The sequence below is a fragment of the Fusarium redolens genome (genome assembly GCF_020744475.1).
Source record: "Fusarium redolens strain MPI-CAGE-AT-0023 chromosome Unknown BKA55scaffold_21, whole genome shotgun sequence".
Lineage (NCBI taxonomy): Eukaryota > Fungi > Ascomycota > Sordariomycetes > Hypocreales > Nectriaceae > Fusarium > Fusarium redolens.
Genome location: NW_025763684.1, coordinates 3,793 through 465,081, shown reverse-complemented (window position 1 = coordinate 465,081; position 461,289 = coordinate 3,793). Strand labels below are relative to the sequence as shown.

The 461,289-nt window shown below is 48.3% G+C and overlaps 128 protein-coding genes and 1 non-coding gene across 129 annotated transcripts; 68 read left to right on the top strand and 61 right to left on the bottom strand.

Moving 5' to 3' along the window:
- Positions 1-4,274: 4,274 nt before the first annotated feature.
- BKA55DRAFT_582313 (beta-1 and beta-2 tubulin) lies at positions 4,275-5,645 on the bottom strand. Its single transcript, XM_046194112.1, has 6 exons — positions 5,531-5,645; positions 5,440-5,463; positions 5,302-5,369; positions 5,190-5,244; positions 4,817-5,129; positions 4,275-4,745 (listed from the first exon to the last, which is right to left on the bottom strand). Exons 1-6 carry the CDS (start codon positions 5,540-5,542, stop codon positions 4,408-4,410), a joined length of 810 nt encoding a protein of 269 aa, XP_046043449.1. The 5' UTR covers positions 5,543-5,645; the 3' UTR covers positions 4,275-4,407.
- Positions 5,646-6,709: 1,064 nt separating this feature from the next.
- Positions 6,710-8,612, top strand: BKA55DRAFT_545056 (Sodium/calcium exchanger protein-domain-containing protein; the record flags this gene model as incomplete). Its single annotated transcript, XM_046190779.1, has 7 exons — positions 6,710-6,724; positions 6,918-7,170; positions 7,222-7,667; positions 7,748-8,158; positions 8,225-8,336; positions 8,394-8,479; positions 8,535-8,612. The coding sequence occupies 7 exons, from the start codon at positions 6,710-6,712 to the stop codon at positions 8,610-8,612; spliced, it is 1,401 nt and encodes a 466-aa protein (XP_046043448.1).
- Positions 8,613-9,217: 605 nt separating this feature from the next.
- Positions 9,218-10,616, bottom strand: BKA55DRAFT_582306 (uncharacterized protein). The gene is given in 6 exon segments (XM_046194111.1): positions 9,218-9,240; positions 9,299-9,766; positions 9,844-9,911; positions 9,992-10,126; positions 10,189-10,582; positions 10,595-10,616. 4 exon segments carry the CDS (start codon positions 10,537-10,539, stop codon positions 9,478-9,480), a joined length of 843 nt encoding a protein of 280 aa, XP_046043447.1. The 5' UTR covers positions 10,540-10,582; positions 10,595-10,616; the 3' UTR covers positions 9,218-9,240; positions 9,299-9,477.
- Positions 10,617-14,736: 4,120 nt separating this feature from the next.
- Positions 14,737-16,202, bottom strand: BKA55DRAFT_582285 (uncharacterized protein). The gene has a single exon (XM_046194110.1). It carries the CDS (start codon positions 15,989-15,991, stop codon positions 14,996-14,998), a length of 996 nt encoding a protein of 331 aa, XP_046043446.1. The 5' UTR covers positions 15,992-16,202; the 3' UTR covers positions 14,737-14,995.
- Positions 16,203-16,389: 187 nt separating this feature from the next.
- BKA55DRAFT_525311 (RGS domain-containing protein) lies at positions 16,390-17,157 on the top strand (the record flags this gene model as incomplete). Its single annotated transcript, XM_046188753.1, has 1 exon — positions 16,390-17,157. One exon carries the CDS (start codon positions 16,390-16,392, stop codon positions 17,155-17,157), a length of 768 nt encoding a protein of 255 aa, XP_046043445.1.
- A 5,925-nt stretch (positions 17,158-23,082) lies between these two features.
- Positions 23,083-23,514, top strand: BKA55DRAFT_197634 (uncharacterized protein). Its single transcript, XM_046185098.1, has one exon. It carries the CDS (start codon positions 23,204-23,206, stop codon positions 23,480-23,482), a length of 279 nt encoding a protein of 92 aa, XP_046043444.1. The 5' UTR covers positions 23,083-23,203; the 3' UTR covers positions 23,483-23,514.
- A 1,192-nt stretch (positions 23,515-24,706) lies between these two features.
- On the top strand, positions 24,707-25,172 carry BKA55DRAFT_582273 (uncharacterized protein). The gene has a single exon (XM_046194109.1). The coding sequence runs from the start codon at positions 24,718-24,720 to the stop codon at positions 25,126-25,128; it is 411 nt and encodes a 136-aa protein (XP_046043443.1). The 5' UTR covers positions 24,707-24,717; the 3' UTR covers positions 25,129-25,172.
- Positions 25,173-25,707: 535 nt separating this feature from the next.
- On the top strand, positions 25,708-28,296 carry BKA55DRAFT_598601 (frequency clock protein; the record flags this gene model as incomplete). The annotated part of the gene is made up of 3 exons (XM_046196267.1): positions 25,708-25,873; positions 25,933-27,697; positions 27,741-28,296. The coding sequence occupies 3 exons, from the start codon at positions 25,708-25,710 to the stop codon at positions 28,294-28,296; spliced, it is 2,487 nt and encodes an 828-aa protein (XP_046043442.1).
- Positions 28,297-29,403: 1,107 nt separating this feature from the next.
- Positions 29,404-30,060, top strand: BKA55DRAFT_582265 (uncharacterized protein). The gene is made up of 2 exons (XM_046194108.1): positions 29,404-29,539; positions 29,604-30,060. Exon 2 carries the CDS (start codon positions 29,622-29,624, stop codon positions 29,883-29,885), a length of 264 nt encoding a protein of 87 aa, XP_046043441.1. The 5' UTR covers positions 29,404-29,539; positions 29,604-29,621; the 3' UTR covers positions 29,886-30,060.
- A 946-nt stretch (positions 30,061-31,006) lies between these two features.
- BKA55DRAFT_582264 (uncharacterized protein) lies at positions 31,007-31,812 on the bottom strand. The gene is made up of 2 exons (XM_046194107.1): positions 31,132-31,812; positions 31,007-31,095 (listed from the first exon to the last, which is right to left on the bottom strand). Exons 1-2 carry the CDS (start codon positions 31,315-31,317, stop codon positions 31,039-31,041), a joined length of 243 nt encoding a protein of 80 aa, XP_046043440.1. The 5' UTR covers positions 31,318-31,812; the 3' UTR covers positions 31,007-31,038.
- A 156-nt stretch (positions 31,813-31,968) lies between these two features.
- On the top strand, positions 31,969-32,397 carry BKA55DRAFT_459356 (uncharacterized protein; the record flags this gene model as incomplete). Its single annotated transcript, XM_046186091.1, has 1 exon — positions 31,969-32,397. A coding segment is annotated over one exon (429 nt), but the record flags the coding sequence as incomplete, so codon positions are not given.
- A 15-nt stretch (positions 32,398-32,412) lies between these two features.
- Positions 32,413-33,886, bottom strand: BKA55DRAFT_714589 (uncharacterized protein; the record flags this gene model as incomplete). Its single annotated transcript, XM_046200869.1, has 3 exons — positions 32,413-33,088; positions 33,141-33,332; positions 33,381-33,886. 3 exons carry the CDS (start codon positions 33,884-33,886, stop codon positions 32,497-32,499), a joined length of 1,290 nt encoding a protein of 429 aa, XP_046043438.1. The 3' UTR covers positions 32,413-32,496.
- A 2,885-nt stretch (positions 33,887-36,771) lies between these two features.
- BKA55DRAFT_545049 (uncharacterized protein) lies at positions 36,772-37,710 on the bottom strand (the record flags this gene model as incomplete). The annotated part of the gene is made up of 1 exon (XM_046190778.1): positions 36,772-37,710. One exon carries the CDS (start codon positions 37,708-37,710, stop codon positions 36,772-36,774), a length of 939 nt encoding a protein of 312 aa, XP_046043437.1.
- A 2,225-nt stretch (positions 37,711-39,935) lies between these two features.
- BKA55DRAFT_598597 (uncharacterized protein) lies at positions 39,936-41,986 on the bottom strand (the record flags this gene model as incomplete). Its single annotated transcript, XM_046196266.1, has 5 exons — positions 39,936-40,173; positions 40,212-40,261; positions 40,292-40,570; positions 40,607-40,642; positions 40,682-41,986. 5 exons carry the CDS (start codon positions 41,984-41,986, stop codon positions 39,936-39,938), a joined length of 1,908 nt encoding a protein of 635 aa, XP_046043436.1.
- A 2,730-nt stretch (positions 41,987-44,716) lies between these two features.
- Positions 44,717-45,361, top strand: BKA55DRAFT_654079 (uncharacterized protein; the record flags this gene model as incomplete). The annotated part of the gene is made up of 1 exon (XM_046197387.1): positions 44,717-45,361. One exon carries the CDS (start codon positions 44,717-44,719, stop codon positions 45,308-45,310), a length of 594 nt encoding a protein of 197 aa, XP_046043435.1. The 3' UTR covers positions 45,311-45,361.
- Positions 45,362-47,552: 2,191 nt separating this feature from the next.
- Positions 47,553-49,677, bottom strand: BKA55DRAFT_696227 (uncharacterized protein; the record flags this gene model as incomplete). The annotated part of the gene is made up of 3 exons (XM_046200242.1): positions 47,553-48,436; positions 48,507-49,131; positions 49,183-49,677. The coding sequence occupies 3 exons, from the start codon at positions 49,675-49,677 to the stop codon at positions 47,553-47,555; spliced, it is 2,004 nt and encodes a 667-aa protein (XP_046043434.1).
- A 4,509-nt stretch (positions 49,678-54,186) lies between these two features.
- BKA55DRAFT_714580 (uncharacterized protein) lies at positions 54,187-55,347 on the top strand (the record flags this gene model as incomplete). The annotated part of the gene is made up of 3 exons (XM_046200868.1): positions 54,187-54,349; positions 54,456-54,982; positions 55,073-55,347. 3 exons carry the CDS (start codon positions 54,187-54,189, stop codon positions 55,124-55,126), a joined length of 744 nt encoding a protein of 247 aa, XP_046043433.1. The 3' UTR covers positions 55,127-55,347.
- A 13,646-nt stretch (positions 55,348-68,993) lies between these two features.
- On the bottom strand, positions 68,994-71,108 carry BKA55DRAFT_714563 (uncharacterized protein; the record flags this gene model as incomplete). The annotated part of the gene is made up of 2 exons (XM_046200867.1): positions 68,994-69,201; positions 69,355-71,108. The coding sequence occupies 2 exons, from the start codon at positions 71,106-71,108 to the stop codon at positions 68,994-68,996; spliced, it is 1,962 nt and encodes a 653-aa protein (XP_046043432.1).
- A 1,326-nt stretch (positions 71,109-72,434) lies between these two features.
- BKA55DRAFT_743051 (uncharacterized protein) lies at positions 72,435-73,038 on the bottom strand. Its single transcript, XM_046201534.1, has 2 exons — positions 72,641-73,038; positions 72,435-72,570 (listed from the first exon to the last, which is right to left on the bottom strand). Exons 1-2 carry the CDS (start codon positions 72,946-72,948, stop codon positions 72,444-72,446), a joined length of 435 nt encoding a protein of 144 aa, XP_046043431.1. The 5' UTR covers positions 72,949-73,038; the 3' UTR covers positions 72,435-72,443.
- Positions 73,039-74,953: 1,915 nt separating this feature from the next.
- Positions 74,954-78,795, top strand: BKA55DRAFT_197471 (uncharacterized protein). The gene is made up of 5 exons (XM_046185097.1): positions 74,954-75,746; positions 75,806-76,271; positions 76,326-76,467; positions 76,788-78,712; positions 78,783-78,795. Exons 1-4 carry the CDS (start codon positions 75,004-75,006, stop codon positions 78,563-78,565), a joined length of 3,129 nt encoding a protein of 1,042 aa, XP_046043430.1. The 5' UTR covers positions 74,954-75,003; the 3' UTR covers positions 78,566-78,712; positions 78,783-78,795.
- A 322-nt stretch (positions 78,796-79,117) lies between these two features.
- On the top strand, positions 79,118-81,289 carry BKA55DRAFT_582232 (uncharacterized protein). Its single transcript, XM_046194106.1, has one exon. It carries the CDS (start codon positions 79,267-79,269, stop codon positions 80,893-80,895), a length of 1,629 nt encoding a protein of 542 aa, XP_046043429.1. The 5' UTR covers positions 79,118-79,266; the 3' UTR covers positions 80,896-81,289.
- Positions 81,278-82,131, bottom strand: BKA55DRAFT_680264 (uncharacterized protein). Its single transcript, XM_046198211.1, has 2 exons — positions 81,501-82,131; positions 81,278-81,455 (listed from the first exon to the last, which is right to left on the bottom strand). The coding sequence occupies exon 1, from the start codon at positions 82,072-82,074 to the stop codon at positions 81,721-81,723; it is 354 nt and encodes a 117-aa protein (XP_046043428.1). The 5' UTR covers positions 82,075-82,131; the 3' UTR covers positions 81,278-81,455; positions 81,501-81,720.
- Positions 82,132-84,181: 2,050 nt separating this feature from the next.
- Positions 84,182-84,707, top strand: BKA55DRAFT_525312 (uncharacterized protein; the record flags this gene model as incomplete). The annotated part of the gene is made up of 2 exons (XM_046188754.1): positions 84,182-84,397; positions 84,450-84,707. The coding sequence occupies 2 exons, from the start codon at positions 84,182-84,184 to the stop codon at positions 84,705-84,707; spliced, it is 474 nt and encodes a 157-aa protein (XP_046043427.1).
- A 2,679-nt stretch (positions 84,708-87,386) lies between these two features.
- On the top strand, positions 87,387-90,047 carry BKA55DRAFT_743047 (nucleoside phosphorylase domain-containing protein; the record flags this gene model as incomplete). Its single annotated transcript, XM_046201533.1, has 4 exons — positions 87,387-88,508; positions 88,633-89,458; positions 89,509-89,839; positions 89,997-90,047. The coding sequence occupies exons 1-4, from the start codon at positions 87,524-87,526 to the stop codon at positions 90,045-90,047; spliced, it is 2,193 nt and encodes a 730-aa protein (XP_046043426.1). The 5' UTR covers positions 87,387-87,523.
- A 13,603-nt stretch (positions 90,048-103,650) lies between these two features.
- Positions 103,651-104,463, top strand: BKA55DRAFT_485207 (uncharacterized protein; the record flags this gene model as incomplete). The annotated part of the gene is made up of 1 exon (XM_046186214.1): positions 103,651-104,463. A coding segment is annotated over one exon (813 nt), but the record flags the coding sequence as incomplete, so codon positions are not given.
- A 390-nt stretch (positions 104,464-104,853) lies between these two features.
- On the top strand, positions 104,854-105,911 carry BKA55DRAFT_525256 (uncharacterized protein; the record flags this gene model as incomplete). The annotated part of the gene is made up of 2 exons (XM_046188751.1): positions 104,854-105,264; positions 105,327-105,911. The coding sequence occupies 2 exons, from the start codon at positions 104,854-104,856 to the stop codon at positions 105,909-105,911; spliced, it is 996 nt and encodes a 331-aa protein (XP_046043424.1).
- Positions 105,912-111,705: 5,794 nt separating this feature from the next.
- On the bottom strand, positions 111,706-113,415 carry BKA55DRAFT_714433 (uncharacterized protein; the record flags this gene model as incomplete). The annotated part of the gene is made up of 4 exons (XM_046200866.1): positions 111,706-111,733; positions 111,795-111,959; positions 112,020-113,150; positions 113,204-113,415. The coding sequence occupies 4 exons, from the start codon at positions 113,413-113,415 to the stop codon at positions 111,706-111,708; spliced, it is 1,536 nt and encodes a 511-aa protein (XP_046043423.1).
- Positions 113,416-114,953: 1,538 nt separating this feature from the next.
- Positions 114,954-117,140, top strand: BKA55DRAFT_524770 (glycoside hydrolase superfamily; the record flags this gene model as incomplete). Its single annotated transcript, XM_046188736.1, has 6 exons — positions 114,954-115,089; positions 115,152-115,413; positions 115,464-115,623; positions 115,680-116,379; positions 116,433-116,795; positions 116,851-117,140. 6 exons carry the CDS (start codon positions 114,954-114,956, stop codon positions 117,138-117,140), a joined length of 1,911 nt encoding a protein of 636 aa, XP_046043422.1.
- A 6,143-nt stretch (positions 117,141-123,283) lies between these two features.
- BKA55DRAFT_714420 (uncharacterized protein) lies at positions 123,284-124,375 on the bottom strand (the record flags this gene model as incomplete). Its single annotated transcript, XM_046200865.1, has 3 exons — positions 123,284-123,661; positions 123,770-124,222; positions 124,328-124,375. Coding segments are annotated over 3 exons (879 nt in total), but the record flags the coding sequence as incomplete, so codon positions are not given.
- A 1,935-nt stretch (positions 124,376-126,310) lies between these two features.
- BKA55DRAFT_582185 (uncharacterized protein) lies at positions 126,311-126,684 on the bottom strand. Its single transcript, XM_046194105.1, has one exon. The coding sequence runs from the start codon at positions 126,617-126,619 to the stop codon at positions 126,416-126,418; it is 204 nt and encodes a 67-aa protein (XP_046043420.1). The 5' UTR covers positions 126,620-126,684; the 3' UTR covers positions 126,311-126,415.
- On the bottom strand, positions 126,672-128,049 carry BKA55DRAFT_582183 (uncharacterized protein). Its single transcript, XM_046194104.1, has 2 exons — positions 127,726-128,049; positions 126,672-127,676 (listed from the first exon to the last, which is right to left on the bottom strand). Exons 1-2 carry the CDS (start codon positions 128,007-128,009, stop codon positions 127,145-127,147), a joined length of 816 nt encoding a protein of 271 aa, XP_046043419.1. The 5' UTR covers positions 128,010-128,049; the 3' UTR covers positions 126,672-127,144.
- A 357-nt stretch (positions 128,050-128,406) lies between these two features.
- Positions 128,407-128,919, top strand: BKA55DRAFT_582182 (uncharacterized protein). The gene has a single exon (XM_046194103.1). It carries the CDS (start codon positions 128,562-128,564, stop codon positions 128,739-128,741), a length of 180 nt encoding a protein of 59 aa, XP_046043418.1. The 5' UTR covers positions 128,407-128,561; the 3' UTR covers positions 128,742-128,919.
- A 2-nt stretch (positions 128,920-128,921) lies between these two features.
- On the top strand, positions 128,922-129,413 carry BKA55DRAFT_582181 (uncharacterized protein; the record flags this gene model as incomplete). The annotated part of the gene is made up of 1 exon (XM_046194102.1): positions 128,922-129,413. A coding segment is annotated over exon 1 (341 nt), but the record flags the coding sequence as incomplete, so codon positions are not given.
- Positions 129,414-130,955: 1,542 nt separating this feature from the next.
- BKA55DRAFT_714408 (uncharacterized protein) lies at positions 130,956-131,768 on the top strand. The gene has a single exon (XM_046200864.1). It carries the CDS (start codon positions 131,170-131,172, stop codon positions 131,380-131,382), a length of 213 nt encoding a protein of 70 aa, XP_046043416.1. The 5' UTR covers positions 130,956-131,169; the 3' UTR covers positions 131,383-131,768.
- A 759-nt stretch (positions 131,769-132,527) lies between these two features.
- On the top strand, positions 132,528-134,063 carry BKA55DRAFT_525397 (kinase-like domain-containing protein; the record flags this gene model as incomplete). The annotated part of the gene is made up of 2 exons (XM_046188755.1): positions 132,528-132,934; positions 132,995-134,063. The coding sequence occupies 2 exons, from the start codon at positions 132,528-132,530 to the stop codon at positions 134,061-134,063; spliced, it is 1,476 nt and encodes a 491-aa protein (XP_046043415.1).
- Positions 134,064-135,560: 1,497 nt separating this feature from the next.
- BKA55DRAFT_582175 (uncharacterized protein) lies at positions 135,561-136,091 on the bottom strand. The gene has a single exon (XM_046194101.1). It carries the CDS (start codon positions 136,047-136,049, stop codon positions 135,798-135,800), a length of 252 nt encoding a protein of 83 aa, XP_046043414.1. The 5' UTR covers positions 136,050-136,091; the 3' UTR covers positions 135,561-135,797.
- A 361-nt stretch (positions 136,092-136,452) lies between these two features.
- On the top strand, positions 136,453-138,673 carry BKA55DRAFT_714402 (uncharacterized protein; the record flags this gene model as incomplete). The annotated part of the gene is made up of 4 exons (XM_046200863.1): positions 136,453-137,293; positions 137,795-137,808; positions 137,872-138,165; positions 138,226-138,673. Exons 1-4 carry the CDS (start codon positions 136,751-136,753, stop codon positions 138,671-138,673), a joined length of 1,299 nt encoding a protein of 432 aa, XP_046043413.1. The 5' UTR covers positions 136,453-136,750.
- A 1,476-nt stretch (positions 138,674-140,149) lies between these two features.
- Positions 140,150-140,561, top strand: BKA55DRAFT_582170 (uncharacterized protein). Its single transcript, XM_046194100.1, has one exon. The coding sequence runs from the start codon at positions 140,276-140,278 to the stop codon at positions 140,444-140,446; it is 171 nt and encodes a 56-aa protein (XP_046043412.1). The 5' UTR covers positions 140,150-140,275; the 3' UTR covers positions 140,447-140,561.
- A 763-nt stretch (positions 140,562-141,324) lies between these two features.
- On the top strand, positions 141,325-141,924 carry BKA55DRAFT_465773 (uncharacterized protein; the record flags this gene model as incomplete). The annotated part of the gene is made up of 1 exon (XM_046186110.1): positions 141,325-141,924. A coding segment is annotated over one exon (600 nt), but the record flags the coding sequence as incomplete, so codon positions are not given.
- Positions 141,925-147,183: 5,259 nt separating this feature from the next.
- On the top strand, positions 147,184-148,394 carry BKA55DRAFT_545030 (uncharacterized protein; the record flags this gene model as incomplete). The annotated part of the gene is made up of 2 exons (XM_046190777.1): positions 147,184-147,586; positions 147,637-148,394. 2 exons carry the CDS (start codon positions 147,184-147,186, stop codon positions 148,392-148,394), a joined length of 1,161 nt encoding a protein of 386 aa, XP_046043410.1.
- Positions 148,395-151,536: 3,142 nt separating this feature from the next.
- On the bottom strand, positions 151,537-153,123 carry BKA55DRAFT_598575 (uncharacterized protein; the record flags this gene model as incomplete). Its single annotated transcript, XM_046196264.1, has 4 exons — positions 151,537-151,717; positions 151,748-151,930; positions 151,967-152,654; positions 152,727-153,123. The coding sequence occupies 4 exons, from the start codon at positions 153,121-153,123 to the stop codon at positions 151,537-151,539; spliced, it is 1,449 nt and encodes a 482-aa protein (XP_046043409.1).
- A 632-nt stretch (positions 153,124-153,755) lies between these two features.
- Positions 153,756-155,037, bottom strand: BKA55DRAFT_598574 (uncharacterized protein; the record flags this gene model as incomplete). Its single annotated transcript, XM_046196263.1, has 2 exons — positions 153,756-154,660; positions 154,725-155,037. The coding sequence occupies 2 exons, from the start codon at positions 155,035-155,037 to the stop codon at positions 153,756-153,758; spliced, it is 1,218 nt and encodes a 405-aa protein (XP_046043408.1).
- A 458-nt stretch (positions 155,038-155,495) lies between these two features.
- BKA55DRAFT_582165 (uncharacterized protein) lies at positions 155,496-156,391 on the top strand. The gene is made up of 2 exons (XM_046194099.1): positions 155,496-155,913; positions 155,985-156,391. The coding sequence occupies exons 1-2, from the start codon at positions 155,754-155,756 to the stop codon at positions 156,128-156,130; spliced, it is 306 nt and encodes a 101-aa protein (XP_046043407.1). The 5' UTR covers positions 155,496-155,753; the 3' UTR covers positions 156,131-156,391.
- A 6,976-nt stretch (positions 156,392-163,367) lies between these two features.
- Positions 163,368-165,066, top strand: BKA55DRAFT_598587 (uncharacterized protein; the record flags this gene model as incomplete). The annotated part of the gene is made up of 8 exons (XM_046196265.1): positions 163,368-163,494; positions 163,544-163,815; positions 163,903-163,961; positions 163,993-164,303; positions 164,370-164,511; positions 164,541-164,730; position 164,802; positions 164,840-165,066. The coding sequence occupies 8 exons, from the start codon at positions 163,368-163,370 to the stop codon at positions 165,064-165,066; spliced, it is 1,329 nt and encodes a 442-aa protein (XP_046043406.1).
- A 774-nt stretch (positions 165,067-165,840) lies between these two features.
- BKA55DRAFT_582150 (uncharacterized protein) lies at positions 165,841-166,411 on the top strand (the record flags this gene model as incomplete). Its single annotated transcript, XM_046194098.1, has 1 exon — positions 165,841-166,411. One exon carries the CDS (start codon positions 165,841-165,843, stop codon positions 166,120-166,122), a length of 282 nt encoding a protein of 93 aa, XP_046043405.1. The 3' UTR covers positions 166,123-166,411.
- On the top strand, positions 166,380-166,835 carry BKA55DRAFT_582149 (uncharacterized protein). Its single transcript, XM_046194097.1, has one exon. It carries the CDS (start codon positions 166,441-166,443, stop codon positions 166,756-166,758), a length of 318 nt encoding a protein of 105 aa, XP_046043404.1. The 5' UTR covers positions 166,380-166,440; the 3' UTR covers positions 166,759-166,835.
- Positions 166,836-167,166: 331 nt separating this feature from the next.
- BKA55DRAFT_696194 (uncharacterized protein) lies at positions 167,167-167,869 on the bottom strand (the record flags this gene model as incomplete). Its single annotated transcript, XM_046200241.1, has 2 exons — positions 167,167-167,178; positions 167,228-167,869. 2 exons carry the CDS (start codon positions 167,867-167,869, stop codon positions 167,167-167,169), a joined length of 654 nt encoding a protein of 217 aa, XP_046043403.1.
- Positions 167,870-169,785: 1,916 nt separating this feature from the next.
- On the top strand, positions 169,786-171,064 carry BKA55DRAFT_714352 (uncharacterized protein). Its single transcript, XM_046200862.1, has one exon. It carries the CDS (start codon positions 169,978-169,980, stop codon positions 171,037-171,039), a length of 1,062 nt encoding a protein of 353 aa, XP_046043402.1. The 5' UTR covers positions 169,786-169,977; the 3' UTR covers positions 171,040-171,064.
- A 1,237-nt stretch (positions 171,065-172,301) lies between these two features.
- On the top strand, positions 172,302-172,724 carry BKA55DRAFT_582147 (uncharacterized protein). The gene has a single exon (XM_046194096.1). It carries the CDS (start codon positions 172,416-172,418, stop codon positions 172,686-172,688), a length of 273 nt encoding a protein of 90 aa, XP_046043401.1. The 5' UTR covers positions 172,302-172,415; the 3' UTR covers positions 172,689-172,724.
- Positions 172,725-173,473: 749 nt separating this feature from the next.
- Positions 173,474-174,509, bottom strand: BKA55DRAFT_582143 (uncharacterized protein). The gene is made up of 3 exons (XM_046194095.1): positions 173,915-174,509; positions 173,578-173,863; positions 173,474-173,495 (listed from the first exon to the last, which is right to left on the bottom strand). The coding sequence occupies exons 1-2, from the start codon at positions 174,048-174,050 to the stop codon at positions 173,673-173,675; spliced, it is 327 nt and encodes a 108-aa protein (XP_046043400.1). The 5' UTR covers positions 174,051-174,509; the 3' UTR covers positions 173,474-173,495; positions 173,578-173,672.
- A 4,324-nt stretch (positions 174,510-178,833) lies between these two features.
- On the top strand, positions 178,834-179,380 carry BKA55DRAFT_654028 (uncharacterized protein; the record flags this gene model as incomplete). Its single annotated transcript, XM_046197386.1, has 1 exon — positions 178,834-179,380. The coding sequence occupies one exon, from the start codon at positions 178,834-178,836 to the stop codon at positions 179,272-179,274; it is 441 nt and encodes a 146-aa protein (XP_046043399.1). The 3' UTR covers positions 179,275-179,380.
- A 496-nt stretch (positions 179,381-179,876) lies between these two features.
- Positions 179,877-183,247, bottom strand: BKA55DRAFT_598572 (uncharacterized protein; the record flags this gene model as incomplete). The annotated part of the gene is made up of 6 exons (XM_046196262.1): positions 179,877-180,005; positions 180,260-180,408; positions 180,864-182,472; positions 182,622-182,938; positions 182,973-183,044; positions 183,103-183,247. The coding sequence occupies 6 exons, from the start codon at positions 183,245-183,247 to the stop codon at positions 179,877-179,879; spliced, it is 2,421 nt and encodes an 806-aa protein (XP_046043398.1).
- Positions 183,248-186,398: 3,151 nt separating this feature from the next.
- BKA55DRAFT_598571 (uncharacterized protein) lies at positions 186,399-187,292 on the top strand (the record flags this gene model as incomplete). The annotated part of the gene is made up of 4 exons (XM_046196261.1): positions 186,399-186,490; positions 186,544-186,641; positions 186,692-186,810; positions 186,858-187,292. The coding sequence occupies 4 exons, from the start codon at positions 186,399-186,401 to the stop codon at positions 187,290-187,292; spliced, it is 744 nt and encodes a 247-aa protein (XP_046043397.1).
- Positions 187,293-188,474: 1,182 nt separating this feature from the next.
- BKA55DRAFT_524915 (uncharacterized protein) lies at positions 188,475-190,244 on the bottom strand (the record flags this gene model as incomplete). Its single annotated transcript, XM_046188744.1, has 1 exon — positions 188,475-190,244. One exon carries the CDS (start codon positions 190,242-190,244, stop codon positions 188,475-188,477), a length of 1,770 nt encoding a protein of 589 aa, XP_046043396.1.
- Positions 190,245-191,210: 966 nt separating this feature from the next.
- BKA55DRAFT_484522 (uncharacterized protein) lies at positions 191,211-191,509 on the bottom strand (the record flags this gene model as incomplete). Its single annotated transcript, XM_046186208.1, has 2 exons — positions 191,211-191,404; positions 191,467-191,509. Coding segments are annotated over 2 exons (237 nt in total), but the record flags the coding sequence as incomplete, so codon positions are not given.
- Positions 191,510-192,887: 1,378 nt separating this feature from the next.
- BKA55DRAFT_696187 (cytochrome P450) lies at positions 192,888-194,640 on the bottom strand (the record flags this gene model as incomplete). The annotated part of the gene is made up of 4 exons (XM_046200240.1): positions 192,888-193,651; positions 193,750-193,840; positions 193,899-194,347; positions 194,412-194,640. 4 exons carry the CDS (start codon positions 194,638-194,640, stop codon positions 192,888-192,890), a joined length of 1,533 nt encoding a protein of 510 aa, XP_046043394.1.
- A 629-nt stretch (positions 194,641-195,269) lies between these two features.
- Positions 195,270-195,527, bottom strand: BKA55DRAFT_474704 (uncharacterized protein; the record flags this gene model as incomplete). Its single annotated transcript, XM_046186162.1, has 1 exon — positions 195,270-195,527. A coding segment is annotated over one exon (258 nt), but the record flags the coding sequence as incomplete, so codon positions are not given.
- Positions 195,528-198,383: 2,856 nt separating this feature from the next.
- BKA55DRAFT_545017 (uncharacterized protein) lies at positions 198,384-199,565 on the top strand (the record flags this gene model as incomplete). The annotated part of the gene is made up of 1 exon (XM_046190776.1): positions 198,384-199,565. One exon carries the CDS (start codon positions 198,384-198,386, stop codon positions 199,563-199,565), a length of 1,182 nt encoding a protein of 393 aa, XP_046043392.1.
- Positions 199,566-200,478: 913 nt separating this feature from the next.
- BKA55DRAFT_598567 (cytochrome P450) lies at positions 200,479-201,888 on the bottom strand (the record flags this gene model as incomplete). The annotated part of the gene is made up of 4 exons (XM_046196260.1): positions 200,479-200,762; positions 200,829-201,138; positions 201,236-201,457; positions 201,586-201,888. The coding sequence occupies 4 exons, from the start codon at positions 201,886-201,888 to the stop codon at positions 200,479-200,481; spliced, it is 1,119 nt and encodes a 372-aa protein (XP_046043391.1).
- A 2,128-nt stretch (positions 201,889-204,016) lies between these two features.
- Positions 204,017-205,956, bottom strand: BKA55DRAFT_545015 (uncharacterized protein; the record flags this gene model as incomplete). The annotated part of the gene is made up of 6 exons (XM_046190775.1): positions 204,017-204,225; positions 204,285-204,491; positions 204,544-205,047; positions 205,103-205,189; positions 205,236-205,675; positions 205,730-205,956. 6 exons carry the CDS (start codon positions 205,954-205,956, stop codon positions 204,017-204,019), a joined length of 1,674 nt encoding a protein of 557 aa, XP_046043390.1.
- Positions 205,957-207,155: 1,199 nt separating this feature from the next.
- On the top strand, positions 207,156-207,797 carry BKA55DRAFT_545014 (uncharacterized protein; the record flags this gene model as incomplete). Its single annotated transcript, XM_046190774.1, has 1 exon — positions 207,156-207,797. One exon carries the CDS (start codon positions 207,156-207,158, stop codon positions 207,795-207,797), a length of 642 nt encoding a protein of 213 aa, XP_046043389.1.
- A 2,288-nt stretch (positions 207,798-210,085) lies between these two features.
- Positions 210,086-211,444, bottom strand: BKA55DRAFT_696183 (uncharacterized protein; the record flags this gene model as incomplete). The annotated part of the gene is made up of 1 exon (XM_046200239.1): positions 210,086-211,444. One exon carries the CDS (start codon positions 211,442-211,444, stop codon positions 210,086-210,088), a length of 1,359 nt encoding a protein of 452 aa, XP_046043388.1.
- Positions 211,445-212,253: 809 nt separating this feature from the next.
- On the bottom strand, positions 212,254-213,181 carry BKA55DRAFT_582133 (uncharacterized protein). The gene has a single exon (XM_046194094.1). The coding sequence runs from the start codon at positions 212,923-212,925 to the stop codon at positions 212,296-212,298; it is 630 nt and encodes a 209-aa protein (XP_046043387.1). The 5' UTR covers positions 212,926-213,181; the 3' UTR covers positions 212,254-212,295.
- Positions 213,182-215,317: 2,136 nt separating this feature from the next.
- BKA55DRAFT_524867 (uncharacterized protein) lies at positions 215,318-216,522 on the bottom strand (the record flags this gene model as incomplete). The annotated part of the gene is made up of 3 exons (XM_046188742.1): positions 215,318-215,870; positions 215,894-216,267; positions 216,319-216,522. 3 exons carry the CDS (start codon positions 216,520-216,522, stop codon positions 215,318-215,320), a joined length of 1,131 nt encoding a protein of 376 aa, XP_046043386.1.
- A 1,044-nt stretch (positions 216,523-217,566) lies between these two features.
- On the bottom strand, positions 217,567-218,617 carry BKA55DRAFT_582132 (ankyrin repeat-containing domain protein). The gene has a single exon (XM_046194093.1). It carries the CDS (start codon positions 218,522-218,524, stop codon positions 217,913-217,915), a length of 612 nt encoding a protein of 203 aa, XP_046043385.1. The 5' UTR covers positions 218,525-218,617; the 3' UTR covers positions 217,567-217,912.
- A 786-nt stretch (positions 218,618-219,403) lies between these two features.
- Positions 219,404-221,572, top strand: BKA55DRAFT_545009 (uncharacterized protein; the record flags this gene model as incomplete). Its single annotated transcript, XM_046190773.1, has 1 exon — positions 219,404-221,572. The coding sequence occupies one exon, from the start codon at positions 219,404-219,406 to the stop codon at positions 221,570-221,572; it is 2,169 nt and encodes a 722-aa protein (XP_046043384.1).
- Positions 221,573-223,611: 2,039 nt separating this feature from the next.
- On the bottom strand, positions 223,612-225,671 carry BKA55DRAFT_598563 (uncharacterized protein; the record flags this gene model as incomplete). Its single annotated transcript, XM_046196259.1, has 2 exons — positions 223,612-225,185; positions 225,308-225,671. The coding sequence occupies 2 exons, from the start codon at positions 225,669-225,671 to the stop codon at positions 223,612-223,614; spliced, it is 1,938 nt and encodes a 645-aa protein (XP_046043383.1).
- Positions 225,672-228,482: 2,811 nt separating this feature from the next.
- BKA55DRAFT_598562 (alkaline-phosphatase-like protein) lies at positions 228,483-232,234 on the bottom strand (the record flags this gene model as incomplete). The annotated part of the gene is made up of 7 exons (XM_046196258.1): positions 228,483-230,224; positions 230,309-230,659; positions 230,717-230,961; positions 231,015-231,256; positions 231,440-231,567; positions 231,802-231,924; positions 232,207-232,234. The coding sequence occupies 7 exons, from the start codon at positions 232,232-232,234 to the stop codon at positions 228,483-228,485; spliced, it is 2,859 nt and encodes a 952-aa protein (XP_046043382.1).
- A 585-nt stretch (positions 232,235-232,819) lies between these two features.
- BKA55DRAFT_696176 (uncharacterized protein) lies at positions 232,820-234,202 on the top strand (the record flags this gene model as incomplete). The annotated part of the gene is made up of 1 exon (XM_046200238.1): positions 232,820-234,202. The coding sequence occupies one exon, from the start codon at positions 232,820-232,822 to the stop codon at positions 234,200-234,202; it is 1,383 nt and encodes a 460-aa protein (XP_046043381.1).
- A 5,753-nt stretch (positions 234,203-239,955) lies between these two features.
- Positions 239,956-241,140, bottom strand: BKA55DRAFT_582122 (uncharacterized protein). Its single transcript, XM_046194092.1, has 2 exons — positions 240,778-241,140; positions 239,956-240,724 (listed from the first exon to the last, which is right to left on the bottom strand). The coding sequence occupies exon 2, from the start codon at positions 240,676-240,678 to the stop codon at positions 240,370-240,372; it is 309 nt and encodes a 102-aa protein (XP_046043380.1). The 5' UTR covers positions 240,679-240,724; positions 240,778-241,140; the 3' UTR covers positions 239,956-240,369.
- A 3,008-nt stretch (positions 241,141-244,148) lies between these two features.
- Positions 244,149-246,189, top strand: BKA55DRAFT_524815 (Rhodanese-like domain-containing protein; the record flags this gene model as incomplete). Its single annotated transcript, XM_046188739.1, has 6 exons — positions 244,149-245,112; positions 245,218-245,281; positions 245,474-245,544; positions 245,760-245,893; positions 245,952-246,092; positions 246,127-246,189. 6 exons carry the CDS (start codon positions 244,149-244,151, stop codon positions 246,187-246,189), a joined length of 1,437 nt encoding a protein of 478 aa, XP_046043379.1.
- Positions 246,190-255,304: 9,115 nt separating this feature from the next.
- Positions 255,305-257,961, bottom strand: BKA55DRAFT_524928 (WD40-repeat-containing domain protein; the record flags this gene model as incomplete). The annotated part of the gene is made up of 2 exons (XM_046188745.1): positions 255,305-256,402; positions 256,462-257,961. 2 exons carry the CDS (start codon positions 257,959-257,961, stop codon positions 255,305-255,307), a joined length of 2,598 nt encoding a protein of 865 aa, XP_046043378.1.
- Positions 257,962-261,673: 3,712 nt separating this feature from the next.
- Positions 261,674-264,767, top strand: BKA55DRAFT_625200 (uncharacterized protein). Its single transcript, XM_046196832.1, has 7 exons — positions 261,674-262,139; positions 262,196-262,560; positions 262,661-263,000; positions 263,057-263,376; positions 263,432-263,791; positions 263,855-264,664; positions 264,729-264,767. Exons 1-6 carry the CDS (start codon positions 261,966-261,968, stop codon positions 264,480-264,482), a joined length of 2,187 nt encoding a protein of 728 aa, XP_046043377.1. The 5' UTR covers positions 261,674-261,965; the 3' UTR covers positions 264,483-264,664; positions 264,729-264,767.
- Positions 264,768-265,289: 522 nt separating this feature from the next.
- BKA55DRAFT_582093 (kinase-like domain-containing protein) lies at positions 265,290-265,921 on the top strand. The gene has a single exon (XM_046194091.1). The coding sequence runs from the start codon at positions 265,401-265,403 to the stop codon at positions 265,788-265,790; it is 390 nt and encodes a 129-aa protein (XP_046043376.1). The 5' UTR covers positions 265,290-265,400; the 3' UTR covers positions 265,791-265,921.
- A 5,941-nt stretch (positions 265,922-271,862) lies between these two features.
- On the top strand, positions 271,863-273,445 carry BKA55DRAFT_654006 (uncharacterized protein; the record flags this gene model as incomplete). The annotated part of the gene is made up of 1 exon (XM_046197385.1): positions 271,863-273,445. The coding sequence occupies one exon, from the start codon at positions 271,863-271,865 to the stop codon at positions 273,390-273,392; it is 1,530 nt and encodes a 509-aa protein (XP_046043375.1). The 3' UTR covers positions 273,393-273,445.
- Positions 273,446-273,633: 188 nt separating this feature from the next.
- Positions 273,634-274,362, top strand: BKA55DRAFT_696165 (uncharacterized protein; the record flags this gene model as incomplete). Its single annotated transcript, XM_046200237.1, has 1 exon — positions 273,634-274,362. One exon carries the CDS (start codon positions 273,634-273,636, stop codon positions 274,360-274,362), a length of 729 nt encoding a protein of 242 aa, XP_046043374.1.
- Positions 274,363-274,743: 381 nt separating this feature from the next.
- On the top strand, positions 274,744-275,163 carry BKA55DRAFT_461400 (uncharacterized protein; the record flags this gene model as incomplete). The annotated part of the gene is made up of 1 exon (XM_046186098.1): positions 274,744-275,163. A coding segment is annotated over one exon (420 nt), but the record flags the coding sequence as incomplete, so codon positions are not given.
- Positions 275,143-279,255, top strand: BKA55DRAFT_598553 (uncharacterized protein; the record flags this gene model as incomplete). The annotated part of the gene is made up of 9 exons (XM_046196257.1): positions 275,143-276,245; positions 276,342-276,576; positions 276,657-277,293; positions 277,639-277,737; positions 277,806-278,113; positions 278,147-278,503; positions 278,579-278,771; positions 278,828-279,120; positions 279,184-279,255. The coding sequence occupies 9 exons, from the start codon at positions 275,143-275,145 to the stop codon at positions 279,253-279,255; spliced, it is 3,297 nt and encodes a 1,098-aa protein (XP_046043372.1).
- A 1,858-nt stretch (positions 279,256-281,113) lies between these two features.
- Positions 281,114-281,779, top strand: BKA55DRAFT_714241 (uncharacterized protein; the record flags this gene model as incomplete). The annotated part of the gene is made up of 1 exon (XM_046200861.1): positions 281,114-281,779. A coding segment is annotated over one exon (345 nt), but the record flags the coding sequence as incomplete, so codon positions are not given.
- A 571-nt stretch (positions 281,780-282,350) lies between these two features.
- Positions 282,351-282,890, top strand: BKA55DRAFT_477562 (P-loop containing nucleoside triphosphate hydrolase protein; the record flags this gene model as incomplete). Its single annotated transcript, XM_046186177.1, has 1 exon — positions 282,351-282,890. A coding segment is annotated over one exon (540 nt), but the record flags the coding sequence as incomplete, so codon positions are not given.
- A 3,568-nt stretch (positions 282,891-286,458) lies between these two features.
- Positions 286,459-288,683, bottom strand: BKA55DRAFT_582081 (uncharacterized protein). Its single transcript, XM_046194090.1, has one exon. It carries the CDS (start codon positions 288,291-288,293, stop codon positions 286,566-286,568), a length of 1,728 nt encoding a protein of 575 aa, XP_046043369.1. The 5' UTR covers positions 288,294-288,683; the 3' UTR covers positions 286,459-286,565.
- A 3,538-nt stretch (positions 288,684-292,221) lies between these two features.
- On the top strand, positions 292,222-294,324 carry BKA55DRAFT_582075 (uncharacterized protein). Its single transcript, XM_046194089.1, has one exon. It carries the CDS (start codon positions 292,656-292,658, stop codon positions 293,982-293,984), a length of 1,329 nt encoding a protein of 442 aa, XP_046043368.1. The 5' UTR covers positions 292,222-292,655; the 3' UTR covers positions 293,985-294,324.
- Positions 294,325-298,634: 4,310 nt separating this feature from the next.
- On the top strand, positions 298,635-300,533 carry BKA55DRAFT_667508 (uncharacterized protein; the record flags this gene model as incomplete). The annotated part of the gene is made up of 4 exons (XM_046197842.1): positions 298,635-298,800; positions 299,061-299,322; positions 299,410-299,811; positions 299,883-300,533. 4 exons carry the CDS (start codon positions 298,635-298,637, stop codon positions 300,271-300,273), a joined length of 1,221 nt encoding a protein of 406 aa, XP_046043367.1. The 3' UTR covers positions 300,274-300,533.
- BKA55DRAFT_680237 (uncharacterized protein) lies at positions 300,487-302,531 on the bottom strand (the record flags this gene model as incomplete). Its single annotated transcript, XM_046198210.1, has 1 exon — positions 300,487-302,531. Exon 1 carries the CDS (start codon positions 302,413-302,415, stop codon positions 300,487-300,489), a length of 1,929 nt encoding a protein of 642 aa, XP_046043366.1. The 5' UTR covers positions 302,416-302,531.
- Positions 302,532-303,547: 1,016 nt separating this feature from the next.
- Positions 303,548-304,897, bottom strand: BKA55DRAFT_714178 (WD40-repeat-containing domain protein; the record flags this gene model as incomplete). Its single annotated transcript, XM_046200860.1, has 1 exon — positions 303,548-304,897. A coding segment is annotated over one exon (1,350 nt), but the record flags the coding sequence as incomplete, so codon positions are not given.
- Positions 304,898-318,964: 14,067 nt separating this feature from the next.
- BKA55DRAFT_582058 (uncharacterized protein) lies at positions 318,965-320,236 on the top strand. Its single transcript, XM_046194088.1, has 6 exons — positions 318,965-319,172; positions 319,222-319,259; positions 319,306-319,440; positions 319,488-319,689; positions 319,792-319,910; positions 319,959-320,236. Exons 1-6 carry the CDS (start codon positions 319,092-319,094, stop codon positions 319,984-319,986), a joined length of 603 nt encoding a protein of 200 aa, XP_046043364.1. The 5' UTR covers positions 318,965-319,091; the 3' UTR covers positions 319,987-320,236.
- Positions 320,237-322,057: 1,821 nt separating this feature from the next.
- BKA55DRAFT_714153 (uncharacterized protein) lies at positions 322,058-323,522 on the bottom strand (the record flags this gene model as incomplete). Its single annotated transcript, XM_046200859.1, has 3 exons — positions 322,058-322,725; positions 322,772-323,321; positions 323,481-323,522. 3 exons carry the CDS (start codon positions 323,520-323,522, stop codon positions 322,058-322,060), a joined length of 1,260 nt encoding a protein of 419 aa, XP_046043363.1.
- A 1,481-nt stretch (positions 323,523-325,003) lies between these two features.
- BKA55DRAFT_598548 (uncharacterized protein) lies at positions 325,004-325,874 on the bottom strand (the record flags this gene model as incomplete). The annotated part of the gene is made up of 2 exons (XM_046196256.1): positions 325,004-325,046; positions 325,117-325,874. The coding sequence occupies 2 exons, from the start codon at positions 325,872-325,874 to the stop codon at positions 325,004-325,006; spliced, it is 801 nt and encodes a 266-aa protein (XP_046043362.1).
- A 51-nt stretch (positions 325,875-325,925) lies between these two features.
- BKA55DRAFT_478551 (uncharacterized protein) lies at positions 325,926-326,324 on the bottom strand (the record flags this gene model as incomplete). The annotated part of the gene is made up of 1 exon (XM_046186181.1): positions 325,926-326,324. A coding segment is annotated over one exon (399 nt), but the record flags the coding sequence as incomplete, so codon positions are not given.
- A 219-nt stretch (positions 326,325-326,543) lies between these two features.
- On the bottom strand, positions 326,544-326,844 carry BKA55DRAFT_582044 (uncharacterized protein; the record flags this gene model as incomplete). Its single annotated transcript, XM_046194087.1, has 1 exon — positions 326,544-326,844. A coding segment is annotated over exon 1 (207 nt), but the record flags the coding sequence as incomplete, so codon positions are not given.
- A 230-nt stretch (positions 326,845-327,074) lies between these two features.
- On the bottom strand, positions 327,075-327,848 carry BKA55DRAFT_544988 (uncharacterized protein; the record flags this gene model as incomplete). Its single annotated transcript, XM_046190772.1, has 1 exon — positions 327,075-327,848. One exon carries the CDS (start codon positions 327,846-327,848, stop codon positions 327,075-327,077), a length of 774 nt encoding a protein of 257 aa, XP_046043359.1.
- Positions 327,849-328,219: 371 nt separating this feature from the next.
- Positions 328,220-328,552, top strand: BKA55DRAFT_544987 (uncharacterized protein; the record flags this gene model as incomplete). The annotated part of the gene is made up of 1 exon (XM_046190771.1): positions 328,220-328,552. One exon carries the CDS (start codon positions 328,220-328,222, stop codon positions 328,550-328,552), a length of 333 nt encoding a protein of 110 aa, XP_046043358.1.
- An 801-nt stretch (positions 328,553-329,353) lies between these two features.
- On the bottom strand, positions 329,354-330,991 carry BKA55DRAFT_696148 (family 43 glycoside hydrolase; the record flags this gene model as incomplete). The annotated part of the gene is made up of 1 exon (XM_046200236.1): positions 329,354-330,991. The coding sequence occupies one exon, from the start codon at positions 330,989-330,991 to the stop codon at positions 329,354-329,356; it is 1,638 nt and encodes a 545-aa protein (XP_046043357.1).
- Positions 330,992-332,228: 1,237 nt separating this feature from the next.
- BKA55DRAFT_544985 (bacterial alpha-L-rhamnosidase domain-containing protein) lies at positions 332,229-335,037 on the bottom strand (the record flags this gene model as incomplete). Its single annotated transcript, XM_046190770.1, has 2 exons — positions 332,229-333,149; positions 333,208-335,037. The coding sequence occupies 2 exons, from the start codon at positions 335,035-335,037 to the stop codon at positions 332,229-332,231; spliced, it is 2,751 nt and encodes a 916-aa protein (XP_046043356.1).
- Positions 335,038-336,526: 1,489 nt separating this feature from the next.
- BKA55DRAFT_598545 (uncharacterized protein) lies at positions 336,527-338,633 on the top strand (the record flags this gene model as incomplete). Its single annotated transcript, XM_046196255.1, has 2 exons — positions 336,527-336,555; positions 336,608-338,633. 2 exons carry the CDS (start codon positions 336,527-336,529, stop codon positions 338,631-338,633), a joined length of 2,055 nt encoding a protein of 684 aa, XP_046043355.1.
- A 193-nt stretch (positions 338,634-338,826) lies between these two features.
- BKA55DRAFT_525399 (uncharacterized protein) lies at positions 338,827-340,308 on the bottom strand (the record flags this gene model as incomplete). The annotated part of the gene is made up of 1 exon (XM_046188756.1): positions 338,827-340,308. The coding sequence occupies one exon, from the start codon at positions 340,306-340,308 to the stop codon at positions 338,827-338,829; it is 1,482 nt and encodes a 493-aa protein (XP_046043354.1).
- A 1,934-nt stretch (positions 340,309-342,242) lies between these two features.
- On the top strand, positions 342,243-343,675 carry BKA55DRAFT_696144 (glycosyl hydrolase; the record flags this gene model as incomplete). The annotated part of the gene is made up of 4 exons (XM_046200235.1): positions 342,243-342,276; positions 342,342-342,784; positions 342,835-342,959; positions 343,009-343,675. 4 exons carry the CDS (start codon positions 342,243-342,245, stop codon positions 343,673-343,675), a joined length of 1,269 nt encoding a protein of 422 aa, XP_046043353.1.
- A 1,249-nt stretch (positions 343,676-344,924) lies between these two features.
- BKA55DRAFT_598542 (general substrate transporter) lies at positions 344,925-346,763 on the top strand (the record flags this gene model as incomplete). Its single annotated transcript, XM_046196254.1, has 4 exons — positions 344,925-345,169; positions 345,246-346,273; positions 346,335-346,587; positions 346,646-346,763. The coding sequence occupies 4 exons, from the start codon at positions 344,925-344,927 to the stop codon at positions 346,761-346,763; spliced, it is 1,644 nt and encodes a 547-aa protein (XP_046043352.1).
- A 902-nt stretch (positions 346,764-347,665) lies between these two features.
- On the bottom strand, positions 347,666-349,014 carry BKA55DRAFT_598541 (uncharacterized protein; the record flags this gene model as incomplete). Its single annotated transcript, XM_046196253.1, has 2 exons — positions 347,666-348,874; positions 348,931-349,014. 2 exons carry the CDS (start codon positions 349,012-349,014, stop codon positions 347,666-347,668), a joined length of 1,293 nt encoding a protein of 430 aa, XP_046043351.1.
- A 645-nt stretch (positions 349,015-349,659) lies between these two features.
- Positions 349,660-351,346, bottom strand: BKA55DRAFT_524891 (glycosyl hydrolase; the record flags this gene model as incomplete). Its single annotated transcript, XM_046188743.1, has 3 exons — positions 349,660-350,754; positions 350,810-350,997; positions 351,040-351,346. 3 exons carry the CDS (start codon positions 351,344-351,346, stop codon positions 349,660-349,662), a joined length of 1,590 nt encoding a protein of 529 aa, XP_046043350.1.
- Positions 351,347-353,691: 2,345 nt separating this feature from the next.
- On the bottom strand, positions 353,692-354,191 carry BKA55DRAFT_696140 (uncharacterized protein; the record flags this gene model as incomplete). Its single annotated transcript, XM_046200234.1, has 5 exons — positions 353,692-353,744; positions 353,795-353,816; positions 353,876-353,935; positions 353,989-354,015; positions 354,069-354,191. 5 exons carry the CDS (start codon positions 354,189-354,191, stop codon positions 353,692-353,694), a joined length of 285 nt encoding a protein of 94 aa, XP_046043349.1.
- Positions 354,192-355,160: 969 nt separating this feature from the next.
- Positions 355,161-355,940, top strand: BKA55DRAFT_196670 (uncharacterized protein). Its single transcript, XM_046185096.1, has 2 exons — positions 355,161-355,646; positions 355,711-355,940. The coding sequence occupies exons 1-2, from the start codon at positions 355,286-355,288 to the stop codon at positions 355,800-355,802; spliced, it is 453 nt and encodes a 150-aa protein (XP_046043348.1). The 5' UTR covers positions 355,161-355,285; the 3' UTR covers positions 355,803-355,940.
- Positions 355,941-361,778: 5,838 nt separating this feature from the next.
- BKA55DRAFT_653981 (uncharacterized protein) lies at positions 361,779-363,560 on the bottom strand. Its single transcript, XM_046197384.1, has 3 exons — positions 362,984-363,560; positions 362,875-362,934; positions 361,779-362,821 (listed from the first exon to the last, which is right to left on the bottom strand). The coding sequence occupies exons 1-3, from the start codon at positions 363,223-363,225 to the stop codon at positions 361,918-361,920; spliced, it is 1,206 nt and encodes a 401-aa protein (XP_046043347.1). The 5' UTR covers positions 363,226-363,560; the 3' UTR covers positions 361,779-361,917.
- A 4,476-nt stretch (positions 363,561-368,036) lies between these two features.
- Positions 368,037-368,640, bottom strand: BKA55DRAFT_544976 (uncharacterized protein; the record flags this gene model as incomplete). Its single annotated transcript, XM_046190769.1, has 2 exons — positions 368,037-368,442; positions 368,537-368,640. 2 exons carry the CDS (start codon positions 368,638-368,640, stop codon positions 368,037-368,039), a joined length of 510 nt encoding a protein of 169 aa, XP_046043346.1.
- A 535-nt stretch (positions 368,641-369,175) lies between these two features.
- On the bottom strand, positions 369,176-371,301 carry BKA55DRAFT_544975 (uncharacterized protein; the record flags this gene model as incomplete). Its single annotated transcript, XM_046190768.1, has 7 exons — positions 369,176-369,355; positions 369,415-369,645; positions 369,695-370,378; positions 370,433-370,613; positions 370,667-370,690; positions 370,745-371,163; positions 371,212-371,301. The coding sequence occupies 7 exons, from the start codon at positions 371,299-371,301 to the stop codon at positions 369,176-369,178; spliced, it is 1,809 nt and encodes a 602-aa protein (XP_046043345.1).
- A 4,184-nt stretch (positions 371,302-375,485) lies between these two features.
- Positions 375,486-375,927, top strand: BKA55DRAFT_582023 (uncharacterized protein). Its single transcript, XM_046194086.1, has one exon. The coding sequence runs from the start codon at positions 375,628-375,630 to the stop codon at positions 375,781-375,783; it is 156 nt and encodes a 51-aa protein (XP_046043344.1). The 5' UTR covers positions 375,486-375,627; the 3' UTR covers positions 375,784-375,927.
- A 499-nt stretch (positions 375,928-376,426) lies between these two features.
- Positions 376,427-378,912, bottom strand: BKA55DRAFT_743011 (uncharacterized protein; the record flags this gene model as incomplete). The annotated part of the gene is made up of 3 exons (XM_046201532.1): positions 376,427-377,153; positions 378,147-378,725; positions 378,780-378,912. The coding sequence occupies 3 exons, from the start codon at positions 378,910-378,912 to the stop codon at positions 376,612-376,614; spliced, it is 1,254 nt and encodes a 417-aa protein (XP_046043343.1). The 3' UTR covers positions 376,427-376,611.
- Positions 378,913-379,430: 518 nt separating this feature from the next.
- BKA55DRAFT_598536 (uncharacterized protein) lies at positions 379,431-382,102 on the top strand (the record flags this gene model as incomplete). The annotated part of the gene is made up of 6 exons (XM_046196252.1): positions 379,431-379,500; positions 379,570-380,254; positions 380,309-380,469; positions 380,523-380,886; positions 380,951-381,301; positions 381,355-382,102. 6 exons carry the CDS (start codon positions 379,431-379,433, stop codon positions 382,100-382,102), a joined length of 2,379 nt encoding a protein of 792 aa, XP_046043342.1.
- A 1,252-nt stretch (positions 382,103-383,354) lies between these two features.
- Positions 383,355-385,461, top strand: BKA55DRAFT_696129 (uncharacterized protein; the record flags this gene model as incomplete). Its single annotated transcript, XM_046200233.1, has 2 exons — positions 383,355-383,371; positions 383,433-385,461. The coding sequence occupies 2 exons, from the start codon at positions 383,355-383,357 to the stop codon at positions 385,459-385,461; spliced, it is 2,046 nt and encodes a 681-aa protein (XP_046043341.1).
- Positions 385,462-385,766: 305 nt separating this feature from the next.
- Positions 385,767-385,865, bottom strand: BKA55DRAFT_t286. The gene has a single exon. It is a non-coding gene; the product is annotated as a tRNA-Ser (tRNA).
- Positions 385,866-388,729: 2,864 nt separating this feature from the next.
- On the top strand, positions 388,730-391,595 carry BKA55DRAFT_696126 (uncharacterized protein; the record flags this gene model as incomplete). Its single annotated transcript, XM_046200232.1, has 5 exons — positions 388,730-388,937; positions 389,022-389,155; positions 389,231-390,426; positions 390,488-390,603; positions 391,321-391,595. 5 exons carry the CDS (start codon positions 388,730-388,732, stop codon positions 391,593-391,595), a joined length of 1,929 nt encoding a protein of 642 aa, XP_046043340.1.
- A 2,437-nt stretch (positions 391,596-394,032) lies between these two features.
- On the bottom strand, positions 394,033-395,553 carry BKA55DRAFT_524846 (aldehyde dehydrogenase; the record flags this gene model as incomplete). The annotated part of the gene is made up of 2 exons (XM_046188740.1): positions 394,033-395,171; positions 395,241-395,553. The coding sequence occupies 2 exons, from the start codon at positions 395,551-395,553 to the stop codon at positions 394,033-394,035; spliced, it is 1,452 nt and encodes a 483-aa protein (XP_046043339.1).
- Positions 395,554-395,912: 359 nt separating this feature from the next.
- On the top strand, positions 395,913-398,539 carry BKA55DRAFT_582008 (uncharacterized protein). The gene is made up of 3 exons (XM_046194085.1): positions 395,913-396,481; positions 396,569-396,934; positions 396,999-398,539. Exons 1-3 carry the CDS (start codon positions 396,020-396,022, stop codon positions 398,484-398,486), a joined length of 2,316 nt encoding a protein of 771 aa, XP_046043338.1. The 5' UTR covers positions 395,913-396,019; the 3' UTR covers positions 398,487-398,539.
- Positions 398,540-398,962: 423 nt separating this feature from the next.
- Positions 398,963-399,841, top strand: BKA55DRAFT_524936 (uncharacterized protein; the record flags this gene model as incomplete). Its single annotated transcript, XM_046188747.1, has 4 exons — positions 398,963-399,012; positions 399,074-399,163; positions 399,365-399,668; positions 399,758-399,841. The coding sequence occupies 4 exons, from the start codon at positions 398,963-398,965 to the stop codon at positions 399,839-399,841; spliced, it is 528 nt and encodes a 175-aa protein (XP_046043337.1).
- A 696-nt stretch (positions 399,842-400,537) lies between these two features.
- BKA55DRAFT_598534 (major facilitator superfamily domain-containing protein) lies at positions 400,538-402,258 on the top strand (the record flags this gene model as incomplete). The annotated part of the gene is made up of 4 exons (XM_046196251.1): positions 400,538-400,794; positions 400,864-401,320; positions 401,417-401,938; positions 402,007-402,258. The coding sequence occupies 4 exons, from the start codon at positions 400,538-400,540 to the stop codon at positions 402,256-402,258; spliced, it is 1,488 nt and encodes a 495-aa protein (XP_046043336.1).
- A 1,179-nt stretch (positions 402,259-403,437) lies between these two features.
- BKA55DRAFT_714091 (uncharacterized protein) lies at positions 403,438-405,032 on the bottom strand (the record flags this gene model as incomplete). Its single annotated transcript, XM_046200858.1, has 2 exons — positions 403,735-405,032; positions 403,438-403,624 (listed from the first exon to the last, which is right to left on the bottom strand). The coding sequence occupies exons 1-2, from the start codon at positions 404,868-404,870 to the stop codon at positions 403,438-403,440; spliced, it is 1,323 nt and encodes a 440-aa protein (XP_046043335.1). The 5' UTR covers positions 404,871-405,032.
- A 1,210-nt stretch (positions 405,033-406,242) lies between these two features.
- BKA55DRAFT_714082 (uncharacterized protein) lies at positions 406,243-406,689 on the bottom strand (the record flags this gene model as incomplete). The annotated part of the gene is made up of 1 exon (XM_046200857.1): positions 406,243-406,689. A coding segment is annotated over one exon (447 nt), but the record flags the coding sequence as incomplete, so codon positions are not given.
- A 785-nt stretch (positions 406,690-407,474) lies between these two features.
- Positions 407,475-408,579, top strand: BKA55DRAFT_598532 (chaperonin 10-like protein; the record flags this gene model as incomplete). The annotated part of the gene is made up of 5 exons (XM_046196250.1): positions 407,475-407,612; positions 407,663-407,685; positions 407,746-407,862; positions 407,934-408,493; positions 408,545-408,579. 5 exons carry the CDS (start codon positions 407,475-407,477, stop codon positions 408,577-408,579), a joined length of 873 nt encoding a protein of 290 aa, XP_046043333.1.
- Positions 408,580-409,432: 853 nt separating this feature from the next.
- Positions 409,433-410,235, top strand: BKA55DRAFT_714077 (glutathione S-transferase; the record flags this gene model as incomplete). The annotated part of the gene is made up of 2 exons (XM_046200856.1): positions 409,433-409,539; positions 409,624-410,235. The coding sequence occupies exons 1-2, from the start codon at positions 409,486-409,488 to the stop codon at positions 410,233-410,235; spliced, it is 666 nt and encodes a 221-aa protein (XP_046043332.1). The 5' UTR covers positions 409,433-409,485.
- Positions 410,236-410,829: 594 nt separating this feature from the next.
- On the top strand, positions 410,830-411,969 carry BKA55DRAFT_714065 (uncharacterized protein; the record flags this gene model as incomplete). Its single annotated transcript, XM_046200855.1, has 3 exons — positions 410,830-411,440; positions 411,492-411,653; positions 411,716-411,969. The coding sequence occupies 3 exons, from the start codon at positions 410,830-410,832 to the stop codon at positions 411,870-411,872; spliced, it is 930 nt and encodes a 309-aa protein (XP_046043331.1). The 3' UTR covers positions 411,873-411,969.
- An 813-nt stretch (positions 411,970-412,782) lies between these two features.
- Positions 412,783-413,977, top strand: BKA55DRAFT_525411 (uncharacterized protein; the record flags this gene model as incomplete). The annotated part of the gene is made up of 2 exons (XM_046188757.1): positions 412,783-413,374; positions 413,436-413,977. 2 exons carry the CDS (start codon positions 412,783-412,785, stop codon positions 413,975-413,977), a joined length of 1,134 nt encoding a protein of 377 aa, XP_046043330.1.
- A 4,837-nt stretch (positions 413,978-418,814) lies between these two features.
- On the bottom strand, positions 418,815-419,851 carry BKA55DRAFT_667497 (necrosis and ethylene inducing peptide). Its single transcript, XM_046197841.1, has 2 exons — positions 419,534-419,851; positions 418,815-419,479 (listed from the first exon to the last, which is right to left on the bottom strand). The coding sequence occupies exons 1-2, from the start codon at positions 419,773-419,775 to the stop codon at positions 418,960-418,962; spliced, it is 762 nt and encodes a 253-aa protein (XP_046043329.1). The 5' UTR covers positions 419,776-419,851; the 3' UTR covers positions 418,815-418,959.
- Positions 419,852-423,723: 3,872 nt separating this feature from the next.
- BKA55DRAFT_196385 (uncharacterized protein) lies at positions 423,724-424,295 on the top strand. The gene is made up of 2 exons (XM_046185095.1): positions 423,724-423,854; positions 423,910-424,295. The coding sequence occupies exons 1-2, from the start codon at positions 423,803-423,805 to the stop codon at positions 424,236-424,238; spliced, it is 381 nt and encodes a 126-aa protein (XP_046043328.1). The 5' UTR covers positions 423,724-423,802; the 3' UTR covers positions 424,239-424,295.
- A 3,950-nt stretch (positions 424,296-428,245) lies between these two features.
- Positions 428,246-430,186, bottom strand: BKA55DRAFT_525091 (uncharacterized protein; the record flags this gene model as incomplete). The annotated part of the gene is made up of 3 exons (XM_046188750.1): positions 428,246-428,529; positions 428,582-429,709; positions 429,766-430,186. Coding segments are annotated over 3 exons (1,833 nt in total), but the record flags the coding sequence as incomplete, so codon positions are not given.
- A 385-nt stretch (positions 430,187-430,571) lies between these two features.
- On the bottom strand, positions 430,572-431,546 carry BKA55DRAFT_524934 (nucleoside phosphorylase domain-containing protein; the record flags this gene model as incomplete). The annotated part of the gene is made up of 1 exon (XM_046188746.1): positions 430,572-431,546. One exon carries the CDS (start codon positions 431,544-431,546, stop codon positions 430,572-430,574), a length of 975 nt encoding a protein of 324 aa, XP_046043326.1.
- Positions 431,547-433,681: 2,135 nt separating this feature from the next.
- Positions 433,682-434,724, bottom strand: BKA55DRAFT_696108 (uncharacterized protein; the record flags this gene model as incomplete). The annotated part of the gene is made up of 2 exons (XM_046200231.1): positions 433,682-434,515; positions 434,611-434,724. 2 exons carry the CDS (start codon positions 434,722-434,724, stop codon positions 433,682-433,684), a joined length of 948 nt encoding a protein of 315 aa, XP_046043325.1.
- Positions 434,725-443,774: 9,050 nt separating this feature from the next.
- BKA55DRAFT_581980 (uncharacterized protein) lies at positions 443,775-445,155 on the top strand. The gene is made up of 3 exons (XM_046194084.1): positions 443,775-444,424; positions 444,476-444,819; positions 444,882-445,155. Exons 1-2 carry the CDS (start codon positions 444,216-444,218, stop codon positions 444,567-444,569), a joined length of 303 nt encoding a protein of 100 aa, XP_046043324.1. The 5' UTR covers positions 443,775-444,215; the 3' UTR covers positions 444,570-444,819; positions 444,882-445,155.
- A 5,614-nt stretch (positions 445,156-450,769) lies between these two features.
- Positions 450,770-451,005, top strand: BKA55DRAFT_696104 (uncharacterized protein; the record flags this gene model as incomplete). Its single annotated transcript, XM_046200230.1, has 2 exons — positions 450,770-450,855; positions 450,915-451,005. 2 exons carry the CDS (start codon positions 450,770-450,772, stop codon positions 451,003-451,005), a joined length of 177 nt encoding a protein of 58 aa, XP_046043323.1.
- Positions 451,006-457,780: 6,775 nt separating this feature from the next.
- BKA55DRAFT_742995 (uncharacterized protein) lies at positions 457,781-458,415 on the top strand. The gene is made up of 2 exons (XM_046201531.1): positions 457,781-457,837; positions 457,919-458,415. Exon 2 carries the CDS (start codon positions 457,974-457,976, stop codon positions 458,319-458,321), a length of 348 nt encoding a protein of 115 aa, XP_046043322.1. The 5' UTR covers positions 457,781-457,837; positions 457,919-457,973; the 3' UTR covers positions 458,322-458,415.
- Positions 458,416-461,289: the final 2,874 nt, after the last annotated feature.

Sequence of the window (461,289 nt, the reverse complement as noted above, 5' to 3'; positions counted from 1 at the left end):
TTTGATCAGTTTGCAGATCTTCTCGGTTGAGAATCCTGGCGGACGGTCTTCTGGGTGTTGGTCGAAATACTCGACAAGCCCTTCCGGCATTTCGATGAAGACTTCTTCGTCGAGGTCCCCTTCCAGGAACGCCGTCGACACGTCCATCTGCTCAATCTCCCAGTCAAGACAGGCAGCAACGGTGAGGAGGATTCTCCAGGTCGCCGCTTTGGCAACTGAGGCAAAGGTCTGGTTGTAGTCAAAGCCGAACTGTTGTTCAAAGCCTCTGACCACCAGCCGCGCCTTGAACTTGTCCAGGTTGCCTTCCTCGTTTTTCTTGACCTTGAATACCCACTTGACTGTAAGTGGCCTATTGTGAGCTTGGTTGCGGTCCAGCATGCGCCAAGTTCCTTTCTTGAGGAGACTGCGCAGCTCACTGTGTATTGCTCTGAGCCAATGCTCCCTTTGCGGACCTTGAAGCGCTTCAGTCATTGTTTTGGGCTCAGTGATCACCTCTTTTCGGAGATCGGGCAGCTTAGCTGATGTCATGGATGTTGTCGTCTGTCCATGCTGGGGATTATGCACCTCAGCATGCTGAAGATTGTTCACTTCAGACCTTTGTGGGCTTGGAGTCTTTGTCTGCTCCGTGACGGACTGTGGCCGGCTTGAGATGGGAGCTCCGTTCTTGCGGATTTCCGGCTCAACATCATGCTCAGTTTCGGTCAGGAGTTCTGTCTCCCTAACCTTTTCGTAGAATTGCACATTTGCAGAGCGGACGATCTGATGTCCCTTTCTGCGAGAGGGCACCCAGCAGGTGTAAATCTGTGAACCTTCCATGCATAGGTAGATTCCAGCCTCTCCTCTTGGACCAAACTTATGTGATCTCAATCTTCGTTCTTGCGGTATGTGTATCGTGACTTGTGAGCCGCAGATTCGTTCTCCGGACAGATCCGGCTTGTTGTCTTGTCCGGGCAAGGCTTCATTGAGAAAGCTTTCCATGGGAGTGAGGTCATCAATTGCCCTGGTGGCTGTCACGTTTGTCTTGCGCACCATGTCTTCCAGGACCAATGGCCAGAGCTCTATCGGGATTCTTTCCGATTCCATGGTTGCTCTGACTTTGTCAAAGATGATGCGGTTAGAGCGCTCAGCAACTCCGTTAAATTCAGGAGTATATGGTGTCGTCTTGATGATCTTCACGCCGTGAGTGTACTCGAGGTTCTTGAGAGACGCACCATAGAGCTCAGAGCCGCCATCCATCTGGATTGCGTACACTTGGATGCCATACTGAGTTTGTATCTTGGAGATGAGCTGGCCTAGAAGTTCCGAAGCCATCCCCTTCCTCGTGAATGTGTAGGCCCATCTCATTCGATGCCTGTCATCTGTGGTAATCATTCCCCATCGTTCGCCCCTAATGCCCGGTGGATTGACTTTGAAGGTGTCAACATGGATGAATCCGGCCCTCAAGGCTCGCTTCCGTTTATTTCGTGGAGTCCATCGTAGGGCTTTCGCGATGTCGCAGGCGAGACAGTAATTGAAAGGTTCATGATTGTGGTGGCTGTCACAGAACATTCCTCTGGTTATTTTGGCAGTCTGCGATACCTGATATATGTTGACGTGGCCGAGTCTTCGGTGCCAAAGATCGACATCCAGGCATTGCTTTGATGAAACAATGTGGTGATTGCATGGTTCTGGCTGGAGTTCGGAGACGGCCTGGTTTGAAACGGCAGTCTTTCCGACCTCAGTGTTGACGTATAGACCGTCCCTTCCTATGCGGAGGAGACCAAAGACGTCTCCTGTTGGGTCGTATATGTCGTTACCGTCAATCCAGCGCCGTTCTTGTACAGCCTGAGCCCTGACATGACGTTTACCGGAAACTCAGGGATGAACAGCGTGTCTTTGAGGTTGACTGGGACCTGATCGCCCCATTTGTTTATGAAGCAGATTTTGACTGTCCCTCGGCCGGATGGGTACACCTTCCCACCGCCCGTAACGAGGACCGTTCGGGTTGCAGGCTGCAACTCTGTGAATAGACTTTGGTCGTTGCAGATGTGGACTGACGAACCTGTGTCGAACAGCCATGCCGTGGGTGAAGAAATGTTATCAAGGGAGACCTTACACGCCTCTGTATTGTCCATAGGTAGCTCGTCTGAGACGCTGTCTTCAAGAATCAGAAAAGATCGCTCGACTGTCATGTGATTTGATTCCTTGATATGGAGATTCTTGGTGTTGTTGCGTTGAAGATCATGCTCCATGAGTTCCTTGGCGAGGCGGACTGCCCAGTCGGGTCGCTTATTCTTATGGGCGAACCAACAATCATTTTCGTGATGTCCTCTCTTCTTGCAATTCGTGCAGGTATGGTCCTTGTGCTTGCCGATCCGATGATTGATTTCCTGGCTGGGTTTGTTCGTAGCTCGTCGGTTCTTTGAAGAGCCTCTCCTCCGGCCACTTGCCTCTTGCTTTCTTGCGGTCGGGCCCTTCCTTCCAGTCTTTTTACTGTGAGCCCAGTACGTAGAGGCAGTACCTTGACTATCATCATCATCTGATGACCTGTTTTCATCAATGAGATCTTGCTGCATTGATCGTAGTGTTGGCGGATGCTCAGAGCGTAGGAGAGCCCGCTGTCTGGCAGTCCAGTCGGGGTACTCGTTCTCGCAGGCAGTCAGATAAACAACCTTTTTGAGGGTATCTGAGATTGGCTCTTTCTGCTCGAGGAGGAGTTTGACGAGTCGTTCAAAGTCGACATTGAATTGTGGAATTGTCTCGTAAGAGCTTGTTTTGATCCGGATGAACTGGTAAAGTGTTGTCTGCAGGAGAACTGGGCCCGTGCCAATACAATAGGCCTGGAGAAGGTTGTACATCTCTTGCGGATTCTCAATCCCGACTAGTTGACTGAGTGCTTCTCCAGTGCAGTTACCTCGGATGGAGACGGCAGCTTTTGCCGCCCTGATCTTTTGATCTATAGTCTGCTGTTCCTCGGGAGGGTAATCACGAAAGACAGCATCTTCAAGACCATTGATTCGAAGAATTGCCTTCTGAGCTGGGGAATATTGTTCCCAGTTGGAGGGTCCGCCTAGTTTGAGCTCTTGCGGAAGGAAAAGAGTGTTCTTTTCGGAGACGACCATGGTGCTGTCATACATTGAGGATGGTGTGTTGTCTTGACCCGAAGCACCAGGTCGCGACGATTCGGATGCAGGCGATACTCTGATGGTGTTGCGAGTTCGCATGGTGGAAGGTGGGGCTCGTCGTGACGTCATCTTGAGTTGAAGTTAAAGTTCGGTTCTTTGATTCAGAAGAGAAACCCGGTGTTTGCTAACCCGGGCTCATAACCTGTTGTTTATATTGCGCAGTAGTGCTGGGTGAAAAAATATATATTTGTAAAACTTGATTGTTCATTACTGAGATGAGAGTTCTCGGGTTTATATCTCTAGATGGGTTCATCTAGGACTTTGAACTCTAAATCTAGGACTTTCAGACTAACAGTCTAAACCCTGAAGGGAAGGGGGATCCCCGGATTTTCCAACATCACCTGTGTATGGCTTTCCTGACCGTTAAGGATAATGAGTCTCTTATCTGACGTATTACAAGGCTCTGTTTAAGGTAGATAGACGTCTTTCAACCACTCGAGAGCTATGTGGGATCTTTAATACGTAATGGCGCGAACTAACTGGACTGCCTAGCAACCACCAAGCCCTATTGGGAATACAATGATTGTCCTTCAGTAGTCGCTGCTTCTCCAGGGCGCCATGACCTTATGTGAGCCCACTATGACAAGCCATGTGCTGTCCGACCACAAGCTTGCGATGGACTAAGCGTCGAGCTTGGCGGGGACTTCCTCCTCGTCATACTCTTCCACGCTATAGACGTCGTCGATGACGGCGTCCTGATACTGCTGGTACTCTGATACCAGGTCATTCATATTCGACTCAGCCTCCGTAAACTCCATCTCGTCCATGCCTTCTCCAGTATACCAATGCAAGAAGGCCTTGCGGCGAAACATAGCGGTGAACTGCTCGCCAACGCGCTTAAAGATCTCTTGGATGGCAGTCGAGTTACCGACAAAAGTTGACGACATCTTCAACCCCTGCGGGGGGACAGAGCATAGACTCGTCTGCACGTTATTAGGAATCCATTCAACAAAGTAAGCCGAGTTTTTCTGCTGAATCTTGTGCATCTGGTCCTCCACCTCCTTCGCAGACACCCTCCCGCGAAAGATGGCAGAGCAAGTAAGGTAACGGCCGTTTCGAAAATCAGAGCCCGTCATCATGTTCCTTGGGTCAAACAGCTGCTGGATAAGCTCGGGGATAGAGACAGCACTGAACGAGTGCGAGCCACGGCTGGTGAGGGGCGCAAAGCCAACCATGAAGAAATGTAGGCGGGGGAAGGGAACCTAGACGAGGAGGAGGAATGCTTAGCCACAACATTCTTCGATTACAGCGATATGTGCCTTGATAAAACGGATATTCCTACCAGATTAACGGCCATCTTGCGAAGGTCAGAGTTTAGCTGTCCGGGAAAGCGCAGTGAAGTTGACACCCCAGACATGACGGTTGATACAAGGTGATTAAGGTCGCCATAGGAAGGATTCGACAGCTTCAGGGTACCCTTGCAGATATCATACAGAGCCTCATTATCGATACAGAAAGTCGCATCTGAATTTTCAACCAGCTGATGGACCGAAAGCGTGGCATTATACGGCTCCACGACGGTATCAGACACCTTGGGAGACGGTACTACACTGAAGGTAGCCATCATACGATCCGGGAACTCTTAATAGGCGGTTAGAACTGTGAGAGAAAGTGCTTCGAAATGTGCGTCACATCAGTGGTATCAATCTCACCTTCACGAATCTTGGAAATCAGCAGCGTGCCCATGCCGGAGCCCGTACCGCCACCGAGCGAGTGGGTGATTTGGAAGCCTTGGAGGGAGTCGCAGCCTTCGGCCTCACGACGGACCACGTCCAGTACCTGATCAATCAACTCAGCGCCCTCGGTGTAGTGACCCTTAGCCCAGTTATTTCCGGCGCTCGAGTGTCCAAAGACAAAGTTGTCGGGACGAAAGAGCTGGCTAAGCGGGCCGGAGCGCACCGCATCCATTGTGCCAGGTTCTAGATCAACGAGCACGGCACGTGGCACATACTTGTTACTGGATGTCTATGCGAACTCGATCAGAGGCCGAGAATAATTTAGAATAGGTTACGCAATATCACGCACCTCATTAAAATAGACGTTTATGCGCGCAAGCTGTAGTTCGGAGGTCCCATTATACCTAGATTGATGCGTGAGAAGGATGAATATTAAGTGGCGTTTTGAATAGGTTGCCTACATGCCACTGCTATCCAAACCATGCTCGCCCGAAATGGTCTGCCAGAAGGCAGAGCCGATTTGGTTGCCCTATTAGGGTTAATATGCTGCATTAAGAAGAAATGAGAAAGAAATGTAACGAGAAGGGCGTGATACTCACACATTGGCCAGCTTGAAGATGCACCTATAGCGAAAAGGGAGTTCAAGGTTAGTTTGTGGAGCTTCCAAGGCATGATTAGAAGCAGACTCACAATCTCACGCATAGTGAGCTCAATTCAGCAGTGGTTGTTATTAAGCGCCGATGAGATAAGTCTGTTCAGCGTGTGAGAACAAAGGACAACGTTGAAATGTTGGGAAGGCGGGGTTGACAGTGAAAGGCGCGACGACTGGTACGTAACAAGTACGTCAATAGCCATGATATGACAGTATCCAATGAGATCATATACAGCCTTACGGGCTAACCCGTAGGCAGAGGAGGAACACGCCCCGCTGTCGGATTGTGATGCTCAAAAATCCTCCATAAGCATATCTTGTTTATGAGCATACTGCCTTGAAATGCTGACGGCAAATCAATTAAGTGAGTGTTCCAAAAGTGTTGAGGAGGCGCAACCTCGTACCTCGAGTCCCGGCTTTAGATTATCACTACTTGATGTTTTTCTCGTACTCAGTCAGTACCCATTCATACTTCTGGATCAGTCTTTCATTAAGTAAATCGTTTTTCGCTACAGAATAAATTAAACTGCCGTTAGCGAGCATTCTTATAACAAATAGTGCTATACGTCTATTCTTCCCTATCTACGTCCAGGAGCTAGGCTACGTCACGAGATCTGTGCCAACAGCAGTGTTACTTGCAGTAATCAGTGAACAGTCCTGATGAGTCGATATCGGAGCGGGTGTTGGACGTCGATGGTCAGGGCTCAGTAACTAGTGGCCACCTTTCTGTTGCGAAATTTATTTAATTAAATCTAAAGGTTATCTTGCGGTGCTCGACGTCATTCCAGTACCTGCACCAGCGAGAGTTTTAATCGGCTGAATGGACCATCGTGCTGTGATACTCTCTAAATGGGATATTGATTCTTTTGAATAGCGCCTGTGACGAAAACAATGGGGGGGGGTTAATACTGTTTATTTGCAAAGAATCGAGACGTGGCATCGTTGGTGGAACTAGAATAACGGGTTTATATATTTATGTGCAACCTGTTTATACCATGGTAGAGCGCCCTATTCCGGCTTCGAGCTACAGAATAACTAGCCTTAGAGGGGCGCAGAGGTTGTCTGCCTTGTTCACTTGCCAATGATTGGGCCCAATTTTGCTCTATAGGTGACTCGAGTGGCGGACGTACGTATGCGAACTCGATGTTGCACTCCGTCTCCGATGGAGACTTGGTGGCGTTTCTGTCACCCGCGTTTTTGGCGCTTCGATATATAATATGGGCAAGACGCCAGTGAGCGCTTGATCCAACCCTGCCTTTCCATAATTCTTTTGGGTTTTAAAACTGTGACAGAACTATGATTGGTAAGCATTGAAGCCTCAGATCCCACTATGCTCCTATCATTTGAAACTCGCGCCCGAGCTGCACACGCCATCGTTACCTAATCTTTTCCGCGTAAGCAGCCTACCCAGCCTTTCGCAAGCAGGTCCGCCGCACTTGGTCAGGTAGAAACTCGGGCCGAAGGGTCAACCGCATCTCCAGCGACCATGAAGCCGCCAACCCTGGGCTCTACTACGAGGGATCCCCGCTGCTTCACGTACTACCCGTGGATGAGGAGCGCCATGGATTCATAAGGCGCTTATTTGATGGCGCAAGCACGCCTGGCAAAGACAGTCATAATCGTCTGATCAGATGGCCAGCAAATACTTTCCATATCACTAAAGTTACGCTAATGAGCAGTAAGCATGTCCCTGTTGGTTGATTGAACTACGACTGAACTGACGCGATAGACTACGTCAACGTCCTTCTCCCATTCGTGCCATTGGGTATCATTGCTGGCGTGCTTGGTTGGAGCCCTGCGGCTGTATTCTCGCTGAACTTCATTGCCATTATTCCCCTGGCAGGGGTGTTATCCTTTGCTACGGAAGAGATTTCTATCCCACTTGGCGAGACATTAGGAGGGCTGCTGAATTCCACTTTTGGCAACGCAGTTGAGCTTATCGTGAGTATTGTCGCCCTAAAGAAAAACCAAATCGAAGTCGTGCAGTCGTCAATGCTTGGTTCCATTCTATCCAATCTTCTTCTTGTCATGGGCAGTAGCTTTCTTCTCGGCGGCCTTGTCAACATGAAGGATGACTCAGGCAACGGCACCGAGCAGACCTTCACCAGTGCGATGGCACAAACAACATGCTCCTTGTTAGCGCTATCAGCCGCCTCAATGATCATTCCCGCTACTGTGAGCAGCCTCCTAGAGCACAGTCCTCAAAGAACTGTGATACAATCAGCATCAGGAAGAACACTAATGTCGACATGTAGCTCTACAGCATCCTCGACAGCTCTGATCAGCATGGTAAAACCGAATCCATCCTTTGGCACTCACACGGGACGGCCATCATCCTTCTTATGCTGTACGCCCTGTATCTGTGCTTCCAGCTGCGGACGCACAAGAATCTATTCAGCGAGTGGAGCGGTGGAACTTCCTCCCTTGACGAGGAGGCGGACGAGCCTGAATCAGTAATGAGTCCTTGGTCTGCTACAGCGGTACTGGTTGCCGTGACCGTTGTTATCTCCTTCTGTGCAGATTACTTGGTTGGCAGTATCGACAGCATCGCCAAAGACGAGCATACTAGCAAGAGCTTTATTGGCTTGATCTTGATCCCCATTGTCGGCAACGCAGCCGAGCACGCCACGGCGTGTGTGATGGCTGTAAGGAATAAGATGGATTTGGTGAGTGGCAACCTGCTTCCTTACTTAGTTGTTTTATTGTGATCTGACTGGTTACGTGGAAACAAGGCCACGGGTGTTGCAATCGGATCCAGCATCCAGATTGCGCTGCTGGTTACGCCGTTGCTGGTTGTCTTGGGTTGGGCAATAAATGTGCCGATGGGTCTGAATTTCAATATTTGTGAGTTATCATGAGCACATAAGCAACTTTCAACACGCTTGCTGATGCTTGGGGCAGTTGAGACAGTTATCTTCGCTGTATCTGTTTTAGTCGTGACGGCCACGGTGCAGGATGGGAAATCTAACTATTTGGAGGGAGCCATGGTAAGTTTATGTTCCCCTGTGCTTCTATACCTAGAGCGTACTAAGCAGGCTGCAGCTTGTGGGACTCTATATTATCATCGCTTTGACATTCTGGGCTATCCCTACTGGAGTTTTGGGAAAAGTTACGGGCTGATTGCCAGGTTGCCATTATTATGCTCTGTGCAACTCTTTTTTGGCTATCTATACCTTGTTGGTCGATCGATTGGGGAGTGCGGGACACATCGATGGGCTTTGCGAGGACTCAATCGACGGCTAAGGCCAGGAGGATCTAGCCGACCACTTATAGGAAATTGAAGGTTCACCTCTATGCAAAGCGGGAGAACTTGCTCATCATATTCGATAACCTCATTTCAACCTACCACTGTAATGAGAACGAATTATGTCGGCTACTTTTTGCAAAACGTCCAAACAATCTCAACCAGACTGCTTCTTGTCCTCTTTTCATCAAAGACCTGGCCGTGGTCCAGATCTTGAAACCAGATCACGTCCAATCTATCACCTTTCTGCCCGAAATCCCTTAAGTCCGTAGTTTCTAAGGTCCAATTGTCTGAACCCAGCAAATATGCCCGAATTGCTTTCGTGTCGATCACACTGTCTCTGCCGGCCAAGACCACAGTCACGGGATGATCTCGGATGTCCTCCTTCCACAATAGGTTATCAGCCCAGAAGAAACGGCGGAATAGCGTATGAGCTATGCCTATATCCTTGGAACCAAAGTAGGAGAGTAGATACTCATTAGGTTGATTTGGCCGTCTACATATCTAAAGCATTAGAGTTTAGTCAGTGTCATCGGTCTATTTGGGGACAGAGCTGGCATACAAAATTATAGGCCACGTCAGGTAGATGAAGTAGAAAAGACACCGGGTCAATAAACAATGCGGGGCCAATATGCTGTGAGATCTCCGGCTACGAAGGAGTTGCGCGGCAACCACGCTTCCGTATCTTTCCACCGTCAATGTCAAACAGGTAAGGGAGTGGAGTCACTTCAGGAGTGGTACTTACGAATGTGATGCCAAGACACACTTTTCCCACCCATGTGCGGTCAATATGCGACGAACCTCATCGCACATTTCGTCTTTCAACATTGCCTCGTATGTTATCCTAGAGCTTACCGACATAATTTCTATAGCGATGATGCCAACCTGCCCATCTGAAGAATTCCCGGCAACATGGGCATTGATATCGGCTAAGAAGTTTATGTATGGGTAAAGCCCCACGCCGATGCCGTGAATGAATAGAATAGGCAGCCTTGTCTTGGACGTATGTGGACGGTGCCAGTAAGTAAGGCTGTTCGCATGGGAGGTGCAGGTCGCAAATAGAGCGAAAAGACGTAGGGGAAAGGTGGTAAAAACTGCGAAAACGACGTGCGATGAAAGTTGAACGAGTGGTATCGTAAAGAGATAGACGCTATGGTGTCGACAACAAACACGCACTAGAGGGTAGTACGAACAAAGTTAGCAACCTGGGGTACATGAACCAGTACTTGGGCGCATAGTCATGTGAGTAACTTACTAGATACCACGTTAAGCTCCGATGCAACATCTCTACCTTCTCGAGAGTCAACCGGAGGCATTTGGCGTTTCCGCGGCCAGGCTCTAGCTTCTTGCCCAGCAGCTTCTCTATCTCTTGGGTATACTCTTCTAATTCCTCGTCAAAGGTCGAGTCATGGTCTCCTGTGTTAAGAATGCCCACCGGAAGAAGTCCTTGACATTATCGCGCTTAATCTCGGAAACTGGCGCATTCCGGAACCATTTTCTTAGGTACTGAGCCGGGTCGGGAATATTATTGTGGCATTTTAGGAATAACTTCCGACGATCGGCGCGGCAGGGCGGGACGGGGTGTTTTGCGGCCCTCTGGTGGTATTTATTCAGCGGTAGGTAGATAGCCAAATAGAAAAGAGCCTCCAGAGAGAGCCAAGCCTGTAGTACTCGCGGGAACTGAAATGGAAGGCAGGCTAGTAGGCTGACTAATGAATAAGTAACGCTAAGTGGTGCGATAAGGTGTAAGAGAAATATGGATGCGCGAATGAAGATGTAGTCCCAGAGAGATGTTCCCGCCATGGTAGCGGAGATATATCGTTAGGCAGCGTCACCGGGAAAATGTATGTTTTAATGTTCTAGCTTAGGCGGTCACTGTTTCTATGGAGTGTAGAATTGTGATTCTTATGCTAAAAAAACATCCATATCTTAATAAGTTTTTAGCCTTATAATAGTATTATTTTTTGTTGAGTTTAGTTAAGTCGATTTGTTGGGACCTTGCACTTGACGTTACCCCACTTACAAATGCCTTGTTTAAGCACGTGCTAAACCTAGCATGTGAAAGAGATGATGAGTTTGCCGAGGACGCAGTAGCATTATCTAACTATTCTGGCTTGATCCTGACCACGGCGTGCCATCACGATAAAGGATTATCTGAGGCTGCGATGCAAGTAGATCCGTATTGCGTACGTAAGTTACGAAAAGCAATCTGGGGGTTTAAGCTGAGCCATCTCTCGGGGTATACTTGGAAGCGGGTAGAAGCTTGATCATTTATTTGCCACTGTTCATATCTCAACCCCAAGTAAGATCTGACGTGTGTTAGACTAGGTGTCTAAGAAGCAGTGTAAGTTTTATTTCAACTTTAAGCATTTCTTAAATTTCTAACCCAGGTTCCTGGCATTATTGGCAAGATGTCTCTGCTATGCATTCGAGCAGTTGGGCGGCAGGGCGTGGAGAACTACTTGGATTTTCGACACATCATTTTGAAACAGAGGGCATCAGGTGATAAAACATAAAGGAACTTGAATCTAGGATTGATTCTACGCCGGTTATGAGATCATTTACTATACGAGTGATAGTACAGCTCCCTCCATCTTGTCTCGGTGAATATATTTGAGTGCCTTGTTGATGGCCCTCCATCGGTAATGACTGTCATCATCTCTCGGAAGAACGAGACACTGAGTTGGAGCTTGGAAACATAGCCAAAGCCAGTATATTTGTAACATATAGTAGCTATGTCGTTTGTAAACATTATGACTTTGTGTAAGTTGTAGATTTTCTATTGCGATGAAAGTGCGCTAGGGTTCTCGGCATATTGAACCCTCTCATGTAACAGATGGGTATCCTCTGATGCTATTAAGTTTCTGTTTCCGATCCAGGCGGGTCGGCTACCTAAGCCATGGCGGCCCACATCTAGAAGTTATGTTCCTGCTTTGTTTCACGACGCTCGTTCTCTCGCTGGGCTTCCGTCTCTTGTTGAAGGTGACTTTGGGCAGTAAGCTTCAGCTCGCCAGTCTTCTCCTCAGCTAATAAATACTGATCGGTACTTTCATCGAGATTGCTAGAGCCTGATACTGAACATGTAGGGATCGATATATCCCGTCGAATGGGGTGTTCGCTACCAGTTGCGACAGTCCCGATATCAGAAGACCTCTGAGCTTGCATGAGGGGAAAAATCACCCGAATCGAAATACTTCATCCTCTTCCATTGAACATTGAGTCAGGTTGATTCTTACTGGTTATAGACAGAATATATCTACTAACTTCTAACTGGTGATGAAGAAGCTTCCCTCTGCTAGGAACTATTCCATATCGATTTAAGAGACGGTTGTTGTTCTCTGTATTGAGCTCGGAGGTTTCTTGCTGGTCCATGATAATAATTTGGGACTATGGATAAGTGACTGATTGAAAAAGGGAACAGGTTGAGGTGTATTTAATTGTCGGTTCCTATTGGCATAGTAATCCTCAAAAACATTTCGTTGAAAATAGAGGGGTCGGTGTTAGACCCAGTATTTGAGAGCAGGTGACGTAGTACGGGCATCAAGGCATGTGTCAACTACGTACGTACGTACCATGTGTCCTATTGTGGGGTGCTAGCTCCTTTCGCACCGTTATCACCATCATCCTGATGTCAACCTACTTTATCGTCTCTTTATACTATCTCTTTGAGCGGCACAAGGCATCAGTGAGGTCACGACCGGGGTCGGGGGCCAATCAAAATGATCGCGACGATCGGTACATTCACCCACACCTAAATTGGCGTGTGATAGAGGTACCAACAGTCAGCATTGTTACAAATCGCTACATCACATACTTTGCAACCGTACCTAGTCTTCCGGCACCCTTGATTTCCTGATATCGGCTCGAGATAGCCTCCTTTTTCCTTCCTTTTTTTAAAGGGTCGAGGCTGCCCTTGCCGGTAGCCTTTGCAAGCTAAGCAGGGCGAATAGCTGCCTCGGCGGACATGATTGATATCTCTTTGTAGGTGATTTTGCCGTGCTTCTATATCCTCGATGTCTTCTTCCTTCCCTGACCGACTTCTCTTCCTTGTGCCGCCTTCAGCAGCATATGTGTTGAAAATCGCGTTGCAGATGCATTCCTTCCAAGCTCGTAGCGTGCTATAAGGCTTCCAACGAGGGTGCCGGGTCTTCTTTTGCAAAATGAAGCTATTCGCAAGTGCGACTTTGAGGAGGAAGCTCCAAAGCAACGCCTGCCACGGACCGCGGCGGAATCGATGCTCATACGTCGTATAGGACCTTATCTGATCACCGCGGTCCACGTGATTCATTTCATCGTTATACTGAGCGGCAACAGTAGGTATAGGGATCATTTTGAAGCTATTCCCGTTAAAAAGGCGCTGTAGCTGTTGTGCCTCTGCCTTCGTGCCTCTCTTAGCCGGCAGCTTCCTCTTTTTTAGTGTGCGCTTGTGAGGGGCGCCGCTGTGCACAGTTGAAATAAAGAGCACTACGCTGCTATCCTTCTAAGCGATTTGGATAACCTAGGGGGAATAAAAAGGGACAAATTAGTAAGGGAAACACAGCTAAAAGTCGTCTATACCTGTTTATCCGGCATCGGGATCAATATGACCTCGTTATATCTCAAAGGCGTGCCGTCAGGAGCTTTGCCGGTCTCTTTTATCCGCTTTATCTCGGTGCTAATGCCGCAGTTAGGGCGTGCCGTGCCTGTGGCACCAAAGCCAAGCTGCCGAAGGAGGCGGAAGAGCTGCGGTGACAAGAAGAGGTTATCTGTGAAGACATGATATATCTAAGGAAGCAGCCTTTTTACTAGGTGAACCACGATGCTCTGTGTATTACTGAGAGGGATCTCGGTCCGTAGCTTTCCCTTCTTGCCTTGCGGCTTCGCTATAGGTAGGTTAACGATAACAGCGGTATATGGTGATGACTTTACATGCCAAAGCCACCGAAGAAAGAAGCCCTGTTAGGCGATAACCCAGACTTTGAAGCCTACCGGTATAGGCTTTCCCTTAATAAGCGTTATCTCTTTCGATCTGCCTGTAAACGGCACCATACACTCATCTACAGTCAGATTAGTCCCTGGAAGATAGAGCTTGTTTAATACCTTCTATATAAGGTCAGACCACTCTTCAGCCGCTTGGAAGGTCTTTGGAAGATCCCCCTTATTCCTTACATCGACTTTGGTGTAGTCAAAAGTATGGAAATACCTGTTGATTAGCTCGAACTTCCGTAGCGGCATGAACTTAATAATTGAGTGAAGAGGGCGCTAATCTCCTAGGCTAGGTGCCCTCTAATGGTCTTTTATTGATATTTCCCTATGAATCCCTAGGTAAATAATGACTCTAAGCCATATATAAGCCGTTAAAGTAGAGATGCCTTCCTATTTAAGGATGCGTGAGTGTTTAGAAAGGGGGGTATTCTAGTTATTAATAATGGCATTTTTAAGTAAGTAAGTGACCTAGCTGTTGGTGTAGTCGACCCATGACTGTATAAGGGAAATAGGTATAAAAAGCTGGAATAATTCAAGTGGTTCCTTGGGCAGAGGGTTGATCTTGAAATCATGATATTCTAACTTGAAAGGTTGAAAATCATCACCGCGGCCCTCTTCGGGCGGAAAATTAGGCACGCCGGTGGGGTCATTAGCTGCTCTTAAAGGCAGGGTATTAAAGCTGTGATTATCTAAGCTATCTCGTATCTTTGAAGAGCTTATCGTTTTAATTACGACAGGCTAGGGGCTATTTGTGTGAGGTTTTTGATGAATTTGGTGGTGAAAAATTAAGCAGCTATCTGACGAGAACTTTATATACCCCGCAGGTACTAGTGTGGTTAGTAAGTGAAGTGGGGCGAGTGACCTTTTGATGCCTTGTGCCGCTCAAAGAGATAAGCCACATGCTAGTACGGTTCTCCGGGGGTACAGTGCTCGGGATTCAAAGATCTTCGGGTTTGCCGAAGCTTATGCTCGATTAAAGAGTTGATCTGGCTCTAATTAATAATGCGTTAATTGTTGTTCACATTGCGCATCAATGGTAAATGGAACATTTATATTTATTCAACTTTTATTAAATCCTGAGATGACTGTTCTTCTTGAGTTTATATCTCTAAATGATTTCATCCTGGACTCTAAACTCTTGAATTTAGGATTTTCAGACAGATAGTCTGGATCCTAAGGAAAGAGGGAGTCTTGGATCTCCCAATACTAATTTCATTTAACGAGATTATGTGATTTTTTAAGGTATAATATGAATATGTAAAGACGAAAAAGCTTCCTTAAGAGTTTTTGTCGCTTAACGTTTGCGCTTCAATCCCACGGTAACGCCAGCAGAAACTTGAATAATGCCATCTGATGCGACCGGAATCTGTAAAGACACTGGAAGTGATAAATCTGGGGGTGAAGATATCAATGTCTCAGGGAATGCGCTCACTTGTGAATCAACACAACGCACTCTCTGACCTCCCGAGTGCTTTCTTGCAAGGCCAACCTGCTTGAGAGATATTTTAGTAGATAATCTCTTGTCAAGTCGTACTGTCTCGTTGACTGTATTTTTAATCCTGTACTGAGCTCTTGTAAATGTATCGAAATCTGACATGGTCGACATGCCATCACCAGAAGTCAACACGGCTACCCTATGGTTGATGTAGGAGCTGTGTTCATGGGGTCGAGTATGCTTAATGGCCCTTTCTGAGAATGAGGAAAATGCAGCAGGGCAAGTAGATTCCAAGGCTTTGTCGGACGCCAGAAGTTGGTCTTTCGCTGGAAGGCGGCCAAGCTCCATCGACGACGATACCAAGGTCTGTCTCCCGGAGCCGACCGCCTCATTCGTTTTGTGGCGCTTGCACCGTCTTTTCGGTAAAGAAGTGGAAAAAGCGTGAGTGGCGGCAAGGGCTGAATCTTGGCATGGCGGGTGCCAAATGTGGTCGGTGGGGAGGTAAGAAGCGAAGTATCGGACGAGGGAGTCCAAAGAGTTTGTTTGGAAGAGCCGGACTGCATGTTCCCACTGAGGCATCTTGATGAGCTTTGGGTTTCCAATGATTTCAAGACTTGCGGATTCAAGAGATTTATTTAATTCGGAGAGACGTTGTTGTCTGCGATGGCTGGCTAAATGGTGAAATTCGGCTGTCGACTGCGCTTCGTAGGATATTTCGGCTATGTCACAATAAAAAGCTTCAGCATCTTGGATGGGGATCGTGTAGGTATTGTACTGGTCGTGGAGCTTGGTGAACAAATCCTCTTGTTTCATGCCGAATTTCCAGGCTGGCCATGTCCATAACGGGTCGTCCATTTTATCGATATAATTCCCTTTAGACTGATTATAACTGCGGTAGATCGAAGTTGGTGATAATTAGAAATTAGAAGTGGAATAGTAGAGGAGATGCACGCTTGGCTTTAGAAGCAGATATCTCGAGGACCCTGTATTTTGTGGCAGGTCAGCAGCACTAACGCTAGCGGTAAAAAAAACTTTGTCGCCTGACATCTCAAATGAAGACGGGGTGGAAACCACCCATGTGCGCCAGGTTAAATCAGGGTTTTCACCACACACTTCTGCCTGGCCGCAAGATGGTGGTGGATAACAGGGTGCGGAGCGTTGCCCTTGGTCCCGATGCGAGATATTGTAAGCTAACTATCTCTTCGGCTGCTAGAAACCTCCACTGTTCTCTCATCCCGAAGAGACATTTTATAATGTCATTATTACCTGAAGTTATCTCTAATTTAGCTTCTGACGCTTCGAGACTAAATGATTTCACAGCCTATCTTTCAAAAAACCATTGCCTAGAAACCTTTCAATTCATCCAAGATGCCTCGAAATACCGAGCTCACTACGCAGAGATAGTCGAGGAAAAAGAAATCCCTTGGGAATATCTAAGACGCCATTACGATTACCTGCAGGAACTATGGGAAGATCTTCTGGGTACCTATATCCTTCCTAACGGACATCGCGAGGTCAACCTTCCCTCTGAAATTAGGACTCGACTTCTCGGATTACGTTCTTCTGCACTTCCCCCATATCCATCGACATTGGATGATGCCGTCAAGACCGTCCTTGAGCTCATGGAGGACTCAATCCTACCCAAGTTCATGAAGTCTTATGAGTCGCTGGATCAACCTAGAGGTAGAGGGGTTGGTAGCTGGAGGGGAGTTCTCTGCAGACTTCAGCGGAAAATCTCAACGCCCACATCAGAACGGAATTACAAAGACTCTGTGCCGCGGGCTTCCGATTCGAGAGAGGATAGTGAGGCCACTCATTGTACGCGCCGCCGCTTCCTAGCAGTCGCCGCCGCATCACCTTACAACCATCTACGGCGGCCCCTAGGAGGGTTGTTCGATCATACTGTCTGCGATATCAGGGGTATAAGATGGTTAAAGTTGCCGCTAGAGAAGGATGGAGCAGCAGCAGGCACTGAGATCGATGCTAGGGATGAGTGGGTCAGCGCACAGCTTCTCGAGTAAGCTTGTTGGCGATGGCCATAGCGGTATTCGGATGGCCGCAAATCAGTGCCTGGGAGAAATTCGCCAGTAAATAGCGAAACTGAACGGTCATAAGGATTTAGTCGGAACTCATTGAATTGAAGCTTCTTTACACGGAAGCATTTAAGCCAAAACTCTCAGGGATCAGAGCCTGATGCATAACAGTTTGGTGGAGCGACGAATGAAAAGATCAAGGGTTTCTGCGCGTTAATGAGTACACTGGAATTATTACTGTCAAGGTGTCATGTCTGAGAAGCGTCACAGCCTAGACGAGCTGACTATGCCGTGCTAAAAAGCATAGTAGATACTAAGCGATGAAATAGGAAACTCGGTTGCAACCAACACTCGTAGTACAGCAGCAAGCTTTTTCCTCTCATGGCGAAGGGATAACGCAGATCATCTCATCGGCACTAAGCGATCTGCACCGGTCTGCGCGACTATGATTGATATCGACAGGGTATGTAGGGCAAGCGGCACACTTTCGGGTTATCCACTGCTGCAACCTTCCGTGTCACCTCAAACTAAAGCAAGATACCATAGCCAATGAGTCCCAACCCAGCGCACTTGCTACTAGGTCGACAGTTTCTTCCCTCACTATCCCACCACGAAATCTTGTGCATCTTCCTCTGAGGCAACTTGATCTTGCCCGCCTCGCACCATTAAGTGATCGGCCGAGCTGAATAATCGCCGGCTTGGCTGTAGGGTTGCTCACCTCTACCTTTATCTGTTGATCCAGCGCCATCGAAGGCCTGACACCGACGTGTCCTCGCTGCGACATCGACCTCATCCTGACCCTGCAAATCCTGACCCTGACCTACTGTTAGACTTCCTCCTTGTCTCAAGCGCTTCGTTTGGACACGTTGACGTCGAGAGTGTTTCATTCTCCTCTCGAAGGATCTGCACCTTCTGACTTCAATAAGGTGATCTGATGCACCATTCCCCTTGTTCCTTTAGCAAATTCAGGGCTGCCGTCAGATCAATCAAATCAGATGGGGACGTAAATCTGAACTGAACTAATACTTTACCCTCTGCATCTAATCTGATTGATTAATTAATAGATATCTGATAAATAATAGGTCACGTGGAGCTATTCCCAACCTCACGATTCTGCCCGTGGGATCTGACTGCCTTGTTGCTTAAGCATAGGCCCCCCAGAGTAACACACCCTCCCCTAATCCAGTTCTTCAGTAGTTGGATCGACTCAATGCTCGATCCAAGTAGAGAGTGTCGCTGTGAGCTGACTGTAAGCTTCGCAAGACTGAATGCTCTCTCACAATCGGTTGACATGGCCGGGATTGCAAGGACATCCAATGCAAATCTACTTAAACGCGGAAAGGCATTGCTATGATCAATCCACCAAAGAACAGGGTCATCTACCTGTTCCGGCTCGAGCCTATAGTATCGTTCAAGCTCACTGCCTGTTGCCGAGAGCTTAGGCTGTCGACTTTTCACCCACTGCTCAAACCTACTTTGCTCAGGTCGGGGCGTCAACGAGGAGGTGGCCGAAATACTCTCAGAAGCATCATCGTCGTTTTTCGAGTACCAACGCTCAAAGTAGGCTTTGATGCCATCCTTTGCATCCCGAAGCCATTGCAGCTGCTCTGGGGAAGTCCAATTAGTCTCCAGCCACCGGAGGCCAAGGTCCGGATTCAGAACAACAGAGGCCGCAAACAGAGGCGACCGCCCCAGAAGAGTATAATATTCGTTCAGCTTAATCCAAGCAGCGTTTATGCTTGCCCTGATACTAGCACGCTCTTGACCCTCCATACTGGCAATGTTACTTACGGAGCGAGCATCGTCCTGCAGGTAGTCTCCTCGAGAATGTACAGGAAGAGCACCTTCGTTAAACAATGGGCTGGTGGATGGACAAGCCGAAAGAACCGTTTCGCGACGGCGGTGTAACGGCGTGATCTCAAACCCTTGGAGTCGCGATGGTAGTCGTGATTGGCGCAAGGGTCGCCCTCGAGTTTGCCCGACTACAGATGGCCGCGCAGACATTGACTTCGTATCCGCAACCGATTCAAGCTCCTCCCCCTGAGCTCTACGTCTTTCCTCCGTAGCATGATTCGCAGTTTCATCGTCGTAGAGAAGCCTCCAATCTTTTAGATGTTCCAGAATATACTCCATCCCTGTCATGACCTCCCAGAGCCGGCCGTGGCCTCCACTTGTACCCCATCCTTGTGTTCTCATTGTCATATTGTAGATCGGCTCCAAAATATGGCTAACTTCCCTGAGGACCTTCCAGTCATCGGAGGTCAGAATGTCGGCCATGGGAACCCTTTTTGAGGCGTCTGCTTCTAGCCCTAAATCTTGGATGAAGCTATTGAGCTCAGACTGCTTGATCAAGGCGCGCTCGATCATCATGTAGGTCGAGTTCCATCTCGTAGGGCTGTTTTGTATCACTTCCAGCTCAGCTGTTGACTCTTCCGCAAGCTTATAAATGTCTGCTTCTTCCTGCTCCCTAGCTTGTGATTTGAATGCTTCAGTGCGCTGCGGAGAGGCCCGGATGAACTTGACGATATTATGAAGCTTCCCAACTGGGCCCTTAGCTCGCCATTGTTCGAGGTCTTCTTCGACCCGCTCTAGCATGCCATAAGCCTCAGATTGAAGTTCAAAAGAAGCTGCATCGTCGCCATAGAGGAAAGCTTGGGCAACAAGGTTTAAGATATGCCCGAAACATCGCATCCTTCGTGCCTCCGCATCCGCTCGAGTTATCGAGGTATCGAGGTTCGTGTAGAAGTTTCGCAAGCAAACGTCATTGCTAGCTGCATTGTCACAGATCGAGACCCCAATCTTGCGATCAATCCCCCAATCAGGGACAACATTTTTTACAGTGTAGGCGATATTCTCGCCAGCGTGAGATCCAATCTACCTCCTGAAAGCAAGTAGCCGGCGTTGGTGTGAGTTACTCCGATCAATGAAGTGGCCAAATATCGAAATGAAAGCTAGTCTATTTGGAGACGTCCACAGATCGAAGCTGATGTGTATCTGTGTGACGGCTTCGTCAAGCTCCTCCCTGACGGCAGCTTTCTTCAAAGAGAGTATGTCCTCCAATTCTTTCTTGGCTGAAGGTCGACCCCAGGATATCTGAGCATAAAGATCAGAGTCTAACTGACGAATCAGCTGTTGTAGGTAGGTACTCTCGAAGGTAGAGAAGGGAAGATTGGAATCAATAATATAGCCAACTGAGAGTTCTCTGATCCGTGCCATCTTCGCTCGGGGATGAACCAGGGAAGAAGAGGCTGGCCGTTTCTTGGATGCGCTTCTTTGAAGATCCAGAACTGACGAATCGTCGAATGAACCCGGTTCGAATGTCTCGGTGATCCTATGAACTCTGAAACCGTCAGTGATAGCCTGGAGATGGGAAAGTCCGACAACTTGTAAAGATGAGCTTGTGCCGAGGATGTCGACTGAGCATTAAAGAATCGTGGCGCCCCGGGATCTGACCTACAGTGCCTTAGGCCGAGCCGATCCGCCGCGGATAGTAAGCACTAAAGAGTCGCCTCCTGAAATTTCGAGTTTTCTGCATCCGGAAACCGCGACGACGAGACTATCATCGACATAACAATCCAATTGCTTAAAAGGTCTTCCTACTGAACCTTTTCAATTCTCTCATCCCATCTATAATTATGGCCCCATAGGCAAACCAGAGCTGTCAAGAGCGTTTTTAGAGAACCCCGGATTTACACACACAGAGACGGTGATTGGTGGGAGGGCACACACCGCCCAATACGCAAAAACACAACCAAAAGCACATCCCCAATATGACGTAGGGATATCGTACTGTTCAAGAACCTTGTGGCTGAGTGAGACAGGCTATCTCTTTGAGCGGCATAAGGCTCCGGCAGGTCACTCGCCCCACATTGCTTACTAACAACACTAGTACCTGCGGGGTACGTGAAGTTCTCGTCAGACAGCTTCTTCATTCAACACAGCCAAAATCATCAAAATCCTCATACAAATTGACCCTAACGCGTCTTAATTAAAACGATGAGCTCCCAAGAGATACCTGATTATATAGATGATCACAGCTTTGATACCCCGCCTTTGAGGGCGGCTGATGACCCCACCGGCGTGCCTAATTTTCCGCCCGAAGAGGGCTGCGGTGATGATTTTCAACCTTTTAACCTAGAATATCGTGATTTCAAGATCAACCCTCTACCCAAGGAACCACTTGAATTATTCCAGCTTTTCGTACCTATTTCCCTTGTACAGTCATGGATTAAATACACCAACAGCTGGGTCACTCACTTACTTGAAAATGGCATTATTGACAACTGGAATACCCCCTTTCCAAACAGTCCGCATTCTCAAGTGGGAAGGCATCTCTACTGCAACAGCTTATGTATGGCTTGGGTCCTTATTTACCTAGGAATTCATAGGGAAATATCGATCAAAGACCATTGGAAGACCCTAGCCTAGGAGATCAGCGCCCTCTTCACTCAATCATCAAGTTCATGCCGTTACGGAAGTTCGAGCTGATCACGAGGTATTTCCGCACTTTTGACTACACCAAGCTCGATGTGAGGGATGAGAGCGACCTTCCAAAGACCTTCCAAGCGGCTGAAGAGTGGTCTAATCACATACAAAGCGTGTCTATCGAGCTCTATTCTCCAGGGACTAATCTAACTGTAGATAAGTATATGATCCCTTTTACAGGCAGATTAAAAGAGATAACTGTTATTAAGAATAAACCTACGCCCGTGGGGTTCAAAGTCTGGGTTATTGCCTAATAGGGCTTCTTTCTGCAGTGGCTTTTAGCACGTGAAGGCATCACCATATAAGGCTGTTATAGTTAAGCTACCTATACTAACGCCGTATAGCAAGAAGGGAAAAGCTACAGACCGAGATTCCTCCTAATAATACGCAAAGCATCGTGGTTTACCTACTAAAAAGGCTGTTAACGCAGATATGTCACGTCTTTATGGATAACCTCTTCTCATTGCCGCAGCTCTTTCGCCTTCTTCGGTAGCTTGGCCACGGTGCCATAGGCATGGCATGCCCTAACTGCGGCATTACCACCGAGATAAAGCATATAAAAGAGACCGGAAAAGCTCCTGATGACATAGCTTTGCAGTATAACGAGGTATATTTGATCCTGATATAAGATAAATAGGTATGAATAGCTTTACCTGTATTTCCCTTACTAATTTGTCCTTTTCCTTTCTCCCTAGGTTATTTAAATCGCTTAGAAAGATAGCAGCATCATGCTCTTCCTTTTAACTGTGCTTAGCAGAGCCCCTTACGAGCGCATACTAAAAAAGAGGAAAAAGCCTGCTAAAAGAGGCATAAAGGCAGAGTCATAATGCCTATAGCAGGTCTTTAATAGTAATAGCTTCAAGATAATCCCTATTCCTACTATTACCGCTTAGTATAATAATAAAATAAACCACGTTAACCGCGGCGATTAGATACGGTCTTATATAACATATTAGCACCGATTCCGGCGCGGTCCTTGGCAGGCGTTACTTTGGTCTTTCCTCCTTGAAGTTGCACTTGCGAATAGCTTCATTTTACAGAAGAAAACACGGCAGCCTCCTTAGAAGCCCTATACCACGCTTCAAGCTTAGAAGGAATGCATTTATAATGCTATTTTTAATAGATACGCTGCTAAAGGTCACACTAGGAAGAGAGACTGCACAGGGAAAGAGGAAGATATCGACGATTAAGAAGCCCGGCAAAATCACCTACAAAGAGATATCAATTATGTCTATCGAGGAAGAGATAGGTCTTCCTCGTGCCTAGCTTGTAAGGGCTTTCGGCAAGGGCAGACCCGACCCTCGAAAAAAAGGAAGGAAAAAGGAGGCTATCTACAGCCTATATCAGGAAATGCGCGAGGTCCACAGACTAGGTACGGATGCAAAGTGTGTGATGTAGCGATTTGTAACAATGCTGACTGTTGGTACTTCTATCACACGCTAATTTAGGTGTAGGCGGAGGTACCAGCCGTCACGGTCATTTTGATTGGCCCCCACCCCTGTCGTGACATCGTGGATGCCTCGTGCCGCTCAAAGAGATAAGATGCGGTATGGCCTATGTTAAACACAATGCTGTGAGCCAGGTTAAGATAAAATACATTATCTTCTCAGCCATGGCTTACTTCACTCGACCTTTATCTACTTCACAGTTCTCACAATATCCAACGACACTGCAAAATTATTCGCTCTTGTCCCAGTACACCATGGACAAAATGGCAGTTCTGCTCGAATCCTCCACTGCAGAATTATCACTGCACCTAATTTCAGTCCCTAGCAGCTATGTTCTAGTACTCCCTAAGTTGGACGCTCCAGGGAGCGCGAGAAATTAATGACTGAGATTCAGTTCATAGAATACTGTCCACTGAGCAGTTTGCTTGAGGAAATATTACGAATCTAGCCGGTTTCTATTCTGTATTTCCTCCTTTTAATGGGCCACAATACTTGCCCTGCATTCCTTCCAAAGGACATGTCTTGTGTTGTTCGCGTGGATTTCAGAGGCGGCTGGAGATATGGACCAAAAGCCGAAGACGGAAGGTTGCTGTCCTGCGAAGCAGAGCATTGAACGATGCTGGCATTGCACGCACTGTGCATGATAGTTATGGTTTGGGCACGTCTCAGTTAAGCAGCGGTTCTTTAGTGTACTGTGCCTGCGGTGCAATGTCGAATTGACGGGACCAATTTTCAGAAAGAATCAGCTAGGTATCTTCGGATGAGAGGAGGCAACACATGTTCAAAATTGATAGATATTTAGCTAGAGGAGGCGATAGCTGATCAAGCTTGGGTCCCCGTCAATCTCGATCGGCAATCACCATTTGCCGAAGGGTTAACATTATCTGCCGTATGTCGCTTACAATATGTCCCCAACATCCCTCAGGAACCCAAAGCGTTGCGTGAATCGAAGAAAAGGGAGGTGATGCCTGTTGAAAGCTTGGACCCAGAAATTACATCAAAGCCACTGACAAAAATACAGATTTATAAATGTGAACACGGTAATCAAGCGACCTTTGGCGTCTTGACAGATGAGATGCCCCACCGTTTTATGCGAGAGGAGTCTTCAAGACAACGGAGTTGAGCTCAGACCCCCTTGATAGGTACAGAACGCAACTTCAACGCTACGACAGCTCCACGTGCACACACACCAGGCTGCGGCGCCGTACCCCCATGATTGCCTGGAGCTTCAACTGGTGTCTAGCCTGTTTGGGCTTCCGACAAGGGCAAATAAGGTCAAAAGGGTCAAAACGGCACGCTCTCAGTGAAATCAGCGGTGATGTAAGCTGCGGGCACAGGGCAAAGCAGGCTAGGTACGGTTATGCGATTTGTGATTTAACGATTTGTAACGATCAGAACTGTTGGTACTTGCATAAATCAGGCGGTGATAAAAGTACCTCGTGTTTTTTGCATTTTAATTGGTTATGTCCCCATATCGTGACCGGACTGGAGCATAGAGGGAGGGCAGGCCCCAATGAGGAGCAGCAAGTGCTGGAGCTGGACGGGGCAGCTTTAGTTACTCGCCGTCCATACCCGAACAGTCCATGGCGTCTGCAGCGTTGGAGGCTAAAGAAAAATGATGATTTTGCAGGCCAAGGAGGACTGCTTCGACAGCAGAGCAGGTCTCTTGGTGTTTTTGCTATCACTGATTGAAAGTACACAGACTTATTGGCTCGCGGAGCGCTACGATATTCCCTGTGAACATTTTGCAATGCACCGCAGCATTGCTAAACTGCCCGCAAAATTCCCGTTTTTCCCCTCGCCACAGCCTCCGGCGTTTGTTAACAGTGATTGTCTCCCAATATTTCTTTTGGGTTCATCCTCCAGTAACTCATTCAACGCCCAGCTTCATCAATTAAGTAAGTATACCATTCAACCAAAAGAACATCTCCAGCACGTCCTGTCCTGTCTCTGGACTTTCCCCCGCGGACCCGGGCTCTTGGATCCCCAGTGCCCTCCACTTTTACTCCACACCTCCACCAGTTAGTACGTCTACACTGGCAAGTGACCTACTCCGTCGCTGCTTCTGGCAATGTTCGGCATGCCCCCTCGACCTCACATCCTTCCTGTACTCGTACGTTCTTCAAGGCACAACGCACGATCCTCCGACCGAGCGTCGCGGCCGTTTTTATCATTAATCGCCACCATACGACTATCTGAATTCAACGCCCAGGTACATGAACCCTTCCGCTGTCTCCGCAGCAGCTTTGGCGACCTCTGGGCGGGACGATTGACTTGGCAAATTGCAGAGAAGCATTCCACGCGACGCTATTTACCTATTCGAATTCATCGACTACTAAATTAGCCAAGCTTTTGAGGACGCATCGCAGTCAAACACATCTCTTACTGGATAACCTCGCGGCGACTCGAGCTCTGTTTCCATTACTGGGAAGCCAGGCTCGGACGATTGTTGCTAGACATCTCCCGACCGTATTACATGGTCGTCGAACCGTGGAAATCTTACTATGTAGCCTGACGATGAGCATACTCGGAATTCCTGCGACGTCGATAATTAAGCAGTCCTATTAGGGTCTTGCTCCACGTCTCATATGCTTACGCGGCTAAGATGCCTTCAAATCCAAATAGTTCACATAGAACCCCGCCACCACTAACCGATTATTCTCTCCATCTCAATTCCCTCACCGGCAGTCATGAGACGGGGCCAAGCGACCCACTAGAGTGGCATAATGACTCGAGCCATAACGCGACGGCCAACAACGATGCCATAGACGGTATGCACTACCTCTAGCCGACTCATAGTAGAGTAGAAGAAACTGATATGAAGCTCTAGTTAATGTCCCCTTTTACCGGAAAGAATCTGATTTATGGAATCCGGAGAAGCCAGACTTGCATACTCAATACCAGGCCGCCCCTCCTATACCCATCACGGCGCACAGCAGTAGCGTTGATGACTACCGCAGCGTCATCGACGACTTAACACTCGAGATTCAACAGCTTAGGAAGGAACTCAAGCGCTATAAGCAACCGGGTCCGGCCCTGCTCCATAAAGACAAGCTGTTTGAGATCAAGGTTCATGGGCTGCCCCAAAAGAAAAAGAGAGAACTCGAAGCCATACTGAGAGGCCTTACCACCGATCTCGATGGGTCTCCAGAGGTGTCATCATTGCAAAAAAGGACAAAGATATCCCCCCACAACCGCGATCACATATACTCCAAATCTGGTATTCAGCGCAAACGTGCTCCTTCCTCTCCAGGTTCCAGCCTCCGGCTAGCTGACTCCGCTTATGCCTCCATGTCGGCTGGTGCCGAGTCTTCAAGCACCTCTTTTAACCTCCCCATCTTGACTTCAACCCAATCATCAAAGGGCAAGGTCGAGGATCATCTACGAGATGTTCCCGACGGCCTGTACCCACGACACGTAATCATGACAGACAAGGACCGGAAGAGTCTCGTTGTTCGTCGTCTCGAACAGCTCTTCACAGGCAGAAGTAACGGTGCCGATATCTCGAAGATTCCGCTTATGCGGCCGGGTGGCAGCTTCATCATGGCGCGCGTTGTAGCAGACGCACAGGTGGCGGACCCATCATCTGCCCACGAACCTCCCACTCGTGTAACTGAGCCTATCCGGGAAGCCAGAATCCTCCCTCTAGAACAACGATCTCGCACTTGGGGAAACAAGTGTCATTCAAGTGACCGTGGGTCGGCTTCTGATCCCAATAATGACAACATGGAGACCGGAGGCAATGATAAAGGCTTGGTCTCTGGTACCAAGCCGTTTCCCCCACTCCCGCTTCTGCCAAAACAGCGACCAACGCGACCTTGTGATTTGGACCCCAATCGTGCTCAGATTCCGTCTGAGAATATGAACTACATCCGGCATTTGGACCTACTGCTGCCCGAGTTATTGCCTGGACAGCAGAGTATCCAGGACGTCCACCTAGACGCTGAAGGCTGGGTGTCCTTGAACCTGCTGTACAACTTGGCCCAGCTCCACTTGATCAATGTGACACCAGACTTCGTTCGCTCCGCCGTATCCGGAATCAGCACCAGATTTCAACTATCCCCTGACGGGCATAAAATTCGATGGCGAGGCGGATTCAAAGATACCAAGTTCAGTAGCCACAGCTCTGGCTACGACTCGCAAGAAAGTCCTTCTTTCGACGATATCCAGGGTTTGGAAAAGAAACGTAAATGTGAAAAGACTAGCCCATTTATTAGCAATGAATCCCAGTCCTGCGGCTCAAGTAAGGATATGCCTGCATTTGATCCACAGCTTTGCGCTCGAGTTGAAAGTTTCCGCTACAAGCCATTGTTTGCTCAGCAGGATTCGTCAGATGGGCACACTTCACGGGGTGTGTCAGTTGGCTCTCCTATAGTCGTGGACGACGAAAATCCTGGCGAGTCGGACTTGGGCTTGAAATACTCCGCAGGGTCGGTTGGCAAATGGCAACGCCACGAAGGTGCTATCACATACTATAGCGGTGCACCTTTCTGCATTGATTTGACGGGTGATCCAGAAGCTCCATCACCAACCACTCGCACGCCCTCAAGCGCCCAAACTAGAAAGGATTCTCAGCAACCATCAGAATTCGCTCGGTCTCCTCGACGAACAAACATCCGGGTCCTTCATCGGCTACAGGCCGTTGACGGATCGATGCCAAGACCTGCGTCGGCAGACACCAGCCATGGGCGAGGATAATAATGAAGTTCAGGACCTGATAAACGATGACAGTGAACAAAGCAGCGATATCGAGCTGGATTTGATTTGGAACGACGATCAGCAGTACATGGGGCAACAGCCCTTGGAACCCTGCGGACTTGGTGGTGTTCTCCCCGATGATCACTTTATGGTAGTGGTCGATACGAAGCGGCCCAAGCAAGATATCCTCCCATGGTCTTCCGAGCCTCAGAGTGGGAGGTCGAATGAAAGCATAGAGGGGATCATTCATCGACGGGCAGCGATATTAACTTCTTGTCCCGCCCCCGGCGGTTCAGAAGCAAAAACAATCGAAGAATCACCGTCTATCGGGATTGAGTATCTGTCATGGCGCATCGAGAGACTGATACCAGTTCCACTGCCATCCCCTGCCAGGTTTTTCCCGCCGTTTAGCACCGATAATTCCACGTCCGGCGAAGATGATGACCTATCTATAGATGCAGATAATATTGGGTCGACAGAGGAGCATATGAGCTGATGGACGAACTCATGCCATTCCGATAGCTACTCTAAGGGCGTCGATGCTGGTGAAGTTCCAGACGAATTGTCTCTAGACTAGAACCTGTATCGTGTTAATCAAGAAACTGCGGCGAGGATCTTGCTTAACCGCATTCGGGAGGCCGCTGCTACACCGAACAAGAAAACCACTACAGGCATCGTCTAATGGGATAATTATAGTTCTGCTGCTAGTGCTGGAGCAGAAGAGAGCGAATATAATAACAGTTGCCAGGAGTTCCTGAACAACTCATGATTTTCCAGAGGGAAATATAGTCGCAGCACGAATATTCTAAGGACAAACTTACCCTCAAAATTATTTAATATCCTGTGTGGCTACTATTCTATTTACCGCTTATCTTCTTCGATATAAACGTGATGCCAATGATACATAGGGCATAGTAAAAAATTCATGTCTTTGCGGTAATAATAGGTGGGATAATGCTATTCCCGGCTATGGTTGATTTTTCCACCTCTAAAACCTCCAAAATTACTGGGGCTTTGGCACCACATAAAGCCAATAGGTATGACAGATGCAAAAGAAATCTTGTCATTCATTCGGGGCATCGCCGAACCAAGTTGCCGACGGTAAACTTGGATAAAATTAAGAAACACACACAACGTTGCCGTGTTACAGAATACGATGCACTTGGAACAATGTTAGCGGTGACCACATTTGGATTGAGCGATCCTCAGGAGTTCCGAACTTGTCTTCTCATTGAAGAGGCCTAGGCTCATCTCTGATGTTTATATGACGTAAAAACCATATGTCAGATTATTTAACCCTCCTGCAGCCCATGATTCGCCCATCTGCGAGATAAAAAGCAACAGGAGACGAGGACTGAAAGTAAAATCGGAGGGTGACCTCCACCGTTCCAGTCACGTAGTCTTTGTTAACATCGCCTCTCTCTAACAGTCTCTCTCTCCTAGACAAAACACGATTTCTCCTCAGGCGGCAGCGCTACTTTACTTTACGGGGCGAAATCAAATCAGGATCACTTATAATATCCCCCTCGCCACGGGGAAACCCTTAGCATGCCTGCAATCCCGCCAGGCTTCTTATGTCGAGTAAATACCGGCCACTGCTTCCCAATACTACACCAGCATCGTGTTCAATAGAAGATGCCTCCACCTTTCAGTCTCAATCTTCGCTTTCAGGCATAACCTAGATTCCCCGAGCAGGAACTCACGCGGCTTGTGAATCCTGTCGAAAGAAGAAGACGCGAGTAAGACCTCCCTTAACTTGGTTATTGATTCTATTCAGGAACCATGCAACTAAAACCAGTGCAGTGTACTGGCGGTAGGCCTATGTGTCAGCGCTGCATTGAAACCACCACAGTTTACATCTACCGCACCGATGAGAAGGAAAAGAAGATATCAGCCCTGGAGAGTCGCAATAGCGAAGTGATCACCGAGTTGGAACAGCTACGCGAGCTATACGCCCTGATACACTCACGGTCAACTGAAGAGGCACAAGAGATCTTCAACTGCATACGGAAGAATAGTAATCCTATCGGAGTCTTACAGATGGCCAAGGCCTCAGACCTACTACTGCAGGGGACTTCGCCCTAAGAGACAGGCATGAAGGTACAGGCCAGGCGGGAATGTACTTTCGAGTAAGGCGGAACCCTTCATCATAACTGAGAACCAGACTCGCAGAAGATATTCGTATTCTCGTTCGAGATCGGAAGAGCAGCGGGATATAATATTAAGCCGTAAAGCTCTTCGTGGGTGTTGTAAATGAGCGATAATAATAAGACTGAGCTTTGAATATCGCTAAGTGCACGAAGCGCCTAGACGCCACTTCTACGATACTCTTGCTGCAGAGCTTGGAGTCAAGATTGTCGAGATAGGAAGCCCTAGCGGACCCCTTTCTAGGCGTTTCATCCGTAAGAACGTAACTTTGAACAGATTTAGAGAGTGAGTGAGGCGCCATCAAAATTCAGCTCTCTGTCTGGGTGTATTACTCTAGGCCCAATGGCATGGCCATCCAGCTCGACTGCCCCCACCTTTAACAGACTGCCGATCTATTTACGCTCACCACACAAAATCCCAAGATTAGCATGGCCGGAAAATAAAAAATAAAAATAAAAATAATAAGATGAAGCTTGCAGACAGCACTAGATTTGGGACTCTATCAATATTGATACCAAGTTGATGTAATGAAAATACCTTACCCAGTCACTATGACGAGGACGTGACATACTTTCACTGTCAAAGAACTAACTACAATCCCTCTTTCTTTCTCCCCCTCCCTGATAATGAAAGCTAGAACAAACCAATGGATTCCATCTTTCGAACCCATGTTATATATGACGGCCCTATGAAGCCAAGCTTTGATCATCATAACGCCCCTCTTTTGGTAGCGGATTTGTTTCTTAATCCCAATCCCATTCCTCATTCTCAATCATCGGTAGTTGCTACATCCCTATTGTCAGTCCCAATTTCAGCGAAAGGGGAAATTCACCACCTCTCATTGGCTCATACCCTTGTAAAATCCTCTTTCACTGAAAGAGGGACAGTGTTTTGAGAGGTCCCAGCAGAGTTTTTGATTAAAAGTGCGTGATAAACCTTCTCATTGGCTAGTTTGTTCCTTCGACGCAACCTGCGCAGCTAGCTTTACTTTTGTGGCGCAGACCGATACTACCTCATGGGCGCCTACGTGCAAATCGATATCTTGACCGCGCGTGTTTCGTGACCGCGCCGTAGAAATATAGCAAGGGCTCTACTGACGCCAGTATATATGCAACAAAGATTTCGCCCTCCTCGATTGATTCTTATTCTTGTCAGTCGTCCACTTTTACCATGATGCATTGACTACTCTGGCGACCCTGACTATCTTCAAACATGTGGCCTCCAAAGCACCATGACCATCAGCCTGATGATCAGGACGTCGAACGGAATGAAACAACGCCATGGCGCAGCATACAGGATGGCCTCGCCTATTCCATAATCGTCCGCTTGGCATCAGTGCGGCTACAGCAAAAAAAGCCCAAACCAGCATGGAGCGAAGATTATCTGTTGGGCCAGTGGCACGATACAGCACTCCGAAGCCCAGCCACCGTAGAAGCTCAGCTATGAGTTATTCTCCGTGGTGTCGACCTCATAGTGGATCGAGCCAGGTTCACGCTAGTGAAGACTTTATATAGATCTCCATGCTGGCTGAATACGTATTGGAAAGACAGCTTTTGGCCCTGCGAATTCAAATTTGTAGATTGCCTGAGACGATATGTTGATATATGGAAATGGTTCATTTGTTATGTGTTTAGGGTTCTACATTTTAAAACACATCAGCAGCAAGAGATCTATAACTTATAACTCGGACGCGATGAAACCATCATGATGCGTCATATATTGTATCTGGTTGCTCTTTTATAGCGCGAGGCTGAATTCTCTAACTGGAATCTGGACGAAGCACTTGAGGAAGAAGCGGATAATTCCAGTGACTGTAATGATGAAGATGAAGATGAAGATGAAGATGAAGATGAAGATGAAGATGCCGATGGTGACAGAGATGATGAGGAGTATATCAGCGAGTACGACGGAGTCAAGACTGAGAATCATTTCAACGAAAAAGATCAATTATTGCGATTTAAATGATGGTGAAGATGCGTTAACTTCAGATTCGGCGTTTTCTCTTCCGTCTGGTCTTTAGCTGCACTTATCTAAGGCCATTTTTCAACTTTCGATGATGTTCTGGACGTACCAGGAACCTACCGGAGATATGTCTGCATATGCCATTATTCACTATACAGCCTTCTTAAGAATCCAGAGACCGTCCCTTGCTTTTCATTCAGCCCATGGTTCATCACCTAGACTAGCTGCCCTCATGTGGATTAGGAGGCTTCTGTTCTTCGAGTACGCCGTCCCCGTTTATGCCTACAATAGTCTTGACTTGGCTTGGCCTTGTCGGACAGCTTATCCGTCACAACCCGGTCGCATTTCGTCCATCCGTTGCAAATATCTTCTACGGGGTTGCTATATACCATTCGGAGAGTTAATAGAACTGAAGGCATTTGGGAAATCTATCGTAAAACGAGAAGGAGTTCCAGGCAACCTAACTTGGGCTCCTGACGGCCGGTCGTTCACAATTGGTGACGACAAAAAAGTCATGCTGTTAAAGTTTTGTGAGACCCATCACAAAGCCGTGAGAGTAGTACAAGAGCAGGTAGATGAGACAGCTTCATCCACTAGCAAAAGTTTCCTTGGGCAAGATATGTGCTCGAAACCAGGGCAAGTAGAACTTGTCTACCCAAGAAGTCAAGTGCCTTAGCCCTGCTATAACCTGATATAGTTCCTTGTAACTTTGGGTGCTTCCGAACAGTCGTTCAGCCCAAAAAGTAGTCCTTGAGCCGTGCCATGTCGACAGAACAAAATACCACCGATGACCCTGAACGATAACACCAGGGATGAATGGTAACCGGGATAGTATCTCGTCAGCCTGTTTTTCTGCTTCTTCCGAGCTGTGTAATGACGCAAGCACTGTTGAACGGAGGAATATCCACTGCGCTGCATGCCATACCCCCATTTGGACCTCTGCAGTGTCTAGTCTTGGAGCTGGGCCCTTAGTCTCAATACTCAGGACAATGGGACGAAACTGCAGTCGCTCGAAGTCGGTATGATTGACCGTGGTGGTAGGTGTTGTTCTGCAAAGAGACTCGAGCGCTTGAAAGGACTCTGGCTCCTCTTGTTGTAAGTCGACATATATACAAAAGTCAATCATTTTGGTTCTGATTGACTTGGGTAGCCACATTGAATGCGGCCGAGCAGTGGTGCTACGAGGCATGAGTTAGCATGGGTTTGACGAGTCGGTTGATGGATACTTACGACATTGTAAAGTTGTACAGTCCTCCTCTCGTCTTTCCAGGCTCTCTAAAGACAGCTTCTAGCAGACGCTGGTGTACTTCTGCATTCCAACCTGCTTCTTCATGCCCAAAGTCGCGACAGTCTTTGGCGCATTCATACACCAGCGACACTTCTTGTGGAGAAGGGATACGTCCTGGAAGATGCCCAAAGTCACTAGCACTTTTGAAAGAGAACCTCCAAGGGTGTGTGTCTTTGCCTTACAACATGGGGCTTCCAAGAATCTCATCACGCAGATTATCAGGGAGAAACTCAAGGCCACTCCCGATATCGTTCAAGTTCTGCAAAAGATGGTCAACCTCTGGGCTTGGAGGATTGTCAACTTTGAGATCGCGTATGTCGAAACCTGTATCGTCAATGCGTAGACGCATGATCTGCTGCTTCAATGGCGATGATGAGCGCGATGGATAGGATGAGGCGCTGGAACCCGACATTGACGACGCCTTTGACGGGTTGCGCCTGGGGGCTGTCTCATCTCGAGGTCTCCCAATAGGCGTTTTATAAGGGTCAGCAGGGTCTAGCCGTGGTCGTTTCCGGCCAGTTGGCGTCTCGTCCATATCGTTGGAGATAGTTGGTGGAGGACTTGGCGGTTGGAAGGCTTTGCGTTTATTACAGGGCTTGGGCTGCGATGATGATTGTAATTGCACTGGTAGATATTCAAATGATTCAGGTAATTGTTTGATCCATGCGAAAACTCGTGAATCCGGCATTTTACTGTATAATTGCTGGTTATGTTGAATTGTGCTTGTCTTGCGTCTGTTGTTTGTTTTGATGGAGTACCCCTCTTTGACGCAGCAACGCCACGTTAATGTCTCAGGCAGAAATGATTACTAGGCTACAACCACTACTACTGTAACAAGGGCGGCTCGTTGTAATGTGCCGAATTACACAGAATCTGGCCCGTGCACGCGTCGAGGTTCTTCTAAATATAGGCAAGATCATCTTAACCCCACTTATTCTTCATTCTCACACTTATCTGACACTATTGTATACTAACCGACTCAAACTAGATACTGAATAAGATATAAAACTTCTTAGCATAATATAAAACTATATAATAGGACCTTAAGACTTGCCTTACTTATATTTCCATAAGTTCTCACACTTATCTGACGACGATGTCTGTTAGACCGCGTTGAACATTCTACTCTAGAATACCAGATAGTAACGGGCCCCGTTACTGTCCAGGTCGTTTACAAAAACGCGGAACGGGGCCCGTTTCATAACACGGTGATCCGTGCCATCCTTGCTGAGTTCATTGCTTGTGGGCAAGAGCCAATCATAGGTAACTAAAATAATTAGTTGATTTGACTTCAAGTCTAATCTCTCCTTGACTGTCGCGTCTTGTACTTATATTCAATGGTTTAGCAATTGGGTTTATAGTATTTCTCTTCTCTGAATATTTCACCTTCTCAGTATGTCTACTTAAGTACCTTTAAAAAAACCGCCTTTATCAGCAAAACATCACGCCAAGTTAAGTTTAGACGCTCAGGGGACTAGAACTTTACTAACGTACATGATAAGCGAAATGGTCAGACAAGCGAAATGGTCACTTTTCTCAACCTCTAAACTAGAAATCGGAATAAAAACACAACAAATTAATTAAAACTACTCACTATACTCTTCCCCAGATGTCTCAATTATTACCTAACAGGTTCTTGCATTATGACCAGGCTTACCGCATATACCACAATGCCGAACCCCTGGTCGCGCCGACCTTCCTTGGCTACCACCTCTCGATGATTCGGCCACTACCTGCGCATCAACATCTATCTGATCAATTACTTGCCTTCCTTCCTCTACTGTCATTACCCCTCTTTTCTGCAGTCGGGTCCTTCTTGCCCTCCGGCGCCGGCTTAATACCTCATTTGCCTGTGGAAGGTCTTGGACCTGACCCCGTAATAAGGTAACCTCATGCATAACTGCCTTTGTTCCCTTGGAAAGAGACTTCAGAGCGCCTAGGATTGACTCTGGGGAGCTGTTCTGATGCCTTCTAATTCGTCTTTCAATATATTCAGACTGAGACCCAGCCTCAAGCACGGTCTTTGGAGTCTTTGAGACCCAAGGTGTTGACGGGCTAGCCACCTCCTCAACTGGCGTTGGAGTCCGTTGCTGCATATCAAACTTTGAGACCACATTTTCCGCATTAAGAGGAACAAGCCCAGCTCCTCTAAAGGCCGGCTTGATATTTCTTTCTGTCATAGTGGCTTGAAATGCGGCATAAAAGGCCGGAAAGAACTCAGTCTTCGAAACGTGTGTTATAGAGCATCTGATCAAATGCTCTATTTCTCGACCGTAAGCATTCTTAAGCACGCTAAAGCACCCGACGTCAAGGGGCTGAAGTAGATGAGACGAATGAGGCGGCATACAAAGCCTAATGATCTTATTTTCCTCGCAATATCTCTCGAAGTCGATCGAGTGGTGGCTTTCATGCCCATCAAGGATTAAGAGACGATAGGAACCAGTTGATCGATTGGTCGTACACCGGTCAAAGTGCTTTAGCCACTCTAAACCGGTCTTATTATCGGTCCAGCCATTTTGGGTTGTTGTAATAGCCCAATCGCCCGGGAGGTTGCTTTCTCGGTACCAGTTGGCGAGGTGATATTGGCCCGCACCGATGATAAACGGCTGGACCGCCCAGCCTGCCGCATTAATCGCCTGAATGACCGTAATCTATTTCCGGTTTCCAGGCTGCACTGATTTAGGTCGTCCACGCCTGTCTGTGCCTGTGACAACCATTCCGCTTGCAATCATGCCTATAAGGAAGCCAGTCTCGTCAAAGTTCCAGATATCATCTGATCGAATGCCGTACTTCGCAATTGTATTCGCTATAAGTGTAAACCAATCGCAAATAATAGTTGGATATTTGCATTTGGCTCTCTGATAGTCATATTTACGAAAAAAACGCTTCTTAAGCTCTTTATGTCGCGTGATGAAGTTATGATTCTCTATAGCAGATGGTGCCGAGCCAGTCACGTGGTGTCACTTATGCGGCGTGACAGAAACACCTCGCTGGCGAGGTACTTCTTCAGGTACTGGATTACTTTGTAACGTTTGCGACCTGGTACAAACGAGAAGATTCATCCGCAAGATCCTGGTGTTGAAGCGGGAATCGACTACTACCAGAGTTAGCTGGCCGTGGTGTCTGGGCACTGACAAGTCTTTTGCTCTGGAGTTTGTGGCTTTAAAATCCACGCAGTAACGGGAGTTGGTCTTCATCATACCCGATTTGTTTTGTTACATGTTTGTCAGCATTGGATTATGTTGTATACGGCATTATGACACACAGCCTGAGGGCTAGGTTCGATGCTATTTTCTGAGATAGGTTTAAGCCTAAGAGCTTTTATACAAAGTAGCCTGCCAAAGCCTTTTTTGTCGTGATACCGTCTCAAATCACCGAGAACCAAAAAGGAAATTAGAATAAGGTCATAAAGTTAAATGCAGATATCGCTACTTTTTAAAAGTGCCTCTTCTATCCATCCCTCACCCCCCAGGATCTGCAAAGAGGCCTTTCAGTGTATCGACCTTCAGGTCATGGTCGTGTCGTATCGGATCGTGATGTTTGGGTTCGGAGTCATCGTTTCCAGTATCCTAGTCATACATAGTGATTCGCTTTTGTTGAGAATACTATTGGTAGTGATGTAAATGGCGAGGAGGACGAGGCGCAGTTGTCTGCTGCTTCTTTATCGCCGCCCAAGTCGCAAATGTACCGATTGGCTTCGTTGGCGATGTATTCCTGAATCAAGTAACAGTCGCAGTCGGTGTGTTGCAAGAGTTTCACCTTGAGCTCGTAGACCTGTTGAGTGAGGTCAGATACAGAGCTCGACAGCTTGCGGTTGGTCTGCTCCATGTTCTCCTCGTCGGCCTGGAGCCTCTTCGCGTCCTCACGCTTCTTGATACGGAACTTGTTGGAGGCGACTCGATTTCTCTCCTGTATCTTTTTGCTGTACTCGTCGAGTTCGTCACCTAACTGGGGAGAAGACCGTTCTGTAGGCTGAAAAACTGGCTTGGCTTGGCTTCCGCGACCCTTGGGCTTTTCGGGGGCAGCGTCTTGTTTGATTGACTTTGTTGGCGCGCGTCTCGTCGACCTGGAAGCGGTTGGCTTGGCAGTTTTTTGCTTGCGCTTTCGCTTCTCGGACCCTGTTGATGAGGAACCGCGACGGCTCTCTGTGTCGCCAACGGGAATATCTAAGCTGGTAGGGTCGGTGGCCGGTGACGGAACAGGATAGCTTTGGGTGGAGGTAGCAGGAGAGTCCCATTGTGTAGAGGTTTCAGGATCGTAGGTGTAGTTGTATCGGGACTCTTCTTGTGCGAAGACATTGGGGGTGGTCATGTTGGTTGATTCGGCAAAGGAAGCATCTTCAGTAGGAGACCACCATTGTCCCCAATGGAATTGAGGTAGCGCACCATAAATATTCATGCCTGAAGGGTTTTGACTCATGGAATTCACATCAGGCGCGGGTGCGTAGGTATCGTAGGTTTGCATATCGTCACCCAGAGGGTCTTGTTTGTAGGCAGCGTAGACGGTACCCATCTCTGCGGCGTTGTAGCTGTTGATATGTCTAAGTCAGCTTAATCCAATGTTGAATGACTAGAGCCCAAGACTGGAAGCACTTTGGTATGAACCTCGACCGTTGAACTGGAAGGGGTTTGGATTATGCTAGGAAGGGAGCTTGGACACAGTAGGGTTCAATGCGAACGGAGAGCAAAGGGTTATAAATAATAAGGGCACAAGAAAAGGTGGGGGGAGGTGGGGGTTGTTCAAGCAAGGGAACAAGCAGGTCTCGGGGGTACGGATACGGTAATCGGAAAAATCTGGGGAAAAAAGAGAGAATTGGAGTTCAAGCCATGTGGAAAAAAGCAAATACCCTGGCATGGAATGAGCTTGGGCCGACGGATGGCTAACTGCAACCAGACAGACCAAAGCCATGGGTGTTGGAAAAGAAGAAGGAAAAGAATTGAACAAATCGCCCCAATCTCGGTTCAAATGCATCCGGCTTCAAATGGACCAGACAATATCCTCCTTCTGGTGCTGAAAATGGCAGAAAGAGCTACAGCGCATTATGATCATGTGAAGTGATTCGAATCAAAGCTTGGTGACAGGAAGCCAGGGCTTAGCGTGGAAATACAAAAAATAGGGAGGGGTAAAGGGTCCTGCCATGACAGGGCTCCGATTGGACATGTACCGCAGAAAGCTTTCCTTGGAATATCAGTAATGGGTAGGCTCCGCGTATTTGATTGGACCATGTGAGTTAACCAAGGTAAAAGTCTAGGGGTTAAACGTGATACGTCACAGAGATAAGGGGAAACGAGGAGGATAGCCGGAATTGGTGGCTGCCTCTTGGAATTTGCGGCTGAAAAACGGCGGTGCAACCAGAGGGAATGGACTGGCCAGAAAGGCCCAAGGTTCAACTACGAGCTTTTTAACCACAACTTTAATACACGCTATTGGAGCTGGAATTACCGCGGCTGCTGGCACCAGAACTTGCCCTCCAATTGTTCCTCGCTAAGGGATTTAAATTGTACTCATTCCAATTACAAGACCCGAAAAAGCCCTGTATCAGTATTTATTGTCACTACCTCCCTGCTGTACCAAGGACTGCTTGTAAGTTAATAGACTACACACTTTTCGTCCGTGCACCAAGCCCCTGTCATCATTCCTTTCATGAAATTACATCTGTTTTTATCAGTGCACGTTGGTTGGTTTTGGAATGCCCCACCGCCTCAGTAACAAGCCATCGAGGCAAGCTAGTCTTTTCTCATCCTACTCAAGAATTATCAGCAGAAACGCATTGCGTTTCCTGTTTTTGACCAATCATCGTCTAGAACTTTCGCCCCATATTTTCCCCGATGGAAATGCACTGCGTTTCTCGTACCGCACTAATGAAATTAGAAAACCTAAAACACGAAACGCGTCGCCTTTCCGTGGGCTGACCCTTGTCGAGTTCAACAACTTGACTACTCCAGACCTAAACAACGTTCATTAGCATCGTCTACTGAAACTCATGTTTTTATCATCTTCGTATAATATCTACTCCATCTCCGCCATTCTGCCCTGTCTATTATATTTATATATGCTTAGTCATAATGGCCCGCTCCTCTGTTCATGAACAACATTGCCATCCCACTTTACCTCTAGCAAAGCTACAGAAGCTCGAGAGTCTCAGCCTTTATTGTAATTTGCCAGAAGCAGCTATTATATATACCAAATGCAGTTTTGCTCCGAGTCTTAAACATATATCAGAGCATCCAGGCAAAAAGCATGGCATTGCTAGATCTGCTTGGCATGGCCTTAAGCCCCTCCTATACTCGTTGAACTTTCTAGATCTAGACGCCTTATCCCTAGTTCTATATACCAAAATCAATTGTAGTAGAATAGATTTATTTCACCCTGGCTGTTATTCGCAGGCTATTCTATTCAAATCGTCTAACAAATTGGGTAACCCAGCTGTCATCTTGGAGTAATATCGTTTGGAGTTGAGCCGAGTTGCTGATTGGCTGAAAATTCCCAGATCTTAGCACTACATCATTATTCCAGCTCCAGATTCAAGTGCAAGAGGACTTTTCCGCGTCTTGATTGGGCCATTACCCCTGTTACATTGTCCTCTTCCACTTGCAAGAGGACAATGTATCAGCCGCAGCTCCACTTTCAGTCACAGAGCGGGCGCTTCATAGCCTGATTGGTTCTTTGCTTCTTACCCTGTAAGATTCTTGCATTTCTAGCCCAATGTTAAAAAAGCGGCGGGTAAGCTTGCCCTCCTAACCACCCTCCGACTCGTTCTTCTTGCCCTTCTTCCTGCCCTCAAGGGAACCTGTGCCGCCGGTCGAGCCCTTGACACAAGACCCATTACCCCAGATGGCCTCTTTGGCCGACTTCCATATGGTTTCCGGATGATAGATGTTCTCAGCGGTATAGTAAAGACGACAGTCACTGGCCTGGTACTGGAACTGAAGAGGGAGATCATCGTCCCCCTCCTGGTAGGCATTCAGGAAGTGACTTGTCCTGATCCGAGTTTAATCGGAAACTCCTCTAACGGCCGAGTAGCCGCCTTCATGAATCGCTCGTTTTCTTCCTTTGTCATAAACTCTAGCTTCTCAGGCGTCTCCCGATATACCGATTTGGCGGCGCTCACCACCGTTGCAATATTGTCGAATGTCAAGGTCTGCGAACCCCGAACACCTCCCATGATCTGCATAGGCTGTCCATTAGGATGCCCTCCAAAGGGCAAAGCCCGGACGCCGCCGATATTTGTCATCAAGTTGACAAAAATGGAGCAGGTCGAAGCGCACAATCCGTCGCCAATGATGACAATGTTCTCCGCCTTGAATGGCTGCGTCTTGTTGAGGGGTCGGCCAGCGTACCCACGAATAGGAGTGTCGCTGTTGCCAGATGCCTCGGTGAAATTGAAGCTGGCGAAGAGTGAGCTGACCGGGGTGCCCAACTGCGTGGTATCGCCAAGAAATTCCTCATATTACTCGAAGCCGGCCTCCTGGTCTGGGGTCACCTCCACGGAATATGCCATCTTGGCGACATTAATAGGGGCATTCTCCAACGCCGTCGATCTGCTGACGGCTGAAAAGACCTTAACGAGGCCCTCAGAGACCTCGTGGCGTCGGAATCTGTTGGCCGAATAGGGAAATTCGGAAGGGAAAAACAGCTTGAATAGATTAAAGGCTCTGTCAACATTCCCACCCGGGTTGCCAGAGACGTCGATGATTAGCTTGGTACGGCCATCTGCCAAGGCCTTTGATACAATCTTAGTTGCGTAATGGCCAAATGTAAACGATTGATTCGAGGGCAGTCCATATCCATTAAAAGAAGGGATCATCATGACTACAGTATCATCGTCCAGATAATAACCGTTCATTTGGTTGTAGGGGTCGCGGATCAGTGGTTCGGGGTAACCGACGGGGCCTGACTTCAGAGGAGGCTTAACAACCGGTTCCGAAGTACTCGAGTTGTCTGATGAGTTTGATGGTGTTGGTCGACAGTACATATCAAAGACGTCCTTGCCGTTCCTAGCCTCAAAGCCAGGGTCGTTAAGTTCGGCCATGTTCTTCACCTCAAGGGTAGTCCCATTGCGGAACTCGAGCGTAGTGATATTAGAGCCAGGATACACATTACGTCCATCAAGAACACCACCGGGATTGCCAGAGAAGGAAAAGAAAAGCGTATTGTATCGCGCATCAGGATCTTGGCTCAGCACTTGATCTTCGATTTCCTTCAGGTACGAGCTAGCATCTCGGCCATCGATTGACACGACGGGAGAGATTTTGGCTTCCGCTCTGTTGAGAAGCTTGGCGTCTGTAAGCGTGTATAGTTCAGGTGCCTTGATGCCGTCCTTCGAGACAGACACCAAAGCCGTGTTGCGCATAAAAGTGAAGGGAGTGAAGGAGCATAGTTCCACATCGAAGTGGCCATCATTGGCGCTATTAATAAGGCTTTTAATTGCCTGATCAAACTCCCACTGGCTTGAGTATTTGGTGTTGCGGATTATCTCAAGGCCGCCCAGTATATCGGTAGGCGAGGACATGTAAATATCAGGAGGGTTTTTGAGAACCTCGAGAGTGGACTGCCATTGGACGTATTTACCGAGTTCGTCGAGAAAGGGATCGGCAAGTTCAGGGTAGAAAGGCATGGACTGGAGACAATCCTCAGCGAGTTGGCCAGGAAATTGTAAAACGGATGCGGAGTTATTGTACTTTTGATGTTCGCGAATCTGTTTTGTGATGAGAGTACAGGGCTCAGGGGAAGATGAAGCTACCACGAGCGGCATGCCCAGAAACAGAAAAGAGAGAAGTGGTAACATAGCGAACGAGAGTTCTGACGACGATAAATATCCGACTTGGCTGTGTAATCGACTTTTGATGTTTATGCATAGGGAGGAACGAGAGGGCAACACTTCGAGATGGCAAGCTGCTTTAATACTCTCGTTTATCAGGCAAATTGACCAAGACTAGCAGAATCGTTAACTTCAAGATTAGTTTCAACGTAACCGCATAGCCCCATCGTGCCAAGCTTCATGTTGCTAGTGGCACTATCAAGATGCCGATTGACTGAATCAGCTCCATCTCACCCGCCAGGAATGCTAAGATTGTTTTTGCTCAGGTTCTAGACCCAGGGCATTATTGCAGCTGATGTGAGGTTGGGCCCGATTGCGATCAAGAACTGAGTTGTATGTCACCCTACAGTGGCCGATTCTGTGACTAAGATCGATCTTAGCTTAAGGGCACTCAGCCCTGTTCTCGCAAGATTTGTCCAGCAGATGGGTGCCATCAGCCCTATGAGGGATGACGTGCTCCGTTCTATAGGTTGGTTCTACTACTGCATATCAGCTGCGCCTCTAACTGCGATTACGGCCACAATCACAGCTGTGGCTCCTGTTAGGAAACTCACTCGAGTTAGCGCCATGGTATGGTAGGTCAGTGCCACATAGCCCTGTGGCAGCGGCGCCGCTAAGCCCTCATCGTGCAACAACCACAGCCACAGCCATAAGCGCAACCGCAGTCGCATCTAATCCAAGTATAATCGCAGTCAGACTTAGCCTTACAATATCTAGTATAGATATAGACTTAAACTAGTGGCTTTTGACAAGCAGATAGGTTTCGATGCATACAAGTTATTACAAGTGTGCAATATTCTGTGCAGGTCATTTACTTTTCCAACGCGCCACCGCACTACTCGTCTGACCCTGTTCCAAAAATACCTAGGGGCATTAGGGTAACACATAACGACTCGTGATTTGGTTATTTGGTATTCTCTAACGGCAAGATATTCTGTATTGGCTATCATTTCCGAAAATACTGCTCAATGAAAGGCATGGTTCTCATCATTGAGTTTGGCCTAGGATAGATCACATCAATGAACTCCCTCGAAAACCATTGGCCCGGCTGAATGAACCGGATAGTGAACCTTCATTGGGTTTTCCACCTATCAAGGCTGACGAGGGAAAGCTACATGCTGTGAAGGACTAAGCAGCAGCAGTGTCAGTGGCTGAGTAGAGAAAGTCGCGAGTTTATCTAAGGTGTCAGATGGCAGTCACCTGGTTACTTCATTGCCACAGTAAGTGGAATTAAAAAACGTCGTTCTGTAAGAAAATCAAAAGGATAGTACAGGAAGAAGAAACATATAGCCCATTAAGCGCAGGCCGGTATAAGTACGTAAGCCTGTTAATACAGCTTATAGCTTAATGAGAATCCTTACCTCGGTCCGTAAGAGTAACTCTAAACCACGAGGTATCAGTTTGATTGTACATACCGCGTGACGCGGCCTGTCTGTAAGATCACCTAATATACTCTAATATAACAATCGCATCCATAAGTTACCCAAGCTTGCTTCCCAATTGAGATTAGCCAGAATTGAATGGGTTTCAGCTCCTGTCGCCGGCGGTTGAGTCGATTCGATTTATTGCACCACCGTAAAGTCTTCACTGAGAGCAAGTTGAGAGATTCAGGACGGCAGAAGAGGAGGATATCAAAGTTACTGATAAAAGGAAAGAGCTGAACGCATGAGTGGAGAGGATGACATGGGCTGGCCACTTGCGGTAATTCAAGGCGAAGAAAGACTTGCTCCCTATAAAAGCCCCTATTCAGGTCGACGAACCCGTGCTGCAATTGATATGTGAGACATTCGAAAGATTAGCCGACCGAGCACGGGCAGTGGGTGGAAAGCCGGGAGAACGACGATCGGCCGCCGTATATTAGTTGACAGCGCGGCCGTGCGAGTTATGGAGTAACTTTGGAAACTACAGCCAAGAGCGTTATGGCAGGCTTAGACCAAAAGAAAGGATTGACAGTTGAGAAGGTAGAACAACTGTGGTCTGACATCTCGTAGGGCTGCTGAACCGCCAGTTCAAGCAGAATTCGGGTGCCAGTACTGAGAGAGAATAATGGGTCGCCATGATCACTACTGTTGTGTTGCTGCTCGAAGTAGACTAATCATAGTGACGAAATCATTCGGGGCTGACGTAGACGTGTCTGAATCCCGTTGCGAGAAGGCGCCGTGGCTTGAGATCTAGAACGTCAGTCGCTATTTTTAGAGTTTTCAATACTTAGCGACGTCGATGCTAGAGCCCTATCAAGTATTGAAAGGGTGTGCTGCCAAGCCATCAGGCTGTCAACAGCAGGGTCGAGCCGCAGAAGGGTTGAGCCTCAACAGGCTATTCCAGGACAAGCCTGGCCTAGTTAAAACTGTCTTGTCTATCGAGAATCTGGGCTAAGTAGTATGGCTAAAGCCCCTTCTCAATGTCCTCCTCGCCCTCTGATAGGCTAGGACACAGCCGCACAGGTCATATGTAGTCGGATCATGAGGTCTCCGGGCTCTAGTTGTCATATTGTTGCTAGAGGTGTAAGTGACATCCTTTAGATTAAAATAATCTAGCTGTCCTTATCTGTCGACTCAAAAGTGTATATAACGGTCGTCAAGGTCCTAGCAAGAGTCCCAATTCTCACCAGCATCGCTACTATCAATCACTTGCTTAACAAAACAAATCAACGCAATCACATCTACCTTCACTCATCAGCTTAAGCCTCTCGATAAAATGCATTTCACCACCGCTGCCCTCTCTACCCTCCTCGCCTCCGCTGCCTTCGCGGCTCCCCTAAACTCCACTTCATACGACAACTCAAACAGCGATATCTTCCCAGACTTTGACCGCTACTCGGACTGGGCGATCTGCAAGGGCAAGATCACCAAGGACCGCTTCCCCAACCTTCAGGCTCCCAATCGTGACGGCGGCTGCGTCCGGTACTACCAGGGTATCGACATGACAGGCGTCGTCACAGAGCAACACTTCTTCTTTAAGGACGGCTTCAAGACCGCTTGCGACTGCGCCGCCAAGTGTTTAGAGGAACCCAATAAGTGCACGAACTGGGTGTGGAAGCATACCTTCATGCCGGAAGATGGTGGCAAGCGGTCGTGCACTCTGTACAGCAGTCCCAACCTGCCGACTGACGTGACGCTTAAGTACGACTTGGCGAACAGCAAGGGCTTCAACCTGTTGCAGGCTGCGAATAACCCGCAGGCTGGAGCTCCCGCGCCGTTGACTTTCCTGGACGCGGCTGGAACGATCCCTGACAGGTTTGGCGTGTCTGGCTTCATGGTGCAGGATCAGAACGGCAGACAGTTCTGTTAATGGGCTTGTTATTCCATGGGATTGTGTCGGTCTTCGGATTGGCTTGAAGAGGGGGGTAGATTGGCACGATATATTGCTTTTGATTTCATTTGTTATCTGGATGTTTAACTGTGTTTCCTTTATATGCTGTCAGTCCTTGATAAACTACCCTAAGTTACGAACAAGGGGTAGTATGCGCGTTTTAGAAAGGGGGTTTAGGTGACATATAGGCTCCCAACGGAAACATAGATGGTGTTAGTATACAGCACAAATAGAGAATCACCAGAGTCTAAAGATGAATTTATATAGTAGTATCATTTATTTGGTAGTGTTGCAATGGAGTTGAAGTTTGGTATTAGCTTGAGCATTGTAGTTAAGTAGTGGATTGTATTGCTATGTATTTTATAAGCAAACGGCGGATTTTCCACCCGACGCCTCTCCTTTTACTCTGACATCATGCCGCTCAACCGCACATTATGGAATCAAAATCAAGTAAAAAGAAAATACTACTAGCTATTCAAGCTATTTAAGATAATGAAAAATTTCCCGCAACTCAGGTGGTAAAAATCCACACTGTGCCTGAAGTAACACTACGCGCCAGAATGAAAGGCCGTCCGTCGCGACGCCATATCATACCCAACTCTTGAAAACTAACTATCTAGGGGGAAGAGGCCGTTTTTAAACATATTCTAGATCTGTATTCACGAGGCTTTGCGTCAAAGTTTGCTGACGTGGAAGATACGGCAAGAGCCTTATGCGAAGGTCCCGGCAAATTTTGGCTTGGGTCGAGCTTGTGCGAAACTTAAGGGTGAAGTATGGCATTGATGATATCGATATTTATTAACTTTGACTGAACCGGGTTTATGATGGTATTATTACCCTAACTATGGTTATGATACGCTTCGAACGGAGCGGAGAACCGAAAAGGACCCAGCCAGGTAATCGCGAATGGGCCACGGTGATCCAGGGGGTTAATACATAGGGCTGGCGCATCAGGTCGTTTATCAGGATCAAAAGGGCCTACCACCTCACAAACTGGTACTCAGAGTGCAACCTCCCACCGGATTGGATCACTAAGCCTGCCGAAAATGGATAGAAAAATAATAATACAGGCTTAGAATGGATCCAGCATTTCGATAAACATATAGGTCATCGCAAGAATGGCGTCTATCGAATGATAGTGATTGACGGCCACTTACGCCATCTCTCTCCCCCGGTTTCGACCGGTTCTGTATGGACACGAAGATAGTCGCGGCTCTATGCCTCCTCATTTATCAAATCTCCTTCATCCCCTAGACCTCAGGTGCTTCGGCCCTCTGAAGCGGGCATACACTTATCAGATTGAGCAGCTGGTCAAGTCGCACATTAGCCACGTGACCAAGATCGACTTCATCGATTTTAAGGCCGCATTCTCTGCCGGTAAGGGGAAACCAAACATTAAGTCAGGGTTAGTGAATCAGGATTAGTACCTCTGGGGCCGGCAATTGCCCTGTCAAAGCTAAACATCAAGTTGCGGACGCCAACGCCCGAGGTGAGCCTAGTAGCGGCAGCGAGACCTTGGACTTCCCAGACACCTCATAACCTAACAGAAGCCGTTTCGTAACACTGATCAAAGATCGAGCTGACCAACATCAAAGTAGCTCACTGACACGGGATACGTGGCTGTGAACCAGCTTGCGAAAGGCATACAAGCATTAGCGCACTCAGCGACCCTTCTTAACGATCAGGTCCGTTCATCGCAAAGGGCTAATTAGGCGCTTAGCAGGCACCAGAGGGCAAAAAAGAGCAAGGCCACAACTTGGCGGAATGCTTTCTGTTCAATCAGGGCAAGTTATGCTATCTCAGAAAGGTATCAAGAAGAGGATTGAGAAGAAATGGACGGGAGTGGTAGCCAACCTGGAATAGGCGAAGCAAGTGAACGGAACTGCGGGAGGTACGGCAAACCCGGACATAATTCCCGGACTCGTGAGGAATAGGGAGATGTGATTCATGTAAATAATTCCGAGTAATTTTTTAGGATTAAAGACGATATGGTGGTGTAATTGACGTTAACCGAGATGGAGTGGTGGAAAATCCGCGCCGTTTGCTTATAAACCACGTTTTATTTAGCTAAGTTACAAATGCTACTACCTCCTAGTCATTCGAGGAAGTTATGCTGCTGTAGGAATTTCCTTTTTTTTTTTTTTTTTTTTTTTACCCCTGCGAATCATTCCCGGATCCTTCAACTGCTATGGTCCCCAAGCTCCTCCTGCTAAGGTAGATTCTAAAGCTCTTGCCGAGGACCGCCTTGAGTTTCTGCACCTGGCTGTTGTAGGGGGTCAAGAAGGCGATATCGTCCATATGATATCCTCTCTGTCGGACGAGATAGCGCAGGAATATCCTTCACTGCTGTGTACAGCGGCTGTTTGTGGCAAATGAATATTGTCTCCGGCGATGTCACTGGCGGAGTCAAAGCCCATCTCAAACCATTCTCCGAGAGACTCGGGATCGAGGACACAGGTTCGGACAGTAGCCGGTGGGGCTGAAGCGGCCTTGTATTCAGCGTCGGATTCTGCCTCCACCCAGAGCTCAAACTATTGGGTGCATCGCCATGTATCATCTGCAAGACTCCTGGTAATTTGACAGACTCAGTTATAGCCTCTCTTCCTTTTGCTCGCCCCATTACATGCTCAGATCGTGCAACTCTAGCACTACGAAGAGTCGGGACAGGCGACAGAACAGGTTGTATGGATGGAAGAGGTCCCGATGTCGATGGCATCGCTACCAGTGCATGTCCAGCCGTCTGCTGTTGGCCAGGTCTGGATGCTGCCCAACACCCGTCAGCAGTAACCAACAAACCGCTTCCAAGTATCGTGTTGGGTTGAATAAGGTCGTCCACACCGACTTGTACGACGCCAATGTCTTTATGTGAGCCGACGATCCTGCCGTTTGATGAGTCTCTCTTTCCAGATTCAGAGTCCAGCCAGCCCTTCTTTTGTAGGTTCATGGCTGGCGCAACTGTACGTGGACTGGGGGCTGGCGTGATCTGGGATTCACCAACATCTGCGGAATCCTCCAACTTTCCCTTTACAGGACAGTCGTCTTGAGAAATCATCTCGCATACCGCAGCTGATTCGTATGAGGTTCGCTGCTTCTGGGTGTCTGCCTCTTGAGACATAGTGTCAGTAAACTCATCGGCATAGGCTAATAGGGCCTTTGATATTACTGGATGACATACCGTTGGTAATTCCTAACTTAACTCGCTTAGCCTCTGTGCCTGATTGTGCTGCCAGCTGACCAGTTAAGAATTTCCGGACCGTTTTTGAGTGAGGGATAAGAAACGAGTGAACTCCAGGGTCGTATTTATGCAGTTCTTCGATGTGCACCCAATCGGTTCTGCATTTTGCTGGAAACTCCGGTCCTTCAAAATACATGATTGCAACTTGCCGCTCAGCTATTACAGGTTTAGTCTGGTTATGGCCTTGCCGCCATCGAAATCCATCTGTTTCGTGCATGTGCTCCCAGCACTCCGCCACTTCCTTCGTCAAGTCGAAGCTCGCGATAGTGGCGGCAACGCTAGCCTCGTTGAAGTTGTTTGGGAGGACGAGGGCAGCTAGCCATTGCTTCAGCTTCTTCCGAAATACGAGGCATACCTGTCCACAGGCTGGTTCAACACCCTCCATGGCAGACTTTCTTTGTCGTTTTCGACCATTATCGCATGGCCTAACCTTATCAGGCCGACTTTGGTTCTCTAAAGTGTGTTTTTTTATCATCTTATCTGGCCTTCCACGGGTCTGTACTCCACTAGTATGGCGGCGTTTCCGTCTACTAGGGACGGAATCCAGACACTGTGCCTCGCCATGCTGTATATGTCAACAGAAGTCTAGGGTCAACGCAGGGTACAGAATACTCACCACGCAGACGTAGATGACGCTCTGCTCCAAGTCTGTTTGCGTATCCACGTTGAACACCGGGTTGCATCTCTCCGGGCTGTCCGATGAACTGATAGTCTGACCTTGGTTGGATTGTGGATTTGCGACTTTCGGGAAAGGTTTCAATGTCTTGCATGGCCCAATTACCGTGTTCAGCTTGTCACAGAGCTGCCTCATAGCGGCATTGATGGTTTCCTTATAGCGTTCCTGTTGCTGTCCTATCGTCCTATCGTGGTTCAGTTGCAGTTCCCTTAGCCGGTCATAGTATTCGGTAAGCTGTTTCTGAAGTGCTAACTGGATGGAAGGTTTAGTACAAGTGGACAGACTGTCGAACACCTCGTCGATATTCACTCTCGCAGCCGCCACCTGCTCTTGGTACGCCTCATGCGGAGATTTGAGTGCTCCGAAGTCTATACACCACGCCTCAATCAGCTTGGTGGCCCGCTCAAGTATGTGTCGAGAGTCCGGGGTTGGCATTGTGATTGCCGGGAAAGCAGGGCTCCTTTCCAACGCTCAATGCAAAATTCTCCCAGTGAGACACGATTTTGTGACTGATGCCGTAACTAACACGCAGGACGGCCCGGCGAGAAGACCCGTTGCTAGAGGCCAACCAGCCTTTCTGAGGTGCTAGAGAGAGGTGATTCCACGTCTCATGAAGAGTGCGTTGACGCTTAGATGAGTGGCGAGAACCTTAAACGCGTTGATTGGTTGGATGAGTGAAAGGGAGAGATTAGTCATTTTCTTCATGCATATTACTTGTGGGGCATGGGCCCACTCGCTATTTTCCATTTAAGTCTAAACTTATGTGATAAGCGAGTCAAATATACAAGGGAGTCGGAAAAACATAAGAAACTCGCTGTAAAATATAGAAAAACAACACAACACAACATTAATTTATTTAATAGAGCGCGGTACTATTGCCCAGATGTGTTAATAACTATCTGGAATGTTCTTGTATTATGACCAGTCTTGCCGCATGTTCCCAACGCTTAACCCTTCCTCGCGCCGACCCTCCTTGGCCACCACCATTGCAAATTACCCTAAGTCTAGGCAGAGTTGTGACGTCATCGTGATGATATTAACACGACCTTCTTGGGGAACGATGTTGGGTGCCAGTAGGCGCCCGATCATAGCATGATGAGGCTATGGCTAGAGACAGGCCCGGCATTAATTGGATATATCGCGTTGTAAATTAATCACAGAAGTCTCCGAGAAACGACTTTAGTGATGTACTCTTGAATAGTCTTAGACTGAGTGATGTCCTGCGTTACGCGCCACAGGCGAAACTCGATCCGTTTTTGCGAGATAGAGGTCCGCAAGCACGGTCTGTAGAGATCTTCAGCCCATTGTATGTTTGTGTTCTAGTAAGGCTTATGAGCAATCGAAAAGTAACTGGTTGAGCATTTGTCTGTGCGAGTGACAGTAGGTCTGGCTGGAGGGCTCCGAACTTGTGCATTGCAGCCTGGCAAAGACGGCAGTCAGAATCAGCCGCCTCTAGAACGTTGCAAGCTGATCTCTCTCCCTACGGGCTGTTATTGAAGGATCGCCATTTCTCGTCGTGACTGCTCGGCAAGAAGTCACTGCATTCTCTACAAAGTGCGACTTTCATGGTGGTCGCCCGGTATTTCCGTTTGCGTATGGAGAATAACATAAGTTGTATGAATACTGCGAAGAAGTATTGTCAGTTGGCAAGTTGATATCAACTAGAGTTGGCCAAGGAGTTGAAGAAAAACAGAGGTTGGAAGGCTGAAACAGCCTTCTTGGCGGTTCCCCGCTCAAGACTGACTCCGCGCAGATTGGGCATTGGCAGAAGATCACGAATTTGTTGGTTGGCTCTTCTTTATTAATTTTTGTGTCATTTGTTCTCTATTAAAAAAAAAAAAGGGGGGGGGATCATTTGAGATCATGGCAGGAGTATCTCTCTCTGTTTGGTAAACTAAATAGCCTGACAATATTGACGGTGTTTGAGCAAGAGTCCAGAGTCTCTGATAGCTACTAGAATGCATTATGCCCCGTTGTCTAAGCTACATGCATAACTATCTCAAGTTGTTGCTAAGTTCCGAAGCTCCCAGGCAGCCCATAGACCATATGTTATGTACTGATGTCAACTCAAAATGTGCAAGGATTGCAGGTCGAGATGCACTGTATAGCGTCGATCTATGAATACGAGCTGGATGTGGACCTGACGAATATCCATTGCATTGATAATCTTTCCATTCATCTCAAAAGGTGGCATCATCTGTTCAATCCGACTGCCTTAGGCCTTCATATCGTTTTGGTTGAAGAGCATGTGTCTCATATCCGACAAGGGCAAATAAGGTCAAAGGGGCCAAAACAGCATGCTTTCAGTAAAATCAGTGGTAATAGAAGAATCAGGCGCAGGGCAAAACAAACTAGGTATGGCTGTAAGGTATGTAGTGTAGCGATTTGTAACGATAAAAACTGTTGGTACTTCTATCACCGTATAGATTAGGTGGCGGTGGAAGTACCCCCTATTCCGAGCATTTTAATTGGCTATAACCCCTCGTCGTGACCGCGTTGGAGCCTTATGACCTCTCAGGAGATAATCACCTGCGAATAATACCTAGGGCCTGGATGCACAAGCAGCAGTTTCTATAGCTAAATCCAAAAGCCTTGCCTTTCAGCTTCACGAGAGACGTCAATTTCCTTTAATTCGTGACTTCATAACGACTTTGGACGGCATGAGAACATCAAAGCATGAGAAAGGCGGCAAATCACAGCCAAAATCTGGCCCCGCCAATGTCCCGGGGTTTTGGGGCCAACTTAGCTTGCTAAGTTGGCTCGCCCGGGCTCGCCCCGCATGAGTCAACGGGTAATAGCATTTGTTGACTAGATAAGCAAAGAACCCTAGCAGCCAGGCTCAAATCATCTGATTTACGGGCTTTGCGGCGATTGGAAGTGGGGCGGGTTTCGCCAACAATGTAACACATATTACCGGTCTGGCCGTTCGAACGGTCTAGAACCAAGAAGAGTCGAGACTTTCCTGGATCGATCGGTCTAGACCTTGCGACCTTTTTTAATTCAGCAAAGAAACATTTCGACAGCTGTAGTATTACCTCTTGCACTGCTCTTACCAAACCAGAGCTTCATACATACAGATGCAGCCAGGCATGATAATGACTCAGAGATGGAACAGCACTCTATAGGGGATGCGACTATTGATGAGATCCGTAAAGACTTAGCTCAGCTGGAGGTTAAATTGCAGGAGAATGCCCGGCAGCCGATTGGTTTTGTTGGTGAAGCGGAGTGGCCGGATATTACTGATATTGTTGAGACCGTGTGACTAAGGTGGTCCGAAATGCTGGTTGCTGGGATGTAGATACTATGTAAGGAGCTGTGCTCTCGAATATATGTAACTTAGAACTAACAGCAACACAATCAACCCATTTTGTTTTATCAATAACATCAGCTGGTCTATTGCCCAAGTATATCATCCTCCGTCTCGCCACGGAGGAATGCAAAAGCTAGGCAAGAGGGTCGTTAGCAAACATCGATTCTAATCATATCGAGGAGCGGCATGCTATGCTTGTTTGTCTTGTATGTACGGTCTAGTAATAGTATGTCGGGGTAAGCCGAAAGGGGGGCTCAAGAATCCGGGCGAGCTAACAAAATAGCCGTAATCCAGCCATCTAGGCCGAACTATATTTGGCTTAAAAGCATTCCTTATCTGGCTGATTGGCGAGCGCATGGATGGAGCTCTGTCTTTCAGACTTTTCGTCGCGTAGATGCAATATAATGGTAGAACGAAAAGCAGTCCCACGAGTATATGTGAACCTAGTGGTTTCCGCCTCTTCCTGGCTCTGCGTGCAAGTCGGGACATTATAAGGTCGCAAACTAATCCTGGATTGCAATACGCGAGGTCTATAAGGCGCCGAGTATTAACCCACCTGGCTCTATATTCTATCAGAGCACAGAAGGGTGTCCGGGACTGGTCAACGGGCTTACCCACCCTCTCCATCGCCTCCTCTTTACCTTCGCGCCATGGCTCGCCCGCTGCTTAGCACCCATTACTCAACACCCAGGAGATCACTAATTGGCAATATTCCACCATGGCTTCACCTTATCACCGCCAGCTTCATATCCTTTCGGTCTAGCATGCTACGATTCCAAGCACAAACTTCGCCTATGTGATACTGACTCGCGCCACACGACGCGCGCCAAAAGTTAAGCTACGCGGTAGTTTAGGTATCTAGTAATCAGCTTGAGGAGGCGTTCGGGGAATTTACCTATTACAGGCCTAGTTGACCGATGGAAAGAACTTCATCCCTACTTCTCCATATCATATGCCGCCTCTAACATACCCCAGGCAGGTGTCGTCCGATGTTGAGCCGCATTAGGCAGCACTTCTGCCATCTGAGTCCGTTACGCCTCTTATCTCTGACTCTTACTTGGATATTCAGTCTCTTATCCCCCCGTGATGAGGAGTCCCGGAGATCGAGCGCCTCTTCGTGACTCGTACCGCCCGCAATGAAATGATAGACTACTTTGGGGAGAGCCCCGACCGTATCTACAGATTGGAGCCTCGATCCCATCTTTGTCACCTCCATCTCGTTTGTCTCTTACTATAGCTCTAATACCCTAGCATATAAGCAAACTATCGGCAGTCGCAATGATGTCGTGCTATATTAAAGGTACGCTTTGGCCGGTGCTATTTGTTACTTATTCACCTACGCCGCCTCCACGCCCGTCGATATATAAACCTGTTTATTCTCGCCCCTATCTATACCAACCACTACTAACCGCCAGCCATTGTTGCTGGTCGATTGCAAGCACCGAAAGATAGACGAGCGGAAGAGGACAGACAGAAACGAGACATCAATAGACAGCTCAGGCTGATTCCCAACCCGTTGTCTCAATCGTGCCTGGGTCGTCCATCGCCCCGTCGTTGGCAGCAACGACAAGTACCATTTCCACGGCGCCTACCTACTCAAACCCTCTACTCAACCATCTACAGCCACTTTCACAATGCCCATGTTCATGCCACTACCCGCCTACGCGGAAGCTCCTCCTCGCGGAAGCTACTCAGGTACCAGTAGTGCATCTGCTAACCCTGATGAGGACTGGACCAAGATCTCTGACATTGCTGAGCGCCGACGGATACAGAATCGCATTGCTCAGCGCAACTACCGTACGCTCTCTCCACTAACTCCGAGAGGCTGGCTTCCACCGGACTTGGCTCCCGAAGATTCCAAAGCTGATTCCTAACCAGAACTGACATGAATACTCGCTTGTAGGCAAGAGACTCAAGCGACGTCTCGAGGACCTCGAGCGCCGTGCTGGCTCTTCTGACCATGTCGGGTCCGATAAGCAGGCCCAGGAGGCCACCAAGTCGAAGCGATCCTTCAAGTCCCAAAAGTCTCAGCCCGCTACCTCCACCAAGCCAGTCATCTCTCAGAGCCAGTTCATTCCTCCCGGGGAGCCAACTGACGATCTCTTCCCCCCTGGCACCCACGGCGACCGGGCTCGCTCCAACAGCCTTTCCCAGTTCACATACTCGACTTATCCGACCCCTGATGAGATGTTCGTCGCTCCCTACGATTCCCCTGAGGCCTCCTTGGCCATGAATACTGCCGACGCCTACCCCAACTACCTGAATGCTTCCGCTGTGCCCATGATGCTTTCCCCAATGACGAATTTTAGCGATACCACCAAGCGGGAGTCATGCCCCAGCGACGACGATCTGACCCCTTATACGACTTATGGCTACATGCCGCCCATGGGCTTCAACGCTCCAAGCCCCTACGACCAGTCAAACCCTCATGTGAGTTGCGCCAGCCAAACGCCCCGCAGGGTACCTCGAGATCCGTGTTGTTGATAGGGCTCGTAGACTCTTCCGCTCTCGTGATTTTAGGACAACTCAGCCAACTACTCAGAGGCCGAAAAGGAATATCCCATCACGTGTTAGTCACTGACCGATTCGCCCAGGCTGATTCAGCTTTAATAGAGTAAGTGAAAGACTACGTCCACATTCTCACCCGCCTGAGCCAAGATGATTAATAGTCATCTTTTTCTCTGGGTGCTGGGGACGGTCCAACACAGTCTGTGAAATGTAGCCACCGAGACACAATTGGGCGACCATAAGCTACTTTGCAGCTAGTTTAGGCCCTAGAATCAGCTCTAATAGGCATAGCATGACGGAATTGATTTTGAGCTTTTTATTCTCCACTTCTTGGATAAAATGGAAGTCTGAGGAATTATTTAGTTTTCTTTCGTCTGCTTTCGTTTTATCCACCTACCGGCCAAGCGTTCGACTTGGGTAGATGACCCTGTTCTCCTCCTCGGAGTCGAGCGATAGGAATCTACCTTGCCAAGGATGGGGTCGCTGAACGCCCAAGATTGGAATGGATGGGAATCCAGGCGGACAAATATTTCTCTTGGTCGGTACTGATATAGGTCACTGTAGCTATCTTGATCACTTTTTCGTCCCGCCCGAACTATGGACTTACCTGAGATTGCCATCAATTCGTTCAACATTACCATAAGTAAGCAGTGGGTGCTCAACCGGGCTCGCACGAGCACTTCAGGACTTGGATAGCCGTTTGCGTACGATTAGATAACTATGCATTCTTTGTGACAAAGAATTGTTCGAGAAGAATGGCCTATTATCCGAAGCTTAGGTCGTCAGCAGCCCGTTATCTATCCAACGAGCGTGCTACATGGCATGAAGGCGAGCATTATGTGTTTTCTCGGAGCTTACTCCACGGCGTAGATACACGATCCTGCCGCTGCCTAAGATATTGTCCTTGAGACCGTTTTGAAGCACGAGGCCGATCGGCTTCTCAGATCCGGCTACGCACCTACATCTAAAGTCTCGACCGAGGTGCTCGCACGAAGTCAATCCGGTCATGAGCTCTTTCACCTAGTAGACTCACATGAAGCCGGATAAGTTTTGAACAAGACCTTTGATATAGGATTGGACTTTCATTTTTGAAGATGCTACCACAATAACCAATCTGTACTTTTCCTACTCGGGTTTGCTAAGGGAACATGGTGTGGTTTAAAGTGTCCTATAGTTATATTTTGCCTTGCTGACCTGTGAAATGAGACTATGGATGATGGGTTGCTCTCTAACAATTCTATTTGTTCCGAGCCATGGCACTTGACCGCTGACTAAGAAAAAAGAGTGCCATCTTCATCATATCGCTCCCTTTCACTTTCGTAACAATGGCAATGAAAGCTAGAACTCCCTAAAGGAGGGCTAGCAAAGGGTTGCGTTTCTAACAATGAAGAGTGGAAGGATACTAGGCCCATGCGTCTCGAAGATAGAGCAAGTGATCCCCTCGCTCTCCTCGTCAGGCGTGTTAAGGGGTGAGCGCTCCCATCATTCAGCTAGTCAAGCTCGGAAGAAGTCATTTGACATGTCCTCAATTCGAGATCACGATGAATCCACGTTCACGCTTGGATCTACCCCGAGGAGGTATATAGTGAAATCGCCAGTCATTTTAGGACACTTGACAATGAGGCTGAAAGATGGACTAGTTATTTTCTTGTGGGACGGTGCAAATTGGACTTTGGCAGACCCTGCATCTTCTTTTCAGGCGGCGGATTAAACGGCCCACGGCCGACTTGTCTGAATCAGTCGCCGTGCTGAGATTGCAATGGGCGACCACCCAATCAGTTTGCTCCAAATAAACTTCTAATTTTCTGTCTGCGTTCGCTGGAAAAACCATGTCCTTCGGCCCTTCGTAGGCTGTATCACTAGTAATATAACAGACACAACACCCCGACACTGGTAGTAATTGCGAAACTGCTACTGCAGATAAGCGTCATAGAGAAAAATTTAGTACTCTTCTCTATGACTACCCTATATCAAACCTTGTTTCTCAAGGCTCATTTGGCAAACGGTTTGCGGCTCCTGTAAAGTTACTCAACTTAGCTAATATGAATTCTAAAGGTTGGCACGGGCTCTCGTGTGAGAAACGCACTGCATTTTGCGTTTCTGTTAAACGTGCCCATACTGGAAGTGCGACGCATTTCCACTCTACATGCTTGAGTAGGTGCACAAGCCTCCCTCAGGCCGTACGATATAGGAAATGCACCGCACTGAGCCTTGGGATGACTTACTGTCGATAAGCATGTTTTGTCAATAACGAGCGCCATTCGCTAAACCATGGAGAGAGGAAAGAGAGGATGAAAGGTAACGCGGCACATCTCGCCCCCAGCGACTGGTCCATGATCTGTCCAACGTCTAGGCTGTGGCTCGGAACTTCTCCACGGAAACCCGGACCTACAGCTCCCTTCGTCAGCGATTAAACAAATGTTGTTTATATTGCGCAGTAGTGCTGAGTGAGACATATATTTATTAAACTTGATTGTTGCTTATTGAAATGCGAGTTCTTATCAGGTTTATGTCTCTAGATGATTTTATCTAGGCCTTTGAACTCTAAATCTAGGACTTTCAGACTAACAGTCTGAATCCTGCAGAGAAGGAGAATTTCCGGATTTTCCAACAACAAACCCACCAACACAACCGCCTTTAGAAGGTAGGTATGGTAATCTTGTATTAGCTCCAAACGCCAATCCTTGTCACGACTGGTCGCCGGATGTTGCTTCGAGCACAGCTGAGGATCTCCCTGTTTTAGATGTTAATGCTGGGTAATGGAATAGTGATGCCTCGTCATAAGGTAGGAACTGACATCTTCCATCATTAAACAATGTTTCAGGCAGTTCTGGGCTAGGTCTCTCGTATCTGTTGGTTCCTGCAGTCTTTCAAGCTTGATGCAGTAGTGTATAGCTGTGCTGGCACACAAATTGGCAACGCGGCTAGCGTACCGTTGTGTCGAGATTGGTGTGGTAGCCACTGTTCAGTAGCATAAACAGCTTATACTGGTCTCGCCCAAGATTTCGCCAAAGGTTCCGCATCTTAAATTAGTCTGTGATAATCGCCAGATTTCATCGGGTCTTCTATCCCGATCCGTGGCTAGCTGTGTGCGAACTTCTTCCTGATCTGCCAATGCTCCGTATCAGGTTGCCTGCCCCCACTCACCCCCCCAATATAATTAAGCCAAACCAACACTGAGCCGTCGGGCCTACCTAACTTGCCAAGCCGAGAGTGTCGAGAGTTGGCAGAGAGCAATTGTGGGATTGAAGAACCTTCACCCCGCTTTGCAAGGTTTGGGGCACCAACTGCCTAGGAAAGTGAAGGGGACAATTCTAGTCTCTCGTACAAGTGAGCGAGTGTTCTATGGCCAAAGAACAGGCAAGAAGGCACCGACATGATTAGAGCGAGGGGCACAGTTTCCCTTTGTCCGACTCCACGATTACGTGCGATGATGTTGCCACTACTACGTCCTGTTGGTTCCCCCCTGCTCATCGGTTGGCGAAGACATCGTTGGTGGTTGGCGGGTCTTGTGTGATTTCTCATACGACAGGCAACAAGTAACAGCATCCCTTGTTGATCGACTAAAGAGTGCGAAATTGAATTTCGCGCCCACTGAAACGGCGTCGCCATGAAATTTTGAAAGTCTTAACCAATAGCTTTTGATTGAGCAGATAAGTAAAGAGCCCCAGCAGCCAGGCTCAAAAAACTCACACTCCAGGCTAAAATCTTCTTCTGTTCATTTTACCTCACTCAGTTTTTCAGGGGAAGTTTTAAGGGAACTGGACTTGTTCCTTTTGACCCAGAAAGTGCAGTCTCAAAGCTTGATGTGCAGCTACGGACTCCAACGCCTGCCGAGGAGGAAGCAGGCCAGGCTCAACCTTGGACTTCAAAGACCCCAAAGACAATTATTGAGGCTGAATCGCCGTCTGAATACCTTGAAAGGCGAATTAGAAGGCATCAAAGCAGCTCTCCAGAGTCAATTTTAGAAGCACTAAAGTCTGTTTCGAAAAGGAACAAAGGCAGTTATGCATGAGATGGCTTTAAATAGGGCTGAGATCCAAGATCTTCGACAGGCGAATGAGATACTTAGCCGACGGCGCAGAGCAAAAAGAACCCGCCTACAGCATAGAGGGAAGATGACCGTAGAGGAAGGTCGGGATCTAACTGATGAGATGGATGTAGATACGCAGGCAGTAGCCGAATTGTCGAAAAGTGGTGGTCAAGGAAGGTCGGCGCGACCGGGGGTTCGGCGCTGTGGCACATGCGGCAAGACCGGGCATAATGCAAGGACCTGTCAGGAATGTATTGGGGTTTCTGGGGAAGAGTATCCCTTTGAGCGGTACAGCCCTTCAGCGGGGTCACGACAAGGGTGTAGGACCAATCAAAATGAATAAAACTAACAGTACTTCTCCCTACATACTAATTTGTATGAGGGTAAAAGTCCCAGCAGTTTTGATTGTTACAAAGAGCTACCTCACAAACTCGGCAGCCGTACCAGGTCTGCCTACCTGAGCAGCCTCCTCGATGCCGACTTCGTGTATTAGCTGTTATCGGCTGTAAGAGAGTATTTTTAACCTTCCTTTTTTTAAAAGGTCGGGGCTGCCCCTGCCTAAAGCCTTTACAAGCAAGGCAATCTGAGAATATCCCCCTGTTGACATGATTGATATCTCTTTGTAGGTGATTTTGCCGTGACTGGGTATCGTTTATATCCTCCTCATTCCCTGCCCGGGATCTCTTCCTTGCGCCGCTTTCTTGGGCAAATTTGATGAATAGTGCGTCAGAAATGCACCTCTTCCAGCTCTCGAGGGTCTTGTAAGGCGGCCACCGCGGCTGTGAGGTCTTAAGCTGCAAAATGAAGCTATTCGCAAGTACTACATCAAGAAGGAAGGACCAAAGGAGAGCCTGCCACGGGCCACGGCGAAATCGGTGCTCATAACTCGTATAGAACCTTATCTGATCTCCTCGGTCTACATGATTCATTTCATCGTTATAAGAAGCAGACACAGTCGGTATAGGAATAACCTTTATTACGGCATCACTAAAGGTCTCCTGTATCGGCTTGGATTGTGCCCCTTTGTTGGCAGGCTTCTTCCTTCTCTTTGGGGTGCGTTGGTCATCGGCACCGCTGTATACGGTAGAGAGAAATAACACGAGGCTATTATCCTTCCAAGCGATTTGAGCGACCTAGGAAGGACGAATTAGTAAGGGAAATGCATATAAATAAGTCCCTCAGGCGTACGAGGCCATCAATTGTAGGGATTGACTTTACTTCATTATACTTAAAGCCTGAGGCACCTGCCTTATCCTTCCCTTTTTGCAAGCTTAAGCTCCTTGGTGATGCCACAGTTAGGGCGGGCTGTACCTGTAGCCCCGTAACCGGCTTCTCGAAGGGCACGGAAGAGATTAGGCGAGGAGAAGAGGTTGTCCATAAAGACGTGATATATCTGCTTTGGCAGCATATTAACTAGGTGAATAACGACTCCTGCTGTATTGCTAAGGGTCACAGTCTCCTTAGGCTTTCCCTTCCCCTTCTTCCCCTGTTGCAGCTTCGCAGCCGGCTTCTTCTTTGGCAGTTCGACGATAATAGCGGTATATGGTGATGCCTTCACATGCCACAGCCACCGGATAAAGAGGCCGTTTTGGGCGATAACCCAGACTTTGAACCCTACAGGCGTAGGCTTATTCTTGACTAGGGTTGTATCCTTGCTCCTGCCTGTAAAAGGGACCATATACTCATCCACAGTGACGTTATTCCCTGGTATATAGAGCTGGGCTGATACCTTCTGTATCAGGTCAGACCACGGCTCAGCAGCTTGGAATGACTTCGGAAGGTCCTCTTCATTGCGTAGGTCAAGCAGGGTGTGGTCAAAAGTCCGTATATAGCGTGAGATTATCTCGAACCTCCATAGAGGCATGAACTTGATGACTGAATGCAGGGGGGACTGAACACCTAGGGAAGGGGAGCTCCAATGGCTCTTAATCGTATTTTCCTTATGAATTCCTAGGTAAATCAGCAACCCAAGCCATACATATACTTGCGCAACCGAGAGCCCGTCCCACTTGTTGATCCGCGAGTGGTTGGAAATGGCCGTATTGTAGCTATCAATAACGCCATTTTGTATAAGATGAGAGACCCAGCTTTCACTGTAGTAGACCCATGACTGTACGAGGGATATAGGTGTAAAAAGCTGGAATAGCTCGAGTGGTGTTGGAGGCAGTATGTTAATGTGAAAGTCACGATCTTCTACATTGAAAGGGATGAAGCTGTGGCCGCCGGCTTCTTCAGGCGGGTTAATTATTATTCCGGCAGGACCTAGGCCCCTTTGCTGTGCATGTGTGTGAAAGCTATGATCATCAAAGTCATATTCCTTCACATGTATCTCGTCAAGAATTGGTGGGGAACTCATCGTTTTAATAGATATTAATTAGCATGAGTTTTTAGTGGTATTTTGTAGAAATTGAATATCTTACGAACCTCCGGTACCCCGCACGTACTAACCTTGTGACTAAGCAAAGTGGGGCGAGTGACCTCCTGAAGGGCTGTACCGCTCAAAGGGATAGCAATTAGCATTAAATGATTAGATAGTTTATGGTGTTTTTATTGTGATTTTTATTTTTAAGGTGAAGATTTTTGTAACACTTGCTTATCTGTAACACCCGCTTATCATCTACGTTATTCATTTACTCTGGTTTTACTTCTCTTAATCTCCTTATGATCAATCTCTTGTAAACTTTCCTTTCTCTTTACTTCCCCCGCTCACAGCCGGTCTGGCAACTTCCTCTACTTCTTTTGGTGGGTCTTCTCCCTGACCAATCTTCTTCACCGCTTTCACTGAAATCCTCCTTCACTTGGCTCCCCACCGTCCCTCTGTCGACGCCATGTCACTCCCCCGCCAACTGTCAAACATTACGTGTATTCGGTTCATTGATGTGAATTGGTGTATTCATGTTGTGTTCAGTTGAAATCTACCCCTTAGAGGTTTTACCATTTCGGCTGTAATCTTAAAGTATCCCTGCTTGCACGTGAGACCCCAGCACCTGTTCAACACACCCCCCAGACTGGCCATCGTGGCTCAGTCTGTGCAGTCCGTATTCCTATTGTCAGGTTGGCCATCCTTCCGATCCCTTATTCGGCTCTTCATCCATCAAGCTGTTCCTCTGCTCTGACAAAGTCCTCCGCAGTGAGCTCCTTGAACCTTCTCTCTTGAATCTTATCGTTAATATCCACTAGGCCAACCTGCATGACGAACTTCTGGAACTGCTGAGCGGGTAATGCCTTCGTGAGGCCATCCGCAATCATCTCGGTGGTGGGAATATGCCGGACCGAAATCCGGTTAGCGAGTGCTTCCTGGCGTAGCCAGTGGTTATGGATGTCGACGTGTCGAAGTTTGGTCTGCAGGAGCGCCACGTCGGAATTAATAAGCCGAATGGTCTGCGCGTTATCGCACTGAATGATGATGCTTCTGTTGTCAAGGGTCACGCCGAGCTCGGTGATTAATCTGGAGATGAACATGGACTCCTTCGCAGCCTGCGCAAGTGCCAGCAACTCCGCCTCTGTTGTAGAGGTAGTCACGGTGTCCTGCTTGTTGGCGCGCCATCCAATAGTCCCTCCAAATAGCTTCATCACGTAGGCTTGCGAGCTCTTCCGATCGATTGTGTTATCGGCAAAGGAAGCGTCACTATACACATCAAAAGTGTCTGTTCCGCCGAGTTGTAGTGCGAGTGCCCTGGTGTTTTGCAGATACCGCAATAGGTGGTCCAAGGCCTCATGGTGATCGTCGCTCGGGTTCATATTGAATCGACAAAGTCGAGAAACAGCAAAGGCAATATCGGGTCGAGTGATTACTGCCAGGTAGAGCACTGATCCGGTCTTGCGTTGATACTGCTGTATTGATGCTGTTGATGCGCGCTCTTCGTTCGGAAGAAGTTCTTTCGTGGTCATTGGAGTGAGGGAAGGCTTTCCCCCTTGAATCCTAAAATGACTAGTGATCTTATCCACGAATGACGATTGCGACAGCCAAATCAGACGTTGGTTTCGGTCGCGAATAATCTCAATTCCAAGAAACCACTGTAGCGTATCTCCTCCAGAGAGTTGGTACTTTTCTCGAAGCTTGCCTATCGTCCATTCGACCGATCTTTGATTGGTCTTCTCGTAGGCAACAATGAGGTCGTCCACATAGAAGAATATCAATATTCCTCCTTTCGAGAGACAGCATGGCTCGTGAGGTACAGACTTGAACCCAATGTTCGTAAGGGTGGTGGTTAGTTCCTTTTGCCAAAGTAATGGTGACTGGCGCAAGCCGTATAGTGCTTTCTGAAGTTTGAGGATCAGGCCAGGCTTTCGGTAGCCTCCGGGCATCCGCATGTAGACGTCCTGTTTCAGTTCAGCATTGACAAAGGCGTTGACGACATCATACTGGAGAAGTTCTAAATCAAATCGAGCAGCTATAGCCATGAGTGTTCGGAAAGATCTGCCGGCAAGTGTGGATGCATAGGTATCCTCGTGTGTCGACTTGGCCTGTTGATCGCCTCGTACAACGAGCCGGGCCTTGCACTTGGTGAACCATCCGTGCTTGTCGAACTTGTACACATAAACCCACATGCAGTCCAGGAGTTCCTTGCCTGCGGCTTCTTCTCTCTGAACCTCACGCCAGGAGCGCATTTCTTTATGACTTTCAAGATGAGTCTTTTCTGCCTCGCGGAATAGGTCACCTAGTGGATGGTTCTTGAGGTCTTTGTGCCTTTTTGGCAATATTGGCATGTCTCGCCGGTGTATTCGGCGTTGGCCGTCACCTAAATCTGTCAGCTTTGCAGATTGTGTTTTGCGATTGGGAGAATCCATCAGCTTAGTAGATTCCCGTCGACTTCCCGTAGACTGAGGTTCTCTGCTATCAGGGTGGCAGCTGGCCGAGCTCGCCTGCTTCTCGAGCTTCCGCTTACTCACCACCTTGCCATTCCAGGTCCCTTTCACAGATGCGAGTCGACCGGCATTAAATGCGGCCTCCCAGTAACTGCTCGGAGTTGAAATGACACGAAGGGCTCCATTTGCGCCATCTCGTCCCGGGGAAGTGCCAGCGCTAGGTGGGACATGCACCATCTTGGCAGCTCGTAACCGAGGGGGGTTTTCCCCCTCCTTCCTCACGGGAGGTTCTCTGATAGTAGCGACCAGAAGGGCAGCAGGCCGTAGAGGGCAAGTCTCCGGGGTCAGGTAGGGAGTGAATCGAGCGGTCGTGTAGGGGTGATCAGTCCCGTCAGGCTCTTCTCGATTGCGATCTCCTACGACTAGTGTCCTGCCAGTCTCACCCTGCGTAATCGTGGGATCACGTTCAAACCCTCTATGTGGATAACTTGCAGCCTCCCGCTCAAACGCTAGTCCTTCAGGCAAGGCGCTTAATTCCTCGTCTTCTTCTTGCGTAGAAGCATCCAGATTGATGCTAGATCCCTGTGGGACCTCAGTATCAGTGAGATGCTGAATAAGTTCTTCCTCGTTTAGTTCTTTTAAATCATCCTTGAGGTGTTGGACATCCCCAGAGAACGTCTCCTTCTCGTTGAAGATCACGTCTCTAGTGGAGATGACCTTGTTGGTCAACGGATTCCAGACCCTGTAGATGTTTGTCGAGTTATACCCGACCAGGTATCCTATCCACCCTCGGGGATTGAGTCGTTGTCGCCGATTCTTCTTTTTCAAAGCATCGGTCGTCATCGCGAAGGCTTTACAGCCATACACGCGTAGGTGTGTTTGATCGGGCTTACGCTCCGTGACAACCACGCCGTCCCTAAAGGCAAAGTAAGTGTAGAAATGCTCATATGGCGTCTTCCAATTGTAGATATACTTGGGTGTCCTATTGTATAGGTATACGGCAGCACGCCAGATCTCAACCCAAAGGAACGAAGGCAGCTTTGCTCCGATTCTCATCGCGCGAGCTTTCTCCTTGATCACACCCCCCGAGCGCTCTGCGCCGCCATTTTGACTTTGGGCATATGGCGCGGAGGGCTCTAGGCGCATCCCGTTTTTGATACTGAGGAAGTCACTTACCTGGTGACTATCCGGGATCTCGTTATCACACTCGATGACTTCGGGCCTACACTGGAGTTGTCGCTCTAGTGTTCTGAGTAGATGCTCAAGTGCACCGATAAGCGTTGGTGCAGTTCGATCTGGAAGATAATAGTCCCAGATATAGCCAGAGTAACGGTCGGTGACCAGCATAGCTGAAGTGTAGCCTGGATCCCCACTCATGTCGTGGAAATCAATAGCGAGTCGGATTCCAGCCTTCTCGGGTGGAACTCGTCTTTGTCGACGGACTTGGCGCTTCACCTTCGCCATTCCACAAGCATCACACTCAACCGTGGAGATCCCTCTGATCTTCACCCCCCGAGATTGGCCCACGAGGTGCTTGAGTGCTTCAGGCCCTGGGTGTCCAAGTCGAAGGTGCCAAAAGGTTTCGTCTCCACTGCGAGAAGGGCGTTTAGTCCAAGAATCATACTGTTTCCGTTTGGCTAGGAATGCTGCTGCTGTTGTTGACTTGTCGATATACTCCAGTACGTACTGGTCGAAATGATCCGTCAATGTGCAGAGGATTGAATCATCTTTCCTGCGGATTTGGTTGTTGTTCCCTTTGGTATCCCAGTAGTAGCCCCTTTTCCGCAACTGGCGGTATGACACAATATTGCATGCAAAGTTTATGCAATGAGCTACATCTCGCAATCTGAGAAGAGAGGGTCCTTGAGGTCCTTGAACGCGAATATCCACGTTCCCGTACCCGTGAATGGCCACTGGTGACTCCCCTGCGTAGACGAAGTCTCCAGACGGTGCCGGTCGGTAGTTGAGGAACCTGCATACTTCATTGAAGATATGGATTGTCGATCCAGAGTCAAGGATGGCAGAATGTCTGAGAGGGTAGGGGGCACAGTTGAAGGCTGCGATGAAGTTGTGCATCACTAGGTAGGTTGCCTTGACGTGTGCCATACCCCGCCCAAGTCACTCGTCCTGAGTGGTTCTGTCTCTACTTTTGGACAATCGTTTAACTTCCTCCACCAAACCAGTATCGTTCTTGAGACGGTCATTTATTAATCGTTGTATCGCTTGGTTGGGCTCCCATCCTTCGGCTTTCTGGGCTGGGAATAAGTACCAGCAGCCTTTCCAGTCATGGAAACCTAAACATCCTCGACAGGTAGGGCCATCCGGGTTCGGATTGACGGTCGTCTCTGCTCGTTTTCGTTTTGTTGATACTCCTCTTCCGCCGCCTCGTGCTCTACGCCCACGGCCTTGGCCTCGCGTATCTCGATGTGCATAGGATGTTTCGTCCGTCGCCCAATCTGAGGCGTCTCCTTGGACTTCAATAGTGTCATTATCGCGGTCTGTGATTGCAGGTCTGTCGTTCCTGGATGCAGCGCCGTATGTGGCTGCGAATGCGCCTCTCTTGATTCCTGACGGCCTTCCGCTAGCGTTGGCCATTTTGGCTTCGTATCGAATGTCGGCAGCGACCTCTCGATAGTTGAGGGAATTATTGAGGATTTGAGGACGTCGGTGTTGTCGGAAAGTAGATGCCCAGCTGGGGAGAACATGGTACATTGCTCGATTCAGGTCTTCTGCCCAGCATTGTGCGTCAAGAGCATCAGGGACTTTCTTGCTGATCGCTTCGGCCATGGTCGTCTCCCACTCCGTGACCCACTCGTTGAGTTTGTTGATCTTCGGGGCTGTATGTACGGCTTTGTGGTACTTGTCGCGCGCTTCGGGTCGAAGGCGTTCGTTGTATACCACTCCAGATCTTCGTAGCTCCTGATACCACTTGTCTAATCGGTCTCCCGTGACGCAGGATGTTTTCTGATACGTGGCCGAGACCGTCTTGAGGACAAACTCGACCAGCTTCTGCTCCTGTTTCTTCGTCTCTCTATACGCCGTTTCTTTCAGAGAGTAGATCCTGATATCATGCTCGTATTCCGCTCTTCCTTCAGACGTCAACTCTCCGATTCGCCGGGGCGGTACGTAATCTGAGCCGGGCGTCATTGTGCCACTATCGGGATCGTCCGGATCTGCTTGTCTGGGGTAGTCTCGGATTTCTGGAAGTTCTGGTCGCTGAGGCCATCGGATACGATCGGTCGGATCAATATACTGCCACAGGTCGTAGGCGTGCGCCAGTTTCTTGAATTCGTTGGACCAGGAGTCCCAATCCTCCGGAGACGCGTATCTAATGGTCCTCTCGGCGTGTTTGGCCGACATAGTGATAGAATGAACCGAAAGTCGTATGCATTTGGGTGCGCGGGTCGCTGAGATGCAATTGAGACTCTTAATTGTCAAACATTACGTGTATTCGGTTCATTGATGTGAATTGGTGTATTCATGTTGTGTTCAGTTGAAATCTACCCCTTAGAGGTTTTACCATTTCGGCTGTAATCTTAAAGTATCCCTGCTTGCACGTGAGACCCCAGCACCTGTTCAACACCAACTATGCCGTAAGAGGTACTTCCACAAACGACAGGGGTTTCCTCTTTCAGTGAAAGCGGGACGAACAATAAGGATGTAGGTTTTCAAGGCCACAACTAATTTTCATGGTCCAATACAGTTCTAACATATGATTTACTGTCTGAGGAAGCTAATGAAAATAAAGTCTCATTATTTTGAGATCTGTATTACTGTCGCTGCATACTGTTGAAGTTGACTACAGGTGGAGCATTACATTTCCTGTTATGGAATAGTTCAATTCACCGGGGAAAACACCTCGAAGAACAGAACAGAGACAGAACAAGAAGAACGAGCTTTTGGGGACTAGATTGACCCTCAAGTGTGAAAATTAACCTCATTTTAATTGGACATGAATCCTACTCGCGTATCCAACAATTCCCAGCCGCCAATCAAACAGCTGGTAGCCCCACCTTTGCACCGAGATCCTGCCTATTTTGATAACTAGGCCCCTACCTATCCTATCCTAGCTGCACGGCGGATTCGATATTAAATCCATTTGAACTTCCATATAAAAAAAACGCACTAATAAATAGATATATTGAATCCATTTAACTTAAATGGATTCATTATACCCCTAACTTTTTATCTATAAAATACAATTTAGTTAGATATATCGATTTATTACATTAAGGATAACGTACACGATAAGCGAAACCAACAAAAATCCCTCAACCTTACAACTCCCTATCTGATCAATTAATTTTCAACTATAAAATATGTTGCAATCTAATACTAAGGCTAATGTGCTTCTTGCACTTCAGGCCTATCAGGTAGACCCAAAGTTAAGTCTGCGACGAGCCGCATTTATTTATGACGTCCACTTTGATACCCTCTATGGCCGATACTGTGGCCTTCCAGCTCGCAGCGATTGTATTCCAAACTCACGGAAACTGAATGATCTGGAGGAACAAATTATAGTTTAGTATATCCTTGACCTAGATTCGCAAGGATTTCCTTTCCAGCACTGTAATGTTGAAGAAATGGCAAATCGACTGCTTGCTGACTGCAACGCATTACCAGTTGGCAAGCGCTGGGCTATCAATTTTATTAAGCGGCAACAAGAGCTCAAGACGCGTTTTTAGAGGAGATATGACTATTAGAGGGCCAAATGCGAAGATCTAATTGCTATTTGCAATTGGTTCAGGCTCGTATAGAACACAATCGCAAAGTACGGCATCCGATTAGATGATATCTGGAACTTTGATGAGACCGGCTTTATGATGGGCGTCATATCAAGCGGTATAGTGGTTACCAGCTAGGAGAGGCGTGGAAACCCAAAATCAGTCCAGCCTGGAAACCGAGAATGGGTTACAGCGATTCAAGTGATTAATGCAGAAGGTCAGGCAATCGATCCATTCATCGTGGTTGCAGGCCAATATCACCTTGCCAATTGGTACCGAGAAAGCAACCTCCCGGCCACTTAGGCTATTGCCACAACCCAAAATGGCTGGACGGGTAACGAGACGGGTCTTGAGTGGCTAAAGCACTTCAATCGATGTACAACCAACCGATCAACTGGTCCCTATCGTCTAATCCTTGATGGTCACGAAAGCCACCATTTGGCCGACTTCCAGAAGGATAAGTGACCATGATCATGTTTCGCTGATGATCTTCCCAATTAGCATCTCGACGACTTGCTCGAGATTTAACAAATTCGATTGCAGAAAGCCAACGGTTGAACTCCCAACGCATAAACCTGTTGACATGAGCAGTTGGCAATACCCAGAACGAACGATGTTGGCCGTGTAAGCTCGAAGCGACAGGGTTCAGGACTGTAAACAATTCCCAAGAAATTCGATACTCTTCTCGAACACCGAAGCTCGTGTTCGCAGAACTGTCTAGTGCGAACCCTATTCGAGCTTTCATAGCTTGAAAGACTTTGCGAAGCCGCTTGAGTTTGGGTGCAGATTTATCGGATGTTGCTAACCCGGCATTACGATATTGTCGAGCAGCTACGATCCAAGCATCGAGTAACGAAGGTGGGCATGTCAGTCCCTCCAGATTGGGCTCACTGAATAGTGCGCTGTCCTGTTTCGCCGCTGTCCAGAAAAGATCCTTGTTCACATTATACCGTTGAGCGTAAGCGATGCTCCCGTTGCGCAGTGGATGTGAGCGACGGGTCTCGACCCTAGCGCTTCCAGCTTGGCTAGTCAGACACGAGTTGAAATGTTCTGATGATGCCAACGGTTTATTGTCGCTATACTTCATTGAACGAATCCATGATTCCAAACACTTACTTTTATGCAAAAATGTACACTTTTCCGAGGTTGCCGTATCTTCGATGCCAACATCTATCCAGGTATTCGATAAATCGACTTTAGACCAGTCCAAAACGTGATGAAGGTGTTCAACGATCTTGGCACGACATTGCTGTAACGTTGTCGATTTTGCCTCCAGTTTGATGATTTTCGCACTCAAGACGATGAACATTCCGCGAAACATGGCAAGGTCAGACCGCTCAGCGCGTTGTTCCATGTAATGCCATATCTGCTGTAAGTACTCTTGCGGGAGATAATGGTGCATGTCCATCTTACTGCGGACCATTCCGCTACAAGCTTCCCTCTGACGGCTATATGCCTTGCTCTCCATATCGTCAAAAGAACGAGGATGGTGTTGAATCACGTCAGGTGGGCAGTAGTGGCGGATGGCGGGTAGAAGGAGTTCGTCGATCCACATCCGTCTTTCCTTTTTGGTCAGATATGTGGTCGTTTGACAGACGTGAGAGATCCCGGGAAAGAAGACATAAACTCCGAACTGAGGCGACTGCCGTCCGCTGCCCAGACGTAGGTGAGAGATAATATGCAAGGGCGTTCCCTGATGGTAAACATGCAAGTTGCTTGCCAAGTTCCTGGTAGGTGGTGAATGGTAGGATATGTATAGCCCACGATTGACGGACAAGCAGGTAGCCCAGGAAATGATACTATCCACGTCCCAAGTGCGCTGGACCTCGGAGAAGCTTCTCTCTGACATCTGAATGTCGAGTTTTGGACGGTTGTTCCCACCGCTCAAGATCGAGTACCAGTCCAGCTGACCATCGTCGCTTTCACCTGTTTCAGCATGAGGCGAGGCGCGACCGATTGAGTCTGGTACTGCAAGGCCCCGCCAGTAGTCGGCCATATCCAGTAGGCCATGTACTGGCGGCTCGTTGTTTTCAGTGTGTTCTACTTCGTTTTCTTCTGCCTCTTCTTCGCAGTCACAAGTATATCCCCAGTTTCTTTCCAAGAAACACTTGGCCGAGTGGACATCTGATTCCAGCGAGACGCTGATGCGTTCGTCTTCATCGCCGATCTCCACCTCGCTTCGCATATCTGAGACGTCCGATTCAGAACTTGAATCAGGTTCCCAGGCATTTTCAGGCTGAGATTCGAGATCAGACGTTGCTCCTTCTGCAGCTTCTTCTTCGTGTTGTCTCGTGTTTCTATCATTTCGTAGCCTACCCAAGTCATCTTCAAATGCTATATATGAACTTGTCGTAACGTCTCCTTTCTCGTATAATAAATCTACTATGCATCCAGCCTCATGAGGACTTGATATATTGCTGGTATGGCATAGCTCACAGTCTGAATCTACGCATATGTCATCGTCTCCGGCAGCGTGACTCATACGATTACACGGGATCCCGTTAGGGCTTGAGGGCAATACAATCTCTGCTGCGCCTTCCTGCGAAGTCGAGAATGATACCGTTACCGTATGCGATCCTGACGTGTTACTAAGATGCTGTAGGCACGGTGACGCTAGGTCGTTCCCCGCTATCGATTGCGGGGACTGTTCACCTCCGGCTACGACCGCGTCAATTGACGAGACGGGTGACTCGGCGCGATTTAACGAGCTATCTGACTCTGAAGCATCACCCAAAAGGTTTGCTTTATATGACTCGATGCCTTGTGAGGGTGTAGGCGGCAAAGCTTCTGTCTGTGGAGAAATATAGATTTGAAATCTGATGTCGCCGTGCGTTGGTTGCTTTTGAAGCCGTCTTTTAGCGCGCTTGGCGACGATATCTTGCTTAGCCTTGTCCTCTGGCGTGTCGTATTTTCGAGGTCGCCCGCGTTTCTTAGGTGTTCTCAACATTGTGGATATGATAGCCTATGATGGGCAGGATATGCTTTTGTATGGATGGGTATTAGGAAATGAGTTTCCCCTGCTCATGCTCACCTCGCTTAGCCACTGAGCTCCTGGGGGCATTCTCGCTTTTACTTTGGTAGAATGTATCAGTTACATGTTGATAGGGGATCGGCCGACGCAGCCCGCTACAACGTGGCCTAGTATAGGTTCAAGGGATCCTATTGTCTAGGACTATCAAACGAGCCTTGGGAGTCAAGATTGGATGGGTTCGAATAAGTTTCATTGAGGGCCCCCGATCCTTCGCCGAATGAGTGACTATGCGAACTGCATTTTCTCTCCTTCAAGTGTAACTTTTTCCACAATGATGCCGAATGAGTGACAAAGGCTCAGTTCCGTGTTCGTGATTACTGTTTCCATCTATCACATCTCACTGACCAGCTTCCCAAGTGATTAAGGGTTCAGCCCTATAATCGTCGTGCTAGAAACACGACTCTGGCAGTGACGACATTGGGGTATGCCCATGTCAATCTCCGGAGGTAAGACGCCAAGTCACCCCCAACGCCTACGCTTGCTGGAACTCGACGTAGGGTTTAGCTTCAACTACTCCAAACATTGTCTGTCAGGCACAATTATATCTTAATAGCTCTTATTAGCTCTTGCAATAATAAATAACTGGCTAAGTCATTCGACTCAGCAGGGATCAGAAATCGGAAACATGACGGGTTTCTGGTGTGCATTCTTGAGTATGTTTCAAATAAGAAATAGAAAAGGTTAGCAGCTCAAGAAGGCGCTTAACCGACTTGTTTTTATTGTAAAGCTTCGGCACTAGCATCAATCATTACATTACATCTCAAAGCGTGCTATACCCTGCATTTCTCAAAGATCAATAGAATCTGCTGGACGGGCAATGTTGACCCGCCAGTGGTGCTTGTTAATCGGATCCTTCTGGTAGATGTTGACCTCGAAGAACTTGTTATGGTCTTGGCACTTGTAGTTCTTGTACCTTGCTCAGATTTTAGCAACGCAACGTAGAATCTTCTATGAAGCTAGACAAGTAGGAAGGGTGGACTTACGTGTTTACCTTTTGGAAGTTGGCTTGGATCAGGTCATTCTCAATGACCTCGACGAAGTCACTCTCCGTACCATCGGTTGGGATAAAGTATCTCTTGGATTCAAGAGGACCGTAGTTAACCTGTTGAACAAGCTGGACTGCATACGACGGGCTGAGTTGAATAAGATCATGACTAGCTCCGTCGCCATTCTCCGGGGTGGATAATCTAGGAAACGAGGCCCATGACATGAATTTGTTGAACTTGGCTTGGTGTGAGAGATATTGAGGGCGATAAGGCTCAACGGCATCACAACAGAAGACCAAAGACATTTTGGCTGGGGATGGTGTTGTAAAAGTATGGAAACTTTTGTGAGAATTTTTAAGTACTGTCGATCTTGTGAACTGTAGAAGGAAATCCTCTCTCATTTATGTTTTTCTATGGCTAATGCCGTTCTTCGAAATTCAACCATGAGTCGCCTCCGGGGGCCCAACATGATTGGCCCGATCCGCCTGACGCAACAATCATCATCCTGCAGATTTTGAGGCCTAGCCAGGCACTTTGGCCAATCGGGAACTATTAAGTTAATCCGAGGTTTCTGATTCGCGGTAATCCAGCTCCCCATGATTGACGTATATAAGCTTCGTAGGTGAGCTAAAAATGTCTCTTTCTCTTTTTCCTCCTTCACGGTTGACCCTGGCGGTGCTTCCGCAGTCATTCATTGCATCCACTTCCTTGGCCAACTCCTTACGCTCCTTAATAACTTGTAGGGCCGTTGCATTCTCTCTTCAATCTGTTAGCCCTGTTTCAGTAGGTTCGGATATCACCAGTTTCAAGCCCAGGTAGGGGTTTCTATTTCTAGTCAGGACCAAACAGGGCTACCTGAACTAGAGAGGTCATCATTTCTAAATCACTATCACTATCACGATCGCGAAAGCCGACCTCCCCAGTTCATTGACCCCCGCTGGACCCAGTCCGGAAACGAGGGCCCTTTACCTCCATTTGATTGGGGATGTTCAAGTACTACACAGCCTGCTGGACAGAGCGCGCAAGGCGGAGAAGATTCACGGCCAGAATATGCTCCTGAAGACCAGGACCCCCTGATAAATGACGATAATCAAGATGGCTCAGCTGCTTCCAACGTTCTTCCGTGCCCAGAGTGTTTGACCCTCCTTGCGACCAGAAAGAAGTACACGTGAGTTCCTAATCTTGCAATTTCCTGACAACATCAAAGCTGACATATTTTAAAAGGGCTCATCTCAAGACACATACAAGACCATTCAAATGCAATGTGGCAGGTTGCAACGCAAGCTTTGCCCTAAGGAAAGATCGCGATCGTCATACAAAGGAACAGCATGGCTCAACTCGATGGTATTGTAACTTCCCAGGATGTACGTATAAACTGGCTAGAGATGGCGCACCGCGAAAAGCAAATGTAGAAAGGCACGTGAGAAGCTGGCATAAAGTACGAGATCCTGCGCCTTACTGCCAGCGTAGATAGCCGCTACGCCATTTACAATGAGACCACTGTCGTCTAATCGATATAATCCTGCAACGAGCCCGTGGAGTATACTTGAGCCCAAGTGGGAGTGGGATTTAGAACTGATTTCTCTTGAGGAAATGTGCATTAGATGCACCAAGACGTGCAGGCAAGTTTGCTCTTAACGATCCTTGCTGTAACGGTCCTCGCAGCGATGAGGAAATTGGCATCTCTTGAAGTTTGCGTTTCTGAAAATTGAAATGCTTAGTTAGCTGCTCCCTCGAAAACCCCTACTCTTCTATTCCTAATTGTCGTGTACCCTTAATTGTCACGTACCCCTGCTCACTTCGTAGGTGCCTGTCTATCTCCGGTTTATTCCCTTTCAATCCATACCATAGCGACTAATCTATTTCCATTTCGATTGATGATCTGCACCCGCGTCACATGCGTGTGAACGACGCGTCCTTACCTCTGTACCAACCAGAATTGCCATACTCTTGCCACCAAAATCCCACCCAGAAATGCATTTCCATTTTGCCTCAAAGTTAAGAACACGAAACGCGCCGTGCTTCTTCAAAGAAAGCCCGTGCCAACCATGTAGCTGACCGCGAGACGGAAAGACAGAAAAAGAAATAACTGGAGAAAGACACAAGCAAAGGACGTATCTATGATAAAAAGAGAGATAATAAAATTCATCAGTTGTAGGGGAGAACTTTATTTCTTGCAGGCAGCTTCAGGGCGCATCCATGGGCTTGCTGTGATTGGTGATGTGATCGAATAAGAATATTATGTCAGCTATTTTTGGTTGCTGGAGTAATTTAGAGTCACATCATGGCGGGGCCAACTTTTTCAATCCACTTCACAACATCAACAGCACAATCCACTACGAGATGCGACAAACTTCGCCATGAGAGACCCTACATTTATTCAAAACTGGATTAATGCAGTCGACCTGAATAAGGACATCCAAAATACCACAGACCCCAAAACTACGGGCAAGCGGGCATATCCAAGTCCTGAGCCTGATGAAATGAGTGACTTGACTCCAGAGAGGACCAAGAAGAGAAAAACAGCCAGCACCGATGACGACGATGGGATCGAGGACGTAGATGCTGAAACAACACCGAGAGCACTATTGATGCCTTCAAGACCAGCACCATCTCCGTCACCCTCGCCGACCAAGTCATCTGCCAGCATCAGATCAGCAAGTCTGAGATCCAGCTCTCAAGCTTCATCCCGCGCATCATCCTCGCGCCGCAAACTCTCGAACCTAAGCTTAGTAGAGCACGGTGTCCAGCGACAACAACTAAACGGTCCCAATACTCCTAACCTTCCGCAACCAATTGTCGATGCGCTCAAGACGATTCAGCGCCTGGAACGGGGCAAACACGTCTTTGCATCAACCTTAGACAGGAGCAGATTTACATCCCTACTGGACGTGAATGATCTAGATGATAGGGCTTTCGCCACGGATAGGGATGTTGGAAGCCATTTATCACCGGAAGATGTTGATGAAATCTTGGCTGATGCTGAGAGATGCTTCAAGATGGACCATGACGAGGGTGTTTGGAATGTAGAGGTACACCAATATTTACTAAAAAAGGTTTTGCGGAGATCTGGCTCCAGCCGCCTTGTCGATTTCACACTCTGGTAAGTTTAGTCCGACATTCCAAGCAATCTTCATTCACGTTGCTGACAGTGGTTTCTAGTACCACTGCCCCCATCATTCGCGACTATCTACCTCCCCGTACAGCGGAGAAAAGAGTAGACTTTTGCTTCTTTATTGACCCGAGTTGCGATCCCTCCTATAAACCAAGGATCGAAACCCTTGTAAAGTCGCTTCCCGAAATGAGTATCAGCCATACCTCCTACGGACCTTTGCGCGTACGCCCAACGACAGTAAGTCTGGAGACTAAGAGACCCGGGAATGATTTCGATGGTGCAATCCTACAAATCAGCGTTTGGCAATCAGCTCACTGGGTCATGCTGCGTTCACTACTGAGCCGAACATGGCCAGGGAAACAAGCCTGCGGACTGTCGAGGAAGGATTACGCCAACAAAGGCCTTAGGGAACTGGGCGCTTTGCACGGCATAGTGATTCAAGGTCATGACTGGATATACGTCGCGACATCTCCAGAGTTTGTCAATGAGGAGGGAAGGGAATCTACACGAACGGTAAGTTTTGGCGCCTTCGCAGGGGAGTTTGAGTTGTCAGGCTAATCGAATCAGCAACTTTGGCTTTATGAACCAATTGGGCGCACAAATACTGCGTTCGGCGTGCATAAAGTCTCTGCATTCCTTGAATTTTTAAAGACGTGGAGCCTACAGACCTATTGGCCATGGTATAAACGATATTTCCTTGATGATATTGGTACGGTTCCATCATCAGATCCGATTGCTACAAGTGCATACGAATAAATGTTATTGTTGATGGACGAACATGCGCTCATGGCTAAAGAGATCACCGATTTTCGTGCTCAGATCAACGACAGGGCTGTTTGTGAACTTGCCTTGGATGTATGGTACGGTACTACCTTGATCGAAGAGCATGAGAGCGTGCAACAGCAGCGACCTGTTTCCGACCCCTTCCTCCCCTCCCCTTCCTGTTCTTCGCATAGGGCTTGAGCGAAGAGGCCCTGCTGGGTTCTCAACTTTCCTTCCCTGCTTTGCCTAACTGACACATCGTGTTAGCCGATGAGTTCATCGCCGAGACGAACGACGAAGCTTTCGACGGGACACGTGCTCTTGACCTCCTACAACGCCGAGTTGTCCTTGACTATGGCAGCAAGAAGACAGGGTCGAGGCCTGCGAGCGAGGAGGACGATTATTATCCCGTCTTTCGACTCGATTTCGTCAGCGTCGTCGGTCTGCCTCGTCGGCCGATCTGTCGGTCTAGCCACTTCTTCGATAACATCACCATATCATTTCGACAGTGGAACGCCACGTACAGCGCCAAGCATGTGCAGGGCATCGATTTCGACCTGACTGGCCGCACCTTTCGCATAGCTACCGGCGCCACCAGGGAAGCCTGGTTTATCGTCATGCATCCAAGTCAGAGAGCTGCTGGTGCCAACAACCCCCGCCGGCGACACGATACAACACATACAAGGACTGCTATTGTGCAGGGTCGTGCTCTGATGCTTGCGTCGTACATCAAGGACATCTTCCTCCGAGGCGAGCTCCTTGGCGAAGGAGTTGAGCCGAGATGGACTCTCTGGGGCAAGGAGACGCAGATGATAGCCTTTGACAAGTGGGTCATATTCCAGACACTATTCATGGATGGCTGGACGGGGTTCCTCGAGAGGTTTTCTGCTCAAGGCGATGCTTTCTGGGCCTATCATCAACCTGCTTTCCATGCGTACGACTATGGTGCCAACATCAACATAGAGGTCAACGAAGGCATAGCCAACCTCGAAGAAGAATCCGTCATCAGATCAGCCTACTCTGACGAGCCGAGTGATGAGAGCGATGAGGGTGACGATGAACAGAGTAGCTTGCAGACAATGCAGCAAGTATGGGACCACGATGGAGAGATGCATCGCCGATATGACGTCGAAATAGAGGATGACGACGGCCTATTTGCGACAAACGGGCCAGATAACATCGCCCCCCGATCACCTTCCAACTTCAGCCCCGGGGGTACCGACGTGGATCATCGAGGCCGTGAGGATGAAGTCGACGCGAACGGGTACAACGGCGACGACGACAATGGTGACAATGAGCGGGAGTGGAGGTTTCTCGAGTGGATGGACGAGTCTGAAAACAGTTCTATGAGCCAGCCCACCGGGACACGGCTACAAGATGAGGGGAATGAAGACAATGGGCAGACCGATCCTCATCAGCAGTCAGTAGGCACAGGTGCTGAGGACAACGACGACATCCGTCAAAGGCAAACACCGGACGTCTCACCATCCAGTCTGCCTCCGTCGTCAGCATCAGAGGATCAGAGGGAATATGATGCGTTGTACAGTCCTGGTCTGATGCGATTGCGTGAAGCCCTTGAAGCGAAGTACAACCTCGACAACATCAGCCACGTCTCCTACGCCCTGGCTGTTGACGTCAATTGTACCGCAGCAAATAAGGATCCCGATGCAGAAGGAAGACCAGGTCCTCCTGTGTGTCTACTTGCCGACCGTAACCGGGTGGCTGGGGAGTTTTACGGGAGCAACTATACCTTCTACCCACTAGGATTTCACCCTGACAATTATTGTTTGCGTCGACAGCCTAATCAAGCATGTAGACCAGAAATGCGCCGCATTTCCACTTTTGCACCAATCAGAGTCTCCATTTTCCTACCTCGAATTTCCCCTCTGGAAATGCGCCGCATTTCCATTTGGGCCTGTAAACCGAGAACGCGAAATGCGCCGCGTTTCCGTCGGCTGACCCTTGTCAAGTACAACAGCTTGACTACAGACCTAAACAACAACATACATGAACGTTGTCTATTGAAATTCACATGCTCAAAATGACTGCCATTTACAACTGGCAGCTCACTATCACCATCAACTCGTTAGCAAAAAAATATTGGCCAAGACCTTGGCAGTTACCGCTGGCGTCGGCAAGCGCGGTGACATCTTACAACCAGCGTAACTTCTCACCCAATGGCTGACAAGCAAGTCTCACATTCACCAATCAAGCCCAGAAAACCCGGTGCGGGGTAAATAAAGCTGATCTCGAATTAGGCAGCAATGACGACGCCTACGTCGCTGGTGCCTCAGCTCAAATACTTCAGATGACAGACAACAGAACGTATCTTCAGCATTTGTTATTGACGTTGCTCATAGGTTCCTCCGAACTTTAATTTCCCAATACAATGAACGACGACTCTAACCTCCCTCTAAGCAACATTGTCAAATATCATGGAAAGTCAATTGCCTCACTTCTCGTCGAGATTGGGGGAAGCACATTGCTCCAGGAGAAATGTTTGAAGTTTATCAGAGAATTAGAGTGTCTCTCAATTGATGAGAACTCCAGTGAGGGAACTAGACTGATACGCCACAAGATTAATGCCTTCAAGAATCAAGACTATGTCGCTCTGTCTTACACTTGGGACAACTCTGACCACGAAAACCCAGAGAAGGGCAAATACAAGGTTCAAACTAGAGATCAACACCCCCGATTCTTGCCATCGCCGGTTCGAGACTGCGTTTTTGACCGTGTGTTTTTGTTCATGCGAGCAAAGGGTCTTCACAGACTTTGGATCGACAGACATTGTGTCAAGCAAAGGACCTGCAAGACAAAGGGTATATGTACCCATAACAGATGCAAGGAGAAACAGCGCGCAATTGAGACTATGGATCTGGTCTACAGTCTGAGCAAGCACCCTGTGGCCTTGCTCGGAAGGCCAATCGAGTGGGAGTATGAACTTGATTTATTGTATAAAATACTTACCGGAAAGCTTGTCAAGGAACTGAAGCAAACAAACCATTACGAGGTTCTGCAAGCATTGAGTTTACTGAGTAGGATAACGGAAGATCGTTGGTGGACCAGGGCCTGGACATTCCAAGAAGACTATCGGGGACGGCCAGATATGACGCTTCTCATCCGACACCCTCAATTCTTAGAAGCAAAGAAACGGGACTATAAGATTTTCTCAAATGTTCCTAATGAACTCTGTATCAAAGCCGTCTGCTTCAGCAAAGCCAGCACCAAATTTTGCCGTGCGGTCCAGGACGAATCAACACAACGGGACGACGTATCACATCATACGAAACATATCCTGGGAGTGGCAGGGAAATATACACTGTTATTAGACAGAACAATGCCTATGACTCCAAAAGTCATTGCTGACATCCAAAGACGAAGACTACGCGACGCTTGGGATAAGTTGGCAATCATCGCTAATTGTTGCCAATACGACATCCGAATGGATCATAAGCACATGAAAGAACCAAAGAGCCTCAGTATATCGATACTAGCGATGTGTATCCTTAATGGAGAGATTCTTTTGAATGAGTCCCGAGAGGATCGTTCCTCCATGCTTGAAAAGACCCTGTCCCAGTTCTTGGAAGAGCAAGCATTCAAAGGGTTTTGTGCTCCCGAGAGCCAGCGCGATCTCACTTTCAATAAAGGATGTCGGTTTGTTGGCGTTGAATTCACGCCAATTGGCATCAAGACAAAAGGTCATCTTTGGAAACTGGGTAGAATCATTGATACCTCAAGATTTCGTCTTCCATTGCCCGAGGCGAAGAAAAAGCCTTACTCTGTTGCCGAGGACGAACAACGACGCCTTACTCACCTTGCTGGTGAACTGAGGCGCTTGCATGAGACAACACTTGCTATGCATATTGAAAGGTTTCTGAACAATGGTCACACCGCGCCGGATGAAAATTTTGAGAATGAGACGTTTTCTAGGTGGTATATGCGTATTATGGCGGAAGAGCTGGTTGCGGCGATCGAGAAAGGCAAGCTACTCCGATTAGGGCGAATTTGGAACCCCCAGACAAACGAAAACCCATGCTCTGCTATATTTATCTGGGACGCCGATGTTACTAAAAATACCGACATCAAAGGCAAACCGTACAGGTGCAACAATTACAGCAAGAGAGACAGAAGACCAGAGTTTGCTTTCACCGCCTCGAGACCTCTGCAACGCGGTTTCCAAAAGCGTGGTACTAATGATCTAGATCACCACGTGTCACTCGAAGTTAAGTGGTTGTCGTTGCGGGATAAGTCTCCCAATGATCAACCTCAACTTTTCATCAAGCGCTGGCTTGTGGGATTATGTTTCTTCTATGATTTCCCAAGGACAGATGTGGTTTTCCCGTGGCCCTCCTCTTTCCATAGAGTCGGTCATTAATTCATTCCCATGTGTATTTAACTTCGTTGCCGGCTGCGGACGTAGCAGAAACAAATCAAACGTTGCGGAGCAACAATATTCTCGCGGAAGGACAAGGAAGAAAAACAATTTATTTGGTGGCATAGCAAGCACCATGGGCTCATCAGACACTTCGCCAAATCCCGACAGTCTGGAACTCTTGCACATCCACTACCAGCATCCAACATCAAGATCCATCCTATTACGGCGGGCAACTAGCAATCACTCTTTTTTCCAAGAGCTACATGCCCTATGTCATACAACCCGAACAGGAGTTAATTCGAACGCCTACTCTTCTATTCTTAATCGTTGTGTCCTCGTAATTGTCGCGTACCCTATCAAGAATTATCATCAGAAACGCATTGCGTTTCCTGTTTTTGACCAATGACCGTCTAGTATTTTCGCCCCATATTTTCCCCAATGGAAGCGCACTGCGTTTCTCGTACCGCACTAATGAAATCAGAAAACCTAAAACACGAAACGCGTCGCGTTTCTGTCGGTTGACCTTATTCCTGTATTCTCTTTGCAGTCTTCAACATGATCTGTCTTCGTAAGCCCAAGTCATGTATTCTCACAGACCAACTTACTAGTAATATCTGCACAGATTGGTAGTTCGAATGTAGGCAAAGTATCGCTACTACATCGAATAGCTATCTGGGTGGAGCTTTGGAGGAGCGCCGCGTCCTCAAAGGCAAACGAGACGAGGGTAAGTTGAGCCAGTGTCTTATTTACGCTTCGTGGGAGAGTGTATGTCCAGCCACACTCCAAAAGCCACTTCTGGCTGAAGAATGAAAGGGCATCGTAACATTACAGATCATCAACAATGGAAGCAATTCCTGCCAGAAGATCTAATTCAACATCCTGGGGGATTCCACGGGTTTTCCCATGGATGATCTTTAAGACCAGCTCAAAAGCTTCAGCGTCAAAGATGCCCCCGAAATTCCAATGATAAAGCCCATCTGCCTCTCTTGAAGCTTCTTTGAAGTTAGTTGAGAATAGCTTCGCAGCACGACGCGATGCAAATGTAAGATGCTTCTTTGAGCATTGAAAAGTGTTTCTCGATGCGTGATTCCGGGGAGTCAGGCAGAGGAGGTCCTGCTTAACTCCAAGGATGACTAGAGTGTCACCGTCGGGGTCAATTTGAATGCGCGTGATTGACATAATTGTTAGGAAGTAGTGGCAGTTAAAGAGTGAAGTTGAGGTGTTTGAGTAGGAAATTGAATGCCCAACCATGGCGGGTGTTACGACCCCCGGCGGTTACGTTACCCGTACTCCACATTTGTTCACCAATCAGGCTATGTCTTAGGGAAGATACGGCGCGTGCCGTAAGCCAATAAGAGTTCAGGCTCAAGTCTTACGATCCGACTCATGGCTCACGGGTAAGCTTGGCTTACTATCGCAAGTCACTCCTAAGTATATAAAACATATTTATTTGCAATTTATAAACTTTACTAACATACACGATAATCGAATGAAACAGACAAACGAGCGAAACAAAAATCTCAGCTGTCATAAGATAGATTATAATAAAAACGCAACAAATTATCTAATCAATTGAAATTAATTACCTTACTCATCTCCAGAGGCCTCAATACCCTCCTGACAGGTTCTCAGCCTTTAATAAGCATATTTCTCTTTACTGCCTTAGTAAGAGACTGAAGAGCTTCAAGAATTGACTCTGGATTTCATTCTAATGCGGCTAAATTTAGACCCTTTTCTGCCCTTCCTTGCTCCCAACTCCAAAGGCAGGTGTCCGTGTACCCTTCCACTCCTCCATTTTCTGTTCCCACATTCATATTCCCTCCTGACCACCGGCAACCAACCAAGTCAGTACAGTACTACTCCGTCCTGTTTTCTTTCTTGACACTCGAGTATTAGAAAATTAACTTACATCACCCTTTTTGCCTAAACCTAACGAACACCCCGTATTAGCCTAGCAGACATACGGAGGTTAATCAAGTAACGACCCACATGTCCTAGCCAAATACAGAAGCACTCTTTGACACCAGACGTCTTACCTTGCGCCTCTCTCATTTTTGTAATATTTTATTTTAACCCTGTGTCTCTCTGTCTTGCCAATGATGGCACTTGATTGAATGAAAGGCGCTTTTACCGAGATCTTTCAAGCCGCACAGTCCAGCTGTAAGGTGTTTCTTTGGTCTGGTCTACACTCTTACAAGACGTAGATATCGCGGCCCTCTCTTTCAAGGAGCAGCGCCACTGACTGGATGCTTTACGAGGTGGCTGACACTGTGACGTGGAACGTGCAAAGAGGCTTGAAAGGGGAAACCATATTTGAAATGGACCTGCTATATTCAAGGCGCCCACATCGTCGCCAGCCCATGTAACATCTCCTAACCTACAACCAGACCTAATGACGCAATGTCACATAAGCAACCAGCATTGGTTTGGGAGGTCCCATCCATTGCAAGGGGCGTTTTACGCCTTCCGGCACCACTATGTGTTACATCAGTGACCAAGCACTTCATTCTATAATTTCTGGCTACCACCACTGTTTTGAACCGTATCGAACGAACACAACGAAGTTGTGAGCAATAGCTCTGACTGAAATGAATTCATTGCTACAACGGATCTTGCCATCGTCACTTAGGCTTAGGAGTTAATCGAAGAATTTATGTCAAATCTACATGAAAATGCAGCTTGAGGTAGCAATTCGTCATTGGTATTTTCTCTCTCTCTCTCTCTTTTTTCTTTTTTTGGGGTCGGGGGTAGGACCTTTTCATACAGCATGCCATTCATCTAACAAACCCCCATTCCTTGTCTATCTGCTTACGCTACATCCTACTTTGTGCAATCATCTCGAGCAAGCAGGTACTACTAGGCTTCATTATGAAAATGATTCTAGTGTAGGGCATCCTGGATTAAATGATCCAAGTAGTCTTATCGATTCATGGTAATATTTCTGCGCGCTAAGTCTAGGGTTATTACATAAAATTGACGATATGCTGCATGTATAAGAAGCTTTTGGCTTTAAGTCTCCTTCTGAAAGGGAGTTAAATTTTCGAATATCCAATAGGTAATCGTTTGCCGATCGCAAACTTCCAAGCCTCACAAATCATCTCATCTCGCTTCTCTCGGTAGTTTCGGAAACTGCAGGGCTAAGCCAAGCATGAAAGGATGACCATAAATAGTAGTAGATCGCCAATGTAAGCAAGAGCTGGTGCAGGTCACCCATCGGCGGTGTGACCTTTGCCACGGATCGGAATTCGTTCTGTTTGATTAGACTGTAACTTCAAGCCATACTGCAATGATTTCTACGAGGGCTGCGAAGCACATTGTGAGGTACAACCATACTTCTGGTCTCCTGAACACGAGAAATCCTAACTCGCTCGACAGGGCGTGGGAGAATGGCGAATTTACCGGCTTTGAATTCACTTGCGAAGGGCATATCATACCTGTTCACAGGGTGATCATTTGCAGCCATTCCCCAGTATTTCACGCGGCATGCACTGGAAAATTGAAGGTATCATGCGCTTCTCCGTGGCATTATCGTAATAACTGAAACATTGTTCTAGGAGGCATCTACCCGATCATATAGCCTAGACTCTCATTCCCTGTCTATGGTACGACGGATGGTGGAGTTCTTCTATACTAGTGACTACACTGAAGAATCCGAGGAAGAAGATACAGGCACAGACACGATTCCCGTTCTATTGATTCATGCGGCAATGTTTACCTTGGCAGACAAGTACGACATTGAAGAGTTAAAAGTCCTCCTAGTACTACAGTCCAAAATCAACTCTACTAGAGTTGATTTTATTGACCCACTTTAAACCTAGTAGGGTTGATTATTGCCAGGATGTAGAGTTGATTTAACATTGTTCTATATACGGGAATAGTAGTGCTGATCAGAACAGGGGTTTATCCCAGAACACGAAGCGTCCTTTCGCGTAAAGTGCTATAGGGGGTATTGTTAGACATTACGCGTATTCGGTTCATTGATGTGAATTGGTGTATTCATGTTGTGTTCTGTTGAAATCTACCCCTTAGAGGTTTTACCATTTCGGCTGTAATCTTAAAGTATCCCTGCTTGCACGTGAGGCCCCAGCACCTGTTCAACAGGTATATCATACTACTAAATGGTCTCATTATTGATCGAAACATAATCATCATTTAGATCTTACTATTAAGGACCCAGTCACTATAACAATTACTATGACGGCTTCAAACTTGCAATCTGAACCATACAGTGCAATTTATCCCTACGTTCTTCTCTCTACATACCGCCTTCTCGTGTGCCAGGTTTGTAGGTTCGCCTCTGTAGTCGATGAGGTTGCTACGCATTTGAGAACACGACATCGCGATATACAGCCAGAGCATCGACAGGATCTGGTAGAGAAGATAAAACAGATGCCGAATATTCTCCACAGTCATACCCATCATAAAGCCAGTCTCATCAAAGTTATAGATATCATCTGATCGGATACCATACTTTGCGATTGTATTCTGTACGAGCCTGAACCAATCACGGATAACAGTCGGATCTTCACAACTGGCTCTCTGATTGTCATATCTCCGCTGAAAACGCGTCTTGAGGTCTGGTTGTCGCTTGACGAAATTGATAGCCCACCGCTTGCCGACTGGTGATGCATTGCGGTCAGCAAGCAGCCGATTTGCCATTTCTTCAGCACCAAGCATCCGGGGGGGAAACCCTCGCGCATCTAGGTCAAGGATAAACTGAACTATAGTTTGTTCCTCCAGATCAGATAGTTTCCGTTGCTTTGGAGTCCAATCGCTGCGAGCTCGGATGCCATTGCGGCGGCGACGTAGCCGCCGCTCATCAATCTGATAGGTAGATAGATGCAGCGCGTCGGATGCTTAATTTTGGATTATTTTGAATTGTTTGAAGGGCAAGAAGGGTTCTAGCTTCAGTAACTGGGTTTGACATCTTTGGTTGTTGAGAATTAATTGATCAGATAAAAAGTTAGATGTAAGAGGGAAAAATGCGGCGCATGCTTATCTGCGGCGTATGTATCAAAGCAACAGCCAGGAGAGAGATTGTCAAACACGTCCAGGATATCGCAGGCATGGGTGAGAGCCCAAAAGGGTTATTAATGTGGCTGAAGCCGCCGACAACTGACCCGCTCCTGTTCGTTCAACGACCTAATTATAGCCGACCAGCGGTTGGTTTGAGGTCGGTTTCAGGGCACCAGTTAGCCAGACGACCGACGAGGCAGCCATGATGGAGCGGGCGATGCATGTTATGCAGCAAAAGCAGCAGCAGTTCGAGCGGAAGGATAGAAAGTGCATTAAAGCCGCCGATACAGACAGACGCCAAGACGTGGTTAGAGCGCGTAGGGTGGGCCGATCATTTACAGGGTTTGGATCCAGATGCCATGAGGCAGTTGACGGAACTAGTTGGCGAGCAGGAGCACATTTTACAGCTGATCCACGACAGTGTACCGCGCGTCATACTGCAGGCATGAGCGATAGCCATACCCAGCACTGTTGGCACCCAGTCGTTATTCAAGGTGCAACGGAAGGAAGTAGACAAAAAGCCGCCATGGCCGTTTACTATTAGCTGCATGGTCCTGCCGGCGTAAATGGAAAAGGGAATGGCTACGTATTCTCATTCCTCACAAATAACAAATAAGAGGCCGCGACTACCTGGACCACTGCAGTCATCACTGAATGATGCTGTGTAAGGCTCGGAAGCTATCCATTCCGTCGATGATTAGCCGCCGAGAAGGGTGGGGTAATAGAATATGTAGGACTAAGAGAGGCAACAAGCTCGAATACTAGGCGTCAATGATGACCTGACCGGACACCAAGAGTTAAGTGGGGGGAGCTGAGGAGTCATGATAAGCAGCCCATCCAGCTCCGCCCCTCAATGCTAGATGCTTTTAGTCAGGATCGGCCCGCCCCGTGGTAGATCTTCTTGGACTGCACTCAATGGAAACGCTTCGCTAGCCTGGCCGTTCGTGTCGGCAGATGTGCTTGACTTTCGAGGCACAGGCGGAAGGATAGATGTCTTAAAATAACCTCGGACAAAGGTCAAAGAGCAAAAGCTGCTATTACTTACATCGCATCGATATAGTTTTGCTACAGTTCGGTCGTTGCAGCTAACTGCCACAGTTAGGTATGGTTCGGCTAGCTGGGAGCGGAGGAAACAGGACTACAATCGCTAACTAACGTGTCACCATCACACTGGATCAGGTGCCGCATTAAGCCCTTGCAATGATAAAAACCAACGATCAGGGCATGCTGGTTGGTCAACCTGATTGAAATAGCAATATTGAATGCACCACTTTCGTGTCGGAGCATCTGCAGGTTGGGCTTCAGCCCTCGTATTCGGCCGTTGGTTATGGCGGCTATGGTTGTGACGTGGACGCCTATCACCAATCATGCGTGGAAGATGCTCAGCTTGCGGCAACATCACAAGGGGAGGCGCTTATTTCACGACACCCCTTCAATCATGTAGCCTGGTGGGAACGTGTTTTCTTCTGTATACGAATTTACATTGCTCTGGTTCACTTCTTGACTTTTCTTTGTATTCCAAGTCCCCGGTTCGAGAGCCGTTACTTATTATATAACTGATCAATCCCTCTCAATAAGCACATTATTTTCTAGTGGAGTTCTATTATGAATCATGGCGAACAACCAGGACTACACGGTTGGCTGGATCTGCGCCCTCACCGTCGAGTTCGTTGCTGCTCAGGCTTTCCTCGACGAAAAACACAAAGACCCTCCAGAAGTGGCCCAGAACGATAACAACAATTATGCTTTGGGCAGGATCGGAAACCATAACATTGTGATTGCTGTCTTCCCCGATGGAGAGTACGGTACGACCGTTGCTGCGACCGTCGCAAGAGACATGCTCCATAGCTTCCCGAATATTCGCATCGGACTCTTGGTCGGTATCGGCGGTGGTGCGCCAAGTCCAAATCGTGACATACGTCTCGGCGACATTGTGGTCAGTAGCAGAGGCGAGGGGAAAGGCGGGGTGTTTCAATATGATTTTGGCAAGACAATCCAGAATCAGTCTTTCCAAGAAACAGAGTTCTTAGACCAACCACCGACAGTACTGCGGACAGCAGTTAGTGCCCTCAAGGCCAAGTACGAATTGGAAGGCCACCGGTTCAATGAGGACGTGGACATGGCATTAAAGAAGATCAAAAAGCGAAAGAAGTACTCCTGCCCACCTGCTAGCAGCGACAGACTGTACCGATCTGATATTGCACACCTTTCAAACTCGTCCGAAGGCTGTAGTGTAGTATGCGGCGACGACCCATCACATATACTGCCACGGACCGAACGGAACGAGGAAGACGACAACCCAGCTATCCACTACGGACTGATTGCTAGTGCCAATCAACTGATGAGGGATGCCCTTATACGAAACAAGTTAGCAGCGGAAAAGGGCGTCCTTTGCTTCGAGATGGAGGCGGCAGGCCTGATGAATCACTTCCCTTGCCTAATTATCCGCGGTATATGTGACTACGCGGATTCCCACAAGAATAAGGAATGGCAAGGCTTCGCGGCTATGGTGGCAGCTGCGTATGCGAAAGATCTTTTGCGTCAGATCCCGCAAAACAAGGTCGAGGTGGAGAAGAAGATCAGCGAAGTCATCTCAGGTCAGTTCAGCTAGTTTGCAAGTAATTGCAATGACCAACAAATCAAATGAAGTTCTCGACATATATGACTCCTTTCGTGCTTGATTTTGATACCGCGACCGCTAATATGTTCTCTCCTTAACAGGTTTACAAGATGCAGTCTCAGCTACGTCCCGGAAGGCTGACACAATCATCCGTCATCAACAGACGCAGGAGCACAAGGAGATTCTTAACTGGCTCACTCCAGTCGACTACGGACTTCAGCAAAGTGACTATCTGGGAAGGCAACAGCCGGGAACCGGTCAATGGCTCCTTGCATCGACGGAGTTCCAGGGCTGGCTGGCCACAAGCAAACAGACCTTGTTTTGTCCAGGCATCCCAGGGGCTGGAAAAACAATCCTAACCTCAATCGTGGTTGATTACCTCGACTCAAGATTTCGTCATGACTCGAAGACCGGCATGGCATACATCTACTGCAACTTCCGGCGCCAGAACGAGCAGAGCATTGACCACTTGCTGGCGAGCGTCTTGAAGCAGTTGACTCCATGCCAGCCTTCCATACTAGACAGCGTCAAAAGTCTCTATGATCAGCACAAGGCCAAACGAACGCGGCCATTCCTCGACGAAATCGTAGGATTCCTTCAGTCCGTGGTGGCGATGCATTCGAGAGTATTCATCATTGTTGACGCGCTTGACGAATGCCAAGCATCTAATAGTTGCCGGGCGAGGTTCCTCTCGGAACTTTTCGACCTTCAGAAAAGGCACGGGGCAAACATTCTTGCGACATCGAGGTTCATTCCGGAGATTATTGACCGTTTTGGGGCCAGCGTGTCACTGGAGATTCGTGCAAGCACCGAAGATGTGGCGAGATACCTCGAAAACCATGTACAAGACCTACCATCTATCGTTCAGGAGGACCCGCAGCTACAAGCAGAGATTACGACGGGTATCTCAGAAGCTGTCGATGGAATGTGCGTTCTCATCTGATAGGAAACGTAGCGTAGCCACTAACGATTCGTAGGTTTCTCTTGGCACAGCTTTACCTCGGTTTGCTTGCCGACAAACTGACACCAAACGATATCCGAAGCGCAATGAGAACCTTCCAGGAGCAGGGCCAAGGGTCAAGCCAAGATCAGGATGTTCAAGTCCTAGATCATGCGTACCGACGAGTCATGGAGAGAATCAACGAACAGATGGCAGGAAAGAAGGAACTTGCGTTCAAGGTCCTGTCTTGGATTACGTTTGCGAAGAGACAGCTTACTACGTCAGAACTTCAACATGCCCTCGGAACAAAGGCGGGAAAGTCTGAGTTTGACCATGGAGACCTAACTCCTATCGAAGACATTGTCTCTGTATGTGCTGGACTGGTAACTGTGGACAAAGAAAGTGACATCATTCGGCTTGTCCACTACACGACGCAGCAATATTTTAATGACAAACAGAACGAGTTTTTTCCGAACGCGGAATCTAATATTATCACGACCTGCGTAACCTACTTATCATTTGAAGTTTTTGGGAGCGGATTGTGTGGGACGCATCAAGAAATTGACGAGCGGATGAGATTGTATCCGTTCTATCACTACTCTGCACACCACTGGGGCGATCACGCTCGTCAGGTTCCAAGTCTATGCCAAGAGGTTATTGATTTTCTTGGCTCCGGAACAAAGTTCGAGGCATACATACAGTCACTGTTGCATAGAAACTACGCTTGTTTTCAGGGCTGGCAATTTGATGAATTTGTGCCAAGAAAATGACTGGGCTGCACTTAACGGCATACCTGGGGATCAACGATGGCGTGCAAATACTGAGCGTTAGTAACCCCATAAATCATCGAGATATATACGGTCGGACCGCATTGTCGTATGCAGCAATGAAAGGAAATGCGGCGACTGTCAAGCTTCTACTTGGCATGGAAAATGTCAATGTTGATGCTCGAGATGAGGAGGGTCGAACACCGCTCTCGTGGGCCGCTTGGAGCGGCCATGAGGCTATTGTTAAGCTACTCCTCGACACGGGAAAAGTCGATATTGATGCTCGAGATGGGGAGGGCCGAACACCGTTCTTGTGGGCCGCCGATGAAGGCCATGAGTCTGTCGCCAAGTTGCTTCTTGATAGAGAAAAGGAAGTCGATGTTGATGCTCGAGATAAGTCAGGTCTAACACCGCTCTCGTGGGCCGCTTGGAGTGGCCATGAGCCTATTGTTAGGCTACTCCTTGACACGGAGAAAGTCGATGTTGATACTCGAGATGAGGAGGGTCAGACGCCGCTCTTGCAGGCCACTGAGAGAGGTCATAAGGCTATTGTTAAGTTACTCCTCGGCACGGAGAAAGTCGATGTTGATGCTCGAGATGAAGAGGGCCGGACACCGCTCTCGTGGGCCGCTGAGAGAGGCCATGAGGCTATTGTTAAGTTACTAGTAGAGGACCGAGCCGTTGTCGACTTAAAGGATAAGGGCGGCCGGACAGTGCTGAGCTATGCTACATCGCAAGGCCATGTGGCCATCGCTCAGCAGCTAGCAACACAGTGACGTCACGTAACTGAGCCACCGAATGCTATCTCGACTCAACTCATGAGAAAACGTCCTACATCTATATCGTTCCTCCCACTTTCAGTGAAAGTGGTCGTTTCGCGCTGTCATTGGCTTAGGACCCCTGTAATTCCCCACAATCATCTTTCACCTGAAAGAAGGCTCTCAATAAAACACTCCTGATCAAATGTCAAGTTAAAGTGGGGTTCTGGCCATTTGATTGGCTGACTCCCTCAGGCATAATGGCCAATGGCCAATGGAGTTGGTGTTACCCATCGATGAATTTAAGTTTAAGCTGTTTGAACGAGCTGAACGCGTCGACGCGCGTGGAACGTGTCTCCTAGCCATCTACCCCCTCATAGATACAGACTTTGCTAACTTGGAAGGTTCCATCATCATTGTCGTCTCAAGTCACTCACAGACATCCGACAAGTTGAGGTGACCAATATCATGAAAAGGCCGTTCGAAAGTACTCAGACCAGTCATGTCGAGGCCGCTCAACAGAGCGAGTCGACTCCATGGCTCCAACATAATCGCTGGCCCGAGCTGTTCCGTAATAGGCCACTCGATATTATTGCCGCCTCGGTCCAGCAACCAGGTCCCCTGCGAAGTAGAAGTTATTTACTCGGCCAGTGCCGGGGATCCCCCTTATAGAGCTCTGCTCAAACCGAAGCTCAGCTGCGGATTATTCTCCAAGGCCTAGACCTTATGTTCGATAGGGCAAGAGCTACACTCGTCGCAATAAAGCAGAGAGTTTATGGCTAGTCTAAGAAGTTTTTGTGGCTTATAACTAGTATTTCTCTTCAAAAGCATATGAACCGCTGTAAACGATAAGTCTCATATTATGGTTGGGCGATACTATGACAGGATCATGGCTGCATATGCTTCGGTTACTGGCATATGTGGCTTGAGCGGAACTTTCCACTCCCAGATAATCAAATGTCAGCAATATCGACTTGTAGTGCAGTACACGCACCAATTGAATAGCCAGAATCTACGGCCTAAATAGAGATGGCGATAAAGAGCTGCGAAGGGCTGAATTACTAAACACGAAGGGGTACCATCCTGGCACCAAGACCAAAACAGAAGTCATATCATGATGATGTGAGGACATCATGATGATGGTGATGTTGTTGATACCACCCAGAGGCGCTGTTCCTTATTAAAGGCACGAGCGTTAAACTACAAGATCATTCCATCACTCGCGGGGCACGTACTTTATCGACAAAAGGATACACGGGTATTTCCGACAACGACAGCAACTTTAAAGCAAATATAGACGCTTGATGCTGTTGTATAGCGCCTTCAAAGCCTTGCTTAGCAGGCTATGAGTAATTTCACGTAGTATTCGTCTGCTGTGTAACACTAGAAATGCGAGCTGATAAAACTTCAATCTAGAGTTACTATAGTTTACGGGATTAATGCGCTATTTATCCAGCTCACATGTGATTTCGAACTTTACATGGAATACGGCTGGGTCGTCACATCATTAAGTCGGCCGCTATGTGATATGGAGGTCTCCGATGATATCACAAGCCGTGGATTCTCGGAGTCTCCGAGCAAAGTTGCAAGATTACTACAAATGAAATCTTTCAAACATCGCAATGTTGTCACAATATCATCATTGACAGCCCACTCTAATCTGTGACATTTGGCTCCGTCTGAGACACAGCCATAGACAGTTTAATTAGTTTCGTCTCCGAACATTTGCATTAGTGTCTGGTGGCAGCATGGCAGCTGAAGCCGTTCTCTGAAGTTTTTGCCTCTGTCGGACCATTTAATCTCGTGTTGCTGCAGAGTCTGGTAGTTCTGTCTGGAAATTCCAATCTCCTCCAAACGTCCCGAGGTATAACCATCCAAGAGACCAACTGCACTTACATAGCCCTCACTATGGTTGGTTGGGGTTCATTCAATCTTGGCGGCATCATTGGCGGCTCGCCAGTAGCCGAGAAAAGTGGTATAGCCGCAGTAAGTCGAATAGTAGGCCACATGGAGACCTGGTGGCTCGCCTCGAACGGCTCGGTTCAAGGGGCATTCTGGTACGACAAACCCCCAGCGACTTGGGAGAAATACGAGCTTGCAGCAGCCGAGAGTGCCATATCCTCTGCAGGTATTGCTGCTGTCTCCCGCATTCCGGGCCATATGGAAGTGTGGTAGATTGGGCCTTCGGGATCCATAGAGGGCTGCTGGTGGTCCGATGCTCCTGGCGGTGGCTGGAACAGGTACCAGCTTGCTCCAGCTGGCAGCGCAGTCCAAACTTCTACTATATACGCCCAATCTCGTAACCCCAACCACATACATATTTGGTAGGTTAATCCCCAAGGGTCTATCGAGGAAGCCATTTGGGAGCTGAATACAAACTGGAAGAGATCGCAAGTGGCTAGCCCCGGTGCAGCTGCCCTGTAGTGATGTTGTACAGTATGTACAACCGTGTTGTACGTACGTACGTACAGAAAGAAAAAGTACGTACACGTACTATGTACGTACAATGGGATCCATAATACTCCTAATAGGGGAATTTGTGGGTCATATTGTACAAATACGGGGGGCTGTACAAAAACTCCGTTGGCTGAGCAGCTCAACACACTCTGCCATTCTCTCCCGATTGAAGGTATCGCCAAAAAGATGGCGCCCACCCAAGCTAACACTGCCTTCGTTTGGCGACAGTTTATCGACCTCGGCCGCTCTAACCCCAAGAAAAGCAAGCGATACAGATGCCGTCACTGCCAAAAGGATTTTGCAGCGACCTCTGTTGGGAGGCCGAAAGAGCATCTCGCTACGTGTGAGAAATGGCAAGCCAAGCAGCGACAAGAGCGTCAAGCTCAAGATAACGCTGGCTATCTTCCCTCATATTCAGAAGCTATACAAAAGAAGATAACCGAGGTCGGAATTCAGCATATCTCGCAGGACGAGAGTCACAGTTACGCCTATGATGCCGCCGCTGCTGTAATCGCCGGCGGTCGGCCCTTCAGCCTCTTCGAGAGCCGCCGTTGGCGTTATTTCTTCACTCGCATTAAGCCTGGCTGGAAGCCTCCTAGCCGCGCCGCCATCACGAGAATTCTTCCCGACTTCTATCAGGAACTCTATGACGAGGTTTTCAAACGCATTACCAGCTCAGAATGGTTCAACATCATATTTGACGCTTCCGATAATGTCTCGGGTCACAGAATCGTTAATATCTCGGTACAGCTACCAGACGGCCCAGCCTTCTACTGGAAAACGTTTGACACGGGAGACGAACAGCACACAGCGGAGAACTGGGTGAAGCTGATATGGGGAGAAATGCAGCAACTGTGCGGCGGTGAGCTCTCCAGAATCAATTCTATCTGTACAGATACCGAAAACACGATGCGCTCTGTACACGGCTTGCTAGGGAGATTCCCAGAGCTCTCACATATCAACTTCTCTCTATGCGATTCTCACGGCCTTCAGCTTCTAATTAAAGATATCCTTCTTCTTCCATTCTTTGAGGATCTCTGTAATAACGTCAGCACCCTTCTCAAGTTCTTCTCACGGTCTAAATTACAATTGCAAAGATTGAGAATGTGCCAACGCACAAGGTGGAACGGAGTAACTCGCGCGCTGATCAGAAGGTACCGGTAAATCGTTAGCTGTGACTGAGAAATCGATATACTAACTCGCTCGTTCCGAATAGTATAATTACACGCTGGGGTTCTCAGTACAATTCTTTCTTCTCCCTCCTCCGTTCTCGAGACCCTGCCAGAGACTGGTCTATTCGAAAAGATGTACGGGATGAGCTGCGATCTCAAGATTGCCCCGTTCTCCTGCCGGAAGCGGTTCGAATCATCAAAGACAACAGCTTCTGGCTAAATCTGGAGGCTGCGATCGCTGTGCTAAAACCCGTGAACGAATTTCAACATGCTTCCGAGGCTGATGGGGCGGGAATCGCACACGTTGTAAATCGCTGGCTGCAAATCAAAAGCAAATGGTCTGAGATGGGAGAGGCTGATCAGTTTCCTGATATTCCGTGGGACGACATTGACGCTATATTCAAAGCCCGGCTCGATAAGCAAACGTACGATATACATTGGATCGCTGATGCCCTCCGGCCTGATACAACAGGTCCAAATTCGAAACTGCCGCCTAGCGTCTTTGCGCGCGTACAAGAGTATTTGCAGAAACAGCTGAAAAACGACGACGAATATCACCGTGCCCTTTCCGAATTCACACACTTCCGAATGCGTACAGGCGGCCCAGACGGCTTGTTTAATAAGCACAGCGCTGTATACGATGATGGCTTCAAGCCAGCAATGGCGTGGCAGTGCCTCCTCAACCAGGGCTCGATTCTGGCTAGGGTAGCCGTGAAGGTAATGAACACGCTTGCGAACTCTGTGCCCTCAGAACGAAGTTTCTCTGCTATTAGTTTCATACACACGAAAGCTCGAAATCGCCTTACGCCCATGCACGCTGACATGCAGGCCTTCATTTTTATGAACGACCGCGTATTAGATCGCCTTAAGGATCAGAAGTACGCCCATAAAAAGCGCTGGGCGGATCTTGAGGAGAAGGACTGGCTAGAACTCGAAGATTCATATCTCGAGTTATTTGTGAATGCGCAGGGCAAGAAGGTCTGGATGGATGGTGTGATGGCCTCCACCAGTGGAGATTTTGAGTGGGAGGGTGTATTACAGTCGACGGGTGATAGATTGGGGGTTGGCACTGAGGTGGAATCAGAGGTTTGAGGCCAGAATGGCAGAAGACGAGGACCGTGAGAAGCCTACTAAGTTACCAGTATTACCTAAAAAGGAAGGGGGAAATTTGTATGGTACATATTTGTACGTACAATAAAGTTGTACGTACGTACAGCGGCTAAAATACAGTACGTACGTACGTACGTACGTGTACAAGAAATTGCATCACTAGCCGTCGGACCTGTCACCCACGCCGTGAAATCGTCCACAAACGCTATCGCTCCCCCATAGCAATCGATGCGCCGCTGTACAAGGTCTGCATTGAAGAAAAGAAACAGAATCGGAGACAGAGGTGAGCTTTGTGGGAGCCCAGCTTGTGGTAGACTTCGCATCTCGGATGTCTGTCCGTTGATCTGAATAGTCGCAGTGCGATCCGAGCAAAAGGCTTCGATCCAGCGAAGCAGACCTTCTGGTATGCCCCTTGCTCTCAGTCTTTGGATAAGTCTCTCCTTACACACTCCGTTATAGGCTCCTTTAATGTCAAAGCTCACCAGGCTAAGGATCCGCCGTCCCCGCCAGGCGGCGTAGATCTGCTCTTGCAGCAACATCAGGGCCTGCTCAGCGGAACGCTGCTTGCGAGCTCCAAAATGGTTTGTTGGCAGTAATCCGTGTCTCAACAGCGTGCGAGATCCGTTCCGCGACGACTGCCTCTAATATCTTGCCTAGGGTAGACAAGAGTGATATGGGCCTCCACGCCTTCGCGATCGAATAGTCCTCTTTGTTTGGTTTCTTTAGTGGAACAATCTTTGCATGTCTCCATTGATCCGGCAGCACTCCTTCTTCCAGCGATGCACAAAACAGCGATAAGACTCGGTGCTTAACTGAAGGCCAGATCTGCTTCCAGACTATAACAGGCAGTCCGTCTTCGCCAGGTGCTTTCCATGACTTCGCCGCAAAGAGCTGTCGCTCCACCTCCTCCATGGTAATATCCGGCACGGTGATGGCAGATCCGCGCTGAGGTCGATCCCCTTCTTCTTCGAAGTGTTCCGGCAATGGAGGGAAAAAGGTGGCTAACATCTCCTCGGCTTGTTCAATGCTGTTGGTTGTGCGGGTGCCGTCAGCCCTTGTGAGTTGGGGTACTTTGCCAAATGCTGTATCATCTCCAGAGTTGAGGTATTTTGCTGTCTTCCAGATGTTGTCGTTGTCAGCTAGAAACTCATTCCAGTGCGTCTTCTTCTGCTGTCTGATGGCATCGTGGTATTGCTTTGCTGCTCCTCTGGCCATCTCCTCAAGCTTCTGACATGCCGATCCTGCTCGCCTCAATGCCCTGGTGCGATTCCTCCAGTGTGTGTATATCTGCCGGAGTTGCGTGAGGTCTGAGGTCCACCAGAGTTTTGCATAGGGCGACAGCTTAGCTCTGGGTGTCAGAGCGCGAACCGCCTCTAGCACCACTGCCATAAGCCTGTCAGTCTTCTGCTGTACGGTACCTTCCTCCAGGGTGGACTCTAATGCTGCGGCAATTCGAACGTTGATTTCCTTCCATGGTGCGTTCTTGAGTAAGAGCCGTTCTTGAGCTTGGGGCACCGGGACGGAGACGTCGAACTCCGTCTCAATAGCACGATGATCAGATCCATGCTCTGTACCATGTATCATACACTTGACAGTCGAAGACGCTAGGTCCGCGGAAGCGAGGACCAGGTCGACTGTCGTCTCAAAATCTCCACCGCTCTACGTCTTTGTTCCTCTCGGGAGCAGGCTCATAAGATCAAACTCATTCATAAGATTGATAATCTGATCCGCTTCGCCTTGCCTAGTCAAGGATATGTCGTTTCCTCCCCATAGCTGGTCGTGCCGGTTGAAGTCTCCAACAACTACCACGTCCACCAGTCTACCGGCCTGTCTTCTTGTGTTTGAGATAACCTGCCGCAGAGCGTTGCAGGTGTCATGCAAAGCCTGGGTGTCTCCCCCTGGCACGTAAACCGAAACAACCAGAACCAGCCGCTTAGGGAGTCGCAAGATGGCTGCCGTCATATCCGCTGTCTCAATCGGTATCTGCTCTGCCTCCACATCCTTGTTTACCCATAACATGCTTCGGATCGGCCATCTGCCCTCTCTCCAAACCGTGGGGACCATCTTAACCCATCTGGGGTGCCCCATAGGGACCGTTAGTAGCTTGCTGTCCTTCTGATGTGCCTGGGGCTCTTGGATCGCTATTGCTGCGTAATCTTGAAGTTGCTTATCGTTCATGAGGCCCTCCTGTACCGTATCCTGCTTTCTCACATTCAGTTGAATCACCTGCAACGACTTACTCATGCCGCCTGGGGTGAAGTTTCAGGCAATTTCTACTGAATGACTCATGCGGACCGCTGCAGAGGGCGCACTTAGGTATCTGTGCCTGGCACTCACTGTGATGGTGGCCTTCGGCGGCGCACCTTGCACACACTCGATTCTTACTGCACGAGAATGCCTTGTGACCGAGCTGTTGGCAGTTATAGCATTATTCCGGTCCAGTGGTCTGCTCAAATACACTCGTATATGCCGATTCACCTGCGACGAGAAAGTAGTGTTCCTGCAGTAGTCTCTTGGCATCGGTGCTCTTAGTTAAGTAGACTACCATGGATCCATATGACTTGGGGTTGACCTTCCGGCTCAGCCAGGCTACCTTGGCAACCTGGACTTCATTCTCCTGGTTTAAGGCTTCTATTGCTCCGGGGAGGATGTTAAACTCCTGGTCAAAGACGGCCATACGATTCATGCTATCAACTTTGATAGGATATAGTTGGTCCCGAAGGACTCTTGCACCTGGAGCTTTCCTGGTTTCGAGGATGGTCTTGATCTTTTGTATTTCTTCTTCGTTCCTACCTATAATCCTAAGGCGGTTGGCATTCCGTCCATCTCTGGTCACTGCGACGCATCGCCAGTGAGGTTGGTCACTCGACTGTCGCATCTCCTGCTCCACGGTCTTACGAATCATTGTTGGTGTAACGTCTCCAAGATGGTCTTCAGGAACTCTGGATGTGTCGACTATGCAGAACACCGGTTCTGGAGTTGCGGATCGGGCTGCAGACGAAAATTGACTGGACATGCTGGTGGATGTCATCCTGGCTGCGTCTGCATACGATTGAACCGACGACCATGGTGTTTCAGTCTTGTTCAGCATGTCTAGCTGTAGTCGAGTCTGCTCCAGCTCACCGCAAACCTGGGTGAGCTGGTCTCGGACTTGCGATAATTCTTGTGCCATCTGGGCCGTGGCCCTGGTGACTTCCTCGGCCATGCGATCTCTGAGCTTGGTGAACTCGAACTGAAATTCGGCCTTCATTGCTTCGATTTTCTTGTTCAAGTCCTGCTCTAGTAGTTGCTTCAAGCTCTGGACTGCCTCGACCATTCCACCAGCTGACTCGGGGGCAGCCTGCTTCCGAGCTTGGCTCTGTCCCAGAGCTCCCTCATTGGTCTCACCTTCTTCCTGCCATTCCATATCGCCATTTTGCTGCTCCATCTCCAATACCTTCGTCGTCCTGACCCTCAGCGCTCGCAATAGTCCAGACCATTTGGACTATTACCATCCGCCACCACTTCAAGAATCACCCCACTTAAAGCATAGCACAAAAAATCGTCGCCCCATACAAAATCCAATATTTAATACATATAAAAACCAACCACCTTTATCCACTAGAAATGCAATCACTCCGGGGTTCTATAGAGAATTACTTGAATTTTACTTTCTGCGTGGTTTTTTGACCTCCCGACCGCTCCGTGTACGCTGACAGTGCTTTGTTTTAACTGTAAGGTCCCTACTTTCGTCCTCTGATCCGATACCCACCTTAATCACCGACTCGACCTCTCTGTCTACATCTACCCCTATTTCTGCCTCCTTTGGCTTATTAAGGGTTTCTCCGGACGCTAGAGCCTCCGCAAGAGCCATGAATCATCTATTCGCGTTCACTACCGCCTTCCTTTTCTTCCCTCGCTGCAGCTAGGCTATTTACTCCTCTAGGCCAGTAATCTGCCCATTCTGAACGGCTACCTTTATCTCTAAAGCTTCTAGCCCCCTGGCGATCTTACTGTACGTCCTCCGGGTCGGACGACTTCGGTGTTTGGCTAAATCTCTCACCTGGCGGCTCGTTTTCGGCGTATTATCTGAGTGTAGTTGGGGAGGGCTGCGCGTCTTGAACTGCTCTAGCAATTTTTCTCTGTCCGGTTGAATTTCCGGATGTGATAGAGCTTTATGACAATTTATCGGCCAATTTCCAGTAAGCCTCCAGCCGGACAAGATAATCTCTTTCCTCATGCCGGCCTCCCTGGCTTTCGCGTAGGCCCGAATAAAATTCACTTTGTCAACCGGCGCAGAATCGGTCAAACTGGCCAGCTTTTGGAGTTCTTTCCGACACGCACCCTTGACAACGTTAAAAACTCCATTATCAAACGGCTGCAAACCATGGGAGCAGAGTACTGGGAGGTAACAGCAGTAGACATTGTTCAGAAAGCACGTGGCCATCCACTCGTCCTGGCAGCTCGTCAGCGACCTTATAGCCGGTGACTGTGCGGCGAAAACACCCAAAGGCTCACCTGTGCATGGCTCCCATGACCGTCAAGGATAATGAGTCTCGCATCCGATGCATCACAAGGCTCTGTTTGAGGCAGATAGACGTCTTTCAGCCACTCTAGAGCTATGTGGTTGTCGTCCAGCCGTTGGGCGATGTGATGTAGTGCCAGTCCGCTATCAATTTGAACTCGTTGAGAAACCACTGTTTCTGTAGCTCCTTTCCTTTAAAGATAATTCCTAGTTTTAAAGCGCGGCCACTTGCGGTGACAGCATCGATAAATGAGGTCCAAGTGCGCGACTAGACGCCCTTCAACAGGGCCTTCTTCGGGTCAGAGCTCCCCATTACGAGGCTGTCCAAGCCTTGTGGACAACCAATCTGTTATAACCTATAAAACCCCGTAGAGAAGTTACAGATGACTTGCCGAAACCGGCCATTATGCCGCCCTCATCCACGTTAACCGTGTTTTCGGGTTTGATCCAGCCGTACTCGTCCTCCCGGATATTCAAGTACCAATTGGCCGACCTTGGTGTGAACCCGTCAAATCTGGTGGATTCCTGGCGTTTCCCAAGCTTTGTAGATAGTTTCGAATGACGCTTGATGAACCTGGATGTCCAGTTTTTGCCCAATGGCTTGTTATCTCCCTGTTGACGAAGGAGGGCTTCAACGCAACTTCGAAGTTGGCTATGCGAGAGAGCGTAGCCGAGGGGCACCTGCCGCAGAATCCAACGAACAAAGCAGTCCTCCTGATTGGGGGAAAGACGTTGGTGAGTGTGTGCAGACTCTTTCCTGCTCTTCTGGCCCGAAAGTCTTTCGAGAGTACCGGTTAAGTCACTCCATATTTCTCAGAGGCCTGGTACTGTGATAGAGAACCGTCAGTAATATCGAATACAGCATCAATAACGTCTTTTTCGGTATAAACATAGCGACCCATTTTGGAGATATTTTACAGCTGTAAGCTGCGTAGAGAGCCTTGCTAACTTTGTGAGAGTAGAAAGATGAGAGAGAGACAAATGCAAATTTTTCAAAGTGTTGAAACTCCCATTATAGGTAAAAAGGGCGGGGAAAAAACGGCCCGGGGTAAGAGAGTATGCAAAAAATAATACACTGCAAGTTTTCGTTTTCCTCAATGATTTTATTATAATAAAATATGGTGTAAATAACATCGTAGAATTTGTATGGGGCGACGATTTTTTGTGCTATGCTTTAAGTGGGGTGATTCTTGAAGTAGTAGCAGATGGTAGTCCAGACTGCAGTCCAAGATCAATAATCAATCCGCGGCGGGCGTTCGTGGATTGACGACTAGGATGATGCGTCCCTTGAAACGAACCGTGTTGATCTGGATCGCACCAGTAAATTGATCAGAAATATCCAAAACAAAATGATTGGCACAGCAACAATCATGGGCACCCTGGTTTTGTAACACCACGCCAACAACCTAGCGTACTTAGCGTCCACACCGGGCGTCCGTATTCCCTGCACTGATCTACAGTCTGGACTAATAGTCCAAATGGTCTGGACTATTGCGAGCGCTGCTGACCCTGTTCCGCTGAGGGTGATGATATCCCCCGCCCGAACCATCCGGATCGTCTCCCATGACGACGATGACGTCTGATGCGGGGTTCGCAACACCAGACATCCACTAAGGAGCCTGAATCTCCGCCAGGCAGTCCTCAGGACTTTTGAAAGTGATAAATAGGATAACTAGAAGTTATTTTAAAAAGAAGATCGTTTTTCACAATTGTGATCAAGGAGTTCCAGTATAAATCGAAAGAGAAAACAGCCTTGCTTTTTCTAGATGAGATACAGTGTTAGTAGTAAACCGCTGTTTACATAGGCCGGCAAGCATATGTACAGTCCCGTGCAAAAGTTCCGACACATCCGAGGTCCGGACCCCGCTTTCAATTAAACATCAACATCAACACCACAACTTCATCGCGTTATTTCTATAGGAAAAGATGCCTCGAATACGGCAAAAAACACATCATTCTCCTTGCAAAAGAACGAGGTTTGTGACGATGTACGAATCAGGTGTTCGCGTGCAGGATATCGCAGACAGTGAGGGGCTAAGTCGGCACGCGATCTATGGAGTCATTCGACGGTACCGTCACCAACAATCAGCAAAAGATTTACCTCGCTCTGGAAGGCCATCACGACTATCAGATATAGATAAAAATCATATCAAAATACTCATTGGAAGAAACGCTTTTATCTCATACCAAGAAATAATTGATTGCACCTGTTTGAACTGCAAAAGAAGCACAATTCGTCGCTGGCTTATCAATCAGAAGATACAACACAAGCTTGCACTTCGACGCCCGTTTCTCAGCGAAGAAAGTGCTCAATTGAGAAAAGCTTTCTGTGAAAAATATCGTCATGAAGATGAGTCTTTTTGGTATAGCTGGTGGTTTTCTGATGAGGTCTCTATCGACCGTACAGACGGTGACTATACCAAGTGGTCATTTTACTCTGCTGTAAGTCTAGCCCCTTCTATTTCAGAAGCTTCTTTTGACAACACCACAGGGTGAGAGACTCCATCAAGATAAGGTGCAGCCCTGTAGACGGCCTGCCAGACATTCTCAGATGTTCTTTGGTGCAATTCACTATGATAAGCCGTCTAGGATCGTCCCTCTTGCCGGCGATCCTGAGTCTGAGAGGGGAGGCGTAACAGGAAGGATTATTCTATCCTGTTTACAGTCTTATCTTCCCGGACTGGTCGAGGAAGGAGAGACTTTTCAGCACGACAACGCCCGTACATATAAATGCCGGAAAGTTCAGAATTGGCTGCTGCCCTGGGCAAGAAGAACAGGAGTCTTTCTTGCTGACTGGCCGCCATACAGCCCTGATCTCAACCCCATTGAAAATCTATGGAAAGTCCTGAAGAAGAGGATATGCGATAGATATCCTGAAATTGCTGCTTATCCAAAGTCTGCAGCAGCTTTGGCCCGGCTGATTGAAGCTGCAGAGGAGCTTTGGTCGGAGGTCGAAGATGAAGTGGTCAAAAACGTGATAAAATCGATGCCCGACCGGTTGAACGCCTGTTACAACGCAAATGGCTATTATACCAAGTATTAAACTATATTTCTGGAATCTCCTTTTAAGTCTCTACAGATTGATATATATATTATCTAAATTGAAGAATTATTGCCCATGCAATTGCAATCCGAAATGGCAGTATGAGATCGAGGTAGTTGGGGTGGATCCGGAATGTGTCGGAACTTTTGCACGCCCACTGTATATAGTGGTTAAGGAGAGAAAAGCGGGAACTTTGGGGACAGCTGGTCATCGTCTTTGACATTGGCGAAATGGGGGCATCACGGATCAATACTGATCCGCGGGGCTTCGGCTGTCTGCCGGACCCCCCTAACCGGGCATAGTCGCTTAAATGACTACAACCTTGACAACCGATGCTATTTTAAATTTTCATTTTGTATTACTTAATCATGACTCCTAAGCTCTCATCTGCGCGCAAACGAGGTAGGCCGTCACTGAACGGCGCCTCATCATCACCAGATTATCCAACCCAGCGAGCGTTACACGCAGCGCAGCGCATTCATCAAGCATGTGGCATGTGGCCAACTGAGCTCTGCAAAGGTTTTGTACCTGAGACTTGGGGTATTCGACTTATCGAGGGCCTTTCCGCGTTGGTCTCTCTGGTAGTGGCTGCTAAGAACGTGGAGCTCGACGAGGTGCGCCATAGGTTGAAGGTTTTCGCTACTAGCCACCCACGCTCAGATCGCCCGCGACTTCGTAAGTCAGATATCGCAAAGGTGCGAAAGTGGTTACGCAGGATGGGAATTGATACTAAACAAACACGGCGATGGAATGGACGTGCGGATGATCAAGTTGATGAGGATGAGGCTGCGAACAGTGAAGGAGCCGAGGCAAACTCTGAACCGGTTGATGAGATTATCGCGTTAGGCCCTCGAGAAGATCTCAGCGAAGATGAAGATGAAGATGAAGAAGAGACTGAAGAAGATCCCGACTTGACTGTCGAAGAGGAAGAGAGCGCCCCTCATGAACGAAACCTTTGGTCGCGAAGCAGAGACATCAGTGATATTCAAGATGATGAGCCTATGGAGGACACCATGGCGGCCAATCCCAGGTCTGCGCCCGCCAAAACCAATGGGCAATCCAGAGGCAGTCCTGTCGCCTCCAGCTCCGGCTCCAACGCAGCCGAGTCAAGCGCTCGCCCTCGGCGCAGCTTTCAACCATCATCTCGCTTGGTTCATGATACCCCCCAGAGCTCTGTTCGCCGTCCAGAGGGACCAGATGAACAAGTTTCGGCGTCTTCTGCTGCTACAACTCCGCGGGCTTTTCAAAGCTCGACGCAGCCGCGCGAACCACCAAGCTCCCAAATGATGGCGCCTCTCCCCTCTGCTTCTCAGAACGCCCAGGGTGCTCAACGATCTGGTGTGCAACCGCTCAAACAAACAGCGTCATCTGTTCCGGGCAATCCTCAGACTCCCGTGTCTCTTCCTGCGACAACTCCACAGGGCACTATGCGCCCTCCACAACAACCAGGCAGCCAGGGATCAACAACCGCAGCTCAGAACTCTGTACAGCTTCGCGCACAATCAGCAGAATCTCTACCTACGCCCCAGAGCGCGCGACAGCCTGACCAACGATCAAGTAGCCAGCCATCAATGGCTGCTACGAGTTCTCAAAGCTCCTCGGCTCCTCGCGCACAAGCAAGCTCGCAGCCAGCACTGTCTCGTCGTACCAGTACTACTTCTCAGACCTCCCAGAGCTCTCAGCAGCAACCGAATCACCGACCATCGGCGTCTACCAATGCGACTCCTCAAGCATCTCTATACTCCCACCTAGGAGGCAGTGAACCATCGACACCTCGTCCCATCGCCCCTGCTGGGACTAACAAGCGCCCTGCTCCGTCATCGCCAGTAAAAACATTTACATCTACCAACAACTTCATCAACCAGACAGCGGCGAGCATTTCAGAATCACTCACAGCCCCTTCAACCAAAAGACGAAAGCCTGCTGACATTCGACGCCCAAGTTCACATGTAACTGGATCATTGGATTGGAACGCTCTTCTTGTAAGCAACATTTGCAAATACAGTCAATCCGATGCGGTCATCATAAACTAACTTCCTTTCAGCCCACCGGAGACGAATTCAGAGCAAGCTTGAAGGCCGCTTCGGCTGCCTTAGAACCTCATATCAAGAGCTTCGAAGAACTCTTATCATCCATCAACGACGAACACCGCCGACTCACCGCCGTTGAGCGCAGCCTCAGACTTACAAAGGACGAGCAAGTAAAGGACCAGAAAAAAGCCCAAGACGCGCTCAAGGATGTAGAGAAATCAATGACCACCGAGAACAAGTTGCTCAGGGACCTGGAAGATCTCTACAACAAATATCCTGGGGACAACGAACTTCGCACGTTCCTGGATAAACGAAAAAGAACGGTTCTCGAACATGAAGAGGTATATACCGTAGTCAAAAGCCAACTTGACAAGAGTACTGCTGGACTTTTCAAAACCGACAGCAAGATTGCGTTGGTTACCAAGAGGATTGGGCAGCTTGACGCTGAGAACGCCGAGGTGATGAAAGAGAAGATGGGGATTGATACGGCGGCGAAACGATTGATGTTTATGTCTCGTTTTATGGAACCCGGCTGGCAAGCTAGACTGGCTATGGTTGAGGAGGCTTTGGGGGAAGAAGTTATGCGGTCTGCATTTTGATAAGGGTTTCATTGTTGTGAGTGGTGGCTGAAGTTGTAATATAGGGATATCAGCTTTATTAAGCGTGGCGTTGGTGTGGAGGGGATACCTTTAGTTTATTGGGACAAGTAACGTATTGACAGAAAACTATCGAGATTACATGGACTTGCTGTCATGGCCCAGAGGCTGAAAGAACTGCATGAAAAAGATTAGGCATTGAGTGCTATTACGCTGAACTCATGTTAGAGCCATGATGTATTTATGAGATGATTCTCGAAGAACTGACACTCCAGTCAATACCTAGCTATGGAAGAAGATGCAAGCCACTAATTCTAACGTCAGGCTGCCAATAAGATAACAAAGAACACTATCTCCAATCAATAGACTGTCACTAGTGTCTCGACGCCATTAATAAGTTTTGAGTAGTCCGAGGTGAAGTCCTTTGGGAAGATGCAGTGGGCGGGATATTCTAACCTTTGAAAGGCTTGTCTTGCTTAGTCCTTGGCTAATCACCCTACAACTCTTCCTCGATACTTTCATCATCCGCATCAATCCCTTCCCCTCCGGCTGCTTCCGGCTGCTTCCATCTGCTTCATGATACTCAGACTAACAGTCTGAAAGCCCTAGAGTTGGATTCCTAGATGAAACCATCTAGAGATATAAACCCGAGAAGAACTCTCATCTCAAGACAACAACAATCAAATTGCATAAAATATATTTCACCCAGCACTACTGCGCAAGAAAAACAACATAGCCTACCTCTTAGGCTCTTTTTCTTTCTAAGCTTTTATACGCTACCTTAAGAGTATATCTCTTTAAAGTCCCCTCTTTTATTATTCTTTCTTTATTATACTATATCTTTAGTTAGAGGAAAGCAACTGGGCAAGATAGCTTAGATAGTTTAATACTAACCCTATCCAAACCCTAAGCAAGCCGATCGATGTTCTTGTCGCAGACAACCTATCTAGAGAAAGAACTTAAGAAAATTTGGAATGGACCAGTGTGCCCCCAATGCCACACCAGTTTTGACAAGCAAGTTCGGAGACCCAGACCCAGGCTACAAGGCAGCGGAAGAGCTCAAAGAGTCGTACGGTACCATTATCGATCGTGTTCGTTCGTACACCTACGCTATCTACATGCACGCGATCTATCACCTCAATCCTTCACTCGAGGCTTTTTGCGAGGTCGTCCAGGCCCACGTGTACTTTTGCGTTTCTTATTTGAAGCACCGCTAGCCAACTCCTCGGCCTCAAACTTCTCCAGTTCGCCCGGAGAAATCATACGTAGCTTAGACTCGTACTCCCAGGTAGAGTCAGTGCGAGGATAACCGACCCACTGCACTTCGTACATGAACTTATCACCCTTGGACTTGCCAGGCTGAGTGGTACGGTTGAGAATCTTGAAGACGTGGTAGACGTCGAGGTTGGTAGCAGCCTCACGACTGTCACGGTTCTTCCAGTACTTGAAGACAAGAGCGGGAACTTGCTCTTGTAGACTCCATTCTGATTCCCAGGAGGTTTCGCCGCCCTCCCACTGGACTTTGATGTCGACGGTCGAATTGACGGTGTCAACGCGATGGTCGATGAAGTCGTCAATCGCAACGTCTTCTCTAGAGCTGGGATCGATGTCATCAAGCGCGTCTCCGCTAGGCTGCGGCTGCACTTGGCCGACGTCTTGCTCGTGGCTCTTAGGTTTAGCATATTTGTTGCGGGTAGCAGGCGCGTCTCGTCTAATATTAAGAGGTCCTTGGGTGGCAGTCTTGCGACGTTTTTCTCGTTGTAGCTTTCCGGGAGGAGCCACGTCATCCTTCTGGATAGGTGTAGCAGCCATACCGTCTTAGATCGTCAAAAGCAGAGATGGAAAGTCGTAGGGTTCTGGTCAATCAGTGTATGCAACAAGTTCTGATAAGGTCAGGGGTTACCGTATTGCGCAAAACAGGTAAAAGGAAACAGATATCCTGATGGTCGTGATTGATTTGGTGGTATTCTGCCCGTTGGGCTGTGTTGAAGTGGTTGCACTATTGCATCACTGTACATGCTGGTCGCAAATTGAGCGTGACCGCGTCCGCCAGCAACGCATTGGAATGGTGTGGGGCGCCAGAATCAGCCTGTTTTCGTGGTTTTGGTTAGATAAGGGATTTCCCGGTGATCCGCCGGATCCGATGATCTGCCGGACTCACACCGATATTCACTCCCAACTTCAATCTTTAATAACTCAACAACCATGGCAGCAATCGATAAAGGGCTCGAGTTCTTGAAAACCTCAGGATCTATCAACTATGATGCTACCGCTAAAAAGTTCAAATGTGACGAGACTACACTGCGCCGCCGCCATCAGGGCAAACAGAGGGCAAGACGCGATGCCGACTCTTTGTATAAATCTCGCCTTTCAAAACAACAGGAACAAGATCTTGTTACTTATATCCGTAAACTCTCACTGCGTGGCATTCCGCCAACCCTATCCATGATCCGAAATTTTGCTCAGGACATAGCCAAAATCGAGGTCGGAAAGAACTGGCCATACAGCTTCGTCCAGCGCCATCGCAACGAGATCGATTGTACCTGGTTTGATGGATTTGATATAGCATGAAGAAGAGCCGACAATGCTTCTCGGTATAGAGCATATTTTGATCTAGTAAGAAGACTCGTAGCGCCTTTGGTTCGTTGCTAATCATGGAAGATCCGTGAAAAAATCGACAAATACGACATCTTAGCTCAGAACACGTATAACATGGATGAGAAGGGATTTCTCCTGGGCGTAATCAACCGAACGAAGAGTGTATTTGATGTCAATGCTAAAAGGCAAGGCAAATTGCTCGGTGCTTCCCAGGATGGGAACCGATCGTGGATCACATTCCTGGCGTGCATCTGCCAAGACATGACATCGCTACCCCCATTCCTCATCTACCAGGGCAAGCCGGGACAAGTTCAGGACACTTGGCTCACTGACTTTGATCCGGAGCATCAATTAGCCTTCTTTTCCACGTCCGAAACTGGCTGGACGAGTCACGAACTGGGGAAAGAGTGGCTGATTGGTGTTTTCGACCGCTTTACCAAGGCGAAAGCAAGAAATGGGCGCGATTACCGCCTTCTCATCACCGATGGACACTCTAGCCACATCAATATGGACTTCTTGGACTGGTGCGACGCGCATGGGATCATCGTTGCGGTGTTCCCACCTCACTCTACCATCCAGGACCACCTAACGTATAACCCCACCTAATGCATAACCAAAATTTCGCTTCTCCCATACAAAATCCAAATTTTCAATTGCATTGTATTCGGCCAGGCATGAAGATACTCGCGAACGAAGACCTGCACTATATTGCTTTTTTCATCAAATTTTCATATCGGCTTGAATTTTTCCCGGTCCGCCCTGTAGCCTGGTTCTCTAGCCCTTTGAATTTTGTCGCATTTCATCTCATGTACCCTAGGCGACTCCATCCACTCAAGCCGAACTTTCACCTAATTTACTCGCCACAACTCCTTCCGTAATGGTTCGCCGTAATTATACCGAAGATGACGTAGCTGAGGCTATATTCGACACCACCGATAGAGGCCTCTCACAGAATGAGGCGGCCCAGAAACGTGGAGTACCTCAGTGGACCATTTCGAGACGACTTTCCGGTCAAGCAAGGAGGAATGAACGTATCCAGGCCCACCAGCGTATTCCAAAGAGCCAGGAGGAGACGCTTATTCGTTGGGTGCTGCGACAAGAGTCTCTGGGCTATGCTCCCTCGCACAGCCAGGTCCGCGCCTGTGTCGAGGCCATCCTTCAACAACAAGGCGATAACAAACCTTTAGGCAAGCACTGGACCACCAGGTTCGTCAAACGTCACCCAAAACCATCTACCAAGATTGGAAAACGTCAAGAAGCCGCCAGATTTGACGGCTTTACTCCGAAGGCGGTCAATTGGTACTTCGATATCAGGGAGAACGAGTACGGCTGGATCAAGCCTGAGAACACAGTTAACGTGGGCGAGGGCGGCATAATGGTGGGTTTCGGTAAGTCTTCTATAAGTACTCTATAGGCTTTTATAGGGCATAGCTAATTGGTTGTCCATGAGGCCTGGACAGCCTCGTGATCGGGAGCTCTGACCCGAAGAAGAAGGTGATGTTGAAAGGCGTTCAGTCGCGCACCCGGACTTCGTTATTGAGGCTGTCACCGCAACTGGCCGTGCTTTGAAACCGGGAATTATATTTAAAGGAAAAGAGCTGCAGAAGCAGTGGTTTCTTAACGAATTCGAATTAATAGCCGACTGGCACTACATCACATCACCGAACGGCTGGACAGACAACCATATTGCTCTCGAGTGGTTGAAGGACATTTATCTACCCCAAACGGACCCTCATGATGCATCGGATGCGAGACTTATTATCCTTGACGGTCACGGGAGCCATGCGCAGGTGAGCATTTCGGTGTTTTCGCCGCTGAGTCACCCGCTATAGGGTCGCTGACGAGCAGTCAGGACGAGTGGATGGCTACGTGCTTTCTGAACAACGTCTACTGCTGTTACTTACCAGCACATTGTTCCCATGGTCTGCAGCCATTAGACAATGGGATTTTTAATGTCATCAAAGGTGCGTACCGGAAAGAACTCCAAATGCTGGCTAGTTTGACCGATTCTGCGCCGGTTGACAAAGTCAACTTTATCCGGGCATACGCGAAAGCCAGGGAGGCGGGCATGAGGAAAGATATTATCTTATCCGGCTGGAGATTTACTGGAAATTGGCCTATAAATCGTCATAAGGCTCTAACACATCCTAAAATTCAACCGGACAAAGAAAAACTGCTAGAAGAGTTCAAGACGCCGAGCCCTCCTCAACTGCACTCAGATGATACGCCGAAAACGAGTCGGCAAGTGAGGGAAATGGCCAAACACCGAAGCCGTCCGACCAGGCAGAAGTACAGTAAGATCGCAAAGGGATTGGAAGCTTTAGAGATGAAGGTGGCCGTTCAGAATGCGCGGATTACTGGCCTCGAGGAGCAGATGGCCCAGGTGCGGCGAGGGAAGAAAAGAAAGGCGGTACCAAACCCGAACCGACGATTCATGGCTCTGTCGGAGAATATAGCGGCTGGAGAAGCTCTTCCTGACTCAAAAGAGGCAGAAATAGAGGTGGATGTGGATGAGGAGGTCGAGTCGGTGATTGAGGTGGGTGTCAGGTCAGAGGACGAAAGTGATGACTTTATGGTCGTAACAAAGCACTGCCAGCGCACACGCAGCGGTCGGGAGGTCAAAAAACCACGCAGAGAGTAAAAGTCAAATAACTTTATAGAAACTCTCTTTAAAGCCTCGTTTATTAATTAAGAATCGGGCCTGTTTTTGCGGACATCAAAATTTGGATTTTGTATGGGAGGAGCGAAATTTTAGTTATGCATTAGGTGGGGTTATGCATTAGGTGGTCCTGGATGGTAATGGTGCTGAGGGATGATATGACAAGCCTGAATGCCGGGACCAATGGGAGGACTTGGACACCACGACTCTCCTTCGCCCGAAACAGCACATGATGTTGCTCTACTGAGGCACGAGGACCTGAATTCGTTGGTGACCTTTCTAGCCTCATTGAGGTCTCGATTAGATAGTCTGTTATGTTTTTATTACAATTAATGTTAAGAAGGTTGAAATTTTTGTCCGGTCCGCTTATCATGTACGTTAGTGACTTTGGTAAATTCAATTCTACTAGAATTGATTTTGGTATGTTGGACTAGGGTCAAGTATGACAATAAAGGTACATCGGAACAGATCGATAATTAAAATATCTAAGATCAAATGCGGGTATGGCTATAAAGCCATTGGATCCATGCAACATTACGACTAATTGCAGCGACCGAAACCCTTTTGACTGGAGAACTAAGTTAGCAGCTGAGCCAATAAAGAAGAAGGGACAGGATGTAAGAACTTACCATCCTGAACCACAATGGATGCTAGTTGTTCCACAAAAGCCAGAAGAGCCACAACACTGGCCATTAAAAGGACCGCCAGCACATGTAAGACCAACCTTGCTACCGCAAGTGCTGTCGAGGGAAGGAATGTCCTTAGTAAGACAGGCGCTGGAAGCACCCTTTTGGCTGTAGGAGAGAGCAATGTTAGTAAAGATGTAATGCCATCGAGAGAACAAATTAACTTACCAGCCCTGACCACAGTGAGTAGCGGTGCTTCCACAGAATCCATTCGAAGAGCAGCAGTTTCCGAGACCAGATCCAGCACAAGTCTTGCCGTTCCTGGAACCACACTCAGCGTCGGCCGAGATGCCGGGGCAGAGTCCAAAGGCCTTCTGACAGCCGGTGCGGCAGAAATCGTCACCCTTCCCACAATATCCATGTTGAGAGCAGCAGTCTCCAAATACGCTGCCCTTGCAAGTCTTTCCATTCTTGCCACAGCTTCCATCAGTAGAAACACTGCCGGAGCCAGCGTTGCAAGTACCAAAGTCACTCTGGCAACCTGCGTCGCAGTGATTGGTCTTGCCACAGTAGCCCTGAGCGGAACAGCAATCACCATAAGTGCTTCCCTTGCAAGTCTTGCCGTTCTTACCGCAGAAGCCATCGGTCGAGATATTGCTGGCTTCGCTGTTGCAGGTACCGAACTTGGACTGACAGCCTGCATCACAGTGATCCTTCTTGTCGCCACACCAGCCGCCAACGGAACAGCAGTCACCGAATGTGCTGCCCTTGCAAGTCTTGCCGTTGAAACTTCCGCAACGACCGTCGGTTGAGGCACTGCCCGAGTCAGCCTTGCAGGAACCAAACTTGGACTGGCATCCAGCATCGCAATGGCCATCCTTGCCACAGTAGCCTTCCTTGGAGCAGCAGTCACCGAATGTGCTGCCCTTGCAAGTCTTTCCATTCTTTCCACAGAAACCATCAGTGGAAATATCTCCAGCATTGGTCAAAGTACAGTTGCCGAAGCCCTTCTGACAACCAGCACCGCAATGATCGACCTTGTCTCCACACCAGCCGGTACTGGAGCAGCAATCGCCAAAACCAGAGTCGAGACAGATCTTGCCATTTGCGCCACACTGGCCGTCAAAGGTGATATTGCTGGGAGGACCACATTTGCCAAAGTCGGGGGTACAGTTGTTACCGCAATGGGCCGTAGAGTTACCACACCAGCCTTGAGTTGAACAACAGTCGCCAAAGGCGCTACCACCACAAACGAACTTGTTTGTGCCGCCACAAGAACCGTCAGGAGAGACGCTTCCAGGGCCTAGGGGAACTTCGGGAGCAGGGGCAGCAGCATTGCAGTTTCCAGCCTTGCTTTGGCTACGTTAAGTGTTAGTTGTGTCTGAAACAATACAGGGTAGACAGAGACGTACCAGCCTTCTCCGCAAAATTTGCTGGATCGGCCGCACTGGCCGTCCTTGGAGCAGCAAGCACCCCAGATAGGGCTGCAGACGAAACCAGTGTCCCCTCCACAGGTACCATCAGGAGTGACCTCTCCAGTCTGCCATGGGGACAGAGTTGCAGTAGTGGGGGACTGGGCAGCAACAAAAGCTGGCAGAAGCCAGAAAAGTCCAGCAACCTTCATTTTCAACAAAGAATGTGTGAAAGAGAATTGAGGAGGTTGATTGGTAGTGACAGTGCTGGTGATTCTCTCAGGCTCTACAACGATATTGGAAACTCATTTATATGGCATAGAGACTACCCATTTAGGATAGGTGATGGAAAATCGGGCAATTTCATTTGCCGCCACATTTCTCGGCGAACACGCTCGGGAGGATCGTCCCAAATAAGCCCCAATCCCCGACCCCTGCCACGCAGGGACCGGCCCTTGAACAGAACGTAACGAAGGAAAACGTTTTCCTCAAGCAAGAGACTCGTTCCCTAGTCTATACGGAGTATGTCTGAATCGAGTCAAGACGGTCTAGACTCTAGAACGTTAATTAACGCAGCCAGCACTGCCCGACGGAGTCTCGGACCGACCTGGTCGGCCCCCAATATATCGTCACATAACTATAGTAACCTTATCTGTAGAGTTATCTATAGAGTTTGCGCTCCTCCAGTCGGCCGCCGTCTTGATTAGCTAATAAGGTCCAAGTTAAGGTTAATTAACTGTTTGTCAGATCGACTGAAACCAACGACACGCCGGACAAGCCTTGACATGTACTGACATGCTTACTCTATCTTGTACTGCAAACTCATTAAAGAATACCTCAAGTACTCATTCAAAACTCTCCGTTGTGTCTAACGAGTGTTTGAGCCTCTCTCTCGTGATCAATATGGCCACCCGACACTAAATCAACTAACCGCTCAAAATTTTAATCGTGCCACTTTACCCTATACCCTTTGTAGGATGTAGAAAAATCGTCCCTTGCAGAACAGTTCCCGGCTCGTCGGTGAGAGTCTCCTCCAGCGGGTCGGGTAAAGAGTACGCACAGCCCTGCTGCCCCTTGAATCTGCCAAGACTGCTAATTTCCATAATCGAAGGCACGTGTTTTTGTATCTTGTAAGCTTCAGGGTATTTCGTCCATAAGACGTGTTTTCTGATTGGCCGGTTCGGACTTTAGCAAAGAAGGAGAAACCCACGTCTATCGGTCTTCTTGCCTGAAGCATTTGGAAAGGCCGTGGGTCTACCGAGTCTAATGCACGTTCCGATCCTACGCTTAGCTGGAACCGGTTGGCTCCCGGGACTTGCCTTTGCCGGCCGAGCCCGGGAGTCGATCCTTCTATGGGCCCTGGAGATATCCGTAGAGCTAGGAACCAGAACCACACCATAGGTTCATAATGAGAATCCACTGCCGAGGCTGAGGCTATCCATCATTCGATTTTTTTTTTCCCCTCATAATATCTGAGAGTAGAGAGGGCACGTGTGTTGTAACGTAGCATGGCAGGCAACTTAGCCGTCGGCGGGTATTGCTCAATAGACATTGCTTGCATTCGATCGACATGGGTCTTTTAATTTCCAGGATGTACGGATATGCATACAGAACTGCATATTCTTCTTAGGAGGTGGCAACTCATCCAGGCTCAGACGTATATAGTCTATTGGGCCCGGCTGTAGAAACACTTGTTTAGACAGACACAACGACAGTCACTCTTTTACCTCAACCCATACAGTTGGGTAATATGGTGTCACGACTTTCGAGCATCGCCTTTTGGGCGGTTGCTCTTTGCTTCTTGTGTTTTGTAACCTTGAGCAATGCTGATACGCCTCGTCACCCTTACGCCCAACCAGATCGCATCAACCGTCGTTCTGTCATCAGTAAGTCTCACCTGAGTATCCTCATGCCTTTCTTCAAGACCATACTAACTCGTAATCAACAGCCAAGGCTCCCGAATGGACCAAGAAGATTGTCATGAGCCCGGGTCACCAGAACCCTGCCGAGGCCCCCCCGAACCCCACTGAAGATCTTGAGCTCTCCAGCGACTCAGGTGTCAGCCTCGACCAATACTACAAGGATGCTCAGAATGCTACTGAGTCTTCTGCTGGCGTTACCCCCAACAAGTCTGGTCTCTCGCGCCGTTCTCTCGAGAAGCGCGGTGACGGTCCCCTCTACTGCAAGGACCGTAAATGCCCTGACGACAGGTAAGTTGATGTTCCATTGGCCTGTGATATTAATGACTGACTGTCGATAGCTGCTGTGGTCCCAAGGGCATCTGCGGTTATGGACCTGACTACTGTGGCAAGGGATGCACATCAAACTGTGATGCTAAGGCCATGTGTGGAGAGTATAGTGAAGAGGGTGAGATGCCTTGTGGCATGAACCTCTGCTGTTCTGCCACTGGTTGGTGCGGTGTAAGCCTCCCCTGATACGTGTCTGCCATTGACAGCTAGCTAACTTGATCTCTTAGACCACCGAAGTCTTCTGCGATAACGCCGATCCCCTACACAAGACCCTGCCCTGCCAAGCCGGTTACGGAGGCTGCAACATCGTCTCATCTCCTTCATGCGCAAAGGGAAGTGGCAGCACAAGCGGACGAACGATCGGATACTATCAATCGTGGAACGTCCGCGCTCGCAAATGCGACACCAAGACGCCCAAGCAGCTCGATACCAAAGGCTTCACCCATCTGTTCTACTCCTTCGCCTTTATCGACCCCGTCTCTTTCAAGGTCACTCCTGCTCACAACGACGATGTTAAGCAGATGCGCGAGTTCACCGACTTGTCCAAGGGCGGCAAGCTCAAGACTTGGATTGCCATCGGTGGTTACGATATGAGCAACGAGAATACACCTACCCATACTACCTGGAGCGACATGGTGTCTACCAAGGCCAACCGAGCTGCCTTTATCGAGTCAGTTCGCGATTACATGGATGAGTATGGATTCACTGGTGTTGATCTCGATTGGGAGTACCCTGGTGAGCCTAAGCGCGGTGGTCGTAAGCTTGCTGATACTCGGAACCTCTCCATGCTGCTCAAGGAGATGCGCGCCGCATACGGTTCCAAGTACGGTATTAGCTTGACTTTGGCGCCTGACTATTGGTATCTCCGCTGGTTCGATGCTAAGGCAATGGAGCCTTATGTTGATTTCTTTGGATTCATGGCTTATGGTAAGTTCCAGTGTTGTTCAACTCTTTTACCTCATGACTGACACAGGTGTTAGATCTCCACGGATCCTGGGACTCGGACGTTTTGACCCTCGGCAAGATCATTCGCGGACAATCCGATATCCGTGAAATCCACAACAACACTATCCCTCTCTGGTTTGCAGGCCTCGATCCCAAGAAGATCAACTTCGGTCTTGCCATGTATGGTCGCGGTTACACTGTAGCCGACAAGAGCTGCAACGGTCTTGGATGTTCCTTTGCTGGTCCCAGCAAGAAGGGAGAGTGCACTGACTCTGATGGTGTCATGTCTCTGGGTGAGATCAAGAACCTCATCAAGAACAAGGGCGTCAAGTCAACATACCTGAAGGACTCTATGATGAAGCAAATTGCTTGGGATGATCAATGGATTGGATATGATGGTAAGCTATCACTCGTCTGGCTTTTGTCTCTGCTCGTTACTAACAATCACCACAGACGAAGAGACCTTTGCCGCCAAGAAGGCCTGGGCCGATGGTTTCTGCTTTGGAGGTACTATGGTGTGGAGCATTGATTTCCAAGAGCAGTATGTCATGTCCACCCCGGTGGTTTTTTTTGAGATAGCTGACACAACCGCAGGCCCGATGACAATGACAGCGACAATGGCATCGGCAATGGCGGCGGCAATGCCAGCGACAATAGCGGCGACCAGGGCCCCATCAAGGGCCCTGGTAGTGGCAGTGGTAGCGGCAGCGGCAGCAGCGATTCTGACGATGACGCTCATATGAATACCCCCTTCACAGCATTTCGCGGTTGCACAGCTTCCGAAAAGCGCGACATCGTCCAGAGCTGGTGGGATACTATCGAATTCGTTAGACTGGCTGCCAGTATCGACTTTAACAATAAGCCGGGGACATTGGAAAGTCGGGTCTTTGGCTTTGATGTGCACGAAAGAGAGGGTGCTGGTAACTTCATTAACAGTAAGTTACCACATTCCCAGTGTGTCCCCCCGCAATCAGCTAACCTTTGCCATATAGTGATCTACACCAATATCCTGAAGCTTTACACCGACAAGATCCACGGAAAGATTCGCATGAGCTGCAAGGATATCTACCAGACACACAGGGCAAAAGCTGATCAGGTTAGCTGTTCCAGTGAGACCCACTTTGGCGAAGTTGGCGGATATGCCTTCTCATACAGTGAAGAGCTCGAAGACAACACTATTGTTATGTGCAAGCCGTTCTTCCAGCCAGGCCAGGAACTGCTTGAACCCTTGATCAAGGAGCTGCGAAGCAACAAGGCGTATCAGAAGGACCCACATCAGATGAATGGCAAAACTAGAATGCTGCTCCATGAAATTACGCACCTAGCTGCTATGGCTGAGTCGCCAGTCGGTAAGCAACTTCAATCATCCCCTACTGTCATACATGTTACTCACCAAAAAACAGTGCTGGTGAGGGACCAACCGCTACGTGTAGAAGCCGTGAACCCCGAGAAGGTGTACGGACCGGTAATGGTTCAGAGAATGGGGATGCATAAGAAGGAGTCTGTGCGAGATCGTTCACAGAAGAATGGTATGTGGAGTTGTGGCCTGAAACATATAGGTCATCCTATGCTGACATTGCTTCGCAGCGGATTCCTACGCGATGTACGCTACATGGAAGTACTTCGAGGCCCTGTTCGGAACGCCTGATGCCGTCGTGATGCCCAGGGATGACGACGACGATGGTACACTTGAGTGCGCTCCAACCGACACCAATGGCCCAGTTCTTAGCCGAGGCAACATCAAAGGTAGTATTGACGCATGGTGTGACTCTTTGAACCAAGGAACAATCAGCCAAGATGACACCCGCAAGGAGCAAGTCAAGTCATTCGGTAGTGTCACCCCTGGAACAAAGCTTACGGATCTTGTCTTCAGCGCCAACTGGGTTCCAGACGTTAAAGGCGAAGGGTGCCCTGATAGAACCAGAGGCACAGAACCGAAGCACTGCAAGAAGGCGATGTTCGAGGTGCTGGATTCATGTGGTGGCAAAGACGGGATGGATAGCGGGTCGCCGAGATATGGTGGAAGTCAGCAAGGAGATGAGCAGTGTGTGATTTGGAAGATTGAGATTATTGATAATGGAACTCAGACGAGAAAGAGGGGCCAAAGAAGGCGTTAGAGAGAGAGGCTCCGAATTAGTGAGAGGATTAGAACAACTTGGTGTCATGTAAATACATTTTCTTTGTTCGAAATTGTCTTTTTGCTTAGGGTATGTGTGGTTTATATATAAGCAATCTGCTTCGGTCTAGAAGGATCTAGTTCATGGTGAACAAAATAATATCGTCGATTTGAATACTAAATCTGCAGCGACAGCTGTAGCTGCGAATAATCTGGGCAGATGCTTGGTTGGAGCAGGTGCAGCGGAAATTGCCAATCCCATGCTTGATGCTTTGGGCATGGGGTGGACTTCTGTCTTTATTTCTGGACTTTGGTTTATCATGAGTTTCCTTCTTTGGGTAGTCATGTGGAGAGGTCGAAAGTGGAGGATGAAGAAGTAAAAGAGCTAAGTGCACAGGGGCTTAGCTACCACAAAAATATGATATCGCTATTATATTAAACAAGAGCAAAGTGGCTGTTATGGCATAGTGAGATCTATTCAGGAGTCAGGTTTGTACTAGAAGCGCACAACAACAGAGCTATCTCTTTGAGCGGCACAAGGCAACAGAGGGGTCACGACTGGGGTCGGGGGCCAATCAAAATGATCGCGACGATCGGTACATTCCACCTACACCTAAATTGGCGTGTGATAGAGGTACCAACAGTCAGCATTGTTACAAATTGCTACATCACATACTTTGCAACCATACCTAGTCTTCCGGCACCCCTGATTTCCTGATATCGGCTCGAGATATCCTCCTTTTGCCTTCCTTTTTTTAAAGGGTCGAGGCTGCCCTTGCCGGCAGCCCTTACAGGCTAGGCAGGCTGAAATTGACCCTCTGTAGACATGATTGATATCTCTTTGTAGGTGATTTTGCCGTGCCTCTATATCCTCGATGTCTTCCTCCTTCCCTGACCGGCTTCTCTTCCTTGTGCCGCCTTCAGCAGCGTAGGTGTTGAAAAGGGCGTTGCAAATGCATTCCTTCCAAGCTCGTAGCGTGCTATAAGGCTTCCAACGAGGGTGCCGGGTCTTCTTCTGTAAAATGAAGCTGTTCGCAAGTGCGACTTCGAGGAGGAAATTCCAAAGCAGCGCTTGCCAAGGACCGCGCCGGAATCGGTGCTCGTACGTTGTATAGGACCTTATCTGATCACCGCGGTCAACGTGATTCATTTCATCATTATACTGAGCGGCAACAGTAGGAATAGGGATTATCTTGAAGCTATCCCCGTTGAAAATTCGCTGCAGCTGTTGTGCCTCTTTCTTCGTGCCTCTCTTAGCCGGCAGCTTCCCCTTTTTTGGTGTGCGCTCGTGAGGGGCGCCGCTGTGCACAGTTGAAATAAAGAGCACCACGCCGCTATCCTTCCAAGCGATTTGGATGACCTAGGGTGAATAAAAAGAGACAAATTAGTAAGGGAAATACAGCTAAAAGTCGTCTATACCTTTTTATCCGGCATCGGGATCAGTATGACCTCGTTATACCTTAAAGGCGTGCCGTCAGGAGCTTTGCCGGTCTCTTTTATCCTCTTCATCTCGGTGCTAATGCCGCAGTTAGGGCGTGCCGTGCCTGTGGCACCAAAGCCAAGCTGCCGAAGGAGGCGGAAGAGCTGCGGTGACGAGAAGAGGTTATCTGTGAAGACGTGATATGTCTGAAGAAGCAGCTTTTCTACTAGGTGAACCACGACGCTCTGTGTATTGCTGAGAGGGATCTCGGTCCGTAGCTTTCCCTTCTTGCCAACCGGCTTCGGCGTAGGTAAGTTGACGATAACAGCGGTATATGGTGATGACTTCACGTGCCAAAGCCACCGCAGAAAGAAGCCCTGCTGGGCGATAACCCAGACTTTGAAGCCTACCGGCGTGGGCTTTCCCTTGACAAGCGTTGTCTCTTTTGATCTGCCTGTAAAAGGCACCATACACTCATCTACAGTCAGATTAGTCCCTGGAAGATAGAGCTCGTTTGACACCTTCTGTATGAGATCAGACCACTCTTCAGCCACTTGGAAGGCCTTTGGAAGATCACCCTCATCCCTTATATCGACTTTGGTGTAGTCAAAAGTACGGAAATACCTGTTGATCAGCTCGAACTTCCGTAGCGGCATGAACTTGATGATTGAGTGAAGAGGGCGCTGATCTCCTAGGCTAGGTGCTTTCCAATGGTCCTTTATCGTTATTTCCCTATGAATCCCTAGGTAAATAACGACTCCAAGCCATACATAAGCCGTTGAAGTGGAGATGCCTTCCCATTTGAGGATACGTGAGTGTTCAGAAAGGGGGGTATTCCAGTTGTCAATAACGGCATTTTTAAGCAGGTAAGCGACCCAGCTGTTAGTATATTTGACCCATGACTGTATAAGGGAAATAGGTATAAAAAGCTGGAATAATTCAAGCGGTTCCTTGGGCAGAGGGTTGATCTTGAAATCATGATATTCTAGGTTGAAAGGTTGAAAATCATCACCGCGGCCCTCTTCGGGCGGAAAATTAGGCACGCCGGTGGGGTCATTAGCTGCCCTCAAAGGCGGGGTATCAAAGCTGTGATCATCTAAGCTATCTTGTATCTTAGATGACCTCATCGTTTCAATTACAACAGGCTAGGGATTGTTTGTGTGAGGATTTTGATGAATTTGGTGGTGAAAAATCATACAGCTGTCTGACGAGAACTTCACGTACCCCGCAGGTACTAGCGGAGTTAGTAAGCAAAGTGGGGCTAGTGACATGAGTGTTGCCTTGTGCCGCTCAAAGAGATAATATGGATTCTATACCCGTGTTGGAGGCGCTAGTCAAAACCATCGGGTTAGCTAAAATTGGCCTTTCGAATTTCGCGGTCAGCAGGCTAGCCTGTTTGGCTCTTAGTGCGTTTTGCTCTGTCCAACCAGAATTTAGCCGTCACCCGCTAACGCCTTTCGATTTTCGCAGCCAACATACTAACCTAATCAGGATTTAACAGTCACTTCACCCTCGTTTCCGCTCGCATAGTTCTCCTCATCGAGATACCCTACTCTTCTATAAATTGTCGTGTAGCCCAATTTGTCGTCTTCGCCTAATCATTCCTACGTGAATTGTTATGTCCATCTCTAGAGAGATGACCTGTGCTACGCTACCCATCGCATCATGAGCTGTTAGACTGGGTGACGAACCCCCGCATCGTGCCACCATCCTTCCGAGAGCTGCTCGAGTTTGACCCCGACGACACGCCTCCCGAACGTATGTTCAGAGCCGCTACTAAGCACCTAAGGATGGCTCGCCATCGAATTAGTAGATTCTTAAAATTTAACCCAAAAACGAGTATCTGGACTAAATTTTAACGGAATAACGTACTATCCTCCCATGTGAATGCAATCGTCATGATGCCGTCTGTGGGTCTGCATCCCCTCCAGAGCCTCGTTAACCCCACTTGGGAAAACATCTGGCCACGATACATACTAGATACGTCGGAGCGGTATCGTCTCAAAATCATACGATTAGATAACATAAGAGTAACAAGCCGATAAAGATGAAATTACCCAGTCGACATACAAGTTTCCTTTCACTCCGTTTTGGATTACTAGTTACGGGCTGTTCTCGAATCGCCTATCAACAGTTTCGTTCTTATTCATTCTTCCACGGACAGTCACATTTATATAGGCTGGCAGATGACATATACCTGAGATCAAATGTCTGCACGCCAGTACCAATTTCGTGACTAAAATATGCGTTGCTATCGCGGTTCAAAGGCACAAGAACTGATCTGAATAATTGAAAAGACCTCAGCACAGCTATACCCTTTCAACACCGGGAGCCATCTAATAACTGCACTGCCATCTTTTGGAAGCTCTGAGTTAACTGGATCTACTACATCTCTGCCAGTGCAATGATTAATAGTATCTCGTAGTATACTGCCAGTTAATTGATGTATCTGTCGAAAGTGCTTTGCGAATGTGTCTGGCCGGAGTGCTGTCTTGCATTTCTGGCAAATGAGCATACGGTGCTCACCATCAACTTTTATATACTCATCCATTGCTATTAAGCAGTGCCTAGATGATTACAGTAATAAAACAGAATAGAGTAGTAAATGCTATTGTGATCCTAAATTCTATACTATGGTATGATCATGGTACTGTGACTACTTCACTCCTCAGACTTACTAGATTAGCTGTATTACGTGCGCACCTCTCTTTGCTTGGATAGGGCCTCTTTGAAGGATTGGTCAATAAAAGTTCGCATAGACTTACGCATGTAACTATTCTTTCTTATTATCCTCCTGAACATCATTCAACTTTCTCTAGGCGGTAATTTAGCTCCCTTAGCTCAGGGTCATAATGCTTCTTCCACTGCGGATATCTTCGAGAGTATGCTTCAATGAGCTCATGTAATCGGCTTTCCATATGGCGCACGACCTGCGCTTGCTTCTTTCGCATGACAACTAGGCTCTCCTCATCCGAGGTGTACTCAGCTTCTTCACCCCCTGAGACTGAACTTGAATCGGTGTCTGATTGAATTGTAGCATGATTCTGGCGCCGCGTTTTTCGTCGTTTTAGTTGATCATGTTGGAGACGTTCGTAGGTTTCTAACCCCCTCTTCAAAAACCACAGGCACTCAATAACTTGGTCGCATTCCTCAAATGTTTTAGCGACTTTAATCTTCTTTATGGGGCACTGTTTGCTTGGGAAGTAATGTCCCTCAGGCGAGTTGTCTAATTCCAGCATGGGCGCTGGAAAGGGATGTTGCGCCGGACTGGCTGTGACTTGCTCCCGGAGACGAACGAGTTCGGCATAGAGCTCATTCTCAGGCATTCGAATCAACTCCTGTTCGGGTTGCATGACATAGGGCATGTAGCTCTTGGAAAATAGAGTCGTTGCTAATTGCCAGCCATCGACAGGATGGAGTTTGATGTTGGAGGCTGGCAGTGGATGTGCTAGAGTTCCAGTCTGTCGGGACTTGGCGTAGTATCTGATAAGTCCCTGATGCGCGCTAGGCCACCAAATGAACTGTTTTTCTTCTTTATCTTTCCGCATAAATCCCCGGCTATGTGGATAAGGAAGAGTCCAATGGCTTCCAAGAAACGACCTTTTCAGGTCTTGCCGCCACTTCCGTGCGCCAGCCTTGCCTCGTGCAGTTTTGATGGCATGGAAACTCTGTTGGAATAGCATGCGATATGGCTTTTCGTTCCATCCTTGTCGTTCAAAATAGTCATCCTTCGATTTCCAAAGCCAAGCAAATAAGACATGAATATCCTTTACCGCCAGTCGATTTCCTTGTGCAAGCTGAAGTGGCTGGTGATCCTTCAGCATGGCGTTATTAACACTATCGTAATACAGAGGAATCTCTCCTGACAATGCAGATTCCAGATATTCTGGCTTCAGAGCTGACTTGACGTGGAAGAAAACGTCTTTGCGAAAGGCACACAGACACAGCTCCCGAAGGTAATTTTCTAGGAGGTAAAGGCAGTTGGGGATAGAGCTGAATTCAAGCATCCACTGGTATGCCTTATTCACTCGAATGAAGTCGATCCGTACATCTCGCACTTGGTGGTATCGAGCGCGATACGCATTCTGCATGGATGGGTTGTTGAACATCATATAAGGTGCATAAGGTTGGCGGAAGGTAAGCGTATTCCAGTCGATCTTGTCAAGAAACCAGGCATAGCCATACCTCTCCATAGTGAGCTTGAATCCGAGACCTTCGTGGCGGCGAAGTCCGTTTGGCTGACTTGCATCGGGTTGCTGCCGTACGTCTCGCCAGCACCCAGCGACCTTCTGTATCAATCCGCCTGTATATGAGAATTGGAGACAGCGAAGAGACATGAGCATAATTCTTGTGTGTTCCCAAGTCACAAAATATGGATCTTGAAAGCTGTATACCACCTCGAACCCTACACAGAGCTTATTGATGTTGCACCGCACCTGTGTGTTTTATATCATATCTAGTATCTGGTTTAAGGCGGTAAATAACAGCTGTTAATAGAGATCATTTAATCTTAGCCAAGGTGAATGGAAGATACCGCTGTGAATATTACTCTTATCCTCTTCTGGATTAGATTATCCTGATATTTTTAGATTACCTACTGAGTAAATGTGTAGAATCGGAAAGGATCCTCTAGTCGTCGAGCAAGGCTAATTTGCCGTTGAGCTCGCCTCTTGTTCCTTGCTCGGGCATTATCAGCCGCCGCCTTTTCTTCTCGACTTGCATACTTCGCAGGTCGACCTGGTTTAGATGCTCTTTGTTGTCCGGTTTCTCTCCCACGAGCTGGCTGTTGGCTGCCGCGGGCCACATAATATAGTCGTACAGTCGGTCGTGGGGGGCATCAGGGAATGAGTTTTGGCTCTAAAGTAGAGGCTACTTGTTCAGGTACTTGTAGCCGCGGGGCAGGTCTCGCTTGTTCAGATGATTGTGATATTGGGGCGAGCCTTGGTTGAATAGCCTGTTGTGGCGCGCAGCAGCTTATTATAAGCCTTCTTGTCGGCTGAGATATGGGTGATTTTTGTGACTTGAAAACTTGCGCACATCCATCTACAATCTGCTTTCGAAGACTTGCTATGTACTGCTCCAACCGACGGCATGTTTGGAATTCCAGTTCGGGCTGCAGGCAGCTCGGGATTACCTGTTGTGACGTTGCCAATACTTGTGCCTCGTTTTCTATACTAGATAAATGAAAGATCGAGGAATTGTCATCACGATTCGCACTTAGATCTCGAACAACAGGGTCACGAATGCCACGCAGCGGATTCCGCCGCAAACCATTGGGTTTATTTGATAAGCTGAAAGCAAAGCTCTCTTGATCATTGCGGAGTTCCCGTACTTCATATGACGAGGTTTGGCCAATGTGGCGATGAATCCAAGACTGCCATTGATCCTGGCTCCAGCGGAGGTATTGGGGGAGAGGTGCCGGATAGCCCTGCCGCCAGCGGTTTCTCGCCCAAAACCAGCTTTCCTGAGAGGTTTCCTCTATTTCAAGTCCCGTTTCACCCTGGACATCTATCGAAAACCACCGGCGCTTGCCATCCTTGGACTTGGGCGCTAGGTCTCCCGGCGTGGGATATGGTAATACCCAGTGGTATACGAATAAGTAGTGTAGAAATTGGCAATTGAATGCCTGTAATAGCCTATTTTCCGTTGGCATATGTTGTAATGCAGTACATATCCACTGATGAAGCTTCCGGAACGGTTTCTTTTCCCAATTGTCCCGTAGCCATCCATCATTCAAACCGAATAATGCTTGGGCAACTTCCTGAGGGCCCTTGACACTCACACGATTTCCCCATACTGCGGTCATATCATTGGCTAGGGTAGCTGAAAGACCTTTGCGACAAAACTGAACATGATCGTCTAGGATCGTCTTGCAAACTTTCGGTCGGAGGTGGCCTTCAATGGAGTGGAGGACGTCAGCCCTCATCTGCTGTAGACAGATATGACAAAGCCATGACACAATCTGATCGGTGATAACATTCTTCCCCGAGATACTGCTGCAGCCATTCAAGACCTAAGTCAGCACAGCGACTGAGGCCAAAGAAATGCCTAGCATGACCACTATATTTCATAAATCGTTGATGAAGAGTGCCATTGCCAAATAAGACTGAACCAGTAATATCTGGAAGAAACTTTAACAGAGCCCAATCGATGCGAGGCTCAATCCAGCAATAGCCATACTTCTCTAGTGTTTGACTAAAGCCAAGGCCGTAGTATACTTGTGGCAAGCCCGCTGGCTGTGGCAGCTCTCTTCTACTCCACCACAGCGCCCCTTCTCGGGAGTAATCATGCCCTCCAACTGCAACCCGAAGACATCGAAGAAACATAACCATCATCTTGGTTTGCTCCCACGTCGTCAGCCCCCCAGAACGTTGAGCTCGAATCAACTCAAACCCGGTTGTAAACTTGTTGATATTGTGCCAGACGTAATCAACAAAGATGGGAGTGCGAACTGCCCACAAACAAGACGGACGCCTTGGTAGCTAGGTGGAGCGGGCTTCGGGGGTAAGAGAGCGCAGTACTGTCAAGACGCTTTGAAATAAGCCCCATGATATGCGATATTCCTCGTGGACACCGAAGGATCGTTGTTTGGAATCTGTCAGGCTGAAGTGACAACGGCGCTTGCTGGCCAGGTACGCTCGGTTAGTGATGTTGCTCGATGCTGGCTTGCCGCTAATGCTTTGCATACCATTGCGAAGCTGTGGGTCTAATGCCAGGTGCCGTAGATCTGGATTCTGAAATGGATATGTGCGAGCAGCGTCTACGATCTCTGATGAGACTATACATCTGGCCATAAAGAATACCTCCACGGCGGAGCCGAGACTTTACAGGAGCCAAAGTAGTCATAGAGCCAGCATCTCGAAGCATCGACTCATGGTAAAAGTTTTGGCCGGACTTGGGAATATCCCCATCATAGAGCTCGTCCTTCTTTCTGTGCTTGCATAATGTTGATCTGGGGGCTGTGAGACCCGTGCAGTCTTCTGCTAAAGCACAGGAAGTGCTGAATTGAACTATTTATTTGTTATCGCAAGTAAACTGGGCATAGACTACCCATAAAGGCACCTTTGCCCACTAGCGATCGAGCAGCATACATACATACATACAGATCAAAGGAGAGCCTCATTCATGCTCGATCCCCAAGCCAGAGACTTTCCTACTCGTACCATGCCGGGCTCAATGGTAGTTCCGTCGACAGGAAAGCCGGTATCGAACTAATCGCAATAGTTATAAACTAGCACACTGTCATCTTCCTCCGATCGATGGCTGTTTCTAAAGCATCCCTTGTGCGGCCAGCTAGAAGGCAAGGTTGGCGGTCGGGGCTCTGTTCTTGATAGTGAAAGGCCGGATCGCGCCCCGTATGGCCCAACTCGTCTTGGAGTCTCGGATAGGTGATGCAACGCAGTGGATGTGACTTGTTGTATATCGATTTCAATGTTGTCATTATTGTCATCAGCCATAAATGCCCCATCTATAGAGGCCAATAAACGATTCCTTACATCCACGCTATTCAATGGGGCATCTTCATATTGCTGTAGTAAGTATATCCTCAAAAGGATACAGCTGTTGAGCTGGCCCAAGGCCGACGATAGATCTGGAATCATCGATTCATGAGACTGGAGGAGAACAATATCCACCTTTGCAATCAGTAGGAACTGTTGTGCTTTGAAAACCCGTTCCAATATGTCAAGAGAAGAAAAGCAGGCCGTAAGCCGGCTGCGGAATATGGCTTTCAACGAGTTCCACCTATTGACCCGTCAGACATAGCACAAGGAATTGAAGGGTGTTGACATGCAAATCTTTACACGTTTTCATAAGTGAGTATGCATGATGTATACAAAACTCCGTGCAAAGCTTGAAGATTTGGCCGCCAGGTGATGTATCCTCATCATAATTGCATGTGCAATAGCTAAGGGTTGTCTGCTCGACGCCCTGTTCAGAGGAAACATATTCTTGAATATGTATCACTAATCTCTCGGGCAATAATGAGTCGCAAATTTCGTTCAGAATCTCGGATGGCAGCTTGATTATGTGCCCCGGGCTGCTGGTGACGTGAGACATGTTTTTGCACTCTGACATAGGAAGGCTTGGGTTGGAAAAAAGAAAAAAAGAAAAGGTGTACTGGAAAAATAAACCAAGACATGGGTTTAAGTGGACCTTAAAAGGTAAGATGTCTTGGTTCACGTGTCGTATGATCTCATCCACACATCGTAAGAAAGCAGAATTCCGCAACCCCGCTGGGTTCTCGAGTGGGTCCTTAGCGAGGATCACCGTACCAAGCTCTTAGAGTGTCTGACTAAAAAAAGACTCACTCATTTCACAGCTGGCAAAGCTACCTACCCAAGTCAAGTCTACGTAGAATTAATTTGTTTTATCTCAAACAACCTATCCTAGCTGCGCGGCGTTAAGGGCATATCCCTTCCCGGACGCAACTAGACATCGGGAACCCGAAATTTGCCCTGATACACGAATAGAGAGTCAAAGAGGCATCGTCCCCTGCAGCAAGAATTTATCTGTGGGCTTGATGGAGCATTCCCAACCACAATGCAGCCCCAGATCCTCGAACTGTATGAATGAGCATCCCTCCGGTGGCACGAGTTCCTTCACTTGCCCAGCAGACTTGGACCAAGAATGGATGCCCTAATCCAAAGTGACCGAAAGCGAATCCTCGGACACCAGCCGAACCTCACTGCTGAGGGTATGAGAGAGACAGTAGAAAGATTGATATTTGAAACACAACTTACCCCTGGTCAGAAGAGGGCTGACGCTGGAAGCCGAGGTCGTGAACAAAAGTCACCAAGCCCTGGGTGAGGTTCATTGGATGGCATCATCGCCTGCAAAGCGGAGACGTCTCCCCCATGTCGCCGCGTCGCCAGTCGACGAGATAAACTCTTCCCGGCTCAAGAATTACCATCACAAACGCACTGCGTTTCATGTTTTAACCAATCGCCGTCTAGAATCTTCGTCCGGAATATTAAGTTTCCAACAGTTTAGATTAGGAGTTCATTTGGTCATAGGATCCACTGGCTCTGCCTTTCAAGGGGATTTATATGACATGATTGGCCGTGGGCTCGCTATTGATAAGCATTAGATATATCTTACGAGTTCACCCCTCTCAGCTTCAATCCTACAACTATGCCGGCCCTCAGGTCCCTTAAATTCTTTAGTGAATTGGTCAAGTTTGGGTTGCCATGGGACCTGACAACTTTACTCAATAAGTCAATCCAATCGAAAGCGTCCAAGCCACGAGACAGAGTCTACTCGCGTCTTGCCTTAACAAGCGAATTGAAAGAAATCGAAAAGTCACCTCTAGCTTTCCGGGCAGACTACAAGAAGCCAGTGGAAGTGGTTTTCCGTGATGTAACTCGACATATCATTTCGTCAACAGGAAACCTGCGGATTCTGTCACTCATACGCTATACCCCCAATTGGAATAGGTATACGTCCTGGGTAATCGATTTCAGTGCCCACGCTGAATGGGGGATAAATTGTACTGCATGGTTCAGGTTGCAAGTTTAAAGGCGCCATAGTGATCATTATAGTGACCTGGTCACCAATAGCAAGATCTGGATAACGATTGAGCTTCGATTAATAATGAAACCGTTTAGAGTATGCTATGACTCCATAGCACTTTACGCGACAGGACGCGTCGCGTTCTGTGGCAAACCCTTAGCAAACTCCTCTTTCTGATCAGCATTCTCCTTCCTGTATATAGGATAAAGTCAAATCAACTCTACACCCTGGCAATAATCAACCCTACTAGATGTAAAGTGAGCCGATAAAATCAACTCTACTAGAGTTGATTTGGTCATTAGTTACTAGGGCGGTACGAAGGGATGTAGATTATCATCCTGGTCCGAAATAGCCGCTGTTGTTTTTTTATACAGCCCTGAAGTGACACTCGCCTCTGATAACTATACATATGGATTTTGTTATATGACTTAAACTTGTTTTTGTCGAGAAAGTTCAATTTTAGCTACGAGTAAATCAATTCTGGCTTTTAGCTCCAGATCTCTGTGTTAGACGATCTTCGTTCAAATTAAGCGAAATAGCAATAACATACTTAAACTGACTTGCATCCCAGATAAAATTGATAGACCACATGTACTCTCGCCTTCCGTTATGCCTACTCTATCGGCCGATCATTGGTATCTAATCTGTCAAAAGCTTCACTTACCAGATCGCTTGAGATTTTCCTCCACTCATCGTTACGCAAGAGAAATCCTGGGTGATTACAAAACTCAAAGAACGCGGTATTGGAATTCTATTTTTAAAAGCTATGAATGGGTAGACGCTTTCAAATTGCAGCACCTGACCCCTGTCCTCGTGTTCCCTGAAAGAGAGGGGTCTTATATCTATCTGTTCATGGTTAAGAGAAAGAATGTAACAAGTGATAAATGTCACGTTTCCCAAGATGATGATGACGCCACTCCCGAGCAGCTCACGGAGGCTAGGATCTCTCTTTTCAAGACGATTAGGAAATCTCTTCGCTCGTATGCCCCTGGCGAGAATCCCTGGGAGATTCAATTTGAAAGCTTCACGCTGAATATGAGTAGCATCCTGTTACCAGGTGCTCCAACAGGCCTTAAATGCCCGCAACTATTTGATGACCCATCTAGGAAAAAGGTAGAGATAGCAGTTTATGAAGGGGGAGTAAAAGAGTTAAAGCTGGATATTCTGTATGGAGAGGTTGCATTTTCTAAGTCTTCTGAATTTGAAAGAATCATGTTCATCAGGCTCCCTGGCGATAGTTGTGGAGGGATTCCTCTCAAATCTTTAAATCTGACGTAGACTGATATACTATGTGGCGGGATAAGTTAGCTGCAGTCAGTATATCTGCAATACAGGTGTCTTTTCTCTCATAAGCCGTAAAGTAGATCATTAACCGGGCGAATGGCCATTCTGATGTTTTTATGCGAGTGATAACATGGCTAACAAGGAAACTCCTACAGGCATTGAGGGATAATTAACAAGACTTACAAGGCGAATATACCAACAACGAGCGAGAAGGACTTATATATACATGAGTAAGGTGGTTTTGAAGGTCTTAGTGTATTCTTTTGTCTGATGCCCATCAGTCAAGGATATCCCCGGTCTAAAGAGCTCACGAACGCCCTCCTCCTTTTTCAAGTATTTATTAACCCCTGACTAGTTTCAAGAGTTCCCTTGCAAGAGACACCCACTCCGAGCTGTACAAGTCCACCTGAATAGATCGAGATAGGCCCAGTTCAGTCCGTTCATGGGGTCTGTCACAAAAGAGTATCCCTTGTCACGGTTGGCCATGTTGTCTTTGATCTTGAGCAGGTTGATGTCAGGCTCGAGCCCAAACATCAAATCGTTGCACAGGCGATTAGCCTCTGATGAGATGTGCTGCCAGGGACCGGAACTGCCCCATATAGACCTCTGCCTCTTGCCCCCAGCTCACCCTCTGGTCATCATCGCTCCAGTATAGGAAAAATGAGAGCATATCGTTGCGGGCTGCCACGCACCCGTAGGCACGAAGACTTGTAAATTCTTCAAACGTCGATTGGGATCCCATGACCATGTACCGCCTATGCACATGTTTAAACAGTTCAAGCTATTTAAACCGCGGCCGACGGTCGATTCCTAGATGAGCATATGACCGCATGGGGAGAGTTCGCCCAAGGAAAAGAAGTCGTTAGATGTATATGAATCCAGAAAGGTAGGGTGTATAGGAACGGGCGTTGAGGAAGCTATTGGTTGCTTCCGAGAATGCAAGTATACCGCCGAAGTTCACAAGAACCATCGAGCTTGATTGGCCGTCTTCAACCGTTCCGTACATAGAGCAACACTCAGGCCGAAAACGAGTTCGGCGAGGGAGCCAAGTAACCCAACTCTGTCGGGTCTATTAGCGAAACCCCCAACTCCATTCTCATCGTCATCGCTAGATATGCAAGCATCATCATCACTGTCATTATCGATGGCGCTTTGCAGGTCGCTATAGTCATCGTCGTCGTCATCGCCTTAAGGTCTCTATAGACATTTTCATCCATATCCATAGGTATCGGGTCCATAATGTCAACCCTCGCTTTTGCTGCTACTACTTCTTAATGCTCTTTTTCTGTTGCTCTTTACCCTGATACTAGGCAGGAGACTAAAAGGCAAAAGATAGTAGTATGAAGTGGGTAGTGACAACGGGAAGTCGAAACAGTGGAGTAGTGAAGGGAACGAGTGCACGGACAGAAAATAGATAAACAACAGGTTGCTCTTGTCGAACCTAGTTACTATATCAATGTGCACGGACAAAAAGTGTAGAATCTTGGGGTGGTATTTCGGAAGAACGCCGGGAGATCACAAGGGTGGTCTGGGTTGGCACGGACGAAAATTGAATAATGCGGCGTAATTTAAATAAACATTGGTACAGTAGGTAGGCGCCCGGACGCCCATTTATCCTTGGCCACCGGGGATATGAATGGCATTAGTCATCATGGCTTCGGACCTGCAGCTGGTTTTATTTAGCTCTCCTTACAATTATTCGGGGGCTCCACCCTTCACGAAACACGTTATTGCCCGCGACCTCTCTCTCTCCACGATCGCATCCATGCCGAACGACGAGCCTATATTCTATGCAATGCGATGTTCTGGTTTATTAATCGCTGTCTCTTTGCTATCTCGACAACCTGGACATCCTCCGTCAAATTTATCTACAATATCCTGCGACTTCCGCTAGTCTTCGTCACCGGTTTTCGACACCCGGCAACAGCAATTACACTCCAACATGCGTGGCCTTTGACAGAGCAGCAGATCTATCGTCGCACCGATACGTTCTTCCGATCCATCGATGATGATGCCATCCGGGCACTAGGGACCCAGCATCACATCAACAGTCTGCCATGTGAAATCAAGGCCCGACATCGAGGCAGTTTCAATGGCTGCTTCGTGCTTGAGTTTACCGACGGCTCTACGCGCATCGTGCGGCTTCCTCTTGAGCCAGCAGTAAACGATGCGTGGAACAAAATACGAAGCGAAGTTTGCACAATGCAGTCAGTGTCTCCCAGTCTGAAGCGCACTACCTTCACCCTCAACTAATACTGTCCTCGCAGATACGTGCGACGCAATACAAACATCCCCGTTCCCCAAGTGTATGCATACGGTCGGAGCCGACTCTGTCGAGATACCTCGGAGCATCAAGTCTTCATGATCACGGAATACGTCGAAGGCCAGCAATTGACCAGGAAAGCGCTAGAGACCAGTCCAGAACCTCACCGTCAACTTTTTCTTCAGCAATTGATCGATGTCTTTGCAGAACTTCGAAAACTCCCCTTTACACGGGGAGGATCGCTAATGCCGAGCAACAACGAAGATATTGAACTTGAAAATCCACCGGACATTGTCGGTGCCTTCTCGATCCGCAAGAACGAACTCCAAGCGGCCGGATACACAATGTCACGCATTGTGACTACGAGTGCAACAGAATTCTTCGATGAGCAATGTCGTGTCCTTCAGCATATGTGGACAATGCCTTACAAAGATCTGGATCATAAGCAGGCTGAGCGAGAGGAGTTTGCGCAACGATATATCCGTCAGCCAGAGGTCCAAAGCAGAATCGGCGTCGACTCGACCAGCCGGACATTCTTTCTAACACATCCCGACCTTCGCCCTGGCAACATCCTCGTAGACGATGAGCTTAATATATGCGGTATCATCGATTGGGAGTTCGCGGCAAGCGTCCCGCGGTGTGTCTCCGTCCCCCCGACATGGATCACAGGCAATGACTTGGGACTAGCCGACCTACCGTCCGATTTCACACGCGTTCTATCTTCTATGGAAGAGAAGTCGGAGTACCACTCTCAACTTGCGGCTGACTGGGGCTCCAGAGACCCCCTTGCTTGGTCATTATCCCACATACTTATGGATCCGGCCGAGCTTGACTTTGTTTTCTGGGAAAAGGTCATGCCCTACGTCACTGGGCTGTGTGATATCCCTATTCCTGACAATGTACAGCTACAAGCAGACGTGGATCGGCGCCTGGGAGTATCACAGAGCTTCGCCCAGTATCTCGATACGCACAATCTTAATGTGGAAGGGCGCGAAGAGGCGATCCAGCGCTTGCTGCAGGAGAGCCGGGTTACGATTGATGAGTTGAAAAAGGGAGCTACCGCACAGCCATAAGTGACGATAACTGGATATTTTGTGTGCATCCCACTTGCTCTCATTACCATATTTGTATAACCTCTGCCTTCCAAAGATCGGTTTAGATTTCAACCACACCTACCAAGCGAGCAATGGACCTCACTAGTTTCACCCACGTTGTTGCGCCTGCATCTCGTTGATCTTCAGCCATAGCACTCGTGAGACCTCTCTGAGTTGGGCCGCCTCTCTCTCTATTCCCTCGATTTGGGTATCAACGTCTTGTGCCTCTTCTCTTCCTCTTTTCGTCCGCGAACTGGAACCTTGTTTGGACAGCAACTTCAACGACTCGATATTGCTAGTCAACTTGGAAATGGCTGCGTCCTTGTCGGTCGCATCTTGTATCAACTTATCCAGTTCAGCCATAAACCTCGCTTGAGTCTGACCGTCCATGATTGAGCAAGACTGGAGGAGACGTTTATGTTAGTTATGAGTGATGAAGTTCCAGAAACGCCGGCTGGCCTAAAAATGTTGGCGATAGTGTTTCACTGACTTGAGAAATAGTATGCGAAGGATGTATGAATTAAGGAAGAATTCTGTTCCTCAAGACTGCTCGCTTTGATAGACTCTCTTCTCACTGTGGCGATTCCAAGAACCAACGGCCCATCCAGTACACGTTATCATTTAGGTACATAATATGCAGGCCGGCCCAACGTAACCTGCATTGGGAGTCTCACTGGCATAGTATGTGGCTGTTGGCCGCGTTAAATGCTGCGCCTAATGTGTAAAGCAGAAGACTAAGCTTATTCGGGTATAGACTGTTTTAACTGTTGCGGAATAAAAGGCAAAACGCAGCGCGTTAACCACCGTGCTAGAAGGTTAGCTGTAACCTCGGTTAGAGATCACAGTAGGTTTTAATACCGAAGGCGCCTACAACGGCCTTCTCACAACAATCTGACGACGGTCTCTATCAACAATTCAGCTACGACTTTGTCAATCATTCGAGATAGATCATCGTGTCGATATTATTCTCTAAGTATAAATACTATTACTTTAACTTTAATACCTATATCTATGTTGTAATATGTATTCTTAGTGATAACGTATGCGATAAGTGAGTTGATCATCCAAGTGAGTTGGTCAAAAATCCCTCAACCTACAACATTTCTATCTGATCAGATATCAGTAATGCGTGGAGGGATGAATGATGGGTTTAGGTTGTCGGTTTTCGGCTGTGTTTGGGAGGGCTCAGCCAATTAGATCACGAAGAAAACGAACGGTCACCACCCAGCGCGCGCGATCCCTGCTCTTTAGATGGTAATCGTGGACGCGCTGTTGCGATCAGAGCCCCACTGAGAATGATCTACATTGTAATCGATAATGCCAGGATCCGTAAGGCTGCAAGGACGGAAAAAGGGCATTTGGTCAGACCAACGCTCGGGCCTCCTTCGAACATTCGACAGTCGGGAGCAAGTCCTGCAACCTTACAGCTAGCCACCTCAGCTTGACGGTGGCAATGTGCAATTCGGCTGGCAAAGTGTATGATTGCTCTTAGTGTGGCCGCAGGTTTAAGTGTCAGGCAGCAATGGGCCGAGGAGACTTCGGCTACGTTGGTTGAGAAAATGGCGCGCCCCCGCCACCATACACGAAGCAACTCGTCGGTATTCATAATGAGGCGAGATAGGAAGCTCCATTACAGCCAATACCTGTAATGCAGCAGGAGGCTTTTTTCTTTGCAGGCGAATCCATAATACAGGTTCCTTTGTCAGGTCTTAGTTATCCTCGCGGAGCGGGCCGATCTGCCTTCCAACAACTTGATACTAACATGGCTTGCGGGGTAAAGCGTGTCACCGCACAATTGAGGAAAATACGACAACCAATGATTTCCCATTCGGTTCTCCTCACTGCCATGCCGCAATTGTCCTCTCGCACCACTAAGTGAGTCGCCGAGCCGCTTTTGAGTTGCTCGCCTGCACTTGTCAGTCCGTCACAAGTGCCACTGAACGCCCGATGGTCCTGTGTTTCCATCGCTGTGTGGTCAGTAAGTGCTGAGGGGCTTTTATGGCTGCAGCTGGTCAAGCAAGCCGTTTTGGGGATTTTGACAGGGTTTCCATCAAAACCGAAAACGGCCATAGACCAAGGCTATTTTCTCTTTCCTCGGAGAAGGACTAAACTCTGTTATCCATCCCTTCAGTGGCCCTAACGCCCACTACACGGCAGAGCCATGCTTTCGGAACGGGCTAAATCGCACTGGAGCAATGCTACGAATGTGAGCGAGATGATCTAAACCAAGGCCATTTTTAGCTTCTGCCCTTTCCTGGAGAAACAGCAGGCATCTAGGCCGGGTTGAATTTGATCATCTCCTTGTACATAAGGTCATCATGAAGCCGTTTCCTACTTATTTGCAGCGACAGGGGATTAGTACACTAAACCATACCATGTAAGCGAGGGAAGGCGCACAGGTCGAGTAATTTTTGTATTCGGACCAGAACCTAAGATCGAAAGAATGGTGCACGGGCCAGACAAAATGGTATTGGGTGCCATTACAAGTGGTAATTGGTACAGTAGGTTTAATGGGTACTCCGAGTCCGTTTTCGGCTCAAACAGTCCATTTTAGTGATGTTCCGTTCCAAAGCTCGGAAGACGGTTAGAATGTTCCAGTATATATACCTAAGCACTTCCCTACATATATACATAGAAGGAGACAACTTATACACTAGCAGTCTACCATGGCAGCTCTTCCCGACGACGTTTGGCGTAAAATTGTCAATCTCCTGCCCTTTAAAGACTTAGGAGCCTTCAAGTCTAGCCACCGTCATGCGGGAGAGATATTAGGCAAGTCCGGAGCTCAGAAATTAAAACCTTGGGAAACGATATTTGCAAGCTATGAGTGGGTAAAGACTGCAAGTTTTGATGGGAAGATCCCAGTTCTTCTATTTATAGATGAAGATATGGACAAGCCTTATGTATACCTTTATCTCACTACTAAAAAAGCTGATAGAGAGGATGAACAAGATACAAAAGAGGTCCGGCGGGAGAATGAGGTTTTATTTAACGAGATCAAAGCGTCTCTTCGTCCAACTACACCTGGAAGACACCACTGCGAGGTGGAATTCAAAGAACTTACATTAAATATCAGCCATATACGCTATGGGGGGTTCATAGAATGTAAGGATTTGGTTCAGAAGTTCCGTAAGAAGTTCCTTACTATAGCTATGTATGGGAAGCCGCCTCGAAATGTCAAGCCGCAAGTATTAGGTCGTGAATTTGCGGTAATTCATATTTCAGGTTTTCAGCCTGTACATTTTAGGGACAGAAACAGGGGCAGATAACTTTGTGAGAAGCGTATCCTGGATATGTAAATACCTTCTAGAACTTTACTAGTTGGATGCTTTTCAAAATATATTTATTAAGATGTTATTAAGAGACAACAAGTTAGAATTATATGGGACCCTATCCTGCTTAACTATACTACCTAACGGTAATTATAAGGACTAATAAGCTTTCCTATAAGCACTCACTTGCTCTAACCAAAATAGGTCGACCCTACCGCGACGAACAAGGCTGTATAATCCAGCCACTTAAGTTTTAATGAGAAGTAATTAAAATATCTAGGAAAAATATTATACTAATACAGAACGGGCCCCTTTTTGGGTTTTAGACTAATTAGATCTCCCTATCTTAGCATGGATTATTCTACAACGTCCATAAAATTAACGGACCCTAAATAGCCAAAGCCCAAACCCCGTTCTATTAGCTCGTATCCTCTCTAGGTAGATGAAGACGTGTAAGAAACGGCCGGTAACTTACTGTGGAAATGTGACCCGGATGCATGTTATAAAGTGGACAGGAAGGCCGCGTTTTTAAACGAGGACTGCAGACAAGTCTTTGGCCAACCGCTATTTACGGCTCTTACCAAGAAAAGAGATATCCGAAAGACAATTCGAGATGAGGCCATATCTGTTGCAGGTTTCTCTGAAGATAAGCTGGTTGCTATCTTATATTATCTGATCAGACAAGGCGTCTTCCTCGCAGCCGCTTCCATTCAGCTCCAATTCCCAGACCTACATAAACCTAGTCTTACCAGCAAATCAGCAGACCAACAGCTATCAAATATTAGATCTTCTAATGTCTGGCTAGAAAGGTGTGATTGTTTAGCTATTCGGCGGTTTCTTCTTACCTTTTGCTGACAATATATAACTAGTTTATTCAAGACTGGTCCCTACTCTGATCTCATCTTGATATCCAATAATAAGAATTACCCCGCCCACCGCGCAGTCGTTCGTTCTCAATCTTCGGTCGTAGATAAGAAATGTCAATTTCAGGACACCACGCAATGTCCTTCATGCGACACTTGCGGAGCTGCGCCAAAGTATCGCTTCGACTTCATAGATGACGATCCTCAATCTGTAGATTGCCTCATCCAGTATATGTATCGTCAGGACTATCAGAACCCTTGTGGCGGCCATGATGGCGAACAAGAACATGGAAAGATTACCGAGAACCCGGACGAGATAAAATTATCAGATGACTGTGTTGACGACCATCATCCGGTTTTCACGTCAAAGTGTATGCACTCGCCGAAAAGCATAAACGGGTATACAAGGTTGGAAGGACCGAGCTCCGTCATAGGCCTGAGTGCCATGGTCTGACGGATCATTTCTAAAAAGAGCTAAAAAAAAAAAGAAAAAAAAAAAAAAAAAAAAAAATTTGTTGGTTAGATCTCACATTCGTCGTGATAGACACTGATGAACAGGAGTCAAAACTCGACGCGCTGCTGTTGAAATGTTGTCTTGCCTGAACGTGTTTCCAAGCACCAATCAGAAATCCAAGTCAACCCCCTGTAAAGTGGGGTAAATTAAATCAATTGTTGTACAATTGATTTTGGACTGTAGCATTAGGTTAGGCTTGGACCTGCTGGATGATTACCTGCCTCTCTGCTGTTGGCATGCTATGCCGTACCCTTAAATGGCTATCTGCCTCCTTGGCTATATGCAAACTGGCAACTCTTGTAAATAATAATGGGAAACTCGGGCAAATGAACAAATGGCTCCATCTTGGGGCTGGTATTATCTCTTGGTTCTATGCCTTGGATGGTCTTGGTTATAATATGAATCGTGGGGTCTAATGGCTTCTCTTTGTTATGATACTGTATACTATGGAATTGTTTAACTATCTTAATTTGCTTTTTTTCGTTGCCTGGTGCTTTTAAACCTTAAACACAACTATTATTTCCATTTAATAACCTGACTCTTGCGCCTTCTGCGATGGATAACTATGATCTGCCAAATTTCACCAATCATAATGCTTGCCCCCCTGGTCACTTTCAACCACATTAAAAAAAACGGCCAAACTTCACATGCATCGCTTGGCCGCAATTCGGGTTTAAATTAATTCACACTCTGGGAAAATACTCTCCTAGAACTTACCTCTTCACTGATACCGGGTTTATTTATTTTATATGCTAAAATGTCTATGAACTCTATCCCATGTCATCAATAGCGCCTTTTCATTTTATATGGGTTTTTCTATGAACTCTACTACAATTCATTGCACCCATTGTGGGTAAAGGGCCGGATAAAAGGAGTGTAGACTAGAAGAAGACCCTAAGCACTAGCCACTCAACTATTTGCTATGCTACCGTTCTGGGGCAGTGTTTGCTGCTTTATCTATCTAAATAAGTTGGTCTGTCCTCGAAGCCGAATCTGGTGAAGTTTCCACTCTTGCTTGCCCCAGCGCATCCGAACCTCACTTAGCCTGTCCGTTCCAAAGAGACTGGTCGCATCAAGACTGGCCACCGGGCGTTTCCCCTCCCGATCTCCGCATGCAAAGTCCACTCGCAAAGTCTATCACATGTACCGGTATTGGTTGCTCCCCCTCAAGCGGTATGAATCGCAATTGTGCAGCAATGTGTTCGAAAAGTATGATGGCTCGATGGCTTTGTTTAGCGCCCTGTCATGGTGTATAGAATTAACTGAGGTATTTTACTAACTCGCGGCGTATTTGGATTCGTCGTCGTACTCGAATGCTAACTTATGCCTTGTAGCACCACTGCTCGGCCGCATTCAATGTGGTTACCCAAGTCAATCAGAACCAAAATGATTGACTTTTGTATATATGTCGACTTGAAACAAGAGGAGCCGGAGGCCTTCCAAGCGCTCGAGTCTCTTTGCAAAACAACACCTACCACCACGGTCAATCATACTGACTTTGAGTGACTGCAGTTTCATCCCATTGTCCTGAGCATCGAGACTATGGGCCCAGCTCCAAAACTAGACACTGCAGAAGTCCAAATGGGGGTATGGCATGCACGGCAGTGGAAATTCTACCGTTCAACAGTGCTTGCATCATTACACAGATCGGAGGAAGCAGAGAAACAGGCTGACGAGATGCTGTACTATCGCCAAAACTATTGCCATATGTAGATGTCTCTTAGCTCTCCCTTCTTTATGTTCATTTCATCGCTAGTTTTATCAACTAGACCAGACGTGGTAGGCTTGATAGAGTCCGTCGTTCCGATCAATATAAACTCAACCTCCCTTAAGTAAAAAGCTTATACTACTTCGAAGCAGCAAGCAGCAAAGCAGCTGGGCTCTGGAGTGCCGTATCGTGCTATTGGCCTGATAGATAGTCTTCGTTCCATGCTGATTTGGGCTTTTTTTCTGTGATCGCAATGATGGCAAGCGGTCAGTAATGCAGCAAGCGAGGCCATCCTGTATGCCGCAGCCACGGAGTTGATTCGTTCTGTTCGACGTCGCGACCATCAGACTGATGATCGTCGCGGAGCTCTGAAGGCCACATGTTTTTGAAGACTGTCCGGGCCGCCAGATTAATTAGGTGATATTTTCTGGTGTAAATTTACACTTTCGACGGGAGGTCAGCCAGGAGCTCGATAACACTGTTACTTTTCGATGAAAGAGGATTTACAGGGGTGCAAGCCAATGAAAGGCCGTGGATTTCCACTTTCACCGAAAGAGGGCCGGATAAAAGGAGTGTAGATTTTGGACTGTAGGACTAGGCGACCAGGCGGACTGGCGACCAAAGGCCAGAGACTGCCTCTCAGGATGACAGATAAACATCCAGATAACAAATACAGCCAAAAGCAATACGTCGTGCCAATCTAAGCCCCACCTTCAAGTCAATCCGAAGGCCGATACAGCCCCATTGAACAAGACGTCCCCCAACTCTGTAATATAAAAGAGACTATCTCCCTCTGAAAAGAAGGACTATAGTCTCTGCCTATTACATACCTCCTACACAACTACTACATCTTGTATCCACGAGTTTCTCATCCTGACACATTATGGGCGCCAGCAGCCGTATTTTTATTCGCCACAAAGAGGTGTTTGTTCTCGGCCAATACTGTTCATATGACGGCGATATTGAGGGGCAAGGGCTTTACCTCTTGAACTTCTTACGTTCTGACCGTAATATCCGGCAATTAAAGAAGGGACTTGAGCATACAGAATATATAACGGACGATGATGCACTCAATTGGAAGTGGAAGCTTGATCAAAAACTTTGCAAAGATGAGGATCTACGAAATGCTTGGCTTTCATTTCAATCGGAAGTCGGTGATAGCTTGCCACGAGAGATCCAGGAGTTTCATCCATCCGTTCATCCCTGCACTGGTGCATCTATTCTCAAGCTCATCTCAGGTGCCACGAACAAACAAAAGGTTCTGTTAGTCAAAGAGCTATATTCTATTGGCTGCTTCTATGACGAATGGACTTATGTCGTGGACCTTGATAAAGAGCGCTTGGAGGTTTATCGCAACCTCGAAGAGAAGAAGCCTGGCCACATGTTCTTTAACTACTATCCAGACCAAGACAAGGTCCCGGGATTCGTCTGTGCCTACACTTTCGCAGTTTTAGAGTGCTTGAGCGAAAGGGAATTTATTGAATATCACAAAAAAAGCCGCGAAGATGGACAGCCTCGAACATTGGAATTAACGCGCACGTCGCGCGGCCTCTTCCAACAGTTCAGGATTCAAAAGCAGTGGAGACAAAAACAGTCGAGACAAATGAAGCAGCAAAAAAAGGAAAGGTTGTTAAGTCGGCTCTTACCTATGCGAGGTGGCAGGAGGTAGAAGAAGTAACGAGACGATCTATGGAGTAAATCGCTTTTGGGGATAATATCAGAAAAGTCTCCAGTTATGAACAGGGTCACATGTAACCTCGTATCTTGTGTACTATTACTATCTCTGTTCAATTTCGATACATATATCTTAATTAGTCTATATACCTTAATATTTGTCATAACTTGTTTCGCCTTAAAGACAGATAACGATCGCGTCAGCCGCCACCTCAAAGAGAAACATGGAATATCTAAAAATCGTCGGCAGAAGCTCAATGCCCTCGTCAATTCCCTGCAGCTTCCTGACCTGGATGAGCTGCCGAAACGACCAGATGGATCTGCACTGCATCTATCCCTAGCCCTTCAGACTGGAGCGGAGTGCAAGCACTGGAATTTGCGGTCCACTATAGGGTATACAAATGATAGCTTGATATGGAATGTCGTAGTGAAGCTCTAGTCTCTTGAGCGCCTGAACTTGACTTGGCGTGATGTTTTGCTGACGAAGGCCGTTATTTGAAGGTGCTTGAGTAGACATACTGAGAAGGTGAGATATTCGGAGAAGAGACTGCTACAAATCCAATCGCTAAACCATCAGCTACAAGTACAAGACGCGATAGTCGAGGAGAGATCAGACTTGGAGTCAAGTCAACTAATCGTTTTGGTTACCTATGATTGGCTCTTGCCTACACGCAATGAGCTCAGAATGGGTGGCACGGATCACCGTGTTATGGAACGGGCCCCGTTTCGCGTTCTGGTAAACATGACCTGAACAGTAACGGGGCCCGTTACGAGTTTTGGAAATCCCTGTTGATTTTTAGACCGTTGATTGGCGTAAAACAGGTAACGGGGCCCGTTACCGGCTAGTATACTAGAGTAGAATGTTCAATGCGGTCTAACAGACGTCGTCGAAGGTCCTTCTTGGAAGAGAAGCTAGATACCTTACAGCAGGCTATAGCTGCCCTCCAGGATCTCCCTAAGCAACACTCCCTCCTCCTGCTACGAGGTAGCATCCACCTCCTCCTACGGCACCTCCTTCGGCAACTAAACCCAGAAAGTCTATCTGATCTATGGGGAAAGGCTGATATCTATATCAGGGAGGCTGTTAGGTCCTTGGTTGCAAGGAGTCCGGCTGACCTCCCTTAGGAACCTGATCCCTATCTCTTATCCCTCCCGGTAAGGGATGGAGGCCTAGGGCTCCCTCTGCATAAGGAACTGGCCCCAGGCCTATATCAGGCAGCCAAGGAAGCTACCAGGGCCACCTTGGAAAAAATCTCCTCCTTCTTCTATCCCCTATCTCCCCCTCCTCAGGCTAGAGACCTAGGTCCCTCAGCAAAGGAGGTATACAAAGAGATCAACAAGAAGAAGCTAGAGACCTACCTCCAGGACCTCCCCTTGCCCTATAAGCAAGCAAGGCTAGAAAATGCTAGCTATCTAGGCCGTAAGTGGCTCAGAGTCTTACCTACACAAAAACCTCTCTCTTTTACAGACTCTGAGACTGCCGAAGCCCTACGAAGCCGTCTTTTCTACCCTATCAAGCCTCTAGACCTGCCCTGTAGTGCCTGTGGTGCTATAGCTAACCTAGGTCATGAGGGTACTTGCAAGGGAGCTAGCAGAAGGTGGATTGCAAGGCATAATGCTGTTAATAGGGCCTTTGTGAAAGCCCTAGGCAGCCGGCCCGACCTCGAGGTCGAGATCGAACCTCTAGTCCAGCAAGACTCCTCCCTCCGGGCTGACTTTGCAGTCACTATTGGAAACAGCCGCTACTTCTATGATATCCAAATCGTAGCTATCTCCAAGGACTCTGCAAAGGAGGACCCCTATAGCACCTTAAAGGAAGCTGCTGATGAGAAAAGGCGGAAATATCAGTCTCTTGGAGCCTTCTTCCACCCTCTTATCTTCTCAGCAGGCGGCCTTATGGAGCAGGAGACCTCTCAGACCTACAAGAAGCTCCAAGAGCTCCTAGGTCCCTTTGCAGCCTCGCAGCTTGACTCAACTATTGGTCTAGCCTTAACTAAGACTAGGGCTATCTCAGCCGCCTCTATAGCTCGAGATCTACCTAGGAGAACTTACTCCTAGATAGCCTCTTCCTACCCTCTCTTTCTCTCTCTTATATCTACCTCTCTTTTTCCTATCTCTTTCCTTTTACCTATCTCTTATCTCTATCTCTCTCTTATATCTTTCTCTCTTTCTCTCTCTTATATCTATCCCTTTCTTATCTCTCTTCTATCTCTTCCCTCCTATCTATCTTTTATCCCTTTTCCTATCCTCTTTTTATCTCTTTCTTTTATCTCTTTATCTCTCTTCCTTACTATCTCCCCTATTTCTTTACTATCTCCTTTATCTATCTCCCTTTTATAGTCTTGGTAAACCCTTATATAAATAGCAGCTGAGCAAGATAGCTTTCCATAGCCTAATATAACCCTATCCTAACCCTGAAATGAGCTGGAGGTCAAAACGACAGCATACATGAACGAAGGAGCTTAGATTGCTGGGCCTCACTGCTCGGCTCCTGTCATAGGCGATGACGTCTTTGAATGCTTTGCAACTCTTTTTTTGCTAGGCTGCGCATAAAGCCACAACCAAGATTGACAAGGTTGAAACTTACCGCCCCTTCTGAGGCGCCATCGTCCAACAATCAACGAATTGTCAACCAATTTTCCCTTTGTAGGACAGCCATCTCACACAAGGGCCATAATTCCACTTCGCTGGGATCATCGATGTTAACGAATAACATTATAACGGCTAGTTTGTCAATGAGATCTAACATGATCGGAATATTCTTTTGAGTCCTTGATCATGACCGAATAGCCGTTTGGAAGTGATAAGCAGCCAAGTAGCCAATTTTCATAGTTCAATTACATCATAAATCATCCCGGAAACATTTTAAATATTTCCCCCAATAGTGGAGGCTTCGCCATCGCGACTGCTGTGGTAGAGTCTCAATCCGTCGCTCAATGATGTTGTGAGATCCAATGGCAAGCTAATATATTAGACTTGTCGACTCTCGAGATAATTTATCTCAGAGCCAAGTCGTTGAACTTGACAAGGGTCAGCCGACGGAAACGTGACGCGTTTCATATTTTAGGGTTTCTGATTTCATTACACCGTAGTGCGGTACGAGAAACGCAATGTGTTTCCATCGGGAGAAATATGGGGCGAAAGTGCTAGACGGTGATTGGTCAAAAACAGGGAAAGCAGTGCGTTTCTGCGGATAATTCCTGTGTAGGGTGAAGTGGCCAACTTGCCATTACAATGGTTAATAGGGCTGGATCAATTACTCTAGCATAACATTTAGCTTCTGCAACTTTAGTTCTGTCATGCACGGAATGGGACTCCGAAGTACAGGGGCCGTGGAGATCAATCATTTGGTTGTAAATTGACTTTGCACAATTCTGTTTGAGAAGGTGACTGACGAATTATTGACGATCGACGAGAGGGCACATGATAGTAGAGTCATGTGTTCTAAGCCATCGATGACACAATAACTACCTACAGTGGGCGTGCAAAAGTTCCGACACATTCCGGATCCACCCCAACTACCTCGATCTCATACTGCCATTTCGGATTGCAATTGCATGGGCAATAATTCTTCAATTTAGATAATATATATATCAATCTGTAGAGACTTAAAAGGAGATTCCAGAAATATAGTTTAATACTTGGTATAATAGCCATTTGCGTTGTAACAGGCGTTCAACCGGTCGGGCATCGATTTTATCACGTTTTTGACCACTTCATCTTCGACCTCCGACCAAAGCTCCTCTGCAGCTTCAATCAGCCGGGCCAAAGCTGCTGCAGACTTTGGATAAGCAGCAATTTCAGGATATCTATCGCATATCCTCTTCTTCAGGACTTTCCATAGATTTTCAATGGGGTTGAGATCAGGGCTGTATGGCGGCCAGTCAGCAAGAAAGACTCCTGTTCTTCTTGCCCAGGGCAGCAGCCAATTCTGAACTTTCCGGCATTTATATGTACGGGCGTTGTCGTGCTGAAAAGTCTCTCCTTCCTCGACCAGTCCGGGAAGATAAGACTGTAAACAGGATAGAATAATCCTTCCTGTTACGCCTCCCCTCTCAGACTCAGGATCGCCGGCAAGAGGGACGATCCTAGACGGCTTATCATAGTGAATTGCACCAAAGAACATCTGAGAATGTCTGGCAGGCCGTCTACAGGGCTGCACCTTATCTTGATGGAGTCTCTCACCCTGTGGTGTTGTCAAAAGAAGCTTCTGAAATAGAAGGGGCTAGACTTACAGCAGAGTAAAATGACCACTTGGTATAGTCACCGTCTGTACGGTCGATAGAGACCTCATCAGAAAACCACCAGCTATACCAAAAAGACTCATCTTCATGACGATATTTTTCACAGAAAGCTTTTCTCAATTGAGCACTTTCTTCGCTGAGAAACGGGCGTCGAAGTGCAAGCTTGTGTTGTATCTTCTGATTGATAAGCCAGCGACGAATTGTGCTTCTTTTGCAGTTCAAACAGGTGCAATCAATTATTTCTTGGTATGAGATAAAAGCGTTTCTTCCAATGAGTATTTTGATATGATTTTTATCTATATCTGATAGTCGTGATGGCCTTCCAGAGCGAGGTAAATCTTTTGCTGATTGTTGGTGACGGTACCGTCGAATGACTCCATAGATCGCGTGCCGACTTAGCCCCTCACTGTCTGCGATATCCTGCACGCGAACACCTGATTCGTACATCGTCACAAACCTCGTTCTTTTGCAAGGAGAATGATGTGTTTTTTGCCGTATTCGAGGCATCTTTTCCTATAGAAATAACGCGATGAAGTTGTGGTGTTGATGTTGATGTTTAATTGAAAGCGGGGTCCGGACCTCGGATGTGTCGGAACTTTTGCACGGGACTGTATCCAGTGAGTCTACCACTAAGGGAGGCCTACCATCATAGATCCCCCGCCCCTAACTTCTAATTGAAGAAGCAATCTGGCTCTTGTGAATCAAAATCCTCGACAGAAGAAACCGACGGAAATAACTCGAACTTGTCGCCCTTCTCCCGGCGCTCATTGACTGTTTCGCGAGTATTATTTTAATCTCCTGCATCGCCCTACATTGATCCAGGCATGATTACTAATTTGGACGATAGAGCAATCTATCAGGCAACTAAGCACATTTTCGCGGAAGATAAAGCTAAAATCAGAAATCTTGCGCCTGTAAAAAGATGGATTAATTGTCATTTACTTACAGGAAGTCCGGTGCAGCAAATTGTGACTCAATATGGCGACGAAGCCGTATATCACTCGGTCATGCAGCTCCTATCGGATAAAGTGTATGAGTCTACCTCCATCGCTAGTCAACGTTTTCCCGATTTGTTCGAGTCTTCCACGGCCCAGACTACAGCCAGATCCCAGCTCGAGGAGGAAGCCACCAGGAGCGAACAGGCGACGCTGGATGACATTACCCAGACCCACCAAGATGACAGTCAGGATGCCTTTAACTCAGCAGAAACCACAGCGGCAGTATATGGTTCGTCGGACTCATCTTTAAGGTTGGTGATAGTAACTAAATCTCGCCAGACGCTAGTGACAGCACTGTGTCCAGTGAAGTTGGCATCTCATCGTTGTTTCCAGTCCATCTGCCGTTTCCTATACAGCATCTGCTTATGGAGAAACTACAAAAGATTCTGGAACTTGCCTGTTACCGGTATGGAGTTAGAAAACTCCCAAGTATCATGCAAAAACGGGGCTGGGATTGTCCGGAATCGGTAGAACTCAGTAAATGGGCGGAGCTCCTCGGACGTGAGGGAAACCTGGAACGGCAAGGAGACGGCAAGCCCTTGGCAGAATTGCTACCTTCGATTGCACAAATTAGACATACAGCTGTTCATCGACTGCGTACCAACTCAACAGGACTAGAGAGGTTTCTTGCCGATGCAGAAGACCTCGCTGCAGTTCTGGGAGATAACATCTACACGAAGGCCATATCGCAGCTACGTTTGGATGCTCGATCAACACTTGCAGAGCTTACTCGGAACAAAGAATTTATCCAGCTACAACTAGAAAAGGCCCAGGAAGAAATAGCCAAGCAGCGCGCCGAACTCGATCAGGAGGAACGGGAGAATCTGCGCCAAATGGAACGAGAAGATGAAAAGTATCGCGCTCTGGCGGGCGAAAGGCTGGAAAAGGCTCTCCATGTGCTGGGAGGCCTGAAGGTAGCATCAAAGAATGAGAATACGGTGCCGAATGGTATGGACGGCGACGAGGCCATCCCTATTTCTGGTGATGACAGCGAATTTGATCACGTAGAGCAATTCGAAGACTGCAGTGAGACATGACTCTATTGAAAATTGTCACAAGAGTCACTAAGACCTCTATATAGGTCGATGAATATATTTTGGAATCTCTCTTATACCTACTGTATTAAGGTTCATCCAAACCGCGCCGCATTGTTCAATTTCCGACCGTGCCAATATCCCCCTGAGAGTCGGTCTCGAATAACGTACCAGAAACCAACAGTCGGAACAGACTTGAAACACGGGATGTCATCGTATACCTGAGAGTCATTGTAGGGCGCTGTCGTGGCTGGAGTCGGATAAATTCTGGATAATATCATTGACATCACTTCGGCATTTTCGTCTGCTCCAAATAATTCCATTTATTTGATTTTGAGTAAGACATATTCTGTAGTTAGCCTAGGAACAAACGGCCATGATCTCTCTCTTAAACGTACAGGTTCATGCACTTTCTAATTTCTGCTTGATACAGAAGTCAATGCTTCCGATCGTGGTGCTGGGGGATTCGCTGTAACTAAATATGATGCGGGAAAGGGAAGGCGGTGATCCGCCGCCGCTTCAGCAGTGGCGTGAACTTTGTTACAAGAGCCACACATTTTTTAATCTGACTCTCGACACTTATTACCAAATGTACGGTGTCATAAAATTTAAACTTGGATGGCATTCAGATGACGATTACATATTTGAGAACTAGGTAGCACGAAAAGGGCAATAGCAGGTGTCGTTCGGTATGAAAGTATCGACCTTTGCGAGATTCTACGCAGACTGACCCCATAGCTACGATCTCTTGATTTCCACGACCGATTTAAAGCCCAACAGGGAATCAAAAGCTATTTTATAAATGAAGTAAGATCTTCTATGATCCTTTATAGCCCTAGGACTATGTTTTAGTGTGCGACTCAATACTGTGCGGTTGCGCTGGGGAAGGGGCATCACGACCGGCGGCTATACGAAGGTCAAAACCCGAAACCTAGAGCTCAACATTGGTTCACTGATCTACCCCCTGTGAAGTAAGGCTTGAAAAACAACTCTACTAGAGTTCGTCATGTACTACGCTGATAGGGTCCAAGACTTGCAGATAGATGGTTTGTCTCTTACCGCAATACGTATAAAGGTGTTCTGGGGGCAACATGGGAAATACTTCATGTCCAGCAAGATTTCAACCAATACTAGAATAGCCAGTGAATTAACATTCAAATAGACATATATGGAGAGAGTCTCTTCGAATACATTCGAAATCACAATGAACTTTACTGGAAGAGGAAGGTAGAAGTTTCAATAGTTGCTGCGGGCAATTCTGAGCGCTGCATGTTTCGGCAGCTGAACTCATTGTTATTAGCTAGTCTGTGGACATAACACAGCAGTGCCATAAGTGCTGTAGTCAACCGGAGAATTTGAGTGCCGCCGATGTCAAAGAGGGTTGTATTTGCTTTAAAATGCTGAAAGTTCTGGTTCTTTCTTGGAAACCACGTCATCATGATAAAGATGGTCGGCATGCTGATGCCTACAGCAACGTCATTGCAATTTCAGGAACGAATAAGCAGCGGCCGCTCTGAGAGAAGGCATTAATTACGTCCCTATTCATCAACCAATATTGGATATGGTAGGCCTCCAGACAGACTGGATGTAGAAGTTGAATGAGACCAGGTGATTTATAGTTTGAGCTATGGTCCTATTGTGTACAGTATTTCTAGGACCAAAACCCCACGCGCAAATGCCATCAATGACTTTCCAGAGCTCCCAAATTCAACATTACTTCCCGGATTACTCGACTTACATTGAAACCTGACCATAGTGCACAAGAGAATTATTTATTACCGCAGCCTATAGAGGCAAAGGCTCCTTTGCGATGAGAAAGTATGCGCTACGTATCAGAGCACGATAACAGGACCATTGATACTGACGATATTTAGCCAGCGGCCTGTATTAACATGCGATGAGCATGATAAAGAAATGGCTGACATGGGGCAAGCCATTGAACATCTAAGGGCGAAACATGTCAGCTTTATCGGGCGTCCTGGGCGCCTCGGACAGACGGATACGCATGGGCATTGCTGGTACTTCTTTGATTGTGGCTCTGGGCTGAAAGATCATCGCAGCTTTGATTCCGATGAATCAATGTGGAGTCATTTGAAGAACAGACACGTCTGTATAGTGGATTATTATCTTGGTCTGTCGTGGTCTTGAGTCTCCCATAACTGTTGTAGCCAATGGCAAGGTGTCTTGTCTTTCCAAAATTCAAACAGTCTTTGCTGAGTCTGATTTTCTTCTACTCATAATGTGGATGTAGAGGACAGGGAATGAATTTAGTTGTAATCAGTTACAAACTGCCAAGGTCATTTTATATAAGCCCTGGCGCAGGATGACTTGAATATATTAGCATTGGAGTGATATTGTTCCTCGTTAATCCGGCGATCCCGATCGTGAATATTTATAACATACCACCACAGCTGAATCACTGATGAGAATTGAGTTACAACGGCATTGTGAACTGTCTAGACTGTTTCTTTTTTAACATTTTTTTCGTTTGTAAGACTACGATACTGGCGCTGGCAGGTGGGCCATATACTAAACAAAAAGCAGCATTTGCGTAGCTTCCTCCTATACCGGCAAATACCGAGTTCAACTAAGTTACAAAAAACACAGCGCGTGCACGTGCAAGTTTATTGTACTTCATCGGATTACCACCACGACTGCGTTGGTAACACAAAAAGTGGTTGATTATGTTATTGTTAGTTCTAAGTCACATTTGTCTGAAAGGAGCACAGCTCCTTGTATAGTAGCCACATCCCAGTCACCAGCAGGTCAGACTGCCTTAGCCACATGGTCTCATTGCCGTGTTTACCTCTTACGGCAGGCCCCTCAATACTAAGCGATCCCCACCTTAAGTGAAATTTGAACCAATCACCGATACAGCCCGGCTATAAACGAATCTGCGGAAATGAGCTGAATGGACGGTTCCGGCCAAATCGCTTGTCATTGACTACTAGATAGACTACTAGGGACTTGAGAAGTGAACAGGGATACGGGACAATTAAGGTGACACGACAATTAAGAATAGAAGAGTAGGTTGCCATTTCATTAGAACCTTTTTTTTTTATAGGAGTTCAAATGGATTCGCAGCTGAATCCGCCGCGCAGCTAGGATAGGTTTCCTGCTCGAGATTGGCTATCTCCTCACCGCCTCAAGAGTACTGCTTGACTCCCCGGAACTCTATCATCAACCCGAGCGCCATATTGACTTTCTCGACAAAGTCATTACAGTCCTTACATATCGCACGAGAAGCAAGAATTGTCCCTTTCTGAAGTCTCTCAGGGGGTTGTACTTTTTGAAGCTCGTCAAGCATATCTTGGTGCTCGCAGTCACTTTGCGATGTATCAAGAGATAAACTTGACATTCCAAGGTCATCCACAGCCAAATCCGGAGAAAGGAATACATGCTTGCTTATAAAGTAAGCAGCCAATTGCTTCTCTGCGTGGCAAGCATTAAACTGCCCGGGTCTGCCTTGATCTTTTTCATCTGCAGGCAGGTGGTGGCCAACGATTCGACAAAGGCGAAGGACCTCATCTGTCCATGTTCTTCCCTCAATCTAAACATTAAGTTCCGGGCCTGACTGGTGCTTCCAACCACTCATCGCAGCCACGGGCGGAAAACCAGGCCCGCCAATGGTATCACCTCTGAAGAGGATGCCAATGGTCTTATGTCTGTTGGGTACGTCAAAGTTGGCAAGTAAAGAAATGATACTCCTCCCATCACTTAGGGTTGTAAGGGCGAAGCCGTCGAGATGTGAAAAGATAGCTGTGTTCCGACTTTCTCCCTCTCCAACGTCATCATAGAGTTCCCGGACGATTGCCACACGGTCCTGATTTCTTTCATGCGTCACCTCCTTATAAACTTGATGCTTATCACCGGATCGGTCGTATCGTTCTTCACTATTCTCACGAGTATCCGCAGCAAAGTCGATAGCACGTAACCATTTCCCTTCTCGCATGCATGTGATGGACTTATCAGCTCCGTGGGAAAGCAAGCACTTCACATTTTCCAAGCGTCCCCAGATCGCAGCTTCCATTAGCGGCGTTCGTCCGTCAACCGTTCTCACATTCGGATCAGCACCAAAATCAAGGAGTAATTTGACCATTTCTGGATACATCTCACAAGCGGCCATATGTAGTGCAGTTTCCCCAGATGTCGTGATTCTCTCTCTCTCCGTTTGTGTGGTTTCATTGTTTCCATCCCGGTCATCTTCGGTGACGTTTTGACTGGCATCACTTTCATCAATACTAGAATGACGATACGCGAAAGCTTGTACACCATGGAGAAAGATGTCCTTCTCCGGACATGTTTCAAGATAGGAGCGTACTGTCTGTAATCTACCCGCAATCATGTCGGAGACAGTTAAGTCCAGTCTGTTGACGCGAATAGGTCCAAAGTCGAGGCCGTCTAGCTCAACTTCCTCCCGTGCTTCAGTCCACTTGCGCCGGTCGCTGACGTCTACCTTAGGGACAGGGTCAAACTGCGCGAAGTACGCGGCGGGGTCGGCTCCTGCACGCACGTACAAACCCCTGCTCCTGTCGATTTCGTAGAATCCATCGGAGGGAAAACAGATCGTGTAAGACTCACCACCCTCGCAATGGGGTGCGCGATGGTGTATGACGTGATAGTTCCCATCAAAGCCATGTCGATGGATCTTGTCGCAGTGTGGGCAGCGGATGTACATAGAAGAGCTGTTCCACCACACAGTGTTGGCCTTGTATTTTGGGAAATCTGTCATAATGATCGATACTAGGTTCGTATCTCCTAGAAACAAATTCAAAATTAAATACAAGCTGACCGTGGTAATAGCCAATGCTCGTAACAAATTGAAGTAATATGGAAGCGGGGTTCCTCAGCCATTTCGAATCCATTGCGTCATGGCGGCTCCAACGATTCTTTTAACTAATCCCTATGCGGCAGGCTGCTCGTGGTTGGAGACTCTACAAGGAATTCTCAAAAAATCGAGCGGCTCAAGGTTATACATCGGTTTTTGCCGAGAGAAGTCAGTGTCTTGGTTATATACTATTTATGGATTGTACTGCCGTTCTGGGAGGATGTTCAAGCAAATGCATAGGATAAGACAGATTTATGTGCTAATCTCTGGGCGCCGGAAGAGACCCCTCAATGATTTGAGGGATGATAATGGGAGTAATGGATATGGGACTGGCAGCGACCAAAGTGATGATGAGGATATGCGCGGCTGTCCTCAACATCAGACAAAAGCCGAGGTGCATCTTAGAGGTTGGCAAGCAGTAATACTGGCCAAACCTACACGCCGTCAGATAACTGACGATGGCCACGTGAGCATCTGTTGCTTTCCTTGTCGTCACAATCTTCGCTATATCTGGTCCTCTAGCCTTTGGAATATCCTTAAGATCTATTTGGACTGATGGATTGAGGCGGAGTGTGAGGTTGAACAGGTGTATCGGTAAGTCGTTGTCGTTTTGGCGGTGGACTGCTAGGAGCAAGTGTCCCATCCATATCGATATCATCAGGCAGTATAGGCGAACCGACCCGTTTCCGAGAGCGTCCTCGTGTAAATTCCTGATCCGCGTCGTCCTCGAGTTCGTCCTCGGGTGAATCGTCGACATGGGAAAATGCATCGCCTTGTGGGTTGCTTTGTGATTGATCGCGCCTTTGTCGTTTTGTTGGGCTGGTGCTTCTGCTTGTCCCGCGGGCAGCAAGATTGATAAGTTCCTTATACTCGTCCACCGACATCTCGCGCACTTTCGATGAGCCTGAATGGTCGAGGATAACTAGCTTGCGCCGTATACGCTGCCTAAGGAACGCACTCTTGGCAAAAATAGCAAGAGCGAAGCGACAGAAGAAGAAATATCGTGAAACCCCTCGCAGGGGTTGCAGTTGAAGATTGTGATACTCCTGCTCTAGCTCAGTAGTAGTGCTGTTAAGAAGCACATGGGTATACCATCCGCCAGCCTTGGGCAAGACAGCAAATCGATTGTCGTCCCACATTTTATGCATGTCGCATCGAAGTAGAATCGTATTGTCCGGACATTTTGCATCAAAGCTCTCGTCGGGGTTGGCGACGTAAGTATACATAAGGTTTTTCTGCCACCAGTCGCTCTGTGCTTGCGGAATAATATGGGCCAACTCCGTAGGCAGAAATGAGCCTGTTATACGGCACCCGCTATCACGCTCGCGGGCATCTCTATATACTCCTGGTTCGATTGGAGCGAGGTCATCCAACCATGACTCAGGAAGCTCGTCGGGACATTGGAAGTTATCGAACGATGGCACAATCGGGTACTCGATATCTATTGTCAATATTTATCAGCAAAACCTCATACAAATAGCTCGGAGATATCAAGGCTAGCTTACCGCCTTCGATACAAAAATAATATTTCTTGTCTTGTAGGATATCATCCGGTCTGTCTGGAATTTTTGGCCCGTTTTTACTCGTCGAGAAATAACCATCAAATCTACAGGCGGCGAGGATAGCACAAGCGATTCGTGCGGTCTCATGATGGATTCCCCCTGCATCCAACGCTGGTAGATTCAAGAGGAGGTTGTGGCCGTCCTGGTAGCCAGGATGATAAAAGAAGACGTTCTTCTGCTGACGCGTGGCAGCGAATAGTCGACGACGAGGTTTGAGACATTGCTGGATAGATTTTGATACACCGTTATCTGCCATGACCTTTTCAGTTTCCATATGGAGCTATAGCATGAAGCCACGAGGTTGGTTGTCGATAATTGCCAATAACTTGAAATCGTTCTGTTTTGTTGTTTGTTTTGCGATTGCTGGGGCCAACGCGCATCCACCATATTTAAATTGCTTTCTGCTATTGGACAGTCGCTTTGGTAGCTCTCCACTTCCTTTCGGTTATCCCACGCGTGAGAAGCCCGTGACTAAGCAAATATCATCACGGCTAGACACGGATAGTATCGGGTACTAGGTTCTATCATTAGCATATACCCGACGGCGCTCGGTAGGCTAACGCCTAAGGGCCCTGAAGCTAACCATGCTATCGCTCTAGTTCTTGTTGTTCTTCCTTGAAGAAATTAATAAATAACAAGTCAAATTGAAGCTCAATTCCCTCAAGTGTTCAATTTCCAAGCCATCGGCGATGTCCCCCAGCCGCATCGTTACGCGGACAGCGTGTAATCAAGCACCAATCAGAAATTCAAGTCTACCCCCTGTCGAAAATCAAGTCTACCCCTTGTAAAGTGGGGTAAAATAAATCAATTGTACTCCGTACAACAATTGATTTTGGACTGTAGGACTAGGCATGGTATGCAGACCAGAGTTCGCTCCTATTACTGACCGTTCCGAGATTAAAAGCCACATATGGCCTTTGAAAGAGTATATACAGCAAACACTACGCAGATCGACCATCTCACAGGTCGATCATGGCTAAACATCAAGGCAACTCAGCGCAACATCCCGTAAAGGGCAGCAGCTCCAATGTGCCCAAAGGCTCTTTGTCCCGAAGCGCAAAAGTTGGAATTTCCATTGCGGCAGTAATTATTGGTCTGCTGCTGATTACATTTTGTTACTATACGATACAAGGTACGTTGTTCGTTCACTAAATAAAATTCAGTCATTCCGATATATATGAAACTTACTGAGGTCCTCTGTAGAACGGCGTCGTGCAAGGAATGAACGAGATATCTTCAGTTGGAATAAAGTCGCTCGCAAGACACTGAATGCTGCCGTTTGCTTATGGATCTTCCTTCCAATTAATCGCTTTTTAAAACAGCGTCGTGCGGTAAAGAACGGGGCATGAAGTCAGGTTGGCGCTAGAAACGGTGCATCATTCTAAAATCTTGACGGAATGGGGCAGAGTATGAAGAGAGTCTCATTCGTCAGTAATATAGCCAGTCTGCCTGTGGTGATGAATTGCTAGTAGCATAATCACGACTGCCTACCTACTGTGCGCGGTCATAGTGGTAATTTGACCAGATTCGGTCCGCACACGTTACTGGGGTATCCACGCACGCGTCGTGTCCTTTAGTTCCTTAAATTACCATTAATACTAAATACTGGCCCGCAGAGGCGTAATATCTCGTAGCCCTCTCGATACACCCTTGTTGACATCATCCCACACACCCATGATTGCTTGCATAGCGATTATGGCCCGATCTTTTGCCCTGTGGTTTAACGGCTTGTGCAACCGTTACAAAGGGGGGTTATTAGGGACGTATACCCATGTAAGTCGGCTAACGGCAGGTAGGCGCGCAGCGCTAAGAAAGTAGTAAAAAGGACAAAGAAGGATTTAGTAGGTGGGTAGGTGAACCTGTGCAAATCCGCGAACGGCAGGTTGCGCGGCAGCGCGGGGTCCGGGTCCGATCTATGATGGTCGGAGGGGTCAGGGTTGACCTGTGCGTTTGAAAAGAATAAACAAAACAGAATTTGACGCATCACCTCCCCACCACAGTGATGCACGGACTAAAAAATTGTCATACTGTATTGGAGCTCCTATGAATTGATTTAATTCAGGTAATTGTATTTTTTTCACCCGGGGCGATCTGTATCGGTCAAATATGTTATGTTATGTTATGTTATGTTATGTATATTTTTCGTCCGGGGGGCCGTAGGCCCCGAAAGTCTCCTAATGGAGCACAGGACGTGCTGAGCTAGAGAAATTGGGACCTATCTACACACTAATTACAGAATACTATGACTTCCTCTCGAATTCCAATTCTGCAGACGCGTCGATAGACCTCACACTATCCAGCATATCAACGGCACAAATGGCGCATCTTATCTAGCCTGTTACCCGTCAGCGGGATGATCAGGCGCGGCTGATGAACGACAGCCGCAAGGTAAGCCCGTTGTTAGGCGATCGTGAGCCTCTGGGCGCGGTAGCCTCAGGGCTGCCTTCAAGTGGTCACGATCAGATAGAGGGCGTGCTAGCGCCCTTCATCTGGCCGAGAACAGGTAAGAGAGAAAGGTAAGAAAAAGGAAATGTATAAGGGTAAAAGAGGGGAGGAAGGATGCGAGTGCGTCCCGGGTCGTGCTCGTCTAATAACGAGGACAGATCTTTCCAAAGAAAACGCTGGCTTTAGACAGTTCGGTGAACTTGGTGAAGTCTCTTCCTGTTGCCAGGTTGACTGCTGCATTCGGTGAGGGTGCCAACCTCATCCGATGACGCGGCGGTACCTTTCTGCAGTAGAAGATGTGGTCCGGTGCTTTGCGTCGGTTGCATGAGCAGACCAGGCGTGCATCACTATGGTCGAATCTCTCGTGATATGCGGCGAAGTCCCCATGAAGCGACCTTGCTGCCAGCAGATGGTGCAAGGCTGCACGCGGGAGCGACAGCTCCGGCGGACAGCCTGTAGTCGCCTTGAGATTGAGTCTTTTGTACTGCTCAGGAGCGGAGGTGGACCACCACGCCTGGAACGCTTCTTTCGGCTTCTGTCTTGCGATTCTTCGTAGGTAAGCCAGCGTCGGTTGAGCGCCTTCGGGCTCGGGGAGCGATGACGCTGCCTTTGCCAGCTTGTCGGCCTGTTCGTTGCCAGGGATGTTGGAGTGCCCTGGCACCCAGCGAACTTGGATGGCTCCATGCGATGTCGTCAGAGCTTGGAACTCGAGAAAGACGTTTTGAGAGGATTCAGAAGGAGTGCCTCGTAGACACGTGGCGGCTGCCAGGTTATCTAGGCAGATGAATATATTCTGTGTTGCTAATTCTCGCAGGTTTAGAGCAGCCTTCAGGCCCTCTAAAGCCCCGGTAGCTTCAGCATCGAAAACCTCAGCAGGTCCGAGGCGACCTGATCCGTCAAAGATGGGGATATTGTTCTGATGGATGGTGAAGCCATAGCTGGCAGCCCCTTCTGAGGAAAGAGAGCCATCCGAGTATACGACCAAGGTGAGCGGGTCGAGAGACTCGACCCAGCGGGAAAAGGCGTCAGCCGATTTCTCTTTAGACGCTGTCTGCAGTGGGGGCAACTGTTCTTGATGGAAGCATCGATAGACGAGTTTCGGCCGCGTGCAGGGTGCAAAGAGTTCGTTTGCACGTCGAAGGCGCGTCCTGAAGCTGCTCTCTGCCTGTATTTGATATCTTCGTTTGATGAGGTCGTGGTAAGTAGGCTGTCGGGGCGGGCGCGTTCGGATCGCCAGAGGATGAGCCTCATCCAGCGATTTGAGTCGTGCGGAGAACCTAAGTCGCCTCGCGTCAAGCAATTGATCGACTGGTGGTATCCCGCTTTCTCTGTGGAGGACGGTGATGGGTGTCGTCTTCCAGACGGGAAGAATGGCCTTCATAGCCTGTTTCATGGCTTTTGTCATTATTTGCACGAGATGCTGGTTACTCGATGGTAGATCTTTCGTAGGATGGGTCCACCGCGGCCTGGTCTTGCCCGGGTACCACGCCTCTGAGCCGTGGAGCAGCACTGGCTCGACACATGCTCTGACGGCGCCTCGCACGGCGCTCGGTAGAGGGCCGTGTACCGTGTTGGTGAGCCCCCGCAAATGATAAGCCACTGCCTTTGCTTTGGCCGCCCACTTTTCGACATGAAGTCGAAAAGATAGTCTGCTATCCAACCAGATACCAAGCCAGCGTAGAGCTGGTTCAGGGTATTTCTCGACATCGCCGTGGCGCACTGCCGGCGCAGTCCTGAGTTTGCTGCGGGAGAAATGCATGACTTCGGTCTTCTTCGTGTCGAAGGACACGCCATTCTCCGCGCCCCATCGCACCATCTCGGCGATGGAACTAGATGCCATGGCAGAAGTCTCGTCTACTGTGTCGCCTATGGACAGGATGGCCGTGTCGTCTGCATAGCCGAAGCGACCCTGAGGGTTCCCTAATCGATAGATTGGCTCAGTGTAGAGCAGAAAGAGGATTGGCGATACCGGCGACCCCTGAGGGAGGCCGCACTGAAGGGGAGAAGAGGGCGTGACTGTGTCTTGGTACCTGACACGCGCCGACCGGCCGCCCATGAAGGAGCCGGCCCAGCGAGCCAGATGATTAGGCCAGCCTTGCTCACGAAGACGCAGGACGAGCCTGTTGCGCATGACGGTGTCGAAAGCACCTTGGACGTCCATTGTGACTAGAGTCGCCACCTTCTTGCGTGCAAACGCTTCTTCAATATCATGGACCAGAGCAGTTACCAAGTCTGTTGCCGACCTCTTGGGGAGCGCCCCAGCTTGCTGCGGATGAAGGACGCTGTAGTGAACGGCTGCCCAGGCTAGGCGGCGCGCGATCAGTCGTTCTAGTCCCTTACCAAGACAGGAGAGCAGTGAGATGGGTCGCCATGCTCGTGGTTCGGTAAGGTCTCTCCGTCCCGGTTTCGCGATCATGACCACCTCCGCCTCCTTGAATGGTTTTGGATGATGGCCTATGGTAAGGCATCTTTCGAAGAGACGCCGGACGTGTGTACCGATGGTATGCCATACTGCTTCAAGAAGTTTGACTGTGATGTTGTCTGACCCTGGGGATGTATTGCCTGTGTGACAAGTCGCATATTGCGCCTCCTCCAGAGAGATTTCGGGAGAGAATGGGATCGATCTAGGTGGGAATACTGGCGTCCATGCGTTTGCGATGTCGTCCTCCGCAGTTCTTCGTTCAAGCGTGGCCTGTCGGAGTGCGTTGGCTTTATCCATCTGGCTTTCGTACACGACGTTATCGACCTGTAGAGGTGGCGGCTGGAAGGCTCCTGGGGACTTTAGCCACCGGACAGCTTTGAAAACGTCGCTACTGCTGGAGAAGCCATCGATGAGGTTACGCCAATAGCGCCTCTTGGCCCGACGGACCACACGATGAAAGCCTCTTTTGGCGATCTGAACGTCCTGGTTGAAGCCGAGTGGGTAGCTTCTTCTGATGGCTCGAAAAGCAGCCGCGGCGTCGGCGCACTCCTCCGTCCACCAGGGAGCCGGGCGTCCGCCTTTCCGCGCGGGCCTCCCAGACGCTTTTGCTGCTGATGTTAGTAGACTCACGAGTGAAGACGCAAGCTCGTCCAGCTCCTCGGGGGTCGAATCTGTGAGGGGGATTCCTGTAGCGCCAAGCTCTACGATCTCGACGAATCGTTTAAGCTCGTCTTCCGTCGTCACTCGAATCTTGCCTGGCTGCACCGGAGTCGATCTGACGTCTGGGAAGGTCAGGCTGAGCGTGAAGTGGTCAGAGCTGGTGGCGAGATGGTCCTCGACGATAGCTTCAGCAAGTGGTAGGTTAGTAAAGGCAAGATCGATTGTGTTGCCGTACGGGTTTGTTGGGATATCTAAAGTGTTGAGAAGGCTGAGGTCATTCTCAGACACCCATCCTGCTATCTCTTGCCCCCGGTTCGTAGTTTGGCCTGTTTGCCAGCTACGATGTCTGGCATTGAAATCGCCAGCTACGAGGCAACGTTCCGGGACAGACCATTGAAATAGCGTGTCTAGGGCGTCCCTCTCGTCGTTCTGACGATAGAAGTTGACTATGGTCATGCCGTTGATCGCGAGCCAGAGAATGTCTCGGGTCTGGAAGGGCCGAATTTGGTCGGCAAGGAGTCTGGGGTCTCGCCGGACATATGTCATCACTCTAGGCCGAGTATCGTTGCTATTCCACATGTCGACCGGCGTGAATGTGTCGTATGCAGGGTGAGTCTTGGTTAGACAGCGGGTCTCTGTGTGAGCCGTCCACGGCTCTTGCAAGAGCACAATGTCATATCGTTCCGAGTCGGCCAGCGCCAGGGCGCAGTCGTGGGCCGGAGGGATCTTGCCGACGTTGGCCTGGAAGATCTTGAGCGGCTTCCTGTCGTTCTTTCGTGTTTGAGAATATCTATTCCCGGTCATGAGGACGAGTGATGAGTACGATTCGGCGCTTTCGCGGTGAGCCTGGTCTGGGCTGTTCGGGTTCTTCCTCTGCTTCATAGCCAGCATGAGGGGTCGTGGCCACCATGATGCACGAGGGTGCTCCTGATACAGCTGGGCTGGGAGCACGATGGTTAGGCTGTTCTTGTGATGTGACATCCACGCTTCGTCGCTCAGCCATGCCCTGCTGCGTTTCCTGATGCGATTCCAGATGCCGTTCTCGATGTCGTTGTCGGTATGTCTCCGCACCTACGGTCCGGACATGCTTTCGTTGCTCTTTAGTGAGTCGGCGGAGCACGCCGTGCACTGTCTTTGGCCGAGCTGGGCACCTACGGAAGTTGGCCTGGTGGGGGCCTAAGCAGTTGATGCACTGTTCTCGTGCGATGCAATCGTCTACAAGATGGCCAGTCTCACCACAGCGTCGGCAAACTGGCTGTCTGTGACAGTTGCGGGCAAAGTGGTAGCCCCAGCACGTCTCACACTGTCTGGGTCGGTCGGTTTTGTCAACAAGCCTGGCTGCGCTGCTGCCGAAAAGAGACCAGAATCTCTTTGTGGGCTTCAGAAAGGACACGAGCAGGGCCTTGGTCAAGGGGTTATCCGAGAATTGTCTTCCGGTACGTACATCAATGGGCTTGATCCCAGTCTGGACTTCTATCTCGTCGCTAACGACGCTGTCACTATCCACCTCATTACCGTAAAAGTCAGTCAGCCTTGCGGGAACGTCTGAGACCACATAGGTGAACCATTCCTTGTTCGTTTCTACTGCTGTAGCTCCCAGTTCAGCGGCCCACTCAGCTTGTTTATCTACCAGAAAGTCGCGTGTGACAGAGTCGGCGGCCAGGACGGCCCATCCCGATCTGACCGGGAACACCTGTCGAATTTTGTCCGAGACGGCGCCGAGTTTTTCCCGGATCAGAGTCCGGATGGCATAGCTACTGTGGGCCCTGGCCGGAGCTCCGGCTTCTAGACGGATGAAGACACGGAGGTCTTGTCGGGGTGGGGCGATAGTCGTCTGTTGCCCTTGGCGATGAGGTGGATCTGTTTGTCGGCGTCCATGTTGTTGTTGTTGTCTGTGGGTCAGACGGTCATGGTCAGTGGGAGGCGCGGCAGCAGCGACGCTGCTGTATGTAGGCTTTGGGGTCGCAGGTCCGGAGCAGGAGAGCTCTCGTTTCCAAAAGCCGAGGAAATCATCGGCAAATTGCTGAGCGAAACGTCGTTGCGGTCCGGTGACGAATTGCTGGGCCGCTTCTTCAAATTTGGCACAAAAGGCCTGGAAAACCCCCAGCTTGATGTTGTACTCTTCCACGTATTCTCGCGCGAGATCGTTGGCTGATTCAACGATAGAGATCGGTCGTTGTTCAAAAATGGATGCGGGACTGGCACGCTCAGCTCCTTCCGTAACTGCGGCGATGGTGGCGGGGTTGAGTGGTGAGGATGGTGTCTGAGCCATCCGCCTGGGACCGGGTGAAACACCAATGGTGCCGTTGACGGCTGCCGGACTGTTCTGCAAGAGGGCTGCACGGGCTCCCCGGTTCAGGTTGACGGGAGTGTGGATCCCCAGATCGAAGGGATCCAAGGCAGCGGGCGGGATCGTCGTAGACGAGGCCATCGCCGCGGTTTGCGACTGCGCAAAGCGCAGATTGGAATGTTTGTTGTGCACTTGTTAAGGATTTAGGTGTAGACAGGGCCACTTTCTTAACACTTGTATGCCAAGAAAGTGTGATGACAAAGGAAGGTGCTGTATCGGTCAAAAAGCTGACCTGAAAGCCTGTATAGGGTAAGTATCTACTAAAGCGGGCTCTCCTCCCTGTCTCATAGCATCCAATCAGCAATCGTTTAAAATGTACGGCATCCTTGCTACTCTTTTCGTGAGCCAATGAACGCTTATTTAAAGAGGAACCCCCCTGCAACTATCCACTTGCGACATCCTGACTGATTTGTGAAATGCATGGCTTGCATTTCAAGCCGTTCTGCATAACTAATTTGATGATGTGCGCTGGATCGCAAACAAAGTTAATCCGTATTCTCGCGTCGTGTTCGGCACCAATCGCCATCCATGTACAAGATGTGATAAATTTTATGGAGTTGTGTGATTCGCAACTGCCGTTGTTTTAATTTAACTTAAACACATAACTAGGCTTATTTAGAGAGTCAGCATCGCAATTGAAATAAAAGGGGACCTCCAATCACGACGGAAACAATGAATGATCAGACCGGAAGCAAGCCCTTCGTTAAGTATGGGCCGCCGAGTCTTCACAAACCCATCCAAGGTCGAAAGCGAACGCGAGCGGGCGAGGCACCGGCGGCGTCGACAACAGCAGAAACATCAAAACCTGGTTCGTCAGGAGTGTTTTGCTTACCCTGGTATTCGCGTGATCAACTCTATCCATGGCCAGGTGCCGCCTAAGGATAGGGTCGTGTAACGGTCTGATGCACAATAGCACTACAATCACTTTATCAGCGCGTCAGACAGGACCTTCCGCTCCCCCCTTGGCTATAACCGTGCTTGAAGAAGCCAGGCCTTCAGTATACGTCAATGAACATCCGCCATCTTATCCTACGGCCTCTGCTAGCACCGATGATCAGGCAGTTCCGTCACCCACGGGCCAGCCAAGAGAAACGAGGCATGGTGCCGAACAGGTCGCAGCGCACATTGATGCGCCATCAACACGAAGACCTTGGCCTGTAGGCCAGCTAGCTCCCACTGAAACGCGTACTCCCTGAGGATGCACGCCAGAGTCGACCCGAGCGCTTACGCGACTTCGCGTCCAGAGATACCGCAACCGATTGCATCGATTACGGATTCCCGCAAACACTACCCTCTGTCGCACGTACGGATGGACTACCCTCAACACCCTCAAGAGAGTCCAAGCTAGGCACGATGATCGATAATCACCAATCTCAGTCTATCGCTGAGGCACCGGGCCCTTCAACGTCAACGCGTCGTGTTCGGGCAAATCTACAGACATACTCGGTACCCTCATGCGCTGGCTTTTCACAATATCCCTCGGGGTATATCACCCCGGACGTCGGTGAGAACCGCAATGAGACGCTCGATAGCTTCATCGAAGCCCTCCGGCATCAAAACACTGAGTTAGGCACCGATTTTCTCGACCCGCATGAGACTGCGTACGACCAGGCTTTCCGAATCTTCTTCCATTCCAAGTGTAATTGTACGTCTTGCCGTATCTCCGAACAGGCTATTGAATGGTATATACTGACAAGAACACTTGGATCAGGTGAAAATGGATTTGAGGTCAATGAGCCAGAGCATAATTGTTCCCTTCGAGAGAGCGTACAGTACCTACAAAGCTCCCTTCCTCCTCTACCGACGATTTTTGGTGAAGCTGGATCTTATGATCCCGGCAGCTTTTTCCGACAGTGTAGGGGCTTCCTGTCAAATAGCCCAGCCACCTGCTTTCGTTCCGCAAATCGCAGATGCAACTTCTCCCTGAGAATGAACTAGAGTTGATTCTGTGTAGACAGTGGGATATTGACAGCGTTTGGCTTGGGGCTACAGGTCTGCAAGCAATTCGACCTCCCAACAACTTCCGCCTATCTTTTCTACCCTCTCTCGCTCTAAAGCTGTCATGCGATGAGGTGATTCAGCCTCATGGACTGGACCTGGCCAAGACAAGGCATATCGGGCTTGGTACTTCTAACACACATAGTGTACATTTTTCGGCCTTCCTCTTTTTCCCTTGTGCAGCCCCTGATTCAACATCAGCCACTCGGAATGCTCTGTCCCTTGAGCATCAGAAAGATCTTTATGATCACATCATCATCCCGGCAGCTTGTGAGGCCATGTCTGATCCTTGTCGCCAGGAAATACCACGAACGTACGACATAGCGTATGCGAAGTCTCGTTCGTTCCAAGAAAAGCCAGGAAATAATCGATGGAGGCCTGATGATGTCAACAGGGCAGTCCATCTGTAATATACAATCCCGGCGGAAGACCTTCCTCTTTTCTGGACTCTGGTAGTCTGCAAAGCAGATGAATTCCAGCTCACGACCAAGAGCGGAGAAACTGTGCCATACTTCAAGGGTCCTCGGTTACCTTTTCAGTCTCACGATTTGAAGAATACTTTCGGGAAAGAAACACTTAACGCATCCTTGGACGATTTCGAGAGCTCAGTCCTTCAGGCTCTTGATCCTGCACACCTAGACATTCATTCCTGTTGGATCGATATTGGAGCCCGCGATTACGTTGCGAGTGATCCACCCCATAGTACTGCCGGGCGGGGACATTTCACTGTTCTATGGAGGAGCCAATGCCATTCTCATCTGCATGAGCAAATCTCCAGAATCGTACCTGAGTCTCGTTAGAATGCTGTGAAATTCCAGCGGTTCTTACTTCGCGATATCGGGGACTATCAAGTTAAGGCGAAGCGCTCTCGAGCCACCAACCCAGGCCATCCCCACGAGCGCAGGACAGGGGGCATTCGCGCCAAGGCGTATAGCTGCCATAAAGAGCTGTTTTCTGTCATGTTCAGCAACTATGAAATATTCGGGTCAGGTTTTCTTCCACTCCTCGCTTTGAGTGAGGTTATGTTGAACGATCTTTCTGCAGACAAACAAGGGCGTCGGCAAGCCTCGAATACTACGCAAATCCGTCGTGGTGCTCTTCTAAAAGCCTGGGAGGCTAACAAACGGCACTTGAGAGCTACTTCGAATACGACAGCCCTTACAAATTACGGTATTCGGAAGGAAATGACTTTTCGACTCGATGTGATTCTTAGAATGTGGCATCGAGGCTATTTCGAGCCAAACAGAAGCCCCCATGCTTACGAGTCACCATGGGAGGAGGGCGTCGCATGTCAACGCTTCTTCCCTAGCAGGGCGGGCAGCAGATGGTTCCAAGTGAATTCCCAGACACAACTACAAAGAGATGTCCTCAAGAAAGTGCATACAGATTCGTTCCAATCGCGAGTGGCGCCACAAGAAACTCGGCCCGGTCTCATGTTCTCATCTGAGTGTGGTGGTAGAACGTGAAAAGAAGTACTGGGAAACAAAGAATCAGCCACGTTTGAGTAGCAAAGACAAGGACAGTGGCTCCTTTGCGACTACAAGTATATGGATGGAGAGAACACAATGGCAAGCTATATACAAGGGCGCAAGGCGCGATATCTTGCCAGCATCGACTCTTTCCAGACTACGGCGCAGAGCGCGACGAACGTGGCAAGCCAACTGGACCGATTTGCCTACACCATGGAATGCCTCTTCCCTTTCGTCATGCTGTCAGTTGAACGCATCACTGGCATACAGATACTCTTGCCATACGCTTGCTAACTCGCATCTCGTAGCATTGACATGCTCGCGTCCAGATTAGTGTTCACGGATCAGGCGTATGCATCCTCCTCTCGAAGTCAGACATCCAGAAGTGGCCCCAGACAATTTACCTCAAATACCAATAAGGGATTATATTCTGTAGCGCCAAACGAGCAAATAATTGAGGCCCACCGAAGTGGAAATAACATTAGCCAGACAAGCTCACAGGAGCGCATCCTTGAATCTCGGGTATCCCAAAGGACGCCCTCGGAGATCGAGCTTGAGGACATACACGGCAAGCGAGGTATTAGCAAGACGGTTAATTTTGGGGTGTACGAATCCTATGATTTACCAAAATGAGAAAAAGGAAACTAGAAAATACATCAAGTCTAGGCGTCAAGCTTCTCGTCGCGAAATTAAGTTAGTGTAATGCCAAGGTAGTTAGTTTCCTTAGCAATGAACTTAGCTAAATGACTACTCACGTCATAAAATCTCATCTATAACGAAGTAAATGCAATATAAGCTACGTGGCGAGAGAAAGCTTTCATAAAAGCAACCACTGTTCCTAAAAATTATGAGCCAGGCAATAAGTCTTCATGAACTCTAGTGCTTGCGATCTTAACAAGACGAAAACCTTAAGCCGCTCTGCGTGAGTGACAGGTCAGTGCCCAACCCATCATCGACAGTTGTATCCGGCGCATTTGTCCACATGTTAAGTAGTTCTTGCTAGCACCTGGCTGAACGGGCCCATATAGCCAACTCACATCACTATCTTTCAGCCTTTACAAAGTTAGCTTGATATTCGTGCCTAATTCCGTCATGTCCCTACCAGCTTGAGCGTTTTGGGAGACACAGTCTTCAGGTAGTTTTTGTATTTCGTCCATGTTCTCCAGCATGTATTCTTCAAACGGGCGCTATTAGGGTGCTCTCCTCGGCGGCTGGTAATATATTTCCATGATGACGGGATTTCTTCCTCCTCCCAGTCATGAGAAAGGTAGTCGACATTCCTCCATGGCTGGGCGTTAATAGCAGTGTCAACTTCAGCGCGCTCGTGGAACTTTCCTAATTCTGGAAAACCCCGTGTTGACGTATCAGCCGGATTATCATTGTCAATAGACGAGGCGTAGTACGAGTTGCCCGCCTTGAGATCTGGCCGGTGTTCCAGGCCATTGTCCGGTGCTACAAAGAAACCGTCTTTCTGAAATTTGGGCAACCAAGCGTGCTCTGCCGACGGCTTGACCGGGTGAATTCCTTCATTATAATCGGGTGGGGTGGAAATATCCCCAAATGGTGTTGAGGAACAGGACATGTCCATTGATTCGCCGTAGATAGGAGGCGGCGAGGAAGCTGAAGAGGCTGCGGTGCCTAGATGTTCAAGAGACTGATAGCATGTGTCGCTCGTTGGGTCTGCTCCAGACTGAGACGTCGTTGTCCTGCCCGCCAGTTGCGAGGGAGAATGGCATTCTTCCATCTCCGAGAAAATAAAGTAGCTGCTTCCTTCGGAGGAGGTAGAGCGGCCATCTGGATAGATGGTTCATAGAGCTGCCTCCTACACACCGCATGTCATACAGGGGTATATCCAGGCTGCTCGTTTTGAGGTGTAATGAAAGCTCCGGGTTCTTGGGTTGTTAGAATTCGCCCCTGATCTCGAGGGCAGCTCCGGTGTGTGCGACCGTTGGCGAGAAAAGGAAGGTTGAGATCCCATCAACTTGGGCGTGGCGCCGTGCCAATAATGGCCCATAGCAATCGAGATTGAAGAAGAGAGAGGAGTAGCTACGCCATGAAATCGATAGAGTGACATCATGAATGGCACTCTCTGCAAGGTGTCAGTTTACAGTGAAAAGACCCTCTTCATCTTGGCAATCAGTCATATTCACATGTTAACCACTCCCGGATATCAGGGATACTGCTGGGAAACCTATCCTGCGGTACCGTTGCAGACCGGTCGGAGAGTTTCGAGCCACCTTGCCATGGCCTATAAGCCGTACTCGGTATAGCAGGTCAGAGACGCATAGCTTTCTTAATTGACAGCTGTAGCTTGACTTGCAATGTCTTCTCGCCACTCAGTGAGCAATGTGCAGCGCGGCGCGCAGTGTACAGCGTCTAGGCGCTGGATTTGGGGCGGGAGCGGAGAATGACGATGACGCAAAAAGAATTCACTACGCCAGTAAAAGTGGCGAATTTTGGCGACACTTGAAAATTTGGGCTCCACCGTCACACTCCCGTGGGTTGTACTGTTGCTCAGATATCGTCGCTGCCGTTGGTGGACGCGTAGTGTTCGTGGCGTGCTCCCTCGAGTCAAAACAATGCGGGTGTAGATGCAATGAACGATTGAAGCCCATTGAGTTCTTTTGTGGCTGCTGTTTCCAAAACTATTGTTCTCACTGTTTGCTAATTGCAATACGACAATTCGCCCGCGCCGGGATTCAACATGTGGAAAACGCACTTATGATGTCGGTGACACAGGTTGCATATGCAGTGACCACCAGTCAAGACAGATGTCATTAAGAACGCACAAGTAGCTTGGGCAGACTTTGAGTTATCCGCGGCGCGATCTTATGCGCCATGTCACCTCCGACTGAAGCCGACAAAATTGACTATCCACAGTGTCTGCGGAGCCTCAAGAGCAACCGGCAAGAGCACCCACTGGTCCTCAACTACCACATAGCAGACGTCCGATGCTCTCATGGCTCCAATACAGTGTTTATGTGGTATCAGGATATCGAGTGAAAGTATGACGCGGATGGCTGAAACTTAGAGGTAAGAAGCTGGCGCTAGTTCTCAATAAGAGAACGTGGTACCGCCCCAATTCTCCGCATTACACGTCGGATGAGAACTACGGACAAGACGCTCCCGGTCGTATCCTCATCTGGCCCCCAACTCGGCGCCTTCCGGTGAGCTGGTGTGTCCGGTTATCCTCTATACAGAACCCTCGTCCCCCAAAAGTCCAAGCACAATCACATGCCTGCGCATACCGTAAACCGCCCACACATTTCCAAGAGCTTCAAGCAAGCCAAGCATTTCTGCATGCATGATTCTGTGTGTTTTATTGGCCCAGTGAAATTGCCTGTCCCTCGAGACTCAACACAAGGATGATGACTAATGACTGGGCTCTAAAATCCTCGGCAGATTGGCCAATCATGGCCGCATAGGTCATCTCCTTAAATAAAGGAATTTTTTGATCTCCTCGGGTTTCGAAGATGGGCGTTTAACATCCCCTCCCACGGGAAAAGTCTGTTTTCTGCTCATGTCCCGGTTGTCCTAAGCTTAGTCGCTGCTGATGCTGTGTTCCTAGCTAGGTATGGATAAGCTTTTGCGCACTGTGCCCGGTACCGCAGCCTGGTCTGTTAGTTGCTTGTGAAATCTGCCATATTTAATCCTCGCATTCCCTCTTCTGCCATATCCAGGGTGTCAACCTAGGCGTTTGAAGACCTCTCATCGCAGCTTATTAACTGAGCTGGCAATTACAACCCACGGACCTGGGTCATTTTCTATTATCTTCGTATAGTCCTATCCTTCACCGCTGAGAGGTCTTGCCTTCGAATCTCACTCAGAAGTTATCGCCACCACACCGTACTAATGATCCCATCATCCTGCAGGAGGAGTACCGCTCCCCCAATGTCTCGAAACCATATGACATATCAGCCGACGCAAAGCCAAATAGGCGCCAGCTCATTCTTTAAGGAAGAGATTGATGCCTCCCCGGTCCCGATGGAAGTGGGTGTCGGTTCCACCTACATCGCATTACCAACTCAGCCCACGGAATTTAACAACCTCGGAGGTAGCGAAACACTACAAAATATACTGCAATCCGTTCAAGGAGACAAGAAGTTGAACCGGCGGGCCCACACCCGAACACAATCACAAGCAAATGAGGCACTTTTCGAGTCCAGTGCCTCTGGGCAGGCTGCAGAGTCATCCAAGCCAAGGAAAAGGGGACGAAAACCTAAGAAGCAGTCAAAAGAGCAGAAGGTAACGGGTCAAAGAGAGAAGCCCGATGATGATGATCTTCCCAAGGATCCCCGCCGGCGCCGAGTGCTCGAACGTAATCGCATGGCGGCGAACAAGTGTCGTCTCCGCAAGCGTGATGAAGCCTTAGCCCTCGCTGCTCGAGAAGAAACTATGGAGGACCAGAACCGCTATCTCATGACGTGTTTCGAGTCTCTAACCGTCGAAATTTACCACCTAAAGACCCAATTACTGCGGCATACAGAATGCAATTGCGTTCTCATCCAGAACTACATCGCGAATGAGGCGCAGAAGTGTGTGAATAGGCTAGTCGCTTGCTCTACTGCCTTTGATACCTACGGTAATTCGCTAAGCCTCTGCGATGGAAGCCCAAGTGATGCTAGCACCACCAAAGAGTTGAATACGCAGAGTCTAAATGGAGGTCGTTTCCCGGCAACCCCGAGAATCTCTTCTCAGCAGGGATCTAGCACCTCGGAGGTTCCAGACGTCATGTTCGATATGATGTGTTTAGGACCATTTCAAACGGCTACTATGCCCCCTGATTCGATGGTCTTTACTCAGCCAGTTCCACCATTATCCTTCAATGAATATGGACCAGGGCTATCCATCTACGAGGGACCGCGAGAACACCAAACGGATGAGGTTGCTTGGAACACATATTTACATTTTTGACGCTAGTCGCTACCTCTGTCCCTCAATATTAAAAATGCGGCGTAAGAAACCACGTGAAGAGCAATTTACGATTCTGGTTAAGACGGAGTTGCTTTGTAACGTCTCGTACCCCTATGAATATGGAGCTGGGGCGATGCTTTCTAGTAGCCACACGCCAAGGAGTTGCAAACGGAAATGTGGAACAGAACTCGATGGCAGCCAAACCGTAGAAAGATCCTGGAGAGGATGGGTTGTCGGTGATGGTCCGGAAACAGCTCTGGTCGGTGGCTAAAGATCAAGCTCACCTTTCTTCGGACCTCATTAGTGCACAGAGAGTTGCCCGATCAGCAGAAACGTGCGAAAACCATCCTTTTCTAAATCGCTGAAGGGCCGGTCGCACTATCAGTACGTGGAAAGACTGATCTCATCGCTGTTCATGAATATCTTATATTGTGGGGACCTTAAGATTCCTCCACATGAATTACTTGAAAGCAGGCAAGCGAGGATTAGCCTAAGAGGATTAGCTATGCAAGATAAGACTCCAAACACTTGGAGGGTCAAAACTGGCTAAACCGTTCGTTGTATGAAGCTGTGGGGCTCTGAGTACCAGGACCAAATCGTCCGGACTGTGAATCGCTTAATTACCACACTGTGCCTTGGATTTAGACCCCCTTAGGGGCGAAATAATTTCCATTCCATGTATTGGTTCTCGCTTTGAACTCGGTACGAAGTCATGCAGGATGCTGAGGTAATCCCCCCCTCATCTGTGACCAGTAACCTCATGCTGGACTCATCCGCGGTTAGGAATGTATCGACATACTGACAAAACAAGGTATAATACCAGAAAATACCTCGCTAACCTGGCGGCAGCGCAGGTCACTAAGTCTCATGATCCTAAAGGCTATTATGATATGTCGGTAGATCTTACCTATTTGTCTGTCAGATGCTTGGTTAGCCGCCTGCCGGTATTTGGCCACTGTTAAGCGATAGCAAAGCGCATTATTGCGCTAAACTGGCGATTTGTATTTTCAAAGAAATGGTTTGCGTAGCGCTTTGCTATTCTTAATGGGGCCAGCTACCGCACTTAGAAGAGATTCTGTATCTCGAAGTTGGTCAGTCAGTGGAAACAAATTGGTGAGGATATGAAGATGAACATTGGGACGTAGATGGGGAGGATTCAATCATACCAGATACATTTGTAGAACATAGTCTTTAAGTTGGAGAGATGGTGGGGAGGCGACTCAAGAGGCGATTGTTGCATATTAACTTTTGAACTAATGGCTAGATAGAGCAACTTCTGCTTCACAAAGCTTCGAGCTCTATATTACAATATTGTGTCAGCCGTGCCGTCACTCTCCGACTCCCCAACAACGCCAGACTTTCCGACAGTCTTCAATATGCCGTCAGGCCAAGAATGGTTGTATGATCCGTGCCTCGCTTGCGGCACCCAGACAGAGGGAGAAACCTATTGCTCTGATTCCTGTCGGTTATCAGAATGCGAGAAGGCGCCGGCATCGACGCACTGTTCAAGCTGGCCTTCTATGCGGACCTCATCGTCCTCCTCGACAGCGTCAGCCCAAGAAGTCAAGTCATCGACCAAAGTAGAGAAGGAATTAAAAGTTTACAATATGTCATTGGACTCGTCGAAGATGCGGAGAAGATTGCACTAAAAGCCGAAATACCTCCACTCAGTCCGCATACCGCCTCAAGGGCTAACAATAAGAGGTACATCTCACAATAGTGCCACCATCAGCGCTCTCCGCGTGCCAACTCCATGACAGAGATGAGTCGAGAAGCAGGACGTATCGACGCGAGGAACAGCTTTCCTACGCCAGTCACGTGGCTTCGTCGACTTGATTCTGCTCTTCACTTGAAGGAGTTTGGCGGGAGAAAAGACTTCTCGAGGGACTTGATCGGTCTGGAATACGAAGTGGATCCGAACAATCCGGACGAGTCGGACGATGGTCAACTTGGGTTCATACATATCGCATTCGATCGGATGGTCACCACGCCAAAGCCGTCATCAGACCTGATATTATATCTTGGTATGCTCTATTTGAAGTTAACCGCAAAGAACTTAACAAGGACAGGGTTATGCTAGGTAGGAGGTAGAATATATTGCGCTGTTTCAAACCCAAATGTAGCCAAACCAGGCTCGGTAAATAAACCAAAGCGTAGCTACATGTTCGTCCGCGTATGATACATAGAAAAGGGGTAACGCGACAGTTGTGGCGTTTTGAAAAATGGGTAATTAGAGAGATGTCTTTTGATTTTTGGATCATAACCGGATTGATATCCACATCACTGAACATGAGGGTCAGGTAATCCTGAATTTGCAAAAACCAGTTTCCCCAAGCCACTTATCCAAGCCTCTTACAAACCATAATGAGCTACGGAGGCCATCATCATAATGTGATAATACATACTCCCTATGATAAAGGAAAATACTTTATCTTTCGGTCCCAGACGTCGGTTCACTTCAAGAGGAGGTGATTAGTAGACAGTTTCAATCTACAACCACGACAGCCGAGTTGTGGGAAAGATCGAAGAAAAGCTTACTGCAGGAAGGCTTTGAAGAACTTACTCGGGATAATCATCTTAGGTTAACATTAACCCGAGGCATACTAGAGGAAGAGAGGAATACAAGGCAGAGGTCAAAGATATGCAGTGTAAGCATCGTAGCGGCACAGTCGAAGGCATCGTTGGTTAAGGTCTAAGTACTCCAGACCATCGGCGTTGAGGTCGGGGAAATTGGGGCTGCTCGTACGAAGGGTTCGGACCACGGCCGAAGTCGGGGCCGTCTTCGGTAGGCTTTGTGTCTTGCAAGGTTCAGGGCTCCATGTGCCTGGAAACACCCAATTAGCTTGAATTGTCTCTATGGCACCCTGGTACTTACTGAGGTTAGTGCGCCTGGCAGAAGCATCTTGTCGGGCTAAGCGATTAGGGGTGATGCAAGAGGAGCTGAGAAGCTGCTGGGGCCTTGAAATAAGACCGGGCTTCCTGGATCTCGAACTCGACTTGAGGCAGGCCATGGTGTCGTCGTCCTCCACTATCACCTGGTCCGTATCCCGAAACCTCGCGCCAAGCCCGCCCGGCCGATAAGATGTAGTCGACGGCGTCGTTTAAATGTGCTTCGTCGTCAAGTCGACTAAACGCTTCGGGTTGGAAGCATCGTCGTTCTTGTGTCTGAATGTTGTACCTGGGACAACCCAGTTTGGGAGGCGTCACTGCCCCTCAGAAACGGTGGTATTGCAGGCTTGTAGTGGGCTTGGCCGGTAAACAGCCAGGACAGATGCTCTACAAGGTTGTTGCAAGTCATGAAGCCGACACGTCTATGTCGAGCGTCTATTAGTCACATTCTTTCGAAGAAAGAAAGAAAAACCTTCGTCTCGGGTCGGAGCGTTGAGATTAGACAGTCTCCGTTTGTTCTCGCCACCCAGGCAGCCATCAGTTTCTCTTCCTCCCCGGGTTTAGCCGCCATTCCACAGCAGCCAACGTCTGGCGAGCGGGTTTGGCCGGCAGCCGAAGCGCCCGAGATATTTATCCGAGGCGCCCCTACTTCGGTAACGCTAATTTTTAGCGCTTGGCCAGACTTCCGACTCTTCCTCCTAGACCTCTTTCTACATCGGCGTACCAAACTCTGTAAATGTCGGTTTGAAATGCCATTGCACATATAATTCAGGCTTCTATGAGGCGAACCGTACGTCTCGTGTATGAGTCCTTCTCCCCCAGTGCTCGACTTTAAAAATGTTGCCACAAGGCCGGTGAAGATTGTCTGAGCCTTGTGCCGCTCAAACGGATAATAAGAACAAGCTCATAGCTAAACGTGAAGGTTAATTGACTATCCCTGAAAGAGCTAGCGTCACTCGGGATTGGCGATTAACCTTTGTCGAATTTCAGCTCACCAAATGCTACTCTATGACTGGCATTCTATCTAATGTTGCGATAGATATCATCATATCTTACCTGATTTTTAACTTACTGAGACCGTTGCGGTGACCATATTGCTGATCGTCAGCTGGCACTCATTTTAATTGTCGGCAAGCCCATGTCATGCAAGCGCCACAAAATTTCCCATACAAAGGTAATTGTCGGCTGCCAGCCGACGCAAGTAGTAAATTTCAGGGTTCCCCAGGGTGATTGGGTGCAGGATCCAGAGGCAGATTGAAAGCGTTTAGTGACACGAGACTCTGGGTGACGTTCAGTCATATCAAGTAGTGTCATATCAGGTAGTTCACAGACAACGCATGCCTACCCGGACACCTCAGCCCATCGTACATATGAGCGAGCCAGTGGATAATGAGATAGCCAAAATAGGGATAGATATCACTCTCTCAGACTCTGCTCCATTTGATTTCGATCTCAAAACGATTCACCGTTCCTACCCCTAACTTGACTTTATGACCTAACCTTGACCGCACTGCGTCGTTTCAGCACGCGACTGATCGGGAGAAAGATCCAGAGGCAAAGGGCAGTACTCAGTGACTTGCGAGCCACTTTGTTCCAACTGAATGTATCTTGTTCATTCCGCGCGCAACGCCGCTTTACACAAAACCCCCAGTAGGTTTCATATATATGGGAACGACAAAATTCTAACTGATGAATGAACATCTTACCTTGTATCGCATAGTAACAAAATGAGATTAGCAGCAGACCAGAAATTATTGTGGCAATGATAATCCCAACTGGTGCGCCTTTGATAAAGAGTCTTCGGGCGTGTTGGAGTTACTGATGCTTAAGTGCCACGAAGAGGCGAATAGGATAAGCTCCTTGGAAAGTGGATTGAGTGGCAGGATATTTCCTGCTGGCCCAGGAGACGATCCAGTGCCGCCGTTATTAATGCTAACTTACGCTCATCCCGAGCCAGGCCGTAAATTACTTCCCCATTCAAGTCGCCGAGAGACATAGACCGGTCAGCCTCGCAGTCAGGCAACTCCGTGAAGAGACCAGGATATCGCGACGCGTATCCCTGAATATCGTCTCCCGACCTGTGCGTCGCATCCTTATATGATTAATTCAGTCTCTAAAGACGTCATTCTGATTGAGCAGGGTTAGATTGAAAAAGGCCGGCGACAAGGCCGCCAGAGGCAGGATATGAATAACCCGCAAATGCAACACTCACCGAAATCCGTGAAGAGCAGTCAATTAGCATCAGATCCGAGGTCCCTATGGCGTGATAATATAGGATATCTACAGACGCCGTCATAGCCATTACCAGGCATAAAGGTTCTTGGCCAAACCGACCCTGTTCCCCTCGGGGTCGAGCGAAAGGAAACCTACCCTTGCCAAGAATGAGGGACGTTGAAGGCCCAAGACTGGAATGCATGAAACTCCAGGCGGACAAAGATTTCCTTTTATCAGTACTGATATAGATCACTGTAGGTTTCTTGGTCACTGTTCCGTCCCGCCCAAACTAGGGACTTTCGTGGGATTGCCATCAATTCGTACGATACTACCATGAGTAAGTAGTGGGTGCTCAACCGGGCTCGCACGAGCACTTTAAGCCTTAACTGGCCGTTTGCGTACCGTTAGCTAGTTATGCATTCTTTGTGACAAAGAATTCTTCGAGAAGAATGGCCTATTATCCGAAGCCTAGGTCGCCAGCTGCTCGTTATCGATTCAACGAGCGTGCTACATGACATGGAGGCGGGCATTTTGTGTTTTCTAAAAGCCTACTCCACAGCGCAGATACACGATCCTGCGTCTGCCTACGATACTCTCCTTGAGAATGTTTTGAAGCACTAGGCGATCGGCTTCTCAGATCCGGCTACGCACCTACATCCAAAATCTCAACCGAGTTGCCCGAAAGGAGACGATTGGGTCCTGAGTTCTTTCACTTAGTAGGCTCACATGTAGAAGAATAAGTTTGGAACAAAACCTTTGATACAAGATTGGACTTTGCATTTTTGAAGAGGTTGCCACAACAACTACTCTGTACTTTCCTACTCGGGTTTGCTGAGGGAACTTGGTGTGATTTACTTACTCTCGCTTGCCTCGAAGATAGAGCAAGTTATCCCCCCACTCCCCTTTTCGGCCGTGTTAAATGGTGAGCACTCCCATGATTGAGCCAGTCAAGCTCGGAAGAAGTCATTTGACATGTCCTCAACTTGAGATCACGACGAATCCACATTCATACTTGAATTGACCCTGAGGAGAGGCACCGAATGTTAGGGCAAGCCCGAGTAGGTATATAATGAAATCGCCAGTCATTTTAGGACACTTAGCAATGAAACAGAAAGATGGGCTAGCTATTTTCTTGTAGGACAGTGTAAATTGGACTTTGGCAGAACCTGCATCTTCTTTCAGGCGGCCGACTAAAACGGCCCTTCGTAGGCTACATTACCGGTCGTATAACGGACATAGTACCCCGACGCTGGCGGCAATTGCGAAACTGCTACTGTAGATAAGCGTGATAGAAAAAATTAGTACTCTTCTCTATGACTACCCTACATCAAACCTTGTTCTTCAAGGCTCATTTGGCAAGCGGTTTGCGGCGGGCACAAGCCTCCCTCAGGCCGTACAATATAGGAAATGCACCGCACTGAGCCTTTGGATGACACTGTCGAGAAGCGCGCCTTGTCAATAACGAGAGCCATTCGCTAAACCATGGAGGAAAGAGAGGATGAAAGGGATATCTCGCCCCCAGCGACTGGCCCATTACCTGTCCAACGTCTAGGCTGTGATCCGGAACTTCTCCCCGGTAGCCCGGGCCCACAGCCCCCTCGTTAGCGCTCAAACAAACCCACCGACACAACCGCTTTTAGAAGGTAGGTGTGGATAACCTTGTCGTAGCTCCAAATGCCAATTCTTGTCACGAATACTCGCCGGATGTTGCTTCGAGCACACCTGAGGGTCCCTGTGCTTTAGTTATTGATATTGGTAATGAAATAGATGTTTTCCAGGATTGAACAATGTTTCGCATTATTCTGGGTTAGGTCTCCTGTGTCTGTTGGTTCTGCAGTCTTTGAAGCTAGGTACAGTAGTTTGTGTATGGCTGACCTGGCAACACAGCTAGCGTACCGCTGTGTCGGGACTGGTGTGGTAGCCGCTGTCCAGTAAAATAAGTAGCAAAAGGCTCCATATCTTAAATTACTCCGTGATAAACGTCAGAATGCATCGGGCCTACAATCCTGATCTGTGGCTAGCTATGTGCGAACTCCTTCCTGATCCGCCAATGCTCCGTATCGGGTTCCCTCCCCCACTCATCTTCCAATATCATTAAGCCAAGCCAACGCTGAGCCGTCGGGTTTACCTCACTTGCCAAGCCGAGAGTGCCAAGAGTGGGCGGCGAGCAATTATGGTATTGAAGAACCTTCACCCCGCTTTACAAGGTTCGGGGAAACAACTACCGAGGAAAGTGAATGGAAAAATTCTAGTCTCTTGTACAAGTGGGCGAGTGCGCCATGGCCAAAGATCAGGCAAGAAGAAGGCACCGCCGTCATAAGAGCGGCGGGGGGCACAGTTTCCCTTTGTCCGATCCAACGATTACGTACGACGATGTTGCTACTACTACGTTCTGTTGGTTCCCCCCTGCTCGTCGTCGGTTGGCGAAGACATTGTTGGTGATTAGTGGGTCTTGTGTGGTTTCTCATACGACAGGCAGCCAGTAACAGCATTCCTTGTCGATCAATTAAAAGAGCACGCAATTGAATTTCGCGTCCACTGAAACGGAGTCGCCATGAACTTTCGAAAGGTACTAATCAATAGCTTTTTGGTTGAGTAGATAAGCAAAGAGCCCCAGCAGCCAGGCCCAAAAACGCCTCTTCCAGGCCAAAATCTTTTTCTGTTTCACTTTACCTCACTCATTTTTTCACGATGTGTTACTTCGACCAGGTTGTTTGGGCTTGCGGCAACTGGAGGTGGGGCAAGTTTCGCGAACAATGCAACAAAGAGTACCGCATCGGAGAAACCTGCGGATTGAAGCTTGTGTATGGGCGGCAAGATGAAGCAAAAGACTGTAAAATATGCGATCAAGTGACGAAGAAGGAAAACCGGATTAGGAGGACGACCGAAAGAATGGCTCGGCTTCATGAATGGAAACTTTTGGCCAGCCTTGAAAGATGCGAAGAAGAGGTGGCTTCCCTGAAGGGTGAAATTTTGAGACTGCGCGAGCAACACAGCACACACATGGCTGGAAGAGCCGCCTTCCGCCTTGAGTCCGGAAACCCATTCGAGTTCCATACCAGCTTTGGCGGTCCATTCTCTTGCCCGGCGATTCCTGTCGGCCTTACTGAAAGGCAAGATAACCTACCATAAACAATGCTCTTCGAAATCTATGCAGCCAGGCGTCAGACGCGACCTAAAGACAACAACAATCATCTATTACGTCTCTCAAAAACCTCAGCTGGAGTCAAAAAGCATGGGAAAACATTGGCTTAAACTTCCTTGCCAGTCAATGATTGGCTAAACGCAGCCGCTGGTACTGGCTACTCTCCCAAATTCATGGAGAGGAGGAGAGTGGGGAATTGTAACGGACCCAGAAGCAACGCTGAAGATGCCGATATGATGTATTGCTGAGCGAATACAGTAGAGTTTCATCTATCGAACTATAGGTTCTTCATGCTTAGATAGTGAAGTACTAAGATGCTATTGGCGCTAGGGAAATAATAAAGGCTTCCCATCATGCTCCCCATATTCTCGCATTTTCACTTCGAAACAGATCGGCCCACGGCTTTGTGGACTTTCGATGGCGACCTGTCATCGACTTCGTCCATGTTGATAGACATCTCCTACACACTGGAATGATATGGTGCTTCTAGTTTGATGTGCAGATTTTCATAAAGCGTGTATGATGAAAGGGCCTCGAACAACAGGTTTCAATGTGAAGTCGACCGGAACTCATTAAGACCCCGGCCAACTTATATTTCGCCTACAGAATACTGCCTCTCTAACTGGCGCAGGATCTTTCCAACCACCTCCTCCGCTAGCTTGTCAATATCCTGAACATCAAATCCTTTCTTGAAAATGACCTTGTCCCAACGACGTTGCTCCCATCACTATCCTGGAGAAAGTACTGGTTTTTATTCACAAAATGCAGGTATACACATCCGCCAGGATCGCCTGGAGATATTTATGGGCTTGAGTTCTTCAGAGTTCCAACTACACATCGCTCGTTCTTCAACTGCAGTCCACGACTGCGCTGTTTGGTTATTCTATGCTCCTCGCGTCGTGTGCGAGCCCGTGGTGCTTCTATCACGTAAGATTGGATGTCCATTTTCGGGTCATGGCTTTGGAAACTCACTGTGTCGATAGCGAGCCATCTTACTAGGGTACTTAGTTGCGGTTCCAGACATACATACATTCGAAAGAACTGTCGTCGAGGTCCGACTAAAGCAGCTATCGTAAAGATGGTGGGGCGATGCGGGGTTTCCCAAACAGCCCGTGGTTGGCCTATCATGTGGCCTGTTATATGGGGCGCATCACTGCATTTTAACCCGTTTCTTACGCCACTTTCACTTGTGAAAAAATCAAGGCTCTTTCAACCCGTCTTCGCTGTGCTGAGCCGACTCTTCTCGTGCTCAATAATTCAGTATCATTCGAGCAGGGCCGTTCAACTAAACCTGTAAGGATATGATTTGAAAAGGGGTATCGATTCTTGCGTTATTGGCGTTCTACCGCAATGAACCGTAATGAAGGACAGTAAGGGCGATCAGAATGAAAAATAAGTGGGGTCAAAATGATCTTGTTCATGTTTGGAAGAACCTCGATACGTGCACGAGCCAGATTCTGTGCAATTCGGCACATTACAGCGAGCCCTTGTTACTGGAGGATAGGATGTCATATGACGGTGCCCTGGAAAGCTTCAAATAATTGACAGTGCTATTCTGCCTGTCGCTAACTAGTACTATAAGCTTCCCAATCGTTTCGGAGAATCTTTCTTAATCGAGTATAAAGCTTGTCATCTTCTCGTTCCCAAGGCTTATCCCGAGGGAAAACAATCTTCCGTAGTCCATTCAATAATGGGATAAGTGGATTGTAATAGGCTGTGAAATTATTCGTCATGGTGGCCACAAAAATCGACTCCTTTGTCACTGTTCCCAACTTGAGTTTGGCTAACTCCTCCATATCTGCGTAGTTCCATTTATCAAACTGTGAAACAGTCCTGCTCTTGTCTGGTCCGTCATAGTGGATGCATATCCAGAATAGCACCCAGAAGAATGACTCTAGATCATGCATAAAAGAATGTTGCTCACCCAGGAGCGCCCCAATTGCCATGAAAGCCCGTGTTCCGGTCTTCCCCTTTGCTCCTGACGCAGCCTCTCGCGATTCCTTGATGGCCAGGTCAAGATCAATCAAGAAGGAAGGCCAGGAGGGGTTATCATCATCCTCGTTGATCATAAGATTGTTGACCGAGATGTCTCTGTGAAGGAAGCCTGCCTTATGCAGAGATTCATGTCCTTCGATGCACCGCTCAAACGCAGCAAGCAGAGCCGACCGGGAGCTCGCCTTGTAGATAGGCATCCCGTAGTCTCGGAGAATGACACGCCGATGTACACGATTTGGTAATGAACTGGTGACCATCGTTGAAGACACGGAACAAGATCGCTTGCTAGAAGGAAGAGGAGCGCCAGCTTGGCTAGATGAACGCTTTCTGCTGGCACTGGTGCTGCCGCGACCCTCTCTCGATGTGCCAGACACGACGTTGTTCCGCCGGATTGGTCGTTCCGGACGGTAGTTCGCAGCTTGCGTAATATCCAGCCCTCTTCGAACATTATTCCGGATGTCATCATCTGCCCCGTCAATCTGTACCGTCTCGTGGTGATAGTACCGGGCTACGTTAACGACACCCTTGTCAGTCGCCTCACGTAGTAGTTCGCCTTCTTCATCTCGTTCCGGATATTGCCACGAATCCTTAATGACAAGCAGCATCTCCGGCCGTCCTTCGGGATGGGCTTTCCAACATGTCGTCGCTCGACCAGCTATGCAAGGCGCCCGCTGCATCACCTCGTCGATGATGATCCGCTCGGTCGAACCATTCCGATTGACCTCGATGAATCGCTCCCCGTTTGCCGTCATGATTGTCGGGTCGAACCCTAGCTGCTTCTCGTTCATCCAGAGAAAACCAAGGATCGTGGACACAAACTGACGCCCATCTTTGTTAATGTCGAACTGCTCCGATGCGATGCCCCCGAGCCGGTCAAATGCCCATACCCTCATGAGGGACCCGCAGATAGTAAAGCCCAAGACGAAGCGACGGGTATTCTGCGCAACGAGCACTTCCCTTGCGTACCTCCCCAGATCAAGCCACGCCATTGAGGCCTTGTCGGCGGATGGGTTGCTCTTCAGCTCTCCAGGCACCAAGATCTGCGACCAGCGGCACCGCGAGTCTTTCCCAGCACTCATATCCTTGACAAAACCGATGTCCAACTTGCGCTCTCCGGTAGAACCTTGTATTGGCTTATTGGGCTGGGCAAGAGGCCGTCGTCGATGTTGATGCGTTTGATTGACTCGTGGCTGTCTGCGAACGCCGCTAGTTTGTCGCTGAAGTCAGCAAACCAGCTCAGCACATCATCCTGGTTCGCATCCCTGGGCCATCCCTTCCAACCGTCCTCAAAGAGTGGAACGCTGCCTTCCACTCATTGCTTGAAGAACGCCTGGGACACTGCGTCAAGGCCGGCCACGCCTCCAAAGTATGCGTCATGAAAGTGACGGACCCCGACATACATAGACCCAAGGTCCTCTTTTAGCACGTCGTCCACGTATTTGCGATGTTCGGACGAGTTTGCGAAGCTGCTTGTATTGCGCAGCCATGGGGTCTGTTGGAGGGAAGAGGCTATCGGTCGGGGAGGCGGGGTGGATTCGGCGACAGCGTCATAGGCTCGATCCCAGATAAGGGCATCGGGTTCGCTGGCTAGGGCCGATTTCAGAAGAGACTTAATTGAATCGAGGTCGAAGTCGTCAGATGTAATCGCTGCATTGTCTTGATAGTTCGCTGAAGAGCGTTCTTCCGTTACTGGCTCGAAGCAGACGAGAAGCCGGGAGGATTTGTAGCGCCGAAACAAGGACAAGGATAATATTTTGAAGATCTACACGAAGGTTAGACGAGGGCGACCCGGAACAAAATGTTTGATGACTACCTATTACCTTCTTGGGCAAATTTGTCTAACGCGTTTGGAGTGGAGGAGATACCCGCGCCTTCGCATATCGAATCGAAAGACGCACGAAAGGCATCAAGACCATTTCCAATAGGGTTGTCCTCAATGGCCTTGGACTGCGATTTATTTCTCATGGCGGATGGGACACGTTCAGAAAGCCAAGAGAGAGCGAACGTCGCGTTTCTGGCAAGGAACTAGACTGAGCAACCGACGGCAAATCTTTGATCCGCCGTACTTAGTAAGCATGTCAACTGAAATGAAACGGGTTTAGTTCTCGCCGCTAGAATCTGATTGGCGACAACATTGAGAACCGACGGCGAGGCCCATAAGTTGCAATATGATATCACACCAACAAAGAATAAGAACTTAATAAATAGTGAGCAGGAGCGATTTGCAGACCCTGGTATAATATTAATCCTTGAGCTAAGTACTTTTACAATACATGAAGCTTCTAGTCTGAGGCGGTGAAAATGGATTAGCGTCCGGCGCGTTTAGCAATAACATCTTGTCTTGCTTTATCCTCTGTTGTATCGTACTTTCGAGGTCGCCCACGCTTTTTGTGTGCTTTAGGCATAGCGATCAAGATGCAGTATTACACAGTGATTGACTTGCGCTGTCTTGAAGTTCCTGCAGCTTGATGGAATGCGCTTGTCTCTGAGTTGACCGCTAAACCCTGGTTTGCTAGAGGCTTGATTGCTAAGTCCCAGATAGGCTAGTGCGGTGACTGTCACGGTCGAGCGGTGACGGCATTGTTTTCTTGAGTTTAACAAGCAGCTACAACAAGAATATAGATCTAATCATGAATAAAAAAATAGCTTCATGTTTTTCAATGGCTAAGCTTCTGGAAAGAGTTATATAGGATAAAGAATCTTGGTTGTGGTCTTGAAAACCTAAGTGCTGATTCCCTCCTGGATTTCGGTAACTGTCTGCATACATCCGCGATGCGCCTGAGTGGAGATATGAAGCGTCTGAAGGCTTTGATTCCTCGTAGGAGATTCCGGACCGGGTTGGTTCGCGGTACCGTGTGTATGTCTACCCACAGCTTGCTTGCTCGTCTCCAGAACCTTTCTTGGATGGTCGCTATGTGGGCTTCAGCCTCAGCTACTCCTGTCGCCACGCTTGTGAAAGACCCTATGATTGCTTGCGCTCCTATCCTTTGTACTCGATGGATCGTATATGTCGATGCTGTTTTGCACGCATGCATCCAGACGTTGGAGGCATAGTCCACCACAGGGACTACCATGGCTATGAAAAGCTGCCTTGTTGTCGAGGGAGACATTCCCTTCAATCGTTTCAGCTCCATCGCAGCTTCTAGTCCCTTTGTTACTGCCTTTGCAATGTGCTGCTTGTAGTGAAGCCGTGAGTCCATAACGACCCCGAGAATCATGACTTGGTCCTTCGGAAAGACTCTCTCACCCTTGATTGTGAATGGTTCCGAGTCTATCCTGCCTGTGTACCTGGTGAAATGTATGATCGCCTTTTTTTCCGCCTCAAAAGTCGCGCCGCTGCGTTTCTCCCAGTCGAGAGCCTTGTTGATTATTGCCTGTGCTCCTCTCCGGTTGCTCTGGGCTGTCGGTCCCGATACCCACGCGGTGTAGTCATCGACGAAGGCGATGGCACCACCATTTCTATCGATCTGCGTCTGCACCAGATCTGCGTTAAAGAATAGACACAGTATCGATGACAAGGGCGACCCCTGCGGGAGTCCTGCTTATGGCAGAGATCGGCTTTCGGAACTCTGGCCATTGATTACGACGGTTGCAGTCCGCTCTGAACAAAAGGCATCGATCCAGCGCAGGAGACTCTCCGGAATTCCTCTCGCCTTCATCCGCTGCAGCAACCTCTCTTTGCACACGCCATTGTATGCCCCTTTCACGTCGAAACTCATGAGGCTCACGACATGGCGTGCCCGCCATGCTGAGAAGATGTGTTCTTGTAGGAGTACGAGGCTTGCTCTGCTGATCGCTGCTTGCGCGCACCAAAATGGTTGGTCGGAAGAAGTCCGTAAGTACCTACCGCGTGGGAGATTCTCTCGGCGACGACCGATTCCTGGAAGATGGCGAGGACGTCGTGTTTCACCGAGGGCCAGACTTGCTTCCAAACGATGGCTGGTAGTCCATCTTCTCCTGGCGCCTTCCATGACTTGGTCGCCCATAGCTGACGTTCTACTTCCTCCAAGGTCAGGTCTGGCATCATTACTGGGGCCCTCTGTTGCCGTGATCCTTCGTCTTCGATGTTGTCTGGCAGCGGCGGGAAGAACTTCGCCAGCAGTTCTTCGGCTTGCTCTTCATGGCTAGTTGTCGCTGTTCCATCTGCCTTAGCGAGTTGGGGTCCCTTTTTAAAAGCTGCATCGTCCCCGGATATCATGTACTTGGCTGCTTTCCAGATGTTGTCGTTATCCGCCAGAAACTCCTTCCAGTGAGTGTTCTTCTGTTGCTGTATGGCATCGTGGTATTGCTTAGCCGCAGCCTTTGCCGTATTTTCTAGATCTTTAGCATTCTGTCCCGCACGCCTTGCGGCTCGGGCTCGATTTCTCCAGTATGTGTATACATACCGCAGCTGTGTGAGGTCATGGGTCCACCGCCGCTTTGCATATGGCGACGGTTTGGCTCTGGGTGTCAGTGCTTGGACTGCTTCCAGCACAGCCGACATCAACCTGTCCGTTTTCTGCTGCACTGTGTTTTCCACTGGCCTAACTCTCAGCGTGTCCACAATCCTGCTATTGATCTCCTTCCAAGGTGCATTCTTGAACCGAAGTCTTTCTTCCTGTTTCGGCGCCGGGACTGAAATGTCAAACACAGTCTCTATCGTGCGATGATCTGATCCGTGCTCCGTACCATGTATCACGCATTTGATGTTTGCGTCTGCAAGCTCCTCAGAAGCCAGAACCAAGCCAATGGTTGTCTCGTAGTCTCCACATCTTGTCTGGTTTCCAATTAATTGATATGCTGGGAAATTATATACCGCGCTGTAATGAATTAATGCATGCTGGTTTTATACATTTTACGCATTGTAATGTCTAAGACACTGCCCCCTCTACTTTTTCTACGACCTAGCCGGGCTGGGTCGTTGCTAACTTGTAGGTAGGCTCTCAAGAAGTTGCGAGCAAGGAATGCTAGTTCTGATTGAGACCATGAATACCAGCCGAAACAAGGATAATCCACAGGTCTGGCTGATTTATGGGTCGGGCGAGGCCCTGTAAGTCTATAAAGAGACATTTACCACCCACTGGTAAGAGGACGTTAATTATGGATTTAGATCGCTCAGACACAACTCCACGACACCATGGAATCAAATCCAGGCTGGAGCATGCTCAAACCGGAGCAAACTGAACCCTTCATCGCATCCAGTCCCCAGTGGAAACTGGTGGGAGAAAGGTAACTACGAAAGGGCAACATGTCTATATTACAAGATCTAATTATGAATGTAGCTGTTACGAGAAAGTCGAGCCTTTCAAACACGAAACCAACGATGCAGACACTGAGAGGCATCAGCTTTCTTCTTTATTTACTATCCGGTATACTATGAGTAAGTCCTCAGTTGAAGCTGGGGTTGACAAGAAGACCTGACAAAAGCAGACACCAAGACCAAGGAGAGAACAGTTATCGTAGATATAATATCCCCAAATCTCCAATTCATGATGGAAAAGGCGCTCTATGGCGTTGAAACCGCAGACTTCAGGGAGCCTGTTACTTTGGTAAGTGAATCCATCTTGTAATAGTCACAATTAACAACGACTGCAAGGTTAATTTCAAGACGTTATTCCACAAGCGCACGCAACTGAGGATGTTCCGCGATGTCCACTCTGACCATATAACAGCCTTCTTATTGGATAAGGAGCATTTTAGGTGCTTCATTAGGATCTTTGAGGACTTATGCGAAGATCTAGATAATAGGCTAGAAGCACTTGTCCGGTGTGATGAGATCACTTGGGAGTTTCTTCCAGAGTTATTTCTCCCTAAAACGAAGGTTCTAAGGAATGATGGAACAAATGATATCCAAGACGAGGGGACTTGTCTTGAATGTGAGGAGACTATTGATAAAGAAGGTCTGAGATTCATTTGCCTGAGAATAAGTCTTGATCAAGGGGGGGATTGTTCGATTTTCATTCCAGAATTCGACAGCAAAGTCGCCATTAGATCCCTTGAGGTCTACCCTAAGGACTTTATGGAGGACTAGAGCGGTTGACTCACCAATTCATTCCTTCCTGTCCCGGGCTAGGACTACATTTAAACATGCATACTCCGTCTTAACCTTGATTATCATAACCATGATGAGACAACTGTTGGTCATATGAGATCACCGTATTCTTAACTTCCAGTAGCTAGCTCCAGTTATAGTCCAAATGGATATTTATATACTGATCTGTATTCGTCGACTGAAGTGGAGTTCTATTTCCACTCCTGGTATCATGTCGAGGCCCGCTGGATGTCTGCTATAACTTCACGAATATTCGCGTCGCCTCCACCAATGGCGCATCCATTTGTCCGGGAAGACATTCCGGTGCTCGCTGATCACACTACTAATCACGTACCAAAGACAAGTGCTTCGCCTCTTATCCATCTGATTAGGTGAAGGCAGTATCACACCAAGTGCTCGTAAGGGATTGAGATAAAATAAGGCACAAAGGAGCTTCAGTTTCACTCATTCATCCTCATGCTTTCATAGATCACTTCGTAAAGCTCGGCAACGAAAGTTGGGCCATGCTTAACTTGGGGCACTGCCTATATCTGGTAAGCTTAACTCGTAGTATTGACCTTGCTTCAAGTCTCATGACATAATGGGAGTGCATTCATGTCCAAATTCTCGAAAAGGCTGCGATTTATTCCATCCATTCGATTAGGACTATTCATAACAGTGACTCATGAGAGGCACTGCCGCCACTGCCACTGATGGAAATGGCCGTGTGACGTATCTTGATCTACCTATATGCCGGCCAAGCTAGATATCAAACAAAGTGGAAGGCTTAGGATGCACAACGGCCGTAGTTTATCAGATGCCTTCTCTTCTAAGCACAGCCATACAGACAAGAGTACCCTCATAGGCTGCATGGTTAAACTATCTAACGCCAATGTTCGGTAAAAGTGACAACGAGCTCGCGTCCTGAGAATTCGGGATCTCAGGTATGCTACGACGCTGAAATTGACAACATCTTTTAGGTAGGATGTCTTATGTCGAGGCTAACTGAGTACATCGAAATGGTCAACTATACTCCATTGATATTCGTTCAGAACTCATTTCTCTGTTACTATATCAATGTTACCTTTATGTTGGCATCTCACTCATTATACAACCAAGCTTGTTCTAAACCCAATATAGATATTTGAGTACATATATATTGGATGATGCATTATGTGGGGCTTAGGAACTTCTTTTCTCTGTAACCTTAGACCTGGCCTTTTTCTTTCCAATTTCCTTTTTTCGAAACTCGTCAACCTTTTTCTGGTGATTTTGCGTTAAGAAAACACTATGCTCAGGATGTCGCTCGAGCAAGGTGTTTAGCTTCTGATTATCGTTGTTGACGAGAATCATGAGCCTGTCCGCCTCTGTCTGGTCCCTCATACTATAAACCGTCCTACCTACCACAAAAAGATTGGCATACATGGGCTCCGTAGTATATAGGTGCTTTTTGAGAATGCCAGTCCACTTGGCTTTTTCATGTCTTGGAGTTGAAATGTCAATGTGGTCAAAGGTGAATGGTATAGGCTTGCATTGCATTCGATAAGAGGCCCTTTTCTTATCGATGTGGCGCTGATATGCGAGAACCGTGTCCTGAAGATTGTACTGACTGGTGATCTTATTGCAAGCGGAAGCAAGCGAGCGAAGGCTCATGTTGTTCACTCCACCGTCTTCTTTCAACCCCCAACCAGAATTGATGCCCTCCAAAGTTAGCTCAGCTGATTGGGCGATTTCTCCACATATTGACCTTCGCAACGCCACAAGGTCAGCGCCTCCGTTTTCAGTTTGTAGTGGATATTCGGGATGGACAAAGCCAAATAGAGACATCAAATGACCAACTTCAGCCTGATCCAGTGTTTTGTTATACTCGTCATCATTTCCCGAGGAGAGAAGACTTCCGAGTTGTGATTCATGATACATGCTGTAGCCACCGAGCTTCCAGCACGGCTCGTCTTCAATACCCTCTTTTATGGAGTCTACCATTTTAAAGCTTCCTCCTGCTTTCTGGGCAGCAACGTAAGTCCGCACAGGTGCCGAAGTAAGCTTATATGTCGCCAAGCTCTCTAAATCACCGACAGTTTTCTCGTATCGCAGACGGGGCATACAAAGCGTAATTGGGATCTTGTACAGCCAACAGAGCCTAACCAAGATCTGCATAGATGCGGAGAATGACCCCACGATAATAGGACAATCATTATGACCTGGAATGATCTTGTTGGCTTTTGAGAAGTGGAACACCTCTCGTGCTTGCTCTGGAAGGGTCTTGTAGGCCAGAGGCTCTGGACCGAAAGGCTTTTCCGAGTCCCTTTCTGGCAAAGTTTTAGCAGAGAGCTTGTCAATGAGCTTAAAAGAAGCATCGGTGAATGAAGTGCGTAGTGGGTACTCGGCATCATGATATTCTCCCATCCCAGCTGCACGTTGTCCCTTGCTCGTGGCGACAAGGACGTCCCCCAAACGACGATAATAAACACTCAAACCACACTCCATAGTGCTGAGCACACTAAATGATGCAAGTGTCCGTGCAGAACCAATAAACATTGTCCAGTCAGGACCTATAGTGTTAATAATTGATTCCATGATTTGGCTGTAACGGTTAGAGTTATCAACATAAACATCTTGAACCTTAAAAACTTTGGTCCACAGTTTATCTTGAGCGTGATTGGCGCGATATTCGATAACAAGTGCCTTGAATTCCTCCAGAAGTTTGCTGTCTCTTAAGTACTTGATGACAAGGCGGCGAAGGATCAAGGCCAGGAGGGCGGTCTCGTGACATCTTTCACCGCCCACCCTCGCGTCCAAAGAGCTCCAGCCGTCTTTTATGACACCATAGATGGTCCATTCGCCTGAGACGAGAAGGTTGATGGCATACTCTAAATCACGTTTCTTGAGAGCTTCCCAAGCATCAATGTCTCGGAAGGTTTGTCCGTTTCTGGTTTTATTTAAGTGACTCATCGAGGGCGATAGATTCAGACAGTGACGTATGTTTGTAAACAGATTCAGTGGCAAAAATTGTTTTCTATAAGGTTGACATTTATGCAACCATGCCAAAACATGGATCATCTGATTTCACGCCTGAGAGAGCACTTGCAGAGTCACGACGAACTGTGTTGTCCGAGCCTTAAGTATCTCCATTGGACATATGTCTAGATGTGTCATACTGAAAAGCTATTTTAGATAGGGCCCGGCGGTCTATTCTGACTGAAAGGGTAATAGTCGCTAACGCCTACATACAGCGCTTGCTTTTCGTCTTTATTTCCTCAAGCCCATGCTGTGCCACTTACGGCTGAATTTATATCCGCATTTCCTAAAGCCCATTCCTGGACCTTAGTTTCACACCATCAATGTGAAATTCGTATCCTCAAGTCCATACAGCGCCTGCTCTTAATTGCTCTCTTCCTTTCTGTTCTGCTGTAATAAAAGGAAGGTGCAAGGTGTAGAAATCACTGTATGGCAAGCCCCTCTTACTAGCTGCTACTATCTACCGCTTCTATCGCTTGCGTTGACTTTCTGCTGTCGCTTTGTCCTGGGCTGTTGCATATTTGCGTGGTTGTCCACGTTTTGTTGGTCCCTCCATGTTAAAATGCCTCTTTCCCCTTATAACTAACTAAATGGTATTCCACTTAGGTTCGTTGCCATTACACTGGCAAGCCACTAAAGCATCTCGGTCAGCATACTATCAAGCCTCCAGCAGCAGCAGTCTATTTTACAGCGGATTTGTGGTTATAGGGTACTCCGTATTTTGATCGATGGAATTGGCCGTTTCCAGGTCACGGTTGAGAGTCAAAATAAGGAACGGGCCCTGTTTCCGTATCTAATACTTGAGTTGAATAAATTAAATTGTAATATATTCTTCTAGATTAAAACAAGAGTATTCTAGCCAAATGTGAAGCTCTTAGTTTGAGGCCGTATATATTGATCATTGTGGTTCAGCCAAGGTATACTATCAAGAGTAAATCCTTCTCGTGTAATACCATTTCCGTAACTTGCAAACTTTTGCTTCTCATTCTCAAACCTTATTTCATAGTCCTCCCATCTTACTATCTCTGTGGCGGCGTAGTAGTGAAGTATTGTCCCTGGCCAAGGAACTATGACTTTTCCATTAGGAAGCTTATCTGTTTTACCGCGTTTTAGTCTCGACTGACGTTAATTCGTGGTAACAGAGGTGATGACTTACACCATGATGAACATGGCCCCGCCCAGACCATCTCTCGCATGCGTTCTGCGGCCGGGACCCGTGCGGACATCTCATCGCTGGTCTCAACAGCTAAGATAGATGCTGATACGATTATAGCGGCACTACAGCGCTCCCGAGACACGCGATGAACGCATGCTACATGCCATCGATATGGGCTGGTTCATTATGGATAAAAAATATACCATGACCGAGGACGTTCCCGTTTATTCCGCCGCTCTCCTTTTCGACCCTTCGAAAACGAGACGCCTACATTAAGCACTAGCCGGATGGGTGGTACGACAACGCAATTGGCGGAGCACAAGAGATTTGGGAGGAAGAATACAATATTGAGCTCCCTACTATGCCTCCAGCCGCTCCGAGCGCTGTGGCGGACATTGTGGAACACAAGAGTAATAAACTAGCTCAGTTGGCGAGGAATATGAAGGTAAAGACCGCCGTGTTGCGTTCTGAGGATGATTTCGTGACCTTCATTACCGCTGAGCCGATAGAGATCGATTCCACGCCGCTTCAATGGTGGTGCGCATCTGAGCAGCGGAGAACATATCCACGACTTAGCCACATGGCCATCGCGGTACTCTTCATTTCACCAGAGTCATCCGAGCCAGAGAGAGCCTTCTCTGGGGCCCGCAGGACATGCTAATGGGATAGGCTGCGGATTAAATGTGCAAATATTGAGAGGGTAGAGTGTATAGGCAGCTGGCTGCGCGAAGGTCATGTCATACCTACATCCCGCGGTGGATTTGGGTTACCGATGATATTTTCCGCATTAAAAGATGATCATACTAATTCTGTTGACGATTTAGAAGACAGAGAGGATATTGATTGATATAGAATAGAGCCGATAAATTAATTGTTTAATTTCATCGCCTCATTGGCTTACTGTCGTGTTCCTTATCCTGTTATCCAGTAGTCTGTATTTTTTCTTATCTTGTTCTGTTTAACATGTTAACGGATTTCTTAACATGTTATACAGATTGTCCATGTATGGTGGTGGTCAAGGAAGGTCGGCGCGACGGGGTACTCGGCATTGTGGTATATGCGGCAAGGCCGGGCATAATGCAAGGACCTGTCAGGAGGTAATTGCGGCGTCTAGACAAGAGTATAGTGAGTAGTTTTAATTGATTAGATAATTTGTGGTATTATTATTATAATTTGAAAGTTAAGAGCTATTATTTTTGGTTAAACTACTTGTCCGGTCAGACTACTTATTAAACACGTTAGTAGTAGTTAGGATAGGATAGGATAAGCCAGGTCGTAGCTGACTTGGAGGTAGGCAAAACCCTAAGGGGCCAAGTGGGGGTTGGCCTGCAAGGAAGGTATGGAGCAGCTGGCATGCATAATAAATCAAACCCTCGAGACCTATTGGAGCCGCAGTGAGTATTATTAAAAAAAAGAAAAGGCTACGCCGAACGAGTCCGTTTTGCAAGCTGCACCATAGGTCCATCCCTAATACCGACGAATATATCATGTAGTTGGTACTGATCACAAGTGCGACGGCCCTCGACAGCATTAAGGCTACCGCCACCAAGATTACTAGTGATATCAGGCCTGATCTCATAGTTGTAAACAATCCTCGCCAAAACCAAACTCATCTCAAGATAGGCCAGGTTCTTTCCAATACATCCCCGAGGTCCACTAGAGAAAGGCATGAAAGCGCTCTGAGCCAGAGCAACGCTCTCAGCCGAAACACCAGACTCATTCTTCTCATCAACTATCCAACGCTCTGGATAAAACTTAAACGGCTCAGGGTAGAACGCAGGGTTATGGTGAAGGCAGTAGGATGCACAGCTGACGTTGATACCCTCAGGGATATACTGCCCATCGACAACGATTCCGCCCTTCTCGACCTCTCGAGCAAGATCGGCTGGAACGGGAGGACTCATACGCAGTGTTTCGTCGATAAAGGCTCGAAGATACTGACAAGAATAAAGAGTCGTGCCGCTCTTGATGTCTTCAGCACTAGAGAACGCAGAAGTAATCTCTTTTGCGAGCTTCTCCTGGATATGAGGGCTGCGCGAAAGGTAGAAGAAAGCAGCAGCTATGCTGGTAGCAGTCGTGTCAGAGCCAGCAATAATGAGAGACTCGCTCTCACTAAATAGCTCATCTTTGGTGTATCCCTTTCCAGTTACAGTGTCCACGGTCTGAAGGAGATAATGGAAGAAGTCTTTTCGGCTGTCAGCTTCGGGCTTGTTCAATTTTGAGTGTCGTCTTCGACTTTTACTCTCTCTTCGAAGCATTTCTCGACAAAGTCTTGCCATCTACTTAGGGCAGGAGGTGCGGCGACAGCGAGGAGTCGGTCGAGACCACGAGGCTTGAGCCATACCCATAGAGCAGTAAAGGGGGAATAAGCGATCTAGATCTCTAGTTAGTCATAGCCATAATGTACTGGCGTTCTTGAAGGAGGCTCTTACGGGGTGAAGAGCCATAAAGTCGGTCATGAGGCGTGGGATATGTCGCAGATCGCTATTGTGCTCCTTCATGCCAAACGATTTACCAAAACATAGATCACCAAGGAAGTCAAAAACGAGATGATCTGACCATTGAGCCATGTTCAGAGAGTCGGACCATTGCTTTTTACCAATCTCTTTGTTGACCAATTCGAACCATCGATCAATGTTCTCTTGGATAAACGGCTCGCAGGAGCGCATTGCCTTATCGGAAAAGGCGTTGTTCATGACGCGCCTCTTCCGAGCATGAATAGTCTTATCAATAGTGTTCCACGTTGTCATGGCATGAATGTTGCGAGGATAGGCGTTGTAATATTCTGCCTTTTTCACATTGGCTTTATTGGTGAAGATGGTATTGGCGCCGGTGGGAGTGTTGATCAAGACACTATTGGGAGTAATGCGGAATGTGGGGCCTATTTGATATGAAAATGTCAGACTATATCTTCCTATTAGCGGCCCGTAAAGAATTTAACTCACCATACTTCTGCTGTAGTTGCCAGAGCCATATATGGCGATTCTGCTTCTTAGTACGGTAGTACGCCGGAAATGCTGAGATGCGTGCCCAGAAAGGGCCTGGATATTTGGAGAGAGGATGGAAGTAAAGTTTATACACAATCACAGAAATGATCCAGCTCGAAACTAGCGCGGCTACCAGAGGCGCTGCTTGAGAGGAAAAGATGTCCTTCACCGTGTATTGAATGAACATGGCTACTTGCGAATGTCTGCTTATGTTTAGAAAGCAAGAGGACGACTATTTGAGGTGAGAATACAAACGTACTTAATAAAATTTGGCCGTCAGGAATCGTCCATTCACGGACGAAGCAATTATTCCCAGTCTTGACCTACTTACGGGCCTGGTCTATTGCTCGAAATAACTCCGCAAACGTTCCTTTTGCAAGATAAGAATAATCTGGAGCCAGCTCAGCTACTTCCGGCATTCATAAATTATCCACTGCTATACATTGGATCTGGTGTGTTGTGACTAGCGCTTCACTTATTTACATGGTCAAGGGCTGCTTTCTCTCTTTTCTTTCCCTTGCAAAAAGAGCAAGGAAGTAGGGATAGAAATTTTATATTTAGTCTCTGGTGTATTTAGGGTATTATAGGTGTCATATTATTTTCTCAGCCAGCTACCTCATAGTATTTCCCCATGAATCCTCCTTGCTACCTGTCTAGATCTAGATTCTCGTCAAGTCCACGTTCCTGAAAGATTGTGCGCAAGGCAACCAGTGGTTGGAAATTGCCGTTCGCTACCAATACATACCACCAATGTTGAAATTCCAAGGAACAACAGTATGTCGGGCAGAGGTTCATGAGATGTGTCGCTTTGCTGACTATTATTATCAGCAAAGCGAGGCCATGGTCGACATTTGCTGCGTCGTTGATATGTCTCCAAGCATACCCCTTGGCATGGTAATTTGGGCCCTCTAATGACTGATATTTGCGTAACCACTCTTTCCAATACCGGACATATTTCTCCTCGAGTTCTGACAGTTCGTGACGCCTACTTGCGAACTCGAGTAGCTTCTCGACTACTAAGTTCCATAGATGATTGATAGCCCGTCTATCAGCAACGTCGAAGCTTGACCGCATCCTGGATTGGTTCAAAGCGATGATGTGTTGGCCGGACTGAGTTTGCTTCTAATACTGTAACGTTAGAACAATTATCTGACTTGAGGTTTGAGGCTTGCTTACGAACGCCAGCAACACGACCAACTCTCGATATTCAGAGTAAAGTAATCAATGTTAAGGGTTAGGGTTATTCTTTTTGTATTTTCTTCATACTCTAGTACTCTTCATCGTTTGACCTGTCTCAAACCTGGTATTTATCATTTTGCTGTTCTGCCGTAAAATACAGGATAATTTGTGCAAGAGAATGAAAATACGTTGGTGGTAGTACAGTCTTCTGTCGTGAAACCATCTGTTCCCGTGAAAAACATTATGGGAAGCTTGACGAAAATGAACATACGGTGATGGTAGTACAATATTACGTTGTGAAACCTTGTTCTTTTCGTCTCGGGTTGTACACTACGGTTAGTAGGCGAGGGAAAAAGCATAATGACGTCCTACTTTTTGAACCTCATCTCGTCACTCATGGCTCGCTCCTCAAGCGAACTGGATGAAAGATTCTGCTTCCTTTCTTTGCTTATCCCAGGTTTTTCTCCGAATATGGGTCTTCAATTACAGAACACAATGTTTATGAGTAGATATTGTGTATCGTGGCCGATTTGATGCGTTGTAATAGATTTGATCTTTCTCGTACCTTACGGTAACCCATAAGAACGAGACACTTATATGGCGCAAGGCCCCTGTAGCTTCCTAAAAGACGACTATCCATTGGTCTTTTCCTAATAACCGAATGAGCTACTTATCTTACTATAGAGTATGAAACAGTATATGGTGTTTCACAAGGGTATCGCTCTCTGAAAAACCTGTATTATATTGGATCAGTATTATGATAGTAATGAAGCTTCTGTATCATATCGTACCGCTTCTGAGTTGGAGTTCGATTAATAAACATTACATGCGTATTTCATTTTGAAATTGCAATAAAGCAGCGACCTACAAGCTCTATATATATTAATTTATCGAATGTTTTATCAGCAGCCCCCAATAGAGAGGTTTCTAGTCTTCAGTGTGAAAATTGTTGAACAGGTGCTGGGGCCTCACGTGCAAGCAGGGATACGTTAAGATTACAGCCGAAATGGTAAAACCTCTAAGGGGCAGATTTCAACAGAACAGAACATGAATACACCAATTCACATCAATGAACCGAATACACGTAATGTCTGACAAAAATAAGCCAACATAGGAGGAGTACACTAATATATTCTAGATCTGCCATTGGCTTGTACTCCCCACTGCTGCTCCTAAAGAAACTAAGTTGCTAATATGGCCTACTTCAGCTGAGTTACTTTAGGCATTGTTTGGTCCGTTATTGGCCCCTTTCTGCTATTCTGGTCGACTATCAGCATGAGTATGTTCTATCTCGCCTTCTGTTACAATGAATGTACTGTATGTTGCGGAGATCTAGATCGACACTAACCCGTGTTCTGAAGTATCTGAAATATCTCTCATCGGGGGCTTAGCCGGAATGTGCCTCGTTGGAATGTTCGTTGTTTCTACAGTATTGGGCACTTGCACCTCCCGGTCCAAAAAAACATGCTTTTTGTAAAGTCTAGGGTGGGGCCATCTGGGTACATGGCTCTACCTGATAAGCAGATGTTCTGTCAGAATTTGGCCGCCTTATGGGTGCGTAAGCAATTTCTGGCTTAGCGAATGAAGTAATTAGAAGTACCGCTGCTGCGTGGAGTTCCAGGGCGCGAATGTGGGGAAGTGGAGACAGGCCGACAGTGCGAGTTATAAGTACTGTCGCTTGCATCTATCAGGTAAATACATCGAGATACGCGCTTTTTGTATCAGACAGTGTGGAAACCTACCCAAGAATGATATATTGCTACGTTTATAAACGAGAGTTATTGTTGGAGAGGAAGGTGCAATTGCTCAATACTGTACTTGCGTGGTTGTCCGCGTCGTGTTGGTCCCTCCATGTTCAAATGCCTCTTTTCCCCCATGGCTAATGAAGTGGCATTCCATTTATTTAGGTTGGTTTCCATTACATTGGCAGGCCAAGAAACCACATCGGTCAGCATAATACCAAACCTCCAGCAGTTGCAGTCTATTTTATAGGGGATATGTGAATATATAGTGCTCCTTATTCTGACGTTCGATGAAACTGCCCGTTTCCAGGCCACTGTTGGAAGTCAAAATGAGGAACGGGCCCTCTCTCTGTATCTAGTACTTGACCTTAGTAAATTAAATTGCTATATACTTATAGACTAAAACAAGAGTATTCTAGCTAAATGTGAAGTTCTGAGTTTGGGCCTTAAATATTGAACAGTGTCATTCAGCCCACGCTGTCAGACAACCATAACACACAGATGTTGAAAGCCTATTCAAAAGTCTCCCAATCCTTCGTGTCAACTTGCTGAAGTGGTCCGCTAGGCTCTATACGACTTAGCAACTATCTAATTCTGAAAATGAATGGATCTTGACCGCAAAACTCACGATTGGTTGAATGCTCAGGGTTGAGGACAAGGCCAACAACTTGTTAGACGATGTACCAATAACCAGCTAAAAGTAGGTATGAAAGTATGAATATGGTGAGTCTGAAGGCCTTAGTATATGCTTTCACTGTATGCTAAGAAGTCTTACATCACATTCAGTGTCTAGTTTGCGTCGGTTAGGTATGACGTCTTTTTCCGGACTTCACCCAAGGGGGCCATATTTATCCCGGAACTTCATCTACGATGACTATTTGAGGAAATAGATCTTGCATAGAGCATAAATAAATGGGAAATATTGAACCTCTGATCATCTAAGATCTTTTCTTTCTCGAAAGTTTCATATGACTTCCTTATTTTCATTTACCTTGTTTGAGCGAACATCATGAACAACAAAACTGGAGGCAGCAATGAGTATCACCCGGGTGCCAATGTTTCCAAAGAGAAGTGGTACTTTCCACCAGAGTTGAGAAACGGGTTGAAACCGTTTGACCTCTCGAACGAAACTATCGCCGAGACTCTTGCTTGTGCTTGGGAGTATGCTAGATGCGTTATACCCGACTGGAATAGCTGGGATAGATACTTGGCGTTCAACCGGACTATTGTCATTGCTATCATCGCCGAATTTCGCGGCGACTTGATTCCGGAAGTCGACAGTAAAGATATCATCGGTTACGACTTAGATGAGCTCCTCAGTACTCTGTTTGGAGGAACTTCGATGCGAGAGGATATGGCCCGCGAGTTCAGGACTTTTTTGCTCATGTCAGCCGAGAAGTCCAGGAAGCGGCGTGACTCTGAGCTCTTCGGTCGCTATCTGAACGCTCTCACAAAGTCTCCACAGTGCTGGTTCCGGCTCCGCGATTGTGACGCCTTAGCTCGGTATACGATTGCTAGCGCCCTGGCGTGTAACGGCTTTAGCGATATGCCCTTCGATGAGAAACAGTTGCAACTTGTTGCGGAGCTGAGCGATACCCTTTACGACGCCGTTGCTTTCTATAAGCATCGCGCCGAAGGCGAAACCAACAGTACTTTCGGATATGTTGGCGATGAGATGCGGGTTGAGAACTACCGAGATTACCGAGACATTCTCTGGGCGCTAGATGTTACATGGGCACAGGATCCTGCAAAACGCTGCGTCCTTAATTTCGTGAGGCCGTTCGGAGGCCCCATCCATATGATGACAAGAAGGTATAGATTCGTCGAAGACCGTCTAATGATCGGAAGACCTGAGACAGACCAAGTGGTGGAATTGACGCGCGCCAACTTCAAACTCTGGAATAAGGTCGAAGGTGACGCTGTGAAACCAGCCAAAGATGGACGCTATATGGATATCATCATCCAATCCGACAAGCTGATGATTCCTGGGTTCTGCAGCCTTCTGGAAAGCAGTGCTGAGAAGAGCTGTTCTCATTGCGACAGCGCAGTTTCTAGCAGCCCGGGCATTCGGCGGTTTGGGGGCGTCCGTCTGTGTGATGAGTGTAAAACAGAATGGAGGTTATTCATGCGAGCCGCCCATGTACGATTTGCAGCCGCTTTCCCGGAAATTAAGGACAATTTATTAGGTTAAAATGTTGGCAATACTGCGGATCAAGTTCGAGTTATCAAGAACACTTTCTAACTTGAAGAAGTTCGGTTGGTATTAGTGTAACGGACGTGATAACCGCGCTGGACATTCGCATTTACACCTTGAATGACACACTTGAAAAATTCATTGAGAACCACAGCCAAGCCATTTTTAAACCAAATAGTCACAATAGATGTACCAAGCTCGCCAGTTTGAGTGTCTTAAAAGCTTTAAACTTAGCGTTGACTAATTCAAAGGATTGACCGGAACAAGCTTATCAGTACCAATTCATTTGTCTTCTTTTGCATATAATTCACTTCAGATTTTTTTCTCTCTCTTGAAATCAGGGCAGTTTTTTCCCGGTTTGTATATCTCAAGTCACGGCTCGAAGCTGGAAAGTACAGCGACAGTAGCCAGTTCGCTTGTTTGTCTTACTCGTATATCATCTACACTCTGGAAATATTGAAAACGCTCCCCAGGATTGCTCTCAATCTCTGGGAAGAGTCTCAATATTAGAGTGCATTGCCATTTGTATCCCTTTTGTGAATCCAGACAGGCCACGAATGAGTTAGAGCCGTGAAATTAGCTTGGTATTGCCACTGGTTCTCGGGGTCGACTTGCATAATATCATAATCACGTAATAAAGTAGCCGCCATTTTGAAAATTTGTACCCACGCAAAATGACGGCCTGGGCACGTCATATATCCGGCAGAGAACTGTTTCAGTTAATACTACACAAGACCTGGCATTTCAACAACTTACCACTATCCAGTTTCTGTCCAGCTTCTTCGCGTCTCCGGACATCCAACGTTCTGGATTCCATTGATCGGCATCATCACCCCAGATGACCTTCGAAGAATGCACCACACTAGGCGCAGTCAGCATACGCAGAGCAGAAACTTAGTGTTTCATGCACTCACTTCGGAGAAATGCTCAAGATTGTGCCTTCCTGAAAATGCCGACCTGCGATGTTGATTCCTCCTTTTGCTACTACGCGGGGTAGCCCCATGGTCGTGGGGCTAAACATACGCAAAGCCTCCTTGATGCAAGGTCGTAGGTATGTTAACTTCTCGGCATCACGATACGAAACAACGCGACCAAGGCACGAGCCTTCAGCTTTCGCGGCGTCAATCTCGTTACGAACTCGGAGCCACGCTTCGGGATGCTGAATCAGGTGATACAAAAGACTCTGTATTGCAGCTGTTGGCCTGAATTAATAAATGACAAGGGTGGATAGCGGTATTGTCCAAGGGAGGAGGTACATACATGAAACAGGTTCGGCCCCTGCTCCCACGTTGACGTTGGCCTGTGCCTCGATCTTTCGAAGACTGAGTGTGTCAGACTTTTCGTGAGCGCTCAACCAATGAGCGACCATGTCATTATGTGCTTCAGGATTACTCAGCCGCTTTTTGATGGCATTTGATGTGGTTCTGTAGAGGCGTCCCATAGGTAGAAACACCAACCAACTGTTAAGAGGATTGATAAGGATACGCAAAGGGCCTATGAAGAAACCCGCGACCGCCGCAAATCTACTCAATGCAACGTTGTTCCTCAACGTCCCGCCGATGTCGCGAGCCTGTAGAAGTCAGCTTCATTATCGCAAGTGAACAATATTGGCCAGGGTTTGAGACACATTGAGAAGGAATATGCAAGCAAAGCGGGATGTGACGTACTGCCCTAATGAATCCGAATGGCTCAGAGAATAAGGCGGAGCCTATGTTATCAAAAGTCGTATATGTTATAAATCTGTCCAGATCCATCGGCACTCGGTCTTCGGCGTGCTTTTCTACCCAACGCAGTAAATACCCGATGTTCTTATTGACATCTGGCTCTTTCTTGAGAACTTGTGACAACGCATAGCCTGGTGCGAAGTGCTTCGAAATAGCTTTCTTCTTCTTGGGGTCCGTAGTTGACATAGGATTCTGAAACCGACAATCGGGCACTGCTGTGACACGATACCAGTCACCCTGTGCAGATTGTCAATGGCATTGCACCAGTAGCATATCGACCGATCAGAACTGACTTTCTGTAGATTGGCGCGAAGGAGTAGTGCAGATCCGTGTGGATGACAAACGCTGACCTCGTTAGGGGCAATGCGAACGAACTGCCCATGTTTCCTGTGGAGAGCCTTGAGTCGCAAATTTTGTTTACCTTCTAGGATGATCCATACGTGCCAAAGCCGAGTCACAGATGCCCAGAAAGGCCCCGGAACGTCTGACAAGTCGGAAAAATAACGACGATGCAGAGCGATGACAACGACCGATAACGCGAGCCCAAGAATAAGGCCAGTCCAGGAGACAAATAATTTGTTATTGACAGAGTTCATTTTTATTGATGTCAATATTGGAAATGCGAGACAGATCCTAGTAAAGGGGTTACTGAACGAAACCAAGAGGCATGGAACTTACGTGCTTTGTAGACATTACATATCCCTCATGGGGTAACCACAATGTAAACAGCCATCTTTGGCTGCCAGTCATACGGTCAGTTCTCGTTGTGGCGCTAAGGAAGCAGCCCATGGGCAGTATAAGTCGTCCAACTTCTCCACTTCTAAATGCCGGCATATTTCAGTCACCAGTGGCATGCATGGCATGCATGTACAGCATTCTACAGTAGAATGAGAATCTTAGCACATTCCAGTAATAAGATGGGTCACAGAATTTAGATACCGCGTAACAGTTCCATCCTCTGTCGCTAGATTGGGCTGCTACGTAATTAGAGAGACGTTCCTAGGAACACTCGAGTCGTAACTCCAGATATTAAATTTGATTGTTTTCTGAAGTTAGCCAATAGATAAAAGACCAGAAATTGATCCTTGACCAGACATCTTTTCAGCTTATACAGAAGCTGAACTTCTTACATATTTTATTCTCCCTTCCAAACCCTGCACTGATTCTTTGTATCTAAGATTACATGCCTCTGCACTAGAGGGTGAGGCTACAGTTTATATATGCCGAACTATTGCATAATGGCACGATCTACTCCACTACTCGATAATCGACGTTTTAAGAATCGATCGAATATCTAGGATGCTCTGTATCTTGTAAAGCAACCCATATGGTGGGAATTTGGAAAGCTTTCGCATCCTTTATTTTGCATTTGCTCGGGAGGTGGGAAGCGAAGAGGCAGTTGTGCAAGCTGTCCACTTGCAGTGGCTTGATCTTGGATTTTTGTGTTGCTTTTATAACTAAATGGATGACTGTTATTACCTCTACCTATTTCAGCTAGTCCCTATAGTGACTCCTCATCACCACCAACTGGATGTCTGTTTCATAAGCTGCCGCATTCTGCGGTCTATAATACGAAACAATTCCGTTGCCTCTTCGTCTGTCCTCTTGTCGCCCATAACCTGTCACAAGCGTAGTTTCGATTCGCATGACACCAAATACTTAATCGTCTTAATAACAAACAAATATACTGGTGTCTACTCCAACGGAGTCAGCCATCAACCATAATTAATCGATGAATCAATTGATTGTTTGAACTTATGATATCTCTACGAGATGTATCAAGAGAACACATTAAAAATGCCCAATCCCTCAGAGTTCAGGCAGAACCTGCTGCCTGAGCTGTGTGTAAAAAGCGTCAACTAAGAATATCCTCTCAAATGATAAAAATCAAGCCTTGGTGATGACTCAATCAGCAACGTGATTTACTGCTGCTTGGGATAAGAAATCGTCCCCCATCCACTATGATCTGACACATCTTGGATGGGGGGATCCACGGGTCATGATGTTTTGGTGACGATATTCTTGAATGGACGATCTAATTAAGAAGTAATCATGTCTAGTTGTGCGCTGGTATGCATGCAATCTGTTTGATCGTCAGCGACAGCAATTCTCACTTCTCCACATTCGCCTGATCCTAGACACTACCCGGAATTGCCTTGACCGCTTCAAGGTTAGGGTTGGAAAGGACATGCTATATCGGTTGATAATAGAAGGAGTAGCTACCTTTACTACCTAAACGTAGGATAACTGGTATAAGGAGAAACTTGTCTATGAGTCTATTCGTTTGTAACCATCAACCCCTAGGCTTTCCTAGGACTAGCGATCTTCAACGGCGCATGGGGAAGGAACTGGTGGCACGCTCTAAATTATCGGGTTACATCATATTTCTTTCCACCATCGCCTTCGTGTAGAATTGATTTTGTTAGTCGCTGCTAGGATTGATAGAAGAAAAAAAGAAACTCTGACACATTATCATGACATATCTAGCAGGATCTGGATTGTACTGCAGAGACAATAAATATAGGGTGCGGATATGTAATTATAGGGTACTCTTTATTTTGATTGTTGATGGAATTCGCCCTTTCTAGACCACTACCGGGAGTCGAGATAAGAAACGGGTCCTGTTTCTGTATTCCATAATCGAATAACTAAATCCAGCTATCCTTTGTTCTTCTAGCATATAACAAACGTATTTTCATCGAATGTAAAGCTCCAAGTTTGAGGCTATAAGCATTGATCAGCGCGACGCAGCCAAGGTATACTCTCAGGAGCAAATCCCTCCACTGTAATACCATTCCCGAAACATGCATACTTTTGACTATCATCATCAAATTTGAGATCATAGTCCTCCCATCGCACTATTTCAGTTGCGGCATAATAGTGAAGTATTGTCCCTGGCCATGGAACGATAACTTTTCCGTTAGGGAGCTTGTCTGCATTATAGAACTCAGTCCTGATTAATGTGAACGCAGGGTAATAGAGGCCAACTTACACCATGATGAGCATGGCTCCGCCCAGACCATCTCTGGCATGCGTGATTGAACCCAGCGATTGAAGGCGTCTTGAGCTGCTTGCTTGACACAGACTGCTCTCAGGCGATCCTTCTGTAGCCTGTCGATGACTCTGATAATGTAGTCACTCGTACGCTCAATTCCAGGGTACGCTGAGCCATTCACCGGACAGATTGGCGGATTGAAAACTTGAGGCAGAGATTAGCCTTTTGGGACGAGCTGATGAGTGGATCTACATACCGAAAAAGTTGGGGAATCCAGCGACTGTTGCAGCCAAGTAACTCTCATAGCCCCCATCCATTGACCATAGATCTGACAAGTTAGCTGCTCCGCGCCCTCTGATCGGAAACCTCGGCGCGTATGGCTCAAAACCTGTACCACAGACAATTATGTCATATGTTCGTCGTTCGCCGTCATTCATGATAATATCTTTTCCTTCCACCTGCTTGATCGGGGTAGAAATGAGCTCTACGTTTGACTTATTTAGAGCCTCGATATACTTGTCAGCAGGCGTGAAGCGACGGCAACCGGCTTTATAGTCAGTAGGAAGGAGGGCCTTCAAGGTCTGTGGGTCATCAATCTTGGCGATCATGTGCTGCTTTGCATTTTGAGTGAATTCTCGAGCAGCGTTTGAGTTCGCCCAGAGACCTCGAAAGCTATATGCCAGCTTTTTCTCGATCCCAAGGCGGAATTGGAAGTACGAATCGGGCTCGGTTTCGAATTTCTTGATGGAGTCATGGGAATCTACCGGCGTATTAGACGTGGTAGAGGCTTGATTAGCAAGGGGAAGAGTGCCCACAGTTGACTTGCGCTTCTCCATTGCGAGAAAATACATGCGGAACCAGCCATGTTGGTCCACGAACAAAATTACCGATGGATCTCGCGTCTGCAGTTGTTAGCAAGCATTGGGTCTGTACCGCCAAGAGTCTCACCTTTGGCTAAGCTTGCTAGACACTGGGTCGAGCTGGCTCCGTTTCCTATCACAGCTATATCCTTGCCGTGACAGTCTAAGTCCTGGGGCCAGTTGGCTGTATGTATTACACGCCCCTGGAACGTGTCAAGGCCTTCTATGTCTGGCAGCTTCCAGTTATTCAGCCTTCCTATAGCAATAATAAAAACATCGCATTTAACAGAGATTTCATCATCAGGCGTCCCGTTCCTTTGCAGGGCAACATTCCATTCGGAGTTCTTCTCATCCCAGCTTGCCCCGGTACAGGTTGTACTGAACTGAATATATCGTTGGAGATTGAACTTAGTCACCGTTGATTTTAGATAGTCCAAGATTTCAGCCGCCTCTGCATACAAGCGGCTCCACCGGGGATTGGGGTTCCAGCTGTACTGGTAGGCATGGGATGGGATGTCGCATGCACATCTTGTAGATTTCAGCAGTTGGCCATGATCAGTTAGTGGTGAATGGAATGCTCACCCGGGGTATCTATTCTCGGCCCAAGTTCCTCCCTCTTGACTGTTCTTGTCATAAACAGTGATGTTAACGTTTGACAATCGTGTGGTTGCATCTTTCAAAAACTGGATGCCGGATATCCTGTGACGCTTAATTACCAATCTAAGTTGAAACTGGGAGTATACTGACCCAGCACCTATAACGATAATACGGACGGGTTTCGGAACAAATGCTGTTGCGGTAAGCTCCATGTTGAAACTGTACTACAACGAAATGGAAGAATAGATATGATGTACAATTACGACTCTCCCAGCTGACTCATTCTCAGACTGAAAATTTATTATGTCGCGAGAGTCCTGCCTTATGAGAGCCTGGGTGATCTTAACGTTGTTTGGAAAGGTCCAAAATATACCATACCGATTTCACCATGATGAGGTGCGGGCCAGGCATCGGTAGTCGACCTCCGTGATTTCACGAGAATTGTCTAAAGACTAACCAAACGTGACCTGTTTCGGACGCTTGCCCTCGACCTTCCATTACGGGCAATTCATCAGGATGGAGTATGGGATCAAAGGAGCCAACATACAGTCCCAAGCTGTTGGTATTGTCACTAAATGGATGCGCGCTAGTGTCTTATTGTTATTTCTGGCTGTGGACTAGCTAAGGTTCGGTTACTCGTTTGCTGACTTTTTTATTTTGGCAGCAAACAACCAATAAATGAGTAAAGCTGATCCTGGCCTACTGTACAAAGGACTGCCAGTGGAATAAAAAACCCGAACCGCAGGCTCATTTAGTGTGGCGAGTAGTTTGAAAGCGGACCGCCGACATGAATGGCCAGCGGATAAACATTGTCAGAACTCACACGCCAGATGCGTCCTCCTTATTGTTAGGATTGACATCATTGTAAGAGAATGCGTAACTTCTGCCATCAATCTCATATGAATGGACTATCCTGCTATAGTGATTAGTAGGATTTACCGTGCAGTACGATGTCTAATCCACCGGGATGGATTATGGGATGAAAGGAGCCAACATGCAATTGCAAGATGTTCGTATTGTCACCAAATGAATGCGACGGTACTGTAGCCCATCCGGTCGTAGTTTTCCTTTTTGTTTTCGCATTTTTTTTTATTCCAGTAGTCTCTCTACATCTTTCCAAACGACCTTTTTCTGCCAGCAGCACGATTAGCATAAACGAGGTACCCAACACTTGGATGGCTGATGCTGCTGAGATGCGTCCTAGGAAATATTGCCTCGCAGTAGGCGTGCTTACTTCGGGCTCTGAGGTTATTTGCGATACACACTTATCAATGAATCTCCCGACTTACGTATTATGACAGTTCAAAATCAACCCAGTCATTATTAGGCCGGAGAATTGGATCATAAAGATCTAGTCCGTACTCAAAACTTGGCAGTTCAATGCGCCTGATACTGCTACGCATGTTCCATGATGACCACTTCAGACGAATATTTCTTGGAAGAGTCAGCTTCGGAAAGATTCAGGAGTCGGACTGAGTATCAAAGTACCTGGCTTGAGATTTTCCGAGATTTGGATTGGCTGGACAGCATACTTTCAACAACAAATTTGATACCTGCCTTGGTAGGATGGGATATGCAGTACATGCAACCAGAGAGTAAGTTAGAGCAACCGCCATTGATAGCACTCGCTCTTGCAAAACCAACAAAGGAGAAAGTTGGACTCGATCATGATCTAGAACGATTCTTAAGTACACTTCATGATCATCAGTATCATGAGCATCTATGGATAGTAGAGTTTCCTAAGTTTAACCTTTACATTGGTTGTATCGTGAAGCCTCGCCAACTTTATCTTATGGATATGCATGATGCGACCTGTCTTCTACAACCAGATTCTACCGACACACCTCCCAATCACAAAACGCTCGTGCTCTACTATGACCAGGACAAGGCTAGATGTTTTCCGCTTTCCCTTGACGTTGAATTCGATCGCGGATGTCATATCTGGATCTTGGACCGTGACCGAATGCTTTTGGTTCTCTCCGTGACTGACTCCGTAGGATATGAGAATTGGGCACAAGAAGACACTAGGGGAAAGACAACGACAGTACAATAAGCCATCGATGAGGATATATAGGTTCGAATTTATCAATAAGATGACGAACACTTGGAAATTTACCGCCGTAGGAATCATGACCGCGATATTCCGAGGCGACACCAACCAGCATCGGCTTGTACTGCATTAGGGCCAATGAATATCTTTTATTTAGCAAACGATTGAGAGAGATAAGACTAACAGAGGTGCTTGGACTTTCTAAAAGCTTCTAAAATAAGAAATTGGTATAGGGCAGACGTAGTTACAACTTTATTGTTTTGCAAAATCTTCCTGGAAACAGTGGCTAAGCTGTGGCAACCTTGTGCTCCGTTGAGGGTAAGCATGATTAATCAACCTGCTGAGGTACTTGATATTCCAAGACTAATCATGGGAAGGCTATATAGCTCATCGGAGCGTCTGTTCCATGACGATGATAAGGCTAGGCTATAGATTGATCATATATGGCTGGCTCATTGAATTTGTGCCTCATGTCAACTTGTAGCTGCATTATTAACAAGTCAATGTATATTCGTATCGTAGCTACTATCATCTTCTGATTATCGTAAATAAAGACGTTGAGGTGATTCGCCACGAGTATGGAGAAGGCAATACCGGACGATATTGCTTTCCTACTTTTTTAGTGTAGCACTCGGTTGGGGGACTAATCAGAACTTTTGGGGAACCTATTCAAGCCACTGCAGTACACCCTATGACAACATCTGTAGATGCAACGGTGTCCCTCAGTGTTCTCTATCTGCTTCAAGATCTGTCATTAATCTTGCACTCGACGCTTATCGGCTGTATAGTATACGGCCGAAAGTATCCTATACTGTAGAAAATCCCAGAGAATTTGCTTTTAATGGTCGGTGCAAGCTAAGTTAAATGTTAGTCAACATTCCCCTGTCTGCGACTATAAGTAAGATTCTATTTTCTATAATCTGATCACCTCACTTCGCCGACTACGATCGACCTCTACCATTTGCACTTGATTGGACACATGCAGACAAAATGTATGGTGGCCCAGAAGATGATCTGTTTATTGACTGTGCTAATTTGTATAGTATTTAAAACACAGTGGGGGAGCTTTTCGTTGCCGTCATCGATTGGTCCTGACCGCAACAGATACTTTGGGGAACACGGAGTGCCTGCTTGGCCAAACAAAGATCGCTTAGAAAAGGATGGAAGACTCATCCGCCAAACCAATATGGGCACCGTTCCACGTTCCCCGTAAGGATCTCAGCTGGCAAATAGAGAAAGAATGTCTCAAGAACTGCGCCTGCCTACGCTGTAATGGCAAGCTTCGAAGCAGACTCTTCTTCATAACGCACTGGTCGAGCCAAAAGTACGACACTAAGACACTAGCCCAGACTTATGAAGATAGGCTATCAAGCTGGCTGCGTCCCCGTTTCTGGCGCCTATTCCGAAAGCCGCAAGTACATTTGATAGGATGCATGTCCGAGTTTTCAGACTACTTTTCTAGGACAAAAGTCTACGTGTACTCTTCACTCGTTCTTCTTCCCCGTGACGTTGAGTGGAGTCAGCCCTGGGTCAGGATGCTGATCAGTGCTGATCAAGGGCTACATTACACTTTCGACGGCGACGATAGTTTCCACGAATGGGCCATGGTCTCATCATGTCCAATGGGGCCGAATGATCCTCTTTTATCTTGTGTTCGATTTTATTGGGCAGCTTTGCGTCAACTCTACTGGTCGGATGAAACAGACAACAAGCAGCGGAGCGAAGTAGTGAAAGAGCCATACGGAGATGGAGACAGATTTCGCGAGCGGATGGTATCCACGTTCCCTGGCTTAGATAAGGCATTTTTCTCTTCGTGGCCGGATAGGAACAGGCTGCAAAGATTTGCCCAAGATCATCTACATGCTGAATGGGTCCCTGGGAAGGGAAAACATAGTGTCTGTAGCTTAGAACCGATCCATATCGATCCGCGACTTCATAATACTTCAAGAAGAAGATTGAATAAATAGATACAGTTCCAAATTGAAAAAATTACCATTGAAAAAAGGGTTTCTTTTTCCATATGACATAACCCCTCGGCTTGTGAGAAATCGAGAAGCGAAGACTATCAGACCTTTTTACATACAACATGCTCTTTCCATCTGATATATCAAGAGCGCCCAGTACCACGACCACGCTAAGTCTATATAGTCATCGGAAGCTGATTATCCAACTTCAGTCAATTGATGAATGGTGAGATGAAATTTAGGTGTCAACACAATATCCAACCAGCTACCGTAAGCGAAGCAACGAAACTATAAGCAATAAAGAGACAACAAACACAAAGGCCTAATTTACTGTGACAAGTAGTTTGAAAGCGGACCGCCGACATGAATAGTCAGCAAATCAACATCGTCGGAGCTCACCACTCCGGATGCGTCTTCCTTGTTATCAGGATTAACGTCGTCGTAAGGAAATGCATAGCCTCTGCCATCAACCTCAAATGAATGGACAATCCGGCTATAGTGATTAGTGGGGTTTATCGTGTAGTACGATGTCTGACCCAAGCTCGGCTGCATAAACCCGCCATCGAGTAACAAAGTAGATCGTACAAGACCAGCACACAAACGTGGAACAATAGCAGTATGAATTATACTATCGTTCTCTGAGATAGCAAAAGGTCCACTGTTGCAGCCCCAAATGTCTTTATCATCAGGTTTAGGGAGTCCGCGCTCGTGTCCGTCACACTTCAGTTTGTGATCTACAATCCTGCATTTGATCATGCCCGCTTTAGATTGCGTATCTATTATGAGATCCCGAGTGATGTATCTCTCCCAAACACGGTCCACATAGGTTTTCCAATAACTTCCAAATATCTCGGGATCGACATCATGCTGATTACCAGGAGATAATACTCGGATCGGCTTTCCAGCAGTGTCTGCAATACATAGCGAGGTCCACTTATGATTGTCTAGCTTTCTCTGCTTAATTAGATCGCCACAAATCTTGATAACAGCATCTGCTTCGAGTCCTGCTGTGGTTTGGGTACTCCCATCTTTTGCAACAAGCGTCATACCAAGGACTAGACCCACAAAATCCACATAGCTTATGTTGGCGTAGAGAAGATTCCTGATGTAAGTAAACTCTACGAAACCCCAGCTCACGTTTGCGTTGGGATCTCGAAGGTTTGTGACCGAAGGCTGAACTAAGCTGTTACCGTTATCTCTATCGACGACAAAAAATTGCAGGTCATCATTCGAAAAGTAGATGCGACCAGAACGAATAAATGAAGGAAGTGTAATACTCAGTGGCTCACCCTTCTCAGGTAGAGATATAGCAACATATTTTGTGACCTTGACAGGTAGGCGAGACCCTCTAGCGTCAGGATAAATAAGCTTGCCATCGTGGAGGGCGAAAAAGACCTTGCCGCTGGAGTCCAAACCGGTTATATAGGCTTTTACACTACTTTTATCAAAATTATTAACGAGCCTTATCGATAAAGCACGCGAGTCTAAGCCACGGCCTGTTAGAACAGGACTCGTATTCTTGGAGAGCCTTTCAGAGAGCAGATTGTCGGTGGTGACTTCAATGTCCTCGAGCCCTCCTGGGTCTACCTTGATGAACCCTTCTGGCGTGAAGAAACGTCTATGAGAGGATGGAACAGTTGCGAATGAGCTCCTTAGCAGAACGACTAATACAAAGATAAGACGCATATGTAACAGAGGAACAAAGGGTCAAAGCTAGAGCTAGAATACCAGACAGGGTACGATCAATCTCTGACCGCGCTGAGTTGCTATGATCCTCAGTGTAGCATGGAATGCACGTATACTTATACAAGCTGGTGGTAAGAAGAGAACTGTTAGGGATTTATGACTATTGCCTATTAACGGCCGCCGGTTTACCTAGCACTATAATTCTCAAGTCACTGCTCGACGGCTCTGAAAACATTCCCGCCCTGCGCCGGCAACGTGAAGAACTCGTAAGCACCTCACCTTAATTCATTTGCTTTACGCCAACGAGCCCATATGGCAGCGGACATCTCGTGAGCAGGATAAGTGTCAGTCTGTATTGACTGTGGCAACCAATCCAGCATTCTACGTGATAAAGTCCCGCATTGCTTTACGTATACATGCGGAGGTGGACTTTTGGATATGCTTTTGTTAGTGCTGTCTCCTCCTGCGCCATCCTTTCCGCTTACTGTATTCTTCTTTATCTTCTAAGCCCTGGTATGCTTTACTTTCGTTGTTGTAGAAAATAATTAGCGAACACCCTAGCTCTGCTTCGAGTGTTCAACGGCGGTTTAATGGGACGTCCTTTAACCTATTTCAACTTAACTTATACAGTACATCAAATAGGTGTTCTTGATCTTATTGAAGACAGAAATCTCTGGGCTCAGCACATACAGGACTTCAGGCTCGCTCTAGTCTCATGACGGTAGGAGACGGCACTGGAGAGGCAAAATGGGCAATGGCTTGCTGCCGGCTGGTTATCCGACAACACACAAATCGCATTTTAGTACGTAAATTCCCTAAAATACATGACCCAGCACCCAAAGTATGAATCATCATACTATCGGAAGTCCCGGTGACCTCCTTAATACACTCTCATTTAGCCGCTGAATGGTCTCATGCTTGTAAAGCTTTGGTTTATTATCTCCTCCCACATCTTCAAAATGCTTAGTAAAATAATGGGAAGTCTGAATGGCTGTAGTCACAAGAGCAGCGTTACGCTTCATCTCATATGGCGACTCCCTATAGGTGGCATCCCAGCTCTCCCATATGTCCAAAGTCTTGTTGGCGGAACGTATGCATGCCATGTTAAACCTTTTGAGATTTCCCATGCGACGTTTGGCCCGGTAGTTATAGATGGGTTTGAATGATCGCTCGCAATGCTGGGAAAGATCTGAGTTGCTGTGGCGATGTGATCTAGCTTGGCTCAGATCAACAGCAGAGTTTGTCGGTATGGCCGGTAGCTTCTTAGAAGATCGGGTAGGTCTGGCTCCTGTAGAGTGAAGGGTCACTCCTTGCCCAGGTCTTCTGCGTTCTGGATGACGAAAAGGATATCGTCGCGGTTTCGGCTCGATGGAGATAGACTTGAACGAATTGGCGGGCGGCTCATTGTGAATGTGGCAAGGTTTGACATTCTTTGAATACGACGTAGAGGAAGGCGTCCTAGAGCTTCTGGTGACTGCCATCTTGGTTGAGAGACCTGGTTGAGTTGACTTCTCCAGCTGGCCTGGTCTGATTGTTGAGCCTGGTTCGTGACGTTCTGTACTACAACTCAGCAATTCCTCCTTATCGAGCGAGCTTCGCGTCACACCTGACCGCGTCGTGGCGAAAGGCTCAGACGCCGTAACAAGGTGCGAGTGTTTGAGGGGGCGAGTCAAAGCATGGGAAAATATGAGAATTTATAGGTTGCTGTAAACCATCTCGACGCTTGTTCTAGGGGGCGTTGGGCGGCCACTTGAAAATCCGGCAGGCGCTGTGCGCCTCGAAATTGATTCCTGAGGAGGTTATCATTGGCGTGACAAAATTACGCCAAGTGGGGAACACTAGTCTGCCGTCCCAGGTCACCGTGAGACAGGCACACAGTCCTGGCATTGTCAGACCCTTGTAGCAATGTCTTTATGATTACAACGGAGCAACAAAAGCAAGGATCTTGGGTTCATATCTGTCTCTGCAATTGGATTGGTTCTAAAGGAGGTTACTTTTTCAATGGAATAATGTGTCTGCTACGTATCATGATGACCGGGTCGTGATCAATATTTGGCGCTCAGGGCGGATTGGCAGTTGGCGTAGAGCAAGAGTAGGAATTGCATTGCTACGGACATTTTAGGCGTAGAAGATTACCTTTCTCGCTTCCGCATATAATCCATGACGGTCTGATTTTGGACTTGCACGTCCTGTAATGCCGATGCAGCGTGGCCGATATAACGAATCGGCCATATTCGGCCGCCCGGATCGTTCCACAACTAATCGTCTTGCTCAGTAGCAGACTTTCCGGCAGGAAGAGCATAGCAGTGTGCAGCTACGACATGTGGCAGTGAATGGGAATACTAGTCCGATTGAAGGCCAACGACAGCCTACGAGATAGCTTGACATAGGCTCCGCCACCAATGACCCAAAATTCTCAGACAGTTTGGTTTTATATAATAGCCGATTTCGGCTTTGAACGGGACGATGGTGAATCCGGCTAGGCTAATCAAACCCACAACAATGTTTTCCGACAGAATGACATAGTACTGGCTATGCAACTGGGAAGAATCCAAAATTGTGCAAATAATAATTCTTTTCCTTGAGCTATTAACATACAGAATTTTGAACAAGGAGCTAGCTCACAGCTTTTTTTTTTTCTTTTTTTACAATTATGAGCCAACGAAGTCAGGCAATCTGTTTATTGAATTTTTTAAAGCCTCTGGCTGGAGCTTGTTTCGCCGTGGCTACGAACGAAGAATATATTTGAGCTCGCTTGCTCTTCAATGTTATGTCATAAAAGTCCAACACTTTTTTGACTCATTTTCAGAATCTATGGCGAGTCATCTTGGAGGTTCTGTTTTTCTTGATATGCTGCATTTCACCTCTGCCTACCCAGAAGCGGATCCGAACGCCGTAAGCTGCCTCTTGGAAAAGAAAAAGAGTATATGCATGCTGACATCTCATTGCTCCTGTAAGTTATAGTTGTCCGTAACATGAGGGAGCGAATATCAGCTACCGGTAACGGTGATAGTTTCTGCACAGAGGTCTCTTCCGCGCTTATCCGTCATGCCGGCTTCGATCAGGAACGACAGCGAGCACAGGCCTTTGTAGATGATCTCAAATACTTCATCGTTGGCTTACAGACTCTGTCTCATCGTTTCGGGCGAAACGCCGAGATAGGTCGAGACATTCTTGATCTCAGTCTTTCCATGTCTCACGAGGCAACTGAGATGGAGCTTGTTTTTTCAAATCTGAATTCAGCTCACGATTTGGTCTAAATCAATCTGGGCTACCGGTATATCGAAGGATGTGCCACTCTTGGCGTCGAATATAAGCTAGGGTTTCCCCTGGATACGTATGAAGCACTGCTGTACCTGGATCATTTTAATGGCCTCGGTACGGAGCTGAACCGCCTGTGGGATGGGTCGATCAAGTGCGTGGGGCAGACCAGTCCTTTCATGGAATCTGGTATCAGCGGCATCTGAATGTTTTGTTCTGTTAGTGATCCGCAAAGTCTTTTCAGCAATGAAGAGAACCGTCTGTTTGAGGTTGAGGTCAATTTTCTTCAATGCGATCGAGCCCCAAATGAGTCAATCCGTATAGCTGTTCATATAGGCACATCTCCTTGAGGGGGCGTGGTTCTCATCCAGCCATACTGTAAGCAAATGCCGTTAGATGAAACGGGTATCCAATGTCCCATTATCGTGGCCCTGGCCCTGTGGACTTCTACCAATCGGAACTCGACAACTAGTCGCTGTGACGCGAATCACTGCAACGGCAAGGAAGATTCAAGATCATGGGCTCGCTATCATAATCTTAGCCTCGTCATTCTTCTTGTGACTAAAGTAGGGCTAAAGTAACCCATATAGATTCCAACCCGAAGTCATTGCGTCACGAGCTAAGCATCTTTCTCCGGACATCGATTTTCTTGCTATCCTGTGAGCCCTGGCGAAATGCAGCCATGTTATGCACACGACCACTTCGTGCCCTGTCTGAAACAAGCTTCACACCTCGACTTTTGAGATAGTCGTCCGCAATATCATCAGCCGTTTTTCGAAAGATAGCGAGTTGCATATGAGACTTACACTGACTTCCATCATTAGGTTGCGGTGCACGTGTATATTCATCATCTCGTCCACGCGCTTGATGCTCTGTCTTGCCAGCAAGTCGGTGAATCTCCTTGTCAATATCCATCAATGGGTCTATGCTGTCGATGGGATCTGTGCTGAAATCGGGCTCAACGCAATCGTTCATTTCCTCGTCGCCTTCATCGTCTATCACATCATCCTTATCAAGTGGGATAGCCACAGGGTCTTCGGCTGTACCTGGGTCTCCATCCTCTGAAGCATCATTGCCTTGATTTGTAGATGGTATGGACCTTGCGCCCTGTGGAGATGATGGAGCCCCGTCCGTATCATCAGCCAATTGCGACTCGGTAGGTTTTCTCGCTTCTCTGTTTCAAGAGACGTCTCAGATACGCTAGCATCTTGCTCTGCTTTCTTCGCTCTCTCGACTTCATCGGCTGCTTCTTTCTTTGCCGTTTGTCTTAAAGTCTGACAGATACCAAGAAGATAGCTGGTCCTATCCCGGCCTCGATATTTCAAGGCCCAAGAGCTCGCGAGGTTGAAAACCATCTCAAAGGCACTTGCAGCAGCGACCGTGTTATCGGTCAACCCGTAGAACGTATAGTTCATGGCCCCATACTTGCGTGTACTATACGACTTGCAATTGAAGAACGTCCGAATTGCCTCTGTCAGATAGTCCATGTAACCTTCAATTCTGATACGTTTATGACAGTCCCCATCGGAGCGCCGAAGTGCGACAACGCTTTGTCCAGCAAACTGCAGCCTACCGGATTGAGACTCGTCCGCAAGGACTTCAGCTTGAGTGACATTATGCTGGGCCATCAGCCGAGACGCCACATGGAGTGCTGCTTTGGCTTCGGATTCGAGGGTGGCTGGATGATTGGCTCGATTCAAACACTTCTTGATCCTCTGAATAGTATCGCCGTTGACAGCATGGTCAGCTTTGGGCTTTTCCTGGCTTGGTCGAGAAGGTTCTACAATGCTCGCTTTATATATGGGCACGCTCTTCATTGATTTTGAAGGGGAGCCATCAGATTGAACCTGGATTGAATCCTGTGGTCCTAATTGCTGCTTGAGTTGTCGCTGCTGTTCAAGCTGTCGCTGCTGTTCAAGCTGTCGCTGCTGTTCGAACTGTCGTCGCTGTTCTAATTGATGTAATGTCACAAACAGCTGCTGCAGCTCTTGCTGTTGCCGTGGCGGTAGTTGTTTCAACCAATGTGGTGGCAGCAGCAGCGGATGTAACAGCTGTTTCTCTTGCTGTAGCTGTTGTTGATGCTGCTGTTGTTTATGAAACGCTTGTTGTTGTTGGTGCTGGTGCTGCAAATTTCGCAATTGCTGGAGATGGTGCTGGCGCTGCTGTTGTTGTGAAATCTGTGCTGCTTGTTGTTGTTGCTGATGCAACTGTTGAAGTTGCTGCTGCTGGCTCTCATGTAATTGCTGTATCTGTTGTAGTTGCTGTGGGGTCAGCAATTGTCGCAACAGATGCTGCTTTCGCTGTTGCTGTAGGTTTTGCTGTAATAACTGTTGGAGCTGTGCTTGCTGCTGTTCCAATCGCTGCGTAGCCATCGAGTGCACTATCTGCGCGTTCCTTTCGATACTCCAACGAAGATAGGTGTTATCGGTTCACAGTCACCCCAAAACGAGCTTGACAGTACAGATTGTCTATAGTGTAGAAATCTCCACAAGACAAAGATTGCAGTCTCAGCCAGTTGAAATCTCTCGCACAAACAGCTTGATCATGTATCAGGATTGGTTGAATGTGGCCTCGAACAAAGGCAGAGTCTTGCCTTTATGCGTTTTCAAGCACCAGCAGGGAATCTGCTCTTCACAACAACGCTTTTCCAGTCAAGCTTACAAAGTCTTGTATTCTACATAGTTTGGGCTTCTACTGTACTACCCCCTGAGAAGTGGATTCTTTGTCAAGATTAGGCCCATTAGCCTGATTGCACACCTTTTTCGGCTGGGAGCGTACATAAACATGCGTAGCGTGGGTTATAAATGGACCACGGAAACGACTCTTTCTCGAACCATCACGCAGACAAGTGCCAAAAGTGGCCGGGTGCTCTATGATCTTTTACGCTACGGTGCTAAGAGTATCTAATTGACCTCTGAAATAGGGTCCTTGCGCATTACTTGTCTAAGACCCTGCCTTCTCTAGACTTTATCGAATTTACATGTCCCTAAATCTTGAGTCAGAAAAACGGCCGAGGATATTCAATTTCTTGCAGCGCGATCGCTGGCGAGTCTCGCGCGACTAAAGACTAAAGAAAGGCGCAGTGGCTTAGAGAAAACGGAAGACTTTGAAGAGGCGATGAAGATTTTGGGCTGACTAGAATACGATCAAAGCTCATGTCAAACGAGCAAGGTTAAGTCGAGGAGCTGAGGAAATGGTCTCTGTACATTATGTCTTGCTGTAGCTTTCCTTCTCCTCCCTGCGCAGCTTAACTGCCGCGCCTAGCTTCCGAGCTGATGCCATGCTAGCTTGATCTTGTGCGGTCACGTCTGCTCCTTTCTCTAGCAACAGCCTCTCAACCAAATCGTGACCCCCTTGTAGTGCATACCACAAGGGGACACGGCCGGAGTGACCTCGTCCGTTCACGTCTGCGCCCTTCTCAAGTAGTCGCTGCACAATCGCCGTGCAGCCTGCTGCCGATGCAAGGTGCAGCGCCGTATCGCCATCATCGTTCCGCGTATCGATCTGCACGTCTTGATCCAGCAGGAACTGTACAATCCTGTCAAACCCAAGGAGGGATGCTTCATGTAATGCTGTAATACCCTCGCTCCCTCTCGCATTGACGTCTGCGCCTTTTTCGCAAAGGAGTTTTACGAGTTCGTAATCACCCCTATATGATGCATGTTGCAGAAGAGTCATGCCATCTTCATCTTTCGCGTTTGCGTTTCCGTGACTGTCGATGAGTAGCCGAGTGAATAAAAGTTCAGGTCTCTCAAGGGCGGCGCTGTCGTCCGACACGTCTGACGACGAATCATCACGTAGTGTACTCCGTGCGGCCATGCGTGGGACCGAGTTCGACCGAAGGTGCAAGCTAGTGTGTAATTATTTTGTCTCAAAATGCTCTTGATCAGATTCAATTCGAAAGATGCCGACTTCCCCGCATTCGTTGCTTGGACGGAACCTCAGGCAAGACTTTGATTGGATTTGAGCTTAGCTAAGCGAGCTTCCCTACTGGGATCAAGGTCGCCGCCGCCACACTCGCTCGGCCTGAAGAACCTTGCACTGCCCGTTAGTTTCCTGCTAGCCAATCGGATCCTGCCATGCTTGCCTGCCGGAAAGGAAATGGTTGATCCACCTCGTTTTTTGATTGGGTGAGGCTGTACGTACTGGAGGCGTGATCCCATCTCTTCAGGCCAGCTTCGGAACGGGTCCCCAGGGGGGAAGAATTACACCAGTCTCGTGTTTGTTTTCCACCACCAAGCGATCATTTCGTCAAACAGAGCCGATAAGATGCTTCATCATCCGAGTCATGTTCAACACATCTGCATACGATGACGTAAGTCCGGAAGGAAATGTGGATGACGGGACAGTTCATCTCTTGGGTTGTGCGCAGACTCTAGGTGTTTAACTGACCCACTGTTATTCCAATATCAGCCGAAGCTCTATTTTGGCCAGACATACATCTGTATCTGTTATTATCTTATGAGCAGGAAACCTGCCACTCCTACAGAATTTTGGTGTTAAGGTATTCTTCTTGTGTCTAACTATAAATGGCTTAGATCCTTGTGACTCAGACTGCTCAAGAGATGTGCCCCACCAATCGGACTAATGGTACAATTACCGTTATTTATCCGAACGGCGGATACGTAGAGCCGAGTTTGCTTGCGCGTCAACGTAATTCCCGAACAACCTAAACTTTGCAGACAAAGACGGACCACGATGACGGACCACGATGATGAAATCCAAAGACTCCGGCGTGAGTTGAAGGAGACGAAAGAACGAGAAACGGCAGCAATAGAACGAGAAACGGCAGCAAGAGAACGAGAAACGGCAGCAAGAGAACGAGAAACGGCAGCAAGAGAACAAGAAAGGGCAGCAAGAGAACGTGAAGAATTGGCAAGGGCACGAGAGGAGAATCTTAGACGCGATCAACAAGACACCTCATATGACGAGTACCTGCAACTCTGCCACGAAGACCTCTTCACGACCCTCAAGGTGCAGGACAAGTCGAAGCCGTCCGGCGGCGGCACAACAGATGTAACGGGTAAACGCTATCCTTTATGGTTGCGACCTTGGGATGGATTTCTCGACGAGCAGAAATCGTGCCACTGCATCATCAAGGAAATACTCGAAGGCTCCCTCCTGCCCTCACGACTAGCTGTCCGCGCGATAGCGCAAGCTGCACACAAAAGGCCCGTGGCCAGTGAGGACGACCTCAGGACTTTTGAGCATCTAGCTGTAGAAGATCCTGTGGAGAACGTTTTTGCCGCGCTTGGTTCTCGATCCCAAAACCACCCGATCGGACGCGAACTCGATTGCAAAGCGATCACATTCGAGAACCACCCTCTTAGCCTGACGGAGACCGACGAGATTGATCGCAACGATGACGAGGTATTCTTCGAGACTGTACAAGGGCAACCCGGGTCAAAGAAAAGAGTGGCACGGCAACGCAGAGCCTCAAGAAGAAATGGGCCAGATAGATGGTGTATTCGATCCAGGAATTCGGGGGAAAAGAATACCGCATTTCCCAGCGAGTACAAAGCAGCACATAAAATCCCGGTCGAAAGTTTTCAGAAGGCCATGCATAGAGAGGACCTATTTATCCGCGCCATCTCAAGAATTTCCAGCGGGAAAGCTAGCATGGACGGGGAGAGTCATCTACAAGAACAGATAGAGGAAACGGTTGCCAAAGCATTGGCACAGACATTCCACTACATGATTCGGCTCGGCAGTAGCTATGGATACCTTACCGCTGGAAAGTCGTTGATCTTCCTGCACATTGGAGACGATCCCACAGTGCTGTATTACCACATGGCCCAGCCAGAAAATGACGCCGATCGTGAGGACGGAACGGTCGATCCCTTCTACACCGCCGTTGCACAACTCGCCGCATTTTGCTTACAGACCTGCCGGTGCTCTGGGAAGTCTAATCAGTGGAGAGAGGCGGCAATCTCATTGCTCAACGAATGGCCAGAGCCATATGCTGAGATGTGCGGTGGAACAACGGAGGAGGAAGCATCGCCAGAGTCAACACGCTCTGTCTCGTCGTATGCTGGGTCTATAGTTGCTGCTCAGAAACTCACAGTAGAGCTGCGACAAACGACAAGGGCATCATGCAAGAACTCTGAACCCTTGCCGAAGATTGATGCCAGCGATACCAGTAGTGGCGATGACGAGCCTCTGGTTGACGAAAGTGGACGGACTCAAGGTGCGCGGCCATCACTACAAGTGTCAGCCCGTGGCTCGAAAAAGCGAAAAGACATGACACCGGGAAACGACGGGTCTACAGGCAGCGGAGCGTCGGAACTCGAGGCTCGACCGTATTGCACGCAAAGCTGTCTGCTGGGCCTCAAAAGAGATGGGCTTCTCGATGAGAAATGTCCGAATGTGGCTCTGCATCGCCGTGCCAAAAGCGGCCTGTCGCATCCCATCAGTGCTACTCGTCTCAGGGAACTATTATGCAAGAAACTAGCTCGCCCCGTCTACCGCCTTCGCTATTTGAAACCCCTGGACAGCGATGGCAAATACGGTGATACAGGGGCACTTTTCAAGCTGACACTGGGATGTTACGGGATATACATTGTTGGGAAAGGAACATTCGCCGCGGCTGTCACAAGGTTGCAACACGAAGCGAATGTCTACTCGCGTCTAGAACCACTGCAGGGCCACTTTGTCCCCGTTTGCTTGGGCAGCATCGATTTGGAGACGCCCTACCCGTTGGTATTGGCTGACATCGTTCACATGTTGCTGATGTCATGGGTAGGAGATACGATTGTGACGAACGACAGTATCCTAGAAGAGGAGACGCGGTTACGGAGCTGGTTCGCAAGCAAGGCGTTGTACACAACGACATGCGCAGGCGAACCTCCTCTGGAACGACGAGCATGACCGCATCATGCTCATCGATTTCAACTTGGCGATCCTGTTGCCCCGGCGCGACATAAGCAGGTATCGAAGTTAACTGGTAAGAGAAAGAGGCATGGCGCGACTCTGAGACCTATCATTATGGTAGATCACGGCACTTGGAGGGGTTTGAAGGCCATGATCGGCCTGGCTGCACTGTTTCATTGTAGATGTCGATTTGAACCCCAACTCCCCCCGGCTATGTAAGCATACAGAGGTGCACCACATATCCCCTAAATATCTGAGCGGGCTCTTTCACCCGCTTCCGTGGCCGATTTTGCGGCTCTCAATCAGATCCGGACACTCAAGCGCTGAAGCCTGCTCAACGGCGTGAATACGCATGACGAGCCAGCCACCCCTGAGTAATGGAGACAGTGCTACCATTTGCCAACATTGGGAGACTCACGTGCCAATTTGAGCCACTTCCTGGGAAGCCAAAGTATGATTGCTAAGGAACTGTGCTCAACCAATTGATGTGGTCTACGTAATCCATATTTTATCCGGAAGATCACGCGGGCTAAACAGGAGATATCATGCAATCAGTCACTCTGCATTGACCGTCCGGGACTGTCGATCAACCATACAGATTGGGGTGACCTGACCAAGTACCCGATTCTGTCTCTATTGAGACCAAGAGTCCGGAACAATCCCACGATGTCGCACTGTTTGCAGATAACCATAAGCATAATTATTGAAGTCAGGAAGTAACAGTTAACCCCAAGCACCATTACGAATACAGAGTTAAGCCATAGCCATTAATATAAAAACATATCAAGAAGTAATAAGTTAATACCAAACTAAATGTAATATAGCTAGTATGGTACTAATGAGCATTATTATTGAGCAGAATCTGAATAATCTTCTCGTGGCGGTGTAATGATGCTAGCTTTAGGGCTGTTGGGCGCCCTCTTCTTGGTACATTAGCATCGGCGCCTTCATCGAGAAGAAGTTGGACAATACGGGTATGCCCTCCCGATGATGCTAGGCAAAGGACCCCGTTTAATGTCGATTGAATTGTGCATTCGGACTCTATGTCATGGGAAGTACACTGCCACTTGTGAGCAATGATGGCCTTCCTAGCCGTGTTTAACCTTCCTTTCTTTACAGCCCAGAGTAGGGCAGCTGGGCTGTCGCTTTTCGCATCGCGGTAATATAAGATGTCGTCAATGATAGGGTAAATTTGCTTGCTAGTGCGAAGCAAAGTGGCAAGCTCTTTTGGCTCAAGGAAAGTAGCAATTATGAAGTAAAGTTCTGGCGGTAAGGCAAGAAGTACCATTTCGTCTTTTGGAAGTTGTTTCCAGCTACAGCGGGACAAGGCCACGGGGAAAAGGTTTAGACAGAAATGTGGCATAACTCAGTGAAAATAATCTAGACGAGACATGACAGGCAGAGATGGTAATAAAACAGGTTAACTACCAGCTTGCTAGGTGGGAGTTTTGGGCCGGTTAGACTTCTCTGGACAAATTCGCATGGTACGCAACAGGTCCCTGCTTTGCGTCCAGAATGGGACCTTGTAAGCTACGTATCTTAGGCATTATTTGTAGGTGTTCTATAACATAGCTATTTCAGTCTATCCCTTTCATACGAATCCCTTTCATACGAATGCTCCGTCTAAGAAGTTCGACAGGCAGAGTACCTGTGGGGGCAGAAGTCATCGAAGAAGAAAAAGAAGAAGGAAGACTAGGAAAAAAGAGAGTTTATTCAGAACTGGGGTTGTAACCTCTAACAAGAGAAATACTTCCCTCAGTCTAGCCAATCCCAATACGGAATTATCTCAGCCACAACAAGCCACAGTAGCTTCGATTCAGTGCTTCAGTACTCTGTACATTCATCATCCAACGAGGACTTTAAGTCTCTTCTACGCTCCTAAATTTAAACGTACTACTAGCGATCTTTAATGTAACACGCCTCTGAGCTGACTGTGTGGATGTCAATACCCTGTCATGCTATCTCCTTGATTACCCCCAGGCCCAGTAATGTAATAAAAACTACTGACTACTCGTCCTTGCAATTCTCTCCTTCTCTCAAGGGTGCAGTCTAACTTTGAAAACTTGGCCCCTATAATTTATATCTAATTGGTTCAAGCAATTCGGGGGGAGTGATGCCGTGTATGTAGATTTTTCAATGTCAATCACAGATGATTCTCCGTCCTGTTGGACTAGTTCGTCGTTGATATCAGTCATCCACTCGACATCAAATTTTAGGTGATTGTGGGGATACTCCTTGTTCCCATTGTGAAACGCCGAATATTCAACATAGAGTCTCAGTGGACCAACACGGACGCACGTCGCATCATCCGAGGGAACGCAACCAGCGATTAGTTTGCGTTGGGGTTTCATCCCTAGTTTGTTATAGGTTTCGCCCTCACTATCCGAATACGGTAGCATTTGGATTTGATCGCTGGTTGCCATTGGTGTAGCGATTTCCATGATCGAGGCAGTATCGTCTACAGGAACGGAATATTCTGGAATACCCCCAGCAGCTTCTGAGCACCCAGTCGGCAAAGTAGCTATCCTTTGTTTCACCTCCTCACTGGTCATTCTTCTATGAGATGTATTGGTGGTGTTGTCGCTTGTCGTCTCCACGGCTCTTGGACTTGTTAACACTGAAGCTAACGTTGAAACCGATCGTCTAATTGTGAGAATTGTGCTTTCTAGGGGATCCGGTAATCTGAATTTCCTCTGCTGTCTGAATAAGTCTCTAACGCTGTTTCCGGCCATCGCTTCTAAAGCATGATTGAACTTCCTCATTGTTTTGTCGTTCACTGATGACGCTGGTAAACGCCAGCCAGGGTAAAGTCTTCCGTGACATTTTGGGCTGTGAAGTTTCGTGATGGTGGTAATGAAGTAGTCGCAAAGATAGCAAGCATCCTTGCTCGAACATACGACGCGTGGTGGTCGGGTTAAGCGAAGTGCTTCAATGTGGTAGAACAACTGGATTTCGGCATGGATTTTCGCTCCTTTCAGAGCTCGCCGTACCTGATCCGAGAACATGTGTTCAGCCTCGTCTTTACCAAGCTTCAATAAAGAATAAATCCTATCAGAATTGGCAGAAAGGTGGTGTTTGCTGGCAATCCGGCGTAATGTAGTACTTAAAGAAGGCGAATGGTGATTGACTTCTACTCTGGCGAACATTTGACGCTGAAGAGTGACGGAAACAACTTCTGCTCTTCGGAGGGCCGGGTAACGCTTAGCCATGCGACAAAGGTATCTAGCCGCCTCCCTATATCTAGCCACTTTGCAGATGATGTTATACAAACTGATTCTCAAGCTGGGGTCTATGAGATTGTTTGGGATGCAATAAAGTAGCTCATGGAGTTTATTCGTCGTCCACATTTTATGGACTCCTTTCACGAGTTCCCGCAATCGAGTAGTTGTTTGGTGCTTGGTCCATGCTGTAATGAGCTTGACAGCTTCATTCGCCCTAACTTCGAAGGTCGATGCAGACTCCACCAAGTCTCTTGGATCCAATTGTTTTCGGTGAAGTTTTCTCAGAGCATCGACAGTCTGACTTAGAGTTTCAACCATCGGTTTCTTGATATTTTGTTTATTGCTTGGACGTAGACGAAGACGACTGAGGATGCGTTCGGCACAGACATCTATAATCACGCGAAAGACATCCTCAATCGTATCATAGGTATCGCAAGCTACTTCTCAATTAGTACGTAGTCTTATTCATATTTATGTGGAAGAGGCCTCATGACTGGGTCAATGCACGCACTCTCTGTATGCTGCGAAAGTGACGCAAGTATCCTACTCAACGCGAGTTTCATTTCTAGTAGGTCGGTGTTGCTGTCATCAAAACCTTTCTTATTTACTGCCAAGTGAACTTTCAAAGCGCAGACGCCAGGAATACTCTCGATGCATAAAGCAGGAATTCGATTCGGATCATCCCGAATACTGGAAAGGAAAGCCAGGGTACTCGCTAGTCCCCGCTCTTTGTCAAACGGCAAATTGTATCCCGCCTCGGGTATCTGATCTTTGTCAATCGGCGAGGTCTTGGGCATACTTGGGACACCGTGTAAGAGAAAAAGAAAGCTGATATTCTCAGCACATAAGATGTTAGGATTCAGCTCATAGTCCATGTTGCCAGGCATAGTTTTATTGTGTGTTTTCGAACCGAGGGGAAAACTAGACTAACTCACCGCCACCCCACACACCCCCCGTCCCCGCACACCCGTGATAGCATCACAACCGAATCCGTAGATGACTTCAATTAATTCTACAATAACGAGTATTTATTCAATTTAACTGAGAGTTTGGAAACTGATTTACGAATATTGTATCTGCAGTCTGTGTTTTTGGCGGATTCTTTTTACGTTGTTTTCTCTTATTTCCCTCGATCTGATGTAGTACGTTCTTTTCAGCCTGATCACGAGCCGAGATAATCTGTTCAATCTCAGGGAAAGCCTTGTTGGGGTCAAATTGAACGGCGACTCGGCCAGTGGGCTCTCTTGCTGCTACTGACGCCTTCAGTACTGCTTTTTCCTCCTCTAGGCGTTGAATTTGACTGTTCTTCTGGTCGATACATTTCATCGCCTTCTTCATGATACAATTGAAGTCGCGAATAAAGGTATTTCCTTGACTTTGCACGGCTTCCAGTTGTTTTTGAATATCGGCACTTCCTTGGGGCGTACTCCAGATCGTATCAGCGATTACTTGGGCCTTCCTTGGTGTTATAGGCCCGTTGAAGCGCTTGCGTTTCTTCTCCCTTGGCTTCAACGCCGCTAACGCCTTCTGTAGATTGATCGGGAAAAGCCCAGAGGCCGAGAAACCACTTATTATGTTCCTACGGCTCAGGGCTTTCAATGAAGCCCTCTCATAAGCTTTTAGGAAGAGTCGTTGTTGGTGTGGCGAGGTTGCTTCGTATGAGGCCCAAGAGCGGGTAAACTGGCGATAGTACGTTTTCAACGGCCCAAATACGGCAACATCGAGCGGCTGAGTGATATGTGATGAGTGTGAGGGTAACCAAGAGAGCCAAATCTTATGCAGCCATGCCTTTTTCATCAATTCCGCTGTAATATGTGACTTATGCTGGTCTAGGACCAATAGTCTCCATTGATTAGGATCCTTCGGCTTAGTCTGCGGTACGAATACCCCCATGAACCAACGGACGAAGATGTCGCTGTTAGACCAACCGGTTGGACTGCAAGTGTACTTCCAATCAGGAAAAACGGCTGGAAACCACTGTCCTTGGAGGTTCTCGCCGGTAAAAACGACACAAGGCGTGAGACGCCGACCGTCCGCTGATACGGACTCGATTATCGAGCTCCAAGTCGTATTGTCGGACTTTATCCTCTCTGAGGAAGAAGTCATCGCCGTTCCGGCTACTATGCCACCGTTGGTCTCACCGATTTGAACGCCGGTCTCGTCAACGTTGTACATATAAGGCCTAGTTATCTTCTTCGTGTTGACTACCCAGTTAAGACCATCGTAGTACTCGGAAAGTGACTCCTTCGTCACACAACGCTTCCTCGCGGATTCTATGACTCGCGATGGCTTCAATTCTATACTCGAATGGCGGGTAAAGAATCTGTCAACCCAGTTCTTGCCGATATAACAGACTTGCCCGTTGACTGATGATAACGCCTGTGCGAAGTCATGGATATCCTTCTTCGTGAGAGGCTGAAAAGCGCGCTCTCGTTCGATAATATAGTTGACTAGGTCATCTTCCTGCTCTACAGTAAGCGACTGATCTTTCTGATGTGCCGTGCGGATGTCCTGGCCTCCGGCGCATCGATCATGCAATGTTGAGAGCTTGACCGAGTGTTTTACCGCCGAGGGCCGCAAACCAATGATTTCCACGTCCTCAATGGCCAATAACATCCTCTTTTCATAATCTGATAGCTGCGATTCCATTGCCATTGAAATAAAGAAAAACGGATTTTATTTGATAAATACAGAATAAAATGAAGAATCCTGTGTTGATGACGCGTTGATGGTGTTGAAGTGTGCGGGGACAGGGGGTGTGTGGGGTGGCGGTGAGTTAGTCTAGAAGCGGGGTTGCCAGTCGCTCAAACACAAGACCATCGCAGGCGCCCTTGATTTCATTCGTCAACAAGCTCTGTCACGTTATGCACCTGCACCATTTGCGGCGCCACGGTTTCCAAGAGGTAAATGGTCGGCCGGATCATTTACAGTCGTTTGTTTCCTTCAAAGGTAGATACGTACATGAAAATGAACCATGTGACTTATACCTGCGTAAGGGCCGTTTTATTTCTCCTCCCACATGTCCGTAGCTTGCTTGTTACAACTTCTAGTTTCCGTAGAGCGCGTAGGTGACTGCAGGTCTGAAATTTATGCAGTCACAAGAGATACAGGGTCGCGCAAAAGCTCACCAATCAAATTGAGCGCAATGAAGACCTTGTTATCAGGACTTCAGCCTGATGGTCCTACCTTTGGACTAGCGATGTGAAATATGGAGAATGAAGCACTATTGGTCTACATTACGCGGCAGTGATGGAGAAAATAGAAAACTTTGTACTTGATTGATATTTAGAGAATTCAGGGTTATTTTTGCCTTGATGTTTCTAGAAGAGAGAGGGAAGCATTGTTAGATTGATTTGTTCTTCTATTAGACCATCCAACCTGCTGAACAACCTAGTCTATTTGGGTGGATGCTCTCGATCTGACTTGACTCTCCCGATGCTTGGGTCTTACGTGAGGAAAGCTTTGAGATCGCAGACTGGCCTTTCAAGTGAGATTCGGATGTGCCCGAGCAATTACAATATACCCATCTGTAAAACTACATATGTATGCAACAACAGAAAGTCTTGATCAGTTCCTCGTAGCATCGACGGCCACGTCAAATGCAACATTTTGTGCTTGACAATAAAAAATTCCACTGCGCTACAAGCATTAACCCCGAAGAGTCACCGTGAACTGATTGTTCTGGTCTATTTCGTAGTCTTGTATCCCCAGAGCCTTTTACGTTCCCAAGCCCACCACTGAGCCACAGCATCAGCTTGTACAACCCATTGCGACGCTTCCTCGCCATAGAGATTTCTCACATCACCAACTAATTGTTCCATTGACCATTTCTGAAGAGGATCAAGCTCGAGCGGGTCGTTCTTCAAGTCGGTGAATCTCCACTGAGATGCACGGTCAAGCGGTATGACAAGCCTCCAGGGCGCATCTGCGGACGTCACTGAGAGCATACTCGCGCCGCTGTTGATGACGCCAAAGTTCCATGCACGACGGCCGTTCCGAGAGCTCTTATATGGCCGGATGAGCGATTGTCCTTCATAATCGTGAAGGAGATCAGATGCTATGGTCATGTCCTTACGGTTAAGCGAGCCGGTGTTAATGAGCAAGTCCAAGATCGTGGGAAGAATGGAGATTGAAGTTGCATTCGCTTCGTACTGCACGCGAGGAATATGAGGATGCCTGAACGTGATGGGCACACGAAAGTTGCTGACATGGCCATTCTTGTAGGTTCCGGTCCTGGTGGCGATATCCTCTTTGAATGCCTGCCCATGGTCTCCGACAAGAACCACAAGAGTCTCGTTGGCAATGCCGTGTAGTTCGAATAACTGCAGAAGCTCACCGAGCCATGCATCCTGGAACCTCACAGTATTCAAGTAGCTGTTGAAGTCCCTATGCCATCCCATATTCCCTTGTGTATTCACATACTCGATCTTTTTGGAATCACGGGGTAGCCCCCAAGGGTGATGGGTTGTGCTAGTGAAATGGGAAAAGAACATTCTCTTCTTCTCCCGTTGCACTTTCTCAATGAGCTCTCGTACGTGTGTCTTTAAAGTTGTTTCAGGGTAGCCAAAATAGTTGATTTCTTCCAAACCGGACCGTGCCTTAGCTCTTTGTTCCAAGACATCCTTAGCTACGATCTCTTCGAAACCCATCTCATTGTTGAATATGTGCTGGCGATCATACTTGTCTGTTATAGATTGAAAGAAGGCTGTGAGCCATTTCTGCTCCAGAAAGTCGTTCGAAGCCGTCTTACCCCCCTTATTCTGATTGAAGAGATGTAGGATTTGTGAGATGCAAGGTTGGTAACTCTGCGCTTCAGATTCTTGAAAGCTGTCGACAGGCATAGGCCAGACTCCACAGTGAGTCGCAGCCAAGCTCTTGAACGAAAGAGAAGCGGCAGTGAAACCACCTATGACGTTGATGCCACCGTAACCATCCTGCGTTGTGTCATTCCACTCTGGTATTGGTACTTTGGCGAGATCCGAACCATTTGTTTTCTTCCAGCAGCCCGCTTTTCCAGTGATCTTCTCCGCCACTGGAGTTAGTTGGGATAAAAGCGCATTGACATCATCACCGCCTTTTTGTCCCTTATGAGTGTCCAGGATGATGTTGTGAATATCTGACCCCTGTTGTAGGGGAAAGAGCTCCTCTCTAGTGCTTTCCAGCATGATCAGAGCAATGTGCTTGATCTTGACTGTCCCATTCCTAAATGAATCACTAAGGAGGTCCAAAATTCCTTCATCCTGATTGGTGATCCGAAATGGGTCGTTCACTGGATTGTAGAACATACCATCGACCTTTGTTTCGTGGCAGACACGACCAGTGCCACCACCATCCCCTACCTCTCTATCCACTTGGTTCGAATGATTTGGCGATAGCCATTTACAAAATCCAACAGGAGGTGTCTCCGATAACCAAGTCGGTAGACGGTCTCAATACATCTGGGCCAGAATGCTGTTATCGCCCGGTGCCCATCCTTTGAAGTACCCTTTGGGCTTTTCCCAGTTTGCCGTACGGATGAGTTGCGGAAAGGGCCAGAGATTCCTGCTGGAAGTATAGCGATTGGCCTGGCTGTCAGTGTGCGAGCCGATCATCTGCAGCATCGTGATGGGCAGGCACGCCGACATTTGAGAATATGGTGAGGATGGGCGGAGACTGGCCGTCAAGGCTAAGTAGAGGAATATGGTCAGGGCCAGAATCTTGGGGTATCTGCGCGAGCTCCCGGTATTGGCCTGGGGCGGTAGGTCAAGATAGACTTTTCCATGGCTGTTACCGGCCTGGGAATTGATGAAGCTCTGATAGTCATACGTGTCCTCGAAACTGTGACAACCACGACGGCGTTTGCACATGTTCCAGAGCTGTGGTGCTTTCAGAGCTATAAGTTAGCTTTTGCGGGAGACTATGTGGAGTCATGGATACTTACCTCGCAACAATGGTGCCGTAAGCATGTCCAGAGACCTGCCAGCATACTGGTACAGATGCGTCTGGGAAAACCACGATACACCTAAAATGAGAATAACACAGACGATAGCGGAATTAGATCCACTGAGTAAAAGTTTTATGCCATCCTTATCGCGAACATATCTCTGTGCATTTGTCCACGTAACCTCGGTGCCAGTCTTGTAATAGAATGTTGCATGGAAAGCTGTTGCGACGAGCAGGATGAGCCTGGTTGTTCATAAGCATTCAATCACAGGCAATTATAGACGTTTACCACATACGAGAAAGTGCAGCCTAATAAATGGCTTATGTAGGTGATGGTGGTCCTTTTCCGGGACAGGAATAGTCGTGATAGACATATAACCAATATGTCTGGAACGAGAACCGATGGCAGGAAGAGTATGAGGCCAGCATGCGGCACAGTTCCCACATATGTATGTAGGTGAATTAGCTTTGACAGGCACGTGCAGACAACGATGACGGAAAAGCTGAGTGAGACAACCATCGCAGTTACACAACAAGGCTATCTTAACGAAGGGTACCAGGGATTCGTAATATGGGAAACAATATATCGTAGGTCAGGGGCCATTCAAGAGTGCATGAAAGTCTTGTAAAGAAAAGCCACAATACTGTAATGTCCCCAGTACATTTGAATGTTGACTGATAGTTCTTGAATGGCTGCTCTGGGTTATTTGTATGTACATACAATGCACACATTACAAGCCCTTCTCAAGGTCATTGTAATAGTGGAGTCTCCTGCTTCCCTAGCTTTATTTCCATTGGCGTAAATGCCATCATACGTCTGGCTTCCCATAAACTCCTTTTCCGGCCGCGCTTTGCTTGATGCTTAATTTTGGACCAAGCCTTGAATGCACATTCATGGCTCTTTCACGCAGCTCGATCCCTTGAAAGCTCTCTGATGCCAGTCTGGGTTGATAAGATTCTGGCACTTCTGAACACTTTCCAGAAACATGGTAAAGCTCAAGGTTTTATTTCGCGGAAGTAGCTTGGATTTCAATATCGCATGGTAAAGCTGTTCAGCATGGGCCTCTTCGAGGGAATTCATACCCGTGGCATCAACCATGAAACCACATATGCTCTGATTCTTAAAAGCCGAGTACTTGTTGTTGAACTGATCCCAAAAAGCACTTTTTTTGCCTCCTGACTCTTCGAATAAGCCATGCGCAAGTGCTATTATGTGGCTAGCTTGCGCGTGGTCGACTGATTCCGGATCCGGCCCGTCATCTTTCTCGAAGAATGTTCGCAGCATGGATATCTCATCTCGTGCCAATAGCTCTCTGGCTTCTTCTGCATTATAATCAGGATATAGACTTAGAGCCAAGATCTGAAGATGTAAGCAAAACCTAGATACAGTCGACCTATCGGCTTCCTGAAAGGATGCAGATGTGAGTTGCTCTGAAGCTTCGATGCCATACTACACAGTACTCCAGCATTGCCTGGAAGTGTACATACCTTCAAATTCTCCCTGAGCGCGACCCATTGAGCCATCATCCTATCAGCGTGTTCTTTTAGTGTTTGTTTCTCAATCGACGTCAGGCTCGTGCGATCCATGATTTAGTATATAGATGCACCAGAAAATCATTTGCGCTAGAAGAGGTTGGTAGGCTTTTGAGCTTGTCCTGAGGTGACTCGAATCCAAAATGAATTGCATCTCTTTAACTTTCAAGATTAGCCATCTGGCGGATTTCTGCCGGGGGACGACCGTATCCAGCAACCTGACTATCCACGTATTCTCCTTTTCTTTTGCATATCAGCAACAAACATGGTCGCCGACTACCTCAAGACACATCATCACTATCACCATGATCATAGACCTCTACCTCGGCAGCCGCCGCATCTTGTATCTAATTTGCCTTTGCGTAGATAACTTCCACCGCCAAGGTATCTTCCAGGTGTCAAGATGTTCCAAATTCGGTATCGCCTTTGTAGGCGTACCAAGTTACGTCTTCTTTTCATGTCAACCTATTAGATCCAAATATGACTTGTAAGTCCATTTGACACCTACAAAACTCGTGAACAAATCTGAGTTGCTGAGGTGAGATGACACACAGTATTACTGCACACCATGCGTGTCCATTACCCTACGACTAAGGCACCTTGGACAATGTGGATGCTCATTGCTGTATCTTGGACCCATCTAGCCTCAGCATCATGCACCACCGCCCAGTGGAAACCTCTGGCCGGGCAGACAGTCGGCCTGGCCTTAAAAGCACTAGATATTACTCTACAGGACCTCAAGGCTTTGAACCCTTCTATCGACGTTGATTTGGCCAAGGATTATGACTTCTACGATGTGCCGTATAAGGAGAGATTGGTTTTCGGCTCGTGGAGTACTGGCTGCCCACGCTTGCTTCAAATTCCCCTCCATCCAATTGTACCCATCCATACCCCTACAGTCAGAAAATATGAAACAGGTGCCAGCTATACTCATGGCTGCAAATTTCCAACTAACACAGGTCCGTATGCCATGCCCGGTACTGGCGTGATCATACGCCCGACATCTACGACAGGCAAGGGCCGAGAAGCGAGCATCATTGCTACTTCATGTACCATCATGAATAGCATGTCCCAAAGCTTGGGAGTAAGCGATGACGTCGCTGATACGGTCGAGAAGCCAACAAGCGAAACGTATGGTAATATACCAATTGGAACGTTGATGACTCTTATACGGGTTCCGTCAGCCAGGACAACATTCGACGAAGCGGTGGAACAAACCGCAGTGACTGCTGATAACGAGATAAAAACGTCCATGGCGGCTCACTCGCAGAAGTCTACAGCGGAATCGATTTCAATCAATAAGCTAGGAGTCGAATCTATGATGGGGAAACTATATACGCAGTTGGAGCATTCGCAGACATTGTTGCACACAACAACAGCCGTAGATTTGATTTCTCACGTAATTGCAGAAACCGCACAAGTTTCGACAACGGTACTCACAACCCCACACATCACAACAACGTTGACAGCGGAATCAGAAGATACCAACAGCCCAGTGCTGATAACGTCGACAATTACGCTTGTGCAGAAACAAACTGTCACGAGGGCTTCGCCCGGCCAAACGACTCTTCCAAAGCCTATATGTGGAGGTAAAGATGACTTGCGAGGTCATGTTGACATTCAAGATCAACGTGTAAGGCAGACTGCGTTTGAATGGTGTTCCTTACCGGCTGTCAAGGGGCTCATGAGTGCTGGTGATGGATGTGTAAAAGATGTACAACGTGACTCGTGGGACGTCCTTTATGAATACTCCATCTGTTGGGCGGAAGACTGCGTAGGCGAGTCACAGGACAGGCAGAAGCCCCTTGGGGATGAAGGGCCTAGGTGTGAGGTTATTCTTCACCAGTACAGCTGGAAAGCGTGCAATAACGGAGGCGTGGGAGGGCAGGTCCAGGCTGGCTGCCTCATCTACAAGATACGAGCGGGGGTTGGAAAAGGCCAAGGTTATTGATAAGTCAGATGCCAGTCTTCGCAATACTAAACAACACGGAGCACTTACAGATGGCTCACAGTTTTGACCCCACGTAACATAGATAGAGTCGTGGCATGTAAATGATATGAATTAGGCGATTATTCTTTCGTTGCTTGAAGTGTACGACATACTGTAGAGAGATGCTACAATGTACGGAAGAAAAATGCGGCAGCCTCTCCTTTCACCTAGGAGGTAAGGCAGCATCAGATGGTCCGAAATAGACACCGAACATGGACGCAGTACAAGCTGCAATCAGATTGCGATCGCTACAGGTCGCATGGAACAGACATGATCCAAACGAAACTAACCTAGCATCATGAAATCGATACTAACGAACTAACAATCTCTGACGTCCTCAAATAGCCAAGAGCAGGCACCGCTTCAGTCGCCGAAGATAGGAAACTGAACACTTGGAGGAATTGGGCTTCAAGTAGACCTGCTACTACTACTAATCTCGATGACTAAGAAGAAAAGCAATGACTAGGCTAGAAGGAACAAGGCGAAAACTGTATGGGCTTGGCGATTGCAAGATAAGAATTGGCGAAGTGTACGTACTTTTAGTTCTTGGAGCCCTCCGGGCGTTGACTTACTACACATAATGGATCTATCTGTCTGTCTGCCTGTCTGCCTATCTGTACAGTATCGATGAGGGGACTAGTTCCACGTCTGTTAATACACAGCAAGGTTGAATATGGACTTTAGGTAATGTGGATATAGTTTGACTAACGTGTGGCACAGCAGGGGCGTAAGGAGCGGAGGACGAAAATAAGAAAATGAATGCAAGTATTAGTGACTAGTGCCTTTTCGGCCAAACCAAGTCGCCAGGCGAGAGTCATGGAAAGACTATCCAGGGAAGACAAGACAGAAATGGCCGTTGAGTCGGGCAAGATAACTTCCTTACTTGAAATTAATAGCAGCTGGCATACTGTACAGTACCTTGCAAGTGCACACTCCGACTTTTTAATGGTGACAATATAGTCCGAATGCGACCTCTGATGACCTTCCAGCATATACGGCCGAATACATCTCTCCGTCGATTTCACCTCTTCGCTTTCGTGACATGCCTCGTATTTCTCCTTCATATGATTAGATCTAAACCTTATAAGAGATGAAATTGAGGGCTTTGCTAGTGACAGTATTGACGCATGGCTGTTTCTAAAGCATCGGCTTACAACCCGAGCATATTCGCATATTCAATGCTAACGTTATAGCTGGTCCTTGTAGCCCATTCTTTACGGATTCATCCAGCCTTTTCAAATACCCGACTTGAAAATATGGTCGACAAGCTTGGGATCGAGGATTCTAGAGTGACATGGCACACAACAACAATCCGCCACAAAACTTACCATTACATGAAAGCTGACCCGGATAACGAACCCCTTGCGACCATTCTGCTTCTGCATGGATTTCCTGATTTGGCCTTCGGCTGGCGGCATCAGATCCCCTGTCTGCAATCTCATGGATATCAGATCATCGCGCCAGATATGCTTGGTTTCGGCCTTACCAGCGCCCCTTGTCAACCAAGCTCGTACGCCTTGAGGAGCATCGCCGAGGACATCAGAGACCTGGCAAACCTTGTCGCCAAAGATAAAAAAATACGCAGGTCTGCATTCTGGAACCTGCCCAACACTCAAATGGACCAGCAGACCTGCGTATTTGGATATGATATATCGATATCAACTGTGCTATCTGGATATATCGATATTGATATATATCGATATCGATATAACTCTCTGCCTCTTAAATTGATATCCAGATTGATATCCACCTAAATACCGCTCTCTGATTGGCTGAAAAGATCTTATCAATCGATTAGATGATGAAAAGGCTTCTGTCGCATATCACCACTAGGTTCGTGCGACTGGATATGAAACACGGGGCGTACCTTGGGGTCGCGTATCCGGTTTCACATCTGGCCTGTCGCATAATCCTAACATGAGCTCAAATAGCTGTTCCCGAACACATAGCTGTTCGATTTCTTTTGTTCTTTAGATAACTCTCATCAATTGACGGGTGCCATCAATGATCCCTGTGGAGCCAATTGTCTGACAACTTCTCTCAATTTCAACATCAGCACCACCATCTCAGTACTCGTTCAAACGGCCCTAGGTATTCTAGCATAATTAGCTTATCCAGGTGATTTATCGACCATGGCATCATCTCAGACCACCGCCGCCTCTACGCCCTCGATTTCGGACTAGCCCATTACTGGGACGTCTCTGGACTTTTCCCTCTTCTTCAAAGCAACGTATCCTGATGAGGACACCCAGAACGCCACCGGCGGGTCACGTAAGCGTAAATCCAGGGGTATGGTGATGTATCGATGTCTCCATTGCCCTGCCGATAAGCCCTGGGCGAATCGGAAGCGGGACAACGCATGGCATCACGCCCGGCGGTGCCATGCCGATATTATCTCTTCCCTCGATCGCACGCTCATTGGGGGCAGTTCTGATGTTCTAGATGATGAAAGGGAAGCCACACGCCCTCGGATTGATGCTTTCTTTCCCTCTCGTTACTCGGATGTCTCTCTCCGCCGTATGTTCGACCGCGATCGGTATTTAGATGCAATAATCAGCCTAATCACACGCCGCCGGCTTGCCTTCTCAGCAATTAACTGGGATGAGATGCAAGAGATTATGCTAGCAGCTAATCCTGCTATAGAGGACCTTTTAGTGACCAACCGAAGTGCTCTAATGCGACTAATTGATGCCACGTATGAGTTATATTCTTCTCAGCTCATGGCAACTCTTGAAGCTTCCATCTCAAAGATCCATATCCTCTCTGATCTCTGGACATCGCCCCATCGCCATGGGATACTCGCCATCTCTGCGCGATGGGTTGATCAGGATTATCAGCCATAAAGGGCACTGCTAGCGATGCCAGAGTGTCGCTATAGCCATAGTGGTGAAACCCAGGCATCTCTAATTATCGATACACTGGCAAAGTACGGCATTGCTTCTAAAGTGGGCTACCATGTAGGGGATAATGCCACTTCAAATGATACCTGCTTGTCTTATCTCTCACGGCGGTTACGAGACGACTATGGGGTACGATAGCCCTTCCCTTATCTCTGGATTAGGATTAATCGGTTGCTAGTTGACGTTTGATCCCTCTAAGCGCCGTATCCGCTGCGTCGCCCACATTATTAACCTATCCCTCCAAGCATTTCTTCTCGCGTCTTCGAAAGAGGCACTAATCGCCGCTCTTGATGCCACCGATGATACCTCAAACGATCAGTTGTTTGCACAGTTCTACGACACCTTGCACGACGCCGGACAGACAACAAGAACAGATGAAGCCCATCAGAGAAGAAGAGCTTCGCGAAGAGGCAATCGTATACTTGAGAACTTCACTGGATGGCAGCATATCGTGCCCCTACGGAAAGTACACAACATCGCGGTCTGGATACGTAAATCTACGCTTCATTCGGCTATATGGGACGATGAAATAAAGCTCCGACTAGGCATAGATAATGCCACACGCTGGAATTCATGGTATCGATTGTTGGATAATTTTCTGCGGTATCAATCCCGTGTAAAACAGTTCCTAATTGACCATGATAGAGAGCTTCAAGACGATATCCTGCTAGCTTCAGAGTGGGAGTTTATTGAACGGACGCATCGTTTCCTACAGCCGTTTGCCTCAGCTACGTTGTTGGCCGAAGGGGCGCGATCTACACTCTCCCAATCACTCTCGATAATGGATGTTTTATTGCGACAGTACGAGAAGTATAAGGTCGGTGGCGATGTTTTTTCTTTTATCTAATTGATCGGCTAACTAATTGTCTTATTTAGGAGCTTTATAGTTCAAAGGAAAACCATGATCCCCACATGGTACACTGCATCGATATGGGCTGGTTTGTACTTAATAAGTACTACACCGTATCAGACCAGACACCTGTGTATGCCGCTGCACTCCTTCTCGATCCCTCGAAACGAAGAAAATACATTGAGCGGAATTGGCAAGAATCCTGGCACGCGCCTGCTATTGCTGCTGCCCAGCAAATTTGGCTAGATGAATATAATGCCGCGCCAATCCCAGAATCCTTGCGGGTGCCTCTAGATGTGTCCTCTTCCTCTGGGAGGCAGCATAACGAGCTGGATGAGTTGTTGAGCGATATTGCTGTTACTGGTCCTATCTTAGACGACGCCGATGACTTCGAAACCTTTATTGATGCACCACCGACCCGGATAACTGGCTCTCCTCTCCAGTGGTGGCTACATCGAGATCAAAGGAAAGCATATCCGCGGTTATCCCGCATGGCAATTGATATCCTCTCAATCCCTCCTGAATCATCTGATGTTGAGTCTCACTTCTCATCGGCGCGGCGTACGCTATCATGGGATAGAGAGAGCATGACCTGCGAGAACCTGGCGAAGGTTGAGTGTGTGGGCAACTGGATGCGCGAGGGTATCATTGTACCCAAGTCTCACGGTGGCAGGGGCGTTATTTCCAGCGTTGCTGTTGAATTTAGCGTTGAAACAGAGGCAGAGGACTTTCTAGATTAGGGTACTTTCTTGTTCTTTCTTCTAGCCTACAAGAATTATATGTGGTTTATCTGGATATCAACCTTGCTAAAGTGGCTATGTGGCTGTATGGATATCTACCTGGATATATCGATATCCAGATAATTTCTCCCACTTATCTGGATATCGATATAAGGGCCAGAATTTCGGTGGATATCGATATACGCAGGTCTGGTCGAGACGGAATTACTTGGCCGTTCTCTCAGCCGCATTAATATCTCCTTTGATGCGTGGTCGTCTCGCAGGTTTACCTCTCTGCTCGGCCTCACCGTGCACTTTCTTGATGATGAAGGGAAGTTCCGTACATTTCTCCTAGGCTTGCCACGGATTGAAGGTCGCCACGGCGGTGAAAACCTTGCCGACCGCGTTAGCGAGATACTACATGAATACGGGATCGAGGAGCGCACTGGGTACTTTGTCACAGATAACGCGGGCAGCAACGACATGTGCCTTGAAGATCTGGGTATTGAATTGGGTTTCAAGAAGCAGCATCGTCGGCTTCGTTGTTGTGGTCACATCATTAATCTCGTCGCTAGATCCATTCTTTTCGGCACGGACGTCGACGCATTTGAAGAGGATTGTCAAGCCGACAAGGAAATCCAAGATGAGGTCCAACTCTGGAGATCAAAGGGTCCTATAGGCAAACTACACAATATTATTCACTGGGTGCAAAGGTCCGGTCAGCGCATTGAGAAGCTGCACAAGCTCCAGTCTATTGAGAACACCGCCTTAAGCCTCGAGGACAAAACAACCTACGACGCCATCACCGATAACGCTACTCGCTGGAACTCGTCTGAAGCCATGATGGAGCGGGGCTACCTGCTTCGGAACGCACTCGATTCTCTGGTCCAAGCGGAGGTAACAGAATGGAACCAGTACGTGGCCAGGAGGACACAGAACGGGATAAAACCGATGCCGAAAAAGAGCCGCAAGAAACCTGCGTTTGTTGATGATAAGATGACCGCTGAGGACTGGGCAATAATTGCAGAGTATCTGGCGATCCTAAAACCATTAAAGATTGCGACCAAGCGCCTGGAAGGCCGACCTGTTGGAAAATCCGGGAATCCCCCTTATCTTCAGGATTCCGACTGTTAGTCTGAAAGTCCTAGATTTAAAGTTCAAAGTCCTAGATAAAACCATCTAGAGATATAAACCCGAGAAGAACTCTCATCTCAATAATGAACAATCAAGTTTCGTAAATATATATATTTTTTCACCCAGCACTACTGCGCAATATAAACAACAATTTGTGAGTAGCTCTTTCTTTCCCAGCGCCCCACCGAAACTAGGCGAGCATTGTTGCTCATCCAAGCGGCCACGCTCCTCCGAGAGCAATTTCTTGGCATATTCCTTGACAACGTCCGGAACGGCTTGCAAGTATCGATCGGGATCCTTTTGCAGTGCTTGTTGATTGTCTGTGATCACGACGATCCAGGATCTCTGAATATCGTTGGCCTTCCCACTCTGGAAAGTAAGATTGTCCCGGACATGATCACGTAGCCATCGCTTTCCCCTCGTACCTATGCCATTGATCTCCCGGGTATAGACTTTCTTCAGATGGCATGACAATATGTCATGGCTAGTGGACCGCAAAGCACAGTGCATACACTCTGCTCCAGTCTAAAGGGCTAAAAATAGATGCTGTACAGATCTATCTGGTCGCTTCGGGAGCTCATCCGGGTCAGGAAGATGCAGGGAATTGATGAGGGCATTGAGCTTCTGCCGACGCTTTTTAGATATGCCATGTTTCTCTTTGAGGTGGCGTCCAACGCGATCATCGTCTGTCTTTAAGGCGAAACCACAGGGTATGCAAATAATAGCTTGATATGAGATATCATAGTAAAGCTCCAATCTCCTGAGCGTCTGAACTTGACTTGGCGTAATGCTTTGCTGGTAAAGACGGTTTTTTGAAGGTGCTTGAGTAGTCATATTGAGAAAGGAAGATATTCAGAGAAAAAACTGATATAAATTCATTCGGTAAATCATTAGCTACAAGTAAAAGACGCAGTCATCAAAGAGAGATCATACTTGAAGTCGTGTCAGCTAATTATTTTGGTTACCTATGATTGGTTCTTGCTTACGCGCAATGAACTCAGCATGGGTGGCACGGATCACCACGCTATGAAACGGGCCCCGTTTCGCGATCTGGTAAACATGACCTGAACAGGAACGGGGCCCGTTACTGACAAGTATTCTAGAGTAGAAAATGATTTCAATTTTCTGCGCTGATAAAACTCTTGTCGGATCTAATGACGATAACTCAGAACCAGGACGCTCTCGATAGCGGAAGGCGTATCCCCCCCGGAGACCTAAGGCAATCCTTGACCCAGCCACCCGCCAAACGCATGAATTGGCCGACTGCCATAGCCCAACCAATCGCACAACGACGGCACAGGCAGCAAGGTTTACTCATCGCCTAACAAGCAAGGAATAATCCAAACAACCAGGCTTAAATCAGGTTTCCCCCCCCACACTGCCGCTCGAGACCGATTCTAGGGTTCATTAAATGCTCAATTATCGCATAAAGAGCTAGCTACCCCTCAGCCAGTCTACATCGTAGGCATCGTCTACTTCTCAGCCATGCCTCGCAATATTTCATTAGCAGCTGCATCCCAGTTTACACAACGACCAACGACTCTAACAACCTATTCCTACTCCATGTACCAATACACGAGGAGCCAAATGACTGCTCTACCCCGTTCCTCCACTACGGTACTGATGCCAAACCGGACTTCGGCCCAGAGCCGCGTTTATTTCGATCAGAACCCTGAAAAAGAATGAGATATAAATGTTGGGCACGACAAGAAGTGCAAGGAATGAGTGAATGGTAACCGGCAGCTAGACAGTTATTTGAACAGATTACATGGGTTCGGGATGTGCCTAGCACAGTTCGGATCAGGCAACTGCAGACCAATTATCGTGACAAGATGATTGGTTACCCTGAGTGGTTAGTATATCAGACAAAGAAAATTGAGGGATGCACAGTATCATAAAAGATCAAATATAAGAGGCAGGCACCGCCAGGGACAACGCAAGGTGTCGATGCATCAAATGGAGCATCGACTGATTGCAAGGGTGTAAAGCTCATCTCAGCGTATACAAGGCTCCAAGCCGTACCCCGCACCAGTGTTTGTCTCTAACAGTTAGCACCTGCTATTGGGGGTCACAGGGAGGTTGACTGATAAGGTCTTATCCCTTTGACTGGCACAACCCTGCGGCCTGTACCCCGTCCCACTTATCTTAGATAATCCGCCTGTACGAGCGGGGTACAGATGTTTATCAGAGGACTGTGCTATCTGTGAGGTATCTACTCTATGATTCTAGTCAGGAACGGGGCCCGTTCCTGGCTTTAGGCCAATCAGAACCCTAGGTATTATTCGCAGGCGCCCCCACACAGCGCTAATGAAATCAGAAAACCTAAAACGACCCCTGTTGAGTTTAATGACTGAACTACTCCAAAACTAAACAACAGCACTCATTATGATCTACTATATTCAGGTATTTATCATCTTTACATGTAATATCTTCTCCATCTCCACCTATCCATTCTACATACCATATATATCGAGTCATAATGGCCCGCTTCTCTGGTGACGAGAGTAGGGGTGGCCAACGAGAACAACATAGCCATCTCTCTCTCTCCCTCGCCCCCAGAGCTCGTCGATGCATCTTCTCTGCCTCTTCGTACTTTCTCTGGTGTAGCAGCACGATGACGACGAAAGAAAGAAAGAAAAGGGAGCATCAAGGCTTCAATCAATAAGATCATCAATTTCTGGTCCACTGTCGACTGGATTCACCCCTCTCTATTGCGTATCTAACACCTTTACCCTTGCTTTGGGCGACCGGCGCTTCAATACCACATGGAAGGACATGCGGATGCGACGCAGTGGGAAGAATATTACTCGACGAGACTCAAGAAGATGTGGAAGGAGGAGTACACTAATCGCGAGGTTCCTGGTTTAGCGATGCTGTCGACGGCGGCAGCCGAACGGGGCTCTCTTGATATGACGCGTTCCTGGCACAGTCGCTCGGCAATCACAAAATGGCGCATCCAACGACGCCCAGCACTTGATGAGTACGAACGTTATATCCACACTTTTACCCCCGCCGACGACAAGTACCAATTCAGCCCTCTTTCTTGGTAGCAGGAGCACCAAATGGAGTATCCGAACCTCTCTCAAATGGCCTTTGACTTGCTGTCTATCCCTACAATGTCAGCAGAGACTGAAAGGTCGTTCAGTAGCGCGGGAAAGATGGTGTCGCCTTTCCGAACTCGTCTTGACCGATACCCTATTAGTGACGCCTTTGGCTGCAACACGCGGCCTGGATTTGCGGAGGCGACAAGGGGCGGCACTAATAAACGGGTACGAACTAAGGTCACTTTTATGTTATTTTCGTTACAGTACGATCCAAACCTCGCCTTGCTACTCAATAACCTGCTGATGTACAAAAGTCCGATCGCGGTCGATTTGGAGACCCCAAGTATCAGTAGGTCCTACCGTTATTGTGGCTCAACGCTTGACCCATCGTTAGGGTGTAGCCCCCCATTTCCCTATTGTGATTGGTATGAACGCTGAAAGTGTGGAGGGAGCGAGAATGATTGCCAGAGCTACGTCGTATGACACGATATGACGCGTCGCGGCTTGTCACACGATCTCAACCTGCAACTCTTCGGGTCTTATGAAGAGAGTCCAAGGCTTCTCGCACGATCAGCCGCAAAACTTTGATCACCGCACCGACAATATGGAAGAGACGAATGAGTCAAAAATTAAGACGATTCCCTTGGACCTTTTGCCAGTTTTTTTTTATATGGATGTTGTCGCCTGATCAAGATTGTTGGATTCGCAAGTACCACTTAGAAATACCGTTGGGACTGGTCAAGGATCAGAAAGGTGGAAGACTGGGCCATTGTTTTGCAAATATTAATATGCTGACTCCGCTAATTACTTGGGGCGGGTCAGGCCCCAATGATTTTTAGTTGCGAAAATGTAGTAATGCCTAGCTTGAATGTCATTGTCACAAGACAGGGCATAGCCGTTGAATTGTCTGGTCACTTAAATCATCATGACCAAAAGCTTTGGGATAGCCAAACCGTCATCATCCACGCATATTGAATCGGATTTGGTTAGACATGTGCTTCTGGGAGTACCCGATTTTTAGCGCTTAAAGCACGTCGCTGTTGCGTCAGCATTAGGATGAACGGCATCATTTGGTTTATTCCTAAAGCTGCCGGGGTTCTTAGTATGGCCGCTTTAAAATGATTTACACACTTGCTAGCTCCTACTGTATCTTCCTTTGCTGCATGGCTACTGCGAAAACTACAGCTTCAGCCCTGACGCTCTATTATTGACTACCACTGTTTGTACCGCCTGAGACGACGAGAATTGATCCAGTACACAATGGCAGTAACGGCAGGTTTCCCTACTCTGACAGTTGGTTGCTTGCGTAGATATAGCCCTCGCACGCTCAGACCATTCCTTGGTTGTCATAGCAGGCTCTATTCGCCATCGCTCCGCCGCTCGATATCATCCTACCTCACGAGTCCGAGGGAGCTGCACAATGCCATTAAGACAAGTCCATCGTCGGCCACCTCACTCGAACCACGGGTTATTCCCTTGTGCGTCTCCTGGTTTCCAGACAATGACCAGGAGAGTCGCACCGGTATCCAGACATTCTGCCAGAAACGGATCCAAGAAGCTCGCTTTTTCGACCTCGACATTGTTATCGACACGGAGTCTCCGTTTCCTCGTCTCCTACCCAGCGCTCTAGGCCTCGCGAGCTCAATGAGCGGGCTGGGCATTCGCAAAGAGGACATTCTGGTAGTCTACGATACAAGCGAATTAGGTATCTTCTCGGCACCACGGGTAGGATGGATGTTGAAGGTTTTTGGCCATCCGAAGGTGCACATCCTCAATAATTTCCGGCTGTGGGTGGAACAGGGCCTTCCGACAGAACAAGGGGAGATACCTAGCTTCAAGCGTTGCATCTACCCGGTTCCCACGATAGATGAGGGGAAGATTGCTACCTATGAGGAAGTTCTCGAAGCAGTCATGGACCATAATAAAGAGGGTAGAGAGGGCATACAGGTTTTGGATTCACGATCGAGCGACGACTTCAGCGGAAAGTATCCGGGGCCACGGCCAGACTCACTCTCAGGACACATGCCCGGTTCGATAAATATCCCATACGACCTAGTGCTGGATACGGAAACGAAGGCATTCTTACCATCTGATCAACTTGCGAAACTGTTCAAAGCGAAAGGAGTTGACCCTCTCAAGCCGATTATCTCAAGTGGGACAAGCATCACAGCGTATGTGATTGAGACAGCGCTACATGAGGCACAATGGGGCTCTTCCGATTCACGTAAGGTTTACGATGGAAGCTGGAGGTCAGTTTATAGCATCTACTTCCCGAACCTTTTATCATGTCTTTTGTAATGACTGTTAGAAACCTAACTAATTATCTCAGTGAATGGACGCAAAGAGTACGGGCATCGGACTATTTGGTTCGGAAGACGAATCCTTAACGAACAGTACGGAGATATCGCTTTCATGGACTGACACGTGGATTTAATGGCTTGGTTAAAAGCGAAATAGGTATGTCATTCCCAGGGGACAGGAAATAGGAGGCGGCAGAATGAACAGAGTAGATTTGCCTCTCCCTTTTGACTTTGATATTTGCGTTTTCTTTCGTTTAAGGGCGAGTTGCTTTAACAATGATAAAGAACACAGGTTCTTTTACATATCTTTGGCATGTTCAGGGACCCAATGCCGTCACGGCTAGGGTTCCGTCGAGGTAATTTACCGAATGGCAATGTACCTATCTGACCAAAGTTTTTGACGTCAGAAACTTCTAGGTATTTTACATGTCAAAAACCTCTCATTGGCTGATGTCCATATCATCTCCACTATTTTCCAAATCGGTCTTCCCAACCCCAGCCATCGACAACAATAGAGTCTTAAAATGCATTTTCTATCTTTACTAACCGAGCAACATCAACCGTCTCCCAGTTTTTGACAACCATCGGTTCTGCCGGATTATCTTTGACCGTCTTGAGCCTCTTGAGCACCCGACTGTTCATATAGATAAAAGTGACCTTGTCAGTGCTAAGCGGACTAAGCTGATTCCGAAGCTTACAATGAAGGTAGTTCGTAGCACTGAAGGAACAGAGTTTGCCAATGTAGCCAACTTGACTCCCATAGACCCAAAGTATCCCCACGCGCTTAGGATGTAATAGTGAGAAGGCGTATGAGGAGTCTTCGGCTGTTCTCGATAGATCCGCGAGGTTGGGCCAAAGAGAGCACGTTCGCGAGCACGGAATCGACAAAACTCCCCAAAGAGCTGTTGGTACTCTTCGTTACTAGTGTTTTCATCTAGGAAGCGATGTGCTCTCTCCAGAGTGTCAAGCCCAAGCCTTGGGCTGCCGTCAGATCAGATTAACAATCAGATATATCAATCAGATCAATCAATTCAAATCAGATATAGAATTTTATCAGATCAATCAACTCAGATACAGGCATCTATCCATCTGATATATCTGATATTTCTTGCACAGCGAGCGGCTACCCTAGAACTGCCGGATCATCCATTTGTTCCGGCTCCGCACCTTCCTTTGTCATCACACTTTCTTGGCATACAAGTGTTAAGAAAGTGGCCCTGTCTACACCTAAATCCTTAACAAGTGCACAACAAACATTCCAATCTGCGCTTTGCGCAGTCGCAAACCGCGGCGATGGCCTCGTCTACGACGATCCCGCCCGCTGCCTTGGATCCCTTCGATCTGGGGATCCACACTCCCGTCAACCTGAACCGGGGAGCCCGTGCAGCCCTCTTGCAGAACAGTCCGGCAGCCGTCAACGGCACCATTGGTGTTTCACCCGGTCCCAGGCGGATGGCTCAGACACCATCCTCACCACTCAACCCCGCCACCATCGCCGCAGTTACGGAAGGAGCTGAGCGTGCCAGTCCCGCATCCATTTTTGAACAACGACCGATCTCTATCGTTGAATCAGCCAACGATCTCGCGCGAGAATACGTGGAAGAGTACAACATCAAGCTGGGGGTTTTCCAGGCCTTTTGTGCCAAATTTGAAGAAGCGGCCCAGCAATTCGTCACCGGACCGCAACGACGTTTCGCTCAGCAATTTGCCGATGATTTCCTCGGCTTTTGGAAACGAGAGCTCTCCTGCTCCGGACCTGCGACCCCAAAGCCTACATACAGCAGCGTCGCTGCTGCCGCGCCTCCCACTGACCATGACCGTCTGACCCACAGACAACAACAACAACATGGACGCCGACAAACAGATCCACCTCATCGCCAAGGGCAACAGACGACTATCGCCCCACCCCGACAAGACCTCCGTGTCTTCATCCGTCTAGAAGCCGGAGCTCCGGCCAGGGCCCACAGTAGCTATGCCATCCGGACTCTGATCCGGGAAAAACTCGGCGCCGTCTCGGACAAAATTCGACAGGTGTTCCCGGTCAGATCGGGATGGGCCGTCCTGGCCGCCGACTCTGTCACACGCGACTTTCTGGTAGATAAACAAGCTGAGTGGGCCGCTGAACTGGGAGCTACAGCAGTAGAAACGAACAAGGAATGGTTCACCTATGTGGTCTCAGACGTTCCCGCAAGGCTGACTGACTTTTACGGTAATGAGGTGGATAGTGACAGCGTCGTTAGCGACGAGATAGAAGTCCAGACTGGGATCAAGCCCATTGATGTACGTACCGGAAGACAATTCTCGGATAACCCCTTGACCAAGGCCCTGCTCGTGTCCTTTCTGAAGCCCACAAAGAGATTCTGGTCTCTTTTCGGCAGCAGCGCAGCCAGGCTTGTTGACAAAACCGACCGACCCAGACAGTGTGAGACGTGCTGGGGCTACCACTTTGCCCGCAACTGTCACAGACAGCCAGTTTGCCGACGCTGTGGTGAGACTGGCCATCTTGTAGACGATTGCATCGCACGAGAACAGTGCATCAACTGCTTAGGCCCCCACCAGGCCAACTTCCGTAGGTGCCCAGCTCGGCCAAAGACAGTGCACGGCGTGCTCCGCCGACTCACTAAAGAGCAACGAAAGCATGTCCGGACCGTAGGTGCGGAGACATACCGACAACGACATCGAGAACGGCATCTGGAATCGCATCAGGAAACGCAGCAGGGCATGGCTGAGCGACGAAGCGTGGATGTCACATCACAAGAACAGCCTAACCATCGTGCTCCCAGCCCAGCTGTATCAGGAGCACCCTCGTGCATCATGGTGGCCACGACCCCTCATGCTGGCTATGAAGCAGAGGAAGAACCCGAACAGCCCAGACCAGGCTCACCGCGAAAGCGCCGAATCGTACTCATCACTCGTCCTCATGACCGGGAATAGATATTCTCAAACACGAAAGAACGACAGGAAGCCGCTCAAGATCTTCCAGGCCAACGTCGGCAAGATCCCTCCGGCCCACGACTGCGCCCTGGCGCTGGCCGACTCGGAACGATATGACATTGTGCTCTTGCAAGAGCCGTGGACGGCTCACACAGAGACCCGCTGTCTAACCAAGACTCACCCTGCATACGACACATTCACGCCGGTCGACATGTGGAATAGCAACGATACTCGGCCTAGAGTGATGACATATGTCCGGCGAGACCCCAGACTCCTTGCCGACCAAATTCGGCCCTTCCAGACCCGAGACATTCTCTGGCTCGCGATCAACGGCATGACCATAGTCAACTTCTATCGTCAGAACGACGAGAGGGACGCCCTAGACACGCTATTTCAATGGTCTGTCCCGGAACGTTGCCTCGTAGCTGGCGATTTCAATGCCAGACATCGTAGCTGGCAAACAGGCCAAACTACGAACCGGGGGCAAGAGATAGCAGGATGGGTGTCTGAGAATGACCTCAGCCTTCTCAACACTTTAGATATCCCAACAAACCCGTACGGCAACACAATCGATCTTGCCTTTACTAACCTACCACTTGCTGAAGCTATCGTCGAGGACCATCTCGCCACCAGCTCTGACCACTTCACGCTCAGCCTGACCTTCCCAGACGTCAGATCGACTCCGGTGCAGCCAGGCAAGATTCGAGTGACGACGGAAGACGAGCTTAAACGATTCGTCGAGATCGTAGAGCTTGGCGCTACAGGAATCCCCCTCACAGATTCGACCCCCGAGGAGCTGGACGAGCTTGCGTCTTCACTCGTGAGTCTACTAACATCAGCAGCAAAAGCGTCTGGGAGGCCCGCGCGGAAAGGCGGACGCCCGGCTCCCTGGTGGACGGAGGAGTGCGCCGACGCCGCGGCTGCTTTTCGAGCCATCAGAAGAAGCTACCCACTCGGCTTCAACCAGGACGTTCAGATCGCCAAAAGAGGCTTTCATCGTGTGGTCCGTCGGGCCAAGAGGCGCTATTGGCGTAACCTCATCGATGGCTTCTCCAGCAGTAGCGACGTTTTCAAAGCTGTCCGGTGGCTAAAGTCCCCAGGAGCCTTCCAGCCGCCACCTCTACAGGTCGATAACGTCGTGTACGAAAGCCAGATGGATAAAGCCAACGCACTCCGACAGGCCACGCTTGAACGAAGAACTGCGGAGGACGACATCGCAAACGCATGGACGCCAGTATTCCCACCTAGATCGATCCCATTCTCTCCCGAAATCTCTCTGGAGGAGGCGCAATATGCGACTTGTCACACAGGCAATACATCCCCAGGGTCAGACAACATCACAGTCAAACTTCTTGAAGCAGTATGGCATACCATCGGTACACACGTCCGGCGTCTCTTCGAAAGATGCCTTACCATAGGCCATCATCCAAAACCATTCAAGGAGGCGGAGGTGGTCATGATCGCGAAACCGGGACGGAGAGACCTTACCGAACCACGAGCATGGCGACCCATCTCACTGCTCTCCTGTCTTGGTAAGGGACTAGAACGACTGATCGCGCGCCGCCTAGCCTGGGCAGCCGTTCACTACAGCGTCCTTCATCCGCAGCAAGCTGGGGCGCTCCCCAAGAGGTCGGCAACAGACTTGGTAACTGCTCTGGTCCATGATATTGAAGAAGCGTTTGCACGCAAGAAGGTGGCGACTCTAGTCACAATGGACGTCCAAGGTGCTTTCGACACCGTCATGCGCAACAGGCTCGTCCTGCGTCTTCGTGAGCAAGGCTGGCCTAATCATCTGGCTCGCTGGGCCGGCTCCTTCATGGGCGGCCGGTCGGCGCGTGTCAGGTACCAAGACACAGTCACGCCCTCTTCTCCCCTTCAGTGCGGCCTCCCTCAGGGGTCGCCGGTATCGCCAATCCTCTTTCTGCTCTACACTGAGCCAATCTATCGATTAGGGAACCCTCAGGGTCGCTTCGGCTATGCAGACGACACGGCCATCCTGTCCATAGGCGACACAGTAGACGAGACTTCTGCCATGGCATCTAGTTCCATCGCCGAGATGGTGCGATGGGGCGCGGAGAATGGCGTGTCCTTCGACACGAAGAAGACCGAAGTCATGCATTTCTCCCGCAGCAAACTCAGGACTGCGCCGGCAGTGCGCCACGGCGATGTCGAGAAATACCCTGAACCAGCTCTACGCTGGCTTGGTATCTGGTTGGATAGCAGACTATCTTTTCGACTTCATGTCGAAAAGTGGGCGGCCAAAGCAAAGGCAGTGGCTTATCATTTGCGGGGGCTCACCAACACGGTACACGGCCCTCTACCGAGCGCCGTGCGAGGCGCCGTCAGAGCATGTGTCGAGCCAGTGCTGCTCCACGGCTCAGAGGCGTGGTACCCGGGCAAGACCAGGCCGCGGTGGACCCATCCTACGAAAGATCTACCATCGAGTAACCAGCATCTCGTGCAAATAATGACAAAAGCCATGAAACAGGCTATGAAGGCCATTCTTCCCGTCTGGAAGACGACACCCATCACCGTCCTCCACAGAGAAAGCGGGATACCACCAGTCGATCAATTGCTTGACGCGAGGCGACTTAGGTTCTCCGCACGACTCAAATCGCTGGATGAGGCTCATCCTCTGGCGATCCGAACGCGCCCGCCCCGACAGCCTACTTACCACGACCTCATCAAACGAAGATATCAAATACAGGCAGAGAGCAGCTTCAGGACGCGCCTTCGACGTGCAAACGAACTCTTTGCACCCTGCACGCGGCCGAAACTCGTCTATCGATGCTTCCATCAAGAACAGTTGCCCCCACTGCAGACAGCGTCTAAAGAGAAATCGGCTGACGCCTTTTCCCGCTGGGTCGAGTCTCTCGACCCGCTCACCTTGGTCGTATACTCGGATGGCTCTCTTTCCTCAGAAGGGGCTGCCAGCTATGGCTTCACCATCCATCAGAACAATATCCCCATCTTTGACGGATCAGGTCGCCTCGGACCTGCTGAGGTTTTCGATGCTGAAGCTACCGGGGCTTTAGAGGGCCTGAAGGCTGCTCTAAACCTGCGAGAATTAGCAACACAGAATATATTCATCTGCCTAGATAACCTGGCAGCCGCCACGTGTCTACGAGGCACTCCTTCTGAATCCTCTCAAAACGTCTTTCTCGAGTTCCAAGCTCTGACGACATCGCATGGAGCCATCCAAGTTCGCTGGGTGCCAGGGCACTCCAACATCCCTGGCAACGAACAGGCCGACAAGCTGGCAAAGGCAGCGTCATCGCTCCCCGAGCCCGAAGGCGCTCAACCGACGCTGGCTTACCTACGAAGAATCGCAAGACAGAAGCCGAAAGAAGCGTTCCAGGCGTGGTGGTCCACCTCCGCTCCTGAGCAGTACAAAAGACTCAATCTCAAGGCGACTACAGGCTGTCCGCCGGAGCTGTCGCTCCCGCGTGCAGCCTTGCACCATCTGCTGGCAGCAAGGTCGCTTCATGGGGACTTCGCCGCATATCACGAGAGATTCGACCATAGTGATGCACGCCTGGTCTGCTCATGCAACCGACGCAAAGCACCGGACCACATCTTCTACTGCAGAAAGGTACCGCCGCGTCATCGGATGAGGTTGGCACCCTCACCGAATGCAGCAGTCAACCTGGCAACAGGAAGAGACTTCACCAAGTTCACCGAACTGTCTAAAGCCAGCGTTTTCTTTGGAAAGATCTGTCCTCGTTATTAGACGAGCACGACCCGGGACGCACTCGCATCCTTCCTCCCCTCTTTTACCCTTATACATTTCCTTTTTCTTACCTTTCTCTCTTACCTGTTCTCGGCCAGATGAAGGGCGCTAGCACGCCCTCTATCTGATCGTGACCACTTGAAGGCAGCCCTGAGGCTACCGCGCCCAGAGGCTCACGATCGCCTAACAACGGGCTTACCTTGCGGCTGTCGTTCATCAGCCGCGCCTGATCATCCCGCTGACGGGTAACAGGCTAGATAAGATGCGCCATTTGTGCCGTTGATATGCTGGATAGTGTGAGGTCTATCGACGCGTCTGCAGAATTGGAATTCGAGAGGAAGTCATAGTATTCTGTAATTAGTGTGTAGATAGGTCCCAATTTCTCTAGCTCAGCACGTCCTGTGCTCCATTAGGAGACTTTCGGGGCCTACGGCCCCCCGGACGAAAAATATACATAACATAACATAACATAAGTTCCGGCTCCGCAGAGGGAAGCTCTTTCTAAGAAGTAACAGTGTTACAGGGGTCAGTCGAGCTGATTGGCCCTGGACCCTTGCTCGCCTGGGTCTTAGCTAGAGGCAAATCTAAAGGCAGATTACCCCCTTTTCCTACCTCTCGCTCTAGTCCGGCATGGCCTTAGCCAGACAAACAAATCCACCCCTGGATCGTCAGAAACGTATCTTGGCTGTTCAATTTCAAGCCATCCACACCTGCTGCTGATCATGGCCTATGGCATATAATGTCCGAGACCGCCAACGACGTTTCGTCATTACAAGCCTCTTAGATAAGAGGAAGAGTAGAGGCCGGCGAAGCTGGATAGGAAACCATGGCTGGTTCCTGGCAGAATTGAAGAGAGACAATACATCTTGCGAAGATATCTGGTGTTGCCGGCTCTGTGATGACAAAGGCGCGCCGCGTTTTTTTAATGCTCAGTCGACATCCTCGGCACAAGCTCACCTTTACAAGTTGGCGTTTCTTCCCATTTCCAGGCTATCACTAACGGTTTCAGAGCTCACAGGATCACGCAGACCTTCCAACCAGGCTCACCTGGCGATTCGTCGGTTCTCGATCTTCAAAAAAGCGCATCCAAGAAACGGCCAGCCCCTTCTTCCCTAGTTCTTCCCCGAGCGAAGATGGCACGGATCAGAGAACTCTCAGTTGGCTATACCGTTTATTCCAATCTCCCCTTTATTACTTTCGAGAGTACCTACCTACAGGAGCTGTTCCGTCAGCTGGACTCTGATCTTTATGCTCAGGTGCCCTGGGGACGAACTTCAACCAAGAAAGATCTAGAAGACATACTCGTTTCAAAGAAAGCGGCTGTCAAGGAGGAACTCAATAATACTGTTACCCAGATACATCTTAGCTTCGACCTCTGGACCTCTCCCAACAGATTAGCTTTTATTTCCATCTTTGGCCACTTTATCGATCGGAGACACTTATATCAAAGCCGGCTGCTGGCTTTCAAGAGGCAGATCGGATCTCACGCCGGCGAGAACATCGCTTATACCATAAGGAACGTGGTCCGTGATTGGGGTATCGATGGTAAGCTCGGGGTCTCGATCTGTGATAATGCGGCCAGTAATGATGTTTGCTTGCGAAACCTCTACACAACTCTCGATGCCTCGATAACTCGAGCGGACACGGAGGCACGAAGGATGCGATGTTTCGGTCATATTCTAAACCTCGTTGCCCAAGCCTTCCTCTACGGCGATGATGCAGCTTCTTTCGAACTTCAGTCTGAGGCCTATGACATGTTAGAGCGGGTTGAAGAAGACCTCGAACACTGGCGAGCCAAGGGTCCGGTTGGGAAGCTTCACAATATTGTCAAATTCATCCGAGCCTCTCCGCAACGCACCGAAGCATTCAAAACTCATGCAAGGGAGCAGGAGGAGATAGACTCATATAAGCTTGCAGAAGAATCAACCGCCGAGCTCGAAGTCATACAGAACAACGATACGAGATGGAACTCGACTTACATGATGATTGAGCGTGCCTTAGTCAAGCAGTCTGAGCTCAACAGCTTCATTCAGGAGTTAGGGCTAGAAGCAGACGCCTCAAAAAGGGTTCCCACGGCTGATGTTCTGACGTCTGATGACTGGAAGGTCCTCAGGGAAGTTAGTCATATCTTGGAGCCGGTCTACAATATGACGATGAGAACACAGGGATGGGGTACAAGCGGGGGTCACGGCCGGCTCTGGGAAGTCATGACAGGAATGGAGTTTGTCCTAGAACATCTCGAAGACTGGAAGGTTCTCTACGAGGATGAAACTGCTGATCCGGCTGCGGAAGAATGGTATACAACCCAGGGGGAGGAAGCTGGACCGGCCATGGGTGTGACATCAACACTTTCGCGGCCACCGACAGTCGGACAAATCCGGGAGCGACCCTCACGGCAGTCACGGTTACCATCACGACTTCAAGGATATGAAATTACACCATTGCGCCGCCGTCGCGAAACGACTCTTTCAGCTCGCCCACCCGCCAGCTCACAGTTTAATGAAGATGCGCTTCCTGTACATTCCCGAGAAGACTACCTGCAAGACGATGCTCGTTCGGTGAGCAATATTGCCAGTATGGAGGGTCAGGAGCGCGCTAGCATTAAGGCAAGTATAAACAATGCTTGGATTAAGTTAAACTAGTACTATACTCTCCTCGGACGGTCGCCTCTGTTTGCAGCCTCTGTTGTTCTGAATCCGGACCTTGGACTCCGGTGGCTGGAGACTAATTGGACCTCCCCAGAACAGCTACAATGGGTTCGAGATGCAAAGGACGGCATCAAAGTCTATTTTGAGCGTCGGTATTCGAAGAATGACGATAATGTCTCTGAGAGTGTCTTTATCACGCCTTCGTTGACGCCCCGACCTGAGCAAAGTAAGTTTGAGCAGTGGATAAAAAGCCGGCAGCCTAAGCTCTCGGCAACAGGCAGTGAACTCGAACGGTATTACAGGCTCGAACCAGAACAGGTAGATGATCCCATTCGTTGGTGGATCGACCATAGCAATGCTTTCCCACGTTTGAGTAGGTTTGCACTGGATGTTCTTGCTATTCCGGCCATGTCAACCGACTGCGAGAGGGCATTCAGTCTTGCGAAGCTTACAGTCAGCTCACAACGACATTCTCTACTTGGATCGAGCACTGAATCGATCCAGCTACTGAAGAACTGGGTTAGGGGAGGATGTGTTAATCTCGGAGGCCTGTACTCGAGTAACCAGGCCAATTAGAATCCGACGGTAGGGTCATGAGGCCGAGGGAAGCTTCACGTGAGCTACGATATATCAGATATCAATCAATCAATCAGATCAGATCAGATTCGAATGGTGAACTATCAGTTCAGATCAGATTTGGGTCCCAATCTGATTTGATTGATCTGACGGCAGCCCTGGAAGATGTGTACCAGTTTTGTCGAAGCGGATAGTGTCGACGACACTGCCTATAACGAACGTCACAAGTCATTGTCCAGTCGTGGCATTCCATATCTTGACGGTCCCGTCGTGTGACGCCGATGCAAGACGCTGGCCATCCGGCGAGAAGACCACTGAGCGAACTCCACCGCCATGGGCTTCGAGCGTCACCTGGTAGTGTCCGGTCCCGACATCCCACATCTTAACGGTCCTGTCGCGTAACGCCGATGCAAGACGCTGGCCGTCCGGTGAGAAGGCCACCGAGTGAACCCAGCCGTGATGACCTTCGAGCGTCGCCGTACAGTGGCCGGTCGTGGCATTCCATATCTTGACGGTCCCGTCGCGTGACGCCGATGCAAGACACTGGCCATCCGGCGAGAACGCCACCGAGTGAACCTCACCTCCATGGCCTTCGAGCGTCGCTGTACAGTCGCCGGTCGTGGCATTCCATATCTTTACGGTCCCGTCGCGTGACGCCGATGCGAGACGCTGGCCATCCGGCGAGAACGCCACCGAGTGAACCCAGCCGTGATGGCCTTCGAGCGTCGCAAGGCATTTTCCAGTCGTGGCATTCCATATCTTGACGGTCCCGTCGTGTGACGCCGATACAAGACGCTGGCCGTCCGGTGAGAAGACCACCGAGTTAACTCCACCGCCATGGCCTTCAAGCGTCTCCAAGCATTGTCCAGTCATGGCATCCCATATCTTGACGGTCCCGTCGCGTGACGCCGATGCAAGACGCTGACCGTCCGGTGAGAAGACCACCGAGTGAACCCAGCCGTGATGGCCTTCGAGCGTCGCCGTACAGTGGCCGGTCGTGGCATTCCAGACCTTAAGAGTCTTATCGCGTGACGCCGATGCAAGACGCTGGCCATCAGGCGAGAAGACCACCCAGTTAACCCCACCGTCATGGCCTTCGAGCGTCTCTAGACATGCATCCGAATCCTCAGCTATGGTCGGTTTAGCTACAATCCAGCTTGGCTCTTCTCCTTTGAACAATCTTCTCGTTACGCTTCGCCGAGGGCTGAATGTAAGCGCGGACGCGTATGCCTGAAGGGGCGCATTCCCTATCGCCCGTCCATGTGCTAGGATAAATCGCCGTGCATCCCGTACGAAATCAAGCAAGAGGGTTCCCTCTGACCCTTTCTAGTAGACATGTAATCAGCATATTGGCTCTATATAACCATAAACGTCAAACTACCTACCAGCAACGTCTCGAGTTTCGTCATCGCAACCACTCCTTTCGGTATGCTTCCGAGAAGGCTGAGCGCCTCCAGCCAGTAGAGGTACTTCTTACTGAGAAACTGATGGGCTGTGCCATCATCCTGTAGGTCGTCGATAGGTATCGAAGTTCTATCCGAGATGGCAGCGCTTAGGTGGTCAACCCAGTAGAGGCACGAGTATCGCACCGAGGCCAACGGGTTGGGCTCAGGCTGGCGGATATCATCGATAGAGGTGCCGGGATGGTGTAAATCGTACATGTCGCGCCGCAGGGACCTGGACATCACCAGCAGCGACCTCGAGAAGATGGTATGGTGCTGGTGCGCGGTGCCAGAAGGTACGATCTGGTTGGATGCCTTGTCAAGCAGGTATTCCTTCGCCGATTGATGCACAAAGTAAATGAAACCTTTTTGGAGAGTCAGGAAAGGGCCACAGGATCCGATGATCTCTTTCAACTCATCCTGGTCGAATTCCTCGAGCGACTCAACAAGAGATATCAGCTCCTTCAACGTGACGGGGCTGTATACGACCGATGCAATAGCTAGGATCTGCTTGCACAGGTCCGCATCGTCTGAGTTGATAATATGTTCCATCATTCGCTCATAGAGTTGATTAAGTCCTGCTGGGAACGACGCTAACTTCGTAAGCATATGCCGTCTTGGGACCCTAGGATCCGCAAGTTCTTTGCAGACTAAGGCTACCCAGAGAAAAGTGCCATTGGCATGAGACATCAAGTAGTGCTGGACAGCGTGGCGTAGCTTGTCGTCGTAATTCTTTTCACGTGTCAATTGATCCACCTTGTGTCGAATGTACCCGTCAACAGCTTCGGAAATGGTGCTCTCAATGTCCTCAAGACACAGCTTGGCTGTCTGTGTTGCGTTTCTGAGCCTCTGCCCAATGTCTGGGCAGTGGTTGCGGCTGGACACAATCCACTTGATACGGGAGGGCGACTTGAAAATAAAGTCAAGAAGCTCTGAGTGCTTCGTTTTGCACTCGTCAAGGGCGTCGACGATCAAGACCACATCCTCCAGAGCTGGATCGTTCAGCATGTCCATGAATATATCGGTCAGAGACACCCAGGCATTGATGCTCTCAAAAGGTTTCTCCTCTGGGATATCGTATTTCGCCCGTACGTACGAAATGAGTGATGGCTGCTGGAGGATGAGATGGTAGATGAGGCCGCGCAGCACGCCCGCGGCGCTGCTCAATTGAGCCTCTGTAGCCTGACAGAAGAAATAAGACAGTCGTTTCGCAGACTCTTTCTCCAGCTCATCTATGATGCCGCAGAGGAGCATTGTCTTGCCTTTGCCGGGGTCGCCCTTGATCCAGAGCAGCCGGCTTTGCGGGTCGTCACGAAATCGCTGAAAGAGATCGTTCTTGAGAATCCAGCAGTAGGAGCCCTTGAGCAGGCCGCCCTTTGTCTCCTGGATGCGCTGCTTGTCGGCGCGGGGGTCAGTCACGTATAGATGCTTCAGACATCGCATGTTCTTGATGCCTGGGAACTTTGTCTTAGCAAACCATTCTAACAGCTGAGTACATCTAATAGAAGGGCCAACAAGTTAAGATGCCACTTGCCTTGGTCGGGCGCTCCGCCGAAGTCGATAATCAGATGGTCAACAGTCAAAGTACTAGCGACAACCTCTGCGTTTCCGGACACATTTATCTCCTTTTGATTCGCCATTGTAAAGACGCGAAATAAAAATATTATCGACGAGCCAAAGGCAACGGGCTAGTACACAAGGTGGAAAGAGGCAGTCGGCCGGGAAGACTCCTAGAGACTCAGATTAGAGGACGGCCGACTTTCAGACTGGCTTTAAGACCAACCAAAGGTGTAGTAAAAGCGCGACAACCATGGACAGAAATGAGAAACCTGGGCTCTTTTCAATCGAAGGGGGTGCCCAAACATCACGAAGTGTCTCGCTTTGACACAACCATTCGAGACCAAGCGTTGGGAAGCTGTATATAAATAAACGTCAAAGACCAACAGGCCGCATGGGCCGTGACAATTCCTTCACTATTAATAGAAAGATATTCTGTTAGCCGGCTAGGCACGCGACGATGGAGCTAAAGGAAGATTGGAGGGGCAGCGGGTTATGTTTCGTCATAGTTAGCGAAGTGGCCTTGCAGCCACCTGGCAACCCGCCCACCGGGACATAGGTGCTGAGCAAGAACGCAGCAACATCCGAATACGAATTGAGCTGTATCGGGATGAGGGCGAGTATAGCTCGATGTAAATGGCTGGCAAGGCGTTGTAAATATCGATTCTTAGTGCGCAACGGCCGCCAATCAGCCACCTATCCATTCATTCGTTCATCAGATCATGCGGCTGGGACGACATTTCCTCGAGGAACTTCCCGTGGCATTCGCACGAGGTGGTCAGATATCGACAGACAAAATATCGTGTCATTCCTCAACAATTTTTCGAATTTCATGGTCCTTTATAGGTTTGCGATGAGTCGAGATGAGTTAATGCGATTTCAAACCTTGGTGCAGATTCAATGATCTGACATAATAATATAACGTGATGCTAGGGTTAATGGATGGTGACCCTCTATCTCTATACCTTTTGTGACGTTATTACATTCGGAAACAGCCAACCGTCCGCCAACATTTCACGGCCATCTCTAGAGGTAATTTGTCAATCTTGAAGGTGCTCTCTGCATTGGCATTTTAGTATACTTAAATACTCCTCCGTTGCGAAAGCCATAGGTTGCGCTTAAACCTGTCAATCATTATCTTGGCTATAAATGATGAATTTCCAGCTGCATCAAGACCCTCTCTCATGCCAACCTCGGGCCCCATATCTCCCCATTGAATCTCATATCCCACGACTGCTCACGAGACAACACCTCCGTAGCTTTTGAGGGGTCAGGCCAATTAAAATGCCGCAAATTAAAGGTACATCTTATTACGCCTTTTTTCTATTATGATAGATGTACCAACAATAGTCATTGTTACATAACGCGACTTGGCACACACTACACCAATATCTCGTCCCTACCTGGATCTTATTAGCATCACCCGGCCCCAACGGCTTCCTCCTTTTCTGACCTTTTGACCTCACTTAGCCTTGCCGAAAGCACTGACAGCATACGCAATCCACAGGGTTCTTCCGACGGACAAGATTGTGTTCAATTGGCCGTGTTTCGGTGCCCTCATCGTCCAATTCCTCCCCTGCGCGATATCTCTTCCTTGACTGACTTTCATGACCGTATGTGTTAAAAATGCGTTGTAAATGCACTCTCGCCATTTCCTATGATTCGTATATCGCTTCCAACGCGGCTGCCCGTAACGCTGAAGAAGATAACTGTTAACAAGGCGGACACCTAGGAGGAAGGTCCAGCAAAGTGCTGCCAAGCGCCCCGGCGTTGGGGATGCCTATACTCATAATATGACCTCAACTGATCACCGCAATCAACATGATTCATTTCTTCGTTATGAGCAGCAGCGACCGTCGGGATTTGAACTATCTTGATAGCTTCGTCACCAAAGAATTGGCGTATTGGCTTGGCCTCGGGCTTGCGTGACGACGGCTTCCTCCATTGGCGTTCAACTCGCTCATTATCGGCGCCAGTAAGCACGGTTGTCATAAACAATATAAGCTTATTGTCTTTCCAGGCGATATGGTTGACATAGGGATATGGAATGACGATAGATTAGTAGGGATTCTCGAAGTAAAAGTGTCAGAAATTGATACCTTATTGTCAGTGGTCGGTATCGCCTTGACCTTGTTAAATTCGTAGCTTCTCTTGACCTTGCCGTCATTGCCCTTATCCTCTGCCAATTCCTTGTAGATGCCGCTGTTCTTGCGGGCCGTGCCTGTGGCTCCGTGGCCGTGATTTCGAAGACTGCGAAGGAGACCTGATGATGAGAAGAGGTTATCGATGAAGATATAATATGTCGCTTTTGGCAGCAGATTTGCTAGGGCAATGACGACGGCTTGGGTCGGGTTTAAGGCAATGGGCTTCTCTTCCCTGGCTAGCTCTTTCCCTGTGGCCTTGGAAGCGCCCCGGCCCTGAGAACGTGTGGATGACTTCTTCTGTGGAAGCTCGATGCCAACGGGGCCATAAGTCGCATCTCTGATGTGCCAAAGCCACCGAAGAAAGAAGTCCTGTTGGGCGATAACCCAGATCTTGAATCCCACTGGTCCTGGCTTGCCCTTGACCGTTGCTTTGGCACCACATTTCCCCGTATAACTAACCATGCACTCATCCACGGCAACAGGAGATCCAGCAGTTAAAAGCTCGGCCGAGACTGCTTGTATGTGGTTAGACCACTCTTTTCTATATGCATTCCCATACAAATCAGTATTGCAATAAACAGGTAGATCTCTGATGCATAGGTTCCTTCCCAAGGTCGGAGACGTGATGTTCGACCCATCGGCTTTTTCCAGCTATTTACCCACTCGTTGGCTTTGAGCCACGAGATCCAGATCTTGGTGTAATGTACCCATTTCTCAACAAGGGAAATAGGTAGGAAAAGCTGGAATAGCTCGAGAGGCGTTGGAGGCAGCGTAGCAATGTGAAATTCGCGCCTTGGTACTTTGAAAGGTTCAAATTGCGTGCCTCGGTCTTGGGTAGCCGGGAAAACAACTATGCAGGTGGGGTCATTTGGCCACAGCCGATGACTGTGCTTTGCCTTAATAAAGCTCTTGTCATCATAGGCATTGAGAGCTTGCGCATCCTCGGGAATCAATTGAGTACTCATTGATGAGATTGAAATGCTTTAGGGGCCCTCCAGTGGCGTTTTGGGGGGGGGGGGGGGGGGGGTGGAGGCTAAAATGACGGATCAAACTTCCGGTACGCCGCTCGTACTCTCGTCATCACAGGGGTCATGTGGGGCCAGGTACGGAGGTGTTGTCTTGTGAGCACTCGTGGGATAGGCTATCAAAATGGGGCAAACTATTGTTGGATACGCAGCTATACGAGGGGGTGAGTGTATTAAGATGTGTAGCAGAATGTTGTGATGTTATTGATTGTCGACTTGATGCTTTTTTATCAGTCTGTCAGGGAGGGGTTGGTTCAATTCCCCCTCCTTTTCTGGATACAAGAATAATATTGTGATAAAGGAAAGTGGAGCCCATTCCCAGCCGTCAATCTAACAACTATCATTTTGCCATCATGATGAGGAGGCGTCTAAATTTGCGGGGGAACAAAGTGATCGTCAGTATCCCTTATTAAGCATGCCGCTTGACAGGCCATCGATGGACCCTCATAGGACAGCAAATCGCCAGTCGTCGCTGGTCATTCAGCCAATGAGGCTCGAACGGAGGATCCGAAAATATCGAGCCAATCATTGGGCGCGTACATCCCTCAGAAATCACGATTATCAGGGCCACGTGAACCGCACTCGAAGACAGTACCTGGCAGCCTGGGGCGCAATCTATCTATCCATCATAATTACCTCCTAATTTTACCTATTCGACGCGATCGAAAGATATCTTGTTCCTCGGCTATAGCCATCCCCAGCTAGTATCTAACCCTCAGCAATGTCCAAGAGATACCGTCAGCTACTCCCTATCCCGGATTCAGACGGCGTAGCATCCAACTCGCACCCTTCTGGACCTTCTTCTACTTCCGGATCCTCAAGTAGTGAGCCGTTCAAACGACAACGGATCGGAACACAGATAGCATGCAACACATGCCGCAAAAGAAAGATTCGAGTAAGCTGCATTAACACCAACTTCATCATTATCTTTATCTCAACGTTGGTAACTAGTGCGACGGAAAAAAGCCTCATTGCGAGGCTTGTCGACAACGAGGCGTACAAGAGCTATGTGTCTACGTCGAAAGCCACATCCAAGGCCGGACGAGCAAAGAAACGGATCAAATTCTTGACCTCTTCGACGTTATGAAATCAGGACCCGAGAGCCAGGCCATCCATATCCTACGAATTCTACGATGCCACAGCGACCTTGACACAATCATCTCGATAATCCGACCGAGAATAAGTCTAATACCCCATATTTCTAGCCAACAGCAGACTCGTGGGCCTACTCGACATTTAGGTTTAGAGTCCGAGCTCATGGCAAGACATTCATTATCCTTCCCGCCGCTCCAGCCCCTCGAGTCTAGTATCTTGAAGTCAGTTGAATCACGCCGAGGCAAACCCCAACATTCAGCCTTTCGTTGTCAAATTTTAGCTTCCTTCTTTTCAGTTTCAGCTGATGCCCTGGCCCTGTAGGGCAGTTCTTAGTACTGGCCGCATATCAGCCACCGACAGCGAGAACGCTGGCTCGCCGTTTGACTTCGAATCCAATCCATTTCAAACCCATCATCCTCGGCAATATCCAACACCGATCTTGCACCCTTGTGACGAGCGATTGGAGAAATTGAACATAAGTTTCTGGACTACCGTGCCTATTCCTTCCGATTTGGCTGCCAAGATTATATTGTTATACTTAGAGACAGATCACCCCCTGCTGGGTACCTTTGATCCGGATCTATTTGTGAATGACTTGATTAACTGTGAAACGAGGTTCTGCAGTCGATTTCTACTTAGTGCTGTCATGTATTGGGGTTGTGTAGGTCGCCTGAACTACTCATAGCAGCATCTGTCTCGCTGACACAAATACAACAGCAAATGTATAGTGCGCTCGATCCGACCGTCAAAGAGTATACGCCTCAGTTCAGTGACGAGACGGAAAAGCGTTGGGCAGAAGACAAGTCGTCCGATTCTCTTTTAACTCTCGCCGGAATACCGTTGCTAGGCTTGGCATATCTGGGCGATGGCAAAGATCATTATGCCTTGACGTATGTGTCAGAAGCAAACTCCATGGGAACACGTATGGGCTTTTTTGGAACCGAATACACTGTTGCAATGCCCAAGGTACGAGAAGTAAACTCTGAACTACAAAGTGCAACATCCTATGCCGCCTGGGGCACCTTCAATTGGGTAGTGTAAGTTGATACGCTGAGAGTAAGCGCCGAATATCCAGACGGTTAACATCGTTAGGCTTATGGCTCTATTTTACCAACAGCCTGGCCTTTCATACCCTGAACACCCTCCCATACGGCCCATACCGGGAAATGGCTGGCATGAAACCTCTGAAGGCAGCCCCGAGTCTATCCGCCAAACTTTTCAGTCGACCTACATGGGCGACACATTTCCAGTCCTTTGCCGATTCTGGCGAATAATCCACCAAGTGACTTTGCGATACTATCGCGATCAGCCTTATCCGCGCGAGGGCCTGAGCGATCATATCACACTTGCATTTGCCGAATACAAGTATCGCGAGCTCATAGCTTGGGCAGAAACGCTGCCACCGTCGATGGTGCGCTCGGAACAAAGTCCACATCATGTTCTGATCTTTCAGTATGTTGCAATTCTTTATTCCTTTCTGAACGAAGTTCTTAAAGACTTCTAACAGTACGACAGTATCTGGTTTCACGTAGCAATTCTTAGTATCTTGCACCCCTTCACGGTTCGAGCGAGGGACTCTTCGAGGTCTTTACGATTTAAGACATTTCCTTGTAAGAGGAGCTCGCCTGATGCGGCTTATAAAGCGTCTATAAATCAACTCAAGCGCCTTATAGTGGTATACCGCAAGAATTATATGTCTTCAACTTATACGATGCTATGGCATACAGGCCTAATTCATGTCGCAAATGCTAATCTTGGCGACACAAAGGACCCTGCTTGGCGTTTCTATCTCTTTTTCTGCATTCAATGCTATGGACGTCTACGGCAGGCATACCGCTTTGCAGAAGCCATCGGCCGAAGTTTATTATCGATGGCACTGCAGCAAGGCGATTTACCAGCGAGCGAGGCGCGACATATAATGGAACAGTACGAGGAAAACCAGTTAATCAACCCATCATATGACATCCGGGCTACATTTATGGCGGACTTGAACCTTGCCATGACAAACCCTTCGGAGGCCAGCGTGGAGAGCCTGGCTGACAGGTTTGAGGACATAGCGATATTCCAAGAGTTTACGAATGCGGGGGGCTCAAGCGAGGACGAGCAGATAGAATCAGATGACAATTCTTGGGATACGCCGTGAAAATCTTTTGTGGTGGAGGCACGCGATGTGTTACGGTTGATCGGGTTGAAGCTTCTTGCAATAACCTTTAGCTTGGGGTTGATCTCAATAGTCCTGAAGTGGCAGGTTATAGGACTATAGACCCAAGAGTATGGAGTTGGTTGCAACAACATTCAAAATAACCAATCAATACAGCCATTGGTGTGAGCAACAGCTATACCAGCCACTCTGAGCGATCTATCATTTTGTGACACTGACGTGGATTAGACAAAGTAGAGGGCATATGACTTTATACCTTCTTAGCTGGCCCCGTGGGGAAGCAAGTCGTCGGTTGATAGGTGGGTGCGACATGGGCCAAACTGGAAGATTCGCGACATCCGTTTATCTTATCAAGGATTGATATGTTTCTACAACTATGCGATCAGAGTCGTGAACGGCTTGGAATAAGGGAGTGTACCTCTGGCTATTCCTAATGCAGGCTAAGAGAGAAGACGATACATGCCCAGTGTTTCGTAGGGATAGCTGATAATGGCCTACAAAGACGATACATGATGTCCACACGTCACGCAATGCTATTGGCATGGACTACCGACCCCCGGTGGTCGCTATCATTCACCACAGTACCAACGCTATAGTTGGAAGGCCGGAGGACAACATTGTGCTGAAATATCCACGTTACGCTTGGTGGGATTTTCCGGATGCCGAGCAAAAATACCGTGCTGTTCAGGATGCAAAAGCCAGCTTGTTCGTTGAAGGAGAGATTCTCAAGGTCCTAGGCGACCATCCACGCATCGTGAAGTATAGGATCTTGAATTCCCTTTATCAGGCCAATACTAACGAGCTTGCAGATTTCTGGGACGATTTGACCCGGAGGGTTTCAAGTTTGCGGAAGCGGATAAAGGAAATCTTCAGCAATACATTGATAATTGGTTTCCCACGATGACCCTCGAGATTCGAACCGCTTGGTGCTTGCAAGCTACGGAAGCTATTGCCTACTTGCACTCAAAAGGTGTGATTCACTCAGATTTACGGCCTGAGAACTACCTGCTCTACTCATGTCCCGATGGCCGGATTGACATCCGTCTCTGCGACTTCGGAGGTTCAACGTATGGGAAGCTGGTCGGCCTCAATCTCTCTGACCTAGGTTTCTTCGACCCTCGCAAGACGCCCGACCCCACAGAAGCTACCGATATATTCAGTTTAGGTTCTGTCTTCTACACGATCATGTCGGGCCACTGGCCGCACTGGGTTGACGGAGAAGAGCTCTCTTCGTATGGGTGCAGGGTTGACGAACTTTTTGAGAAGGGCGAGTTTCCTACGGTCAGTTGATTGTGGCCAAGTGTTTAACGATGGCCGCGGTATCTAGGAACTATATGCGATGCACTTTTAGCTGGTTGTAAAAACTAAGTGATGCAAAATGAGAATTGGACCTGAGCCACGAAACCAACCGCATGCTTTAGAGACAAGATATCAACAGTGATTCGCCGGATCAGCGATGCATGGGCAGCTGTTGCCGCGGCTTCCGATCACGTCGCCTTAGAAGAACTGCGAAAAGCGATCGCTAGATATGATGGGGTTTTTCTGGGAGCTTCAGCTCCTAGCGCTCACGGGCGAGTTCGGTAAGCGGCTTTCTGAAGAGCTGTCAGCCGCATAACATCGCGGATGACTTAGCTGCTCATAAGAATGGTCACTAGCGATTGGGAAGTTACGTAGCTGAAGCTTGGTGGATCATTAGGCTTGGGACTAAAAACGTCAGTTATGACAAGTCATCGTCAATCTTTCTATCTATCTCAACTCCAATAGAATTTACTCCTTGTTAAAGCTCGAAAAGGAGCGGGCTGAACAGATGTTCTCTGACTATACACGACAAGCTCTGAGAGGGGCAAAATTCACGCTGAAATCCAGTTAACGTATATGATAAGCGAGCCGGTCAAACAAGCGAGCCGGTCCGTTTTCATTTTGTTAGTAAAATTATGCGCCAAAAGTCTGTGAACACCCCACCCTCCAGCAACTCAGTATATTCAACCGTGATAACTTCACTTACACACAAATCAATTAAATAAAGGTCAATTATAATAAACTATACATCAAAATGAAGCCCTGATTTTTCCCTTTAATATTTGGTATACCACCCCTTTGCGCGAATACATGCGTCAAGTCGGCGGGGCAGCGAGTCAATCAGACGGTTAATCTGCTTTGTTGTTATTGCTGCCCACGCCAACTTGATACATTCTATCAACTTTGCTCTATCGACTTCGTTATTTTTAAGGATATCTAGCCGAGGGAACATCTTTCTCATGTTAATTTCAATTGCTTCCAAATATGCTCAATTAGGTTGAGATCAGGGGAATGTACTGGCCTGTCAATCCACTCAATCTTATGTTCTAGCAGCCATCTTGTCGTAGACTCTGATATGTAAATTCAAGCATTATCTTGCTGAAATTGACAAAATTCGTTCTAAATTGGAAGTAATCCTTCTAATAAAGCCTGCTGATAACTCTTTGCAGTATATCCTTTCCCTTTGGCGGTCTGGTCGAGGGTCATAATAATAATATCGGATTTTCCACCTCTCCAGACTGCTCCCAAACCATGATCGATAACTTGGACTTTCCATGAACTATTATATTAACTAATTCCTTCATAAACTTCTCATGAGGCTTGCGGAAGACCCAGCCTCGTTTATAATTCGGTTGCGATTAAATTGACGATTCGTCAGAGAAAATGGTCTGAAGGTGTCGTTAGTTAAACGGAAGATTCCCAAGCGGCGTTCACTCACAAACTTCAAAGCAACATACCTCTAACAATATATCAATATCCTCCTTCCAAACTTAACACCATGAAAGTCGCTGACAAGCGTTTACTTTTAATAGTGGTATCCTCTGCATTGCCTTCCATTTGCGCCCGTAATGGTATCGGATAGCTCGGCGTATCGTAGTTCGTGAGACTTCACTACCTAGATAGTTAACAAGCGATTCATATGTAATACGACGGTCGCGTTTGAGTGAAATTAATACATACCGAATCTGCTGAACCGTGAGTTTTTTTAGGACGCCCAGATCTAGGTTTTTTATCCAAGGTTTGGTGAGTTTTCCAGCGTTAAAAGATATTGAAGATGGCGGCTGGTGAACAGCCAGCTTCGTCAGCGACATCTCGGTATAACTTTCCGCTCTCTACCGCCTAAACAATAAGAGCTCTGGCCACCTCGCTGAATTCTTGGTTTCTCTGGCGGTCTGCGCATATAATAGACAAGATTCCATTCTTTTGCGGCATGTTTTGTCAAAGTTATAGATGGTTAAAGATTCTGAATGAGTTTGGTGTTGTGGTGGTGGATTACCAGTTGGCAGGGTAGCGTTCACAGACTTTTGACCCGTAATTTTATTTACACCTTAAATCTGACTTTTTTGCTAAGATCTTAAAAATCTACATTAAGCTAAAAAGAGCTAGGACTTGAATAAAATGTTAATTAAAGCTTATAATTTATATAAACAAGATTTTCAAAATTCTAAATAACGTACATGATAAGCTTGCGTGACAAACAAGCTTGCGTGACAAAAATTTCAGCCTTCAAAAATAAAAAACACCATAAAAACACAGCAAACCGCTGAATCAATTGAAACTAATCGCTATGTTCTCCTTCAGACACTGCAACAACTATCTGACATCTTCTTGCATTATGCCCGGTCTTGCCGCATGTTCCACAACGCCTTTCCTTCGCTCGTGCCGACCCTTCCTGACCACCACCTCTCGGCGATTCGGCCACTACCTAGTCCTACACACACACACACACACAAGTCTATTACGCCCGGTAGGCCACTGCCCAGAGGGCTCTATGAGCTAAAAATACATGCATCTCGCTATTTGTTGCCTTGATCTCGCCAAGCCCTTGCAGTTCTTTTCTTGTTCTTTCCAGCCTGATCATCGCTTGTCTCCTTGATCCCCGTAGTTGTTAGTAGTAGCAAGTCAACTTGAAGCCCAATTCCTCCAAGTGTTCAGTTTCCTATCTTCGGCGGCTGAAGCGGTGCCTGCTTCTGGTTGCACGGGGCAATCGTTAGTAGGTATAAGTTTAAGGCCGATGAGTTAGTGGTGTTGTGGTTGTCATCTCTGTTCCAGGTGACCTGTGGCGATTGCGAACCTGATTGTGGCTCGTACTGCTTCCATGTTCGGTGTCCATTTTTGTCCATCTGATGCAGCTTTGCCCCCCAAATGAAAGGAGACGTTGCCGCGCTTTTCCTCTACGCATTGAAGCATCATCTCCTTGCGCTGTGCCATCCATTTTACACATCGGAAGAGGAAGTGCTCTACCGTTTCTTTTGCTTGCCCGCATGGGCATTCGTCGGTCACTGCTGCTCCAATTTGATACAGGTAGCCGTTCAGTCGTGCCATCCCGGTCCTGAGTTGTGCCAGCACGCTGGCTTCCTTCCACGGTAGCTGGTCGTACAGTAGCCGAGTATGTTTACCAGGCAGAGCTGAGTCGACCTTTCTCGAATGTCTGCCAACTCCGTCTGGTAGTTTCCTCTCCCTTCGCAGGTCTGCTCTCGTTCGACTGAGAATTGTCGTCTTTGCTTTGCTTGTTCCTATGCGTGGTGTGACGTACGGTTCTGTTGCGTGGCGGGCTGACATCCTGGCTATCCTCTGGATTTTGAGCTCACTGTCAGATGGTAGCCAGATGAGCCTAACTCTATTCATGTCTCCTTTGAGCTTTTCTATAGCATCGTATATCTCCCGAATGTGCCCCTGGCCCGATTGCTGGCGAGGGTTACCTATAGCTTGTGCCGCCGATCTGTTACTCGTCAAAATCACTACAACCCGATACTTCATCTCTGGCAGATATTTGAGACCACGAGCGATGGCTGCTAGTTCGGCGGTATACGGGTTGTGTTCTTCCGTCGTCCCTAGCGTGACCGAGAAGGTCTCGATGATCTTGCCGGCTCTCGCTAAGGATATAGGGATTCGAACGGTTCCTCCCATGCCGACCAGATCGTTTCTCGCCGAGCTGCTTGTCGCTATTCTTACTGCCCATCCTGCTTTGGCTAACTCTTTGATCTTGTCGTCTTCTTCCCCTTCCTGTCCGCCCAACGTGGCTTGCATGCGTTCTTCCCACGGGGCGAGGGCGAACGGCTGGATGATCTCCATGGTATCTCTCGGTAGCTCTCTGCATACGTCCGCGATGCGCCTAAGCGGAGATATGAATCTCCGGAAAGCTTTGATCCCTCGCAAGAGATTTCGGACCGGATTTGTCCGTGGGAGGGTGTGTATGTCTACCCAGAGTTTACTTGCTCGTCTCCAAAACCGTTCGTAAATGGTCGCTATGTGAGCTTCCGCCTCGGCTACTGCTGTCGCCACACTTGTGAAGGACCCTATGATCGCCTGCGCTCCTACTCTTTGAACTCGATGAACGGCATATGCCGACGCCGTCTTGCACGCATGCATCCAGACATTGGAGGCGTAGTCTACCACAGGAGCCACCATAGCTGTAAAAAGCTGTCTCGTTGTCGAGGGGGCCATTCCCTTCAATCGTCTCAATTCCATCGCCGCTTCTAAACCCTTTGTTGCTGCCCTTGCGATGTGTTGCTTATAGTGAAGGCGCGAGTCCATGACCACCCCAAGAATCTTGACCTGATCCGTTGGGACAACTTTCTCGCCCTTGATGGCTACGAAAGCATGGAGGCTGTGTCGAGGTAATCCTCGAGTTCTCTCCAAGCCAGGCTGGCAAGACCTGGACAACGATACCAGGGTCGACTTACGGCGCTTCGTAGTCGTCACGCGTGCGCCCTGGTCGTGCGATCGCAGTTTGCACCTTAAGCCCGCCGCAGACAGCACTTCTAGGGACGACATCGCGCCGCAGCGCCTCAGGTGCGAGCTGAGCCTAGATCCCGTCCTCTTGGCCGACCGACATGCGCGTCCGTCCTCTCCGGCCAGTGTACAGACTCCTTGAAGACATCGACAGACGACCAGCAGTGCCCCTGGCACTGGCCCGGTTGCGAGCCGGACTCGATCCTTCCTCCGGTCCCCATACACTGCCACGGCCCACCGGGTTGTCCGGGCGCGACCCCGGGCCCGACTTCCCGTTACAAGCAGAAGTCTCCTTCGGCCTGCCGACCATGTCTCGCAGCCAAGGCTCTGTCTACCACCACCCAGCCGGCGTGCTGGAAGAGTTGGCCTTGTCCACTAACCAACCCAGCCTCCCCGTATGTGTCATGCGTGCGGTGCGCTGTAGCCTTGCGGCCCGATCGTTGGGTGTTCCGTAACCACTTCGGTCTTAACGACTCCTTCAACAATCTGTTAACAACTTCCATTACACACAGGACGAACACTTAGGGAAGGGGATCCGCGCCCTCGCGGTGTGCACTGCGGCCCTTTGGCATCACGTTCCAATGCCACCGTCCCAGAGCCGGTCTGGGTCCGAGGGTGCCCTGTCTTCTGTAGCTGCCAAAACGGCAGGAAGTCGGGTGGTTTTCATAACCAGTTCCCTCGATCGGTTTGATGACCGCACGGGCGCGCCTGCTCCCTCGTGCGTGTTGTGGTATTTGGTGGTAGAGTCGGTGACGCGTCGTCAACGCGCGCGATCCAGACGACAACAACACAAATACTGCCGCACCACAACAACGCTTTCATCACAACGTGTGCGCTGTGAGAGAGCAATCCGTACAGTCCCTAGGCACCTCCTGAAGGGACTTCAAGTAGGTTTTCCGTGTTGCCTCGCGTTTCCTTTCAAAAACGCGCCTCGGATGAACCGAGGAGGTTCCCCTAGTCCTACAGTCCAAAATCAATTGTTGTACAATTGATTTAATTTACCCCACTTTACAGGGGGTAGAATTGATTTTGACCGGGGGTAGACTTGAATTTCGAAAAATGGACTAGCGTTGGGGTAAGCTCGATTTTGACAGGGGGGTTGACTTGGATTTCTGATTGGTGCTTGGCTACACGTTCAGGCAAGACAACACGTTAATAGCAGCGCGTCAAGTTCTGATTCTAGCTTGCCAGCGTCTATCGCGACAAATGTAACAGCCAGCCAGCAATTACTATTAATTTTATTCAGAAATAATTCGTCAGACTATGGCGCTCAACCTTATGATGGAGCTTGGCCCTTCTAACCCTATATACCCGTTTATGCTTCTTTCTCAATATCGGATTCTCGTTTGTCAGAAGTGCCAACATGCTTGCTTGGCTAGAGAAGTTGCCAGTCATCTTGCCAAAAGGCATCCTGGAATAGACCCAGGGACCCGACGCAGGCTAGTAGAAGATACCAAAATGGTACCGAATGTGCTACAAAGTCGGGTCGAGCTATCTCAATTACAGTATCCACCACCAACGACCAAGCCCATTCCTTGCCTCGCCCCACCAAGGCTTGATGTACTCCAATGCCGACAATGCGGCTTGAATATCCGCCAGATTCAGGCGATGCAGAACCACTGTACTGAATTTTATGGCTGGGTCAATCCTAGAGGTAAAGGGAGGCCGTCAATAGGATATCTGACGGCCGATCCTCTGCCGTGGATAGAAGGTGTTGCATGTCAACGATTCTTTCCTTCTCGGGAAGGTAGCAAATGGTTCCAAGTCAACATACAGACAAAAGGACGGGCAGACAGATCGAAAGCAAAGTCGAGTACCAAGAAGCCGCAAGAAACACCCCATGTTCTCACATCTGAGGCATCCACCCATCTACAACAAGTCATAGACCGGGAAGCCAGATATCGAGAAGCTTTGGGCCAGCCCCGAATAAATATCAATGACACAGGAACCGACATATTTGCCGCTACTAGCTTGTGGCTAGACAGAACACAATGGCCTTCTATCTACCGAGGATCCCGACGAGACGTCCTGCGAGCGTTGATCAGACTACCCGATCGCCACTCTCTCAACACAGACTACACCTTGGGACAGGGCATTTCGGAAGGCACGCCGAACCTTGTAAGCCCACAAGAGGACGAACAGAAGATCTCATGCATCATGAGAGCACTTGACTTGGTAATAGACCGTTGTGAGGATACGGTTCGCTGTACCAGTCACAATCTTCGGTGCTGGCTGCTCAGCTCGAGGCTCCACAGCCGTCGGGAGATCGCTTTCAACCTGGTGGCAGAGAAGAGTAGCGAGATCAGATATCGAAGGACTCAGGAGCAATTCTTGGCTTTTATCCTGCGAATGTACCGAATGCAGGGTGACTGTCGACGAGGAGTGATGAATGCGAAGATCAAGCCCGAGATCTCCACACAGCTAGATCGCATTTGGGAGCACACAGCTTGGAACTATCTTGACGCATCGAAGGGAACTTGGCCGGTCATGGAAAGACAGGGAGCTCCCCTAGTAGGAATACACTGTGGCCTTATGGGTGGCCAATCCATTGGCATTGCTCTCAACACTCGAGCTTGTCAGGGATCAGATGGGGAAGAAGGTGCCGAGGACGACGACATAGATGATGAGAACGTTGAAGTTTGGGAACTCGAGGATGACGAGGACGATGAGGACGACGAGAGCGACTATGATGATTCTGGACATTATGACGATGTTGAGAGGAACACAGCTGGAACCCATCAGGACCTATTCTCGGGGGTATCGGGGGGCTCTGCTGCATCTGCATTCGGACAGTTCCTTGAACTCTTGTTCCAGCTGTGTATCATGCTCAATACTGAACCTTTTCTCAACGGGCAACCAAGTTCTACGCTACTTGTATACTTCAGCGGTATTCTTGGATTTTCCACTGATTGCCGGAGATTCCAGCTCGCTCGACAGTATTGTACAAAACTCTCAGCGATGATCTATATGCAGCGTATATTATTCCTGGAGCAAGCATTGCCTTTGCGTGGATATCAATTCATCGGCATTCCTCGACGGCAGGAAGTCGGGGCTTTCGAGTGTCTCGACGAAGTCCGAGCCAAGTATATGGTTCTAGGCTCGCAGTACCCTAGTCCTACAGTCCAAAATCAACTCTAGTAGAGTTGATTTTATTGACCCACTTTAAACCTAGTAGGGTTGATTATTGCCAGGATGTAGAGTTGATTTTACATTATTCCACATACAGGAAGGGTAGTGCTGATCAGAACAGGGGTTTACTATAGAACGCGACGCGTCCTGTCGCGTAAAGTGCTATCAAGTATTATATACTGCTGAATGGTGTCATTATTGATCGAAGTATCATCTTTGTTCAGACCATACTATCAGCAATTAAGTCATTATGGCGATCACTATTACGGCTTCTAATTTGCAATCTGAACCATGTAGTGCAATTTATCCCTACGTTCTTCTCTCAACATACCGCCTTCTCGTGTGTCAGGTTTGTGGGTTCGCCTCTGTAGCCGATGAGGTTGCTACTCATTTGAAAACACGACATCGCGATATGCAGCCAGAGCATCGACAGGAGCTGGTAGAAAGGATAAACCAGATCCCAAATATTCTACGCAATCAGGACGAACTACGTGATTTACGGTACCCAATGGATATAATTGTACCCATTCCGTATCTTGCGCCACCAAAACTAGACGGTTTGAAATATCGTGCGTGCGGCCACATTGTCCGTCGTATTCAGAAGATCCAAAAGCATTGTGCTGATGAGCATCAATGGACGAACCCAAGAGGCAGAGGAAGACCACCGCCGGATTACCATATGTCCGCTTACGAGTCACCATGGGAGGAGGGTGTCGCATGCCAACGCTTCTTCCCTAGCAGGGCGGGCAGCAGATGGTTCCACGTGGATTCCCAGACACGACTACAAACAGATGTCCACAAGAAAGTGCATACAGATTCGTTCCAATCGCGAGTGGCGCCACAAGAACTCGGCCCGGTCTCATGTTCTCATCTGAGTGAGGTGGTAGAACGTGAAAAGAAGTACTGGGAAACAATGAATCAGCCACGTTTGAGTAGCAAAGACATGGATAGTGGCTTCTTTGCGACTACAAGTATCTAGATGGAGAGAACACAATGGCAAGCTATATACAAGGGTGCAAGGCGCGATATCTTGCGAGCATCGACTCGACTACCTGACCGGCGCGCCTTGGCGATAGACTACTTCTTAGGACAAGGAACCCAAGAAAGTTGTTCAGATATAATAAGCTCGAGTGAAGCTGAGCAGAAGATATCTTGCATCTTAGGGGCATTAGACATCGTGGTAGATCGGTGCGAGAACACGATCCGTCGGACGAGTCGTTTTCTTCTATGCTGGCTAAACAGCACGAGGCTTCAGCATTTCCACGAAAGACCGTTCAGTCTGGTGGCGGAGAAAAGTACCGAAAGAAAGTACCGGAATGTTCAGAAACGGCTGTTGGCCTTTGCCTTTCGAACCGATATGATGACGCCTAGAGTCAAGAGAGTGTGTGTGAGGTTCCAGTTGAGCGAAGATCTATCCTCTCAACTTCAAGTCATTTGGGAGCATAAGGTCTGGAAATTGTTCGACTGGTCAAGAGGATCCTGGCCTGTGATACAGGGAAGTAGTGACTTCGGCGAAGCCAGGGATGAGGATTCTGCTCACCCTGAGTATGAGCTGCTGCAGGACGAAACCATTTTATTCAATGCGTCACAATCTAAGGATTTTGACGATGAGCAAGGTGAAGAAGAAGTCTATAGTGATGACGAAGACGAAGATACTGATTCGATGTTCGGATACGACGAGGTCGACCGTGACAACTCCGAGGTTGCAGGCAACCAAGCCGAAGCCGATGAGAACCACCATGCTGATCGAGCTTCGAAGATGCGGGATGAGTCTGACACGGCGATTTTCATTGAATTTCTCGAACTTTTATACCAGTTGTGTCTCACCATCAGCACTGAAAGTTTCGCCGAAGGCCAACCGAGCTCTACCCTGCTTGTGTTCTTCAGTGGAATCCTTGGTTTCTCCCAAGATTGCAAGCAGTTTTTACTCGCAAGGCAGTTTTGTCCATACCTATCTGGTCTCATTTACATTCAACGTCTATTATTGATGGAATGCGCCTTGCCGTTACGAGAGTATCACAGTATTGGGATTCCAGGACGTCTGCATGCGGACCAACTCGACCAGTTGAATTCAATTCGAGAAAAGTACATGATAACAGGCACGCAATATCCATTTGCTGAAATGGTCAGTCTAAGAGACTTTGGCCGTAATATCGCGCATACCGAACCACCATCCCTCCTATTCAGCTGGAGTGACGATGGAGAAACAATACGCTATGGTGACTTCCAATTGACGATAGACAAATTCCGTCAGGTCCCAGATTATTTTATTTCGCAGGCGGAAGAGATTTGTGACAAGCTAATGTTTGACCTCAAGCCTGACATTGACCTAGCAACGATAAAGGATGACATGGCTAATTCATCAAGCGGATATTCGTTTGTGAAACACCCTGCAAATAACCTTGATAAAGCGTACTTGGACCTGCTTTATTCGGCATATGCCTCTCAGGAAAGCAAACTCAGCAAAGACGGCCGCTGGAGATGGAAATACATGGACTCATACCTGAAGCAAGTTACGAAGCTGGAGGAGATGCTTGCTGGGGGTCTATACACAGCATGTGGTCAAACTCCGCGAGCGCGCGACCTTTTCACCCTGGCATGCGAAAGTGGCCCTTCTACTAGTTGCAGCATCTCTATCTGGAATGGATTAATGGGTTATGTACTGCGGCATCACAAAGCTAAGCGACAAATGGGCCGAGAGTTTTACGTGGTCCGCTTCCTACCATCACGGCTGGCGCATGTTATGTATAAATATCTTGTTTATATCCGACGCTTTGCAGCCCTATTGAGACGAGAGCAACAGACTCAGGCATATCCATACCATCACGAACGGCTACTGTTCTATAGTAGCGGAAAGCCATGGTGCACTTCTCGTCTTACATCGATACTCAAGCAGGCCACTTCGGATATTTGGCAACGCGAGGTCAACCTCTGAATCTTTCGGCAGATGGCCATCAGCATCACTGAGAAGCATGTCCGGGAGGTGCACTCACCGCTCAATATATATGACGATACTACCGCAGACGCTGACCTAAATGCCATATTCGCCTGGCAAAGCGGACATCGTCCCTTACAGCGAGGGATCACCTATGGACTCGATGGGGCGTTTCCAAATCGGCTCCAGCCAGCGCTTCTTCGCTCTTATGAGTGGGCATCGACTCGTTGGCATGAATTTATTCATCAGCCCAGCAGAGTGTTATCTTCACCCGCGGACGAACTACTTCGCCTTCCAATCCATCGTTAAGCATTACTACGCTGAAAAGAAGTGTTAAGTGTTTGATACAAAGTGATAAGTCACCGGGATATCGCCCTATGTCGGCTAAAAAAAGGAAAGTGTCAGATACGGTGGGGGCATTAAAGAACGCAAGCCGAGCGACTGATTCGAATCGAAGAAGTAAAGAGACGAACTGCGGGCCAAGCAATATTTCGGCGAATTCTGAATACACACCTTATGACAGTCGGCTCATGCGTGATAACCCTCACTTCACATACGAGGAAGAGTACAGGCTGCTTGGCTGCCGCTTATGTGCAACAATGGTCACTCGTCAGCGGATCAAAGACCATCTTCAAAGTCGTCCCCACCATCTGAACAGCAGTGAGATCAAGAAGGTACAGGAGTGGGCATCTCAGCTGGAACTCATCAACGACAACCGAGAGATCAGTGGGCTACCGTTACTTCCTGATGATACGCCAGCAATTGACGTGTTGGGGCCGCCTAAAACTGGAGGGTTCCGGTGTACATTCATAGTGGAGAACGAGGGGGGAACGTCGATGTGCAGGTTCGTAGGCTCCGATACAAGGAGAATACGGGAACACTCAAAGCATGAACATGGATGGGATCTAGGGCTAAAACCTGGTAAAACGCCAGCGGCAACTAATAAGGGGCATGATGAAAGGCCATGGAGGGGAGGTGTTTTATACCAACGGTTATTCTTAAAAGGACCAAGGAGCGAGTTTTTTGAGGTTCTGAGGGGTACAGCTATTATTGTATAGGCTTCAGACTCTCTGGATATGATTACGGGACTCTTTTATCCTAGTATTATGGATTATAAAGGTGAGAAATCGAAGAACGAAGACGGTTAATTATCCGGATTTCAAGTTTTGATATTTTCAACTCCGCTTTGAGATACCAGTTACTTTGATCTACTTCCTGCTACTGATATCTCGGGCTGCCCCAATGAAAGCCATAAAGCCAACTATAAATCTTGAGCCGGTGTCTTCTGCTGTAAGTCATGCAAGTACATGGTAACGCGAGGTAGGATCCAGGCCCATCTTCGCGGCAAACCACATAGGCTTGTGAAGAAGGAGATTGATAAAGTTACGCTGTGGGCCAAAACACTTAACCTTATTGACAGTAACGAAGAGATCTTAGCCCTGCCATCCGTTCCAGACGATAGTTCGCCAATCGAGGAACTTGGCAAGCCCAAAGCGGAGGGTTTCGATGCACATTCACCACAGACTGTCGGGCCGTAAGTGCAAACTCGAGACGAAGAAATGAACACCTCTGGAAGGTACATGACGTCGAGCTGGACTCAAAGCCCGGTCCCCGGAGTACAAGCACTGTTGAAGCAGACGTGGGTTCCACCTATTGGAGGAGTGGTGTGTTCTATCAACAGCTCTTTGCCAAGGGCCCACGGAGCGAATACTTTGAGGTCGCAAGAGGTCATGATCTGGCGAGCCCAGAGAATGAACAGGCAAGAACAGAAACTTCCATTCAAGAGGCCACAGAAGTCTTTCAGGCAAAATCCAAGGAGGCCTGAAAGAAGGAGGTGGAGGTCATTGAAGAGATGGGCGACTTGGCTGCACCGAACTCGTGGCTTCGTCGACTAGGATCGACGGCCCACTTGAAAGATTTCAGCGACAAGAAACAATTCCTGAGAGACCTTATCTCGTTGAAGTACACCTTGAAGCCAAATGATCCTGACGCTGAGGATGATTCCGAGCTCCGGCATATACACGCGGCCGTCAGACGTCTAATTCGAAAGGCCGCAAGGGTAGCCAGGCCAGGTGCAGTCTCATGGAACGTGTTGTTCGAGGTCAACCGGAAAGAACTGCATAAAGAGCGCAGTACGCCCTTCCACTTCCGCTTCAAACGGCAGACTCGAAAGAAGTACATCGCCGTCTGTCTGCAATTCTTTGCCTACGCCGTTCGGGCTATATCTTGCGAGAATGCCACCGATCGACCACCATTTAAGCTCACCGAGGGCCAAACCACCGCTTTTGATATGATGATGGACTATGCTGCGGAACTTATCGATATCGATAACAAGGTTGATCCTATGCCGGCATTGTCGCGGATCAACGAGTTACACGAACTCCTCGAGAATGCCGCACTCGCCTTTTACATCTATGTTCTCGACCACTTCACCAAGGTGACCGAGTACGATAGTATACTTGTTAGCTTCTTGACCGTGCTAAGTATCCGAGATGATAAGACTTGGGAGACTTATGCGAACTTTACCCCAAACTCTCGGCCATTATGGCCATCTCTCGGGTATTTCTCGTCAAGCATACGGTCGATAAGAGGGCTTTATATGTTCATCAGAGGATAGAGCAAGGACAGACCAGGCAAGAAGCTGAAGAGAAGAGCCCGGGACACTTCGAAATCATGTCTGAGATGACACGCCGGTTTCTAGTCGGTGGCGCTGAGGGTTGGGATACCACACCAACGCAATTCATCATTCGGCTTCGTAATTACGGCATGGCGGCTAGCGGTTATCAGGCAATGCCAGGTTCGGTCAGTTGGGACAACGAGGATGCAATTTATAAAGGCATCCGTATTAATGTACTCGGGGTCCAGTCTATGCTGCAGGCTGCTTTACGAAGAGCCGAGACGCTGCTATATGGGCATCTGCTTTTCTGTGAAGAGTAAGTCACGGGACCGGGAACCCGGCACCCCGGGAACCCGGCACCCCACTTTCAGCCTCAACACCATAACTTCAATATCTTTATCTATATAAAAATCAATAAAAATAAGCTTAATTTTCATCCAGTTTTTTCCTACTAGTAAAAGAAGCTTATATCTATTTAATAATAGATAAAATAAGCTTATTCCTTTCCTGTTTTAACTATAATAGTATCTCTTGTTTTATAGACTTCCTTTAAGGTAAATACCTTCTGATTTGGATCCAATTTAAGTTTCTTTCTCTTTAAGACCTGTGATTGGTCGATCATCTCGCTTAATATCCTATTTTTATCTGTTACCAAAGCTAATTCAACGGCCCGTTCATCAAGGCCCTTTCCAATCGTCCGAAATAGGTGCCGTTTAGTTGGTGTAAGTGCATTATTGCCTAATTCGGCTCTTGCAAGCTGCATCACATCAGATAGCTTATGTGGTGTATTGAGATAAGGTAATTGAGGGCTCGTATTGGCTAGTGGTGTAGATGGATTACCTAATTCAGCAGCTTGAGCCTCAATTTCGTCCGGTATCACATACTTGCTTGATAACGGTCTCATAACGTTGACAGGCCACAAGCCGGATGCAAGCCAACCGGCCCGGACCTTCTCTTCGGTAAAGGCAGCGGCCCGAGCCTTAAAATAACACCTTAAAAAGGCAGCCTTAGCTGTATTTCCTTGTTCAATGAGTGGGGCTTCCATCTCGAGTTCACGGCGATATATCATCTTTAACAAGCTAAAATTAGCTAAATCAAGAGGCTGAAGGACATGTGATGTATGTGGGGGAAGGTAACAGGGGTGTATATTATGCTTAAAGCAGTTAAAGATGAATTCATCCGTTAAATGGGTATCATGCCCATCTAGGAAAAGAAGCCTCTTTTCCCCTTCCTTTTTGGGCAATGCGAACGGGATGAAAACCTCCTGCAGCCATAGGGCTGTGATCTCGTTAGTGGTCCATCCCCTTGGTGACGTTGCAAAGCGCCAATTGCCTAAAAAGGAAGGATCCCTCGGAAACCACTGTTGTTGCGGCTGATCCCCTTTAAAGATAACAAAGGGAATAAGGCTCGTGCCGTCGGCACAGATAGCTTCCGTTATTGTGACCCAGCTGCGGCTGTGAGGGCTTCGTTTTAAGGTCTTCCGCTTCTCTGATTGGCCAACCACTAAACCGTTGATACCGACCCCTTGGAAGATACCCGTTTCATCCATATTCCAACGGTTGCAGCCGCGGATAATTGTAACCTCGGGATCCTTCAATTGGTCAAACCAAGACCGGATGATAATTGCTTTTGCACCTTCAATACGCTTATATTCAACTCTAATTGCTTTAAGCGTTTTGATTTGCTTAGAGCGTGCGAGAAATCGGGTAACCCAATGCTTGCCGAGAGGTTTGTTATCGCCTTGTAAGCTTAAAATACGGATAACAAGTTGCCGGATTTGGAAATGAGTTAATGGAGTACAAAGGGTATCTTGAAGCCTTAAAAATTGGATGAGATCGGCTTCAACGGTCGGGCCGAGCCGCTGTTGATCTGTATGAGCCTCTTTTTTAGGCATAATGCCTTGAAGTCGGTCCTGTAAGCTTGATCGGGGTACGGAAGCTTCTTTAGCAGCCTTGACTTGTGATTGGCCATTTTGAACAAGGTTAATTGCTTTAAGCATATCTTCTTCTGTATAAGAAGGCATATTGGATTAAGACCAGATGAAAATCAGGGTATTATATCGACTTTTTGGGTAATTGAATTGATGAAAGTTATGGTGTTGAGGCTGAAAGCGGGGTGCCGGGTTCCCGGGGTGCCGGGTTCCCGGGGTGCCGGGTTCCCGGTCCCGTGACTTATAAAGATCAGTCGACTATCGAGCTTGGATTACCACAAATTCCATGGGACGAACTTATTGATAATGCAGCAGACGCAAGCATAGGTCATTCGTTCGTCGACAACCTCTTTCAGCAGCTGCCGGAAAGTAATGGCTGGGCATTCCGCAAAATGTGGACCAATGCTGCTTTACGAAAAGCAAGGATTGAGGGTGATTCAGAGGCTGAATTCAAGATCCTTGAAAAGAAGGCATGGCATTATGGCAACCATGTAGAGGAATTCCTCGAATGTCTGTTGTTTATAATCCACTTGTGGTGGCCAAGCCGCCCGGTCATTAGAGCTGCTTACCCTACGGCACAGGAATACTGCTAACGGAGGCATCCGAAACATCCTTTACGATCGTGGGCTCATTATGCTTGTGGCCGGATACCATAAGGGATTCTCAAAGACGGAGCGGCTTAAAGTTATACACCGCTTTTTACCGCGCGAAGTCAGTGCCTTGGTGATTTATTACTTGTGGCTCGTGCTGCCGTTTTGGGAGGATCTACAAGCAAACATTTGGGACAAAACCGAGTTATCTGCTAACCTGTGGGCCCCGGAAGAGACCCTTGACGATTTAAACGATGATGATGGAAAAAGCGGATATGGGACTGGAAGTGATCAAAGTGACAATGAGGAGGATGTAAGTGGCTGTCCTCGAAGAGAAACAAAACCCAAGGCGCGCTGTCTGGGTCCCGGCCCGCATTGGACATCTGCACGGATGACCCGCATCTTACGGCGAATGAGCCTAGAGGGTTGTCAGAAAGGATTCACTATCAGTAGCTGGAGGCATCTCTCAATCGCAATTACCCGGCGATATTTTCGCAATGGCACGACAGCTCACGCAGCTCTTATCGGCGAGGCGGATGAGGGCTACGGCAGTGACAGCGACAGTGAGGTAGAGCAGGACAGTATCTGGGATGCTCAAGCTTGTCATGGATCCTTGACTGCAGGGTTGGTGTACGGCAGGCTCATTACGGAAGGGTGTTTTGAGACGAACGAACGACGGGTTAACTTCCGGTTCATCAGCGAGGAGTGGCATCGCCTACTTGGTTTCCTGTCCGCCGTCAACGGGTTTGGAGAAATTTTGACGCCAGGGCGTAAACGAAAAACGCCGTCGCTACATTACGAGGCGATGAGGAACCTGCAATTGAGGCGATGGAAGACTCTCCGGTGGGTCAATATCGATCGGGAGCTAGGTCGGCTATATGGGGATCACGTCCGGTTCCGCGGCAAGCAACGGGAGGCAGTGGATGCGATCATGATGAACAAGAGCCCTGTTGTTGTGATCATGGGAACGGGCACCAGAAAGAGCCTCTACTCCATGCTACCCGCGGCCGGCTGCCCCGGTGGACTCACCGTGGTGATTGTCCCGCTCGTGTCTCTCCAGGGTGATTTAATGGATCGGTGCCAGAAGCTCAAAATATCCTGTGCTGAGTGGAGAAGTGATAGGGTGCCGGGAGATGTGTCGATCGTGTTTGTGACGCCCGAGTCGGCTATGACGAAGCGTTTTCTGGACTTTCTCGAGTCCCGGCGGGTCATGGCCAAGGTAGACCGGATCGTTGTCGATGAATGCCACACAATTATGGAAGGAAGCCTGTCGTTTCGACCCAAGCTACGTGAGCTAGGCACCCTCGCATTGGTAGGGGTGCAGATGATCTATCTCACCGCGACACTGCCGCCGGCAGATGAACCAGCTTTCTTCAGCCTGATCAACGCACTGCACGAAGACGTTGTTATGATCCGGGAAAGGACAACACGCGCAGCGCTGACTTCAATTCAAGTAAGTCAAGTTTGGGGGTCCAACTTGATTACTTGAAATAAAATCGACCATGGACTTACTTAACTTGAATTGAATTGATATACTTGAAATGAAAGTGCTGACCTGAGGCTCCAATGAAGCTATTAGTCCTCTTACGCCTCCCCTCCCTCCCAACCCACCAAGTCCCCACCAAAGCTAACCACCTCGCCCACAGTGATAGCTTGATGGCGTAGCCAGTTTCGTAGACACTGCATCTCCTCTATTATCTCGGGGCTTATGCTGTGCCTTTGCGAGCTTACCGTTAACTTGGTGACACTGAACGTCCGCTCAGGGTCAACAGACATGGCAGGAATTGCCAGGATGTCGAGGGCAAACTTGCTCAGACGTGGGTATTCTTCTTGATGATCCTTCCACCACAGGACGGGGTTCAAGTTCTCTCGCCGCACTGGGCCCTTGCCTCATGTAAACGCCAAGCTCGTCTTCTTCCTCCATCATGCACCGATCGCAGCTCTGCATCCACTAGTCAAATTGACTGGGCTCGTCTTGCCGCATCGTTTTTCCTGTCACCGTCCTCGATGTCTCGGGCTACTCCTCACGTGGATAGTGCTGTTCAAAGAATTCCCGGACACTGTTTTTAGCGTCTCGTAGCCACACTAGTTGCTCGTCGCTGGTCCAGTTCGCCTCAAGCCAAGACACGTTCCAGCGTGGGTGAAGAATAACGGCAGCCGGATAAAGTGGCGATTGGCCTAGTAGGCTGTAATACTCATCGAGCTTTGACCAACAGCTCTTAATAGAGATCTGAACGCATCGTCGGTGACCATCATCAAGATTCTCATCTTGCAAAACTACATCAGTATATTCCTCTCGAGCGTGCTGTGGCAAGTGCTTCTCTCGTCCGCGGCCCTGCTCAATTCGTTGAGTGCTAGATCCTGAGAAACCGTTAGTCAAAGAAGCTTGAAGAGAACGAAGACGAATTAGGGAGTCGTACTTTTGGTTGCCGAGACCCTGAAATTTCTCAGCTCACTGATGCAACTATCAAGTGACGAGAATATCAGGTTTTGTTCCTCGAAGAAATTGAGCAAGTACTCCATTCCAATCATTACTTCCCACAAGGCGCCGTGGCGTCCTTCTTTAGCCCAACCCTAGCACCTCATGGTGATCTCGTGAAGCGGTTTGAGTAGACTCTGTATCTCCGCCAACAGAAGCCAGTCCTGTGGTGAAAGCTGATCTTGGACAGGCACCCGTTGACGGGGCTCTGACGTCTTCGTTTCGGGATATGCAATGAAATGGTCAATGTGCTCTCGCTTTCGAATGGCACGCTGGATCATCAGAAAGGTTGAATTCCATCTGGTTTCATTATTTTGCATCAGCTCGAGGTCGATGGCAGCTCGCTCCTCTTCAAAGAGTTGATAGCCGTCTTCATCGTTCTGGTCACAAGCCAGAGATTTCATCAGCTCTCTCCGTTGCGGGGAAGCCCTGACGAACCAGACGATGTTATGCAGCTTGCCCACCGCTCCCCGTTTCCGCCAGAGCCGAAGCTCACGCTCTTCAACTTGGAAAGCCGCCTCGGTGAAGGCTTCTCGCTCAAACGAGTCAGGATCTTCTCCCCAGAGAAAGGCTCGAGCTGCAAGGTTAAGAATGTGCCCAAAGCATCTTGTTCGATGATTTCTAATATCTTCTTCCGCCATTGCAGGATAAAGTTGACGATAGAGGCTCGCCAAGCATGTATCATTGGACAAGGCGTTATCGCAGACACCCGCGCCAGTCCTATCTCGTATCCCATACTCGCCCAAGATATCATATATTGTCGCTGCTTGGTTGTCTCTGGAATGAGATCCCTATACACGGCGCAGAGCAAGGAGTCGCGATTGGACTTGATAGGAGGCGTCGAGATAGTGGGCGTGGAGGCCAAGGAAAGCATACCGGTTTGGAGAAGTCCATAGGTCAAAGCTAAAGCTAATCCTTGTGACCGCCTTCTGCAATTGACTTGATATTACTCCCTTCTTTACCTCGAATAATTTCCGCATAGTATCACGCACTGACTGCCGACTCCACGGTACCTCTTTTGCTAATAATGCATCGTGTAAATCGAGCATTCGGCGCAAGTACGGATTCGATGGCGCCGTGAATGGAAGATTGGCAGTAACGATCCAGCCGACCGTCAACTCCTTCGCTTTATTGACATTCGATCTTGCAGTAGGAGACTCCAAGCAACGCCGCTTCGAAGAAGGGTGAATGTCAGCGCGAGACGAATACGAATCTTCATCCGCATTGTCATCCGCCTCGGTGATCATAGGAGACCTACATCCCGTAAGACAATGGAAAAGTAATAAAGATCAGGCTCGTATAGATATCATTTACCTTCGGAGGTGCCCAATTGGCGATGTTGTATTTGTGGCGACGAATAATGAGCTCTTGCCTCGTTCATCACATTTCGAGCATACCCAGTAGGTCTGCAACGTCCGTAAATCAGGACTGACTTCTGTGAGAAAGAAGCCATGGGCTTGGATCCAGCTCCTTCGACCTTTGCGATTCTTATTGGCAATGTATTCTTCTGGTATATATTTCTTGCAGCCGATCTGGACAGTTGGGAGGTCGGCGAGGGTCGTTCTTCCAGCTTCAGTCTTGATGGACGCAGCGTCAAGCTGCTGCTTGAGCGATTTGCGCTGGCCACTAATTCCTAGAAGCGATTCTAAGGACTGTTGTTGTGCTGCCATAGCGGGTTACCGGCGAATCGCGGAATACAGATGCTTCTCATCAGGGAGCGACGTTAATTCTGAACCAGGTGTTTCCACTACGCGAGCGAACGCAAAACACGTAGTCGCGCCACCCCTGCCGCGTTCCTGGGTTCCATTGGTGTAATCAACTGGGGTACTACACTCAACTAATTACCCTATGCCTGGGACTCTGAACAGCCTCGACACTCACAGGGCTGTCGCATAGGAAAATCCATAAAATCTAGTATTTCAAGTAAATCAAGTTTGAAGCATTATGAACTTGCTTACTTGAAATAAACTGGGTCATCGACTTACTTGACTTACTTGAAATACTTGACTTGATACTTGAATTGAGGTCAGCGCTGCAATATGGCCGCACGCGCGACATTTCAAACCGTCTGGTTTTGGTGGCGCAAGGTACGGAATGGGTTTAATTATATCCGTTGGGTACCGTAAATCACGTAGTTCGTCCTGATTGCGTAGGATGTTTGGGATCTGGTTTATCTTTTCTACCAGATCCTGTCGATGCTCTGGCTGCATATCGCGATGTCACGTTTTCAAATGAGTAGCAACCTCATCGGCTACAGAGGCGAACCCACAAACCTGACACACGAGAAGGCGGTATATAGAGAGAAGAACGTAGGGATAAATTGCACTGCATGGCTCAGATTGCAAATTAGAAGCCGTAATAGTGATCGCCATAATGACTTGGTTGCTGATAGTATGATCTGAACAAAGATTATGCTTCGATCAATAGTGACACCATTCAGTAGTATGTAATACTTGATATCACTTTACGCGACAGGACGCGTCGCGTTCTATAGTAAACCCCTGTTCTGATCAGCACTACCCTTCCTGTATGTGGAATAATATAAAATCAACTCTACACCCTGGCAATAATCAACCCTACTAGGTTTAAAGTGGGTCAATAAAATCAACTCTACTAGAGTTGATTTAGTCATTAGTTACTAGGATATCCTCGTACACGTAGGGCATACTCGAGGAATAGAAGGCGCTGAACATATATCAGTGCCGCAAGGTTGGAGGTGTACGACCTGGCCGGAAGGAAGCCTTTGAGATCGGCCGAGAATCCAAGGATCCCACTGAAATACACCAATAGAGTGGAAACAGGACCACCATCTACGACTTCTTCAGTACTGAACTCCATGATCAGTCCAAATAGTAGTTCTAACACATTTTTGATCAACGGCGGCGTTTTCCGGTTTTGTCCTCCTATCGCACAGCTCTCTCCATTTTGATTCTCAATCTGGTCTCGCTCGAGTGCTTCATCGTCTTCATATTCTCTTTCTCCATCATTCATAAAATCGTCTTCAGAGTCCTCAGACTCTGTCGGGACACTACTCTCATACCCGCTTGAGGCGTTGTCTTCAGAGTGTCCTTCCTCATCGATACTCTCTTCATCCAGGTCATCTTCAGCGTCCACCGCAGCAGGGCAATTGGTCGATTGCCAAAGTGCCTCAGCCAAAGCATCGGGCTGTTTCCAGATCTCATGGTTCCAAATTGCCAATATTTGACGAATCTGGGCTTTTTTCAATCGTATGCCTGCTCGGCGCCGCCGAACGTCAGCGGACAGGTTGTAGGCGCGAAAGATCATAGCAATAAACCTTTTGAGGAGCCTAATATACTTCTTCCTACTAGCAGCCTTCCCTACGAAGGTAAAAGGCTTAACGTAGCAGGCATGGGGGCGTACACTACGTAGCCAGCATAATAGGCTCCTGCTTGTAGTCCGTGCAGTCTGCTCGCAGCGATCCATCACGGCGTCCACGGCAGACATTAGAGCGGCTATTCTCCTTTCATCGTCTGCAGAACTTGTTGTTTGCTCGTCGGAATGGGGATTAACAGGCAGGTTCCTGTTCGATTTCAATACCAGACCTTGACGTAAAGTTGCAAGAGAGGGAACAGCGGTTAAGTTTTTGAGCAATTCCCGATCAACTCCCTGAAAGGTTTGCTCCCAGCCGGTTCGCTCTAGCCAGGGCTTGAGATCTGTGAATCTTGTGCTCTGCGTGTTCCTACCCATGCCAGTCCCATCTGCCATGTTGATTTCTTTTAACAGTCTTTGCCTGCCACGCTCTCGCTCCAAGATATCCTTGAGATGATCGTGGGCTTCCTTGCCACCGACTGGTCTAACTGTGGAACCAGCATGCTCGACAATCCAGTAACGTCCCCCTGGGGGGTTTTTGGTCCACGCTTGCAGGAACGCAGGTTCGTACATGGCCTTTCTTGAAACTCCTAACCGAAGCTTTTCCCCGTCATGCTTCGAGGCTATATGTCGAGAAATTGTTTGAGAGCTGCCCGTGCGTTTCATACAGAACTTGCACGTAAATCCACGAACAAGTATCAGGTTCGGATCGCAAGATGAGCCGTCTTCTCTGATAGGGGCGTCAGATGGATCTTTCAATTTACGAACGCGAGCTTCCAAAACATTTATGACCTGGCGGCGCTCGGTCGCAGTCACATTATGCTTCCTTCGGAGATGCTCGCTGACTTGAGTCGGACTAGGCGCAAGGGCAAAACGACATAAGTCATGGCAGCAAATAAGTACCTGAGCTTGAGGGTCGGCAGACAGCCTCAGCCGTGAGAGCACTGCATCATCGGCCATCATGTTTTCTGGATTTGGTGTTTCACTAGCACCGCTATTCGGATAACAAAACGGCCAAGAAATTGCCATACTGATTGCACGAATGGATACCAGGATGGGTTTTTAAACCTAATGAAAACAGTCAGAAAAGGGGTCAAAAGGACTGGGTTTTCAAATGAGAGTTATTATAATAAAGTTTACCGCTACACCCTTTATAACCTAAAAGATGCTTCCTATTTGCGGTTACGGATAACCAACATTTACATCCTAGTAATTTTGTAAAGTCAACAGGGTGCACGGACCGAGTATTTTGTATTGCAACCCAGAAGCAAGGGATAGAAAAAGAGAGGTGCACGGGCCATAAAAACTGGTATTGGATGTCAATACCAGTGGTAATTGGTACAGTAGGGGCGGTCCGCCTCCTCCCTAGCCGAGTCCGTGCCCCCGTACCCGATGGCCCTGGCTCCGAATCGGCCTTGGTCCCGGCCCTGGGCCTGCGCCATCGGGCACGGGGTCCCTACCTGTACCCGTATCTGGCCCTGGCCCCGCCGCCGGCGCTGTTTGAGCTCGTCGACGAGCCGGTTCAAGCTCCGACCAGCGCGTAAGAGCTCTAGCTCTGTAACGGCCTCTTCCTCATTCTTACCGGACGCCGTACGGGCCAAGAGCTCGTCCCAGATCACCTTCCGGCGACAGAACTGCACCCTGACCCCATTCCCCGGGCGCCAGCGGCCTCCCCACGTCTCTTCCAGCACCCGTACAGCCGGCTGACCCGCAATCCCTTCCTCCCACTCCTTCCAGACGTCCCGCCCTGTGAAGACCTTGGCCAGGGCTGCAACGACAGGCATATCTGGTGCTAGAGGCTCTGGAGCCAGAGCCGGAGCCGGAGCCGTATTAAAGTTCAAGGTGGGAGCTATCGACGGCGCCAGCGACACTGCTGGCCCGGCCCCAAAGCGGCCGGTAAAGGTGATAGGGACCTTGCCCTGGAGGAGGGCATCGAGGCCGCCCTGAATTCCTTCTAGCCGGGCCTCTAGCTGGATAGCCAGCCGCTAGCTATTCTGTAAGACGGCCTCGCGCGTGCTCTCTAACACGCCGCTTAGCTCTGGCAGCGCGCGTTGTACGAGCAGGCTTAACGGCTCCGTAGCCCCTACCGCGTCGGAGCGAACGGCGACGGCGAACTCATCCCATTCGGGCCCGTTAAAAGGGGCGTAGGCGAAGAAGGGTAGCGACGGGTAGCGAGGCTGCAATACAGCCAGGTCCTGTAACAGTACTATGCGCAGGCGCCGCATAAGCTTAAGGAAGCCGTCGGCGGCTAGGTCGTCGTCGTCGAGGCCGCCTTCTGCCCAGCATTGCCGGCGCGCGCGAGCCTCAAAGCGAGGCTCCAACTCCTCGATCCACGGCCAGAGCTGCTTTTGTAAGACGTACGGGGGCTCGTGGGCCGCACGCGCGAGGAAGTAGTCCCCCGGTGACGCCGAGAAGCCGCGACAATACGCATGAACTGGCGCGGTAGGTGCGTCTTCTTTGACGCCATAAGGCCAGCGGCGCCGAAGATACGCCAGGTCTCTTGTAGCTGCGTCGGGTACGAGAGCTCCTGCTCGCGGTCCCGTCCGACAAGAACCTTGATCCGATACCAGTCCTGGCGGCGCCGGAAGGACGGGGATGGCTCGCCGGCGACGTGCCAGCGCCAGAAGAAGAGCTGTGCTAAGGCCCCTTGCGTACAGAACAAGGGGTCCTTATGCCGGAGGGCACCCATGAACTCTTTCTTTGCCGTCTTGTTTAGCTTACCGTCTCGCAAAAGGGTAACGAGGCAGCCACAGGGGGGTCGGGCCTTCTGAAGACGGATAGTCGAGTAGAGACAGGTCTGCAAGCTCCATCTTACGGCGGTATTCCCCCCGTAAGAGATAGTAGTGGCCGAATAGGAGGTCCACTCGCGTACGGAGGTTTTGCGGCATGTATGCGGCCCCGCTGAGAAGGAGATCCTGGACCCGGAGCCATTCGTCGGGTGAATAGCCGGCCTGGATCCCGTCGGCTCCGCGGTCTTTAAAGGAGGCGCGGTCGTGCTTCCCCCGCTGCCGACCGCGTTGCTCAAGGAAGCCTCGTACGGCGGCGCCCCGGGGTTTTTCCGTGTTTGCGGTGCCGTGTGCTACCTGGAGCCGCCAGAGCTCGATAACGGCCGCGATATAGGCGTCGATAGTGCCCCTCGTAAGCAGAGATCCTTCGGCAAGGTCTGCTGCAGCCGGCGCAAGGGCCGTGGGTGGCACGTAGCCCTCGCGGTCGTCCGCGAGCAGCTCGGCGGCCTCGGCCAGGGGGACCTCTAGGGCTTCGGCTAGGCTTTCGGCCTCTGCCAGGGCCGCGGCCTAGAGCTGCTCCTGTTCGAGCTGCCGCCGTAACTGTACAGCCTTTCCTTTGCCCTTGCCCTTACCCCGTGCCCGTGGTTTCTTTTGCGGCGGGGCAACGCGTCGCAAGAGGATATCCCCTTTGAGCCACGCTGCTAGCTTGTCCGGCGTTACGAGCTCGCCGTCGGGCCAGCTATAAAGTGAGCCGTCTGCCACAGCCCGAGGCGCACGGCACCAGGCCTATAAGTTCTCGTCTGTTAGCCGCCCATGGCACTCTACGTAAAGAAAGAGGCAAGGGCAAAGGGGAAAAGAGAGGGCGGCGGCCGGGGGAACGCGCCTTCCATTCCCGCTGCTTCGCAGCATAACTCCGCGCCGTGTTCGCCGGCTGTTCGTCCTTCTTCACCTGAAGGCCCGCCTTCCGGGCGGCACGGGCACGCTCGTCTGCGGCCGTGTACGAGTCGTCTGCGGCCATCTCGGTCGATCGAGGCCTTTCTACGTGGTGTTTTTTTTCCCTGTCTGGTGCCTGATAAGTTGTGGGGAACTTATCAAATGCACTTATCAGGCGCCGCGCACACGATTTCACGGGCCGCTTTTTGCGGGGGATAAGTCGTCACGTGGTCTGAGCGAATTACGACGTAATTGCGGGCACCATCGATAAGTATGGGTCGCACTCATATTGTACAGCTAAAAAGCTAAACTTTAATTTTCTAAAACAGGCTGTTGTTGAACGGATCACGTGCGCCTTGATGTCCTTAATTGTGTTGAACAGGTGCTGGGTTGTCACGTTCAAGCAGTGGTCATCTACGATTGCGCACGTAAACAGTAAAGCCTCCAAGGGGCAGAATTTGGACACAACACAACATGAATACACGAATCTGCATCAATGGACCGAATACACGTAATGTCTGACAGTTCTTAGCGTGCTTACGGCCACCAAGGACCGCCTCATGTCATGTCGGTGCATTGGGGTAGGTAGGGCTTGGGTGGTGAAGATTTTGCCAGGAAATTGTCAACTTAGTGCCAAAAGCCTTTTTCTTAATTCGTCACCAAAATAGAGTTCAAAACCAGCCACCTGAGCCAACTAGTCCGGCGCTAAGAGAATCTAATGCCCTCCATAAAAAGCGGGGGGAGCAACGGATGATGATGATCAACATTCCACCCTTGCTCTCGCTACCTACTAAGTAGCAATTAGTGATGTTACTGGCGGACTCTCCTTAACTAGGGCGCTGTCGGTGGCGTCCGGCACTCACTTCAGCCGTTGGGTGCATGGTCCTGCGCCCGGCGGGAAGGATACGGGGGGAGTTGGAGTGTGACAGTAGAGGGGGAAAATGGGAGCTTGATGCCAAGATGGCGAAGGGATAACCGGATCACGATGGGGAGGGCGATACATCTCGTGTGTCTTTCGGGACTGTCAGTCAGGCGCGTCCTTGTAGAAGACCTCCTGTCCCTGATTCAGAGTGCCATAGGCTTGATCTAGAAGAAGCAAGCTGGCGCTGGCGAGGCGCGCAAAGCCCAAAAAAGTCCACGGTTCAGCTCACTGTGGGCACTCATATGAACTTGCTGGTGATGCAGTCGCAAATAGCCCAAGCCCTGTGCCGAAAGCGGGCCCGGAGTCCAGGCTCATCCTCGTCTCCGGATAAAGGCGCCGGGATGCCCGTCTTGAGCTCGATGTGTTAATCCATGCGCCTCAAGGCTCTCATATGTCGTTCCTCTTATTCGTCTCAAGTCGAAATGAATGTCCTGTTCTTCCCAAGTGGCTTCCCTCCGTCTGCCTCTTGGGATTACCTGCCCTGGTGAGTGAAGCCGCGTGGCTGACTTGTCTCGCTAGGGGCTTCTGAACCCGTCGCCACCCCCGTCTACCTTCAGCTTTCTACACAGCAGTCAGAGGCTCTCTGAAACAGTCTTCCTTAGACCTCAGATATATCAGCACTTCTTGGCTTCCAACTGAAGCTTGAGAAAAAGGTCTGGAAGCCTGCTAGTTAGGATCTTGGGTCCAGGAGACACCCCATCTGGCCCCTTGGGTAGGTTTAACAGTACCGAAGCCTCTTACCTCAGCGGTCACCCTTGGTCAAAACTTTGTGCACAAGACCCCAGCTAGCGACGACCAGAGACCGTGCAAATGAAACAGCCACAAGGAGCGCAGCCGAGTGCATGGCTCGTGACGTTCGACCCTAACATATCATCCCAGGGTCGAAAGATAACTTTACTCTTTCTTTTCCCTATTTTCAAACTGCTGGCAGCCCTTGGCCAACCCTTAATTAATATTTTCCATTACCAAGCAAGAAGCATCGTCTTGCAACCTCCGATGGCGATTTGGATGAAAACTCGCGGCTTCGGTTCCGGGGTTGACGGCTTCTCCCAAACATCCGTGACCATCATCTTCGTCTTTCTTGCTATCTCCCTCTACAATTTCATCGAGCTCAACTGCATCATCTGGTGGACGTTCAAGCGTCATGCTGGCCTGTACTTCTGGTCCTTCGTAGTCGCTACCTGGGGCATTCCCCTATACTGCGCGGGCTTTCTCACCAAGTACTTGGGGTCCCCATCGCTGGGGTACTTTTCCTGCACGTTGATCGTGATAGGCTGGATATGCTTGGTCACCGGTCAGTCAATGGTGCTATGGTCCCGGGTCCATTTGGTGCTGCAGGACCGAAAGCTTCTCAAGATGATCCTGTGGATGATCATCACCAACGCTATCGTCTGCCATGGAGCCATCATTCCAATGGTGTATGGTTCCTTCTCCAGTAACCCTGAGATGTGGCAGAAGCCCTATACTATCATGGAAAAGATCGAAGTCACCGCCTTTTTTCTTCAAGAGGTCATCCTATCCGGTTTCTACATCGTCGAAACAGTCAAGCTCATGAGGCTCGAACGGGCCATGGGGAACACCGGGTCGAGCCGCCGTTTGATGAAGCACCTTATCCTTGTCAACGTCCTGATCATCTTCCTCGATGTCACCATCCTCGGTCTTGAGTATGCGAACCAATATGAGTACCAGACAGCATACAAGTGCTTCGTCTATAGCACAAAGCTGAAACTGGAATTTACCATCCTAAATCGTCTCGTCGAAATGACGACCGGAAACAAGGATCTCAACTCCGGGTCATGGAGCCGGAACAATATCACTCTTACTAAGACCAGTATCGGCCTGAAAACATTGATCGACAAAGCAGGCGGCAAGCCTACAGGTGGTGTTTCATATCCGGCATATGCCAGGGGAGGTGGCGAAGGCTCCAATGGCAGAGTACAGATGCCATCGCCTCAAGATGACAATAGTGTCACAATGTCGACGGAGGTTACCGTCCACCGCGCGGAAAGACGGGATGGTGAGACGAGCATCTGCAGAAAGTCATCGGCCGAGCCAACCATTGGAGTGGTGAAGGTTTTTCTCGGGAAGACCATGTCGAAGTCATCATCCGAGGTCGATCTTGCAACTCATGGTTTCTAATGGGCAGAATGCAGCTTCTTTGCTTGGAAATACCCTCCAGTTCTGCCGCACGGAATGCGACGCCTAGCAAGGGATAGAGTGGCGTGGTCTTTCCGCCGTATTGCCAAGATGGGTTGTGGTATTAACAGTCGTTGATGTAAGATGAACAGTAATCGTGGGGGCTTTCTTCCGGACACACTTGTAGCAAACCCAACTATTCCGTGTCTCATCCTTGACTTCCTGGAGGTGTTGAAAAAATCCGGGAATCCCCCTTCCCTTCAGGATTCAGACTGTTAGTCTGAAAGTCCTAGATTTAAAATTCAAAGTCCTAGATGAAATCATCTAGAGATATAAACCCGAGAAGAACTCTCATCTCAATAATAGAACAATCAAGTTTCATAAAATATATTTTTATCCAGCACTACTGCGCAATATAAACAACAGGAGGTCGTAGCTATGTCCCCAAATCCAGACTTGCCTATCCAGATATCATAACTGATATAAGAGATTTCCTGATATGATATCAAGCCAGCAGCTTTAGCAGAGATGATATAACAATAGATACGCAGCTTAAAGGGCAATATTTTATTCGATTCTAATCTAAGCCGCCATCTGAATCAACCCAAATACTACCTTTTATTTCACCGCCAGCCTCTCCTGACATATCTATCAACGCGTCTGCGGCCTCAATTAGCCCACTTCGCACCCGCGACCTCAATGTTTGCGTAATCCCTACCGTACTGGCTTCCAGTCGAGTCCGAAGTGGTGACACCATTTGCCCAGTGATACTAAACAGTCGCGGGTGTCGCGATGGCCGATCCGCAGCATGCTGTGGATACGGAGGGACCTGGAGGCAGAACAGGTCCCGATCCCATCACCAGACCTGACGGGAGCGATCGTCAGGTTCCCTGAGCGAGACGTGCTGGTTATATCGGTATATGTAGAGGGGAGGAACGAGCAGGCACTCGAAGCGGCGATGGGGCAGCTGCATAGGGCGATTGCAGAGTTCCGTGATGGGTCCGGCAGAAGAACTGACGTGATCTTGGTAGGGGATTTCAATCGTCACGACACACTATGGGGAGGTGATGAGGTGACGGGAAGGAGGCAAGGCGAAGCTGGACCGATTATAGAGCTGATGGGAGAACATGGCCTTCACAGCCTGCTGCCCCGAGGCACGAAGACGTGGGAAGGCCCAGGAGGTAGAGCGAGCACGGTTGACCTGGTGCTGGCGTCGACGGAGTTGGCGGACGAGATGACGAGCTGTGGGATACATCCAACAGAGCATGGATCGGACCATCGGGCGATCCGAACGGAGTTTGACACGACACCGCCGGGACGAACACCCAGCGACAGACTGCTATTGAAGAATGCACCTTGGTTGGAGATCAAGGAGAGGGTTAGGACGAAGCTGGAAGCGTTGCCGTGTGGCGGCACAGTGCAGGCTCAGACGGACAGGCTGATGTCGGTGGTGCTGGACGCGATCAACGACCTGGTCCCACGAGCCAAGCCGTCGCCTTACGCCAAGAGGTGGTGGACGACGGACCTGGCCCGACTGCGGCGGACGTACACATACTGGCGCAACCAGGCAAGGGCATGTCGGCGACGAGGACGAGAGACAGCAGACCTAGAGCAAAAGGCCAGAGAAGCGGCAAAGGAGTACCACGACGCGATCAGAAGGCAGAAAAAGGCACACTGGGACAGCTTGCTCGAAGACGGAGCCAACATCTGGCAATCGGCCAAGTACCTCTCGCCTGGAGGCGAAGCAATAGGTGATAAAATACCTCCTCTAAAGAGAAGAGATGGAACGACGACGAGCGACAAGGCAGAACAGGCAGAGGAGCTTCTCAGCGTCTTCTTCCCGCCCCTGCCGGCTGTGATCGAGGATGAAGAGCGCCGGCCGGCGCAGCGAGAAATAGCAATGTCAGAGTTGACGCTAGAAGAGGTGGAAGAGAAGGTGATGGCGGCCAAGGCATGGAAAGCCCCAGGCGAAGATGGACTGCCGGCGATGGTGTGGAAGCAGCTCTGGCCAGTAGTAGGAGACTGGGTGTTGCATCTGTTTCGGACATCCCTGAGAGACGGAGAGCTGCCGGTCCAGTGGAGGAGCGCGAAAATCATTCCGCTCAAGAAGCCGGGCAAGGACAACTACAAGGTAGCCAAGTCATGGAGACCGATCTCACTTCTATCGACTCTGGGCAAGATTCTAGAGGCGGTCATGGCGGACCGGATCTCGTACGCGGTAGAGACATTCGGGCTGCTACCTACCAACCATTTCGGCGGAAGGAAGCAACGATTGGCCGAGCAGGCTCTCCTGCTCCTTCAGGAGCACATCTACAAAGCGTGGCGCAACCGGAAGGTGCTCATCCTGATAAGCTTCGACGTCAAGGGAGCCTATAACGGGGTGTTCAAGGATCGACTACTGCAGAGACTGGAAGCCAGAGGCATCCCCAAGGGATTGGTGAAGTGGATCGATGCAAAGGGTGGATCAATCGCTTTTATCGATAACTACTCAGCCTGGGTGACGGGTCCAACAACAGAAGCCAACCGAGCAGACCTTCACGCCGTCATCGACAGAGCACTGGAGTGGGAGAGACGAAGCGGGGCGACATTTGAGGAGGACAAGACGGTCATCATACACTTCACGCGCCATCCCGAACGCACCGATGAAAGGCCGTATACGATCAAAGGCCAGGCGATTACTCCCAAGAACAGTGGCAAGATACTGGGACTGGTGATGGACTCGGAGTTGCGGTACGAGGAACACATAAAGGAAGCAGCTACACGGGGACTTCGGGCGGCCATGTGTATACGAAGGCTGAAGATGTTGACGCCCCGGACGGCGAGACAGTTGTTTGTAGCAACGGTGGCCCCGACGATGGACTACGCTTCGAACGTGTCGTCTCACAGACGCGGGTGGAAGGAGACCAGATGGCTGAACGAAGCGCAGAAGATGGGTGCGCAAGCCATCACAGGAGCCTTCAAGACGGTTTCGATGGCGGTGGCGGAAGCGGAAGCTGGCATTCTACCCATCGGTGAACGCCACGCGCAGGCGGGTACGCGGCTCTATGTCAACATGCAAACGCTGCCGAAGACGCACCCGCTTGCGACACTCGGGGTGAGGGAGACACGAAGGTATCTGTCGCCGTTGACGAAGCTAGCACTCGCCCACGATGGCACAGCAGAGCGGATGGAAATGATCGAGCCATATGCGCTACCGCCGTGGCATAGGCACATGGTGGTGGAGTACGACTCTGACAAGGAGGCAGCGGTGGATGCAGACACAGGCGGCGCTGTGACCGAGACCAGCAGCATGAGACAAGTGCTCATCGCAACGAACGCATCTGCGAGAAACGGAATAGTAGGCATGGGCGGCGTCGTGCGAAACGTCGGTAGCGGAGGAGTGGACGACGTATTGGCAAAATACTCGGTCACTCTTGGCCCGAGAGACGAGCAAAACGCATACATGGCCGAGCTGAAAGCGATAGCAATGGTCCTGAGGTGCATGCCCGATGGGCTCCAACATCGAGATATCATCGTTGCGACACGAAATCGATCGGCGCTACAAGCGATTGCGAAACCCCGACAGCAGTCAGGGCAAGGCGCCATCCGGGAGATCTACAGACATGCGAGACGACTGGAAAAGGGTGGCAACACCATTAAAATGCGCTGGGTATCGTCTACAAACGAGTCTTTCACACTGGGAGTAAAAGCAAAGACCGAAGCACGAAAGGCAACAGATAGCGGATGTAAAGCAACGAAACCGCCGCATCAGGCTCTATCGACCCGACTGAGAGTACTACTGGCACAGCGCAGACGGCGCATGGTGCTACCAGAGAGCGTAGGCGGCTATTCGAAACGGCTCGACAAGGCGCTGCCCGGCAAACACACGCGCATACTATATGACGCCCTGAAGAGACGCGAATCTGACGTCCTGGTGCAACTACGAACGGGAATGGCACGAGTCAACAGGTATCTGCACAGGATAGGCGCAGTAGAGACGGACACATGCGACTGTGGCCAGGAAGAAGAAACGGTGGACCATTTCCTCTTCCGATGTCCACGATGGGACGAGCAACGAGAACACATGCGAATTGTCGACCGGGAAATGATGGGTAATCTTTCATTCTTCCCGGGAGGCAAGACAGTAGAGGACGGGCACAGGTGGAGCCCGAACTTGAGAGCGGTGCGAGCAGCGATCAAGTTTGCGACAAGCACAGGCCGTTTGGATGCTACATAGACATGAAAAACATACTAACAAACCAAACAAGATAATAAGAACTAGCATAGTACAGCCTCTGGTAGACAGACCAGGCTTCAGCCGCTGAAGATGGGACGCTGAACACTTGGAGAAGTTGGCCTTCAAGCAGGCCTGTCGCAGGGACAAGCGAGGCTGGGAAATGTGATGAAGAGTAGGGATTGGTGAGGTTTCAGGGTCTCAGGACAAGAAGTCGGAAAAGAATGTAACGAGATTTAACGTTATGGGCCCTATGAGGCGTATCCTCCCGGGCGGAATAAATTCATTCATTCAGTCCTGTGCCCCAGTAGGGGACTCTCGGGGCTTAAGGCCCCACGGACGAAAAATATACATAACATAACATAACATAACATATCTATCTTGCATATCTTTGGAGTAATTGGTTGTAGTCCACAATTGGGTTGGTTTCCGTGTTTATCATGATAAGCACCTCGCCAGGCCGGATGCGGGCCGACACGGACTTTTTCCGGGACTTAGCTAAATCAGCCTACCTCAACCAATGCACATCGGACTCGGGGTCGGATTCTCCGCGTGTAGAGTTTCGACCAGACAGTCAGCTGATAACATACTCTGGGGTGGCATGTTGTATGAAGCACGCCATTTAGAATAGCATCTAATCATGATCGTAAGAACCCTCTTAGCACTTCATCACTGCAATTGCTTCAATTATTGATCTTGTCGAATGCTTACAACTATATCTCTTTACATCTCGCCGTCTTTCATCTCCTATTTGTTCTCTGCTGCAGGCCTCGCAGCGCTTGTATCCTTGCTAGCGAGGTACCTGTCATTATCCCAGTCATCTAAAAAAGCCGAGCCGGCATTTCTACAAGACACCACGACTACAGCACGAGCTTTACCTGCTTCTTGGTATAGATCCAAGGAAGTTTACGAGCTAGAGAGACGAGCTATTTTCGCGAAAAAATTGATTCTTACCAGTCACAAGCTCAGATTTGCTGAAGTAGGCTCATGGGTGAAGTTTGAGCAAGCCGGATTCCAGTTCTTCCTTGTCAAAAACAAGCAGGGACAGATTAATGGTTTCTACAATATATGCAGACATAGAGCCTTCCCTATCATGACCAATGATGAAGGAAAGTCAAGCATCCTCTCGTGCAAATAACACGGTTGGTCATACGGTCTGAACGGGCAGCTCGCCAAAGCCCCTGGATATGACGACATGAAAGGTTTCGACAAGAGCAAAAAGGGTCTTCTGCCAATCCATGTTCATGTTGATGCCAAAGGCTTTATCTGGGTCAATCTAGATACATCAAAGACACCTAAAGACTGGTCAAGCGAGTTCAAAAACATTGACCAAATGGCCAGACATGAAGGTTTCAATTTCGATGACTACTACTTCGATCATACCTGGGGAATGAGCGGTGATTGCAACTGGAAGACCTTGGCGGATAACTACAATGAATGTTACCATTGCAAGACCGCCCACCCGGATGCCGCCGCAGTTGCAGACCTGTCGGCGTATAAAGTTGATACCAAGGGCGGTAACATCGAGCACTTTGCCAACACGAATCCTGAGCAGGAGAAGAATGGCCTGAAGATCGTGAGCAACTATTACTTCCCTACCACTTGTATGGTCGTCTCGTAAGTTCCCCCACCCATTAGGTCTTACATTTAAACTAACATACTCGTCCCAACTTCTTCTACATGATGAGATGTGTTCCCACCTCGCCTGGTCACTGCTCCATGGAATACGAAGTGTATCGACACAAGAACGCCACCGACGAAGGCTTCAAAACGATCGACGAGATGTTCAAGAGAATCTTGGCCAAAGATAAATGGCTCTGCAATAACGCTCAAAAGAACCTGATTGTAGGTGTTTTCGTGAATGGAGAGATGAATCCTAAGATGGAACAAGGTCCTCTTTACTTCCAGCACCGTGTTACAGGAATTTTGAATCGACATCATCAGTGGGAGAAGGCTGCGGGAAAGGAAATCAATCCAGCACAGCATGTTCCTTCTGATGGTTCCCGTGGGACGGAGACAGATATAGGCTTTTGTTCTAGTCTTGCTTGTGGAAAGGATGCAGAAGATTTGGCATGGTAGAAGAGTATATTGACGAACTTTATGTCTCGTATATAAGTGTTGAAGTAACTGGCGGTATGGTATGTCTCCATGAAGAACAGACTTTTTACATCACAGAGGCGCCCAAGGTTCTAAAAAAGCAAATGGAAACCATCATGTTACATAAACTCCAGGATACTAGCGTATACTCAATACAAAACAGGCCGTGATCACATAACCAAACCCCCAAACTCATTAGATCTTTCCAGTTGCATTAGATGTAAAGTACTGGCTGATATCATTATCCTCACCACACTTCTGACACTTGTGAATAACAGGCTTGCTAACACCCGACCTAGGCGCAACAGCTCCAGTGATCGGCTTGTGAGACTCCGTATCACGATCGAGTTGCCGCTCAGTTCGCGGTTCAGTCTGACGAGTCAAACCCTCCTTATCGACAGGCTTCTCATCACTGTTGCGAGATAGAGCTGCAGCAGTTCCAGCTCCAGCGCCAGCGGCACCCAGCCCCGCAGCGGTACCGTAGTGGTTATCCTTCTTCTGAGGTGTATCCACATGAGCTTGCTGGGTTGAACGGCTGGTGTCAACATCATCGTCGTAATTGACACCAGAGGGGGTGCCAGATGCAAGAGTGTTGTACTTTCCAGCGTTGGCGATCTCAGCAAGTGTAGAATGGTGAGTCGAGTGATGAGACTGGTTGTGAGATCCTGGGAAGGGCTCATGTCTAGAGCTATCGAACCCAGAGGCGGAAGTGCCACCCAGAGCGGACCCAGTACCAGTGGCTCTAGGCTGAGCTCGCTGAGAGCTGTCGTTGCTTAGGTAGCGATCCTCATCGTGTCTCTTGCTCGACTCATGAGACGCAAGGGCTCCAGCTCCAAGACCAGCAGCGGCACCAGTAGCAAGTCCGGTGCCTCTGTGAGAGTCTTGCTGGTATGGCTGTTGCATAGCACCAGTAGTAGGCTGACTGCCCTGAGTGCTGTAATCTCTGGTAGAGCCGAGTCCAGCAGCAGGGTGCTGAGTCGCGCCTCGAGTAGCAGAAGGATCCTGGTGAGTACCAGTAGTTGAATCACGCTGCTTATCATCATGTCGGTCCCTGGTAACAGCATAAGCACCGCCGGCTCCAGCGGCAGCTAGAGCAGGAGCAGCCTTAGAATGAGAATGTCTTTTCTTGTCAGCCTCTTGCTCAGCTTTTGCCTCTGTCTCAGTCTTATCCTTAGAGCCACGTCGGTGGAAGAGAGCGCCCAGTTTGCTCTCGTGCTCCTTCTTGGGTTCCTTGGCGTGCTTGTCTTCCTTGGTCTCTTTGTGATGGTTCTTGTGATCCTTGCCGAGCAAAGGGAAAGATCTGCCCTTATGTTCCTCGGAATGAGTTTTTTCGGTGGTTTGATCCGCCTTGGTTGGTGTCTCATCGGCATGGCGTCTCGTGTTGAGCTCGTGGGCTCCAAGGGCAGCAGTTCCGGCAGCACCAGCGCCAGCTACGCCCTTGTTGAAGTTGGAGTCAGATGTTTCTCGGTTCGGGTTCTCTTGAGCAAGTCGCTGGGCATCATGAGGATTGTTATTCGAGGATGACTGATCGCGATCATGGCGGTGAAGGAATGTGCCACTCTCAAGATTACCTGACGTTCGAGTTGGCTGGGCCGCGCCTGAATGAACAGCTCGGTGGCGTGCGTTTTCATCTTCGGGGCTGCCATGACCGACGACAGAGTTGTGAGCGCCTCCGCTAGGAATGTCTCCCCAGTGAGGATGCTCTGAGGTAGATGGTGCAGTGGTGCCACTCGTGCCCTCCTTGGATGCGAGGTTGGTGGTATCTCCCAAGCCACCAGCGGCAGTGGACTCAGTAGTTCTGTTGAGAGGATCGTTGCGTCTCTCGGAGATGGGTTCTTGAGAAGGCTTGTAGGAAGTTGGGTCATGTTCGGTGAGTCCAACACCAGAATCCTTGTGCGCATGGCCGCGAGGTGCATTGTTATCGCCGTGAGTCCATCCTCGAGGATCGTCAGCCTTGTGAAGCTTATTGTGTTCGTATCCCTTGGAGTAGCCCTCGTAAGTTTCGCTAGGCTCCATCTCTTCTGTTGGGAATGATCCAGGTGGGTGCTGGGTATTGTCTGCTGTGGATCTGTCCTTGGACTCGCCAGAGTGTAGAATATCTTTGACTTTGGCGCTTAGACTCATGGTGAATATCGTGTAGTTATTTTTATGGATTGGGTATCAAAAAGAAGATGATCGCTGTGTATTATTGTGCTTGTTGAGTCGTGACAAGAGCTTGTTACTTAGACCATCAATTGACGCTATCTCTTCCTCATATACCACTTCTCCAAGCTCCCCAAGCAAGTTCAGCCAAGTTACGTCGTCGACATCATTATGACCGCTATTGGAACTAACAGATCGTGTGGGGTGCAGCTAAATCTGTGATTGATGTCTAGGTTTCGAGTGAGACATCCCTGCCAATCTTACCAGCTTGGGCCAAAGGCAACGCCAGTTTCGTCATTCACATGCCCTAGCCCCCCAATAATATCAGGGCTGCGATCAATTCAATCTGGGGTGTCGATTAATTTGAAGCAGGGGTGGCACGGTGTGTTCTATGGGGTGTGCACGCTCACAAGGTTCACTGGTTGATCTTTTGTCCACCAGATGTGTGATTGAATTGAATTAATCGCCAGCCTAGAAGGGATATTTGGATGGTCAAATCGCCTCTTGCCAGTAGCGGGCAAGCCTTACCCTATACTAATGACAGGGATACTTCGCATTTTTATTGGCGAACTCTCTCCTGTGAAAACTTTTTCTTGGCACCCGCTGTTAGCGCGCTGCTAGGGCAGAAAGCTTTTGCAGGACAAAATGGCAGCAAAGGCAGCTGTGGGGCTAGCGGGGCCCTAACAGCTGCCTGAAGAAATGGATTCAGAGAGTTGACCTTTCGTCGTGACGAGTGTCTTCTGACGGAAGCCCTCCGATTTCAAGGATGACAAATTCAGAGGCTGGCAAACCATCCCCGCGATGCGTAAACTACATAACATTGCAGTCTGGCTTCGAAATTCATCTATCCACAGTGATCTATGGGAGGATCGAGTAAGCCTGCGGCTTGGGATCGATAACGACACCCGATGGAACTCTTGTGTCGCACTGGATGTGCTTAAAATGGATTGAAGGTCGGGTCATTCATAATGAGCAGCAGTAGTGAGTTGATTGGTTCTATCTTCTGTGTGGGGTATTCCATCCCACAGGTTTTACTTTAAATCACCCAACTTGATTACTAAGGGCTGTTGTTCCTGAGGCTCGTTGTGACCATGCCCGGCCTGCGACACTTAGATCACTTCTGAATTGTTGATAGGCAGGATCTCTGTGAAATGTTCCACCTTCTTCCACATCTTACCACCGACTTGGTCGCCTCACACTTGTGATCTCCAACAATTTCGAGTGGTTGGAGTTCCAGGAAACTAAACCGTCCAGAAGAGTGTCCAAGTGCAACGATGTTGTGTTCGAGAGCCACCATTTCCCCGCGATAGGCGGGTGGAATCCAAAGGACGTCGATACCCTTCCAGGAGACCCAATTCTTCCTAACAAATAACTGACAGGCTATATCCGCTGAACGAAGGTCCGCACTCGAAGAAGTTGTATCCCGGTGTAACAAGCCTCGGTCTGTTATGAGATGTGAATCGTCTGGGGAGAAACTGAGGCGGTAGTGTACGTCTCCACAATGGATGACGTGTACTTGATACCTTCCTGCGAGGTCCCAGAGCTGGATTAAGCTATCTTCTGACGCGAAAGCTAGGGTGCGATTGTCGGATGAGAGTGCTAGCGCCCTGACGTGATCAGGCAACCCCTCAAGAGTGCAGTGCAAAGTGCCTTTCGTTACGTTCCAGACTTTGGACGTCTTGTCATTTGATGCAGAGGCGAGGAAACAACCCTCTTGCGAAAACGTTACTGCGTCAATCCAACTTGAATGGCCCTCCAGTGTGCCGCACAATTCTCCCGCTCTTACATCCCAGATATAGATAAGCTCTTCATCTGATGCAGAAGCAAGAAATCTGCAGTCGGGTGAAAATGTGATGGCGTACACTCCTTTAGTATGACCTTCAAGAGTGCATCTTAATGCTCCTTGCGACGCATTCCAGAGCTTGATTGTTCGGTAGGAAGATGCGGTAGCAATCAGCTGGCCATCTGGCGAGAAAACTGCCGCCGTCACCTCATCTGAATGACCTTCGAGGACTTCCACGAGGTCCCCAGTTGCCGTGTCCCAAAGCATGGTAGTGCCATCCCAGGATGCAGAGACAAGCGTTCGGCAGTCCGGGGAAAATGTTGCTGTCATGATCGCATCTGAGTGTCCTTCAAAGGCGTGGGAAGACGATTTCAGCGATGTATCCCACAGCTTCACAGTACCATCTGACGATGCAGAAGCGAGAATGTGGCCGTTAGGTGAGAATGCCAAGGCGTTAACTCCCGCGGAGTGACCCTCAAGGAAGCTGAAAACTTTTCCTGTTGAGGGGTTCCAGAGTCTAGCGACTCTGTCGAGACCTGCTGCAGTGGCGAGGACCTGGCTAGTTGGTGAGAATGCCAGTGCGACGGTCGCACTCCAATGTTTGTCAAGGGTACACTGTAGCATCCCGGTCATCGTATCCCAGATGATGACCGTGCCGCCGCCCGATCCAGACGCAAGAAGCCAGGGTGGGGAATCTATCTACATCTATCTACCGACACCCAAGGTAGATAGATGTAGATGCTTAGTCATAAAACGGAATGTAGATAGGTAGAGGTAGGCTACATGTAGATATAGATAGATGCTTCTATCTACCACTCTAAATACGATATGCACTAGCCACTAAGTAACTACCCCGGCCACTTCGCCACTCGTCTCCTTCAGCAGCCCGTCATATCCTTCTAGAAGTCCTGCCTTCAGCCATGACCTAACCGTTTGGGTAACTGCAATTGTGCTCGCGTCCAAACGAGTCCGCTGAGGAGAGACCATACTACCAGCGGAGGAAAATGCTCTCTCACATTCGGCAGCCATTGCAGGGACTGATAAGACGTCAATCGCCATTTTCGCTACACGAGGATACTCAAACCGCTTGGCAGACCAGTATTCGAGCGGATTATCGTGCTTTGAAAATGTGTCCTGCTTTGTAGATTGCCACCTTTCGAACTCATCGGCGACCGATTCTTCTTCGGAGTTCGGATACGGCATAAGCTCGTCTTGGAATGAGTCAAAGGGATTGTACTCCCGTGCCCTCACGGCTACAGGAAGATTGCTGTCAGCGATCTCCCACTGGGCGGGAAGATCCCTATACTCTTCCTCCCAAAGCGTTTGGATGAGATATCGAGCCTTGTCAATCCAACCCTCCCTTCCGCTGTACGCCCTTGTCAAGAACGCCCATTGTATTCCAGGATGAAGGACAGTAGCTGCGTAATAAATCGGTGTTTCATCGAGCTTGGTGTAATATTTATTAAGTTTGGCCCACGCAGAGTTGATACAGGCAGAAAGATAGCTGGACTCTGGCCGATCCGCTGACTCTGTCTTGGCCCTCTCTAATGTTGATAAGAGGAACTCGTATGCAATGGCGACCTGCCAAACCATACCGTACTGTGCTTCCGCACCTCCTTTTCGAAGCCGAACTTGACAGTCACCTTCAAGCCTCAAAAGGCAAGAATTGAACATGGCGAGAATGTTACTGAACCAATTCAGAGCTTCCCAATCAGCATCAGTAAGGAGATTGTCCTCCTCAAGACATGAAGGAAGCGAGCTTCGCGATTTTTCGACTTTGGATCGAGATCGGGCCAACTTCCTGTTCGTTTGGATGGTGATATCCACAAGTTCTTCAAGGTAGCGACGGAGCTTAATTGCGCGTTCAATCATATAATATTGCGATAGCCAGCGTGTGCAGTTGTCAAGAACGACATCAAGCGTGCCGGGGTAGTTCTTGTCAGGGTCATCGTCTTGTAGTCTGCGCAGGATGACTGTTGCCTTGTTCGATCGATTGATCCAGACGACAAGGTTGTGTAATTTTCCAACCGGCCCTCTCTTTGTCCACTCGTCAAAGTCATCCGGGTCAAGGTCTTCGAGGGCTTGGGTATCGTGGACGAAAAGCATAGCCGTAGCGACAAGGTGAAGGACATGTCCAAAGCAGCGAATCCTCTTGGCTGCAGGCTCATGCCACTCGAACTTGCGCCCTAATTCCTCCACAGCCTTATCGTTGTTTGAAGCATTGTCAAGAACAAAATATCCAAGTTTATTGTGTTGTACAAGCTCGAATTCTTCCAGTACCGCCGTGACCGCTGCGCAGATATTTTCCCCGGTGTGGGCCATGGCGACGTTTGGGAGGCCTAGCAGGATTTTTCGAGGCTGGAAAGTTTCGTCGTCGAGAAAGAAAGCATTGATGGAAAAGAAAGAATGCCTGTTCCGAGAGGTCCAGCCATCGAATGCAATGTGGACCTTGCTAGGGCTCCGTAGCAAAGTATCAGTAACGTGGGCTTTATAAGTGTTGAACTCATGAATAACCTTGGCCCGAATTGTTTTGTGAGTAAGGTTTGCCGAAGTCTCACGGACCAACGGATTGAGATAGTCAAAAAGTTCATGGAGCCCCACGTGCTCTGAGAGGCGAAAAGACAGGTTTGCGTCCGTAATCCACCGAACAAGCAGGCGCTGGAATGTTGCTTTGTCAAATCGAGCAACCAGCTCGTCGTGAAGGTCATCCCTTTTCCGCTTCCTGGAGGTAAACTCATGGAGGTTGCCTTGATTTAAAGGCCTCTCCAATACGTAGCGCTTTGCTTTTGATGGATCTGGATGGAAGACACTGTGTGCTTTGCTGAGGTGATTTTCAATGTTCCGGGTATTCGACGCGACATAGGCTTTTGGTTTGTGGACTTTCTGTTGGGTGCAATGGCAGCAAAGCCAACTGGATGGGCCCCGTTCGGTGGTGGCAGTTTTGGCTTGAACATTGTAACCATGAGCCCAAAACCATCCAGTGGCTTGTCCAGTTCGAGTTGAGAGAGTCCAATGGCCACGGACGGTTTGAGAAACTGTACTCCAGTCTTTGACGGCAATTGAGGTGCTGGGGGGCGACGATGAATCTAGTTTTGGTAGATCTGGCTGACTGGATAACTCTGAGCAATTATTTGCATCAGTTACCGATTGACTGAACAAGTCGCTTGGAGTTGGCATTATGGCAGATGCTCTATACTGTGAGTCGACTCTATGGCATGCCACTTGATATTTGAAAAGGGGGAGCTGTATCAAGAGGTTGACCAAAATTTGCGATGAGCTTGAGGAAAAGGTGGAAGAGAAATGATCTGACAGGGGGTGTTGGTAGGTAGTAAGGTGAGGGTACCGGTACCTTGCTTTGGAAGGAAATTGCGCACCAAAAAAAAGTCCCTCTACTTTCCGTCTTCATCTTGGCGTCTATCTACATTTCGCCTACATATCCGACGGTAAGATAGATAGATAGATGACCCACATGGGCCCCTGGTAGATAGATAGATGTAGACCTACATCTATCTACATCTACATTTCGTCTATAACTAGCTAGATTACTAATACAGTTGTTTCCTGAGGCCGTGAAGATCATGCCTACCCTGCGACACAGTCCCTTACGAATTTTAGTGGCAATGGGTTATCGCTCTGAATATTTGGCGAAGCGGTGCACAGCGCATCAATACTGATCCGCGAGGCATCAAGCTGTACGCCAGACCCCGCTGGCCCGGCATGGTCGCTTAGATAACTACAACCGCGTAGGACACAACCACAATCCTGCGCTTCGCGCAGCCCACGGCGGCGGCGATGGCATCCGCCACCTCCTGCCCGCCTATTGTCCCGGACCCTTTTGACCTGGGAATCCATACTCCTGCCAATCTCAATCGAGGAGCCCGCACTGCCCTCTTACAAAACAGCCCCGCTGTCGTGAATGGACCTGTCGGGGTCCCCCCCGCCTTCGGGAGGACGGCTCAAACGCCGTCTTCGCCTCTCAATGCGATCTCTACTGCTGCGGCCACGGAAGGGGCCCAGCTCGCCCATCCCGCCCCCTCCTCTGACCCTGCCCCGACTACTGAACAGCAACCAGTCTCCCTTATTGAAGCAGCCACTAAGCTCGCACGCGACCGTGCGGAGGAATACAATGCCAAGTTGAAGGTGTTTCAGGCCTTCTGCGCTAAATTCGAAGAAGCAGCGAAACAGTTCACCACTGGGCCTGAACGGGAATTCGCTCAAAAGTTTGCCGACAGCTTCCTAGACTCCTGGAATCAGGCGCTCACTGATGCCAAATCTGCTCCCGCGCCTACTACCTACAGCGCCATCGCGGCCTCGCCCCCGGCTGCAAACAACGCCCTTGCCCACCAACCCCGACACCATCAACAACAACGTCAACAACAACAGCCCCCTCATCGCCAGGGACAACCGACTGCAGGCGCCCCACTCCGAGTGGACCTCCGTGTCTTCATCCGGCTGGATGCCGAAGCTCCGGCCAGGGCCCACAACGACTACGCAATCCGGGCTCATATATCCCGGAAACTCGGAGTGGATCCACGCAAGATCCCGCGCGTACTCCAAGTCAGGTCCGGATGGGCCGTCCTTACCGCCGACATAACCACTCGCGACCTCCTCGTGCAGAGACAGACCGAATGGGCACCCGACTTAGGGGCCGCCGCCGTAGAGACCAGGCAAGAGTGGTTTACCTACCTAGTCTCAGATTACCCTCGCAAGCTGACCGACCTCTATGGCAATGAAGCGGATAGCGACGCAGCCGTGGACGAAGAAATAGAAATCCAGACAGGGCAGAAACCCGTCAACATACGGCCCGCGCGGCATCAACCTGACAACCCCTTAACGAAGACCTTACTTGTGTCCTTCCTGGAGCCAGTCAAGAAATACTGGCGCCTCTTCAGCAGCCGACCAGCAAGGCTGATCAAGAAAACCGACCGGCCAAAGCAGTGCAATGTATGCTTGGACTACCACCAGTCACGTACCTGCCATCGACTCCCCCTGTGCAAACGCTGCGGCAAGGCCGCCGGCCACGACTCCGGGGACTGTACCGCCCCCGAGCAATGCGCCAACTGCCTCGGCCCGCACAGCGCCAACTTCGCCGATTGCCCAGCACGCCCGAAGAAGGTACATGGCGTTTTCCGCCGACTGACCAAAGAACAGAGGGACCATATCCGAGTTGTGGGCGCTGAAACATATCGTCAGCGCAACGTAGAAGCGCAGCGGCACGCACCTGACCTACAGCAAAACGGCCCACAGCAGGATAGCACCGGGTCGCTAGAAAGATCGAGCCCTCGAGCTCCCAGTCCGGCCGCGTCAAGAGCGCCGTCTTGCATCATGGTGGCCACTACCCCCGAGGCAGAGGAGGAACCCGAGCACCCAAGACCCGGGTCCCCAAGGAAGCGCCGCATCGTCCTGATCACGCGTCCCCACGATCATGGGCACGAGTAGGCGCCCGCGAGCACGAAGATGCGAGAAAAAGACCCTCAGGGTCTTTCAAGCCAACGTCGGCAAGATTCCCCCGGTCCACGACTGTGCCCTTGCATTGGCAGACTCTGAACGATACGACATCGTGCTCCTCCAAGAACCATGGACGACAACGGCAAACTCCCGCTGCCTCACGAAGACCCATCCTGCATACGACACCTACTCTCCAGTCGAAGCCTGGAACAGCAACTCCACTCGACCTAGAGTCATGACGTACGTCCGCCGAGACTCTAAGCTCTCGGCAGATCAGAATCGACCATACCAAAGCCGCGATATCCTGTGGCTTACAGTCAACGATACAATAGTAGTCAACTTTTATCGCCAGAACGACGAAAGGGATGCGCTGGATACTTTGCTGCAATGGCCGATCCCTGATCGCTGCCTCGTGGCAGGCGACTTCAACGCTAGACATCATACATGGCAGACAGGCCCAACTACGAACCGCGGCCACGAGATTGCCTCCTGGGCATCGGAAAATGGCCTCGGCCTGCTGAACACCTCAGACATCCCCACAAACCCACATGGAAACACCATCGACCTCGCCTTTTCGAATGTACCTCTCGCGGAAGCTAATGTCGAGGACCACCTTGCCACCAGCTCTGATCATTTCACCCTTAGCCTAACGCTCCCAAATGTCGAGCCGGCCCCAACACAGCCAGGCAAAATCCGGGTAACAACAGACGACGAGCTCAAGCGCTTCGTCGAAATCGTAGAGCTGGGATCGACGGCGATCCCCGTCGCCGCCTCAAGCCCACTAGAACTAGACAAGCTCGCATCCACACTAGTGAGCCTCTTGCAATCAGCAGCAAAGGCAGCGGGCCGGCCTGCGAGGAAGGGAGCACGCAACGCTCCGTGGTGGACCGAAGAGTGCGCCCTTGCTGCTGCCGGGTATCGGGCGATCAGAAGGCTGTACCCTCTCGGATTCAACCAAGAGGTTCAAATAGCCAAGCGAGATTTCCACCGTGTGGTCCGCCGCGCCAAAAGGCTCTATTGGCGGAACCTGATCAACAGCTTCTCAGATAGCAGCTCCGTTTTCAAGGCCGTCCGATGGCTGAGATCGCCAGGAGCCTTCCAACCGCCTCCACTCCAAGTGGACGACGTGGTCTACGAAACCCAGCTCGACAAGGCCAACGCGCTCCGGCGAGCGACTCTAGAGCGTCGGACAGCTGAGGACGATATCCAGGATCCCTGGATCGAGGTCAGCCCTCGCAAAACGATCCCATTTCCGCATGAAATCTCCCTAGAAGAAGCGCAGGATGCGACTCTCCGCACCGGGAATACATCGCCGGGGGCAGATAACATCACAGTCAAGCTTCTCACAGCAGTATGGCATTTATCGGAACACACGTTCGCCGCCTCTTCGAGGGGTGCCTGGCCATAGGCCACCACCCAAAGCCTTTCAGAGCGGCCGAGGTGGTCATGATCGTCAAACCTGGACGCAGAGACCTGACGAACCCGCGAGCCTGGCGACCAATCTCTCTGCTCTCCTGTCTCGGTAAGGGACTGGAACGGTTAGTCGCGCGCCGTCTCGCGTGGGCATGCATTCACTATGGAGTCCTTCACCCGCAACAAGCTGGAGCGCTTCCAAAGAGGTCTGCGACAGACCTCGTAGCCGCCCTAGTTCACGACATTGAGGAGGCATTTGCTTGCAAGAAGGTGGCCACGCTGGTCACGATGGATATCCAAGGCGCCTTCGACACTGTCCTGCGCAACAGACTGATTCTGCGACTTCGGGAACAGGGCTGGCCCGAACGTCTCGCCCAATGGGCCGGATCCTTTATGGATGACCGATCTGCTTGTGTTAGGTACCAAGATACAATCACCCCGCTCTCTCCTCTCCAGTGCGGTCTCCCTCAGGGATCGCCGGTATCGCCGATCCTCTTTCTGTTATATACAGAGCCCATCTACCGACTGAGCAACCCCCAAGGCCGGTTCGGCTATGCAGATGACACAACCATCCTGTGCGTCGGCGACACGGTCGAGGAAACGGCCGCTGCGGCATCACGTTCTGTCGAAGAAATGGTCCGCTGGGGCGCCGCAAACGGGGTATCTTTCGACCCCAAGAAGACCGAAGTCATGCACTTCTCTCGGAGCAAGCTCGAGACCGCACCGGCAATACGCCATGGCGATGTCGAGAAGCACCCCGAGGCAGCAATGCGCTGGCTAGGCATCTGGCTGGACAGCAGCCTGTCATTCCGAGTCCACGCAGAGAAGTGGACGGCTAAGTCACAGGCTGTCGCCTACCATCTGCGAGGACTCACCAACACGATACACGGCCCGCTTCCCAGCGCTGTACGGAGTGCCGTCAGGGCCTGCGTTGAACCAGTCCTGCTCTACGGCACCGAAGTATGGTACCCAGGGGCAACCCGACCGCGGTGGGAGCAACCGTCTAAAGACCGGCCGTCAGCTATCCAACATCTCTTGCAGAGAATGAACAAGGCTATAGTTCAATCTATGCGAGCTATACTCCCTGTCTGGAAGACGACTCCGGTCGCCATCCTCCATCGGGAAAGCGGGATACCACCTATCACTCAGCTTCTTGAAGCACGTCGATACCGTTTCTCCGCCCGGCTCAAATCCCTTGATGAGGCTCACCCCCTCGCGAAGCGCACGCTTCCACCCAGGCAACCCACATACCATCAGCTCATCAAGCGGAAGTACCAAGCTCCAACAGAGAGCAGCTTCAGAACCCGTCTTCGGAGGACCAATGAGCTCCTCGCACCCTGTCCACGACCAGCCCTCATGCAGAAATGCTTCGGCAAGGGACAAGATACACCCCTACAGACAGCCCCGAAAGAGGAATCGGCCGAGGCCTTCCTCCAGTGGGTTGAGACAATAGACCCAACCACCTGGATCGTATACTCAGACGGCTCATTGTCCTCGGAGGGAGCAGCCAGCTATGGCTTCGCCATTCACCAGCAGGACCTCTCCATCTGCGACGGCTCGGGCCGTCTTGGACCTGCCGAGGTCTTTGACGCTGAAGCTACAGGAGCACTGGAGGGCCTCAAGGCCGCTCTGAACCTCCCAGGATCAGCGGCACGGGACATTGTAGTCTGTCTAGACAACCTGGCAGCCGCCACATGCCTACGGGGCACACCGTCTGATTCCTCACAAGCAGTCTTCGTCGATTTCCAGGCCTTAGCTGCATCACACGGAGCTACACAAGTGCGCTGGATACCTGGCCACACGGACATTTCCGGCAACGAACAAGCCGATAAACTAGCAAAGGCAGCGTCCTCGCTGCCAGAACCGGAAGGCGCTCAGCCGACGCTAGCATACCTGCGAAAGGTGGCGAGGCAGAAACCAAAAGAAGCTTTCGAGACATGGTGGACAACCTCCGTTCCCGAGCAATATAAGAGATTGAATCTCAAAGCGACTATACGCTGCCCACCGGAACTCTCGCTTCCTCGGGCTGCCCTGCACCATCTACTCGCAGCAAGGTCCCTCCATGGGGATTTCGCTGCCTACCACGAACGTTTCAACCACGACGACGCGCAGGTGACTTGCTCGTGCGGACGACGCAAAGCACCTGACCATGTCTTCTACTGCAGGAAAGTACCGCGGCGGTGTCGAATAAGGCTCGTCCCCTCGCCGACTGCGGCGGTCAACCTCGCAATAGGAAGGAACTTCGACAAGTACATCAAGTTGACCAAATCAAGCACCTTCTTCGAAAGGATTTGCACTCGTTACTAAACGAGGCAGATCGGAGATGCATTTGCGTCTCCTCCTCTCCTTCTATCTTCCTTTCTCTTCTGTTTCTTTGTTTCTTTTCTTTATTCTCATGGGCTCGGCCGCCTCGTGCGGTCATGCCGCCGCCCTCTCCCCAGTCTCACTAAAGACTGACCGATATAGCGGCTACCGCTATGATAGCCGCACCTGGTCATCCCGCTGACGGGTAACAGGTTCGACAGGACGCGCTTTTGAGCCGATGATATGCTGGATAGTGGTCTGTTCTTAATTTGCGAAAGCTTTACGTAGATTTTAGCATCAGAGACTCTAGCTCAGCACGTCCTGTGCCCCAATAGGGGACTTTACGGGCCTCACGGCCCCCGGACGAAAAATATACATACATACATACACGAAATGTCTGATTGGATAATGTACTGTTTTGGCATGGCTAAATGCTTGTCTGACGGTTTCCGCGGAGGCTTTAGTCCGGCCAGCATGCATCCTCTAAGCTCGAAGTAGTAAAAAGCGGATGAGCTGCATACAATAAATGCTGTAATTGGTTAGAGCAAAGAACAATGAGATAATCTAGGCTTGACAGCACGCAGGGGCGATCGTAGAGATGGCAACAGACTTGCCTATCCTGATATCATATCCGATATGATAAATTATCCTGATATCAGGATAACACACTATCCTGATATGATATCGGCTTAGCAGGATAGCAGAGATGATATCAGTCTAGGAGTTTTAGCAGCTTTAGCAGAGATGATATGACGACAGATATGTCTAAGCTTAAAGGTAAATATTTCATTCAATTCTAATCTAGATCATCATCCGAATCAACATGAACACTGCCGTTTATTTCACCGTCCACAACAAGCCCTCTACCACCACGTGATGATGGTATAATGAGTCCTTCACGCAGCCAGTTGCCGATGCATTCAACCTTCTCCAGATTAACACATGACATCCTTTCCCGATCCCATGATAAAGTGCGTCTTCCTCCACTGAATGCAGACTCAGGGTCAGCAGAACCAGGGGGCACAGACAAGATGTCGATGGCCATGCGACTGAGACGCGGATATGTCCGAACCTGATCCCTCTGACACCACCAGACCAGCGGAGAGCCTTCGATCTTTATCGGCTTGTTGTGGATAAAGTTTTCGAAGTCGTCTACGTCCCTGGTTATGTCCTCGGCGACCATAATCTCGTTCAGAAGCCGATCAAGCTCGTTTGAGTGCCCTTGCTGCGACCTAAACGCTTCGCTCAGCGCCTGGGCAGGTCCGAGGGTGGGCGCCATCTTGTATTCTTCCTCCCATATCGAAAGTGCGTCCCTAATGGCAGCCTCGGCCCATTCTCCCTTCCAGTTTATTTCAAGGTATCGCGCTCGCTTCGACGGATCAAGGAGAAGGGCAGTTGCGTAGATAGGGGACTCCCCGGATAAAGCATAGTACTTATCGAGTACGAACCAGCCCATATCAATAGAGTGCAACATGAGAGGATCATGTGTCTCCTCAGCTTCATAGAGCTCCTAAAGAGAGGATCAGAAACTAGTTGGTTGAGTTAGGCGAAAGCTGAGATGATACCTTCTTCTGTTCGTAGTGGCGAAGTAATATATCCATGATCATGAGGTTTTGCGAGAGCGTCGCCGTCACGCCTTGAGCCCACAAGGTCGTAGACGTGAATGGTTGGAGAAACGCGTGCGTTTTCTCCAGGTAATCCCAATCAGAAGAGTTGAGAATATTGTCACCTAGAGCTTTGTCGTAGTCAAGTAGGAACTGCTTTACTTGCTGCTTTTTCCTTATCAGATTGTCGATCATCCTGTACCATGAATTCCAGCGCGTATCGTTATCAATACCGAGCCGTAATTTGATGCGCTCATCCCATGCATCACTGTGGATAGGTGAGTTACGTAGCCACAGCCCGATCCGGTGTAGTTTGCGCAGCGCTGGCACCATAACCCAGCCCCCCCTTCTGGTGTTGTCTGACTTATTATCTGATCTCAGTGGAGGATTTACCTTCTGAATGGAAGTTCTTTTGCATGCAACGCCGCCAGGATGCTCCGTCTGAGCTTCCATATGATCTGGCTGGTTTGTCGTATCACCACCAGACGCGTCGTTTAGGATGAAGTTGAACGGTTCGTAGTGCTCATCCCCAGTGATATCACCAGCAGCATCGAGGGCGGCTTGAAGTGCTTCACGTGAAGACGCGAAAAGAAAGGCTTGAAGTGATAAGTTGATAACATGAAGGATACATCGGATACGGTGCCGTTTTGGATCCCAGTTGATTTGCTATAGATTAGGCGACTAGATGGGAGAACAAAACTGGAGTACGACGCACATTGCGGTCCTGCCTAAGCCTGGTTGATAAATGCTGCAAGCATGTGTCGTTTGATGCCGCATTATCACCCGTATGACAGCCGAGCTGATTCGCGATATCGTAAATATCGAGTGTTGAGAAGATAATCCGAGACTGATGTTCACCGGAATGGCTGTGTCGAATCTCTGGTAGACTCAGAAGCGCTCGTCTGGGTTGATAATCTTCGTCAACCCATCGTGCACACACTGCTAGCACACCATGGCGGTGCGGCGATGTCCAGAGATCAGATGAGATGTGGACCTTTGAAACGGCTCTTTGTAACTTAGCCTTTAACTGCGACTGATAAAGGCTAAAATTCGCAGTAATATGACGCATCGCCTCATGCCTCGATGTCATTATGAGGTCCTCAATTGCCGGATTACAGGACAGCATGACGTCCTGCATCTCATCCCATGTAACTGCCGAAAAGGGAAGGCGACGATGTGTGAGAAGGCCAACCATGCTCTCAGTATATCGCTGAGGATTGAACACTTTGCGGAGGGCCGATTCTGATGGCGTTGCTGTATAATAATTATCGAGCCTAGCTTGCTTTAATGGAGGTCCCATGTCCGATGATCGTTCGAGTACTGTATTGTCTGAAGAGTTAACGATCTCACGGTGTTTGCGTTTGGCGTGGTATATGGCGTTGTCTCGTTTGGGGTTTGACCAGGCCTGATCAGAAGAACAGAGAAGGCATTCATAAACCACTGCTCCCTTCGTTCTGCGCTTCCCTGATGGTCCGAACTGGCCCTTTTTGGGATATGTCGCACGGAATATGCAATCGAAGTTCAGGACCTCAGATGATACTGATTCTACATCAACAGTAGGGTCAATAGTCATCTGGGGCTGTGAGGTGAAATCTGTGGGTTGCTGTGATGAAGAAGCCATTATTAAGAGTAGCAGAGACACAAAATAATACAACGTATTATATCTACACACTTGAGTGATGTTTGAGAGATTCGAAGATTGTAAACATGGGAAAATCGGATGTTGTCAGGCGATAAAGTGGCATCCGACCAATCAGAGTGTGCAGCTTATCCTGATATCTATCCTGATATCAGGGTAAGGGAGCCTAGCTTTATCCGATATCCGATATACATCATATCAGATATAGCAGGATAGCAGAGATGATATCAGTATAGCATATCAGGATAGGCAACTCTGCGTACGTCACACCACGCATAGGAACAAGCAAAGCAAAGACGACAATTCTCAGTCGAACGAGAGCAGACCTGCGAAGGGAGAGGAAACTACCAGACGGAGTTGGCAGACATTCGAGAAAGGTCGACTCAGCTCTGCCTGGTAAACATACTCGGCTACTGTACGACCAGCTACCGTGGAAGGAAGCCAGCGTGCTGGCACAACTCAGGACCGGGATGGCACGACTGAACGGCTACCTGTATCAAATTGGAGCAGCAGTGACCGACGAATGCCCATGCGGGCAAGCAAAAGAAACGGTAGAGCACTTCCTCTTCCGATGTGTAAAATGGATGGCACAGCGCAAGGAGATGATGCTTCAATGCGTAGAGGAAAAGCGCGGCAACGTCTCCTTTCATTTGGGGGGCAAAGCTGCATCAGATGGACAAAAATGGACACCGAACATGGAAGCAGTACGAGCCACAATCAGGTTCGCAATCGCCACAGGTCACCTGGAACAGAGATGACAACCACAACACCACTAACTCATCGGCCTTAAACTTATACCTACTAACGATTGCCCCGTGCAACCAGAAGCAGGCACCGCTTCAGCCGCCGAAGATAGGAAACTGAACACTTGGAGGAATTGGGCTTCAAGTTGACTTGCTACTACTAACAACTACGGGGATCAAGGAGACAAGCGATGATCAGGCTGGAAAGAACAAGAAAAGAACTGCAAGGGCTTGGCGAGATCAAGGCAACAAATAGCGAGATGCATGTATTTTTAGCTCATAGAGCCCTCTGGGCAGTGGCCTACCGGGCGTAATAGACTTGTGTGTGTGTGTGTAGCACTAGGTTTATCAGGCACTTTTAATCGAAAAAACGGGCGGGGGATTAAAAATATTGTCCCTCTTTCAGTGAAAGAGGAACTAGCAGGGGTATAAGCCAATGAGAGATGTAGAATTTCCTCTTTCAGTGAAATTGGGACGAACAATAAGGATGTAGATAGGAAGAGGTATTGAGCAGGGGACGAATCCGACCCTGAAATACTTGGCGTAGCGTGTGTAAGGTTCCTCTTTGCAACAACGGGAATTGCTGGTACTTCTATTATAATAGAAATTAGGCAGGCAATAAAGTACCTCTTATATAGGCATTTTAATTGGATTGACCCTGCTGTCAGTAAGGCGAGGCTTGTGGGCACTAAGATGACCCCAGATTTGATTTGAGGATAGCGTTGCGGGTCACGTCCTATGACGATGATGACGTCTGAAGCGGGGTTTGCAACACCGGATATCCACTAACGGCCAGAATCTCCGCCAAGCAGTTACCAGGTCTTTCAAAAGTTATAGAGAAGATGAGTAAGAGTATTCTAAGATATTTCCTTATCTAGTGATACAGTCTAGGTCAGGGCTTAGTTACAGTGTTATGCCAACAGCGCTTCAACTGGGTCACGTGCTAAGTAGCTCGATTAAGTCAGCTGACGTACTATAGCCTGTTAACACTGAGTGGAGAGATTACTGAGTGGGGCGTATGGCCTCACTAGCCTATGAAACTTGGACCTTCCCTACGCCATAAACTTCGGCTATTACTAGTTTACCCGGTGGCCCCAGTATAAGACGTTTCCCGTAAGCCGTTTCACTTGACCCTTCGTCTACTTCCTTAGTAGCTGCCCAGCAATCCTTTCCCCATCGTATCCGCCACAATGACTGGCATAAGTCCTTCTAATCCGCCGCAGTCACCGGTGCACGAAGCAGCAGAAGCCGCCACTAATATGGCCCCAGTTGAAGTGGACACGCGTCCTGTGTGCCTTCCCTACCCCTCTTCTTACGCTATTGCAATCTAATCACCGTTCTAAGGTTAACGACAGTGACTCAACCTTAAGTAGTGAAATATAAATCACCAGGTCCTTTTCGAGTCTGTTACTTATCGAAGCAGATTAACCTATACTGCGTCTTTGACCTCGAGCGTCCTGAATTATCCCACTGAATTCGGTCGATGATACCATGCCTATAATGCGGACTATAAGACCTTTACTGAGTTCGTATGACTTTGTGCGACTTCTGATACTTTACAGCCTATAACTTTCCTAACGACGAAGCAGAACGAGAACGACTCGATCTGACACATTTGCTTATAACTAAAGGCATTGGCAATCGCCTGTTTCTAGCTCCAGTTGACTTGAATAGGTCAGCAAGGGTTTTAGATATTGGTACAGGGACAGGTATATGTGGGTATTATGTTCAGTCTTCCTTTGTGTCGATTCATGCTTACAGAAATAGGGGCCATTTGCGTCGGTGAAGAGTATCCTAGTGCTGAAGTATATAACGCTTTCCCTATATACGGAGTAAGAATTGCTGATATTCTAGATTATCGGAAACGATTTGAGTGCTATCCAACCTACATGGTATGTTGATCCCGAGCTTGACGTGTAGCAATGTTGATAGAAGAAGGGTTCCCCCAAATGTCAAGTTCGAGGTCGATGACGTCGAGCAACTATGGGTCTATGATAAGTTTAACTATATTTTTTCATGCTATATGTCGACTTCCATCCTGGACTGGCTAAAGCTAGTGGAGAACGTTTTTAAGTAATTTAGCGCGAAATGAAGTGATAGCACCTACTGATCGTCAACAGGCACCTTTATCCTGGCGGCTGGGCCGAATTTCAGGACTTTGACCTTCTCTACTATTCAGAAGACGGCTTAATCACGGATAATCATTACCTCCTGAAATGGATGAAACTATTCATTGATACGGCAAGAACGAAGCTGAACCGCGAGCCCTGCCCAGGGCCAAGACTTGAAGGGTGGATCAGGCATGCTGGCTTTATGAATGTTGTTAACCGAAAGTTCCGATTGCCTCTAGGATCATGGCCCAAAGATCTACAGTTGAAAGATATAGGCATGTGTAATATCGCTTAACTCTTGGAAGGCCTAGAGGCTTTCTCTCTGAAGATATTCTGTGGAGTTCTAGGCATGCCCATAGACGAAGTCCTGGTGATGTTGGCCCAGATACGTCAGGAATTATATGCTCGCAAGTACCACGCTCTGTTTGATTTGTAAGTCTATACCTTAAAGCCATCCTAGACTTCATTTAATGCACTTAGCTATGTTGTATATGGCCAGAAACCATAATTTCCAGTTAAGTCTCGACGAGAGCGACCGAATACCGCCATTACTCCTTATGTCTTAAGCTACAAACCTATTCCAGTAGGTTTAAGCTAAAATACAGTGTTATGTTCTAAGTCAGCGAATTACGTATACCCTATACCCTACGAGAGACAACGAAAGCATTCGTGCTATTAGGACATCATGGAAAGGTCATCACCGAGATTCTCTACACCTGACTCTGCAAGGTTATATAGTGCTTACTCCAGAACGCAGAGGTTACTAGACGTCTGTCATCGAGTGTTGCCAGAAGTAGGAGAGTGTATTATATATTCTGAATCAATTCGTTTATGTCAGCCGTACATCCTCTGATCTATAATTTACCAATTTAGAAGTTATGCCTCTATCTCTTCATGCCTTGTTATTCATCCTGACCTCCCCTCCTCTTAAGCTTTGGTTGCCTCTGCCTCTTGTGTTCATCCATTGATGCTCATTAGCACAATGCTTTTGTGTCTTTTGGATACGATGAACAATATGGCCGCATGCACGATATTTCATCCCGTCTGGTTCTTGTGGCGCAAGATGCAGAATGGGTTCAATTGTATCAGTTGGGTACCATAGATTACGTAGTTCGTTGTGATTGCGTAGAATGTATCGGGATCTTTCGAATCTTCTCTACTAGGCCCTATCGATGCTATGGCTTTAAATCGCGGTGTCGTGTTTTTAAATGAGTAGCAACCTTATCGGTAATAGAGGCAAATATACACTTGATAGATGAGAAAGCGGTATATTGAGAGAAGAAGGTAGGGATAAATTGCATTATATGGTTCAGGTTGCCAGTTTAAAGCCGTCATAGTGATGATCATAGTGACTTGGTTACTGATAATAAGATCTGAATAACGATTAAGCTTTGATCAATAATGAAACCATTTAGAGTATGCTATACCCTTATAGCACTTTATGCGACAGGACGCGTCGCGTTCTGTGGCAAACCCCTGGCAAACCCCTGTTCTGATCAGCACTCTCCTTTCTGTATAAAGGATAAAGTCAAATCAACTCTATACCCTGGCAATAATCAACCCTACTAGGTTTAAAGTGGGTCAATAAAACCAACTCTAGTAGAGTTGATTTGGTCATTAGTTACTAGGCGGACTGGCGACCAGGGTTAGGGTTATAATAACGGCTAAAGTAACCTTCCAACCCTATCCTTTGTCTAACCCACTCGCGGCTATCTGTTATTATAGCCGCACCCCTGCCCTCGGAGCTTTGTGTTACGATTAGTCCCTGTAACAGCGCTGTAAGGCTCTATAAGCATCTGTATGCACTACTATACTTGCTACAATAGCACTTACTAGCCAATCTTTTGCCCTATGGCGTAGTGGTTAGGTGCAGCCGTTACACTTTGTACTGGAGGCTCGAAAGATACCAAAAAAGTACCTCTATACGATGTTACAGGTTCTATAGTTGTAGTCGTAAAAAACCAGCCTGGATCAACCCACGGGATAATAAATGGACGGTAATAGATAGCTGTCATTACCCTCCAGTAGACCGCTATGCTCTAGCTAGCATTAGCCACTGGAATGAATAAATGAATGACGCCAATATCGTACCGTTCGATGCACACATAAATCCATTATCATTATCCACTGATCGCCCTGGCCTGTCTCGCTAGTCATCATGCTAGAATAACTGCCTGCCGCCCCTTGTCGTCCTTGCGGGTTATCCCATCATCATCATCACGATGAATGCTCTTGATATGTCGTTGAGAGTGGAGAAATTCGCCAACCCCAGATCGAATGGGGGAGCGACGGACGCACTACTAGTCCTTGTATTAACCCCGCTAGCACTAAAAATCCACCAAAACTTTAAATCTCTACCCATCTCCACAAGCGCCTAAAACCACTTACCCCACTGTTATAATTCAACCTTTAAAAAACATACTACAAGCGATGCTGGTAACCAACCCATTAAGACCTCAATATGATAACAATTCTTAAAAATTATTAGACACCATAGTCAATTCTTTCTTTCTTTCTTTCTAGTGCACCATTGTCTGCTTGGTGTCGATTCAATTTGTAAAAAAACCACCCAGCATTCCTTAATCCCTAACTAAACCTAAGAAAAATTCCCTTGTCTCTAATGTTTTCTCTGCCTCCTCTAGCACTCTCTTGACTTCCCATTCAGCCGATTTCCGGAACTCTTTCGTACTTTTTTCCTTACCCTTTCGAACTTCCGCCTCCCGCTCATCTAGCTTTCTTCGCTCCTCAGCAATCCATTGCAACTTCTTCTCCTCTTGGCTCTGTGCCTCCTCTTCGTCCCGGCTCAGGCTCTTCATTGTTTTTCCAATATCAAGTTGAATCTGTATAATGATTTCCCCATACTCTTTGACATTCAAGATCTCGGTAAGCTCGACAGCATCGTCAAAAAACTTCTTCATCATAGGCCAGTCGATAGGCCTACGTTCGACGGCTATGGCTTGGACTTCAGCTATTGATTGCAGAAGACCTCTGCTCGGTTGCGTATCCAAAGTATCCTCCAATTCTTTTACCCACGTAGTAAGCGATACTGCTTCTACACAGTCCCAGTTATTCTTGCGTAGTAGTTCTGGCCAATTTTTCCGTCCATAAGCAAAACACGCCTGCTCGAGGACCTGCTGTAGATATGCCGTTAACCTATACGGGCTGCTGAAAGGTAGTTTTGCTATTTTTTGCTCCTTTTGAATATAGTCATCAGGCTTCGGCTCTTGGTGTTCTTCCTCTGGTGCGTCTAGTCAGTGAGTATACTGCAATTGATACGCATCTGAGCAACATACCATCCACAGGTTTAGCGTCTTCTATCGGCTCTGCTTCTGGTGCCGCATTTTCCTCTTCTGGCCAAGATTTGTCTTCCTTCAGCGTTTCATCTGCTGGTGGCTTTGCTAGTGCCACATAATCCCTCGTATAACCCCAATCTGGTTTCTCCGGTATGGCTTCTACAGCTGCATCTTCATCGTCCTTAGCAGCTTGGGCCTGTGCTGCATTGTCGGCTCTTTGTGTAAGGAGAGTAAATCGAACCCTATCATTTCTAACCAGCTTGCCCCTTTTGGCTTTCTTAAGAGTCAAGGCGGCTAGCTCCTCTCCTTCTTCGGCCGTAATGGTAGCTGCTTCGTATTCGCCAAGCTTCTCGCTCATGGGTTCTTCTTTAGCATCAAGAGTTGGTATGTCGCAAGCCAGGGAAGGTTCCGTGTCTCTTGCTGATGGATCGTATTCTGTCGCAGCTTCAGGCTCACAGAACCTGTCTTCATCATCATATGAAGCCTTTTCCGCAGTCTCTTTAGGGTCCCAATCGACTTGCTTTACAAGGTATAGTGGAGTTACCGCTGCCTATTGTTTGTTATCTGTGAGGGGTAAAAATATGCAACCGTTTCCCTTTTCATCCATGCCGGCAGGGCCATTCAGCCAACAGTTGTATTTTGATGAGTCATAGTGTGACTGCTATTTTCTCAAGAAAAGGAAAGGAGACAACATGGAAAGCACATCTACCCTACGCAAGAGATTGCCACCATACGGGTTAGCATTCGTCATATTTGGTGAACATAACAGAGTTTTTTTTTATTTTATTTTTTTTATCGATAGGTTGTGTGCTGCTTACTGCGCTTTGCTTGACATCTCTTCTCACAAATGATATGTTTCTGTTAGTCCGATGAGGCTGACGTGCTGCTTCGAGTGCTGGTTGATCTTCTGTATTCGAGCCAACAAGAACCTGCAGGTAGAAGGCCTCATTATGGATATCGCTAATTCTGAATTATTAGCCGCACCAATTGAAGAACTTCCAAATGATTTTATTTTCGTCGGATTATCGGCAGGTCCTGCCGTCCGAAGTTTGGTTTGTTAGCTGCCATGGAGCCATACGTTGATCTCACAATAATCAAGAAAGCAAGACTTACCCCTATAGGCCCTGTTAGCCCCTATTTTCTGCAGATGAAGACCCATAGCCCCAAAATTCTTCAGGCTGCAATTCTCTCTCCGTAAAAACTGGTACAAACATCTGGCGACCCAAAGTATGCAGTTGCAGAACGGCAATGCGTTTTTGATGATAATTCTTGAGTAGGGCACGGACCATCAAATCGTGTATCAGGACCTGATACGGGGGGTAATTGGTACAGTAGGATTTTAATCTTCTGAATCTGATGGGGTTTAGATGGTGCTAGTTTCTTTTAGTAATATAACAGGTAAGAGTGATTATGTCTGTTATATCCCATATCGATTAACCACCTGCTACTCCACGATCCAATACCGAACACTACTACCCTTGACTAATCTCTGGAGTAATACATGTTTCCACCCTTTTTCGCCACCTTTTCTATCGTGAGGTTTACACGAGCTACAATGGCGCCTGAGGTTCGACTTGTCGATAGACAAGAAGTCACAGTAATCACAACTAAATCCACCTAGCTTTGGGAGTTGCGGGATAGCCTTACTACCATTTTCCGGAAGTGGTACCTTGGTCGGATCTTGAAACGCTTGCTTATCGCAAAACGATAGTATTCCCTTAAGTTTATCTCCCGTGTACTTATGCGTATTTCGAAAGTGGTTTTCGATACCTCTGCCAGGTCGAACAGCGCGTCTACAGAGGAGGCAAAGCAAAATCCGAGGCTCATCAAGCACATGGAGAACTCCATCCGTGACTTCAGAATATTTGCTTCCGGCACGCACGTCTTGGGGTAGGGCCTCATTACATGTTACAGGTAAGATCAAGTCCTGCCTGTCTTGCCAACCTTCTGCTGGTATAGATTGCACATCTTCCTTACTCATGGTTGTCAATGGTCCGCTACCCTTTTGTCTTTTTGTCAAATAAGCTTCATCCATTGAAGGTATATGGTCCGCAGTGACTTCTGTGATAATCCGCTTCCTACTGGATGGAAATGACGTTGGGTCGACGGGTGTTCCTTCAGGTTTAAAAGGCAGGCTCTTACTTGACTGGCGCAGAAACTCATGCCAACGGACCGAAGCCCACTCATAGCATCGTAGAAGTGATGGCTGAAGTCTAGATGGGTACGCTCCATCTAGTCCATATGTGATCCCACGCTGGAGTGGCCGATGCCCACTCTGCCAAGCGAATATGGCGTTGGTATCAGCACCATCACTGCAGTCGTCATGCCTGTTGAACGGGGTATACACCTCGCGAACATGTTTCTCGGTAACTGCTATGGCCAGCTGGCGATATGTCCGTACATTAATCTTTTGTCGCCATACTTCTAAAGTCGCCTTCGTAACAACGTCTGTCATGTGAGATGTGGGCCAAGACCTCCCGTTGTGATGGAACAGTAAGCGTGTCTGTAAGCATTGCTGACCTCTCTTATCGGCACCGAGCTGCTCGCGGCGTAGTAGATCAGCAACTCGTCGAATATAGACAAGGTACTTGAACAGAACGTGACCCAGTCTGACCGGAAGGAATCGCACCACATAGAATTCGCGGTTCGTCAGTCGCTTTGCTTTATGATGGCAGATGATGTATGCCATATAGCCACCCCAAACATGTACCCCACAAGTTGTATTCAGGCCATTCTCGTACTCGAGGCTGAAGAGTTCCCTGACTCGTGGTGTCTGGCCACATGCAGTATAAAGACCACCAGCAAGCTGCTCCTCCATCTTCCTGACTTGTGTTAAATACGCTGTTACAGCATGCCACTTCCAAACTCCGTCTTTAGCTAGTCTGTTTTTGCCTGCAGTATAGGCACTGACTAATAGCTCCAGGAATGCTGACTCAAGACCGTTTCCAGGGCAGCTGATAAAGCTGTAACCACTTTCTGAACTAGAGATATCGTCTTTGATCTTTGACAAGTCGACGTGTGGATGTACACCAAACATCAATTGATCGCACAGCGCTTCTGCCTGTGTAATAAAATGGTCCGCAAGCTTGCGGAAGTTATTCATTGTTATTTGAAAAGTGGCATGAGATACCGTCTCACTATCGTTACTCCAGTGGAAAAGCATAGATGGTGGTTCAGTTCGTGCAATGTTGCGTCCGAAATCTCGAAGGCTTATCAGCTCTGCCAACGGGTATTGTGAACCCAGAACCATATACTTGGCTCGGACTTGATTAAAGCACTCGAATTGCCCAGCGTCTGGCCGTTGTGGGATACCGATAGACCTATATTCACGTAGAGGCAATGCTCGCTCCAGGAATAATATACGCTGTATATAAATCATTGCTGACAGCTTTGAGCAGTACTGTTGAGCGAGTTGGAATCTCTGACAGTCTGAGGAAAATCCAAGGATGCCGCTGAAATATATAAGCAGTATAGAGCTTGGTTGCCCATCGAGATAACTTTCAGTACTGAGCGTAACATAAAGCTGAAACAAAAGTTCAAGGAATTGGTCAAATGCAGATGCAGCAGAATCACCTGATATCCCTGAGGATATATCCTGGTGAATTCCAGCCGTATACTCATTAAAGCCGTTGTAATGTCCAGAATTGTCATAATCGCTCTCGCCATCCTCGTCATCTTCGTCATCATCAAGCTCCCAAGCCTCAACGTTCTCGTCATCTGTCTCACCGTCCTCGGTACCGTCTTCCGCATCTGACCCCTGGCAAGGTCGATTATTAAGAGAACCACTGATGAATTGGCCGCCTATGAGACTAGAACATGTTCCTGCCAGGGGACTTCCCTGCCTCTCCACGACTGGCCAAGTCCCCTTCGCCAGGTCAAAGTAGTTCCAAATGCTATGCTCCCAAATGCGATCTAACTGGGTAATAATCTCAGGCTTCATCTTCACGTTGACCATTTCTCGACGAGAGTCATCCGGCATTCGGTAGATTTGCAGGATAAAAGCCAAGAATTACTTCTGAGTCCTTCGGTATCTAATCTCGCTACTCCTCTCTACAACAAGCTTAAAACCAAACTCCCGACGGCTCTGGAGTCTTAAGCTAAGCAGCCAGCAGAGAAGATTGTGACTAGTAGCGCGAACCGTATCCTCACAACGGTTTATCACAGAGTCAAGTGCTTTCATAATGAATGAAACCTTCTGTTCATCCTTTCGTGGACTTATAAGGTCCTGCGCACCGTCCAAGGTGTCCTGTCCCACAATATAGTCGTTGTCAAGAGAGTGACGGTTAGGTAATCTGGTTAATGCTCATAGAACATCTCGACGGGAACCTCGATAGATCGACGGCCATTGTGTCCTATCTAGCCACAAGCTTATAGCAGGGAATGTATTGGTGCCTGCGTCATTAACGGTTGCTCGTGGCTGACTTAAGGCTTCCCGATATTGAGTGTCCCGCTCTATGACTTGTTGTAGATGGATAGATGCCTCAGATGTTAGGGCCTGGAGCGTTCCTTGTGGTTTCTTGGCACTAGGTTTTGCTCCTGGTCTGTTCGCCTGTTCCTTTATCCGCATGTTGACCTGGAACCATTTGCTACCTTCACGAGAAGGAAAGAATCGTTGACATGCGACATGTTCCTCCCATGGTAGCTCGTAAGCGGATACGGGGTAATTCGGTGCTGGTCTTCCCCTGCCTCGTGGGTTCATCCATTGATGCTTTTCAGTGCAATGTTTTTGTATCTTTTGGACGCGACGGACAATATGGCCGCAAGCACGACATTTCAAACCGTCTGGTTTTGGCGGCGCAAGATACGGGATGGGTTGAATTGTATCCGTTGGGTACTGTAAATAGTGACGTAGGTCGTCCCGACTGTGGAGAATATTCGGGACCTGTTTTATCTTCTCTACCAGCTCCTGTCGACGCTCTGACTGTATATCGCGATGTCGTGTTCTTAAATGCGTAGCAACCTCATCGGCTACAGAGGCGAACGCACAAACCTGGCACACGAGAAGACGGTATGTGGAGAGAAGAACGTAGGGATAAATTGCACTGCATGGTTCAGATTGCAAGTTTGAAGCTGTCATAGTGACTCGGTGACTAGTAGTAAGATCTGAATAATGATAGTGCTTTGATCAACAACGAGACTGTCTAGTAGTATGATATTACCCCCCTATAGCACTTTACGCGAAAGGACGTGTCGCGTTCTGTGGCAAACCCCTGACAAACCCCTGTTCTGATCAGCACTACTACTCCTGTATATAGGACAGCGTTAAATCAACTCTACACCCTGGCAATAATCAACTCTACTAGGTTTAAAGTGGGTCAATAAAATCAACTCTACTAGAGTTGATTTGGGACTGTAGTACTAGGTATCAGCTGAGAGGGACCAAGTATTCTTCTAAATAGTCTCGATATCAGCTTCAAGTCAGAATTGAGTCTGTTCATCGGCAAGGAAATGTTTCATCAAGTTGTCTATGTGGCAAATAAAGATATTGGTGAAGGTTTCCGACTAGAAAACGAGGAAAAGCAGGGCTTCATTATGGTCAATAATGTCGGGTCCAATGCCACTTTTGAACCGGGATCTGTCACTGTGGATGACGTTAATCAATACTTCTATCAACTGTCTGGTTTGACCCTTGACAAAGTCACCCCTGAGATCGTGTCAATTAATTGTTGGACTATGGCGGCGTACACCGCTGGTCGGTTTGAGAGCAAGGGCGGTCAAGTTTTCCTTGCTGGATGCTCTGCCCATACTATGCCACCAACTGGAGGCTTGGGTGAACACTGAAATAGATGTCAGTTACTTTGTCCCCGTTTGAAATACGGTACTAACTCTCATTCCCGTAGGATGCAGATAACCTTGACTGGAAGTTAGCATAAGTCTTGCCCGGAAAATCCTCGCACTCACTGCTTGCAACATATAACATCGAATGACAACCCATTGATAAGTTTACTGATAACTAGGCCTACAACCGCTCCCAAAACCGAATTGTCCTACAGCAGCCCCCCGCCCCAGAGGCCCCGGACGTGTCAATTGAGCTAGGGTTCCAACCCCCTCGAAATGGAGACGATCCCGCTCTCCCTACAGCAGTTCCTGGATGCAGGTTCCTCCATTCTTATATCGAGAATACCACCTCGTCTGGCAAGACCATCTCCACGATTGACTTGGTCAAAAAAAACTTTGTACTTGTCACAATTGACCCTGAAGAGCCTTGGATTGCTGCAGCCAGTAAGAGCCCGGTTGAGCTTGATGTATATGCTCTCAATGCCTCATCACCTCCATATAATTTGTTCAGAATCTAATCTTGTCCTAAATACCATCCCTCGTAATGATCCTAAGATGTGCACTCCGAATATTTAGCCCGCAGCTGCGCCTCGATATTCTCAGTACTAGTTAAGTGACCAAGGCTATAAACATCAAATTATGTCTTAGATGTAAGCTTGTAGCTGTTGGCATGTATTGTAATTCTCAAAGCAATGTCACGTTCTATACAGCAAGTATCCATGCCCCAGGGTGTAAATATCCCACACCGTGTAATACGGCCTGCTCAGGTGTCAAGACATTTGTGCCGGCTTCCACTAAATACAATTATTCGATCCTGCCCCTAGCCTTGAAATCTCCATATCGATCCGATTGATCTCTGACAGGACGGTAAACAAAGTAATCGAACCGGGCCTCTCGTGCTAATCCGTTCAGATCCGAACAGGCCATCCCGACAAATGCACCAGTGAAAGGGGAGTCTCCCCAGTCCTGAGCACATTCATCCGAAAGCGTTGATGCATCCAGCACCGGCCCCATCTGCTTGAGTTCCTCATCTTCCATGGCGTAAAAGAAGCGTAGTTTGTCTCCGCGTACTGACATGGCCAACTTTACTCCACCTTGTTTAGGAATCGAAATAGGCTCAATAGTATGACTATCCAGTGATGCTTCTTTGTTTGGTGCGGAAACCTTCATCAAGAGAAGTTCCCTCTCTCCATCCGAGTGTGCAGTGACAGTAAGGTAGTAGAAGCTATACCGGTTGTAGTATGCAGTAAGCCCTGCGTACTGACGCTCATCTTCTGGATAGAACTCAATTACTGTCTCGGCATCGAATGAGAAATGACACTGTCGACGCGCTACAAGAGCCTGCTCAAACCAGGAACCAATCGACTCGCGACCATATAACACGAGTCCATTGTCCACCTTGAAGATACGGTTCGGCTTGGGCGTTCGGAGCCACTGAAAATCGGACGGGAGATTACTCTCAAAAGCATATCGTTGCTCAGCCCAGTAATTCGCATCGTCGCGAGCCGCCAGCAAGTTAACGTGTAAACTGGGAATTGGACCATCCTTCACGTATAACCAGTCATCATCGGCCCAGTATGCCTCTTGTATGGCTGTCTCACGACCAAGGACACATCGACGTTCTTGTCCCGTGGGCCGGCCGGTAAGATGCACCAGATAAGTTCGACCGTCGGGCGTACCCACGATATCTCCATGACCAGCCTTTTGTAATGCCACCAACGGGTCGTCCTTTGAAGTCAGGATATGGTTCTCTGGATGATTCTCGTAAGGACCCCAGATTGATCGAGACCTTGCCATGGAACATGCGTGAAGCCATCCAGTTCCACCCTCAGCAGCCAGTATGTAGTACCATCCGTTGCGTTTGTACATGTGTGGACCCTCTACATACCCTAAACTCGTTCCTTGCCAGATGTTCTTCCTAGGTCCCACCAGCTTTCCCAGATCAGGATCGTACTGCTGCAAGCAAATACCTGCAAATAGAAGAGGTCGGTTGCGGTGGTCCCACAGCATATTGACGAACCATTTCGTGCAGTTTTCATTATCATGGAATAAAGAAGGGTCAAAACCTGAGGAGTTGACGTATACTGGCTCACTCCACGGTCCTTGGATATCGTCGGCGCATGTGATGTAGTTGGGAGTATCTTTGAAAGATCCGTGAAGTCGTCTGGTGCTTGTATAAACAAGATAGAACTTCGATCCATCATGGGATAAGCATGGAGCCCAGACTCCACAACTATCAGGTATCCCACGCATATCAAGAAGACTTGCACGATTCAAAGGCCGACACACTAGGTTCCAATTCACAAGATCCTTAGAATGGTGTATCTGAACACCGGGGTACCATTCAAAGGTTGACGTGGCAATATAATAATCATCCTTAACCCGAAGAATAGAGGGATCCGGGTTAAACCCAGGAAGGATGGGGTTGGTAACAAGAGGCATTTTAAATGATGCCACAATGGAACTGAGACTTTGGATGTAAGTAGGCCGGATTAGATAGATAGATAGAGACACTGCGTTTTTAAAGGGAAAAGTAGGGTTGCTGTGCTGCTCTACATGTCCACTGTTAAACTGCATTTAGCCTAAAAAGTATTTCGTATCTATTTAGGCCACTCAAGGCTTATGGAGCTCTACAACATGTGCTTTAATCGCTTGTTGCCAATCGATTAGTCATTTTTACTTTCTTGACTGGTCTTATGCATATTTGAGTATCCCACAAGCCCTGGGTGGCCCAAAGAGTCATATGATCTCCTAAATTACTAATGACTTTTCTCTGCTCGGTCTGATCTGTGACAACCACCCGAAAAGCAAGCGTTCGTTATTAGCAGCGTTAAAAACTCGGCACATCACTAAGCCGACTTAAACCTGGATTCAGTAGTCGAGATATCCCTGTGCTAAAACTTTCCTATTTAGATGTCACATTGTAAGCTGACACAGCAGTAGAAAGCAGTTAGCCAGATCCCACCAACCAGGCTCAAGAGGCTGCTGCCTACGGCTACGCCAGTGTGCCTTGAGCGCGGAGAAGACGCGAGCTGACACTAAATTCACGCCACTACTGCTAAGCTCTACCCCAAGAGTCGCCGCCAACATCTGACATACCTTTGTTGGCCTGAAATGCTGAGAGGTTATTGTTTGTCTGCCAACAGCCGTCTTTCAATTTGCACGATCTAACAATGAAATAGTCTGAATGCTTTGGTCATGGCAAATCAACCCAATAGCCTCAGCTTGTGGCAGAATCGAAAGCACGCTAACTCATTTCTCATTCTGTTTATGAGAATTTAGATTATGCGTGGGCCGCTTCTTAGTATCCGTAAAACAGGCGATTGGACAGGGTGCTTAGCCACACTCCATGGCGACGGCAAGGGCCAAGACGAAAATCATGCAATTGGTTGAGCCGTCCTACCTAGGGCGCCACCACATTGCACTAAGCTCGCCTGAGTCAACCGTGCATGCCAGACTCCAACAGCTGGGTGGTTTCTTCCTCCGTTTTCGGCCACGTCTCTCGACTCGCGGAATAACAGGCCGAGAAGGTGCAGGGGTAAATCTAGTCTTACCTGATTGTTTTCTACTAAACACAACAACATTACACTTCTTTCAAGTATCAAGTGTTGAAATGGTATATTTCAAAGCTTTTAATACCACTCGCGGGGCTAAATCTGCATCTGCTCATTGAAATCTCTCAAGGGGCTGCCTTGGGCTCAGATGTAGGACCTACATCTGGAAAAGCTTGAATCGCTAGAACAGGCCAATCTTGAGCGTAAAGCTCGCAAGAAAAGGACCATTTCCCAGCCTTAACGATCCTTACTTCGTCTTTACCATCTGGCAAAACAACTTCGGCTTCTGTCATAACTGGAACAACAATCTCCATAAAGAACTTGCCCTCCTCCACCCTCCACTCTATAGACGCCAACCCATAAGGTGTCTTTTGATACGCATTCGCAAATTGTATATCACCACCGGGCTGTGGTGCAAACTGGATTCTTGTCCAACCTGGTTTAAGACATTTCAGGCCCCCTAGACGCTCATATAAAAACGTTATCACGGAGCCGAAGCAATAGTGATTGAAGGATGTCATTTCACCGGGGTTTATGTCGCCATTGGGTAGCATGCTATCCCAACGCTCCCACATGGTTGTTGCACCTGACTTAACAGTGTATAGCCATGAGGGACATTCTTGGCAGAGTAGTACAGCGTACGCTACTTGCACATGCCCAGTACGGATAAGAGCCTCGCATAAGAATGGCGTTCCCGCAAAGCCTGTCCCAATCTTGAACTGGTTTCTCCTCATGATGGTAGCTAGACGCTGCCCTGCATAAGATAGTTGATCATCTGACACCAGCTCGAAGCATATTGCCAAAGAATAAGCTGTCTGAGAGTCTGAGCTGATGCGGCCTCTTGGTGACACGTATTCTTCCAGGAACTCTTGACGGCAGTCGACTGCCGCTAGAGCATAGTATCGAGCATCTTGTTGCTTGTTCAGTGCAGTCGCAACACGAACCATCAAATCTAATGAACGAGTGAGAAACGCATCTGCCACTAGAATGGGGTCTGTAGACCCGTCCATTGGCTGTTCTGGTGGTGCCGTTGGGTCTAGCCAATCCTATAAAGTGTTAGATAACAAGCAGCCACTGACAGAATCCAGTCATGGCATCACTTACACCCAGTTGAAATGAGTCCCTGGCCCATAACCTCCTCTGGCCTTTATCATCCCGCGGTATAGATTCGATCCACCTCTTCATACTGTCATAGTTGTCACTGAGGATCTGCATGTCACCAGACGCCATGTAGAGAGCCCACGGTACCAAGACGACCACATCGTGCCAAATCGCGACAGGCAGCGGGAGGCTCCAGATTCCAACCTCCTCACCAAACATATTTGGCGTGACATATGCTGGGACACCTTTTCGGGAGTCTTGATCATATCTCACGTCCACCATCCAGTCTTTCAAGAAGCCGTGACAGTCAAATAGCTGAACCGCAGCAGGAGCAAATTGGGCAATGTCTCCAGTCCACCCCAGACGCTCATCTCTCTGTGGACAATCTGCAGGGATGGAAAGAAAGTTTCCTTTCGTACTCCAGCGTGCATTGCTGAAGAGCTTGTTGATGTTCTCATTGGAACATGAGAAGTCTCCCACGGGTCGCATGTCAGTATGGCACACAACAGCCTCGACTGAATCGAGAAGAGTACTGTCATCTGCCATACCATCGATCTGACAGTACCGAAAGCCATGAAAAGTGAACTTGGGCTCCCACGAATGAGCAGATGCGTCGTCGTCACAAATATACACATCAGTCGCTTCGCAAAAGCGGAGGGGTCGAAGGCCAAGTTCACCATGTTCAAGAACCTCGGCATGACGAAGCTCAATCTTGTGGTGTTTTGGCCGCTTGATTCCCTTGATCCGTACATATCCGACAAGATTCTGGCCAAAATCAACGACTGTCTTGTTCGAGGGCGTGGTTATGAGTTTAACAGGACGGATGGTTTCTACTCGGCGAACAGGTTCCGAGCAACCGGAAACAAATCCAACAGATGCAGGCAAAGGATCAAGTACAGTAACTGATTCCCAACCTGCATCAGCCGAGTGGCTCGCACTAGACCAATGTCGGATTGCGAGGTTGGCGTCGTACTTTTCTCCGTCATACAGCTCGGCTTTGGTTGCAGGTCCCGGTATCGAGTACCAGCTCGAGTCTGAAATTACCGACTCTACCGTTCCATCTTCGTATGTTATCTCAAGCTGTGCCATCAAAGTAGAAAAAGGACCCCATCGGTGTTGTCGGCCGCCAAAGAAACCAAGGCGTCCGCAGAACCAACCATCAGCAAGACGAAAGCCAAGGCAGTTCTGACCAGAGGATTTGAGTAGGTCAGCTACGTCGTATGTCTGGTACCGGATACGATTATCGTAAACTGTCCATCCAGGGGCTAAGAAGTCATCACCGACGCGATGGCCGTTCAGCTCTGCTTCATAAACACCTTGGACCACGACGTATAATCTTGCCCTAGTGATTGGGCAGGACCTGGTTCCGAAAGCTTTACAAAGCAGTTGCTCTCGCTGAGACGAGCTGCTTCCCTGGACAAGCTGGGTCGAGCTAATCCTTTGGCAAGCCCAGTTCTCTCTCGTCATCAGTCCAGTTTCGTAGAACGTCCCCTGGCTCCAAGAGGTAACGTTCTGGCCGTCAAAGGCTCTTATACGTATAGAGATCCTTTGCCGGGGTTTTAGAGAATCCTTGTCGGGCCACGGCACCAACTGTGAAGAGCTCGACTCTATTTTGAAACAGGTCTGCCGATTCTGAGTGATGGCGACATCATTTTGAGTAGTTGACGTTGGGGGATGTTGAGTAATTTCAATTTCATACGCAGTTTGTATGAAGGTGTTCTCAGTAACCAAGGTCCATGATATTCTTGGTCTAGGATCATCCAGACCAAGACTGTACTGAGGTTGGTGGTGCTGAAAATGAACGTTCGCGACCTGGACATCTACCAACACCATGACGAAATTGGTTTTGGTATGCTGAAAGAGGTAGAAAAATGGCTTGACTGTGTAGAAGGAAGGTTGAAAGCTGGCTCAGGGATTGCATTCGGTGCAAGCTCGGCGTTTAAATACCGCTCTGCTCTGCGCCACGGTTATTCTCGGTGGATTACTCTTCCGAAATGATGTACCGAGTGGTGGATACAACCGTACAGCCGGGTCCCTTGATGTTACAAACGTGAAAAAGATTCTACGTGGGCCGTTCCATTGGAAACAACTGCAGGCCGAGCAGTTACCCGAACGCTGTCGCCTACCAACTCAGAAAAGAAGATTACAGTATTAGATGGAATTATCAGGACGTATGCTGCACGCGTGTCGCAGGCTCATTTACAATCATCCCTGTAGGCAGATGATGCTTAGGCAGGCTAGTGGCTGTATCTCGTCAAAAACCCTCCTCAATCAACTGAGTTACTGAAAGACGTTTTCTAAGCATAGACTGGACTGTGTTCTCCACCACTCCGTGATGTGCGGGGTGCTAGGTGACTTGGGAGATGCAGGGTGGAACTCAATCAGGCATAATTTGACAGCAACACACAGTGGAAACTCCGCGTGCCCTATATGGCAAGCCAAAGCGCTCTGTAATGGTCAAGGGTAGTCTACTAGCCTCGCAGGAGTCCGTGGAAATGACTAATACTTGTCTCGATCATGAGTCTATTTGCAATGATCCGCTTCCTCTCGGTATCACTTTGTAGCGAGATGCTGCTTTAGTGTTCCTAAAAGGAATAGCCAGTTGGCTAGCAACATTTCGTCCCCTTGAACAAAGTCATCTGACGTCTAAGTGTCGGTCTAATCAAGACCGAGTGTGGTTTGCCCCGGATCTTTCGGACCAACCTCACATTACGGGGACATCGATGCCTGCGGTCTGACTACAGGACGTAGAGTTAAAAGCCTTGGCTCCGCACTGTAGTGGATTACGCTAGCATGCCCCGCATCATGATTGTGGGGGATGACGGGATGTGACTAGCTACCTAGAGTTAAACTTTGCGTTGGCCTCTTAACAAAGCAGGGGCGTCCGTTTAGATATAATTTAACCTTAATGATCAGGCAATATACCCTTGTTGCCCCAGATTACCCCATGATTGCTGTTACTAGCTTATTCCGTCCATTCGCACATATCAATTCACATCATTTGCCCTCAAGCTAGGTCTAGACCATGATCCTTTCATATTTTACCATGAATAAAAGGAGAATAAGCTGAGCTTGGTTTAGGACAGCATCGAAATGGTTGCACGTAGAGCGGTAGGGATCAGTAGTGAGAATCTCATGCCTTTATTGTAAGCTTAGAAGAGTGACCCTGGTCTTGATGGAGGGAACACACGTCAAATAATAATATAAAGGCTTGGAAGCTCCATTGGAAAGGAAGCTCATCTCGTTTGAATCATACGCTCCATTGCCACCAGCTCTACCCTTGGCGAGACCTTTATCGGTCCACCCTAGTTATCTTGCAACAATGTTCCCATTCACTGCAAGGCAAGTCTGGTAAGTAAGTTCTTACACTTTATCTTAATGCATAAGCTCACATGGAACCAAGGTCATGCTTTTGTGCCACCACTGCCTTTGCTGCCACTGTCGAGGCTATAACGTCTCCTATCGTAGCCAAGGGCCCTGCATGTGTCACCAACAATGGAGCCGTCCACGTCACGGCTGACTGCGTTGATTCCACTTATAACACAGTCATCATTGACGCTGAGCAAGACTTCGCTACTCCCGTCGCACACCGGAGGGTCTCAGGGCACTTCAGTGAAACCAATGTCGATTTCAATATCTACCTTCCAAAGTCTGGGTGGGATGGAAGGTTTTTTCAGCTGGTCTACCCTCTGCAGAACTCGACTGCTGAAGACCACGAGATTGGCTTCGGTGCCGACAGTGGCGGGTATACTAACCATGTAGCTGGAGGTGGAGGCTATCGTGCTGATGCTGCTGTGGCCAAGCTTTCGCGAACTATTGCTGCTGAGTATTATCAGTCTGATCGAAAGATTTATGCCTATATCTATGGCGCCAGCGGCGGCTCCTTGGTTATCGTTGGGGCTATAGAGAATACCTTTGACGTCTGGCAAGGTGCTATTCCTCTTGTCCAGGCTATTGCTATCTCCAACCCAAACAATTTCTGCATACGTGCAATGGCACGTCTGGTTCTAGAATCACAAAAGGAGAAGATCCGAGACTCGGTCCGGCCTGGAGGGGACAATGACCCTCTTAGGCACTTGAATTCAGTTGGAAAGAAGGTCCTTACAGAGGTCACTGAGCTTGGCCTCGCATTCGAAGCATTCGAGGATTGGGAGGGCCTCGCTGGGAACAGGACAAATTTCCTGCGAACATTCCGACTTATAGTCCTTCCCAACATTGTTCGCTTCGATCCGACCTATCTCAATGACTTTTGGACAAAGGATGGATATCTTGGAACTGAAAAGTCCGACCTCGGTGACTTTTACCGCAAGGCTGTGGTCGAATTCAACACGACCGTAAAGTCGGCCCATGTTGGTTCGGGGGGAGTCCCTGTCTCTATCACTCTTGCCAAGACTCCTTCAATCCCGCCGGCTTATGGGCTTCAGGCCACTATCAAGTCGGTGGATGGCAAATCGGCTCTCGGTCAGTTCACCATACAGATTGCAAAGGGTTCTTTGACGGCTGAGATCGACCCTGGTCAGAACGCAACTGTCCTTGCTAGGATTTCCAAGGGTTCTCGGATCGAGGTTAACAACCGGGCATGGCTAGCGGCCTCTGTATACCATAGATACCAAGTTCCTACTCAGCCAGGGTTCTATGGGTATGATTATCTTCGCAAAGCCGATGGAACGCCCAAGTACCCCCAGCGTAACTTACTGATCGGTCCTATCATTGCTCGTGCCGCGAGTGGTGGGGGCACCTTTACTGGTAATATCACCGGCAAGGTGATAGTTATGGATACGCTTAAGGACTTTGATGCATTCCCGTGGCACGCCGATTGGTACAGATCAGAAGTCAAGGAAACCCTTGCCGATCGGTTCGATGATAATTTCAGACTGTATTATAGTGACCATTCCGATCACTACCTGGAGCCGGTACCTCGAGATCAGCTGACCCGGATCGTCTCATACCATCCCGCTTACGAACAGCATCTTAGGGACCTAAGTGCTTGGGTCGAGAAAGGAAAACAGCCACCTACCGGAACATCATACTCTGTCAGCCATGGACAGGTCCAGGTTCCTGCCACTGCGGCCCGTCGTAAGGGCATTCAGCCCGTTGTGGACTTGACAGTGAGTGGCAAGACACAAATAACCATTCTGGCTCAAAAAACCGTGTCCTTCAAGGCCCATATCGAGGTCCCCACGGACACTGGCTCTATCACTTCGGTCGAGTGGGACCTTGAAGGAACTGGAAACTTTAAAGGGACTGGAACTTTTGGCAAGGACTTTGCGGGTGGCAAAGCTATCTTGGATGTGACGGTTTCTCGAGCGTACCAGAAGCGGGGGACGTATTTTGCCGCTGTCCGTGTCACTTCCAACCGTGACGGAGATGTAAAGACTCCTTATGCTCAGGTCGCAAACATTGGTCGCGTCAGGGTAGTTGTAAATTAGTCCTAATATACTCGAGCACAGATTCTTGCAATCTACCAATGCTTTCCTACTTAGATTTCTGTGACCTCCATTGTTGTGCATATTTCTATGATATTCTTTTAATTTCTTTCTTTCTCCTTACTACTATCTCTGTTACAAGTCATGGAGTGATCTTAGAGCATTAAGAGAGACTGTGATGATAGAATACTAGTAGCTATTTCCGCAGCTCCAGCCACTCCGCAGTTGTTGCGACCGCACTCCCCCTACTACCACGCAGAGCCTTGTTCGTAGTTTGTATAACGACTCGTTTATATGTCGTCATACTAGGCGCTCCGTTATCCCGAACTTCCAGGACGATATGGTATTCATGGCCCTTAGCCACTGCCTGACCGCTAATCGGCTCTTGAGCGGACACTTCGGGGCATGGAATTTGCACTTCAACCCTATCCCCCGGACCTTCCAAGTCGATAGTAGTGATCTCAACGCCAGTGAGAACTTCGGGCCATCCCTGTACAGAGGTTGGTTCCTTGTACTGAAACCAGTTGAAGGTGATGTCATCTCCATCTGGGTCGTAACTCTTGGAGGCATCGAGGAAAAGCTTCTCGCCAGCCTCTACTTCTATTAGTACAGGCTCAGAACCACCATTACTATCATTAATAAAGACGACGGGTGCATGATTGGTCTTGCAAGGATCATTAGTAAGTGTCCACTGCATACGGGCTGCAAAGTCGTCTTGGAAGGCACGTCGCCAGCGCCAAATGGTGGCGAAATTGCTGGTATAAGTCCGCCCATCCATCCCTACCACACTGTCGGCTGCGTCGGCAAAATGATTGCTCGTCATGGCCGGATCAAAGTAGCTGTACCGGCCGCCCCAGCTACCCCAGTGAGGATGCTCTGGAGAGCTTAGGCCGTTTTGTATGAGATACAGGAACGTCGGGGTATCGCCTTCAACGAGGAACTTGAAGTCGGGATATTTAGTACCCAGAGGCCCGATCTGGATATTGTGCTTGATCCATTCCCTTGTGAACTGGCTAGGGTCTGCACCGCCGGGATCGGTCGGTCCTGAGACCCCTGTCCACGCTGCGGAAGTATACTGGCACCAGCCATGAATAGAGCAGATGTAAAAAATATCCGGGTATGTGACTCTGATCCAGGCACCAGTATCGTCCTGGTCAGATATGGCGTATACTCTGATCTTGGACCTGAAGTGAGTGAACGCCGAAACGTTTCTGGTCTTCTCGACATGAGAGATAGCCTGTGCAAGTGTATTGGCGCCACCCCAGAGCAGCACCCAAAGGGGCTCCTCGAACTCGTCAACACGAGCAATGATGAGCTGGGAGCCGCTGCTCAGTAGAGTGAAAGGCTCCAATGCGAGTTTTCCGTACATCGGGGGGCCGACCTTGATCATATCCCGAAGGCTTTGTGCGCTCGGGTATTGGTTGTCGGGATGGGCGTGGGCGTTGAGATTGTCGACAACCTCGCCGTAGCCATTGACGATGCTCTCAATCTCGTACGGAGCTACGCGGGACCTCATGTGCGTGGATGTACAGGCCACAAGGCCGCGTGTGTCTAACTCATTGCTGTAGAGCAGGTAGCGGACAAGTGATTCCGAGTCGTCGGGTTCGTTGGTTATGTCGGTGAGGATCATGACTCTGGGCTTGCGTTTGCAAGCCCGCAGCTGGCTTTGAACGACCATGATGGAGGTGTTGTCGATTGGCGTGCCTGGAGGCCGTGTAAGCAGAGGTTCTGAATCGCGATAAATATTCAAGCTTGTGCGCGGGGCCTCTCCAGGCGCGTGGAACTGCCTTTTCGGGCCACTCGGTGTTTCGCTCATCCATTCCCCCGGTTTTGTGCTTTTGCTGCGCACGCATTGTTAGACGAAGTCAACTTGGCGCGCCGAAGTGCAAATCAGGTTAGTGCAGGCTGTTGCAGACTTACATTTTAGTCAGTCAACCTACCAAACTTCATTCTGACCTTCAACACGGTAACATCTACCTTCCACCAAACATGTCCGGGTTTGGCTTCTGGACCATCAGTGATTTTGATACACAATAGTCTTTTTCTTGCTGTATCAAGCATTCACCTCTTCCCCGGGTTTTCCTCATTATTCCTTCAAAGACCGTGCCGCCTGCACGTATGTTTGTATGCTACCTCTGCTACATCATAGCAGATCCTGATAGCTCACAACCTGACAAGAGTGAATGTGATATAATTTCGTTCAAAGGCAATGCGTTTAATAGATATTCTCAGCCGAGCTTGGGGACTATCCGCTACCATGGCGGCGTAGTATACGTCGTCCGTACAACTTTAATCACAATGGTCAGGCCGCTTGCAGACTGGAGAGTTTTATTGTTACTACGCCCGATATGTGGCCTGACGCCTGAAGTGATTAGGTATACATCGGCCTTTGAGGAGTCGATCTGACCTTGTTCCGGGACTAAGATGGCTGTGTTTATGTCTAAAGATCACAGTGGGGTCAAATAATAACCATAAAGTGCCAAGAAATCAAGATCGCTATAGGGTGTTGCGATAGCTATGCCGTAGCAACAATTCTCACGAGAACGATTTTGACAGCCTGCGGACCGCTCGGTCGGGTGGGACATGGATGGTCCCCTCTCAACATAGTGGTAGGCGTGTCGACGACGAAGGATCTACCAAGCTTGAACTAGTACAGCTGAGCAAAAACTTAACCTAGCTGTGCGGGCTTGTCCCGCTGTCCAATCGGCGATTTCTCGTTACTTGAATCCCCACTTTCTCCTCTGCATAACATGGTTGAACTTAACCACGTACCCCCCTGCAAGACCCCAACCCCACCGCCTTTATTTACCCTTGACACGCAAACGCCGGTGCAGTTTGCTGTAATGTAACCGCAATTGACAAACGTTTGAGCTGGGTAAGACATGGTAACACCTCATTCAGTATGTGGGGAAACCAAGGGCCTAACAACAGCCGAATGAACTCGGGGTAATCATGAGCGAATGTTGCCCAAGCCGCTTGCTAGACCTACAATAGGGTTCTATACGTTACTTCCCCTCCAGAGCGCCATGAGAAACGAGGCTTGTTTTGGCAATGACTAGGGCACAGCTGTGGTGCTCAAATGAGAGTCTAGAAACTAGTAGAGTTTACGGCCGCTGATGGCGTAGTTGGCAACTCCTTGACTGTGCCTCAGATGAAAAGCGTCGTGTACCAATTGTGATAGCGGGTCCGCACCTATACGGATAACGGTTACTCGACTGGTTTACGGCGCCATATCCTCGTTCTCAATTAACCCGACATCTGTTGTCTTATTTCTTCATCAGGCACAAATCATGAGATGGCTCGGCTTAACATCTACCAATTGAGACCAGGAATGGCCCCAGTACCTCTCAACTGACAGTAAGATTGCAGCTCCAATGAGGAATATTGCACTCAAACTCGTGTATTTAGCCATAATCTTCGGTTGAACAGAGGTGAAAATATCCTTTTCAGCCTTCCGGTTCAATGCACGCACGAACTATCCACTCGAAGAGTTCAAGAATTTAACTTGGCTTTTCTTTCCGTGTATTTTACTCTCCACTCGCCCCCGATTTGCTTCAGTATCATATTTTACTGACCAGTCAAGCCTGCACCCTGAAGCTAAGTTCGGCAAAAATGTCACAACGCACTCATCTCCAGATTTACCCTGGTAGGTCCGATGGAGATGGTGAATGTCTAGTATGATATTGAATAGCTAACCTAGACTATTAATAGGCGCTACCTGGACTGCCGACAATGGGCAGCACATTCAGGCTCATGGCGGAGGAATTCTCAAAGTAGGTGAACGATATTATTGGCATGGTGAAGATAAAACAGAAGGAACCAATTTCCGAAACATCAACTGCTATAGCAGCAATGATCTCGTGGATTGGCACTACGAGGGTGCAGCCTTGACTCGCCAAGAGTCAGGCGATCTCGGCCCAGAAAGGGTCGTAGAGAGGCCCAAAGTTATCTTTAACAAATCAACCCGCAAGTATGTCATGTGGATGCACATTGATGACCCTGTTTATTCCCACGCGCTCGTAGGAGTAGCAACAGGGGACACCGTGAATGGTCAATTCTCGTACCACGGGAGCTTCCGCCCTATGGGATGTGCATCTCGAGATATGGGGGTTTTTGTCGACGATGATGATAAGGCCTATTTGATGAGCGAGGATGTAGGTTACGCACTCAGCATTGAAGCACTGGATACTTACTGGATACGCAGCGCAAGCATGGACTCCGTATTTTCGAGTTGTCGCAAGACTATCTATCTGTAGATAAACTCGTCCATTTATTCCCTGAAAATTTCGAGAGCCCAGCAATGATCAAGCAGAATGGATTATACTACCTGTTTGGCTCTCAACTGACATTTAAGCGCTCCCATTGACAATTTTGACAGGTTCATCGCTGACTATGTTACAGATTGGTATGCGAATGACAATAAATACACGACCGCAACGTCCTTATCGGGCCCTTGGTCATCATGGGTGCCCTTTGCCGACGTCGGGACCAACACCTACGACTCGCAAGTCACATTTGTCTTACCCATGGGTTCTGGGACATTCTACTTGGGAGACAGATGGGAATTTCCACAGCTCCCACGTAGCACGTACGTATGGCTACCGCTCAATATCGATGGCACAAATGTCACGATGGATAACGCCACAAGCTTTGTCCTTGACCAACAAGATGGAGCGTCGAGGACGCGTGTCACGAACAAGATGTTGAAGCAGTCTAAGAACGGTGAAAACGGCCGCAACACAGATGGAGATAAACAGAGATTGGCCAACTTTGAGTTCGAAACAAGCATGGAAAGTGGCGCAACTACACTGGTCTTTCAGTATACAACTGAAGGTGACAAGGAGCAAAGCGTTCTCGTGATGATCGATACCGATTTCAAACAACAGGTGGCCTTCCTTGCAAGTCCAGGGCCTGACAAAGTCGCTTTGAGTACGGTTCATGTGATGAAAGGGTTCTCAAAGGGAACACATTCTGTTACGGTAGTGGGCTCTAGCGGTCAAGGAACAGATCTTCGTATTGATGGACTCATCATCCCAAGTATTTAGCATTTGGCAATAAAACAAAGGTTACCCACGACCATATATTCGGACATGTTTATGCTAATCGTGCAGTTGTGGCTATTGTCGATAAGGATCACTTGAGGCAGAAATTTGCATATTTGCCATTCGTTGCCATTTAAATTGACAAAAATTATCACCGACCGAAACGTACCCCTAGAACCAACTGTACGCGCTTTTCAGTAACTCATAGGGTCACTTCTGTAAGTCCCGTAATTGGTGGCAAGATTCACGCCGCCCTTACTCTGAGCATGGCTGAAGCGTGGCGAATCATGCGAAATTGGCCGTCCGGGCAATGCCGAGTGAAGGTATCTCAGACACGACGCGAAAGTCTGGTCCGATCAGATGAGGTCTGGAACACCCTTGCCAGAAGTTTGCAATTTTCTTGTCAAGGCACTCATGTTGACAGACCTGGGTCTGGGTCATGGCGAAAGAATGAGAGACAGCATTAAGGAGCGGTGGTTGGTTGGGTGGTAGTGGTACAGACGCGGTTCTAGACTATCGAAAACTTGCTGTCCATGTGCACTGCTAGGCTGCCGTCTAGACTCATCTACTGCTCTCCAGGAGACAGCATGAGTTCGGCATTTCGTGGCATCAGATACCGAGAATTGAGGGTGACTAGCAGTAAAGCGAAGCGAAGCAAACAAAGCAAAGCAAGGCGAAAGGCATCGACGTGAACAAGCCACAAGCCACAAGCGATAATGAACGGTCCACGCCGGGGAAATCTCTCGCGGTTTAGGGAACGCCACTACACACAGACCCATCACATTTAGCCGGTTGGGGGGGGCAAGTGTAACCGCCTGTAGGGTTCTGTCTGTCAGAGCCTTGTTGGGCAAGGGGGGTTAAGCATATCCGTTGGTACCGAGTAATGTACAAGGTGACCCAGGGCATAGGCCTGCCTTCTGCTTCTGCACTACCCCATATCCCCTCTTTCAATCCAAGCGCTAACCCGCATCACCCCATACCCCATACCCCAGCTTAGTATCCGTACTGTACCACCCCGCTCGTCAACCATTATGGCGAATTCCCAGAACCTTAATCCATCACCTCTAGAGCAGCCGCACACTCGGACCATGCATGGGCTTCTCCTGATGATTTAAAGACCCACGCTGCTCTCTGGTAAATCTCTTATTGCTTCAGAGTCCAAGCAAGCTCACGCTTTAGCATCAAAGAGCTCAAGCATCCTTTTCTTTTCTTTTTGTTGCACTCAATCGCCCCCATACTGCCCATCGTCATTATGGCTTTGATGTCAAGTGCTGAGAAAGACGTCAGCAGATCCGGCGACGCTGTCGAGCATCATGAAGTTGCTGCAGAGACTCTCCAGGCCCCCAAGGAGCTTACTTCGGAGGCTGCTGCCAGGGGACAAGGTATCTCTGGATATGAAGAGTTGACGCCTTGGGAAATTGTCAAAAAGTTCAAAATGAACGGCGTCATTTGTTTCGCCGTGACTCTGAGTGCAGCTACGGATGGCTACCAGATCGGGTATGTATTCCATATCTTTCCTACCTTTGCTCGTCTTGGTGCGTTTTGAAACGGCCGCTAATGCTAGACTCGCCAGACTCATCGGAAACATTATCGCAAATTCGGGTTTCGTCCAGCAGTTTGGTACTCAGCACACCGAAGACGGCGTTGTCCTGGCGTCCTCTATTCTGAGTGCCTGGAACTCCATCGGATCCGTCGGTCAAATCATTGGAATGGTAACCTTGCCTTTCCTCTCCGACAGGTTTGGTAGGAAAGCAGCTATGTACTGGTACTGGCTTCTTCTCGCCATCAGCGTTGCGCTCGAGTGCGCTGCCAAAGAATGGAGGCTCTGGTTGGTTGCAAAGCTCTTTGGAGGTATTGGTGTTGGCTGTCTGCAGTCAACAATCCCGACCTACGTTTCCGAGGTGGCACCTCCCCGTGTACGAGGTGCCTTTCTCATGTGCTACAGCCTTTGGTGGCTCATCGGACAGTTCTTCGCGCCAGTTGCTCTCCAAGTCATGCATGCCCAAGACCCAACCGATTATCTCACTCCCGTCTACACCCAGTGGTCTCAGATTGGCCTAATGCTCATCATCTACCTCCTGCTGCCTGAGTCCCCCGCTTGGTGTGTTGCTCGAGGTAAGATCGATCGGGCCGCAAAGTCACTTCGGCTGTTGTACCGTGGCGTGGAAGGCTTCGATGTGGACCATCATATTAGCCTTATCCAGATTAACCTTGACCATGAACGCGCCATCGCCCGAGAGCAGAAGCAGGAGAAGTGGTATGCCATCGTCAAGGGGCGCGACGGCCTTCGAACACTCATCTCCTGCTGGACTCTTATGACACAGCAGTTTATCGGTCTCGGGATCTTCTTCGGATATGCTACCTACTTCTTCCAGCAGGCCGGACTCAAGGACCCCTTCAAAATCACCTGCATCACATCTGGTATCAACATCTTCTTTAGCGTTCTAGTCATCTATGTGTCGGATATCTTTGGTCGCCGATGGCTCGCTTGTTATGGAACCACTATTTGCTGGATCTGCTGTGTGGTTGTCGGTATCCTTGGAGTCGTGCCCGAGACCAATGCAACCAACTATGTCTTTGTTCTCTTCGCTTGTATTTGGAGTGAGTTTTCTGGCAATCTCCGAAGATTTGATGTCATTGTATATTAACTTTTACCTTTTAGATATCGGTCTGGTGGCTAACGGAGCTACCGGTTGGGGGTTCATTGGCGAGATTTCTTCCCAGAGACTCCGACCTTACACAGCTGGCTTTGCTGCTGCTTCCACCTGCGTTATGGGAGTTGTTTTCGGTGTCCTGATTCCCTATATGATCAACGCCCACCAGTGGAACTGGGGCCTCAAGACCAGTTGGTTCTTCGCCGGTCTAGGTGCACCATTTACCTTGGCCATGTGGTTCCTGATCCCCGAGACATCTGGGTATGTTAAATTGACACTACTTCTAATAAGAATGAATCTCATACTGAACTTACACTAGTCGAACTGCTGCGGAACTCGACGAGCTTTTTGAGCGAAAGATCAAGCCGTACAGGTTCCACAAGACCCTAACTACCACTCAGCGCATTGTTCAGGTTAACAAAGCCGAAGAGGCGTAAGCCAGTGAGCATACTCGAATAAAGCTGATGGAGAATTTTTAGCGTTTCGGTCTGTCGCCACGCTAAACTTCTTATTCAGAAGTTACTCCATCTCCTTCCTGCTGTCTTATCTTTATGGCCTTCTCTGATGGGTTAGCGTGCTTCCGCTGTGGCTGGGTCGTACTCTGAGAAACCTCTTATGTAGGAACGGCTGAGAGTTTGCTTCCGCTGTGTCATTTTTTGTAATATTCGTCAGAGCGGCCTAGCGGAATTTCCGTAACTTGCTATCTACAAGAACTCTCAGTGGAAGTCGGAATACAATATGTTGGGATTATTGGCTAGTTTATCTGCTAAATTTCTGCTTGTCTGTGCCTGTCTTCCAGCTCCAAGTAGACCAGGCGTCCGACGAGTTCCACTCTCGTGGTGTGCTTCAATAAAATGACACAAGATATTAGCCTTGCCAATGACTGACGGCAATTCCCATACGGCTCGGTGTGTACTATCTGTAGCCGCATTTCGCTTGATATTTTGACTTTCCTCGGCCTATGAGGAGAATACAAGTCTTTAACCATGACCTGGAAGATAAGACACTATGTATCCTCCTTCTCAAATGATGTCAGGAATTGGCAAGACCCGCTTTTAGAAACCCCAACAAGACCTTACCAAACATGGCTCGATCACTTCCAGACCTTGCTTATCCGTCTCCCCTTTCTGGGTTCTTTCCACCACCTTTCGTTGACACATGTGACTTTCATCTCCTAAATTCCACGTACGCATACATTATTGCTCTTTCTTTCTTACAGACTGCTCGTTGGAGAATAGCGGCTACATGGAAGAACTTTAACTTCATCGGTCTAATATTTTCGGTGTGCGCAGTGCTTAGGGATGTCCCTTCACTGAGAAATTGAGTGTACTCGACCAGGTCATATTGATCTCACTGCTTCGGCAGGCCATTGCAAGAAGTCAATATAGTCGTCTGTTATATACATCTCGGATGCCCGGAGAATGTGTTCCGCCCAGCCATGCAGGAACCACTCTCTTTTCATGGTTTTAATCAGAGGGGCATAATAGGCTAGTAGCAGCAATGCGATGGCTTTCTTTCTCTGTAGACGCTCTATAAAAGCATCTTCCATCATGTAAACCCATATAAGGACGGCTTTGTGGCGCAATGGCGTTTTGACACATCCCTCCCTATCACCAAACGTACCTTCGTAGATGGCAGTAAGCATCTGTAGGGAGCGTACGTAGACAGTATCGCTCGGCGTTTCAGTTGAGACAACCAAGTCGTGTAGTCTTGCAAGAGGGTCAGTCCAATCAACCCGTACGAAGCCCTGGCAGACACAGGTCGGGCGAGGGTCCTCAGGTGGTGGGTTACGCCTACCAAGAGGCTCTGTAAGTCCGGAGAACAGGACACTTTCGTCGTAAAGCTCTCGTATAAGCCGTGCACCATGTGCTAGTGGATGCCATTTGTGGGATGATTTATCCCCTGCAGAACATACAAAGAGATCGTCAGGGCCACTGGGTCCTGCGGCAAATGAACAAAAGCACACGAGTATCGTTGATACGTAGAGGCTGCCACAAGTCGATGCGTCAATAATGGACAAGGCTTCATTTGCCTGGGTGAGACCGACAGAAAAGTGATGTCTGGCGAGGGCGGCGTGGCGTGCCTTGCTGGGCTCTGGTTCTGGCGCTAGAAATGCCAGGTGATATGCCGCGAGAGAGAGACAGAGATGAAGCAGATAGGGATGCGAGATGGCGAGTAGCGTTGCATTTCTCGACCAGAACTGGACGATTGGGTGGTTAGGATCATCGGAGCCGCCTAGATTTGGCCCCGTGCGAGTGATAAACTGATGCAGCAACTCAGCTTGAGTGATGTTAAGTTCAGCATCTGAAGGAAGCAATCCCTGGCTAGGCTCCGACTGAACGGGTGTCTCTGACGCAAGGCCTTGGGTAGTCCAGTCCTTACGCGGCCGGCCTCGCTTACGTCTCGCTGGGGCGACGGGTGTGGGTTCCGTGTCAGCTTGAGGTACAGCTATCGGTGGCAATGCGGCTATGTTTTGCCGAATGTTCTGATAATGACAATCCAAGCGAAACCTGTTGCAGTTGGCACACTTGGGCTGAGCCTCGTCACACTGGATGTCTGATGGTGAGCGTTGCTATACATGCATGTATGGACCAAGTGACCAACCTTGACCTTGCGCTGCTTGCAGTTGAGGCAACCATTTTTGGACTTCTGGTGAGGCTTTTTCTTGAGCCGTTGGCTTGGCAACATTGTGGGAACTGGCGCAATTAGTGTCAAATTGCGTCCCAGATGCGATGTATCTACTATGGAGTAACCGAAAACTGTCCAGTCGGCGCAAGGGAATATTTGTTGATTTTTCGCATCCGCGGTCAAGCAAGGTAGTTATAGCTTCCCTGTCAACTTCTCTTCGGCCTTAAAGTCCAGGCACATAATCTTGTTCCCGGTGTTACGCTTGGTAGCTTTGGGAATGGTCAAAACTGCGGAGTATGATTATGAATGGTGCAGTCCAATCGGTGACTTCTCGTTTATGTACCTTGTTACCATGTGGATGCGCTATGCGGAGACTCAATTTTTCAGCTGCGTACACTAATCCGAATCGAGCAAATCCATCCTGGAGTACAGTACAGGAACAGATACTCGATCCCTGATCCTCCCTCCACACACACATGACATATGCGGGGTACGCCTGGGGACCTGAACAGGCTGATTGGAGCCTCAGGAGTGCATGTTCACTTTACTCCATCATCAATTTCTAGAAATCTCATCCCAATTTGCATGCCTTCTTCGCTTACATTCCAAATTCAACTCTCAAGAAATGGATCTGATACAGAGGGTGGCTATTTGGAAACACGGGAAAACGTAATAATTGAAATTGACTATCTACTGCTATCCGATTTAATCACTGGATGACTGAATGTCGCAGCTTTCTACCAACAGCTGGCCTCCAAGACTAATGGTCGCCCAGTTGAACACTGCGAACCGGTACCCGACATACCCTAGAGCGTCAGTGGACACGGCGAAAGCTGGTCCAAGCTGTGAAAAGTTCTGCCCGTCAATACTGTATTCAAATGTGGTGAACCTCGTCTCCTTCTCGTACCCGTCAGAAAAGGCGGGCGAAACGTCTGCTTTAATCCGTAGCCACACCCGGTCGCCGGCGATGCTTGTTTCTGCCTTGATAGTCCCTTCAGACTTTGCTGTCCAATCAAGAGCAACGGGATGCCCATTCATCCAGCCAACGGGAATATTGATTGGGGCATGAACCATGTCTTCGACATAGACAAGTCGCGAGGCGCCGGTGTCTTTATGAATACCGATGTATGCGCTGTTGGTGCGGAATATAGATACACCAGCTCTATCACCATCTTTCAATCGTGAAAAGTCAAGATAAAAGGTTGCAGTGCTCTTGGGCCCGATTGTGCGGTGGGTGAGGGTGTTGGTTGCTAGGTGAAGGTTGTTTGTGATTGTCCCTGTCGATAGTATCAAGCGGCCCTCTTGGAAGCTCCATTTCGAATTGTCGGGGTTATGATTCCATTCCCAGCAAGGTTCTAGAGCGTCACCATCGAAGTAGTGCGTCTTGAAACACGAATTCTGAGGTTTTCGGCAACCTGTGCCAATTGGCAATGGATATTCAGTGCGCCATACGCCTAGAGGAACTGAATGATCAACCTCGACCTTGGGCCAACCTTCGTCATCGAAAGTGACTGGGGCAAGCACAGGAGCTCGTCCTGCGGGGAAGCCATCCATGAAAGCCATGTAATACCATTTTCCGTCCGGGGTGTCGATCAAGGCTCCTTGGTGAGGACTTCCTGCACCTGGGATTGGAGAAAGGACGTTACCAATAACGCACCGGCACTCGTAAGGTCCTAGAGGTCCCAAGGTAGATTTAAGAACGTACTGGCCGCCGTATGGGCGCGTTAACCAGATGTAGTATGCTCCTCTAATATTGTACATTCGAGCACCTTCAAGGTATTCATCCGAACTGTAAACAACCTAAACAAGACTGTTAGAATTTACTATTACTAGTCGTCGGGGACCGGTTTCTTACTCTATTATCAACCTCTTTGAGCCCATCAGCACTAAGTGTGGCAACGGAAATAGTCTTTGTACCATACGCCAGATAGAGAGTATCGTCCTCATCAATGAGCAGTCCAAGATCATAATAGAATTTGTCGACTGGGGGCAGTGGCGTCCAGGTATCTTTAGGGTCTTTGGCCGTGTAGATATACGTCCTTTCTGTACCTTGTATAGGCCCGTACCAATAAAACAACCCATTACTTTTGCGATATCTGAGGGTTGATGCCCAGATGCCTTTCCCGTAGGCGCCACCATGTTGACCGTCAAGGTAGAATCTCTCGCCAAATGAAAGCTCTGGAACTGAATGTCCGATATATTCCCAGTCGGCGAGATTAGAGGACTGTAGGATGGGAGCTCCTGGTGAGAACGCAAAAGAAGATACACTCATGTAGTAGACCTCCCCAACACGGATGACCTCCGGATCCGGTAAATCTTCCCATTTCACTGGGTTTGAGACGATAGCAACAGCTTTGGTATTGTTTGTAGACTGACCTTTTGTGCTCAACATTGTGATAAAAGAGAGTTGGGAGAAATTTTGATGGGACGAGCTTCAACGAAATGTACTTGGGGATATCCATCTATATACTTTATTGGACTGACTGGAATTGATTGATCGCAAGCCTCGGGTGAAAAGAGAGCGAGGATGGTGGGGAACGAGAGGCTAATTTGGCTAAAATGCACGCTGTTTTGCACGCAGAACTTCTCCCCAGTTCAGAGGTGTAACTTACTGTTATGCACGAGCCAAAATCGGTATTAGGCTATTTCCAAGCTTGATCTTTATCGGTGCGCAATGAGCTCGAAAGGCTTTTCCCCACTTGAGCAGAACGTCAAAGGATCCCAAAATTACAATAGCAAGAAAAAGAATCGTAAAACATACGCAATACCAATCTTTTCTACCCAACGTGTAGGTGCGAAGATGAAGGCGGTGCTAAAAGTATTCCTAACAACCGTCACACCAGCTAATGTATCACCTATGACCTATTATATGTCATGCCATAAGAATCAATAGGAAGTATAAGGAGTAGTTACATCTTCATATGAGTGAATCAAGTACGTCAGGACAACGCTGTTGATGGGAGCTACGCCCATGGTGTATGAGACAATACCCAGAGTGACTAGAGGCCATGCCAACTCGTTATTAAGCCCAACACCCGTTAAAACGGTGCTAGCAGGGGCCAGTGGAACAAATAGATAGAAGCACCATAACCGGACTTCGGGTTCATAAACGCCCTTGTTACGACGGGATAGGAAGATAACCAACCAGTCACTCAAGCGTCCTCCAATAACGCATCCGATGGTAACTCCAATGATCTTGGTAAGCTCATCAGGCCCACCTAGGCTGAGTTGAAATCATAGGGCCGTTTCTTCATGTATGTCGCTATAGTAGTCGATATGACGTCGTTCAGCGCTACTAGGATGCCATACACAAAAGCTGCGTATGCCACAGCAGGAATTGTTACAAGTAGTATAAAAGAGTGATACATGTGGCGGAAGTAAGAAGCCACATTTTGGTTGGAGGAAATTCCTAATGTCTGTTGGAAAATCCAGGAATCCCCCTTCCCTTTAGGATGCAGACTAATAGTCTGAAAGTCCTAGAATTAGGGTTTAAAATCCTAGATGAAATCATCTAGAGATATAAGCCCGACAAGAACTCCCATCTCAATAATTAATAATTAAAGTTTCATAACAATATTTTTTTAGTTAGCACTACTACGTAATATAAATAATACTTCTTACCCATGACCAACCCAGCATAATGATAATCCAGGTCCGTCAGTCGATCGAGATGGAGAACTTGACTGTCCATGATATTGATGACAGCGATCGGAACTTAATAGTAGGCCGAAGGTTTTCAGCACAAAAGTGCCCGGCATAAGAGGGCAATATCTATCGGATATACTATATATATTAGGGAATGGAAAGAACAATGGTTACTAATCTGGATATAGAGATACATAGCAATCTACTATTATTATCATTGCTCAATGTCAGTAGAGGGTCTCACGTAGCTGGTGAAGTCCAACGGAACAAGGTCCAGTACCACTAATAGTGGCCCATTAGAAATAAAAGCATGGTTGTGTTGTGACAATAGCCAAAGTGGTGCCCGGGAGTCAGTCCAGATCCAATGTCTCCGCCACGGCCATAGCATGCACGGTGCCGGGAAGGCCCTGGTAGTTGGCGTTGTGGAAATCTAATGGTATCCTTAGCGCAAACCTTGTGAGGGCAAACCATGCATTTGGAGGATGGGATTGAAGGGTGAGGGGAAATGTCCCCTGACCGCATCTAGTAGTTGCGGCTTTTTCGAATTTGGCTCAATTTCAAGGGCAATGAATCTCAGATTTATTCCTTATCAGCCAACTTTGCAAGCTCAATCCTGACAGAGCAGCAATCTCGTAACGCAGGACTCTCCCCAATATTTAGCCTCGGATTAGATAGTAGGTAACGTTCCAAGTCGTCAGCGCGTTGCGTTGGACCTTAAGTAAAGGTTGCATGGAAGCCTCGGATACACCATGGGCTGGTAGGCACTGGGTGGTTGATTGTTGGAGTGCTGGCGCGTATGAAGGACGGCAACCAAATTACCCTATATTAACCAGTCAGTAAAATTGGACTATTGAATCGGCAGAACATACGATTGAACTGGCCTGTTATGTATATATTCGATTATGATTGAGTTCAATTGACGTTAAGATCCACTCCGTTCAATACATTAAGCTACGCCTAGTGGTTTCCCCCTTTGCCGCTGGCCTTCCACTGCCATGTTATTATGTTGGACGTAGGCCTCCTAACCACTGTCTCGCGTCGATGTGTGTTGATATTACGATCGAATGAATAAGTTTGGAGAACCTCGTTCCGCTATCTGTCCCTCACATCCTCGTTCGAGACTCTGGGCATCAGCTCCTTGTACACTGGAATTACGGTTAGTATCACGCGTTAGAGAACACATTCTCACAGCTACTCACGCATTCGACATAGCAATTCTGTAAATAGATCAGCAAGGTCTCATAACACATTCAATACTCGATTTAATCATGCTCACATTATACCAATTGGCCTCAATCCAGCCATCACATTCCTCAGTGTTTCGACAAGTTTGGCCCTATCAAGCCGTTAATAATCCAAAGCCTCAAGAGGACGACGTATGAGACTTACGTTACCGCATGCCCCTAGATTGCAATACTATTTCCATGGTTAGTCTGTAGTAACACGTTATGCTCTCTTTTTGAACTTACGTCCGTATTTGGACGACAATTTTGTCCAGGAGCAACAACTCCTCCATCAGGACGACAAGCATTCTGTCTGCGGCACTGTGCCTTGACCGAAAGAGCAAATAAAAAAAGCGCGAGACCCTTCATTTCCTCGATTGGATGGCTTTGAGACTAGGAGGGTGCAAAATGTTGTTCTAGGTTAGCTAGGTAGGTCTAAACACTACTGTACAACAGAACAGCAGAATAACAGAGGACTTTATAACTTTCCCCACCCCTGCTAGACTCACTTAGTAATCGAGAGGAGGCTTCTAATAGGTCCTCTAGCATAATGTAATAAAACTTTGTGTTGTACGCACGGTTTAACCAGCGACCCCGGGCTAGCTAGCGTGTCCCCTCTAACATCCCTACACCACTATCCCAGTGCCTATGTGGCCCCTCTTCACCAGTGTAAGCTTTTCGCTGCTGGAAATAGAAATATCCGTTGCACTAGCTACCCATGTGACCCATTCCGGTAAACCTTATATAGCCGGCGTTGCCGACTTGCCATAAAGATGGAAAAGCTATTTAGACCCTCTTGTACTCTAATCTTATCCCTTTGAGTGCCACAGCCCTTCAGAGGGGTCACGACAGGGGTATAGGACCAATCAAAATAAATGAAACTAACGGTACTTCTCCCCGCATACTAATTTGTATGATGGTAAAAGTCCCAGCAGTTTTGATTGTTACAAAGAGCTACCTCACAGACTTGGCAGCCGTACCAGGTCTGCCTACCCGAGCCTCCTCGGTGCCGGCTTTGTGTATTACCTGTTATCGGCTGCAAAACGAAGCTATTTTCAACCTTCCTCTTTTTAAAGCAAGGTTGGAAATCGATCGACTGATCGACTTGATCGATTCGATTTCGATTTCGATCAATCGATCCAGCTGGTCAATCGATATCGATCGATTAATTAGAAACCCTAGTCGATCGATATCGTATCGATCAAACCTCTAATCGATCTATACGATCGCCGATTGCCAACTTATACCTAAAGTGTCCCGCGTAGCTTGCCAACCAGCCGGCGTCATACGCGACAAATCCGCCTCCCGACGCGTCCACCCCGGCAAGCCGTCAGGGGCCCGACCAGCCTTAACCTTACGCGACGCGTACTAGCCAGGATATAACCAACGAAAATGAGCGGTTTGAATCCTTCGTCTTCCAATCTAACCTCCTTTACACTATTTGTCAGGCTGCTCCCGCCACCATGGACTCGTTTGATGAGGGCATAGAGACGGCTTCTACTACGCCGCCACCCTCCGAGCCGTCGACTATTTCAGCCTCGATGACATATGCAACCATAAAATTGCCGGACTACGATGTTTGGACGGCTGATAAATTCAGGCGATTCCCTGGGTTTACGATAGGCCACGACCCTTCTCGAGAGCGGACATGGTGGTGGCATTTCGGATACAGAATGAAGGATAATAGGCCACGGACTCGCAAGATAGTATGGGTCTGCGAGAGATGCTTCCTCCGGAACAAGACCGAGGACCACGGATTATGTATTCATTGCTTCGACAGGCGGAGGTATTGTCCGACATCTGAGAAAGGAGCACAACATCGTGGTTTGTGTTATCCCTCCCCATCCCGTGCCCATGTCATTGGACGAAATGGCTGCTAACATATCAGCCACCCTCACAACACGCAAGACCCGTGTCCGGAAGTGGAGGTACAGATCGGAACATACTCGATATGCTTCGCGCCGATCCAACGAATCCTAGTGATCAGACCCTTTTCGGCAATCTGCATATGCTATTCGACCCGAAAATGAATCAACTACTCCTGCTCGACTGGCTTACGTACCATAACCTTCCCTTCAATCTCGAACTCGGAGCGCTTCAGGCGGCTGCTTCTCTATAACAACCCATCTCTCCAGGAAGGGCAGATACCAACTGGCAAGACGCTTGTGACTCTACTCATGGACGAGTACAGTCGCGCTCTTGGCCCAGTTCGCGAGCTGCTTCGAAGAGCGAGAAGTATGATTCATTTTACGTTTGATGGCTGGACTTCCCGACAAAACACATCGTTTCTTGGTATCAACGCCCACTTTATCGACCAGGATTGGAAACAGTGGAAGATCCTTTTGGCTTTGCCAGCCCTCAAAAAGCGTCATACGGGAACAGCGCTTGCAGACGAAGTTGCGGACACAATCTATTCGTTCGATGTGCAAGACAAGTAAGTCTTTCGAGTAGTGCTTATTGCTTGAGGTGATAAACTGACGCTGTTAACTGCTGTTAGGCTTCAGACTCGGTTATTGTACGCTTGATAACGCTGCGAACAACGGCACGGCGATGGAAGCACTTGCCGCAGAGTTCGATTTCGACAGCAATGAGCGTCGCATTCGCTGTGCCCCTCATTTTCTGGACCTGACCACCAAGGCTATGATGTACGGTAGTAAACGAGATGATTTCAACGAATTGCTTCTTCACTGGGGTGACAAGGACTTTATGAGCGAAGAGGATGAACAGCGCCAGCTGTCCGATGCAATGAATGGGTTGGCGACGGATGATGACTTTCGTGTGCCGAGCGTAGACGAAAACCCGGAACTCGAGATAATCCCAGAGGAGGATCAAGACGAGTGCCCGGTCCCCGGGATTATCAACGCAGAGCAGGTGGATACCATGCAGTACCCACCTGCCGTACGTACCCACCTACCGTACAGCAAAAAAAAAATCCCCCCATACAAAATGCTATTTTTCAACCATATGTTGAAAATTTACCAAAAATAAAACCCGTGAAATGATTTTCGAATTTCGTTTTAGAATGAAATGGATTTTAATATTTTCGCGGTATTTTGACTTCACGCCCTGCGCGTGTGCGTACCACACCTAATTCTTCCTCCTCCGAATTTGAACTCTCAACTTCTTCCATCCCTCCCACCTCGATCACATCCTCAACAGCATCCGCCTCTTCAATTGCTTCGTTTGCCTCGGAAATAGTCTCACCAGTTACCAGAGCTTCTGCCAATGTCATGAATCTTTTGTTGGGATTCGGTATCGCCTTCCTCTTCTTGCCTCTGCTCAACCGGCCAACTTCCTCCTCCAGACTGGCTATTCTGGTGCTCAGAGAGGCGATCTTTGACTCTTGAGCTTCAAAGCCTTTCGATATCACAGAATAGCGCCTTCTTGTTGACGGGCTCTTGTTCTTCCCCATATCTCGGATGTGGCGGCTGGTCTTTGGCGTATTATCAGAGTCGACTTGCCCGTCTCGGTGGCCGTCCGACCCGGGCGTCGCTTCCTTCTTGTCCGGCTGAATCTCAGGATGTATGAGCGCTTTCCGCCGTGAAATCGGCCAGTTTCCAGTCACTCTCCAGCCTGAGAGTATATTTTTCTTCGTCATACCCACTTCCCTGGCCTTGGCATAGGCCTTGATGAAGTTGACCTTGTCTACCGGCGCAGAATCGGTCAGGCTGGCGAGTTTCTGCAGTTCTTTTCGGTAGGCAGCCTTGGATACATTGAAGACGCCATTATCCAGCGGCTGCAGCCCATGAGAGCAGTGTGCAGGCAGGTAACAGCAATATACGTTGTTCAAAAAGCACGTAGCCATCCACTCATCCTGGATTTTCAGTCAGCGCCGTCAGCGGCATTTCCGATCTAGAACAGGTAGATACTCACAGATACATGGCTTCCATGGCCATCTAATATGATGAGCCTTGCCTCAGACTCATCCGCCGGTTGCGTTTGAGGCAGATAGACCTCCTTGAGCCACTCGACTGCGATATGGTTGTCCGTCCAGCCATTGTCGGACGTGATATAATACCAGTCGGAGATCCCCCGGAGCTCGTCTATAAACCACTGCTGCTGAAGCTCTTTACCTTTGAAGATAATCCCCGGCTTCAGAAGACGACCATCTGCGGTGACGGCTTCGATAAAGGTAGTCCAAGTGCAGGACTGAGAGCCCTTGAGGAAGGCCTTCCTCCTAGGATCGCTACTGCCAATAACCAAGGAATCCAAGCCTATATTTTTCAGTGGATTAGTGAATTTGGTAGCAAAAATGATCAATACTCACCAAATCCAGCCATGATACCGCCCTCGTCAACATTAACCGTGTTCTCCGGTTTGATCCAGCCATATTCGCTCTCCCGGATATCAAAGTACCAATTGACGGCCATTGGGGTAAAGGAATTGAACCTTGCAGCTTCCTGGCGTTTCCCCACCTTCGTCTTGATATCGTCATGGCGTTTAATGAACCTAGCTAGCCAGTGTACACCGATAGGCCTTTCCCGTCCTTGCTGTCTCAAGAGGGCAGCAACGGTGGCGCGAACTTGACTGTGAGAAGGAGCATAACCCAAGGCCTCTTGTCGAAGTATCCAGGTAACCAATCTGGACTTCTCCGACTTGGATAGCAGCTGAGCAGGCTGGGTGACCTCGGATTTTGACGGTAGGCCTCTTAATCGGTCAGAGAGAGTGGTCGGAGGCACGCCGTTCTTCTGGGCGGCCTGGTTCTGGGAGAGGCCATTTTCTGTGACATCTAGTATGGCCTGGATAACATCGTCCTCCGTATAGGATGATTGAGGCATGTTTGAGGTGACCAAGGAAAGATGGGGAAGAGAAAAGTTTGGATGAAGCTTCGAGGAGGCTGGTTGATAAGGGAGGCATTTTGAGACATTTTATATTAGTTCCGTGCGACCACACCGCAAGCGTCATTGTGGAAGCAAAGTAGAAATATTAAATTCCATGCAATTCTTAATATAACAGACATTTTCTCATCAAAATATCTTTCATTTTGACAACGTACTCTATAAGTGAAATTGGGCATTTTGTATGGGGAAAATCTTTTTTGGTGTACGGTAGGTGGGTACGTACGGCAGGTGGGTACTGCATGGTAAATACCGCAAGTTTGGGCCGTTTGGCAAGCTACACAACATCGGCGTCGCCCTTCGGACGAGCAGTCAACTTCTCGAGGACTTTTACGAAGCTCAACGGCAGACCGCCCCTACTGAACCGGTTCTGACGTGGGCTCAGAACGTCTGCACTCGTTGGCAATCTGACGAGGCGATGGCCTCGCGGGCTCTGCTAAAATGCACAGCCTTGAACAGGATGTTTGCTCTTATTGAGGAACGTTGGGTTAGCCAAGGGGGTAAAGACCAAGACAAACCTGCGATACTGAAAGAAAAACTTTCTCTTGAGGAGTGGAAAGTTGTTGCCGCGCTCCAGAGGATCCTTCAGCCTTTCAGGGTCGCCTCAAGGCAACTACAAGGTGAGGGTATTGCTGGCAAACGCTCAACTTCAGGGGGATTCGACGAGTATTTCCCAACGGTGGAGATGCTCCTTGATCACCTCGAGCTGGCCGTTCAAGGAGTGATGATTGAAGAGAACGAGGATCAGATCATGGAAGAGGTGCAACTGTTCAACGACATGGATGTGAACACTCGGAGACTTCTGAAGGTTTACATCAAGCTCGGATGGAAGAAGCTGAACGAGTACTATGGCAAGCTGAGCTCCACTGCTTATGTAGCGGCCGTTGTATTCCATCCTTGTAAGAAATGGCGAGCTCTCGAACGGCTTTGGGACCAACTCCCGACTCGTCAGACATCAGAATGGAGGAGAAGGTATGAGAGAATCCTAACGACCATATGGGAAGACAAGTACAAGAACAAGGCTTATGGGGCGGGGTCTGGGACCGTTTCGGCAGCAGAGGCTACGAGTGCCTTGGACTATATTGAACGTCGGCTGGCCTTCAGTCGCTCATTGGCTACGGGCAGTTCTGATTCTCAAGGGCGACAGTGCAAGCGACAACCAGCGGCGGCGATATCGCCACAAGACGAGTTTGACCAGTATCTGTCAGAGCCACCAGTTGACAACATGGCATACAAAGCTGATCCGATTGGTTGGTGGAGGGACGTTGGTGCTATACGTTTTCCTCGGCTGTCGTACATGGCCGTTGACTTTCTTACTATCGCATCGTCCTCGGCAGAAACGGAGAGAGACTTTAGCAGTTGTGGGAGGATGATAACACCACTGAGGTCACGTTTACGACGGCATATTGTGGGCATGTCCCAGTGTCTTCGATCCTGGAGCAAAGCCGGCATCTACCGGCCGACTCTTCCTCTTAGTCTACTTGAAGGCGAGAATTGGAGGCAAGTTCTTCAACTGGTAGGCAGGATAAGGGTAGATAGGGATAGCGAAGCCCAGAACTGATCTAATTGGTCATCGATCGATATCGATTGCTAGATCGATCGATTGTCACCCTCAGTTGATCGATATCGATCGAGCGGTGGTGATGCTCGATACAAATCGATCGTTTAGGGCTTGAAATCGATCGGTATGATAACCGATCGACTAGTGATCGATTGATATCGATCAACTGAAGGTGACGATCGATTTAAATCGATCGTTCAAAGCTGGAAATCGATCTATACGATCGATTTCCAAGCATGTTTTAAAGGGTCGGGGCTGCCCCTGCCTGAAGCCTTTACAAGCAAGGCAATCTGAGAATATCCCCCTGTTGACATGATTGATATCTCTTTGCAGGTGATTTTGCCGTGACTGGGTATCATTCATGTCCTCCTCTTTCCCTGCCCGAGGTCTCTTCCTTGCGCCGCTTTCTTGGGCAAATTTGATGAATAGGGCGTCAGAATGCACCTCTTCCAGCTCTCGAGGGTCTTGTAAGGCGGCCACCGCGGCTGTGAGGTCTTGAGCTGCAAAATGAAGCTATTCGCAAGTGCTACATCAAGAAGGAAGGACCAAAGGAGAGCCTGCCACGGGCCACGGCGAAATCGGTGCTCATAGCTCGTATAGGACCTTACCTGATCTCCTCGGTCTACATGATTCATTTCATCGTTATAAGAAGCAGATACAGTCGGTATAGGAATAACCTTTATTGCGGCGTCACCAAAGATCTCCTGTATCAGCTTGGATTGTGCCCCTTTGTCGGCAGGCTTCTTCCTTCTCTTTGGGGTGCGTTGGTCATCGGCACCGCTGTATACGGTGGAGAGAAATAACACGAGGCTATTATCCTTCCAAGCGATTTGAGCGACCTAGGAAGGACGAATTAGTAAGGGAAATGCATATAAATAAGTCCCCCGGGCGTACGAGGTCATCTATTGTAGGGATTGACTTTACTTCGTTATATTTAAAGCCTGAGGCACCTGCCTTATCCCTCCCTTTTGCAAGCTTAAGCTCCTTGGTGCTGCCACAGTTGGGGCGGGCTATGCCTGTAGCTCCGTGACCGGCTTCTCGAAGGGCACGGAAGAGATTGGGCGAGGAGAAGAGGTTATCCATAAAGACGTGATATGTCTGCTTCGGCAGCATACTAACTAGGTGAATAACGACTCCTGCCGTATTGCTGAGGGCCACAGTCCCCTTAGGGTTTCCCTTTCTCTACTTCCCCTGTTGCGGCTCTGTAGCCGGCTCCTTCTTCTTTGGCAGCTCGACGATAACAGCGGTATATGGTGATGCCGTCACATGCCACAGCCACCGAATAAAGAGGCCGTTTTGGGCGATAACCCAGACTTTGAACCCTATGGGCGTAGGCTTATTCTTGACTAGGGTTGTATCCTTGCTCCTGCCTGTAAAAGGGACCATACACTCATCTACAGTGACGTTATTCCCTGGTATATAGAGCTGGGCTGACACCTTCTGTATTAGGTCAGACCACAGTTCAGCAGCTTGGAATGCCTTCGGAAGGTCCTCTTCGTTACCTAGGTCAAGAAAGGTGTAGTCAAAAGTCCGTATATAGCGTGAGATTAACTGGAACCTCCATAGGGGCATGAACTTAATAATTGAATGCAGGGGGGCCTGAAAACCTAGGGAAGGGGGGCTCCACTGGCTTGCAATCGTATTTTCCTTATGAATTCCTAGGTAAATCAGCACCCCGAGCCATATATACACTCGTTTAGATATTAGCGCCAGTACCCCTGCACTCTTCTAGCTTAGAGCCATCGCAGACAACTACATTGTACAGGCATAGCGTGTTAGGCTCGATTGGGATAAAATCCCCAAAGTCATCCGTCACCTGCTTACCACCATTCTTATCGAAACATTTCGTGGGCTCCACTAGAACTTTCTCCTTTGAGAAGCCATACTTGTTGATGATTGTATCGGCGACGTCAGGCTGTGGGTCCATGTTGCCATCCCCGTCGACCTTGACCAGGACGTATCTGGTATAGACCCCGTTTTCGTCGTTCTGGCACAAGTTTGAAGCCCGCTCAGCGTCTTCGCAAGAATCTTTCTCTGGGTCAATACCGGAGAAACGCGCGATGAAGATCTTTTGGGCCTGGAGAGCCAAACCGATGGAGTAGGTCTTGAACGAGTCAATCATCTTGGCCTGGAGTTCGCTTTGAGTGAAGTTTTGAGCGCTGCCAAGGAACCTGCCACCCTTGAGCTGCTCGTAGATGCCACCAGGGTCAGCAACAGGAGTGTCCAAGACCTTCTTGAGTCCATCAGATACAGCTGCTTGGTAAGCCTGGATGATATCGGCCAGGGATGCAGCCACGTTGCTCCATTGCAGGAATGCATCGGTTGTGGGTGTCTTAACAAGTGAGAGCGTGTAACCGACGTAGCCGGTGAATGAGGCCTGCACTACTCCTGCAATCTTGTCTGCAAATGGAACCACGCCAACTGTGGTGGTGATGGCTCGGACGACATTTTGAAGGGGGGTAACGTTGTCGTCGGGAGTTGGGTAGAGATCAGACACAATTCCTGGCAGGGTTTGACCGATGATGCTGGAAGCGAATTGGATGGCCGTATTGATATTGTTCATATAGTTGTTCCAGTTCTGAACTCCCATCAGTGCATACCTGTGGAAGGATTAGGAACAGATTTCTGCTGAAGGATTGCAGGCGTTACTAACCAGGCAGGCAGCTTGACCGGAACACATGGCTGACCAGCATTGCAAAATTGATCGATACCGCTATTAAGTGTTAGCTTGTAGGAAACTATATTCTACCACACGATCTTACCAGAAAAAGTTGGGTGAGCCAAAGGAATCTGCAAGAGCCTGCACGTTGTTGGTCTCAGCCTGAGTGACATTGGGAGTCCAGTCTATGAGGAACTGATCGATGTTGAGGGACGTCCAGGTTTCCTGAGTCAAAGGATCAGTGTCACAAGAGTCTGCTCCGGTTCCCGATTGGGGCAGAGGGCTCGCAGAAATATGACAAGCCCAAAGGGCCGTCGAGTAGAGAATAGAGAGAGTCAACTGCATTTTCAAAACACAGGTAAAGAAGCGAATGGATAAAAAGCACGATAGTAATGAATGAAAGTATGAAAGGATTGTTGGATACTAAAAAAGAGAACGAGGCTGTTGGGTGTCAACTCTTCTAGTCGATCTATATTCTTTAAATGTTTTTATAGCCTTAATTCTTCAAAAAGCATAACGAAATCCAGTGGTGTTACTTTGAATAATCCGTTGGGGTCGTATTGTCTCAGAATGATAGGCGGTTGCAGGGTTGACTTTATTGAGACTTGTGAGACAGACCCTTGATTAAAGTTTACCTAGTTATAGGTGCATTTTATAAATAGGAGAATGCTTAAAAGAGTAGCCAAGAAAGGTTATTCGTGATGGATATTATGATGGACGAATCATAATGCTTTCTCATGTGGGGTTTACTGTATCAGATTATCCCACATTCGGGGTCGCCGGAACTCTATCAATCCCACTTGCCCTATTCATGACCGATTCGTGCCTTGTAAGGTCCTAGCTGTATTATATAAGCGGTAGCCGGGAGTATGAGAATGAGGAACACATGTGGATTCTAGAATGCCGGTAGTAAGACCTGTCAACTTTCAAGTGGAATATAAAAAATTAAAGTTCTAGTTTCCACGCAACATGTCTGAACTCTTTGTAATCCTTGTAGCTACAACCTGTTTTCACGCCGCCATAACGGTTATAACGACATCCAACAAAGCTGATAATTCAGGAAAAGATGTTAAAGGCACATAGCTTTAAGGAGACTGGTGTTAAAGCTTTTTGGCTAACCTTTGAAATAATGCCCATGCCCCTGATGGCTGGATCGTATTCTACTGCATTACTGAAGCGTTAGAACAAGGCTCACTTGCTTTAACCACGTTCATAATCGAGAGTAGAAGCATCGGCCTCTTTGGTGCCTTTGTAGAGGAGAGCTTCGATGATGACGTCGAGTCTTCTTCTCCTCTTATTGACAAGTTCTAGTGGGGAAACAAATCAATGCCTCCATAGGGATGAAGCGAAGGTTGTTTGATAAAGAGTGGGACGATCCATACCCAGAAGTGCACCTGTCATGCACTTTAACCCTTCTGCGCTCGGCCAATCCGCTTTTTGCAGACCTCTAGTATCACAATTTAAAAGAACAGCAAGACTGATGTTGCAAATGGTTGTCAGTCATTGGAGCCCTTGATCTTGGCGCTTCCGGATCGGTCGATTCGTAACGCTGACGATGACTTCATGCAAGGATAGGCGTACAAGCTGACCAACAATAGTCCTCATGGTCTTTGAAAGCATCTTTATCAGACTATCCTGGAAGATGGGACAACATACATTGCCCGAAATTTTTTAGAGTTACTGCTTGCTTGAGATAGATAACTTCATCTTAACCTCTACCCGTTGGCTCGAGCCGGGGGGCGGGCCAACTAAGCTTGCTTAGTTGGGCACAAAAGGGTGATACAGCGCGAAAAGGCTGATACATCCGGAGGGGTCGCTTTTGGGTGCGTTTTGCAGCATTTTCAATCGCCCGATGCTCTCACAACGTCGAAATTGGTTGAAATTGGCTGGAAAGCGTAGTTTGAAGCTTCTTGTGATACTGAATTGACTATTGACTATATCTGACTGGGGGAAATGACTGCTGTGGCGCCCAGTCGGCGCTGAATTGGGGAACAGTTTCCCTACCAAAATAGGCTATTTCTTATTCCCCTTCCCTCCTGATCATGGCTGCCACCGCCGCTCTTTCCTTCCTTATGAGATCTCGTATAGACTCGTGAAGTTGTGTGTGGTGTTATGAGGGGCAGGGCGTTGAGACGGCTGAAGGCAACGATGACTGGGGAGTGGATTCGTAGTCAAGCAAGCAGGGCGGCGATGAGGGCATCACGACTTCGCTGCTACCGCTGAAATCGCTAGGAGGGGGGGTTTCTTCTTCTTTTTCGTCACTTCCTTCGTCGGCACGCGGCTGCGTAAGGCGGAAAGTGACGGAATCATCGCTATGAGGAAGGAGAGAGAAATCTACCGCATTGAGGGACTTCACAGCGAAATTGGCGTTGCAAATAGACTCACGGAGATCATTAGGGAGTTGTGTATCTATCATAAAGCCGTCAGTAACTTCATTTAGTGCCTCGGTTATAGCAAACCGTTGTGTATCCATCGATAAATAGTTATAATTCTTCCCTATATACTCTAACCACTTTTTAAACTGTAACTTCTTTGTGATGCCTTTAATTATGACTTCCTTATTCCCTCGCTAGTCTTGCTATAATGCCTCCATCTCCCTGATAAGCTATGATCGTTATTGCCGAATCTCGGATCGAATACTCTTCTTCTGACTATTGGCGATAAAGTCCTCCTGTTGCTCGCGAAGCTCCTGTAGGGAAATAGTGTTAATATAGTTAGAAGCGGCTTTTACACGCTTTCCCCGCTTCCTCTAATGATATCTCTTCTCGATGCGAGCTCGGCGGTTATCTATATACTTCTTGATGATATCTTCAAGGAAAATAGCTTCATGAACGATATTCTGTATATGTTTGAGACCCTGACGCGTTGGGGAACTTAGGATATTATTATATCGGTCCCTGAAGCCCTATGCGATGTCGGAAGCCGTAGAGAACCGAGTTTCTGGCGGAAGAAGGGAGAGAAATGCAGGATCAATAGTCTGCTTTGACTTTAGCTTCTTCTTCAGCAGATATTCGACTGCCGGCCGGTCTGTGGGCGGGAAAATCCTTGACTTTTCGAAGCCTCTAATGATATAAGCGGTTATGAAGCCCTCATTGAAGATCTCCTGATTTCGGGCTAATTTGTATGTGAAAAGAGGGGGATTTCGGAGAGGGTCAATCAGCGAAGCTTATACCTAAAAAGCTCCTGCAAAGTCGCGGCGGTTAAAGGTAAGATTTCCCTTCCGCAACGCCTAACGAAGCTTTTTTTGATGTGCCTCCTTCAGATACTGAAAAACGCCTTTATCCATAGGTTGTAATATATGCGTTAAATGCAAAAGCAAGAAAGCTACAAGGATATTAAACTTCATATAGTATTCTCCAAAGGCGAAAGAGCCGTGGCTAGAGAAACCATCGATAATAAGTAACCGCCACACGAGATCTTCATCCCTTATGCTTTGCGTATTTGGAGCAACATCATATTCGGTAAAGGCATTCCCAGGTTGCTTTAGGTGCTCATTATAGCCAAAATACTGTTCAAAATCAAGCTGACGATGTTGTATAGTAGCAGATTTCTCCTAGGAATGACGGTTAAAGTGCTTTGCCCACTCAAGAGTTATCTTGCCGTTAGAGAAAGCTGTATCTAACTGTACGAAACGCATATTCGGATCGCCGTCGATATAAGTCCAATCTAGCGTTGGAAATGCCTTGAAGTTCAACCAAGGAGGAGTTGTTGCGCCGGCCGCATTGCCCGTGCCGATAACAATACAAATCTCCCGATCTGCAGGGGAAAGAACCTCTGTAGAAGTCTTCTTCTTTGTACGTACAACGAGGCATTCGACCCGTTCTCGCAGTATTTCTACTCTAACTCCCGCTTGGTCAGCATTCCAGCACTCAAAGGCGCCGATTCTGTAGTTGGTGATAACTTCAGTGAGTCGTTGGAACCACTGTTTCGTCTCCTCAACGCCTGCTTCCTCATACTCCATGCGGGCGGCTTCCTTCGCCTTCAGTATCGATTTATCGAGCTCGGGATGATCATCACGGAAGCGCCTATACCACATCCTGCTTACAGGCTTCGAATCCGGGTTTCGACGACTTCGTAACGTATTTGCTGCATCTTCGACTTCGTATTTGGAGGCGGGCAGCCCGGACCGTTGCATCTAGATGACGAAGGCCACGATAGCTTCCTCTTCCTCAGCTGTAAGTTGCCTCGGCCGCCCTATTCGTGGATCAGGCACTTCGTTAATATCGAGGGTATTCGCAGCTTCTAGCTTCTTCGCGATGTGGCCGATAGTCGTGTGCTTGGAGCCCGCATAACGCTTCTCGGCCTCACGAAGGGATAGCGGTCGTTTTGTGCCGTTGGAGGCATCGCGAGAGAGGCCTCGTTGGGAGCGTAGGCGTGAAGAAACAACTGCCTGAGCAGCCTTAAAATTTGCAGGCGAGTGCATAATACAGTTGGATAAAAATTGTGGTATATTGACTGACCTGTGTCTAGCTTTTTGTTGATTTTTGGTGCAAAATCGCGAAAGATCGCGATAGCCGGAGGTGCGGGGCTGTATCAGCCTTTTCGCGCTGTATCACCCTTTTGTGCCCAACTAAGCTTGCTTAGTTGCCCCCCCTGGCTCGAGCCAACGGGTATTCCTCATATTCAAACAGCCAACCTTGATGGAATCCACGCGTCAGGGTTTACTCCGCCACATTGGCGAGCGGGTTACTAAAAAGAGCTAACGAAACGTTAGATTTACATCTAGCCCTTGAATATCCTAATCGGTCTTTTCCCTTCGATGACAATTAACATCGTTGAATTTGCCCGTTTTATAAAGAAGAGTATCATCAACTGCAAGCCAATGTTCGGCATTCCACTTACTGGCACTACCTTATGATTTCCAGCATGATTAAAGTGGTGACTACTAGGTAAATTAGCGTGTTGACGTATAGAATTCGGTTGGCATGATTGATGCCTCTAATAGTAGGGCTACTAAGCTCTTTGTTGCCTATTGGTTTGTGGTTGGTAGAAGTGGTTAGGTGCTTATAAAGCGTTCCATATTCCTGTGTCCACTATTACCTACACCAATCGGTGCTCGTCGGAAAGGGTAATGTTCAGATTATCGACTTTGATCATATCAAAGACAGATTCCATTATTGATACGGTTCCGACCGGGGAGCCATCCTCCAACCCAGTCACTGCTTTAACCCTAGATATCCTCCTCTATCGTCGATAGTATCGCCAGAAATGAACCATCTCATTACATTGCCTATAACAACCGCCGGGTGATTCTTGACCCCGTTGGATGGCAAGCAAAGGATCCAGCATGTAGATCCAACAGAGAAGACGCCACCACCGTCTGCAATCTCGAAAACCGCTATGTCCGAGCGTCCTTTGGGGTTAGTGGCTCCTCCCTGAGCAGCGACGAAAGCTGTATAGTCCTCTTTGACTGGCTGGTACATGTCATCAATGCCATCAGTTACCGCAAGAACGGCCGTTTCTGCCGGTGTGCCGAGCTTTTCGTCAACACAGCCAAGCTCGTCTCCAGCCGCACCGTCCAGTACTTGGCCAGCATCACCGATTGCAGCACCATCTGACACACTGTCAAAGACCCAGTTATATCCGGGGTAGGGGCCTTGATGCGGCGGTAAGGCCGGGCACAAGCCCAGCCTTTGGCGCAAAAGCCAACGCCTACGAGGAAACGTGGGTCTTGTCCGCGCAAACGCCAGATACCTCCTGGCTCACCGGTGTTGCTGTGATGGGACTCTCCAGGAACCGAGGTAAAGTTAGTGTCGCCATTGAACCCACGTCGAACCTCGATAGTATGAGTACCCACTTATGTCAAGATCTGCCCCTTGGAGGCTTTAATGTTTACGTGCGCAATCTTAGATGACCCCCGCTTGCACGTGACAACCCAGTCAACAATATGTACCTCATAGGTCTTTATGCCATCGTCCAAAAGGAGATGTCTGGTAAAAGTGTAGTTGACGGGTCGCGCTGCTTCCGGTACAGGATGCGTTGCGGGAGCAATTGGATTTCTTCAGCCATTTTTGGCCTTAACCTAGGCTTCTTCTACTAGCCTTTGGATCTTCTCCTTGAGGAGGTTTGTGAGAGCATTGGGAAGGAGTTCGCGGACGAGTGCGGGTTTATCAAGGCGACAGAGGTCGAGGCGAAAATGCATATTGCGCCTAGTGTCACTATTATGTTCTATCTATAGTATGTATCTAAAATGAAGAACTGCATATAGGCATTATACAAAACCTCTCAGAGATAATGGGTAATACAAGTGAAAAAGAAAGGAAAACGACCTCAAAAGGTTTTAATACTTAAGCATCTACCAGGGGGTAAAAGTTCGGCAAAGCTTGCCATCTTGTCGCTGCACCCAATCCTCGCTCCCAACGCACTGGGGACACCAGAGAAGACCATGAGGATCATACTTCTCCTTGATGTCGCGAAGACGGGCGTAGTTAGGTCCCCAGAACGACCACTGCCAGCCAGGCTCGATTGTGCTTGCCTTGATTCCACCTGTTAGCCAAACTCATCCGATATGAGAATCATAGAGTGGTGTCTTACCTCGTTGAGATAAGCACCTTGAGCAGGATCAAGATCTCTCATCAGTGCAAGTTTTCGGTATGTTACATCGTGAATAATGCTTCTGATCTCAGTTTGGTTTGTCGAATCAGTCCAGGCTTGACCCGTGATAAGGTGGACGGTCGCATTACGCCAAGAAGGATGAAGGGAGTTGTTGACGGACTTGGGGCTGATGGTAAGAGTACCGGAGATTGAGAGATTAGGCAAGCCATTCTATAATACAGTTAGCGAGAGAACTTGGCAGAATATGAACTATACATACCGATGGTGCTTCCTTGGTAGGTCCGATCTCCTTGTAAACAGCGGCAAACTCGTCAGTCTTTTCGGTGACGGTGCGTCGTGAAATCAACCGAGAAGCTCTGATATCATGACCAGCGTTGACAGAGCCAATATCAGGCACCATCTTTAGCAGTTCTTGCCAGTTGTTAAGAGGTAATCGGCTCAGAGACCAGTCGACAGTGTCGTTGGATGATCCCAGCAGCTTGCGGAGTGGCTGTAAAGCATTGTCGTAGGTCTTGTTAGATCCCTCAAACATCATAAGTGAGCCGCCGAAAGAGAGAGCCTCGGCCGATGGGGGGCCTTCGACGGTGTAATAGCCATGAATTCCTGCATCTTGCATGGCCGGGAAGAGTGCATGAACATCAGCAATTAACTGATACCACTCTTCTTCCGAGGTGTGGTTTTTGGCACTGATGTCAAATGCTCCCATGATCATTTCTGGTGCAGGATAAGCCTTGACAGTGAGCTGAGTGATGACACCAAAAGTACCACCACCACCACCACAAATGGCCCAATAGAGATCCTGGTTTTGACACTCGTTGGCAATCACCACTTTGCCGGATGGGGTGACAATCTCTGCCTCAAGAATGCTGTCGGCGCCCTGACCGTAATGGCCTGTCGCGAATCCGTGACCGCCTCCAGTGGCCCAACCAACGACTCCGACATCCTAAGTCACAAGTCAGCCATAATGCCAAGTTTTCCTGCGTATTAGAAGACGCACGTTGCTGGTGCCACCAACTGCCAAAGCGTTCTTGGCTGCCAAGGTATCATACATCTCTCCATCCTGAACACCAGCACCTACGGTGGCGGCCATGCGAGGGCCTGGGGCGTTCTTCTTATTAGGGCATGTAGGCTTGAACTCCTTCACCAGTTCAATATACTTCAAGTTGTGAGTCCAGATTCTAATCAACTGTCAGTATTCGTTCTGGGTATTTTGAAATCTAGTCACACATACGACAGACTACTAGTTCCCAGGTTTCTATTAAGTATTAGCCAGGACAAATAGATGAGAAGCAGTTATCCATGTCTTTACCTTCCGCCACCAGCATGTCCAGTATTCTTGATGACCAATCTGATATTCTTCTCGGCGGCGAACTTCAGTGCTGCTGCAACATGGTCCGTGGTAGTAGCATTCACAACATAAGCAGGAAGCACGTCGTTTAAACAGCTGCGTTTGCCCGCATCAGGATCGCCGTAGATGCTAGTTCCGTTTTTGTAGACGGGAGTGCAACCAGCATTAGCCCATTCGGTGTGAAGACTGGCGGGATCACTAGAGTGAAACTTTGACTCTGGCCACTGTTCAATTACCGAATCGCATGCCTTGGGGTCGTAGCTGGGATGAGACTGGTAGCAAACAGCTCCCGGAGGAATATACCGAATTAGATGGCCGTCGAGAGTGGAATTCAGCGAGACCCAGGACTTGGTCGAAGGCCAACAGGAATCCTCAGAAGTCTACTATGCTGTTAGTAAGTCAATCAAACCGGGGGTAATAGCACTCACGCATCGACATTGCTCCTCTGCAAATCCAGTGGCGAGAAAAAGGACTGCCACTGCAAGCATGGGAAGACGCAACTGTGAAAGTAAGTACATCTCAAGTATCTCCCAGTAGCGTGTAGAATAGAACGATGGAATGAATGATTTAGGAATAATAGCTCTTGTTATTAATGATATTATTGTAGCTATATATAAGATGAGGGTCATGTTCTGGTTGGGTTTCGGAGGCTTGACGTCATGGTACTCAATACACGGACACAGAAACGCGAATTATGCATTCTAAAATGCGAAAACTCAAGAGCAGAATGCGAAAATACCAATACGAAAATAGCAGAATGAGGCTAGCAGGCGGGTTTCTGCATTTTATCCAATCATGTCTTTTTACTCCATGGGTTATTGCGTTCAACTGACATCATTGTGCTATGCAGAGCCACATACAGTGCCGTGAATTCCGTGGTCTGCTATGTAGTGATCACAGCAAACAAACTAACGTATTTCACCGCCACCCCGTACACCCCCCCACCCCGCACACCACAACACCATCAACGCGTCATTAATACAATCCACTTCATTTACTTCTATAAAATTCAAATTAAATCCTTTTTTTTTCTATCAGCGGAAATGAATTCGCAAGTATCAGATTATGAATATAGGATGTTATTAGCAGTAAAAGACCAAAAATTGATTGGATTGCGAGCTTCGGCGCGAAAACATTCGATCAAGCTGTCGACTTTGAGAGATCGATGCGCCGGAGCCCAAGACATCACAACGGCACGTCAGAAAGACTTGTCGCTAACGGTCATACAGGAGGAAGACCTTGTTAACTATATTATCGAGAGAGAGCGGGCTTTTCAGCCTCTGACGAAGCAGGAAATACACGACTTTGCACAAGCCTTGTCAGCGGTCAACGGGGACATCTCGTATCTCGGCAAGAACTGGGTCGACAGACTCATATCCCGCCATCAGACTATAGAAATGAAGCCATCGAGAGTCATAGATGCTGCGAGGAAGCGTTGCGTCACGAAGGAGACGCTTAGTGAGTACTATCACGGTCTCAACTGGGTTATCGAGTCCAAAAACATCTCACGGCAACATTCGTATAATGTCGACGAGACTGGGGTCCAAATAGGGGAAACCAACGGCGGGACTGTGGCCGGGACCGTCATGACATCTAGTTCAGAGCGTATCAAGTCAGACAATTCGACTTGGAGCTCGATATTGGAGTCTATATCAGCAGACGGACGGCGTCTCACCCCAACGGTCGTTTTTACCGGCGAAAACCTCCAAGGACAGTGGTTTCCGAGCGTTTTCCCTGACTGGAAGTACACTACGAGTCCTACGGGCTGGTCCAACGCCGACATCTTCCTCAAATGGTTTATGGAGGTATTTATACCAGAGACTAAGTCACGGGACCGGGAACCCGGCACCCCGGGAACCCGGCACCCCGCTTTCAGCCTCAACACCATAACTTTCATCAATTCAATTACCCAAAAAGTCGATATAATACCCTGATTTTCATCTGGTCTTAATCCAATATGCCTTCTTATACAGAAGAAGATATGCTTAAAGCAATTAACCTTGTTCAAAATGGCCAATCACAAGTCAAGGCTGCTAAAGAAGCTTCCGTACCCCGATCAAGCTTACAGGACCGACTTCAAGGCATTATGCCTAAAAAAGAGGCTCATACAGATCAACAGCGGCTCGGCCCGACCGTTGAAGCCGATCTCATCCAATTTTTAAGGCTTCAAGATACCCTTTGTACTCCATTAACTCATTTCCAAATCCGGCAACTTGTTATCCGTATTTTAAGCTTACAAGGCGATAACAAACCTCTCGGCAAGCATTGGGTTACCCGATTTCTCGCACGCTCTAAGCAAATCAAAACGCTTAAAGCAATTAGAGTTGAATATAAGCGTATTGAAGGTGCAAAAGCAATTATCATCCGGTCTTGGTTTGACCAATTGAAGGATCCCGAGGTTACAATTATCCGCGGCTGCAACCGTTGGAATATGGATGAAACGGGTATCTTCCAAGGGGTCGGTATCAACGGTTTAGTGGTTGGCCAATCAGAGAAGCGGAAGACCTTAAAACGAAGCCCTCACAGCCGCAGCTGGGTCACAATAACGGAAGCTATCTGTGCCGACGGCACGAGCCTTATTCCCTTTGTTATCTTTAAAGGGGATCAGCCGCAACAACAGTGGTTTCCGAGGGATCCTTCCTTTTTAGGCAATTGGCGCTTTGCAACGTCACCAAGGGGATGGACCACTAACGAGATCACAGCCCTATGGCTGCAGGAGGTTTTCATCCCGTTCGCATTGCCCAAAAAGGAAGGGGAAAAGAGGCTTCTTTTCCTAGATGGGCATGATACCCATTTAACGGATGAATTCATCTTTAACTGCTTTAAGCATAATATACACCCCTGTTACCTTCCCCCACATACATCACATGTCCTTCAGCCTCTTGATTTAGCTAATTTTAGCTTGTTAAAGATGATATATCGCCGTGAACTCGAGATGGAAGCCCCACTCATTGAACAAGGAAATACAGCTAAGGCTGCCTTTTTAAGGTGTTATTTTAAGGCTCGGGCCGCTGCCTTTACCGAAGAGAAGGTCCGGGCCGGTTGGCTTGCATCCGGCTTGTGGCCTGTCAACGTTATGAGACCGTTATCAAGCAAGTATGTGATACCGGACGAAATTGAGGCTCAAGCTGCTGAATTAGGTAATCCATCTACACCACTAGCCAATACGAGCCCTCAATTACCTTATCTCAATACACCACATAAGCTATCTGATGTGATGCAGCTTGCAAGAGCCGAATTAGGCAATAATGCACTTACACCAACTAAACGGCACCTATTTCGGACGATTGGAAAGGGCCTTGATGAACGGGCCGTTGAATTAGCTTTGGTAACAGATAAAAATAGGATATTAAGCGAGATGATCGACCAATCACAGGTCTTAAAGAGAAAGAAACTTAAATTGGATCCAAATCAGAAGGTATTTACCTTAAAGGAAGTCTATAAAACAAGAGATACTATTATAGTTAAAACAGGAAAGGAATAAGCTTATTTTATCTATTATTAAATAGATATAAGCTTCTTTTACTAGTAGGAAAAAACTGGATGAAAATTAAGCTTATTTTTATTGATTTTTATATAGATAAAGATATTGAAGTTATGGTGTTGAGGCTGAAAGTGGGGTGCCGGGTTCCCGGGGTGCCGGGTTCCCGGTCCCGTGACTTACGCCGTCAGACCCGTCCCAATGGAGACTTTTAGTCCTGGACCAGCACAAGTCACACATAACAGCAGAATTGATGAAAAAGGCTTGGTTGAACAAGATTTGGCTCTCTTGGTTACCCTCACATTCTTCACATATTACACAGCCGCTCGATGTTGCCGTATTTGGACCGTTAAAACGGTACTATCGCCAATTGACCCGATTTTGGGCCTCATACGAAGCGACCTCGCCACATCAGCAACAACTATTCCTACAAGCTTATAAAGAGGCTTCCCGGAAAGCCCTGACTCGTAGGAACATAATAAGTGGCTTCTCAGCCACTGGTCTATTCCCAATCGACATACAGAAGGCATTGCAATCTTTGAAGCCCAAAGAGAAGAAACGCAAGTCATTTGAAGCGCCTACAACACCAAGGAAGCGGCAGGTAGTTGCCGAGACCGTGTGGGTAACGCCTCAAGGAAGTAAAGATATCCAAAAACAGCTCCAAGAGGCTCAAAAAGACGGAAATCTATCAATTCGCGACTTCAATTGTATCCTGAAGAAGGCGATGAAGTCAATTGACCAGAAGAACAGCCAAATACAGCACCTAGAAGAGGAAAAAGCTATACTTAAAGCGTCAGCAGCAGCAAAAGCTCCTACAGGTCGAGTCCCCGTTCAATTTAACCCCAACCAAGCTTTTCCTGAGATTGAACAGATCATCACAGCACGAGATCAAGCCGAAAAGAATGTTTTACGTCAGGTTGAGGAAAACAGGCGAAAACCACGTAGAAAAAAGCCGCCAAAAATACCAACGGTTGAGAGTACATTCTTTAATCAGTATCCAAAATCTTAAATTAATTGAATAAATACTTGTTGTTATATAATTGATTGAAGTCATCTACAGATTCTGTTGTGAGGTTATCATGGGTGTGTGGGGTGGGGGGGTGTACGGGGTGGCGGTGAAATACGTTAGTTGACACATATGTGGGGCTAGACGCAGTATCTTTACGGCATATGAATCGTCACGGGCCCCGCCGCTGATGAGTTAGACCCACGAGAGCTACAGTGATATTTAGTGCACTTCGGCACATTCGGGGCTGTGTTTTGTGCTCAACGTGATAATACGCGTATAGGCACAAAGAGAATAGCCGAACGCTGAGACACGTAATTTATCGAAATTATAAGCCACAGATGAGCAAGAATTTTTATGACTACATATTCGTTTATTCGGCGCACGGCATGTATCATATTGCTTGGCTCGCAAAACTGGAGCAAGGATCGCTCGTTTCAGGGTGCCCCTAGCCCTGTCATGATACCTGGAATCCTGACTGGTGTCGAGAAATCGATTCGGGACCCTTTTTAGAATAGCCACTTTGTCGGCACAGAAACGTCACTTATCTAGAAGGGCTACATGTAGGGAGCGGTTCGTTCTGGTATCCGGGGTGCTCGGGAAGTGATTAAAACAGTTGCTAGGCCCCGTGCTTAGTGTTCTCGAGGATAGGCGAATGGACCATATATTTATCAGCTGTTCTGGAGTGGTCTAGGTAAATTTAGAGTGACTTAAAGATAATAAACAGTTATATTTCGATGTTTTAATGAGGGCACTAGGAGTCTTATTCATGGCATTATTTGTTTGTTTGTTTGTGTATTTTTCGTCCGGGGGGCCATCGGCCCCGAAAAGTCCCCTGCTGGGGCACAGGACGTGCTGAGCTAAACTAAATACAATCGCTGCCATACTGAGTCAAACTCAAATCATCTGCAAGGCCTCTTGGATCGGAGCCATATCCATGCTCGAGCTGTTTTCGTACTCATTACCCCCAAAAGGCACCTCTCTACTTGTAGCCAGCCCTACAGTAGTTTCCGCTGAGGCACATCCTACAGGACATCAAGACAGCTGATCTTAGCAGAGCTCCTGTCTAGCGGCGCCGCCATCTAGTTCATCCAGCATATCATCGGCACAATGGCGCTTTACTTTCGAGAGGGCATCCCGTCAGCGGGAACACATCCCTCTCCAGCCTAGAATTCTCTTGCACAGACAGATCAAGTAGCTTTCCATACCCTAAAGCAGGAAATCCATGATCCCTAAGATCGCCAGTAGCTACAACCCAGAACCGTGCATCCTTGGGGAAAACCCTCGCAGGAGAAAAACTCAAGGCGGCTAGAACGCTGCTCTGTGGACGAGGCAGTCGCCTCATTCCACGGTCTCCAGGTAAGCTCTGTACCATTTCGACCCAGCGGTTTTGTCAAGTGGTCTCAGCCAGTGAGACAAATCGTCGAAGCCCGGTCGTGTTCCGGGCGGCAGCCGAGGCTGCAAAGAAGAAGACGTTCTCTGGGCAGTATGTGACTGCAGAGATCGGTCATGCAGCGTCCGAGCTGCAAAAAGGGCAGTGAGCCATTTGGGGCCCGTGCGTCGAGATAAGGGGGCACCAGAGGGCCCAAGAAGTCGAGCAGCTAGCGGCTGCTGGTGTTGTTCGGGCAGCAAAAGCTGCAGAGGTCGGTCGAGCCAGCGCAAAGCTGCAGATGAGGGTGAGGGTGAGGGTGCGACGACCCTCAATGTCGAGCGGCAAGATGCCGCGAATGTCGTCTGGGCAGCCAGGGCTGCAGAGGTCGGTCGTACGGGAAGTCGAGGGGCGCAGAGCCCGGATTGTCGAAGGTTCGCGAAGCCGGAATGTCGAGGTAAAAAGAAGCCGCAAATACCAGAAATGAAATAGCGCCCGGAGGCGATGCCAAGAGCTCGCGAAGCTCAGTGTCGTTGAAGACACTCATCACGAAGAAAGGTCAACTCTCTGAATCCCTTTCTTCAGGCAGCTGTTAGGGCCCCGCTAGCCCCACAGCTGCACTTGCTGCCATTTTGGCCTGTAAAAACTTTCTGCTTATCGCACTTAGCGTGCTTAAAGGATTAAAGTGAATGTAATGAGCAGCAGCAAATGTGTTGATTGATTGTTGTCTTAAGTTGTCCCTTGTGTGGGGTATTCCATTCCGTAGAGTTAAAGTATACAGCTAGATTACTAATGCAGTTGTTTCCTGAGGCCGTGAAGATCATGCCTACCCTGCGACACTGCTCTAGCAGAGCGCTAACAGCGGGTGCCAAGAAAAAGTTTTTACAGGAGAGAGTTGTTGGAAGTGATGCTTGGGATTACAGTCTGGCCACAGGGTAGACTTCGTAGAAAGGGCTAAGGATGAACGTGGGCTTGCGCGCTAGGTAACTTCTCTGAATTTACAAAGTTTGGTTGCTAAACGATGCTCCCATTCCATAACTTACTAGCTGGACATTTAATATATGCTAACAAATTTGTAGCAAGATTAGGTTCTTTCGTCAAAGAGCTTGCCTATTTTCCGCGCCATACGTGAAGAGGAGGCAAAGGCGGGTTGTTGATAAGCGGCACTACATAGAGTTCCTGGACATACGCGGTAATCTGCGCCGGCCACTCTCCTTCTCAAAGCTAGCTTGATACTGTCAGGAGGCATGATTACTACCGAGATTTGCCCCTAGGCAACAATTGCGTACGCACTCACTTGGACGTAACATCATTCTAACTACTATACACAAGCAGGCATAAACATGTATTGTTTAGCATAATAAAGAATTAGTAAAAGCTGAGCATCCTCACTGTACCGTATCATGGCTTATAATGTAGTACAGAATTATATTATTCTTCGAAACTTCGGATCATTAAACAAGCGACAAACGGTCGTCCCCAGTATCACCATATAACTAGGTCTCACCCACCGAACCCAGCTCGGTAGACTTGCCCTTCTGTCGCGCTCTCTTTCGACGAGCGCAGCACCCCATGATACCCTGTACTGTTGTCGCGAGCCACAAGAGAAGGCTGATGAGATTAACCCAGACAGCTGATCGCATCCTGCCACGTGACTCTGGTGGCGCAAATGCTTTATCTCCTTCTGGCTCTCCCGAGCCCAGATAAATCGAAGCGGATATCCCAAACTGTGCCAGCCATAGAATGGAGACTAGAGCATCCAGCAAGCCCCAGTACCATACAGCCGTCGTGAAGAACAGATGCACGATACAGACGATCATGGACAGTCCGGTTACAAACTCGGCGTAGACCCAAGATGAGCCTGCCTTGGCATTGTTTTTTGTCGCTTGTTGAAGGTCAAGTCCGTACAAGACCGCCACAACGATAGCGAATATACATTGCAGCATACGTAGCACAGCACGAGAAATCAGGCCTGCGACGCCCTTCTTCTCCCAGTAGTCAGCGGTATTCATCGATGGCATCGGGATTCGTTGGTGCGACAGCGAGCTCTCAAAATATGTGTTACGGTCGTATTGTACTGGAGGAACTTGGGTAGAGGATTAGAGGAAGGTCATGCTAAGGGGGTATAACAATAGCGTACTGTGCGTGAGGTATTCGACCTCCTTTGCGATGGCAGGGCAGAGTGGGCTTTCTTCTTGCAGGACTCGGAACTGGAATTGGCTCCTCTGTCGGTGAGTTTCCCAACTCAGAGTCTTCACAGGGGAGGCAAGCATGGCATTTATATATACGAGCGTACACTTTGGTCCTTGTTCAGGGTTGTCCCTGAGCTAGTGGATCCTTATTGTGAGAGACATCCTCCATCCGCCCTCTTGACTACTGTTGAGCGGATCCTCACCGTGAAGGCTTTTGCCACGCACTCAATCCCCCTCATCAAATACCTAAAAATAGTTGATGGTATGCCCAGTGAAGACTGACTCGGCCACACATGGAAGAATGAAATGAAGAAGTGGAGAAAGACTGGAGAAAAGGATTAGCTTGAGGGTGTGGTGGGGTCCAGAAAGACCAATCGCTGGATTCTCGCATTTGGACCTGAAAACGTATGTCAACTTGTGTCAGATTTAGTTAGTTGACCGGGGCAATGCATGTCATTAGTGGCACTAGTCATCACGGCCGTACCGAAATAAAATTGGGTCTTTGACTCGATGTATTTTTACGTTGTTCTTATTTAGATACATAATGTCATGACATGACAGAGAAAGCAGTGTTTGCTGGCACCCATCACCCAGCCATCATGTTGAACGGCCATCCTGCTGAAGACGCTGTCGATTTGGCGACAACAGCGATTGACGCCTGCGCAAGAGGTAAAGTGCTGAGAATGCCCGCCTCCGGCTTGTTGCGAGTTGGTTGACTGACATGTACAATTCTTGTAGATGATGGTCGAGTCGATATTGAAATCCCTCCCGCGCTCAGCAACCGACTTTCCAAGCTCCCCGACTTTGAAGACATCGATGCAACTCCAGAGTCGCCTCCTTCGTACCGAGCACACAACCAACCCATCATCAGTCTCAACATCCTAATCCAAGTAATCGGGAGTCGCGGCGACATCCAGCCATTCATTGCACTCGCCAACGAGCTACAAAAACACGGTCACAGAATCCGATTGGCTACACATGATATCTTTGCCGACTTTGTCATGTCTTCGGGCATAGAGTTCTACCCAGTAGGGGGTGATCCCTCTGAGCTCATGGCCTATATGGTCAAGAACCCAGGCTTGATTCCAAGCATGGAGAGTCTTCGCGCAGGGGATATCCAAAGCAAGCGCAAAATGGTGGCTCAGATGCTAGACGGGTTCTGGGACTCATGTATCCAACCTGACCCCAAAACTGGGGCCCCCTTCGTCGCAAACTGTATTATCGCTAACCCTCCAAGCTTTGCACATGTACATTGTGCCCAAGCCTTAGGAGTGCCGCTTCACATGATGTTCACTATGCCCTGGACCAGCACAGGAGCATTCCCCCACCCTCTGGCAAATATGACCATTTCAGACACGAACCGGGAACGTGATATTGCAAATTATCTCTCATACGACGTGGTTGAGTTTTTGACATGGCAGGGGTAAGTCGAAGGACACCCTTCGGACACAGAACCCTACTCATGCCCAAGACATAGGCTCGGGGATATCGTTAATACTTGGCGTCAAACCAAGCTTGGCCTTGAACGCGTCCCTCTCAACGAAGGCCATAGGCTTCTCAAGTCTCTTGAGGTGCCTTTTACATATTGTTGGTCGCCATCACTGATCCCAAAGCCTAGGGAATGGGGCCACAACATAGGCAAGTCTTATCCTTCCCTCATCATCACTGTTAGTAATGGCAGTATCATACAGATATATCTGGTTTCTTCTTCAGGCAGCCTCCAGCATACGAGCCCCCCAGCGACCTTGATGCATTCTTACAAAAAGGAAACGTCCCTATTTATGTCGGGTTCGGCAGCATAGTGGTTGGCGATCCGGATCGCCTCATGACCATGGTTCTGAAAGCCATCAATACCTTGAAGGTTCGGGCTGTTATCTCGCGGGGGTGGAGCAAGCTCGAAGGCGAGAAACACCCCGACATCTTTTACATCGATGATTGTCCTCATGATTGGCTTTTCCAACATGTCTCGGCAGTTGTTCACCATGGCGGAGCTGGAACAACTGCAGTCGGGCTGCTAAACGCACAGCCGACAGTAATCGTACCTTTCTTTGGCGAGTAAGTAAAGCCTTCTAATATTCATGTCTACCTTGGGTAGTCTTCTGACCCTGCCTCTCATCAGCCAACAATTTTGGGGCCAAAGGATAGCAAAAGCAGGCGCTGGACCCGAGCCAATACCCTACTCTTCTTTGACCTCGATAAATCTTACTGAAGCGATAGGCTTCGCTCTGAACCCAGGAGTTAAAGTTGCCGTGCAACAGCTGTCTAGGCAGATGAGGAGCGAATCAGGCGTTGAAGCGGCAGTTACTCACTTCCACTCTAAGCTGCCTTTGGAGCGATTAATGTGCGACGTGATACCGGAACTTCCCGCTTCCTGGACTTACAAAGGGAAGCATAACCAAGTCTTGATGTCCAAGCGAGCGGAGCGGCTTTTGACAAGATCACATAAACTAGATCAAAAGAAGTTGAAATTGTAAGTATTGGAATGGCTTCGCATTATTGATCTGACGTTACTTCTCCCCCCAGCCACCAACCAAAACCTATCTACATTGAGAGCCAGCGTTGGGATCCAATCACTGCCGCTGGCTCAGCATCAGTAGACGTTGCCACCACAATGGCAGACGCAGCAGCTGGCATCTTTGTCAAGCCCTACGAGACTATCAAAGAGAACCGCGCGGACGGCGAATCTAGCGACACCGCATCACAGAGTATCAAAAGAAAAAGCGACTCGGCAGCAGCAAAAAGAGCCATACAGGCCTCTTCAAAAAGCCTAGGGAAATTGGTTACGGCTTCAACCAAAGGCATCTTGATCGATATCCCAATCGCAATCACAGATGGTCTTCGTGCTGTGCCGCACCTCTACGGTGAAGACGTGAGACATCGAGGAAACATCACAGGTTTCAAGTCTGGCGCTGTTGTAGCGGGCAAGAACTTTTGTCATGGTATGTTTGAAGCTATCACTGATGTTGCCGTCTACACATACCACGGGAAGCGTGAAGAGCAAGCAATCGGAGCCGCAAAGGGGTTAGGCAAGGGCATGCTGAATCTCGTCACAAAGACTACCGCAGCTACGATTGGGCTAGTTACGTATCCGGCTCAGGGGCTTCAGCGGAGCATTCATGCCGCAGTCATGACCAAAACGCCCAATATGATCCAGGAATCTATGAGGGTAGAGGGAGACTGGATCCTTGGAAAGACTCCGGCGTCTGATGACGAAACTCGTGGTGTCGTGGCAGATTTCCAAACCTTCTGTGGCAGCAAGACCGCAAAGTGAAAAGCTAGGTAGTGCTGGGGTCAGAATAATTTCACCACTGGATGGGTCATAGTAAAGCAATGCTGATGGCTAATCGATCCCACTCTCCTTCAAGCTTGCGGTTTGCAATATTCTCAATAACTACAGGGGACATCAATAATGGTGTCGAATCGTCGTTTCCAGCAGCATGGCCATCGTAATTAGCAGATTAAAGTCAAACTGTGTATTTTCCGACTCTTGAGATGATATGATCTAAATAATTTGGGGGCGGTTAATGACTTGAAAGCCAAGCAAAGCTTTGTTGCTTATTCGTGCAACTTCACGGAATTAACGCGAAGTTCTTGCAGGGATCGCCGCTATGGCTGGTCCTGTTCCTCTTTTTAACGCGGACCTAGATAGCTTAGCAGTAAAGAAGAGGCATAACCTTAACTAAAACCTAATCCCGCATCAATAATTAGCGTAACTACAAATAAGAATCTAATGCCTAGTCTTTACTTCATAATTAAATCAGGTCAGTGGGATATAGCTTTTAAGTACCCACAGGGCATAGCTAATTTCATAAGTCGATACGGGTATGTGCCAGAGCCGAAGGTGTTGTATGCTCAGATGCCCAGATGGATATTTATAGTTACTTTTCAAGGGACATCAGGCCTCCTCCGCACCTCTGTATAGAATGAATGAATGAATTTATTACGCCCGGGAGGATACGCCTCATAGGGCCTTGGTATAGTATATAGCTGTGCGCACACCACGATAAGATCTTGGAGACGGAATTCTGCCAACAAAAGAGGGCTATCTCAGCGTTCTGGCGTTAGATCCTTTGAGAGACTCCCAGCCGTGCCGAAGCAGGTTGACCCTTGACCACCAATTGACCCTTGGCAGCATAAATATACCTGCCCCATCGAGCCTTGGTCAATGTTAATATAAGGACGCTTGACCTCACATAGTTTAGCGCTTCGATACGAAGTTGCGCCGATTCGTTGAGATGACATCCACCAAGTGCTAAGAGTGTCCATGGAATTTGCCGTAACCCAGCGATTGCCCAGTCGCTAAGTTATCGCATCACTGCCCGCCAATAACCGTGTTTTCGCTTAGCAGTCAGAGTCAGTTTGGTATCATTACATTTGGCGAAAAAGAAATGCCCCAGTGTTCCAGGAGCACTGGGGCCAGGAGGCGTGGGGGCTCCGGAAGGCAAGTCCTTATAACTACCCTTGCTTCAGTGTACTGGAGTCTGGGTCAGTATTTCTCAGCCAAGCTCCGTTCTCTTGACACAATGTTATCCACAATGAGGTATGTTTTTTTTCTGAACTGCTCACGTCGGGAATAAGTTAGTTGACCTTCTTCTTCACAGGGTCACAACAAGATTGACTACGTTACTTGCGGCCTCGGGTGTCTCTGCCTCGTCTTCCACCCCCAAGCGAGAGCCCGTTCGCTGCGTGACAGATGACAAGACGGGAGCTCTTATTATCACAGCTGATTGTATCGATTCTGACTACGCCTTTCCTGTTTTCGATAGCGACACGGACGAGACGAGCCCCACACCTCATCGACGGATTTCTGGGCATTTCATCGGCACCAACGTCGACTTCAACATCTACCTCACTCCCAAGCCGCAATGGAATGGACGATTCTTCCAACTTATGCATCCACTACAGACCTCTCTTGCCAACGATGACACCATTGTCTTTGGAGCCGAGAGTGGTGGCTACACGATTCAGGCCTCCGGAACGATCGGTTACCGCGCTGATGCAGCTCTGGCAAAGCTTTCACGCCATATCGCACAAGAGTACTATGACACCCCATCTGACCAAATCTACGGATATGCCTACGGCGGCAGTGGTGGTTCTCTCAAGGCCGTTGGTGCTGCTGAGAACACACTTGGCGTCTGGGATGGATGCGTCACCCTCATCCAGGCAATACCCATGTCTATACCCTATAACTGGGGCATCCGAGCTTTGGGCGGATTGATTCTTGCGGACCACTTCAAGGACCTCATTGACACGGTCCAGCCTGGTGGTACCGGCAACCCTCATGCAGCCCTTAACGAGCTTGAGCGCCAAGTCTTCACCGAGACACAGCGTCTCGGCGTCCCCACCAGAGGCTGGGAGGATTGGGACTCCATCGCCGGGAACCGTACCCAATTGTGGCAGACCCTCAAAGATATGACCATTCCCATACTCCAACGCATGGATCCCACGTATGCTGATGACTTTTGGACCAAGGACGGTTACGCTGGAAGTGATCAATCTGCACTGGGAGAGCGGTTCCGTGCCGCTCTCGTCCAGTTCACCAGTTCTATAGAGAAAGCGGCTGCAGGCGACGATGGTTTGGTAACTGAGTTTACATTGGAAAGTGTGCCCGAGGACGTGACTGATGTTGTCGGCTTGGGCTTTTCTGTCACAGTCAACAACTCCAACCAATACTTCTCTGGAACGCTTGATTTTGAAACGAGAACAGTATGCATCTTAACGGGCGCTTCTACCAAGACCCTTGATGCCCTCGTGCCTGGCACCAACATTCAGGTTGATAATCGGTGGTACCTTGCCACCCATACATACCATCGCCATCAACTTCCCTCCTCCGGCAGCGGTTTCTACAGCCATGACTATCTTCGCAATGACAAAGGCGAGCCACTCTACCCTCAGCGTGATGTCCTGATTGGACCGCTCATCTCAAAATCAGCCTCTGGAAAAGGTACACACACGGGTAACATCACCATGAAGATGATTGTTATGGACAACCTTCTCGACTTTGACGCTTTCCCCTTGCATGCAGATTGGTACAAGAACCAGGTCCGCAAGGCCAAGGGTGACCTCAAGGATCACTACCGTCTGTACTACGGTGACAATACAAACCACGCCATGTGGAATATTGAAGCTCCCTATACGAGTCGAGTCGTGGATTTTACCGGCCTCTATCAGCAGCACCTGCGCGACATGATGGCGTGGGTTGAGCATAACGTGGACCCGCCCAAGCCCACAGAATACATAGTTGAGAAGGGACAGGTTAAGATCCCTTCGTCTGCGATGGCACGTAAGGGCATCCAACCCGTGGTTGAGCTTTTCGTCGACGAGTCCAAACTCACCAAGATAGCCCCGGGAGAGACTAAAGGGTTCCGCGTCAAGGTGCAAGTCCCGGATGGCATTGGCCAGATTGTTGCTCTCGAGTGGGACCCTCTTGGGGTCGGCGAGTATACCAAACAAGATATTCAAGTAGGGCCTGAGATTGATTTTGAAATCTCATATGCGTATAACGAGCCTGGAATCTACTTCGCCGGCGTGCGAGCTGCTTCTCATCGGGATGGGGATACCGAGACTAATATTGCTCTGGCGTGGAATTTGGACCGAGTAAGAGTAGTCGTAGAGTGCTGCCGAATGTAAGGAAGATAAGAATAACAATATAAAAAAAAGAGAAAAAGAAGAAAAAAAAAAGTCTTTAGTAGTAATCTAGGTTTATTCCCGTTTTACCTTTTGCTTGTACTACTAGTTACTTAGACAGTAGGATATTTCAAAGGCATCTGGTTTTTCTTGGTACATATGTCTCATTTCATCGAAAGACTCAGTCAGTCCCCACAGACAGTAAGAATAGATTCATAGCCATCCGGGTAAAGAAGCACCTACGTAGAGAGTGTTAAGACGAGCAATCAATCATCTTTGAAAAAGAGAGAGGAAATATTAACAATAATCGACAACGGCCAGGATTCGAACCTAAGCGTGCGAACACAATGTCTATGATGTCTCGAGGAGATAGCAGGGCATCGTCTTAACCACTCAGCCACGTTGTCTTGATTCGCTTTTTTTGGAATTCAAGGAGTTCTAAGTTGCGGTTCATGCAATTGTCGGCTCAGTATCAAAGTTTGTCATGACGCGTACTGTAGCTTGAATGGAGAATACTTTTCAGCACGCATAGCAGAGGCGGCAGATAGGGCCGGCTACTGAGGCTCTAGTAAAAAAAGACTAAGATGGCAGAGGAGTATTCGCTCTGAGACTAGCGCTGGATTGAGTCTTGGCTTTGTCGTGGTAAATGCCCAGGAGAGAGGTGGTGTTGGTGTTGAAAGCATTCGCTCAAGCAGCCACCCTTGCCAATATGTACTACCTCAACCCTAGACTGGTTTAGTTCTTCGGGGGATTACTTTACTTAATCGATTAAAGCCTGTATATCGACTAGGCTATTATATATAGATTTAGGATTATATTTTAATTTTATCTAACGTATATGATAAGCGAGTGGGCCAGACAAGCGAGTGGGCCACTTTTCTAAGCCTCTACCAGGCTTTCTAACCATACGCGTATGGTTTAGTTAAACCATATATTACTCATATATTGCCCATATACCTACACCATACGGTCTGAGGCGTATGACCATATATGATCATACGCGGGATAAAGTTGCTCCGAGTCAAAAATAGTCAGGTAAGGAAATCGGCGGCACTAGAACACCTTGACCATCCTCCTGGTCCTGAATGGCCTCACTTTCCAATAGATCCATAAGGTAGAAAGGATACTTGAATGGCAAATCGGTTGCTTAAGCTATGCGTGGGCAACTTGGACTGCCGTGCAACGTCTCCGTAGCTCCAATCCTAAGGCAACAATCAAGATCCCTTTGAGTCACATTGTCAGGCTTCATGTCAAGATCAAGCCGCTCACTTATAGCAAACAGTTAGTACGATCCTGCCTGCTAGGCAACAGCTGCTGCCTTGCAGGCAGCAACAGTATTCCAGATCATATAGTCTCATACGATTCCACTCCTTGAGATAGAAATCAAGTCTCATTCGTTAACCTTACCCGATTCACTGAGCGACCTTCTGACTGCCGTGACCGACCGTCAACTAGCCACGCCTCCGCGTCCCGCGACACTTCATGACGAAGCTAGTGGAAAGCCATGATGCCCGTTGATTGCTTGCGATGGACTCCTTCCTCAGCCGCACGCCTAGTGGCCGCGAGTCCTCCATTGCTGCAATAATCGAGACGGCTTCTGAGATACCTGATAGGCAGAACTTACCCTTCGTTGAATCTTCCACTTCAACAACTCCAAAGCGCAAACGCATCACTACGGCCGATGCGACGTGGCAACACACTCGAAAACCTCAAGGATCCGAGCCACTGCTGGCCTTGCCTGAACTTCCTGGCATAGACGGCCCTGGAAGCCACAGCGGAGCCGAGCAGTGCAAGCTCCTTCAGCCAGTCATTGAGGAGTACGGCATCTCACGCCAGCTGGGATATATTACAGGAGATAATCACGGTTCCAATGACGTGCTATGTTGTCTATTGAGCCACTTCCTTGATGGATGAGGTGTCGCCTGGAATGCAAGACACCGACGGATTCGTTGCCATGGCCACGTTGTCAACCTTTGCGTCCAAGCGTTTCTTTTCATGGATAGCAAAGAGGCTGTGCTTAAAGCCTGCAGGCAGATTGAAGAGATGGACCAAGCTTCGTTCAACATTGACATGATGCAGGGTTGGAAGAAGCGAAAGGAGCGTCGCTGGAGTCAACTCGGTCCGCTCGGCAAGTTGCATAATACTGCTATCTATATTAACGCCAACGATTACAGGTATAATCTCTTTTGGAGGCATGCCGGCAAAGTCCTCGGGCTCGACAACGATACACGCTGGAACTCATGGTTTCTTCTGCTTAATGCCGCTCTTAATAAGGAGGAGCATATCAAGTGGTATCAGGACAAGTACTACGACGCCCTTGTGGACGACTACTTAGCACCATAGGATTGGCAAAACCTTCGCGAGACTTTGAACTTCTTACAGCCATTTTGGAAGATAACTCTCCTTACTGAGGGGTATCGTTCAACGCTTGATTATACATTATTTACGATGGACGTCCTTCATAAGCATTACCAGCAAGCATTCAACAAATACAAGATGAACCAACAGCTACTTGGTCCAGTAGTGACGAGCTGGCATGTCTTCGACAAATACTACCAACTCTCCGATGAGAGCCCGGCATACGCTGCAGCGCTTATTCTCCATCCATCCCGAGGAAAGGCTCATATACAGAAAAATTGGCCAAAGGCATGGCATAAGAAGATCTTTACAGGAGTGAAGAAGTTGTGGGAAGACGAATACAAGAACCTGCCAACCGTTTATACTACTCCTTCCATTGTTCCGGCACTGGAACTGGATGAGTATGACCTGCTTGCACAGGAGCTTAATGTCTTAGGCACAGAGCCCGACCTTGACGAATACGAAACCTACACCTCCCAGCCACCCATTCCAATCGACTGCTCCCCCCTTATCTGGTGGCTCCGCAATGAGCAGAAGGAGCGCTTTCCCCGACTGTCAAAGATGGCAACAGACATTCTCTCAATACCCGCCATGTCTGTTGACCCTGAGCGTACATTCTCTGGAGCACGGCGTACAATTTCGTGGGATCGAATGCTCCTTGGAGCGTCGACAATTGAAAAGGGGGAGTGCCTGAAGAGCTGGATTCGCAGCGGTATAACGTCAGGGCTACAAATAGACGAGGTTGAACAATATGAGTCCATGGCAGAGGAGGGAAGCACCAGCGCTCTAGAGGAAGATGTGGGCCCTTGACCGGTTTAATGTCATTTGCCGTATGGGCAATATATGGTTTAGTTCGCCATACGAGAATAAATCATACACCATAAACCATTCAGGTCCGTATGGCGTATGGCGTATGGTTAGAAAGCCTGAGTTCTACAATCTGAGTCGGTCTGAAGGGAGGCGCAGTAGTAAAGAGGCGCTAGACCTCTTGCTCACTTGCTTGGAATTCGAAGACTTCCGCGTTCGTTGCTTCTTTAAATACCTTCTCGACGACCAAGGACGACGGACAGCTCGGGTACTTGAGCACCTCTTCTTCTGTTCTTCTGAGCAGATTCGCCTTGGTAGGAGATTCGTCAGCGGATTCCTCATGCAAACCGACGCGACGTTCAATACTAATTGCCTCCACCTGCCTTTGTCTGTCATAGTTGGCATCACAAACACAGGCAAGACATTCCCTCTGGCTTTCGCCTTCATAACATCCGAATCAGCCGAAGCCTTCGAATTTGTCAATGCACAATTGGCAGAACTGGTCTGGTATGATTGCCCACCGCCTCGAGTCGTACTTGGGGATCAAAGCAAAGGGCTTACTGCGGCAATGGCAGTATCCCAAGGGAGGACTGATTAGGGGTATTAGGACGGGCAGATCTTGCAGCTCTGTGAATGGCATGTCGCACAGAACTTCAAGAAGCGATTGTTGGACTCGGGCAACTATACGAAGGAACGAAGGGAAGAACTTTCTAGGTTCATTTGGGATTACATACAATCTCTTGATGAAATGCAACTCGAAGAACGACGGGGAAAGCTGCTTGCAGAATTCCGGGAGCCAGAACGCCTCTATGTCAAGAACAATTGGGAACCGAAAGAGCGCCAATTTGTCCGAGCGTATACACGGCAATACCCGAACGTTGGATGCAACAGTACGCAACGAAACGAGAGTTACCATGTCGTGGTCAAGGAGTCCCTCAACAGGCAGCTTCCTCTGCAAACATCCTGTCAAAAACTAGCCAAGAGCTTGAAGAAGTTGACCAAGAAAATCACTGGCGAAGAGGATCGGAGCAGGGCAGATGTCCCCAGGCTGTTGGATCGCGCTGCTTTTCAACATCTGATCGGGAGAGTTCCGCACTACGTCCTGAGTATGGTCGCTCCGGAGTGGGAGGCAGCAAAAGCTTTGAGATGGCGGCAAAACCGTGAATTGGAGAAAGAGCGTGATGCTTTAAGTGCCCTCAACAAGCCCGGATGTCCTTTCGCCTGTGAACTTCCACTCAGATACAGCCTACCATGTCGACACTGGCTGTACGAGGCTGTAGTTAGGTCTTGGGCTATTCCACTCACTCTCCTTCACCCACGCTGGTTGCTCGACGGTCCTCCGGTAGTCCGAAACCGGACCATGTCCCATGGAGAGCAGACAGTCCCTGAAGATGCCGAAAACCTAGGGGACCGTTATCAAGACGGTGGCAGAAATATGATTCTTCAATCAGCACTAGAGGTGGTCAGAGTACAGGGAAGCTTCACTGGGCAGCAGGCAGAGGAATTTTCGAGACTATTTCGCGTACAGAATGACCGTCTAATGGCAGGTTTCTGGAAACAGGAAGAGTCAAGAACTCTACTACCTCCGAGATTGCCTGAAGCCTCGAATCGGTCAAGCCTAAAGGAGTTCAAGTCCCATGGTTCCACAAAAAGGCGATCCATGACCGGCTGCGAGGTCGCAGAGCATGCTGCCACTCGAGCAGATCGAACCGAATTAGTACAGGAAGTCGACAAGCTTCCTAATCCTTCCTCCAGACTCCTCTCTCTTATCCACGACGCCACAACCCCTCCAGGAAACGAAACGTACGCGAAAACCGAGTGCGAAGGCTACAGAAATGGCGGTAACTGCTGCTGAGCAGATCAGGAAGAGATCAAGAAAGGATAACGAGATGGAAACATCTAGGCCTCAGCCGAAAAAGAGAAAGGTTTCCAAGGAGGATGAATCTCAGTTGGAATTGCAGGAACAGCCTACCCAAGAATGTATATTAGTGGATCTCTGCTCAATGTAAAGACCGAGTTATTCCTATTCAGATCTTAGTCCAGAGACGACGTCTCTAACCCTTGCTTAGCGCATTAATCCCTGTCATTTGACTGTCCCGACCTGACTGTCCCGAGCCATTCCGGGACCGGTCCTTATGTAATCATCTGGTCTAGTCTGGGGCCCCATAGGGACACGCCTAGGCGCGCCTCCACTCCTGAACGCGTAGGCGTGCGGATTATGTCAGCCCTCAATTTGGCCCAAACACAACTGTCGAAATTCCGCGTTCTGATGCAGTTTTTACTTTTTAGAATACTATGATCCCAAACGGTTATGAATTCTTGATTATCTACCGGAATGGATGGCCTGCTGGGCCTCACTATCTACCGCTGCCGCCTCCCAGATATCATGCATACCTCTTCTACTGGAAAAAGGGCTGCGTTCCATCTCCGCAGCTACCTGAACCTCGACACGGTCATCTTCCGCTTTGCTCCAATCTAGATAGGCCATCATCTCCTCTTTAGTCCAATCTCTGGAGCCGTTTGGAGTATCGCAGCGCTTACCCATCTGCTTCCAATCGAGACACCATTGATAGCTAGATTTGTCGTACCGCAGAGGTAGACCTAGCGCCCTCCGATACTGCTGGTTAGTTTTAATACTGCCACGAGGCTGCACCTTGTACCAAGCATCTCGAGCAGCAACATATCTCTGATAGATAGCCCGAGGATCATCATACCTTGATGTCGGCACTATCCTTGTCTGTGCCGGTGGTGCTGCTGATGATGCTGCCGGCATTATATTGTCCGCGCCGTCAAGACTGACGATAATGCAACTGGCACTATCTATCACTGACTCTGCCTGCTCTGATGATCCTGAAGACGTTGCTCTTGGAGCTTCTCCTGCGTGCAAGGATGATGCTGATGAAGATGTCGTCGACAATGGTCTTGTCTGCGCCGACGGTGCTGGTGGCTTCAAAAGCTCCTCGTATCGTTGAGGGCATGTCTTTGAAGTCATTGTATGATCTATCTGGTGGCATCTGCTGCATTTAGGTTGTGCCTTTGGCCGTGCTGTTGCCTGGACTGCCTCGAATGCACTTGGCTCTCTCTAGGTGCTTGATTGTGGTCTACTAGTACTCGAACCGGCGGCTATCCGATCGGGTCGATGCCGAGGCTCCAGTAGTAACCAGTGAACACCATGGCGATTGAGGTGCCAATGTGTGTGAAAATGCTCCAGGCGAAGGGGCTGATTTTGTTCTTGTAGAGCCTTGAGAGTATGGGCGCAAGGGAGGCCATGAGATCTGGAGAATGCACCGGTGCAAATGGGCAGGTGTTCTTTTAGGAGCAGCTTCCGCTGTTCTTCCACCTTCCGTAAAGCCTCGTGAGATACCCAGCCACGTATGGCACTGTATAGTGATCCAGAGAGCCCGATTGGTATTCTCATTTGCTGGCTGGCTTGGTTGGATTGCAGTTCGGCTAATTGATTGAGAAGCGCATGCTTCATAGCCCTCCAAGCCTCGAAGAGATCTAGCGTAGATTTCTTGAGGTGGCTCTTAAGGAACCCATGGATACCCTCAACCCGCGAGGTGACTACATTACCAAAATGAGGATGTTGATCAACCCAAGCCCTCACTAACCTTTTCTTATACGGATCGAGCCAATTGGCCTTGATATAGCCAACCTCTTCAATGCATTGTGGTAGGTAGCGCGTTTCAAGCTCTTGTACGCGCTGATCATATGCCTTTTCATCCGGTGATTTCATGATCGAATGCCAGTGATTGAAAAACTCATTCCAATCGGCCAGACCTTGCTGGTAGGCCTCTGATCCTTATTGGTGGCGCACGAATGTCGGCTGGCAATAACAGAGGACTGCCTTATTCGCATGCCATAGGCACAAGAGTGAAATTGAGGATAGAAAGCAGATTTCTGCGGCGTTCATACAAGCCTTATCACGTTCTGTTAGGATAACCGATGGAAACCTTGTATAGCAGAGCTCATACAGGGACCTACGCCGGTCCAAGGCCCATAGGTAGTCCTGCTCAGCCTCGCCGCTAAGGAATGCAAAGGCTATACAGAACGATCGCTGGCAGGCGTCGACGCCAATCATGTCAAGCAGTGGCATCCCGTATTTGTTTGTCTTATATGTACAGTCGAGGAAAAGCAGGTCTGGGTAGGCCCGAAGGTATGCCAATGACTCTGGATAGGCGAATAACACCGCCGTGATTCGGTCATCCGAATCAAGCCGCATTCGGTTCCAGAACCCTTCCTTATCCAGTTGGTTAGCAAAGGCGTGTATAGTGCTCTGACCCTCACAAAGCTCTCGTTTACTATCTGCGATACGATTATAAATATCTTGCTGCGTTACAATAGTGTTCGAATTCTGGCGGATATAAGTCCTGATATCCTTTGACGCTACTCCTGCATTCGTAAGGCGGCTGACTGTTGACTTGTCCGCATCGGAGAGCTGCCGATGGACTGGATGGGCCGATTTGTGCCAGCTTGGCTCGTGGTTGTGTAAATGAAACCGGCTGTCCGGACGATGCCTTAAAGACCAAGCCGCCTTATCTAGGGATTCCTTTGCGATAATTGAGAACCGACAATTGGTTCCTCCCGTAGTAGTCTTACGCTGGCGATCTTTTGACACGCTAGGTGGACGACACCATCGATTGCATGCGTAGGTGATAATCTGCCTGCCACTAGTTGATCGTGAAGATCTTCCAGTTATGAATGTGTATCCTCTCGGTGCTGCCCACTTGTTGATAGCGGCGAGCAGAGCCTCTCGTGAATCGTATGTACCCTCTGGCGGGAGCACATCATCAGGAAATGTCGCTTGGGCCATGATAAAGCCCGCACCTGGGGACTACAGTTGTGACCAGCAAAAGCAGAAATGGGTGCAGCCCCTGAAAACCGCGACAGTGGAGTTTGGGCCAAATTGAGGGCTGACATAATCCGCACGCCTACGCGTTCAGGAGTGGAGGCACGCCTAGGCGTGTCCCTATGGGGCCCCGTCTGGTCTGGTCTGAACCCCTAGACCAGACCAGACCAGACCATTCCGATCACTGCCTTGGGCATCTTCTCGGGACTGGAATATCTCGTTTCACTCGCGGACGGAAGTTCCTAGACGCTGAATTCTTCGATATTTACAAGCAGTTGTTACCAATACAAAGCCACTTGTTCCCAAAAACCCGCGGAATCACAATAGCAAACTTGTTAAATACTGGTGAAGATGAGACCGGCTGACTGGAGTACCGAAATACAGGTCAGAGAGCTACCTCAGCACTATAACAACCTCTTAGATAGGTCATTACTGAATAGATGGAAATAGGGTTCTAACCCAACTATAGGACATGGACAAGAAGACGAATAATACACAATTCACCCCAATATCTGACAAAACAATTTATAAGCTTTACACGACTATGTTGAAGAAACCCCTTACAAGGAGATGAACACAGACTTCACCTGGGTCCAGGTTTCCAAGCAGGCTTTGCTAAACTCCCGACCTCCCGCACCACTCTGCTTCCAGCCACCCATCGGCATGTCAATAGCCATGAATGGACTAGTACAGTTCACCCCAACAGCACCAGCTTCTAGTGATTTGACAACCCTCAAGGCCCGTGAAAGGTCACTCGTAAAAACACTCGAGTATAGACCAAATTCGGTATCGTTGGCCTTATCCAAGACCTCGTTTTCGTCCGTGAACGTGTTGATGACAAGAACAGGTCCAAAAATCTCCTCTCTGATCAACTTGTCGTTCTCTGGCACATCGCGAACGATTGTGGCGTCCACAAAGTAGCCCTTATCGAGAGCCTTGTTACCGCCAAGTGCAATGTCGTAACCCTTTTCCTTTGCGTGGTCAAGAAAAGACAAGACGCGATCGAATTGTAGCTTATCAACTTGTGGCCCGCGCTTGGTGCTGGCAAGCAAGGGATCTCCTGGTACACCCAGCTCCGACATTGCAAAATTTAGAGCTTCAATAAACTTGGGAGCAATCCCTTCTTGCACGTAGATCCTGGTGCTAGCCATACAGACTTGGCCCGAGTTGTACAAGATTGAAAAGGCGGCAGCCATGACAGTCTTCTCGAGAGATGCATCGTCAAAAACAAGCAAAGGGCTCTTACCACCAAGCTCCAAGCTGACGTCTTTTAAGTTAGACTCGGCAGAGGCCTTGTAGATGGCTCGTCCAGTGGCAACCGAGCCCGTGAACGAGATCCTTCTGATATCCATGTGCTTAGCGATGGCCTCACCGCAAGGTCGACCAAACCCATTCAGGATGTTTAAAACACCCTTGGGAAGGCCGATATTCTGGCACAAAAGACCCACAACGATCGACGCGAAGGGGGATTTTTCTGATGACTTTACCACCATAGTGTTGCCAGCCGCCAGAGCCGGTCCAAGCTTGGTCACAATCATGAACAATGGGGCATTCCATGGGATAATGCCTCCGCATACGCCGTACGGCTGACGGATGGACAAGTTGATATATCCAGTGGTATTGAGAGATGTTTCTCCAGTGATGTCAATGGCATGGGTTCCGAAGTATCTCAGATATCGCTTTGCGAGTTGAACAACAACTGTTTTCTTGTTAGTGAGATGCATGCCACCAAGACTGATATAGAGGTCTAGATAAAAGAATCGCTGACATTTAGTTCCAGACTGCGGCATGCCCATAGCAATAGCTTCCAGATGCATAAACAAGTCTTCATTCTTCTCGATTTCGTCGGCTAATTTAATCAAGTAATCGCATCTCTCCTCAGCTGAGAGAGCGGACCAGGCTGGAAACGCGGCTTTGGCAGCCTTGACAGCGAGGTCTACATCCTCAGCACCGGCTTCATAGACGGACCCGATCTTCTCTTCTGTGGTAGGATTGGTTAAATCAAAGGTCTTGCCGGAGACCGAAGGGACAAATTCGCCATTGATAAACAGTCGATTCTCTTTGAGTGGTTGGGCCGACATGATTATGGATTGAAAGACGTGTTTGATTTTATGGCGTTGTAAGCTAGGAATCTTCGTGGCGCTAGGCAAGACAAGTCAAGATTGAATGACAGGATAGTAATAAAGACGGCCGGCGATAGCGTCACTTTATATCTGCCTGTATCAAGTGATACTTGTTCAGAATTCTTCAGAAGGCCTGGTACAGATCAGAATAACCTATGAAATGACATGGTACTAGATGTTGTCCAGATACAAGACGATCTAGGCGATCCGGAACCTCGGGTTCCACCAAAAGTCCGCCCATTCTAACACACCACATGACTTCCCCACGCGGCTAAAACCTGGCCAGGGTCAAATTAAACTCCGACGACCGAAAGCCGACACCTTTCCCCCGCATTTTCCAACGTCCATTAACTCCATGTCAACCATCCGAGTCTTGCAACTCATATCCTGTTAGCACTTAGACCCCACGGACTTAGCTGCAGCCATGTCCATGAACCAGGCACAAGCACCGCGTAACTGTGTGAGCTGCAAGGAACGCAAAGTCCGTTGTGACCGTCGACGTCCGTGTTTCAACTGCACCAAAGCCGGTCGGGAGTGTGTCTTTCCAACTACCGGTCGCATACTACGACAGCCGCAACGCATGAGGCGGGAACCCATGGTTCGAAGTGAGAAAGAGACTGATCTTATGGATCGTATCCGTCGGCTGGAGAATGTGGTGACCACTTTGCGCGGTGGAAGCCAAACTGAACAGGATGAAGACTTCACCAACAGTGAGATGTCAGTGAGTGACGACATGGAACAGGGTGAGGCTATGGCGTCTTCTTCAGCAATATGGCGGCATCACTACACGCCTTCAAATGACTCGCCAGATGTTGGTGTCATGGTTGACAAAGAACAAGGGAGACTGTACGTCGGCGATGGCTTATGGGCAGATATACAACAGGAGGTAAGACAGCATTCTCCTTAATACCATTGTTAGAGGGGGCTTCCAGTAGATTATGTAGTAGATTGACTGCTGACTACTTTGATAAAGCTTGATACAATTAAAAACCATATCAACATACCTGATTCGGAAGATGACGACGATGACTCTGTCTATACACCAAACCTTCAGTCCAATCATAGGGCCTTATCCAATAGTGCAGGCAGCTTCATTTTCAGCAACCGTTCTATGAGCTCGGCGAGAACGGAAGATCTGAGGCCTTTACCCTCTCAAATGCTCTTCATCTGGCAGACTTACGTCGAGAATGTCGATTCCTCTATCAAGGTGCTGCACGTTCCGACTGTTTCCAGAATGATTCATGATTCTCGAGGCAACTTCAGCTTGCTGCCGTCTTTTATGGAGCCATTGATGTTTAGCATTGCATTGGCAGCTGTCACCTCTCTAACTAGGGACGAGGTAAAACCCCAGCCACGTCGAATCATGTCGGGATTATCTGATTTAACCCAGTGCGTGGGTTTAGGTTCAAGTCCACTTTCGCTGTGATAAGAAAGAGCTTGTATCTCGATTCAGGCTTGGAACAGAAGGCTCTTTTTCGCGTGCCGACTTTATCAATACGAAGGAGCTCTCTGTTGTCCAAGCCCTGATCATATACACCCTCCTTATTCGTCTAGAGGAGTCTCAGAGATATGTCTGGGCTATAACCGGACTAATCTCTCGGATAGCAGTAGCTATTGGGCTGCACCGTGACGGCTCCCATTTTCCTGATATAACCCCTTTCGAGGCCGAGATGCGACGTCGGGCGTGGTGTTATATCTATGTCCTCGAGTTTGCCACTGGTGACTTCCAGGTGCCAGGACTGTCAATATCCGACGCTGTCTTTGACACACGCCTCCCATCGAATCTAGACGACGACGACATGCACCAGCAAATGACAGCCTTACCAGAAGCTAAACCAGGGCACACACAAACAACTCTATGCCTATTGAGAAATAGAATAACAAAGGTTAGCAAGCATGTCAAGACCGCGACGGCTTCCATGTACCCCTGCCGTCAGAAACCCGATGTCGACACGATTCACAAGCTCGACGACCTTTCCCAATATTCTCAGCAGGAGTTTGCGGAATTTCTCGTTCCCGTACCGCCAGACCAACCGATATGCCTTCTCACTCGCACAATGGCAGCTATTGCGGTGAGGCGGCATGAACTCATACTGGATCACATTCGACAGCCGTCTTTGCAAGCCAGGGGCAATTCTCTTGGCAGAGATAAGCAATTTATCTTGGCTTTGGGAGTTCTCGAAGACATACATATGCTCCAGCATGGCCCGTCCACAAGGAGATGGGCATGGCAATTCTACGGTTTCGTTCAGTGGCAGCCACTCGTTCTAGTGCTTTGTCGGCTCTCCGTTTCAGAATTCGATGCTATGGCAGAACATGCCTGGAATATCGTCATGAAAACTTTGGAGACATGCCCAGAATCTATCAAGGAAGAACCACTCTGGCAACCGCTGTTTAATCTTATTCAGTGTGTGAACAAGAGGCGGCTCCAGCAGCTCAAGAGCAGACCATCTGCGGATATTCGAAAACACCATAACCCATCAAATTATACGCGCACACCAAGAACCCTGGAATCAGAACCCGGTAAGAGTGGTGGGAGCACACTTCCATGGATGGTGCCGAACGATCTTCCAAGGTCTGAGCAAGATCACTTGCCCACTGCACTCTCGGCAGCAAGTACGCCGAGCTTAGAATGGCGCTCCCAGAACTGGTTTTTGACGCAAGGAAACAATCCAGATATAGTCATGGGAGCCATGGATGCCATTACTAGTGTTTATCCTCGTGAAGAGGATCATCTACGAACAGGGTTGGAGCAATCAGCGGCTGGGTCGCAGGAGCAAAATGTTACTGAAAAGTCATCTGACAGTGTTGAATCTTCTAGATTGGCTCAGTGGAATGAAATTTTCAACACCAGTGAACAGTTTGTGCTATGGGATCAGTGGGCATTTTGAGTAGGAAGCTTCTGTAGATTTACGTAAGAAACGTCCATGCGCAATGTTATCGCCACTATTCGTGTTCGAGAGGAGATTCCCAAGTCCCAGGATTATTACCAGCCGCAGGAGAGCTTATGTATCGTCGGAATTAGTGATGTTTCGGAACAGACAAGACTTTCCAAAGCAGGTAGGTGAATCAACACCATCAGGGTATAAAGCCGTAGGTATTACGGACATCGGCAATTCAAATCCACTCTATTGCCGCTAATTAAATGATGAGAGGGATGTGCCTGAGGCACCTAAAACATTAAGCAGACCAGGCGGAACTTGATATTGGATTGACCCTTGATGCAATCTCCATTAAAGGCACCCTCATCCCCAACCCAGCATGAACTTCTCGTATATCGGATTTCGTACCGAAGCTTGTTTTTGGATCTTTTCAAAGTCTCGGAAAGCCTAACGTTACCAAACGTACCCCCTCACCATAACGAGAGATGACTTCTTATCCTCCCGCACAATGTTGCACAGTTGGCTTTAGACATGAGTAAGACTCCTGTTCCATTTTTCACATTATCTTGAGAATTATTCCAACTCATCTTTATCAGAGGTGCCCTACAGGGTAAAGCCATACGCATCACCGGCGGTAAGCATGAAGCCTACCTTGCAACACCGCCACCAGACAAGGCCAAAAAGTTGTTGAAAATCCGGGGATCCCCCTTCCCTTCAGGGTTCAGACTGTTAGTCTGAAAGTCCTAGATTTAGAGTTCAAAGTCCTAGATGAAATCATCTAGAGATATAAACCCGAGAAGAACTCTCACCTCAATAATGAATAATCAAGTTTTATAAAATATATTTTCACCTAGCACTACTGCGCAATATAAATAATAAAAGTCTAGTGCCATTCTATTTTTACCTGACATTATGGGTATCTGGAAAAACAGTCGTCTCCTTTCTGACGAGTTTGCGTCAAACGGCTACTTGACCTTACTGCTCGACACTTTCAACGGTGATCCCTTGCCTGTACGGGCAGTTGTAAATGACGAGGTAGACATTTTCAAGTGGCTTGCGGGCGGCTCCACGGGTGACAACCCACATAATGAACCAGCTGTTGATCCTATTGTTCTGGATGCCATCAAATTCCTGAGGGAGGAGTATGGAGTAAAGAAACTGGGCGCTGTTGGGTATTGTTTTGGTGCCAAGGTGAGTCCAAGGAGGAATTGATCCTTGTACTTATAGGGAGGACAAGGTAAATAAGCAAAGGGCGTGACATATCCTGACTATTGGTGTAGTATCTTGTTCGTCATTGGAAGTGGGCAAAGGAGCAGGCTTTCTACCAGGCAATTGTGTGGTTTGATGAGCATCTGCGTGAGTGATGAGCTGAGGCGGCAGGCGGCAGGCGGCATAGGCTCCTCTTTATGAACGAGGGCGACGATGTGAGGAAGCCGATATATCACCTTTTCGACTGCATGTGTTCTTCGATTTCTCGATTTTGAATCAAGCTACTTACTATTCATCACTGTTACAAGAAGCATAATTATATCATTAGTTGTTGACATATGTATCGAGATATCATACCACCGAGCTTTCCGCACTTGATTCAATTGACGTTGTTACTTTTCTGCCTCCTTCATTGGGAGCCTCTGCCTCCAAGGATCACCGAATAATTATTACGTTGTCGAAAAGGAAACGAGAAGTGCCGTGTCGATCATTACTGTCTTTGGTTGTGTTGCCAATTTAGCGCAGAATGAACCTGGGGTCAACAGCGGTTCTGAGAACCGAAGGCCAACGGCCGAAACTCAGAAGCGAGGACCGACGACCGAAGCGCCGAGCCCCAGGGGATTCATTCCACCAACGGCAGTGACCGGTTCTCGTCACAGACAGAGTGCCGCCGCCGCCTTCAATCTCGGAACTCTCCAGTAAGTGAGTAAACTACTCCGTAGAGATGATGACAGTCGACACGAAGACAGGAATTCGTGAATAATGCCTGCAACCTGCATCCGTGACTTCCTGTGTGTCAATGTCTTTTTCAATGCGCATGCATGCTATACAGCCTTGTGATCATAAACACCATGAGCTCAATACAGCAGGACAGCGCTACTCCTCGCTTACTCGAGGCGAAACAAGATGAAACAAACCAAGTTCGTCGTGATTCTCCGCCGATAGCAGAACGCCAAAGTGACGATATCGAAACTCAACGACAGTTCGAAAAAGATGACCCAGACGCTCTAGACTGGGACGGACCAGAGGACCCTGACAACCCTATGAACTGGCCGCCGCGGAAGAGGACAGCGCATATTGTTCTCATTGCGTTGGTTCAGTTGGTTTCGTAAGTAATCCATCTTTTTTCTTGAGTCTCCCCGTCTTGGTAAATGAACCAAGCTTTTGACAATGTTAGCAACCTTGCATCGACTATGTTTGCCCCAGCCGGCAAGCTTCTAATGCACAACTTTGACTTCTCTAGCCGAACCCTATCATCCCTCTCCGTCTCCATCTACGTCCTCGGTTTCGCTATCGGTCCGCTCATATGGGCTCCTCTGTCGGAGGTCTACGGTCGCTTTCCCATTTACATAATATCAACCATCATCTTTGTCGGGTTTGTCCTTGGGTGTGCCTTCTCAACAAGCCTTGCCATGTTCATGGTCTTTCGATTGCTTTCCGGCTGTGGCGGTGCTGCATCTCTCGCTTTGAGCGGCGGAACCCTCGCAGACCTGGTTCCTAGGCAACAAAGGGGCAAGTGGATGGCTCTCATTGCCATTGGACCTATTATGGGCCCAACCATTGGCCCGGTGGTCGGTGGCTTTGTGGGCCAAAACATAGGATGGCGTTGGGTATTTCGACTTATGGCTATATGTGTGAGTCGAGCACTTCTAGTGTCTTTTTGGAATGTTTGACTAAGAAGCTTGGAGACCGAGGCCCTTATCCCTTTGGCTGCGTATTCCCTGCGGGAGACATATGCTCCCGTGATCCTCTTGCAGAAAGAGAATCAGCGCCGAATGTCTCTGGGGCTTCCTCTAGTCTCTGCCGGAAGAGATGTTTCGGCAAAGCTAAAGCGAAGCATTTTACGACCCTTCAAACTTCTCTTTCTATCGCCTGTCGTCCTCTTCCTCGCTCTATACGCAGCGTTCTGCTTTGGTCTTATGTTTCTACTTCTAACCACCTTCTCAAATGTCTTCAGTGGTCAATATGGTTTCGACATGGGCATTACCGGCCTTTGCTACCTTGGTATGGGAGTCGGCACACTTGGAGGCCTTATCGCCCAAGGCAATTTCAGTGACAAGATTATGCGTAAACGTGCAGAACAGAGAGGTGGGGAGCCCAGGCCCGAGGATCGAATCCCGTTGATGGCTTACTTGTCTTGGACTATACCTGCAGGAATGTTCTGGTATGGCTGGAGTACCGATGAAAAAGCACATTGGATTGTGCCTATTATTGGCTCGGCTTTTGTTGGTATTGGCTTTATCTTCGTCGTGGTAAGTCCACCCACGTATGGCTTTTCTGCCTACCATAGGCCGTTCTATCAACTCACACAAATCATTAGATGCCCTCGATGATCTATCTCGTCGACTGCTTTGGCCCAGAAGCTGCAGCATCTGCCCTCGCCGCTCACACAGTGCTGCGGTCTGTCACTGCGGCATTTTTACCTCTCGCAGGACCTCGAATGTATGAATCTCTTGGCTTGGGCTGGGGAAACAGCCTCTTAGCCTTTCTTGCAATTGCAATGATTCCAATTCCGTGGTATTTTATGAAGAATGGTGAGAGACTGAGGCTTAAGTCTAAGCTAGTTTTATAGACTATCGAAGACTCATGTTAGAAGTTGTGAAGGGCCTGGCTGGGGACAGCTGAAAGCAGGTAGATCTCAGTCTTATGGAAGCTACCAAACGAGGCCTTGCATGCCGGGAGGTTAAAGAAGCAACGGGGGAGAGAACAATCAAGCGGCAGGTTGGTGCGGTCCAGGCCGGGCGAGCCGTTGATGGAGCAGTAAATCTGTGAAGCGTTGTTAGTAAAGCAAGCTCTCCTAATGCGTCTGGTATCGCACATACCGCAAGACTAACTCCTTATATGGTGATAGAGTCATAGAGCTTGTTGCCAACATCGAGATTAAACTGAGTAGCTGCGCAGTCAATGGGATCTTTCTTGCACTCTCCTCCGATACATCCACGACCGCCGTTGAGTGCAGTCAGGTAGAGGCAGTGGTCTTCGCCGTTTGCATCGAGCCAGAGGTAACGTTTGCCCTTCTTAGTGCAGTCTTCCTCATTCTCCACGGTAGTATGCCGATCAGGTGAGTTGCTATGTCACCATTGAGGACAATATCGACGAGTCTCCGGTTTTTGTTGTTTCTACGTTAGTGACTATCAAGGAAGCTTTGACTGTTCTAGTCTCAACATCCACGTCTTTCCATTCCCAATGGCAGTACGGAAAGAGGCGTTGTCATCGTCAATGAGCCATAAGCAGTTGGCAAAGAAGCTGGAAATGTGAGTCTGATAGAAGTTGCTCTGTGTAGGGGAAGGTGCTAGTATCGCCTTCTCCTCTGAGGGGAATCCTCTTCATGTCGTCGATCTTGGTGGTAGAGGCCTTGAAGGTAGCCACCAAACAATCTTCTATCTCCTCCTTGTTAGAAGTAAAGTCACCTCTGGTGCCAGTAGCGGCCGCCTAGTGTTTATTGAGGGGTATATTTAATGCACCTGAACCCCGGTTGCATGCCGGTGCCGATAGTGAACGCCCCAGCGATATTTTTCGAGATATCCTATTCCCCTCTGAGACTGGTGCCAAAGTCGCTATTAATTAATTATATTAATGTTAACACTACAGATAATAGCAGTGTCCTAATTATTCCTTCCCTAAATGCCTCTTATTTTTTCCCTTTTGCAAATATCTTAATATTATATAGTTCTATTGCGAAACTTTCTCCTTCGATCGACAGTTGAAAATATATCGGGGATACTACCAAAAGTTGGAAATGGTCTGTAATCTATCTATATTCTCCCAAACCGCACACCAGAACGCTCTCAAACAGGAAGAAAAAACGCATACAAAAGAAACTTAGTGTGGAGCGTCGAGGGCATCCTTCTCGTGCAAGTACCGGAACACGTGCTTCGCCTTGTTGATCCGGTACCTGGTTGCAAATGGTGACAGAGCCTTCATCAAGATAAGCCAGCCTGCAAGCGTCGGCAGAGTGTAATGCAGCTTGTTGACAGCACCAGACGCGATAATTGTGATGAGGGTCTGATACCAATGTAGCGACGGGAAGAAGTAATTAATGCGATACCAGTTGTTGAGGAGGTCAGGTGCACCGATGGCAGCAGCGACGTTGAAAACAACCCAGGTTAGGAAACAAAACGTGACAAACGCAATGGGCACGAAGCCAGTGATAACATCCAAGACATCGAAGCTGATCATGGCAAACACCCAAGTGACAGCCCAGGTTGCGAAAAACATCTTTGCGTCCAATGGGTAGGAGCCGCGGAATGTGTACATCCAGCCTGTGGAACAGAGACCACAAACGAGAGGCCAGAAGATACTCCAGAAGAGCCGGGCGTAAATATGCGTTTTGACATCGTAGGCGGCGTAGAGATGCATACCGTTGCAAATACCGTTCCAAGCCATGATGAAGAAGAATTGCATCAGGATTGGGAAGACGGCCCCAATGGTGTTGAGGAAGGCTTTATCGTCCATGTCGCTGAAATCGTGGATCGATGCACTGGCACCGACGGCTCGTGCTGGAGTCGTCAGCGCGCTCAGGGATGCGGTTGTGTTTGCGAATTCGCCGCTCCCAAGTTTGGGTCCGATAAATTGTGCGCTGAATATTCCGGCGGCTGCGCTTGCGGTAGTGATGGTTGATGACTGTATACCACCGGCATACAACGTGTAGTATCTGGCTGTCAAGAGATAGTAGGTGTAGACATCGCTAGGATCGTATGAAGCGGTGGTGCCGTTAGCCGCTTCCTCGAATCGAGCCGTTGCTCCCGGTTGGACGACAATTGCGGCCCAGTACTTCCCATCAAAGACATCCTGCCTGATCTGATCTGGCGATGTTGACGAGGTATCGACGTTGACGTAAGTCGGGAACTCGTAAGATTGATTGTTTGCCGCTGCCGCAATCCGCAGTGCTGTACCGAAGTCACCACCATCGAAGTCAGCAAGGGCAACTTTCGCCCGCTTGACGTATTCGCCTTGATTATGGAAGAGACCAAAGATGTGGGATGCGTTGATCCAAAAGATACCAAGGATCATAATGGCTGCGGGGATCAAAGCCTTCATCATGTCCACTGCGGTAGCCTTGGGTTTGGGGCCATTTGTTCGCGTTCTTGTTATTGACATCTCCACTGCAACATCCTCGTCGTCTGGCGAGGCCCGGTGCGTGCCGACATAGGGGCCATGCATCGAGTATCTTGTTTCTGGCATTGGAAAGTGAGTTGAAGATTAGAGTTAAGCCCAGGAATAGACGTTGATAAGTGGTGTAATTGACAGAAACAAAAAGGTTACCGGCAAGCAATCATGAACACGAGTTAAATAGAGAAATATGTATCCAAGCCGCCTACGTCACGTTCAAGACGGCATTTCGTCCGTTACCTTGTACGAAGACTTTGTTGCTGGTACGATGAGTTGCTCGGCTGGCCGGACAGGGCAAGTACACGTGCATGGATGAAAGAACCCGAATGCCGCGACTCAGCTCTCGGTCCTCGGAGATTAAGTTGGGTACCGTACCTCCTACCTACCCAGGTTAGGTAAGTGGAAGCGGCTGAGAGCGGGAGTGAAGATCTCGGCCTCTTCGGCCTTCCTGGAATTACCGCTGCAAAGGTTATCGGACTTAAAAAATAAGAATGGATCCAGGGCTCGGCAGTCAGGGCCTAGACGCACGGAAGCGCAGGTTATGACATAGTCCAGACAGCCTCGCTGTGCAACTGCAACCGGCACGTATCGTATCGTGGGTTTCTCGAGAAGACAAAAGATAGAGGACGCACGGCATGCGTGTCTTGATACATAAACAAGGAAGGAACCAGCTCCTCGCATTTTTCAAGCCTAGTACTACATACTAAAATCAATTAAGTTATCTCCTGAGAGCCCAATAGGCTGCAATCTGTACTATAAGATAAAAAAATTTATTACTTTTAACGTGTATGATAAGCGAGTGGGCCAGACAAGCGAGTGGCCCAAAAATCCCTACTCAAGAATTATCGCCAGAAACGCACTGCGTTTCCTGTTTTTGACCAATCATCGTCTAGAACTTTTGACCCATATTTTCCCTGATGGAAACGCACTGCGTTTCTCGCACCGCACTAATGAAATTAGAAAACCTAAAACACGAAACGCGTCGCGTTTCCGTCGGCTGACCCTTGTCGAGTTCAACAACTTGACTACTCCAGACCTAAAGAACATTCATTACCATTGTCTACTGAAACTCACGTGTTTATCATCTTCGTATAATATCTACTCCATCTCCGCCATTCCATCCTGTCTATTATATTTATATATGCTTAGTCATTATGGCCCGCTCTTCTGTTCATGAACAACGTAGCCATCCCATTTTACCCCCAGCAAAGCTGCAGAAGCTCGAGAGGCTCAGCCTTTATTACAATTTGCCTGAAGCAGCTATTATATGTACCAAATGCGGGTTTGCTTTGAGTCCTAAACGTGCATCGGAGCATCCGGGCAAAAAGCACGGCATTGCCAGATCTGCTCGGCATGGCCTCAAGCTCCTCCTATCCTCGCTGAACCTCCCAGATCCAGACACCTTGGCCCCCAGACCTATCCTGGTCGCCAGTCCGGGACTTGTTCAAGCTGAACAAGCGGTTGGGGTATGTGAGATTGTATGGCGGTAGTTCAGCTTCAAATACCGCGGGGCAAGCTTAGCCAGTAGAAGAGGAACAGTAAACCGAATGTGGCTCGCCTTGTGAATCGAATCGAGATTTATCTGGGCCAGCGGTACGATGGCGAGTGCGTCCCCGGCGGTGTAGACAATGTGGTCAAGCGGCTCGATGGACTCGAGAACCTTCTCGAGGTTCCGTTCCACGTTAGGGTCCACCAGATCGCATGGCTGGCTCGAGACGTCTGCTCCAATGTGCTTCTGCTTCAAGGCAGCGACGCTCTGCTCAAGGCGGGAGGGATTCGAAGACACGATGTGAACTCTGGCTCCTTCGGCAAGGGCCTTGTTGGCAACTCCGTAGCCGATACCAGACGAGCCGCCGATGACGAGGACGGAGGTATTCTTGATCGCAGGTATCAGGGCGGGGGTTGAGGGCGTCTGGAGTCAATAAGGGAAAAGTAAGTAGAGGTCAAAGGAAAACTACAAAACAGCCGTCTTGAGCTTCAAGAAGTTGGTATATTGTAGAAGCCCACACGTAGTCCCGTCACTCCCTTTTAGTAGGCTTTTGCTGTCCACTACCAAAGCCACAGAGCGCTATTACTCAACCTCGAGTTGACACGTTACTCAATCTTAACGTAGAACAGACAACAAGTGAAAAGCATCTCTTGACCTACTAGAGGACACAGAGTTTATAGGTTGCAGGGATATGAGCCAATTACTGGAACTCATATGGGGAAAGAGTACCTGCCATCCCAACAGAATTGACTCAGAACAGATGCCATCTATATTATTACTCAGATAGGAAGCTACTTCGCCTTGAATGACAATGGATATATTGAACCAAGTGGGACCCGGAGCATGTGCCGCGCAAGCCGACGCCAGGGGTGTCAAATACTTGAGACATTGCAGGGCAACGAAAAGTACACTACAAGAAGGGTGCGAATGTTATCCGACCCACCTGGAAGTGCCATTATTGTAAGCATGCGCCCGTCCGGGAGAGCCATTTCTTGCCTGGCAGCAGTACATGGTGTACGGTACCGAAAAGCCCACAAGCCTTACTAATTCAAAAGACTTGGGGTTCTTCGATAATTGTGCATCCTAGCACTCTCTATATGACCCCCTTGATTTCCCCTCCCACACAGCTTACCTTCTCCTCATCGTGGAAATACACAACTTGCAATCAACAGAGCGTACCGCACACGATGGCCGAGAACAAAGCTGCCTGGATCGACTCACCCTCCAGCTATCCTCTCAACATACGGGGAGCACCTAAGCCATCTGCAGGCCCCGGAGAGATTGTCATCAACAATGCTGCTGTCTCAATTGTTGGTTTCCTCCCTGTTTAATATCTCGACTGGAATTATAGTCCAACTAACGGTGTACCTGCCAGAACCCTGTGGATTGGAAGATTCAGTAAGTCTCCCGCTTCTCCTTCGATGCAACGGTCAACGATTCGTGTGCTGACACATGTAGGATCCACGGGAGATATCTGTCAGAGTATCCTTTTATTCTAGGTGAAGACGCGGCTGGATTCGTGGAGGAGGTTGGAGCAGGCGTCACGCGTTTCAAGAAGGGCGACAGAGTCATTGCGTAAGTTCAACTCTTCATAGAACGACCGAGGTGCCAGCACAAATTACTCATATTTGAGCTGGATGAAACAGGCATTGTCATAGCCTCATGACCAGGAACCCCGCCAACTCGGCTTTCCAATGCTATCCAGTTGCCACTGATTCCTTGGTATCTCCCATTCCCGACTCGATGACTTTCGAAGAGGCTGTCGTCCTTCCTCTTGCCATCTCGACAGCCTGCGCCGGTTTATTCACCAAGAACCTTCTCAACCTGCCGCTGCCCTTGGTCAAGAAGCCTGCTAAGGATGGGAAGACCATCTTGATATGGGGTGGCGCGTCATCCGTAGGCGCAACGGCCATTCAACTAGCTGCTGCTTCTGGTGTGGCAGTCATCAGCACAGCTTCCCCCGCCAACCATAAACTAGTGGAGAGCCTGGGTGCTGATTTTGTCTTCGACTACAAGTCTCCCACCGTTGTCGAAGACATTGCCACCGCCCTCGAGAAACCCGACTTCATTGGAGTCTATGATGCCATCGGCGAGGATGCTAGCTTCGATGCTGTGTCTGCCATCCTTGACCGACTTGACAGGAAGGTTCCTGTTGCCAGCGTCCTCCCGAGCAGCAAGAGTACCAAGCGATTCAGCCCTAGTTACGGTGAGAAGCCACCTGATTCCTAATGCTTGTGATTCTGACAGTACTACGCAGTCGTTGCTTTTGCTATCATCCAGGAGCCCAACTAACATATCGGTGAATGGATCTGGAAGAGGTTCATTCCCGAAGCCCTAGAGAGTGGCTCCTTCTAGGCTAAGCCCGATCCCTTCGTTTCTGGACACGGTCTGAACGATGTGCAGAGTGCTATGGATAAACAGCGCAAAGGTGTGTCTGCAAAGAAGATTGTCGTTACGCTTTGAGGGCCCCGCGCGGGGCAGGCGTACTCTGGTCAAAAGGTCTACCTCCTGAAAGCCCGAAAGCTGCTTAGACATATTTCTGTGGTTCAATTCAATACTATTTGCTATTTGCTATTCTCCCTGGTAATACCCTACTGCACTTACGATATTACGGTCGGCCGTGGATCCGGTCGACCTTCCATGGCGAGTGGCCATGACCACTTGCTTTTGCTCTAGATGGTCTAGCCAACAGTTGACGTTTGCAAAGTAGTGAGACATCTTGACTCTTGGCAAATTAAAGTGTATTCAGTCGACTATCTCATGTACTTGTGTGTACAAGTACTCATGTCACATCCTCCTTAATCATGCAACCAACTGACGTTGGTTTCCGCTAATACCTCGAACCAAAGTTTCCACTTCAGGAGCTAATGCAAGTTACTGACGGGACTAGGCTCCGCTTGCGGCGCCACCGGGGTGGGTCAATCTCGGAACGGGGACGAGCGGGGCCTGTTGATGGAGTTAACTCTACCGTCCGTCAGGAGTTACCTAATCAAGCTTCAGTCTTGAGAGAAGGAACTCAATAAAAGTGGTCGGGGGACGGGAGCGCTGGTATGTTCTGCAAAAATAAATACCGCATCGTGACGTTCTTGAGCACCTTCGAGGTTTTGAACGCACGTCTTTTCCAGATTCTTCACTCGTCCACTGTCATGCTTGCTGACTCACCTACGACGACATCCGCCAACCATCCCATCTGCCATCATGGGCTCAATTGGAACCATCTGGACTTACCCATTCAATCCCAGGGCCATGAAGGTATAGTGCGACCAATCCAGCCAATGCTTCCCCCAGGATCCGGTCTCCTTGATCTGCCTTGCCCCTCGCTGACACCCTACACAGGTCCAGGCCGTGGCAGCAATGAATGGTCGCACGATTGACCACGCCCCCGACTTTGTCATGGGCAAGACGAACAAAACTCCCGACTTCCTCGCCGACTTCCCCTTGGGCAGAGTTCCCACTTTCAGATCCATTGACGAAGGACTCGCCCTTTTCGAGTCTGACGCCATCGCCCAATATGCTGCCGAGTGTGGCCCTGCAAGCGCCCAACTGCTGGGTTCCACCGCAGGAGAGCGAGCTGTCATCAGGCAGTGGATCAGCTTTGCCGACCACGAGCTGTTCGAGCCCCTGACGACCATGATCATGTGGCGGTACGGCATGGCCTCTTTTAACGAAGAGTCCGACAAAGCCTGCTTCCAACGTCTCACTATATCCCTTGAAGTACTGGAGAAGCAGCTACAAGGCCGCCAATACATTGCCACGCAGCAGCTTAGCCTGGCCGACATTTCGGTTGTCGCGGGGCTGTACTGGGGCTTCGCTCAAGTCATTGACGCGGAGCTGAGGGGCAAATATAGTCTGACTACGGATTGGTACCTGCGAGTGATCCAAGACGAGCGTCTCGCGTCAGCCTTTGGCGACAAGAATTTGATTGAGTTTAGGAAGACCGCGCCCTGAGCTGCGTGTCTATGACGAGGTCTTGATTACTGATACAATTAAAGCACTTCAATATAATAGCTTTCCGGGGCGCAGATAAAATATATGCATATTGTGCCTAATTGACCATGCTATCAAACAGCAAAAGCTAGTGTGACGGGACTTTTGTGCTTACGAGATCTTTGGGACGAGGTGGCGCACCATAGGACACAATAGGTTCACGAAGCGATGGTCAGCCGTTGCCCCCTCCTACTAAGTACTATAAGAGACTGGAACGTGACAGATATTCAGCAAAAGTCTTCAGTTCACGTCGAGAAATTTAAAGAAAAGATCATACACCTCACCCCCCCTTCTCTTTTTCCTATTTCACTCCTTTTCCCCTTTTCTATCTCCCCCTCTCACTCGACCCACTAGTAATGCATGGGAAATGCTGATTTATCAGCAAAAAGGCTCAGGTTCCATGTCGCCGTTTAAGTAGTTCCAAAAGTCTTAGTATTGCCTTGGGCTTTTTAACCTCGTCATTCCCCAACACCGAAAATTATCTTCCTCCTCATTGGTTATCTGTTGTTTCATTCTCTTATCCTTACGTCCTGAGGTTTGCTTTAACAACTCATCATGACTGTTGTTGGTGTTGCCGGTCTCACAGCTAAATTTGCACAGTGTCTGGTCAAGGCACTACAGGAATATCCGGATGTGACCATCAGAGGTTTCTGCAGGAGCCCAAAGAAACTTCCACAGGCAGCCCTTGACAGTTACAACATTGATATAGTTCAGGGTGAATATGATGACGAGGACGCCGCTCAAGCCTTGGCTCGCGGTTGCGACATTCTCATCTGCTGCTATTACGGCGACACCGATGTCATGACTCGAGGCCAGAAAATCCTGATCGACGCGTGCGTCAAGGAAGGTGTTCCGCGATACGTGCCTAGCGATTTTTCCGTCGACTACACCAAAGTCCCGGATGGCGAGCTATTTCCCAAAGAGTCGGCCAAGATCATCAAGAAATATTTGGTAGAGAAGAAGGTTATGGGAGTTCATGTTCTGGTTGGCGCCCTGATGGAGACCTTCTGGAGTCCGTTCTTCCACATCTTTGATAGCAGCAATGAAACAATTAGCTACTGGGGCACGGGCAACGAGAAATGGGAGCTGACGACGTATGAGACCGCCGCGGCCTATACCGCAGCTCTGATAGTCGATAAGAACGCCTCCAGCATCTTTCGCTGTGGGTTGAACGTTTCTCAGGCAGCGTGCTAGAACAAATCAGCTGACAGAACTAGTCCGGGGGGATTGCAAGAGCGCCGTGGAAATCAAGGCAAGCTACGAGAAAATTACCAAAGCACCCTGCATCTAAAGCGTCTTGGATCCCTTGACGAGCTCTATAGCACCGTTAGGAGCCAGTTCGAGAAGGATCCGAACGACGTAATGACTTGGGCTCCTGGGTAAGCTTTCCTCTACCAGTTCTCTATGTTTTGGTCCGAGATGCACTAACAGCCGGGCTCAGATGCTTTGCGTATTGGTGCATAAACGGAATTGCAACCCTTGGGGATAACCTTGATAGCCAGAAATACCCTACCGTCGCCACAACCAATCTCGAGGGTTTTTTCAGGAGTCACAAGAGAGAGGATATTCCTACGGCGGATCAGCGCCTTGGGTTCTAGATCACTACCCTTGACGTGTTAGTGGACAGTCCAGGTATCAAAGAAGTGGGGAACTGTCGACTTTCTCTCGTTAACTGGCCGGCACATCAGCCAGGGGTGCCTTCTATGCCAATGAAGGTTCTGCTACGGTAGCCCTTTACATCAATCAATTCTCCGCCCTAAATTTTCCTCTCTTATCCATTTACAAGATGAACTGTATCATTGGGTGACTTACTTGATTCAATCGAGCTGTCTGTTATCTAAACGACCCTCTCCGGAAAGCCGAAGAACTCACAGTCAACGCAGAGCCTGGGTCCCCATGTCTCGGTATGCCCAATGCTGTAAGTAGGTGTACCTCTATTAACGTTTAGCGCTACTGCAACCTACTGACGCGCTAATTACACAGAGGGCGGACTTCAAGCGTTAAGGTGATAGGTAGGAATCAGTACTCGTAGAGCTCTTAGGGGGGCACTCTCTTTTACTCAATAGCATGGTGGTCCTTGATAGCGGCAGTGCTAGATTGGCGCATCCTTGCAGAGTGCTACGTAGCAAAGAATCATGCAAGGTAGGCAAACCAGTGTAATGATTGCCAAGCCTCGACTTGTAGGTGTAAGAACTGCAAGGACTTCTATTACTATGTTACGTAAATGAAATAAGAAGTAGTTATTGATTCATATCTAAGATATATCAGCCTCGCTCGGAGTGGCGGAAGTAAGGGCAATATGAACCAAGCGTCAGGCGTGGCAGGTCAGGTGTTTCTTGAAGCAAAATTGCGTTAATAAAAGCAGGCCTACTCGAACGCCATCATCGTAGGACTGTAAACCTTTTACAGAAAATTGGCCCTGCTGGTTCGATCACTGCCCACACCAGCATTGGATCTGTCAGAATCCTCCTGATTAAATTCAGACTTAGTCACCAACATACCGATGCCATGGCTCCAATGCGGCTAGGAATCATCATCCTGTCTGCTAACCTCGGCAGCTGGGCCGCCGCAGCCTACCTGCCCTACCTCCTCTCCCGTCACGGCAAGGCTCACTACAAGATTGTCGCCCTTTGCAACTCGAGCGTAGAGTCAGCACATTCGACGATCAAGACATTTGGCCTGCCCTCGGACACTCGAGCATACGGCGATCCCAGCGACCTTGCTCAGGATGCCAATATTGACTTGGTAGTATGCAGCACTCGTGTTGACCGCCATTACGAGACTATCAAGCCCAGCATCTCTGCCGGCAAGGCGGTATTTGTAGAGTGGCCACTCGCTTCAAATATCTCTCAGGTACGGGGGCTTGCCAGCTTGGCCAGGATGCAGAATATTAAATGCGTGGTCGGACTGCAGGGTCCTGTCACTGCCCCTATTAACGGGGTGCGGAAATTGTTAGAAGACGGCCTCATCGGCAAGGTCCTCAGCTCGGACATGAAGTCATGGGGAGGCACGGGCAACCACAACGCCGTTCCAGAGTCTTTGAGGTACTTTACTCAGATAGCCGTGGGAGGCAATGCGATCACCATCGGATTCGGCCACTGTAAGTTTCACTCATTCTCGGTTCCTCAAGATTCCACTCTTGTTAGGTTAACACTTCTCAGTGTGGGAGTTCCTGCAATATGCGCTCGGGGACACCTATGATATCCGCAGTAAGCTACAGCTACAGCGGCCCAAAGTTGGACTTACTTCGAAGACGGGTGTCATGGTTGGGACTGTCGAGTCTGATGTACCAGATCTTGTCTCCGTAAGCGCCCTACTAAGACCTTCCCAATACATTGAGAATGGCGCAACAGTTTTCATCACTTTCCACCGAGGCCCGCCATTTCCTGGCGAACCTAATCTCACATGGACTATTTCAGGGGAAAAAGGTGAGCTCAAGTTTACTGCCGAAGGAGGAACAACCCCTCGAACTATGGCTTCCGGGGCTATCAAGATCGAGCTGCATGACTTCTCCACTGGCATGGTTCGAGACATTCCCTGGGCCTGGGAACCCTGGCGCCAGGAACTCCCGATCGCGGCTCGGGGCGTTGCCGGGGTGTATGAAGCGTACGCCCGGGGTGACCAAACGGCATATTGCGACTTCGAACATGGTTTAAAGCGTCATGAGCAATTAGAGAATATACTATCTAGGCGCGATTACTAATAAGAATACAACTTCGACTAATAATACGTATTAATCTATATTCCTCGGTTAAGTAATCGTTTATAAAATATTTATCCTTTTTATAGAAAACTAATTATGACTCTTGTTCCTTACCTTGGCGTATGTGATAGGCATGCGCCGCACTTTATAATTTGTTAACTAGTAACTAAGCTTAAACTATTTACTAATAATAATTAGATCTTTATATTTGGCTCTCTAGTAATTATATTTATAAAAGAAATATATCTTAACCTTTAGGTATCGTTTTATTATGTTATAAGCCTAGCGCTTGCTAATTGGTTACGTATTCCGGTCGGCAAGGAGAGAATTAGCTATTTCTTTAATAAAATACAGTTACAGGGGAAACCCTTATAAATCTAGTTTAAGAATAAACTACATAATAATATATTCCTCTAGATCAGATAGTTGACGCGATTTAGGAATCTAATTGCCTGGTGATTAAATGCCTTGCTGCCGGTGTGTAACGGTCGCACCTAACCATCACGCCACAGGGCAAAAAATTGGACTATAACCGCTATTGTAGCAATTACAGTGGTTCTTGCAGCTGCTTATAGCAGCCTACGGTGAACCAAGCCGTAACATTATGGCTAAATACCGGCTTATGTAAAAAATGAGCTTTCTAGCTGAGATAACACCAGTCATTCGATACAACTTAAACAAGACATCAGCCTACCTATCTGTCGCAGGCCGGGCATGGTCACAACGAGCCTCAGGAACAACAGCCCTTAGTAATCAAGCTGGGTGATTTAAAGTAAAACCTGTGGGATGGAATACCCCACACAGAAGATAGAACCAATCAACTCACTACTACTGCTCCTTATGAATGACCCGACCTTCAATCCATTTTAAGCACATCCAGTGCGACAATATGCGATCTGTTCAATGCATTGCGTCGTAGTGTGCCTTACGTAAGATCTAGGGTGGGGTAATTTTGCACTAGCTAAAAATGGACGGATTTTGCCCGCGAAATTCAGTGATTGGCTAAATGGATGCCCCATATATCCAAAAATGGATGGATCTTGCCCGCGAAATTCGGCAATTGGCTGAATAGATGCCCCATGTATCCACTAGATTCTAATTGGCTGTAATACTTAGGGGTCGACGACAAGGTCAACCTCTTCTATGAAGAATATCTAGACAATAAGCAAGAAGAAGTAATAAGCAATTAGATACAGTGAATCTCAATCTCTTATATTATAAATTTCTCGGGTATTAGTAAGTCTTATACTGTATCGAGTGTCTAGTTTGAGTCGGTTAATATGTGATGTTCTGCTGTTGCTGGGTGGAAACCGAGAGGATAGAAGGAGTAGTTGCTTCCATAAAACTCGCCAGCAACCCGATTGCGATCGGCGAGTAGGCAGACGGTGGGCCCTCTTCCGCCGTCTGGTTGTGTACTCCCTGCTGTACAATGGACGTCGACGGCCAGTGCGTAGGACACATGGCCGATGTTGACAAGGTCGTACTTGGCCTCGAGGGCCTCTCGTAGTCTTTTCAAGCCAGCACTATACAGAGCATCATGGCCTCCCTGGCTCGTCGATGTTGGTCCTGACGCTGACGTTGATGCTGGGGATATGCTGGAAGGCGACGATGATGATGACACCACTAGTGATGCAATTTCTTGTACACGTACGTACGTACGTACTGTATTTTAGCCGCTGTACGTACGTACAACTTTATTGTACGTACAAATATGTACCATACGAATTTCCCCCTTCCTTTTTAGGTAATACTGGTAACTTAGTAGGCTTCTCACGGTCCTCGTCTTCTGGCCTCAAACCTCTGATTCCACCTCAGTGCCAACCCTCAATATATCACCCGTCGACTGTAATACACCCTCCCACTCAAAATCTCCACTGGTGGAGGCCATCACACCATCCATCCAGACCTTCTTGCCCTGCGCATTCACAGATAACTCGAGATATGAATCTTCGAGTTCTAGCCAGTCCCTCTCCTCAAGATCCGCCCAGCGCTTTTTATGGGCGTACTTCTGATCCTTAAGGCGATCTAATACGCGGTCGTTCATAAAAATGAAGGCCTGCATGTCAGCGTGTATGGGCGTAAGGCGATTTCGAGCTTTCGTATGTATGAAACTAATAGCAGAGAAACTTTGTTCTGAGGGCACAGAGTTCGCAAGCGTGTTCATTACCTTCACGGCTACTCTAGCCAGAATCGAGCCCTGGTTGAGGAGGCACTGCCACGCCATTGCTGGCTTGAAGCTATCATCGTATACAGCGCTGTGCTTATTAAACAAGCCGTCTGGGCCGCCTGTACGCATTCGCAAGTGTGTGAATTCGGAAAGGGCACGGTGATATTCGTCGTTGTTTTTCAGCTGTTTCTGCAAATACTCTTGTACGCGCGCAAAGACGCTAGGCGGCAGTTTCGAATTTGGACCTGTTGTATCAGGCCGGAGGGCATCGGCGATCCACTGTATATCGTACGTTTGCTTATCGAGCCGGGCTTTGAATATAGCGTCAATGTCGTCCCACGGAATATCAGGAAACTGATCAGCCTCTCCCATCTCAGACCATTTGCTTTTGATTTGCAGCCAGCGATTTACAACGTGTGCGATTCCCGCCCCATCAGCCTCGGAAGCGTGTTGAAATTCGTTCACGGGTTTTAGCACAGCAATCGCAGCCTCCAGTTTTAGTCAGAAGCTGTTGTCTTTGATGATTCGAATCGCTTCGGGCAGGAGAACGGGGCAATCTTGAGATCGCAGCCCATCCCGTACATCTTTTCGAATAGACCAGTCTCTGGCAGGGTCTCGAGAACGGAGGAGGGAGAAGAAAGAATTGTACTGAGAACCCCAGCCTGTAATTATACTATTCGGAACGAGCGAGTTAGTATATCGATTTCTCAGTCACAGCTAACAATTTACCGGTTCCTTCTGATCAGCGCGCGAGTTACTCCGTTCCACCTTGTGTGTTGGCACATTCTCAATCTTTGCAATTGTAATTTAGACCGTGAGAAGAACTTGAGAAGGGTTCTGACGTTATTACAGAGATCCTCAAAGAATGGAAGAAGAAGGATATCTTTAATTAGAAGCTGAAGGCCGTGAGAATCGCATAGAGAGAAGTTGATATGTGAGAGCTCTGGGAATCTCCCTAGCAAGCCGTGTACAGAGCGCATCGTGTTTTCGGTATCTGTACAGATAGAATTGATTCTGGAGGGATCACCGCCGCACAGTTGCTGCATTTCTCCCCATATTAGCTTTACCCAATTCTCCGCTGTGTGCTGTTCGTCTCCCGTGTCAAACGTTTTCCAGTAGAAGGCTGGGCCTTCTGGTAGCTGTACCGAGATATTAATGATTCTGTGACCCGAGACATTATCGGAAGCGTCAAATATGATGTTGAACCATTCTGAGCTGGTAATGCGTTTGAAAACCTCGTCATAGAGTTCCTGATAGAAGTCGGGAAGAATTCTCGTGATGGCGGCGCGGCTAGGAGGCTTCCAGCCAGGCTTAATGCGAGTGAAGAAATAACGCCAACGGCGGCTCTCGAAGAGGCTGAAGGGCCGACCGCCGGCGATTACAGCAGCGGCGGCATCATAGGCGTAACTGTGACTCTCGTCCTGCAAGATATGCTGAATTCCGACCTCGGCTATCTTCTTTTGTATAGCTTCTGAATATGAGGGAAGATAGCCAGCGTTATCTTGAGCTTGACGCTCTTGTCGCTGCTTGGCTTGCCATTTCTCACACGCAGCGAGATGCTCTTTCGGCCTCCCAACAGAGGTCGCTGCAAAATCCTTTTGGCATGACGGCAGCTGTCGCTTGCTTTTCTTGGAGTTTGAGCGGCCGATGTCGATAAACTGTCGCCAAACGAAGGCAGCATTAGCTTGGGTGGGCGCCATCTTTTTGGCGATACCTTCAATCGGGAGAGAATGGCAGAGTGTGTTGAGCTGCTCAGCCAACAGAGTTTTGTACAGTCCCCCGTATTTGTACAATATGACCCACATATTCCCCTATTAGGAGTATTGTGGATCCCATTGTACGTACTTTTTCTTTCTGTACGTACGTATGTACAACACGGTTGTACATACTGTACAACATCACTAGCCACTGGCAGGCGGCATGCTACTAGCGATGTGGTATACAATTAAGCCTAATATGGGGTGTATTAGAAGTAAGCGTCAGGGTTAAATGTGTATGCTTCTAGCCAAACCTTTGTAGAAGTACGTACGTTTTGGATCGGGAACCTGCTTCACTGATCACTTTACTCATGACTTGGATGTGATGAAGGAGCTCTTCGTTGAACGCGTCCATGGAGACGAGTCCGCCATCGAACAGGTGATGACAAAGGTTTCTTCCTTTATTATGCGCCACACGCTGGTGTTCTTGGCAACCCGTTCATCCGCAACATCCACAACATTCAAACCAGGAACCAACACAAAGAAACTACCGATCAAGTTGTGATCGAGGCAGTGGAGGATGGCTTTGAGCTTTTGCTTGACCCTTTCCTCGAGAGCAGCTAGGCGGCCCAGGCCATGTTACTGCAAAATACCAAACCCATGAATAGAACTATCATGATCCAAGTATTCCGCATAGGGACGTTCTGACCTGCGCTGGTCTTCATTAATCATTGCTGTTGCCATCGAAAGTGCTATGGTGATTGTTTACTCCAAACACGGTCTTTGCGGCAAGATGATGCATGTTACAGAAAGTGACTTCTTAAATTTCAAGTCAGCCATCTTCGGCGTGAACAAGGGACTTTCAACAGATATACAGCCAGTGAAGGAGCTGGGTGGCCAATCTGAAGATAGAAAGGCGGGCAAGTTGCGGGCGAGGGATTTGAAACTACCAGTGCAGTATATAAAACTACTCGTCTGTTATAAAAAACACTACCAGTCCCATAACTCATGAGGAAATGGGAACCCAGTCAATTTTCAAGATCATCTGTCAGGAAAAGTCGGAAGATCTAGTAAGAGAAAGAAAAGGCCAATCGTTTCTACTCCCCTCCTCAGGTCCTTCAAGACCAGGCCTTGGCGAGGTTGTTTCCAAAGTTAGCGTCGATGAAAGGGACGTTGGCACTACCCCATGGCTCATCAGGGTTACCCGAAGGGCCGGTAATGAGACCCTGGCGAGCAGCGGGGGTCATGGCAGTCCACTCATAAATCCAGTAGGTACGGCCGGGGCTAGTCTTGAACTGGAGCTCGTGGTTCTTACCAAGGCTGGTAAAATACTCAGCCATGACATTATTGCCGCTCCTCTGGGGGTTCTTAGTCTTCTTGTAGTCACCGTGGCCGGAGGCAGCAGCAGCGTAGAGGGTAGCCGATGGAGACTCATAGTTGTCGATGAAGACGACGACGTTCTCCCAATCATGGCGATGGCCACTGACGAGATTGCCATCAGCAGGCTGGTCCTTGGGCCAGTACCAAGCGTACATGATGGCCAGCTTGCCGTTGTGCATGCCGGCACGTGCATAAGTCTGGCCCTTGGTCGTGTCCTTACAGCCACCAGTCTTGCTACCACTGTCCTGAAGTCCACCGCTATTTGCAAGGTAAGCTTTGAGATCAATCCGGCCTGAACGATGGATTACGTACCTGACGTTGCCGTTGGCGTCAACAGCAGTGTATGGCTGACAACCGTCGGCAATGTGGAGCAAAGGCTGCCACCTATCGATAGCGGCGCCGACCTTATCGTTTCGGATAGTTTTGCCTATGGGATTGAGGGAGTCATGGTTGACCACGGCGCGGGCGTGGAGGTGGTTGAGGGCCTCGGTGGGAGCAGCCATTCCAGTGGCAGCAAGAGCCATGAAGGCACTGAAGATCGACTGAGGGTGCATTTTGAGTGTAAGTTAAAGATAGACGTTAGACTTGTTGTAAGAGTGAAATTGTTGAGAGTGGGTGAATAGAGGACTGTGATGAGTGTGATAAGAAGAGAATTTAGGATGAGACGATTGATCCAGGCTGTTATTTATACTCATTCCAAGCACGTTAAATCTATTCAACATACCGAGACCGGATTATCTTCACAGGTCTACACGAAGCCGCGTACCTATTCTTCCATTGGCCGATACGCGGTCCAGCCCAGTCATAATATGACAGGGGATGTTGGAAGGTTTGCAAACTAACTTCAAACATCACAAGTACGAGGAGCAATTCATCCGAACTCCCATAATAGAATACGAGACACGATAGTCGCTAATGACCTTGCAGTCAAAAAAATCCCTGAAAACTTAATATCGTTGTTAGCGTTTCGCAGCCAGGTGCTATCATAAACAGATCAAAGCACAGTTTCTGGCTAGTCAGTCACCAGTCAGTTCACGGCGATACCTAGACTTTGATAATGCGCAGTCCAAGATTTACCATATAGCAATAATCGCTTGTTAGCCTTGACATTCCGATAAAAATGGGAACCTCTGCATTGTTTGCCTTGTCGATATGAACCTATTCCCATCTGTCTTTGCCAGATCGAGATGCATCTATTCAGTAATTGGGATCTACTGCCAAACCTATGTCCACCGTTGAATTAGAGATTAGAGCTAACCTGAACCGCGCACTAGACCCAGAGTCTGATTTCAAATCCTGTCCAAATCCCGAGCGCACTTTTGTAAGTTTTCACTTTCGGGATTTTTAAAAGGTCCGAAAGTACCGTGAGGTCAAGCCACGTGCTTTGGCGTCTGCAAGGAACATGTTGGCAGATGCCCATTTTTGTAATATTATTGCATTTTAGAGTTTCACTACTAGCCCGAAATCGCGTCAGCAAGAACGGTGAAGTGGGTGGAGCTTAAAACAACGGAGTTAAGCGTAGCAGGGATCCGAGGCCCATCTCCAAAAATGCTGCCGCTCGGCAGTAGTACAACGTTAGGGTTACAATGGTGCGGCTAGTATTGCAGTTGTTACCAGTGTAAGAAGTTTGTTCGTGTAAGCTAAAAATGTGTTTCTTTCGAGGATATCTCATTTTAGGGGTCTGATAATCGTCCGGGAACAGTTGATGAGATGATAGCATAGGATGGTCGGCGTGTGAAAGCTTGATTAGCTATCATACCTACCGTTTCTAGGTCACATGGGACTTCAGTCTCTAGTGGACTCTCGAGCCACTACCGGTGGCATAAAACTACAGGTCCCTTGAAATTTCAAATTACTACTTACGTTTTAGAGCAGGAGAGCTGGGATCGCCGAAGAGCCTGTGGCAGTGTGGTTTATTAAATACGAGGTTTAACTTTAGCGGTCTGTAATTGTAAATATTTTCCATAAATCAGATCTAAGGTTTAGTGAAGTTGTTCTGTATCAGGTGAGAGGCTCAGCACAACGCGTGGAACTATCTTAATTAGGTATGTCGGTAACACATAAGCTACTCTCGGCATTCTCCGCTGACTACATACATACAGGCAGATCGGATCTAAAGAGAACTAAAAGTGCGCACTAGTGCTTTGAAGCTTCGGCATGTTCGGTATGAGCTGCTACTGAATGGCTGTTCTAAACTGTAACAGTCGCACCTAACCATAACGCCACAGGGCAAAAGATTGAGCTATCCCTTTGAGCGGTACAGCCCTTCAGCGGGGTCACGACAGGGATGTAGGACCAATCAAAATGAATAAAACTAACGGTACTTCTCCCCACATACTAATTTGTATGATGGTAAAAGTCCCAGCAGTTTTGATCGTTACAAAGAGCTACCTTACAGACTCGGCAGCCGTACCAAGTCTGCCTACCTGAGCCTCCTCGATGCCGACTTCGTGTATTAGCTGTTATCGGCTGTAAGAGAGTATTTTCAACCTTCCTTTTCTTAAAAGGTCGGGGCTGCCCCTGCCTGAAGCCTTTACAAGCAAGGCAATCTGAGAATATCCCCCTGTTGACATGATTGATATCTCTTTGCAGGTGATTTTGCCGTGACTGGGTATCATTCATGTCCTCCTCTTTCCCTGCCCGAGGTCTCTTCCTTGCGCCGCTTTCTTGGGCAAATTTGATGAATAGGGCGTCAGAATGCACCTCTTCCAGCTCTCGAGGGTCTTGTAAGGCGGCCACCGCGGCTGTGAGGTCTTGAGCTGCAAAATGAAGCTATTCGCAAGTGCTACATCAAGAAGGAAGGACCAAAGGAGAGCCTGCCACGGGCCACGGCGAAATCGGTGCCCATAGCTCGTATAGGACCTTATCTGATCTCCTCGGTCTACATGATTCATTTCATCGTTATAAGAAGCAGATACAGTCGGTATAGGAATAAGCTTTATTACGGCATCACCAAAGGTCTCCTGTATCGGCTTGGATTGTGCCCCTTTGTCGGCAGGCTTCTTCCTTCTCTTTGGGGTGCGTTGGTCATCGGCACCGCTGTATACGGTAGAGAGAAATAACACGAGGCTATTATCCTTCCAAGCGATTTGAGCGACCTAGGAAGGACGAATTAGTAAGGGAAATGCATATAAATAAGTCCCTCGGGCGTACGAGGCCATCAATTGTAGGGATCGACTTTACTTCATTATACTTAAAGCCTGAGGCACCTGCCTTATCCTTCCCTTTTGCAAGCTTGAGCTCCTTGGTGAAGCCACAGTTAGGGCGGGCTGTGCCTGTGGCCCCGTAACCGGCTTCTCGAAGGGCACGGAAGAGATTGGGCGAGGAGAAGAGGTTATCCATAAAGACGTGATATGTCTGCTTTGGCAGCATATTAACTAGGTGAATAACGACTCCTGCTGTATTGCTAAGGGCTACAGTCTCTTTGGGCCTTCCCTTCCCCTTCTTCCCTTGTTGCGGCTTGGCAGCCGGCTTCTTCATTGGCAGCTCGACGATAACAGCGGTATATGGTGATGCTTTCACATGCCACAGCCACCGGATAAAGAGGCCGTTTTGGACGATAAACCAGACTTTGAACCCTACGGGCGTAGGCTTATTCTTGACTAGGGTTGTATCCTTGCTCCTGCCTGTAAAAGGGACCATACACTCATCCACAGTGACGTTATTCCCTGGTATATAGAGCTGGGCTGACACCTTCTGTATCAGATCAGACCACGGTTCAGCAGCTTGGAATGCCTTCGGAAGATCCTCTTCATTGCGTAGGTCAAGCAGGGTGTGGTCAAAAGTCCGTATATAGCGTGAAATTATCTCGAACCTCCATAGAGGCATGAACTTGATGACTGAATGCAGGGGGGACTGAACACCTATGGAAGGGGAGCTCCAATAGCTCTTGATCGTATTTTCCTTATGAATTCCTAGGTAAATCAGCAACCCGAGCCATATATACACTTGCGCAACCGAGAGCCCGTCCCACTTGTTGATCCGCGAGTGGTTGGGAATGGCCGAGTTGTAGCTATCAATAACGCCAATTTCTATAAGATGAGAGACCCAGCTTTCACTGTAGTAGACCCATGACTGTACGAGGGATATAGGTGTAAAAAGCTGGAATAGCTCGAGTGGTGTTGGGGGCAGTATGTTGATGTGAAAGTCACGATCTTCTACGTTGAAAGGGATGAAGCTGTGGCCGCCGGCTTCTTCGGGAGGGTTAATTATTATTCCGGCGGGACCTAGGCCTCTTTGCTGTGCATGTGTGTGAAAGCTATGATCATCGAAGTCATATTCCTTCACTTGTATTTCATCAAGAATTGGTGGGGAATTCATCGTTTCAATAGATATCAATTAGCAAGAGTTTTTGGTGGTATTTTGCAAAAATTGAATATCTCACGAACTTCCTGTACCCCGCACGTACTAACCTTGTGACTAAGTAAAGTGGGGCCAGTGACCTCCTGAAGGGCTGTACCGCTCAAAGGGATAGCCTGCCATAGTCATGGGCCGCCGTTTGGGAAACCCCCCGCATCGCCCCACCATCTCTACGACAGCCGCTCGAGTCTGACCTTGACGACACGTCTTTCGAATGTATGTATGTCTGGAACCGCAACTAAGTATTCGAGGAAGATGGCTCGCTATCGACAAAGTGAGTTTCCAAAGCCATGACCTGAAAATGGACATACAAACTTACGTGATAGAAGTACCACGGGCTCGTTCACGACGCTCAGAGCATAGAATAACCAAACAGCGCAGGCGTCGACTGCAGTTGAACAATGAGCGATGTGTAGTTGGAACTCTGAAGAATTCAATCCAATCAATATCTCCAGGCGATCCCGGCGGACATGTATACCTGCGTTTTGTGAATAAAGACCAATACTCTCTCCAGGATAGTGAGGGGAGCAACGTCCGTTGGGACAACGTCATTTTGAAGAAAGGATTTGATGCTCAGGATATTGACAAGCTAGCAGAGGAGGTGGTTGGAAAGATCCTGCGCCAGTTAGAGAGGCAGTATTATGTAGGCGAAATATAAGTTGGTCGGGGTTTTAATGAGTTCCGGTCGACTTCACATTGAAACCTGTTGTTCCAGGCCCTTTCATCATACACGCTTTATGCAAATCTTCACATCAAACTAGAAGCACAATATCATTCCAGTGTGTAGGAGATGTCTATCAACATGGATGAAGTCGATGACAGGTCGCCATCAAAAGTCCGCAAAGCCGTAGGCTGATTTCTTCCGACAATAGAGTATGGCCATAGATAGGGCGGTGGGCACAAGGCGCTGCTCAAGGTGGCGTTGTTTGAATATAGTTTCATCTTTGTCATGAATCGCATATAGTGAATTTTCAACAAGGATCTCATGGATGAGGCTATTAGATCGCCCAGGTTGTGCGAGAGTGACAACACGAGAATATGGAGAGCGTGATCGTAACCTTTTATCATGTCCCTAACGCCAATAGCATCTTAGTACTTCACTATCTAAGCATGAAAAACCTACAGTTTGATAGACAAAACTCTACTGTATTCGCTCAATAAGACATCATATCGGCATCTTCAGCCTTGCCCTAGGTCCGTTATAATTCCCCACTCTCCTCTCCATGAACTTGGGAAAGTAGCCATAACCAGCGGCTGCGCAGTGCGTTGAGCCAACCATTGACTGACAAGGAAGTTTAAGCCAAAACCCCCCTGCTTTTTAACTCCAGCTGAGGTTTTTGAGAGACGTGATAGATGATTGCTGACAGCAATCATCTATCTACATCTATCTACCGGCACCTTATGTAGATAGATATAGATGCTTAGTCATAATTTGCAATGTAGATAGATAGATGTAGGCTATATGTAGATGTACATAGATTCGGTGGATAGACGGTCGGCTAATCCTCGGCCGTGTCGTCGCCCACCTCCTTCAGCAAACCTTCATACGCTTCTAGTAGCCCAGCCCGTAACCGCGACCTTACCGTCTGAGTAACGGCAATTGTGCTTGCATCTAAGCGCGACCTCTTGGGCGAAACCATACTACCAGCGGAAGAAAAGGTCCTCTCACACTCAGAAGCCATTGCTGGGACCGAGAGGATGTCAATCGCCATTTTCGCCCCTCGCGGATACTCAAATCTCTTTGCAGACCAGTATTCCAGAGGATTGTCGTATGTAGTGTATATGTCTTGCTTTGTAGACAACCACCTTTCCAGTTCGTCTGTGGCTTCGTCATGGCCGTGGCGGGTGGATGATATTAATTCGTCTTGGAAGGAATCAACTGGATTGTACTCACGCGCCCTCACCGCGGCAGGAAGGTTACTGCTCGAAATTTCCCACTGAGCGGGAAGGTCGCGATACTCCTCTTCCCAGAGCTTTTGGATGAGCTGGCGTGCCGCGAAAAGCCATTCCTCCTTCTCACCGTAGGCTTTTGTCAAGAACGACCACTGTATACCGGGGTGGAGAGCCGTGGCTGCATAGTATATTGGCGTCTCATCAAGTTCGGTGTAGTACTTGTTGAGCTTGGCCCAGGCCGAATTGACGCACGAGGAATAGTAGCTAGGTTCCACCCGATGTGTTGCCTCAGTCTTTGCTTTCTCCAGCGTAGAAAGGAGGAATTCGTATGCGACAGCAACCTGCCAAATAATTCCATATTGAGCTTCAGCGCCTCCCTTACGAACTCGGAGCTGACAGTCCCCTTCAAGCCGCAAAAGGCAAGAATCGAACATTCTAAGAATATCTCTGAACCAACTGAGGGCATCCCAGTCTGCGTCACTCAGTAGATTTGCTTCCTCCAGACATCGAGGGAGTTGGCTTGGCGGCTGGGTCCGGGTAGATCTGGGCCGTTGAAATTTCCTGCTTGATTGAATCGTAATGTCAATGAGCCCCTCCAGATGGCGTCGGAGCTTAATTGCTCGCTCGATCATATAATATTGAGACAGCCAGAGTGTGCCGTTGTCAAGCCAGTGATGCAGATGGAAAGCAGATAGCAACTGCATTTATACAAGCTAAAGCACAGTCCGTAATAATGACAGACGGAAAGCTTGTATTGCAGACCTCATATAAAGACTTCAGTCGTTCGAGAGCCCATTGGTAGTCTTGTTCCTCTTCGCCGCTGAGGAATGCAAAAGCAATGCAGAATGATCGTTGACAGGCATCAATGCCGATAATGTCGAGAAGCGGCATGCCATACCGATTCGTCTTATATATGCAGTCTAGAAGAAGAAGGTCAGGATATGCTTGCAGATAGGTAAGTGATTCAGGATGAGCAAATAAAACTGCTATAACCCGTCCTTCACTATCTACCTGCATACGATTCCAAAAGCCTTCTTGGTCTAGCTGGTTAATAAGAGCATGCATTGTGTTCTGGCCAAAGCGAGATGATCGTCGAGCTTCTGCAATGCTGTTGGAGATATCCTTCTGAGTTGCAATGGAATTTGAATGTTGTCGCATATAGGTTCTGATCTCTTTTGAGCTGATTCCAGTCTTTGTAAGATTGCTGATTGTTGACTTATCGTCTTTCGAGAGCCTTCGAAGAACAGGATGAGCAGTGGGATGGGTGCTTGGCGTGTGGTTATGTGTAGCATATTGACTATCCGATCGATGTCGTATAACCCAGCTAGATGCATTGGGTAATTCCTTTGCGGTGATAGAGAAGGGGCAGAGGGTGCTTCGAGTGCAGGTTGCTCGAATACGGCTTCTTGAGTCGCTTGGAGGCCGACGGGCACGATCGCAAGTGAAGTAAACTGTAAGTCTCCCAGACTTGCCTTTGTTGGACCTTCCGGTAACAAAAGCATAGCCTCGTGGTGCTGCCCAGCGATTGATCGCTTGGAATAGATCATCTCGAGATGCATATGTATGCTCAGGAGGTAAGCAGTCATCCGGAAATTGATCCATTTAAGTTAATTGATAAAATGATACAGAGATCAAGATAAAGATGCTTAGCCCCTGAAAATCGGTCCCTCAACATCCCATAAATGATGAATGCTTAGTCAGGGGACTGTGCCCCTAGCCCGCTGACAGGGGGGAATGTGCCCCGAGCACACAGGTCCTGTGCGCCTAGACGGCGCCTAAATCACCCAGCTTGATTACTAAGGGCTGTTGTTCCTGAGGCTCGTTGAGGCCATGTCCGGCCTGCGACACTATGCTTGTTCATTAGCGCTGTTTTTTTAATATGAGAGTTCAAATGGAATCGCTAGTGATTCAGCCGCGCAGCTGGGATAGGAAGCCGTTGGTTTCCTGGAATTGTGGTGTTGTGCTGTGCCGGAGTTGGAGCCGATGTAGTGAAATTGTTAATGACGAGCCCAGCCACTAGATATATCATTGAGATAAGCTGCTATGCGGTTCCAACAGCTTAACCACCGCGTCGTCTCCACAACATGCCGCAATCGACAGCGGCGTCTGGCCGTATACATGATCCCTGGAATCTGGGTCGACTCCGTTGGTGTCGAGTAGCAGCTTAACCACCCTGTCGAGCCCACGACCGGCCGCAATATACAGCGGCGTTATTCCGTATACAGGCTCCTTGGAATCCGGATCGACTCTTTTGGTGTCGAGTAACAGCTTAACTATCCCCTCGTGCTCACCACCGACCGCATACGACAGCGGCGTTAGCCCCTGAGACTTGGAGTCCGGGTCAACTCTGCCGGTGTCGAGTAGCAGCTTGACCACCATCTTGTGCCCCATTTCTGCTGCTTTCGACAATGGCGTTCGGCCGTCGCTGGCCCTCGAATTTACGTCGACGTCCGGCCTGTCCGCCAGCAGACTGACCACCGCTTCGTGTCCACTCCATGCCGCCCACAATAGCGGCGTGTTCCCCTGATCTCTCGCGTTAACGTCTGCCCCAACAGCTAATAGCATCTCAGCAACTGTAGAAAAACCCTTCCGAGCTGCAGCACATATGACTTTGTTTCTGAAGTCTTTTGCGGCAGTACCCTGTTCTTTATCCACGAGAAGTTTGTTCAGTTCTGAACCAACCCAGTTCTCCAGTAAGTAAATGGCTGGATTATGGGCCAATTTGTCAATGAATTGAGAAGTGATATATCGGATGTTCTCATCTTCCTTGCTGCCGTCGATGTGATATTTGAGATGGCACAGCGCGTAGTTTGCCAGTGGCCTTTGGTGTAAGGATTGGGCATAATCTTCAAAATGCTCTGAAGTCCAAGATTTGACATCCGGCAGCAGTCTGTTCGTATTTGTGGCACAAAGCATCAGATACCGGATACAAATTATTGAAATACAAATGTGGGAATCCTTCTCGCACATCCCGAACTCAGACGGCGGTACGTCTCCATCAGGATGGAGGAAAAACTCGCGGACCGTTTGATGCATGACCTGGACTATCTCATTTCCTGCAGAGTTGTAAGTCTCAGGTTTGAAAAGTGGGAGCTAGTGTGCTGGTACTATTATGTGGCTTGCTTTCTAAGAAGTTGCCACCGCAAAAGTGGATGCGTTGCTTGGAAGGGATAAATCTTTCAAAAGAATCATCCAAAGGAGGGAATGCCGTGTTAGGATCATCCGGAACGCCAAGAGCATGGAGTAGTTCGCTAACCGTAAGAGAACGGCGTGCGTAGAGGACGAACCGGAACATCTTAATCCCATCCCGAATATCTTTCTCTTCTCTCCTCATTTCCAAGATCATTTTCTTAAACATGTGCCTGTAAAAGTCTTTCAGATCCTTTGGGAGGCTTCTAAGGAATCCAAAGATGTCGTCCTCAGAAGAACCCCTCTCCGCGCGGTCTAGCAGTGCCCTTCCAACTAGATCTACCCAGAGGAAGACCCCCTGAGCGTTTTCAACGATATATTCCGTTGCCTGATCAAAGAGACGTGTAAATTGGAGATCCTTGAGGAAGGAGCAAGCGAAACTGGAAATGGCGGATTTCGTCACATCTTGCAACTTTATGGAATTCTGAACTCGGCTTCTGCGGAGTTCGATCTCTCCTACTGGGCGACTGGCAACGAATGCCTTCATGGTGCGGCATTTCGTCTCGGAGCAAAGTTCGAATAATATATTGAGAACATCGCGTCTGTCCCTATCCTCAGATTCATCCACTGCATCAATGATTAGATACAGCGGTTTCGCTGGCGATTGGTCCTGTAATGACTTGAGAATTGCCTTCAATGAATCGTAATCCCACTCAACGAGAAGCCCACGGCGAGGTTGGGCTCGATACTCAGTCTGAAAGCGGTGGTAAAAGAACGTCTGGTCACGGCGCAGAACATCGTAGAGAACCGACCGCAGCATGCTGCAGTGACTTCGTTGAAGCTCACCCTCTCTGTAGCTGTAAAAGAACCTGGCCACAATAGCAGACTCTGCAGCTGGCCTCCGTTTCTCGAGATTGTTGGAGAAATATTTTGTAAGAGTGCTCTTGCCGCTGCCAGGTTTTCCCTCTATCAGTAACAGGCAGGAGCGAGGTGATGTTGACCAGTCTAGGTACTCTGGGCGTTCCCAGAGCCAATCGCAGGAGCCTTTGTGCTCTTTCGAGATCTTGCTCAAACGCGTATTATCGAAATTAAGGCTAGAAAGGCACTCTTCGGGTTATTGGGGTGAGCGTAATTTAGTCTCAAATTATCGGGTACAACCATACCTAGTCTTTCTTTATCATATTCAATACACGGGAGTCCTTCAAATGCCTCTTTGACGTCAGCTTGTTTCTGGCTTGTGAGCAGTACCATGACCTTCGACAGCCGTTGCTGTAGATGCTTGACGAACGAACGAACTGCACGGATGAATTCGCCCCGCTGGTGCTGGACACAGTCTAGTCCATCGACGACGATCGACAGCTCCCGACTCTGTTCACAATCTAGAACTGTCCTTAGAGCATCCCAAAGGTCGTCGTTTGAAACTTCGAGCAGCTTCTTAATGATCGCCTGTGGAGGTTCTTCACCTTTCAAGCCCCATTCCTGAGAAACGCCTTCCAGAAGACTGTAAAGGAATCTTCTGACGATTGCTATATCGGATGAACAGCGAACAATTTGGTGAAGAAGTGTGTGGACAAGAACACGCATAATCTCCTTCCCAGGCGCCAACGAGCAAAAGAAGTACAGAACAAAGTGCGGGGAGTTCGAAGCTTTGCTTTTTTCCTGGCTCACGATGTGTGATGACACTTTTTGAATATTGCATTCGGGTGCAGGCTCTGTTGCAGACAAGCAAAGAACTTGAGAGCAACCGGAAGAGTTCCATCGTTCAAAGTCCACGTTTCTAAGGATCCAGTAAAACATCGGCTGGTCATCCTCCAAAAGCGGCGTTGCGAATAAACGGTCTTGATCAGCTACCGATAGCGTCGGAAGGAACAGTTCTAGATCGACACTATCAATAACAGACCGAAACTTCTCCCGTATCAACTGAAGGTTCAAGATATCAGCCACAAATTTCCATGTGACAAGGGAATTGTTATCGTACATCATCGATGGCCTCATTGACAGTACATGTTGTGGCTACCTCCTCCGCAGGGATGACCGACAGGATCTCCTTGGCACACGCAGCTGCAGTCGCTGCTGCGTAAGGCTGCCACATCTTGTTCTTATGAGAGTCCGCATAGTCACAGATGCCTCGGATAACAAGGCACGGAAAACTGTTCATTAGTCCTGCAGCTTCCATCTCGAAGCAGAGAACCCCGCCAAGCTCGGAGCTAACCGTGTCTCTGATGACACCGTCCCTCATAACTTGATTCCCCGAAGCGATCGTGCCATAGTGAATTGCAATCTCTTGGTTCCCGCGTGGGTTTCGCTTGATCCATCTGCGTTGACTGCACATTTCACATTTCTCTCCTCCGACGTGTTTGTATGTCGGTTCAAACAGGATATCGGTTCCTGCATTGTCGCGAGCGAACACCGGCCGACCACTGAAGGAGGACAAATACTTTGCCAAGCTGCTCCTGCCTAGAACCCGATTGGCTTGAAGCTTTGAGAGCGCGTTTAGTAAGACAGTGGGTGGTGTATTAAGGAAGCCGGTTCGTTCGAATCCGCTTGGCGTAGTCTTTCCAAAGTCATATTGAACCACTCCTCCATACTGCTTGCCAGGCTGACTGATCACCACATCCCCGAGCCGAACGTCAGCGCTGTCGCTTGGGACGCCGCCTCCGATTCCTACCATCAGGACGAACCGGACTGACGTGAACTTCGACTTCATCTGGACGGCGACGGCGGCAGCATTGTTGTTTCCCGTCTGGCCCGCTGGGAGGCATGCGACAACGACGTTATGTTTTCCCATACGGCCGAGCGTGTACAAGTTGGTGTCGGTGGAGTCATCGCGAGGTAGGTCTTCGTGCTCTTGATCAAGCATCTGCTGCGCGGCTGCAAATTCAACTGGGAGGGCGCAGACCCATCCCACAGTGTAGTCTTCGGGCTGAAGGTGATACCATTTCATTTAGGCAGAAATCCAGAAGAAATATGGGAGACTCATACGGCAGGAGCTTGGATTCGTCGTCGTCGTCGTCGTCTTCAGTGGAAGGGAAGAGTTTTATTACACCCGGGGCTAAGGTTAAGCCTAAAAAGCACTAGTTAGCGCTAAATTTACATTCTCGTTTTTCATGAACTTCGGCCACAATCTCGTCAAGCCCATACAAGTGGAATCAGCGACGATCTTGGTGCTTTTCTGATATTACAAATTACATTCCGTCATCAGAGGAATGCGAGGAGGAAAGAAAAGGCTCCCTTCTGCGCCTTTCTCCTTGACGCCCGGGCCACTAAACGATCCGTGCCCCCTGAACCTCAATCCTCGCGCCAACTTGGCTTAGCCACGATTGAAAGCCACTGCCTCAGCCATAACCACGAGCCAGACAGAACCAGCTAACTAGTATGCATCCGCTGCCAAGGGATACGTGTCAAATCAGCTGGAAAAGGTGGAGAGCATGATATTGAGCTGATATTGAATTTTTATTAAATTTCTTTTTTGGAAATCCTTGTTCCCTATTTCTTGGAAAGAAAAAAATGTGGAGTAATCGCGGATACGCTGCTCTTATTTTTCTAGCCCCACCGCTCAGTTGTCAGTTCACGTCACTGGCTCCAGGCCATGCCTTGCAGGGACTAACTCAAATCGGCTCCCCGCAAATCTAAAATTTAGCTTATCGCCTTGTCGGCTTCAATACGGTGATACGGCGGGGTTCCTACATTGTTTGAGCCGTGATCGTCAATTAGTTCGATTTATTGGCCAAGATGAATTGGGCCCGTCACTCGGTTTATAGCGACTATAGCAACAACAGGATTTTCCATTATTACGAGATGGGGCTAGCATAGCCTTTCCACTCGCTATACACCGGGGCGGACCGACATAGATTAGAGGAATGTAATATTGAGAGGTGGCGCGGGAGCTGTTCATTTCGACCCTTCAGCTCCCCACTCTTGAATCTTGGCATCTGGTCAGGTCATAGTTAACAGGTGCCAAGTGGCACACGATTTGTAATCGAGCTTGCTGCCTCCCTTAGTCCTACATGTCTTATTACCCCGCCCTGCCCGGCGCTCAATCAAAGACGGGGTTAATAGCTTCCAAGGGTCACAGAGCACAATTCAGGGATGAGTGCAGAGGTTCTGGTAGTCGCGGCCTGTTGATTTGTTATCTGCGGGGGTTGAAAATATGCAGCCACTTCCCTTTTCATCCATGCCTGGCGCGACCATGCAGCCAACAATTATATTTCAACGAATCATAATGTGACTGCACTGCTCTCAAAAGAAGAGAAAAGAGACAGCATGGAGAACACATCTACGCCACGTAAGAGATTGCGATGACGCGGACTAATGTTCGTCATATTTTACATCAATAACAGGGATTCTTTCTTCTGATATGCCGCGTGCCCCTTCTCGCACCTCATCTGTTGTTTCTCCTTACACGTTATTTTCTCGCAAACGGATACGCTTCCGTTCGTCCGGTGAGGCTGACATGACATTTTAAATTGATGCTGGTTGATCTCTTCGTACCTAAGCCAATGACCATCTGCAGCAGAAGGCCTCATTGTGAGAATCGATAGTCTTGATTCATCAGCCGCACTAACTAAAGAGCTCCCGATGGCTTTATTCCCAAGGGTCATCAGTAGGCTCTTCCATCCGAGGTTGGGCTATGATGGGCTGACGAGGTGATATCCAGATGACCAAGGCAGCACAATTTACCACTGAGATTCCACTTCCGCTCGCCGCTCAAGGATCTACACCAGGGCGGGCCGATCTTGACTAAACGAGTCTAATATTGCGAGGTTGGCTTTGCAGCTCCCCACAACTGACGGGCGCTAAATGACAACTGACATACAGCCGCATTTATCCGCCCTTATCATTGAGCTTGTTGCCTGCTGTCCATCCCACATGTCTTACTACCCCGCCATGTCGGGCGCTTGATCGAGGAAAGGACTGCCAATTTTCAAGGGTTGAGTGCTACGATTCACAGATGGCCCTTTGTCGACATTGGTCGAGAATATGCCATCGCTTCCCACAATTACCCTGTTCTGACTTTCATCTTCTATCTCGTCGTATCTTTCATCATCCCCACCTTCGTCTTCATCGCTATCGTCGTCATCATCTTGGATCGTACTCCCCTTCGTCCTCATCGTGTCCTTCATCCTTATCAACAGCAGGGTCTGAGTCAATATGTTCCGCAGACTGCCATATATCATTCACCCAGAGCTCCCGTAAGGCTCTAAACTGATGTTTTTTCAGCCCATGTCCTATAATTTTCTGTATAATCGTCGGCAATAACCGGAATAGTCGAAGCCAGAAGCAGACAAAGCGCTTCAGTTCTGTCCGGTAGATCTTCTCGGAAGATGACTTTGCAACCAATTCGAAGGGCATCTTGTAAGGACGGTCTGGGAATCTGCCGCGAAGCCACCTTCTCAAACAGACATCCGCCTTCCGGACTGTCTCACGGCATTGATCCAGGAGACGATCTAGTGCGGCCATCATATCTACCAGCTTACGCTCGTCACGAGCCAGACTGAAGATGACTTCTCCTTCAACAACACGGAGAGGTGAGGACCGGTTAGCCGTGCAGTGAGGTAGCTCCGTAAGGCGAACTAGAATATCGCGATGCGCGTCTCTAAATGTCGTTTCCCAGCCTGTGCGCCGCAACCAGTTGGTCTGTAAGGCGGAAGAAGCTGGTGTCTCTTTACCACAGAACCTTTGATCTCCACTCTGCTGATTTGCCAAACGGACATGCTCCTCAGTAAACAGCTTCTGAGCAAGGAGCTTAATGGGATCAGGACTGGCCTGCAGAAGAATGCTGTTGGGTATAGACCTGCCGTTGGGGTCGTTATCAGTGCTGACGAGCCATGACCTTCGAGTATTGTTCGCTGTCCAGCTCTGGAATAGAACGCCTTGCTGGATATGGTCTCTCAGCCAATGCTGTCGGCTTTTCTTTTCGACTGTGAGCTTCAACTTATCGCGGTGTTCGGCCCTGAGGTGATCCGCCAGAACCTTCCCACTAGCAGAGTGGAGACCGCAGTGCTTACAAGACGAGCCTTCTTGTACTGTAAGGTATGGGTGAGGCCCTGATCCATTAGGTCTGGGGGCCAAGGTGTCTGGATCTGGGAGGTCCAACGAGGATAGGAGGGGCTTGAGGCCATGCCGAGCAGATCTGGTAATGCCGTGCTTTTTGCCCGGATGCTCCGATGCACTTTTAAGGACTCAAAGCAAAACCGCATTTGATACCTATAATAGCTACTTCCGGCAAATTGTAATAAAGGCTGAGCCTCTCGAGCTTCTGCAGCTTTGCTGGGGGTAAAGTGGGATGGCTACATGGCTCATGAAGAGAGGAGCGGGCCATTATGACTAAGCATATATAAATACAATAGACAGGATGGAATGGCGGAGGTGGAGTAGATATTATACGAAGATGATAAACATGTGAGTTTCAGTAGACGATGGTCATGAATGTTGTTGTTTGGGTCTGGAGTAGTCAAGTTGTTGAACTCGACAAGGGTCAGCCGACGGAAACGCGGCGCGTTTCGTGTTTTAGGTACGAGGAACGCGTTTCCACGAGGAGAAATATGGGGCGAAAATACTAAACGGTGATTGGTCAAAAATAGGAAACGCGTTTCTGCTGATAATTCTTGAGTAGATGAGTCTGAAGGCCTTATTGTATGCTTTCATCTAATATTAATAAGTTTTATATTACATTCAGTGTCTAGCTTGAGTCGGTTAGTATACGATAGTATTCACGAATAAATACGAAAACAAAGTGTGCATGTGGCTGATTGTGGCGCCCTTACCCTGTCAACGCGTTGCGGGTGAACGCGTTCACGCGCAACTTGCGCCCAGCATCTACAGTAACGCAATATTGAAACCTCTTCAACACGGCTCAACACGCTGAAACACCGCAAAGTCAATTGCGACTAGCAGGGTCTTTGTTTCATTATCTCTGTTTTGCACAACAAGGTGTTTTTGACCTTATCGGAACTCGTCGCAACGCCAACTGACCAAATCCCTACGACTTCCTAGCTTTATGTTTGAGAGCTCGAGACGACGGTATGGCTGCTGTTACACGCTCCAAGAATCATGGCGCGGCTCGTCACCAAGAGTCAGTTGAAACTATGGCTTCTCCAGCCTTGAGGTCTAGCGCACCCAGCGACAGTGCATCTCGAGTCGGAACTAGCGGAACTGGCACTCAAGGAACTTCCAATACGGGACCAAATATGCCTAATATACTTGACATGTCTGTCAGTAAGAGCCTCAAACCAAATGCCGACGAGTTACAATCGGCGCCTAAGGGAGACGCGACTGAGAAGATCGATCCTGGCTTTGAAAAAGACGTTGCGATTGGCGAATTCATTGGCCATCATGTTGACACCGAAAACTCCACCGTAGACATCCAAGTCAAGTGGCAAGACGGGGAAACCACCTGGGAGTCAGAATGGAGTCTTCAAGAAAAGGTGCCCGCGCTTGTCTTTAAATACTGGGAAAAGCTGGACGGTCGCGAGGCTGCCACCAACCTTGATACCTATCACGTCTTCAAGATCCTAAAGCGAGCCCCACCATCCGACAAGCTCGGAAACTCCCAACACATGTACCAGGTGCAGTGGGTTGGCTACCGTCCAGCCGAATCTACTTGGGAGCACGAGTCCAAACTGCGCACGATTACACCCGATAAACTGGAGAAGTTTGAGACTAAGCAGTTGGCTAGGGGTGCTTCAGAGAAGCGCAAGAGCACGCGTGGCCCTGGACGACCTCGAAAGAAGCCACGAGTGAGGGCTAGAGGGTGGTAGATGGCGTGCATATATGCAGATAACGCAAGCGTAAGAGATGAGCAACCATCAATAATAATCTTTCTTGTCTTTGACTTGATACCATAATATGTTTATTGAATCGGTGTTCGCGTGTTACTCTTTGGGCTGGGTCAATGGCCAGTTCTGATCTCCTCTGTATACCTTGGTGGAAAACTACGCAATGACGAATATGTAGGCGATGATAGATCCATACGTAACAGAACTATTCTTACCAGCGATACCCTTCAAGATGGTACTAGCAACCATCTCCGCCCAGAGCTCGATGCGTAATGCGACTTTGCCTGTGGTGAATCGCAATCACAGGTGAGGCTCCTGAACACCACTGCCTGGTCCTTGCCCACAAAATTCCACATCGCCACCAACTTCGCAACCTCAACGCTCCTCTTGAGACGACCGAAGAGGAAGATGGCGACAAACAGTAGAAGGCAGATGACCGGCCGTTTCTCGAACTCACCTCTGCAGTTTGTGCGACTCCTCCCGTGTAGACCATCAACCGACAACGCCGCCGCCTTCCAGCTAGAGCCGTCCATGCCAATGCAAGTTCAACCGACTCTGCACAAACTGTTCGTGTTTCTTTTGCCTCCAATTTCTCTTCTTTCAGCTCCTTTTCACACGATCCCCAATTTGTCTCTGTTTCTCGCCCTCCTCCTCCCCTAACATGTTCAACATGCCACAAGACTGGGCATTTTGCACCGCCACGACGGTCTCGGTGGCTGATAAGCGACGACATGAGATGTTTAATATCTAACGACCTCCCATTCCACACTTGACGACTAATAGTTTCTCTCATAATCGCCACCTACCAGCAAGGAGTTAATTTGGCATCAAAATCTGATCAATAAGGAACCACCCAAACGGGTGATATACGTCGGTGGGAAGGTATATGTCCCGTGCTTTCGGGGTTGGCGGCGTGTTGACAGAGCGCTGTAGCTCGGCATTGTTCCTTTCTCTTGTGACCTCCCCCGGAAGCGCTACTCAGCCTCTGAAGGAGACCTTCATCTACAACCAGTGGCCAGCATGGTCAAGGGCTTCACCAGCGACAGATTCGAACCCTCGCCTATTTGCTGGACTTTGTTAATTAGGTATAACGTGTATGATAAATAAGCGTGACACCCTTACTTTTACCTTAAATCCAGTTTTTAAAAAACTCTTTAAAAATTCAAACTAAGCCTAAAATAGCTATGAATTTAACAGCATATATATAAGTCTTAAAATAAGCTAAGTTATAATATTTTTTTTTTGGATTTTTAGGAAAATCCTATACAGCTATAAACTGTCAGACATTACGTGTATTCGGTTCATTGATGTGAATTGGTGTATTCATGTTGTGTTCTGTTGAAATCTACCCCTTAGAGGTTTTACCATTTCGGCTGTAATCTTAAAGTATCCCTGCTTGCACGTGAGGCCCCAGCACCTGTTCAACACACCCCCCCAGACTGGCCATCGTGGCTCAGTCTGTGCAGTCCGTATTCCTATTGTCAGGTTGGCCATCCATCCGATCCCTTATTCGGCTCTTCCTCCATCGAGATGTTCCTCTGTTCTGACAAAGTCCTCCGCAGTGAGTTCCTTGGTCCTTCTCTCTTGAATCCTGTCCTTGATATCCACTAGGCCAACCTGTGTGACGAACTTCTGGAACTGCTGAGCGGGTAATGCCTTCATGAGGCCGTCTGCAATCATCTTGGTGGTGGGAGTATGCCGGACTGAGATCCGGTTAGCGAGTGCTTCCTGGCGTAGCCAGTGGTTATGGATGTCGACGTGTCGAAGTTTGGTCTGCAGGAGCGCCACGTCGGAATTAATAAGCCGAATGGTTTGCGCGTTATCGCACTGAATGATGATGCTTCTGTTGTCAAGGGTCACGCCGAGCTCGGTGATTAATCTGGAGATGAACATGGACTCCTTCGCAGCCTGCGCAAGTGCCAGCAACTCCGCCTCTGTTGTAGAGGTAGTCACGGTGTCCTGCTTGTTGGCGCGCCATCCAATAGTCCCTCCAAATAGCTTCATCACGTAGGCTTGCGAGCTCTTCCGATCGATTGTGTTGTCGGCAAAGGAAGCGTCACTGTACACATCAAAAGTGTCTGTTCCGCCGAGTTGTAGTGCGTGTGCCCTGGTGTTTTGCAGATACCGCAATAGGTGGTCCAAGGCCTCATGGTGATCGTCGCTCGGGTTCATATTGAATCGACAAAGTCGAGAAACAGCAAAGGCAATATCGGGTCGAGTGATTACTGCCAGGTAGAGCACTGATCCGGTCTTGTGTTGATACTGCTGTATTGACGCTGTTGATGCGCGCTCTTCGTTCGGAAGAAGTTCTTTCGTGGTTATTGGAGTGAGGGAAGGCTTTCCCCCTTGAATCCTAAAATGACTAGTGATCTTATCCACGAATGACGATTGCGACAGCCAAATCAGACGTTGGTTTCGGTCGCGAATAATCTCAATTCCAAGAAACCACTGTAGCGTATCTCCTCCAGAGAGTTGGTACTTTTCTCGAAGCTTGCCTATCATCCATTCGACCGATCTTTGATTGGTCTTCTCGTAGGCAACAATGAGGTCGTCCACATAGAAGAATATCAATATTCCTCCTTTCGAGAGACAGCATGGCTCGTGAGGTACAGACTTGAACCCAATGTTCGTAAGGGTGGTGGTTAGTTCCTTTTGCCAAAGTAATGGTGACTGGCGCAAGCCGTATAGTGCTTTCTGAAGCTTGAGAATCAGGCCAGGCTTTCGGTAGCCTCCGGGCATCCGCATGTAGACGTCCTGCTTCAGTTCAGCATTGACAAAGGCGTTGACGACATTATACTGGAGAAGTTCTAAATTAAAGTGAGCAGCTATAGCCATGAGTGTTCGGAAAGATCTGCCGGCAAGTGTGGATGCATAGGTATCCTCGTGTGTCGACTTTGCCTGTTGATCGCCTCGTACAACGAGCCGGGCCTTGCACTTGGTGAACCATCCGTGCTTGTCGAACTTGTACACATAAACCCACATGCAGTCCAGGAGTTCCTTGCCTGCTGCTTCTTCTCTCTGAACCTCACGCCAGGAGCGCATTTCTTTATGGCTTTCAAGATGAGTCTTTTCTGCCTCGCGGAATAGGTCACCTAGTGGATGGTTCTTGAGGTCTTTATGCCTTTTTGGCAATATTGGCATGTCTCGCCGGTGTATTCGGCGTTGGCCGTCACCTAAATCTGTCAGCTTTGCAGATTGTGTTTTGCGATTGGGAGAATCCATCAGCTTAGTAGATTCCCCCCGACTTCCCGTAGACTGAGGTTCTCCGCTATCAGGGTGGCAGCTGGCCGAGCTCGCCTGCTTCTCAAGCTTCCGCTTACTCACCACCTTGCCATTCCAGGTCCCTTTCACAGATGCGAGTCGTCCGGCATTAAATGCGGCCTCCCAGTAACTGCTCGGAGTTGAAATGACACGAGGGGCTCCATTTGCGCCGTCTCGTCCCAGGGAAGTGCCAGCGCTAGGTGGGACATGCACCATCTTGGCAGCTCGTAACTGAGGGGGGTTTTCCCCCTCCTTCCTCACGGGAGGTTCTCTGATAGTAGCGACCAGAAGGGCAGCAGGCCGTAGAGGGCAAGTCTCCGGGGTCAGGTAGGGAGTGAATCGAGCGGTCGTGTAGGGGTGATCAGTCCCGTCAGGCTCTTCTCGATTGCGATCTCCTACGACTAGTGTCCTGCCAGTCTCACCCTGCGTAATCGTGGGATCACGTTCAAACCCTCTATGTGGATAACTTGCAGCCTCCCGCTCAAACGCTAGTCCTTCAGGCAAGGCGCTTAATTCCTCGTCTTCTTCTTGGGTAGAAGCATCCAGATTGATGCTAGATCCCTGTGGGACCTCAGCATCAGTGAGATGCTGAATAAGTTCTTCCTCGTTTAGTTCTTTTAAATCATCCTTGAGGTGTTGGACATCCCCAGAGAACGTCTCCTTCTCGTTGAAGATCACGTCTCTAGTGGAGATGACCTTTTTGGTTAACGGATTCCAGACTCTGTAGATGTTTGTCGAGTTATACCCGACCAGGTATCCTATCCACCCTCGGGGATTGAGTCGTTGTCGCCGATTCTTCTTTTTCAAAGCATCGGTCGTCATCGCGAAGGCTTTACAGCCATACACGCGTAGGTGTGTTTGATCGGGCTTACGCTCCGTGACAACCACGCCGTCCCTAAAGGCAAAGTAAGTGTAGAAATGCTCATATGGCGTCTTCCAATTGTAGATATACTTGGGTGTCCTATTGTATAGGTATACGGCAGCACGCCAGATCTCAACCCAAAGGAACGAAGGCAGCTTTGCTCCGATTCTCATCGCGCGAGCTTTCTCCTTGATCACACCCCCCGAGCGCTCTGCGCCGCCATTTTGACTTTGGGCATATGGCGCGGAGGGCTCTAGGCGCATCCCGTTTTTGATACTGAGGAAGTCACTTACCTGGTGACTATCCGGGATCTCGTTATCACACTCGATGACTTCGGGTCTATACTGGAGTTGTCGCTCTAGTGTTCTGAGTAGATGCTCAAGTGCACCGATAAGCGTTGGTGCAGTTCGATCGGGAAGATAATAGTCCCAGATATAGCCAGAGTAACGGTCGGTGACCAGCATAGCTGAAGTGTAGCCTGGATCCCCACTCATGTCGTGGAAATCAATAGCGAGTCGGATTCCAGCCTTCTCGGGTGGAACTCGTCTTTGTCGACGGACTTGGCGCTTCACCTTCGCCATTCCACAAGCATCACACTCAACCGTGGAGATCCCTCTGATCTTCACCCCCCGAGATTGGCCCACGAGGTGCTTGAGTGCTTCAGGCCCTGGGTGTCCAAGTCGAAGGTGCCAAAAGGTTTCGTCTCCACTGCGAGGAGGGCGTTTAGTCCACGAATCATACTGTTTCCGTTTGGCTAGGAATGCCGCTGCCGTTGTTGATTTGTCGATGTGCTCCAGTACGTACTGGTCGAAATGATCCGTCAATGTGCAGAGGATTGAATCATCTTTCCTGCGGATTTGGTTGTTGTTCCCTTTGGTATCCCAATAGTAGCCCCTTTTCCGCAACTGGCGGTATGACACAATATTGCATGCAAAGTTTATGCAATGAGCTACATCTCGCAATCTGAGAAGAGAGGGTCCTTGAGGTCCTTGAACGCGAATATCCACGTTCCCGTACCTATGAATGGCCACTGGTGACTCCCCTGCGTAGACGAAGTCTCCAGACGGTGCCGGTCGGTAGTTGAGGAACCTGCATACTTCATTAAAGATATGGATTGTCGATCCAGAGTCAAGGATGGCAGAATGTCTGAGAGGGTAGGGGGCACAGTTGAAGGCTGCGATAAAGTTGTGCATCACTAGGTAGGTTGCCTTGACGTGTGCCATACCCCGCCCGAGTCACTCGTCCTGAGTGGTTCTGTCTCTACTTTTGGACAATCGTTTGACTTCCTCCACCAAACCAGTATCGTTCTTGAGACGGTCATTTATTAATCGTTGTATCGCTTGGTTAGGCTCCCATCCTTCGGCTTTCTGGGCTGGGAATAAGTACCAGCAGCCTTTCCAGTCATGGAAACCTAAACATCCTCGACAAGTAGGGCCATCCGGGTTCGGATTGACGGTCGTCTCTGCTCGTTTTCGTTTTGTTGATACTCCTCTTCCGCCGCCTCGTGCTCTACGCCCACGGCCTTGGCCTCGCGTATCTCGATGTGCATAGGATGTTTCGTCCGTCGCCCAATCAGAGGCGTCTCCTTGGACTTCAATAGTGTCATTATCGCGGTCTGTGATTGCAGGTCTGTCGTTCCTGGATGCAGCGCCGTATGTGGCCGCGAATGCGCCTCTCTTGATTCCTGACGGCCTTCCGCTAGCGTTGGCCATTTTGGCTTCGTATCGAATGTCGGCAGCGACCTCTCGATAGTTGAGGGAATTATTGAGGATTTGAGGGCGTCGGTGTTGTCGGAAAGTAGATGCCCAGCTGGGGAGGACGTGATACATTGCTCGGTTCAGGTCTTCCGCCCAGCATTGCGCGTCGAGGGCATCAGGGACTTTCTTGCTGATCGCTTCGGCCATGGTCGTCTCCCACTCCGTGACCCACTCGTTGAGTTTGTTGATCTTCGGGGCTGTATGTACGGCTTTGTGGTACTTGTCGCGCGCTTCGGGTCGAAGGCGTTCGTTGTATACCACTCCAGATCTTCGTAGCTCCTGATACCACTTGTCCAATCGGTCTCCCGTGACGCAGGATGTTTTCTGATACGTGGCCGAGACCGTCTTGAGGACAAACTCGACCAGCTTCTGCTCCTGTTTCTTCGTCTCTCTATACGCCGTTTCTTTCAGAGAGTAGATCCTGATATCATGCTCGTATTCCGCTCTTCCTTCAGACGTCAACTCTCCGATTCGCCGGGGCGGTACGTAATCTGAGCCGGGCGTCATTGTGCCACTATCGGGATCGTCTGGATCTGCTTGTCTGGGGTAGTCTCGGATTTCTGGAAGTTCTGGTCGCTGAGGCCATCGGATACGATCGGTCGGATCAATATACTGCCACAGGTCGTAGGCGTGCGCCAGTTTCTTGAATTCGTTGGACCAGGAGTCCCAATCCTCCGGAGACGCGTAGCTAATGGTCCTCTCGGCGTGTTTGGCCGACATGGTGATAGAATGAACCGAAGGTCGTATGCATTTGGGTGCGCGGGTCGCTGAGATGCAATTGAGACTCTTAATTGTCAGACATTACGTGTATTCGGTTCATTGACGTGAATTGGTGTATTCATGTTGTGTTCTGTTGAAATCTACCCCTTAGAGGTTTTACCATTTCGGTTGTAATCTTAAAATATCCCTGCTTGCACGTGAGACCCCAGCATCTGTTCAACAATTATATATGTTAAGGTTTAATAAAAAGGAACTTATTATAAATTAGGATTAGCTGTAAATAAAGGGCTGCTATAAAGTAAAGCAAAGCAAGGGGCCCCATTTTTCCTCTACTTAGTTAACAGATCAACTGATTTAACCCACTTGTTAAACACTTGTTAGGAAAACTAGATTGAGTGTATTATAACCGAATACGGCGGATGCACTCATATCACTGTGGCTGTGGCAAAGCAACCATCCTTCTCCTCCCTTTTAACTGCACAACTAGCAGTTTGCATACATGATTCGTAATTGACTGTCCAATAGGACGGGTTTCCAATTACCTTTTTTGAACAGGTACAGAATTCATGGCTTACGACCCATACTGGTGGCTGTGATCATCTGTTCAAAATCATACCCAGTTAGGACTGGTAAGAAATTAGTGCGGGCAGTTTCAGCTACGCATGCGAGCGCACAGATAGCAGATCCGATTTGTCTTTCTAGTCTGGATAGTCGAGGTGACATACTAGCATCGTTATTTCCCTGGCACCGTTCTCTCGGTACATGGTGAGTTAGGCTCCCCGTATGCATAAGCAGTTAAAGAGACTCACTTGTCGGTTTTCCTAAATCTCAATTGAAAACGGTTATGTAGCGCGAGTCGTTTTGTTTGCAACGACTTGTGAGAATTACTATGTTATCATCTTTTACCACCTATACTCCTGGGCTTTTACTACATAGTTCCCCATTACATATCACTTCATTTATCAGTACAAAAAGACAGCTACCAATCAGATTTGAGGCATTCCGAAATAGATTAAGTTGTTCATGAGTTGTTGTTCCCACTGCCTTGATCATCAGATGGGCCTCTTGCAGGTTACATATCATTTGATCCCTCGCCTCGAACATTTTTCAATCCCATGGAGAACAACTCACCACTTGGGGCAGCCTATGTCCATCACCTCATACATGGGAGGATTGGTGGTCAGCGAATCATTCAATCCCGCTCGGTACACTAGGAGATGGAAGTAGCATGACAAATGGCGTCTACACGCATGCTAATCATCTATACGTGGCATAACGCTTCTGTCAGCGACTTGATACATCGTGTTGCGCCTATCGTGGATCGATCTCTCAAACATGCAACTATTCTCAGCGACAAGTCGGCCTGGAATAACCATGTGCATTCCCCATTGATAGAGATGCTCTTTCCAAGTCCAAGTCCAACTTTGATGGATTTTCAATCATGGTTCGTCTTGATCCCACCCGCCTTCCTCAGAACCATTCTAATGCCCTGTAGTACAACGAGTAGCATGGACTCGACATATCACCGCTTCGCCGAGGCCGCAAGTCGAGTGGACTACTGCCCGGCAGGGCTGCTACGCCGTTGCTGAGCGAGACGCAGCTTGACACTACAGTCCCATGTCTCAACTGGTTGATTGACCGACTGCTACAACAATATCCCATAGCTATTAAGTGTCATGGTGGTGACATAGCCAAAGCAGAAGCTCAGCTGCACACTGGGGATTACTGATATCTCGAGTCGGCGTCGAGGCTGTTAATAAGCTCTGCTTCTTGCCTGAAGATATCGTGCATGGCCACGCATGATCACTTATGATGACAACGAGACAGAAGGCGACAACGGTAAGCTACCTAATTTATTATCCGACCAGTCCAGAAGTACTGAGGGCTAACGAATTACGCAGGCGGTGGTTTGTAACCTCGAGTTTGGCAAGACTGGTTCGATCATTGGTGCGTTTTAGGTGCTGACTAGATTATGGCGTCTGCGTGTATGGTCACTTGAACCGTTGTGGCCTTGGTACAAACGGCATTTACCCGATCTTGAATTACCGCCTCAGGCGCTTGCATAACCAGAGCCGAGAGGCTACCGCTGGGATGGTCTGTAGCAGCCCCCAAGTCTCATAGACCCATGTCTAGTGCAGTAGTGTGATTATCTTGTACTGCCGAATAATTACTCTGGTTATAGCGGGATCCAATTGTCCGAGACGTTGATGCTGAAGGAATGGCAGGTTTACATAAATACCAAGTTACGTGCTATGGGTATTCCCAAGCACGCCATTATCTGCGTGATAAGAGGTTATCTCCCATCAGGCAATACCATCTTTTACAATGATCCTAAGTATTATCATCACTTGATCCTGAGTCTAGGTTATTATTCTACCAGGTACTACGACCCAAACCCAAGGGCTAGCATTATTTCTCTGTTCGTTTCCAGCTCCGACCTGGGCCATAGCTTCGACAGGCTCATTAGCCAACAATTAAACCCTCATAGCAACCTCTTGTCTATCTGCCCCCTGGCCTCACACCGCAATCCCACTTATCACTTGCTCCTAGCATCTCAGAATTTAAATCCAAGGGCGATCCTTGGAAGAAGCTAATGCCAATCGTAGCCATTTTTGTCAAATCTTGCCATATCAGCATGTCTAATACCAAGGGATCCTAATACGTCGCTTCACCAAAGAGATCATCATTCATTTCAAAGAAGAACTAGGGTGATTTCGTAAGGCCTACTACCGACACTATTACTTCTAGCTCAAACTAAGCCAAGATATATATCATATCCAGTTGAGACACCCACAACATCCCCCTCAAGCTGGAAAGACATGCAATCTCCTAGTTAAAGCACGATCTGAAGTTGGGCATCTCTGGGACTGAAACTGCCAAGGTGCAATCGTGAAAGGGAGCAAGTCTGATACCATTTCTCTACTACTTGTCTTGATGCTGTCTAGTGGAGTAAATCATCAAGCTTGTTCGAAATATGTGTTTTAGGCTCAGGCCTGTTCCAGCTGTTGAATTAACTGCTCATATACTTGTTATGCTGGATTGGAAAAGGGCAAGGATGTAGTAGGGAAGGTGAGTAACTCCGTGTTTATCCAGCATTGAAGACTAGCTTCAACATCGCACTGCAGTTAGGCCAGATGTTTATTTAGGTAAGCGTCAAAGATACCTCCTCTGCGTAGATTTGGTAAATATCCCGAGTGGTGCGAGGCCTGCCTCATCGACGATGAAATCATACTGCAACGCTGGCGGCGTTTATCCTCGAGATGTCGCTTTCAGTGCCAGAGGTGAATTTGGGCCGCTGTATCAATAGCCTGTGAGCCAGTTTCATGCATCAACGTCATAGCTACCTTCAGAGTATGGAAAGGTTTTCGGAGTCTTGGTTCATAGCTTACGCTGTTCACTTTATCTCACAAGTTTAGTCAACAGCGCGGTAAACACTTAGAACAGTATGCCTTGCCTGCAAGCTGCTGTATCGTATTACTTGACTGGGACTGGCTGTCATCAAATAGCTCATGCGGCCAATGAGGCACTTCAACCTCCACGAGGACCGCTACTGTTTGACTGCTGAATATCATCCATGATCTACGTCGCTGGGAAAAAGACCTCTAGTACATAAAGTTTCCGAGATGACACGATATGTTATTTTCCAGCCGGGGCAAACCGTCTATTTCCCGTCTGAAACATTCTGCTTTATTTCCCATGCCATGGACGAACCAACACTGCTATCTAGAGGAGATGTTACTACTTAGTCCTCTACCATCTTGTAGCTACAGAATATGAGAAGATAAGCGCTCGACAAGTCATTCGGAATGGAAGTAAGCGCCGAGAGATGACCGGCGGCTCTTAATAGACTGTCCCCACCAGTGTATCAAGCTGAATTGGACAGAAAGACATAGAATTGCCTCGACTGCAGCTTATCAGAACGTATTGTCAAGGGGAGCTCAGTAGGTTTCTAGAATGATGTTTTGTTGCAGTATGTTCTAAAGGGTTTCAACCTGCACAAGTCAAACAGGCTGGCCGCCTCTTATAAGCAAATAAGAAGTTCAATCGCTAATCAGCCAGCATATTTTACAACAGAACGGCATGTTTCTCATTATGTTCGTGGTATATTCATATAAAGACAGTATTCTACAATAAGGCTGATAGAGTTCAGTGGGGGTATGAGCGTTAGTAGATAGTGGTTGAAATAGGCGTTGCCTGATGGTTATGATTGTCATCCTCTTAGGTATGTGTCGTCCGTATAACCTATCTGTAAAACATCTCCTTTCTCAAGGGTCGCAGAGTCACTTCCGCTGATATCACTAGACCCGCGGGAGCACTACTGACTGTAGAGAGAACCAGAAAGGGAAAGCTAGGGCTAACCTGTACTGCGGAACTAATGTGCTTATGATGAGTGTATGTAACAGCCCAGCATGCAAAGCGGGCCTCATAAATCTTCACCATCTCAAGTCTTTCAAGTCAGAAGACCTCTACTACTAAAACAGAGCAGTTAGCTACTAGATGTATTGCCAAATGCTTCTGGAAGATGACAATGGTATGTTATAAAGGACTAGATTCCATAAGAGGTGGGGAACTAGAAAAGCAAGCTACGTATGTATGCTATGCTTGGAGGCAACTTGAGTATTCTTGTTTCTTTCATGTTCATTATCCTACTTTCAAGCTACCGATGTTATGGATATAGACAGACAACCTTTGGATATTAGGGTTTGATGGCTCTTGTCTCCTTGAACGCTTCTCTCTTCGCTAACTTGAATTGCTTAATTTCTAGCTTTTGCCTGTCCTGCACCCACGAGAACTTTTGCGACGTTGCCGTCTCGGGTCTCAAAGCATCTTGTTCGAGAACAAATGTTGTCCATGTTTTTTATTACATAATCGCATCTAGGCCTATCGTAGTATTATTTATAGTCCCATATCGAAAAAGAGCATAAGCAAACCTTGCTAGCTTATGAATAGTGAACTTGTCTGAACGGTATGGTGAAGACCAAAAACCCTACAACTCGCTCTATCGTGGAATTACATACCAAGGATATGTGGGCGTATTCATCGGCCGGTTGATCCGTGAAGATACTTTAAGTATATCGCGTAAGCTTAAGAAAATTGTCTTTAAATCGATTGCTACTATAAGACCACTTAGTGTCTCCTATGGCATGCATGTCTTTGATATAGGCGGATCTTGGGCTTTTTGATTAGTTTCTGGAAGAATCGCCTGCCTGGCCTTTCCGTTCCTCGAACTAGGTGGCTGTTCTGGTGGTGAGTACTTTGTATGGTGTATCAGATAGGGACGGCTCTGAGCCGCGATCCATTTCATAGTTCTCACTACTACAAGGGCACTAATGGCAAACCTTGTACTGGTTTGTTGGACTTGGGGAATATTGCAAGGGAACAATTAAATTACAGAAGCGGTGCTGCCTCCTTTATTATCTTAGATAGCTCTAAATATTCTCACTAATTTAAATTTATTCTCTGGCTTATCGGCTCGCTATCTCATAAATGCATCAGGCATTCTTAGGCTCTATATTTATAGATTAGTTTCTAAATATTATTACTTAAACTTCTTCAGTTCCCATTTAATATCAGTAAGAAACTCCCGGCAGTTAAAATCAGTAATAGAATTATATAATCCATCATACTAAGCCTAATGCCTAGGCAATCTAGTATTACCGATTCCATCCTCTTTTTAGCCGGGTATCAGATGCAGTTTGTCAGATGGATCGCCAATACGGCCAGTATCAGGACGCGAACTCGCCGATGCCGGTATCGCGAGCAACAAGGTAGCTGCGCTCGAAGGAGTTGTCGTCATCATTGTCACCTCAAGCAGAGGCATTGCAGCAGCCATGTGTATTTTGTGATGTCATTATACGGCACGAAAGACCGGATGATGTGGGTTTCGGGATGGATTGAGAAGAGGCGGGCGTCGAATACTTCGTGTAAATGGCTCATCGGGGGGATGCCGTTCTCTGCGTTCCAAGTCGCGACCCATGCCTCCTTCAGCCGACGAAGACTATCAGCTACATCTTGATAGATGGGATACGTGTGATACTGGTTCTGTGCAACGATGCGACAGGCCTGTAGACCAAGCCGGGAACTTGGTATAAACCCGCGAATTTACGCGAGTTGGAACCTACAGATAAAACTACGTTCCAGCCTGCTTCGCGCATTGAAGGCATGACGGCGGCGTTGGACATGGCTGCGGTGTTTCAATATCCAAATATTGTATAAGAAATCTGCACAGCCCTAAAAATGAAAGGGAAATGGATATAATTCAGGCTTAATCTCGAGCTGAGTCGACGGCGATAAACGCATCACATCTTGGTACCAACCATCTGACTGCTAGATACCTTGACAAAGGGTATTTGTCCGTACAGAAGCATCAGGGACATTATAACCAAGGCCTCGCGGTAGCCTCATCAAGCCCGTGTCCCCAACTACATCTATAGATCCTCTTCGCGAGCCCAGCGTAGCCGGAGAAGGTCCTTCGCAGCTTTCCGTCACGGACAGGGTATGGAGTACTTCTGGGATGATGTGCCTCGTGGAAGCATAGTGTTTGCCAAACCTCTTATGATGCCCAGTCTCAACTGCAAGTTTCGCATCCTCCTTTGACTCCCAGTAAGACGCGGCATCCCATATGATCTGATACCCACGAGAGCAGTATCGCTACTCTACGTTGTATTCTCTAAGCACTTTGATCCATCTGTGAGCCCTAGCGTGCAAGCGGCTTGCTTTGCCATCGGGCTGGTGATGTGTTTGTAAGCGAGTCTGCTATAACTGGGCATACTGGACGGGTGGTACCTTAGTCACCTCCTTTCAAACATTGGTCGATAACGAAAATATCTTGTTTAAGTTCGTGCATTCTTGCTGAGCGTCGTATCGTCATCCCGAGATTCATATGGTGATCCCCACGTCCTTGAAACTTTTCTCATCAACAAACATTCCATCTTTGACAAACACTCCAACGTCTCCATATGATGGTTCAAGTCTCAATTTATCGAGGTAATTTCACAATATCTCATACTATATTCTTGGAGATTGTTTGAGACCAAACAATGCCATATTGAGTTTGTAATAACGACTCGTCCCATTGCCATATCCAAATCCTTCTGGTTGTTGTACCCAAATGTCTTCTTGTATCTTGCCGTGTAGAAATTGGAGGAACGCTCTTCCTGTCCTGTCTACGGAGGTGTCTGTTACTGCTTTGAAGTGAGAGATATCGTGCCAGAGACTGGCTCGATGGCTTAAGCGTGTGATATCTTCGTTCGATACCAACCTTGACTACATGCTTCGTAGAATATATGCTTCTAGGTCTTGCTACGCAAGAATTGGTTGAGAGACGAACTAACATACATCCGTTCTACTTAGCTCAAAAGTGACCTTTTTTTGTCATGATAACACGAACTTTCTAGAGCCCAACGGCGGATATAGGACCTTGAGCACCATATTCTTTTTGTCATCATGAATTACAAGCAGACTTTGCCCTATTTGTCTGGAGCCACATTTTCTGATATCTGACCTGAGCTTCTTCTTCACTTCCAAAGTTACGGAAGGATCCCAATGAAAGTGATCCACTGAGTACTTATCTGGCTCCTAAGACGTCGCCTTCCAAGCCATCGAGCAAGAGACGTAGGCTATCGCACTCTATTAGTTAAGGTTTCTGCCCAAGGTGTAATGGCTTACAGCTATATGTAATGCTATTTCTTTACTTACTAGATACTTAACTATCTTATAGATATTGTATATATAAACATGGAAGTTTTATTCCTAAACGCGCACCAACAACGACATCCAGATGATAATCATGCAACACCCCATCACCGGACGATGCACTGCGGCCACGGCCATCACTTCCATCCATGATAAGGGGGCTGATAACAAGCCTAAGCCGTAGGTGGTCCTTTGGTCCATGAAGCATCTAAGCATGCATGCTAACAAGCTTTATATAGGACCTTCTTCTTCGTCACTCGCACTGCGAAGCTCCTATTCTCCGCTGTTTCCACGATCTTCACCCCTCTACCCTGGGCGTGCCGAGCTTGATAACCGCGTCCGCCATATCTGGAGCGAAAGTGCCGAACTTTAGGTAGTTCACTGCGGTCCAGTAGAGGGCATCGAAATTCAGGAGCTAAGTTTCAAGTCATCATCATAAGTCGACTATGTCCAAGGACGAGGCTGTGCTGTACTACAAGCTACGAGACGACCTCGGCGACTAGAGTCTTGGCTCAGGATGTAGGCAAATCTGCCTCCAGACGCAGGAATGGTCAAGCTGAAAGAGGGTAACTACCGAATCGATGGCTATTAAGACGAAGTAATTTGAAAAGGCGTGCGCAGTGTGACGGGCCACAAGTACAAACTGGGACATGAACGACCATGCCGGAGGGAGTACGAGGAGGCCATCACCAATATCCTCATACATGAATGCACGATCCATAACAGCCCAGAGCACTGCCACACAGATTAGGCTGAGTTTATTGAACTGTTGGACCAGCGCCTCAACCCTGTCTCTAGCCGGAGGACTTAGGGATCGGTTCCTCTCCAGGCTCGATGCAAGGCTGGGGAAGTCGACAGCAGACGAGAGGAGGCTCTCGAGAAGACCAATGCGACGCGCTACACAAGGGCTGTCGTAGAGATGGCCAATGGAACTACTGATGTGGGCATAGCTGGTGCACCAGGATTCTCATGTCATGGTATCTGGTTGTGTGTCGTTGTTAACAGTGTCCGGGTGATTTTAGCATTGGGAACAAATGTAGAGTGTCTCTCATCAAAGGTTCTGTGCATATCGGACCGCAGCATGACTATGTTGGCAAGAACGTCGATCTGAGACATTAAGAAGATTGATAGCCTTGTGTATCTGCCCATCTTGTGATCAGTAATGCGTTTCGGAATATGGCCGTCTGCACTGTTCTTCTTGCCTCTTCATCATATTCATAGGGAACCATAGCTCTTACTGCAGCGTGCTTCCTCGACTATATCATCATAATTACTCACAGTGCAGCGATCGCTTTAGATCTGTATCGAGTCCTGGTGAGCCAGATAGATAGGCAATGTTCGCCACCTTTGGCAAGTTGGTTATGGCCTTGACTTCATCATCGGGGATTCTTGCGGCATCGTCTCGACCTTGGGGGTCTATGAAGTAGGCGCAGACATTTACAACAAAACCAGTGACCGTTCTTTTGCCGTGATGAAATACAAGGCTGAAAGTCAAAGGGATATACCTTTTCACCCGCACATGTACTCGTCGAGACATGAAAGAGGAGCTCAAATACTGGGATCTACTGAAATAAGCAGGTATCTGAAATTACACCAGAAGAGAATATAGCACAAGACGATAGAATAAATCAGTGAATATTACGGCAAACGTAAAGAAGAACACGAACAAAAAGGGCCTTGAAGGAGTTGGTGGGTTCAGAGGAGCTAAATGGGTTGTTATAAATAATAGACTGAGCTTACTTGGATGTAAAGTTTGGGCAAGTAAGAATATGCAGACGAGTCAACTTTCCATGGATCGTGTCAGGCGAAACGATCTGCAGAACGCCTGGAGGCTGTAGTCAACGTGGCATCTTAGCCCGGCTTGAGTCATGGATCTCTTTACCTGGCGAGCCAAAGCACAGCTAACTAAGCGTGGGAGATACTGACAGATAAGGCTCGAGCCTTGGCTAATATTGATAACGATTGCAGGTTTTGTCAAGTCTTGAATTGAGGATCGTTAACATGAGCGGTTTTTTACGTGATGGGGCAATTCTTGGCTGGTTACGTTAGTCTGGCAACCTTGTTGGCCAGTATGTACGGCATAGCAAATGTTATTCTGGGCTAGGAACGGATAATTTGGCCTCTCTGGACTTGCGTAGGGACTCCAGGCTATTTTGGCTGGCTAGCATTCCACTCTACTGTTTCCATATCAGGCAATATAAAATTAGAGATACACGCCTTCAGGATCAAAAGGCTTCCAGCAAAGAGGTTCAGTACACAATTTCCGGCGCTACCAAGCTCGTCAGTAAACCTGATCTAAACATCAATGGCGGTGTACTAGCTATCAAGTCCTTAGTAAATAAGCCCATCCAGTCTTCCTCCAAGCCTAGCAGCGCCCTCGGCATTTATTACCGCCATGTGAACCTGGGTTGGCGACGTGGGATCTGTTCTTGAATAGCTCCTTATTTACAACGAGGTTGCAGTTAGTCATGATTGATAGCACCACCACTCGACTTATTGGGCTGGCCCTGATGCAGATAACCTTAAGTAACGCGTTGCTCGCTGTCTTCAAGTAGTCTCGAGATGTTGTTAAACATGGCTTCGTCAGTCGTCATCATGAGTTTCCGAACAGCTTTTATCATCTCCGGCGATACCTCACCGTGGTAGACATGCTAGTCGCCTTGGGGATACTCAGGATACTCTATTCCCTCCTCACCCCAAATTCGGCTAGGAATCCTATTCTCCTGCATCTGGTCATTGCCCAAACTGGTGTCGGAACGGCTTTTGTTCTTCAACAGTCCTCTCAGTCCTCCCAGGTCTCCACGCTTATCTCCACGGCCGTTTTATACCCTTTTCTATGGGATTGTCTAGAACAAAGGTACATATGCGTTATTGTCGTCCCCGAGGTCTCCGGCCCCGGCGGTGATTCCTCGCCTACCTAATACCATGGCATCTGAACAGTGGATCATATCGGCGTATAGTTCGCTGTCGGCTTCGGCGTATAGAATCGGTTTTTGGCCGTTGCTGGGTTCAGGCCGATGAAGAAGCATAGCTCTTGGGCTTCCTTTCGAGTGTAGGTACGTCGAGGCACAACAAGTGGTTGTGAAGGGAGAAAGAATTGGACGATCGTCATCACTTATTCTATCTATATCTCAATTGCGTGGTGGTGTTTACAGTAACACTGCCCAATGGTATGCCTTGTCGTTATCGTCATCTCGGGCTCCAGTCGGAGAGAAGCATTTGTTGGACAGGCGGCAATACATTCCTCACTCAAGATGGAGCGTAGCTTCGGACCTGGCTCTGCTTTTCTTGCCTTGATACAAGTGCCTCGGCTACCTGCAATGATATGACAGTCTTGCGCCAGGTGGAGCCGTGCGGAAGTACTCTCAAGGTTGACTGATCTTGAGCATGACCCGCGAGGTTTGTCTGCATCCGGGTTCTCAAGATCGATACGGCCATTGGGAACTAGGGCATCTTAAGTGCCAAATCCGACACTTTGGACCAATACAAGCTTAAGCATCAAGAACCAAGGTTTACAGTCTAGCAAGGGATCGTGCATATGTTTTTCGCGATCAGGTCCTGCAGCAACAGCGGTTAAGACCACGAGGTGTGGTTGTCTCCATGACGCTTGTGTACTTGGCTTAAGACTTCAGAGCAGATAGTCTTCCTTGAGTCTAGTGCTTGGGTTATTGTTTTATTTGTTGTTATATTTGAGCGCTATTCTTTATTCGAATTGGAGTATACGCTCTGCCTTCAGTAGCTTTGAGGTCAGTGTCGCGATATCATCTAGGAAATGAGGTATTGTTTGACAGTTCTGGGGACGTATTTGGAGCAGCTTCCACTTTGTTGACTTGATTTGGAGAGTCTTGGGGAATCTTGTAGGGCGTTCGTTGGTTACAGGCAGGCTGTTAAATAACGGAGCAGCTGTGTGCAGTGCAGTTGGATATCTGTTTCAGTCGTGGCTCATCCATTCGATTCGAATCAATCAACTGCGTCAGTTGCTTCACCGCCGGCGTTAGACGCATTGGTGCCTGCTAACTCGAGGCTCTTCGTCGAGGATCAGATCTCTTGGTCAAGCATCCCGCGCGTCCGCGATCGTGGCGTTGGTAGGCGCTGGAAACGTACCTTCCAAGACGCTGTTACTGAGGCTCCTTTAGCGTAATATTGTTTCTGAGTAGGCTTATGGCGAATTGTCTTGTAACTCGCTGTGTATGAGGCACTCAGAACGGTCTGAGGCATGGTATTTCTACTTCGCAGTCCGCTATCGCTGTGCAGCAGACAAGGCGCTCACAGGTTCCAGCTCGAGGATCCTGGACATCGGTCTCGCGGTGGCGACACAGTTCGATCGTCAATGGCAGTCATAGGCTTGTTGTTTTGGCGTTTTCGGGTCTACAAGGCAATTCTCTAGGTAGCCTCAGATAGCTTTCTCGCGGTTCAATGGCATAGACTAGTAGAAGGTGCCCAAGATGTATCTTGTTTAAATTGTTCAGATATGTTATTTGCAGTTAAGACCTGTGGGAGAGAGCTGGGAAACCCACAATGTGCTTATGGGACGGGACTTGCTACCGACTTGACCAATTTAAAAGGATTCACTAGTATTCTTTCTGTGAGGGCCTGTTAGGCTACACTGAGTGCCCTGCAGGAATGGTATAGAATCGTTTTGATGGTGCCGCCCCGCCTGGTCGCGCTCAATAACCACGGTGGAATCACTCATACTAATACATCGTTTTTCTCAACCTCTGAACCCCGCTTGGCCTGTTCTTTTCCCGCCAAATGCTGATTTATCAACTTGAATATTTACAACGGTGAATTTGGCGTGACTCTAATGATATGCATCACAACATATCAGCCTCAAACATCTCAGCGGTGCGATATCCACCATAGAAACATAACTGCACGCTACTCATGTCTTCTACTACCTACATAATATGGCTGGACTAGTCTCCTGGCATCTTGCTTCGTGCATTTGCTCTGCTTTGGTGACGTAGGGGTGCTGATATAGGAGCTATCAAGTCGCACAACAGCAGGGGCCAATAAACTGGTCATGAACCGCGTTACGGCATAGGACGAAAGAGAAGGCCATTTTCTTTTTTCAGTCAGGTACAGCAGATACGTTTACTTCCCGAGATATTCTCCTGCATATCATGGCTTTTAACAAAGAGGGATTGCAACTAGCTTGCTTGAGCGCATCCTTTCTGCCATAATAGATCCTCTCCCTCCTCTCATAGGTCACTCATAGACGCTTATCCTACCGCCATAACTTTCACCAGAAGCCATAGCTGAGCTCCATCGCAGTCCATTTTACCTTTCTAATCATGCGTACTCATTCTCAAGATCCCACATATCTAACAACTTCTCACAGACAATGGTGCAACACTCCAAGATACCCGGCCTCTAGATAGACATCAAAATCAACAGCCACGCCGCCGAAGACTTCATCCCCCCAGACGACTCCTAATGCCAGCCCGAAAGTATCGTCGAAATCACGCCAAGTTACCCGCTTCATCGAGAGCAAGGGCGGAAGCACATATGCTATACGATTGGCGACTTCGGACTTTGTGTTTGACGAGGGCCATTTGGAGGAGTCTTTGTATTACATACAGCCTGTGTGAACTTGCTCAAGCCCTTCACAATAACGGTCCCAGAATCCCTCGTGCCAGTCTCTCAGCGGCATTCGACCCCGGATTACAGGTGCTTCAGTTATGCTTTGTGATATTGAGCTATGGGCACAATGATACATGCCTCACGGGGATCCAAAAGGTGCTTCCCGGCCTTTTGAAAGAGTGACAACAGTCGCTGGGTAATTAGATCAGGTCTCTTCCAATGACGTTGGTGTCGGTTGGCTCCCTAGCGTCAAACTCTGTACCTTGAACCGTCAGCAGATATTGGCATGAGTCTTACCATAGCGTCATCTGCCGACAAGGGAGTAAACCCGTAACGCTCCCCAAACATCAGACAACCATGATCCAGTTCGTGCCGGCGCAAACTCTCGGCTAATATCAAGTATAGACCGCCATCGTAAAGTGGCTCATAAGACCGTCCTCTGGCTTCATCCCCATTCTTGGTTATTTCCACGTTTGTTTAGCTTGAACCCATAGTCACCCGCAGAGAACGCCCTCGTCTTCATAATAGCCTGGATGGCTGTTGATATAGACTATTCGTTTAAAATCCACACTGGAACGGCCCGAACTTTATTGCCTTGCTATCTTACTAAACAGTGAAACTTGGATTCTTAGCCATAAGGTCTACATACAAGGTCAGAAGGAATTCCAGTATCAGAAGTAGTGCTAGAGACAAAAGAAAACACAGCGGTTTTGTCGGCGGATACGCATGTAAGCGGTAAAAGCTTTAAGCGCATATCACATTCGGAGATAACCGTCAAAGCTTTTGGGACCTGGTTAAAAACATCATTTGGCTTATACGGGCCGGGCCATGAGAGCCGTTCCAAGAAAACCGAAGAGAAACCTGAAACAACAACAAGTTCAAACCCTTTCGGTCCAGCTGAGTACTGTCACTATAAACACCCAAGATCTGCTGAGATATGGCAGTCACTCCAGCACTTCGGTCTGGCTACCTGGGCACGAGGAACAATTGTCTCTGGATTTTTCATGCTTGGTATATGGATGAGGGGAATATTGGCATGGATGGCGCAGCTATGCTGACCGTTTGTTGTCTCGTATACCGATAGTTATCTACGCTGTGTTCTTAACCCTTCTAACCAATCAGATTGCATTCAAACTATCAACAAAACACTTTCAGGAGCACTCCTAGCTTAGCGACATAAGCAGCAGAGAGATAAAAGATATAACAAAGAGGCAGGATTTCGACATCGACATCTGGGGTCAGGCTATGCGAGGTATTCCCGATACTGCAACCTCAGTTGGTAAAGCCGTCTGCAGACTTAGTAAAATGCTTATGGAGATATATGAGTCATGTGAGGCTTGTGAGTCGGGTGTGTCTGATGAGGAGTATAGTTGCGGCAGTAAGAGTCGGAGTGCTGGGCCAGTTGTAAATTGCCAAGTTAAGCTGAGCGGGGCTGGAGATAAGACGGTGTTGTTTGTATTCATGCTACAGTATAAATGAGCAAGACTTAGAGTGCTACATAAGTACCTTGTCAAAGCGACTTGGCGTCAACACGACAGGGATGCTAAAACCAGCTGGAAAACCAGATATCCAATCTTATGTTAGTAGTGTTACCCGTGCATTAATTAATAAGAGCCAGAGATACATTGCCTGGACGAATGTACCTAACGCTCTGTTATAGATCCATCGATCGCGTCGCGTCTCACGCGTCACAAGAAACCCCAAACCCCGCACAGATGTCTTATGCGCAGAGTCTCTGTGTTTGTGTACCTCTCATCCGCACTCATCCGCATTGCCCCCATGCTCGCTGGAAAAGAAACACTAGCGTTACGAGAGGGGATTGGTATGGTTGGGAGATGGTTGGTCCTGCGGCGGTTTTGTTGTTAGCTTTTGGGGGCTGGAAGCTGGGTGTCTCAGTTGAGAGAAATTGGAATAAGCATGGGTTCACGGGCGCGGTATGCTCGCGTCGCGTTGAGTTGAGACAAGGATCCCCTGAGACCAACACCAACCTCTCAGAAAATCACAAGTGGCTGCTCCCGTACCCATCAGTCAGCAATGACCTGAGCGCCATCGTTGAGACTTAATTAAATAATAATTATAAGGGAAGCCTGCAATGAGTAGAGTAATTGGCGCCACATGGAGAATTTTAATAAGTTATAAGAGGATTTTATTTTAAAAGGTTATTTATAATATCAACTTAGTGAATAATTATTACTAGTTATTTTTAGATAAGATAAGAATTAGTTAATAGTATATAATAAGCTAACCCGGATTATAAAAATTAATAGGGGTTATAAGGGCTTATCTTAGTTATTTACTTTATTATATTAAATATTAATATAAAGTAGTTTATATACTAGGTAATTAGTAAATATTAAATATATTTTAACTACCTAAGTATATTAAGATATATATAAAGCCTGCCTATTAAAAATAAATACTTTTATAAAACCCTTATTATTACTTTTATTTTTAATAAAAAGTTTATAATAATATAATTAACCTTTTAAAAAAGGTTATTATTAACTAGCTATTACTTGTTATTAATATAAGCTTATTAATTATTAACTAGCTTAAGTCTTTACCTTTTTTATATATTATATAAGTTATATAATATTAATAATAATATAAAAAGGGTTTTAATATAATTAAATATCTTAAGTAATATATTATTAATATTTAATATTTTAAACATAAAGTTATTAGAATATTTATATATAAGCTTATAAGTTTTAAAATAAATAAGTAATATTTAATTAACCTTTAAGTATTAAATTAATTATTTATTTTAATTATAAGGGATATAATTTAAAGGTAGTTCTATTTAACATATTATATTTTATAATAATATAATTAGTTTTAAATTAAATGCCTTATGCTATAAAGCTTAATAAGTAAATTAATTAAATTATAATTAAATTATAAATATAATAAAAGTGTATAATAATATAACTAACTATAAAAATATTATTATTTAATTTATTATTAATTTATTAAAAATTAAATAATATTTTATAATAAAAATTAACTTTTATTTATATTAATAACTTCTTAATATTTTAATTTATTTATTTATTTAATTATATAATATATCTTATAATATATTATATAACTTAATTAATTTTTTTTTATTATTAAATTTATTTATAACTTTAAGTCTTTAACTTTAAGTAATTAAATTTATATAAAACTTAATATATTTTCCTTTTAAATCTTATAATTATCTTACTTTTATATATATTATAATATTTTATCCCTTTTATATTTATATTCTTACAATTTAAGATTATAATTAGCCTAGTTTTTATGCCTTTTTAGTCTTTTTTAATACCTCCTTAACTTATTATTAAAAAGCCTTAAGCTACTTATTATACAAGTTATTACTAAGGGCCTTACTAAATATTTTTCTTTTTCTTATTTAATAATATTTTTGAACATAATTTCCCTTTTAGGTTTTTAAGGCTTTATGTCTTAAATTTAAAAAAGGCTTTATTAATTAAAAAATATTTTTTACAAAAAGATATATAAATAAAAGGATTTTATAATTAAAAAATATTAACTTAATATAATTAATATTTCTTTTTTATTATTATTTTATAAAGCTTATTATAATTATCTAATTTAATAATTTATTAAATTTTAAGAATTATATTATAGCCTTTAATTAAATAAGGCTTATTAAGCTAAGGTAATTATAACTTTTTTAAATAGTATATATTATAATAATATAATTATAATACTATTAGTAAGTATAATTAAAAAAAAAAGAAATTAAATTAAATAATTTATTATAAAACTTTAATAAATAATTAAAATATAATATATTATAAGAGTTAATAAAAGAGCTTAAAAATAAGTTTAAAAAAAAAAGAAGTTAAAATTATTCAAAACGTAAACAAGGCTTTTTAATTAATATATATATAACTAAGTTTAAGCTATAATTATAATAATTACAATTTCCTAAGGGATAAACTAGTTTATACTAGGTTTATATTAGCAGATAATATAAGGCATAGTACTAAGTAATATAAAGTATTATATCTCTTAATAGTTAATAGTATATATTAGGCTTATTAAGGTAAAGAAGTTATATTAATAACTAATATGCTAGAATTTATAAAAGTACTAATAAGTATGTTGTATATACTAAGGCTTTTTATATAAAGCTAATTATGTTTAAGTATAGTTTTAATTTTAATAAAATACAATCCTAAATTACTATTAGTTTATATAAATTTTAGTCTTATAATAATTAGTATTTAATAAAATAAAAATATAAGATATATATAATATAACTATAAGGATTATAAAATAATCTCTCTCTTTTATTAAGTCTTACCTTTAAGATTTATATACCCTAGCTAAGCTAAATCCTATTTAATATACCTTAACTTGAACCTTTTATTATTATATTATATAATATTTAATTATATTTTTAAATAGTTTTCTTATAAGAATTATAAAATTAATACCTTTGCTCTATTTATTAAGTTTTCTAATAAGAAAGCTAATATATCTTATACCTAATGTTTTTATTTAGTAAAAAATGCCTAATATTTGCAGATTTTATATATTATAGTAAATATATTTATAATAAGAAATCCTATAATAATACTTATATAATATCTTCTTATATATATTTTTATTTACTATTTATATTTTTTTATTTCAATTAACTTATTATAATAATAAATTTAATAAAATAAGAAAAGAAATTAAAAATTAATAAAAATAAGGCTAATAATACTCTTTTAAAGCTTTATAAGGAGATAATAGTATTATAATCTTATCTTTTTACTACTACTAGTTATTTATTAAGGATCTAAAAGATTTATATTAAAGTAAAAGAGTATTATTTTAAAGTTATTTATTATAGTTTTTAAGAGGTAAAATAATAAGATAATTTACTTTTTATATTAAATATTTAGAAAGATATTATAATATATAATCTCTAAATTAATTATATTCCTAATAAAGTTAACTAGGTATCTCTTAGTCTAGGCAAAAATTTTTAAATACTTTACTTTTATTTACTTTTAGTAAAAATTCTTT

Excerpts from the sequence above, each read along its gene's own strand:
- BKA55DRAFT_582313 (XM_046194112.1), bottom strand. Across the intron at positions 5,130-5,189 it reads TAAACGTCTATTTTAATGAG|ACATCCAGTAACAAGTATGT; the intron begins GTGCGTGATATT and ends GAGTTCGCATAG. Across the intron at positions 4,746-4,816 it reads GATTTCCAAGATTCGTGAAG|AGTTCCCGGATCGTATGATG; the intron begins GTGAGATTGATA and ends CCGCCTATTAAG.
- BKA55DRAFT_582306 (XM_046194111.1), bottom strand. The coding sequence starts at position 10,539 with ATGGCGGGAACATCTCTCTGGGACTACATCTTCATTCGCGCATCCATA. Across the intron at positions 9,912-9,991 it reads GGAGCTTAACGTGGTATCTA|TGCGTGTTTGTTGTCGACAC; the intron begins GTAAGTTACTCA and ends ACTACCCTCTAG. Across the intron at positions 9,767-9,843 it reads TCGTTCAACTTTCATCGCAC|CCTTACTTACTGGCACCGTC; the intron begins GTCGTTTTCGCA and ends CCATGCGAACAG.
- BKA55DRAFT_582285 (XM_046194110.1), bottom strand. The coding sequence starts at position 15,991 with ATGGACGACCCGTTATGGACATGGCCAGCCTGGAAATTCGGCATGAAA.
- BKA55DRAFT_197634 (XM_046185098.1), top strand. The coding sequence starts at position 23,204 with ATGGCCTATGTTAAACACAATGCTGTGAGCCAGGTTAAGATAAAATAC.
- BKA55DRAFT_582273 (XM_046194109.1), top strand. The coding sequence starts at position 24,718 with ATGATGATTTTGCAGGCCAAGGAGGACTGCTTCGACAGCAGAGCAGGT.
- BKA55DRAFT_582265 (XM_046194108.1), top strand. The coding sequence starts at position 29,622 with ATGTGTCAGCGCTGCATTGAAACCACCACAGTTTACATCTACCGCACC.
- BKA55DRAFT_582264 (XM_046194107.1), bottom strand. The coding sequence starts at position 31,317 with ATGCTGGTTTGGGCTTTTTTTGCTGTAGCCGCACTGATGCCAAGCGGA. Across the intron at positions 31,096-31,131 it reads TAGTCAGGGTCGCCAGAGTA|AATAAGAATCAATCGAGGAG; the intron begins GTCAATGCATCA and ends ACGACTGACAAG.
- BKA55DRAFT_743051 (XM_046201534.1), bottom strand. The coding sequence starts at position 72,948 with ATGTCTTTGGTCTTCTGTTGTGATGCCGTTGAGCCTTATCGCCCTCAA. Across the intron at positions 72,571-72,640 it reads AACTTCCAAAAGGTAAACAC|GTACAAGAACTACAAGTGCC; the intron begins GTAAGTCCACCC and ends AATCTGAGCAAG.
- BKA55DRAFT_197471 (XM_046185097.1), top strand. The coding sequence starts at position 75,004 with ATGAGAGACCCTACATTTATTCAAAACTGGATTAATGCAGTCGACCTG. Across the intron at positions 75,747-75,805 it reads CTTGTCGATTTCACACTCTG|TACCACTGCCCCCATCATTC; the intron begins GTAAGTTTAGTC and ends AGTGGTTTCTAG. Across the intron at positions 76,272-76,325 it reads GAAGGGAATCTACACGAACG|CAACTTTGGCTTTATGAACC; the intron begins GTAAGTTTTGGC and ends TAATCGAATCAG.
- BKA55DRAFT_582232 (XM_046194106.1), top strand. The coding sequence starts at position 79,267 with ATGCGAGCAAAGGGTCTTCACAGACTTTGGATCGACAGACATTGTGTC.
- BKA55DRAFT_680264 (XM_046198211.1), bottom strand. The coding sequence starts at position 82,074 with ATGTCAATCACGCGCATTCAAATTGACCCCGACGGTGACACTCTAGTC.
- BKA55DRAFT_582185 (XM_046194105.1), bottom strand. The coding sequence starts at position 126,619 with ATGCAAAGCATTAGCGGCAAGCCAGCATCGAGCAACATCACTAACCGA.
- BKA55DRAFT_582183 (XM_046194104.1), bottom strand. The coding sequence starts at position 128,009 with ATGTCAGAGTGCAAAAACATGTCTCACGTCACCAGCAGCCCGGGGCAC. Across the intron at positions 127,677-127,725 it reads ATGAAAACGTGTAAAGATTT|GTGGAACTCGTTGAAAGCCA; the intron begins GCATGTCAACAC and ends ACGGGTCAATAG.
- BKA55DRAFT_582182 (XM_046194103.1), top strand. The coding sequence starts at position 128,562 with ATGGATGCCCTAATCCAAAGTGACCGAAAGCGAATCCTCGGACACCAG.
- BKA55DRAFT_714408 (XM_046200864.1), top strand. The coding sequence starts at position 131,170 with ATGGGGTCTGTCACAAAAGAGTATCCCTTGTCACGGTTGGCCATGTTG.
- BKA55DRAFT_582175 (XM_046194101.1), bottom strand. The coding sequence starts at position 136,049 with ATGGAAACACAGGACCATCGGGCGTTCAGTGGCACTTGTGACGGACTG.
- BKA55DRAFT_582170 (XM_046194100.1), top strand. The coding sequence starts at position 140,276 with ATGGGCCCAGCTCCAAAACTAGACACTGCAGAAGTCCAAATGGGGGTA.
- BKA55DRAFT_582165 (XM_046194099.1), top strand. The coding sequence starts at position 155,754 with ATGGCTAAACATCAAGGCAACTCAGCGCAACATCCCGTAAAGGGCAGC. Across the intron at positions 155,914-155,984 it reads TTGTTACTATACGATACAAG|AACGGCGTCGTGCAAGGAAT; the intron begins GTACGTTGTTCG and ends GGTCCTCTGTAG.
- BKA55DRAFT_582149 (XM_046194097.1), top strand. The coding sequence starts at position 166,441 with ATGCTCGCGTCCAGATTAGTGTTCACGGATCAGGCGTATGCATCCTCC.
- BKA55DRAFT_714352 (XM_046200862.1), top strand. The coding sequence starts at position 169,978 with ATGATCCCATCATCCTGCAGGAGGAGTACCGCTCCCCCAATGTCTCGA.
- BKA55DRAFT_582147 (XM_046194096.1), top strand. The coding sequence starts at position 172,416 with ATGCCGTCAGGCCAAGAATGGTTGTATGATCCGTGCCTCGCTTGCGGC.
- BKA55DRAFT_582143 (XM_046194095.1), bottom strand. The coding sequence starts at position 174,050 with ATGGCCTGCCTCAAGTCGAGTTCGAGATCCAGGAAGCCCGGTCTTATT. Across the intron at positions 173,864-173,914 it reads TGCCAGGCGCACTAACCTCA|GCACATGGAGCCCTGAACCT; the intron begins GTAAGTACCAGG and ends GGGTGTTTCCAG.
- BKA55DRAFT_582133 (XM_046194094.1), bottom strand. The coding sequence starts at position 212,925 with ATGGCAGTCACCAGAAGCTCTAGGACGCCTTCCTCTACGTCGTATTCA.
- BKA55DRAFT_582132 (XM_046194093.1), bottom strand. The coding sequence starts at position 218,524 with ATGGCCGCACGGAGTACACTACGTGATGATTCGTCGTCAGACGTGTCG.
- BKA55DRAFT_582122 (XM_046194092.1), bottom strand. The coding sequence starts at position 240,678 with ATGACTACTCAAGCACCTTCAAAAAACCGTCTTTACCAGCAAAGCATT.
- BKA55DRAFT_625200 (XM_046196832.1), top strand. The coding sequence starts at position 261,966 with ATGTCCAAGAGATACCGTCAGCTACTCCCTATCCCGGATTCAGACGGC. Across the intron at positions 262,561-262,660 it reads CTCGAGTCTAGTATCTTGAA|GGCAGTTCTTAGTACTGGCC; the intron begins GTCAGTTGAATC and ends CTGGCCCTGTAG. Across the intron at positions 263,792-263,854 it reads CATCATGTTCTGATCTTTCA|TATCTGGTTTCACGTAGCAA; the intron begins GTATGTTGCAAT and ends ACAGTACGACAG.
- BKA55DRAFT_582093 (XM_046194091.1), top strand. The coding sequence starts at position 265,401 with ATGACCCTCGAGATTCGAACCGCTTGGTGCTTGCAAGCTACGGAAGCT.
- BKA55DRAFT_582081 (XM_046194090.1), bottom strand. The coding sequence starts at position 288,293 with ATGGCAATTTCTTGGCCGTTTTGTTATCCGAATAGCGGTGCTAGTGAA.
- BKA55DRAFT_582075 (XM_046194089.1), top strand. The coding sequence starts at position 292,656 with ATGAAACAGCCACAAGGAGCGCAGCCGAGTGCATGGCTCGTGACGTTC.
- BKA55DRAFT_582058 (XM_046194088.1), top strand. The coding sequence starts at position 319,092 with ATGTTCAGTCTTCCTTTGTGTCGATTCATGCTTACAGAAATAGGGGCC. Across the intron at positions 319,260-319,305 it reads AGTGCTATCCAACCTACATG|GGTTCCCCCAAATGTCAAGT; the intron begins GTATGTTGATCC and ends TGATAGAAGAAG. Across the intron at positions 319,441-319,487 it reads CTAGTGGAGAACGTTTTTAA|GCACCTTTATCCTGGCGGCT; the intron begins GTAATTTAGCGC and ends GATCGTCAACAG.
- BKA55DRAFT_196670 (XM_046185096.1), top strand. The coding sequence starts at position 355,286 with ATGGACTCGTTTGATGAGGGCATAGAGACGGCTTCTACTACGCCGCCA. Across the intron at positions 355,647-355,710 it reads GAAAGGAGCACAACATCGTG|CCACCCTCACAACACGCAAG; the intron begins GTTTGTGTTATC and ends CTAACATATCAG.
- BKA55DRAFT_653981 (XM_046197384.1), bottom strand. The coding sequence starts at position 363,225 with ATGCAGTTGACTCTCTCTATTCTCTACTCGACGGCCCTTTGGGCTTGT. Across the intron at positions 362,935-362,983 it reads GGCTCACCCAACTTTTTCTG|CGGTATCGATCAATTTTGCA; the intron begins GTAAGATCGTGT and ends AACACTTAATAG. Across the intron at positions 362,822-362,874 it reads CCGGTCAAGCTGCCTGCCTG|GTATGCACTGATGGGAGTTC; the intron begins GTTAGTAACGCC and ends ATCCTTCCACAG.
- BKA55DRAFT_582023 (XM_046194086.1), top strand. The coding sequence starts at position 375,628 with ATGACTACATATTCGTTTATTCGGCGCACGGCATGTATCATATTGCTT.
- BKA55DRAFT_582008 (XM_046194085.1), top strand. The coding sequence starts at position 396,020 with ATGTCCATGAACCAGGCACAAGCACCGCGTAACTGTGTGAGCTGCAAG. Across the intron at positions 396,482-396,568 it reads GGGCAGATATACAACAGGAG|CTTGATACAATTAAAAACCA; the intron begins GTAAGACAGCAT and ends ACTTTGATAAAG. Across the intron at positions 396,935-396,998 it reads CCTCTCTAACTAGGGACGAG|GTTCAAGTCCACTTTCGCTG; the intron begins GTAAAACCCCAG and ends GCGTGGGTTTAG.
- BKA55DRAFT_667497 (XM_046197841.1), bottom strand. The coding sequence starts at position 419,775 with ATGCACCCTCAGTCGATCTTCAGTGCCTTCATGGCTCTTGCTGCCACT. Across the intron at positions 419,480-419,533 it reads GACGCCAACGGCAACGTCAG|CGGTGGACTTCAGGACAGTG; the intron begins GTACGTAATCCA and ends CCTTGCAAATAG.
- BKA55DRAFT_196385 (XM_046185095.1), top strand. The coding sequence starts at position 423,803 with ATGTCTGGAACCGCAACTAAGTATTCGAGGAAGATGGCTCGCTATCGA. Across the intron at positions 423,855-423,909 it reads GATGGCTCGCTATCGACAAA|TACCACGGGCTCGTTCACGA; the intron begins GTGAGTTTCCAA and ends ACGTGATAGAAG.
- BKA55DRAFT_581980 (XM_046194084.1), top strand. The coding sequence starts at position 444,216 with ATGGCGTCTACACGCATGCTAATCATCTATACGTGGCATAACGCTTCT. Across the intron at positions 444,425-444,475 it reads TTGATGGATTTTCAATCATG|TACAACGAGTAGCATGGACT; the intron begins GTTCGTCTTGAT and ends AATGCCCTGTAG.
- BKA55DRAFT_742995 (XM_046201531.1), top strand. The coding sequence starts at position 457,974 with ATGTCTTATGCGCAGAGTCTCTGTGTTTGTGTACCTCTCATCCGCACT.